This window comes from Ursus americanus, chromosome 27, assembly GCF_024610735.1.
Source record: "Ursus americanus isolate L20-20 chromosome 27, mUrsAme1.1.p, whole genome shotgun sequence".
Classification (NCBI taxonomy): Eukaryota; Metazoa; Chordata; class Mammalia; order Carnivora; family Ursidae; genus Ursus; species Ursus americanus.
Window position 1 is genome coordinate 20,482,658 of NC_142153.1, and position 576,716 is coordinate 21,059,373.

The window sequence follows — 576,716 nt, forward strand, 5'->3', positions numbered from 1 at the left end:
AGTAGTAGGAACAAATATATTTTTGTCATTAAAATCAGTTTGTCAGGTTTTGATCTATGACATGATGATGAATTGGTATGTGCTAATATTTTTCTTCCCTGAACCTTAAGCCAACTTTGCATGTGTCCTGAATGAGAGAAGACCAGGTGGCTGGCTTTCTTAAAGTAACATTAAAATAACACAACACAACAAAACACACACACACACACGTATGCACGTGAACCTAGGTGTACAGAAGGTGTAGGAGTTATTGTTTTGGGGAAGGAAGAGCAGTCCAAAGAGGAAGTGTGATGAGGAACATGCAAGTAGAGTAGGGAGAATTTTTTTTTAAATCACATAAAATGGGGGCCCGTGGTGGCTCAGTGGGTTGAGCATCTGCCTTCGGCTCTCATCATGATCCTAGAGACTCAGGATCAAGCCCTGCACTGGGCTCCCTGCTCAGCGGGAAGTCTCCTTCTCCTCCTGCCCCTAACCCCACTCTATTCTCTCTCTCTCCCTCAAATAAATAAATAAAATCTTTACAAAACTTACATAAAATGAATGGCTCAGTGATACTCCATAGTCATTATGAGGTAGGAGAGAACAAACCCAAGTCCCACATACTAATTAAAGAGGAAGCTGCTCGCAGAGAGAATCCCTGATCCACTTCAAGTGGTCACCTACCTGGGTATTATCTGTGCATGCATGGCAGGAAAGACCCAAAGCCTAGGCAAAAGAACTATGTAAAATAATTAGAAGGATCCATGCCTGGCACTCTCACTGAGCCAGGAATAGTGTCTGTTTATATCAGTTAGATAGGAAAGTTCATATCTCATAGGTCATTGGGTGGAGTACTCAGGAGTTCTTTTCTCAATAAGTAGTGAGGAATAATTAACCCTTGACTGAGCACAGGTCCAGGCCATTAAGAAATAAAAACAATGCCTAAAGAGATCAAATGTTTCCTACATAACTTAAAATACATTTCAAAAATAGCTCAAGAAATTGTATAGGAATTTAAATAATCCAGTAACTGACAAGATTAAATTCATAATGTCTGGTATCCATTCAAAGATTAGCAGTCATGAAAAAGAAATAACAAACAGAAAAACAAGACCCATACTAGGTGATAAATCAATTAAGTCATAACTACTAGAGTTGCTGGAATTGGCAGAGAAATACATTAACTGTTATGTGTATTTCATATATTCTAAAGTTAAATTGAGACAATGAGATACCACTTCAGTCTAGAATACCTAATTTAAAAAAACTGATAACATCGAATATTACCAATAATTGGAGTAAACATAATTCTAATAATTTCTTATTGGGAATACAAAACATCACAAATCTTAAATATCTTAGTGCTTTTAAAAAATTGATGTGTAATTGACATATAATATTTAGTTTTAGGTTTATAATAGTTATTAAATATTTGTGTACTTTGCAAAATGGTCACCACAATTAAGTCTTGTTAGCATCTGTTACCCTATAAATGTAATGAAATATTATTGATTATATTCCCCATGCTGTACATTATATTCCCATGGGTCATTTATTTTATAACTGGAAGTTTCTACTGCTTAATACCCTTCACCCATTTTGTACTGCTTCTTCCAAACTCCCTCCCCTCTGGCAATTACCAATATGTTCTCTGAATCTTTTAGTCTAGGTTTTCTTTTGTTTGTTTGTTTTTCAGGTTCTATATATAAGTGAAATAATGTGATATTTGTTTTTCTTTGTCTGACTTATTTCACTTAGCATTATACTCTCAAGGTTCATCCATGTTGTCACAAATGGCAAGATATCACTCTTTTTTATGGTTGAGTAGTATTCTATTGTATATATACCACTTCTTCTTTATCCATTGATAGACACCTGTTTTCATATCTAAGCTATTATAAATAATGTTGCAATAAACATAGGAGTGCATATATCTTTTTGAATTGGTGTTTTAGTTTTCTTTGAATACATACTCAGATGTAGAATTACTAGATCATATCATAGCTCTATTTTTAGTATTTTGGGGAACCACCATACTGTTTTCTATAGTGACTACATCAATTTACATTACCACCAATGGTAAACAAGGGTTTTCTTTCCTCCACATCACCACCAACACTTGTTGTTTCTTGTCTTTTTTATTGTACTCATTCTAACAGGTGTAGGGTGATATTTTATTGTGGTTTTGATTTGCATTTCTTTGACGACTAGTGACGTTAAGCATATTTTTATGTGCCTATTGGCCATCTGCATGTTTTCTTTGGGAAAAAATGTCTATTTAGATTCTCTGCCCATTTTTTTAAAAAGATTTTATTTATTTATTTGACAGAGAGAGACAGCCAGCGAGAGAGGAAACACAAGCATGGGGAGTGGGAGAGGGAGAAGCAGGCTCCTAGCAGAGAAGCCTGACATGGGGCTCAATTCCAGAATGCTGGGATCATGCCCTGAGCCAAAGGCAGGCACTTAATGACTGCGCCACCCAGGCGCCCCTCTCTGCCCATTTTTTTAATCATTGTTTTTGTTCTGCTTTGTTTTGTTTTTATAGATTGTATGATTCTTTATATATTTTGGATATTAACTCTTTATCAGAAGTATGATTTTTAAATATCTTTTTCCATTTAGTAGGATGCCATTTTTTTTATGGTTTCTTTGCAGTGCAGAATTTTCTTGGTTTGATGTATTCCCATTTACTTATTTTCACTTTTGTTTCTCTTGCCTTTGGAGTTAGATCCAAGAAAACATTGTTAAACCTGTTGTTGAGGAGCTTACTATTAATGTTTTCTTCTAGGAGTTTTATGATTTCAGGTCTTACATTTAAGTCTTAATCTATTTTGAGTTAATTTCTGTCTATGAAGTAATTTTCATTCTTTTGCATGTAGTTGTCCAATTTTCTCAGCACCACTTATTGAAGAGATTGTCCTTTTCCCATTGTCTATTCTTTTCTCTTTTGTTGTAAATTAATTGACCATATTTGTATGGGTTTATTTCTGTGCTATCTTATGTGTCTATTTTTGTGCTAGTACCATACTGTTTTGAATACTATAGCTTTATAGTATAGTTTGAAATCTGGACTTGTGAGACTTCCAGCTGTGTTCTTCTTTCTCAATTTGATTTTGGTTATTTGGGGTCTTTTTTGGTTACATACAAAAATTTAAAATCGTATGTTCTCATTCTGTAAAAATGCCATAGGAATTTTAGTAGGGATTGCATTGAATCTGTAGATTGCTCTGGGTAGTGTAGACATTAAAAATACTAATTTATCCAATCCAGGAGCATAGAATATGTTTCCATTTACTTGTGTCTACTTCAGTTTCTTTCACCATACATATCTTTAACCTCCTTGGTTAAATTTATTCCTAGGTATTTTATTATTTTTTATGCAGTTGTAAATGGGATTCTTTTCTTGATTACACTTTTTGATAGTTTATTATTAGTGTATCAATATATGAAATATTTTTGTATATTGATTTTGAATCCTGCAAATTTACTGAATTTATTTATTCTAATAATTTATTATTATTATTATCATTATCATTATTATTTTTGCTGGAGTCCTTAGGGTTTTTTATATACAGTATCATGTCATCTGCAAATAGTGGCAGTTTTACTTCTTTTCCATTTTGTATGACTTTATTTCTTTTTCCTACCTAATTGCTCTGGCTAGAATTTCCAAAACTATATTGAATAAAAGTGGCAAGAGTGGGCATACTTTTCTTGTTCCTGATCTTAAGTTTTTAGTTTTTCACTATTGAGTATGATATTAGATGTGTTTTTAATTTATGGCCTTCATTATGCTGAATTACGTTGCCTCTATATCCACTTTGTTGAGAGTTTTTATCATAAATGAAAGTTTAATTTTCTCAAATGCTTTTTCAGCATCTATTAAGAAAATGATATAATTTTTATCCTTCATTTAGCTAATGTGGTGCATCCCATTGATTGATTTATGGATGTTGAACTATTTTGCACCCCTGGAATAAATCCCACTTGATTACAATGTATGATCCTTTCAATATGTTTTTGAATTTGGTTTGCTAATATTTTGCTAAGGAATTTTCATCTGTATTCATCTGGGATTTAGTTATTATTATTTCTTGTATGTGGTGTCCTTGTCTGGTTTGATATCAGAGTAATGCTGGCCTTGTAAAATGAGTTTGGAAGCATTACTTGCTCTTCAACTTTTGGAGGAGTTTGAGAAGGGTAGGTGTTAAATCTTCTCTCAATGTTTGGTAGAATTCACTAGTGAAGCTGTCTGGTCCTCAACTTTTGTTTGTTGGGAGGTGTTTGATTACCGATGCAGTTTTACTGCTTGTAATTGGTCCATTTAGATTTTCTATTTCTTCATGATTCAGTCTTGGAAAATTGTATGTTTCTAAGAATTTATCCATTTTTTCTAGGTTATCCAATTTGTTGGTATATAATTGTTCATAGTCTTATGATGCTTTATATTTCTGTGATATCAATCGTAAACTTCTCTTTCATTACTGATTTTATTTATTTGGGCCCTCTATCTTTTTTTCTTGATGAGTATAGCTAAAGATTTGTCAATCTGATTTCAATCTTTTTGTAGCAACAGTTCTTAGTTTCATTGATCTTTTCTATTTTTTTTTATTCTCCATTTTATTTCCATTCTAATGTTTATTATTTTCTTCTTTCTGTAACTTTGGGCTTATTCCCTCCCTCCGCCCCCCACCCCCATTCCTTTAAGGAGAAAAGTTAAATTGTTTATTTGATATTTTTCTTATTTTTTGAGTTAGGCCTGTATTGTATTGAGCTTTCCTCTTAAAACTGCATTTGCTGTGTCCCATAGATTTGGTATGTTGTACCTCGTTTTCATTTTTCTCTAGGTATCTTTAAAATTTATCTTTTGATTTCTTTTATGAGCCAGCAGTTGTGTAGTAATGTGATGTTTAATCTCCACATATTTGTAGTTTTTCTACTTTTCTTGTAATTGATTTCTAGTTTCAAACAATTATGGTCACAAAAGATGCCTGATTTTCTTTTTTTAAGGTTTTATTTATTTATCTGACAGAGGGAGACAGTGAGAGAGGGAACACAAGCAGGGGAAGTGAGAGAGGGAGAAGCAGGCTCCCTGCTGAACAGGGATGATGTGGGGCTTGATCCCAGGACCCTGGGATCATGACCTGAGCCGAAGGCAGACGCCTAAACTCTGAGCCACCTAGGAGTCCTGCCTGATATGTTTTTGATCTCCTTAAACATTGAAACTTGTTTTGTGCCCTAACATATGATCTATCCTGGAGAATGTTCCATGTACATTTGAGAAGAATGTCTATTCTTCTGCTTTGGGATGGAATATTCTATGTATGTCTATTACATCCAACTAGTCTAATGTGTCATGTAAGGCCCATGTTTCCTTACTGATTTTCTGCCTAGATGATGTTTGCATTGGTGTAGGTATGGTATTAAAATCCCCTACTATTATTGTCTTGTTGTCAATATCTCCTTTTAGGTCTATTAATATTTGCTTTATATATTTATATGTATTTCCTTTGCATATAACAATTTGTTCTTCTCTTGCTGCTTTTAATATTCTCTCTTTAACTTTTGGTAGTTTAATTATGATGTATCTTGGTGTGGCTCTCTTTGGGTTCATCCTTTTTGGAACTCTGTATTTTCTGGACCTGAATATCTGTTTTGTTCCCTAGGTTAGGGAAGTTTCAGCTATTATTCCTTCAAATAATTTTGCCCCTTTCTCTTTCTCTTGCTTTGGAACCCCTATAATGCAAATATTATTTTTGCTGAAGTTTTTTCAGTGGTACCTGATGTTATCTTTATTTTTGCAATTCTTTTTAGTTTGTTTTGCTGCTATGTCAGGGTAAGTTCCATTGCTTTATCTTCCAGCTCAATGATTTGTTCTTCTGCTTCATCCAGTTTACTCTTGAACCAATCTGGTGTATTTTTCAGTTCACCTATTTAATTCTCAAGCTCTGTGACTTCTGTTTGATACTTCCTTATTTTGTCTCTTTATTGAAGTTCTTCCTGTGTTCATCTATATGTTTCCTGAGTTCAGTGAATATCTTTATGATGATTACCTTGAATTTTTTTTATCAGGTACATTTCTAGTCCCTTTATCATTAAATTATTTTTTTGAGTTTTTTTCTTGTTATTTCACTTGGAACATATTTCTCTATTTTCATCATTTTGCTTGACTCTATGTTTGTTTCTATGTATTAGATGAAACATTTACCTCTCTCACTCTTGAAGGAGTGGCTTTGTGTAGGTCATAATTCTTCTTATTCAACCTTGCCCTAGTTCTTGGTTGTCTCTTGAACCTCTGCCATTGTCTAAGCTTCCTGATTTATTCTTGATATGCCCTCCTTGTTGAGTATGTGCCAAGATCTGTCAGTGATCAAATGGGAGGAATTTCATTAGCACCTAGTTTCAGGCTGATTGGAAGCCAGACCTTCAGACAGCAACTTTTAAAGTATGCAAATGTATACAGTCCTGTGGGGCTGCAATTGTAATCCCTGTTGGCCTCCAGACGAGGAGGAGATCTGGAGGTGTCCTCTGGGTGACACTTGCCAAAACTGGGTCTCCAAATGAGAGTATAAGCTCCTTTTTGGAAAGTTTCACTGAGATTTGGTGAGGCTAAGGAGATGAACAAGGATCGTTACCCTCTGCTTGTGTACACTGGGTGCACTTCCTTGTCCTCTAGATGTGTGGAAAATCTGAAGCCTATCCCTCAGGCTGAAATGCCGGGCTAAATAAATGGGCCTATTTTATAGAAAGGATTGTATTTCAGTCGGTTGTCTCTGCATTGCCCTAGGGTTGGTGGCTTGCCAAGAACTGTTTTTCCAATTATTACAGTCCCCTGAAGCTCTGGAATACCAGTCCTCTTGGCTATTATGGCGAGACAGTCAAGGGGTTACCCCTATGATTTCCCATGCCCACTGGCTACAGCAAGACAGCTGGAGAGTGTTGGGGGCGGCACACACTCCCTAGCTTCAGAAATGTCATGGAAAAATGTCTTAGCTGCACACAGCTGTGGGCTTCAGCAATGCAGTGGGTTAGTGCCTTGTGTGTGTGTGTGTGTGTGTGTGTATGTGTGTGTGTGTGTGCGCACGCGCATTAGCTTTAGGCTGAAAGTGGGAGAATGCTATCATGACTCATGCTTGCCAGCCCCAGACAGATGGCAGGAGAGTGGTGCAACCACCTGTGCTCTAAGACTTTAGCTAAGGAGTGGGACAGCTCTGAGACCACTTGTTTTCACTGGCCCAAGCCAGGAAGCTGAAGAGTGCTGCAACCAGCTGCACTCTCAAGTACCACATCCACTTACCCCCACCCATCCCACAAAGGTGGTGGGAACATGCCATGTTTGAACTCACTTACATGTACTGGCAGACTATGTGGAGAGTGCATCAATGGCATCCTCTAGCATTTCTGTCTGTGCGGAGTGTCTCAACTGTCTTCTGCCCCTGCAGCTGATAACCCAACAGCAAATGAATTTCCCTCACATATAGTCTAGGCTCGCTTTCTTTCTTTCTTTCTTTCTTTCTTTCTTTCTTTCTTTCTTTCTTTCTTTCTTTCTTTCGAGTAGGTTCTATGCCCAGCCTGGAGCCCTAGGCACTTTATTTATTTATTTATTTATTTTAAAGATTTTATTTATTTATTCGACAGAGATAGCGACAGCCAGCGAGAGAGGGAACACAAGCAGGGGGAGTGGGAGAGGAAGAAGCAGGCTCATAGTGGAAGAGCCTGATGTGGGGCTTGATCCCACAACGCCGGGATCACGCCCTGAGCCGAAGGCAGACGCTTAACTGCTGCACCACCCAGGCACCCCCTAGGCACTTTATTTTTAAAAAAAATTTTTAAAAAGATTTTATTTATTTGAGAGAGAGAGAGCATGAGTGGGGGCGGGGTGCAAAGGAAGAGGGAGAAGCAGACTTCTTGCTGAGCAGAGAGCCTCACATGGGGCCTGATCCCAAAACCCCAGGATCATGACCTGAGCCAAAGGCAGACACTTAACTGACTGAGCCACACAGGCACCCCCCCCCCCACCCCGAGACACCTTTTAAATTGCTGGTTTTTTTGCAAGGTTTCAGGGACAGTGAGACCACACTTGAGCTCTGTAAAAGGGGAATATCAGTTTCCTATAGCACTTTGGAACCTCCAGATATCTGTCCTATTTTTCGTTTGTTTGTTTTTTAAGATTTTATTTATTTGACAGAGAGAGAGCGCACAGGCAGGGGAGAGGCAGGCAGAGGGGAGAGGGAGAAGCAGGCTCCCTGCTCAGGGAGCCCAATGTGGGACTCGATCCCGGGACCCTGGGATTATGATCTGAGCCTAAGCCAGATGCTTAACTGACTGAGCCATCCAGGCACCCCCAAAGTCCCATTGGTTTTCTAAGCAGATATTCTGGGGGCTCATTTCTCTGGTACAGAGAATTCCTGAGGTTGGAATGCCCAATGTGGGGCATTAACCCCTTAATTCTCCAGGAGAAGGGCCTATTTGGTAAGATCCCTCTTTATTGTGTCACTACCCTTTTCTGTGTCTTTACCAAAATTTCAATGGCGTGTTTTTACCAAAATAGATAAAACAACAATTCTGTAGTTCCTATGAAGCCACAAAAGACCACAAATAGCAAACTAAATTCTGAGAAGGAACAAAGCTATAGGCATTACACTTCATGATTTCAAAATATATTCAAAGCTATAGTAATTAAAATAGTATAATACTGATGTAAAAATATAGATCACTGAAACGGAATACAGAATAGAGAATCCAGAAATAAGTCCATGTATATATGATCAACTGATCAACAGGTTATCAAGAATACAAAATGGGGACATTGCAGTCTTTCATTAAATGCTGTTGGGAAAACTGGATATCCATGTGCAAAAGAATGAAATTTGTTCCTTATCTTACACTATACACAAAAACCATCTCAAAATGGATTAAATACTTAAAAGATCTGAAACTGTAAAACTTCTAGAACAAAACATAGGAAAAGCTTTATGACACTGGTTTTGGCATTAATTTTATTAAAAAGACGTCAAAGCACAAACAACAAAAACAAAAACATATGAAACTACATCAAACTAAAAAGTTTCTGCACAATATAGGAAACAACCGGGAGAGTGAAAAAGCAATCTATGGAATGGGAGAAAATATTTGCAGACCTTATATCTGACAAGGGGTTAATCTCCAAAATATATAAAGATCTCCTATAATTGAATAGTAAAGAGCAAACCAAACCAAACCAAAGAAACACCTAATAACCCAATTAAAAAATGGTCAAAGGATCTGAATAGATATTTCTCAGAAAAACGTGAAGTGACTAACAGGTATATGAAAAGATCTTTCAAGTCACTAATTATCAGGGATTGAAAATCAAAACCATAATGAGATATCACTTCACACCTGCTAAGACAGCTAGTACCAAAATACAAAAACAAAAAACAAAAACAAAACAAAAAACCCCAAAGACAAAAGTGTTGGTGAGGTTATGGAGAAATTGAAAATCTTCACATTGCTGGTAAAAATGTGAAATAGTGCAGCTGCTATTGAAAACAGCATGGTCATTCCTCAAAAAATTAAAAATATATTAAAAATATGATCCAGGGGTGCCTAGGTGGCTCAGTTGTTAAGCGTTTGCCTTCGGCTCAGGTCATATTCCCAAGGTCCTGGGATCAAGCCCCATATCAGGCTCCCTGCTCAGTGGGGAGCCTGCTTCTCCCTCTCCCTCTGCCTGCTGCTCCCCCTGCTTGTGCTCTCTCTCTCTGTCAAATAAATAAATGAAATCTTAAAAAAATAAATAAATAAATAAAAATATGATCCAACAATTTCAAATTCAAGATAATTTAAATCTTGAGGAGATACTAGAACTCTCTTGTACATTGATGCATTATACACAATCGGCAAGATGTGGAAACAACCTAAGTGTTCATTGACAGATGAATGAATGAAGAAAATGTGTGTATACACACACACACACACACACACACACACACACACACACACACATACACACCATGGAATAACTCTCATTCTTTAAAAAGAAGGATAATCTCTAATACTGACAATATGGATGAACCTTGAGGACATTGTGCTCAGTGAAATAAGCTAGTCACAGAATGACAAATACTACATGATTCCACTTATATGAGTTATCTAAAATTGTCAAATTTATAGAATAAAGGAGTAGAATGGTGGTTACCAGTGACTGGGAGGTGGGGAAATGGGGAGTTATTAATCAACTGTCATAAAGGTTCAGTTAAGAAAGATGAATTAATTCTAGAAAGATAGGTACAACACTGTACCTAAAGTCAACTATAATGTGTTATGCACTTAAAAGTTTGTTAAGCAGGTAGATCTCATATTGTGTTCTTACCTCAATAAATTTTAAGAGGGGCTACTGATACACAGGTGAATGCCACCGACTTTATACTGACAGACAGAAACCAGAAGCAAAAAAGTTTGTAATTTACCATCTCATTTAGGACGCCTGGATTGCTTAGTCAGTTAAACATCTGCCTTTAGCTCAGGTCATAATCCTAGGGTCCTGGGATCAAATCCCACATCAGGCTCCTTGCTCAGTGGGGAGCCTGTTTCTCCCTCTGCCTGCTGCTTCCCTTGCTTGTGTGTGCCCTCTCTCTCACAAATAAATAAAATCTTTAAACAAAATTTATGATTTCATTTACATATAGTTCTAAAACAAATGAATAATGGAGACCAGAACAGATGTTGATTTGGGGTGTGTGCAGTATTGCTTTAAAATGGGCATGATTTAACTTTTCAGCATGATAGAAATATTCTCTATCATGATAAGAGTACTCCCATGAAACAACTATACACATTTTGGAAGAACACATATAAACAAAAACATTCATCTGAACACTTTACAATGGATCTTATGAGGAAATGGGACTGGAGTATGGGAATAAAATATAATAATTATGTAAAGTAAGAAGTGGCCTTCCCCAGATCAATGATCATAATGTGACCTGACATGATGGCTCTAATCAGTTTAACTCTTTGTATAAATCAATAAAAGAGGGGTGCCTAGGTCACACAGTTGTTTAAGTGTCTGACTTGATTTCAACTCAGGTCATAATCTCCGGGTCATTAGATCAAGCCCTATGTTGGGCTCCATGCTCAGTGCAGAGTCTGCTTGAGATTCTGTCTCTTCCTCTCTCTATGCCCCTCCCATCACTCACATTTTTTTTCTGTCTAAAATAAATTAATAAAAATCTTTTAAAAATATTTTAAGAATCAACAAAGGAAAAAAAAGTAGTTTGGTGTTAGCATTATAATTTATCCAAAGAACTTTGCTTTCACCCTATGCAAATTTCTACAAGTTGATTAGGTATCTGAACTGAGTGGCATATGCATAATTCCTGTCTTACTTCAGTCACCAATGTGTTTATGCACACACACACACACGCACATGTTTTCATTTGTATGGCACGTAAGTTAATAGATGATTTTATTTACTATAGCGGACTATCATTTCAATATTTTAAAAATGGTAGCAACAAGTTTTTAAAAGAGGAATTTTTAGAGCAGATTTAGGTTCACAGAAAAATGAAGAGGAAAGTACAGATAGTCCTACATGCCCACTGACACTACACAGGCATAGCTTTCTCCATTATCAACATTCCCCAACAGAGAGTAAATTTGTTCCAACCAATAAGCCTGCAGTGACACATTGTAATCACCCATTACCCATAGTTTATATTAGGGTCATTTTTGGTATTGTACATTCTATGGGTTTGAATATATGTATAATGACATGTACCCACCATTGTATACCGATACAGAATACAGAATATTTTCATAGTTCTAAAAATCCTCTATGCTCCACCTATTCATCTCTCCCCCCCACCCCCATTCCTGACAATCACTGGTTTGTTTCCATAGTTTTGTCTTTTCCAGAATGTATATAGTTGCATCATACAATATTGCAGCCTTTTCAGGTTGGCTTCTTTTACTAGTGATATGCATTTAAGTTTCCTCCATGTCTTTTTTTTTTTTTTAATTTAAATTTGACTAGCCAACGCATAGTACATCATTAGTTTCAGAAGCAGTGTTCAACAATTCATCAGTTGCATATAATTCCCAGGGCTTATCACATCACGTGCCCTCCTTAATGCCCATCAACCAGTTACCCCATTCCCCCACCCACCTCCCCTTCAGCAACCCTCAGTTTATTTCCCATAGTTTAGAGTCTCTCATGGTTTGTCTCCCTCTCTGATTTCTTCCCATCCAGTTTTCCTTCCCTTCCCTTATGGTCATCTGTTTCTTGTATTCCTGTTTCTTATATTCCACATATGAATGAAAACATATAATTGCCTTTCTCTGACATATAATTGACTTACTTCACTTAGTATAATACCCTCCATTTCCATGTACGTTAATGTAAATGGTAAATATTCATCATTTCTGATGGCTGAGTAATATTATATTGTGTATGTATACCACATCTTCTTTATCCATTCATTTGTCTATTCAGTAGAAAAAGAACAGTTTCTTTAATAAATGGTGCTGGGAAAATTGGACAGCCACATGCAGAAGAAAGAAACTGGACCATTCTCTTATACCATATACAAATCTAAACTAAAAATGGATGAAAGACCTAAATATCTGACGGGAATCTATCAAAATCCTAGAGAACACCAGCAGCAACCTCTTCAACTTCGGCCACAGCAACTTCTTGCTAGACTCATCTCCAAAGGCAAAGGAAACAAAAACAAAAATGAACTATTGGGACTTTATCAAGCTAAGAAGCTTCTTCACAGCAAAGGAAACAGTCAAAAAACCTAAAAGGCAGCCTACAGAATTGAAGATATTTGCAAATGACATATCAGATAAAGGGTTAGTGTCCAAGATATATAAAGAACTTATCAAACTCAACACCCAAAAAACAAATAATCCAGTCAAGAAATGGGCAGAAGACATGAACATTTCTCCAAAGAAGACATACAAATGGCCAATACACACATGAAAAAATGCTCAATGTCACCTGTCATCAGGGAAATACAAATTAAAACCACAATGCGATACCACCTTACCCCAGTCAGAATCCTCTGTTTTTTCATGGCTTGATACTTCATTACCCCCTTTTTTTAATGCAAATCCCAATTATTTTATTTTTTAACTTAATTTTTTTAATTTGAGCATAGTCGACATACAATGTTACATTAGCTTCAGGTGTACAACACAGTGATTTAACAAGTTTATACATTATTCTATGTTCACCACAAGTGTAGCTACCATCTTTCCCAATACATCCCTATTATATCATTGACTATATTTCTTATGCTGTGTTTTTTATTCCTGTGACTTATTCATTCCATAACTAAAAGCCTGTATCAACCTCTCCCCTTCACCCATTTTGCCCAACCCATCAACCCCTCCCCTCTAGCAACAATCAGTTTGTTTTCTGTTTTTATAGGTCTGATTCTGCTTTTCACTTTTTTATTCTTTTATCTCTTTCTTTCTTCTTCTTTCCCTCCTTCTCCTCCTCCTCCACCGCCTTCTTCTTCTTCTTGTTCTAGAATCCACTTATGAGTGAATCACATGGTATTTATCTTTCTCAGCATGACTTATTTCACTTAGCATTATATCCTCTAGGGCCATTCATATTGTCCATCTTGTTCTTTCACCAGGTGTATGCTTGCTTCTTGCCTAACCCGTATAAAAAGAAACAAGCAGTGAAAAAAGGTGTTAAAAGAAATAAGAATTCTATAGTCCATTCAGATATTCTGTCATTAGCATAACTATTCAACTTTTCTCAATTGTGGCTTGCTTGTCTTTGCCAACCTATTGGCTTTTTCCCAGTGATCTAATAGCTTTATTCTATCTACTAGCCTGTTCCCAGATCCTTGTTCTGAGACTAACTACTCCTCAAGGCTCTTAATTGATCTTTGCTTAAACCATTTATCTTACTGATAGAATTTCTAAGCCTCTAGTTACTTTCATTTCACTCCTAATTGTATCAAGTAGATCTGGATTATCTTTTAAAAGGGATAAATGTAATATCATTGCATTTCCTGACAGCTATTCCCATTGCACTCATTCTGCATCATTACTTCTGGATGAATGAGCTCTATTTTAACACAAGAATTTTAAAGGGGCCACTTTTTTCCCTCTTGTAATGAGCCAGATAGCAATATAAAGACCAACAGAGTTAAACATTAAATAAATTAATAAAACAAAATACATTTTTTATCTTTATTTTGTAAAGTCCCTGTGTTAGACACTGCAAATTGCAATGTTGAGAACCCAGCTATTGGTGCTGCATTTTTCCCCCTGTAATAATTCCTTTAAGTCTGGTATTATATTAGGAACTCAGACTCCATTCATATGGAGTTTGGTAGTTAACATTTCACTTTCACTTTTTTTCCTTAAGAATATGCTACTGCAGGGGTACCTGGGTGGCGCAGTCGTTAAGCGTCTGCCTTCGTCTCAGGGCATGATCCTGGCATTCTGGGATCGAGCCCCACATCAGGCTCCTCTGCTGGAAGCCTGCTTCTTCCTCTCCCACAAGCCCGCTTCTTCCTCTCCCACTCCCCCTGCTTGTGTTCCCTCTCTCGCTGGCTGTCTCTCTCTGTCAAATAAGTAAATAAAATATTAAAAAAAAAAAAAAGAATATGCTACTGCAAAAATACCCTTTCAGGTACATGTTCTAGAAGCATTGAAGGTTTACATTGATCTAATCTGCTCTCTTCTTCCACATAGCAATGACTGATGTATTTGAAAATTTAAGAAGAAATAAGAGCTAAAAACTATAATAAATATCTAGGTGTACTAAGGTGAATAGAAATGCATAGCAGTAAATGATATGCTGAAGTTCAAAACCAACTGGGTTCTACATGGCCAAAAATAAGCAAAGTTGGCCTGGAATTCAGGTCCCATAAAAAAAATTGGACCTGAAATGTGTGACCCTTGCCAGAAAATGGAGACAGTCTTAGCCATGAAAATAGTTCTGGTCACAGCTCCCACCAAAAAAAGGAAACAAAAAAAAAAAAAAAAAAAATCAAACAAACAAAACAAAAGCTGGGATCTATGGGATCTATTCCTCAGGGATAAGGAAAATTTTGCACTGAGCTGCTTGAGATAGTGGGAGAAAAGCGAGACAGCTGTATAACCATGGCAGGTATCTCGGGAAGTAGATTGTGTGCCTCATGAGGAATAGAGATTTGAATTGTTCTACTTAGTCATAAACTTTGGCTATCAGTAGCCACCAAAGAAAGTAGAAGGAAGGACCTAATAAATATTAGAGGTAAAAATCACTAAGTTAAACAAAAGGAGAGTATAAAAACCCACAGACCCAAGAGTTCTTCAAGGCTGGTAAAATTGATGACCCTACCGGCGCCTGGGTGGCTCAGCCGTTAAGCATCTGCCTTCAGCTCCAGTCGTGATCCCGGGGTCCTGGGATCGAGGCACACATTGGGCTCCCTGTTCGGCGGGAGGCCTGTTTCTCCCTCTCCCACTCTCCCTGCTGGTGTTCCCTCTCTTGCTGTGTCTTTCTCTGTCCAACAAATAAATAAAATCTAAAAAAAATAAAAAGTTGATAAACCCTATCAAGACTGGTGAAAAAAAGAAAAAAAATGAAAACAAAAACACAGCAACAAAAAAAGGAATAAATTGTCTATAGTAGAAAAAAATGGTGACATAATCATATCTTCAGACGTTAGTATTTTAAATTTAAATGGAAGGGCAAATGACCTAGGATATCTAAGTTCTAATATTTAGAATATCTAAGGTCTAATATTCTAATATTGAAAAGGAAGAATATAGTGGGAGCAAATATCCTACTGGATGTTATGCTTATTATAAAGCTTTAATAAGAAAAAAGCAGTGGGATGGACACAGATTTATGGAACAACATAAAGAGCACTGAAGTGTCCCACACAAACTTGCCCAATTGATTTTTGACAAAGGTGCAAAAACAATTGAATGGAGAAAGGTTAGTCTTTTCAACAAATGGTGCTAGATCAGTTGAACAATCATGGAGTAACGAAAAAAGAACCTTGGGTTAGAAAATGTACCTTATATGAACATGAACTCACAAAGGATCTTGGACTTCATTGTAAAATGTTAAACTCTAACAGTTTGAAAGAAAACATAGGAGAAAATTGTTGAGACTTAGGACTACGCAATTTTTAGACTTGATACCAAAAGCACAATCCATGAAACAAAAAATTGGTAAACTGGAAATCATCAGTTAAAACTTTTGCTATGCAAAAGACCCTGCTAAGACTATGAAAATATAAGCAATAGACTTGGAGAAAGTATTTGCAGACTATACATCTGACAGAAGACTTGCATCTAGAATATGTAGAGAACTCTCAAGATTTAGGAGTAAAAACTAAACAATTTGATTACAAAATGTGCAAAAGACATAAACATTGAGTTCACCAAAGGAGATATAATGATAGCAATAGTACATAAAGAGATATTCAACACTGTTAGCCATTAAGGAAATGCAAACTAAAATAATTAGGGAAATGCAAACTAAAATAATAAGATATCATTACATACCTATCAGAATAGCTATGATAACAAAGAATTAAAAGAATGATTACACTGTTTTATCATACTGGTGAGGGTGCAGACATATTAGATTATTTATTACATGCTGGTCATATTATAAAATGGTACATTCTGTAGAATATTTTGGCAGTATCATGGTGGTTGAGCAATTATACCCTTGGTCATTTATCTCAGAGAAATCAAGAATTATATTCACATAGACACCAGTATATGGATGGATATCTGAGTGAAAACCAAAAATTATAATTTTCTGGTTTTGTATAATACTATAGTTATGCAAGATATTATCATTGGGAGAAACTGGGCAAAGGGTCTATATGACTTCCATGGACATTTTTTGCAACTTTCTGTGAATCTGTAATTATTTCAAAACAAAAATTTAACCCCCACCTACCCCCAACCTTGCCAGAGGACAATAAATCAATTTTGAACAACATCATCAATATATTTGACAATTGAGATGAAATGAGCAAAGGCCTAGAAAAACAAAACTTTTAAAAATGTGCAAAAAGGAAAAGTAGAAAATTAGTAAATTTCTAAAACTATATGTATATTTTTAAAAGATTTTATTTATTTTTTGAGAGAGAGAGAGCATGTGAGCACAAGTGGAGCAGAAGGGCAGAGGAAGAGAGAGAAGCAGGCACCCCCTGAGCAGGAAGCCTGATGTGGGGCTTGATCCCAGGACCCCAAGATCATGACATGACCCGAACTGAAGGCAGACACTTAACCAACAGAGCCACCCAGGCACCCTCTAAACCTATATTTGAGCTCTTATTTGTAAACCTTCTCAAAGGCGCACCAGATAGCTTCATAGGTGAATTCTTTCAAATATTTAAGAAACACACTACATCACTCTTAGAGAACAGAGAAGGGAAAATACTTGCCAGTTCAATTTTTGAGGTGACCAAAACCCAATACTAAAACTTGTTGAAGACATTGCAAGAAAGAAAACCTGAAGAACAATATCTCTTATGATTACAGATGCAAAAATCTAAAGGTCTCTTAGAAAAATGAATCCAGCAATATATACAAAGATCCATACATCAAGACCAAATAAATTTTATTTCAGAAATTCAAAGTTGGTTTTAAGTTGAAAATCAATTGATGTATTTTCTAATTTCAATGGAAAATGGTGAAAAAATTATCATTATCAACAGATATAGAAAACTGGAAAGTTTGACATTCATTCATAATCTTCTTAGATAAGAAATAAAGGAGTTTAAATATTATTTAAAATGGAACCTACAGAAAACACCATATTTAATGGTAAAATATTGATAGATTTCTGTCTACATTAAAGAATGGGATTAGGAAGTTTGCTATTTCTGCTTCTATTCAATGATGTGCAGGATTTCCTAGCCAATGCAGTAAGGAGATTGATCAATCAATCAATCAGATATAAGGGTTAGAAAGCAAGGGATAAAACTAATTTATAAAACAAGTGACATTACACTGTATATGGAAGATTCAAAAGAATCTCCAAACTTTTAAAAATTACTCAGTAATTTTGCTAAATACAAGTTTGCTGAAACAATACACAATATATTTTATATACCATCAATTAGCAAATAGAAAACAAATCTTGCAAATATCACCAGAAAATCATAAAAATATCAAATATCTTGATCTTTGAAACCAAAACAATGCAAGATAAACATTGAAAACAAAAAATCATTGCTGAAATATTGATGACTTAATAAAATTGAGTTATATACAATGTTCATATAGTAAAAGCCTCAATATTACAAAATTCTCAATTCCCTTCATAATGATTTATACATTCAATGCAATTGTAGTCAAAACACTATCAGTTAACTCTTGCGGAAATTGATGAGATTTAAAAATTTATATAGAAATGAAAGAGGTCAAAAATATCTGGGCAGTTTTGAGCTAGAAGACTCACAGTAATAGACATGAAGACCAGGCAAAAACCATACTTACCAACAGGCATGCTATTGACAAAAGATAGAAATAAACAATTAGAATAAAGAGACCAGAAGCCAATACAAGCAAATAAAGTCACTTGTTTTACGACAAAGTGCAATAGATTGTCTTTTTGATAAATGAAGTTGAGTTGATTAGATATCTATGCAGGTAAAAAATAAACTTGCATCTTTTATAAACGTCAGTTCTAGGGGTATTTCAGATCTAAATGTGAAAGTTCAAACAATAAAGCTTTATTTTATAATTAAACATAAGTAAATTTCTTTATGACCATAAATTCTGCAAATATTTGTTAAACAGGACCCCGAATATATTACTCATAAAGGAAAAGTGATAAATTTTATCATACTTAAATTATGTCCATCAAAAGATATCACTATGAGAGGGAAAGACAAACCAAAATTTGGAGGATGTATATAAAATACATACTGTCTGAGAAAGATCTTACAAACACTACATAAAAAGAATTTCTATAAATCAGTAAGAAAACAATAGTCAACCTAAAAAAATAAGTAACAATTTAGATAGATAATTTACAAGCAATTACATCCCAGTGTGCATAACATAACATTTAACATAATTAGTCATTGTGGAAATGCAAATTAAAATCAATAATATGAAATATTCAGGCAAGAATGTGGAGCAACTGGAACTTTCACATATTACTGGTGGATAGATTCACAGAAGAGCAAAACCACTGCAAATCAAAGTTAAAATAAAATTTTAAAAAGACTCAGGTGAGAAAATAGTTACAACACTTACAGAGAAACGAAGATTAGAATTACAACAATCTTCTTGTTAGAAGACAATGAAACAATACTTACATAACAGAAGAGAAGAAAGAAGAAGGGAAGGAACAATATGTCAACCCAGCATTCTCCAGTCAGCAAATCTTTAAAAAATGAAGGTAGAATAACACATTTTCAAGATGAATAAAAAGCTGAAGTAACTTATTAAAAGCTTTGTATTATCTCCTAAATTTATTCAAAGGTCAGATTTGTAGTCACCATCATATAATTCAAGAATTGATATAATTCAAGTGACTTGGGTAATATTATCTCCAGTATCTTGAATTTCATGAAGATAAAGAACATAACTAATATTTTGAACAATTTTACATCAATCCAGGTGGATTTCTGAGCCTATTCATCACTAAAGTGGTAGACATTAAGACCATGCTTACAAAATATCATGTATCTAGATTGATTGTAGTTAATAAAAGAGAGGTTCATGCTCTCGTTGACATGGGTGCTGCTCATACATGCCTGCTGGGTCACATATTCCTTTTGTTTCATCAAGTCTCATCTGAAAAGACACTAACAAGATATTCCAGACTGAAAGCTGGGATACATTAGGATGTTCTGGTAACCTTTGAGGAAATTAGTAAGTTTTTTCAGTAATATTAGAAATAATAGTTTGATTATATGTGGCAGTAAAGTTTATAAAACACTGAATAAGTAGTGGCTTTAAGAAAAAAGCAGTATCAAGAAGTATTTCCAGGGGTGCCGGGGTGGCTCAGTCAGTTAAGCATCTGACTTGGTATCTGGTCAGGTCATTATCTCGGGGTTATGAGACTGAGCCCTGCGTCTGACTCTGTGCTGGCCGTGGAGCCTGCCTAAGATTCTCTCTCCCTCTCCTTCTGCCCCCGCCCCACACACTCTTTCTCTCTCACTCTCTTTCAAAAAAAGAAGTATCTCTAGAAAATGCAATCGATTTAATAAACACTACATATTTAGAAATAGGTTAGAAGAAGAATTCTCAGAGACATAATTTTATGCAGATCTAGTTTAAGGTATGGTGATGCCAAAAAGAGACCAAAGAAAAGAGTATAGAACTGTAGAAGCAAAAAGTTATAAAATCATAAGCCTACATTTTCTCAATGTAGAAAGGAATGTAATCCCTACACACACACACACACACACACACACACCCCTACCTTTTCCAACGATGGTTAATAAAATCTCACTGAGACCCCGAGTCTAGTGGGTTTTTAATTAGCAGATCTAGTGAGAAAGCTTTCTAAGAAAGATTTGATTAATCAGGTATTATAAAAAGTAGGATTCTAAGTCATGTAGTAATTTGGGAACTTTTATGGTAGAACTGGAGGCTGAAAATGTTTTTGAAGTCTTTGGAGGGAAAAAAAGAATATAAATCCTAATCCATGTTGAAAAATAAAAGTTCTGTTGTCAGATTTATATCTGTGCAATAATGTTTGATGGGTTATTTGTAGATAAAAATTACTTATAGATATCCAGACCTCATAAGTGGTATGTTATTCCCTGTGAAATGCAATCATCAATCACCTTACTAATTGATAGTTAACAGAAAACAGTATCCAGCCTAGGGTTTATAGGTGTCAGCTCTATGAGTTTCTGAGTTTTATTAATTAGGCAGTAGAAGTTAAGTTCAATGTATCTATCTCCTCCCTTTAAGCTTAGGTTAATATATGACCTTAAACAAATTCTTGTGTTATCAAATACAAAAGAGACGCATTTTCCAACTACCTAAATAAAATGACAAAGCAAATTTAAAAGGGAAATATGAAAATAAGAACACCAAACAAAAAGTAGAATGCCACCAGAAGTATAAACTAAAATTAATAACCTAAATCAAAAAAAATTGTTCATGATAAAAAAGTGGCATTTTTTTATAGTAATATTTTTTTATTATATTGTTACTCACCATACAGTACATCCCTGGTTTTTGATGTAAAGTTTGATGATTCATTAGTTGCGTATAACACCCAGTGCACCATGCAATACGTGCCCTCCTTACTACCCATCACCAGCCTATCCCATTCCCCCACCCCTCTCCCCTCTGAAGCCCTCAGTTTGTTTCTCAGAGTCCATAGTCTCTCATGCTTCATTCCCCCTTCTGATTACCCCCCTTTCTTTATCCCTTTCTTCTCCTACCGATCTTCCTAGTTCTTATGTTCCATAGATGAGAGAAACCATATGTAATTGTCTTTCTCTGCTTGACTTATTTCAGTTAGCATTATCTCTTCCAGTGCTGTCCATGTTGCAGCAAACGTTTAGAAATCGTTCTTTTTGATAGCTGAGTAATATTCCATTGTATATATGGACCACAGCTTCTTAATCCAGTCATCTGTTGAAGGGCATCTCAGCTCCTTCCACGATTTAGCTATTGTGGACAATGCTGCTGTGAACATTGGGGTGCATATGACCCTTCTCTTCACTATGTCTGTATCTTTGGGGTAAATACCCAGTAGTGCAATGGCTGGATCATAGGGTAGCTCAATTTTTAACTTTTTAAGGGACCTTAAAAAGTTAAAAATAGTGGCATTTTTAACCAAAATATCAGTCATAAATCTTAAATCAAGAAAAATCAGAGTATTGAAGGTTATAAACTATTGAAAGGATATTAGAGTATAATAATTAGAATTGGAATATAAAAAAGAAGGACTATAGAACACAGAATATAAATAGTAAGAAACAGGAATGAAATTAGATAAACTATAATGTAATACTTTTGATTTTTATAGGAGCAAGAAAGAAAATAGATGGAGAATTATAATATTAGACTATGTATTTGACTTACAGGTATACACCATGCTCAGTTCTTTACAAGAATCTGTCTCTTTTAAAATGCCCATAAAATGTTTTTTAAAAGTGATCACATACCATATTTTAAAAGTCAATAAATCTAAAAAGGTAAACTTTTTACTGATAGTTATATGATGTATATTATGTTCTCTGATATTTTAAAATAAAACTGAATATTAGCAATAGACTAAAAATTACTTTCCAAAAGCCCTGTGGAAGACTAAAATATGTTGCAAAATAATTTCATGCTCAAAAAGTAAACCAAATTAAAATCACAGCATATTTTTATTACAATATTTAGGGTTAACACCTATAAACCATGACAAACTAATGACCAGAGGTAAATTTTATGTCATTACATTATTTTCATTATTAAGCAGAATAAGAAATGAATGAGCATAATGTGAACTAATACATTAAAATCTGGAAATTAGAATAAGAACAGCAAAGTTCTTGAAACCTCAACAGAAAAACCTAATGGAATAAGGAACAAGGAGTTTCGTAAAGATACAAGAAGACATTAAAACTATATAATAGAAAGGATTGATAAATGTTATTTTCTGTACTTTTCCACAAAGCATTATGCATTTAAAGGCATTTACAGAAGGTTTACCTTGGTGTCTCTCCCCAGTCTCTATTCTGGAGTAGACGCTGCCCCAGAAAGGGAATTTATGGCAGTCCTCATTTCTTAGAAATTTCTACTTTTAGTCAAATAAGGGAAGCTCTGAGAAGGCTTCTTTTTGCATCTGTTGACTCTTCATCTTTAAATAATTTTTATACCAACTCTCAGTGCCTAAGTAGATCTCTGCAATATTTGGTTGATGTCCTGTTGTTGCTGTGCTCCAATTCCCCATTGAGGTTGGGCATAACTTCTTCAGCCTGGCAGGCTTTTGGGTTTCCTGAAGGACCCTCTCAGATCTCCTTGCAGGGCTTGTCTGTCTTTGGAATTCAGGTTATTTCATTCACTTGTGACCTCAGGTCCTTGACGGGTTCAAGAAAGTTACAATTTTGTAATTTGTCTAGAAGGAGAGGTGGTAGTTTCACCAGGAAAAGGTTAGTGGTGGCGGTGAAAAGTGCTATGGCAGAGAGGAATGGCTTCTAAATTTTGGTTGATATGATGTGAGAGAATGCAAAAGGAATAGTATAATTGTGGAGATGAAATGGCTATAATTCAAAGGATAGAACAAAAGTTACAGTTAAGATACATACACTTGGTTTCTTGCTCTTTCTCTTAGTATAAAAGCTCACCAATGTATACATAGGCTGTCGTATATGACATGCAATGTTGGGAATTGGGGAAAAATGGTCAAGAAAGAATTCTTGAGATATCTTTGGTGAAAAAAGAATAGTTTTATTAAAGCATGGGGGCAGGACCTGTGGGCAGAAAAGGCTGCTCTGGGTTGTGAGGAGTGACTGGTTATATACTTTCAAGATGGGAGGGGATTAGGGATAATGTAAGACGCTAAGGAATTTGGAAGCAAGGTTTCCAGGACGTTGAGGGCGTAGCTGCTATTAGGATAAGATCACTTAATCCTGTCTAGTAAAACCTTAGTCATGAGACCCTTCAGATATATCAGTGGGCCATATGGTTGGAGGATGATTGTTAACATATATCTTGGGGGGGGTTAGAGAGAAAGGAATTTTTCAAAGGAATTTTTTACAGGATCCTGGAGGTTGGGTTAATGGCAAAGGTTGCCTTTTGCCTCGGGCGAAGTATTAACTTTGAGGCAGCTAAGCGTCTTGAGGAAGGTCACTCTGCCTGTCCCAAGTACTTGACGATGAACTGTAAGTTGTAAGGAAGTTTAATTTTTTCTATATTTCTTTTATCTTTGTTCTTCACATCAGTATATATAGTGGTTAAGAGCCTGAATGTGAAACCTGACAGCCTGGTTTTGGATAATGACTCTCCTTCCTCTCAGCCACATTATCTTGGGCAAGTTTCTTCTCAATACATCAGTACCTCATCTTAAAATATGGAAGTGAATACTACTGCCTCTCAAGATTGTTGTGAAAATTAAATGAGTTTACCCATAAGATAAGTCACTGCATTTAGATACATACAGGGTGTCTGCCACTCATTTTATCTTCCTAAGCAATCATATCTCCATTTCCCTCCCGACTGTTTAGTGTAGAAACAGAGGAGTGGCTTTCCCTGGGTAACCCAACATTACATACTAGAGACTGGACTGGAAACTTGATGCTCTTTATTGGCAGAAAACGTTCCTTTTCATGCAGTTTTCCTCTGGTCACTCTTTGCTACTTTTCAATGTCTTTAAAATTAAGGAATTTGTTAATTATGTTCTATATTCACTTCTAGAAATAAAGTCATGCGATCTAAATACAACATGAATTTACAAAATGCATGGGTTCTTATGAGATTTAATTTTCTGTGGCAATTCACTATTATACTTCATATGTTTAACCATATGCTTCTATAAGGCAAATCATTTTTTTTGGCTCAAAATCAGAGGAAATACATGTGGTTTAATGTTTTAATCATGACTCCTATTTGAACTTAAGATCATCTTTTTATACCTTGCTCATATCCTACATTCCCTAAGAGAAAATTCAGGTGATCTAACCTGCACACAAAGAAAATAAACTCTACAGACTTTAACCAGCATCCAACAGTTAATATCCTTAAAATACACAGCACAGAAGCCTTCTCTTCATGTTTATGCTTATGGTAGGTTTATTGGCTGCTTTTCTGTAAGACATATTTTCTTTTGCTCTATACTAAAAAATTTTAAAATCATCTACTTTTAAAATCAGCTGTCAATAGACCTAGTTTAAATTCTGCATCACATAACCATAAAACAGGTATATTTTGATTAAAGAAAAAGATTAAAACACAGCATAAAGCTAAGTTAATTACTACTATGGAAGTGAATATATGTGATTTATCATAGATATTCAATGAGGACTTTTAATTGATCAGAATTCAAAGTTTTCATTCCATCTTTATAATACTTAGCTCTAGAACTTTCCTATGGCAATATGATAGTGGTAGCTCATGATTGAATAAATCTCAAAATAAGAAGTCAACATTTACCTCGTAAACACTGTGTCATCAACAATCATTATATCCCTTCTTGATATAACAACTTCAATGACTCTTCTTTTTAAATACTCAAATTTAGCATTTGACCCATTACACCTATAGGCTGAAAACCTACAGTTAAATAATTAAATGTAGTAAAATGAGTTCAATCCATCAAACCAATTTTAAAAGAGAAACAATAAATGCAAAGCTGATTAGAACTTTTAACACACTGGGTGCTACTATTTGAATAGTCATTCATCAAAGAAAGAAAAAGAGGTAATGAAAAAATGAATCAGAACACAGAAGCACAGTTTCCTAGGGCATTCTTTTAAACTTCACTACATAGTTTATGCTTTTTTTTTTTTTTTGAGTAAATAGCCAGCTGAATTGGAGTCCAGAGTGATGCCAAGAGCATTTATTATCATGGTTTATTAAGAGACAATGCTTATCATAGTAAGGGATAGTAGAATATGCCAGCCCAAAATATGCCACTTTGGCATAAGAAATATTTTGAGCTGAAGGCACTTAAGAAGAAACAGATATAAGAAAAGTTCTCTGCCCTTCCCTATTTGCCTAAAAGCAGGATATAAATTCATAAACATGTCCACTTCCCCTATCAGGCATTCCCTTCCCTCTCGACCAGAGAAAAACTCTAGACTCTGGTAACTCAGAGACAGCATCAAAGGAAACTATATAACAAACCTTGCTAAAACCTTAATGGCCATTAGTTTTTCCCATATGTTTCCCTCCCACAATTTGCTGCCTCTAGAAGATCAAAGTCCTTTTTCTTTGTTTTGTTATTTCTTTAAAAATGTATTGTTTTGTTAAGATGCTTGTATAAGCCCAGCTTCTAACCACCCATTTGAGTTATTCATTATTGAGCATTCCAAGTGAACATGGGCATGTGTTAATAAACTTCTGTTTGTTTTTCTCTTGTTAATCTGTCTACTGTCAGTCAAATTTACAGGACTCCAGCAACAGAACCTATGAAGATAGAGGGAAAAGATTTTTTTTCTCTCCTCTACAATAGAATGACAATACAAAAAAGATGGGAATTAGTATAATCTATGGATTTAATATAGATTTGTACGGAAGGAGGAGGAACAGACACTCCATCCCCAGCAAAGAGGCTGAAATAAAGGGAAGAAATCTAAAATTAGATAACAATTTTAAAAAGTGAGTAAAATATCCTAAATGATGATTCTTTGAAGGATTCATAAAATGGACACACTCATGGAATTGACTAGTTGAAAATAAGGAAAGGGAAGATGCAAATAAGCCAAATAGAGGATTCATTAGTTCATTTACTCAGTTATGTGTTGAGCACTTGCACTGTGCTAGTCTCTCTTCTCTGGAGTGGGTACGTAGCAATAGCAAAAAAAAAATAATAGACAAAACTCCATGTCCTCAAAGAGCTTAAATTAGGGTAGGCAGAGTCAAATAGAGTTCAAAATATGTATAAAACTAAGCAGTCTACTGAGGATGATGAGCGCAGTGGTGCAGAGTAGAGTGGCAAGGGGGAGGGAGCAAGAGCTAACAGTTGTAATCTTAATTGTCCAAGAATGCTACGATGAGGGAATGATAGTCGAGTAAACATTTGAATGAAGTGAGGAGTGAGTCAAGTGGACATTTGAGGGAAGAGTGTTTCAGGAAGAGGAACATGCAGTGCAATGAATTAGGGGAAATTACTAGAGAGAGAACTATAGCTAAAAATAATGAAAGTGTATTATGAAAATATATATACCACTAAAATTCTAGTGAGATAGATTTATTTCTAGAAATTGGTGAAACTCTAGTTGAAATAGGTGGGTTTCTAGAAAAATATAAAATTCCAAAATTTGCAAGGATAAAAACTCTGAACACACCAATGCATTAAAATACTTAAAGGACCTCCCACTGCAAGGGCAGAAGCCAAACTGGTATTACACATCATTTCTACGGGATGTTCAGCCCATAGTAGGTTGCTAGGGCTGCCATAACAAAATACCATAGACTGGGTGGCTTAAACAAAAATCTATTTCTCACAGTTCTGGAGGCTGGAAGTCCAACAGCCAGTGTTGACAGGTTAGGTTTCTCCTCAGGTCTCTTTCCTTGGCTTATGGATGGCTGTCTCTCTCTGTGCATCTTCTGCACATAGCCTTTTTTTTTTTTTTTTTGGTGCGTGTGTGCACACACGCACGCACACAAACACACAGACACACCCCTGGTGTTCCTCTTTTTATAAGGACATCAGCCCTATCAAATCAGCCCCCCCACCTTTATAACCTCATTTAATTTTAATTACCTCTTTGAGGATCTTATCTCCAAATACAGTCACATTAGAGGTTAGGGCTTTAAAACACGAATTTTGAGGGAAGACAAATGGTTCATAACAATATATATTCTACGTTTTAAAAGTCATTCCGGGGGCGTTTGGGTGGCACAGCGGTTAAGCGTCTGCCTTCGGCTCAGGGCGTGATCCCGGCATTATGGGATCGAGCCCCACATCAGGCTCCTCCACTATGAGCCTGCTTCTTCATCTCCCACTCCCCCTGCTTGTGTTCCCTCTCTTACTGGCTGTCTCTATCTCCGTCGAATAAATAAATAAAATCTTAAAAAAAAAATAAAAAAATAAAAGTCATTCCATTAAACGCAAAAGAGAGAACCCTGCCCAGCTCATTTTGAAAACTATGTACTTTTGATTCAAAAACTGGATAATAAAGATAAAAGAATACAAATTATTTGCCGGTGTCACTTATAAAATCCACAAAGATATCCTAAATAAGATATTTATTACTGCTCTTCTCCTGGGTGTTTGAAAAATACCATTATGTTCAAGTAATATTATCCCAGGAATGCAAGAGTGATTCAACACTAGAAAAATCTATCAATATAATTTACCACATTAAAAGCTCAGAGAGAAAAATCATATGATCATCTAATGCTGAAGAAAAATTATTTTATATATGTTAGCATGTCCTTATGACCAAGGATTTAGAGAACTGGAAATAGAAGGGAACTTCTTTAGTAGTTACATGAAAGTCACCTATTTAACAGAGAAAGTTTAGATACCTTCTCTTTAATAGTACTGTAACCAAACTAACGTGAGTTCACTCTTTGGTGAGTCACAGAAACTATACCAGGTGAGTTCGTGCACAAAGGAAACCTTATTTGCAGCAAATAAGGAGCTCCTGGAGAATTACTTCCAAAGTGACTCCTTGAACAAGGGTGGATGGGGTCCTTTTATTTAGGATTTGGAGGAATATTTAGAAAGATTTTATTTATTTATTTATTTATTTGTTTATTTATTTATTTATTTATTTATTTATTTATTTATTTATTTATTTAAGAGAGCATGAGTGTGTGTGGTGGGGTGGGCGTGGGGGGTGGGATGGCCAAGGGAGAGGAAGAAGCAGACCCCCAGCTGAGCAGGGAGCCAGATACCTGTTCAGTCTTACCATCCCGGGATCATAACCTGAGCGGAAGGCAGACGCTAAACTGACTGAATCACCCAGGTGCCCCTAGATCATTTTTGCATTTTAAAAATGCATGCTAAGCTGTGCTATGGATTATAGATTCTAGGGAGTTGTCAAAAATATTTCCACAAAGATACATAAAACGTGGGGAATCATTATATTGAACACAAACTAATATAACACTGTATGTTAATTAAACTTGAATTTAAAAAATAAATAAAATATTTAAATCTCTATCATCTATCTATCTATCTATCTATCTATCTATCTATCTATCTATCTATCATCTATCTATCTATCTATAATTGTGGAAAGAATAGTCAGAGACCATAGTATAATCCTGGTATCATCCTGGTGAAAACGGATGGTAACAGTCAGTGAAGCAGAGGTAGCATTGAAGCTGGAGAGAAATGGGCAGGAGACAGAAAAAAGCTTTAGTAACTAATGAGATTTTTGGAGTAAGGAAATTATCATGTTGTTTTGGGCTTGGGCAATTGATTATATGATGATGCCATTTATTTAGGAAGGGAACCAGAGCAGAGGAGGTATTGGGTGGAATAGGATAAATTCATTTTGGGGGATTGGAAAGATAAAATATCATCAATTCAAGATACAAGTTATCTTCTCAGTCACTTAGGTATTATGTATCTTTTTATTTTTTATTTTTTTTTTATGTATCTTTTTAGTTATATATGTTGATGTTTGCATTCTGTATATTCTGTGCATCCTGAAATTCTGTGCTGGCCTAAGTCTAAGGCTGAGGTGGTCAGTTTTTTCTGTTGGGTATACAGAAAATCTGAATACACACAAATGAAAAGCAATTTAAAAAACCCAAATTGGAATTTAAATATACCCAAATTAAAGAAAGACTGTGTCTTCCAAGGGTCAATGGTTATGTGGAAGGAAGCTATTATTTATTGATGATGCTATAAATATACTCTTTACTCCTAAAATATTAAGTTTTAAATCTTAGATGGAATTTATGATGTCTTAAATCTTACTTAGATAGAATTTATGATGTCAATAGATTGTTAACGTGAAAATAAAGAGCCACAGTGAAAGGCAAATGAATGTTTATTTGGGACCAAAGAATTGCAATTAGGGGAGCACAGATTTAAGTAGAATCCCAGTGTCCTGCTTGTAGGGTCATAGCATAAAAGGAAAAGGAAGGGAGCAATTACTTGGGTTGAAGAAAAGAAAAGAAGAGTTTTCCATGGGTGTTAGTTAACAAGCTAAATTACCCTGGGTTTCGCATTGATTGATTTCTGATTCTGTCTGCAGCAAGTCCATAACCATTTTTGTGATCAGGATGTCTGCTCCCCTGCTGACCTCTCCAGCGATTGCTTAAAACAATTGTTATTTTGTCCATTTCAAACAAAGGCAAGTAAAGCAGGTTCTCTGCAGTGGTGGCTCCGGCTCTATTTTGAGATGGCTCCAGTTACATCTTTTTTCACACAATATAAGTGCTGCTATCCCAAGCACTTCACCAAGATTTAGAGGGTGTTCGGTAAAATTTGGAATAGCACCTGAGAAGTAAGGTCATTCAAGAGCTTAATAAATATGTTTTTAATGACTCTTGTCTTTAACAGTGATACATGTACGTGGCTATTAAGTTTAATTGGAGGGTCAAAGAACATGAAAAAATAATGCCCCATACTGAAGTTAATGAGATTTTAAGTTAAGTTCTAGTCTCAATATTAACCATTCCTTATAGTTAAATGTTGGGAATGGAGTGCGACAATGTGCACACTTAAAATGTGATTTCTTTTACAAGGCAAAAGTTTAAATTGGAAGTCAGGAGGTCAGAGTTGGTTCCCTATCTGTGAATAACTTCCGGTTCTGCTCTGGGCAAGTGGTTTCATCTCTGTGACACACAGTCTGAGCACTATGAATAAAAATATATACCTCTTTGCCCTCTTTGATGCTGGGATTTTGCAATGCTGCCAGAAAAGAGCTTTAGGATTGTTATCTCAACTACATAATGAAACAGCATAGCCAAAGTTCTCTCTCAAAATAATTGAAATTAGCTGAGTTCCATTTACATATGGAAAACTGGAATTTATGTACATTATTTGAGATTCCTTTTGTTTTTTTTCTGCAATTATGCAAGTGATGTCTTACTTTGTTGAAAATTTAACAAAACATGAAAAAAATGAATCATGTACAGGCAAAGAAATGCCATGTAATTCCTAATTCTACCATCTTGAGATATTGGTTAGTTTCTTCCATTTTTTCCATTTAAAATAATAAAAAAATATATATAATGTTAATACATAGCCACACTTTGAATTATTTATTTTCCATCTAACATTATATTATGAGTATTTATTACTTTCTTTAAATTTCTTTGAAGAATATAATTGTTAATTACTGCAACAGACTTACACCTTTGGAAATACCAATTTATCTAGTATTAGTTTTAATTGTTAACTTCCACAAATAATGTTTTAGTTAACAATCATTAAAATATTTGCTTAAATCTATTTTTCTTGGGGTGAACTTCTGGGTATTGATAGATTTCTTAAAGAACAGTATGATTGATTATCTCACTCCAGTAAGAAGAGAAATTGGCAAAATGTAAAAATTTAAAATATTTAATTTTAAGGAATATCATTCCTTTGAGGCAGGGTATACATTAATCTTTTAAAATTTATTAAATGTTTTTGTCCTTTTGTTTTTTGAGTTTCTTACCTTTACAAACTAATTCAATGCTAAAAATATGTTAAACTTAGGAGTTAAAAACGACAACAACAACAAAGTTAGGGGAGAGGTTGTTTCTGGTGTTGTGATCTTGACACAACAGGACCTGTGAGGAGCAGGCTCTTATTTCTAGAGACTGAGGTAAGAAGTCGATTACAGTGTGGCGGTGCAGTGGGTATGGACTGAGCCATGAGCTCAGTTCTCAGCTAAAACTGCTATGGGGCATATTCTCTTACTTCACATGGTACTTTGAGGTGAGATTCTTCCTTTAAATAAATTAGTGAAGTTTAAGTTCCAGCAAATAACTTGTTTCACAGAAGAAATTACTAGCATAATCCCTATTACCAGACATCATGATTGATACTGTGAGAATATTTGTGGCACAAAGAATTAGGCGTGAGAGCTTTCAGGTTTGTGGTACACTTCTTTCTCTGTCCATTCTATTGCCAATAGACAGATCTATATCTCCAGAGTCTGAGAGTTAAAAGTACACAATTTAATCTGTCCATATAGGAGGATTAAGATGTATTATTTCTCATAATAGATTTCTAGCCACCTGTAATGGGCTGGAATTAAAACATCAGAGTATGAATATATTAAAGGCATTAGATTTCATTCTCTTCTCTCCTCTCCTCTTCTCTTCTCTTCTCTTCTCTTCTCTTCTCTTCTCTTCTCTTCTCTTCTCTTTTTAGCGAGAGAGAGTACACGTATGCAAGCGAGAAGGGAGGGTCAGAGGGAGAGGGAGAGAGAGAATCTCAAGCAGGCTCCATGCCCAGTGCAGAGCCCTGCACAAGGCTTGATCACAGGATCCTGAGATCATGACCTGAGCTGAAATCAAGAGTTGAACGCTTAACCAACTGAGCCGCTCAGACACCTCCGTAGTATTTCTAAAGTATTATTCTGATTCCAATATTTAAACAGATGCTTTTGGTTAAGTGCAGGAAAACAGAAAGTGAGCTTTCCCATGATCCCAACTTTTTGACAGAGCACACATAGTTACTGCTAACATTTCGATGTATATTTTTTCCAGTTTTCTAAATACACACTTGATTATTTACCTAAAGCTTATTTATGCTGCAGTAACAGTACACTGAAAATATATCGACAAGATTTTCTTGGTCATATTGCACATCTATTACAGATGAGCTGACTGTCAGATCTTTAGTATCTTAACTCCAGAATCAAGGCTGATAAACAACTTCATATGGGTTGGGGCTCCCCTTGTGGTGGAGGGAAAAGTTGGAGAAGAAACAGGAGTTGTCTCTTCCACCTTCTGCTCCAAAGTGACTCATGCCACCTCTACTTACATGTCATTGGCTAAGTCAAGTCACACAACTAAAGAGGCAATTTAAAAGTGTGGTCAAGTTATTGAATAGATATAATGATTCATAAATTAATAGTTTATCCGATCATGACTGACCAGAGACAGTTGCAGCAGAAATGTTCCTATTTAATAATGGGTCACCAAAATCAGACAGTCCTTTATAGGGTTTATTTATGTTTAGACTCACTTTGAACCTTAATATTCTCTGCAAGTAGTGCAGTAATAGGACTTTAGGATCAACTAGAATGAATACAGTCCATTTGAATGTACAATATATTAATTTCTAAAAATAATTTTTCTGTGTGAAGTAATGCCAATTTCTTTTCTTCTTTTAATTACTGCATTGTTAGTCAAAACATAAATTTTGTGGGCTAAGCAGTATAGGAAATGGTGCATGGCTTAAATTTAGCAAAGAAACTTGTAGCCAACTAAGTAAAATATTGTAAAGCAGCAACATAACCTAATCTGTTTACAGCAGTTCTTCTCATTGTCAAATATTATTCCATTCATTTCATGATAAATTATACCTCTCTGGGTCAGAAAAAGATGTTTAAACAAATAACTTTGGCAGTTTTCTGATATCACTCTCTGTCTTCTGTGATTTTAATTTTTTTTCAGGTTATATAATATCAGTATGAATTCAAGCCTTATCACCAAATCAGTTTGCAAACTAATTAGAGTTTCATATTGCTACCACCATCATCTCTCTGGATATTATATCTTTAGGACAGTTTCTATTTGGCTAATGCATTCTTTATCTCTTCTACTTTAGGCTTACTCTAAGTGAGTGGATATTGAATGTATTATTCTATTTTCATAATTTCTAAAGAAGAAATACAGTCAATCGTAAATATATTAGGGTCCCTTACCAGCACTAGTACAAGTATAAATAAAGAAATAGAATAGGAAGAAAAAACTACTTCTTTTTGATAAACAACAAAGTGATTTTTTGTACTGTTTACATGAACCAGCAACTGGGTCATAATTACTTCGAATCTCAAAAAGGAGTTTGAAGTCAGATTCCTACACCAGTACTAAATGACATTGACCTGAAGGAGTTCAAAAAAGAAACATTTGAAAAGATAAGAAGAGAGATGATTGAAAATGTCTTTATCTCTTTTGAAGTTTGTAATGCTATTAACATTTCTGTGTAGTTTCTGTACAGTATAGTATAGAAATTGTATAGTTTCATTTCCTGATTATTGCTGGTATTACCTGTGTTTTACAGAAATCTGGATGATCCAGACCAGCTGTTAAATATGCAGGGTATGCCACTGGCTCTGTATCATAGATAGCTAAGGATTTGGGGTAGAAATAGAATGGTTATAATTGAAAATAGAGCACCTTACACTTGGAAATTCTATTGACCTTTCTGACTCAGATCACTCAACATTGCACAACTGTTAAAATAGGTATAATTTCAAAGTTGGCATTAGGTATAGTATGACTTGAGACAGGGCAAAATGTTCTCCATATATGATTACATGACAACATTTCCACCATCCCCTGACTCTTAACTTTCTCTTCAGAGAAATATACAGAGAGGTGTAAATGACTACCTCAGAAAGACAGGTTATTTGTTGACATCACAAGTTATAACCTTTCTTTGGAATATGTGTTAAGAATTTCACAGGAAGCATTGGGGTGCCTGGGTGGCACAGCGGTTAAGCGTCTGCCTTCGGCTCAGGGCGTGATTCCGGTGTTATGGGATCGAGCCCCACATCAGGCTCCTCCACTATGAGACTGCTTCTTCCTCTCCCACTCCCCCTGCTTGTGTTCCCTCTCTCGCTGGCTGTCTCTATCTCTGTCAAATAAATAAAGAAAATCTTTAAAAAAAAAAAAAGAATTTCACAGGAAGCAGTCCTTTTTTCTTGGGCACAGATGGATCTAAATTGAAAATCTGAAGAAGATAGTTATCATCAGCCTATTCCTACCTTCTTTCAAACAGTTTCTCCTTTCCCCATTTTGCCAAATGACCCGAGAGCTGCTGTTAGCACCCCTGGGTCCCCCGGTATCCCCAAACCCTTTCTTTACCAGCTTGTCCTTTTTGATTCCTTTCCTTTAATGTCTGATGAATCCTGCTTTCAAAAAGTCAATACCATATCAAGGATATTATAAAATAATCCACAGTTACACACTGGCAGGTGAAAAGATTTTCCTTTCTTCCTAGGGGTTTCGCATCTTAATGCAGAGCAATGATTAGCCTAAATGAATCTAATATGGTATAATTTCAGGCAACAGGGAGTAGCCCCCTCAGGAGAAGAAGGGGAGGAGTAGATTTCTCAGAATTTCCAAATGTGTACTTAGTTTTCATCAGATGGGAGTTTTAGACCCAGGACTTTAATTAAAACCAAAACTTAAAATTTATTTGAAGGTTCGCATTAGGACAGTTAGTGTTGTTCAAAAATAAAGGCTTAAATACACTTTGATCTCTTTCACCGCCAGAGCCAGTAGTTATATGATGGTTTCTTCAGTACTGTGGATTCAAGCAACTACAGCATATACTATGTTTGAAGAACTATAGATGGGTTTCCCCAAATTGATGTCCCAGCTCAAATTAAGAATTTAGTTATCTTTCTTAGAACTTTGCAATCTATTTCTAGTTTTAAGTTTACCTGTATTTAAATAAACTTATTTCTCATTAATTATTAAAATCAACTTATTTTAAATCAAGTACTAAATCAAAATTGAAATAGATTTAAACTACAAAACTTTCCTTCCAATTTCCCCACACTTTAAACTAGCTAGACCATTCATTTGAGAACATGTTGTTAAAAGAAGGAATAGTTTAAATATATTCCAGCAGGGCAGTCAAATGTAGAATTAGATACTTCAGATTCTTTCCAGAATTCTGATCTTATACATCTCAGAAGACTGTTCTATAGTCTACTTTGATTCTAATACAGCGATGCTGTCTTCTGTTTCCTGTTCATAAACCCACTTGTAGGAGAGAATTTCCAATTTATGCCAAGACTGCAAATTAGCACAAGCTGCTGCCTCCCTCCAGCAAGTCAACCCTAGGGAAACTATGGAGGAAAACACAATATGGCTTCATAAAAGTGTGAGAAATCTCTAAGAAATAAGAAAAAAGAAGGCTACTTAGAACCGGTGTGTGGCAAGGCAGGTAGATTACTGTAGCCTACAGCAATGGGCTTTTGGCTCAGCTGTTACAGCATGTATCAGAAAAGAGCAGTTTGCGTAGTGTCCTTGCTCCCCCCTTGCCTTCCCTCTTATTGCAGAATTTGGCAGTGGTCATCCAAACCAAAAGGCCAAGACTTCAAATGGCCCACACTGCTATTGCAGGTGTCCTCAGGGGTAAAATCAAAGGAGGGCAAAACCTTGACAGGGTTAGGAACTGGGAAAAAATTACCGCAAAAAAAATTAACTGTGAGGAATGACCAGCCTTTGCTTCCCTTCTGTTAGCCATTTTCCTTGAAACTTCCAGGGCTGATAGATGACAATCTAAGGAGAGGCCTTTCCCTTGGTGTTTGAAGATAGAAATTTGACTCGAAAGGCTACTTGGTGCAGTGAAACCAAATGGGAGTGATTAATTCTGGTTTGTGGTAAATTGAGCTCTTCACCCAAAAACCCATGGCTTCATCTATACTTGACCTCAGAGGACTGATCTAGGCACTGTCTTCTGCACCTCCCCAATTCATAGTAACAGGTAACCTACCCCTTCTGAGATAAGCCAAAATAATAATAATAATAACAATAATAATAACCACCAAATTAATAATATATAACTTCTTTAAATGAAAAACTACAGGAATATAATGTCTTTAAAAACTACAAACTGTGTCAATATATTATTAGAAGTATTAAAATTGATGCATCAGAATTTGCAATCAAGTTAATAAATATGCAAATAGGATCAAGGAAAGGGATTATCAATATGGAACAAGAGCAGGATGTGATGAAAAAATAATCAGGTAGAAATACTAGGTGCAAAAAAGTTAATAGTCAAGGGAATAATAGATGGATTGAATAAAAAATGGATACAGCTAAAGATAAACAAATTCATCAATTGTAAAATAGTACAGAAGTATTTTCATAGAAGGAAAAAAATAAGATAGAATAGCTGAAAAATATGTAAAACAGAATAGGTACAAACGTCCAGATAATAGGAGTTTTTGAGAGAAAGAAAAAAATTAAAATGGTCAAGGTAAATTTCTAAGAATTCAAAGAAAAAGCGTTCTTAAAATTGAAGCATTCCATGCAGTGTCAAATAAGTCTTAGGCATTTTGCAATGTTTGGAATGAAGTAGCCTAGTGGTGGTATGCAAACTCATGAGGGTCACTAGATAAGCAAACTCAATGTTTAGGAATTCTGCTGGGGGATAGAGATGATCCTTTGAAAGGCACAAGAAACCAGGATAGGGATAAAGTTTCAAGCTGGAAAACATGCGGCTGGGGACCAGCAGAATCCCAGGAAGGCAACAAGATGTTGTTGTTCTGATTAAGAAAAAGATGAAGGGGCACCTGGTTGGCTCAGTTGGTTAAGTGTCAGACGCTTGATTTCAGTTCAGGTCATGATCTCGGGGTCATGAGCTTGAGCCTGGCTTCTGGCTCTGCCCTGGGCAGGGAGTCTGTTTGAAGATTCTCTCTGTCTCTCTCCTTTGCTCCTCCACCCCACCTCTTGCACATGGGCACTGTCTCTTGTTCTCTCTCCAAAAAAAAAAAAAAAAAAAAAGAAGATGAGAGTTTGATTTCCCTTAACTCCCAACTCCCTTTTTAAAAGTGTTGTCTGGCCACTGCATAAGACAGATGGTTCCTGAAGGTTTACCATATTGAGGATTAAATGAGGTGGTACTTGTGATGGCATCAGTGGTAACTGATATTGTGAAGACTGTAGAGGAAGTACTGATCAAGGGCAGTGGTGTGCCAGTATGGTATTCCTGCTCCCTCCACTTGTCCCAACTTAGAGCAGTCTTCATATGCGTTACCCCTACCGGGACAGAGGACTCTATGTCCAGTCCATTCTCCTACTCCATGCTGTGCTGTGCACCACTCTGGGACTTACTTTGTTGTTTCTTATATTCACACTGGGTCTGCAGTTCACGTCGCTTCTGTTTCTAGGTGAAACCTTTTTTCATATTCGCTGGGACGTTCCATGTAGCCTGGAGGACATAGCATGCTTTCTCAGAGATCCAGTGACATTTCAGTTATCTCTCCTTTCCCTGCTATTCGAGGGAATAGCTCTTTCGTATATCTTGGGCTAGGGAAGGTTTCTTTTGATAAGCTAAATATTCTCCCAGACCTTTTCTTATTTCAGAACCATCACTTTTAAAAGTCAAAGTTCAAGAAATTGGATCTTTTGTTGTCTATACTCTGTATTTTCTCTTTCTGATGTCAGAGCCCTGACTGCTTCTTGAATTTGAGGAAAGTCAATAGGGTAATAGGAAACACTGAGATCAAATGCTTTGGCTCATGTCAACAAGTATTCCACAACATTTATTTTACTCTTTGTATGCAGGTGTAAGGGGGTAGCTCCTACTTTAGGTCCCCTGAGGCGTATAATACACAACCAGATACTCCCTTCCTTTCTGCCAAAATAGAAACAGCCTTACTTTGTGGTGTCAACACTAATGCCTGGTGCCCTAGTCTTCTAAAGATTTTACAAAGTTTTAGAAAGCAGCTTCCAGTGTTTGGTCTGGAGCCTGCCTTTCTGTCCTTATTAATCAGGAAGGAAGGTGCAGGAAGGAGGTTGAAAGAAGTACAGCTCATTTTTCTACTCACCTTACTGACCTTGAAAACTTGCAACGTTGTACTCCCTACTTGGTGCCTGTGCTTGGTTCTTCTTGGGAACTCTGCCTCAAAGACCCGCCACATCAGCATGCAGTTTTTGTGTGTGTAAATTCTCAATAGGAGCTTCTGCTCTGACTTATCTGTCAGCTTGATACTACTGTATTCTTTCTGTTGCACGAAAATTATCTAAGCACAAAGTATATTGATATAGAGCAATATACCCTTCCATCACAGTTTTCTGATAGAGTTCTTCTACTATGTAAAATTTTATAGTTGTTTTCCCTTTAATTGAGGCATAACACACATATGGTAAAGGGCATAAGGTACACTAGTTGGAAATACATTAGTCATAAATTTATACCTCAGTGATTTTTATATAGGTGTATGTGTCTAGATAACTCCATTACCCTAGAATGTCCTCTTTTGCTGTGGTGTCATTTACTACCTTCCTCCCAACCACAAAAGTAACCTATATTCTCACTTCTATCACTATAGACTAGTTTGTTTCTTCTTGAACTTTGTATGAATGGAATCATAAATTATATAATTTTTGTAACCAGCTCCTTTCATTCAATATAATGCATGCAAGTCTCATCCTTTCATCTGTCACTTATTCTCTGTTTTACTGCTGTGTGATATTCCATTGTTATGAAGATGCTACTATCTTTACATAAATTGAAAAAGGAGGAGGGCAGAAGCTCAGACTGCTCAGCCTGCTGTTTTGCATGAAAAGGTTACATGGTTCTCATAATAGAATACATCAAATCTGTCTCATGCTGTATGTGGTTATATTGTCACCCTCAAAAGATTGTGAGTTACTTGAGAAGAGAATATGTATTGTCATATTTTCTGTGCCTTAAAAGTGTCTATTATAGTACACACTATATAGTTGGAATTCCATTAATATATACTCAAAAGCAGAAACTTCGGGGAAATTTCTGTAGCAAAACAATGGATGAAGTTAAAAATAATAGGAAGTCTATTTTTTCTTCAAAAACTAAATATGATTTCTCTAATACCAAATGTTGTAACAAATTAAAGATGCAATTGATGTGTGCTGACTTATATCTTGGCCCAAATAATATCCCATTTTGGGGATTTACTTAAAATCTAGCTGCACTGAAGAGAAAATTTTTGAATTTTAACAATCTTTTCAACCTCTATCCTAGAAACTTTCAGAGAATGTATAAATTATAGACACATTTACATAGCGGAATTGGTTTGGTAGGGAAAAAAGATCGAAAATAATTTGTAGGAAGATTTGTTATTACTGACCATTCATAATTATTGTTACTGAAATGTTTTAGATTATGAAATGATTTAAGCGAACTTTTCCCTGAGTGATCTATTTTCATAAATGGATTATAAAACTAATTATAGCACTTGGATAGAACATTAGTTTTTTAAGAGAGCATAAAATTTTGCTTTGAACAGGCCATGTAGGGTCTGAGAGGCAAACCGAGGGGGAAAGATCAATGTTCAGAAATATCCACGAGATATTATTTCCTGACAAAGAGTAGTAGCCTTCTGCTTATACTGTGATTATGTCTGTGGTTCATCATTTTAGGTATTTCCCCCTTATATATAAATGTATCAAGTAACTTGTATTTTTGTGTAGATTTTCTAGATACAAGAAGAGATTTTAGTTAAGACAACATATGCTTGTTCCTAGCACATTACATTCAAGCACGTTAAAATCTGGAGATGTGCTGAGGAAAACAAAATGCTATTAAAGTTTTTGTGTCTCTGTGATATCCCCAGGGAGATTTCTCTCTTTTGAAAAGTTAGCTTTCACAAAGCTACTTCCAAAGCCATTCTGCAGCTTGCCTCCTGTTAATGGAACTTTAGTGGGAATAAAACCAAGTGCATGAGCAAAACAACAACAAAATTTCTGTGCAAGACTTTCAAAAGGTTAGAGCATAAGTGAAATGTGGAAAGGAATGTGAAGAATGTATAACATGTATTAATAATTGGAAATTCACATGATGTTTGAAGGAAGATTTGATGAAAGAAATGAAATAGTGCCTTCAATTGTGGGCTGTGCTGTCATTCCTATGGCCATTGAAAGAGATAACTTCATGTTTACATGTGAACACAATACTTTTTGGGAGCAAACAATAGGATGTGGGTTGGAAAAATTCTTCATGGAAACAATCAATTATTTAGGGAGAAGCTGTAAGATTATTCCAGAATACTGTAACAGTTAATTGTAAGTAAAATCTTATCCCATTCCTGAAAAGGGAGATGGAAGTCTTAAAAAAAGATTAAATGAATTAAGGACAAAACTATATATGATTTTTATAATCAGAAGTCTCCTTTGGTTTCCCATAGATCAGTATGATACTTCAGGTTCATTCTGACATTCTCTATGCCAGAAATAGAGCTAAACAGGAACCAATCTGGACCTTCTGAGTCAAGCATTAAAGATTGTGGTTGATTCATGAATAGGTGCAAAGGACAATTGTGTCTTGTAGTCTATCTGTATTGATTTTAGGCAAATTAATTTGTTTCAGTGTCATTTGTAAGACTAGATAGACTCCGAATTTTCAGGCAAGTTTTGCTAAATTAAAGAGATAAGAATTAGGAAAGTCTTCAGACAAACGCCTGAAGTATAAAAGACTTTCACACATTTTCATTTAGTTCTGCTTTTCTGCATATTTTTGTTTTGTTTTAAATACATACTTTTTACTCACAAGCAGACATTTAATGAATGTTCATTTCTTAACTACACTTCGATAAAAATTTAAATCATTTTCTGAAACAATAAACAGTGTAGGATGAAACACAAATTTTTTAGGAAAATATCTCCGAATAAGAGTGATTAGGCTCCTTGTTTTCAAAAATGCCTTTCCCTGGAACTAGAATGTGTTCTTGGAACCATCTGTCTAGGGATTATAATCTCATGATAAATGTTGGTAATTTTTCATATCAGAACAATCTTCATCTAAGAGAAGTTGTCTACTTTTCCAAAGTTATCTACTTTTCTACAAATTGGGAATTTGTCATAATTTTCCAATAATCACATTCCCAAAATAAAAAAAAAAAGTAATGAAATAAAATCCTTCCTGTTCCCCTCTACCCCCCAAAACACTGCACAAATTCTTGTGGATCTGAGATTGATTTGGATAGAAAATATCTTAAGCAATATACTCACTAAAACTTTGATCTATTGATAAATGGATCCTAAATCACAGGAAATCTGCTCATTAATTATTCATTCCATAATTTATTACACTAAAAGCAGGTAAAAATTCTAAGAGGAGTCACAATATTCCTCATACCATGAACAATGAGAGATTGTCTCTGTCTTGTTTAGATTGAGTTCGGTAACTTATTAAATTTTTACATGGTGAGAAATTGGTATTACAACCATGACCCTCTCCTCCATTCATAAAACCATGTAGAATAGTTTGAGCTTAAAGAATATTTCTTTTGCAAATATATCCTTCTGTTCTGTAAATGTATGTTTTTCTTGAGACTGTGATTTATAGTGATAGGTCAAAATGACAAAACAGTAAACTAAAAAAGAACATAATCAAAATATAAAACATTTTGAGAAATTTAAATAAACCCATTTCACTATTAAAAATGAAATAAGAGGCATTCTTGCCTGCCAAATTCTAGAAATTCAATATTTATATTTTATTTCAGATGTATAACATGGTACATTAATACTGAGACATGTTTGGCATTTAGTAAACAGTGAACAAAAGAGAGTATAAGTGCTTTCTTAATTCTATGGAGTTTCAGTTCTAATCTAACTCTAAGGAGAGTTTTAATTTTGCTTTGGACATTTTAGCTTCTTGGAAATCTTCTTTCGTGAGCTCCAAAATCAGCTCAATCTGTATCTGCATTTCACTGATGGGAAGAAAAGTGCTGTAGTGTAAATCAGTGTCCTCTGGAGCCAGAATCTCTGGGTTTAAATGCCAGCTCTGCCACGTCACTTTTGTACAACCTAAATCATCTGTTCCTTAGTATCCACGTCTGCAGGACTGGGTAAGGAGGAATATCTATTGCAGAGAGCTGTTGAGGGAATTAAGTATATAAATCACCATAAAAGTACCTTATCCTAGCATGTAAGTTTAACTGCTATTTGCACTCTATTTTGTAAATGTTTTATTCCTATACATGTTTTTGTGTTCCTGTCTCATGGATAGTATGTCTTTCACATCTTACTGAAGGGAGACCATGCTGACATTTTTTCAAGTTTCTTCTTATTTTATGTAAAAGCATTTTCATTAGTCTGCTTTTAACTATGATTCCTCTACATGATTAATTTTTAATACAAATCCTTGCTTCTCTATGAGAGGGGAGAGATTTTTATCAGGCCCAAGATTTTTGTTGATGTATCATCAGATTTGTAGATCACACTTGACTTCTTTGTTCTCCTCCTGAGTTGGTTAAATCCTTTGTTAGATTTATGGTTGAATGGTTTGGATATATGTCCTTCTTTTTTATTTTTTAATTTTATTTAATTTTTAAATTTTTTTCCAAGTTTTAATTTAAATTCCAGTTAGTTAGCATACAATGTAATATCAGTTTCAGGTATAGAATTTAGTGATTCATCATTTACACACCACACCTAGTGCTCATCACAACAAGTGTACTCCTTAATCTCCATCACCTATTTCACCCATCCCCCCAGTGATGCCCTCGTACAGTAACCCTGTTTGTTCTCTTTAGTTAAGAGTCTGTTTCTTGATTTGCCTCTTTTTCCACCCCCATGTTCATTTGTTTCGTTTCTTAAATTCTATATATGAGTGAAATCATATGGTATTTGTCTTTCTTTGACTTATTTCACTTAGCATTATACTCTCTGACTCCATCAACATCATTCCAAATAGCAAGATTTCATTCTTTTTCATGGCTGAGTAATATTCATATATTTATATATATATAATGGAATGTTAAAGAAGTGGTATATATATTATATATATATATTATGTATATATGTATATACATATAATATGTATTATATATATAATATACCATATAGATGTATAAATATATATACCATATAGATGTATAAATATATATACCATATAGATGTATAAATATATATATATGTATTATATATAATATAATATACCATATAGATGTATAAATATATATACCATATAGATGTATAAATATATATGTGTGTGTGTGTGTATCCACACACACACTTCTTTATCCATTCATCAGTCAATGGACATTTGGGCTCTTTCCATAATTTAGCTGTTGTTGATAATGCTGATATAAACATCAGGGTGCATGCATCCCTTTGAATCAGTATTTTTGTATCTTTGGGTAAATACCTGGCAGTGCAATTTCTGGATCATAGTGTAGTTCTATTTTTAACTTTTTCGAGGTAGCTCCATACTGTTTTCCAGAGTGGCTGTACCAGTCTGTATTCTCATGAACGGTGTAAGAGGGCTCCCCTTTCTCCACATCCTCTTCTACATCTGTTGTTTCTCGTGTTGTTAATTTTAGCCATTCTGACAGATGTGAGGTGATAGCTCATTGTAGTTTGGATTTGTATTTCCCTGATGGGGATGTTGAGCATCTTTTCTTGTGTCTGTTGGTCATCTGTATGTTTTCTTTGGAAATATGCCTATTCATGTCTTTTGCTTGTTTTTTAACTGGATTATTTGTTTTTTGGGTGGTGAGTTTGATAAATTCTTTATGTATTTTTAATACTAATCCATTAACAGATATGTCATTTGCAAATATCTTCTCCCGTTCCATAATAGGTTGCCTTTTAATTTTGTTGATTTGTTTCCTTTGTTTGCAGAAGCTTTTTACTTTGATGCAGTCCAAACAGTTTATTTTTGCTTTTGTTTCTCTTGCCCCAGGAGACATATCTAGAAGAGTGTTGCTGTGTATGACCAATGTCAAATAAATTACTGCCTGTGCTCTCCTGTAGGATTTTTATAGTTTTAGGTTCTCATTTAGGTCCTTAATCTATTTTGAGTTTATTTTTGTGTATGGTATAAGAACGTGGTCCAGTTTCTTTTGCATGTAACTGTCCAGTTTCGCAGCACCATTTGTTGCAGAGACTGTCTTTTTCCCATTGGATATTCTTGCCATCCTTGTCATAGATTAATTGCCAATATAATTATGGGTTTATTTCTGGGCTCTGTTCTGTTCCATTGATCTGTTTTTGTGCCAGTGTGATACTGTTTTGATTACTGAAGCTTTGTAATATTACTTGAAGTCTGGAATTGTGGTGCCTCCAGCTTTGCTTCTCTTTTGCCAGATTGCTTTGGGTTTTATGGGTCTTTCGTGGTTGCATACAAATTTTAGGATTGTTTGTTCTAGTTCTGTGAAAAATGCTGGTGGTATTTTGACAGAGATTGTATTAAATGTATAGATTGCTTTGGGTAATATAGGCTTTTAAAATATTTGTTCTTCCAATCCATAAGCATGGACTGTTTTTCCATTTCTTTGTGTCATCTTCAATTTCATCAGTGTTTTATAATTTTCAGAGTTCAGATCTTAAACCCTTTGGTTAGGTTTATTTCTAGGTGACTTATGGTAGTTGGTGCAATTGTAAATGGGACCAATTCTTTGATTTCTCTTTCTGCTGCTTCATTATTGGTGCATAGAAATGTAACAGACTTCTGTACATTGATTTTGTATTCTCTGAATTTACTGAATTTGTGTATCTGTTCTAGCAATTTTTTTGGTGGAGTCTTTCGGGTTTTCTATACAGGATATCATGTCATCTGCAAATAGTGAAAGTTTCACTTCTTTCTTGCCGATTTGGATGCATTTCATTTGTTTTTGTTGTCTGATTGCTGAGGCTAAGACTTCCAGTACTATGTTAAATAACAGTGGTAAGAGTAGACATCCCTGTCTTTTTCCTGACTGTAGGTGAAAAGCTCTCAGTTTTTTCCAATTGAGAATGGTATTAGCTGTGGTTTTTCATATATGGCCTTTATTATGTAGAGGTATGTTCCTCTAAACCTACTTTGTTGAGGGTTTTTATCATGAATGGATGCTGTACCTGGTCAAATGCTTTTTCTGCATCTATTGAAAGGATCATATGGTTCTTATGCTTTCTTTTGTTTATGTGGTCTATCACATTGATTGATTTGCAAATATCAAATCACCCTTGCAGCCCAGGAATCCCAGGATCATAGTGAATGATTCTTTAATGTACTGTTGCATTTGATTTGGTAGTATTTTATTGACAATTTTTACATCCATATTCATTAGGGATACTGGCCTGTAGTTCTCTTTTTCAGTGGAGTCTTTGGTTTTGGTATTAAGGTAATGCTGGTCTCATTAGAATGAACTTGGAAGTTTTCCTTCCATTTCTATTTTTTAGAATAGTCTGAGAAGAATAGATATTAACTCTTCTTTAAATATTTGGTAAAATTCCCCTGGGAAGCCATCTGGCCCTGGACTTTTGTTCATTGAGATATTTTTGATTACTGATTCAATTTCTTTGCTGGATATTCATCTGTTCGAGTTTTCTATTTCTTCTTGTTTCAGTTTTGGTAGTTTACATATTTCTAGGAATTTATCCATTTCTTCCAGGTTGTCCAATTTTTTGGCATATAGTTTTTCATAATATTCTCATAATTCTTTTATAATATTCTCTTATAATATTGTCTTATAATTTCTGTGGTGTTGTTGTTATTTCTCCTCTCTCATTTGTGATTTTATTTATTTGGATCCTTTCTGTTTTCTTTTTGGTAAGTCTGGCCAGAGGTTTATCAATTTTGTTAGTTTTTTCTTTTCTTTATTTTTTTTTAAGTTTATATTTATTTATATGACAGAGAGAGACAGCCAGCGAGAGAGGGAACACAACAGGGGGAGTGGGAGAGGAAGAAGCAGGCTCCCAGCGGAGGAGCCCAATGTGGGTCTTGATCCCAGGACCCCGGGATCATGCCCTGAGCCAAAGGCAGACGCTTAATGACTGAGCCACCCAGGTGCCCCTGTTAGTTTTTTCAATGAAGTATCTCCTCGTTTCATTGATATGTTCTACTGGGTTTTTTTGTTTGTTTGTTTGTATGTTTGTTTTTTTAGTTTCTATATCAATTATTTCTGCTCTAATCTTTATTATTTCCCTTCTACTACTGGCTTTAGGCTTCATTTGTTGTTCTTTTTCTAGCTCTTTTAGATGTAAGGTTAGCTTGTTTATTTGAGATTTTTCTTGCTTCTTGAGATAGGCCTGTATTGCTATAAACTTCCCTGTTGGAACCACTTTTGCTGTATCGTAAAGGTTTTGAACCACTGTGTTTTAATTTACACTTATTTCCATGTACTTTTTAATTTCTTCTTTGATTTGCTGGTTGATTCATTCATTGTTTGGTAGCATGTCCTTTATCCTCTTTCCAAATTTTTTCTTGTGGTTGACTTTAAGTTTCATAGCGTTGTGATCAGAAAATATGCATGGTATGATCTCAGTCTTTTTGTATTTGTTGAGACTTGATTTGTGAGCTAGCATATGACCTATTCTGGAGAATGTCCCATGTGCCCTTGAAAAGAATGTGTTTTCTGCTGCTTTAGGATGAAATGCTCTGAATAAATCTGTTAAGTTCAGTGTGTCCTTCAGAGCCATTGTTTCTTTGTTGATCTTCTGCTTCGATGAACAGTCCATTGCTGTAAGTGGGATGTTAAAGTCCCCTACTATTATTGTATTATTATCAGTGAGTTCCTTTATGTTTGTTATTAACTGTTTTATGTATTTGGGTACTCCCATGCTGGGGGCATAAATATTTACAATTGTTAGATCTTCCTGCTGGACAGCCCCCTCTATTATGATATGGTGCCCTTCTTCATCTGTTGTTACAGTCTTTGGTTTAAAGTCTAGGTTGTCTGTTATAAGTATTGCTACTCTGGCTTTCTTTTGGTGTCCATTTGCATAGTAAATGGTTTTGCATCCCCTCACTTTCAATCTGCAGGTGTCTTTAGGTCTAAAATGAGTCTCTTGTAGGCAGCATATAGATGAGCCTTGTTTTTGATCCATTCTATGTCCTTTGTCTTTTGATTGGAGCATTTAGTAGTCAGAGTATGTATGTATGTATGTATTGTTTTTAAGATTTACTAATTTAATTTAGAGGGGTGGGGAGGGGCAGAGGAGAGACAGTCTTAAGCAAACTCCACACTGAGTGTAGAGCCCGACACAGGGCTTGATCTCACAAGCCTGAGATCATGACCTGAGCCAAAACCAAGAGTCGGACACTTAGCCAACTGCACTACCCAGGCACAACATTCACAGTATTTATTGATAGATTTGTATTTAGTGCCATTTTATTACTTGTTTTGTCGTTGTCTCTGGAGATTTTCTCTGCTCCTTTCTTATCTTTTTTTTTTTTTTAAGCTTTTATTTATTTATTTGACAGAGATAGAGACAGCCAGCAAGAGAGGGAACACAAGCAGGGGGAGTGGGAGAGGAAGAAGCAGGCTCATAGCAGAAGAGCCTGATGTGGGGCTCGATCCCAGATCGCCGGGATCACGCCCTGAGCCGAAGGCAGATGCTTAACCGCTATGCCACCCAGGCGCCCCTGCTCCTTTCTTATCTTTGTCACTTTTGGTTCTTCCTTTTTACTCAAAGAGTTTCCTTTAATATTTCTTGCCAGGCTCATCTCGTGGTAATAAACTGTTAGTTTTTGCTTGTCTGGGAAACTCTTTATCTCCTTCTTTTCTGAATGATAGCCTTGCTGGGTAGACTATTCTTGGCTGCAGATTTTTTGCATTCAGCATGTTGAATATATCATGCTACTCCCTCTGGCTTGCAAAGTTTCTGTGGAGAGATCTTCGGCTAGACTTATTGGTCTCCCCTTGTAAGTTAAGGGCTTCTTTTGTCTTGCTGCTTTTATGATTTTTTCTTTACTGCTATATTTTGCAAATTTAATTACAATATGTCTTGGTGTTGGCCTACTTTTGTTGATTTTGCTGAGAGTTCTTGGTGCCTCTTGGATTTGGATGTCTGATTCAATCTCCAGATTAGGGAAGTTTTCAGCTATTATTTCCTCAAATAAATTTTCTGCCCCCTTTTCTCCCTTCTTGTTCTGGGACTCCTATGATAGGAATGTTATTACGTTTGATGTAGTCACTGAGTTCCCTAAGACTATTCTTGTGACTCATACTTCATTCTCTGTTTTGTTCAGCTCAACATATTGCTGTATTAAAAGGCTTAGTGAAATCTCTCTTAGCTCTAATGATTGCTTCTTTGAATCTGTGGCAGTACTGAAAAAACTTTATTATTATTACTTTTTACAAAGTTATTTACTTATTTAATCAAGGTAAAATTCACACAACATAAAATTAACCATTAACCATTTTTTAAGTGAACAATCCAGCAGCATTCGGTACATTCCCAATGTTGTTCCAGGACATTTTTTTCATATTTCTTTAATTAGAGATTCATCACTTACATATAACACCCAGTGCTCATCATAACAAGTACCCTCCTTAAGGAACTGAAAAACTTTAATGCTTGAAATGAGATATTGTCAAGACTCTTCCTCGTGGCTGTGGTAAACATCCTTTTGTTTTTGATGAGTTTCTATGTGTAATCCTAAAATAGGAACTGCCACCGTTTGCAGATTTTGGAAAGCAGGGTCCACACTTCTGTTCACTCAATAAAACTAAAATTAGGGAAAGGAGTAAGAAGGAGTAGTGTACACATACAGGACATAGACTTTTTTTCCCCCTCATTATGGAACAGCCTGTCCACAGTATTCAATACTCTTCACTCCTTCTTACTATAAGCTTGTTGAGGCAGCTCTTTCTCTCCAAGGAGATAATACACTACTGCCTATGTACCCTTTTGGTGAACACAGGGTAAAGTTAATTGTGGAGACAAATTATGTGGAAGTTTGATTCTGGCCATGTGTCAAACTATGTTCTACAATCTAGTTTTAACCAACGATAAGTTAATATTTTTCATACTTCTGACTTTTGTGCCCCTTTTCTTTTTATCTTTCCCTTCTTCCTTTCCTCTCTCTCTCTTTTTTAAACTTCCTCCTTCTTTTCTTCCTTTTCTTTTGTAAATGTTCCATGTACACTTACAAGAATGTTTGGTATAGTGTTCTAAATATGAATTACATAGAGTTGTTGAATAATGTTTAAATCCTTTATAAATAAATCCTTCATTGTTTTTTATTTTGTTGTTCTATTAATTACGGACAGAAGTATGTTAAAATTTCTAACTCTGATTAAGTATTTGTCAGTTTCTCCTCTTAGGTCTCTCACCTTTTGCCTTACGTATTTTGAAGCTATGCTATTAGGTATTTTCAAATTTAGGATTGTTATTTCTTCCTGTTGAGTTGTACTTTTAATCATGAAATTTCATTTTTTCTAATATTTTTTGTTTTAAAATCTATTTTATCAGATACTAAGGTCTTCACGACAGTGCTTAATGAATGTTTTCATGATACTTGCTTTGCTTTTCCATACTTTCTTTCAACCTATGTCCTTATATTTAAAGGATGTTCTCTTGTAAACATAATAGATTGACTTTTTAAAAAGCCATATTGAACATCTTTGTCTTTTAATTGCAGTGTGTAGTGTAGGGGAGGAAAAACTTTCCCTTTACTTTCCTAGGGTTGATAGCGGGTTTGTGAAGTAAACTGACCAGAAGCAGATTAACAGAGAAAAGATATACAAATTTATTAATTTTTATTATGTGTACAGGGCACACATGGAAAAAAGTGAATACTCAAACAATAAGATTTGAGAGCTTATATATTCTCTTAATAGGGGAGAGGGGTGGAGTGAATGTAGGCAACTTAAGAGAGTCAATGATTTCCAGAAGAGAGAAATGGGCCTTTAGAAGAATAGATGGGAAGTGTGTTAGTTTGTGACTAAGTTTGTTTGGGTTTAGTACTGACTTCAAGTCTCGTCTCCTATGGTAAGAGTTACATTTTGCTGGTTGATGAAACTCCCGGGAAAGGGATTTATGGCATTTGAATTCCTTCTGGAGGATCTGTCTTTAGACGGGTAAGGGGAGTTCTTGCCTGCAGAAATTATTACTGTGGTTTTCTAATGGTGGGTTTTCTATTTACCATATTCCTTCTATGTTCATTAATTGGAATTATTCCATAAGAAAGAGTTGTCTCTTTTCATTTATTTAGTTTGTTAGTTATTTATTTTATTTTGTTATTAGAGGCTCATGAATACTTACTGTATTCATTGTGTTATAATCCAATATTATTGTTATTTCTTTTATTGCTCAAATTATTCCAGCTTTGTTGGGAAATTGGCAACTGTGTCAATATGATATGCCTCACCCTTCTTTAATCTTTTATCTTTTTTTTTAGCACTTCCTTTCTTTTTGGTACCACAAGATGTTCTAGGCTCATCTTATATTTTTGCATAGTGTCTGTTCTCATCTCTAAATCAGCCATTATTCCAAGTACTTTTGTCCTTTTGTTAGGGAATTGTGTTTAGAAAAATTCATTAGAGTCTAGGTGTCAGTATCTCACCAAACATGAGTCTCATACATAAGTCTGTTATACTTTGCTCCATGTTCCAGCTTTTTATTTACCAATGAACCATTCATGTAGAATTTTTCAGCATATAACATAATGTTTTCTATTACTGGTATTTTATATTATGTACTCTCCCAAGTATATTTTTTAGTTGAATACTGATTTAGATGACAAGCTATAGGCTAATGATTTGGTTGAACTAGAATGGCCTTTAGAGTGTCTAAAAATTTTTCAAGGGCAGATACATTTTCTTGGAGACAGTTTATTTGACATTCACCTACATGACTGACAAATGGTTGAAATAATGAACCATGAGGGGTGTCTCTATGTTTGAAATCACAAAAAATAACAATTAATTATTAACAAAGAAATCCTGGATATTGTTTTGACGTGGATCAATAAGTTAGTTAAGTTAAGTTAGCAATAATAGGATGAAAGGAATTGATTTGTGGTCAAGCTCAGATGCAATTTCATTCAGGTGCTGTTTCTGGTGAGACAGAAATTCCTAAAAAGCACACAATACGAAGGGCTGACAAGTTACATTCAAGCGTAGCAAAGAGAGAAAGGAAGATGCTACAGAGGGAAAAATAACTCACTAGGGTTTGAGTCTATAGAAGAAATAGAGATAATTACTTCAAGCATAGATTTCTAACAAAAACACAAGCATGAAGAGTTTGAAAAGAAATTGAAAGGATAGAAGTATAGGATCTTAAAAACAGTTAAACTGTTTACCAACATATGCCTTCATCAAAAGAAATGGGTCCCTTAGAGTACTTAAATTCACCAATCATTTTTTGAGCACCAGCTATATGTCAACTAATGAACCAGGCAGTGGAGATGCAGTGAGCATTACAGGAACTGCCTACCATTTCACCCACCTCCCAGTCTCAGCCATAAGTGAGAATGTGGTCTCTGCTGAACATGCTAGACTCCCTTCTGGGAATATACATGCTAAACACACATTAGGAAGGAGATAAATATTTGGTGCTAAGCCATTTTGACAATAAAGTTCATGAGTTTTACTAGTTAGAGAAGAGCTGCCTTGGTTCCAGTTTTTTCTAAGGCCTGATCATTTTGTTAGCATTTCCTTCAATATTATAAGCTTCTTAGTATCTTTCAAAATATATTTCCATTAAGAAATTATTGAGCTAGTCAGAATCAGTTTGCAAAGAACCTTAAATGACAGAGTCATTGAATGGATTTTGTCATTGTGAAATCCAGATATATGTTTCTGACCCTTCAGAAGACAACTCCCTATGAAGTTATAGCAGATGGAAGCTCATTCAAGAGACGAAATGAGCTAGTGTTGAGAGAAAAGTAGACAGAATTAGTCTGAGCCAAGAAAAGTGAGGGTGGCCTTCTATAAGATTGGGAGGAAAATTGCAGAGATGCAAGTTGTTTTTTGATAAAGGTGACTGAGGGATGCCTATAGAAGAGAATTATCACACAGACCTTGAGAACAGTAATGGAAGTGCTATGTTGTTAGGTCTGTAGTTGCTGAAGAAGATGGAATAAAGAAGCATTCTTAAGCTCACACCTCAGAGTGAAACAGAATTCAAGACTTCACAGCAGCCTTGAAGAGCAAAAGGAGCACTGATTATTATGGTGACCATCATGGACTAAAAGCAGGCTCCTCTGCCATTTTTATGGGATCACATACACCCTCATATTCCTTTACCAACCTTGGGATAGGGACGCTCCTTCAACATCACAGCTGAGGTGTCATTCTACATTAATATAATGGGTAGAGGCCATATTTAATCTGATTTAAAATAAACTAGTGAAAGCTAACAGGTATCAAGCACTCATTATAAGCCAGGAACTCTTCTAAGAACTTCACATGTATTGACTTGTTTAGTCCTCACTTTATTTTATAGATGTAGAGACTCAGATATAAATGTGGCTCAAGATCATATGGTGCAGATTCCAATGCAAGCAGTCTGAGTCCAGAGTCCCTTTCCCACCCACTGGGCTATAATTTGTGTGTGTGTTTGTGTATATGTTTTAATTGTGAAGTATTTTAACCATACAACAAGAATGTAGAAAACACATAAATTCCATTTTCCTGAGCTTTAGTTTTATTAAATCTTCATTATATGTCACATTTTCTTCAGATATTTTTGAGATAACCACCATTATGAATTCAGAGTATTTTTTACTACATGTTTCTACATCCATAAATATTATTTCAAATAGGTAAAACATTTTAAATTTATGCAGATGGTATCATATTAAATATCACATCCTGGAAGTTGCATTGATCGAAATATAATAATTTTCAATTTCATCTTAAAATAGGTAGCATTACCTCATTTTTTAAAAACTACCATGTCCATTATATTTCCTTTTTTTGAATCAGTGGGAAGTAATTTATCTTATTTTTTAAAAGATTTTATTTATTTATTTATTTATTTATTTATTTATTTATTTATTTATTTATTTCAGAAAGAGTGTGAGTAGAGAGGGTGGGTAAAGGGGGAGGGAGAGAATCTCAAGCAGACTCCATGTTAAGCACAGAGCCCCACATGGGGCTCCATCTCACAACCCTGAGATCATGACCTGCGCCAAAATCAAGAGTCAGACACTCAACTAACTGAGCCACCCAGGCACCCCAATTTATCCTATTTTTAATGCTTGTTTTCAGTAACTATATTTATCTAGCTTTTATTTTTCTGACTGCATATTTGATAGTAATATATATTATTGATGAATTGTATCTTTTAATGTTAAAAAGATTCTGTATCAGTTAAAAACTTTTTATAATTGTTGAGTCACCACAAACTCAACTTAAAAGCAGTGTGAACAAATTAAGCATTTGTTTTTCTCATAAAACAAGAAATCTGGAAATGTAGTTACTGGCATTTGTTCAGACTCAGGAATATCGAAACTGAGGCCTCTGTCAATTTCTCTGAGATGAAGCTAACATCCCACCTTTTCAAGCAGGAACAAAGAGAAAGGGAAAAGATAGCAACCAGGAAAATGGATGCGTCTAGAATCAGGATCCCTATGCTTTCCAAAGGAAAATGGGCATCCAATGACAATGATGGCCAGGCTTTTCACTCCTCAGTTGAACCTATACCACCTTCCTCCTTTTTTTTTTCCAAGTGATTTTTATCTTTTATGTATAATTTAATGATCTTATTGTGTGAGCAGTATAATTATATTACACAAATTATTTAACAATAATGCAAGCCACTTAAAAGTCTCTCTGAAAAAGACTACTGAGTTTTGATTTGAATTCTTAAAATCAATAACGAAGAGATGTGAGAATTATCAAAACGCACTCTGTTATTGATAAACTAGATTACCTAGAAACGTTATACTATTTTTGTCTCACACTGATACACTAAATAATTTTCTGATAAAACATGGGCATAAGCATCATTAATATTAGTGTGAAAACTTCAATATTTTATTTATTTATTTATTTGAGAGAGAGAGAGAGGGAGCATGAGCTGGGGGAGGGGCAGAGGAAGAAGCAGTCTCCCCACTGGGCAGGGAGCCGGACATAGAGCTCAATCCCAGGACCCCAAGATCATGACCTGAACTGAAGGCAGACGCTTAACTGAAGACAGTCGCTTAACTGACTGAGCCACTCAGGCGCCCCTAATATTAATGTGAAAGTTTACAAAACTCTCACACTAGGTAGACAAGTTATTGCATGGCTATACAATTAATATTTTAACTATTAAAAGGAATATTTTCTTTTAAAGATTTTATTTACTTGAGAGAGAGAGACAGCAAGAGAGGGAACACAAGCTGGAGGAATGGGCGAGGGAGAAGCAGGCTTCCCGCGAGCAGGGAGCCTGATTCGGGACTTGATCCCAGGACTCCGGGATCATGACCTGAGCCGAAGGCAGCTGCTTAACGACTGAGCCACCCAGGTGCCCCTATTAAAAGGAGTATTTTGCAGAAATTATATTTAAGCCATCACAATATATCATGCAATATGCTACTAGGTGAAAAAAAGACGACTATAATGTTTTTATTTGAAAAAAAAAGTACATGGAAAATAGATGGTAGGAACATGCATTAAACATCAATAGGGTTATTTTTTCATTAAAACAATGTACTATTTTATAGATATTATTAACAACAGGAGATTCCACCATTTAGAACATGTGCTGCATGAATAAAAGAAATGAAGGAAATCATTAAAAAATTCACAAACTTTAAAATTTCTATTACAGCTTTATAGTCACAAATAAAACCAGATAAATTTAGAGGTGATATTTAAGTCATAGACTACTTATTTTTTGAAACTGTTAGCATTTCCCAGTGATGCAGGATGTGTAAAAGATAAATATTCTTTTATGATAAAAATGATGCCAAATGTAGCTACACATGAAGTATTATTTTTATCAAGTTCAATAAAATTCAGGAATAAAACACAGCTTTATGAATAAATATGCTAACAAAAATATTCATAGGGAACAAAGCAGTATTTTAATGGAACAACGTTTATGTTGTTTTTCTTGGAAATTTTTTTCCTATTCTAATTAGAAAGTCTATCCTCAACATGCTATTATATCTACATATGTCCTACTCTCTTGGATTCTTAAAAAACGTGGATGCCATAGAAACCATTTAACAATGCTTAAAATATTGCTTCTCAGGCCAAATTCCTCATGCATAGGTTATAAGCCAATGTGAACATACTAATCACCTTGCCTAGGATTCAAAATCTTTCCTAATCTGATATCATGCTTGATAGAGTACATTCCAAAAGACTAAAACAGCTCTTTTCAGCAGATCAAAGTTGCTGAGACAGATACAATAATAAATAATACAAAGTCTGCTCAGTGGTAGAAGTTTTCCACAAGAGAAGAAAGTGTCATGATGCATGAAGATGTTCATTAATGTGTTATTTGCAACAGCAGAAATTAAAAATACAAATTGTAAATGCTTTTTCTTCTTTTTTTCTAGTTCAGTAAACTGAATTTTACTTTTTTTAAGTTTATATTTCTTTTTTTCTCAAATTTTCATTTAAATTCTAGTTAGTTAACTTACAGTGTAATATTGGTTTCAGGAGTAGAATGAATTTTACCATTATAAGAGGAAAAGAATTAATGAATTTTCAGAAGATTCCATTTAAAATTTATTTATTTATTTATTTTTTTAAAAGATTTTATTTATTTATTCGACAGAGACAGAGACAGCCAGCGAGAGAGGGAACACAAGCAGGGGGAGTGGGAGAGGAAGAAGCAGACTCATAGCGGAGGAGCCTGATGTGGGGCTCGATCCCATAACGCCGGGATCACGCCCTGAGCCAAAGGCAGACGCTTAACCACTGTGCCACCCAGGCGCCCCTCCATTTAAAATTTAGAGCTCAATAGGGGAAGTATAATTTTCTTATTTAATATCTTTATCTTTATTCTATGTGGGCACGATATTACTCATGATTTTAAAATTATATTTGCTTTTAATATCAAAACTGGGGGGAAACATAATTTGGATATTAAAATATTTTTATCAGAATATTTAATCAGAATATTTTAATCTACAGTTATTTAAAGTAATGATAGCATATTTCATCTGACTTTCTGAGTAATTTAGAAAAATAATCTTTACAGTGTTCAGATATTATTGTGAGAACATGTATGGTTGGTATGGCTCTTAGTCCACAAATTTAATTATGAAAAAATAATTGCTGGCTTGATTTTCACTCCTAACAATCTTTGAGTAAGAACAGTTATCACTGTGTCCTTTTATCTCTTGCAATGTCTCACCAATGTTTGGGAAATTTACTTAGCCCCTGGAAGATGAAAGTCCTTTAGCTTCCAGGACAGATCATGGTCACTGCAGGTAGGCTGCACTGTCCAAATGGCAGTGGCTCCTTGACCTTTTGCAGCTCTGCTTGGGTATCAGCTTTGAGGTCCTGCTTTCCTGGTGGGCAGAAGGATCTCTCTGATCTCCCTTGTTTTTCCTATTGGGCAGAAACTTTTTTCTCTGCTGTGAAGATCCTCTCTCTGTTTCCCTACGTCCCCAGGTCTCCTATCATATTCTATTCAGTTTGCTTAGGCTTTGACGAAAGACAGGTTACTTTGAGCTATTCTTGATTGCATAGCTGCCAAAATCTTTGACTCAGGAATTTAAAAAATCTGGCTATAAAATTAAAATGAAAAAGAGTATCTAAATATGAGGGGAATTTAAAAAGCAAAATAAAATCTAGTATCTCAAAGATTAATGTATTAGAAATTAAGTACCAAACAGTACTTAAATGCAAGGATTCGAAAATAGTCACTCAGTAATGGTTGTTAAAAGTTTAAAGATGAGAGTATTCGTTGACTTTATGTCTGATGACATCCACATGCCTCTAAATGACAAATTAGCATCCGCCTATAAATATGGGCCAACCCTTCAGTCTGGAATGATCTTGATCCCGGATAAATTGCTCTCTGGGAGAGCCTGCTATGAGGATTGTCCTGGAGCCCTTTTCATTCTGGTGCTCTAGTCTCTTGGTTCCCAGACTCTACTTTGATCGTCCAGTTCTTTGCGCTAAATGAAATCACTGATTTCTGTTGCTAATAACTTGCCCCTTTGAAGTTCCGGAACAGCCAGAGTTAGAGTTAAAATTCTGGTTGGGATCTGTCTAACATTTCAATCCTTGATCTGCAATCTGGATTTCTGTTCACAGATCCATCCTTAGATTAGCACCACCTCTGCCATATTCCTACAAGACCCTTCATCATTTGAAATATTTGGAGTGGACCTAGAAGACTATTTTAGTCAATTCTGCTGGCTTTGAATTCCAGACACAGCAGAGTGGTAATTTCAAAAATATTTAATGGAAGTTCCTTATCTGCTGGCATTTAAACGACCATTCATGGATGTCCTCACTTCTGCCCTTATTCTGATCTTTAGGAAGGTATTAATTGGAATGTAAAGAAGACCTTGATGGGGGAAAAATGTTCCTTTTGTATTGGAAATTTACCAATTTCAAAGACACTGTTGCCAAATGGACCTGATTTGTTTTTTTACCATTGTTAACTAGTCTTAGTGTTTAGGTTTCTTTATTAGAAGATAATTTCAAAAGGGCAACACAAGTTTGTCTTGTAATAAGATAAGCGGACGTTAAGGTTAAGAAGCCACTGCCAAAGGGATTGTTTGCTGAGAATATAAGACAGGCTTCCTGTTTCAAATGGTATCTGGGGAAATTTCCATTAACTTCAATGCCAGTAGAATGAAACTGAGTGAAATTGGCGGGTCAGCGATGTTATGCCAACATCACAATAGGTAGTAATTTGCTTTGTCTCTCCTTTGCTATTTACACCTTATCCAAAAATTTAGTCCATTGCAAACAAAAAAGCAGAGTAGCCATTCTTCTACAGCAAAAACATATTACTTATTGGGACCCAAACCCACATATCACATTCTAGATTCATTAGGTAAGTATGGCTCTCATTAGGTGGGTACAGTTCTCTGTCTGACAGTGATAAATTATAACTATGCAACTATAATTTATCCATATTTTTAATCCCATAAAACTGAGTGGATAAAGGAAGAGTCCTGATAGCAGACAGAAGAGAAGATTTTTATTTGTCTAGAGGTTCAGAGTATTTAATAAATGATAGAAATAAATCTTATTGACAACACACAAATGGCTGTTAGATACTGGAAGTTATAATAGAAATCATACTTTTCAAATGTATGTCTGGGAAAGATATTTGAAAAACACTCAAGTGGTTATAGCGTGGGGCAGTGTGATCACATGCTTCACATTTTGATAAAACTTGTGTCCGGATAGATTTTTACCTGTTTGAGGATAATTATAAAGGAAAATACATGTTGGAACATAAAAGAGTATTTTATAAGGTGAAGTTAAAGGGGTATATTTTTTTATTGCTGCAGTAAAATGCCAGTAAAATGCCACAAACTCAGTGTTCTGGAAGTTATGTCTGAAATGCGTCTCTCTGGACTAAAATCAAGGTGTGGCCAAGGTATATTCTTTCTGGAGTCTCTGTGAAAAAGTCTGTTTCTTGCCTTTTCCATTTTCTAAAGGCTGCCTGCATTCCCTGGCTCATGGCCCCCTTTCTCCATCACCAAGGCCAATATACAGTTGAGTCCTTCCCATGTCGTCATCTCTCTGATTCTCTCTCTCTCTTTCTTTTCCCCCTCTGTTCAGTTATATGGACCCTTGTAATTACATTGAACCTGCCCTGTTAATCCAGTATAATCTCCCCCTCTCAAGGTCAATTAGCAACCTCACTTACATCTGCTACCTTAATTCCCTTTTGCCTTGTAATCCTAACATATTAAGGGGTTCTGAAGATTTAGTCTTGGACATATTTGGGTGCCTATTATTCAATCTGCCACAGAAGGCCATGTACTTAATACTGATTGTAAATTCAAGGGTGTATAAATTAAGAATAAAAATAAAGTTTCAGACCTCCCAGGAAGGAGCCTTCCACCCTGTCCCATGTGATAGGTAGATGACAAAAACCTGATTGGGTGACAGGCACACAGAGCTTTAATCAGATTAAAACAGAGCCAGCAAGCCCCTAGACTTAGACTTAGAAACTCTAGTGGTAACCCTCTCGGGTCCCCTCCCTCTTAAGGAGCCCTGTACTATCGCTCAATAAATTTTGCCTTGCTGCCCAAAAACAAAAAAAGAAAAGAAAAGAATAAAGTTTCAGAAATTGAAAATTTCAGAAAAAAATGTTCTTTTTATAGGTAAACAACAATATACGATCTGTATTGGTTGTTAATTTTACTTCTTCTTTTGTGAGTTTTATAATTTAATTGTGTTGACTAAATTTTCTGGACCAATAGGAGGTAATACTGCTGATGGAAAAAGGGGCAAGGAAACAAAAAATAAAAATAAAAGCAATGCCAACAATGTAAAAATTCAATAAGGATACATCCAGTTTTCAGTTCTACACATATGAAAGTTGCCACTCAGGGCTAACAAGTAAAAAGCTGAGTAGTCTGATAAATCAAGACCTCTTCTAGGATATATAAAAGAGACAAGGACACAGGGCAAACTATTGCCCCCGAGATTGGAAAGTCAGATGAATGCAAGGAGGCACAGAGACCCAAGGGCAGACACCAGCATGGGATCCAATGCCAGGGTAGGGAAACCAGAACCATAATTGGCAAATTGCTGACGGCTCAGTGTGGACAACTTTGAGAGTTCAAAGTTCTAGTGGAAGCCTATGACATTTACCTCTAGATTCTCTCAGTCAATATCAGAAAAATCCTAGGTGGTTGTTAGAGGTGGGGTGTGGTGGGGTTTGGGGGATATAGGTGAAAGTAGTCAAAGTACAAATTTCCAGGTATAAGATAAATAAATTCTAGGGGTTGAGGTACAGCATGGCCACTATAGTTAACAATACTGTATTGTATTTAAAAGTTGCTAAGAGAGTTTAAAAGTTTTCATCACAAGAAAAAAAAATGTAACTATGAGGTGATATTAACTAAACTTATTGTGGAAATCATTTCACCTATGTGGACATATCGAATCACTGTGTTGTATACCTTAAACTAATAAGATCCCATATGTTAATTATGTCTCAATAAAAATGGAATAATTGTTAAAATTCATTAAAATGACTGGGTATATGGTATATGGAAAATAACATATAAAAATTATATATACATTTACATATATATGGTATCTCGAAACAAGTCTTAATAAAAGAATGAGCAGACCCCCTCATTAACATATTTATAAAATCATATACAAAAGCAATATTCCTTGAAATGTCATTATAGTAGGGAAATAATTCGAAATAACCTAAAAAGTTAACCAATATCCAACAATTAAATAAACTGATGATAAAGAATAAGATTTTTCTTGTCCCAGATTCAAATGTAAATACTTCCACTTTTCAAAATTAAATATCCTGCTGGCTTTTTGCTCTAGAACTAAATTTAGTTTAGGAATAGAAAAATAGAAAAAGCTCCTTTGCTGCAAACCTGTCTATGAATATAAATTTTAGATACATGCATGCACAAGCATTAATTAAGATATTATGTCATATAAGCTTAGAAAACATTGTATTCAGGATAATGTTAGCGGGGTTTAATTATGGTGAATATAAATTTGATTTCAGAGAAAAAGGGGGAATTAATTTTGCAATAGTCTCAATTGTGAATTTTACCCTCAGTATGATTAATTTTAAAATTAAAAAAATTTTAGGGGAACTTGGGTGGCTCAGTCAGTTAAACACCCAACTCTCGATTTTGGCTCAGGTCAGGGTTGTGAGATTCAGCCCCAAGTGGGGCTCTGCACTGGGCATGGAGCCTGCTTAATATTCTCTCTCTCTCTCTCTCCTTCTTCACCTTCCTCCCACTTTCTCCCTCTCTTAAAAAATTTGTAAAATTTTAAAATAATTATATTTTAGAATTTGATAAAAATATTTCAGTGGACATTTCCTATAGTAAGAAGCAAATGATCTAATAATCAAAACAGTGATATAAATTACAAGCATGAGCTTTTCAAGAAGTGAAAGAAAAGTCTTTCTTTCTTTCTTTAACAAATAGTGTTAAAATAATGGAAGAGGTCAAAACAGAACTAACAAACAGAGCTAACTAAACAAAACAATGGTATTTCTAGAGTAGGCTAAAAAATATGAATACAAGCAACTACCTAGTGCTAACTAGAACACTTTGGTTTCTTTTCTGAAGCAAAACCTGCATATACAAATCGATGAGTTCACAACAACCTGGCAAAATCAATTAATGAGCTACATCTATGTACCTGTCCTTAGCATTAAAAAAAAAAAAAATCTAAAAGAATTCAATTGTATACAAACTTTACATATGAAGGAATGCATGAATTGGATTTCTTTGGATTATTCAGGAAGAATTCCAAAGAAGTTAATTCACAGAAGTAAGGGTCAGAAATCAATTCCTTCCTACAGTTTTGAGAAAAGCAAAATATGGCCTTAATTTTTTATCACTCAGGCTTCATGTGCTAGACAATGTGAAAATATATTGAAATAGCTGAGGCTACTGTTATTATCCCCTTGTGGATGTGTCTGCAGGATGGTAAGTATAAAAAAGGAAATTTAACAATCCTAATCATCATGTTACCTGATAATTTAGCCTCACAAGGTAAGTATTCAAAGTGAGTCCCAACATTTTTACTTCCAGCCAGATAGAATTTGGTAGAGTCAGGAGCCCTGTATTATATTTAAAATATGCAGAATTTCCTTATAATATCCCACATGCAGTGTGTCTAGTTTTTGTTTTGTTTTGTTTTTGTTTTTGTATTTTTTAACCATTCTGCATGGCCTATGCTTAAAAACAATAGAGTCATGATCTGTGATGCCTTTACTGCTGTAGAGAAGTGAAAAATCAATGTTATGTAAAATTTATCATTATTAATATCAGCTAGTAATAACATATGTATCCAAATATATATAATGCTGTTTCTCATGCTCAAATTACTTTTGAGTAGCCCTACGGATTTATATGATTGATTAATTTTACACTGAAAGTAGAGAAGGAAAATACAGATCTTTGGGTACTTTAGGCACTTTAAAGAAAAATGAATAAGAACTGAAGTTTTAGAAATAAATTCTTGTATTTAATAATTTGAGTTTTAAAATTTGTTAGAGAACAGTTTTTCTTGCAGAAGGCATCTTCCTCATTGGAACTATATTACCACCTTTACCTCACTTGATTGGGATGCATGCTACCTCATAGGGGCACATCATATGCTATGGGTTCCACATGAATGAAATGAGCTTTGCTAGGCCTGTGCTGATGGTTCGAGGATGTGTTTTTGATCCTATTAGCAGTCTAGAAAGCATTGAGCACCGAGATGCACCCGGGCTGTTCTCCTCTTTTTCATGATCTCCATTAGTTATACCACCCTCTTCCAAGTGTTTGATGTAAAACGAGTAGTTTCGCAGTCTTCCCTAAGGATGGTGGAGATGCAGATTCAAGAGAAGTCCCCCACACTCTACCCAACACACAGACCAGTCACTACAAGACCCTCCTATTTATTAATTCTAAAGCTGTCGCTGACTACAGAAAATGACTGTCTTAGGTTATTTATAAGAACAATATGAACAATTTATCCTTCAGAAATGCTCTGTAATAAGATAATTGCCACAGTCAAATAGAGGCCAGTGTCCTTGCAGCTTTTAATAGGGTATTTTGTCCTTCTTAGTTTCACCAGAGGAGCTGCAAATGTGTCTAAAAAGAGTGCCAGTTGAATGCATATATTTTTGCTCTAATGCAGGTGTGGTGGCTGTCATCAGTGGACTAATGGCTTCTAAATCTTGACACGTGTTATTCTTAGAACTTAATGAAATAGACAAGATAATTCATTTGTTCTGATTTCTACAAGAGAATACATGGCTTGGAGCTTTCTAACCTCTTTTTGTAAATTTTCTTTTTCTTTCTGAGAGGATTGATAGTTCAGTCCTTTCGCATATTGATCAGAAAATATGCTCGGTGGAGTGTGAAGAGGGCAGAAGGAAAGACAATAGGAAAAATGGTCCTAAGAGAGGTGAATAATTAGCACGATTTACAAGAGTTAACGTTGCTATAGGAGTGCAAAGAAGAGAAAAGTTCCCTGACAGAATTAAATAGGGTATGGAGAACCAACAAAACAAACACACATGTAAGCTGCAAAAGGGCCAAGGAATTTTTCCCCCTGTTGTTTGGGTTTTTTTTAACTGTTGTATCTTCAGTGACTAGAGCTCTGCTGTCAGACCAAGTCACTCTGTAATTCTTTGTCTACATTTGTAAAGTCATTTTCTGCTTAAATGGATTTAAAAAATATCAGACATTTTAGAATGGAGAGTGAAACTTCCATTTGTTTCAAGAGGCAAAAGTAAAAGCCAATGAACAAACTAAAGAATGCCGCATTTTAACTTTCAGAAATACACTTTTTTCCCCACATTTAACATCTCTAAAATCAAGATGCATCTTGGAATCAGTGATATGTCATATATGAATTGCCAGTGTGTCAAAAATTGTTGGTGGAATTCTTAGATAAAAGGGCATTTTGTAACTAGCGAGGTCATAGAAGTGGTGAAATAGGGTCCTTTGGTAATGTGGAATATTTCTTTGGTTTGCAATTTATTAATTTTTTTTACCTCTTTTCTGTGGCTGCTGATGCAGTTGCCTGGTGATTTATTTCAATTTGAGTATTCTGAGTTTGAAGGTGAACTCATTAGCCTAGTAAGTGCTTATCCATCTCACTCAGTGTGTGGTACTCACAATATCAGATGACTAAAGCCTCTGACTCGGCAATCCAACACATTGGAACTAGTCATTTTCTGGAAAATTATGTTTAAGATGTTTAGATTGTGTTGCCAAATTTAAAAATCATCAAATACTTCATCAACTTCAATATGGTGGAATTAAGTTTATTTAAAGGTCACCTTTATGTCTTAATGTGCCCTTTATAGGTTTTTCTTTTATTTTAAACTTATTGAGATTCCAAATATGCCTTGCTTCTGAAGTGGTAAGGAAGGAAGACTGATTCCAAGAATCAGATGAGAAAGGAGCACTGGAAATCTGAAGGCTAAGGAGAGGGTTGAGGGTTAAATGGTCATGCAGACACTTTAAGAAGTTGTGCACTTGACAAAAAATTTTCTAAGAGATGGCTTTATTTCAGACATAGTTTTAAATATTTCCCCTTCAGGGTGTAAATAGTATCACCTTTTATAGAATGTGTGCATTTATAATACAATTTAATGAAATAACACACAATCAGCAGTTAGCCGATAGCCTCTACTGTTCTGTTTGAGGAGAGTTGTCCTTTCTGCTGGTTTTGGAAATCACATTTCATTTACCTTTAAGGTGATAGAAAATTATCAGAACTCAGAGGGCAATTTGATCCCTTTCTAAAGCAGTTACAATTCTCTTAATTACTCAATTTGAGTTTTAATTGTATACAGTCTGTTTCCTGTGTGTATTTTTCTTTTTTGTTAAAGTACATTATACTTCTTCCATGATAGACACCGCCAAAGTTTTTTTTCTTTTTTTAAATCTGAACTTGAATTCTTATTCCATGTTATTGTTAGGGAGAAGCTCATATTTTATAACTTACTCCCATTTAACAATGATATGATCTCCTATTAAGATAAATAATGTGCATTTCCGTTATTACCATATTTTTCATGGCCTGATTTTCCACCTGTAATCTAAAGAATTGGTTGTGGGTAGAGAGACAATGAATAGCTTGTTTGAGCCAAGAGAGAGTGTTTGCGTCTCCAGCTACTTTGAAAGATGAGAAAAAAGCACACTTACTTCTGTTTTGCTCCATCTTAAAGGGTGGAATAATACTTAAAAATAAATGGAGAGAAGGAAAAATATAGAATATTTGTGCAGTCAGAGGTAGTTCCGAGACGAGAAAACGAGTATCTGCTGAACTTTTGTAACGTTATACGGTGTGCTATAGATGTCATTGTACTCTCTGTACTAAGTACTTTATTATTTAATCTTCAAAATAACTTTATATGTCAGATACTAATGTAATGCTTACTTTAGAGGTTAGACAATTGGAGGGGAGAATTTAAGTAACTTTCCCAAACTCATGTAACTGTTTTGACAGTGAGAGAGAGGGGCATATTATATAGTACTATATTTCTTTAAAAGCAAACTTATAAAATAGTAAGAAAATGAACACACTGTTACTTTTATACTAAGGATCACTCACCTTATACCTCTGTAAGGATAGGCTATCTGCTTTCATACAAATCTTGCACATTATCTTCTACAGGATGAATCCTTAAGCAATAATGATGATGGTGACACAAAAATATCTTATACAGTTCTTGCCCTATAGATGTTAGATTTTCACACAAAGATACATGCACAACAGGTAAGTTTATTAACTGAACAGCATGAGGTTTATTTACTATTCATTGAGTGGAAGTAGGTCATCATAAAGGTCTTAATTCTCATTGTCTTTACATTGAGTTGGCTGAAGAGGGGAGGATGAGGAGGGGTTGGTCTTCCTGTTTGGGGGGGGCGCAGAGAGGGAAGAGGTAGAGGAGGAAGAAAGGGAGGCAGGAGAGGTAGGCACAATTGGTGTAAGTTTACAGACACACATCACAATTTCGGTCTGACTTTTTTGCTTTTTCATTTCTCTGAATATGTTTCTATATGGTACCAATATTTCTTCCACCATTCGCTTTAGCATCACTGCCTGCATTATAGTAGGGTTCATGTTGCAAAGGAAGTCAAAGCAGTCTTGAATAAGTGGATTGTCTTCTGCCTTCTGCCAAATTATCTAATGTCAATTTGTTTTCTGACAGTTTCTTGTATATCTTCTTTCTCATCATCTGGCAACTGGTTTGGAAGCACTCATCTCTGTCAAGTTGTCTTTTGCTAATTCCTCTGGTGTGATGTCTATTAGCTCTTGAACTTCTCTAAGATCCATATCTTGAAGTCCTTCACACCCACCTTTTTGGCCGTAGCCATAATTTCTGTCATCATTTCCATGACAGACAATCCTGTCGTACATTCTGTGAAGTCATGCACAACATCTGGACACAGTTTTCTCCAGCAGGAATTTATTGTTTCAGGGTTAGTAGTTTTCATGGCTTTTTCTATAACAATGGTGCCATCTTCGTGGTGTCATCCTCCCAGACTTTCATGACGTTCTGTCTGTCAGGGTCCCTTACGCTGTGTTGAAAATCCTTTCCACAGAGTACCATGTGTAATGAGCCTTAAATGTCCTTATGATCCCTGATCTAGAGACTGAATTAGAGATGTTATGTTTGGGGGCAAGTAGACTACTTTGATGCCTTCAGTTTTGAACTCATGAGGTTTTGGGGGGCCAGGGACATTGCCTAATACACAAAGAACTTTAAAAGGCATCCCCTTATAGGCAAGGTACTTCCTTACTTCAAGGACAGAGCATAAATGGAACAAACCCAGAAAATGAGTTCTCGTTGTCCAGGCCTTCTTACTGTACAACAAAAAGACTGACAGCTGGTGTTTCTTTTTCCTTCAAGGCTAGGAGTTCACAGCTTCATAGATCGAACCTGATCACAAACCCAATGATTTGCACAAAAGAGTAGAGTTAGCCTGTCCCTTCCTGCCTTAAACCCTGGTGCTTGCTTCTTTTCTCTTTTGTGAGAGCACTTCTGTTGGCATTAAAAACCTATTCAGGTAGATATCTTTTCTCCTTAATCGTTGTTTTAATGGTTCTAGAAACTCTACTGTCCCTTGGTTGGCAAAATCGCTTCTCCTGTTATCTTCACTTTTTGTTTTTTAAGATCTATTTATTTATTTTAGAGAGAGATAGAGAGAGTGCACGTGTGCATGGGGAGGAGGGGGTGGAGGGAGAGGGAGAGAGAGAATCGTTAAGCAGAATCCCCACTGATTGAGGATCCCCACATGGGGCTTGATCCCACGACCCTGAGGTCATGACCTGAGCCAAAATCAAGAGTCAGATGCATAACCAACTGAGCCACCTAGGCACTCCTCTCTTGATGTTTTCTTTTCTTTCTTTCTTTTTTTTAAGCCACACCTCTTTCTAAAATGATCAAACCATCCTTTGCTGGAATTACATTTTTAGCTTTAGATCATTCAACTTCATTTTGCTTCAAGTTGTCATATAATGGTTTCACTTTTTCTGGAATTATTATTAGAATCCATAGGTATGTCCTTTTTTTTATATATAGGTATGTATTTTCTATAGCAATACTGTACCCACATAAAAACTGTATTCTCAATATGAGATAAAAGGTATTTTCCAAAAAGTAGAAGGTTTTCATGCCTGTTGGTATAGTTGCAGCAATGGCTTCATGAGTTTCCTTTTCTTTTTTTATAATGGTTCTTATTATATATTCATTTATCTTGAAATGGCAGACAGCCACAGCTGCACACCTCTGTGTGCAGTACATATCAAGAAATTCAACTTTTCTGTAATGTCATGACTTTGTTTCTTGGCAATACTTCCAGCATCACTAGCTTCATATGGGAACCCCTAGTGTTATTCAAGGTATATGGTATTGCACTAACCATGATGAAAAATACATGAGAACTGCAAGAGATAGCTTTTTCTGTGGTATGTAGAGAGGCAAACTCCTCACAAGGAGATGATTAGTTTCTCAAACATTTTAAATGGATAGTCACAACATTTGAGGTTACCACAATAGCAACAGGATGTAGTTATGGAAATATGACTTATATATTATTATATAACTTAATATAATGAATTGTTATTACTTAGAAGTTTTTGTTGAATGTCAAAGATTGTATATGGAAGAAGAATAGAAACTAGGATAAACTGTATTTACATTCTCTGATAGGGACCTCTCTTCTCCGTCAAGCTGCTAATGTACAGGATTGTGCCAATCTAGTCAGTAGTTGAGCTAGGTTTTATTTTTTCTGTTTCTATAGTCATCTTCAGTGCCCCACACATTTAAAATTTTTCCATAGTCTCCCAGTCATTCCTTGTGGTTAGTGTGATTCTGGGGTGCCACAGGGGTCTTCTCCATGTTCATGTCCTGCTTTCAGCTCTCAGCACCCCTGCAGCCTCATCACATATGAGATCCCCCTCTATGCTCATGCTTCTGTACCAGTAGTAAACCATTTGATACTTACTGCTGGGCTTGTACTGGGATGAAGGGAGACAAGTCTTAGTCATAAGTAGGGTTTTCAAGAATGGCTCTCGGTGGTGTGGCTTTCTCAGTGCTTCTGTCTTTTTCCATCATCTTCCCTTTCCCTCATGACTGCCAAGCTCTGCCTTGTATCAGTTGGAAGAATTCTGAAAGAGATAGCTTTGTCTTTTCCCTAGTTGTTAGAAGTTCCTCTTCTTTTGTACTGGTACAAAATTATGGGCCAATGATTTCTGGTGCCCCACTCAGGGAAAGACAACTTTTGCTTTTACCCTTCCACAGAAAGAACAGATATTTTCTTAGGTGCAACAGATAGAAGGATTTCTTAATTGTTCTTCAGTGTCTTAAGGCATTTGTTTGTATGTGAAAAGACATTGGGTCATCTGTGATAGCATGTGACTAGGACCCAGGGGCAACCAATTGCCACCTGAAAGCCAGTGCTACTGTAGGCTGCTTTTGCTGGTACCTTGCCCTGTTCTTAATCTTTCTTGTTAACAGAGGAGATTAAGAACAAGAGCTTGAAAATAGGTGCATGCTTCCTCTTTAATGAGACTCCCAATTATTCAGAATTGTCATACTAGATTACATTTAAGCTTTAAGCAATTCCTAAAATTTTAGCTGTTTTTGTCTTATCTGGTGTTGTTGTTGTTGTTGTTGTTGTTGTTTTTAATGGCAGCTGCTCCTTCTGGTGTTCTGTCAAAAGTGAAACAATTTGTGTGTCCCCTCTCTCCTAGAATGGGCTTGTCACTTTTGGTAGTTTAGTTCACTTTGTCAGTTGTGACCTCCACTCTCTGAGAGATTCAAGAAAAGTTAGGATTCTGATGACTTATTTATTTATTTTTCATTGTTAGGCTGGGAGTGACATTTCCTTGATTCTTTTTATATCCTAAGCAGAAGCAAAAATCTCATGGAGATTTTTAATGTTGGAGACAGCCTTTAAAAAGGTAAACAAATTCAATAATTTCAGACCCTAATAAGTGCTCCAAAAGAGAACATGTGCTTATGATGTAGGTTGGCTGATGGAGTGGCAAAGTCTGTGTTATATAAGGACAGGAAGTGAGGCTACTGAATTTAAATTTGTCTAATGCAGTTTATGCTAAGAAGTCTTTATTAAAATGGTTGTGGCGGTGGTCCCTGGTTAGAGAGAAGAACTCCACAATAAATGATTTCTCTTTATTCCTCACTCAAAAAAAAAATGGCTTTCCTGATTAATTAGAACTCAGTTGTCACTATTAGTGGTAAAACATACAAAACCTATCAAACATTAATTGTCAAAAGTAAGCAGAATATAATTTCACACCAATATATATTTTCTAAATCCATTTTCTAAAAAAAATAAATAAATAAGACCTCAGGACTATCATAGAGCCATAAAGATGAACATTTGTATTTATACATAACAGTATTTTCTATGAATAAGTTCTAACACCATTGCAAGTCTACTAGTAATATAATAATTTTGGAATTGAATCAAGATTTCATTATATTAAAGATGTTTAAGGGGCGCCTGGGTGGCACAGCAGTTGGGCGTCTGCCTTCGACTCAGGGCGTGATCCTGGTGTTATGGGATCAAGCCCCACGTCAGGCTCCTCTGCTGTGAGCCTGCTTCTTCCTCTCCCACTCCCCCTGCTTGTGTTCCCTCTCTCGCTGGCTGTCTCTGTCTTGTCGAATAAATAAATAAAATCTTAAAAAAAAAAAAGATGTTTAAAATGCCAAAAACGTTTTTCTCTCCATAATCCTTCTGTAATAAGAAGTTAGCTTAGTTAAATAAGCTCCTAAAAAAAGAACAAAAAGGAAAAGAAAAGAAAATGTTTTCTGGGACACCATGAGTCCTAAATTAATTAAAGCAGATATAAACATTTTCAACAAGATCAATGCTATAATGCATGCAAAAATGGAGAATTTGACTACGATAGGGATATGATAGGGATGAGGAGGTATTGCAGGATATTTGAACAGGGCACTGTGCAGTTGAGAGATAGGGTTATATGTTCAGAGAATACAAAGTAATATTAAATAGTCCTATTCTTATGCCTCAGTAAGTATATTGGAAGTAGTATTAAATGCTAAAGTATTTAGCTTTTTCAGCTCAAGTCTGATCTTTTCAAATGGCACTAGTTTAGAACAATTTTCTCCATACATCTCAGAATTATTTTATGTAGTTTTTATGTTGAAAGGAAAAATAAAAGAGAAAAAGTAGTTGTGAGGAAGACAAGAAGGCAATATGAATAAAATAACTCTTCCGTGACCATAATGGAATACTGTACTATGAACAAAATCTTCCTAGTTTTACACCTTTGAGACCATAAAAATAGTTTTTGTATAATGTGCAGAGAATACAAAATGTTTTTATATTCGTTGTCTCACTGAACCTCACAGAAATATTTGAGATTGGTATGGACAGGGGATGAAATAGATTGTGGAAGAAAATATGACTAACTTGCGACAATGCAGCTAGTAAGTAGCAGAGCTGGGACTTAAAACAATTCTTCTGGTTTTAGGTCTCATGGGCTCATCACTATACTAATTACTTCTCATGTCACAGAAATATGCTGAATTCATTAAAAAATATATGTAATATTATTATATGAATACCCTGAAGACTCCATAATAACAAGGTTTTAACCTGAATTTTAATAATGTTAGGGTGGAAGGAATCTTGGTGGCTTGGGATTTTACTTCTATGTCTTTTCCTTATGCTATAAAGTACCTTCAATATCAAATGGCTTCTATTATTCCACGTAAGTTTTTGAGAGATAGGATGACTCCTCAGAGCACTCCTGGATATAGTACAGAAATAGTCTAATTTTAAAGTTTTCAACAATAAGCATTTGTCTCTCGTCCCATTTTAGCACATAGTAGAGTTAGTTTAGTAAAGCATCAGAAAAATGTTCATGGCAGCAAGACTATTTGGTGTTCATACTGTCATTGACAAAAGGCAATGCATTTGTAATACTCTTAAGAAAGGAGTAGTTTGGGGGTGCCCAGGTGGCTCAGTCAGTTAAGCATCCAGCTCTTGGTTTTAGCTGAGGTCATGATCTCAGGGTCCTGATATTGAGTGGTTCCCCCTCCCCTGGGGTCAGGCTCCCTGCTCAGTAGGAAGCCTGATTGTCTCCCTCTCTCCTTGCCCCTCCTCCTGCTAACACACACTTTCTAAAATAGATTAATAAGTCTTTTAAAAAGGAGTAATTTGTAGATAGGCATGTTAAAATTTATTGATAGAATGAATACTGAATTTCAAAGAAATTCAGCTGGAATTTTTCAGATTGCACAAAACAGCCATGTTATTCTGCAGCAAATTTTAGTGCCGCAACAACCTTGCCAAAATGTATTTCAAAGTCACAAGATTTGAAGATGAAACAGAGTTTATGAGCACATTAAAAAGTCTTCTGAAACCAGAAGACTAGCACCATTGTATCAATCAGGGACCTTGATTGTGAAAAATAGAAATAATTTTTGACCATTTACACAGCGAAGCCATTTATTTAAAGCATATTTGGTACTGATATAATATACAGAAAGATCAGCTAGTTCGGCTTAGGAACCAAGAAAAACTTTAGGGTGCCCTCAGTAGATCTTGTACCACTGGACATTCCTCAGTATTTCTCAACAGTGCTGCAGGATTCTGGAATGGAGATGTTGACTATAATAGGATTCTTTATGCCATCATAATTGGTCTAGACAGTATCAACTGCCCTTGTAAATACATTATTTCTAAAAAATTCAGTCTTGGACAGGTACACCCAATTGTTTGAGCCTTGCTCATTTGTCTTTGACTCTAAAACATGAGAAGACGGTTATCTGGTACCCAGATTAGATTACCTTTAAATAAATACCTTCTCTACATATGTGAGCAGAGATTTACATGTTTTGCCTACTACCAAGATCGTGAACTCATGCAGTGGTGTTTGTTTTATAATTGCTAAAATCTTTTCACTTATTTATTTACCTGGAAAAGAAGCCTATAATCTGAATATAATTCTGGTAATGTTCTTTTGGCACAAAAATGTAGTATAAAAAGTGGTACAGCTCTTTCATGGAATCTATAAACATTCTAGTTGAGAACATTGTGAAAAGTTGCTAGATAACTAAAGAGAGAAAGAGATTGAAAAAGAAAGAGAGAGAAGTCCTCTGATTATTTCCCAACTCCACTTCCTAACCTCTTGATTCTTTATATTGTCCAATATTTCTTTTAATTTTTTTTTTTTTTTTTTTTTTTTTTTTTTTTTTTTTTTTTGCAAATGGGTAGGACTTTATGGGACTTTCTGAATTGGAGTGTTGGAAAAAGAGACAAATAGGGTCATAGGGAAACTGGTGGGTCAATAACAAAAAAAAATTAAAATTCAACTTATTTTAGGCTTCCTCAACTAAAGAGCTTACTCTAGTCATGGAAAGACAAACAAATACAAAAACAAGTCCCAAAGAATTTTGGTCTAAGATGTTAAGGCACCTTCTATCTAGCAGTTATTTGGAGTTGGAAGAATGACAATGTGAAACAATGAAACCTTATAGTCTCAAGTGTCAAGATTTTATAATAAACCATTTATGCTAGCAACAAGGAGATACTTGAAAGTCATTCAAGTGACTTATACAAATATAAACTATTTAATATTTTTCCTTATTTTCTTAAGTATTAAAAAATCAACGCATATATACACACATACTGTATTTCCTAAAAATGACATTTGATTTCTCCTCCTCACATTTACTGTGGCTAGAAGAACAGCATTTTTCAAAAATGAAAAGTTCAAGAGGCATACTTAATGAAGTGCAATATAGAAAAATGCTTAATATAAATAAATGAAACCAGATTCCATTTGCACTTCAGACACTGGTAGGAAGCATTATTTTCCAATTGATTTTATTGAAAACTGCCAGTGGCAATTTTTCAATGAAGCATTTTATTCTGACAGCATTTACTTCTCACTATACTTTCACCAAACCTTATAGTATCAGACATGTATCTCCTGACCTAAGAATATTTTTCTTAGGTAATTGAATATTAATATCTCTTTAAGTTAAAATTTTTTAACAGTATGTAGTTACTTAAAAAGTAAAATGAGGTTAAAGTATAGTTAAGCTTTGTAAACAATCTATATAGCAACTTGGTTAGGAAAAAAAATAAAAACCATTGCTTTCCTAGGTTTTAGGAAAATTGAGTGAAATTATGAGTCAATAAACAATGTACCCAATACGTAAGTCTTATTCTTGAAAACAAATGGAGTATTCTTTGAGCATTTAAAAGGCCCTTTCAATAGTAACCTTCCAAAATAATATCCCTCCTTTTCTTTTATTGCTTAAGATGGCTCCTATTAGAATTTCTTCAGGTAGACATGTTCCTATCATTTTGCACAAAAGACACCAGAACATCCTGGGGAATAAAGTAAAAAGCACGATTAAGTTGGGAGACAAAGGCTCATTAAAGAACTCATTTGAAGAAATGGCATCTCTACTCTATTACACACAAATTGCTTCTAGGCACTAAATAAGCTCACTCTGTGTGAAAAAAAGTAAATCAGTCATGTTGACTTTGTGAACATTTATCTTTAGTTCTTTAGTGCAATTAGAGAAACTAGGAAGGCTGCCCTACTTAAGATGAAAGACATGAAAAATCTCTCCTCTTCTCCTTTTCATAAATTAGAATGTATTTAAGTGAGGTAGGACAAACAATCTCTTACCATGCTTAATATTAGTTATCTTCAGCTTTCCTTCTCAAAGGAAAAGTTTGAGTGATGTAAAATTTTAATACCACATGTGAATTCTGAGAATGTTTAACCTGTTAGTCTTTATGTTAATACTACTTAAAAAGTTATCATCTTCGATATCTTGTCTATCAAGTTAATACCATCTTAGAGATATGGAGACAAGGTGAACAAAACATGTAGGGCCTTGATAAAATAAGAAAAATAACTATTGAGGAATTTATTTACTCTGTTGGACAGGGCATGTGAGTGACCTTTATATTGGCAAATGACCACATTTACTCTGGTGATGTTTAATTATGTAGCCAAATATTTAAACATGAATTTTTAGGGGCACCTGGGTGGCTCAGTTGTTAAGTGTCTGCCTTCAGCTCAGAGCGTGATCCTGGTGTTCTGGGATCGAGCCCCACATCAGGCGCTTCTGCTGGGAGCCTGCTTCTTCCTCTCCCACTCCCCCTGCTTGTGTTCCCTCTCTTGCTGGCTGTCTCTCTCTCTGTCGAATGAATAAATAAAAATCTTTAAAAAAATAAAAAATAAAAAAATAAACATGAATTTTTAGCAGTAATTATGTTCCTTTTATGGGAAATAAAGTAATGTAGTCAGTCATTGTTCTGCGGCAAGATCACAAAACAAATTCTATGTTCAGTGATAGTAATACCACTTGGCAAAAAATTTATTATACTTTATTTTAGATTGCAAAGATAAGTTCAATTAAAATGGAAACCTAACTCATTGTCCCACCTACTCTTAGACTTGATATTTGATTTCAAGGGAGAAACATAACAAACAAATTAGAATTGTGATAGTGCATGAAAATGTGTAATGACATAATCAGGATATTTAGTTTCTGCCAAGTGGCATTAAGTCACTACAGAGCAATATAGCAGAATCCTTTTTACAGACAGAAATGGGAAATATCCAAGTTCTGTTCTTCTGTTTTTATTCCAAACAAATTATTTTAAACAGTGAATTATTTTTTCAGTGAATTATTTCCCTTGAGATTTTCCCATTGGTGCTGTGTTTGAGGAAATGAACTTTTCAGAAATGAAGCCCCAAACTCACCCAGTGCTAATATTTTGGGCAACTCTCTTAAAACAGAATATAGGACTTCAGCACTTGGAAAGAGCTATAAATTCATGGATTTGTTCTAATTCTCAGATTTTGATATTGTAAATTGGCAATTCAGGGGATACTTTGAATACTCTTGAGTTTAAATCTTTATAAGTGTGATTTGGAGTTCTGTTATATTTATGTTACCAAATAGAAGTTCTCCAAGATTCTCATTGAATTTTTTTGAAAATATTAGCTATGGCTTACCACAAAAAAAATAGAACACAGAATATTTAATCCAGGCCTGAGGCCTAATGAAAACAAATTTAAAACAAACTGGAAATACTTACTAAATCTTACTAAATGGCTGAAATACCTGACCAACTCTCTTATAATCTTCTAGGAGCTGTATTATAACATTAATGAAGCATATGTGAACAGGGATAGATTTAATATTTAAAATTAATGACATTATGTTAAAAACCAGAAGATAAGATTTTCATAATATGTTGTTTATTATCAAAAACATAATTGAAGTTCATAAAATGTCATATTAAAACAAGATTTCTTTCAGTGTCTGGCAGATAGTAAATGGCCATTGATATTTGTCAAATGGCTTATTTGATGTTGTTGCTATAAAATAGTAAATATGTGCAGTAGAGTCTAGAATTCCAGCCCACAAAAGATTGGGGGAAAAAAGCTCTAGTCTGGTGAATCAAAAGGGTGATCTTTATTTTTATTTTTGAATATTTGGCATAAAAATCAAATTTCCTCAGATAGCTCAACAAATATTTAAGGACCGTATGTCATGAATCCAGGATTTGATTCTGAATGATAGAGATTAAAAAGAGGTAAATGGTGTGGCTCTTACTGTTAGTTCTATTTGTAGCTGAGCTGGTTTCCATGAATACAGTTACCTTCCAGATGGAAGTCTCTGGGATGAACCAATAATGAAATTGTCACTGGCATTAATGGAAAAAGCAGAGAGATAAATAACAGACAGTCTGAATTTGAATCTATTATCGTAGGTTGATTAATCATTCTGAACTCAACCTTCTTAACTGTGGAATGTGGACAATAATGTTATATTGCAATGATATTTAAAATTAGGTAATAAATTTTGAATAAATGATCTGTACCTATAGTAAGCACCCCAAACCATTGTAGATGGAGTTTTGAATAGGTAAGGCACTTTAAGTAGAAGATTTTGGAGGTAAAGGGAAACTGAGGACTCCACTGACCACTACAGTATGAAATGAAATGTAAAAGACCATACAATATCCTTCCATACATTTGATGCTGTATATAAATATTAGTCTTCAAAATATGAAAAATAGTATACTCAAAAAATAATTTGTACTATGACCCTACTGTTAGAGATAGTTATCTTTCATCCATTCCAAGAAAGTAGTCATTTCTTGTCTTTTTTGTGTCCTCTTTGCTGCAGGAGATTTTGTTACAAATCCTTAAAATGAGTTTAATAAGCAATAAAAGCCACTCATTTTATCCTTTATCACTAAAAACAAAAGGTTACAAAGAAGAGTTGTGTGGAAATGAAGGATGTGTGCAGAATGGGGCGGAGGACATTGGTTGTACAAAACCAAGTATATTATCTATTCCTGCTGAATAAATAATTTCAATACACACATTTATTACCTCACACTTTCTGTGGGTCAGGAATCCAGGAACAAGTTGAACTAGGTTTTCTGCTCCATGGTCTTTCACAAAGTTATAATCAAGGTGTTAGCCCAAGGTCTGAAGTCACATCAGAAGGCTTAACTGAAGAAGGATACTCTTCCAAACTCATTCAGTGGTTATTGATACCATTCAATTTCCCATGGGCTGTTGCCCCAAGGACCTCATTTTCTCCCTGACTGTTGGCCAGTCCTGGTCAACAGGTCTCTCACACATAGCAGCTTGCTTCATGAAAGCATGCAAGGCAAGAACGCCATGGTGAGAGTCCAAACAAATCTAAGTCACAGTCTTTTGTAAGCTTGGATTTCCAAAATAAATTTCAGTTGGTCATATTGCATAATTATTTTTTATATGTTCCTGGCTATGGTTTTCTAGTATTTTCTGAGAATTTTGCTTTTATATTAATAAAGAATGTTGGTCTGTAATGTTCTTGTTTAAGGATCTGTGTCTGGCTTTGGAATCAGCATAATGCAGGATGAGTGGGGAAGTGTTCCTTCCATTTCTAATTTTGGGAAGACTTAGTGAAGAATTAGTGATAATTCTTAAGCTTTTGGTAGTATTCACCAGTGAAGCCATATGGTCTTGGGATTATCTTTGTGAGAAGTTTTTTTGGTTAGTAATTCAATCTCCTTACTTGTTATAGGTCCATTCAGATTTTCTATTTATTCTTGAGTCATTTTCAGTAGTATGTGTTTTTTAAGAAATTTATCCTCTTTACCTGGGTTTTCTAATTTGTTGACATGTAGTTATTATCCTTTATTTTTCCATAATATTAGAACTAATACCTCCTCTTTCATTTCTGGTTTCAATATTTTGAGTCTTCTCCCTTTTTTCTTCATATGCCTAGCTACATTTATTGATTTTGTTGATCTTTAAAAAAAACTACTTATGGTTTTATTGATATTCTCTTTTTTTTCTATTTTCTATTTCATTGATCTCCATTCTAATCTTTATTGCTTCGTTACTTTCTTTGGATTTACTTTTCACATCTCTAGTTTCTTAAGGTAGAAGATTACATTATTGGCTTGAAATCTTCTCTTTAATACAGGTGTTTACATCTATAAATTTTTCTCTACGCAGCGCATACCAGTGCATAAATTTTATTTCTCTCTTTATTTTTGTTCATTTCAAAGTAATTCCTAATTTTGCTGTGATTTATTCTTTGACCTACTGATTAAATCAATCTGTTCTACCCCTAGTGTCTATTAGGCTACTGTTTTTTACCATAAGTGGTGGCTATTAATTTTTCAGGTTACTGCGAATTGGGAAGAAGGGGATGGGAACATGGTAATTTAAAGTGTTACAAAATTTTCTATTCTTACTAAGATTCAGGCATTTTCTTAAATGTCTGTGGATTGGTACAAGCTTTTGGTTAATTTCTAAGAGTTTTGAAAAAGTTGATTCTGACAATCTTTGCCAGTTTCTCTTTGCTTTTGTAAAGAGAGAATTTCTAGAAGTTCTTATTCTGTCATTCCTGATCACATCTGAGTAAATTTATTTTAAGTAAACTTATTTTCTATGTCTAATGTGCATCATTATTTTATATTACCATGCTTTTATGCATTTTATTGGTTATTCATTCTTGAAAGAGGGCAATTTTATTCTTGCCTACTAAAATATAGGAATATTAAAAAGTAAGCTGCCTTACTTCTTTTCCTTGGTGTTATTAGCATTATAAGGTAATATGTTAATCTGACTGTCTGGATGAATTAGTTTTAAATTATAATTTCAGTCAATTTCCTGACTCAGTGGTTGTGAGTTATAGATTGTGGGACTGGGTGGTATTGAGCATTTTACAACCTCATGAAGGGAATACTGTTTTGTTTTTTCTTCATGCCTATTTTTATGAAAATAACTGTATTTCTAGATGAAATAATGGGAAGAGTAACATTGTTTTACATGTGCAAAAATCTCTCCAATGTGTAGCTTAATAGAAGATAGCTTAATCCTAATATTTGCTTTTGTATTTAATCTTTTGAAATATGTTTTTTTGGTTGAGATATTATGAAGAATATCTTCCTTTAAAGAGATACTTCAGTAAAGGAAGAAATATTTTAATAGACTTTTTTATTCACTTTGGATATTCTTATCTGATACTATAACAAAACTATACATGGGGCGCCTGTGTGGCTCAGTTGGTTAAGCAACCGCCTTCGGCTTAGGTCATGATCTCGGAGTCCTAGGATTGAGCCCTGCTTTGGGCTCCCTGATCGTCGGGGAGTCTGCTCCTCCCTCTCCCCCCTGCCTCTGCTCATGCTCTCTCTGTCTCTCAAATAAATACATAAAATCTTAAAGAAAACACCAAAATATACATGTGGTAGTTTCTTAAGTGCTAGTTGTAATGTGAATAGGAAAACACGTCAATATATTTTGGTATTCTTTTACATTAAAATATACTGGGTTATCCTGAATTATGAAAGGTAATTTTTACCCAAGTATGATTTGTAACATCATGCACTGGACATTTAGAAAGTATTGGTTCACAGAGTTATGTATCTTCTAAATATTGGTATATTTCATTATGTAATATATTTTTTAAAAGCTCCCCAAAATTGCTACCCATCTCATCAGAAGAATCTTTAAGTATTGGGAAGTTATCAAACTCAAGTTGATTTATCAAGTGACAGATGCACTTTCAAGAAAATGTCTGCCAGATATGCAATTTGAATAACCATAGTAATTTTGTTACAGTTTTTTTTTCAAGTAAAAACATTTTACTATGAAAAAAAAAATAAGTGGCTGTGTCAGCTTGCAACTTAAAGTATCCTGCAAGTGTTTTCTGGAGGCATTCATGATATAAGCATTGTATGTAGAAGTGTTTAATATATACTTCCTATTTTGTCACACAGAATATTTAAAAAATGGGTGCTCAAGTGTTGAGATTTAACAAAATCATTAATATTTTATTGATAGATATTACTACAGACATCCTTAAGTGAAACTGCCATTTTTTCCATTTTATTTTATTATTTTTTTGTGAGTATGTGAAGGTGAAGAATACAACAGTGTGCTGCTACAACCTTGATTTGTAATAAGGCTTCAGCAGTTTCATCCACTATTCCTTTGCATCATTGGTGCAAATTTAAACACATTGGAAAGGGAAAATATAGGCATACCTTGGAGATACTGTGAGATTGGTTCCAGACCACCACAATAAAGTGAATATTGCAATAAAGTGAGTCAAATGATTTTTTTATTTCTCAGTGTACATAAAATTTATTTTATACTACACTATAGTTTGTTAAGATGCCATTTTAAAAAAATACATTATTGCTAAAAAATGCTAACCATCAACTGAGCTTTAAGTGAGTCATAATTTTTTTACTGGGGGAGGTTCTTGTCTCAAAGTTGATGGCTGCTGCCTGACAGGATGGTGGTTGCTGGAGGTTGAAGTGGCTGTGGTAATTTCTTAAAATAAGACAACAATGAAGTTTGCCCAACTTGACTCTTTCTTTCTTAAATGATTTCTCCATAGCATGCAATGCAGTTTGATAGCATTTTACCCACAGAACTTCTTCTTTCAAATTGGAGTCAATCTTCACAAACTCTGATGCTGCTTTATCAAGTAAGTTTGTGTAATATTCTAAATCCTTTATTGAAATTTCAATAGTCTTCATAGCATCTTTATCAGGAGTAGATTCCATCTCAAGAAAACACTTTCTTTGCTTCTCCATAAACGTCAACTCCTTATCCATTCAAGTTTTTTTTTTAAGATTTTATTTATTTATTTGAGAGAGAGAGAGAGAGAGAGCAGAGATAGCAGAGGGAGTAGGAGAAGCAGACCTCCCGCTGAGCAGGGAGCCCGATATGGGGCTTGATCCCAGGACCCTGGAATCATAACCTGAGCTGAAGGCAGACACTTAACTGACTGAGCCACCCCGGTGACCCCATCCAAGTTTTATCATGAGATTGCAGCAATTCATTCGTATCTTCAGGCTCCACTTCTAATTTGAGTTCTCTTGCTGTGTCTACCACATCCCCCATGAGGGTTGGCATCAACCTCTTCCAAATTCCTGTTAATGTGGATATTTTGACCTCTTCCCATGAATCAAAAATGTTCTTAATGGCATCTGGAATGGTGAGTTCTTTCTAGGAAGTTTTCAATTTACTTTGCCTAGATCCATCAGAGGAATCACTATATATGGCAGCTATAACCCTATTAAATCCATCTCTTAAATAATAAGAATTAAATACAAACTTGCTCCTTGATCTATGGACTTCAGAATGAATGCTGTGTTAGAAGGCATGAAAACAACACTTATCTCATTGTACATCTCCATCAGAGCTCTTGAGTGACCGGGTGGATTGTCAATGGACAGTAATATTTTGAAAGGAACCTTTTTTTTTTTTTTTCTGAGCAGTATTTCTGAATAGTGGGCTTAAAATATTCAGGAAGTCTTGTTATAAACAGATGTGTTGTCATTTAGGCTTTGTAGTTCTATTTATAGAGCACATAGATAATGCATAATTCTTAGCCCTAGGATTTTTGGAGTTCAGGATTAGGCTTTGTCTTAAGAGAATACTGTGGCTGATTTGATTTTCTATTCTTACCACTCAAACTTTCTCCATATCAGCAAGAAGTCTGTTTTGCTTTCTTGCCATTCATGTGTTTATTGGAGTAATACTTTTATTTCTTCAAGGGCTTTTCCTTTGTAGGCACAACTTGGCTAACTGGTGCAAGAACAGTTATCTTTCAGCCTATTTTGGCTTTCCACATACCTTCCTCACTAAGCTTAATTACTTCTAACTTTTGATTTAAAGTAAGACATGTGAGATTTTTTCCTTTTCACTTGAACACTTAGAGGCCATTGTAGGGTTATTCATTGGCCTAATTTCAATATTGCTGCATCTTGGGGAATAGGGACATTCAAGAAAGGAGGAGAGATTGGGAACTGCTGGTTGGCAGAGCAGTCAGAACACACACAACATTTATCAATTAAGTTTGCAGTCTTACGTGGGTGCAGCTCATGACATTCCAAAGCAATTACAATAGTAACATCAAAGATCACTGATCACAGCTCACCATAAAAATATAATAATAAAAAGGCTTGAAATACTTTGAGAATTATCAAAATGTGACAGAGACATGAAGTGAGCAAATGCTCACTTGGAAAATGGCACTGATAGATTTGCTTGATTCAGGTTTGCCACAAACTTTCAATTTGTAAAAAAGCAATATCTGCAAAGTGCAATAAAGAAAATGCAATAAAATGAGGCATGCCTATTTTTTTTTTTGCTATTATTACAAAAATAGTTTTGAGATCATAGATCCTCTGAACATGTCTCAGGTTGCCTTTTCATTTTGTTGATTGTTTCCCTTTCGGTGCAGAAGGTTTTTAGTTTGATGCAGTCCCACTTGTCTACTTTTGTTTTTGTTGCCTGTGCTTTTGGTGTTATATCCAAGAAATCACTGCCAAGACCAGTGACAAGAAGCTTTTCCTGTATATTTTTTTTTCTAGGAGTTTTATGGTTTCAGATCTTACATTTAAGTCTGTAACCCATTTTGATTTAATTTTTGTGTATAGCATAAGGTAAGGGTTCAATTGGGAAAAGAAACTGAAAAGATATTTCTTCAAAGAGGTACAAATGGTCAACAGGTGTATGAAAATGTGATCAATGTCACTAATCACCATGAAATCAAAATAAAAACTACAATGAGATATCACCTCACACTTATAAGAATGGTTATTATTTTTTAAAAAAGTGTTGGCAAAGATGTAGGGAAAAGAGAATCCTTGCGCACTGTTGGTGGGAATGTAAATTGGTGCTGCCACTATAGGAAGCAGTATGGAGGCTCCTAAAAAAAATTAAAAATACAACTACTGTACAATTCAGCAAGCCCACTTCTGCATATGTATCCAAAGGAATTGAAATAGGAATCTTTTTTTTTTTAAAGATTTTATTTATTTATTTGACAGAAAGAGAGACAGCCAGAGAGAGAGGGAACACAAGCAGGGAGAGTGGGAGAGGAAGAAGCAGGCTCCCAGTGGAGGAGCCCGATATGGGGCTCAATCCCAAGACCCTGGGATTACGCCCTGAGCCGAAGGCAGATGCTTAATGACTGAGCCACTCAGGTGCCCCTGAAATAGGAATATTGAAGAGATATCTGCACTGCTACATTCATTGCAGCATTATTCATGATAGCCAAGATATGGAAATAATCTAAATGTCCATCAACAGATGAATGGATAAATAAAATATGGTACATACATAGAATGAAATATTATTGAGCCTTGAAAGAGAAGGAAACCCTGTCATTGCGACAACATGGATGAACCTGAAGATACTATGTTAAAGTGAAATAGCCAGACATAGGACAGATACTACATAATGCCACTAATATGAGAAATATAAAATAGTCAAATTTGAGCTGAGGAGAGAGAAAAAAATGGGGAGGTATTATTTGAAGGGTACAAAGTTTCAGCTGTACAAGATAAATAAGTTTCAGAAATCCACTGTACAGTCTAATGCTTATAGTTAACAATAGTGTATTGTATACTGAAAAATTTACCAAGAGGGAAGATTTTAAGTTAAGTGTTCTTATCACAAAAAATAATAAAGGAAACAGGAAGAAACTTTTGGAGGTAAGAAATAGGTTTATGACATCAAGTTGTATACATGAAATATGCATAGTTTTTTGTATGTCAATCATTCCCTCGATAAGCTGGCCTGAAAAATATATGTCTCAGGGGATGGAAGATGGTTAAGGATTACTTAAATGAGAGAACAGTAGAAGAATTTACCTTCTCTAATATTTTAGCTCAAGTACATACAGGTAGAACACTATATCTAGATTGTAACATTAGTCATATATGGGTCGACTCATTTTATTCCAACTTTTATAATTATAGTGCAGTCAAATTAAACATATATGACTGAAAGACAGTCATTGAAATGATTAAAAAATGAAATACAAATATTTCTGTTAGAAGAAAGCCAAATAGATCCATCTGAACCAGGATTAATATTTAAAGTCCCTGAGCATCAGAGAGAAGACATCAAAATTGGGTTAATTTGTGTTCTAGCAGGCAGGATTTTGTGTGTGTATATAAAGTTAAAGAGTTGGCTTCAGGATAAGTGATACTGTAGGATCCTCAATTACTTCTGGTTAGAGCCATTTCACAAGGGATTGAAGAGGGTAAAGTAACACGACATAAAAAACTAATGATGTATTACATATCAGCTAATTGATCTTAAAACAAACAAACAAACAAAAACAAACAAACAAGAATCCAAAGGGAAAAGGACAAGGTAGAGCAAATGCCTCCTAGTAAAGGCACAAAGCAGAAGTAGAAACAAAATAACACTGAACAAGATGGTGTTAAACTAGCCGACAGGGTTGTTTTACTTGGTAAATTAATAAATCAGTACTTTGGGCCAGCTCAAGGAATTTTGCCATGCTGGTAAAGCCACAACTCTATACTTATTCTGCCAATTAGTCCCTATTGTCCTCAAAGTACCTGCCAGGTTCAAACATTTTATGAAGGGTTTATCATTCCACAATGCTGTCATAAATTCAGGTTGTTGACAAGGACATTAAAGGTCAACTTGTTTAACCCCACGATTTTATAGATTAAAAAATTGAGGTCCTTGGAGATTAAGTAGCTTAAAATATTCCAAATCGGGACTAGAACTCAGGTATCTTTATTATTTCATACAGAAGCTTTAGTTGAATATCACCCAAGATTCCTCAAATGGAAAGTATTTCTAATCTATTTAAGCGGAATTTTTGAAAGGGTGAACATTCTACAAAATGACATTTTTACTGCATCTGACTCAACGATGTCAAAAGCTGATGGACTGTGAGAATATTAAGCTAATTAACAGGGAAGACTTTGGATTGTCTTTAATGACTTAATACTGTCATAACAAAAATAAGGTTTTATTTTTTGAACTGAAATCATGGGTATTTATTTTTGGTTTCTTTGATCAGTCTTTTATTTAATCCAAATTAAAAATAAATATACTGCTATTTCCAGAGTTGGATCCTGGAGCCATACTACTAGGTTTTGAAAACTGATTCTACCACGTATCAGATAATGTGGTCTCGGGTAAGGCACTTACTCAATTGGTACTTCACCTACCACATCTCTAAGATGGTAGTAATGGTAGGCTGTGAAGGATAAATGAGTTAATAATATATGTTAAAGATTTAGTATAGTGTCTAGTACATAGTTATCACTATATAAGTAATAGCCATTGTTAAATTACAGTCATTACTATTATCATTATATTTTATGCATTTTCTTTGAGAGAAAATAATACGCTTTTGAAATGCTTTTAAAGTACACATTATTTAATCCAGGCTAGGATGATCCGAATACTTACAAATTAGTATTCCATGTTGTCTCTTTTAGAGGGTACTATAATTTTGCTGTGAATCTATTTCAGAAATCAAAACCTGATAAATACCTACTGGGAAGAATATGATAAGAATGTAAGATGATTTGGAGTGGAAATTTATTTTAATCTCATTGGTATAGAATGTTGATATCCATTGGGTAAGTTTATTACACTCAGTATTCAGCTTAAGGGTTGGTCTTTGTGAAACCAAGTGGGTCTGTGCTCTGTAAACTAATGTTTCCATTTAAAGATACAGTTAATGTACAAATGTTGACAAAACTAGAAAATTTTCAGATATTTACATTTAAGTTATAGTTTGACAATATTTATATAAATACAGACCTTTATAGCAAAAATTCTAGATTACCATGTTAGCTTATTACTTTTCTAATATATGCACATGTTACCTATAAATTTTATTTTTTAGGAATATAATTATTTGAACAGACATCTAATTTTCCTCAGTCCAGAAAACCTCAGTGAATTATCCAGAGAATTATAAAATTAGGAGAAATATCTCTTAGGGAAATAAACCAAGAAAAATAAAGGACATATCAGAGTCTGCTTTTTTTCCCCTCAGATACAATTTAGGCCATATTGTCCTGAAGAATAGTATCAAATATTCTACTAGGGGACAACTAACATCTCACAAATATTCAAGCATCCAGATGCAATAATTAAAAATTATATGTTAGAAAAATAATGACATAAGTAGCTCTAGAATGTACATAAGAAGTGGAACACTTCAGGTATTGTCACAAACAAGATTTTAACACAACAGGAAAAAATAAGATTTACAAATGTGTCAAAATATATTCATGTTTCTCATGGTACCTTAGCCTCAACAATAACCCAACCAACCTATTTTTGAACAGTTCTGCTTTCAAGATGATTGAATGTTTGATTAAAAACTTTGGAACATTTTATATTTGCCAAGAGTAGTTTCAAGATGGAAAATTTGGATTCATTTACTTAATGTTTAGCTTTGATAGAAGTTGGCATAATGCAGAACAAATTCCAAGTTTACTACAAAGAGACTATTATTTCTTTATAGGTAATGAAACTACAGTTGACTTTTGAACATCACAGGGGTGAACTGCTATGGGTTTACTTATTATATTCAGATTTTATAAAATAAATATATTAGAAAAATTTTTGAAGATATGTGACAATTTGAAAAAAACTCACAGATGAACTGTGTGGCTTAGAAATATTGAAAACATTACGAAAAAGTTAGGTATGTCATGAATGTATACAATACATGTAGATATTAGTCTATTGTATCATTTACCACCACAAAATATATATAAATCTATTCTAAAAAGTTAAAATTTGTTGGGCACCTGGGTGACTCAGTCCGTTAACCATCTGCCTTCAGCTTAGGTCTCAGTACTGGGATCCAGTCCTTTATTGGGTTTCCTACTCAGCAGGGAGTCTGCTTCTCCCTGTTCCCCTGTCCCTCCCCTCTGCTCCTGCTCTCTCTTTCTCTCTCACACACACACTCTCACTCTCTCTTTCAAAATAAATAAAGTTGTCAAAACTTACACATACTAACACATAGATATGTGGCACTATTTGCACTAAAGAGAAATGTAAAAAAAAAAATAAAGACGCAGTATTGAATCATAACTGCATAAAACTAACTGTAGTACATACTGTATTACTGTAATAATTTCATATCCACTTCCTGTTGCTATTGCAGTGAGCTCAAGTGTTGGAAGTATTGGTCTAAAATGCCATGTGATTCTAGTCATCTCAACATGAGCAGTTTGTCTTTCTTGTAAATTACATATCAAAATAAAAGTGATCTCTTGTGGTTCTCATATATTTTTCATCATGTTTAGTACAGTGCCATAAACCTTGAATAACACCATGGGATTCATATGAAGTACTACTACTGATGCTGGAGGTACTCCAAAGAAGAAGCAGAGAAGAGTCATGACATTTCAAGAAAAAATTGAGTTGCTGATAGACTATAAATTGAGGTCTGGGGCTATGATTGCCCACTATTTCAAGATAAATAAATCCAGCATAAGGACAATTGTAAAAAAAAAAAAAAATCACAACACTGGTGCTTCAGCTACACCAAGCAGACATGACAAGGTTGCACTTTTCAAAAAAATTTTTTTAAAGATTTTATTTATTTATTGACAGAGAAAGAGAGAGAGGAGGGGGAGAGAGAGCATGAGTATGGAGGAGCAGTGGAGGGAGAGAGAGAAGCAGGCTTCCCGATGAGCAGGGAGCCCGATGCCTTCTCGATGTGGGGCTCAATGCAGGGCTCGATGCAGAGTTTGATCCCAGGACCCCGGGATCATGACCTGAGCTGAAGGCAGATGCTTAACCAACTGAGCCGCCCAGGTGCCCCAACAGTGTTGCACTTTTTGCAGAATATCTTTTTATCTCATACTGAAAATTCAGCTTTTATGTGGTTGCAGTATTGCTATCAGAAAGAAATACCTGTAGATCCTAGTGTGAGTCAAGAAAAACTCAAGTCATTATATGACAACTTAAAGTGAAAGTGAGTTGAATGATCTAAAGCTGGAGAATTTAATGCCAGCAAAGGAAGGTTTGATAATTTTAGAAAGGGGTTTGGTTTTAAAAATGTCAAGATAACAGGAGAAGCAACTTCTGCCCACCAAGAGGCAGCATTTGAGTTCCCAGACACCATTAAGAAAATTATTGATGAGAAAGGATATCTGCCTAAACAGGTTTTTAATGCAGATGAAAATGCCCTATTCTGAAAAAAAAATGCCACAAATGAAATTTATTAGTAAGGAAGAAAAGCAAACACCACGATTTAAGGTATGAAGAAATGGCTAACTCTACTCTTTTGTGCAAATGTAGTTGGGTTTATGGATTTATGAAGCTGCTAACTGCTGAGCCTTAAAGGGAAAGGATAAACCCCAGCTCTCAGTCTTTTTATTGTACCAGAACCCCTTTTTTTCTGGATTGGTTCCATTGATGCTTTGTCCATGAAGTCAGGAAGTAACTCAGCAGTAAGTGACTGGCTCTTAAAGTTCTCTGGATGTTGGACAATGCCCTTGGTCCCCCACAGCACCATGAATTCAACACCGAAGGCATCAAAGTGGTCTAGTGCCCCTAAACACAATGTATCTAATTCAGGATCTAGATCAGTGGGTCTAAAGGCCCTCTAAAACTCTTTACAGTGGTACTCTATGGAAAAGACTGTCAATGCTATGGAAGAGAACTCCCATTAAGAGAACATCTTGTAAGTCTGGAAGGATAACACCATTGAAGATTCCATCACTGTTAAAGAAAAAGCCATGAAAATGACTGAGCGTGAAACAGTAAATTCCTGCTGGAGCGAACTGTGTCCAGATGTTGTGCATAACTTCATATGATTTACACCAGAACCAAAAAAGGAAATGATGAAAGAGATTTTGGATATGGCAAAAAGGTGGGGATGAAGGGTTTTGAGATATGAATCTTGGAGAAATTTAAGAGCTAATAGACACTACATTAGAGGAGTTAACAGATGACTTGATGGAGAGGAGTGCTTCCAAACCAGACAATGACGAAGAAAATGCAGAATAAACAGGGCCAGAAAACAAATTGATAGGAGACAACCTGGCAAAAGTGTTCCAATTATTCAAGATGACTTTTGACTTCTTTTACAACATGGACCCTTCTGTGATATGGACACTGAAATTAAAGCTAACGGTGGAAGAAGGATTAGTACTTTATAGAAATATTTTTAGAGAAATAAAAAAGCAAAAAAGGTCAGACTGAAATTATGATGTATTTCCATAGTTACACTGAGTATGCCTGCCTCTCTTGCCTGCCCTTCAACCTCCTCCACCTTTTCTGACTCTGCCACCTGAGACAGCAAGACCAGTCCCTCCACTTCCTCCTCTTCCTCCTCTTCCTCTGCCTTCTCAATGTGAAGACAGTAAGGATGAAGACCTTTATGATGATCCACTTCCATTTAGGGAATGGTGAATCATCACCATGCTGTATAGTTAGTAAACTTAACTGTTGGGTGGTGTGTATGTGTCTTCTTCTGAAAATCTAATAACTATGGCAAAAAGTACATGAAATGCTTTTGTTACTGTCATCATGATCATCACCTAAGAATTCATTGTGTAGAACATCATGTGCAAGACTTGTATGCAGGTGGATAGCCTGTCCTTACATAGGCATAAGGTGAGTGATATTTCATATCAAATTAATGATGTGTTAGTTTTTTGCTGTTTTATAACTTTGCTTCCAAAAAAATACATTACCATACTGTATGCCTCTTTCTCTTGTAATTGGAGAAACTGGGTATCAATCTATCATCACAGGTAAGTGATTCTTTTAAAAATGTAACATTGGGGCATCTGGGTGGCTCAATCCATTGAGTGTCTGCCTTTGATGATCTCAGGGTCCTGGGATCGAGCCCCAAGTCAGGCTCCTGCTCAGCAGGAACTCTGCTTCTCCCTCTTTCCCCCATTTCCCCCTTCCTCCCAACTCGTGCTCTCTCTCTCTCAAACAAATAAATAAATAAATCTTTAAAAAATAAAAAAAATAAAAATATAATGCTTCCAGTATTGTATTATGAATGACTGTAATACTGTATTCCATAAAAATTTTTATAACAATTCATAGTCTATCTAAGCTAGGCTACTGTAAAGCAATCACATTGTTTACAATAAGCCACCACAGGGATGCCTGGGTGGCTCAGTCAGTTAAGTGTCTGCCTTCAGCTCAGGTCATGATCCCAGGGTCCTGGGATTGAGTCCTGCATTGGGCTCCTTGCTCAGTGGGGAGCCTGTTTCTCCCTCTACCTGCCACTACCCCTGCTTGTGCTTTCTCTCTCTGAGAGATAAATAAATAAATAAATAAATAAATAAATAAATAAATATTAAAAAAAATAGCTACCATGAAGCAATCATATTACTGTTTCTTCATTATGAACACATAAATAATTATACCTATACATAAATATGAATTTCTCTTTCACTTTATCTTTTCATTTTTGATGTCTAGTGTTAGCAATATGTATAACATCTACAGTGTTTTGTATCTTATAAGACAATATTGATATAGGTACTGACAGACTCATCTTGTAAACAAACAACATAAACTTGTAAACAGACAACATAAACTTATTGTATCGATAGATATAGTACAGTGTTGCAAATGCATTTTTTATGATTATCTTAATAACATTTTTTCTCTAGCTTATTTTGTTGTAAGAATATAGTATATAATACATATAACATACAAAATATTATTAATTGACTGCTATTGATGAAGCTTTCAGTCAACAGTAGGCTATTAGTAATTAAGTTTTTGGGGAGTCAAAACCTCTACTTGAACATTTGACTGTGTGGAGAGTTGGTGCCCCATCCCATGTGTTGTTCAAGGGTCAACTATATTACAGCAGTGACTCATCCAGTAAAAGTGATATGAGTCATAGCAGATTCATAACGCTTGACGCAGCCTTCCTATTGAATTCTCTAGAAACTAACCATGAGGTCCATCTTACTAATCGCAAAAGCTTCCAATTCTAAGACACTGCAGTGACAAGAAGTGATTGTTATCCTGCTATTCTTATCAGAAAGACTCTTAAAAATAAAAACTATTTCTAGTTACAGGCGTTAATTTTACCACGTGTTTATATATCAGAAGAAATTTTATGTAGGAAGCCATAAGAAGAACAATTTTAATTTTTAATAAAGGAAAATCAGTAGAAGGGATCTGCTCTAAATCCATAACAATTTGGGGACATCTAAAAGTAGCAAAGTAATAAAAAATTTTCACTATTTATTAATTGTTCTATTGATAAACCAATAATTAAAATTTAGCAGAAAATTAAGGTGGGGATTACAGAAAAAGAAGGCAATTATCTAGACTGCTAGTTACTTGGTTTATTCTTCAAAAGTATCAGTTAATAAAAGGATTCCTCCCGCACTTTCCATTTTTTTTATTTAAGAAATTTCTCTCCTGCCTCCCATATAAGTTGCTGATTTAAAAGGATTTTTTTCTTAATGTTCTGTAAAGACTCCAAAGGTCATACTTCGGTAACTAAGCAGAATACAAGTAATAGTTAAGAAGATGTCAGAAAGCCTGATTATGTACTTCTCTAAGCTTTTTGGGTGACTTTGGACAATCCTTTAAACTTTCTGGGCTTTAGTATTTGCCATTTATAAAGTGAGAGATTGATAAACTGGATAAATCAGCTTTAAATTCAATATTTATGCTTTTAACATAATATAAATTCTAAATTTCTAGCATGAAATTCAATTCTTCAATTCAATTCAATCTTTAGTTTTTACGAAAGAATAAGGTTGTCTCTGAGTGTGTAGGATTCTTACTGAAGAGAATGAGTATAAAACCTTTAAATTTTGTTTCAGATTTTTTATTATTTGATCATCTTACCATTTTCCAACAGGCTAGACCCCTTTTCTAAGGATAAAGTTCAGCTCTCAGACAAAGTTATAATTTCTGTGGAACGATTTCTGTAATTTGGACTCATGGAGATTACAGGTGCCAATGAAGAGTGAGCGGAAGTTGCTCGTAACAAGCTCGTATCTTGTTCTCAACTTCAGAGATGACTGCGCAAAGGAATACCCAGGTCTGGTGTTTGTTTCTGTACCAATTGAAGGGGCTTTTCCTAATCAGTCTCCTGAGTACCCAACACCTTATTCTGATGGTTATAGAATGTCAATAAAAAGTTAGGGCTGAGAGGGACATTTTGAGCCCAGTTAGAAGTGCTTGACTTTGCAGAGATGGACTGTAATACTCTATATTCTTTTCTTTAAGATAATTCTCTGGCCTTACATCGAAAACCGGGGATGTACTGTATGGTGACTAACATAATATAATAAAAAATCATTATAAAAAAAAAAAGATAATTCTCTGAAATAGAAAACCTGAAGGCCTATATGCCAAACAACTAGGGAGAATGAAGGAAGGGTATTTGAAACCCACCCTTTCCATATATAGTGCCCCACTATTTCAGAGCCAAATATCAATGGAAATGAGTTTCTAATACATCATTTCTAATACATCGTTTCAGCATCACAATAAAAACAGTGTGTTTTCTTGAGGAAGTGTTCCCTAGGAGGATCCTTACAGTCTGAATATAAGTTTATCTCAATATAAAATAAGAATAGAAAGTCAATAGGAACACAACTTTTTGAAACTAATTTGAATCACACCTCCTTCCCTTAAGATGTTACTTCACTAACTTAAGCTTCACAATGCAAAGATCTGGTAAAAAGAAGCTAACCTAGTTTTTCTGAATTATTTGAAAAAAAAAAATCTGTAAGTCTATGTCACTGTTCCTGAAAGAATTGTGACATTTCTTTCAGTATTTTTTTCCCCCACTCCAAAAATATTCTGCCTAACCCAGCATATCCAGCTACTGGATACCTTACCTCATTATCTATGAGGTAAAATTGAGCTAGGAAAGATTTCAGATGATTTATATGCTAATCAGAATTCTCTTGAAAACAAATAAGAAAATATAGAAAAAGCGTGGTAGGGTTGTATAATAAAATCTTCAATACAAAGATCCTGAGCCTTCTTTCGACGTGCACTAAATAACAGAGCTAGTAAATTAGTGGTTGAAATGTTTCTGTCAATAAAATTGATGTTATTTCATACTACTTGTAGGAGGCTCACCTCTTTTTACAACTCAGAATAAGCAGTTAATTTGAACTTGTCAATGCAACAGAGTCTGTTGTAGTTCATTGATTCCTTTGATTATGGTAAAAGATGCTTATATTTTTCATGGGTAGACATTTTATATTTTAAGGTTATAGAAAAACTCACAAAAACCACATTTGTTAAGTTTTGTAGAAAGAAGAAAATATGTACAACTTTTTTATAGTCCTTTTTTATAATAGAAATTTCTTTAAAACTTCAAAATATAAACGTGAAACCATTATTTAAAAGTTGTTTGCACAGATATAATTGGTCAAAGACATTTATCCAGATCTTACAAAGTTTTTTTTTAACCTTGAAATCATCACAAAATATAGCACGGCTTCAGAATCTAATGATTTTCTACTGAGTGTATTGCTGTGAGGGATAGAAAATGCATTCGTTCTGAATATTATCTTGGCTGCCTCACTGAGAAGTTGCAATATTGCTTGTTTGTCAAACAGCTTGAAAAGCTAGACAATGCTATTAGGAGTGGTATGGAAATAAAAGGTATAGAGATTATTCTTACCTGCTGCTTTGTTATTTGGTAAAGTCACAGCAGTAATGGCTTTCTTATACTTTCATTCTTAATGAATTGCCATAATAAAATTTGCAGATTACTTTTTAAAAAATCACTGTATAATCACAGCAGTGGAAGAAAATTCATTTCAGAAGCACAACATCCAGTCATCTCTGTGGAAGACATTTGTAAAATGATCTGAGAAATGATGAACTCTCCCTATATTAGACAAATGAATTTTATATATTCCTCATCTAACAATTCTTCCAGTGCTTCCTGCTTCCCTATGTAAATGCAGCTTTCTATAAATGATTTTGATGTCCTGTTCAACTGAATAGTTTATTTCTACTTCTTTGCAATTTTTGTATTTCCTTATATAAAATAAAGATACTAAGATTGGAATTTTAATGGTTTCACAGGCAATTAATACACTAACCTCTTATTTGGTATATGGCTTAATAGGGCAAATGTGTAAAATCTCGTGAATGTAATTAGCTTGGGAAATAATTCTGCTTTACTTTCTAATTATTCACTGATATCATCTCAATGTCTCATAACTGCACTTTTTAACTAATTAAAGAGTCACAGGATTAGACTTCAGAACAGATATATGTAGGACTCCTTTTGGCTAAGTTCAAGGAGAGCGAGAGAGAAAATAAATGTAATTTAAAATTGTCAGTATTACAGCTCCATTGTATCAGATGAATTCCACTGTACCACAGGAGAAATTTGGGGTACAGGATGTAAAAATTAAATTGGCCGAAGTGGCATCGAGAGCAATGACACATATGATGTGAGGCTCAATAATGCAAGACCAAGAAAATTTGGAGATATTAATTGGTTAATTTTAAATTTCTATGTTGCATTAATATTTCTTTAGGCCTGAGGTAATTCCTCTCCACAGTGAAATCATCCCAAAATGATGCCAATGTAATTAATAGTTTCTGCAGACCTAGTTTACTCCCCAGTCTTGGGCTAAGGGCAGGGGTGAGGAAGAATATGAAAATACCTTCCTTTTCCTCATACCTCACAGCATAACACCCTCACCTTCATATTCCAAAAGGAAAAACAATAGTAAGTTTTAGGAACAGAAAAGAAAATGAAACATGAGAGTAAATAAAAACATATAAATATAGAAGTGAAATTCGAGCGACATTTTCATTTTGTTTGATGACAGTGTGAATAATGTCTTTTCGCCCTCTAACGACAAAACTTGTGTTCTAAAATTGTAGAGATATAATACTTTCTTTCTTTTTTTTTTTTTTTAAAGATTTTATTTATTTATACGACAGAGAGACAGCCAGCGAGGAGGGAACACAAGCAGGGGGAGTGGGAGAGGAAGAAGCAGGCTCATAGCAGAGGAGCCTGATGTGGGGCTTGATCCCATAACGCCGGGATCACGCCCTGAGCCGAAGGCAGACGCTTAACCGCTGTGCCACCCAGGCGCCCCGAGATATAATACTTTCTTATTCATGTCCTAGTAAGAGCTACCTGTGTTGCTGCAGATTATATCTTTCCAATCATAATGCTTCCTTTCCTGGTTATGGATGTTTTGTAGAGGGAGAAAGTATATTTAGGAACTGAAAATTGAGTTCCAGTTACTCTTAAAATAACATTCTGAAGAACACCTACTCAAGTCATCCACAAAGGGAGGCATATTCTCCCAGTTCCCAAACAGAAAGTCTATGTTTTACTTTCAAGTATCTCCTTCAGTTTCATCCAATTTACAGTAAGTAGATCAGCAATATTGAACTGTATCCTAGAGCCAATGAGACATGTATGACACATCCAAAAGGTATTTTCTGAGCCAGGGTGAAGACTGACCATATAGGAGGTCATCTGAAGTGGGGAAATGCAGCATCAGGGAATGCATTTCTCCAAGTTATGTTTTCCTGAAGGAGGGAGAGTAGCTGTTTGAACTCTTGAAATACGTGGCTCCTTCCATGTTCTCTTTTCTTTGAGGATTGACTACACTTAGTTGGCTGAGCTCACCCTTCAGTTCAAGACCCCATAGAGTAAGCAAATCAGGCCAACCCATTTCTTTGCTCTCATTGTGGTAGCTTCTATGCCTCCCAAAGTATATGTTGATTCAGAGTCCCATAGTCACCATGGTCTCAGGTTTGGTGCAGGAAGCAATAGGATTCTCATTTTTCTTAGGTCTAGTCTGGGTTTCTATCTGCTTCATCATGGATCCCTGGGATGATGCGGCAGGCTCATCTGCAATTTTCGCTGTTCTTGGTGTTACTTCTCCATTGCATAGAAAGTTTGAGGTCATAGGGTGCACTCTGTAGATAGCCATACGTACGTATATTAGCATAGAAAGGGCATTATAATTAAAGATAGTTCCTTCACTTGAGGATTGTTCTGCATTGCATGAGGTGTGTTTGGCATAGTTGGTTATGGGTAACTTCTCTGCTGATGTAGATGAACTTATGCTAGAAATAATGGGATATAGGTTTTTAAAAATCAGCCTTTTAATCACACAGAAACAGTATCAGTCTAGGAATTGTTTATCTAGTGAATAATGAAATTAAGTACATAATAGTGTAATTAATTCCAATATAGTTATTTGTTTACTTGCAAATGCCAATATATATCCGACTATAATAAATTGTGGTACTCTGGAAGCTCAATAAATGTTAAACTAGAAAATTCCAAGAATAAGGTATGTGTTTGCATATGTGTATGTGCTTGCAACTTGTATTAAACTGGTATGAGGACAGACATTATAGTACAATAATGTAGTTATTGATTTTTAAATGGTTTTAATATTGTAGATCCATAGTCAAAGAAGTTAGGAATCCCAAGCTGTAGGTATATCCCTAACCCATTCAATTTATAGATGTATATAATGATTTTAAGAAACAATTTGACAAATCATTTCTAATAGTTAAGTTTTCAAAAGATTGACTGAATTTATGACCAAACATTCTCTAATTCATCTTTTAGCATTCTAAAAAGCTTGAGGTGTTTTATTATTATTCATTGCCATTTCCAGTAGTGTTTATATTTGTTTTTGTTTCCATAATTATCAAATGCCAGTTTTTTTTTTTTAAAGATTTTATTTATTTATTTGACAGAGATAGAGACAGCCAGCGAGAGAGGGAACACAAGCAGGGGGAGTGGGAGAAGAAGAAGCAGGCTCATGGCGGAGGAGCCTGATGTGGGGCTCGATCCCAGAACACCGGGATCACGCCCTGAGCCGAAGGCAGACGCTTAACCGCTGTGCCACCCAGGCGCCCCTATCAAATGCCAGTTTTAAAATAAATTCATTTAACTCAGACTGAAAAATATTATAAATTAACAGTCTCACATTAAAGAAATTCGTCTTCTTTCCCCACCTTGTTTGATTTTTCTAATTCTTCAGTCTCTAAAAATTTTATATACACTTTGCATTAATTTTATTAGTACAGTATTCTAAGTATACTAATCTTGTTTTTATCCTAAGTAGATGGTCAGCAAAGGGAATTAATACTAGCGCATTTGTAGGACTAACTCAGCATTTATATATCTCAAAAACAAAACCAAGAAGTTATGGGTATATGGCAAGGAAAGGAAATGAGAGTGTTATTCAAGACAACTAAGCAAACAGAAGTTGGTAGAATTGAAAACAAAACTTATGTTGAAGCTTGTGGACATCCAATGTAAAGGGACACATGATCATTTGTTTTGCTCCTGCCAAAGAATAAAATGGAACTTACTCATTCAAAAGGTAGAAAAACATTACTTTGATGCTGATTTCTGAAGTATTTTGAAATAATTATTCAGAAATATTTGTTGCACAAGATTTTAAAATTTTCTGTAAAAGCATATCCCTCATATATTGACAATCTGCAACAGCTAAAAATGAATTGTTACAGCATTGTTATATATTATATGCATTTCTGAGGTTAACTTAGGAATCATCCTTGTTTCTTCTTATCTTTCATACTTAGTATCACTTAATTCACAAAATACCATTCCAAATATTTCTCAAACCACTGTTCTATATCATACTGCCACATCAACTTATTATCACCTGTATCCATGTACAACACCCTACTAAGTATTCCCTTTCTGCACTGTTCCTCTCCAATATATTCTTCCCATTGCAACCAAATTGAATTTTCTTAATATACAAATCTGAAAATAGTTTCTCTTATACTCATTTATTACCTATCATACTTAACAAAAATCTGAATTCATTAATCTAATGTACAAAATACTATCAACATTTACTCTTTAAGTTTGATGGCTTCACTTCTCACAGTTTTGAGTGTAAATGTAATCTAATTTACTAAACTTAAAGTTCTTCATAACTCCTCATACTCCTGATCCCTATATTTGAATCTTTTCCATTGTATCTTTTCTCCTTTCATCTTCCCAGTCTCCTAAAATAATCCACTATCTCTCATCAAGAGTTCCTTGCACATAACTATCCTTGTTAATAGGTAGGTTAGAAGTCCCATCTCTGTGCTTTTCTAAAACTGCAGTAATCACATTTAATTGCAATTGCCACGTTAATGCTTGTCTCCTCTTCTACACTCTAAACTCCAGGTCAAACACTGAATGTTTTCACTGATGTTTATTGGAACTAGGAAGGTCTGGGACTCAGAGTAGATTGTGTGGGTTCATAACCCGCCTCAAGCTCTGAAGAGCTGTTTAGTGCTGTATGATTGCGATCAAGTTACTTACTCTTTTTATGACTCAATATTATCATCTGCTGAATGGAAATAATGTTTACTTAAGGGGCTTGGAAAGTTTACATAAACGAATATATGTTGTTTATAACAGTGTTTAGCACAAGTAAACTCAAGTGCTTATAAATATATTCCCAGTGCCTAGCAAGAATACACAGTACATATGTATTATATGATTGCTGAATGAGCAATTATTCCCATTGTTAAGTATCCTGATTCTGATTTGATATAGTTTGCAAGTCCTGAGGAGCTAAATAGATGAATTAATATTCCATTTAGACAACCCATCTGGAATAGATGGTCTCATTCCACTTTTTTAAAGGGCTGTACAGCAGAAAATTAAAAATTTATGTAAATGCTAAAAACTAAGTAATAAGTCTATTTAAAATACACTGTTTCAACAAAATCAATAAGATATAAAATACTTTTGGTAGACTTTTGCCAATAAATTGATAATTATACATTAAGATACAGTTGGTTTGATTTAGTAATAGACATAGTTTCTTTGCACTAAAAATGGTGAATAGTCCTACTGTATACTTTTTTGTTCTACATGATTTTAGAATTGCAGTAGGAAAATATTTATGCAGTTAATACTTGGAATTACCATTTTAAGTTAAAAGGATTTTCAAATTTGGGAACTTTTCAGCTATTATTCTTTCAGTATTTTTCTGCCCCTCTCTCCCTCCTCTTCTTCCGGATCTCTCATTATGCATATGTTAGCATGCTTGGTGGTATCCTACACATCTCCAAGGTTCTGTTCATTTTTATTCATTCTTTTTTCTTTCTGTACTTCAGATAGGAAGTACACACTACACACTCAAATCTGCTGTGGAGTCCTAGGGAATTTTTCATTTATTTATTTTTCAACTCAAGAATGTCTATTTAATTCTTTTTTTTCTTCAAGTTTTTATTTTATTTATTTATTTATTTATTTATTTATTTATTTATTTATTTATTTATTTAAATAATATTTTTTATTATGTTAGTCACCATACAGTACATCCCTGGTTTTTGATGTAAAGTTCCATGACTCATTACTTGTGTATAACACCCAGTACACCATGCAATATGTGCCTGCCTTAATACCCATCACCAGCCTATCCCATTCTCCCACCCCCCTCCCCTCTGAAGCCCTCAGTTTGTTTCCCAGAGTCCATAGTCTCTCATGGTTCATTCCCCCTTCTGTTTCCCCCCCCCACCTTGCTTCTTCCCTTTCTTCTCCTACCGATCTTCCTACTTCTTATGTTCCATAAATGAGTGAAACCATATGATAATTGTCTTTCTCTGCTTGACTTATTTCGCTTAGCATTATCTCCTCCAGTCCCATCCATGCTGCAGCAAATGTTGAGAAGTCGTTCTTTTTGATGGCTGAGTAATCCATTGTATATATGGACCACATCTTCTTAATCCAGTCATCTGTTGAAGGGCATCTCGGCTCCTTCCACAATTTAGCTATTGTGGACAATGCTGCTATGAACATTGGGGTCCATATGGCTCTTCTCTTCACTACATCTGTATCTTTGGGGTAAATACCCAGTAGTGCAATTGCTGGATCATAGGGTAGCTCAATTTTTAACTTTTTAAGGGACCTCCACACTGTTTTCCAAAGTGGCTGTATCAACTTGCATTCCCACTAACAATGTAGGAGGGATCCCCTTTCTCCACATCCTCTCCAACATTTGTTGTTTCCTGCCTTGTCAATTTTTGCCATTCTAACTGGCGTAAGGTGGTATCTCAATGTGGTTTTGATTTGAATTTCCCTGATGGCTAATGATGTTGAACATTTTTTCATGTGTCTATTAGCCATTTGTATGTCTTTATTGGAAAAGTGTCTGTTCATGTCTTCTGCCCATTTTTTGATTTGTTTGTTTCTTGTGTATTGAGTTCGAGAAGTTCTTTGTAGATCTTGGATACCAGTCTTTTATCTGTAGTGTCATTTGCAAATATCTTCTCCCATTCCGTGGGCTGCCTCTTAGTTTTTTTGACTATTTCCTTGGCTGTGCAGAAGCTTTTTATCTTGATGAAGTCCCACAAGTTCGTTTTTTCTTTTGTTTCTCTTGCCTTTGGAGATGTGTCATGAAAAAGTTGCTGTGGCCGATGTCAAAGAGGTTGCTGCCTATGTTCTCCTCTAGGATTTTGATGGATTCCTCTCACACATGGAGGTCTTTCATCCATTTGGAGTTTATCTTTGTGTATGGTGTGAGGGAGTGGTCAAGTTTCATTCTTTTGCATGTAGCTGTCCAATTTTCCCAGCACCATTTATTGAAGAGACTGTCTTTTTTCCACTGGATGTTTTTTCCTGCTTTGTCAAAGATTAGTTGCCCAAAGAGCCAAGGGTCCATTTCTGGGTTCTCTATTCTGTTCCATTGGTCTATGTGTCTGTTTTTGTGCCAGTACCATGCTGTCTTTGTGATCACAGCTTTGTAGTACAGCTTGAAATCCGGCAATGTGATGCCCCCAGCTTTGTTTTTCCTTTTCAACAATTACTTGGCGATTCGGGGCCTTTTCTGGTTCCTCACAAATTTAAGGGCTGTTTGTTCCAGTTCTTTGAAAAATGTCATTGGTATTTTGATCGGAATGGCATTGAAAGTGTAGATTGCTCTGGGTCAAGTTTTTATTTAAATTCTATTTAGTTAACATGCAGTGTAATATTAGTTTCAGGTCTAGAATTTAGTAATTCAATACTTACTTGCTTGCAACGCTTGCTCACCAGGACACATGCCCTTCTTAATTCCCCATCACCTATTTAACCCATCCCCCACCCACCTACCCTCTAGTAGCCATCAGTTTGTTCTCTGTAGTTAACAGTCTGTTTCTTGGTTTTCCTTCTCTTTTTCCCCCTATGTTTGTCTGTTTCTTAAATTCCATATATTAGTGAAAACATATGGTATTTGTCTTTCTCTGACTGACTTATTTTGCTTAGCATGATACACTCTGTTTCCATCCATGTCATTGCAAACAGCCAGATTTTATTTTTTTTTATGGCTAATATTCCATTGTGTATATATACCAGTTCTTTATCCATTCCTCAGTTGTTGGACATTTGGGCTCTTTCCATAATTTGGCCATGTTGATAATACTGCTATGAACATCAGGGGGCATGTATGCCTTTGAATTAGTATTTTTGCATTCTTTAAGTAAATACCTAGTATTGCTGGATCGTAGGGTAGCTCTATTTTTAATGTTTTGAGGAAACTCTATACTGTTTTCCAGAGTGGCTGCACCAATTTGCATCCCCACCAACAGTGCAAAAGGGTTCCCCTTTCTCCACATCCTTGCCAACACCTATTATTTCTTATGTTGTTGATTTTAGCCATTCTGATAGGTGTGCAGTGATATCTCATTTTGGTTTTGAGTTGCGTTTCCCTGATGATGAGTGATATTGAGCATCTTTTCATGTTTCTGTTGGCTATCTGCATGTCTTCTTTGGAAAAATGTCTATTCATGTCTTCTGCCCATTTTTAAACTGGATTATTTGTTTTTTTGGGTGTTAAGTTTTATAAGTTCTTTATGTATTTTGGATACTAACCCTTTATCATATATGTCATTTGCAAATATCTTCTCCCATTCCATAGGTTGCCTTTTAGTTTTGTTGATTGTTTCCTTCACTATTTAGTTCTTTTTAAATTTTTTGGTGATGTTTTCTGTTTGGTGAGACATTGTTCTCATTCTTTAAATCTGTAGGCATATGTTCTTTTAGTTCCTTCAACAATTTACAAGAGCTGATTTAAAGTTTTGTCTAGTAAGTCTAACATCTGGGCTTCCTCAGGGAGTTTCTATTGACTGCATTATTTCCTATGTGTGAGCCATAATTTCGTATTTTTTGTGTGTCTTACAATTTTTTGTTGAAACTGGACATTTTATAATATGACAGTTGTGGAAATCAAATCCTTCACTTTCCCCAGGATGTTGTTGTTATTTGTTGTTTTGTTTCTGTTTGTTGAATAACTTTCTTGTAATAATTCTGCAAAGTCTATATTCTCTGTCATGTGCAGCTATTGAAGTCATGGCTCATTTAGCTTACTGGTAGGAAATGATTAATTTTCCCTTAAACTAATATTTCCTTGAAGAAATAAGTCCCCACCCTCTTCAGAGGGGCTCAGTGTGTGTTGAAGCATTCAAGTACTTTGGAACTATTCCTTAGCCTTCACTTCCTGCTTGTGAGAAATTTGGGCCTACTCTGGTCTTCCTGAGCCTGCACACACCTCCACACATGCATGGGACTTTCTGGATTCTGGAGAATATGTTGGAGCTCTTCAAGCCAACTATGGAATCCCATTCTCCAGATCTTCCCTTTACTTTTTAGATCAGTCTCTTGTTTGCCTCAATTGTTACCACTGCCTTGGGCAGTTGTGATGTTAAGCAATTGTTTTCAACAAATGTCTTGGGAATAGGCTTTCCTAGTGAATACACTCTATCAGGTCAAATAATGAGAAGCTCTGTTAAGCTTTTGCAGGGAGCTACCAGATAGATTAAATATGTGGGGATTGGCTTTCTGAAGAGTTTCAAACCAATAAGGGCTTCTAGGCTGCTTGTTTTCAGTGTTATCTTAGCTGCAAATCTGCAATTTCCAAAGTTTTGTGGAGCTGGGTGGAGAGGGATAGGGATAAAGCAAGTCAGAATGCCACTGGGCTCTTGCTGTTCTTACTGCTGAACTCATTGTCTTGTCAATTGTCCTGAGATTGTTGGAGGTCTTTGGTTTATTTCTGGAGTTTTGAAGAACTTGACTTTGGCAATCTTTACTAGTGTTCTCATGGTTTTAATGGAATAGCAGATTTGGGAGGTTGTAAGGACTCACATTCTAAAAATTGTCCCCTCCTAATTGTGTTTCATAACTTTTTTTTTTTTTTCCCCTGCTTTTCTACTGGGACATTGCAAAGGTGCTGAACCTATAAACTTCTGGAAGCAGTTATTTGGTCACTTACTGAAGGTTATCTCTCTACTCCTGGATAATCTTTCTTTTAAACTATCTTCAAATAGTTCAATTAGTATCAGTGTTCTGAAGTCCTTAGAGACTGTATAGATGTTTTAATATGAGCTGTTTTTTTCCCCCTTAGATGCCAGAATAAAGCCTTAGGATCATATTTGTTCTTGAGTGGCCTTGTTTAATTTCATCTGGAGTCATTTGGTGCTGATAGAGTAGATCTTTTGAAAATCTGGGTCACTGTGTTTAGCTTTTCTAACAAAATCATTCTTTCTGAATTCTTTCATGGTGACAAGGATTTAAAAGATATTACGTATTGCATAGCAATAAACATATTCTTGGTATATGTCTGTTAAACACATTTAAGAAGGCTGATGGGTTTACCCAGGATTTTTCAATGTTTTCTATTGCAACCTTGCAACTTTAAGTTCTGGTAATTACAATATTATCATCATAGTTCAATAATGAATGGGCAACAGATCTTTTCAGTGGAATGGACTCTTTCAGAGCAGTAATTATCATTGGAATGCAGGCATGTGAGAGTCATTTGTATTTAAAAATGGAAAAGTATGATTTAGTAGTTCAGTGATTATTTAAAGCAGGGTAAGCATCACCATGAAACAGATGAATAAAATCAAGTGAATAAAGCATCACCTCTCAGTTGATTTCATAATCCTATTTAGCTTATCTTTTCTTGTAGAGTGACCTCTTGGGGAGAAATACACATTTGTTTTACTATGTCATCTTTTGTTTTTTTTTTAAGATTTATTTATTTATTTGAGAGAAAGAGAGGGAGAGCATAGAGGGAGGATAAGAGGGAGAAGCAGGCTCCCCACTGACCAGAGAGCTGACGTGGGGCTCAATCCCAAGACCCTGAGATCATGACCTGAGCCGAAGGCAGACACTTAACCAACTGAGCCACCCAGGTGCCCCAACTATACCATCTTTTTGCATGTTCAGTTAAAACACAAAAAGAAGCTAGACCAACACATATGATAGTGGGCAATTCTCAGAGTTCCCTTAACCAAAAGAAACTCTTCTGATAAAAGTTTCTGCATCAAGGCTGAGTCACTCATTCAGTTCTTTCTCAATTACTTTCTTGGCAAGACAAATATGTTTTTGCATGCAAAAACTGGTGTTGTATTTAATTATCTCTGCAGATACAATACATCAATACAATTTTAATTAAGTTCTTCGTGTATCTTGGAAGTAATCTGTTCAGATGACTCTTGAAACTTTTAGGTAACAAAGGTTCCTCCAGGCAATGTTTCAAATTTCTTTTTCCTTCTTTCTTCTTCTCTTCAGTCAAACAGAACACTGTAGTTCTTTTGATGATGTGCAGTGATTCTATTTTATACAAAAATTGCATATATTAATCATATCTCTACATACCTATAACAATGCTGTCTATATTTAACTCCTTTTTTGTTTTTATAATAAAATAATGAATTCCACTTAAAAAATTCAACATTAAAATTATTCTAATTCACTCATATTCTTGATCATTTTGTTTCTGTAACGTGAATGTAAATCTAGTATTAGGCATGATTTGCAACCAAAGAACATAGTAAAATGACTGGAAAATAACTCAGAATCATGATTTTGCAATTTTAGGATAATATTTTAATATACTGAGTTAACTCCTTATATATTCATAATATCAAGATAAATAGTATGTGAAAAGACTTTAGAAACTATCAAGCACAATTCAAATACAAGGTAAAATGCCTAACTTTAATATTGAACTCAGTATTCTTACTAAAACCTATAGGTTTTTATGCAGGAAAATGGTATAATCTTGAGCAGACAGCTATAATAAGAATAGTAGAGACTTTAGAAAATAAAGTAAAACCTAAGTTTTGATTTTACTTCTGAGATAAGTTGAAAGAAGATAAGTATTGCATTGTGCTAAGAATAGGTAAGTTCCCAAATAAATGACTTCTTGCAAAATGAATTGCTCAAAACAATCATTAAGGTAATGAGATTTTGATTAAAAAATACATTTGTCAGTATCTTTATTAATATACATATTAATTGTATATATTTTTGGCTGTTCATTTTCAAAGAGAAGAATTGTTGCTAATATCACTGCTTTTAGAGAGAAAAGGAGAATGTTTTGCTCCCTTAAAATATCCTAGAAAAAAATAAAAGCTTTTATAAGAATCAGTACAGCATGAAAGTTAAACTAACATCAAAGAAATTATCACTTCAGTAACTAAGTCACAATATAAGCTCATTTATTTCACAAGATGATCAATATCTTTCTTATAAGCTACCATATCTTTACTACTAATATTATATCATTCTTATGAGGTCTCAGCTGAATACATATTTCTATTTCTTAGATTTCATTTGGTTTCCAAAAAGCTACAACCAACTTAATCTTTTCACGTATTCTGACCCCATCTTTCAAAATACACATGAACACTGCTAATCCCATTCCCCCATTGATAAAAGCTCCTGATTTTACTTCCCATAAAATACAGCAAATGGAAAGCTCTAACTTGGGTGAATTGATTAGAAAACTTAAGTACATGTTGTCAGACTGCCATTTCCTTCTTGACCTACCACTATGATTTTGATGAAATTTACTAACATGCCTAGAAGGTGAGAAAAAAAGATGATTGTCCTATGCACCAGAATTCTATATCCTTGTCCTAGCCTAGTTCACTTAACCCAAACCAAATATATCATCAATGGAACCTTGGCTTAACCAGTTACCACGCATGCCCACAGTCTCTACGTTATGGTGGGAGTGGAGGGATTTGTGTGCATATCAGGGGTTGGGGGGGAGGAAGGGAATTGAAATAGATAGCAATAGTGGTCATAGTTGAATTTAATATAGCTTAGTTTTAGAAAGTGTACAAACATATGATCATGTGAAAACATTGCTAGGATCTCTCCAGGGACTTGAAATAGGCCTGTCCAAGAGAAACATAAAGTAACTGCATGGTAAATCTTCTGTCAACTACAGAATTAAAATGAATAGCTTTAAAAAGAAAGCTACGTCATACTGAAATCCCCCATGCCACCATGGTAACAGTCAGAATTTCTCATAGGACATCTGTAGGTGGAGTTCAAGATCATTTGAGATTCTATTTGTAATTAGTTCAATCTACTTGTTATATTATTAGTAGTTATGTATTAATGCCAATAATATTACTGCTTTTAATACCATTACTATAATACTACAATAATATAATAACATTATTAATATTATTGTGCTAATAATATTAGTATTATTAGTGCCATTCTCTCACAGGCATTCCTTGCAAAAGAATAGTTCTGGAATAAACTATGCTACCAAACTGCAAGTATTTTCTCCTGTGAATCAGGATTAACAGGCATATTCTTTTACAAGTCTTAAACATCCTGACTGTAGGAGTTCAGAGAGGTGTTTTCCAGACCTTCATCCTCAATACACATGGGCTGCAATATCATCTCCAAAAAAAAAAAAAAAAAAAAATTATGGGACAATGTGTTTATATGGGGATGTTTACGTATACTACAGGTTGAATTCCCCCATAAGAAAAGTGAAATGGTTGTATGGAAAGTATTATAGCATACTAGAAAAATTGCAGACTTTGTAACCAGGGAAACATTAATTCAAATTCCACTGTGAATTAGAAATTTTCCATATACTAGCTATAAGTAGTTGCTCTTGGCAAAATAAAGAAAATAATGCCACCTTACAGCTGAACTGAGAGGGAGGGTTAAAAAGGTAATGCTTGTAAAGACCTAGCTCAATGTCACAGAATAGATGGAAGATAAATGTAGCTTCCCTTTGCTGTTTTCACATTAGCTGATAAAATTATTCAACATCTTTCTAATCCAGAAATAATTTAAATGTATGGTGCCCGAAGATTTTATTTCACTCAGTCTTTAATGATTTCCTATTCTTTCATTAATTTGAAAAAAGCAATAATACAAAACACTACGCTGTTTTAAAACAAAGTAAACAAAATTGCAGATATCAAAAGGGAAACATTCTTCTGATGTACTGTGAATTAAGTTGTTACCCAGGCAGTAGTGAGTTTGCATTCAGAAAACAACATTTTGAAAAACTCAAAGCTGATCCTTAGGAGGGAAAATCAGTGATATATTGTAGGCATAGCTACTTCAGTTATCATTCATATGAGACAGGAAACCATGCGGAGGAAGTAGGTAAACAATAGTTCAGTAGCTCAAATCTTAGAAATAAAACGTGCTGATGGAAATGACATCCATGGGAGTTAATGAATCACAAGAACACCTTTATTGTGGAAAACTCTAGAAAAGAAATAGAATTGAATATCGCACTTGTAACATCAAAATGTAATTTTCAAAGTAGTCAACAAATCATGTACTTAAATTTTGTCCTCAAATTTTGACAAAAACACTAATCAGAACCCAAAATTCTCAGAAAAAATTTCACACATTCCTTAGCAGTCTATAGACCACTCTTCTGAAAACAGGAGATCCTAGATAAGCCCAACTGAACATATTAGCAGATTCTTTAACATCGACAATTAATACTGATTGAGAATAATTGTTACAGTGGACCTTTAAAAGTTGCCCAAGACAGCCTCAAATAACATGTGGTTTCCCCAAAAAAGTATTGAGGGGAGCATTTACATATCTTACTAACTTTCTCATTTGTATGTACAGGGAGAATGACAGGTTCATTTAGGATATTAATTGGAACCACTGTAGAATTTAAAATGTCATTGTTTTAACCAAAAAATGTTTCTGCCTACAACTTTCTTAGACTTCTTAACTCTTCCCTTATTTCAGTCATCAGCACTAGGAAGGAATTGACATTTTTTCACATTTTTTAATTTAAAAAATTATTTTAAAGAGAAAATAGGAGGTGGGGAGAGGGGCAGAGAAAGTGGGAGAGAATCTTAAGCAGGTTCCACACTCAGCACAGAGCCTGATGGCTGGGCTTGATCTCACAGCTCTGAGATCATGACCTGAGCCAAAATCAAGAGTTGGATGCTTGCTCCTGAGCCACCCAGGTGTCCCGACATTTTTTTTTTTAAAACACAAGTTATACATGTTTTATGAAAAGAGCAAATGTTTTTAATTAAATAATTTTTTCACAAATGTTAGTCCATATGGAACAAAGAGTAAATGCATGGCCCAAGCAAGATGCAAGCATAGGTGATTTCTGGGTTAACACTGTAGCCAAGGGTCTGTATAATACATGAGATTTAAATCTAACTTTACCTCAGTTCTACATGACTGCATATCATGGGCCTTTAGATTTTCTTCCAAAGAGGTAAAATCATAAATAATATACTGCTATTTACTTTTGGTTTAATGGCAACATATTGGTAAAATTCAGTGGAATAATGATCAGCACATTTGCAAATTTAGAATCAAAGCATTTCTTTGTACTTGTTGAAGTTTCCTAAGAAACTAACAAATTATATACAGTTGTTATTATGTTTTGTTTTCATACACATAAGAGCACCCTTTTATTATTTTTTCTCAAATTGTTTAAAGAAAACATGTTATTCTGAATTTGAAATAGAACATTGTTACAGAATATATGGGAGCTATGACTTAACCCACAGTATCCCTCCAGTGTGCTAGTTCTTCCTCTTTGGCAATCTAAACATAAGATTCTTTTTTTTTTTTTTTTTTAAGACATAAGATTCTGAGATGGCCATACACTTTATTTTTAATTTCCATTTTATTTTATATTTTGTTTAATTTAATTTAATTAATTTATTTTTGGAGATGAAAACTGCCCCTTGGCCATACCTTTCAAAGATAAGCTTTCTGCAAAGGCAACTGTTATTTCAACGTCTTGATTATTGGGTGTATTGGATGTATTTCCGCTGTCACTGTGCTTGTCTCAATTTTATCCATTGCTACAGTTATTCTGATTTTGTTGGACCTTGCTCCTAATAACTGGCTTGTTTTCATCCTGTAGTTCATACTTTTTCTTCAAAATCTGTATGTTTTTTTCCTTTTCCATTAGTCTCTATCCATCGGCATCTGTAATTCCTGGGGTTTCCTGGTCTTCTTCTCATTGTTTTGAATAATAATTAATTGCAAAATAGTTTACCAAGTTACAATTGATTAGAAAGTAATTTCTCTATTTCTTTTATACTCTTTAATACAGTATGATAGCAATTAAAATAATCTTGATACAATTTACAGTTGGCTTTGCTGCCAGAATATTAAAATTAAGAAATACTCAGAATTCAGTATACAACTGTGAAGATTTCTGTAGCAGTATATATGGCATATATTTTTATTGATTACAATAATATGGGGTATCTCTAGGGGGTACAATTAATTATGGTGCTCTTATATCTGTTCCAAGATGTATCATACAGTTTGAAGTTACAAAGAAATACTAAGAATGTGAATATCTCTAATTTCAAAGATTCAGAGTTTGCTGAGGGTTCTATAAGGTAACGTCAAACATAGCTCCGCTTTTCTCTTACTTCAGTCCAGTAAGGCAAAAGCCATTACTCAGTCAAAAATGCTCTCTGCATTAGCATCAGCATGAGTGACCTTTGCATTGTTAAATGCAATGTTATATGCAGTCTTCCTTACTTAGCAGAAACATTTGGCAGTGTTGGTTATTCCCTATTCCTAATACTTTTCCATTTTTTGTCTCCCTGGACACCACACTTACTTTGTTTTCCTCCTTCTCTATAGTCTCAATTGTTTTCTCCTTCCCACCCCCCCATCTCTTCAAGTGAAAGTGCTGCAGATCTCAACTCATGAGTCTCTCGTCCCCAACTCCCCCTCCTGTTCCCTCCCATGTCTTCTCTTGTTTCTCTATTTACATGTACCCCCTTGGTGATCTTATGTAATCTCGTGGTTGTACATATCAATAGGTGCAGGTGACTCTCAAATTCATGTTTCTAATCTAGATTATTCCCTTGACATGCAGACTCCTACATCCAACTGACAAATTAACATCTTCAGCTTGACGTCTAATAGAAACCTGACATTTAATATTGCCAAAGAGAATTCCTGAACTTTCTCTCTTTTTTAAAGATTTTACTTATTTATTTGAGAGAGAGAGAAAGGGAGAGAGAGCATAAGCAGGGGAAGGGCAGAGGAAGAGGGAGACATGGGGCTTAATCTCAGGACCCTGGGATCATGACCTGAGCCAAAGGCAGACACTTAACTGACTGAGCCACCCAGGTGCCCCCTGAGCTTTCTCTTAAAGCCCTTTCCGCTTAAAGCCTTCTCCACTTCTAGCAAATCCAATCTTTTCATTTTCGGGGGCCAAAAACTTTGGAATCATCCTTGATTCTTGCTTTTTCTCACACCCATCATGATGTGCCAGGAAATCTGATGACTCCAGAGTCTGACCACTTCTCATCAGCTGACTCCTGTTGCCCTGATCTGAACAACCATCACCCACTATCTCCTACTTGGATCACAGTGTTATTTCTGCCCTGTTATCCTACAATCTGTTCTCAACACATAAGTAAGAATCATTTTCTTTCTTTCTTTTTTTTTTTTTTAAATATTTTATTTATTTATTTATTTGACAGAGATAGAGACAGCCAGCAAGAGAGGGAACACAAGCAGGGGGAGTGGGAGAGGAAGAAGCAGGCTCCTAGCGGAGGAGCCTGATGTGGGGCTCGATCCCATAACGCTGGGATCACGCCCTAAGCCGAAGGCAGACGCTTAACCGCTGTGCCACCCAGGCGCCCCAAGAATCATTTTCTAAAATAAGGTTAAATTTCGTGCTAATTCAGTGCTTGGTGTCATGCAGTGGCTCACATTTTACTCAATTTAAAAGTGAAAATTTTTATTGTGGCCTGCAAGACTTCACACAATCTTATCTTTGCTGCCTCTCAGCAAAGCTGTTTTTAATGGGGGGGGGGTGATATTATCCTTCAGGGGATATCTGACATTTTCTAATGATCACTGCTTAGAAGGGAGGGGGAATGCTACTATTATCTAGTGGATGGAAAACAGGGATGTTGCTAAATATCTTAAAATTGCAAGATAGCCTTTGGGCTATTCATGTACAAAGAACTATTGGGTCTAAAATATCAGCAGTTGAAAAACCCAGATTTAGAACCTAATTTCCAAATGTTCTTCTCTTTTCTTAACTCCAACATGGGCATTCTTGTTGACCTTTGGAAACATAAGGCTGTGGAGACCTCACAGCCTTTTCACATTCTGGAATACTTGCCTCCTGGAAATTTACATGGTTTGCTCCTTTGCTTCCTCCCATCTCTGTTGAAATGTGTGTCTCACTGAGATCCTCTCTGATCCCCTGATACAAATTACAATGCCCTGGCACTCCTTCTTCCCTAAGCAGTTTATATAGGACTCATTACCATCTGATAATCTCTGAATTGTATTTTTGTTTATTGTCTGTTTCTCCTCCTTAGAATGTAAACTCGGATCCGGTAGGTGTTTTATCTATTTTGTTTACTACCTTTCCCTCTCGAACAGTAGCTGGCACATAGAAGACGACTTAATAAATCTTTGTAGAAATATCATAATACAATAAAGTGGAGGGCATCAGCAGGGTCTTCTGATAACATGAAAGGTGAACGCTGAACCCACACATTGGCTAAACCAATCTGGGAATAGAAGGGTAAGTCTGAGCTGTTTGGTGAAAAGGGTGGTGCTTGCCTCTTGTGTATTTCGGAGAGAGGGCACAGCATGCTCAGAGGCCGTGGAGATAGAGGAAGTGTGCCCCCTTGGAGAAATCACAGGAGTAAAGCCTCAGGGGGCATACAGTGAAATAATGACAAAGACATAATGACCGTGAAAGAGATCAGGTGGGGCAGTTAAGCTGTCAAAGGAACACGCGTGGCATCCTGAACTACTAGTAATCTGGGCATTCCTTGAATACAGTAGAAATAAAAGAATCAGCCAAGGAATAACCTCATCACATCTGAAGTTGAGTGGCCAAAATTGCTGTGAAGTGGAAGCTGAGCTGGAGGAGAGGCCGTTTTGAAAGGAAGATTGATTAGGGGATAGCTCTAGCACTTAGGAGAAGAGATGATCATGTTTTTAAATATTTTATTTCTATACAAATTCACGTTTTAAAAGTTTTCTAAAATAGGGGCTCCTGGGTGGCTCAGTCAATTAAGCGTCTGCCTTCAGCTCAGGTCGTGATCTCAGAGTCCTGGGATCGAGCTCCACATTGAGTTCCCTGCTCAGCGGGTGTCTGCTTCTCCCTCTCCCTCTATGTTTTCTCTCTCTCTCTCAAGTAAATAAATAAAATCTTAAAAAAAAGTTTTCTAAAATAGACCTATAGTAATTTTAATAAGAAAATAGAGGGCTTTAGATTTATATAAAGCATAGGTTTAAGTTTAAAAATTTCCTAGAAATAAGGAAAGTATGTAAATGGTGCTACATAACTAGATATCTTGGTGGAATAATACTAAAATACTAAAATATATTTTCTTTGAAATCAGATATTCTCATTAATCACCAGTTTCATGAAAGCCAAGGCTTACAGCATTTCTTGTGGGCTGAGTTTCCTCACTTTACATTTGCTTACCTTGGCTTATTTGCTGATTGATGCGTATTTGTGAGTTTGTGTGTGAGACAAGAGAGACAGACAAAGGGAAAGCAAGCAAGAGGGGATGTTCTGCTTTAAATTAAAGTGATTTTTCTCCTATTCTTATTTCATTGGCTTTTATGATACTGGTAACACTTTGATGCTTAAAAAGAAAATGAACTCACCGTTCTGCGCTCCCAGGCAGGAGTCAGTATGATGCTGTCCTGGATTCCCCGGGGTAACTTAAAGGGAAACTTTTAACGTCCAGAGCCCTTGCTGTCCTGCAAATGATGAAGAAGAATATCTTCAATTCATTGCATTTAGATTCAGATTTAGAATCCACTTAGATGGTACCTACCTTGACCTCCAAATGGAACAGTGCATTTGCAAAAGGAAAAACAATGGCATCTATGTCATTCATCTAGAGAACCTGGGAGAGGCTTCGGCTAGGAGCTTGCAACATTGTTGCCATTGAAAACCCAGCTGACGTCAGGGTCCTATGCTTCAGCAATACTGGCCAGCGAGCTATGCCGCAGTTTGCGGCTGCACTGTGGCCACTCCTATTTCGGAACCTTCACTAACCAGATCCAGGCAGCCTCCTGGGAGCCCAGACCTCTGGTAGTTACTGATCCCAGGGCTGACCACCAGCCTCTCACAGAGACTGCCTATGTGAACCTGCTCTGTGTAATACAGACTCCCCTCTGCACCGTGTGGACATTGCCACCCCATGCAACAATGAGGGAGCTCGCTTAGTGGCCTGACGCAGTGGGTGCCGTGCCGGAGTTTCTGCGCATGAGCGCTCCAGCTCTCGCGAGCACCCACGGGAGGTCCCACCTACTTCTACAGACCTTCCGAAGAGAGGGAAAAGGGAGAAGTAGCCCTTGCGGAAAAGGCTGTGACCGAGGAGGAGCTTCAGGTGGGTGGACTACGCCAGTTCCTGAGGTTACTGCAACTCAACCTGCGTTTGCGGACTGGCCTGAAGGTAGGCCGTTCCCCTCTGTGCCTCTGCGCCAGTGCCCTGCTCAACGCAGTCTGCAGATCCCACTGCTGGTGTTTTGCAGGGGGAGGAACATGGCCGCCGAGGATCGTAAGCTCTTCTTGCACTTTTCAACAGAAAATGGAAATAAGGTTGGCGGAAAATGAACTGTGTCTAAAACACACACACGCTCCAACAGTATAACCCCTCTAGCAATTTTTGGCAGTCTGTATGAATTGCTACAGAAATCTTTTCCAAACTCCCTGTTTATCAGGCCACTTCGTAGTGAACTATTTTTTTAGTTGTTAAATCATTCAAATTAGAAAAAAGTCTCACACAACATTAGAATGTTAGTCATAGCATTTATTAATACGTTAAATGATTTCCTGTATTTATTTGTTTTATTGCTTGGGAGTTGGGTTTTGGCTCGTCTGTCACTCTTTCTAGAATAAAAGCTGCTTTCAGTCTTTGTTTATCTTTGTACGTGGAAGAGCCCCAAGTACAAAGTGCCTGTTCCAGTGAGTAAGTTTTGGCTGGACTGAATTATTTTGATGTTGGAAAATTGCCTTTGAAAATATACTTTGTTTTGAAATGAAGCTATGAGTTTATTATTTGGGTCTCAAAGTGTAGAAAAGTAATAATAACTTCCAGAAAAGGGATTCCTCAAGGAATATAGATTAAGGCTGTGCTGTCTACTTATGTGTGGAAGCTTAGGAAGCATTTTCAGGGTTTCAGCTCCTCTATTTGACAAACTCCGTGAATGATCTTCCCCCATTAAGCAAACCTGTAGCCCAGTGTGTTCCTCTATAAAATAAAGGGATTGAACTAGATGATCTTTCTGCTCTAAAATTCTATGTTTGTAGGACCCGCTGGACAATAATTTGAGCTTGCAATCACATATTTATGTTCTAGTTCAAATTTTCTTTTTAGGTCTATGACTTTGGGCCCATTGTTTACATTTTGGGGTTCTTTAATTCCCTCATGTAAAATGTGAGAGGGTTTAAATAGATGATTCACTTCAAATATCTATGAAATTCTGTAACGTTTATACTTCTTTTTTTTTTTTTTTAAAGATTTTATTTATTTATTTGACAGAGAGAGACAGCCAGCAGAGAGGGAACACAAGCAGGGGGAGTGGGAGAGGAAGAAGCAGGCTCCTAGCGGAGGAGCCTGACGTGGGGCTCGATCCCATAACGCCGGGATCACGCCCTGAGCCGAAGGCAGACGCTCAACCGCTGTGCCACCCAGGCGCCCCTGTAACGTTTATACTTCTTGAGTTCTAGCAGTGTTTAAAGCTGTGAAAATGAATTAGTTGTATTGTCTTGTGTTTTACTTTTTGTGGTATGGAAAAGTTAGGGAGTTAGAGCAAAAGAAACATTTTTGTAATGCACATGTTCTAAGGACCATTGTAAATATGGTTCATAATTACAGGAAAAATGGTAGTTTATGCGGTAAGAGGGTGGTTTGAGAACAATTTTAATTCAGAAGCCCTAATATTGGAAACCAGATTAGTACTCTTAAACCTGGGGTTCTTCTGTTTCTGTTCCAGATATTCTGGCTTTCTCATTTTTACACAATTAACAAAAGCACTTGTATTGATTTTTTTTAAGCACTTGTATTGATTTTTATTTATCATATAAATTGTAAGAGTCAAGACTTGAGAAGTTTTGCTCTGAAAGCCAGGAATTTAATCCAGTATAAAACCCCATTGATAAACTATTTAGAAAAGAAGGCGATAGACACTAGGACTACTTTATTATAAGCCATAGATGGTTAATTTGATCTTGATTAATGTTACAGTAGAACCAACCCCACAAATCTTTATTAGAGAACCTTTGGGATTATGAGAAGCTATGGGTCACGAATGCTTTTTTGAAAATTCAGAACTCTAGGTTATCATTGTTGAGCTACAAAAACAAGAAGGTTAGCAGGTATTTACGTCCCAGTTACAACAAATTATTTCCCCATAGTATTTAAGACAAATTTATACTTATATCTTGTCATTCTCAAGTTGAGTTTCTGGTTAAGTCTGTTCACCAAAACAGACAATGGACCTTTCTCTTACATTCAAAGGTTTGTTTAGTAATGACTATGAAAGTATAAACTGGAAAATGTGAAAGTTTTCATCAGAAACAGCATCTTAAAATAATGGTTTTTATAGAAAACTGTTTACATACTTTTGTATATAGTACCTGCCACTGAAATTGCTTATAATCACAGAAGTTGAGGTAACTAACTCACTATCATTTTGCTATCCTAGCTCTGATAATCTAGTATAGGACTGTACAGAGTCCCTAAAATTAGGAACATAAATAAAGGCATCTCTCTTTATAAAAAAACTATCCTAGAAGTAAGACAAATAGCTATTGATTAAGTTTAAAATACAATGCAGCATTTGGACCATCTGTAACACTCAATTTTAAGAACAGATTATTGCATCAAAACAGCACAATGAATGTGGATACAAAAAATAAAAAACTAAGGATATACTGTATGGTGACTAGCATAACATAATAAAAAATTATTATTAAAAAAATAAAATAAAATACCTTTGAACATTTAAAAAAAAGAAAAGGTTGAAAATTTAAAAAGAACAAAATTTAAATCTGAATACAGGGTCAAGACATGTTTTTACTGGTTATGGTCCTCATAATTCTTTTTTCCTAAGACTTGGAATAGTATTTATTTTTATTTCTTTAGAAATATTTTAAAATTTATTGGAATTAGAAATTCATATTATTACTTCTCATTTTACCAGTGCTAAATAATATTTCCTCATATTGTATCCTTAGGTAATTGAGCATTTATTAATGGATGTCCATATAGCATAATGCCAGAATACTTTGGTAATTAAAATATTGATCCAAATACTGAAATCCAGATATATGAGGCTTATGTGTTGTTATCAATAGTTTAACTGAACTATATTCTGTCATTTAATTTTACAAGTTGTATATTTGTAATGCTTTCCTCGGGTCAGCATGTCGTTGAGTCCCCCAGAATCTTCTGTGGTATCTGTAAAGAATAAAGTGCTTTTTGGGGAAAAAAAATGTAATGATCACAGTAAAATCACAGGTGTTACTTGCTTTCATTGCCCTCACCAGAGACCATTAGAAAAATTACCAGCTATAGCTGCCTTCCTTTGCTCAGAGGATTCTTCTAGGCTGTACCTCTCACCTTCAAATTTACAAATTTATTTTTCATTCCTTGTGCCTCCGTTTCAATCCATTTGTTTCACTGGTGTTCTGTTCTCTTTAACTCTTTTAGATTGCCTTGGATATTGGATTCCCTGCCTGGCTTTAATTTCTTCATAGGATGCTGTTTCTTAGATCAGTCCTTTGCACAAATGCTCTGTGGCTGATAGGTGACATCTAAATCTGCCCCAGACTCTCTGGATACTTCACCCCTGTTGATGGCATTCATTTTTCTCGGAGGGAGCACCAAGCCTTATTATGAATTATGCTTCCCATCAATGCTAAATTTAACCCTGAGTAAAGGTCAAGAGAAAGAAAGCACATTGGTGTTAAGCATACATTTTAAAGAAATGGTGAATTTTGTGTATTATTTGTCCTTAAATAAATTTATCAGAAAAAGAAGGTAAAATCAGTATATTTTTCATTGTTGATGACATAGGAAGCTATTACTTGCTTAGAACTTGTATTATTTTTTTCATTTCATAATCAGCTGGACAGTCAAGGTTTAATCAAAGGAACAGAATCCTATGAGTGATATGTATAGAAGATACTTTAAGAATTTGACCTTATGCATATGTGGGAGCTGGTTAAACAGTCTTTATGAAGCTGTTGTTTTGTGTTTGGTATTGGAGTTTAAAGTCAACATGGCAGACAGTCAGGAAGAGATGATATTAAATAGGGTAGAGAATGGACAAGCTGGGATCCATGAGGACGAACTAAAACTTTGTCTTTTTCTGCTTCTAGGTCTACAAATTTGATGATGAGCATATCTTCTAGGAGAACATGGTGTTCTTCAGCACAGGGCTGATAAGCACCTGGTGCAATGAAAATCCTGCAGGAGTCAGAGGAGCCATAGGAGCTGTGGGCTGACTGGTGTCTCATACCACCCTGGTGAGTCATCAGATAAGTGACAGTATGCGTAAACTGCATCAGTGCTGAGTATTCTGAACTGATCTTTCAAGCATGGAGAACATAACTACTGCTTTCCTTCTGCCTGCTGGTCTTGCATAAGTTATCTCTGGTGGCATACATTAATTTGGAAATTTGCAGGGAGACAATGCTGGGAAACATAATTATAATTTAGCTAAGTCAATAATACATATCCACCCAACTGCATATACAGTTTTCCATATAACTTTTACATGGCCACAGACTGTGTATGATTATTTTTGTTGTGCTTCACATTCTCACCAATACTTGGTATTGTCCGACTTTGGTTTTATATTTTTGCTATTCTCTTCAGTGTAAAATTGTATCTGATTATTCATTTTGGTTTTAACTTGCATTTCTCTAATTAGTAAGAAGTTGAACATATATTCTTATGCTTACTGACCACTTGTGTTTCTTCTATGAAAATGCCTATTCATATCTCTTGCCTCATCTTTTATTGGATGATTTTCTGTTGATTTATATGGTGAAGAACTTTGTGTATTCTTATTATTAATTCTTTGTTGGTATTTAATTTGCAAGTATCTTTTCTTAATTCGTAGTTTGTCTTTTCAGTTTTAAAAGGTGTCTGTCCTTTAATGAACGCATTTCTTTCTCAATTTTAAAGTGGTGAATTTTTGAGTTCTTAAATGATCATTATTTTCTGTGTTTTGTTTAGGAAATGCTTCCCTATACCAAGGCTATAAAAACATTCTGAAAGTTTCATACATTTGTTTTATACTTCCTTGTTTAAGTGCATGCTGTGAGGGCCACTGGGTAGTTCAATGGGTTAAGCGTTTAACTCTTGATTTTGACTTAGGTCATGGTCTTAGGGTCCCGAGATCCAGCCCCACATAGGGCTCTGCTCTGAGCGAGGAGCCTGCTGAAGATTCTCTCTCTCCCTCTCCCTTCCCCCAACCCCACTTGCATGCATGCGTGCTCTCTCAAAAAAAAAAAAAATTAAAGATAAATGCATGCTGTGAAATAGAGTTCAATTACCATTGCCATTGTTTGTTCTGTATGGATAACCAGTTGTCTCAGTATTAAATTATTGAAAAGTTCTTCCCTTCTCCTGATCTACAAATATTTTATGTTTCAATATAGGTTAGATCTATTCGAGGGCTCTATGTAAATTACTTTTAGTTTTATGTTAAGACTTGATAACACTTCTTTGGGATTACTTTATTAGTGGCTGTAGGAGCTCTCAAATAAGTTTTCAAGTTATGACATCAACTAAGTAAAGGATTGTGTTGGATTTTTTATTGGAATCACAGTAAAGGTATAAGTTAATTTGAGTTGAACAAATATATTTATTACAGTGTCTTATTTTCACACATGAAATATCTCTCCAGTTATTATAATCTGTTTTAATATCTTAATGCAAAATTTAATAATCTATTGGTGGCAAGCTCTTGTCCAGTTTCCTTAGGGTTACTTCCAAGTAGCAAATAGATCTTTTTATAATTTTTAAAGAAGACTGCATCAAATAATTAAAGAATCAATTTATTAAGTATTCTTACAAATTCATTCACTTGCTTGTGGACATTTGGGTTACTTCCACCTGTTGGCCATTGTGAATAAGGGTGAAGGAAACATGAGTGTGCAAATATCTCTTTCAGATCCAGTTTTAATTTTTTAGATATACACCTAGAAATGGAGTTGCTAGATCATATGGTATTTCCATTTTTTGATTTTGAGAACCTCCATAGTATTTTCCGTAACAGTTGCACCATATTACACCCCCATCAACAGTAGTTCTAAATTCTCCTCTTCTTACCAGTGCTTGTTAATTTGTGTTTTTTTGACAGTGGCCATCCTAGTGGTTGTTAGGTGATATCTGATTGGGGTTTTAATTTGCATTTTCCTGATGATAAGTGATATTGAACATCTTTTCATATGGCTTGGTGGTCATTTCGATATCTTGTTTCGAAAAATGTCTGTTCAAGTTCTTTGCCTATTTTTAAATTGGATGATTTGTGGGTTTTTGTTGTTGAGTCATATGACTTTTTTATATATTCTGAATATAAAACACCTTATTCAGTGATATGATTGCAAATATTTTCTGTAGTTTCACAGGTTAATTTTTACTTTGCTGATTATTTCCTTTGCTGTGCAGAAGTTTTTAGGTTGATCTAGTTCCATTTATGTATTTTTCTTTTGTCACCTGTGTTTTTGGTGTCATATACAAGAAATTATTGTCAAATTCAGTGTCACACAGGTTTTTCTCTGTTTCCTTCTAGAAATTTTATAGTTTCAGGTCTTATATTAAAGTCTATAATTTATTTTGAGTTAATTTTTGTATAGGGTATAAGAGTCCAATTTCATTCCTTTGCATGTGGGTATCACCATTTGTAGAATGTATCATTTTTCCATTGTGTAATTTGGCACCTTTCTCAAAGGTCATTGGATCATATATGTGAGAATTTATTTCTGGGCTCTATTCTGTTCAGTTGATCAATGTGTTTTTTTATGCCAGTATCATACTGTTTTGAATATTGTAACTTTGCAGTATGTTTTAAAATCAGAATGTGTGAGGTTTCCAGTTTTGTCTGTCTTTTTTAAGAGAGTTTGTTTTGCTATTCAGGGTCTTTTGTGGTTCTATACAAATTTTAGAATTTTTTTTCAATTTCTACAAAAAGATGCCATACAGTTTTGATAAGGGTTGCACTGAATATGTAGAGCATTTTGGGTAGTGTGGTTATTTTAGTAATATTAAGTCTTCTAATTCATTAACATGGAATGTTTTTCCCTTTATTTATTCGTTTAATTTCTTTCAGTGATGTTTTATAGTTTTCAGTGTACAGGTCTTTCATCTCCTTGATTAAGTTCATTCCCAAGTATTATATTCCTTTTGGTGCTATTGTAAATAGAATTTTTTTAAAAAAAATTTCCTTTGTAGATTGTTTGTTGTTAGTGTGTAGAAATGCAGTTGATTTTTGTATGAATTTGTTCATTAGTTCTAATAGTATGTGCGTGTGTATGTGTAATCTTTCATATTTTCTACATTATAGACGATCATGTCATCCTTCAACACAAATAATTTTACTTCTTCCTTTCTGAATTCAATCCCTCTATTGCTTTTACTGCCTAATTTCTTCGTCTAGAACTTCCATGACTATATTAAATAGAAGTGGTAATTTATTCAGGAAATAAATTCCACTAGTTCATGGTGATTAATCCTTTTAATGTGTGTTGAATTGAGTTTGCTAGTATTTTGTTGAAGACTTTCGTGTCAGTGGGATGCCTGGGTGGCTCAGTCGATTAAGCGTCTGCCTTTGGCTCTGGTCATGATCCCAGGGTCCTGGGATCGAGTCTAGCATTAGGCTCCTTGTTCAGCAGGGAGCCTGCTACTCCCTCTCCCTCTGCCTGCTGCTCTGCCTACTTGTGCTCTCTCTATCAAATAAATAAATAAAATCTTAAAAAAAGATTTTTGTGTCAGTGTTCATCAGGTATATTGTAGTTATCTTTTTTCTTGTAGTATCTTTGTCTGATTTTGATATGAGGGTAATGCTGGCTTAGTCAAATGATTTTTGAAGTGTTATATTCTCTTTAATTTTTTAAAGGATTGATATTAATTCTTCTTTAAATGTTTGGTGGAATTCTCCAGTGAAGTCATTGGGTCCTGGGCTTTGCATTACTTTTTTCTCTCACCTTCAATTTATATCGACTTCTATAACCGAAGGAAAAAAAAAGTGCCTCTGTAGAGCACACCAGGACACCTAAGAGATTCATCCGTCTTGCACTTGAAAGTGAAGGGATGGGAGGCGGGGAAAGATGGCAGAGGAGTAGGGGACCCTATTTCAACCTGTCCCCTGAATCGAGCTGGATATCTACCAGACCATCCTGAACACCCATGAAATCAGACTGAGATAAAGAAGATACATCTGGATCTTTACAAACATAACATCTCCGGTGCTTGGTCTCGAGGTATGAAGCGGGGAGCTGAGAGTCTGCGTGCAGATACCGGAAGATAAATGGCAGGGGGAGGGAGCTGCTGCGCTGGTGCACTGGGAAGGCAGAAGCTTCTCACACTGGGGAGTGGCCACACTAGCAGACTGGTAGCTGCGGGGAAACCAGACTGAAACCTGGAGCTCAGGAGCCCACGAACCAGACTGAAACTGGGAGCTTGGGAGCGTGTGTGCGCAAACCAGGGTGGCTGGCCGTTTTAGAAACACAAAGGGCAGAGACATGCCAGCCCTGGGAGTGAGGACTGGGAGAGCGGCTATGGGGCCCACAATCTGTAATGCTGCCGGTTTTTAGCAGCACCAACAGAAACAGTCATGTGACCTGGAGAGCTCAGTAAAGAGCAGACTGCAATATCTCTGTTCTGAGACTGAGGTTTGGATGTGGTCACTGCTACTCTGACTCTCAGAAGAGATACAGAAAGCCCCCAGGGAAAGCCGCCAGAGAACAAAAGCCCAGAAAAACTGGTTATTACTGCACCCATCCTGCCCCCCCCAGGGGCAGGGCAACCCTGCCCAAACAGGGTTGCTTGAGTATCTGTGCGGCAGGCCACTTCCCCAGAAGGCAGGCTGAAAAAACAAGAAGCCCACATCCCTAAGGTCCGAGAGAGGTCTAGAAGAGATATCTGAACAAGTTGTAGCTGAGAACTTCCCTAATCTGTGAAGGAAGCAAGCATTCGTGTGCAAGAGGCAGAGAGAACCCCTCCCAAGATCAATGAGAACAGACCAACACCACGACATATCTTCGCAAATCTTAGATCCAAGGAAACAATCTTGAAAGCGGAGAGGGGGAAGAGATTCCTCAGATACAAAGGGAGGAACATCAGAATAACGTCAGACCTGTCTTCAGAGACCTGGCAAGCCTGAAAGGGCTGGCAAGACAAATTCAGAGCACTAAGTGAGAGGAACATGCAGCCAAGGATCCTTTATCCAGCAAGGCTGTCATTCAGAATGGATGGAGAGACAGGAGCTTCCAAGACTGGCAGAAACTGAAAGAATATGTGACCACCATGCCAGCCCTACAAGAAATATTAAGGGGGGTTCTATAAAAGTAGAAAGACCCCAAGAGTGATACAGAACAGAAATTTACAGAGACAAGCTATAGAAACAAGGACTTCACAGGCAACATGACGACATTAAAAGCATATCTCTCAATAATCACTCTCAATGTGAATGGCCTAAATGCTCCCATTAAACGCCACAGGGTTGCAGATTGGATAAAAAGACAAGACCCATCCATATGCTGTCTACAAGAGACTCATTCTGAACCTAAAGATACATCCATACTGAAAGTGAAGGGATGGAGAACCATTTTTCATGCCAATGGACCTCAAAAGAAAGCTGGGGTAGCAATTCTCATATCAGACAAATTAGATTTTAAGCTAAAGACTGTAGTTAGAGATACAGAAAGACACTATATTATTCCTAAAGGGTGTATCCAACAAGAGGATCTAATAATTATAAATATCTATGCCCCCAATAGCGGAGCTGCCAACTACATAAGTCAAATGTTAACCAAAATAAAGAGACATATAGATAATAATATGTTAATAGTAGGGGACCTCAACACTCCACTCTCAGCAACAGACAGATCACCTAAGCAGAAAATCAACAAAGAAACAAGAGCTTTGAATGAAATGCTGAACCAGATGGACCTCATAGATATATACAGAACACTACACCCTAAAACAACTCATTTTCTCTAATGCACATGGAACTTTCTCCAGAATAGACCATATACTGGGTCACAAAACAGGTCTCAACCGATACCAAAAGACTAAGATTATTCCCTGCATATTCTTAGACCACAATGCTTTGAAACTGGAACTCAGTCACAAGAAAAAATTTGGAAGAAGCTCAAACACTTGGAAACTAAGAACCATCCTGCTTAAGAATGATTGGGTTGGGCTGCCTGGGTGGCACAGTCATTAGGCTTCTGCCTTCGGCTCAGGTCATGATCCTGGCATTTTGGGATCGAGCACTGCATTGGACTCCCTGCTTGGCGGGAAGCCTGCTTCTCCCTCTCCCACTGCTTGTGTTCCATCTCTTGCTGCCTCTCTCTCTGTCAAATAAATGAATAAAATCTTAAAAAAAAAAAAAAGATTGGGTAAATCAGGAAATTAAAGAAGAACTTAAGCAATTTATGGAAACCAATGAGAACAAAAACACATCGGTCCAAAACCAATGGGACACTGCAAAGGCGGTCCCAAGGGGAAAATACATAGCCATCCAAGCCTCACTCAAAAGAATAGAAAAATCTAAAATGCAGTTCTTATACTCACACCTTAAAAAGCTGGAGATGGAACAGAAGAACAGGCCTTAGCCACACACAAAAAGACAATTGATTAAGATTAGAGCAGAGATCAATGAATTAGAAACCAGAAATACAGTAGAACAGATCAACAAAACTAGAAGCTGGTTCTTTGAAAGAATTAATAAGATCGATAAGCCACTGGCCAGACTTATTCAAAAGAATAGAGAAAGGACCCAAATTAATAAAATTATGAATGAAAGGGGAGAGATCATGATTAACACCAAGGAAATAGACACAATCATTAGAAACTATTACCAACAACTATATGCCAATAAATTAAGCAACCTGGAAGAAATGGATGCCTTCCTGGAAACCTATAAACTACCAAGACTGAAACAGGAAGAAATAGATTATCTAAATAGACCGATTAACCATGAAGAGATTGAAGTAGCGATCAAAAACCTCCCCCCAAAAAAAAGAGTCCAGGGAAAGATGGGATTCCCCAGGGAATTCTACCAAACATTCAAAGAAGAAATAATACCTATTCTCCTGAAGCTGTTTCAAAAAATAGAAACAGAAGGAAAACTACCAAATTCATTCTATGAGTCCAGTATTACATTGATCCCAAAACCAGGCAAAGACCCCATCAAAAAGGAGAATTACAGACTGATATCCCTGATGAATATGGATGCCAAAATTCTCAACAAGATCCTAGCTAATAGGGTCCAACAGTACATTAAAAGGGTTATCCATCAAAACTAAGTGGGATTCATCCCTCGGGTGCAAGGGTGGTTCAACATTCCCAAATCGATCAATGTGATAGAACCCATTAATAAGAGAAGAGACATGAACCATATGATCCTCTCGATGCGGAAAAAGCATTTGACAAAATACAGCATCCTTTCCTGATTAAAACCCTTAGTGTAGAGATAGAGGGTACATTCCTCAATTTTGTAAAAACCATCTATGAAAAGCCTACAGCGAATATCATTCTCAATGGGGAAGAGCTGAGGGCCTTTCCCTTAAGACCAGGAACACGACAAGGATGCCCACTCTCGCCATTATTGTTCAATATAGTACTAGAAGTCCTAGCAACAGCAATCAGACAACAAAAAAGAATAAAAGGTATTCAGATTGGCAAAGAAGAAGTCAGACTCTCTCTCTTTGCAGATGACATGATACTTTATATGGAAAACCCAAAAGACTCCACCCCCAAATTACTAGAACTCATACAGCAATTCAGTAATGTGGCAGGATACAAAACCAATGCTCAGAAATCAGTTGCATTTATACACTAACAATGAGACTGAAAAAAGAGAAATTAGGGAATCGATTCCTTTTACAATAGCACCAAAACCCATAAGATATCTCGGAATAAACCTAACCATAGAAGTAAAGGACCTATACCCTAGAAACTATAGAACACTGATGAAAGACATTGAAGAAGACATAAAAAGATGGAAAAATATTCCATGCTCATGGATCGGAAGAATAAACATAGTTAAAATGTCTATGCTGCCCAGAGCAATCTATACTTTCAGTGCCATCCTGATCAAAATACCAATGACATTTTTCAAAGTGCTGGAACAAACAATCCTAAAATTTGTGGAACCAAAAAAGACCCCGAATCACCAAGGAAATGTTGAAAAAGAAAAACAAAGCTGGGGGCATCACGTTGCCTGATTTCTAGCTATACTACAAAGCTGTGATCACCAAGACAGCATGGTACTTGCACAAAAACAGACACATAGACCAATGGAACAGAATAGAGACTCCAGAAATGGACCCTTGACTCTATGGTCTTTGACAAAGCGGGAAGAAACATCCAGTGGAAAAAAGACAGTCTCTTCAATAAATTGTGCTGGGAAAATTGTACAGCCATATACAGAAGAATGAAACTTGACCACTGTCTCACACCATACACAAAGACAAACTCCAAATGGATGAAAGACCTTGATGTGAGACAGGAATCCATCAAAATCATAGAAGAGAATATAGGCTATGACCTTTTCGGCATTGGCCACAGCAACTTATTTCATGGCACATCACCAAAGGCAAGGGAAACAAAAGCAAAAATGAACTTTTGGGGCTTTATCAAGATAAAAAGCTTCTGCACATCAAAGGAAACAGTCAACAAAACAAAGTGGCAACCCACGGAATGGGAGAAGGTATTTGCAAATGACACTACAGATAAAAGGCTGTATAAACATCTATAAAGAACTTCTGAAGCTCAATACCCAAAATACAAATAATCAAATCAAAAAAATGGCCAGAAGATATGAACAGACACTTTCCCAACGATGACATACAAATGGCTAACAGACAAATGAAAAAATGTTCATCATTAGCCATCAGGGAAATTCAAAGCAAACCACATTGAGATACCACCTTATACCAATTAGAATGCCAAAAATTGACAAGGCAAGAAATAACAAATGTTGGAGAGGATGTGGAGAAAGGAAACCCTCTTACGCTGTTGGTGGGAATGCAAGTTGGTACAGCCAACTTTGGAAAACATGTGGAGGTCCCTCAAAAAGTTAAAAATAGAGCTACCCTATGACCCAGCCATTGCACTACTGGGTATTTACCCCAAAGATACAGACATAGTGAAGAGAAGGGCCATATGCACCCCAATGTTCATAGCAGCATTGTCCACAATAGCCAAACTGTGGAAGGAGCCAAGATGCCCATCAATAGACAAATGGATAAAGGTGTTGTCCATATATACAATGGAATATTACTCAGCCATCAGAAAGAATGATCACCCAACATTTGCATCAACATGGATGGGACTGGAGGAGGTTATGCTAAGTGAAATAAGTCAAGCAGAGAAAGATAATTATCATATGGTTTCTCTCATTTGTTGAACATAAGTAATAGCAGGGAGATCAGTAGGAGAAGGAAGAGAAAAATGAAGTGGGGCGGTAAACAGAAGGGGAAATGAACCATGAGAGACTGCAGACTCTGGGAAACAATCTGAGGGTTTTAGAGGGGAGGGGGGTGGGAGGATGGGTTAGCCTGGTGATGGGTATTAAGGAGGGCACATATTGCATGGAACACTGGGTGTTGCACACAAACAATGAATCATGGAACACTACGTCCAAAACTAAGGATGTACTGTATGGTCACTAACATATCATAATTAAAAAAAAAAAAAAGCGAGTGGATGGGACTGTGGAGAAAGTGGCAGAGCTAGAAGCAGCAGCAGCAGTGATGGCAGGGAAGGCAGAGGTCAGTCTAGCAGTGTGTCAGCAGAACTTTTTGTCAAAGGAGGTAAAGGATATAGGTAGTGAGTGGGGTCTGCCTGGCCATATGTGCTGCAGCTGGAGGGACTAGTTGCTGTCTTTGAGGAGAGACTGTAGTGATTGGGTGGAAGGAAAGGAGAGGAAGTAGACAGATAAAGAAAATTGAAGAAAAGTGTCACCTGCTGTCTTCCCTGGGAGGCAAGGTGAACCATAGACCTTTGGAACCCCCTCCCAATTGAGGATACCTCTACTGGACCTTGGGAACAGCCAGCACCTCAGGCCATAAGTAAACACACCTCCCCCACTTTGCCACCATGCTTTTTCTTTTTTCTTTCTTTTTTCTTTTCTTTTCTTTTCTTTTTTTTTAATGTGTGTACTCCCAGGTCAGGTAAGAGAAAGCAAAGACTTGTGTTACAGGGTCACCTTTTAGAAAACAAAAGGAAGGTTCCTAACTACCAACTTGATAAACTTTTAGAATCAAAGTAAACAGAACCTTTCCTAAATAAGAAATGCTACTTCAAATGTAGTGGCAGAGGCACTTCTCATCAAATACCATGAAAAATCATAATAATATGATATCACAAAAATAAAATCAGTATTCAGCAACTGAACCTAAAGGCATGGTATATTGTGATCTAACTGGTAAAGAATTTAAAATAGTTGTTATGAAAAAATTCAGCAAGATACAAGGAAACTGAGAAAGGCAATACAGTGACCCCAGGAGTAAAATTAATGAAAAGAAGGAATACTTTATCAAAAATATTAAAAATCTAAGAAAGAATCAAACAAATTCTAGAAGTAAAGAGCTCAATAAATAAGATGAAGAATGTGTTAGAATGCATTGGAAGTAGAGCAAATTATATGGAAGAGAGATTAGCAAGCTCAGGGATAGAAACATAGAAATAATTAAAGGGAAAGAGGGGAGAACTACGATTTTTTAAAAAGTGAAGGAACACTAGGAGAACTATCCAGTTCCATTAGAAAAGCCAACATAGGGATAATGGGTATCCCAGAAGGAAATGAGAGGGAGAAGGGAGCAGAGATCATATTTAAAGAAATAATAGCTGAGAACTTCCCTAACCTGGAGAAGATGTGTAAGTCCATGAAGCTAATTGAATACCTTATTATCTGCAGAAAGACCGTCTTTAGACAGTAACCTACAAGGGTATGCCCATTAGGCTATTAGCAGATTTCTCAGCCAAAACTCTACAGTCCAGGAGAGAGTGGAATGACATATTCAAAATATTAAAAGATAAAAACTGCCAGCCAAGAATACTCTATTTGGTAAAGTTATCTTTCAGATATGAAAGAGTAATAAAGGCTTTCCTAGACATAAAAACAAAACAAAACAAAAACCCCATAAAAAACAAGCTGAGGAGTTCACCATTTCTAGACCTGCCTTTCAACAAATGTTGAAATGAGCTCTGTAAGCTGAAATGAGAAGAGAAAAGTACACAAAACTTAGATTAAGGTGATAAAGAGTCAGAATACTGCAGGTCTTTTTTTAGAATAGTATATTAAACTCTTAACTATAAATAAAGGAAAAGAGCATTAAGAATAACTACAACTTGGTAACAAAATCACATAAAAAAGATAATTTGTGACATCAAAAATATGAAAAGAGAAGAGTAAAAGGATAGGATATTTATAGGTTAATGAAGATTAAATTTCTGTCAGAAGAGAAAAGACTCTTTTATCTATAAGATGTTTTATGTAAAGTTCAGAGTAACCATAAAGCAAAAATCTAGAGCAGAGACATGAGACATTTTAAAAAAGAAACCAAAAAAAAGCGGGGAGCCTGAGCAGATCACCATGGGAAACCGCCAACATACACAGGTAGACAAAAATAGAAGGAAAATGACAATGGTGAGGTGAGATAACCAAAAGGCAAAAGATAAAATGGCAGTAGTAAATCCTTACATATTAGTAATCACTATAAATGTAAATGGATTGAATTCACCAATCAAAAGGCACAGAGTGGCTGGATGAAGAAAAAAAAATGCCCAAATAAATGCTGCCTGTGGGAGACTCATTTCAGCTCTAATGACTCACAGAGGCTCAAAGTGAAAGGATGGAAAATGAATTTCCAAACAGAAATGAAAAGAAGGCAGGAAAAGCCAGACTTACATTACACAAAACAGATGTAAACCCGAGAAGCATAAAAAGAGACAGAGAAGGTCATGATGTAAAAATAGAAGGAGTGAGTTGTCAAGAAGATATAACAATTATAGACATATATACTCCCAACACCCAAGCACCAAAATATATTAAGCAATTAATAGCAGATCTTAAGGGAGAAGTAGACAACAATATAATAATTGTAAGAAATTTCAATACCCTACTATCAATAATGGATAGATTGTTCAGACAGAAAATTAACAAGGAAACTTTGGAATTGAACCACACTTTAGAAAATGGACACACACTTCTAAACAACCATTGGGTCAAAGAAAAATTCCTAAGGGAAATAAAGTATCATCTCAATACTAATGAAAATGAAAATAAAATAAGTCAAATATTGTGATGCAACAAAAGCAGTTCTGAAAGAGAAGTTTATGGCAATAAACATATATATTAAGAAATTAGAATGATCTCAAATAAACAACCAACTACATTTCAAGGAACCAGAAAAAGCAGAATAAATTAAGTCCAAAGTTAGCAAAAAGAAGTATCAAAGCAGAAACAAAAAAAATTGAGACCAGAAAAAAAAAAAGAAAGGATCAATGGAACTAAGAGTGGTTCTTTGAAAAAATAAGCAAAATTGATAAACCTTTAGCTAGAGAAAGAAGAGAGAATATTTAAATAAATAACATTAGCAATGATGGAAGAGATATTAGAACTGATACTGTAGAAATACATAGAATCATAAGAGATTACTATGAATAATTATATGCCAACAAATTATATAACTTAGAAGAAATGGATACATTTCTAGAAACATACAACCTACCAAGACTGAATCAGGAAGAAAGAGAAAATCTAAACCCACCAGTAATGATTGAATCAATGATCAGTAAAAGATCGGATTAGTGAAAGATTGAATCAGTGATTTAAAAAAAAAAATTCCCAACAGAGACAACTCCAGGACCAGATAGTTTCACTGAAGAATTCTACCAAATACATTTAAAGAAGAATTAATGCCAGTTTGTCCTCAAACTCTTCCAAAATATTGAGGAGGAGCGAATACTCTCAAACTCATTTTGTGAGGCCAGCATTACTTCGTTCCCAAAACCAGATAAGGACACCACAAGAAAAAAAATTGTAGACCAATATCCCTGATGAATATAGATGCAAGATTTCTCAAATATTAACAAACTGAATCCAAGAACACATTAAAAGGATTATACACCATGACCAAGTGAATTTTATCCCAAGAGATGGTTCAACATAAGCAAATCAATAAATTTAATACATCACATCAATAAAATGAAAGATTAAAATCACATGAGCATCTGGGACACCTGGGTGGCTCAGTCAAACGTCTGACTTTGGCTCAGGTCATGATCCCAGCCCCATGTCAGGGAGCCTTCTTCTTCCTCTCCCTCTGCCACTCCCTCTGCTTGTGCTCCCACTCTCTCTCTCTCTCTCAAATAAATAAAATCTTTATTTTAAAAATCATATGATCATCTCAATAGTTTCAGAAAAAGCATTTGACAAAATAGAGCACCCTTTCATGATAAAGACCCTTAACAGGTATAGAGGGAATACACCTCAACGTCATAAAGTACATATATAACAAAGTCATAGCTAACATTATACTCAATGGAGAGAAATTAAAAGTGTTTGCTACTGAGTCAGGAACAAGGCAAGAAATGCCCACTCTCACTATTCCTATTCAATTTAGTGCTGAAAGTCCTAGCTAGAACAATTTGGCAAGATAAAAAAATTAAAGGCATCCAAATCAGAGAGAAGGAAGTAAAATTGTCATTATTTGCTGATGATATGATCCAATATATAGAAAATACAAAGAGAATCAGTTAAAAAACTGTTGTAATTAATCGATTCAGTAAAGTGTCAAGATATAAAATAAACATACAGAAATTGATTGCATTCCTTTACACCAATGATGAAGCATCTGAAAAAGAAAGCAAGCCATCCCATTCACAACAGCATCAAAAACAATAAAATACTTAGGAATAAATTTAACCAAGGAAGTGAAAGATTAATACATTGAAAACTACAAAACTTTGCTGAAAGAAATTGAAGACATAAATGGAAAAACATTCCATGTTTATGGATTATAAGAATTACTATTGTTAAAATGGCCGTATTACTCAGAGCCATCTATAGATTTTGTGCAATCACCATCAAAATACCACAGGCATTCTTCACAGAACTAGAAGAAGAAATCCTAAGATTTGTGTGGAACCACATAAGACCCCAAATAGTCAAAGCAATCCTGAGGAAAAAGAGGAAAGCTAGAGGTATCACGCTTCCAAACTATACTATAAAGCTATAGTACCAAACACAGTGTGATGCTAGCACAAAAATAGACACGCTGACCAGTGGAACAGAAGGGGGAGCCTAGAATTAAACCCCAGCATATACAGTCAACTATTTGACAAGGGAGACAAGAATACCCAATGGGGAAAGTTTGTTGGGAAAATTGGAGAAACATATGCAGAACATGAAATTGGACCCTTACCTCAACACCACTCACAAAAATTAACTTGAAATGAATCAAAGACTTAAACATAAGACCTGATACCATAAAACTAGAAAATAAAAGGAAGAAGTTCATTGGTACTGATTTCAGCAATAACTTTTTGGGCATGATGCCAAAAGCACAAACAACAACAGCAAAAATTCAACAAATAGGACTATATAAAATTTAAAACGTCAAAGAGAAAAATAACACATTAAAAAGACAATCCGTAGAATGGGAGAAGATTTTTGCAAACCATTTATCAGCTAAGGGGCTAATATCCAAAATATGTAAAGAAGTCTTGCAATTCAATAACAAAAACAGTAATACAGTTAAGAATTGAGCAGAAGAACTAAATAGACATTTCTCCAAAGAGGACATTAAAATAGCCAACAGACACACAAAAAGATGCTCAACGTTACCAATCATAACGGAAATGCAAATCCAAACCACAATGAGATATCACCTCACACCTGTTAGAATAGCTATCATTATAAGACAAGACCTAAGAGGTGCTGGTGAGGATGTGGTATAAAGGGAATCTTTATACATTGTTGGTGGGAATGTAAATTGGTATAGCCACTATGGAGAACAATAGAGAGTGTCCTCAAAAAATTAAAAATAGATTTACTCTGTGATCCAGAAATTCCCTTCTGGGTATATACTCAAAGGAAAAGGGAACATGATTTTGATGAGATATCTGCACTCCCATGTTTACTGAAGCATTATTCACAATAGCCAAGATATGGAAATAATCCAAATGCCTATCAGTGGATTAATGAATGAAAAGGATATGAAATATATACACAATGGGATATTATTCAGCCATGAGAAAGATACCCTCTTATTTGCAACAACATAGGAACTTATGCTAAGTGAGATAAGTCAGAGAAAGACAAGTACTGTATGATATTACTTATATGTGCAATCTGAAAAAATTAAGCCTGTAAAAAACAGAATAAAATGGTGGTTACCAGGAGATGGTGGGACAGGGGAGGGTGAGGATAAAAGTAATGGTGTTTAAGAGTACGAAGCTATAACAAGGAGTAAAGAAACCATAGAGATCTAATGCACAGTATAGTGAATATAGAAAATAATAACTGTACTGTAATTATATGATAACTATCATGACATCAAGCATAGTATATAAATGTATCAAAGTGACATTCTGTGCACTTTAAACTTACACAACATTACATATCAAGTTTATTCAATAAAAAAGGAAAAAAACCAATCGGTTACCAAAATGTATAAATCTGTTGAACCCCATTTGGCTTATTGTATGTCCAGATGAACTGCAGGTCAGTTATATTAACATTTACTTGATCGATATAGTTACCCTAAAAATTAGATAATGTTATCTTCATTTTGAAAATGGGAGGAATAATCTCATAATGTTTAAGTAGTTTCTCTAGGGTTATACAGTTAGGAAGCTGGAGGCCTGAAAAATAGGTATTTGAAATTAAAGGAAGACTCTCATTGTATTTGGAGTCTGTGCTCTGCCTGAAGGAGAAGGTGTAATATCACTTAAAGAGTGAGTTGCTGCTTACTGGTCAGGACTGAACCTTCTGTTGGCATAGATTGAATGTGTGGAATTAATTTAACAAATAATTTTGAAGAGCTTCTTTGTAACAGACTGTACTGAGTGTTGGAAATACAGCAGTAGCTGCAAATGACAAAAACCTCCCTGATACTTAGAGATCTGGCCCACTCAGCACCAGATCTGGGGATTGTCAAGGATTAGCTTTCTAATCAGAAAGAAAACAACACTTTCACATTGCACTTCCTTTTAAAAATCATTTTAGCAATTTTTTGGTCATTATATAGAACACAGTATTCTATAACTTTATTCTGATTATAAAAACAACACCTGCTGCTTGAAAAACTACAGGCAAAAGCAAAGAAATATGACCAAATAATGTAACTATCTAATCTTAACTTTTTTAGGCTCACATTTTCCCTCCAAATTAACATAGTTCTAACTTGTGTTTTGCTGTCTGCTCTTTCCATTTTGTATTATATTTAAATAAATATAAAATTATTAAATATCTACTGTGGAAAATCTTGAAATATCCACTAGTATAAAGAAGAAAGACCCATTATTTACAGTGTTACCATCCAGAGTTTAGCACTATTAATGTCTTATATATATTTTTAGTAATATTTATGCACTTACTGTATTTTAAGATTTGCTGTATATAAAAGTTTATGTCCTTATGTTCTCATTTAAGTTTACATCATTTGTTCTTTTTTTTTTTTTTTAAAGATTTTATTTATTAATTTGACATAGAGAGACAGCCAGCAAGAGAGGGAACACAAGCAGGGGAAGTGGGAGAGGAAGAAGCAGACTCCTAGCGGAGGAGCCTGATGTGGGGCTCGATCCCAGAACGCTGGGATCACGCCCTGAGCCGAAGGCAGACACTTAATGACTTAACAAATAGGCAGGCACCCCTATTTGTTTGTTCTTTTATGCATTTCCTAATTGAGGTTGGCACAATTTATAGAGCTGCTTCTATATATCTTGCTCCACAGGTCCATTTCTTAAATGATAGATTTGTTGAACTAGAATATGTTCAGGTGAATGAATCTGAGTTTTTAGTGCATAGGTACACAATGTCTAGTGGCTTTTCAGAATATTCTTAAAACCCCATAAGTAGTGTCTTGAGAGATATGTGGCCCTATATTCTGCTAATATTGGGTTGTAAAATCTTTTAGAAATATCATAATATTGCAGGCAAATTGGTATCTTCTTCTTATATTAAATGTTATGTTTCTATTTGTAGTCTGCTTTAATCTTTTCCCATGTCTGAAGTAGCTATTAGAATTCTTCACCTGGACGAGGCTTTAAAGGAGCATTCTTTCCCAGTGTGGACTTCTAGTTTTCGGGTTGGCCAGTACAGATAATGGAAGCAAAGGGAACCTGACAAAACCATTGGACTCTTACATCCAGTCAGGTTGACAGGACAGGTAGACCATGAGCCCTACACAGGTTCAAATTCTGGCTCTGTGTCCTACCAGATGTGTAACCTTGGCTCTCTGTGCATCAGTTTACTCATAGGACATTCCAGTTACTATACTTCCCAGCTCCAGAGTTTCTGTTTCTTTTTTATATTTTTTCTTTATTCACATTGTCTATCTTTTGAGACCATGTTCTCCTGGTTTCCTTCCGTTCTTTTTCCATGGTGTCCTTTGGCTCTTTGAGCATCTTCATAGGTCATTAGGAGCTAATTTAAAGCTTATGTTGAGGGAAAAAAATGATAATACATGTGCAGCACTTAGAGTAATACTTGGCCCATTCATAGTAAGCCCTTAATAAATATCAGTTTATTATTATGGAAGACCAGCTCTGAACCAGCCTCACTTGGCTTTGTAATGCAAAAAGCTTTCACACAATCTCTGAGGAATCTCTTTCCAGAAGTCCTGTCAATTAGTTTACCATTCTTTTTTTAAAGATTTTATTTATGTATTTGACAGAGACAAGCGAGAGAGGGAACACAAGCAAGGGGAGTGTGAGAGGGAGAAGTAGGCTTCCCAATGAGCAGGGAGCCTGATGTGGGGCTCAATCCCAGGACCCGGGGATCATGACCTGAGCCAAAGGCAGATGCTTAATGGCTGAGCCACCCAGGCATCCCAGTTAGTTTACCACTGTTGTCTGGTTTTATGTTTGTCCTTCACTGATACATACAAAATGAATCAATAGTGTATAAAACCCATTACATAAAACCACTAAAAACTGTTCTCACATTGGTGAGGGAAGGCTAGTCTTTTTGGAATGCCATGGTAAAGAAAGTTGTTATGATGCAAGATGAGAGAGATGGAACAACAACAACAAAAAAGCAGAATCACTTAAAAAGTCATAAATAAAATGGAGAAGAGAATCCTCATTCAGTAAATTCTCTGGAATACTTGTTAACCAAGTGACAAAACCCTACTCAGAACCACTTAAATTCTTACCTTGAAATTATAAATTTTTAAAAATTTCTTAATGATCAAAGAATTGTATTTTTAAGTCTGCAAAAACTAAAAAAGGTACAGCAAATTTTTAACAACATTTTCAAAGGAATGCTTTCTATCATCTAAAGTTATAAAAAAATCTGTATTTCAAATAGTCTACATGTAACATAAAAAGTTTAACATTGAAAAATGATTGCTATACATGTGACATGTGATTAATGTCATTATTATAAGCAAAAGGTCATAGAAGTAAATAAGCACAGCATTTCTTCATGATCAGCCAATTCTCAAAGAGAATACACTCTAAATGGAGAAGAGAAAGTTGAGAGGGAGATGGATTAGCTTTTAGATGTTGGGGTCTGCACATATTCTAATCTAACATTCACAAAAACCATGAGAAGTACAAATATGTTTCCATCTAATTGGTAAAGAGACTGAAACTAAGGGAGGTTCAGTACCTTGCCCAAATCTACACTTTGGTAATAATAGTGAAGCCACAGCTCTTTGCTATAAATGTATGTCAAATTCAATCCCACTAAGAATTTTGTTAACACAAAGTAAAATAATAGTATGATACTTCTGTTTATTAAAAAGTGTCAACTTAAAAATATCAAAGCTTGTATAAGGATTATAATGTCATTTATAAATTAAAAAAGGAATACAAATATAAATATGGGATATACCTTTGATGAGTTCTTTTGCATTATTAAATTAATCATTGTGAAGTTGACAGAATGGAAAATCCTTTGATAAAAATGTTAAGTTAAAAATAGAATATTATATAGAATTCATCATATAACCTCATCTAGCTTCAAAAAGAGTAATAAACAAAAAATATTATAAAATAAATCATGTACAGATGGTGATTCTGTATTCTATTTCCCCAGTTTCCTCTATTATGTATTTTTTTTCCGAAGTAAAACTGTTGATTAAAAAAAAAAGAATATAAAAGCATGGCATGAATCTCTTAGGTTAAAAAAAAATCTGTTAGTATTAATTTCTTTCCATCCCTTCCTTACCAAGGCAACATGCTCTCTTTTCCAACTTGAAATGTAATAAAGGCCACCTGGGTTATTTTCATATTCTCTGCCAGATGGCACAACGGGAACATAGATTCGTATTTACACAGGGGAATTGGGGGCAAGTGGTGACAGAGACTGCTTTACACCAGAGACAGTTTGCTGCTGCAACTCATCATGGTTGTAAAAATTACTTCTACAGTGTAAACTTTGACAACTCAGAATCCTTTGATACTGGTCACTGAGTATAAATGTTATATTAATAATAAGATCCTCAGTTTTACTAATTTCCTCACACCTATCCTAAGTGGCAACTTAACACCTCAACCCTTAGTCTTCAAATGATTCTGTGCTTGTCCAAGGGGTGCCCAGTGACATGTGTGACCCAATGAAATTTTTATATATATAAAAATTAAGTATTTATCTGTAGATTAATATAGAATACTATTAGATTATTCTTTAGTGGGTCATAAATATGACTGTCTCATCCTTTTCATTCCTCACTTGTCAAATAGCTAGCCAGTAAGGAAAATATAATTATAAGTTCTTTCTGGACCTTTTTTATAATTTATAATTATCTTCTCTGTTTTTGCTAGCTACTTTTTCTAAGAGGAATTTGTCACTTTTAAAGGATGTTTACATTTCCAGTGTTATGTTGTCATATTGCCAGTTGTCACCTCTTATGAATGCTGTCCCATGACAATAACATATTTGTTTTAAAAAATAAGTATGTCTTTCTAGACATATACCTGGCCATTTAATTTTGATTATCTAAGTTTAGAACACAAAGGTGAAATTTGCAGATAAGAGAAGTCCAAAGATTTATATAAAGGAAAACTTGAAACTCATTTTATTGCAAAATGATTTAAATTGTAATCAATTCTACCTATTGAAAATAAGTGCCAGTCCAAAGAAAAAAAAGTACTATTATTTTAAAAGAACAGACAAAAATAGTGCCTTAATATTTTAAAAAAAATTGACACTCAAATTATAGCCTACCCACCAAAATGTGACTACTTACAGGAAGTTTTTATCATTATTACTCTGTAATACCAGAAATTTAGTGGAACAGCATTTTTTTAAGGAAACCATAAAAGAATTCAAAGCTTTTTATATAAAACTCTAAATCTGGCTTTGCAAGTATGTAGAATTGTTCTATTCCATGATTATTATTGTTATTAAACATATCAAGTCACCACTAATCCCACCTCTTCCTCACAATCACTTGCTTCTAGAATTAAAGTGTATTTTATCATTGTGTTCAAGTTTACTTTCCCAGCCACAGATACCCATTCTGCTACTTTTGACTCAAACTTCTGATGCTTACTCATGTACAAGCAATGAAAACTACATCATGGCCGGCTGACAGCAATTGCTGAATGTTTTCTGTCTTCAGAAATTATAAAATATGAAACTAACGTGCATCATAGATTATAGGTAGTATAGACCCACAATTTAAACTCCAATCCACATGATTCCAAAGCCTGTTATACTGTTTCTCCATCACACTGACTCTTTAAAAACAGCAGTCTACATGATTAAAGACTGTCAGATTATAGTGTAGGGCTCCTTTAGACAAGTTTAGCTATTTTTTTCCCTTGGGATAGTAAAAGCTACTCGAAAATGTATTATTTCTTGTATTTTACAAATAGTCTCAGGGACATATTCTTTCTCAAGACAAACTTAGTTATTTTTGTAACTTGTATTTAGGAGACTATAAAGGTGTTCTTCACTCAGTGCTATATTATCTCCAAAAGTGCCTTTGATTGCAGATTTCTGTCAAGACATAGGATTTAATAAAAAAAAAATCCAAAACTGCTATTTGTAAAAAAATCAGTTCAGAATATTAAAGCTATTTGTTTTTAAGACCTTTCCTAAATTTCAGTTTCCAATTTAAAAAAAGTCCCACTCTTGTTACTGTGTATTTTGTTCATAAATTATAAATGATGGATTGCTATTATAAAAGACTTACTATAATAAATTAATACATTGTAATAAATTAATACTTAAAATAATTTAATATTTATGTGGTTACTGCCATAAAAAGTAAGCTGAAGTACCTGTATTATCTTAAAGTAGAGTTTAGATAATGGAAGAAAAATGTGGACTTTTCAAAGTAAAATATTTCATTTAAACAGGAAAAAGAATGTGGATGACTGGAAATTTAAAAAGAATCATGGGGGAGAAATATCAGTGTAACTATAGCAATAATTCACATCTCAAAGTCTTTCTAATTAAATAAATGAGAAGATCCACCCTTCATTTTTAATGAATATTCTAAAGTGAAATTCAGAAATATTGGAAGAGAGTGCATATATTCCAGATGAAAAATACATTAAAATATGTAAAAGGGCTTCAGGTGGTTATAACTGTTACTGAATTAAGTCTGTAGTACTATTTTTTAAAGGATAAAAGTGTGACTATTTTTATCAGTTAAGAATATGTGATTGTGGCAACTGAAATTGACTCTGAGTAACTGAAGTGGAAATATATTCCACATTCAATAGTGAGGGGAAAGAAAAGCAATGGAAAAGGGGAAATAAGGTAAGGAGCCACACCCTGGTCATATGCTGTTGTGGAATATATTTTCTGGTTTTCATGACTCTATAGAGTGAAGTTACATGTTGCTCTGACGGAGCCCATGGGTGTCCTACTGGCTCAACAAATAGTTCACTGCATCATAGGGCACTGAACAGCTGAACTCCAGTGCCTGACTCACTGCACATGACCACACTGGATTATCTAGTTTATTTGATGTAGGCGTGCTTCTTAGTTGGAACACAGTAAAATCTGTACTTGTTGCTGTCCTCAGTTTATTTAATGTACTCCCTTGATGTGTGAGCCCAATCACGAAAAAGAGAAATAGGGAGATACATGTATAGATGGCCCTTTTACTTTGATATCATGTTACTACAATCACATTTATCTGAAAAGATCAAGATTTCCCTACCTCATATTCAATTTTTCTCCTTCCAAACTCTATTTAATCTGTTTAAGCCTTAATGGACAATAAAGATACCCTAGTTAAACAGTGAAAAAACCCATGATCTGAGTTCTCCAAACTCCATTATGATAAAATTTAGAAGTATTTTTTTAAATGCAATAACTTGGCTTATAGAGCTATATAAACCTATTTTTGTGAATGACTGAATCTGAGTTTACAGTTTCCTTTATCTTGGCCTACCAAATTCCTTTTCCCTCTCCCTATGGTCGCCTAGGATTTTGTAACCATACTACTAGGTACAAAGAAACCACCTTACAAAAGTTTACACTTCCTTGTATGGAGATATAATTAAATGCTACAGAATTCACATTACCCATGTACTCTGACAGAGCATTGAGCTGGATATAGTTCTATTCCTGAGTTTCTAAGCTCTTGATAGTCCTGCCATTAGAGAGGTATAAGAGTAGGAATAAACATCTACTTCTGGGCATGGTGGTAGAAAGCAAGGAACATCTGAGGTCTATCAGTATACTTCATGGTTCCTATAATAGAGCATCAGTCCTATGTTACCTGTTAATATGGGTCAGTCACTCCTAACATCAAAACATCTTTTTCTGTATAATTACCTGGTTTCAATCTCAGTTTTCACTCCATTGGAAACATTATTGTGTTTCTTGGTGGAAATTGTTCTCTTGAATACCGAAATATCTAAACAGTATGATCCAGGGTCATGGGGACTGGAAGCTAATATTTTGCTACTGAATTGTTAACTGCTCATTGATTGAGTTCTAGACTAGGGGAGAAACAGTATCTGGTATCTGGGTAGAAGCTGCAAATTCAAATCAGTATAGGTTGCTTTCAAAATTGAAAGAATTTACTAAACACAGTACTTCTTTCTTAAGAGTACAAGGTGCAGCATTTTTCCTCTCACTTTGAAGTGGAAATCCTGAGGATATTCTCAGCTGAAACTTGATTGATAAGGCAGATTCTTCTATTTTCGGGTAATGTATATACGTATATTGTATATATGTACCACATTTTATTTATTCATCAGTGGACACTTAGCTAGTTTCCATGCCTTGGTGGTTATCATTAATGCTGCAGTGAAAATGGGGGTGCAGATATCTCTTTGAGGTAGTTATTTCATTTCCTTGGATGTACACCTAGAAGTAGGATTGCTGGATCATACGGTATTGCTATTTTTAATTTGTTGATGAACTTCCATGCTATTTTCCATGGTGGCTATAGCAATTTACATTCCCACCAACTGTACATGAAGGATTCCTTTTTTCCACATTCATTCCGGCATTTATTTTCTCTTGTCTTTTTGATTTTGGCCATTCTAACAGATGTGAAGTAATGTCTCATTGTGTGTTTTATCTTTTTAAGATTTTATTTATTTATTTATTTATTTATTTATTTATTTATTTATTTATTTATTTATAGTACAGAGCAGGAGGAGGGGCAGAGAGAGAGGGAGAGAGAATCTCAACCTGACTCTGAGCTGAGCATGGAGCCTGACACGGAGCTTGATCTCACAACCCTGAGATCATGACCTGAGCTGAAATCAAGAGTCCGATGCTTAGTGGACTGAGCCACCTAGGAACCCCTCTCATTGTGGTTTTGATTTGCGTTTCCCTGATGATTGGTGATGATGAACATCTTTTCATACACCAGTTGGTCATTTGTATGTCTTCTATGGAAAAAATGTAAATTTGGGTCCTCTGCCCATTTTTAAATCCGGTTATTTAGTTTTTTCTTATTGAGTTGCATGCATTTGTTATATGTTTGGGTATTAATCCCTTTCAGATATATGATTTGCAAATATTTTTCCTAGTCTATAGGCTTTTCCTTTCATTTTGTTGATTATGTCTTTTGCTATGCAGAAGGTTTTTAGTTTCACATAGTCCTACTTATTTATTTATTTTTTTTGTTGCTTGTGCTTTTGGTGTCATATGCAAAAAAATATTGCTATGGCCAATATCAAGGAGCTTTTTCCCTACATTTTCTTTTTTTTTTTTTTTAAAGCTTTTATTTATTATTTGAGAGAGAGAGAAAGAGTGAGTGAGAGAGAGCACAACACGGGGAGCAGTAGAGGGAGAGGGATGCGGGACTTGATCCCATGACCTGAGCCAAAGGCAGACGCCTAACCAACTGAGCCACCCAGGCGCCCTTCCCTACATTTTCTTCTAGGAGTTTTGTTGTTTCAGGTCTTACATCTAAGTCTTCAATTCATTTTGTGTTAATTTTTGTGAATTGTCCAATTTCTTTGTTTTGCATATGAATATCCATTTTCCTAGCAACGCTTATTAAAGACTATCCTTTACCCTTTGAGTATACTTAGCACCCTTATTGAAAATTAGTTGGCCACATAGGGTAGGTTTTTTCTGGGTTATCAATTCTGTTCCATTTGTCTAGGTGTCTATTTTTATGCCAGTACTATACTGTTTGTATTATTATAGGTTTGTAATATAGCTTGAACTTTGGAAGTGTGGTTTCTCCAGTTTGTTTTTCTTTCTTAAGATTGTTTTGGCTATTGAGGGTCTTTTGAAGTTCCCTATGCATTTTAAGATTGTTTATTCTATTTCTGTGAGAAACGTCATTGGAATTTTGATTGGGATTCCACTGAATCTGTAGATGGCTTTGAGTAGTATGGACATTTTAACAATGCTAATTCTTTGATCCATGAATGCAGGGTGTATTTCCATTTATTTCTTTTTTAATTTCTTTTATCAGTGTCTTACAGTTTTCAGTGTACAAACCTTTCACCTCCTGGTTAATATATTCTTAGTATTTTATTATTTTTGATGCTATTATAAATGGGATTGTGTTCTTTCTTTTTTTTTTTTTTTAGGTAGTTCATTATTAATATATAGAAACGCAACTGATGTTTGTATATTGATTTGATTTACTGAATTACTTCATTAGTTCTAACAATTTTTGGTGGTGTATTTATGATTTTCTATGTATAAGATCATATTTACAGAGATAATTTTACTTTTTTCTTTCTGACTTGGATGTTTTTTGTTTCTTTTTCTTACCTAATTGCTTTGGGTAGGACTTACAGTGCTATGTTGAACGGAAATGGTCAGAGTGGTCACCCTTGCCTTGTCCCTGGTCTTAGAGGAAAAGCCTTCACCTCTTGACCATTGAGTATAATGTTAACTGAGGGTCCATTATACATGGCCTTTATTATGTTGATGTACATTCCTTATATACCTAATTTGTTGAGAGTTTTTATCATGAAAGATGTTGAATTTTGTCAAATACTTCTTCTGCATGTATTGATATAATCATATGATTTTTATCCTTTGTCCTGTTAATGTGTATCATATTTATTCATTTGTGTATGTTGAAACATTCAGCATCCCAGGGATAAATTCCACTCAAATGTGAAGTATGATTCTTTTTTTTTTTTAATTGTCTGTTAAGTTCAGTTTGCTAGTATTTTGTTGAGAATTTTTGCATCTATATTCATCAGGGATATTGGCCTATAGTCCTTTAACTTAGTAGTGTCCTTATCTGGTTTAGTATCAGGCTAATATTGGTTTCATAAAATGATTTTGAAGGTGCTTCCTTTTTAATTTTTTTGGAAGAGTTTAAGAAATATTGGTATTCATTCTTTAAATATTTGGTAGAATTCACCTGTAAAACCATCTGGTCGTGAGCTTTTCTTTGTTGGGAGATTTTTGATTAATGCTTCAATTTCAGTCTTTATTGATCTGTTCAGATTTTCTATTTCTTTGTCCTTCACTCTTAGTACCTTGTATATGTTGAAATCTTTATCCCTTTCTTCTAGGTTATTCATTTTTTTAAATATAATTGTTCATAGTAGTCTCTTACCATCCTTTGATTTTTTTGTTATTTAGTAAAGTTTTATTTTCTAAAATGTACACCTGGGGGATCTGTTCATGTATCTTCAGTAGCAGCTGGGGCATCTCCACACTTGGTGTTTCTGGTGTAAGTTACTTGAGCTCTGTGCTTTAAAACCAGTTTAATGAATCCTTTACTAAGGAACTCCTGAAGGACTGCCCTGGCCAGGGAACCTCAAATCTTCAGTCTCTCAGAGTTATAAGCTTATAGCTGGGAACTTCCTTTCAGAGTTTGTCATATGTCGCTGTGTCAAAGGAGACCAGGTTATTAAGCTTGTCCTGAATTTTGCCTTTGGACACTTTTTCTTTTTGGCATTGGGTCTTTGTCTTTTTTGGCTGACTTTCCAGCACCTTTCTTTTTCTTGTCGTCCTTGGGTGGCATTGCAAAGCTGGGAGACCAGCAGCTACTCCTGCAGCTCGCTAAGATGTCAGACTAAAAGCCATCCTTTGAATTTTTGTAGTATCAAAATTGATTCTCTTTTTTGTCTCATTTTATTTATTTGATTATATAAAATCCTCTTTTATGCTTCATTTTATTTATTTGAATCTTCTTTCTCTTTTTCTGAATCTAGCTAAAAGTTTGTCAGTGTTGCTTATTTTTTGAAAAATCAGATCTTAGTTTCATTGATATTTTCTGTTGGTTTTATGATCTCTATTTCATTTATTTATGCTCTGATCATTGTTATTTCCTTCCTTCTGCTAAATCGGGCTTAATTTGTTGCTATTTTTCTAGTTCCTTGAGGTATAAAGTTGTCTATTTGAGATCTTTCTTTTTTCTTAATATAGACATTTATCTCTATGAAATTCCCTCGAAAACTACTTTTGCTGCATTCCATAAGTTTTGGTATGTTATGTTCCACTTTTGTTTGTTTTAAGACGTTTTTCCCTTTTCATTTCTTTGATCTGTTGGTTGTTCCAGACTGTATTGTTTAATTTCCACATATTTGTGAATTTTTCAAATTTTCTTACTGCTACTGATGTCTAGTCTCATACTATTATGGTCAGTAAAGGTAAACTTGTTCTTAAATTTGCTATGACTTGTTTTGTGACATAACATATGATCTATTCTGGTGAATGTTTCATGTATACTTGAGAGGAATGTGTATTCTGATGCTGTTGGAGAGAATTTCTGTATGTGTCTGTTAGGTCCATTTGTTTTAATTATAATTCAAGTCCAATGTTGCCTTACTGATTTTCTGTCTGGATTACTTACCTTGTGTTGAAAGTGACATCCTCTACTATTATTGTGCTGTTGTCTATTTCCCCCTTCAGATCTCTTAGTATATGCTTTTAATATATTTAGGTGCTTCAGAGTTGTGTGCATGTTTATTTGTGATTGTACATCCTCTTGATAAATTGACCCCTTTATCATTGTATAATGACCTTCTTTGTCTATTTACAGCATTGTGTTAAAGTCTGTTTTTTCTTATGTGAGTGTAGATCTGTTCTCTTTTGGTTTTTTCCTTGCATGCAATATCTTTTTCTATCCCTTTACTTTCAGTCTTCATGTGTCCTTAAAGCTGAAGTGAGTCTTTTGTAGCAGCATATAGTTGGGTCTTGTTTTTGTATCCACCAAACCACTTAATGACTTTAGATGGAGAATTTAGTCTATGCACATTTAAGTAATTATTCATAGGTAAGGACTTACTAATACTATCTTCATAATTGGGTTTTTGCTGTTTTGTAGTTCCATTATTCCTTTCTTGCTCTCTTAGTGTCTTCATTTGTGAATTGATAATTTTCTACAACAGTATCAATTTTCTAATTTTTTTCTTTTGCATATCCACTGTAGGTTTTTGCTTTGTGGTTACCATGAGTCTTACATAAAGCATCTTATAGATATAACAGTCTATTTTACACTCATAACCACTTTAATTGCATACAATAACTTACTCTTTTTCTTCTCCTCCACATTTTATATTTTCGATGTCACAATTTACTTCTTCTTATACTGTGTATCCTTTAACAAATTATATAGCTATTTTTAATTCTTTTGCCTTTTAACTTTTATACTAGAGTTAAGTTATTAACATACCACCTTATTACAATATTAGAGTGTTCTGATTCTGAATTTGATTATATACCTATCTTTACCAGTGTATTGTATATTTTAATATGCTTTAATATTACTAATAAGCATCCTTTGATTTCTTCTTGAAGAACCCCTTATAGCTTTTCTTGTAAGGCAGGTTAGGGATGCTGATTTCTTTCTGCTTTTCTTTGTTAGGGAAAGTCTGTCTCACCTTCATTTCTGGGGGACTTTACCAGGTAAAGTATTGTTGGTAGACAATTTTGTTTTTTTCCCCCCAACTTTGATTATATTATCCAAATCCACTGATAACCTTCTAGGGGTTCCATTGTATGTAATAATTTTTTTTACTCTTCTGACTTTTAAGATTATGTCCTTAATTTTAGACAATTTTATTATAATGAGTTTGGAGAAGATAATTTTCTGTTTTCATAATTGGGTGACCTATTAGTTTTATGAACTTGAATGTCCAAATCTCTCCACTAATTTGGGAAGTTCTCAGCCATTTTTTTTTTCTTTAAATAAGCTTTCTGCTCCTTTCTCTCTCTCTCTCCTGCTTCTGAGACTACAGTAATGCATGGATTGTTTCTCTTCATGATATACTATAATTCATGTAGGCTTTCCTCATTCTTTTTCCTTTATTCTCCTATGACTGGATAATTTCACATGTCCTGCCTTCCTCGTCATATTCTTTTTTCTGTTTGATGATCTGTTGTTGATGGTCTCTGTTATATTTTTCATTTCATTCATTGTATCATTCAGCTCCAGAATTTTGGGCTCTTTTATATGACTTCTGTGTCTCTATTAAACTTCTAATTTTGTTATGTACTGTTTTTCTAATTTAATTGAATTGTCTTTGTGTATTTTCCTGTAGCTTACTGAGCTTCCTTAAAACAGTTACTTTGAATTCTTTATCAGGGAATTTGTAGATTTTCATCTTTTTTTTTTCTTTGCATGTCTTTGAGTTGAGTTACTAGGAAATTATTATGGTCCTGTGAATACTCATTAACTCTCTGTCACAGTTCACTCCATTGACCATGGAGAACTCACACAGGGAGCTGGCCATAGGGTGGGGTGTATTGCCTGTGGGCCATTTGAGGGATCTACTGGTGAGGCATTTCTAGTGGCTTGTGGGTGGGCTTCTTGATGGAGTCTACAATATAGTAAACAGGACCCATGTCCCTTTAATTCCATTCTCCCTGCTGCTCCACATTCCTCAATCTTGCAGGCCACCTCAATAGTGTGGATCAGGGCAAGAAAGAATTGGGTCTCTGGCAGAATTTTGCAGAGCTGGGGAAGGCTGGTGCTTACATAATCTCAGTTTCCCTGGTGGAAAGAATAACTGGCCAAAATAATCTCTTTGTAGACACTGAGCTATGCCACATTGGGGAGGTTATCTCTAGACAGGTTGATCGTTTCAAAATAAAAATAATATGCCATTTTCTCTGCTCTAAACTCTTTAGTTGACCTTAAATAAAGCTCTTTACATGACTTACAATAGGCCACAAGGACAGCTCTCTACCTACTTTTTTATCTTTATTTCGTATAATATTCTCCTTTATTCTTTTCACTTGCCTTATAAGAATTTGAGTTCCCTCTCACCCCAAGGCTTTGCACAGGATCATCTCTCTGCTTAGAATATTCTTCTGACACATATTCACTTGGTTTTCTCTCATTCATTCTTCAATTCTGAGCTCAAACATAATTTTCTCCCTCTTTGGATCATAGATTATTTTATAGCATAAGTATTGTTTCCTTTGTAACACTTATTATAGCAGCAGTTGTAATTTCTCATTTGTTTGCAAGATTTTTTTCTGTTTGTATACTTCACTAACCTGTATTCTTCGTGTGGGCTAGAACTGTGTCTGATTTATTCATAATTATATACACAGCACTTAATGCTGTGCTTAGTAGCATCTCTAATTTCAATTTTTTTTTTCTTATCTTGGAAGCAATTAGAATATTCTTTTTGCCAGATAACTGAGTTCAAAATTCAGTAGCTCCCTTTGCGATGGTATTATAAATTCTTTTTTTTAATAAAGAATATACATGAACTATAACATGACTTCCCAAATAGTGTTCTGCTGAGCATCAGTTCAACCATTACCTCAAACTAAGTTTGAAAAACATCACATAATATAGCACATCTTAAAGAATTTTATAGTGCTCACCCATAAGAAGTTTTCATACATACTTCATTGAGAAAGACTATTTAACTTCATTTTTCTACTGCAGAATACTGTCTGCTAGACACGTATGAATATTATAGGATTAATATTTGATGCACATTCTGAGAGAGGTGTTAATAGGAATTAAATGAAAATCTATATGGAGAAAGGTGAATACCAAAAGATTAATTAGGAAGATTTTTGAGTCAGGTGAGGAGATCTGGATTTAAGTCTTACTAATGATACCTGCTTTCCATGTGAACTCAAGCAAATGTCACCTCCATGGACCACTTCTATCCACTATTATATGACTCTCAGAGATCTCTTTTTGAATTCAGGAGCTGTGGAAATTGCTGAAACCACTTGAGATTTTCCTTTCATCATGGACAAAGATATCACACATTACTCTTAAACAGGGGGTGAGAGTTTTTTGAAAAACGTTGTCTTGTTGCAGAATGATAATAAGGGCAATAAGCATGTGGGAATTTAATTTTTCCCTACTTTGGATTCAATGAAAAACTCTATTTTGGCCTTCTTATTTAAATCTATGTCCCTGAACTATATTGAACCTACATGAATTGATAAGATCAAAACTATTACTATATATCTCTACCTGTTCTTTTATCCTTTCTGCTTAATTTATAGAATTTAAATAGTGAATATTACTTCAAGATCTTTCTAAAGCATTTACTTGAATCCTGAATACTTCCTCTTCCTTCCCTCTTTTTCACTATATTCTTTTGTTTCCTTTTTTTCTCTCTGAGAATTAGATTATTTTTACATCCTTGTAGAATTTTCCCGTGATCTAAAATAGTCTTCTAATTTTTAATCTCTCTCATTATTTCAAGGCCACGCTTAAAAGTCTCATTTTAACATTTGCATGTAATGAGGTGGAAAAGAAGTAGAACAAATGCATTTTATATGTCATTTCTCAATTACTATAGAAATAACCGTAGGAATTTAAACATCAGAATAATCCTGTGGCATATATATCAGCTTAAAGGCTATCCAAAGGATAGCATTGAAAAATATTTTCTGTTACGTATAATGCTATGGTCTGAATGTTTGTGTCCCCCCAAATTCATAAGTTGAAATCCTAAACCACAGATTACGGTAATAAGAGGTGGCACCTTTAGGAAGTGCTAGGTCATGAGAGTGGAACCCTTATGGGTGGGATTAGTGCCTTATAAAAGATGCTCCAGAGAGATCCCTTATCCCTTCTGCCATGTGAGGATACAACTAAAAGTCATACCTGCAACAGGACCCTCATCTTTCACGCTGGCACTCTGATCTAAAACTTTCAGCCATCAGAACTGTGAGCAATATATATCTGTTATGTATGAACTACTCTTTATATCTATATATATATAGAAGTTGAATTTCTTTACAATGGCAGGAGTACTAGATCCAAGGGAAGAACAGGAATTCAAAATTAAAAGGTATGGCAGAAACCCTTTAATTTGTCAAAGTCTGGAAGAATGAGAGCTACAGAAAAAGGCAGGCTTTGACAAAATTGAGAGCCCACCAGATGGATTCTGTTTGTCATCACAGAAGAGTATTTAAGAGCAATAGCATTGAGGACCCAGGAGATGTACAGCAGCTATACTTATGGATCTGGCCACAGAATGACATGACTCTTGACACAAAACAACAGATTTTGGAGAGAGGCAGAGTTTCACCTAGAATGGATGTTAAACTTTTGCTGGAATAAAATCTTAAATGTAACATATTCCTGTCTTCCCCAGCACATCTGATAACTACAAGTAAGCATACAGATAACTACATATTTACATTTTAGCTAAACTGGAAAGATTTTTTAAAGTCAGATAGCAAAATCAGAAATCAGAAATGCATAAAATTTTGTATACATTTAATTATGTAAAATTAAATATTTAAGTACCACACAAATATAAACATCTATTTAGATAGAAGAGGAATGGAAAGTTAGCAAACATTTACAACCTGTATAAAAATGTAATAGTATTCCTCAAATATAAATTCATTAAAAATTTTAAAAAAGATGAATAACAAAAGAAAATGGGTAAAGGGTATGACAAGGTCATTCATAAATTAATACATATAACAAAATGAAACTGTTCAACTGCTTTAGTAATCAAAGAATTTGCTCATTTCAGTGCTTTTCTCTGATACATACGTCGAATCCTATGATGTCACGAGTATTACAAAGTGTAGCAGTATTAACAGGGAAAGATTAAAATAGACATCCTAACAATATTTTCCTTTTAGTTGATTTTTGAGAGACAAAATATATGGATAGAAAAAAGTCTGGAAGCATATGCAGCAACATTTTTCTTGATGAATTTAGAGAATATAACTCCAGATGGGATGATTATGGCTGGTTTCTATTTTTTTTTTTTGCTTATCTTAATATCTTAATATTTCTAAGTTTTTAAAAAATAATGCATATGAACCAATGTACTATACAGATTTATAAATTTGAATGAAACTAATGTATACTTTTAGATGGATTCAGTAAGAAATGGCAAACTAGAGCAGACATACGAGCATAAATTGCCTTAACAAAAGTCATCTGAGATATATCATAAAAAATGATGCAGAGACTAGATAGCTTTCCGAATTTATCTTCTTCAAAGATTAAAAATAAACCACCCAAATGGTAATTGGCAAGCAATTGGATAAATACATTTCAGTATGCTTACATGATTGAATATTATATAGCAGTCAAATTGAATGAATAGAGCTATATTAAAGAATACAGATAAAGATTTTCATTATATTACTGATTGGAGAAAGTAAATTACAGAGAGCTATATAAAACATGACACTTTCTGTAAAGAGAAAACAAACTAAACAAACTAAAGCTAGAAATATAATAACATGATTTTAAAAACTATGGTATAGAAGCAAATCACACACACAGAATGCAGAAGAGTGGGTATCTTGTGTGTGTGGGGGGGGGGTGTCTAGGTTGAGGAAGGAATAAAGAAATGGATGTAATTTCTTGCCAACTGTTATGTTGGGTGATGGGTGCAAGGAAGTTTGTCAATTTCTGGTCAACAAACCAAACGGAGACCTGTATTTTATCGATGTGGGACTGTGTCATGAAACATTTATATGATGAATTTAAGTTGGTGCACAAGAGGGCCATTTAAAATCAGATTTTAAATAAAGAATAATTCCTAGTCTCTCATTACATTATAAATTATTGGATATTTGTTGGAGGTTAGAAAAATGGGAAAGTATTTTTACTTCATTTTACAAAGGCATTTATCATTCTATCAATATAGGTTGAAATAGAAAAAGAAAATCACAATAGATCTTTGTCACTTAATCTAGCTCTATATGAATGACGATGACAGCTTTACCAAGAATTTAAACACAATAACTTGAAGATAGTAAAATTTTAGGTAGTCTAAAATATAATCAAAAGGCAAAAGAAGAAACTAAGTCATCATCTCATTGACTACTAAAGAGACATTTGATACAGTTTAATATATATTTCAGAAAAGCAAATTTATTTTTTAGCCAAAACAATGAAATATTCTCTCTCTTCCTCCCCCATGCTTTTAATTCTGTTTCTTAAATTTCATATATGAGTGAAATCATATGGTATCTGTCTTTCTCTGATTGACTTATTTCTCTTAGCGTAATACTCTCCTTTTTTTTAATCCTTTCTTGCTGTCTTTTGGATTAATCAAATATGGTGTTATTATTTTACCTTAACTTTTCTTTAATCTTTTAAGTTACACATATTAAATGTTTTTAGTGACTACCCTACAGATTTCAACATGGCTACTCAGTACGGGCTACTTGAATGAGTACTTTTACCACTGACTGAAATAAGCAAACATCCCGTAACAAAGTAAATGTATCCCCTTACACCCTTGGCAGTGTTACTGTTTTTGACAGTTAATTTTCATTTCATATGTTATAAAATAATGCCTGTGGAGGCATTATTATTATTTTTGTTTTATTCTGTCAATATTTATATTTACTCGTTTTTAAAAATCTTTACTAATTCTCTTCCTTGCCGCACTTGAACACTTGCATCTGGGGTCCTTTGTCTTCAGTCTGAAGGACTTCCTTCCGTCTTTCCCTAGAGCACATCTGCTAGCAACACATAGGCAGATCTTGTTTTTAGAAGTTTCTGGTAGATGATTCAAATATTGAAGATTATCTTTTTTTCACAACTTGAAAATATTATTTTCTTTTTTTTGTGATGAAAATTCAGTCATCAGTTTTATTATTCCTTCTTTGACGAAAACACGTCTGTTATCTCTGACTACTTTTATTATTGTTTTTGTCTTTATTTTATCTGTTTGACGATGATGCCCAAAGATGTAGTTGTTTATGTTTTGGTTTAAAAAATTCTTTCTAGAGGTGTAATAAACTTCTACAATCTGTAAATTGTTGTATTTGATTAGATTTGGGTAATTTTGATCCATTATATTTTAGAATATTGCTTTTGTCCCATTTGCTTCTCTCCTCGGATTCGTTTACACTTTTGATAAAACTTGATAGCATTCCACATCTCTTTCTGTTGTTTGTTTCTTTTATTCTCCCATTATTTTTTAACTGTACCTCAATTTGGTTATTTTCTACTGACCTTTTTTAGTTTACTACTTGTCTTTTGTGCTTTTAACACTTCCAGTGAGTACTTACTTCAGGTCTTTTATTTTTTTGCTTGTAGAATGCCATTTGGATTTTCTTTTATAGATTCCAATTCTCTGTTGTTATTCTTTATCTCTTCATCTATGTTGTACCTTTTTTCTCTATTATCTTAAATATATCAAACATTTATTTAAAATGTCCTATCTGTTAATTCCAATATATGAAAACCTGTGGGTTTTTCCAAAAAAATATCTGCTTTTTTTCTTGGTTTTCAGTCATTTTGAATTTTAGCATGCCATCCATTTTTTTTAATTCATTTATACATTTTATATTATTGGTACATTTTTATTTTATTCACAGATATTGCCTTAGAAATTTTAGAGTCTCTGCACAGCATTATATTCCCATTTGAGAATGTGATTTTTTTTTTTTTTAATGGCAGACAGAGCACCATATGTCACCATAATCTTGTCAAAGCTTGGTTTCAGGTGTCGTGAGGATTCTATTATAATTTTGCCCTTACTCTTAAGTTGTGGGTGATAATGTGGGGACATGGCCCTGTCTCCAGGGTCATGGTCCTTCCCATAACTCACATAAAAGCTTAGTATATTTGCAAGATATCTGCATCTACATAAGGCTTGTACTCCGGGCTTTTTACTTTTCAGATAATGTGGCTGTTGTAAACACTGTTCACCTTTCTAGCCACCAGGTGCTTTTTTCCATTTGGTTTCTTAAGAGTTTACCCTTACAAGTACAGTTTACAAGTCAGTCAACAATCTGAAGGTGTTTCTATCCTTAAGTCTGGCAACCGCTCTCGTGGTCTTTTGACTCTTGTCTCTGCTGTCCAGTAAGACCGACACTTTAGGGGGTGCTTCCCTTCAGCCAAAAGTTGGAAAATGATCTCAAGGAAAAAGCAGAGGTGAACGTGTCAATCTCTTTTTATGCTTTCCTTCTCTCAGGGATTAAACCCTCAAATTCTACCTGGTTTGGTTGCTCTCCAGTGATTTCAATATTTTGTTGTGTTGTTTTTATTTTTTATTTTTTTTAAAGATTTTATTTATTTGACAGAGAGAGAGACAGCTAGCGAGAGAGGGAACACAAGCAGGGGGAGTGGGAGAGGAAGAAGCAGGCTCATAGCGGAGGAGCCTGATGTGGGGCTCAATCCCACAACGCCGGGATCACGCCCTGAGCCGAAGGCAGACGCCCAACCGCTGTGCCACCCAGGCGCCCCTGTTGTGTTGTTTTTAAAACATTTTCCCCCAGCTTTATACTTCAATGCATGGGTTAGTCCAATATGAGCTATTCCCTCCTGATCCAAATGCACTTCTCCAAATTTCAGTTTTTCCAATTATACTAAAAATGTTTTAGAGTTTTCCCTGTTTAGAATCCCATCCAGATTTCTGCATTGCAATTTGTTGTTATAGATCTTACTTATCTTTTAAACTACAAGAGTTTCTCCACTTTTTTCCTCCCCAAACAGTGATCTTTCAGGAAGTCCAGGACATTAATCTTACAGAATGTCTCAGAGTCTAGAAGTGTCTGGATTGTTTCCTCATGATGACTTTCAACATTCCAATACCCTAGTATTACCCATAAACTGAAATTTTTTTAAGTATTGTTATGTACATATTTAATTGTTTTGGCAAGAGAAGTTCATAGCTGACATTGTGTACTTCCTTTTGTCCCATACCAACTGATGCTATTTGAATGCTTGGTTAGGTAGTACTGCCAAATCCTGTTGTAAAATTACATTCTTCTCTTTGCTACTCCCTTTGTAGGATTTGAGTTGATGTTTCGGTACCTCTGATTTAAAATTTTTCTAAGTAAACTTAAAAAAAAACAAACCCTTAAGTGTGTCATATGTGCAGTTCAGTGCAGAAGTTGTTGTACAGAAATGATTTTTTAAATATGTGAACATGCCTATTTATCCACCATCAAAATCAAGACATAGAACATTACCAGCACTTCAGAAACATTCTTCATGTCTCCCAGTTATTAATCCTAAACATAACCATATTCAAATTTCTATCACAATTGATTCGCTATGCCTGTTTTGAGTTTTTTACAAATGGGATGGAACTTTGTCTTCCTTCTTTCACTCAACGTCTTCTTTGTGAAATTCATCTATATTGTTGCTTTAAGCAATAGTTGTACTTTTTTTTTCATTTTTATAGAACATTTCATAGTGTGAATAATGCAGTTTGTTTATTCTGTTCTTTAAAGACTTTTGGGTTCCTTTTTTTGCCAATAATGAATACCACTGCTATGAAATTCTTGTATATATCTTTTGTTGGCTTGTGTTTGCACTTCATTCGTGTATACACTTAGGAAGAAAGTTCCTAGTTCATTGGCTCTGTATGTGTTTAGGTTAGTAGATATTGGAAATAATTTTCCAAAGTGGTTTAACTAATAAATATTTACTCTTACTAACAAGGATAAAAGTTCCAGCTGTTCTACATCTTTTTAAATTCTGCATACTACAATGTAATTTTATTCTTGGAACTGCCTACCAAATGAAAAACTAGATAAATCCTAATGACTATGACAACCAGAAGTTGTCCCACACATTTCTAAACTCACTTTGGACAAAGTAGTATCGCCATTGGTAACTACTAGAGTATGCTTATGTTGGAAGGTCAAGTAAAGCTAAGTGGGTGCCTAGGGAATTACCCCAAAGTTTCAGGCAGCAGTGTAGGGCTCCTAATATAGTTTAGCCTTTATTGCTATTTGATCGTACCCATCATACTGTATTGTTATTATTTGTCTAACTCTGTCTCCATGTTTGACTCTGAGCTTCTTGAGTTGGCTTTATTTGCCACTGCGGCTGGTACAAAGTGACATTCAATAAGTATTTGTGGATTGAAGAATTTCTGAATGCATAATGCTTTAATTAATCAGAACCCTAGCATGGCAGGGAAAGAGAGAGATTAATAGTAGGATTCCTGATGGGAAAATAAGGAGGTTAAAACTTGCTATCAGGAAGGTGGATATAAAAGTTTGCGAAGTGAGAGAAGCCAGAGTCAAATAAAAATTGAGTTCAGAGTCCTCGAGTAACCAAACTGTTCTATCTTGAATAAAATGGAGAAGTCCCTGTTTCACTTTGCTTAAAGCCAGTCTTGTGACCATTACCAAAATTAACGTGTTTTCAAAAAGAGGTCATATTGGTTTCCACATTACCTATTTTGAACAACAATAACACAATAAAACCATGAAGTAATCTTATAGATTCTGATGGTTCGTTATTCTTCTCAGCACCCCTATATGATAAGCTTTGTAATTTCCATTTTATAGGTGAGGATAATCACTTTTTGAGCTAGCACATTTTTGTGGATGTTTTGAAAATGTCTTTGCACTTTTTAAAGAAAAGAATGTCATCCACTCAGTCATGTGACAACTTAATTGACACCATATCCACATGAAATTTATGTTTTATTGCTTCCTTTTACCTGTGAATTAACCAGCAACTGAGGTTATTTGAGCCAGACAGGGCCCTAAATCAGTTTCACTAAATTGTTTGACCTCTACTCTGGTGGTGAAGAAAACAGCAGTTTATCTACCACTGCTGCAAAAACCATCTTGGTACATCAGTGTTTTGGGATAGCAATTTTAGAAAAATAAAATACCAAGTCATTTGGAAATAACCATATGCTAAAATACAGCAGTCTTTATTTATTACTATATAGGCAGCCACAGTTTTGATTGTCTGTTTGGATCTCTTATGCTGCACTTCTTTCTTAAATAAAGAAATCGCTGTTATAGATTAAGACTTCAAGCTTCCCTCTTTAGTTAATTTTGATATTTGCAAGTGGTGTTAGTCTCATTTTTTAGACCTGATTGTCCTTTTGCGCAAATATTGCTTGTAGTATTTTAGTTGTGATTTAGCATCCTGAATTTACTTTTCTTTTTTTTCCAAACATTTCTAATATTGGTAACTATATACCCATGGGAAATATGTAATTTTCAAGATTTATCATTGTTATCTTGTTATACTAGTTTATTAGTTGGATTTGATTATTTTACTGCAAAAGAACAGATTGAGATTTTTGAGTTGATTGTATTTGGAACACAATTATGTAACAACAAGATGTTGATTCAAAGCCTTGGTCAAATACCACATATTTTATATTAAAAGTAAGATAATTTATATTTGAAAGCTCTCCCTAAACAGGAAAAGTCAAATTTAGGATCTCATCAATAGGGGATATGGCACAATTGTTTTTCATTCATCATATGCTGGCTGGGTTTTACAAAGATTTGACTACCTTAGAGACAATTTTGAGATGGGGTGAGGGGAAGAAAAAAAAGTCCCGGCCCCATAGTATGTGAGGTCCCAAGAATGCCAGGGAAAAATAATATTGTCTTTACAGTTTTTTAGAGTGAATATTGGATTTCGAAGTTGTTACATCCAGTTATAGTGTGTTGAGATAGGCTTCTTGGGACTCTCCTGGACAATTATTTAATGAATTGTTTAAATGTACTACATAATTATGATATAAACACTTCGAACAGTCAAGAAAAAGTCAACAACTAATACAGTAACTCATTTGTCTTCAATTTTGTATTAAAAACCTTTGAAGATGTATATAAGTATTTTATAGTTGTAATCATAGTGTAGATAGAGTTCAGCATGCTGGCCTCTTCAAATAACATGTAATTATCATCATAATACTGTTTTTTTTTAATTTAAATTCAGTTAGCCAACATATAGTACATCATTAGTTTCAGATGTGGTGGTCAGTAATTTATAAGTCATAGTGTTTAAATTTTAAATGAAACTTATATTATTAACTCTTTCTCCTTTCTTCTCCAAGAAAGATAGCGTATAAACTTCTCAAGTAGGAGCTTTTGTTTTAATTTTCTTCTGTATTATTCTAAGTCATTTGCACAATTTTTATTATCCTCATTAATGTGGAAAGAAGAAAGGTGCTAATGAGAATCCAGCAGACCATCATCGTATGAACTATGTGTAATACAGCATGATAAATGTTGGAGACAGAGAAAAGTTGGCCCTGATGTGTTGAAATTTGCAATTTAATGGCAAAGAGATATAAACCATATTACAAAGAAAAAACCAATATGCTAAAAAGAAGCCCAATTAAAATGATATAAGCATAGTAGATGGTACTGTTAAAATCAGGGAAAATGGAGGAAGAAATAGAGAAGACTTCAGGAAAGAGGTGGTATGTCAGTTGAATCTGTAACAAAAATTATTAGGATATCCAACAGGAGATACGAGAAAATGGGCTATCTAGGTTGGCAGAAGAAAACTTTCCTTTTTCATTTTCTTACGTTACTTTTATTACTACTTCTGAAACAAAATAAAAATTATTAAGTAGCAAGATTCCACGGGTTCAGTGCATTATTTTAGATGGACAGTTATATTTCTGGATAGGAGTTTATTGGAATACTCTCAGCAAAAAAGGAATTAGGATTTTGTAGTATACTGTACATAAAAAACATGAAAATACATTATTGCTCTATAATTAATACTATTTATTTCCCATAATTTAAAATCATCTATGAATTAGAATGCCAGAAAAGTAATTAAGCGTGAAAAATTTGCTTTTTATTGACATGGCAAAAACTAAATGGAAAATTTTTCTTAATATTCCATCTAGTTATACTTTTTATTACTTTCAAAACACATTAACTCTGCATTTAATCTGCATTTTGCTTTGTCCTTTAGAGAGTTTCATAAGTTTTAAGTTTTCCTTCCATTATTATTCCCCCATTTATTGTTTAGAATAATTTATACATGAACTACATAATGCATAATTCTGGTATATATATATTTATAAATATAGTTAGACTTATATGTAAAATTAAAAGTTTCATATTTGCTTTATGGCATTATAATGAGACTCATTAATAATTACTCTAGGAACAAATTACTGGAATAACAAATCTTGCCTTGAGCAAAGAAATGCAGTAGGAAAAGAAGGAGAAAATACTATTTGTTTGTTCATACCAAGAAGAAAATGCCACATTATAAAAAATTATCTAACAAATTATAGAAGTATATATTTGAATAATTCATACACAATGTATCTTAAACACTGACAAATGACTCAGTTGAAAATTCCTAGATAATTAACAAAACTCTTCCTGAAACTTTAAAAATATTTACATAAGCCTATAAATTTGAGACTGCTGGTACCTACAGCTGACTTGTATTTAATTATCTATTTGTGGTTTTTGGGTTTTTTTTGGCCTGAAAACAATCATCTCAAATTGATTGGATTTATTTAATCCCTAACTTCGATAGTAGATGATTCGTGAATCTTTTTAATTCTATATTTTATCAGTAATTTGTTGGCATAGAATGTGCTGTCATTTGCAATTAAGCAAATGTGCAAAAACTTTATTATCACTGTCATATTTCTAAAATCTTGATGCAGGAATATTTAATAGTTACACAATCTCTCTCCTCTGATTATATATATTTGCACTGATTATATTGCATCTAAACTATCACCCACTTGAAAACTTTTTGAAAATAAACATTACCAAATATAAGAATATTGTCAGTTGTGGAAAGAAAAATATGTATAAAGAGCATAAATTTATAAATTAATATTTCTCTATAAAGGTATTCGTACCTGTGTTCTATAGCCATTTATTTGTATGTTCGCTGAACAGAAATATTGGGTCCTTATTCTATATATGGAAGAAACTAGACTAGCCATCAGCAATAGAATGAATGAGATGTAGTCCCTACCTGAGAGTTTGCAATCTCTTACTTCAGATAAACGTATACACAAATATTTATGGCAAAAATGTAGTTAATATTATTATAGAGGTGTGACTGAAGAACTAAACATACAGAGAAGGAACATTCAAAATGTATGCCATTAAAACGGTACTACTGCAAGAGTTGTTTGTGGGGGTGAAATACATGTTGTTTCTCTGGTGTGGCATCAGTAGTCCAAATGTTGAGGGGAATCCTAGAGTTTCTTTAATCCAGTCAAGAGAAACCAATGGGTTGTTTTCATTGTGACATGGTCACTTTCAGAGAGTTTTATGGTCTTACTGTTGAGAATCCCCAGGCTGGTCCTTTCTCTCATGCAGAAATTAAGCCCACTTTATCTTAGAATGATAATGGACTCCATGGTCCCAAGCAAAGCCATTGATCCTGCATTTGACTCATCAGGGGATCAGGGATTTCCTTTGGAGAATGAGATCCAAATAGCACATTTGTCTTTTCTCTCCCACACTCCATCTGTGGCTCATCCTCCTGCTTTACATGCAAGCTCTGCCTGCCTTGGAAATTGGAGGAGTTTCACCTGCAGGGACATTGTTCAAGAAAAAAAGCTTGATTCTAGCAGGCACATTGCCTTTACTGCAGACTTACGCAACTTGATAAAGTCATTTTCAAGCCCTTTTGGAGGACAAGGACAAATGTGCGTCTTTCGTACTTTATCTAACCACACACATGTATGTATATATTTGTGAATGCATGTGCATACATGTGTGTGTATGATTTCATAATCTTTTTTCTCAACTGACTTATTCAAGAATATAAGTTCCCTCAGTTCATCCATAACAGAAGATTGTGCAGTACACGGTGCTTGTTAATAAATTGTTTCATTTCTGCCCCATGTACTCTTTCTTATTTGCCTTAATGTCAATTTCAATATTCCCTATTGAGAATGAAATTGATGTAAATTGCAGGATTCATGATTTAATTTTTATAGCATAATTGCTGAATTGGAAGGCACTTGGCATTTATAATGTGCCAATTTTAAAAATAACTAGAACATATTTTTTTTGTGTCAGATCAATTATTCTTAATAAAAATGTATATACTTACACTACTTAACCCTTCATTTGCAAAGAACATATTGTTGCTCTGAAAGATAACCCAGAAAGAGTGAGAAGAGGCAAGGTAATTTTTGGAAAATGTGCAGGTAATTTTTGGAAAATGTGCAAGTTCAGCGCCTGTGAAGCCAGAAATCGCAATCACTACATAGCAGGAAGGGTGGTCAGCTGGTCTTGGGGAGTTGCTAAGCAGATAAAGTCAATGTTTCTCAGGACAGCCTTGGGCCAGTAATAACAAGATTAGGTACTGTGATTAGGCAATTTGTTCAGCTGATAGAAAAGATAGAGTTATCTGTGGTTAATCTACAGGCCCAGGCATTTGGGTCAGTGAAGGATCATGGAGGGCACAAAACATGTATACAGAATGACTTTCAATTACGTGCAGAGAAAATACAAGTTGATGTCTCTAAAAGAAGGCTCAATAAGAGGGTAAATGTTCTTACAAAGAATCTCATAGTTGTTTAAAAAGAAAACAGGAATGGAAAAAGAAGACGGAAGTAAATGCAGTGTCAGAGTAAAGAGAGAAGTATAATTAAATGTAATTAAAAAGAATGATCAGAATGAACTCTGCAAATGGACATGTGCACATTAAAATGATTCAGAAATTGCCTCTATCAAAGAATTTACAAGTTAATGCATGATACATACACATACACACACACACACACACACACACACACACACACACACACACACAGGAGTATTGTTGTCTGTTTGTGCTGCTATACCCAAAATACCATAGACTAAGTGGCTTCAACTACAGAAATTTATTTTGTGTATGTGTGTAGGGGTGGGAAGATTTAAAAAGAGGGGGTTATATAAAGCATGTAACATTTGTGCTACATGTTGAAAAATGAGAGGGATTTGGAGAGGGAATGTAGGCATAGAGTAGTAAACAATGAAACTGCTTGCCCAGAACTGATCAAAGGGGGCAAGATATAAGGTTGATCAATGTAGAGATTGCAGGCAAGGGACTGGATTCGGAGCAGCTTGCTTTCTTGGGGTCAAGTCTGATGCCATGTAGAGTCTCAAGTGGGAATAAGTATGCATATTGGTCATTTGAAGCCTTGCTGCTACAGATGATAAGGGAATAGTGATGAGAGTCAGGCTGACTACTACAATTTTGGTGATTTACAAAGCAACACACTTTATAGCAAATACACATCCTTGGGGGACAGGACCATACCTTTGAAAGGACCTAAACTTCTGACTATTTATAATATTTCTCTGAGTCATTTTTTATAGACTAGAATATCCATTCACCCTATATGGTAATTAATATTTATTTATCTATTTTTTTCTGTCAGTTTTGATCAAGTGATTAGGAAAAAAAAGCTAAGATAAAAATTTTCTTATTTTCTAGGTATCTATTTAACTTAGCCAATTATGAGAAAGCACACTAATTCTCAAAATAAAATTAGCCTCTCTCTGCATATTTATAAGAAATTAACCAAGACATTATCAATAGAATACAAAAACAACTAAGACTGCCCTAAAATTGTTGAGATTAGCCAAACTCTCAGTTAAAGCAAATGAGCCCAGACTTAGCAAAAAAAAAAAAAAAAAAGAGAGAGAGAAGAATAAAAAGAAAAAGTAATTAGTTTTAAATGCCATGATCTCCTTATTTGGTTCAAAAAGAGCTGAATAAGACTGCTGAAGCTTGAGTCTCTTTAGTACAAAACAGACTTTTTTATTGGATGCCATCACCTAGGAACTATGCATCTTATGTGAATGATTTTTCTAATCCTGAGAATGAAGGTGTATTAGTTATCTATTGCTGTGTAACAAATTACTCCTAATCTTAGCAACTTTAAAAAACAAACTCATATTTTTTCATAATTTCTGTGGGTGAGGAATCTGCGTGTGGTTTCATTGTGTGCCTCGAGCTCAGGGTCTCTCATAAGGCTGAAATCAAATTGGTGACCATGGCTACAGTCATTTCAAGACCCAACTGGTGGAGGGTTGTTTTCAAGATGATTCACCGGGGGGCGGGGGGGAGGGCGCCTAGCTGGCTCAGTCAGTAGAGCATATGACTCTTCATCCTCAGGGTTGCGAGTTCTGAGCACCACATTGGGTGTAGAGATTACTTACAAATAAAATCTTAAAAAAAAAAAAAAAAAAGAGGATTCGCCTTGTTCTTGACAGCCCCAGGAGATATATTTGTGAGTTTGCTCAGATGGTTGCTGGTAGATATCAGGTCTTTGCTGGCCATTAGCTGGGGGCCTTCCTCAGTTTATTTCTTGCCATGTAGGCAAGAACGAATGTATGAAATTTATGACAGTAGAGAAAAATAGTGCTATACTTAAAAAGCCTGAATGTAACAGCAAATAGCCAAAGTCAAAGCGGTCCTGCTCTTCAGAGGGTGTCTTTCCAGGGAATATACTGGAGTTGGAATTTTATGTTAAATAAAATGACTTGTTCATAATTTATCCTATTTGGATGACCCTAGCAATATTTTTATATTGCAAATGCTAGATTATGTAAGATACACAGTTAATTCTGTTCTTATCTACCTTTGAAGAATAATTAAGATATATAAAATCAGACAATCAGAAATTTTGAGAAGGTTCTTCAGTGAATAGTTTTGTATTTTTTCCATGAGTAGACAGATCTATAGTAGTGTGCAGAATTAGTAAAGGAAGGGACTCATGATCTGTTTTCAATATTTCAGAATCACTAATGGAAATTGCACATTTACTGTGATAGGGCTGTATGGACTATTAGTTTCTTTACTTTGCCCATAGTCATCCATTTAAATATGAAAATTATCACATATCAGAGGCTGTCATTAGCGTGTGTGTGTGTGTGTGTGTGTGTGTGTATTCTTTAATAGAAGTGGTCAAATAAATTGTTGTTTAATAAATTCAGTTTGACAAACAACATACTTAAATATTGGGAGTTTTGAAGCATTGTGAAAAAGAACTAGATCAACCTTTGCATTTTACAAATGAAGAAAATATGACCTGGAAATATAACTGGCTTCTTGCAAGACAGAACTACTTAGTTGTAAATTTGCTTCTGTGACTACAACTTCTGATTATTGTCCCTCTCTTTAGACTATAGGTTGACTTCATAGCTTCATCTAAATGGGGGTCAACTTTTTAAACAGAAAGAAAAAAATAATATCCTTTATTTTTTAAAAGACTTTATTTGTTTGAGGGAGAGACAGTGAGCACGAGGGGTAGAGGAAGAAGAAGCAGTCAGACACTAACCAACTGATTCACCCAGGTGCCACAGAAATAATTTCCTTTAACCAGGACAAACAGAAAAATAATCTGTTCTCCCTGGGACATCAAGTGTCTTTCTACTTTTTGTGCCAGGACCTTCTCTCAAGAGCCTGCAGAGCTATGAAGGAAAATGTTAAGTAACAAAGCAAACAGGGATTAACTAATGGACCAGCACTCTGGCTACCTTCCTTAGGCAGCACTTCTGGAAGGTATGCTGTAGGTTTTCTATCTGAGCAGAATTCTTCATAGTGGTACAGTGACCACCTTGACATTTGCACTTTTGTTTAAAACATTAATGTGGTATGATATACATAGAAAAATTCACCAATTTCAAGTATGGTTAGATGAGCTGTGACAAATGTAGGGGCTTACCATAACCCCCAAATTCCCTGTGTTCCTTTGAAGTCAGTCCCCTACTCCCTGTTCCTATAATGTTGATGCCTTTGCTTTGCTTTAGTTTTACATTTTCTAGAATTTGGTATAAATGGAATTATACAGTGCAATGTCTTTTTTGTCTGGCTTCTTTTACTGACATTATACTTCAGAGATTCTTCTGTGTTGTTGTGGGTATCAGTCATTCCTTTCTTTTTATTGCTGAATAGTATTACATTGCATGGATGTGCCCGTATTTGTTTACCCATCTGTGCATTCAGAAACAACTTGTGGTTTGTCTAGACCATTTTCCATTCACACAAAATTTCACATACATTAGGGGATATATGTCTTCATTTTTCTTGGGTAAATGTCTAGAAGTGGGATTGGTAAGTCATATGGTAATTATGTATTAATTTTATAAGAAATTGTCAAATTGCCATTCCCAAATGATTGTGCCACTTTGATTTCTTACCAGCTATGTGGGAGAATTCTAATGGTTCCATATCTTTGTCAACACTTGGGTTGATTAGTCTTCTTAATTTTAACCATTTTATGGAGTACATGGGGGTCTTTCATGGAGGTTTCAGTTTGCATTTCCCTAGATATTAATAAGGTTGATCATGTTTTTATGTGCTTGTTTGTATTTGTATATCTTTTTATTTATGTGTCTAATAAAATTTCTTTCTTTCTATCTTTCTCAATTATCAGGTAACTGTGTGTATTTTCTCCAGAATATCTCTTGCTTTTTCCTTTATGGTATTTCAAAGACAGAGATTTAGATTTTGATGAAATTTGATTTGTAATTTTTTTCTTTTATGCTTTATGCATTTTAACCTTTTTAACCTAAGAAATCTTTGTCTAAGCCAAAACAAAAATAAGTTTCTCTCTGTTTTCTTTTATTATACTTTGTTTTTAATTATCTTAAGCCTTATCACATAGTTTACAAATTTGTGCTGATGATCTGTCTCCTCTACTTTACTCCTTCTAACGAATTGGCAGAAGTGCCATTACCAGTCCTACATATACAGAAATTCTACAGTCGTGTTTTTAAATAGCTGTTTAGAAGACAATCCTAAGTTATAACTTAGTGACTTAGTAAAGAGTTCACAAGTTTGCTACCTTGTCACACTGAATTTTAAATGAATCTGACCTTCAGGGTCATCTATAAAATGTGAGAAGTGTTAAATATTCTTTATTTAATATTATACGTAAACCACACTAAAATGCCTTTCATTCAGCAAAAGGCAACATTTTAGATGCAGGGAATTATAATTAAATTGGCATAGTTAAGACCAAAAAGATAAGGTGGGCATCACCAACTTATCTTCAGCTCTTGCTTTTAACAGGTAAATGAACACAACTTGAAACACAGCTGAATCTTGTTGTTCTATGAGGGGATTTCCTCAGTATTTAAATATATTATTATAACCAGTTATATAAATCTAAATATAAAACCAGTCTCCTACAGATTTGGAGGTGGCATTTATCATCTCTGTGAAAAGCTGCACATTACTAAATAATTCCAAACATATTTTTAGAAGGGGAAAATAGTGACAGCACTTGCTGTACCAGAATTACTATCAAAATTCAAAAAGCAGGACTGCCCAAGAGAAATATTTTATCAGCCATTCGTGATCTGAATCAGGGGGATCATTTTTGTTCCAGGGATGTACTTCTTGGGATTCTCTAAGTAGTCCCTCAGCGTCTCTCTCTCCACATGATGCCTTTGTTCTTGTTGGCATCTGTGTAAGGAAATCCAGAGGACTGACCTATCTTTTGCCCAAATAAACCATAGAAATTTGGCCCAGTCTTGTGTTAGCCTCCCTTTTCCACCAGTGTAGCACTGGGCACACTTTTGGACAAAAATCTTGCCCTTTTCAACATCACCCGCGTTTTTAAAGTTTTTATTTAAATTCCAGTTAGGTAACATACAGTGTTATATTAGTTTCAGGCGTAGAATTTAGTGATTCAAGACTTCCATATAACACCCAATGCTCATTACAAGTGTACTCCTAAATCCCCATCACCTGATTCACCCATCCCCTACCACCTGCCCTCTAGTAACCATCAATTTGTTCTCTGTAGTTAAGAGTCTGATTCTTACTTTGCCTCTCTTTTTCCCCCGTGTTCGTTTGTTTTGTTTCAAATACTGTATGAGTTCATTCATATGTGGAAATTAAGAAACAAAACATCACCCATTTTTAAATTGCTCTTTGTTGAGCCTGAAACAAAGATTCTCACTCACAATCTACTAAATTTTTGTTTTCCTTTTTTAAAAAATTTTTCTATTTTCTTTATAAAAGGTTTATAGTTTCAGTATAGATATATGATCCATTTCAAGTTAATTTTTTGCTTCTCTGTTCTGTTTCTCTATTTGTCTATGCTTTTGTCAATACTGCACTGGCTTGCTTATTGTAACTTATAATAAAATTTGATATTAATATAGGAGTATTTCAGATTTGTTCTTAATTTTCAAATACATTTTGACTATTTTGTATTCTTTGGAATTTCATGCAGTTTTTTCAATTTATTAAAAACCAAAACCAAAACCAAAAAAACCTCCCCTGACATTTGAATTTGGGTTGAGTTGAATGTATGGATTCATTTCGGGAAAATTGATGTCTTACTCTTGTCTTCCAGTCTATAAGCAAGTTATGTATCTCCATTTATGTGGGTTTATTTGGTTTCTTGTGATGTTTTCTAATTCTGAGTATATAGGTCTTACACAGATTTTGTTCACATTTCACATTTTTTCATGTGAATGAAAATGATATTTTTAATTTGAATCTCCAATTGTTTATTATCAGTGTAAAATAGATAGTTTATTTTGAATATTGATCTTGTGCCCTGTTATCCTGCCAACTTAGTAGTTCAAATAGCTTTTTAGTAAATTCCGTATGGTGGTGTACTAAAAACATAATGTCTTCTTCCATAAAGACAAGTACACATCTTTCTAGTCTTTATGCTTTTTATTTCTTTTTCTTTATTGCATTGATTAGGGCCTCCAGTGTGACCTTCTTTCTGTAGCTTTATTGCCTTTAAATTTCAAAGGTGTTTTCCCAATATATCTCTTGCATGTGTAAATCCTTCTTGGTATCTGTTTTTTAGAGGATTCAAACTAAATACATAATCCAGTGTAGAATGAACAATCATTATAGATTTTGGATTAGACATCACAGAGGAAAATACGCAAATGGCCAAATAAGTCCATGACAAATAGCTCTACATTATTAGTTATGATGGAAATGTAAATTAAATCATAGTTATATGTTATCTCATAGCACTGGAAGGACTAAAATTAGAAATATTGACAGCACTAAATGTTGGTGAAGATACATTACAAGTAGAAATTTCACAGATTACTGGTGATTGTATAGAAGGGTATGACCACTTTGGAAAAGAGTGTTTTTTTTTTTTTTTAACACAGTTAATCATGCACTTACTATACATCTGCCCTTTGAAGTATCAATTCCACTCATAGGTATTTACCCTATAAAAGTGAAAGTTTACATCCACATAAATCTTCTACAAGAATATCCATGGTACCTTTATTCATAATAGCAAAAATTTGGTAATAATTCAATGTTCATCAACAGAAGAATGGGTAAAAAATGTTTGTAAGTGCATAAAATGGAATACTACTCATTGATAAAATGGAATGAAATATTGAATGACAAAACAACAATCTGTCTCAAAATAATTAAGCCAGGCACAAAGAGTACTTACTATACAATTTGCTTCATACACGATTCTAAAAAAATACAAATAATTTACAATGACAGAGAGGTGAACAATGGTTTTCTGGGGTGGTTCAGGGTAGTGAAGGCACTGAGGGACTGAAAGAGTCAGGTGGAAGCTTTTGGATATGGAGGAAATATCCAACTTGATATTTCAAGTTGTAACTTGATTGAGGCACATTAGTTTCATGGGAAGATTGATTGTTAAAATGCATTGAATTCACTTCTTTTGTACATAAATTATACCTCAAAATTGATAAAAAAATCTCAGTACAAGTAGATTCATTAAATTTTCTTAAACTAAATGTTCCAGCTTGATGGCAAGCAGCTTTCATTATTTTGATGTTATGAATCAACAAAGAAAAATAAGCTCAGAGATAAAAATATATAGAAAAATTCAAGTATCAAAAACTATGCAATACAGGAAAAAAGTTGCTAATATGTCTCATTTTTCTCCCCACATCATAAGACTATGATCTGTGTTTTTAAATTGTGGAGGTTTTGTGATGTGTTGTATTAGTTTAGAATTGCAATTTCAAACATTTGTCACATTCCTATTTTCTTTTATCCTATAATTTCATATAAATTCATTTTCTTGCGTATGTACTTGAATTTATTATGAGTAAACAAACTTGAAAAATTACATCACTGGTAATTATTGAAAGTGCTGAGAACAAAGTTATTCTATATTCAGTAAATTTTTAAAAAAGCATCATTACAACTTATCTAAAAACCATTCCTGGAGATAATTCTGATTATTATGCTCATAAGTAATGATTCCATCATTTAAAATGAAATACGATTAAAGTTTTAAATGGTATATTAAAGCAGTATGTCATCTATTATGGTTCTATAATTCTTAATAAATGCTGCAGGATTAAAATGCAGTTACAATCTAGTTTGTACCTAGAAGAGCATTCTATCTAACATTTCAATAATACAGTGTTAGCTTTATAACATCATAGCTGTATGGGCAGTTTATCTACAATGTTTTTGTAATAAGAATACAGTTATGTAATAGCATTTTTACAATTTATTTATATGACAGATTTTAAAATAAGGTATTATTACTGTCAGTAGTTTTTCATAAATGGGAAAGAGCAGGTGATTAAGGTTAAAGACATTATGTTCAGGAACTAGAAATCCAGAGCACTTTCTCCTTCCCTACAAAATCAGTTTCTTGTTCTATCATTTCTTTAATTGCATACATCTGTGTATATATCTGTATTCTGTTATGATTTGTGTTAAGGGACATGACAAGAAGGAAAGAGAAAATGAGGTGAAAATCCTGAGCTTCAAGGATTTTCACATAGGTTAATTTTGCATTTCATAATTGAAGATTATGCAGTTTGACTTCCAGAAATGAGTGGGGTGGAAAAAAAGGAGGCATGAATAAGGACAATGCTTTAGATAAGTTTGAGCTTGAAGGGGCAGTGGGCTGGAGAAAACAATTTTTTAAATTTTTTATGAAGGGAAGAATAGATATGAATAGAAATGAGAAACAGTCACAAAAGATGAATAGATTGATGATAGAGGGCAAGAAGGAATCATCCAGAGTGAGTGATTTTTCTGAAGAGTCAGTGGGAGATGGGACCGAAAGGACAGTGAGACAGAGGATGTGTAGGATGCAGGTACGTTAATAGGAAGTAAAGAGAATTTCCATCTGGTGAAAGTTCTTATTTTAATATAAAGTAAAAATAAAATCAACTGAGTTAGCTGGTTGATAGGAGAGTTGGAGTTTTGGAGTTTGGAAAAGAGTTTATTAATAACATTTAGAAGAGATGCCTGCTGACCCCGGAGGTGTTATGTTCGGCTTCAGTGAGACCGTGGGTAGTGTATTGCTGGGTAAACTAAAACATACTGAAATGGTACTTCTTCGACCATGTTTCTATAATTCTTAGAGGAAAATAAATGACACAGTGTTAAAATGCAGTTATAAACTGACATATAATCTTTAACGAAGTTTTCCGTGAGTTGAAGTTTTATGTTTAATCAGATCTGGTCAATTTGTAAAACAATCATTAATCAAAAGAAGCTAGCTTTTTTTGAAATTTAATTTTTACATGCATAAAAGGAGTTAGAGAAAATTTCTTGTTCAGATTCTGAGCCAGCACATAGTAAAAATGGAACTTAGAAATTTTTATTTTCCAGCCCACTGATTCAGTTACATTAATGAGGAAAAAACAATTCTGTCTGGTAAAACTACTTTAAACACGGCAATAGATCAATCCAAAAGCAACTTAAACATTCCTTTATTTCTTTTGCTGACAGGTTCAGCTATTGGCATCATAACATTTCTGAGTAACAAGAAACTATTTTGTATGTTCCATTGTGTCAATCTTGCTCACAAATTTTAAATTGTTCCAAAGTGCAAATTCTTAAGTAAGGCTTTTTTTTTTCTTTTTCTTTTTTTAAAGATTTTGTTTTAATTATTTGACAGAGAGAGACAGCCAGCGAAAGAGGGAACACAAGCAGGGGGAGTGGGAGAGGAAGAAGCAGGCTCCCAGCGGAGCAGGGAGCCTGATGCAGGGCTTGATCCCAGGACTCTGGGATCACGCCCTGAGCCAAAGGCAGACGCTTAACGACTGAGCCACCCAGGAGCCCCTTAAGTAAGGCTTTTAATGAAGGAAGACCATACTGACGTTAAGCTAGATCCTTCAAAGTGATCTTGTTCTAATTTCCCATTTCAGTTTTATTTCCTTTTACCCTACATCAAAAATACATCTCCCTCCTCACCCAGTTCTACCACTAGTCATTTAACAAACCCACTCCATGACTTAGCAAACATGTATGCTCTATCTGGTATGCTTTTTTCCAAAAACCTTGCCTCTATAAAAATTCTAACCACTCTAGTTCCAACTCAAGTACTGGCTTTGACAAGAAACATTTCTAATTATTTCTACAAACTATTCTCTTTAAGATGGGTATACACACACACACACACACACACACACACACACACATATGCATATATATATACACACATATACATATGTATATATATATATATACACACATATACATATGTATATATATACACACATATACATATGTATATAACATATACACCCAATTAATATATAATGTAGTATAAAATCAGCATTCCATCCACTTCTGGGAAATCCATCTCCTACCTGCTTTAGTGATTTGGATGTGATTTTCTGTATTTTATAATACTTTGTCAATAGTGATTAGACTGGTAGTTGGCACTTCCACTGCAGTTGACTCATTTGGGTATTAGCATCTGACTGAAAATAGACTAATCCTATAACTTTTCCCTGTAATGATCACCTGGATGGCTTTCTTCCAGGTGGCGAAACAAATCTGTAAAGCATAATCACACTGATACCAAAGATCATTGCATTTCATGTGATAATTATTATCTCCAAGTTTGTATTGGCTTGTTTTTTTTATGATAAAAAAATTACTTTAAAAAACCAGAAAGAAAAACTAGTTAAATTTTGAAAACAAAGAACACTCAAAATCTGTGTGTGTGTGTGTGTGTGTGTGTGTGTGTGTGTGTGTGTGTTATAAAGAATGTTTGCATAGCGACGCTGAAGCCTCATAGGCTAACTTGTGAAGTCTGCTTCGGATTAATCTTGCAGCCACTGGAACAAGACCAGCTCATTTTCAATTCCACTCTGCGTTTGCCTTTAGTAAGTTCCTCAACCTCTTTCTACCTCTATTTATTCATCTGTAAAATGGGGATTATAATTGTATCTGCTCCTGACAAGATTGCTTTGAAGATTAAAGGAGAATATATGTAAAGAGCTCCATAAAGAGACAATACGGCCTCAGTAGATTTTAGCTATTATTTCTACAGGAGAAGCTCTCAACCTACCTCTACATAATAACTCACTGTGGATGCGCTCCATAAAACATGCTGACTAATGTCCAATTCACCCTAAAAACTTAAGGTGAGTCGATTATTCTCTGGTACACCTATATACTTCTGCTCTCACAAAATGAGTCCTTTCTTCCCCAAAGCCAGGTGTGTTTGTTCTCAATCATGTTCCTTCTAAGTGCACTTTTTCGTATAATTTTGTAATTTAATAAAATACCTTAAAATATGACTATGAAAAGAAATGCTAATTACTGAAAAAATATTTCAGAAAACAGATTTTGGGTAAATAACTATGAAAGGTAGGAGGAAAGGAAAAAATTTAGAAAATTTTATACTCTAAGTAGCCCTGTGGGGGTAATCAGAAGGGGGAATGAAGCATGAGAGACTATGGACTCTGAGAAACAAACTGAGGGCTTCAGAGGGGAGGGGGGTGGGGGAATGGGATAGACCGGTGATGGGTAGTAAGGAGGGCACATATTGCATGGTGCACTGGGTGTTATACGCAACTAATGAATCATCGAACTTTACATCAAAACCCAGGGATGTACTGTATGGTGACTAACATAATATAATAAAAAAATATTATTATAAAATAAAAAAAAAGTAAGTAGCCCTGTGAATGTCTTCAATTTCTTCTCAACCAGAACTAGAGACCATAGATTTTAATTTCTATGGTGTATGCAAAAAAGACAACAAAATACTAAAAAGGCCTAGCCTCTTCACATAAAATGTTATGTAATTTCAAATTCACATATTTATGGTTCAGCTGAAATATTTACAGTATATATGCATGTGTATGTTTATACATGTATGTAATATACATATTATATATATGTTACCTTTCATGACTTCATATTTAGCAAAATTTTCTCATTAACCCATCAATTACAGGTCTTGATAGAACCAGATAGATAAATTTCTACTATATTTGCTTCTGGTTGGAATCACAATTCATTTAGTTGTACTTTTTATTTCCCACTGATCTCCTCAGATTGAGCAGTCTGGTATTATATCTGATTAATTTTAAGAGTAGAAAAAATAGATTATTACCTAATAAATTCATTTGTTTAATAGATCACAGTCGAGCACAACTGAAATGACTTTTGTGAAATTAAAATCAGGATCCTTGATGAAGAAAATGTGGGCGTGATTATTTTTATCTGCACATTCTACTTAAGGGCTTTGTAGATACTCTGGGTTCAGACAGCCTTGTTTTAATTACTTTCTCATTCCTTTCACTGTCTCAGTCTCTATTCTTTCTCAAGTTCCTATTAAAATATAGTTGTCCTAACTCAGCAATCAACCCTCATCCTTGGCAGATATTCATAGCTCCACTGATCCCTTCAGGATTTATTAATTTTTTTAAAAAATCTTTTATGTTATGTTAGTCACCATACAGTACATCATTAGATTTTGATGTAGTGTTCCATGATTCATCGTTTGCGTATAACACCCAGGGCACCATGCAATATATGCCCTCCTTACTACCCATTACCGGCCTATCCCAATCCTCCACCCCCCTCCCCTCTGAAACCCTCAGTTTGTTTCCCAGAGTCCACAGTCTCTCATGGTTCATTCCCCCTTCTGATTACCCCCCTTTCATTCTTCCCTTTCAGGATTTACTAATTATCTGAACTCTCCAAGGCTATACCACTTGTTCGTACATTTTAGAGAGCCTTGAAATATCTTGAGCAACTTGTGAAAAATGGAGATTCACCAGTATTTGCCCCCAAATTCTCTGTATCAGAACATCCAGTGTGCTTTCCAGTTTGATTCAGATACACACCAAATTTTTTGCAGAATTGTGACACCATGCATTATGTAAATACTATGTAGATGTAAATGAAAAACTTCTATCCCTTATTTTCTGTACTCTTTCCCCCTTAATTGGTAAGACGCATTTTTTAAATAAGCAATAGGAGTTACAGGTTTATCCATAAATCTTTTTTCTTTAATAATTGGAATGGAGGAAAAAGAATTATATAACATTTATAACATGAACATGAAGCATGTCTTTTCCAGAGGTTCTACAGATCAGAGGGGCACCGCATGCTGTTTGGTTGGAAAGGTTACTGAACCCCAATATCTAGAGACAATTAGTATAGACCCAGAAATTTCATTGTAATTTTAAAAGGATGGTTAGTAGTCTTCATGTCATTGCCATTGGGTTGCTTTCTCTCTTTAAGAGAAAACCCTTATCTTAAATGCACACTCAGCTGTCATTGGGGGAAAACAAGTTGGAGAAAAGGAAACATTAATGCACAAATCTATACACGCAGACCCTGAGGTCTCTGACTAGCTTTTTGAAATCTTATTTGACACAAGTGATTACAGGGGACATTTCCGACACCAGAAGGCAACAGAGGGTCTGGAATAGTTCAGAGCTTGAATTCTCATAATTGTTTTATTGGGTTTAAAGAACTGCTCCAGAAGGTCATAGAGGATAAAGGGTTAGCATTCACTTAATTAAATGGTCAGGTATGAATAAATTGGGGATAAGTCATTAAGCATAGGCAGGAGTCTTTGGGAAGGAACCTGGACACTCATGACATTTGGTTCATCATTAGATTTAACATGTGGCATTAGAACAAGAAAGAGAAAGGGTCAGGGATTACTGAAAATAAGGAATTACAACACCCTTTTTGGTTTTTTGATAATGCTGTTAACAGTGTTTACATAAATCTTTATTCACACTTTTGATAATTTCCTTAGGATACATTATATTTGAAAACGTTCCTGGCATTTAATGCCAGACTATAAATAGTGTATCACATTACCCTGGTTTGCCACATTTTTGTTTTAATTTTTGTCAACACTATTCCAATAATTCTTCCATCAATTCTTATACTGGTAGCATTTTCTTAAGTATTAGAACACTATGCTTTTTTATTTGTAAAGCATGCTTCCTTTCATTATTCTCTATTAAAAATTTGTCTTCATTTTTCTCATCATTATATTTTAAATCAGGGATTCCCAAGCTTGGTGCTATTGACATTTGAAACTGGACAATTCCATGTTGTTGGCACTGTTTTGTGCCTCATAGGATGTTAGCAACATCTTAGGCCTCTACCAACTAGACGCCAGTAGCAGCCTCCATGATTGTGACACTAAAACATGTCTCCAGACATTATGAAGTATTCTCTGGGGGAGGTGGAGATCGTGGTGGTAAAATAGTCCCTGGTTGAGAAGTACTGTTGTAAATAAACTGTGGCCTAATTATTCTGGGCACTGGCCAAAGGAAGATTAGGAAGGTTAGCATTCTTAATGTGTGAAGTGTTCTGTGAATATGTATGAGTGTGTATGTGTTTCTGTGTCTGTGTCTATGTGAGCATAAGACCATAGATATTTTTACGGGAATTTAGGAAAGACTAAATTAGACTCCATTTGTCACACAGGGAGAAGCTCAATCTTTTGAAAAACTGTGAATAATAGGACAGAGAGTCAGTTGGCTATGTAAAGTAAATTGTTGAGACTGGAAATGGTAAACCTGTAAGTACCAGTGGTTTTGTGGCTGCTGGGCACGATCAATACTGGTAGATATTCTTCTTCTGAATAGTTATTTGGCAAAACAACAAATGTTTTATTTATCTCATTGTGCTGGATCCTACATGAAGAAAGGTTCTGTAGAGACTAATGTAATCAACTTCCCAGTGTTCATTTTTGCTGTTGGCCTTCGGTTGTTGAAAAGTTAAGTTAGTTACCAGAAGGAAAGCATATTTTAAGAAAAAGTAAGTAGGATTGAGATAAACTAAAACTTCCATGTGCATTTCCATTCAAAATGCATCACATTTTGCATGTCATAGACCTATAGTGAATCCTGTAGATTATACAAATTTTAATGTACTGTTGTTGGGAATTTTTCTTTGACTGCTACAACTGCATGTATGAGTTCAGTATGAGTTTAGAATGCCATTCATATTCAGTAGAGGATTATTTTTCACTTTGCCCCAAAACCAGACAGGACACATTCACCTACACAGTAAACAATGTAAATATGTATTGTATTTCAAAACCCTCAGAATCTTTATTTTTATGTATTATCTAATATAAACACCAGGATTCTTTTTAAAGTTTGACTTAAGATACTTAATAAGATTGAGACAGTGAATTTAGAAGGTGAATACAATGTCTGCATCATCAAAAATCATAAACCTTATAAATTTCTTAAAAGTTCCCTTAGCTGTAAGTGATTTAACTGAGGTCTAGGTGAATCCTAAATAACAGAAAGAAGAAATGTCTTTAGAGAGGAAATCCATAATGTTAGATAAGGAGCAAAAAACACACAGACATATCTTTGTAAAAAAGTAATTTTGTTAGCAATGGTTTTTCATATTGATATAAGAATGCTCTTCCTGAAGCGGAAGCCAGTGCCTGGGTATGGAAAACTGGTCCTGATGTAGGAGTTATAAGAGTTATAGATTGTTGGATTCTGTAAACTAAAGTTATCTTCAAGTGTGGGATTTCTGGTTGCATCTTTACTGCAGTTAGGCAGGTTCCTGTCATATATAAAGTGGTGCATGAATCCATAAAACTTACTTTCTCTGCTCTCGAGAGTGAATGGGACACTTCAGTAGCAAGAGCAAATTGATTTTGAGAGCAAAGCAAAGAAACAAATCTCTCTGGGTCCCAGTTTCAACTCTTGCAAAAGGAATCCATTTGATTTTAGTGATAATAAACAACAGACACATAATTTAAAGAGCAGTTCAATTCCGACTTAAGCAACTTCAAAGAAATATGACAGATTTTTAAACAACTTTTTCAAAATGCCATAGAGACCTCAATAATTTATTATAACTATTTTTGGTTTGTTTTAGAAGAGACGATTATACTTTCTGGAACTATTTGAATGGGAATGGGAATGTGATTTAAGTTTTTTATGTGACCTAAGACAAAATAGGGCATCCAAATATCCAAGTTACAGCAAACGATCCACCCCAAGGAGTTATGACAAAGCGTATCATCTTTACTCCACAAGTTTATTACTGTTTGGAAAGCTCCTCATATGTACCCTAAGTGTGAGACAGTGAGTATGCAGTGGGTGGGGAAGCTCATATATTGAATAGTAAGCACTGCTTGTCAGGTTTTTTTGAGTATATAGTTACTTTCCTGAATTCATGAATGTTGCTAAATTTTGGTTCTTCATTAATTGTTTTTAATAAAGGTACCAAGAGCCTTTAGATGAAACTGAATATTGCACTGGCCGATAAAAATGCTTTGAACTGAATTTATCTGCCAGTTTGGGGTCATGTCTGGAGTACACTATTTTGATTGAAATTTTCTCTCCTATTGTTTTAAATACAACTTCTGGTGTTAGAATCTGACTATACAGGGTTTTCCTTAAGCATTGGGTGGACAGTTTCATGCATGATGTCAGATCACTGATTTCACAATGACTGAATTACAGAGGAAATACTAATTGTTGCAAGTGTATATTCAATATATCATGACACCCTAAAAAGCAGAACTGGGAAATCTCTCACTTTTAATTTACTTCAGTGACTTATTTTGAGATTCAAAGTCACATAAGTCAGAATGCATCTTGTGTCATTCTGGTAAGGAGTTATTTGACATTTTGGAAAATGACCTTCATGTAATCACCATCAAAATATGTAAGGATTTTTTAATGGAAAAGAAAAAAGAAAAAAAAAAAACCTACATGGCTTTCTATTTAATCTGTTGGGTTTTTTTTTTTTTTTCTCTAATAAGCCGTTAAATGAGCTACAAATTTCAGCAGATAAAGTTTAACACAGTTTGCTCATTGCATTTGTCTTCAGATATTGCTTGGAATTGTACCAATAGGGCAATCAGCCCCTCAAAGCTCTTGCCTACTGTCTAATATAATGTGAAAAACACAGATACCACATTATACATATGAAAAATGATTTCAAGGGTAAATTCAGTTTTATTTTTCTTAGAAGCTAGTGGTTTAAAGAAGTATAATATTGGAGATTAAATACAGTACTGTAACATAAATTGAGTTATGAAAAATGATCAAAAGCAAAAAACAAACCTAGGCAGAAGGAAGATGGTTGGTCAGTGAAAATGTAGTAATGATATCCGTATACGGCCTTCTTTCCTCTGTGACATGTAGTCATTACAGTGTTAAACATTAACTTACAAATTCATGTTTCACATCTACCAATTAGAAAATGAATTTTTGTTATTTATCAAAATTAAATTTATCATAAAAGTTTATCAGTGTAATCTGTTATGAGCAGAGTGCTCACTACTTACCAGTGTTTCACAAGTGCATGTCAACAATAACTAAATGCCTTGGTTTCTAATAATACTGTCCAAATTGGCAGGTGTTTTAGAAAGTGCTCTAAAGTGGGCAATTTCTGTTTCAAATGTTGTGTGGAATTACAGGTGGCAGGGATCAAGTGAATTGGGAGTGGGAAAGTGGTGACTTAGCTGCCAGGTTATTTACTTGAGGGTAGAAGTAGTAATTATTCAATAACTAGGTAAGTAAATAAAAAGGAATGACCATTTAATAGCTTAGAATAGAGCAATGGAGAGAATCTAAATTCAGTATAATCCATCCGTATATATATATATCCATACATGTATATATTTATATCATACATATATATGTGTATATGTACACATGCATATGTATGCACAAAAATTTGTTGCATCAATGCATAAATTCTACATATATATTCAACAGATTTTTTTGTCTCTTTAGTAGCTCTCATGTTCCAGACAGTCTTTTAGGAGTTGGGGATAAAGCAAGGAACAAAAAGGCCAAAATATCTGTTCTCACTGCCCTCATGGAACTTGCATTCTAGTAAGGACACAGCAAAAACAATATAAATGAGCAAAATATAAGGTATATTAGCAAGGAACTAATGCAATGGAGGAAATAAAGTGGAGGAAACGGATAAGGAATGTTGAGAATGAGGTTAAACTTGACATGGTGTATTAGTTTTTGATTGTTATTATAACAAATTGCTACAAATTTAGTAGCCTCATAGGCTACAATAGAGATTTATTACCTTACAGTTCTGTAAGGTCATTTCAGAGCCATACAGACTCTGTGTGAAAGGGGTCTCATTAGGCTGCATTCCTATCTGGATGCTCTAGGGGCAAATTCATTTCTTGCCTTATTTGGCTTCTATAGGTCATTCGTATTACTTGGCTCATGCCCTCTTTCTCTCTCTTCAAAATTAGCTATGTTGCATTTCTCTGTGCCTTTCTCCTGTAGTCACATTTCCTTCTGACTCTCTTCTTCTTCCTTGCTCTTGCACTTTTAAGTACCTTTGTGATTATACCAGGACAACCCAGGAGAATCTCCTTATTTTAGAGTCAACTGACTGGCAACCGTAATTCCCCTTTGCTATGTAATCTAACATATTCACAAATTATTGGCATTAGGATATGGACATGTTTGGAGGGCATTATTCTGCCTACCACAAAGGCTATCCAAGAAAAGCCTCACTCTATTTGAGTAAGGATCTAAATGAAATTAAAAAGCAACCCCCAAAGAATAACATGCTAAGCAAAGAAAAAGTAAGTGCAAAGGCCGGGGAAGGGGGGGTAGGATCATGTCTAGTATGTTCCAGGAAAAGTGAACAGGATAGTGTGGCTGGAGTACAGAGCTCAAGATGGGAATATGAGTAGTATGAGAATTCCAAGAATGAATGGCAAGTGTGGAGGTAAAATAGTTGCCTTATAGGTCATAGCCAAAAAAACAAAACAAAACAAAAAACCCAAACAAACCACCACCACCACCACCAACAAAACAAAACAAAAACCAAAAAAAAAAAAAAAGGGGGGGGGAACCCCTCTATACTGAGATTTAAAAAAATACATATAGAATTTTAAACAAAAAAGTAACATTCTGACACATGATAAAAAGATTACTTTAGCAACATGTACATAGAATCAAAAGGAGATCAATCAGTAGGTTATAGCAAGAACTCTTCTAGAAGATGATGGTGTCCTAGTACAAAGTGGTAGTAGAGAGAGAGGTAGTTGGATTCTGGCTATATGTAAAAAACAAAGCCAGCAGGGTTTGCTGGAGGTTTGTAGCTGGAATGTAAGAAAAGTCACGGAAGTCTCCAAGGTATTTTTGCCTTTAGCATTTAGAAAAACTCAGTTACCCTTTATTGAGATGGGTATGATAATGAGAAGAGTTTTTTGTTTGTTCCTTATGTTTTTTGCAGGAGGTAATATTGACAGTCTGGGATTTGTAATGTTAAAATGGCTGTTAGATATCCAATTTAAGATGACTAGTAGAGAGTTGAATATATGAGTTTAGAATTTAGGGAACATATAAACAGTAATCAGTGATAGATTGTGTCTGGTTTTCAGAACCATGAAATTGGTTAAGGTACTCAGCCACAGTTTTAGATAAGAAATAGAAGAGATTCAAGAACACTGGGATACTCCAAACAAAGATCAGGGGAAGGAATAAGAACAAGTGAAAATACTGAGACAAAAAAGACAGAGAGGTGGGAGAAGAACCAGATGAGTGATAACCTAGTACAGAAAACAGTTTCAGAAGAGTAAGAACCACTATGTCATACATACTGCTTTACATTGAGGAAACAGAAGACTGAGAAAGGCCATTAGATTTAGTGATGTCCAGGGGTTTTCTTGAGAAGAGCATTTGCAATGGGAGGTGAAATTGTGATTGAAATGAATAGAAAATGAAGGAATAAAAATCAGGCACAACAAATAAAACTAATGCTTTGTACACATACTGCTGTAAAAGAAAAATTCTGGGAATGAATCACTAGAGATGAAAAGCTGAGAAAGGTAGAAAAGGGAGAATTTCTGGAATATTCCTGTTGTAGGTATGAGGAGGATGAGATCTAGTGCTCAAAAGGAGAACTCGGCCTTGGCTAGAAGAACCTGTAGATTACAAGAAAGAAGGCAAAATGGTGTACAGATGCAGGAACTGTAAGTGGTTGTGATATCTTTTGGAGGTTTTCTTCTTCTGTTTAATGTTCTCAGTGGAAAAAAAAGTAACACTAGCTCATGTAGAGAATGGATTTAGTATTGTATATTTGAAAATAAAAGAAAGTGGAGGAATGAGTGAATTAAGGAAATATAATATGACTTTGTATCACCATTATGGGCCTATTTGAAGTCAGTAACTAGTGATTTAATGAAAGACTAGTTATAATGGTTCTGTGATTTTTTTTCCCAGCCACATTCAACTACATGAGAACAGACAGGCAGCATTTGAGAAACCAAATTTAACTAAGGTTGTGGTTTAACCGATGATGTCTGACAATGTGATAGGGGCAAGGAAACTTGGGTACTAGCTAAGGTATTGTCACATTGTATTTAATTGTGTCTAAGGAGAGTATCAGGGCAATATGGGGAAGAAGGACTAAAATTATGCTATTGTCGATGGAGTAACCATCTTGGTAGAGTTTGGGAATAGTTGATATAAAGGGAGAGAGGTAAAAAGATGATGATGGTTTTAGAGAGGGGACATTTAAAATAATGCTTATAGGAAGGTCTGTTATTGGTAATAATTAGGTCTTGAGCGTGACCATGGAAGTGGTGAATGAGGTCACTCCAGGCCAAGATCATTGGTTAAGAAGTGATTTATTAACTAGGATATGCTAGACATGTGGCAGTAAGTAGAGACCAAAAAAAAAAAAAAAAAAAAGAATTATGGCTCAGTTTTCAAAAGTTTGTTTCTAGTTGCTTGATAATGTCTTTGAAGAAATTAACTAAGACTCAGACTCCCTCAATCTCTTCAGTTCACCAGCCCCTTATTTTCGTCATATCCAGTAGGTTGAAGAGTAAAGATAGTGATAGAGGAGGACAACTCACTTCTTAAAAACCTTGGTCCTAAGGTGGCATACATTGATTTTGGTTACATTTCATTAGTAAGAACTGGTAACATATCTGAATAAAAATTTGGAGACTGGTACAATGAAGTGTGGTCCTTATTTCATTGGAAATTTTATACCATGGAAAAAGAGACTGTGCTTTTGTTAATATCACTTTGTGCTACTGGAGATTATGGGACCAAGGGACTAGGGATTAAAATAGTTATTTATATTATATAGTTATCGCTGAAAATTATGACAGAGATAGCATTGGAGAAAGACGGTGGCTCAGAAGCTAAAGTAGATGAAATGAATGACCGGGGAAGGGGTAGATGAGTGTAACAAGGAGGATATAGTAGAGTGTGTAGTTAGGATCTGATGGCATGGTAACAAAAGTGGATGTTCTGGGGAATTGAAAGGAAGTCTCAGCTGGGAATGAATATGAAGAACAATGAGGACACATAGCCATCCTCTCAGCCTGATGGTGTGAGGAGCATGAGCGAGAAAATGGTCATGAGAGCTGCAGGGGAAACAGTGTTATTAAGGGAGATTTGGGCTTTCTTTTGAATAAGAAAGCAAAAGGAGATTTTACACACAAATAATGATTTGTTTTTGCCATAGAAAAATTGTTTTTTCAGCTATAGATTTTGCTCTTGACGGATATGGAATGCCAGAGGACACAGTGGATGAGTTTCAGGAGATATAGTGGGTTGGAAGGTGGAATGAAAGACAACATGCACCTCTGTATGGGGATTAGGGTCTCAGGAGATCAAGGATGACTGGCGACTCCTAGGGTTCTTGTGGTGACTAACATGAACAGAAATTTATCCTAGTGATTCCAGGACCAATAGTGGGGAAGGGACTGTGGACATCAACTGAGGAGAGGTTTTCCCAGACTTCTGCTGACAGAGGCCTAAAGTCCTCCAGAGTGGCAGGCATTTTTGGTGATTTGGCACTATCTTAACCACTTCCAAAGGGGCCCTGAAGAGTGTGTATTTTCCTATGGTGCATGGATTTCATCTTGACTTCTGATGGAGGCCCCTGGGCTTGCATAAAGGTAGACTCCCTCTAACCCCAAGGGATCCCTTTACATTCAAGATCTCTCCTTTCCTTCTCATTTGAACTCTGTCCAATTAGGTTTTCATGCTAATTGCCTCACTAAACAACTCTTAATGCCTCCAGTGGCTGCCACATTGCTAAATCCAATGGGCAAGGCTCAGTCATCATGTTAATTGACCAATCTCCAGCATTTGAAAAACTGACTCTTCCTTCTTTCTTGAAGCATTTTCTTCTGGATTCATTAACACTATCTGTGACTGTTTTGTCCCCTATGTCTCTGACTTTTCCTTCTATATCTCTTTTTCTATATGTTGTTCATCTCCCTGACCTCTAAATATTGGGAGGTGCTAGATAGATGTCAGTCCTTGGACCTTGTTCCCTCTCTAATGAAATTCACTAAGTGAGCTCATGGAGGTTCATAACTTCACATGCCAGCCATGATCTCTAGTCCAAACCTTTCCCTTCATTCCAGATGCCTTTAGTGAATAATCTATTGGACATCTCTATTTGATAGTAAATCAGGAATCTCACACTTAATATTTCTATTATTATTATTATCTCACACTTAATATTTCTATTATTATTATTGTTATTATTATTATTTAAGTAGGCTCCATGCCCAGTGTGGAGTTCAGTGCAGGGCTCAATCTCACGACCCTAACTAACATCAAGACTTGAGCTGAGATCAAGAGTCGGATGCTTAACCAACAGAGCCATCCAGGCATCCCATCACACTTCTAAAACAAGCATGATTTGTCTCTAAAGTCTGCTTTCCTTGTGACAGTTCTCATCTATTTCCTTGTAACAATTCTTCAGAGTCATCCCCCAATTCTCTCTTTCACTCTTACCTCACATTACCAAAGCATATCTAGGATTTAGCCCACTTTATGACCAATCCCAGCCAAGCCGCAATCATCAGTGGTTGAATTATTGCTATAGCTTTCTAATCTGCTGTTCCTATTATATTAAAAACAGAAGTCAGATTATTTCACTCCTTAGGAAAAAAAGAAGTTTTTATGCTGGATACAGAAACCTAGATGGGCCTTAACTATTTCTCTGATCTCTCCTCCTGGCACTCTTCCTGATTTTTCAGCTCCTAGTTTTATGGCCTTCCTTAGTTTCTCTAACACACTAACTCAGGCCCACAGCACTTGCTGCCCCCTCCATGGGAAACACCTTCTCGCACGTGCATGGCTTAAGCTATAACTTTCATTAGGAGTGTCCTCAAATATAATTTTATTAATGAGGGTTTATTTACCAACCCTATGAAAAGAGGAGTCCCAACCACTTGGCCCTCTTTATTCCTGTATTTCCTTTATTATTATTTTTCTTTCTAGCAGTTGTCATTCTATGACCTGTCTATATACGTGTTTGTATACTTGTTTGTATAGCTCTTCGCACTAGAATATAATTTTTTTTTTTAAAGATTTTATTTATTTATTCGACAGAGATAGAGACAGCCAGCGAGAGAGGGAACACAAGCAGGGGGAGTGGGAGAGGAAGAAGCAGGCTCACAGTGGAAGAGCCTGATGTGGGGCTCGATCCCGGATCGCCGGGATCACGCCCTGAGCCGAAGGCAGACGCTTAACCGCTGTGCCACCCAGGCGCCCCTAGAATATAATTTTCATGAGTGTGGACTTTATATTTTTGTTTGTTGCTGTTACTCCATCTTCTATAACAATACCTGGTACTTAGTTGTCATTCAGACTTTTTTAGTTGTGGATGAGCCAGGTGAAGTACACCAAGTTTGATGTAGACAGATGAAGATTAAAAACTAGGTTGGTAGACTGTATCAGCTCCAAGGTGAAGGCATTCTTTCAAGCCTTACCATTTCAACATTAGCTAATGTTGTACTGTTTGTTATGTTGATTTATAGAAATCAATTGTCCTGTTGATTAGAGTAAGATTGTATACAAAAGTTTTGCAGGTACTGGCAGGCCTGGAATTTTGAAGGGAAGGTGAATGGAAAAACTGGTAACATTTTCTAGTTGGAGAATGTTTCTCCCATCATATCCCTCTGAAGAACATTTTTGTGGAGAGTTCATTAAGTTATTTAAAATTGAGCTTTTCATGCTGGTTCATTGTAGATTTGATAGTGTAAAGATAAAGTATTTAGCATCTGATGATTTTTCTCAGGTTGAGGAGAGAGATATTATGATATAATATTAGTGAACAGGACATCAAGTTTATTAGATAAACATAGTAGAATTCCTGTAAATATCGAGTGTACATTTGAAGTTTTTGGTCATTAAGAGTTAAAACCTGAGCCTGGTTGGGTGATTTCTCTCCAGCATCTTCCAGGAGTACAGGCATAAAGAGAGGGCTCCTTGGGTTTATCTAGGGGTGGGATTTTAACTGGTAAGTACCATGGACAGAAGGAAGGGTAAGAAACATTGAGGCTCTGGAGGCAACTTGGTTATATAATAAACCATGGAATCAGAGATTAAATAGGAGGGAAATAAAAATAGAGCAAACTAATATATAGTGAGGATGTGAACTTGAATCTGCCTCCAGGACCCATGCTTTTTGACCATAAATCTTGATCTCAAAGAAAATATCTACTGGCAAGTATTGTATTTTAACCCCTCACAAAATAATTTAAAAATTATTTTTATAGGGGCATCTAGGTGGCTCAGTCAGTTAAGTGTTCAACCCTTGATTTCTGCTCAGGTCATGATCTCAGTGTCCTGAGATCAAGCCCCACATTGGACTGCATGCTATGCATGGAGCCTGCTTAAGATTCTCTCTCTCCCTCTCCCTCTGCTCCTTCCTGCATGTTCATGCTCTCTCTCACATGTGCAGAAAAAAATTATTTTTATAAATATGGAAAGTTATTTAAAACATCACTCATTAAGTTCTGATATATCTTAATGTTCTTTCCTAAGCTCTGTATATGCAAGATAAGTAAGGTATGTTCTTAATCTTTAATGAGCTCATAGTCTTTCAGGAAACACAGACATGTAAAGGAATTATTTAAAATGTTAAACACGTTATAAAATATGATAGAATGCAGAGAAAGGAGATTGTCCATAATACTCGCTCTGATCAATTGTAAGCATTATAAATACATAGTTCTATTAAATGAATGCATGGCTTTAGTAAGGGTATGCATTAAAAAGCTTACAAATATTTATTATTCATTTATTTGATTCAAGAGAGATTAGGAATAGCTTAAAAGCACTGACATTTAAAATCTGAAAAGCCTTGTAATCAATCTGAATGTCTGCTTCGCCTGCCCCTCAGATGTTTTATAAATGTGGAAATTTCTGACTTCCAGAAAGTATAAAAGACTTTTACAGATAGTGCAAATATTTACCGGTCTCTCTTATTTATGCCTTTACCGAAATCTGAAGACAATAATACAGAGATGATTGCTTGAAAAATTTTTTTTTTATGTTAGACATCATTCCCACTAAATGTTTGAGTGTACTCTGTGTCCATATACCCTTATTACGGATATCACTGCTAGGGGTTAATTGAAACAATGTATAAAATGGTCTTCCTACAGAGCTGGGAAAAGGAAAGCAGTGAATTCAAATCAGCTGTCCAGCTAGATACTGTTGACATCTTATAAGTACTATTTTCTAGATTTCATGTTCTTTCTCAAATTTCTTTCATCCTTTACTTACTCTACACTCTTCTAGGGTGATTTTATACATTTGTACAAATTTATTTACTGTCTATGTGCCAGTAATTCCCAAATGTGTGTGTGTATATATATATATATATATATATATATATATATATATATATATATATATATATATATATATATATCAAGCTTAAAATCAAAGCTGAATCTCAGAAGAAAAATCTATGCTTGATATATACATAGTAGGGGATTGCTAGCAGAGAGATAGTAGTAGAAAATGATTGTCTTAGCTGAGGCTGCTAAAACAAATTACCAGAGACTGAGTAACTTAAACAAGAAACATTGATTTCTCACAGTTCTGGAGTTTGGATCATGGTGCCATCATGGTTGAGTTCTGATGAGGTCCCTTTTCCTGGCCTGCAAACAATTGCCTTTTTGCTGTATCCTCACATGGTAGAAGAGGAAGCTCTGATGTTTCTTCCTTTTCTTATTAATGGCACTAATTCCATTGTAGGGGCTCCATTTTCATGAATTCATCTAAACCTAGTTACCTACTAAAGTCCCCACCGCCTAGTACCAGCACATTATGGGGTTAGGACTTCAGCATACGAATTTTGAGGGGACACAAACATTTAACGCTTAATATTGTATATGTTGGACTTGAAATGTCATTGAGATATGTAAGTAGAAATAGCTAGTAACCACATCTTTAATCAAGCTACAAAAAAATTCTCTGCAATCTTCTGATCTTTCATTGCTTCCCATCTGACTTCATTGTCTACCTACCCACTCATTCTGGAAACTAGAGATTATTTTTTTACTCCTTTATCTTTATCTTCTAACACAGGATCTTAGCCAGTAATTAATAAAATCATCTACCAAGGATGATATCTAGAATTCATCTACTTTCTCTCCTTACTACTACTGCCTTAATCAAATTTATACTGCTTCTTCCCTCTCTTACAGTAATAAGATCAGACTCAGAGTAACCATTCTCAAAAATATTGGACCCTTCAAAAGATTATGGGTTATATTTTTCCTATATTTGCCCAATTACCAATATTTTAAGGGTAGACGTATAAAACCCCTTTCTATGACTCTGTTCCTATCCACTGTATTCAAAGGGGTAGAGAAAGTGCTAGAATAAACACTTTCATCCATTGTTTTTACTCCTTATCTGCTCCATTGGATAAATCATTCCTAACATGTTTAGAATCAGTATCTGACAGCTGTTGGGTTGCATTATTAATTGATAGTTTACTACAAGTTAAAGTGAGCAAACCACTCCCCCCCCCACCCCGGCCGACTTTGGCCCTCTGACTTAGATTTGTAACCCAGAAATATCTTCTACTTCCTCTAAGCCTTATGCTGACCTGGATAGGATTGTGACTCAAGAGGTTGGAGGCTCAGTGATGCCAACTACTAGAGGCCTGTTGATACTGAAGCTGGTGGCAAAGGATTGGCCTTCCACAGTGCATTCTGAAAATGACCACATCTCCCCGTATGGCTCCTGGTGGGCCATTGCTGTCACAACCCATAAAATTTTCACCCTGTGACTCAGCCTCTTTCTCGTTTTTTAGACGGTAGAAAACACACCACTATCTCACTTCATATAATGTTAAAATAGTTAATGGCCTTAACAGTGGGCCATTTTTTAAATATGTAAAATCCTTTATTGGAAAATCTGTTCCTTGGAGCTGTTTCATGATGCCTCCTGCTCTTTAAACACCATTTCAGGTTTCTCAAGGCCATAAAATCTTGATCTTTCCTGTATTTCCTCTCAGAAGGTGGGTACATGTATTCTTGAGTCATGGACTGTAAATTATATAAACCTCTATGAAAAAAAAAGTGCTTCTAGAGAAAGGTGGAGCCAATTTTTATTATAGTCCCATTAAGGGAAAACACCACAGTCCCATTAAGGATTAGTCAGAACAATATATAACAATATCATTATGTACTCTATAAGTCAACAGCCTAGTGATAATTGAAGGGTATAAGAAAATATCAATAGAAATGTGGGGAGATTGCTTATTGGGAAATATGTCAGCAACTTTGATCATTATTCAGACTTAAATTTGATTCATAATCATTGGGATTAAAATATTTATTGCATCTTCAAAGTAGTAGTAGCTTACTACTGCTAAATCAAGTTCTCCTTATTATTAGTCCATAGGTCGTCAACATCTTCTATATGATATATGTATCAGGGTAGTTAATAATCTTTTTTCAAAAAATTGAAATAGGGATATCAGAAATCTAATTTTGCATGTGTCTGAACAAGGAGAAGAGGAAGAAGGAAGGGGGGAGGAGGAAGAAGAGGAAGAGGGGTAGGGGGGAGGAGGAGGGGCAGGGAGCATTAGAGCAACTCTAGAATATGCCAGAAATTTTGCATGTATCATTTCTAAGTCTTACTACTACACAGAAAGCTAAGTGTATGTATGGTATTATATTTTAGATATTTCATCCCTGTTTTTTTTCTTTACCACTCCCATCCCCAACCCATTCTATATAAGTAAATGGTCAGATTTGTGCTTATTGTTTTGAGTGAGTTTGGGAAAATATGGATTACAGAAAGCTCCTGTGAATCTTCCTAATACTACATATGTGAGAATATTGAGACATAGATAAAATACCTTGATCATAAATACACAGAGGAAAAGATTTCACTAAAACTAGAAAGAGTTTTTCCAGCCAAGTGTGAAGGAAGATGTTGAGAATGGAGAAGTTTTGGAGTCTCAGAATAGAGGGTACATGTCCCTAGTTGCCAGCAGGGAAGCCAGAGGGCCAGCAACATTTGCAGAGAAGAAATGGCTACAAGAGCCATTTAGGCAAGTGAGACCACTAGCAACCTCAAAGGAATATCTTAGTGCCCTAGGTAGAGCTTGAACTCAACAGAGAGCTTCCAAGTCCTCAGGATCACATTGATGAGAGGAAGGACAGAATCTATCAGGGTAGATGACTCTGGGACCACATGGTACCTGTCTCAGAATTGCATAGAGTTTTAAAATAGGGACACAGATTCTGAGGAAGGGTTAGAAATACCCTTTCCCTAAAAGACTGAATAATATAAGATTGGGCCAGTTTAGTATGACAACTCTTTCTTGACTTTCTGTTTCTTACAATAACCAAGGAAAATTGTTGAAAATACCAGAGGTGTTTGGAGAATATATTTAATTGAGTTGAATTAAACAGTGAGTAATTTAGAGATCTAATCACTTCATTCTCATATAACAATACCTGCTACCTAGCATGTATCTGCTTTCCAGGTGTTATATATTTTCTGAATCCTGATCTGAATCAAACTCTTACCTAGTTGGAAGCATATTGGAGTTAGACATTATAAAGAACTGTAATTTTTCAGGATTCCTTTCTGTCATGAATTTAGTGAATAAAGCTTGTTTTGTATTTTAAGAAATGCAGTTGCAGCAGCTGACACTCGTTATAGTGCATCCTAAAGCATAAGTTATGGTTTGCCTATTAATTTCCATCCTAATGTATTTTTATTGTTATATTTTTGCTTACAAAGATTTTAGTGTCACTTTATTTAATTGAAATCAAATGATGTTATTTACCTTTTAGTGATGCAGAGAAAACTGCATTTGTAAGCTACTATTATGCAAACTGAATATTCTTATAGAATGCTAAAAGTCCTTAGTGCAGAACATTTTACATATAAATTTAAAATAAGTGCTAAACTGTGACATCTACTCCACCAGTCCAATAATGGAGATGATACGGTGGTTAAGATTGTAACTGATTATGTGCAAGGCATTGTTGAAGTCATCAAATGACTGAAGATTCCAACAAATTATCCTCAAAGTAAAGAGAACAGTATTTCCTATCTAAAGACATTATCATCACTTTGTAAAATATATTTAGTAAAATAAATGAGTAAACACTAAGACAATACTATCCCATAATGGTCTGTATCTTTAGCAGCATAATATGATTACTTTTGGATCTTTAAAAGAAATATTAGCATGCATATTTTGGAAAATAATTCAGAAATATGCCTATAAATTGAGCCCAATTCTAAAGAAGGTACTTTTTCATGACTGACTCTGTGAGTTACTTGATCTGTAAAACAGACTTGGAATTATTTCCAATCTAATAGTAATGTCTTATGCAATTCTCAAGTTGTGGCACATATCTGGAGACTTTGGTAACCATTCTCTGCCTTCTAGCTGAATGATTTTGTGAATCTTTATGTTCAAGTGGTGACCCTGGTTCTGAAGTTAGAAGGTTCCTGCAAAACCCAACAAAACTGAGGAAATAAATAGTATATATATTCTTTATGTTAAGTTCCTTATTTCTTAACACTGGTTGGAAAAATAATTAGAATCTAGGTGAATTTTGCTTTTAGCTCTAGAATGTTTTGTTAGATTCCAAAACAACCACAAATGTCTCCCATCCCTACATGTACACTCTTTTGCTATGGGACATTGCTTGTCCCATTTGAATCTGAGTCTGGCCAACCAACTTGTTTTTGCCAGTGGGACATTAGCAGATGTAATGCAAACAGAGGCCCCTTGTCACTAAACTTCTCTTGCTGCTAGAAACCCTTCTCCCACTGTGTGATGAAAGAGAATGAGAAAATTGCTGTCCCAGAAATCACAGCCAATAAGTAAAGCTGCACTAGGCCATTCAGTCCCATTCAGCTAGCCATGACCGAAAGAATTGCCAGATGAATCCACAGAATGTAAGGAATAATGCGTGCATGTTATTTTAAGCCGTTACGTTTTGATATGGTATGTTATGCATCAAAAGCTGATCAAGAGTACATGGAGTGCTGTAACAGTGTAGTACAAATAGTTTATTCCCCTTGTGCAAGTCTATCTGTCTGACTTTATGTTTTGACTCCTCATTATTTTAGATTCCTCAAGACTTCAACTCAGATGAATAGTTTAGAGCCCTCATTCCTTTGTTCTCATCATTTTTGTAGTTCCCGATCCTGACTTCTTAGTTTAGGTTAACATCTCGCTTGCTTTGGGTAATTACCTACTTTTCTTTGACATTCATCTTTCAGTGAGCGCACATTTGTATCTGTGGGTGTATTAGTTAAAGCTTCCTTTCCCAATTATGGCATTATGTTCCCCCATGTTGTAAGTCCTTTGCAGGTCTACTGGGCTCCTGAACTTGAGTCCACATAGGTATAACTGAGGCTCTTTTTGTCTGCTTCAATTTGGCCCTCTGCTCTTTTCTCTTAGGGCCTTGGACACTGCCTTAAATTCTTTGGCTCAGGCATCTGGCTTACAATGTGATTTGAGGAAACAGGTGTTTGAGGGAAGTGTTATTGTTACTTGGACCTGTATGAAGCCAGACTAAACAGTGATCTTTATGTTACAGTTTCAAGTATATTCAAAATCATTACTTTCTAAATAGATTATCATTGTGCCCCAACTTTTATCATTAAGTTTACTCCTTGGAACAGAATTTATTTGGTTTTCAGAATTCACTAATTCTGTATTAGAGCCACTAATTAATTTCATAACAAAGGGAAAGAACAAGAAAATGTAACTCAGAAAGAAATGCTTTGAGAAAGGACAGAAATGTAGATAGGCAGATCGTGGTATATTTTCAAAAAACATCAATATGGTAGAGTGTTTATAAGTACAGATCTAGAATCACAGAAACTGGGATTCAAATAATAGCTTCACTATTTACTAATCATTTATATGACCTTGAACAGTTAAAATCCTTTGAGCTTCTTTTTTTTTTCTATTTATAAATTGAAGCTAATATATAGTTCAAAAATCGTTTTGAGTCTCATGCGAGATGTGTATAAAGTGTTTGGGATAGATATCATTTTCCACAAAACTAAAAAAGATAATACTAAAATCTGTATGGAACCAGAGGAGACCCCTAATTGCCAAAGCAATCCTGAGAAAAAAGAACAAAGCTGGAGCTGTCATAATTCCAGATTTCAAGATATACTACAAAGCTGTAGTTCTCAAAACAGTATAGTACTAGCATTACAAAAAAAAAAAAAAAAAAAAACATGGAACAATGGATCAGAATAGAGATCCTAGAAATAAACCCACATTTACATGGTCAATTAATCTATGACAAAGGAGGCAAAAATATACAATGTGTCTTTTCAATAAATGGTGCCGGGAAAACTGGACAGCTACATATAAAAGAATGAAATTGGACTACTCTCTAACATCATACACAAAAATAAACTAAAAATGGATTGAAGACCTAAACATGAAACTTGAAATCCTAAAATTCTAAAAGAGAAAATAGTAATTTCTCTGACATCAGTCATAGAAACATTTTTCTAAATGGCTCATCTAAGGCAATGGAAATAAAAGCAAAAATGAACTATTGGGACTATATTAAATTAAAAAGCTTTTGCACAACATAGGAAATCATCTAGAAAACAAAAAGACAACTGACTGAATGGGAGAAGATATTTGAAAATGATATATCTAATAAGAAGTTAACAACCAAACTATGTAAAGAACTTATATAACTCAATACCCAAAACACAAACAATCCATAAAAACATGGGCAGAAGACCTGAATAAACATTTTTCCAAAAGAAGACTTACAGATGATCAACAGACACATGAAAAGATGCTCAACATCACTCATCAACAGGAAAATGCAAATCAAAACCACAATGAGATACCACTTCACACCTGGTAGGATGGCTAAAATCAAGAAGAAACAACAAGCATTGACAAGATGTGGTGAGAAAGGAACCCTTGTGCACTGTTGGTGGGAATGTAAGTTGGTATAGCCATGGTGGAAAACAGTGTGGAGGTTCCTCAAAATATTAAAAATAGAACTACTCTATGATACAATAATACCACTATTGGGTATTTACCCAGAGAAAACAAAAACACTAACTTGAAAATATATGTGATATATATGCATTCCTATGCGTATTGTAGCATTATTTACAATAACCAAGATATGGAAGCAACCAAAGTGTCCACCAATAGAAAGGGGGTAAGAAAGAAGTGATATATATTATATATATGTATATATACATATACACACACTATGAAATATTACACAGCCATAAAAAAGGTAAGATCATGATATTTGAGACAATATGGATGGACCTAGAAGAGATGATGCTAAGTGAAATAAGTCAGACTGAGAAAGACAATACCATATGATTCTACATATATAAGTAGAATAAAAAAATGAATAAATGAACAAAAAGCAGAATCAGAACTACAAATACAGAGAACAAATAGATGCTTGCCTGAGGAGAAGGAGGTGAGAGGTTGGACAAAATGGAAGAAGGGGAAAGGGAGATACGGGCCTCCAGTTATGGAATTAGTAAATCATGGGAGTAGAAAGCAGAGTATAAGGAATACAGTCAGTAATATTGTAATAGTGTTGTAAAGGGACAGATGGTGGCAATATTTATGGTGAACGTAGCATAATATATAAACTTGTCAAATCACGAAGTTATAAACCTGAAATTAACGTATCATTGCATGTTATTATACCAAAACAAACAAAGGAAAAGAATAGCTTCTTGGAGTTAGAAGGGCCTTAAAGCATGGATGCTGATATCTGTTCTGCACATTAGTGGTTGGGGAAAGGTTTTGGGAATTTCTTGGATATGAGAAGAAAAAAGAGTAAGCCAAAAATGAGAAAAGAAAAGATGAAAGACAAAATTTGCTTCCTTTGTGGTTTTATCTATATCTAACCTATGTCTTAATGTATAAAAGATCTAGGTTCTTGGGAAATAAGAGGACAATACCTGAATTTAAGTGTGCAAATTCTTACTTCAGCATAAGAAAAAATAAAATTCTTTACCATCAAAAAATTAAGTCTTGGAATGATTTAAAGAGGGAGATTATAAAGTCTTTATGTTTGTATTTATATGTATCTGCATTTATACATGCGTGCATTATGTATATATGTATCTACAATCTTTAATGAACAAACATTGTTCTGGGGAGTCATGACTTCTGGGAAGTCAGTATTACCTATCAGGAGGCATTCCCTATGAAAGATTCACCTCACCCCATCTCCCAGAAGTTTAGCAGAAAGCTAATAGAATATATTCAGGCATTCATTAAAGCCATACCATAGTGGCTCAATATAGAGAGCACTATACAGAACACTATACACTTAAATATTGCTTTTCCTATTCCAAAAGTTTACCTTTATTTGTGTGATATCTACAGGTTTGTACCTGTTAATTTTTTTGGACCTGTTAATTTTAGTGCTTCAGTTTTTTATTCAGTAATTTTGACGGCATCATTTTCTTTGTCTTTTGGAATATAGACATGGAGATGTTTCTGTTAAAAAAATTACAGAATTATTTATAGTCAAAGCCTTCAATATCAAATAACAATTAAATTTTTAGTTTGCAAACTCTTCATGTTTTCTGTATTTTCCCAAATATATGTTTATTGCTTAAATAATTAGGGAGATTAAATATGATATTTTAGAAGTTTAAGAACCAAAATTATAAATAACTTCAACTAAAATCATATAGTAAATCAAGGTGAGAACTTTGGGAACTTTAATTAAACTTTAAAAATGTATGCTTATTTAAAAACTAATGTTCTCAACATTTTTGTGGAAAAATAAAAGTTGATTTATATATATCTTAAATGTCTTTAAATATATCTTACAGTAAAAAAAAGTGGTATTTATTACTCCGTGTTAAGACTATGGGTGATACTGCTTTTCATTCATTATGATTTTCTGAAAAAAAAAACTGCAAAAATATGTATGTCAGAAGATTGTTAACTAATAAACTTTAAAAGTTTTGTGAAAACACTGCTTTACATCACATTATTATTTAATTTAAAAAAATAGCATATGAGCTTCTAAGTTTCACTGACCCAACTTTAAAAAAACTGTATTGTATTTTGTAGGGAAAAGGCAACAAATATACAGAAGCCTTACATAGATGAGAAGATTTATAATCTTTAATTATAAATGAAATAATTTTATTCACAGTTTATTACAGTTGACAATGTCCTTAATTGTTTAATGCTTAATTACTTCGAAAATATTCAAATAGGACCACTTTTCATTTGCCAATCAGGCTAAATGTTATGGTATGTTTTTTATATATATTTATAGCATGATATAAAATCTTATTTGTTATAGGAAGGCAAAAATATGAAACTCTCAGTTGATTTATTGACTATGATAAATACATTTTTTGTCACTAAAATATGTTGGGAAATTTGAGGATCTACTGTGTTCATAACTATAGGACACTAATTTCAACAAAGTAAAATGTGTATCATAAGACAATAGAGTTCTTGTTCTCAGTAGTTTATCATATACATGAAGAACTTAAGTATAACTAATTTAGTTCATTACCAGTGTGTAGAGTGCATGGGAATCAGAATGCTTTTGAATAGGATAATATCTGAAGTAGAAGTGAATGATGAGCAATTCTTTAATCACTCTTTGTTCATATTTCTATACAAAGGTTAATTTCTTGAATAAGGTCTTCTGCTTTAATAGATAGTAATTTCAATGAAAATAATTTTGAATCATTTGTTCTCTTAACTATAAACTATAATTATAATTATAAGCACTATAAGTGTAATTGAAAGCATTGCATTGTGGTACAGCAGAGCCTGTAGTATTAACTGAAAATGATCTTTGACAGTGGGACTTTATAGAAGAACTGCTGCTGCTCCCCTTCAGAACCCTCCAGTAGTTCCATCTGTTTCAAGTGACTCTACTCCTCGTGTCTTCAAGAAGAGTCAACCTGTCTGCAGTTAATGGTGAGTGAAATTGAAATAAAATTAAAATTCCATTAAGGTTTTAGAATTAGGCACCTAATTTCTTTTTTTTTTTTTTTTATACGAATGTCAACATGCATTGCTTTTGCTAGAACACTATTCACTAAGATCCTGACAGCACGATGATCAGAGTATTTTGGTCTTTTACTTCGGTATGTTCTGTTTTCCATAATTTTGTCACCAAAAACAATCTGCATAAGCACAGAAACAATTATGACAGTTCTATACTATCTGCATTAAATAATTAGTAACATAAATTTGCTTCAGTCTGGATTTCCTTTTATGAAATACATTAAATACTGATAAAATTCGATTTTAACACAGGCATATGAGACCTCTCTTGGTGGTGAATTTCCAGTTACACAGGACAATATATTCAACCATTCATTTGTTTATTTGATAAGACTTACTCATGACCTATTATGAGTAAATGATCATGACAGACATCGAGAAAACAGAGTAAGTGCAATTTTGTATGTAGTTCAAGAAGCGGGCAGGACAACCACTAGTCACAAAACATCATGACAGATATTTACAGATTTATGCAGCAAGTGATGTGAAAGCACAGAAAGGAACAATTGATCATATTTGGGAAATCAGAGAGAATTTCATATTCTGTGTATGTGTGGAGAGGTGATGTTTGGATGTGTGATAAGATATTCTCCAAGTGAGCAAATGAAGTTGCATTGGTGAAGGAAAAATGTAAATTGTAGCAGTAATATGTAGTGATTCAGAACTTGTAGTTTAGGAATGTGACAAATTTAACTTGAATTCCAGTTTTCTCATTGAGTAAACTTTTGTGATCTTGACGAATTACTTAATTTCCCTGAAGATAAATAGATATAAAAAACAATACCTATCTCTTAAGACTTTTATGAAGATCAAGAGACCTACTTATAAAACACCTAGCAGCGTGGCTAGCTTTGATAAATAGTAAGTGATAACTAATTACTGAATTTTATATAGGGTTGAAAGTCAATGAGTATCATTTACATATTGACACAAATAGAGAAATAGAAAGAAAAATGTGTTTTTTTTAAGTTGAATACAACTTCTAGAAGAATTAAAGATTGAGTGAAATGTCAGTACCCCATCAAATAAAATCAATACGTAATAATAAATATAACAAAAATAATAAATTTAGTTGTACACGAAAATGTTAAAACATTATAAAATTATATAAGACAATGAAGCTCAAACAAAGCAATCATGCAGTCAATGTAAGTTATACTCTCCTACTAAAGACAGATATATTTAGATGGTGTCAGAAATTAAGATCCAATTAATGCTTTATAAAAGAAATCTATGTGAAAAGAACCCACTAGATTTCTAATGATAAAATGTATATCATTTGAACAGAAATAAAGAAGAACAGTAATATAAGATGAAATAAAATTTAAGGACAAAAACATTAAAATAGAGTATTTTTATCTTGTATGCACATTTAACCAGTGATTATTGATGACACTACCTATGAGTGGCCTTTTTATGTGGACTGAGTTTCTTTAGGAGCTCCAAGAGTAAGCATCCTAAGAAAAAGAGCCAGGTAGAAACCAGGCCACAGTTGATGACCTGGCCTTGGAAGTTAGGGTCATTTATTTAGTAGTGCATTTGTAGAGATTGTCACAGCGTTTCTGTCCCATGTTGAGGGAGGGGAAAGTGCTGCCACCTCTTGATGGAGGAGTGGCAAAATCCTAGAAGAGCATGTGGAAACAGAAGCATTGCTCTGGCCATTTTGGGGGTCCACAGCCTATCATAATCTCACCAACTAGCAACAAATATTCACATCCTTCAGGCAAGCAGAATACACTTATTTCTTCCTCCAAGAATTCGCCAGTGTGTCATTTCATTATGACACCAGGCCGTATTGGAATTGAATGTTACCAAATAACTGATGCTTAAGAGTAGATGAAGTTTATAGATACTAATTTTGCATACCTAGAAATAATGAGAAGCCATTCAGAAATTATTTGAAGCAATAAGAAAGTAGAGTAAAGTAGCAAGTTAAAACATATAAAAATTATTAATACTCTTATTTACAAGAAATAGCAAGTTTGAAAATAAGATAAACAAATCTTTATAATAGCATATAAAATTGGTGTTCAAGATATAGATTGTACTGTTAACAATGTAAGTGGACCTGGGTAATTCTTTGCAAAATACAATGAGAGAAAAAAGTTTAATATCTTTAATACATGATAAACTCCTAAAAAAAATAAGATGACCACATCAAAAGAGAAAAGAACAAAGAACACGAACAGGCACTGAAAAAAGAAAATAAATAAATAAATAAATGTTGGGCCTACACTGCTGATCAACCTCCTCTGTTCAATCCTGCTGCCCCTCTTCCTTTCACAGCTATTAATTCCTAGGAAATATCTTGTACCGCCAACTCAATTTTAGCATCTGCTTCCAGAGAACCCAAACTGTGACAAGGATGTAAATGTATTTTGGGTATTGGTTTTGGAAAGAGTTTTACATTCTTATACATTCTTTATATCCAAATAATTTTATAACTGGTGATTTATTCTAAAGAAATAATACGGAATGCACTTTTGAACATAGGTTATATATGCAAGAGTGTTATTAGTTTATATTAAAAGTGAAAATGGTAATTGTTTAAATAACTTACAATTTGGCATTAATTCAAATTAATGTATTAAAATATTTTAAAAGGAGATTGTCCTATAGCTTTAAGTGAAAAATTTGGGTTACACAGTAGTATTTTTTAATAAGTCCAATTATTTTATTCATTTATATTATATATTGTATTCATTTATATTATATAACATGTACAGTTTATGGAATATTTATATATTTGATAGAATTTTTTGTGTGCTTTAGATCTGTATAATTATTTATGTATGTTATGCAGTTATAAAAGAATTTATAGAAAATAATTTAAGAGAAAAAGATTTGTGGGGTATGTCATAAAATGTTTTGGTGTTTATATCTGGTGGGGATATGGACAGCTCTTACTTTCTTTGTAAATTTCTATACTTTTGAAATTTTCTACAGTTATTATGAATTATTTCTATTGTTTGTAAAAAATATATACACACCTGTATTTAACCACTCTTCCATATTCATGTTGATCTACTTACTCTTGCCACATTTGTTCACCCAAATTTTCTTTGCCAGTCACAAATAGGAGTATGTGTATATATAGAAATGAATGTCTGGGGAGCAGGGCAGTCCAAGATGGCAACATAGGAAGGTCCTGAACTCACCTATCTTCCATAGACACACCAAATCTATAACTATATATGGGACAGTTCCCTCTGAAAAATACCTGAAAACTGGCTGAACAGCTTCTTTACCATGAACAATTTAAAAAGGCTACATTGAGATTTGTAGGAGAGGTAGAGACATGGTCTCACCAAAAACCCCACCTGTGGAATGGTGACACACATTGAGAGGCATCTCATAAATCTGGAGCTTCTCCCTGAGAACCAAGGGGTTCATGTCCCACATTAGGCATCCTAACTCTTGGGATCTGCACTAGAGATGAGCCTCATAATGTCCAGCTTTGAAAACTAATGGGGCTAAAATTTAGGAGACCTAAAACGCTGGAGGGAGCTGAGATACTGCTCTTAAGGGCTTGCATACACTCACTTGAAGTGGGGCCCAGCTCAAAAGCAGCAGTTCGAAAAGCATCTAGACTATATGTAAAGATTCATTTGTTAATTTTATAGCATCTGCCATAGGGCAGAGGCCTGTTTGGTCTCTCTCAAGGGACAGAGGTGCTAGAGGATGCCATTTTGTGCCTTCTCACTCCTTTGCTGGTGCAAGCAGGTGCATGTAGACCCTGCACTTTCCTGTTTACCCACTAAAGCTGTCATGAATGCCCTGACCCTTTGCTCTCCTCTGCCTTGCTAAAATCAGTGGGCATATGCAGTCCACACAAAGGATGTTCCTTAATAGCCTGGCTCTGCTGCATAGAGGCTTCTGCTCTTGGATCCCATGGGACTGTAAAACAACTGAAGAGACAGTTTGTGGCAGACTGTCACACCCAGGGCACTACACATAAGATTGAACACATCCCCAGTCTTTATTTGAAAAAGGCCTGTTTACTTATCCAAGAGCTTTGGCCTGAGGGTCAGGGTTCTGGTTTGCTGTATACCTGGAGGCTACAGAGGTACTCTCAGGAAATGTGGGCCGGTGGACTGCATCTTTGCACTCACCTTCAGTCTTGCTGTAGCTTGCTGGTACCTCCCAGAAAAGAACTTAGACATTTGTCTAGAACTCTGATTTTTGCAACTGACACCCAGGATATATCTCCAGATCACCTGGTCTAGAGGCCAGCAGGATTTATGACTGGAGTCCCACAGGACTATATATTTTCATACTTGAAAGCTGCTGCCTGAGGTTTTGGCTTCCAGTCAGCCAAAACTAGGTGCTAACTGAGACTCCCAACCTTTAGAACGCTAACAGGTCTTGGCACAACCTCAACAATTGGAACTTGTCAAGATTAAATCATGATGCTTAGACAATCACAAAGATTCGTGACATAACCAAGAATTAGGACAACACTGAATAATAAGATTTATCTCCTACAAAAGTCCACTTCTTCAAGACTAGGAGAAGTACTTATTTCACTTCATACATAGAAACAAACAGAATAGGTCAAGCAAAATGAGGAAATAGAGGAATATGTTCCAAATGCAAGAACAAGATAAAACCTTGGAAAAACATTTCTTAATAAAATGAAGATTAAGTAATTTACCAGATAAAAAGTTCAAAGTAATGGTCCTAATGATATTCGCCAAACTTGGGAGAAAAATGGATGAACAGTGAGAACTTCAGTAAAGAGACAGAAAATATAATAAAGTACCAACAGAAGTCACACAGCTGAAGAATAGAATAAGTGAACTGAAAAATATACTAGACGGTTTTAATAGCAGCCTACATGAAGCAGAAGAAAGGGTAAATAATCTACTAGAGCAATGGAACTCACAAACCAAAAAAAACCAAAAAAACCAAAAACAAACCGAAGAATAGCATAGGTAGCTTAAGGGCTCTGTGGGACAATATCAAGTGGAATAACATTTGTATCATAGGAGGAGAGAGAAAGAGAAAGAGCCAGAAAAATTATTTGAATAAATAATGGCTGAAAATTTCTCTTACCTGGGGAAGGAAACAGATGTTCAGCTTCAGGAAGCCCAGAGTTTCAAATAAGATAAACAGATCCACACAAAGGCACACACTATAATTAAAATGTCAATAGTTAAAGAGATTTTTAAAGGCAGAGAAAAACAACTTGTTATGTGCAAGGAAACTCCTATAAGGCTATCGGCAGATTTTTTAGCAGAAACCCTGCAGGCAAGAAGAGAGTGGTATGATTTATTTGAAGCACTGAAAGGAGAATACTTCAAACCAAGAATACTCTACCTAGCAAGGTTACCATTCAGAATTGAAATAAAGATAAATAATTTTCCAGAAAAGCAAAAACTGAAGGAGTTAAAGGTTAAAATGGCCTTGCAAAAAAATGTTAAAGGGACTTCTTTAAGCTGAAAAGTAGGGTACTAATTAGTAACAAGAAAACCTATGTAAGTGAAAATCTCAATAGTAAAGGTAAATATATAATAAAGGTAGTGGATAAATCATTTATAGGGTTAGTATGAATGTTACAAGATAAAAGTAGTAAAAATAAGTATAACCACAATGATTAATTAAGGAATACACAAAATAAAAAGATGTCAAATGTGACATCAAAAACATAAGATGTGGGGTGGGGAGTAAAAATGTAGCTTTAGAATGAAGTAGAACTTAAGTTGTATTAACTTAAAATAGACTCATATGTGTAGGCTGTTCTGTGTGAGCCTCATGATAACCACAGAGCAAAACCCTATGGTAGTAGATGCACCAAAGTTAATGATAAAGGAATCTAAGCATAATACCAAAGAGAGCCATCAAACTGAAAGGGAAGTAAACAGAGAGAAAGGAACAGAGAGGAACTACAAAATAGCCAGAAAATAATTTAAAAAATGGCAATAAGGGCATACCTGTTGATGATTACTTGAAATGTAAATGGACTAAACTCTAATCAGAAGATACAGAATGACTGGATGAAAAAACACGAGCTTAAATGCTGCCTACAAGAGACACACTTCAGATGAAAGATCACACACAGACTGAAAGAAGAGATGAAAAAAACATTGTTCCATGCAAAGTTAAACCAAAAGGATGCTAGTGTATCTGTACTTGTATCAAACAAAATAGGCTTTAAACAAAAATGTCTCCAAAAACAACAACCAAAAAAGGCATTGCATAATGATAAAAGTGTCAATCCAACAAGAGAATATAACATTTGTAAATATTTATGCACTCAACATAGGAGCACCTAAATATACAAAAGCAAATATTAGCAGACCTAAAGGGAGAAATTGACAGCAATACAATAATAGTAAGGGACATTAATGCCTCACTTACATCAATGAATACATCATTGAGACAGAAAATTGATAAAGAAACATTGGCCTCATCCAGCACATTAGATACCCCCAGAACATATTTAACAACATGCTACTGAACAATTGTGTCAATGAAGTAAACAAAGGAGAAATAAGAACAAATATCTTGAGACAAATGAAAATGGAAATATAACATCACAAAATCTATGGGATGTAGGAAAAATAGTTATAAGAGAAGTTCATAGCAATATAGTCCTGCTTCAGGAAACGAGAAAAATCTCAAATAAAAAATCTCACTTTACACTTAGGAGTAGTAGGAAAAGAATGACAAATGAAGCCAAAGTTAGTAGAAAGTAGGAAATAACAAAGATCAGAGTGGAAATAAATGAAAGATCAGGAACAAAGTAATGATGCCCATTATCACCATTTTTATTCAAAATAGTATTAAAATTCCTAGTCAGAGCAATTAGGCAAGAAAAAGAAATAAAAAGCATCAAAATTTGAAAGGAAGAAGTGAAACTGTCACTATTTGTGGGTGACATGATTTTATATATAGAAAACCCTAAAGACTCTACTAAAAAACTCTGAGAACTAATAATCAAATTCAGTAAAGTTGCAGGATACAAAATCAATGCACAAAAGCAATTGCATTTTTATATACTGAAAATGAACTGTCTGAAAACAATTCTTTTTACAATTACATTAAAAAGAAAAAAAAAGGTGGGAAAAATTTAACCAAGGTTGTAAAAGACCTACACACTGAAAGCTATCAGATATTGATAAAAGAAATTGAAGAAAACACAAATAGATGGAAGGATATTTTGTGTTCACAGGTTGGAAGAATTAATATTGTTAAAATGTCCATGCTACTCAAAGTAATCTGTAGATTCAGTGCAACCCCTATCAAAATCCCAATGATATTTTTCACAGAAGTAGAACAATCTTAACATTTTTACTGTATGGAACCACAAAGACCGTGTTTAGAACAAAGTTGGAGGCATCACTCTCTCTTATTTCAAAATCTATTACAAAAATATAGTAAACAAAACTGTATCATATTGGCATAAAAACAAGACATGTAGATTGATAGAACAGAATGGAGACCCCAGAAATAAACCCGTGTATATGTGGTCAATTTATTTTTTAATATGCAATAAATAAGCAATGGGGAAAGGATAGTCTTCTACAAATACTGTTGGGAAAATTGTACAGCCACATGTAAAAGAATAAAACTGGACCACCATCCTACACCATAGACAAGAATTAACTCTATGGATTAAAGGCTTGAATATAAAACCTAAAACCATAAAACTCCTAGAAAACATAGGAAGTAAGACACTTGACATAATTTTTCTCAGTGATTTTATAGATCCGATGCTTGTTTAAGTGGGCTTATATTGAACTAAAAAACTTCTGCATAGCAAAAAACATCATGAGCAAAATGAAAGGCAAACTAGTGAATACGAGAAAATATTTGCAAATCAAATATCCAATAAGGGCCTAATATCCAAGATATATAAAGAACTCCTACGACTCAATAGCAAAAAAACAAAAAACAAAATCCATCGGATTAAAAATAAGGTGGGTGGAAGATCTGAATAGACATTTTTCCAGTGAAGACATAAAGATAGTCAACAGACACATGAAAAGATGCTGAACATCAGTAATGCAAATGCAAATCAAAACCATAATGAGATATTATCTCACACTTTTAAGGATAGCTACTAAAACAAAACAAAACAAAACAACAAAAAAGCAAACAAAAACACCCAAAAGATAATAAGTGTTCTTAAAGATGTGGAGTAAAGGGAACTCTTGTGCACTATTGGGAATTGTGGAAAAGAGTATAGAAATCCTTCAAAACTTTAGGGGCGCCTGGGTGGCACAGTGGTTAAGCGTCTGCCTTCGGCTCAGGGCGTGATCCTGGCGTTCTGGGATTGAGCCCCACATCAGGCTCTTCCGCTATGAGCCTGCTTCTTCCTCTCCCACTACCCCTGCTTGTGTTCCCTCTCTCGCTGGCTGTCTCTATCTCTGTTGAATAAATAAATAAAATCTTAAAAAAAAAAAAAAGAAATCCTTCAAAAATTTAAAAATAGAATGATCATATGAGTCAGCAGTTCACTTCTGGGTATTTATGCAAAGAAGATGAAAACATTAATTCCAAAAGATACATGCACCCCTGTGTTTATTCCAGCATTATTTACAATAGTAAAGAAATGGAAACAACCTGCGTCCATAATGAATGATTCGATAAAGAGGATACAGTGTGTGTGTATGTGGGGGGGGGGGTATGATGTGTGTGTATATATGTATAATGGCATACTACTCAGCCACAAAAGAAAGTGAAATCTTGCCATTTGTAACAACATGGGTGAACCTTGAGGGTATTATGTTAAGCAAAGTAAGTCAGACAGAGAAAGACAAATAACATATTTTATTTATATGTGAAATTTTTATATACAAAACAAAACAGAACAAGACTCATATATACGGAAAACTACAATGGTGGTTGCTAGAGGGGATGTGTTGGTTGAGTATGCAAAATTAGTGAGGGGGTGTTAAAAGGTACAAATGTCTAGTTATAAAATAAATCATGGGACTATAATGTACGATATTGTGACTATAGTCAGTAATATTGTAGTGTATATTTGAAAGTTGCCAAGAAAGTAAATCTTAAAATTTCTTACCATGAGAAAAAAATTTACAATTTTTATGGTGATGAAAGTTAAGTCGACTTACTGTGGAAAGCATTTCACAGTTTATATAAATATCAAATCATTACCTGAAACTAATATAATGTTGTTTGTCAATAATACCTCAATAAAAAATAAAAAGAGAAAATAGTTAGCATTCAGGCATTTAAAAAAGAAGAAGAAAAATCTATTAGGCAATAAAATCTTGTCTATTAAAATTCTTGTTAGGGAAGAAAAAGGAAAGGAAAAAATGAATGTGTAGGGTTAAAGAGAGCTAATCTAAACAAAAAGGAGTTTCTAGTAGGAGTTGTTTTACATCACTATCAGAAAGATAAGAATTTTGGTGATATATTTAATATATGGCACAAAGTGCTGTCATTTTGATGAGTTATTACTATAATGTATCATCAAAGACCCATCACTTTGATATAGTACAATAACAATGTTTTTTGAACAAAAGAAGTTCGCACATTCATTAAACTAATACTATTCTATGCTAAGTACCACAAAAAAAGGTTAAACTAAATACTCTTAAAGACTATCTAATTTTTACTTGGAAAAATGTATTAAATTATAAAAAAAGATAATTTGGGTTTTTTTGTTAAGCATTACCAAAGCTAAATTTCTGAAATCTTCAGGGAATTAGGATAACTATTCATTTTCTTGTAAGAGTTTGTGTTTCAATCCAATTTTCTTAATTAAAAAACAAAAGTACATTGAAATCATGTAATATTTGACAATTTTTGAAATGTGTATTCTATTTTTGCCTTCATTTAGAAATTTAAACTTTTTTCTTCTGAAAACATAAAAGAATTATACTTTGTAATCTTTGTTTTCAGGTAACTATGAAAAGGAATGTAATCATGTCATATTCAATGAAGGATTTTGTGGCTATGTTTCATTTATCATCTTCTCTGAAGCAGTGTATGAATATGCATAATCTTGCTTTCTTTACTGAGCTTTTACATTGTAATTTCACAAGTAGATGAAAAATGCTGTATTCAGATGGTTGGCTGGATTCCCAGTCATGGTTTTTTGTTTTTTTGGGTTTTTTTCTTTTGTTTTTCTGAAATTCAAGGACATTATAGATTTATTTTTTCCTACATATGCTCTGCCTTTTATAGTTAATTTAGAATGTGTCATTTCTAATGTCTTTAGTGAATAATAGAATCTTGGAGTAGTAATCTCAGTTCTTTTGCTTTGACTTTTATAATCTTGAAAATCCTTCATATATTACTATATCAGTAAATTTGTGGGGTTTTTTGTTATTAGGAGCAAAGATAAATTTTGTTTGTTTATTTTACTTGAATTCTTCTATAAGCGTTACATTTTCTGTCCTATGTAATTGAGAAGAACAGAAAACATTAAATAAAGTTTGGCAAAAACATGTTTTAGGACAATAGGAGTAACATTTTTATTATAACACACTATTATTCTAAGGCATAGCTTTCACTCATAGGTATGATAAAGATGTTAATTTCATAATTATATATTGAGCTCCGTTTTGCTATGCACAATAACTAGTTTACTTAAGTTTACTATAATCCTCTACAGCAGTGTTTCTTTTTTTTCCTTTTTGAGCATCAGCAAACTGAAAGCCGCACAGATGGTAGATACTGGGTCAGGATCAAAACTTAGGTAGTAACTTTAGAGCCTTCAAGATCTTAACCTCTAACTTCTACCAAAGAATAAGATGATAATAATCATATATTGACTTTATCCCTAAATGCCTCCATTCCTTCAATGACATTAAAAATTACTGAGTGCATACTGATTTTCAAACATTGCTCCTAGAGATTCAGGGGCAGAGTAAATGTTACAGATAAGGAAGGTTCTTTCTCTTATGTTGCTATTCTAGTAGAAAAAGACAAATAACACGTGGCCAAATAAATAACATGGTTCGAGAAAGTACTAAATGCATCAAAGAACATAAAATAGTGTCCTGGGATAGAGGTTGACTGGGGGGGGTATTATATTTAATAGAATAATCAGGGAAGATTTTTCTAGAAAGCAAACATTCATATATCTGAAAGTTGAGAGGGAGTCAGCCATATAATGATCCTGGGAATGAGCATTCCAGGCAGTGTAGACAATTAAGTTTAAGGGTTTTCATATGGAAACAAGATCGATGTTTTAGAGGAATACTAAGAATTATGATGATGATGATGATGGTGATGATGATGATGATTGGCCTGCTGTTATTTCAGGTAAGAGATTTAGCATTACTAGAAGTTTAAACATCCACTGATAATATAATATTAAAAAAATCATAAAAACAAACAATATATAACAAATCTCAAAACCTGTACCTCAAAATATAGTTCCTTTGAGATTATTATAAATGTATAAATTCCTCAAACACTGACAGTGAATTAGATTTGAAAATCTTTTCCAGGGAGACAGGAGAGTCTCTGTTGAGATTCCATCTAAAATTCTACCTGATTTTTAGAGTGGATTCTGAGAAGCACCAAGACTTAGAAGTTTTGTGGGGAGGATCCACACAGGATAATGTAACTGTAGCCGCATTAAATAACCTCATACCTGAGCACATATATACATAGCAGGACCCTCAGATCTGACTTCATTAATCCCTCTTGTCCTTACCCTACTGCTTTCAAAAAGTAATATGCCTTTATTTTATCCATTCTGTCATTTCCCAAAACTCTTAATATTTTCCCCTTTCCCTCATCCTTAATTTATCTCTTTTCTATTACTAACAAATAAAAGAGCCCTAAATTTCCTATTTTTATCTTCATTTCTTACTAATATAAAGTAAAAAAATACTGCAAAAATAATCAACGAGAATCAAACAAAAAAAGACACCACATAGCACTTTTAATGTGAATTGGAAAATCTTTGTTTTTCCCATACAAATGTATTCATTTATCAAATTTGTTTCTATTTGAATCTTTGACGTTCTCAAACCTATATGATTAATTTATATAAATAATTATATTCCTTAATATAAATTAATAGAGCAATCATAGTGACATTTGAATGGCATTTTTTTTTAAATTTGAATGTTCTTAATTTGTTTAGTTTAACTCTCAAAATCTTTGTTTTGGAGAAGCAAATTAGCTTTGTCATCTTTCCATCTGTTGTATATATATATTCAGCTTCTTCAACTACACTGCAGTGTTTTTCAAGGAAGAGTAAGGTCCCAGATATGTTGTAAGCACTAGACTAAAAGAATATAAATGTTCATTAGCTATGTTTTATGAAAGAAAGAAAGAAAGAGCTTTTCTAATGAGATCTTGAAATAATGTATGACTTTTATTGAGTTATCTTTACTTATTTATTTATTTATTTATTTATTTTAAAGATTTTATTTATTTATTTGACAGAGACAGCCAGTGAGAGAGGGAACACAAGCAGGGGGAGTGGGAAAGGAAGAAGCAGGCTCCTAGCGAAGGAGCCTGATGTGGGGCTCGATCCCAGAACGCTGGGATCACGCCGAGCCAAAGGCAGATGCTTAATGACTGCGCCACCCAGGCACCCCTATTGAGTTATCTTTAATGTGGCAAGATTTTAAAGTTAAAAATCACAAATAATTAAAGATAACCAATGTATATAACGGTTCCATTATGTACCCTGAAACATTTGTGTGGATAAGATATGCTATAAATGGCCAATTCATTATTTTATCTTAAAGAGCCAACTCCTAATTAAAAGGCTACCAAAAAATGAAAAAGAAAGAAATATGTACTGTTTTTGATCAAGAAGTGTTTGGAGGAAGTCTGGGTAGACTGCATCTTATAGAGGTAATGAAAGGGTAACAAAGCAGTGAGATACTCAGTTTTAAAAAATTAAAACCTGTGCTACATGAAAACTGTAATTTTCTGAAATAGTTTAATGTTAGAGTTTACAACACAATTTTCAATTTAAGATGTATTAATCATTACTTTTATATTCGTGACATATCAGTTATGTGCCAGGAAATGTATTGGATGTAGAATTAAATATCTTTCTTTGTATATAAGTATATGACAAGGTTGGTTATAATGATCTGTTGTTCTATTAATAACATTTTGCTTGGCTACTCTCTCTACCTCTGTACATATAAATTCTTTTAAGTCACTAGAGAGTATAATACAGAAAAGGAAAGCCAATCAAAAATCCAGAGTTTCCAATTGGCACTCAGTTTTTACAAGTGCATCAAAAAAATTCATTTTATTTGTATTATACAAGTCCATCCACATCACTTTATTTCTAGTCTCCATTCTTTGTAATTATGATTACTTTTTAAATTTGAAAATATTTGGGGCCACTTTGTGATTTTTTTTTTAAGTGAGATGAGTTACACAAGAGCAGTCTGGAAAAAATACCTGGGACTGCCTTCATCTATGAGGAAAAGACTTAAAGAACATTCATATAAGCAATATGAACAAATGCTAGAGCTGCTAAAAATCTTAGAATGTTTAAGATATATGTATATATACACACACACAAACATATATTGTGTATATATCATACATAATACATATTATATACCATCTATTACATATAATATATATTATGGCTATGTTTATAGTTATATTTATATATGCATTCCAGATGAATGAAAGTAAAAGGTCATAGTTCAGGTATAAGATCTCAGGTGGAAAATTATATCTAGTTCTGTTCTGGATACTGTCCTTGAAGGATGTTGGTAAGTTAGTATATATTCAGATTAGGAACACTAGGAAAAAAAGGAAACACTGTGATTGTGGGCTTTTAATATGTTTCAGGAATTATTCTGGATGCTTTTATATATATATCACCTTACCTAAGCTTTATTAAAAAGCTGCAGTGGTGATATTTCAATACACTTTTGCTTCAAAAACTGAAAATGACTTAATTAATTTGATTAAAATCACATCACACCATTTTAGTAATTTTTACCAAGTACTTCAACAACGGAGTCAGATATATTCTGGCAACTTTCATGGTTGCTGTTGGATATATTTAGCCACCAGAATGAGTTCAGCAAACTGTCAGACCAAACTGATGGCCCTACCTCTCAGTTTGCTAAACTTATTTGACACATTTGAAGAACAGAATATTTAGGGTTTTGGCCCTCATGCTTTTTATAACAAGGATTCCAAACCTGTTAATGGTAGAGTCATCTCCAAGTTGTGATCCAAATCTAATATTTGGAATTCTGGAGAACTGAGAAAAATGTAAACTGACACACTAGAGTCTAGAACTGATAACCTGGGTAGGAATAGACCCTGGAATATCTACATTGGCTGAAGAAGGAGGAAAGTAGGTGGGAAGCACCTAGGATTCCCCTCCCCACTCTGAATCTAATTTTCAGTGGCTTTCTTGGCTCAGAATTTGTTCTCCTCACCCTGAACAAACGGGGCCGTGTGGATTCTACTTTCGGAGATTTCTCTGTTTTCTTTCCCTACACTTATCTGTTGGTTCATTTGTTCGCTTTTGGTAATTTTATTTTAAATTTCTGAGGGCCGTTACTTGTTGTCTAGTTGTTGTTGCTATAGATTATGACTTTCTATAGCTTGTTTTTCTTCATAGCTGCATAGGCTTAAAGAAGAAATTTTTTTCTCTAAATACATTAGTTTAAATTTAATAGCTATTTAATTTTCCCTTTTTTCTGCATTGATCCTATTTCATTTTAGCTTGTTTCACTATTTGTTAATTTCATGCCTTTGTTTTATAAGAAGACATTATTAAAATATTGGGTGATTTTTTAGTATCTCTTTATGTGTAAAAAAGAGGTACTACAAAGATGTGTGATCTTGGACAGAATTTAGGAAATAGACATTTTCCTTGTAGTGTGAATGACAGGTAGTCAGTGATTTTCATTTCAAAGGATTTTTTAGACTTAAAAATTTAAATTAGTGATTATTGTTTTGCTATATTTTGGTAAGATTAAAATTCATAATATGGATAACATCTCAAGTTTAACTGAGAATGTTTCTCTTTATTTAGGATCCTTCATTTTTTCAGGATCTTAACATGGCTTCATTATTTCAACTTTTCAAATTTTACACACATCTAAATAAGCAATTGCTTGGTACATGCATTATGTTGGACAAGTCATTACTTTTTAGTCTCCTCTTGGATACGTTGGAACAGTGAAAATTTTTAAATATGTGTTTTTCCATTTGGGGTATGAGAACATTAATTCCAATACTCAGAAATGAACCATTTGGATCTTATAGGAGTTCTGTAAATTACAGAATTAATAAAAAATAACTAGAAAACTCTTTGCAAGTGATTTAAACTGATAAAGAATGGATCTGTGTCTTGATTACTATTGAGAATTGGATAAAAATATAGAACTTCTTTTAGCCAATATATACGTGTGTGTATGTGATATACTTTTATAAGATATTTATATTATCATCTGTAATATTTTGATTTTATGACATTCATGGACAATCAATGAGTTTAATTCCTCAGTGATCAGTGGGTATGTAAGACACTTTGAATTCCTTTTGACCAAGTAACTGGAAAAAACCATTAGGATAATGGTTTTAATTTGCAAATTTTTATTGAGTTACTTTTATATGCTAGATACTGTTCTAGAGGATGAAAATTCATTTGTGAAAATGATAAACTCTAGTCTTATACTCTTGGAGGTTATATTTTATGGAGGAAGACAAGCAATAAACATATAAACAAATAATTGCATAATAACATTTCAGGTAGTGATATTTTTATGAAGAAAACTTATCTTTGTTCTGGGTTGGTCTTCATTTATCTTTCCATGTTTGTCAGATTTTCCTGATCATAGGCTGCAATTCTTGATTCTCATTTTCTACACCAGATTGACTGCTTTTTGTATTATTGCTTACTGAGTTTGTCATTTTTGTCTACACTTCACTTGTGCTATTAACTCTTGATCATATTAAGGATGCTTTCTGTCCCTATTATAGTGAGTAAAAAAATAAATGTTTTGTGCGTAATACCTATGGGGTTACTTTGTGATGCATCCTAGCTGTCATTTTTGCTTTAATATTAAAGATTTATGTCAACATTTTTTGCATTTTGTTCCTAAGAATCAACATTTTGCACGCTTTGTACATTGAGAGGCTCAAAAACTACTTTTGGCCAAAAATTTTACTTTTGACTGCCATATCAGGTGAGTGTTTCTGGTCACTGGATATAAACCTGGACACTATAATGCTTTCTGTGTAATATCGGGTTCCTCCCCATTTTGTCTGCAAAAGTGTAGTACTTCTTAGTCATTTCATATTTATTGCTTGTATGAACCACATACAAGACCAGTAAAAAACACTAATATTTTAGGATCCATAGTTATTTTATCCAGTTAACAGATAATCAGATTCTCCTGCTTTTTCTCTCACTTAAGACGAAATATATATTACTTATACATAGGCAGTGTACAAATATATTTGATATAGTTAGAAATGGTGCAGACAGTACAAATTCAGACCTTCCTTATTCCTGATCTTCAGTTCTCCATTTACCCTTCTTATCAGCACTGTCATCAGTTTATAGATGTTTATAAATAGACTCATTCTTCTTCTAACAAATGATTACACTGCTGACACTGCTCCGTACCATGTTAAGATACTCTAGACTAAGTAAACTTCATTAAGAAATTAGCCTTAGGATGTCAGTGATTTAGCTAAATAAACTTAGTTCCTGATTGCAGTTTGTCCCCAATCTGTTGTTGATAGATAGAGGTGGAGAGCCCCAGGGCTCTGCTCTATCCATTTGCTCAGTCATCTGGGCTGACAGTCTCTATCTTTCTTTTTGGTACCAACTGGAACACAGTCCTCCACTGCAGAGCAGAAGAGTAGAAGAGAAAATCATTCATGAATGATTAAGAGCCTCAATTAAGTCACTCAGAAGCAGTTAAGGTGACCTATGTCTCATGCTCACAGCCCTTGACCATACCTAGTCAGATGGTCCTGAAACAGCTAGAGAACTGGGTAGTATGGGCCTCCTGGAAAAAATGTAGCCTTCACATGTCCAGAAAATAAGATATATTGAACACTAGTCTACCGCTTGCATCTCAATCTTTTTTGTTTAAATATATACAAATATATATGTTTAATATATGTGTGTGTGTTTGTATATGTACACGCATTTATGAATATATATACACACTTGTGTACATATACACATGTATGTGTGTGATAGTATATACATATGTCCTGGAGCTCATTCTGTGTTAGTAAATATATCTCTGATTTTAAAGGCTAAGTAATGTCTCATTATACGAAAATACCAAATTTTGCTTACCTAGTCCTGCACTAGGTTGATTCCAGTGTTTTGCCAGTATAAAAATGCTGTAGTGAATAGCTTTTGTGAACAGGTATAAGCATGTTACTGGGATATATTTCTGGAAATGGAATTTCTGCAGCAAATTTTATGTTCATATAAAATTTTGAAACATACATGTTTTAAAACCATTGACATTTTGGGGGCACCTGGGTGGCTCAGTCAGTTAAGTGTCTGCTTTTGGCCCAAGTCATGATTTCAGGGTCCTGGGGTTGAGCCACGAGGGAGCCAGCTTCTCTCTCTCCCTCCATCCCCCACCCCCATTCGTGCTTTCTCTCTTTCTCTCAAATAAATAAAATCTTTTAAAAAAATTGTTATTTTCTTTTATATGTATTGTCTGTGTCTTCAGTATATTTGTCTCCTTTTTTTGATTTGTTGCAACTGATTTACATGTTGTTTTGATTTATGAAAATTCATGTTGAGTTATGTGGTGCATAGATATTAGTAACTATTGTATCTTCATAACAAAGTGCCATCCTTTGTCATATTTCAAAGGCCTACATTTAATTTGTGTTTTATTAAGAACATGACCCTGTTTTCATTTTGTTGGTATTGTTGTTGTCCTCTTTTTTATCTCTAAATTTTGTAACTACTTTATTTTGTATTCAGCATGGTATTAAGTTTTGCTTTGGAATTCAATTTAATTATTTTTTTCTTTTAGTAGACACATTGAGTCAGTTTACAGTAATTATCAAATTCAGTCTTTGTTTTATGATATGTTAGTGTTTTCCCCTCTTAAATAGCCTTGTGATTTATTTTCTTTGTTTCTCCATCTATTTCTTCTTATAATTAGGAAGAATGTGACTTCTTAGTACTTTCTTTTTCAGCTATCACTTTATAAAACACATACGCTTTCATGTATTTATTTCCTACTATAAATTCCCTGCTGTGACCAGTGATAAAAGTAGTATAATTCATTTTCTCCTCCTTTCCGTTCTTTACACATTTTGATTAATGGTATTTCTTAATTGATTCTTAGTTCTAATAATTGAATTATCAATTATAAATGATATATTTTGGTACCTTAGATATAAAATTAGAGGAAATTCAGAACTCCTACACTATCTTACACCCTTTTCTGTTCCACATCCAATTTTTATGACTTTTATAAATTTCTACCTTGTCAGAGAATATAAAAATATATACTCATCAATCCATCCTAAGTTTGTTTTATTTTATTTCAGTAAATTCATAATCATATGTAAATCCTCTTGCTGTATATTATCTTTTTTTTATTGTGGTTACAAATTTATTCCATGGTTTCTAAGAAAATCCTACAAAGTGGTACTCATGGGAACAACGTTCTTAAGTTTTTTCAGGATCTCAGCTATCTATTTTTCTCTTTATTTTCAATTTTTTGTCCAAACTAGAGCACTTTGTATTGAGAATGGGATGCTGCTAATAACTATACCAGGACAATGGGTTTCAACTCAACTGTATCTCAAGCTAATAAGGATGTATAGGATTCCACCTGATAGTCAGTGTGTAATTTTAATATACACATTACAATATTATCTTTTTTCTTAAACAGCAATCTTATTTTCTAACAGTTCTTTTTAAATTTTATTTCAGAAATAAGAAAACATATTCTGCAAGCTATAAATGGTAAACCTAATAAAAGTCTGATAAAATAAGTTTTTTAAATTATATTTTAGAAAAATGTTTCATTCCATTATTTTACACCCACCCTCCAACTTGAGGACTACTCTTGTATATACGTGTTGGATCTCCATTTTCTTTCCTTCATATCTGTATTTTTCCCCTAAATTTAAAAATTATTCATATATTTCCATCTTATTATTCCTAGGTTTATTATTTTTATTCTCTTTCTTGTATTTTTCCACATTGTCTCATCTTTCTTATGATGCTTCCGGTTTTGCCATCATTTATATTATAAATTTTTTTTTTTCTTCCTAAACTTTCCTGAACTCTGGTAGCTCATACTCAGCCTCTTATGCATATCTCTTTTCAGGGCACTTGTGTTTCTACTTTGTGCTTCCTCTATAAATACATAAATGATTATTTAATATGCCCCCCCATTTATGGTCATTTGGGTTATTCAGTCATTTGGATTATTCAGTTATCACAGTAACATTTTTGTGATAAATATTCTTCTGGTATTAGTTCTTCACATTGTTTCTCTTTTTATTTTGGATAGTATATTTCAAATCATCTCTTCCTTTTTAAAATAATACACATCTTTGAATCCATTGAGTTTTCCCTAGAACGGTAATTTGTAGAAGGTTATTATAGAAATCATGCCAAGTCTTGCTCTAGGCTAATTTTTTTTTCCCTTGTGACTTAGGAAATTATATGTGAGTTTTTCACTTTTTACTTCATTCTAGACAATGGGGACAGGTAGCTGTGGTAATAACAAAACATATTGTCTTATCCTAACTTTTGTATTTCTGTGAAATTTCTGCATTTCGTTCTTATCTTTAATGTATATTTTCACTGAATATAGAAATCTTCTTTGAGAGATTTCTTTAAAACGTTTTGTAGATGACATTCCATTATCCTCTACCTCCTTTTTTTTCTAATGAGAAATCAACAGTAATTCGTATCATTGTTCTCTGATGTGCGATGTGTCTTTGTTGTCTCCTTTCCACATTTTTCTCTTTATCCCTGGTTTTCCTCAGTTTGATTGTAATGTATCCAGTGAGCTTTTCATTATAATTATCTTGGTTGGCATTCAAAATTATTCATAAATAATTATCCTAGTTGGGGTAATTATTTTTGTTTTTTGAACTACATTTGGAAAATATTCTTTTTTCTTTTTTTTAAATATGGAGTGCGTCATGAAGTTGCATGTCATCCTTGCACAGGGGTCATTCTAATCTCTCTATCATTGCATTTAGAAAATATTCTGTTATGTATCTAATATTCTTTCTTTATTCTCTATCCCTTTTCTCTATCCCCTTAGATTCCCAGTGCATATGTATTGCACCATTTGCATATGAATGGACAAAGCGTATGAATAGATAAAGACATAACATGCAAAATGTTAGTATTGTACAAAATAGCCTTTAAGGTGAAAAACATTAACAGAAAATAATGAGGATTACTTCATAATAATAAAAATTGTAACTTACCAAGAACTAATAATAATTTTAAACTCTACTCACCTAAAACCATAGCCTAGGAGTGTATAAATAAAAATTTTCATAACTACAGAGGAGAGAAAAAAATCTCAAAAACATAGTGTAAAATCTTTAATATACTTTATCCAGTATGTGACAGAAAAACAAGACAAGAAAACAAGCAAAAACATTATTATTAAACAATTCTCTTAATTTCTGTTAGTACTATTTTATCTTAAAGTCTGTTTTTTCTAATAATATATCTACATCAGCTTTCTTTTGCTTAGTATTTACATACTGTCTCTTTATTCATCCACTTACTTTCAGTCATTTTATATTCTCATATTTTACATTTGTGTCTTTTAAACAATTTACAGTTGGACTTTTAAATCCAATCTCAAATATTGCCATTCTAATTAGTGTGTTTATTCTATATATTAATATCATTAGTCATGTTAGTTGTATATTCACTATTTAACTTTTGTTTTCTATTCGTTCCACCTGTTCTATTTCAATTTTTTCTCTTTTATGTTGCTTTTAAGATTTTTTTTCCTTGTTTATATTTTTAAAAAAATCTCGAATGTACCCTTTCATTTAGCTGTTGTCATAGTGTAATAGTGAGATATAATAATACTTCTACACTTGTTTGGTGCCTCATTCCAGACACAGAGCTCCTAAAACCCTTGGAATTTCCTGAGTGACAGGAGTAGATTTTGTTATGCATAGTAAGACTCTTTCAGCCATTTCTGAGTTTATGCTAATAAAATAACTCTCAGTGGGCCCCTAGATAGCTTCAAGATGGGGCCTGGTTGTCAGAAGAACCAAACAGGACCTGATCTCTGAGATTTGGTTAATCACCAATGATTTAGCCAATCACGACTATGTAATGGAACTTCCATAAAACTTCCATAAAAACCCTTAAGAGTGGTTTTTAGAGAGCTTCCAGGTTGGCAGGCATATTGAGGTGCACACCTGGAGAGAAGATGTGAATTTTGTGCCTCTTTGCATATGTGTCCCTATGCCTCCTTCTTGGATTTGGCTGTTCCTGGGTTATATTTTTTATAATAAACCAGTGATAGTGTGCAGAGTCTTCCTGAGTTCTGTGAGCTGTTATAACAAGTTACTCAACTGAGGAAGGTTTTTTTTTTTTTTTTTTAAGATTTTATTTATTTGACAGAGAGACAGCCAGCGAGAGAGGGAACACAAGCAGGGGAGTGGGAGAGGAAGAAGCAGGCTCCCAGTGGAGGAGCCCGATGTGGGACTCTATCCCAGAACGCTGGGATCACGCCCTGAGCCGAAGGCAGACGCTTAACGACTGCACTACCCAGGCACCCTGAGGAGGGTGTTTTGAGAACCCCCAATTTATAGCTGATCAGTAAGAAGTAGGAGAGGCCCAGGACTTGTGTTGACATCTGAAGTTGGGGACAGTCTTGTAGGTCTGAGTCCCTAAGCTGTGGTGTTTGCCTTAAGTCCAGTAGCTGGTGTCAGAATTTAATTGAATTGTACACCCATGGTGTTCAGAGTTGGAGAATTGGTAATTAGTATGGGAAAAACCGACTCATCGGTGTCAGAAGTATTGTGTATAAAAACAGTTCATACACAGAAGTTACAAAATGTGTACAAAACTAATTAACGTCTAAAGTAAACCAAACCCTAACAATACTCCCCTCCCCCCAAAGAAAGAACTGTAAACGTTTTATCTGTACAGGATCTCTCTTGTTTACTGTTTTTTTTTTGTCATGTTTTCTACTTTTTTGTCTTCTTTGACAAATCTTGGTGATGTAAGAGAGGGACCTAATTTATAATGACTACCCTCTCCCCTGGAATTCAGCTTCAAGAAGGAATGTTTGTGATGTTTTCTAGGAAGGTCCCAGTTAATATTTTTAAGCAATAATTTAATCCATAACTTTCTCACATATGCATATCAATTTCTACATTGTGGGAAAGCCCTGTCAGGCTCACTCTTCGCTGTCTACATTAAGTGTCAGCTCTTCTGAGGAGGCTTTTTCAACCACAACTATGCACAAAAATCAATCTCTCTCCTTTCCTCCCCATCTCTCTCTTCCTTGTGTGTGCTCCTAAGTTGTCTCCACAATTAGGTTAGTAGCATAAGAACAGGGTTCTTTTATATTCATTTTATTTTATACATGGTTTATATATATTTATTTCATTGTACACCTACAGCAACTAGAAAAGTGTACAGAATAAAAACATTCACTATCCCCTTACAATAACATTTTCTACACGAGAACATGGTTATGATGAAAACAAAATAACATTTTTGATTATATTCACTTTATGCTATAATTTATAGTGATCTTTCCTGAACATTAGAATATTGTACTTCTCTAGAAAAAATGAAAAGAATACTTGGAGGTCAGCAAAAAAGCACATTCATATGGATAAAATTCCAATATTCATTAGGTTTTTTTAAGTACAAAGACTCATTTTAATTTTGCTGTGAATGTATATGGTACTCAAGTATATTGCATTTAAGGTACTTCACAGTTCAACATGAAAATGTCAAGTTATTTTGGAGCTCACATCCTTCTTGAAGAAGAGACAACAATTTTAATCCTATTATTTTGGCATTTGTTCTTGTCATAATAATTTCATGAAGCACCTTATACTCTTTCCTGTGTGTGATTTCTTGCTAACTGAAACAATAGATTATAGTTTGACAAAAGAATGATTTTTTTTTTCAATCGGGGTTCAGTTCACTTTAAAAGAAAATTGCTTTTATTCCTTCCTTATGAAGGAACCTATGATGTTTGAAGGTAAACAAAATGACCTAGTAGAAAATATGTCAGTTTAGATCTTCAAGATTTGTGATTGAAGATGTCATACTGAATTTTCAGAATATGATGGAAACATTGATTCAAATATCCTCCAAAAATGTCTTACCAAATTCACAAAGAAGCAATAGTGTGATGAGGTATTTTTTTATTGATGAGGTATTTACAAAAGGAATTTATATACCTGGTTAAATTGCTTAGTAAAATGCAATGTTAATACAACTCAAGACACTTTTACTTACTTAAGAAATGAATCCTATATTTGTATAGGTAAAGTGGAGTTATAAGTTTTGAATTGCAAATCATAAAACTGGAGAAGGTTTAATTTAAATAGAATAGATCAACTAGTCAAACTCTTGAATTTAAATAAGGACAAATGGAGGCTTACTGTAGATAGCAGAAAATATAATTAATGGCTTAAATAAAAGTTTAAGAATTAACCATCATTCTTTTATTTGTTTTATTAATAGAAGTATTACAGTGCTATTTACATTTTAAAAAGTTCTTGATTTAGAACCTTTTAGAAGTGGAAAGACACATCTCTGACATTGGTAATAGATACTTCCTTCTATTGCAGAAACTGCATCTGTATATTGTTTCTTTTATTTAAAATTTTATATATTAAGCATGTAGAAGAGAATAGAGAACTTGAATATGATCATCTGTGTACTCAAGTTAAAATTTCTCCCCCTTTATTTCAACATCTAAATATTTGGGGAATAAAGCATCACACACTTGCTCCCAGGGCCTTTGCATATTATTTTTTCATGTTGTGGACTGCCCAACCCTAGCATGCAGCATTTACACTGAAGTCTGAGTGAAGTGGTGGCCCATGGATCCTACAGAGCATAACCAACAGGAACTCAGTCAACCTTTCTTCCAAGAATTAATTATTATTCTGTATTTACATTTATATAGTTTTCAATCGTGCTTCATACGTGCATCTTGCATTTGTCGAACCGGAGTTCATTGGAGGTCTGAAGCAGAATTACCTATTTTTTCTTGAAGTATAGTCTTCAGCCACTCTGTAATAAGATTCTCTTCTCCTACTCTCAAACCTCCATAATTAAACTCATTTAATATTTTTGGATTCCTGAGATAGTTTTGGTAAGTTGTATCTGTTTAGAAAAAACCCCACACATCTGTAACAATTAATTTACAGCAAAGGAGTCAAGCATACTCAATAGGGAAAGGACAATTTCTTTAATAAATGGTGCTGGGAAAAGTGGACATCCACATGCAAAAGAATGAAACTAAACCACTGTCTTACACCATAAACAAAAATGAAATCAAAATAAATTAAAAATTGAACAGAAGACCTAACCATTAAATTCCTAGGGGGGGTGGGAAACATAGGTGGTAATCTTGACATAAATCTTGGCAATGAATTTTTTATTTATTTATTATTATTTATTTATTTATTTATTTATTTATTTATTTATTTATTTATTTATTTTTAGAGAGAGTGCATGAGCAGGGAGGGGCAGAGGGAGAGAAAAAATCTTAAGCAGGGTCCACACCCAGATAGAGCCCCATGCAGGGCTCGATTTCACAACCCTGAGATCATGACCTGAGCCAAAATCAAGAGTTGGACACTTAACCAACTGTGTCACCCAGGCACCCTGTTGGCAATTATTTTTTTAATCTGACACCAAAACTAAAAGCAGCAGAAGCAAAAATGAGCATGTGGGACTACATCAAATTAAAAAGCTTCTGCACAGCAAAGGAACCATCAACAAACTGATAAGGTAGCCTAGGAAGAAGGAGAAGACGTTGCAAATCATGTGTCTGATAAGGTACTTATGCTGAAAACATGCAGAGAACTCATGCAATTTAGTAGCAAAAAAAATCTTATATAAAAACAGGCAGAAGATCTAAAATGACATTTTTTCAAAGAAGACATACAGGTGGCCAACAGGTACATAAAAAGGTGCTCAACATTATTAATTATCAGAGAAATGCAAATCAAAACCATGAGATATTACTCCCAGCTGTTAGAATAGTTATGTTCAAAAAGAAGGGAAATAACAAGTGTTGGCAATGATGTGGAGGAGAGGGAACCCTTGTGAACTGTTGTTAATGGGGATGCAAATTGGTGCAATTACTATGGGAAACATTGGGTATGCCTCAAAAAATTAAAAATAGAACAACTATATGATCTAGCAGTTCCACCTCTGGGTATTTACCTGAAGAAAACAAAAACACTAATTTGAAAAGAAAAATGCACCCCCACGTTCACTGCAACATTATTTACAATAGCCAAGATACGGAAAAAACAAAACAAAACAAAACTGTGTTCATCAATGGATGAAGAAAGAAGGAAAATGTAGTATATTAATACAATGGAGTATTAGCCATAAAAATGAATTAAATCTTGCCATTTGCAACAACATGGACCCTGAGAGCATTATCTTGAGCAAAATAAGTTAAACAGAGAAAGAAAAATACTGAATGGTATCTTTATATGTGGAATCAAAAATAATAATTAAAAAAAACAGAAAAAGAAACTCATAGATACAAAGAATAGATTGGTGGTTGGAAGAGGTGGCAAGTAAGAGGAATGGGAGAGTTATTTTTTTTTAATTTAAGTAAATTGATAAAAATTTTTAAAAACCATAAACAATGGATTTAATTTTTTTTCTAATTTAATGCTTTAATGATTCATACTGGATTTAATTCAACTACTAAATGAGGCAATATATCTGTGGTGCTTAGAAAAATGCTTGGCAATAGTAAGGGTCTTGTAAATCTTAGTTACTATTGCTATTACTATATAATTTTTAAAGTATCTGAGGCATCAACAGTTGGTAATTATGTCCACTTTTCAAATAATTAATGGTGTTTTCTCTTTTATTGAATATTATTGTAAAGCATTTTTCTGTTTTATATTTCCCCTTTATTATTTGGATTCTCGATATTATCCACACTTGACAAAACTACTTCTGAAACCATTACATATCTCTAACCTTCTTCTCAAGACCTTAGGTAGTTTAAAATATATTCATTCTTCCTCCATTCTTACTATTTTTTTGTACATTATTATAGTTCAAAGTCTTTTAGCAACTCTAAGTATAGTCAGTATTTGTTTGTTGTTTCATAAAATCAGTGTTTGCTTCGACTTAACCATCGTTTACAACATATTCATTCATCCTTATTGTGTTCTCAATCATTCCTTTACGATTGTTACCTTATTTCTAAAGAATGTCTTTTCATGGGAAAATTATTAGTATAATATCTTCCAGAATTTTCATCAAAGCATCTATATATATATATATATATATTTACTCTTAAATAATAACTTAGCCGGCTCTAAAATCTCAGATGATTTGTTTCCTTTCAGTATTTGAAGATGTTTTTCCAGTGCCTTTTGGCTTTTCTTTTTGCTGTTGAGAAGTTTACTATCAGCATCATTGTTTCTGTATTGGTGAAGTTTTTCTGTTTGTTGTGAATAGATCTTTGTTTTCGAAGCTGAGCAATTTCCCTACATAGGTTTATTGATTGATTATTGATGAGGTTTATTTTTAATTATCATGTTGAAGAAATATTGTGCTTCTTGAATGTGAGGATTCATGTCTTTTATGAAATCTGAACAATTCTTTGTCATTAACTCTGAATATTACATCTCTGCTCTTGGCTTTCTTTCCTTTCAGGATTTAAGTAGATATTGATTAGAGGTTTTCATGCTTTTTCTCATGACCTTCTACCTGATTTGACATTTCTTATTTATTTCCCTATGCTGCCTTCTTTGTAATGTCCTCGGATTGACCTTTCACTACATAAACATTTTTTATGATACTGGCTATTCTAGTTTAAAAATTATATTTTTATTTCAAAAGTTACCTGCTTTTCTAATATGACTTGCCTTTCTTTTTGTGTCTTTTCCTCATTTTATATTTCCATTTTAAAATGTCCATTAGAATTTCAGTAACTGAAGTTCTCGGATGTCCATTCTTGTGTTGGTTCTGCAGGTTACTTTACCTGATACATTATTTGCTCATGTAAATATTATTTTGAAATTTGAGTTCTCTTTTAGGAGTCTTAAAGATTTTATAGATGGAAATGCAACAAAATCTGTTTGAGAATGTATTCCACTGTAGTAGATAATCTTTTACTTTTGTTGAAAGGAACTGATTTTTGTGTTAATTTCTCACTTAGTTTTCAGAAAGCTTAAGTGGCATATATTTGCAGGGGATTCCTCCCCCCACGCCCCCAGGAGCTTTGTCAGGGTGAACTAACTTCCTTTTACTCACTGTGGGCTAATGAAATTTTTTCTGAGCCCATCCTCTCCCTTGGGGAGTAGCCTTTCCAAGAGTCCAGGCTCTGTACCGTAATCTTAGTTACAATTCCAACTTTCCAGAGCCCCTAGCTTATGTGCTCTCACTGTATTTCAGCTTCCTCTTGATTTGGGGCCTCAGATGGCTTTCTTTATTTTCCAGAGAATTCAGTTCTGTATTTAAAACAGTGACTTTTACACTATATCTTTCATTTCAAAATATTCATATTGTTGTTCTCAGATGATTTATTTTGTTATCTCGATATAACCATTAGTACATGATGTTTTGTTCATCTGAGAGAATAATCATTATGTTTAGCAACTTTAAAGGGGATTTTTTTAAGGATTAGAGGATGATAAAATTATTATCTTCTGAGCCATTTAAAGTGTACACATAAATTATTATTGTAAAGATTTTAATGTAACGCAAACCACAAAAGAAGGATGAACATGGAAACAGGATTACAAAATATAGGATTATATTTGTGATTTAAATACGCATGCTTTTTATATTAGTATACAAAATTAGCCAAATATTTTATGTAAAGTTATAAAGTCATTCTCAAGATTTACTTTCAAAATAAAAATAAAACATATATTTGAATAACTATGTACATGTAATGTTTTATATGGTCATAACAAATTATTTTTCTTTGGGGGATTAAGTCAAGGTAATGACTTTATAAATTCACGTAAAACATGAATTAATAAAACACAGACACAAAACAAAGTAATGAAAACAATATATTTATTTGAAGTCTAATTACAAACATTGAGAAAACTAAATTTCCAACATTAGTAATAAAAACATTAAGGTAAATGCATTTCCCTGAAGAAATGGTGATGATGAAATGTTAAGTGCATATACAAGTTCCAAATATATATGGTCTCTATTTTGCAATGTTTCATTTTACCAAAATGTTAAAAATGTATGTCTGTGGATAAGGGATTTCGATGTTTAATACTTTTATTTTAATATTTTGCTACATTTTTAGATTTCCTAGAAAGAATATGTATTTTTTTAAATAATAATGAAAACCATTAACTATTCTAAAGTGTCTCTCTTTGTGTATTTTCCAACTTTTTGACAATTCAGAATACATCTTTTAGTTTGTTTATTTTCTAGAAATAAATTTGTGGCTGTCATGGACTAGTTTATCACATATCTTAAGTATAATATTATCATAAGTTGATAATCTCATTGAGAATCATTTATATTTTATTTACAGTACCTGGGTTTATGTGCTCTATCTCAGCAAAGAATTGAAAAGTACATAAAACAGAAGTTCATACTCCTTGGAGTCCACTTTTTAAGCTATCTTTTATTTTATTACTTTATGTTTCCCTTTAAATTTTGCATATAATGTGAATGCCATAGAAATATTTCAGTGTTTAGCCATTACACTCAAATCAGAATGCATCTTATTTAATTCAGGAAAATTACAAACAACTTAGAAGGACAATGATCCTTCATATTTTAAATCAGCCAATGAAATACAGAATAATAATTTTGTAACAGTCTTAGGTTTTTAGATATTTTAAATTTAAATATTTGAAAAATTTACTTATATTATCATATATTAAATTAGCTTGAATTTTATAATTTGATTTGAAATTTCATACTCTTGAAACCACAGCTTATCCAAATAATTCTCACATAATCACTGTGTCTTTAAGACTACTCCTTTGGTAATTATATTACTTTGATTACAAAAAGAATTAAGGGGATCTTTTAATGAGAAAATAAGGTGATCTATTTCTATTTCTATCCCCTTTTCCATGCCAATTCTCGGAAAAACACATCATTTTCAATCCTCTTGTACATCTAAACCAAGATGTAATAAACTCCATCCTCAAAATGGAATTTAAATAAAATTAACCAAAGAAACAAATTACCAACTTTTTTTCCTAGGCTGCAAATGTGAAACTTTCTGGGGATGCAACTCCTAGGTAAAATAAATATTTCACTGTTAGAAAAAATTCTCGGCTTTGCCATTTCTAGTTCTGAGAAAAATTATAGTACTTCCTTCTTGAAGTTACTATAAAGATTACATGACTTAACTTATGTAAATCTTTTATTACTAAGGCAGGCACATAGTAAATAGCAGTTACATTATTGTTTGTCATTTTTGGTGTTGTCTATAGAATGATATAGTTTTAAAACAAATATTTTGGGATCATCATTTCTTTTTTCTTGAAAAATTGCTATATACCTTGGAGTACTATATGAAATAACTTCCTCTATTTCTTTGAGTATTCAAGGGATACCAAGTATATCTACGTGAGTAAATTTTTTTTGGCTCCATATGAATCGCAGGGCAAGTGTTTGGGGAGATGGCGAACAGTTACTGTATCCTGTACTTTTCCACCTCACAGTGCATAGCGATCTCAAAGTAAATTTGGCACATCAAACAGCAGATGATCATATCTGTTAACAGTCAGGAAAAACATGTGCTATCTAATAATTTCACCAACAATAATTCTAACTGAAGCGTGACCTTGGGACTTTTCAAAAGCACAGACATTCTATAATTTATCAAGTCACGAATGAACTTACTTCCTATTATTTAAAAGGAACATGCAACTGGTCTTAAGTACAGAACAATTACTTTCTAAATTGAAATCAAGTCTGTCATACCCAGGAATGAATCAAATTATGTATAATTGATATAATGGTGCCTGAGTATATTCCTGCTGGGACATACTTCTCACTATGTATTTGAAATTGAAAATACATAGCACACAGAAAATATGATACTGTGAAGGTAGCATTTTTAATATAGTAAGTATAAAAAACATTGCATAATTTGACATACAGGATTTTCTATTTTCTAAAATAAACCTCAAAAACTATGCATTTAACATAGTTTCTGTGTTTGGATATATTTATATCCAAGTAAGTAACCAAGGTATACATTGTTAAGACTGGCTGGTGCTTGGTAAGATTATTCATGGCTTGAGGAACAGTTGGATGCCATCAGTAAGATATATGTGTGTGTGTGTGTGTGTGTGTGTGTGTGTGTGTGTGTGTGTGTGGTGTGCATGTGTATGTATTGTTTCTCAGCATGGTAATAACCTTAAAAGCTTCCAAAAATTTTTTTATTAATCTCATTTTAGTTAGACTGAATGCAAGCTAGAAATTTATTTATCATGCTTGTTCTGGTCTTAGAGGAAATTTCTGTCCATGGGAAGACTTTGGTTAGAGCTGGAAACCTCCATAGAAATGCATAATAGAGCTTGGGAAAGTGTGGCAGTGGCCTGGTTTTCCAGGAGTCTTTTCAGGGGTCATGAGTATGAACGTCCTTAACTTGTATTGTGGAGGTAGAGAAATACAGTTTTTACCTTCTTGCATCTTAAGTACCTACACCATGAGATTGTAAATATTTGTCTTTAGGATCTAAAGAATAGAAAAGCATTTTGCCTCAATCATTTTCTCCTGTCTATAAAATTTTTTTAAGGATCAGCTACTTTGCTAGTGTGTGTGTGTGTGTGTGTGTGTGTGTGTGTGTGTGTGTGTGTGTGTGATATTCAACTCTCACAGCATTCCAAGATAAAAATTTTATTATTTACTTTTATAAATTAGGAAACTGAAACAGAGAGGCTATGTGAGTGATCCAGGATTGGAGAACCAGAATTTGCACCTGGTCCAGGACAGCTTCTCTAGGACCAACACGTGTATTCAGACCCTAGCAAGCAGGAAAAGGAAAGGGAGAGAAATTATATCCGCTCCCTTTGAAGACCCACTTCAGAATTTGCAGAGCTCACTTTTGTACTCCATCCCATTACCCAGAGGTTACTGACATAGCCATACTGAGGTAGTCTTTTATTCAGGTAGGGTGTGTTCACCTAAATTTTCTAACTGAAGGGGAGGAAAAGCAGATTTTGGCGAACAGCTCCACAACAAATGACAAGTGTCCATCAAGTTATTCCATTTAACAGTTATTCTTTTTTGAGTGTCTTTTATAACTTCATCAATGGAATCTGTCACTGAGAAGATTTGTGAATTAAAGACTCTACAGTCTACATTTCCAATTGCTAAGTTTTCCTTAAGATTTAATTCCAGGAATGATCTTCTGACTTGTATTAATGAGGATTCACCCAAACATAATAAGAAGAACGTACACATTCATCCATTGAATATTTGCAAAATGAATCTTATACGAACAAAAAAACCAAAAAATTGAATTCATTTTCTATCTTGTACTGGGAAATTAAACATTTTCATGACCAATTTCAAATGCAAAATTTAAGGCAGTAGAGTTTACAGTCTTTTAGAAGGATAAAAACAGAATTTTAATTCTCACTTTCCCACATTTAAGCTGTACAACCTTGGGACTTAGATTTCTTATTTGTAAAGTATACCTAAAATATTAAAGACTTTATAGTGATTTTAAGAGTATTAAGCTTAATAAGGAATATGTGTGGGTGTACATCTACATACATATGGGTTTTTTTTGACAAATATGTTTGGTAGTCATACTTTATATACTGCTTGATAACTTTTTCATTAAATTATGTATTATGAGCATATATTTCATATATAATAACATGCATCTACACCGATACTCTTAATCAATTTGTGGTATCACATTTTGTTGATCTCAGTGCATATCGACAAGTACTACAGGTAGAGTACATAAGAATTGGGAAGGAGAAAAAAAGCAAAATGTCCATGATTCATAGGTGACATGCCTTTTATGTTAAAAATCAAAGAACATTTGAAATACATTATTTGAATTAATAAAAAACTTTGGTAAGAGGATTTTTACATTTATCTAGTAAATATATAATGATCATATATGATATATCAGTGAATATAACAAATATCCTTGTCTTATTGGAGCTTACATCTAGAAGGTAATATGGGAGATAAGAAATATTAATTATAAAAATTAAGTAAATTATATAATGTGTTAGAAGGTGATACTGCTATGGAAAAAATAGAGCAAAGTCAAAAGATTCAGATATGCTAAGATGGGGTAAGACCTTCCATTTTAAATATAATATTCTGAATAAGCCTCTGAGGCTGAGAGGGGGACTATGAGAGATGTTTAGGGTTAAATTTTGAATGTATTAGGGTTGAGATACCCAAGTGTGGAAGTCTAGTGAGACTTTGGGTGTAAGAGTGTAAATGTCAAGATGTTCTAGTGTGGGGACGTGAATTTGAGAGTCATCAACATGTAGGTGGTATTTACAAAGGCACTGCAGGAGATCACTACGTGGGTGTTCACGTAAATAAAGAAGGAGCATGGATTCAACCCTGAGGACTTCCTATGTTAACAAGCGGGGAAAAAGAGAACCAGTAAAGGAGCTTGAAAGGTAGGAAGAAAATTTGGCCAGAGAGGTACATGAGAGATCATGTGAAGATAGCCAAATTCTGCTGACTACTCAAGTAAAAATATGGACTGCTAATTTAGCTTGGAGGTGATTAGGGACCTAGGCAAGAACAATTACTCCGAAGTGGTAAAGTCAAATGCTTAATTGGTATATTTATTGGCTTAGACTGCCATAACAGTATCACAGACTGAGTGGTTTACATAACAGCAATGTATCATCTCACAGTTCTGGAGGCTAGAAGTCCAAGATCAAGTATTGGCAGATTTGATTCTTTCTTGAGAGCCATGAGGAAAATCCATTCCATGCCTCCCCCCTAGCTTCCAGTGGTTTTCTGATAATCCTTGGTGTTTGCTTCTCAAAGCAGTGCTTGGATCTCTGCCTTCATCTTCACTTGGCATACTCCCTGTGGGTGTGTCTTATATAAGAACACTTGTCACATTGGGTTAGGGATCTACTCTACTCCAGTATAACCCCACCTTAATTAATTGTATCTATAACAACCCTATTTCCAAATAAGGTTACAGTCTGAGGTAGTGGTAGTTAGGACTTCAACAAATGAATTTGGAGAGGTGCACAGTTCAACCCACAATTGGAGAGGGATGAAGAGAGAATGGAAGGAGATATGGGGATCCAGTGAGTAGAGTTCACCCTTGAGGATTTTTCTGTAAGAGAGCAGAGAAATGGTACAGTAATTGGCAGGGGGAAGTGGAGTTAAGAGCTTTTTTGTTGTTATTTTGTTTTGTTTTTAAAATAAGAAAAATAGGGGCACCTGGGTGGCTCAGTCGTTAAGCGTCTGCCTTCGGCTCAGGGCATGATCCCGACATTCTGGGATCGAGCCCCACATCAGGCTCCTCCGCTATGAGCCTGCTTCTTCCTCTCCCACTCTCCCTGCTTGTGTTCCCTCTCTCGCTGGCTGTCTCTATCTCTGTCAAATAAATAAATAAAATCTTAAAATAAAATAAAATAAGAAAAATAGCAAATTAATACATAGGCAGGAGTGATTCAGTAGGGATGGAAAGAATTGTTACTATTGGTGACAGATGGGAGAAATTCTGAAGCATTAAGTAAGCTATAAAAATAGGATCTAGTGGCCTTTCAAGGGGTGCTTTTAGGCAGAAGACAAATGGTTAATTTCTAGAAGCAGGAAGGCAAGAAATACATATATAGATGCTGATGGTAGGCAAGTGTGGGGGCAATATTTGGTGGATTCTATTTCTGGTTATTTAATTTATTTCCAGTAAAGCAGAAAGCAAGGTTTACAGCTTATAAAGAATGTGGGGAAATAGATTGTCAAGGATTGAAGAGCTAAGAGAAGTGTAAAATAATATCTAGGAGAAAGAGTGATTGGACTAGGGAAGTATATCATGCTTGTGTGGAAGCAGTTCTACTGGCCTAGTTGAAAGCACATTCTGGAGCCTAGGAAGGCTGAAATCAGAGTTGGCAAAGCCAGACTCTCCATTATGGTTCCAGGGGAAAATCCTTCCTTGTCTCTTCCAGCTCTAGGTGTATGCTGGCCTCCTGGATACATCGCTGCTAGTCACATGGCCGTCTTCTCCCTGTGTCTATACATGGTCTTTCCTCTCTGTGTCTCTATGTCAGTATTTCCCCACTCTAATGATCTCATTTAACTTGGATATCAATGTAAATATCCTATTTCCAAATAAAGTCATATTTTGAGGTACTGGGGGTTAGGACTTTAACATATCCTTTTTGGAGGATTCAATTAATCCATACAATGACGTAAAGAGTAAGGAAGAATATAAAATTAGGTACAGTGGACTTAAAGTAACTAGAGCTAGTCAGACTGGGAAATGAGGGACAAGGAGGGATGGGTGACCAGAGATTTATGTTCACTCATTTGATAGGACAAAAGAGATTTGGAAAAAACAAAATGATTGTGTTCAGCCTGTAGTAATCCCCTTTGTCTATAACCAAAGAAGTCCTGAGTTACTCCTAGCAGACTATCTTTTAGCAATTTCCCACACATTTTAAGAAATGTTCTTAATGGGACATTCTCCTTTGAGTTACTTATATGCTAAGCAATCAGAGATTCACTTTGATCAGCTCCTTAAATTCGCTTTTGCTAAGCTTTAAAATTGAGTTCTACTTATCAGGTAGTTCACCAGCAGATTCAAAAGAATCTTTTTTCCTCACTTTCATTAGTTCCGCTATTTACCTAACTCTAAGTAATGACTTCTTTAATTTCATATGCATAGCTGTTGTTCATCACTGAGCGACAAATTTCTGCAATGGGAAAATGAAGGATTCTGGGCAGATACAACTGATTGAACTGAAATCCACGTAAGCCAAATGTGTTTCAGAAACCGAAGCCACCATTTATCTGAGGTGAAAAATACTGCCTTAAAAGAATACCCGAACTCTAATTTCTAATCCCTTTCATGTAGGGTTTATTTTCTATTATTTTATCCCTGTATTTATGCATGATCAGGGCTGAGTTGGCATTAAATAAAGGGGACTGGAGGGTTCTCTCACACAGTCTTGTGCACATTTACCGAGGGCATAATTTTTATACTCAAGAAGGAGAGAGGTTCACACTCTAAGAAACTAATTTCTTCTTAATTATTTTTGTTAATTCGTATACACAGTTAAAAATCTGTAAACTGATAAAGAGACTGAGGATTTGAATTAAAGTAGTAAGAAAATACCATGTTAGAAATATAACTTCAGGGGCTCCTGGCTGGCTCAGTTGGTAGAACGTGCAACTCTTGAACTCAGGGTTGTAAATTCAAGCCCCACGTTGGGCGTTGAGCCTAGTTAAAAAAAAAAAAAAAAAGAGAGAGAAGAAAAGAAATGTAACTTTAAAATACATGTCCATATTACCACTTTTTAAGAGTTATCTTGTAATCTAATTAATAAAATAAAATGTGAAAAAATAAGAATTCAGAGCAAAGGTGGAAGTTTCTTTTCAGCTCCTCCCCTTGACTCACATTTACTCTGTAATACAAAGAGAGATTCTGTGAGAAATTTGTATTTCCCCTTCCAGTTCCTTATTAGTAGATTTATATACAAAAACATCTTCACATTAAATAAAATTAAAATAAAACGTATTTGATATTGCTCTGCTTGCTTTCTTCTCTTGACAATGTTTTGAAGAACTTTTTACATCAGTTCTTGTAGTTCCTTTTCCTTTTTGTTTTTAGCCGTTAAAGAGCATTTCTTTATGCAGAGGTTTATTTAGCTAAATCCTATTAATGGATATTTCACTAGCGCATATAATATTATAATGACCTACCTACATTACTCCTTTGTTTACATTTATTTCCCAGGGTCTGATAAAGAAAAGTGAACTGGTGGCTCCCTGGGAATACATATTTACATTTTAATAGATATTGTCAAATTCCCTCCCAAAGACTTTATACATTTAGACCCTAACCAACAGCAAATGAACATACCAATTTTCCATGTGTTTGAGAGTTCCATTTCATGAAAAATTATTTTACCAATGACATACAAGAAAATTAGTTTTTTTTTTTTTTTTTTTTTTTGCGTTATCTGCTTGTCTGTAGGATTGATAAGGTTGCACATCTTTTCATGTGTTTACTGGTAGATTATAAATATTTTTTCCTGATTTACCTATTCATATTCTTTGACCATTTTTGATAAAGTATTTTTTCTTATTAGTATGCAGGATATCTTTGTAGATTTTGGAAACTTATCTTTTTAGCTCTCTATTGAAATTACATTTTTCTTAGTTATATATTAGTCTTTTAAATTTGCTTAAGCCTCCTGTTGCCATGAAAAAAAATTGCATTTGTGTGTGTTCAAATATGTAAATGTTTACCTTTATAACTTTTCATTTTTTGGTATGGAGGTCTTCCTTGATGTAGGATAATGAACTTTTTTTTTTTTCTTATTCGCTCTTTGATCCATCAGGAATTTATTTTTAATTTTAGCATGGGATATTTTTCTAATAGATAAAGGATTTCCTCCATAAGATATTCACTTGCCCCATCACAATTTTTTGAACAGTCCATATTTTTACCAGCAACTTGAAGTACTTCTCTATGCTAATCATTGACACGTTTACATAGGTCTGTTTCTGAGCATTCAATTCTTTAGTTCTGTTTTCTTTTATCCTGCACTAACAATGTTTTCAGTGACTCTAACTTTATATTCTTGTCACCTATTAGACAATTTCCTCTTTAACACTTCTTTCTCTTTCAAATATCTTATAAAATCAGTTGTCAAATTCCATAAAAAAACCTTTGTTGAGATTGCACTGAATTTATGAGGAGAAAAATAACGCTTTTGAAATAGGATATTTTTCCATCCACCATCTTGATAGGTGTCTCCACTACTTGAGGTTAAATAACGTTTTTTAAAGTTTATATTTAATAAATTACTAGCCATAAAATAGCTCACATAAATATAGATTTGATTATTAATTTGTGTTTTGTAGACAATTTGTGTTGCTTGTGAATGGGATATTGTCTGTTTCATTACATTTTCAGTTATGAATAGTGTCTAGCAATGCATTAATTTTGTTGTTTTGATGATATATTGAGTAATCTTGCTGAACTCTCTTCTAAGTGATATTTAGTTTGCAGTTATTTGTCTTTATTTTTAAGTAGAATATCATAATCTCTGCAAATAAAAATAGCTTTGCCTTTTCCTTACAAATTCTTTCCTTATTTCTTTTGTATCGGTTGAATTGTTGACTTAATAGGAACACTTGTAACTGTTCAACATAAAGTATTAATTTTTATATGTTTCTCACAGATACCCTTTATCAAGTTTTGGAAATCCTACATATTAAAAGTTTTACAAATCTTGAATGGACATTAATTAATACATTTAGACCTTCTCATTTTATTAATTGTCATCACTTACATAGTATTTCTTTATTAAAAATCCCCCTTATAATGATATTTATTATTAATTTTTATCCTTTCTCTATTTTCACTTTTATTAAACTTCCAACAGGTAGCCTTGTGAGAACAAGTTTTTGGTATTTATTATAGATTATCTATACTCTGTTGATTTGCATTTATATTTATTTTAAAGTTAATTAATTTCTAATTTGTTATTATTTATTTTTATTTTCTATGGACTTTTCCCCCCTAATTTCCCTGATTGGGATACCAGGGTTTGTTTTTTTTTGTTTTGTTTTCTTGTTTGTTTGTTTTTGTGGTTTTTATTTGTTTGTTTAGTTTCTTAGGGCAGCTTTCATAAAATACCACAAACTGGGTGGCTTAAAACAACAGAATTTATTGTCTCATAATTCTAGTGTCTGGGAAGTCTGAAATCAAATTGTTATCAGAGTCATGCTTCCTCTGAAACTTGTAGAGGAATCCTTGTCTCTTCTCAACTTCTGGTGGTTTCTGGTAATCTTTGGCATTCGTTGGTTTGGAGGTACATAAAGCTCCAGTCTTTGTCTTTGTTATCATATGGTGTTTTTTCTGCATGTCTCTGTGTCTTCACGTGGTTATCTTCTTATAAAACACCAGTCATGTTGGCTTAGAGACCCACCCTACCCCAGGATGACCTCATGTTAACGAATTACATTTTCAATGACACTATTTCCCAATAAGGTCACATTCTATGGTGCTGGTGGTAAGGATTCTAACTTTTTTTGGGTGGGGGAGATTAACCCCTAACAAGGGTTTAGTATTTTTATCCTTAATCTCTTTGTTTCTATTGATTAATCCTTTAAATTCTCATCTAAGCATTGTTGTAACCACAGCTTCTAAGATTTGATATGTATCAGAGAAAATTATGCACAAAGGAAGAGCTGTATTATTAACTAATATTTAAAAGATAAAAATATTTCTCTTTTGAACTGAAGGAAGCATTTTTCTTGGTAAAGATTATTGGAGAAAGAATAGAAATTAAAAGGATCCCCTGAAGAGGATACGGCCAATAGTTAGGGTAAGAGATCGTGTGTGAAGAATAGCATAAATAAAAAAGATGTTTGGTACTGAAATATCATAACGGGAATGAAGCATGAGACAATTCAGTATCTCAAGGGGTTGACAGAAAATTATAATAAAGGAAGAACAAAGGCAATATGGTAGAGCCAATCACATGAATAGGTAAGTGACACAGAGGAATTCTGGCAAATGACAGTGCCTCTACTATGACACAAAGGATCAGCCCTAATAGAAACTCCCACAGTGGTACTGGCAGAAGTAAAACAGTTTTTTATAGAAAATTGCATAGTAGCAAAGTTCCCAAGGAAAGTCACTGGGGAAACCAAATCATTTATTAAAATTGTACAGAAGGTATAGACTGGATCTCAAAAATAAGTTTTAATTTTTAGAAGGAGAATTGGGCTACAACAAAATCACAGGTGAATCTCCAAATTTCTGGTCTGGTGCTTAGCTGCATCTTTTTGGGCACCGTACGTCCTTTTTGCCATGTTTGAAAATTTGCTCTAGAAGGAGAGAAGGCTGAGTCTGACATTGTAATCCAGGATTCAGTAGCCAGCACTGTGTCTTGTACATGATAGCCACTTATAAAATATATCTTTTTTTTTTTTTAAAGATTTTATTTATTAATTTGACAGAGATAGAAACAGCCAGAGAGAGAGGGAACACAAGCAGGGGGAGTGGGAGAGGAAGAAGCAGGCTCCTAGTGGAGGAGCCTGATGTGGGGCTCGATCCCATAACGCCAGGATCACGCCCTGAGCCGAAGGCAGACGCTTAACCGCTGTGCCACCCAGGCGCCCCTATAAAATATATCTTAAAATAAGTAAAATCAATCAGTGGTTCCTGTTTGTAGAGAGGAGGGCTGCAGGAAGGAGGTTGTAGCATGCATATTTCTGAAACAGCAGTATGCCCTAATGGTATATTTGTGTATCAAATATTGAATTATATGAAAGAAACAAAAATTGTTCAAAATAGAGCTGATATTTTGAAAACCTTAAAAAACATTTTACTCATCTCACTTATGATTTTTAATGGCTTTTTTATGGTAACGAAGCATAGCTCTAAAAATGATAATTTGGACAGGATCATCATGAATAAATTCCACAGCTTTATGTGTATACTCCTGCACCTAGTTATGCAGACGGCTTTTAAATCTCAATAAATTAGGTGGTTACATAATATCAGGAAAGTTAAAGCAAACGAAACATCAAATGTGAAATGAGACTGGTATTTATCACGTAAAATTTAAACAAGTTTTTGTGGTGTTCACACTTGAAATTTATATGTATAATTCAGTCCAAACTGCAGGGAAACCCAAGAAAGCATTTATGATAGCTTCAGAATTAATAACTTGAGACTTCTTGCTAAAATTCTTTATTATATGTTTTGGAGAAAAACATATGTAATAGAAAAAAGAGTATATAAACATCCTATTTTCATAGAGTGTGATTACTTTATCAAGACTTTGCTTGTAGATTTGATATTCATGAAGTAGAAAAATGGCATTAATATACTCATTTTGTAGTTTACTCTGAATCCTTTAATAAATTCTGTTTATAGAATTATAGGAAGAACAAGAGCTATTGTACTGATTTCAGTTTTGCAGGATACACTACTACAGACTACGGAAATCTGAGCCCTCAGGAAATAGAAAGGGGTCACAGTGAGACTTGGACTCATTACATCTGTTTGTAATGTGATGTGTGCTGAGTGAGCACTAAAACACAAAAGATTATGCTGCTGAAATCTTAACCAAAAATGCATTCTTTTCTCTGGTTTGTGAACTATTTTTCTATGACATAAGTTATTTATTAAAGAGAAGATTATTCTAAACTTTCCGTAGCACACACAGTTGTCAAATAAACAGTAGCTTTGAAAGTGATGTGTTTGTTACTATGGTCACTTAAATCATACCTCACAGGCGCATTTGCTTTTCCTATGCTGAACAAGCTAGTTCCACTTCGTTTACTCTTTTTTCTCATTGCACACAGTAAAACTTTAATAGGATATCAACCTATACGTATGCAGCACTGACAATTATATTTAGAAGAATCAAACACCCTCCATATACTAACTCTTGTTCTGGCTAAACCTTGTTTATCCTGTTTTCTGGTTCTCAAATTAAATGGCATTCCCTCAAACAAAGCTTTCCTGATTACCTGTTAATCAGGAGACTAGTCTGTATCCTAATCAACTTTTTCTTCTAGTATTTATAATTTTATGTCCTTTGTATATTCACTATTTTATTGAATATCTCTATAAGGACTGTAGATTATCATCTTACCTACTGCTTGGTGCATAGTAGGCTTACAGTAAGTACTTGTTAAATGAATAATGAATGGACTGTTTATATCCTTAATTAAGAAATAAAGATTAAATGAGTTATTACAAAGCAAGTAAAATAGTGACTAGATATAATTTTTTAGGTTAAGAGTTTTTATGCAGGATGAATTCCTAGAAATGGAATTGGTGGACCACAGGGTTTATGTACTTGCTTTTTTAGTAATTGCTTTCTTGAGGTAAAATTTATATCCCACAAATTCACCTATTTAGGTGTACAGTTTAATGATTTTCTATATAAAGATTTTTAATGAATAAAAATAAATTCTGATGCCAGACTTACTGCTATAAGCCAACATAAAAATATAGGTCACATAGATCAGAGTCATTTTGGTTATTGTTATTTTTTTACCCTAGAGTCTCATTTCAAAGGCAAAATTTGGAAATGGTGGGAAAAATAAATAGGCATAGTCTCAATCAGTTTTATCTGTGCCTCAAACCACATTTCTTAGGGTGAGGGATATTTTCATTGTCTTTTTGTGTTAAGTAGCAGAATTTACTGAACAAATCTTGGGTATAGATTAAGATCTATTGTTTTACTTAACTAATGTTCTATATTTTATAAAACAATGATGAGATAAATTGCTACCCAATAGAGGGGAGTTTTCCTAGCCCTAGTGTGGCTACCCTCACCATTCATCCATGAAATTCTGGATCCCATGAGATTTAAATTGTATGCTCAAGGAGCTGGAAGATACTTCAGATTGGTGGTTTAATTGACTAAAACTTGATTTTAGTGGTATACTGTGATAAATTATTTTAAGGAGCCAGGAATTCCTTAGTATTGTAAAAGAAAGAACCTAAGTTAGGTAGATTGGAGTGGATTTATTATGTGTGACTTGGTCATTTCTTACCACCCCTTCCCCAGCTGCCAACCTCATCCCTACAGGTTGCTCCCCTCCACAATGTGCTGAGAAATACATTGGTGTTAAGAGCATCAGCATCCTTTGGTGCACCTCGGTGGTTATTCATTGTCACCTAGTGTTCAAGGAGAAGGTAATCCACTGGAATAAGCTTCTTGATTTCAGCACAACAGGCAGGGTAGAAGTGATTATATCAGGCAATCAGGGCAGCAGTGTTCAACAAAATGGTTAGAACTTTGTGAACCTTTGATTGAGAATAATTGATCATCTCATCTCTAGAACCCCAAAGATGGGGAACTCACTGAGACCCTTCTTTTTACCTGAATAAACTCTAGATATGGTGGAAAAACAAACAAACAAACAAAACCCACAACAAAACCCGACTGAGGTACTGCCCTGGGTGGTAATGAACCTCACTCAATTTCCACATGTAAATCATCTTATAGCCCCAATCCCCTTGAGCATATGGGAATATGCAGACCTTTGAGAAAGGTTCTTGTGATACTATTATCAATCTATTATGGATTTCCCTCCTGCTTTTCTCTAAAGACACCAGTGTCCTTTTGTCAGAATCAGTGTGCCCACCTGATATTTGGAGAGATACTGACCTCTGGCTCTGAGATGATTCTGGTATCCAGCACACAGCCATTCTTGTCTTCCAGGCAGGGTTGTGCCTTATGGGTATCAGTTGATAAATGGAGTTTTGTCCTAATCTGTCTCACAGTCGGCCGAAGGCTCATGAAACAATTCTAAGTTAATTTCCCAAGTCCTCCCGAGTATAACTGACATCATAGCAAATTATAGGATGTTGGCTGGGGTGCTTGATTCTGATTATCAATGTGTAATATATAGTGCCTTCCATGCAATGCAGACATGAAGTTGTATCTCTGGAATCCAGGTCATCCTCTGTCAGGGGATAAAAATTAAGAAAAAACAAAGAAGCCTGTGTAGGCATTCTTCTAAGTGATCAGACATCAGGAATGTAGATTTGGATCACCTCCAGGTAAGAACCCTGCCCCCTGAGGTACAGGCTGAATGAAAAGGAACTTTGATTGGATCAAGAGGAATAACATCATAAATACTGGTGAAACCCTCACGAACAGTTGCAGAAATGAGAGCAGTAATATCTACGGGTAGCCTTCTTGCTCCCTCCTGTGCATTATTAAATTGCATGTGCCTTTAACCATGTCCTTTTACTTCTTTTCACTTTTTCTACTGTTTTATATTAAATGTTTGGTGGTGATTACCTTTATAATTTGTTCATAGTTATAAGAAATGAAGGCAGCATTGTGACTATAAGAGAATTAACATTACCCAGGATTAAATGTAATAATTGATGAGAGTTTGGGTCTTCCCTTTCAGAGAGACAATGAGCATGCTTTCATTGGTCTGAGGATTAATTGTGTCCTGTGGGAGTATATTGCTCTTATTGTTACCTGAAAGTCAAACATGAGAAGATACCTGTGCGTAAGTGTGCAGTAGCCAGAGAGCTACTATTATAGAGAGTTTTGGTCAATATTTATTTCAACATCCAAAACTAGGCTCCAGATGTGATTTAGGTTCCACCTGAACAAATTTTAATTCAAAACTAAGTTACATGGAGAGAGAGGGAAGTATCCATTTAACTGGCCCCTGTCCTGAGAAAGATGGGATGGCTCTAGCCCCAGCAGTCACGTGGAAACTTCTGGCTTCTGCTGCTTTTTAACTGTGATCTAATCAGCACTGAAGTTACCTTGGTGCTCCAATTTTGTCTAAAGTCTGTTCCTGCACATTTCAAACAATTAATTGAACAATCTATTTTCCTTTTTACTTAATTTTATTTTGAAATATTGATCTTACCTGAAATTAAGACCTGGGTTTATATAGGAGATACTGTTAACAGCCTCTTATCATGTTGGCATTTAAATACAAAGACAAATTCAAATACAAATACAAAGGCAAATTGTAGTATTCCTGAGACATCTCTAAATCTGTTTACAATTTTTTGGAGGATAAGAACCTATTTATTGACTATAAAAATTGGATATATTTAAAGTGCATAGCATGATGTTTTGATGTATATATACATTGTGAAATGATTGCTATAGTCAAGCAAATTAACATATCCTCCACCTCACATAATTACCATTTTGTGTGTATATTATGAGAACACTAAAGATCTACTCTCTTAGCAAATTTCAGTTATACAGTATCATAGTATTAACAATAAACACCATGCTGTACATTATATCTCTAGAATTTATTCATTCTACATAAGTTAAACTTTGTACCTTTTTGGGGGGGAAATAAAAAATTTTATTTTATTTCCTTTTTCAAGTTTTTGTTAAATTCCAGTTAACATACAGTGTGATATTAGTTTCAAGTATATAATTTAGCGATTCATCAAAACTTTGTACCTTTTGACCAATATCTCCTCATTCCCCCACCATTTGTTCATCTCTACCTATCTTTAATGACTGTTAATAGAATCAACTGAGCGTGGATATTGAAAGTTATATGAATTTTAAAGCCATAAACAAAGTATAAAGGTTAATATTGTTTTAGCTAAAAAAGAATAAGGTTGTAATTGGAAATAAATCTACAATAAGTTGATAAGTGGGGATTGTCAATATCTGAATGCTTCTAGAAAAGTCCCAAGGACATATGTGTATGAAAAATATCTGTAATGCTGAATCACTGAATTCTTAAAGATAAAAAGTGGCATAAATAATCAAGGTGTATTAGGGGGACAAAATTAAATGGAGCAATAGAAAGTGATCTTGAAAATGCATTTTATTCCTGTTTTTAATTACTGTGATTACAGTTGAGAAATAAGACATTCTTAAAACATAAAAGCAAGAACAGAGGCAACATATGAAAGTATTATAATTGTCAAAGGTTTTATACATACTCAATATTAAGAACTATTTTTGTTCAAGAAAGTGCACTTAATTTTGCAGTTTCATACTACAATACCAAATTATCAACTGTATTTTTATATAAAGAGAACAAGGAGGTCAGAATAGGTAACATAAGCTGCGAGGCAGCTTCTTCCATATGTCTTCGTTGAGGTAGCTTTTGTGCTCAGCATTATGCATCAATAGTTATTTTAATATTGTAATTTTAATAGTGTATTGTGGACAGTGTTTTAGAGAAAGTTATTACAAAGAAAAAGTTTTAAATTTCCATTTGGTAAAGTGCAAGTTAGGGTTGTATTCTTAACCAAAGGCAAAGAAAATCTAATTCATAGTTAAGATCAGTCATATAAGCAAGGATGCAGCACTATAAAACTCAAAGCTAATTTAAAATTGTAAAATCATGTATCATATTCTATAAATAATGCATGTGTTCTACATTTGTACATGATATATATGTTCCTAAAGTATGAAAATTATATATGGCACAAATATACAACTTTTATTTATTGTAAATTTGACCCAAATCTGATCCCAGTTTATACGCTTAAAGGGGGTATAGGTAAGACCTCTATTTAAGTCTGGTTTACAGTTAGTTTTAACTGTATGGTCTTGGAAAATTTCCTCAATCTTTTAGACCCACGTGCATCTTATTATTCAATTAATTCATTATATTTATTACTACTTTAACTTACTTTAGAAATTTGACGTATTCTCTCTTGTTTCCTAACCACTGCTTCTATATTGTATTGTGTTCCTATTTAAAGCATGTCACATTAACTTGAATCTTTGAAGTGTCACATTTTATTTTTTTAAAGTGCTGTTTTGCTGCCTGAATTATCTGTTTTCTATTGAATCAGTCCCTCTCTCTTTTTATTTAGTTTTTCTCCCTTTATGGTATTGTGTTTTTCCCAAATATCTGGTACTTATATTTTGTAATGAGCTTCCAGGCTGATTATAACATTCTCTGGGAAGGGTTTCTGCTTTAGATCTGGTTTCACAGTCATTCATTCTTCTGATTGGGAGAGCTAAACATGAGCTCTGGGTGGGTAAGGGAAATATTTTGCCTGGGACATTTCTCTCTCCCTCCCTCTCTCTCTCTCTCTTTTACAGAATTTCAGCAGATTTTCCTGTGTGGCCAGAATAGGGAGAGGTTTTCACTAACTTAGCTGTTCTGTAGATAGTTCTTTAATAAATTACCTGTGGCAGATTTTATTTAACAAATACAACAACAACATCTCCCATTTTACATGATCTTCTTACAAAGTGCTTTTGACTCTCCTCTCAAGGAAAGGTGGATTCTATGATTCCTGCCCTTGAATTCTCAATGGGTTTATATCAATAACAGATACTGTCTTGTTAGGCTAGGTCATGAGAATTTATAAAACTTCTGTCCGTTTCTTCTTGAGAAACTCATTCTTCTAACCCAGTCACCATGCTGTATATAAGGAGGCTCAAGCAACAACATGAAGAGGCCACATGTAAGTGTTGCAGCCAACAGTCACAGCCGAGGTCCTCTGACAGCCAGTAAAACCATTAGACAAGTGAGTAAGGGAGACTTTAGATAATGCCAGCCCTCAACTGGAATCCTTCCTAGTCTTTGAGTTATTCCAGTCATTGAATTAGCTCCAACGTTGGGGTCTTTCAGGTGAAGTCTGCAGATATGTGGAACAGAGACAAGGCAATACTTCTCAGATATTTAACCCAAAGAATCGGGGGTATAGTAAAATTAGTGCTTTTTTTGCCATTATATTCGTGATATTTTTCACACAGTAATGGTAACTTGAACACTACTCTCATTTTACTGTCAAAAGCCACTCTGTTGTGTGTATTTACTAACTTGGCTTTGAGCTTAGAGCCTTACTTGTGCATCCCAGAGGAAACAGACTTCTGACACTGAGGCATCTTCTCTCGTGTGTGTGTTCAGCCCAGTGACTATCGTGCTGGACCATGTGCATCAGTACATCTCATCCATCATCTGTCTTCAAGAAATCCATCAAAACCTCCATTTACTAATTATAACTTGTCCTTTTGTCAGGGATTTAAATGTTTCTATCAACTGAATAGAGATTAGACTATTGAATATATGTGATCTCTCTGCCATCTTGCATCAGAAACCCACTAAAGTCTCATTAACAGGAGCTTCCAAATCTTTGTCACTTAAAAAAAAGTGCTGTTTGAAAAAAGTAGGATTTGATTGTGGCCTTTCATGTTGCTTTTACATTTTTACTATTTTACGGGGCCATTATCCATAAAAAAATATGTTACCAGTAAAGCCTAAATCATAACTAGACAATGTGGAATGATGAACACTGAGACTAAAAGCAAGGACAGTTAGGAATGCTGGAAAATGTTATTAGCCAGATCCTGCCAGCAAACCAGTCACAATTAAGGATTTGACTCTTCAGGGGGCATATTGATTCTGAAAGTCCATTAGTGTTCCATGAAGTAAACTACAGATTGATTTAGCCTAATGATTTGCAAGCTTACTTATTGAGTTAAAATATGAGAAAAGCCTAGCTCAGTGTCTGGAACATGGTTAGAGTCAGTAAGAAGTTGTTACTTCAATGTTTGAATATCAAGCGGGTTATTTGAACTTGGCCAAAATTCTCTCTTTATTAGCATCTTCAAGTATTTCTGTAGATTTTGATTATCAACATATAAGCAATCATCCAATATTTTGATGCTATATTAGATGATATTTTCACATAAAGACAACTATTCAAAAATAATATATGTGCTTATATAAGATTTGACCTTTGCTGGAGATATTCAATCAGTTTGTAGACTATTTGTTGCAGGCATTGTGCAACGAAAAAATTAGATCTGGTAACTTTTAAAATGACTAAATTCTGAAATATTTTGATGCTATGAAAACATGGGAATATTTATAATTGCATTTTGTTATGCCTAATGGTTTTGAAATTAAATATGAAACATTTTCTTAATAAGTGAACTTGATTTAATATGATAGTTTATTCTTCTAGTGTGAACATTTATTTATGACGCACTAAATTCTTCGGTGATAATGGCTCTTCCTTTACATTTCTAAAATGAAAGCAAGTGATCCACATGAATTTCATATTACTTCATTTGCAAACATACTTAAATTTGGAAATTAATTGGCTCAAAAGGAAATTCAGCCACTTCATTCATCTCAGTATGATTTGAATAGGACGTATATATAAACATTAAATTCTCTATAAACCTAGTACCTTTTACAGTTGTCCAATATTAAGACAAAAGTAAATAAATTAAGTCCTAAAAAGGGTTCATTATTTTAGGAATGACAAACATAAGTTCATAGAATAAACTGTGGAGACTGTTACTTGGATGATATCTAGGTGAGGAAAATTAGAAATAAGAATAAAAATACTTTTATTCCTAAGTATTGATTTTTAATATTTTCAGTTATACATTGCTAATAAATGTTAGTATTTTTGTATACCAAATATTGTAATATATATCTAATATTTTTATTTTGGTTATGTGCATATTAACACTCTCAGGATTTGTCCTCCAATAAATATAACTTTAAGGTATATAGATTATCAATTTTAATATGATATTAAAGAACATCAGTGTCTAGTTTTATATAAACTTTTAAAATCATAGATGTATTAGTTTTCCATTTCTTTTATAGCAAATTACCACAAATTCAGCAGCGTAAGGAACAGTTTATCTACTAGTTCTGTTAATCCGTGGTTTGACATCAAGTCTCAATGAGCTAAAATGAAGGAGCTAGCAAGGCTGTATTCCTTTCTGGAGGTTCTAGAAGAAGATCTAGAATAATCTTCCATCTGAGGCCCACAGCCCTAGTCACATCTGCAAAGTCCCTTTTGCTATGTGAGGTAACATGTTCACAGGTTCTGGGAATGAGGAAGTGACTATTTTGTCAGGGAGCACTCTTCTGACTATGACAATATATAAAACAAATCCAAATAACTGATGATTCTAGAATTATTAGTCTATTCATTTCAGTCTCAAAAGAGAGCATGTGCTTGTCAAAGCTTTGCATATATTCTCAAAATAATTCCAACTATTGACCCTAAAATCAGTGAGTTAAATTTATACTGCTCAAAGCATAATTATTTCACTACCTACTCCTTCCCAAGACAACATGTTGTTCTTTTGCCTCTTTTGACTGTTATCCCTTCCGCTTCTAACTTCTGGGTCCCTAACTATTCAAGTGATAACAACTCACCATAATAAAAACAAAAACAATAACAGCAGCAATGATAATGGCAACTCTCTCCTGTAATATGTCTAATACATGCCAGCCCTGTGTTACAAACACTAGTGCATTATCTTTAGATCAGCTTTTCCCTCAAGAAAGCTTTATGAGTTGTCCCACCTGGAAAGCTAAAGTTGAAACCAGATACAATTGACTCCAAAGTCCAGCCTTTCATACAATTTTGAATTGTTCACCAGTTCAAAGTGTAATTTAAGCTGGAAAATAAAAATTTGAGTTATAAGTTTAAAATTCCGAGATATGTCATGTAAATTGAATATTTATAGAATTTACATGATCCATGATTACATAAAGCTAGTATATCATGTCTGGTGAATATGGCAGAGATCATTCTTATTATTTTGATCAAAATAATGCTAAGATATTATTTTAAAATACCATTAGAACCTTCAGTTTTTTTTAAAGATTTGTTTATTTGAGTGAGAGTGAGAGAGAGAGCACGTACACAAGCCGGGGCCGGGGGGGGGGGGGAAGGGCAGAAGGAGAGGGAGAAGCAGACTCCCCACTGAGCAGGGAGCCTGACGTGGGACTCAGTCTTGGGACCCAGATGCTTAACCAGCTGAGCCACCCAGGTGCCCCAGAACCTTCAATTTTGATAATACCTTATAACTCTTCATTCAAATTATCAAGTGTAACTCTATAAAAATTCTTTTTCTATAAAAATTCTTGACACAAAAAATAAGGAAATAACTGACTTCTTTCTTTAGGTTGTAATGTGACTGCGTTTATAAAAATATTTAATTTAATTCAGACAATAGGTTTTCTCATTTCCTAGCTTTGTTTATACCTCTATTGATTACTCTTTCCATATTTTTTTTCTAATGCATGCAGAGATTTCAGTTATGTTTAGCAGTGAATCTGTGTTACACAAACACAATCAGTATCAAAAACCAGATTGCAAAATATTGCAGACTTCTAAGACTGCAGAATATTGAGTCTATATCCCTGTACATGGTACAGAACTTTGAAAGAGATTGGCAATTAATAAATTATAACAAGAAATAAATTAATAAATGTATTTTTAAGAAGGAACCTCTAATTGGCTAATGAATCATTGATCATATTCTGCTTTAGTCTCAGTCTTGGTGGAAATGTAAGCTATGCATTTCAGATGAAAGCCCTCTATGAATCAATATGAAAACTTCTTGCGGAAAGTACAATGACTTGGGAAAACTCATTTGAATAATACATTGACAAATTTCACCATTGTGTTAGGGATCAACTGCATTTCACTAATGACCAACTTGGCCATCTAATGTGTACTATCTATATCAAGCAGTAATGGTTGAGAATAATTGATTCTGCCTATTGATAAGAATTATCAGACAGATCATATAGTTACATTCTGATTCCTACTTCAGTTCAACTTCCTGTCTTGGAAGTCTTCCTGTCTTCCTGTGGTTTACCATTTATATTTGGGCAGAGAACTGCCATGATTAATCAACTTTTATAGTTTATGATGCCTTAGAAAATACGATATTCACTTGGCACCAGCTACCTATATTGAATTTAACCTCATGACAGTAGAACCCATTAGCACTGAGGAGTGAGGAATGAAAATGTGATGTTGCTCTCAGATGGCATCTTCTTACCTCATTCTAGTCTCCTGTTTTAACTGGTATTTAAATTTCAAGACTCCACCCTTTGTACTGTCAATAAACCATGTTTTGCTTTCTGCCTATGACATTGGCAGAGACATCCCTCCACCATTCCTCATAATATCCCTGTATGTACCAGTCTCCATGCCTAGTAAGTCATACTTTGCTTAAGTTTCATTGTAAGTAGGGGTTTTACCATGATTATGTGATAGTCATTCTGTTCCGATCACAATCATTCATATCTGCTTTTGATCTGAGCCAAACTTCTCAGCCATAGAGAGATGCGTGCACAATAAACTTACCTTTCAGACTCACTGGTCTCATCACCATGTTTGTCAAACCTCTCCAATTTATTCCTTCAAAAAGTAGTTTGGAGCTCCTAGTCTGGAGCAAATATGGACCCCCAATGAGTCAGTGGAATTAGGAAATCTGAACATGACACAGTCAGTAAATGTGAGAAATAGAGTTGGTATTGTGTTATTGCTACATATTTGAATTTGAAATTCCTGTACCTGAATTATTGCTCATAGCTCGGATACTTTGGTTCCCATTATGCTGAATAAAACCAGATATCAGAATTTGTCTCCAATTCAGCTATTGGTACTGATTTATTTGACTCTCCTTGTTATTTCCTTGTGACATCTCAATCCATTCTAGAAAAGACTCAATAGCTTCCTCTACTCTAGGTGCTTATCGTGTCCTTCCTGTCAACATTACTAAACAGTGACCTTCTTAAGGAAAGTAATTCAATGCATTTATTGAATGAAAAGAAGAGGGAAGAAAGAAAAGGAGTAAGGAAAGGCTGAGTAAAAAAGAAAGGAAGAATCTGGAGATTCTTCAAGCAGCATTTACTGTTATATACATTTAATAATATTGGGCGATATGGTATAGAAGAAACAAATGGATATAGAAAAAAAGTGTGGCTTTTTTTTTCAAATAAACTTGAATTTGATATCTAGTCAACTGTTTTATGGACACTGAGAACTGTTAGATGGTGAGCTTTTTTCTCATGCATAAAATGAAAATATTCCTGTATAATTTTATTGAGAAATAATATAACAAATTTGTCAGAGACTTTATCTTTAATTTTTAAATTAAAAATTTTTTGAGTATACTTGACACACAATGTTACATTAGTTGCAGGTGTTCAACTCAGTGATTTGACAAGTTTATACATTATGCTATGTTCACCACAAGTGTAGCTGCCATCTATCCTGTTACATTGCTATTGTGATATCACTAACTATATTCCTTATGCTGTGCCTTTATTCCCATGACTTATTCATTCCGTAACTGGATGCCCGTTGCTCCCTCTCCACTCACCCATTTTGCCCATCTCCCCATCCTTTGGTAACCATCAGTTTGTTCTCTGTACTTATAGATCTGATTCTCCTTTTTGTTTGTTTATTCATTTTTTTCAGATTCCACTTATGAGTGGAATCATATCGTATTTGTCTTTCTCAATCTGACTTATTTCACTTAGCATAATACCCTCTAGATCCATCCATGTTGTCTCAGATGGCATGATCTTATTCCTTATTATGGCTGCATAATATTCCATTATATATGTATACCACATCTTCCTTATTAATTTACCTATTGATGGACACTTAGGTTGCTTCCATATCTTGGCTATTGTAAATAATGCTGCTGTTAATATAGGGGTACATACGTCTTTTCAAATTAGAGTTTCCATTTTCTTTAGGTAAATACGCAATAATAAAATTATTGGATCATATGATGTTTTTATTTTTAATTTTTTTAGGAACTTCCATACTGTTTTCCACAGTCACTGTAATAACTTACATTTCCACTAACAGTGAACAAGGGTTTCTTTTTTCCACATCCTCACTAACACTTGTTATTTCTTGTCATTTTGATTTTAGCGACTATAACTGGTGCAAGGTGATAGTTCGTTGTGGTTTTGATTTGCATTTTCTGATGATGAGTAAGGAGCATCTTTTCACGTGTCTGTTGGCCGTCTGTATGTCTTCTTTAGAAAAATGTCCATTCAAGTTCTCTGCCCAATTTTTAATCAAATTGTGTGTGTGTGTGTGTTTGTGTGTGTGTTGAGTTGTGTAGTTCTTTATATATTTTGGATATTAACCCTTTATGAAATATATCATCTGCAAATATACTCTCCAATACAGTTGTTTGTCTTTTTTGTGATGTTGATGGTTTTCTTTGCTGTGCTAAAGCTTTTTATTTTGATGTAGTCCCAATAGTTTATTTTTTCTTTTGTTTCCCTTGCCTAAGGAGACAGATCTAGAAAAATGTTACTATGTCCAATGTCAGAGAAATTATTCCCTCTGTTCTCTTTTAGGGTTTTTATGGTTTCAAGTCTCACATTTAGATCTTTAATTCATTTTGAGTTTATTTTTGTGTACAGTGTTAGAAAGCAGTACGATTTCTTTCTTTTACATGTAGCTGACCAGTTTTCCTAGCACCATGTATTGAAGAGACTGTCTTTTCCTCATTATATATTCTTGCCTCTTTTGTCATAGATTAATTGACCATATAATTGTGGGTTTATTTCTGGACTCTTTGTTCTGTTCCACTGAGCTGTATCTGTTTTTGTGCCAGTATCATTGTTTTGATTACTACAACTTTGTACTATGTCCTGAAATCTGGTATTGTGATACCTCTAGCTTTGTTCTTTCTCAGGATTGTTTTGGCTATTCAGTCTTTATTGGTTCCATACAAATTTTAGGATTATTTGTTCTAGTTCTGTGAAAAATGCTGTTGGTATTTTGATAGGATTTGCATTGAATCTGTAGATTTCTTTGGGTAATATGGACATTTTAACAATATTGATTATTCTAATCCATGAGTGTGGAATATTTTTCCATTTGTGTCATCTTCAATTTCTTTTGTCAGTGTTTTATAGAGTTTGGAGAACAGGTATTTCACCTTTTTGGTTAAGTTCATTCCTAGGTATTTTATTCTTTTTGGTGCAATTGTAAATGGTGGGTTTTTTGTTTGTTTGTTTTAATTTCTCTATCTGCAGCTTCATTATTAGCTTGTATAAACACTACCAATTTCTGGGTATTAATTTTGTATCCTGATACTTTACTGAATTCATTTATCAGTTCTAGTTTTTTTTGGTGGAGTCTTTAGGATTTTCTATGTTTAGTATCATGTCTTCTAAAAATAGTGACAGTTTAATTTTTCTTTACCAACATGGATGTCTTATTTCTTTTTCTTGTCTGATTACTGTGGCTAGGACTTCCAGTATTAATTTTACTAATAGTGGTGAGAGTGGACATACTTGTCTTGTTTCTACTTTTAGAGGGAATGTTCTCAGTTTTTCACTATTGAGGCTGATGTTAGCTGTGGAATTTTAATATATGACCTTTATTATATTGAGGTATGTTCTCTTTAATCCCACTTGGTTGTGAGTTTTTATCATAAATGGATGTTGAATCTTGTCAAATGCTTTTTCTGCTTCCTTTGAAAGGATCAAGTGATTTGTATCTTTGACTTTTTGATATACTGTGTGACACTGATTGATTTGCAATATTGAACCATCCTTGCATTCCCCAGAATAAATCCCACCTGCTCAAGGTGAATGAATTTTTTAACATATTGTCATATGTGGTTTGCTAATACTTTTTGCGGAAATATTTTATTGCATCTGTGTTCATCAGGGATATTGGTCTGTAGATTTCTTTTGTTGTAGTGTCTCTATCTAGTTTTAGTATCAGGGTAATGCTGACCTCATAGAATGTATTTGGAAGCTTGCCTTCCATTTCTATTTTTTGGAATAGTTTGAGGAAAATAGGTATTAACTCTCCTTTAAATGTCTGGTAGAATTTACCAGTGAAGTCATCTGGTCCTGAACTGATTTTTTGTTAGTTTTTTTGGTTACCAATTCAATTTCTTTACTAGTAATTGGACTGTTCAGATTTTCTATTTCTTCCTAATTCAGTTCTGGAAGATTATGTTTCTAGGAATTCATCCATTTCTTCTAGATTGTTCAGTTTTCTGACATAATTTTTCATAGTATTCTCATAATCCTTTGTATTTCTATGGTATCAGTTGTTGCTTCTCCTCTCATCTCATTTTATTTATTTGGGTCCTTTTTCCTTTTTTCTTGATGAATCTTGCTAAGGGTTTGTCCATTTTCTTCACATGTTCAAAGAACCAGCTCTTGGTTTCATTGATTTTTTTTTCCTTTTCTCTCTCTCTCTCTCTCTCTCTCTTTTAAGTCTCTATGTCATTTATTTCTGCTCTAATCTTTATTTATTTTTTTCTCCTACTTACCTTGGGCTTTGTTTATTCTTTTTCTAGTTCCTTAGGTGTAAAGATAGTTTATTTGGGCTTTTTCTTGTTTTTTGAGTTAGGCTTGTATCGCTATATACCTCTGACTTAGAACTGCTTTCACAGCGTGCCTGGGTGGCTCAGTTGGTTATGTGTCTGCCTTTGGCTCAGGTCATGATCTCAGAGTCCCAGGATTGAGGTCTGCATCAGGCTCCCTGCTTGGTAGGGAGTCTGATTCTCCATCTGCCCTTCACTTCTCTTGTGCACTCTCATGCTCTCTCTCTCTCTCAAATGATAAATAAGATCTTAAAAAAAAAAATGATTTCACTGTGTCCCAAAGATTTTGAACTGTTGTGTTTTTACTTTCGTTTGTCTCCTTGTGTTTTTAAATTTCTTCTTTGGGTACCTGGGTAGGTCAGGTAGTTAAACATCTGCTTTTGGCTCAGGTCATGATCCCGGGGTTCTAGGATCAAGTCCCATGTTGGTCTCCCTGCTCAGTGGGGAATCTGCTTCTCCCTCTACTACTCCCCTTGCTGGTAATCATTCTCTCTCTCACTCTTTCTTTCTTTCAAGTAAATAAATTAAAAAAAAAAAACAACTTCTTCTTTGATTGCTCTTTTGACCCTCAGTTGTTTAGTTTCATGTAGTTTAATTTCCACATGTTTGTGTTTTCTTTATTTTTTGGTGTGTGTATGTGATTTATTTCTAGTTTTATGTAGTTGTGATTGGAAAAGATGCATGGTATGATTTTACTCATCTTAAATTTATTGAGGCTTGGGTTTTGACTTAATACATGCTCTATTCTGGAGAACCTTCCATATGCACTTGAAAAGAATGTGTATTCTGTTGTTTTTGGATGGAATGTTCTGTATATATCTATTATGTCTATCTGGTCCAATGTGTCATTGAAAGGCATTGCTTCCTTATTGATTTTCTGTCTGCATGATCTATTCATTGATGTAAGTGGAGCGTTAAAGTCATCTACCATTATTGTATTACCATCAATTTCTCTCTTTATGTCCATTGATATTTGCTTTATGTATTTAGGTGCTCCAGTGTTGGGTGCATAGATATTTACAATTGCTATATCCTATCCTATTTTTTTTAAAGATTTTATTTATTTAACAGAGAGAGACAACCAGCGAGAGAGGGAACACAAGCAGGGGGAGTGGGAGAGGAAGAAGCAGGCTCCTAGCAGAGAAGCCTGACGTGGGGCTCGATCCCAGAACGCCGGGATCACGCCCTGAGCCGAAGGCAGATACCTAACAACTGCGCAACCCAGGCGCCCCTATCCTATCCTATTTTTATTTTTGGGCAACAGTTTTGGATTGATCCCTTTATCATGTAATGCTCTTCTTTGTCTCTTGTTAGAATGTTCATTTTAAATCTATTTAGTCTGATATAAGTACTTCCCTGGCTTTTTTTTCCTTCTTCTATTTGCATGGTGAATAGTTTTTCTATCCCTTCAATTTCAGTTTTTATGTGTCTTTAGGTCTGAGGTGAGTCTTATAGGCAGCATAGAGATGGGTATTATTTTGTTTTGTTTTATATCTATTCCACCACCTTATGTCTTTTGATTGGAGCCATTAGGCCATTTACATTTAAAGTAATTATTGGTTTTCCAGAGTGGCTGCACCAGTTTGCATTCCCACCAACAGGAGGGGATGGGCTAAATGGGTAATGGGTATTAAGGAAGGCACTTGTTGTGATTAGCACTGGTGTTATATGTAAGCGATGAACCACTATATTCTACTCCTGAAACTGGTAGCAATGTTTTGTTCCTTATTTTCCACATATGAGTGAAATCTTATGGTATTTGTCTTTCTTTGACTTACTTACTTCACTTAGCATAGTACTCTCTAGCTTCATCCAGGTCATTGCAAATGGCAAGATTTCATTTTTTATGGATGAGTCGTATTCCACTGTGTGTGTGTGTGTTTATACCACATCTTCTTTATCCATTCATCAGTAGATAGACACTTGGGCTGTTTCCATAATTCAGCTATTGTAGATAATGTTCCTATAAACATGGATGTGTGTGTATCTCTTTGAGTTAGTATTTTAATATTCTTTGGATAAATACCTAGTAGTGCAATTGCTGTACTGTAGGGTAGTTCTGTTTTTAACTTTTTGAGGAATCTCCATACCGTTTTCCAGAGTGGCTGCACTAGTTTGCATTCCCACCAATAGTGCATGAAGGTTCCCTTTCTCCACATTCTGAACAGCACCTGTTGTTTCTTGTGTTGTTGATTTTAGCCATTTCAGGTGTGAGGTGATAGCTTATTGTAGTTTTGGTTTGCACTTCTCTGGTGATGAGTGATGTTGAGCATTTTTCCATGTGTCTATGGGCCATCCGTATGTCTTCTTTGGAAAAAAGTCTATTCAGATCTTCTGCCCATTTTTAAATTAGATTATTTGTTTTTTGAATAGTGAGTTTTATAAATTCTTTATATATTTTGGATGCTAAACCTTTTATCAGATGTTATTTGCAAATATCTTCTCCCAGTCCCTAGGTTGTCTTTTAGTTTTGTTGATTGTATCCTTCACTGTGCAGAAGATTTTATTTTGATGAAGTCCAAATTGTTTATTTCTGCTTTTGTTTCCTCTTTCCTCAATACACATATCTAGAGAGAAGTTGTTATGGTTGTCAAAGAGGTTATTGACATTATATATTCAAAGTGCTAAATGGGAAAAACCTGCAGCCAAGAATACTCTAGTCAGCAAGGCTACCATTCAGAACAGAAATGCAGATAAAGAATTTCCCAGATGAACGAAACTAAAGGAGTTTGTGACCACTAAATCAGCTCTGCAAGAAATATCAAAAGGGTTCTCTTCGAGTGCAGAAACCAAAAGTGACAAAGACAACAAAGAATCAGAGAAATCTCCAGAAATAATGACAAAAGAAGTAATAAAATGGCAATAAATGCATATCTATTAATAATTACTTTGAATATAAATGGACTAAATGCTCCAATCAAAAGACATCGGGTGTCTTGGGGTGCCTGGGTGGCTCAGTAGTTAAGTGTCTGCCTTCAGCTCAGGGCGTGATCCGGGTATTGTGGGATCGAGCCCCGCATCAGGCTCCTCCACTGGGAGACTGCTTCTTCCTCTCCCACTCCCCCTGCTTGTGTTCCCTCTCCTGCTGGCTGTCTCTCTCTCTGTCAAATAAGTAAATAAAATCTGTAAAAAAAAAAAAAGACATTGGGTGTCAGAATGGGGAAAAAAAAAAAAAAGGCCTATCTACATGTTGCTTACAAGAGACCCATTTTAGACCTAAAGACAAGTACAGATTGAAAGTGAGGGGATAGAGAAACATTTATGCAAATGGATATCTGGGAAACTATCTGCCTTCAATTCTAAATGATAATCTTGCCATGTAGAGTATTTTTGGTTGTAGCCTTTTTCCTTTCAGCACTTTGAATATATCATGCAACTTCCTCTGGCCTGCAATGTTCCTGCTGAAAAATCAGATGATAGCCTTAAGGGGTCTCCTTTGCATTTAACTAGTTGCTTTACTCTTGTTGCCTTTAAGACTCTCTCTTTAGTTTTAATTTTGGTCATTTTAATTACTTTGTACTGATGTGTACCTCATTGGGTTTATCTTGTTTGGAGCACTCTGTACTCCCTGGACCTGGATGTCTGTTTCCTTCCTTAGGTTAGGGAAGTTTTCAGCTATTATCTTCAAGTAAGTTTTCTGCCTCTTTTTCTCTCTCTTCTCCTTTCTGGGATCCCTATATTATAAATGTTAGTACACTTGATGTTGTCACAGATGTCCCTTAACCTAGCCTTATTTTTTTAAATTAAAAGTAATAATAGTAATAATTATAAATATTATATTATATAATATTTGCATATTATATAATAATTAATATTTAATAAATAATGATTATTAATAATATAATTATTATTAATATAATAGTATTAATATACACAATAGGTTATAATATTATAACATATCCTTATTTTAAAAATTAATAATAGTAATAATTATAATTATATTATAATTATAATTATTTTATTGTTATTGCTTTGTGCTTGGTTGCTTTCTACTACCCTGTCTTCCAGATTGCTGATCCATTTTTCTGCATCCTCTACTGTGCTGTTGATTTCCTCTAATGTGTCTTACATTTTAGTTTTTGTTTTCTTTAGTTCTGTTTATCCTATCATCTTGTTGAAGTTCTCACTGAGTCCATCCACTCTTCTCTCAAGTTTGGTGAATGTCTTTATGACCATTACTTTGAACTGTTTATCAAGTAGATTGCTTACTCTGTTTTGTTTAGTTATTTTTCTATTTTTCTCCCTTTGTTTATTTGAAGCATATTTTTCAGTTTCTTCTTTTTGTCTGATTCTTTGTGTTTGTATATATTAGGTAGGTCAGCAATATCTTATGGTCTTGAATGTAGCTGCCTATTTAGAAAGTGTCCTGTGGTACCCAATAGTGTAATCCCCATTGGTCAACAGAACCAGATGCTCCAGAGATATCCCCTGAGTGGGCTACGTATGCTCTTCTGTTATGACCCAACTGCAATTGCTGTGGTGCACTGGTGTGCAAAGGTTGCCCTGAGCATGACTGACTAAGAGGGCCAACTGTAGCTACTGTAGGTATGCTGCTGCGTGGGGATAGCTCACCCCCTCCCCAAGACAGGAATCACTCTGAAGGGTCACCATTCCTGGCTGGGCCTGCCCACTGGGTGTGGCAAGACAAAAGTCACTCGAGGGGCACATCAGTTTCAACTAAATCTGCCTGCTGGGTGTGGCAGGGTAGAAACCTCTTCAGATGGGCACCTGCCACTATGGACTGGTTGAGTGGGGTGGATCTGTAGGGGAGTTCCAGTTGTACTAGCACAGTAGATGGAGAGTGTTAGAACTGCCTCTTTCAAGCATCAGGAGAGCAAGAAAAATTGCACCTATTAGCACTTGTGGAGGAGGTTCCAGCAGATTCCTGCTCTCTGGCCACATATCCTAAATTTAATCAGTAAATCTCCTTCACATATAACCCAGGTACTTTTCAAACTTCTGCTTTTGTGCTGGATTACAGAAAAAATGCATAGCATTCTGGCCTTTAAGATCTTAGTAGAGACTTCATTTCCTACAGCAACCTGGTTCTTCTGGAGTGAAGTCTTACTGATTTGTAAAACTGGGTATTATGAGGGTTGTTTTCTCTGTACAGAGCTGCCCAGTGAGGGACTTAATCCCCTCATTTCTCCACACCTGTGATATTCTTCCTGCTTGTGTATCACAGGGTCAGGGATTTGGTTTCCAGAACCATCTCTGTCCCTCTTACCGTTTGTGATGTGTCCTTCTCTTTATGTCTTTAATTGCAGAACATATGTTCTGTGAGTCTTAAGGTCATTTTCAGAGTAAACTGCATTATAAATGTTGCCTTGATGTGTCCATTCACGATCCTTCTATTCCACCACTTCTCTTCTACTCCTCTATCTTCCTTCTACTCTACCAACACAGATGTGTTGCTCAGTTTCCCCTTCAATGGCAGGACACATTATTTTTTAATTAGTATTTGCTTCATTTGTGGAGATTTCTGTCTTTGTTTTGAATATGGAGTTTCTTATTTTATGTTGCTTATTTTTTTAAAAAGTATTGCCATTTATTTTATTTATATATTTATTTACTGAAATGTTCTTTTGTGCTTCACTTGGAAACTAATTTAGGCCTCAAGTTTGTCTTTCAATAGAATGGGTAAGCTCTTTATATTTTTCCCTACTCTCTTCTGGGTTTCTGTTGGAATGCTTCTTCATATCAACTGGAGGGTTGGTTGCTATGTTCAGCCCCTAGACTGATTTTAAGAATCTGACAGATATGTTTGTTTTGTTTGTGTACTGACTTGAGAAGGTATCTCCAGACCTTACAGTCTGTTTGCCAATGCCTAAGAAAGAGAGTCTGTACTTGTTACTTTTAGCAATTTGTTGTCCCCCTCTTATCAGAAATAATTCACTGTGAAGGCTGTGAAATGTCAGTGCCCCTGGGGCTTTTGGATAAATAAATGGCCTTAAAATCCCCTGTGATCATTGCTGGATCTGGGTCTGAAGGAGAGGAGAGGCAAAAGGTCACACCTTCTTAATCTGTAAACTTCCTGATATTCTGTCTCAAGATTCTTACCACAACCAATGATAACACATTTTCATCTTTCCTATATTTTAATGAGAACTTCAGTGAGAAGTTAGGTGCCACCAAATAACTCTGCTTTAGGCTAGGAGTTATACTGTTTTTGCTGCCTTCTACTTTGGGCCTAAATACCTAAGGAAGAAAGAGAAAGATATAGGGAGAGGGAGGGGCAAGGAGGAGGGAGAGGGAGAGGGGAGATTAATTGATTCATTAGAGATACCAGAGTTTCCCCACAGCCACTGGAGTTGAATGTGTTTACATAAACCATTTTGGTCTTGCTACAAAAATAGTTTATCATTAAAACAAATTGCTGCCATTTGATATATTTCCTTTTCTACTGTCAACATTTAGTAGTTTCAGAACTGCTACTTTTTTGGATATATAGGTGCTTGGATATACAGTGTAGAACTTCACTTTCATTTTATGTAGTAATTATATGGCTTACAACACATTTCTACATATTTCCTACTTTAGAAATGCAATTTCATGAAACTGTCCCTCACAAGACATGGGGACTCAATCCACTCTGGAAGAAACCCCAGTTCCGAGTTGATTCTACCATCTCTATGGCCATTTCATGTGTTTAATCTACTGAAAAAGACTCCTGGGAACTTTCTCGTAACTACTTTTTTGATATATCCCCCTCAGGGTCTTAGTCCTAATCATTTTATTTGCTTTGTCTGAAAGTTGAAATGGGCCGGTCGTTTTGCACCACTTTTCTATCATGAGTTCAAGTTCACTGGAGATGCTTTTCTCTTCAAATTTCTAACAAATTCACTGTGTAGTTTTAGGATATACATGAAGTTTTACCAAAAGCAGTCTCCTGTTTTGGACTGCCACAACTGTATTTCCTTTCCTCTGTATAATCCTTTAATTTTTCTATCATTTTTCTTATCTTACTGGTATAATCTGAGGTCAAATTTATAAAACCTCCGACAAGAAAGCACTGTGAAAATTGAATCAATAAATAAAGGTGCATTTAGCAACATTTTTCTCTCAGGCTTTATGTGCATTTATTATTATTCATAATTTAACATTTATTGAGCACTAAGAATCATATTCTATTTAGAACAGAAAGGTAGATGCTATCTCTGTCAATAGACTTCTATTCTCATGGAGAATTCAGTTTGTACAGTGTTTCAAAAGTTAACCCTCACTATTAAATAAATAAAGGGGGGAAATAAACTGTAAAGTTTGAACAGACCTTGATTGATTAAAATTTATTTTTTCTCACAAAGCCATGACTAATGTCTGTGTGGAGATAAAATTTGGTTAAAAGCATTATTGGCATTCAGGAGTATTAAGCAGAAGATGTGACCTTCATATCTGTATTATAATATTAGACGTTTGACCTTTAAGTGAATTCAGTTAAAACTGGATTGAACAAAATAATTATCTGCCCCAGATACAAAGTAATTTGTATTTCAAAGAATTCCGGGCAATCTTGGCCTGTTTCATTGTTACTGCAAACATTCATTTTTAGTCTCAAACAGGCTTTGGTATCCATTTTAGTTCAAAACAGTAGCTTTGCTAGTTTATTTAGAGGAAGTCCACTGGTAATTCCACAATCTGTGTGTCTACTTTTGATTTTATGATTAGGTACAACTCGATCAAAGATCAGGACTGACCAAAACTGCAAGGAATGCTTACTATCAAAAAGCAAATGCTACCTCTCCATGCCCCATTTTTATCCCAGTCCAAGCTGGAACTCTATTCTTTTTTTTTTTTTTTTTTTGTAATTTTTTAAAATTTAAATTCAAGTTAACATATAGTACAGTATTGGCTTCAGGAGTAGAATTTAGTGATTTATCACTTACATATAAGACCCAGTGCTCATCCCAACAAGTGCCCTCCTTAATACCTGTCACCCATTTAGCCCATCCCCACCCCCCTCCCCCCATCAACCCTCACTTTGCTATCTATTGCTAAGAGTCTCTTGTGGCTTGCCTCCCTCTCTGTTTTTATTTTATTTTTCCTTTCCTTCCCCATGTTCATCTGTTTCGTTTCTTAAATGCCACATCTGAGTGAAATCATATGATGATTGTCTTTCTCTGACTGACTTACTTCACTTAGCATAATACCCTCTAGTTCCATCTGCGTCGTTGCAAATGGCAAGATCTCATTCTTTTTGATGGTTGAGTAATATTCCACTTCTTTATCCATTCATCAGGAAATTTGGGCTCTTTCCATAATTTGGCTATTGTTGATACTGCTGCTATAAAAACTGTGGTGCATGTGCCCCTTTGAATCAGCATTTTTTAATCCTTTGTATAAATACCTAGTAGTGCAATTGCTGGGTTGCAGTAGTTCCTGTTTTTAACTTTTTGAGGAATCTCCATACTGTTTTTCAGAGTGGCAGCATTAGTTTTCATTCCACCAACAGTGCAAAAGGGTTCCCCTTTCTCTATAAACTTACCAACATCTGTTGTTTCCTGCGTTGTTAATTTTAGCCATTCTGACTGGTGTGAGGTGATATCTCACTGAGGTTTTGATTTGTATTTCACTAATGTTGAGTGATGTTGAGCATCTTTTCATGTGTCTGTTAGCCATCTGGACATCTTTGGAAAAGTGTCTATTCATGTCTTCTGCCCATTTCTTAACTGGATTATTTGTTTTTGGGGTATTGAGTTTGATAAATTCTTTATAGATTTTGGATACTAAACCTTTATCTGATATGTCATTTGCAAATATCTTCTCCCATTCTGTTGGTTGCCTTTTAGTTTTATTGATTCTTTCCTTCACTGTACAGAAGCTTTTTATCTTGATGTAGTCCCAATAGTTCATTTTTGCTTTTGTTTCCCTTGCCTCTGGAGATGTATCTAGTAAGAAGTTGCTGTGGCTGAAATCAAAGAGGTTACTGCCTTCTTTCTCCTCTGGATTTTGATGATTTCCTGCCTTCAATTTTGAGTTTATTTATGTGTATGATAGTGGTCCAGTTTCACGTCACTGTCCGGTTTCCCAACACCATTTGTTGAAGAAGACTGTCTTTTTTCCATTGGATATTCTTTTCTGCTTCATTGAAGATTAGTTGGCCATACGGTTTTGGGTCCATTTCTGGGATCTGAATTCTGTTCCATTGCTCTATGTGTCTGTTTTTGTGCCAATACCATACTGTCTTGATGATTATAGCTTTTTGTAATACAGCTTGAAGTCCAGAATTGTGATGCCTCCTGCTTTGCTTTTCTTTTTAACATTTCTTTGACTCTTCAGGTCTTTTATGGTTCCATACAAATTTTAGAATTGTTTGTTCTAGCTCTGTGAAAAATGCTGGTGTTATTTTGATCGGAATTGTATTGAAAGTATAGATTGCTTTCAGTAGTATAGATAGTCGAACAATATTTGTTCTTCTAATCCAAGGGCATGGAATGTTTTTTCCATTTCATTGTGTTGTCTTCAATTTCTTTCATGAATGTTCTATCATTTTCAGCATACAAATCTGTTACCTCTTGGTTAGGTTTATTCCTAGGTATCTTATGATTTTTCGTGCAATTATAAATAGGATTAATTCCTTGATTTCTCTTTCTGCTGCTTTATTATTTGTGTATAGAAATGCAACAGATTTCTGTATATTGATTTCATATCTTGCAACTTCCCTGAAAATTCATGTATCAGTTTGAGCAATTTTTTGGTGGAGTCTTTTGGGTTTTTGCATAGAATATCATGTCATCTGCCAGGAGTGAAAAGTTGACTTCTTCTTTGCTGATTTGGATGCTTTTTATTCCTTTTTGTTGTCTGATTGCTGAGGCTAGGACTTCTAGTACTGTGTTGATCAACAGTGGTGAGAGTGGACATCCCTGTCATGTTCCTGACCTTAGGGGAAAAGCTCTATTTTTCCCCATTAAGGATGTTGTTAGCTGGGGGTCTTTCGTATATGCCCTTTATGATGTTGAGGTATGTTCCTTCTATCCCTACTTTCTGGAGAGTTTTTATCAAGAAAGGATGCTGTATTTTGTCACATGCTTTTTCTGGATCTATTGAGAGGATCATATGGCTTTTATCCTTTCTTTTGTTGATGTGGCATATCACGTTAATTGATTTGCAGATATTGAACTACCCCTGCAACCAGAAATAAATCCCACTTGATCATGGTGAATAATCCTTTTAATGTACTGTTGGATTTGATTAACTAGTATCTTGTTAAGAATATTTGCATCAATGTTCAGTAGGGATATTGGTCTGTAATTTTCCTTCTTAGCGGTTCTTTGTCTAGATTTGGAATCAAAGTAATACTGGCCTCATAAAATGAGCTTGGAAGTTTTGCTTCCATTTCTATTTTTTGGAACAGCTTCAAAAGAATAGGTATTAATTCTCCTTTAAATGTTTGGTAGAATTCCCCCTGGGAAGCCATCTGGCCCTGAACTCGTATTTGTTGGGAGATTTTGATTGCTGATTCAATTTCTTTGCTGGTTATGGGTCTGTTCAAATTTTCTATTTCTTTTTGTTTCAGTTTTGATAGTTTATATGTTTCTAGGAATCTACCCATTTCTTCCAGGTTGCCCAGTTTGTTGGTATATCAGTATTCACAGTATTCTCTTACAATTGTTTGTATTTTTTCAGTGTTGATTGTCATCTCTCCTCTTTCATTTGTTATTTTATTTATTTGGGTCTTTCTTTTTTCTTTTTGTTAAGTCTGGCTAGGGGTTTATCAGTTTTATTAGTTCTTTCAAAGAACCAGCTCCTAGTTTTGTGGATCTGTTCTAATGTTTTTCTTTTTAAATGTCTGTATCATATATTTCTGCTCTAATCTTAATGGTTTCCCTTATTCCACTTGTTTTAGGCTTTATTTGCTATTCTTTTACCAGCTCCTTTAGATGTAAGGTTAGGTTGTGTATTTGAAACTTCTCTTGCTTCTTGAGGAAGGCCTGTATAGCTATGTACTTCCCTTTAATGACTACCTTTTCTATACCAAAGGTTTTGGACTATTATGTTTTCATTTGCATTTGCTTCCTTATATTTTATTATTTCCTCTTTAATCTCCTGGTTCATTTTCCCAGTCATTCTTTATTAGGATGTTCTTTATCTTCCATGTATGTGTGGTCTTTCCAATTTTTTTCTTGTGGTTAACTTCGAGTTTCATAGCATTGTGGTCTGAAAATATGCATGGTATCATCTCAGTCTTTTTGTACTGGTTGAGAATTGATTTGCGACCAAGTATGTGATATGTTCTGGAGAATGTTCTATGTGCACTCAAAAAGAATGTGTATTCTGCTGCTTTAGGATGGAAGCTCTGAATATGCCTATTAAGTCTATATGGTCCAGCGTGTCATTCAAAGTCATTGTCTCCTTATTGATCTTCTGCCTTGATGATCTGTCCATTGCTGTGAGTGGAGTGTTAAAGTCCCATACTATTACTGTATTATTATCAATGACTTTCTTTAAGTTTGTTATTAATTGATTTATATATTTGTCTGCTCCCAAGTTGGGGGCACGAATATTTACAATTGTTAGATCTTCTTGTTGGATAGACCCCTTTATAATGATATAGTGCCCTTCTTCATCTCTTATTACAGTCTTTAATTTAAAATATATTTTGTCTGATATAAGTATGGCTACTCCAGCTTTCTTTTGATGTCCATTAGCATGATAGATGGTTCTCCATCCCCTCACTTTCAATCTGGAAGTGTCTTTGGGTCTAAAATGAGTCTCTTATAAGTAACATATCAATGGGTCTTAGTTTTTTTAATCCATTCTGGTACCCTGTGTCTTTGATTGGAGCATTGAGTCCATTTACATTCAGAGTAATTATTGATAGGTATGAATTTAGTGTCATTGTATTACCTGTAAAGTCACTGCTCCTGTAAATTGTCTTTGTTTCTTTTGATCTTTCTTTACCATTCAAAGGGTCCCCTTTAATAGTTCTTGCAGAGCTGGTGTAGTGTTCATGAATTCCTTTAGTTTTTCTTGTCTTAGAAACTCTTTATCTTTCCTTCTATTCTGAATGACGGCCTTGCTGGATAAAATATTCTTGGCTGTATATTTTTCCCATTTAGCATGTTGAATATATCATGCTGTTTTGTTGTTGTTGTTGTTGTTGTTGTTGTTGTTGTTTTGGGGTTTTTTTTGTTTTTTTTTTCTGGCTGCTCTCTGGACCAGTCTACTGCTAACCTTATGTGTCTACCATTGTAGGTTAAGTACCTTTTGTCCCTCACTGCTTGTAGAATTCTCTCTTTATCTTTGTATTTTGCAAGTTTCACTATGATGTGTCTTGGTGTTGACTGTTTTTGTTGATTTCAAGAGGGAGTTCTCTGTGCCTCTTGGACTTGAATGCCTGTTTCTTTCTGCAGGTTAGGGACATTTTCAGCTATAATTTGTTCAAACAGAACTTCTGCCCCTTTTTCCTGCTTTTCTTCTTCTGGAACTCTTATGATGGGAATATTGTTGTGCTTTGTGGAATTGTGGAGTTCCGTAAGTCTACATTCATTCTGTAATAGTTTTCTTTCCCTTATCTTTTCAGCTTCATTATTTTCCATAATTTTATCTTCTCTACCACCTATTTGATCCTCTGCTTCTTCCACCCTCATTGTGATTACATCTGGTTGGTTTTGTATCTGAGTTATAGGTGGTTTTTTGTCTTTTTTTCCCCACCCAGCTAGTTTTTAGGTCTTTTATCTGTACAGCCAGGGTTTCTCTGGTGTCTTCTATGCTTCTTTCAAGCCAGCTAGTATTCTTATGACTGTTCTAAATTCTCGTTTGGATATATTGCTTATATCTGTTTTGAGCAAATCCCTGGCTGTGATTTCCTCTTGATCTTTCTTTTGGGGAGAATTCCTCCATCTTGTCATTATGTGTAGGTTTCTGTTTTTGCATGTTATGCAAACATATTATGTTTTCTGTTCCTGAAATTAATACTGTATTAAGAAGGGGTCATGCACTGTCCAGGGCCTGGCAGTTCAGGAAGTATTTCTGGTATATACTGTGTGCACTCACCTGTTGTATTTTGGCTGCTCCTCCCCGCAGGTCAGTCCTCTACAGAGTTTTCCCTTGCTTACAGTGAGGAGTGTTTGGATCTTTAACTAGGTGTGCTTTGATTTGTTTGTTAAAATAAGTCTGGTGGTGCGGGGGGAGCCTGACCCAAGAAAAGAGAAAAGGAAAAGGAACAAAAAGGCAAACAAACAGACAAACAAAAAACTATAAGCCTGATTCCAAAGAATAAGAAAGAAAGAAGGAAGAAAAACAGGAAAAAAAAAAAAAAGCAGCATGATCCAAAAAATAAGACAAAGGTGACAAAGGCAACAAACAAACCAACAAGTGAACAGAAACCTAAGCCTGATACTAAGGAAGAAAAGAAAAAAAGCATATAAAAATTAAAATTTTTAAGAAATTTAAAAAATTTTAAGAATTAAACAAAAGCAAGCCTGGTCTTATTTCCACCAGAACTGAAGCTGATGTTTTGGAGTACTCTGTGATCAGTAGACTTGTTATGTGCAGAGGTCCTGTGTTGGTCTGAGGGAGAGGCCCTCACTGGTTCACAGTCAGACCTGCCCTTGTAAAGATGCCTGTGCCATGTGCAAGGGGGCAGGTTTGGTGTAGGTGACTCCTGCCTCCACTGGAGGCACTGTATTTTTCTGAAGTCTGTGCTGGTGGGTGGGGAGGGATGTTTTGTGGAAGATGGCATCACCCTGCCATCTTGTCATGGGGAACTCTCAGCTGCTGCTCTCCAGGAGGCCCTCACAAAAAAGCAAACAATTCCTCTCCTGTGCCCCAGGCTTTTGTCAGATCCCTGCACTTAACCTGTCTGTGCCTGGCCGTTGGCACATCCAGAGCCACAGTTCTCCTGTGTTTATCTCTCACCTGCAGCTGGGATTCAAAACTCCAAATCTTAAAGGGCTCAGCAAGGCAGGGTGTCACCAACTCCACTCCCCTAGAGTAGAGCCTCGAGGTGCACCAGCATGGTTCTGACCCAGAAAATCAGTCTCACAGTGTGCTTTCAGTGGCCAGAGCCTATTGTAATGCACAGGGAAAACTGCAACCAGGTTATCTACCCTCTGAGCATGCCTCTGTCCCCTCCTACTGAACTGCTGCTCAGTGGCTCCCCACAGGTCCTTTGTCCTTGGAAAAGCAAAATACCGTCTTCCAAATGTGTACTCCAGCAAGGGGAGTAATCTCTCCCAGTGCCACCCAGGGGATCCCCGTACCGAGGAGTATTGAGCTAAACCTATGTGCTGCTCTGTCTCCTGCTTTCTTGCTCTTTACCTGACTGCTTGGCCAAAAGGGTTCCCTCCCCTTTGTAGCACCATGGATTCCTCCCCCCCCCCAATTCAAGGCTTTGAACCTCACTTCTGCCATGTTCTCTCCCTCCAGTTGTGCAGATTGTTTTCTTAATCCTCAGATCGATTTCCTTGTTATTCAAAATGATTTGATGTTGACTGAGCTGTTTTCAAGGGATGAGGCAAGCTCAGGGTCCCCCTACCACTCCCGACAACTTAACTCCTCCCTTTGTCTAGAACTCTACTCTTGATTCTGACCAAATAAGAAAATTAAATTGTGAGAATGAAGTATCAGGCCGGTAGCTTACCATTTTCTTCTAATAGTCTGTCTTTTACAGACACTAATGAATTGATCTGCTATTTGCAGCGTTGGGAACAGAAAACAGTTAAAACAATCCCGTAGATTCTGGACTTTCAAACAAACTGTAATTGATCCAGGTAGTTTAATTGCTCTTTTCTCAGTCTCATACTTACAGAGAAGAATTAGTACCCATAAATAGCAATACTTCCTATAATAAGTAGGTTTATAAACTGGAAGGGTAAATGACTATTCATCCAGAAGCATAGATATCATTCGAGGTGGCTTCAACTTCAAGTCATAAGAATGTCTAATTTGTATGAGATTTGAATTATCTCTTTCTACAAAAAGTCTGTAGACAGGGCAGACTCCAAGTACACTACATCAAAACTCTCGTTGTCTTGTTTGTTATAATTTTCTTAGTTTGATTTACTCCATTGTTTAGCTTTAATGCCAGATTGGTGGAAATATATTCAGTTTTAGCAGTTCCAGAAATCACATACAAAAATGTCCATGTCCTGAAATGTAGGAATCAACTATTCTTTGTGTCTCTTATACAGAGGTGCGTAATGTTTCTGAGGAGCTCTTTTATAGCAAACTTTCCTCATTCTCTGTTAGCTAGGTCTGAGTTATTTGACCTCTCCTAAATTATTCACTGTAGAGGGAAATGATATTTCGTTTGGCATTGATGAATATTGGAAGCATTGTTACCATTATAGAATATCATCTGTGTAGGGTAACAGCACATGTAGAAAAAAGTCAAAACTTTTTAGAAGTGGTATGATAAACAAAAGTTTTGCCTTTTCAAAAGTAACATAATTCCTTATGGCTTGCTTCTACTTTCCAGTTTGGGACCTTAAAAGCAAACTTCTTTCACATACAATTTCCTTCAAGTTTTGTCTGATAAAATTTCTATAGCCCTTATACCCCTTTGCTTTATATTTTTACTTGTAATTGTTTTTATAAACATAAACGTTGATAATTTGTTTTTCTTTTAAACAGGAAAGCTGAAAAAAAACTGCTTTTGAACTTCCAGTATTTTAAAAATTGGTTCTTATAGAGCACCTGGGTGGCGTAGTCAGTTAAGTGTTTGGCTTTTGATTTCAGCTCAGGTCCTGATCTTGGGGTGATGAGATGGAGTCCTGTGTCAGGCTCTGCACTCAGCATGGAATATGCTTGGGATTCTGCCCCTCCCTCTCCCTCTTCTCTCCTCTCCAACCTCCCCCCTACTCCTCCCACCCACCCCATCCCTGCTCATGTGCACTTGCACTCTCTAGATAGATAGATAGATAGATAGATAGATAGATAGATAGATAAATAAATAAAATCTTTTTTTAAAAAATTGCTTCTTGGGGCGCCTGGGTGGCACAGCGGTTAAGCATCTGCCTTCGGCTCAGGGTGTGATCCCGGCGTTATGGGATCGAGCCCCACATCAGGCTCCTCCGCTATGAGCCTGCTTCTTCCTCTCCCACTCCCCCTGCTTGTGTTCCCTCTCTCGCTGGCTGTCTCTCTCTCTCTGTCAAATAAATAAATAAAATCTTTAAAAAAAAATTGCTTCTTATAGTATTTGAGGAACAAACCTGACTTGTTTAATCAAATTTCTTAGATTTTTTTTTGCATTTTTAAATTATTTAGAATAATTTATTGTTGTGGTTTAATATGCATAGTCTTGTAATATAATTTTGAAATTACACATTATTTCTGAGATATAATTGATATGCATTGTATTAATTTAAGATGTAACATAATGATTCAGTATTTGTATTTATTATGCAGTGATCACCATGTTAAGTCTAATTAACATCTCCAAAAAGAATTTTTTGTTCATTTGATGAGAAATTTTAAGATTCTCTTAGGAACTTTCAAATATGCAATACAGTCTTATTAGTTGTAGTCACCATGCTGTACATTACATTCCCATGACTTATTTTTTTTTATACCTGGAAGTTTATACTTGATTCCATTCACCTGTTTCATCTACCCCAACATCCCTGCCTCTGGCAAGCACTGATCTGTTCTCTGTATTTGTGAACCTTGTTTTATTGCTTGTTTGTTTTATTTTGTACATAACTAGTGGGGTCATACAGTATTTGTCTTCTTTCTCTGACTTATTTCACTTAGTATTATGTTATACACCTATGTATATGTATATGTATACACCTTAGTATTACATATACACCTATACATCTATGTTGTCATGAATGGCAAAATTTCCTTCTTTTTATGGCTCAGTAATATTCCATTATACATATATACCACAGTTTTTAAAATCCATTCATCTATAAGTGGGCACTTAAGTTGTTTTCATATCTTGGCTATTGTAGATAATGCCATAATGAACATGGATGTTCATGCATCTTTTTGTGTTAGTGTTTTTGTTTTCTTCAAATAAATACCCAGAAGTGGAATTGCTGGATTATATGGTAATTCTATTTTTAATTTTTTTAGAAAACTCCACAATGTTTTCCATAGTGCCTGAAACAATTTATATTTCCCCCAACTGCACAAAAGGGGTCCTTTTTCTCCACATCTTCACCAACACTTGTTATTTTTTTTTGATAGTAGCCATTCTGGCAGGTATGAGGTGGTATCTCACTGTGGTTTTGATTTGCATTGCCCTGATGATTAGTGTTGTTGAGCTTCTTTTCATATGTCTGTTGGCCATTTGTATGTCTTCTTTGGTAAAATGTCTGTTAAGATCCTGTGTGCATTTTTAAAATCCAACTGTTGGTTTTTTGCTATTGAGTTTTGTGAGTTTTCTCTATGTTCTGCATATCAACTTTTTATCAGATATATGATTTGAAAATATTCTCTGCCATTCAGTAGGTTACCATTTCATTTTGTTGATGGCTTTCTTTGTTGTGTTGAAGTTTATAGTTTGATGTAGTATCACTTGTTTATTTTTTGCTTTTGTTGCTTTTACTTTTGGTGTCAAGTCCAGAAAATCATTGCAAGAGACCAGTGTCAAGTTGCTTACTGCGTAACTATGTTATCTTCTAGGAGTTTTATGGTTTCTGGTCCTACATTCAAGCCTTAAAGCTATTTTGAATTAGTGGTGCAGTTTCACTCTTTGGCATGTGGCTGTCCAATTTTTCCAACATTTATTGAAGAGATAGTCCTTTCCTTGTTATATATTCTTTGTTCCTTTGTGATAAATTAATTAACCATGTATGCATGGTTTATTTCTAGGCTCTCTGTTCTATTCCATTGATCTGTGTGTCCATTTTTTATGCCAGTGTCACACCGTTTTGATTACTATGGCTATATAATATAGTTTGAAATCAGTGAGTATGTGTTCATTCTTCTTTTTCAAGATTGCTTTGGCTACTTAGCTCTATTTCTGCTCTAGTCTTTGTTGTTTACATCCTTCTACTCAATTGGGGATTTATCTGTTCTTTTTCTAGTTCCTCATTGAGATGTAAAGTTTGTTTACTTGAAACTTTTCTTAAGTTTCTTGAAGACCTATTCTGGAGAATGTTCCACATGCACTTGAGAAGATTATGTGTTATTTTGCCTTTGAATGGAATGTTCTGTATGTATCTGTTAAGTTCATCTGGATTAGTGACATTTAGGGTTGATGTTTCCTTATTGTTTTTCTTTGGGGTATTAAAGTTCCCTACTATTATTGAATTGCCATTTGTCCCTTTATGAAATCCCACATAATTTGATGGCACTCTTTCCCGTATTTTTTTAGTACTCTTCCTTTAGAGAGATCACTGGCACTGTAGAGTGTCAATTTTTCTTTTTTAATAAATCTAAAAGTCGAAGCAGCTTGAATCTTGATTAATTTCTTATATTTAGGAAATGAAACCTAGGTCATAAGATTTAGTTTTGCCCAAGTTTATAAAAGATAAGATAGAGCTTTTCGGTAGTGCTATGCAAATTTTGTGCTATGGATTGAATTTTTATGATCCTCCTTCCCCCCCACAAACACACAAATTCATATGCTGAAGCTCTAACTCCAGAACATGATGGAATCTGGAGGTAGAGCCTTTTGAGTTAAATAGAATTAATGAGGTCATGAGGCAATAAATGTTTGTTGTTTAGGAACCCCCACCTCCATCTATGGCATTTTGTTGTAGCAGCCTGGATTAAGACACTGGTCTGTAGAGAGTGCTGTACTATGTTGTTTGTTATCAGCATGTGAGAAGGTAAATGCGGAACCTAGAATAAGCACTTAGTTTGCTACATATATTGAACAGAGTATAGACCTACTGATATATTGTAGGCCTCACAAGGTCAATTGACAGTCAAGAGAGCTGCATCCTCCATAGTATATAATGTTTTAAGACTAGTTTGTCAGTTGTAATTCAAAAGTATATAAAATCCAGAACCTACTTATTTCAACAAAAGATAATTGAATTTTAAGTATAACTTTACAGGATAAAGTACATTTGAGTTAGCTACTGATGAAGAATTGAAAATGAATTTTAGAGTATAGAATCTCTTGCTTCACTTTGGATAAACATTAAAGATGAATATGCTTAGCTTTCTGAAACTGCTTTAAAATCTTTTTCTACTCTTGTTTGCATATCTTGATGAGACTGCTTTTATGTTCTATTATTAAAATAGTTTAGATATATACATTTTATCCTAAATAACCACATTTAATAAGCCAACAAGGAAGAGACAAAACCATTTGCCACATTAACAAGTTATTGATAGATAAAAGTGCCAAGTGTGCTTATAGTTATTTAATATGGGAGATCATTATTTCAAGCATAACTTTTTGTACAAGTAAGATTGTGGAATGAAAAGTTGTAGCATATATAGATTTTATAATTCTTTCATTTTTCCTATATTTTTATTTTCCTATGATCTGATGTATTTTATTAAATTTGCATCTTATACTTTGTGTGTCTTTTTTTTTTTTTTTAAGATTTTATTTATTTATTTGACAGAGAGAGACAGTGAGAGAGGGAACACAAGCAAGGGTAGTGTGAGAGGGAGAAGCAGGCTTCCCGCCGAGCAGGGAGCCCAATGTGGGGCTCAATCCCAGGACCCTGGGATCATGACCTGAGCCAAAGGCAGATGCTTAACGGCTGAGCCACCCACGTGCCCCGTACTTTGTGTGTCTTTATTTCATTGTTCTAGTTATTCATTTTTTATGTTAATAGAATACTGATGTAGAATAGATTAGGAAGAAAACAACTCCAGTCCTTTATCTCAAAATATTTTTAGAAGCACTGCCATAAGGAACAGGTTATATATCTATTCTAATTTTATATGGGTTTGGTATGTATTAAAGATGTAGATACCTATTATAGAAAATTCAGCTTTAAAGTTAAAAGAAACAAGAAATAGTTAATATAGGTTGTATCTGCAAAGATCTCTAGAAAAAATTACTCATCCCTGTCCAGAAAATACTAATTGTGAGCCCCAGTTTTTCTTTTACAAAGTTTTTCTTTGTAAATCTGCTGGGTGGGAGGAAGGAGAGGCAAATAAGCACATTATAATAATGATTTATAATAGAAATGTGGATGAATTTAAGGGCGCTGATATAGAGAATGTGCATATGAGGAGCATAAGCAAGCCTGTAGTCAAGGCAGAGAGAAACAAAAGGGAAAACAGAGAAAAAAAAATGATGAGTGCCAGGAAAAATAATTAACTTTTCCTCCATCCTGTTGAGAAGGTCTTGGCATCCTATGTGTCTTGGGTAGAAAGTAGGCTACAGAAGCAGTAACTACTTCTTAGACTGTTATTTCCCCAAGGCAGGCAAGTTTTTAAAAACACATTAAATGAAGTAGGAAAATGGTTACAGAAAGAGCAGACAAGAGTAAAGAAAGGCCAAGTGGCAAGAATGCTGGCAGCTTTAATGGGTCAAGGGTGTGAATGAATCCTAAGGAAGACCTATTATAAGATGGTGAAAATAAAGTCAATTAATTTACCATTTAGTAGAGATAATACATAATATTTAAGGAAAGCTCACATTGTACCAGACATGTACAAAATTGCTTTATAAAGGTTATTTTACTTAATCCACATACCAGTCCTATGAGTTGTGATATTATCATCTCCATTTCATTAATAAGGAAACTGAATCTTGGAGGTTTGTGGTTCTTAGATGCTCTTCATTATTCTGCTTCAACAATTATGATATTTTTTTGTATGTCTTTGGGTTGAGTTCTCGTTCCATATTTCAGATACCACCAAAAGTTTGGCATATAGGGAAGGAGTTTTACATTAAGACCACATTCTGAAATTAATTTCCCTGGGACATTACATAAGCAATTTAACAAATATGAGTTCTACACATTTCAAAAGCAAGGAAATGGGTAAAGATAGGGGACAAATACCGGCTTTAAAAAAATTATAGGCATATTAAGATGATTTTTTCCAAACAGTGTCTTGAATGTGTTTTACCTGACTTCCATTCATCCAAAAAAGTGTCTTGAAAAATTAATCCATTTCCCAGAAGAAGAAATTGGAAGAAATGGAAATACATTAATTTCCTTGAGCTGTGACCCTTTATACAGAGGACAGTATGCATAAGTACAGTTAACCCTGCACTTCATTGGACTTCCAATTAGACCTGGAAGTCTACTCTTATTTTCTGTTCTTGTCATGTCTGTCATGGATCAGGACCCTCTTTCTTCCTGAATTCAGATTGGACTTCAAAATCTCAGGAATTGGCATACCAGAACGCCATTACCTGTCAATGGATTATAATTGATACAAGAGAATGATCCCTTTTTGCCATCGATGTGTCAAGGGAAATCCCACACAAGGTTTTATTCTCAGTTGTATATTTTAAGGTTTACGATAAAGTTGGTAAAGTAGTATATAAATTTAGAGCAGAATGTTGTTGTAATAAATACAATGTTAGGGGGTGCCTGGGTGGCTCAGTTGCTTAGGTGGCCAGCTCTTGATTTCAGTTCTGGTCATGATCTCAGTGTCCTGGAATAGAGCCCCACTTCAGGCTCCCAGCTCAGTGTGGCATCTGCTCAGGTATTCTCCCTCTTCCTCTGCCCCTCCCCACCTCTCTTTAAAATAAAAAATCTTTCAAATACATAAATAAATAAATGCAATGTTAGTTGTCTTAAACATTTGTGAAAGCTACTCCAACAACAGGAAGTCTGCGGCCAAAAAAATTTTTTATAACTTCCTCAGTCTTTGAGCGTGTTTCTTTCAAATTTTCAGAGTCAACCTTGTTTAGCTTTTGAGCTCTGACAAGATTAAAGCTTCAAGTGGAGCAAGGAAGAGGAGAAAACTTTAGTGAAACAAAATACAAATAGTGCTGGCCCCTAAGAAAGAAGGGAAAAGAGAGTAGGAAAAAAAAAAAATTTTTTTTGCAGTTTTGCTTCATTTGCAAATTGTAAATCACTCAGATCATTGATATGGAAATGTCTACATTTTTATTATTCGCCTTGCTGCCTTTTCTGCTTTAGACCCTTAACTGCAAGTAAATGTTTATGTCTTATGAAAAATAGAGAATATGGATTATATAACAGAGTGTCAAATCCTCAGGAGGAACATGTTATATTGACAGTTTTATAAAGCACTACTAAATTGAGAGAAGAAAATTATATTTGGATCAGTGTAAACTAATGTTGAATGAATAATCATACCTACAGCTTTTAATATATTGACTAGAGAACATGCGTAGCACATTTCTTAAAGCCAGAACCCTTTAGCTTGGTTTCATTGAAAAACAGAATCTATTGGACTTGTCATGCTGCTCTGAAGGCTCACAGCTAGCTTTACTGGGAATGGTGTGGAACATTTATATCCCTGCTGCTAAAGTGCGGTCACTGAAATGTGGAAAGGGAGTCAGAAACAAGCACCTTCAGACAGAGCCCACCACCAGCCTGGACTCTCAATTACTCAGTTTGTGGATGATCTCAATTCACTGTTTCTCTTTCCCCTAAACTTGTATGCGTGGACCATACCCCGCAGGAGGAAGGCAGTATACCAGAGTTTTGTGTATTGGGTAGTCCAATGTAGGATTTTATGAAATCGTAGTTTACAAATGTGGTACCGATAAGATTTCTGGTTATTATGCATTTCTGATTATTTGTGCAGTTTCCCTGCCCCATAGTCATTATGAGACAACTGTACACTGTTTCTGGTATTTAGAGTCTTTGCATATTTTAAATAAAATTTACAGTGAACAAAGACACCGCCATCTGTCATGCTTATGTAATTTAGATTTCTATGACCAGTCCTTCATAAAATGTATGCTTATTGCACACATTAAAATGCTGAAAATGTGTGTCATTCCTTATCTAGGGTGGAATGAGACTCAAAACCCTTTCTTCCAATTCAAAAGGTCCAGAATATAACGCTGTTTACCTCGAGGCCAATTACACTCCAAATTAAAATTCACTTTGCATATAAACTTCTACCATAGTCAGTGTCAGAGTTGTATTAAATTAACCATCAATTCAAAAAAATATATATCACAAGTAGTTTTTTGATCTGCCAATTTTATGGTAATACTTTGAATCTATACAGTTTATATTTTGTATAATCTTCTTAAGACCAATTTTTGATCAATTTTGGCCATGTTATTATTCTTAGCTAATTCTTTTTAACATTATAATTCAGTCCAGAATGATCAGAAACTGGAAATGAACATCAACAAAATTTACTACAACCAGCTCTTTCCTGCTGACACTGCTATAGCAACAGGATTGTCAAGCACAGAATGAATTAACTGTAGACATGAATAAAATTAGGATATGTTTGATATGGTTTAGAGTAGAATTTTCAAAACAGCAAACTTGACTGAAAACAAAAGATTTACAGTTTCTTATAAGGGTAAGAAATTTTTGCTATATTTACTGATCAGTGAGCCTAGTCTCCTTAAATACTTCTGCCCCTATTGCAATATATTTCAAAAGATACATTCAATTGTTACTTAAAAAAAATAGGTATTGAACATCCACTATGTGCTAGGTACTGTTCATATCAGAGATAAAAACAGATAAAAAGGTGCTTTCATGGAGTTTTATTATTGAGGGGACGCACAATCAGGTACATAGGCGAAATATAGATACCATAATGATAAATGCTAGGAGTTGAAATAAAGTAGGGAAGTGGTAGACCCATTAGGAGGAGAGGAGTTGCGGCTATTTGTAGGGTGGCCAGAGAAGGTCTCCCTGAAAAAGTTACTTCTGAAAGAAACTCCAGAGTGAACAATGACTATCTGGAAGAAGAGCTTCCAGGCAGCAACAGCTAATGAAACAGGTGGTTCCATGCCAAGGAACAGAAAGGTGATCAACCTCTCCGGATGGAGTAGAGGAAATAAGGGAAGATATCAGGGGTCAGTATCAAAGTTATGAGGTGAGGGCAGAGAAGCAACAGAGTGTCTGATCACATAGGGTCTGGACGGTGCCACGAAAATTTTGACTTTTATTCTGAAAGGTGTGGAAACTCTTGGAAAGGCTTGAATTCCAGAGTGAAGTGATCCTGTATTTTTACAGTGTCCCTCTCACTGCAAAACCAGTTAGACAGTTACTGCAAAAATTTTAGGGGAGAGAAGATAGTATCGTGGGCTAGGATGGTGAGTTGAAGGTAATGGGAAATAATCTGACTATGCTTTTTTAAAAAAAATTGAGGTTAAATTCACAAACATAAAATCAACCATTTTAAAATGTGAAATTCTGGGCCTTCGAGTACGTTCACCTCTCCCTAGCTCTAAGGCATTTTCAGAACTCCAGAGGGAAACTCCATATGCATTAAACAATCACTTCTAATCTGCTTCCTCTCCAGACCCAGGAACCACTAATCTGCTTTCTGCTTCTATGAATTTCCCTATTCTGGGCTCTTGATATACATAGAATAATGCAATAGATGGCTTTTGTTTGTTTGGTTTTTGCCTGGCTTCCTTACCATACTGTTTTGAGATTCACCCATGTTGTAGTATTTATCAATAACATCATTCCTTTTTTTTGAGAGAGAGAGAGAGAGGAAGAGAGAGCTAGAGCAAGAGTAGGGGTGGGGGGAGGGGAAGAGGGAGAGAGAAAATCTTAAGCAGGCTCCGTGCTCAGTGAGGAGCCTGATGTGGGGCTCGATTTCACCACCCTGAGATCATGACCTGAGCTGAAATCAAGTCAGACGCTTAACCAAATGAATCACCCAGGCTTCCCCATCATTGCTTTTTATAGCTGAATAACATTCCATGATATGGATAAGCCACATTTCATTTAACCATTTATCAATTGATGGACAATGCATTATTTCCACCTTTCAGCTATTGTGTGTAGTGCTCTGGATACATTTTAAAAGTAGAGCAAACAGGACTTGCTAAAAGACTGGATAAACCTCTATAATATTCAAGTGATATTTAAAGTACTTTTCAAAATTCTACGAAACTTACTGATTAATATTAAAATACTCTTCTGAGATTTCTTCCTTAATAGCAGAGAAGCAGAATGTGACTTTAGGCAACATGTTTTTCCTGCTAGTATATAATACAGTACACTATATGATGAAAAGCCAGCATTGTATCAGCAAATGTATTGTTAAAAGATTTGAAAAAATGAGTACTAAAACAAATCTCACAGACTACATTATTTGCTACTGAACAAAACTGCAGCCTTGCTAACAAGTGTAAATTAATGGGGATTTGCTAGATTCTGTTTCAGTAATGAAATACACTAAATACCTTTTTTCCCCCAGCCCCTAAAGCAAAGGTGTTTTGAGGAAAATTTGATTTCAAGAGTAAATAACTTGTTAATAAATGAAAACAAAACAATGTTTTAGGCAAAAAACCTGTGTACACAAACCACTATCGTTACAGCTGCTTTGAATAGAATTTTTAAAAAGATGCTCTGCGGAGGTAGCACTACAGGTGAATTTCAGTCACTGCATCAGTCATAAACAAGAAATGGAAGCAAAGGAGTAGAAGTCAGAAATACTGCCATATGTCACTACTACACTAATTTTTTAAAAGCAGTTCTTCAACCTCCTGTAGGATATTCATAACAATTTTAATCATCTGGGAATGACGAAAGCTTCATTGCTTTTTTTTTCCCTGTAAAATACTTACATAGATTTTAGTGCTACTGGATAACATGTGTTTTATTTTTATATATTGACCTTGTTCCAAGAAACCTGATATTGTAAAAATTATTGGGAGATTTTATTATCTATTTTTGCCATAGATAATCATCATATGAAAGTAATAAAACCTATATTTGATTCTTTCTGTTGCAAAAAAATTCAAAACTGTTGCAAAACCGTATTCATTTTTCTTTCCTTACTGAGCTGATCAGAACGTTAGTACAATGTCAAATAAAATGGGTAGTAGCAGTCTGCCTTGTTCTGTCCCTTACGTTGAAGTGAATGTTACCTTCTTTTCTCTATGAAGTATTTTGTTTGCTGTAGCTGATCAATTTATGGAAGTTTCATTTGGTTCATAGTTAAATTTTTTTTCATGAATGAGCTATTTTTTTCATGTTTGAGGTGATCAAAGGGTCTTTGACTTTTTAAATGTGGTGGACTTCATTTTTCTAATGTTAAAAGCAACCTCTTATTTCTGGGATAGATTCATTAAGTTTTGTGAATAGCTGAGTCTATTTGGTGAGGTTTACATCTTTGTTTATGAGTGAGATTGACATTCCATTTTCCATTTTTTATACTGACATTGTCAGATGTGGATATTAAGTCAAACTTACTAGTCCTATAAAATGACATCGGAAGTGTGTCTCCCTTTGTATACTCAGAAGCACTTATTTAAAATTAAAATTGTTCCTTAAATGTTCAGTAAAACTCACTTGTATAAGAGGGTTGATCATCTTCTTTATTTAGGATTAAATTTTAAATGCCTGCTTACTTTATCAAGTTCCCATCTTCCAGAGTTTTATTTTAAATCACTCTTTTTTCCCAATATATTGCATGGTATTTTTAGATTATTTTCAATGGAAGAGTATGTCAGAGTATTTAGTCTCTCCTACCACCAGAAATGGAAGTTCTCTTTCATTCATGTTAATACTATTTATTCTTACTCTCATCTTAAATAGAGATCTCTGCTTGGGAGGGGCAGGCCAGTTTTCTATATGGGGAAAACTTTTTTTTTTTTCCTGTTTAGTTTTCCTTTTGAGTGAAGAAAGAAAAGAAAATATGCAAGGTGAAATAATAGCATATTCAGGAGTCCAGAAATGAGAGAACGCTTGGCTTAATTGGGGAATTGAAAGTAACTCACCATGACTGGGCCTGGCAGATGATATTATCTGAGTTGTCCTTGAGATGTAGGGATGCATAAAATTTTGAAAGGTATTCAAAGAAAGTTAAAAATGTTGTATTTTATCTTAAAAATAATAGAGGCAATTTAATTATGGTGATAATTACATAAATGTATACTATTTATTAAATTATTATCATTTATTATGTCCTGTGCCATAAACTGTATAGTTTTTAATACTCAGAATAAACCCAAGAAGTATGTCTTGAGGATTTAAAAAAATAAATAGGAAAATATTCATTCACTATGTAAAGGATGCTCTGGTACTTGAGGAATGATCAGACTTCAAACAGAATTAATAATTAGAGAGAGCTAGAGTCTATGAATATGTAATATTAATAGTAACAGTAATAGTAATATGAAGCAAAAGAAGTATCTTTTTATATTGTAGTCTTTCCTATTGTATGGTAGCAATATTTTGCTCATATCAGATATTTAGTTGCTCAGGTTTTATTTCTCTTTTATCATCAGAACTGACTTTTAGAAAATGATGCTATACTCTCACTCAAAATTAAGCTCAAATTTTTTTTCTCCCAAGGGAATTTACATTTTATTTTGAAGAAGGAAGCTGCGAAATAGAATTGTACTGTTGTAGCCATAGTAAAAATAACAAAAAAATGTGAGAGACATACCAAATTTCTTCTCATCACACTGTTGAAGAAGAAGAGGGTACTCATGTCATCCAAGTATACAGAAAGATATTTCAAGTTTCAGATTGATTTCTTGTGTCTTTTATGCATAAGGACTGTTTGGTTGAACTGAGAACTTTCTAGTCTTCTAGAGGCTATATATTATGTTTATGTAATCATTCATTCATTTTTGTGCATCAAGCATGTATTGCTAATCTATTATATGCTAGGAATTACAGACCTGTAATGACGAATTATAAATAATTCAAGTCTACATAAACTTGTAGTAAAATGAGAAAATACCAATATTAAATGGCATAGAAGTGAGAATCTCAGGTTGAAATAGTAGTATAAAGCTGCCATACGTAATTTTCCCTTCTAATATCTAAATTGACAACAAACAATAATAATAACATAGGCAATACAATAACAAAGTACCAACATTAATACATGCGTGTGCGTACGCATGGACATACACACACCACCTGGTAAGAACCTCAGCTTGTTTAGAATGCAGAGGAAGAATCTCAGGAATATTTTGGACTGAGACAACAAGAGTCTAGCCCTGGTTTTATCCCTAGGAACTAAACTGGGGGGGGGGGGTCTCAAAAAATTCTAATAATTTTCAGTAATATTTCCAAATGTTTATTACCTTTAAATAAATCCAACTTAATAGTTATTAAAATAGCATAAATTGTATGATCACATTTTAAAAATTGTTTTTTTTTTAATTTCCTGATTGATCAGTCCTTCTACTTACATGTATTGTGTCTGAGTCAGAATATAGTCTGAGAAACAGAACTCATATCAGCTAGCCCTGTGGAACAGCATGAATATTGGGCACAGGTTGCAAATGTGTTTGAAGAGCTGAAAGACAAGTAAAGGGCCATTAAGGGAACCCGTAGATTAGCAGTACTAAGAAGTCAGTACTACCCTTTGGTTGGAGATGATAGAAGTGATGATACCTCAGCCCCAAAACTGGGGTCCAGAATGCAGTGGGATTGTTGAGTATACATGAAAGTAACCAAAACCACAAATGGAAGGGCTATCCAGGGTGAGCTGGGACTATGGAGAAATTCAGCTACTGCCAGAGAAGTAGCTCAAAGCAGGAAAAAAAACAAAAGAAACAAAAAAACAACTACCTCACTTCAGCTGCCCAGTCTCTAGAGTCCTGTCAATTTCCCATAATAGCAAAACCTAATCAGAACCCAGTGATCAGAATAACGAATATGCAGAGGAAGGACAAGGAATAGATCTGAGAAGAATCATGCAAGTGGCTGGTACATCTGCACAGAAAGATACTTGGGTTGACAGTTACCAATTTCTTAAAAATGGTTATTTCTAAATGTTGGACTTTTGGATGATTTTTTATTTTTCTTATTTTTATTGTAGATGAGTTAAAAGAAACTGCTGTATACTAATTCTTGAACTCGGTATTTGAACTTAGATTGGTAAACAAGGAAAAAGACATATTTAAAGAGAAGTATATACCACAGTGGAAAGATAATTAGAATATTTGGAGAAGAGGAACATATTTGATATTGTTACCACAGTTTACACAGTTTACAAAGTCAGGAGAGTTTGGTGAGTAGATAGTAACACACATATGGTAAGATATTTTCCTACTGAGAAGTTTGAACTTTTCAGTTCTCATTGGACCATTCTAAAAAGCTTGTAAGTTAGAAAAAAACACAATTACAGGTATGTTTTAGATCTATAGCCCTGATGTCAGCTAAGGAATATAGTGAAGAAAAACAACATTTTGCAAAATGTTGTCCAAGTTTAAGTCAAAGATAAAGAATAGAATATTACAGTGTCTTTACATCACATGTATGAGTTGGCAGTAATGCTTTCAACTTGCTGATGATGGTTGATAGGTGATCAACTCAGTCTTAGTCCTGGAAAAGACATTTATATTGTGTTTAGGTTATTATTTTCTCTATTTGATCTAACAGGGATGTCATTGGAATATAGACCAATGAAGAATTTTGGAAATTTGATAGTCCATTACAGTTGACAAAAATCTCATATGTAAATTGTTAAATAAATTAACCGAGGTCTAAAACTAATTAGCCAATGTTGCCTTGTTAACTCTTAAAAAATTTAACAGTGCAATTTTCAAGTATTGTTTAATGCCTAGTGTGTACATTTGGTAATAGGCACTGAAAAGAAAACATAATGAAGTATATATGTTTATCTTAATAAGTTTACCAGTTAAATGGAAGGTATAACATGCATTTAATATTAGATTTGGTGATAATGTCAGATTGTTAAAATGAGCAAATTTTTAATGGTTGGATTAGCTGTCATAAAGGCTCAAATAATTAGGAGACCCAGAGGGGGGAGTGGAGTAGTTGAAGAAAACTTTGTGAACTAAAGAAATCTTAGAATCTTCCTAGAGTTTTATGTCATTTTATTTTTTTTCATAATTATCACTATTTCATTATTCCTAAATGACAGTTTTTGGTATTTCTGCAGCCCGTTGATACAGAATTATTTATTAACAAATGAATTGCTTGTGTTTGATTTTCTTTAGTTCACAAAGAGCAGAAATAATTATGATAAAAATGTAATCCAAGTGCCTACATTTGTTTTTTGGATTAATTTTTTTCATTTTTCTTTCAATTAAAATATATTCATTAGCACATTGAAGCACTGATATTTAAATTTAGATTTATTAAACCCACTGGGTATGCATATCCTTGAAATATTTCAAAGCCATTGAAACTGTTAATTGCTGAAATACCATATCTGTGTCATGGCAGATAATGATTTGTTTTTCAAAGAAACTCTTTAGCACAGTAGATGACATATTTGTTCATTTATCAGTGTATGTGGAGAAGGGTCTCAAGAATATAAAGTAATGGGCTCATAATACCATAAAGTACTTAACCAGTCTGCTCTGAGGTATTAAAAGGAAGAAAATAGGATTCAGTGGGTTGGTTTTGCCTAAAAGGCAATGACATGTTATATTCAGTTTTAATTTAAAAAACTTAAATCTTGAAATGTGAAAAAAATGTTCGCTACTCCCTAGTTTTTTTAGGGTGATTGATGAACATTTTATATGTATTTCTTGTTCTTGGTTAATCATCTTATGGTGTTCATTTACCTTTTTATCTACTAGTTAAAAACCAACCTTCCTCAGGGTACACTTCCTCCTCTGGTTCAACTATAAAGTTAAGTTGGAGCTAGAAATTGAGGCAGCCGGGTGCACTGCCCACAGTTGGGCACATGATGAAGGCCTCATCCCCATTCCATGACCAAGAAGAGTGGTCTAGGAGTTTACATGTGAGCCCAGCAAACTAATTGAATATTTTATCCAGTATATTTCTGTATGGGTCTGGCAAAGAAAGGCCTCTTTCTTTTCTGATAAAAGTATCAGAGCTAAGAGCTCCCAAAGGCCATGTCTCTCTCCATGTAGAGCAGTGTGAGGGAAAGTAGTCAACAGTTAGCTCTGACTGCTTACATTCCCTGATTGAAATTATATTAAACTGAAACTACCATAATTTGGGGTATTTCTCTATTCATACATGCAACTGAAGTATTGTCCTATGAATCCCCTTTTCAGCTTAAATTAATCTGAGCTGTTTCCTTATAACTTGAAACCTAAGAATATCGTCTGTTGCATATCTTATTCGTGGCAGTATGTGAAAAATAATTATAGGTTCACAGTATTTTCTTCTAAATTCTTGGGGCCTGTTATGGTTCAGAATTTAGATATACCATGTGGAATTCCAGGGGGGTCAGGGCAGCACTCTGGAGACAAACTCATTAAGATTTCAATGGTGATATGAATGAATATTCATACTAAGTGGGATTAGAAGAGTTAAAAATGTCCTCATGTCAGTTCAGGTCAGTTTTATTTCCAAATGAGTTTTGACACCAAACCTAGGAGACAATTTTTTTTTTTTTTTTAAGATTTTGGAATTGCAGGAAAAGATTAGGAGCTATGCTGTAGTATAAACTATTATTGAAAAATAAATCTCTTAATCTTGAAGATATGATTTACAGAACCATGTTTGATAAAAATTTGTGGTAACTATTTCAAATATTGCTTCCAGCTTTTCCTGTCCCCCACCTAGAAGCTACTCCCCAGTGAGGCAGGATGATATGTAGAAATGAAATGGGAAGAAGTGTGGGCATTTGGGGATGAAATGTAACCAACAAATTTTATCCAGTATAAAATATCCTCTGAAATACTAGCAGAAAATCTGTACTGTTTTAGATAGTATATTTTATCTGCTCACTCCTTATGACAAAGATGTCATGGGCCTATGTTAATTTTGTTTCAAAAAGACATTTTATTTGCTAGTAACAAAGTTAAGAACTTATCTATTGAACTGTTCTATGATTTACTTTTTTCAGGAAATGAAGTTTCAAGCAACCTTAAGAAAAGAGAACAAAAATTCCAGCAGAGCCAGATCAAAAACTTGCATTCCAATTATGCCAAAGAAATGGAAGAGTTTTTTTTATTAATTGTAGGTAAGTTTTCATAAAATGTTTTTTTCTCTTTTTGTTTTGTTTTTATTTTTCAATTTTTTGTTTTATTTAAATTCAAGTTAGCTTTCAAGTTAGTTAACATATAGTGTATTATTAATTTCAGGGTAGTATTTAGTGATTTATCAGTTGCATATAGCACCCAGTGGTCATTACATCAAATGCCCTCCTTAATGCCCATCACCCAATAACCCCATTCCCCCACCTACCTCCCCTCCAGCAACCCTCAGTTTGTTCTCTATAGTTAAGAGTCTCTTATGGTTTGTCTCCCTCTCTGTTTTTATCTTATTTTATTTTTCCTTCCCTTCCCTTATGTTCATCTGTTTTGTTTCTTAAATTCCACATGAGTAAAATCATATGGTATTTGTCTTTCTCTGACTTATTTCACTTAGCATAATACGATCTAGTTCCATCCACATCATTGTAAATGGCGAGATTTCATTCTTTTTGATGGCTGAGTAATATTCCATTGTTTATATATACACACACACACACACACACACACACACACACACACACACCACATCTTTATCCATTCACCTGTCAATCAACATCTGGGCTCTTTCCATATTTTGGCTATTATGGACATTACTGCTGTAAACATTGGGGTGCATGTGCCCCTTTTGAATCACTATTTTTGTGTCTTTTGGGTAAATACCTAGTAGTGCAATTTCTGGGTCATAGAGTAGTTCTATTTTTAACTTTTTGAGGAATCTCCATACTCTTTTCCAGAGTGGCTGTACTAGTTTGCGTGCCCATCAACAGTATAAGAGGACTCCTCTTTCTTTGCATCCTTGCCAACATCTGTTGTCTAAGTTGTTCATTTTAGCCATTCTGACTGGTGTGAGGTGGCATCTTATGGTGGTTTTGATTTATGTTTCCCTGATGATGAGTGACCTTGAGCATTTTTTCATGTGTCTGCTAGCCATTTGTATGTCTTCTTTGGAGAAACATCTGTTCATGTCTTCTGTCCATTTCTGGACTATGTTTTTTTTTTATTTTTTGGGTGTCGAGTTGATAAGTTCTTTATAGATTTTGGATACTAACCCTTTATCTGATATGTTATTTGCAAATATCTTCTCACATTATGCATTGACTTTTTGTTTTGCTGATTGTTTCCTTTGCTGTGCAAAAGCTTTTTACCCAGTTGAAACCCCAAATCTAAGTTGAGATCTGAAATAGGAGTTAACTGAATGAGAAAAAAATAATAAAAACAAAACTATGTGCAAAAACCCAAAGATAAAAGAATACCCATTTAAAGAATAGAAAATAATCTGTTATGCTTCTAGGACAGAGCCTAGGTGTTACAGAACAGATGGGAAGAGTTGCTGGAGGGGTAACAATAATTCAGTTCATGCAGGGTACTTTAAGCCTACTGAGTATAAAAATTATACTGAAGCCCATAAAGATCCATTGAAATGTTTATACCAAACAGAAAAATATTATAATTTACATTTAACTTGTCTTTCTGTTGCATTATAAAGAATGAATGAGCAAAAAAGGAGAAGAAACTCATTTGAAAGGCTATTGTAGTAACTTGGGTGAGAGTTAGTGGTATCAAGTAGAACAAAAACATTATGGTGGAAGGTAAAATTGGTAGGATTTTAGAAATCTTTAGGTTTTAGAATCTATAGGAACTGGTAGTTTATAGGTTGTACAGGGTGAGATAGAAGTTAAGTTTTTTCCTGAGGATTCAGTTATGAGCTCCAGTGTACATGGCAGTGCATTTACTGAGATAGAGAACATGGAATGTGAACAGGGATTGGGATTAGGATAAGAAGGCTATTTTTCTACAAGATGATTTTAAACTACCTTTGAGATCCAATGAAGAAATATAATATGTGGATATATGAATGCACAGTTCAAGAGAGAGTTTTTGATTTGGGAAACATCAGCAAAGCCATGGGTACAAATGGGATCAGATCATGTCATGTCTACTGTGGTATGCAACTAGAAGAGAAACCCCTGACAGCTGAACTCTGAAAACTCTAACACTCTAAAGGTGGGACCCTGAAGCCTCAGAAAAACCAGTGGAAGAAAATATTTCAAGAAGGATGTCAACAATAAATTAAGGTCAATACTTACAGAAAAGTATCTATTAAGAGTATCTATTGGTTGCTGTATTTTGTCAGATGCTTTTACTGCATCAATTGAGAAGATCATATGGTTCTTGACTCTTTTCTTGTTGATATGATCTATCACACTGATCAATTTGCGAATGTTGAACCACCCTTGCATCCCAGGGATGAATCCCACTTGGTCACGATGGATAATCCTTTTAATGTACTGTTGGATCCTATTAGCTAGGATCTTGTTGAGAATTTTGGCGTCCGTATTCATCAGGGATATCGGTCTGTAATTCTCCTTTTTGATGGGGTCTTTGCCTGGTTTGGGGATCAAGGTAATACTGGCCTCATAGAATGAGTTTGGTAGTTTTCTTACTGTTTCTATTTTTTGAAACAGCTTCAGGAGAATAGGTATTATTTCTTCTTTGAATGTTTGGTAGAATACCCCAGGGAATCCTTCAGGCCCTGGACTCTTGTTTTTGGGGAGGTTTTTGATCACTGCTTCAATCTCTTCATAATTAATCAGTTTGTTTAAAAAAATCAATTTCTTCCTGTTTCAGTCTTGGTAGTTTGTAGGTTTCCAGGAAGGCATCCATTTCTTCCAGGTGGTTTAATTTATTGGCATAAAGCTGTTGATAAAAGTTTCTTATGATCCTTCCTATTTCATTGGTGTTGGTTGTGACCTCTCCCCTTTTATTCATAATTTTATTAATTTGGGTCCTTCCTCTATTCTTTTGAATAAGTCTTTCCAGTGGCTTATCAATCTTATTTATTCTTTCAAAGAACCAGCTTCTAGTTCTGTTGATCTGCTTTACAGTGCTCCTGGTTTCTAATTCATTGATCTCTGCTCTAATCTTGATCAACTGCTTTCTCATGCGTGGGTTAGGCCTGTTCTTCTGTTCCAAGATCTGCAAAGAACTTCTCAAACTCAATACATGGGAAACAAATAATCAAGTCAAAAAATGGGCAGAAGATATGAACAGACACTTTTTCAATGAAGGCATACAAATGGCTAAGAGACACATGAAAAAATGTTCAAAATCATTAGCCATCAGGGAAATTCAAATCAAAACCACATTGAGATACCACCTTACGCCAGTTAGAATGGCAAAAATTAATAAGGCAGGAAACAACAAATGTTGGAGAGGATGTGGAGAAAGGGGATCCCTCCTACGTTGTTGGTGGGAATGCAAGTTGGTACAGCCACTCTGGAAAACAGTGTGGAGGTCCTTTAAAATGTTAAAAATAGAGCTACCCTATGATCCAGCCATTGCACTACTGGGTGTTTACCCCAAAGATACAGACGTAGTGAAGAGAAGAGCCATATGGACCCCAATGTTCATAGCAGCATTGTCCACAATAGCTAAATCGTGGAAGGAGCCGAGATGCCCTTCAACAGATGACTGGATTAAGAAGATGTGGTCCATATATACAATGGAATATTAGTTATCAAAACGATTTCACAACATTTGCTGCAACATGGACAGGACTGGAGGAGATAATGCTAAGCAAAATAAGTTAAGCAGAGAATGACAATTATCAAATGGTTTCATTCATTTATGGAACATAAGAAGTAGGAAGATCAGTAGGAGAAGAAAGGGAAGAAGAAATGGGGAGTAAACAGAACGGGGAATGCAGCATGAGAGACTATGGACTCTGGGAAACAAACTGAGGGCTTCAGTGGGGAGGGGGGTGGGGGAATGGGATAGGCCGGTGATGGGTATAAAGGAGGGCATGTATTGCATGGTGCACTGGGTGTTATATACAAGTAATGAATCATGGAACTTTATATCAAAACTAGGGATGTACTGTATGGTGACTAACATAATATAATAAAAACTTATTATAAAAAAATCTATCTATTGGTATCTATTGCTAAGAGCAATTTCAGCAGAACTGGAAGGGCAGAGCCCAGAATTCAGCTGGTCATAGAGAGAAAGGGACATAAGTAAGTCTGGTTGACAAACTTTGGTGACCCTACACCTAAACAATTGAAGTGCCACCACCATGTCCATAGGAAAGTGAACATAAAATATTACCTTCAAAATAATGGAAATAAATCCTCAAAGTCAAATAGCTGCTTTTTAGATTTTCTAATTATAAAATTGTGGATAAATTAAGTGGAGTTGAGTTTTATCTTTTATTTTTATAATTTCTTTGAGTGCCTGTTTTAGTACCTCAAACATGTAACTGGGGGTGTAGAGGCAGAGAGCAAATGACAACAATGATCTCGGAAAACGTGACTATGGGAAACAGAAAAATATCAGGCAAAATAGAAGGGGCTGCCAAAGGGAAGGGGATTTTTGTTTCTTCATTTGTTTTATTTTTGTGATAGAAGAGAATTGAACATGTTGAGATTTCATAAAAAGTTGTAAGACAGAAGAAGAAATTAAAAACAAAGAAAGAGAAAGGATGGCAAATAGAACAACTGCCTAAACAGGGTAGAAGGGATTGTATCACAATACTACTGGGCAGGAGGCAAGTTGTTTCTTTTTCTGTTTTAACAGAAAGAAACGAGGAAATTGTAGATGATGTAGAGATTAAATAGTTGAGTGGTTTCTTAATGCGTGGGATGGCATTTGCATGGCATTTGTTTTATCTACATGGCTGCTGAAAGTGAAGGAGAGGGGTGGGAGGAGAAGACTTAAGAATTGTTGAAAAAATTACATTTGTCCTTGTGAAGAATAGTTCAGGTTACTGGCAATACTAGAAAGACATAAAGTATTACCAGGATCACAAGAAGGGTTCAGAGGTGTTGAAGAACATGATATTAGGAAGTGTATTAGGGTTCTTCAGATAGACCAGCATCTCCATCTCTATCTGGATTTATCTTTCTCTACCTCTTTATCACCTATATCTGTCTATATCTATCTATCTATCTATCTATCTATCTATCTATCTATCTATCTATCTATGATCTATCTATCTATCTAGAGAGATTTATTATAAGTAATTGGCTTAAGTGATTTGGGACGCTGGCCATTCCAATACCTGCAGAGCCAATGTCCCAGTTTGAGTCCAAAGGCTGCAAGTTGCTATGGAACTAGGAGGAGCAGACATCCCATTTGAAAGTCCATCTGTCAGGCAGAATTCTTTCTCTTTTCAAGGGGATGTCAGCCTTTTGTTCTATTCAGGTCTTCAACTGATGGGATGAGGCCCACCCCCATTATGGAGGGCAATCTGCTTTACTCATTCTACTGATTTAAACATTAATCTCAGTAAAAAACATTCATTGAAACACCCAGAATAATGTTTGGCCGAATAGCTGGGGAACCCCATGGCCAGTCACAGTGACATCACAGAGTAGTAAAAGTATTTCCTGTCTGGGAATGCTTTGTAATATGGTATGTAAATGCTATATATAAGAAAAGTCATAATTTTCTTTCCTATTATGTGTTCACCTATTGTAGTTCTAAAATGAAAATAGATGGACTCAGTCATATGTTACCTTTGAAAATCATGGTCTTTTCTACTTTAAATAATTTGGGAATTTAATATTTTTCATAATCTTTCATTCTCATTGATGCTTTCTTCCAGTTCCTTTTTGAGTTCTTAGTATTCCTCTTTAAAGAGAAGCTGAAGGAAATATTGTCTAATAGTTTCCATATATTAACTTATTTCTGTGAACACCAAAGCTGACATTGTCATATAAATCATTGACCATATTTTGATCATTAAGGAATTCTGCTGAGAAAAAAATCGCTTTTTGAGATTTTGTCTTTCACTTACAAATTTGCAGGAAAATAGTTTAATTATGTTATCCGGCATCAATTTGATCGTATTTATGTCATTATGTATTACTCATATAAGGAAACCTACTTCCCAACTCTGTATAATTGAATGTAGATTTGACCTTAAAATATTTTTTAAGGACTTGGTTATATTGCATTAGAAACAGTCCAGTGCCCCACAATTCCAGTTATTTGGGCTTACAATTTTATTACAAGCTATGGAAAAATACTCCCTCTGCTGCCAAAAAAACCCCACAACAAAACAATGGAATACATCCAGATAGTATGTTTGATATTTTTTCTTCAAGAACAGCAGATTTTTAATTTGCAACAAAAAATTACTAGTTGCAGAAAAAAAAAGATACACTGGTAATTATTTATAGTATTTTTCACTAACCAATAATATGGAATTATTATCAGATAATAATTAACCAACATCCTCAAAAATAAGTAACAGAAATTACCAATGGTATCATTTCTTATAAATAAGCATCATAAATGCACTATTTAAGTAAGTAAAAAGTCACAGTGGAGTTGCCTACTAGTTCAACATAAATAGAAGTTTAACTATAAGATCTTACTTTGTGTCAGTCATTCAAGATACAAAAGTTGAACATGCTTAATATATCAAATGTAAATTGTAAGACATTATGGTTCATTTGAAGAAAGCCATCAGTTTGGCTTTTTAGTATGATCCAGGCCATGGACCTTTCTTTGGTTGGTGTTATTTTTTATCAGATTGCTGTTTCGTCATCAATTTTAAAGGAAATGTTTCTTGAGGCTATTTCAAACATTAAAAATCCAGTGCTTTTTAAATTGGGAATTAGCTTACATTTATTGAAATGGAGACACGTTACCATATATAAATATATGCATAGCATGCTACAAAATTTCAGAACAGCATTTGATTTTTTTTATAGTACTTTTTGCCCTTTACAGCATATAGATAGCTTGATTTTTAAAATCACCATTGCTATTAAGTAATGCTTCTGAGATTAAAGAATAAAAATATTACCAAGAAACTTAAAGGCAAAACAATTTAAGTGGCAAAACAGTAAGGCAGCACCAAGTAAATTCTCCCCTGCTCAGAAGCAAGCTGATTAAAGATGATTGCCAGATGCAAACAGGAAGCAAAAATGTACAGATTACATAAAGTCTTACAGGAATTCAAAGTCAGCATTAAGTCAGCAGTCCAGCCAAGACTTATTTCATGGAAGTGTAGATTGGTGTTTAAAAATCCAGATTTGAACTCTTGGTCCACCTCTCTAGCTTTAAGTTGTCATAGCCCCATGTCTCTCAAAAGTATTAGTTTGGCAAATCCAAACAGTGAGAATACATTCCAACTACACTGGGTAGACTTTGTTGCAGCCTGTTAGGGATTTGAACACTGGGACTCAGTTCAGGTTTTTACATCTGGCTACTTGGTTATTTCTCAAAGCATTCCATAAAGTCCAAAATACCTCTGTAAAATATCTTAAAAGTTAGGCATATTCTCAGATTCTACACATATAATCTGAGCATAAATTTGTCATATCGAATAGAGCAGAGTAGAAGCTAAAGAAAAGAAAACAGAGAAAACTAACATGAAACTAAGTCTGAATGGAAAGTTTCTTCAGTGAGTTTAAAAATAGGCATTTCCCCCTCAATTAAATATAACGTGAATATTCATTTATTACTATGAAATCTCAAAAAAAGTACAGCTAACAGCTATAATTTGCACAATTATCAACTTAAAATTTTCTATTTCATGTTCCATTTGAAAATTCAAAGTATTTCGATTATCAGTACTAATCAGGTTGAGGAATAATATATACAAAATTTATAGTTAGTCTGAAAAAGAAGTTTCAAGTCATACATTTGGTTTGAATGGCCTGAGGTATTTTTTCCCAAGAAACGTTACTTCTGTCTGCCAACTAATAATTATTATGGACTGTTTAATGATGAACTTAAAGCCAGCCTTGACTCTGTCAGAGAAATTTATACACCATGATTCTCCTCTAAATGTGCTTACAATCTGCTTGGAGAACTTATTTGCACAAATATGTAACATGCAGTACAAGCAGCATTTAACTGTTCAAATGTGTGACATCAGCTGTTCAATTTACTAGTTGGATAATTTTTTTTCCAACTAATTTGAGAGAAACAAATCATTGTTCTTGGGCTTTTTCATGTCCCAGCTTTTTATATCTGAGCACATTAGATGCCCTGTTCTGGAAGGCTCAGCCACATTCCAGTACCTGACTGGTCTGCATATTTTTTGTGTGCATGTGGCTTTTTTCTACTTCTTTCCTGGCAAATTCCTACTGATGATCCTGCGTCCTCAGCTACGATGCCAGCTTCTCCAGTAAGCCCCACTGAACCTTCCAGGCTGAGTCATTGTCTCCCACTTGGTGCTTCCACAGCCTCTCACAGTGCTTAACCTGCTGTATTGTAATCACAGACTCATTTGCTGTACTTCTTCCGGATTGGGAGGCAGAGTTATGTCCAAGAACTTAGCACAATACTTGGTTCATGAAGGTAAATGGGACGAATGAATTCAGTAAAAAGAAGGAAGTAGAAGGAAGATCTACTGTCTTTCAAACCCCAAACAGAGGAGTAAGAATTGCAGTGCTATCTCTGAAACTTAGATTGAGGGTTAAATACAGCCTGGTGGGCACCCACCTATGGCTACATCATTAGCTGTCAAGCCTGGGACCATTCCACCCACTACTTTCTCTTCCAGCCATTTCTCGTATTCAGGATATTTTTCTCTCTCACTCCCTCAATCTAGTCCTGAGTACAGTACATTTCATTGTGACTGTCTCTCCAAGGCATCTGCTTTTCCCATGACTTATACCATTGAAGTTCAAACTACTATCGTCTCTTACTTAGACAAAGGAAATATTACCAAAAATAATTTCCCCAACTTTACTTTTACTCCTTTCCAGGCTTTTCTCTTCATTGAAGCCAAAGTAATATTTCGAAGATACATATCAGGTCAGAGTAATTTGCCTTCAATGATTTCACTACTCTGAGAAGAAACACTACAGTCTTTAACTGTAACATGATGTGTGGCTCTGCCCCACCAGTGCCCCCAGCCTCAAGTCATACCAGTTTCCCCTCTGCTTCATACACTAAGCTATACCTGTGTTCTCTCATTCTTTCGTGATCCTAAAGTTGTTGTTGTTGTTGTTGTTGTTGTTTCTAACTTAGGGACGTTCTATTTGCATTTCTTTATACCTGGAATCCTCTATTTCTCTGCAACACCCTCCACTCATGACATGTGCCTACCTCACTCCGTTCATTCCTCAGAGAACAGCTCAAATATTCTTCCAGGAGAGCTTACTCTGTCTTCCCAATTACGTCTGGTCTCCCTATTCTCTCAACACTTGCCTTTCCCTTTAATATTTCTCCACTACAGCTTGTAACCATACTAGTATATATGATTATCTAAATTAATCTGTTTCTCCTACCAGATTAAAACTGCCATGGAAATTAGGACTATTTTTGCTAAACATATTGCTAATGTCCATTGTAGCACATGCCACATAGTAGGTACTCCAAAAATATTTGTTGAACAAATTAATTAATTAAAAAACTGCAAAAGAAAAACCCAAATTGAAGAATCAGCAGTACAACAAACAGTAAGCATATGAGCTTTTGTTAATAACAGAGACAAGAAAAACAAGTTACTAAATCATCATGCTGAAAACTGCAACTAAAGCATCCCCACCATATGATTTCCTCTTCCTCAAACATCTTTGGAATGGTCAAAACTAACTTTGTTTTATTTTTTTAATTTAAATTCAATTAACTAACTTATAGTACATCATTAGTTTCAGATGTAGACTTCAATAATTCATCAGTGTTCATTACATCACGTGCCTTCCATCATGCCCCACCCAGTTACCCTATCTCCCCACTCACCTCCCCTCCAGCATTCTTCAGTTCATTTCCTAGAGTTAAGAGTCTCATGGTTTGTCTCCCTGATTACTTTAAAAGAAACTATCAAACAAGCAGCAGATGTAACAGGTGTACCATTACCATAAGAATCAATTGGGTATGCATAAGGCTCAGTCTTCTGGTATAAACTTTGCTGAGAGAGCAAAGAGGACAAAACTTGAGCATTACCTATGGACTAGCATTGTGTGGATATGCCAAACTAGGTACCAAAATGGAAGAGCCAAGTAGGAAAATCAAACTGTTTCCCCTTCACTAATACATATTAATGTAAATGAAATAAAGTAAAAAAGAATGATCTGAAATATATTAACTATCTAAAAATTGGTTATGAGGATGTTTGTATATAGGAGAAAAGTCTGGGTAAATTGGGGAAGCTTTCAAGATGAACATTGATCTTGATTATAGAGTAGGAGTCTTCCATGTGCCAGAAATAATTTGGACAAAAGACTGTGATAACAGTATTATACAAACAATTTTCCTATTCTTAGAAGCTCAGAGAATTAGAAAATTAGAAGCATCCTGGTCACTTCAGTTGCCAACTGCTACATGGACCTAGCCAAATGTAGATGACCAGGGCTAACTTAACTGGTTATTCCCAAGAACACTAGATATTTTAAACTTAATAATTTCCCTAAAATATAAAAGAAGGGAATATTGGGTGTGAAGCAGTGAATAAAGGAAAAGGAGACCATTTTGGAAGATTGAGTATTTTATATGCAGATTTCAAAATCCCTCCCCTACAAAGTATCCAATGTTGAAAGCTTAGATTTTATCTTTCCTATGGATTAGTTTTACATGAATGATAAATTACAATGTTGATTGATACACTTATTTTATTTCTCTGATTGCAGTCAGTATTTGTAATATTTGTTTTAACTTTGGGGTTTTTGTTGTTGTTTTTGCAATTGGCTCTTCTGCTTCTTAACAATTCATTTATAGTGCCAAGACAAAGGGGTTGGTAATTTGAGGCCACATTCTCCTTATTCTATTCCAAATTTGCAAAAATGAAGCAAAGGCAACATTTGTCAGCCTTCTGGCAGAGATATTTATGTTGGACAATCATTTGTGTTGTTTTTGGAAAAAGAGGGCTAAAAACCTTACTTTTTCATCCCTACATAAAACAAATTTTGGACTGTATGACAACCCTTAATGCCAACTTCAATGTGTAGGATTCCAGCAGTTGGATTTTTTTTTTTTTTTTTGAAATGACTTCAGTATTCTGTGTGCCTGTGGCTTTATAAAAAGCACCCATCTCTTTATTGAATACCACAAACATTCTTCAGGTTATCTACTCTCTCTTCAAGCCAAATATATTGGTTTTGAAATTGTTAGGATCTGTGTGGCTTGAAAAGACAGACTGTGGGCCTTGGTAGCTGTCTGCTAAATGAATCTGTTTCTTTTGTTCCTCTTCTTCCCACTCCCACCAAAGTGCTTTTTGTTTCATTTTTTTTCCCACCCAACAGTCATTCCCTGTGGATATTGATTAGAATTTGGAAAACAAGAGCTCAAAATATACTTTGAATACCCTAACAAAAGTTTAAAAAGTGATTTGGGAATGACGGTTATTGTGTCAGCCTTTTTTGGAACTTGACCTTTGAAGTGAAAAATTAGGATAACTATTGGGTCATTCCTTCTGTAATGAAATGACTTTTGAGAAGCAGCCAATTCTGTTGCTTTATATTAATAAGCTCCTACATTTTCTATATAAGTTACTTAGCTCCTTTGGTGCTAATAGAAGAGTCTCAATATGGCACACAGTATGGGTTCCTAGACATACACAGGTCCAAGGCAAGAACCTATTTCCTCCTGTACTGCCCTGGCCAAGTTGCTTTCTCTAGTGATTTTACCTGCTGTATAATCTACTTGCTTATTTCTAACGCTCCAAATGATGAAATGATATTGTTGCATTATATTATTTGTATGGAAGAAATTCAAGAAAATACTCAGGAGATACAAGTATGAATTCATGTTACTTCTAAAGAATAGCCACATTTTAAAACTACGTTTAGTTAAAGAGACACTACTTCAAAATGTTGTTTCTGTCTTTTGACTAAACACTAATTGTCGAACTTAAACTTTTTTCTTCACTTGGACAGGTATTATTATGTGGGTATTGGGATTTATCATTCTCTTTGTCAGCAGTAATGCTCATTTGGAGGAGACAGTATCACAAGTATGTTCTAGGACACAAAGACACACTCACACTTTTCAAATATGAAAATGCCTTGTTTTCATTTACTTTGGGTAAGATAGACTCACATTTCCAAATGGGTGTGTATAGCAAACATCGTAAATAAAAATGTATCAACAAAACAACAAACATTTTATTAAATAAATCAGTAATATATATAAAATGCTCACCACCTGATAGAAGCTTAAATGGAAAATTAGTCAGCCATCTTTGTTCTCTAGTCTAGCTAGGAATTACAGAATAAGATTTGGGGAGGAAATTATGGAGACTCCTCTTCTTCCTCATAAAGATTCAAAAACTAAAACATTTCCAATTGCCTGCTATGAGATTTTTAGATTTTATAAATATTCTCAATAGGCTTTAGGGGTTATTTTCTTATTTCCTATTAGAATATTAATTATTATAAAATATTAATTATGTAACTATATATTTTTCAATATACTTAAAAATATTGTTACATTGATTACCAGGAATTATACTATCCTGATAGAAAGTTAGTTGTAAAAGTGACTCTGTACTCTGAGACAATTTAGATAGCAGTTGCTGAGACCTGGTTTTCTGCTCACAGCTGAAATTTCCATAATTTTATTCTAGAGTTTAAAGAAGACTGTATCATTTTCTTTGCTTGTTTCATTTCTGTCAAGTTAATATTTTTGTGGTTAAATGGATGTCAAGTACTTTTATCAAACTCATACAGTCTGCTTCCAGATTGAAGCAATTTTAAAACCCAGATGAAGTGGCTGAAGTAGAAAGTTTCATCTTTGTTAGTGATAAATCAACAAATCCAATTAGGAAAACGTGTAACTTCAAAACTTTGACAATACAATATAGTCAGCTTTCAGTTTCATGGGATCAGCAACTTAATTCAGGTACGCATAAAACAAGCTCAAATATATTATTCAAGAAATGGGCCGTAAAGTTCTATTGTTCTATCAGCAGCAAGGATTTGTCAAGGGGATAAATGGTTATGTGGACCCTGCAGGTTTAATCTAAATCTGAATGTTGGTTTGTAGTGCATATGACAACTTACCTTGATGCCTGAAAGGATGAGCTTCCCAAGGACTACAGGTCAAGAACATCTCTCATACAGCATTGACTCTACCTGCCATTGTCTTTTCATAGAATAATACATAGTTAACTAATGACTTTTTCAGAGTGAATTTTGGTTTTATTATTAACAGAATATTTTTCTATGAATTCTCTTGAGGTAATATATGTTTATAAAATATAACGACATAATTCAAGTAATGGAAAATGTTTGTATTTTTGGTAACATTTACTTTAAAATACATATAATTTCAGTCTTGGAGAATGCTGACTTGTAGTCCATGTGAAAAAACAAAAATTGCTAATGTAAAATATGATACTGTAGGAAAAAAGAGTTGACAGATTTCAGGTTTTAACAAAATTTTATTAAATAATAGCTTAGCATTCTAAGAGGATCTGTGTAAAAACATTAAAAATATTTGAACCTGTCAAGGCATTCAGCTAAATTAATACATGTTATAATTTTTAATGTGTGGCTACTATGCAGCTCGTAACCTTTATGAATGTTAATTATTTCATAGCAGGATAAGTTTTTAAAGTTTATAGCTTAAAATTCGCAGAATATGAATTCTGAGAAGTGGAGGCGGCAGTGATGAAATAGGAGGGCTGATATGGTCCCTTTCTCCCTTTCTTCTGGGATCATCTCCACCCAGCTTATTAGTCCAAGAATGAGAGATCATTTTGAGAATTACCTCTAAAGAAATAATTTGATGGTGACAGGTTCAGAGTTTCATACAGAGGCATATTACTTAAGCAGATGACTGATGGGTGGTAGAAGTCCCCTCTGTCCAATTATGTCTGCCTCATTGGCCATTTGAGAGTTCCCCAGCACACTTTGGAGATGAAAATGCAAGTGTTACCTGAATGTTAAGAAAGATACTGGCTAATGGAAATAGATGCAAAGGCAAGTAATCTTTGTAAGATTATTGGTAAGCTTCATGAGGGTCTAAGAAATATATCATATGAGAAATAATCAAAAGAACTGTGATATTAATGATGTGCGAAATAGAAGAATTTGGAGGGAGGAAACTATTTCTCTCCCAATTTAGGAAAGGCTACCATATGCCAGAGAGAATGTGGTACACTAATTCTAGGTAGCTTCAAGGGCAGAAATAGGAACAATGGCTAGAAATCATGGGGTATCCAATATGAATAAATATATTAAAAAGATTTTTCAATTTTAGTGGTACAAAATAAAATGAACTGCCATAAGAGATAGTGGTGCTTCTGTCAAAATGGAATACTTATGCGTTGGTTAGGAGCCATATACTGAAGATGATGGAGAAAATAAAGTTAACACATATAATGTTGCATGTGTCAGACCCTGTTTTAAGTGCTTAACGTATTGTCAGTGCTTTTAATCCTGACAGCAATCTAGGAATGAAAATTCTACATCACTTCATTGTACTGATGCAGCAAAGAGAAGTTTGAATAACATATCCAAGGTCACAGGAGTACTAAGTCTTGAGTTTGTTTCGAACTTAGGCAGTTTGGCTTCATCATCCATTCCCTTAACCATGATACTATATTGACTCCAAGAGTTGTCTGTGTTAACTACTGTTGATATTAATATTATACCACTATTTATCAGTTACATAGTGTGATGGAATTGGGAAAAGGACACTATGTGTGAATGGAAAAAGGAAGTCAGAAAAAGTCAAGAGCATTGAATGTTGCTGCAAAGACCACTCAGAATGATACCCCAAGCAAGATTCAGAAGACTCCCCAAACTTCCCAACATATTTTAGATTGATCATTCCTCATAGATGGGTGTGGAGAATGGAATTTCAGCCTTTCTCAGTTGGTAGACTGTAGAATAAAATCTAACAAAGTAAATTTCAAAAGAACCTATATTCATCATGTTCCCTCACTGCTCTGTTCTTTTCCACAGCTTTGAGTATAATGTTAGGTCCCTCATAATCTGACCCCATTCTAATATTTAAACCTTTTGATAAGACTGATTTTTCTCACTTTACTTCTTCCGTATTCCTCATAAACATGTTACCTCAGTTTAGTCCCTTTTGTTTATGTTATCTTATTAATCTAAAATAACCAAATTCTAGCTCACCTACAAATGCATGTTGAGTTTGACCTCCTGAAGGCTTTCCAGAGTTGCCCACACAAATCGTTTTTGATTCTGAATTATGGTTATAAATGTAGTTGGGTTTAGCATTTCTTAATTCTCTAATTAGTTCCATCCATGTAGAACTCTAAATACATTTGCTATCTATACTTTGAGAACTGTAGTTTAATGCTAGTATTTTTGATTGTATGGATAACTGTTTATAATTTACTTCTAAATTTCCTTAGTTATTTGATATAGCAATTTCTTTTTTTTTTAAAAGATTTTATTTATTTATTCGACAGAGATAGAGACAGCCAGCGAGAGAAGGAACACAAGCAGGGGGAGTGGGAGAGGGAGAAGCAGGCTCATAGCAGAGGAGCCTGATGTGGGGCTCGATCCCATAACGCCGGGATCACGCCCTGAGCTGAAGGCAGACGCTTAACCGCTGTGCCACCCATGCGCCCCTGATATAGCAATTTCTAGAAGGTTTAATAGTGAGAGTTTTTATCTTGCAACAAATTTCTCTTACATCTTTAAAAATCTTGCTAACAAATACATTACCTGGTGTTCCAGTTACTTGTCTCCTGTCTCTTAGCTTCTCTCCAATGTTTCTTTGTCCCTCTTTGTATGGAAGCTGAAAGTATGCAAAGTAGTCTTCCCATGCCTCCTTCCAAGTGGGTTTCCAGTAAGATTGAACCAATTGAAAGTACTGGCAGGAGATTGCAGAGCGAAGAAAAAGCTTTTTTTTTTTCCTGCTTTTGTGGTCCCCCTTGTGGCAGCAGCAGCATCATGGGGAGGTGACTGTGGGCTCCAGGAGCAACTTTCAAGTGACAGGGTCACAAACATATTAGTGGGGGTCTCAGCAAAGATCTTCATTCTGCTTCTTTTGCCCTTCCAAAAGTTTTGTAGGCAGTTCTCTGTGTTAAATCCTCTACTTGAAATATCTGGAGTGGTTCCTGCTTTGGTAACTAGACACTGACTGATGTATCTAGACCAGTTCTGCATTTGGTCCTGGGATCATCTCTACATCCTCTCAATTAAGTATATATCTTCTGTTAAAATATTTGCATTGAGCCTGGATACACTCAAAACAAAATATCCTATTTTTAAATATCCTTCATTTAAAAAAATATTACGTTTAGCTCATTGTATTTTCCTCTCAATTTTATTTCATGGGTTTTGGGGCATGCAATAAATAATACTCATTATTCCTGTCTGAATTCTAAGTCTATTAGAGTTGGATCAATGATATAGAAATGGGCATGACATTGTTTACTTAAATACTTTGTGTGGAACACAAACTTTGTGTGGAATATGGGCATGTTAATATTTGACCCATGGTATGCAATTTACATAGCATATGCTTTGTTTGTTTAGCATGCATCAAGTCCCACAACAGGCTCCCGGCTCAGCTGGGAGCCTGCTTCTCCCTCTGCCTGCCACCTATCTTGCTTGTTTGTGCTCACTCTCTCTGACAAATAAATAAATAAAATTTGAAAAGAAAAGAAAACTGTTTTAAAATAAATTTATACAAAGTCAACTTTTCATTTTATAACATAAGATATTATGACTATGTAAAACTTTTTTCTGAAATGAATATTTGATCTTATTTATAATTTTTATTTTTCGAATGTTGCCAAAATATGATCTACTTTCATAGTTAGAGAAATATTTGCATCATTTAAATCCTTTGTACACCTAATCTTAATACATTGGATTAGCTTTTTTTTTTTCTAAGTCTGACACGTTTTCATTAAAATACAAGTAGAGAATTTGATAGTTAACATGCTTTTATGTGGTTGAATTATTTTAAGAAATAATACAGATAGGGGCACCTGGGTGGCTCAGTCCGTTAGTGTGTGACTTGATTTCAGCTCAGGGTTCAGATCAGGGTTATGATCTCAGAGTTGTGAGACTGAGTGCCATGTTGGTCTCCCCATTCCATGCAGAATTTGCTTGGATCTGTCTTTCCCTTTCCCTTTGCTCCTCCCCACCACGTGCTCTCTCTCTCTCATATAAATAAATAAATCTTAAAAAAAAAAAAAAGTTTCTACCTCTCCCTCTGCCCTTCCCTGCTTGCATGCTCTCTCTCTGTAGAAAAAAAGAAAAAAGAAAAGAAATAATACAGCTATTGTTAAATATGTTAAATATTGTTAAATCTGCTTCAGCAAAATATTTGGATTTATTATGAAGCAAATAACAAAAACACAATTCCTTTCTAAGCCTGTTACTAACTGGATCTTGCGAAGATGTACTGATCTAGTTCAGTATTATTGTAGTTTCATTACCAGAAATCTCAACAAAGATAAATAAAAATGCAACTGCTAGATTTTTAATTAGAAAAGGATGCAATAATAACATTATAGCCTCGGTATACACACATACATACACATACGAACATATTTCAACTTTGCAATCAAAGACACAAAACTTTGGATTTCATAGCTCATTTAATATTTATTAATTTGAATTTCAGTAGCTGATGATTTAATCATTCAATTTTATACTATGATTTATGTAATAAAGAGATGTTAATTTTTGTAGCCTACATTTTTTAATACTTCAAATTGTGATTTTTTTTTAATATTTAAAAAAATCGAACTTGCCAAATTATAAGAACTGTAGCTATAATACAACCATGAACAAACCTTACTTTTTAGAGGTTTCATAAATGACTTTAAATTATCACCTGATATTCAACTGCCCAATTTACAAGGGTGACGGGTTAGTTCAGCTCTCCTCAGACAACACTCATACTTCCAAGAAGAGAGTTTACAAGGATAACATTGGCACATAGCCTGCCCATAGGTTAATTGTCTACTGTGATTTAAGTGGATAAGTTCAAGGCACACAGTGTCATGAGATGAAAATTATTGTTTTATATGTAGTGTGAATTAAGTTTTCAACCTTTATCATTGAAACAAATAGTTTATATTTTGGGTTTTCCCCAGTTTGGGACCTCGACAATCCTACCAGGTATCTTCTGACATCATGACACTTTTCTTTCATTAAATAAGAAAAGAAGGGGAGTGGGTCAGAAGGACTTTGGAGACATTTGGCATCTGGCATTTGTGTGGGTATGTGTCCAAAGCATATAACTCTATTCTCACCAAAGTTTCCAGAACTCCTATAAAAGATGTGTAGTTATGCAGGAATTTCATTCCTAACTATGGGAAACAATATGCCATAGTGTTTAAGAATATAAGCTCTGGCATCATATATGAATTCCAGTCCTCCCACTAGCTCTTATAATCTATAGAATCCAAGTAGATTTATTAACTTTCCTCTGTGTCAGTTTTCTTGATTTAAAATAGGAATTTTAACAGTCTGTAACTATAGGTGGTAATAGCTATAAAAGCCTGTCACAGTAAGTATATGACAGTCATTACTATTCTCAAATGTTGGATAACAATGTGATATTCAGAAATGATCATTGTTATGACTTTATTCATCATTGTAAATGAGTTCGGCTTCCTTCCGATCATCTGATTTTTTTACCATTGCAAATTGACTATAACAACCTTTGTGATTGTTACTTACTCATTATATCTGAAACTATAATTTAAATTTATGTATTAAAAGAAGGAATGACACATAGGGGCACGTTAAGTGGCTGAGGTCATGATCCCAGGGTCCTGGGATCGAGTCCTGCATTGGGCTCCCTGCTTAGTGGGTATCCTGCTTTTCCCTCTGCCTGCCACTACCCCTGCTTGTTCTCTCTCTCTCTCTTTCTCTGTAAAATAAATATAGAAAATCTTTTAAAACAATAAAAGTGAAGAAGGAATGACTCATGATTTATTGAATGAAATTAAATAAAATTGGCCTCAAGTTTTCCTTTCTTTTCCTAATTTCAAGAAATAAATTGAAATACTAAAATTTAAGTTTAAACAATGTTTCTCTGTTTAAAATTATATAAATCATGTCCTGGAATAGGATGAGAACTAGAAATATTATATATGCCTTTATGGTCATAGATAAATATATAAATATTTCCTTACTTAGATGCCACATTAACTGATACGTCACAGCTCTTTGAAAATAAGTGTAAGTTGGTTTTTTTATGGTATTGAGGTTGTAGCATTCTTGGATCCTACTTTTTCTGAATCCAAACTGTAACACTTTAGGTTAAATTATGTTCCCCTCCAAAAGATAGGTTGAAGTCCTAACCCTCAGTATCTCAGAATGTGATCTTATTTGAAATCAGTCTTTACAGAGGTAATCAAGTTAATAGGAGATCATTAGGGTGGATTCTAATCCAATATTACTGGTGTTCATATAAAAAAGTGCTATGTGGGGGCGCCTGGGTGGCACAGCGGTTAAGCGTCTGCCTTCGGCTCAGGGTGTGATCCCGGCGTTATGGGATCGAGCCCCACATCAGGCTCCTCCGCTGTGAGCCTGCTTCTTCTTCTCCCACTCCCCCTGCTTGTGTTCCCTCTCTCGCTGGCTGTCTCTATCTCTGTCGAATAAATAAATAAAATCTTAAAAAAAAAAAAAAGTGCTACGTGGACATAGAGAAAGACATACAAAGGGAAGTAAATATGAAGACACAGGGAGATGTTTATGTGACTGAGTGATTCATCTATAAGCCAAAGAATGTGTGGGGCTACCAGGAGCTAGGAGAGATGCCTGCGACAAATTCTTCCCTAGAGCGTTCAGTGGGACATGGCCTTGCAGACAACTTGATTTTGGACTTCTAGACTCCAGACTTGTGAGACAATCTATTTCTTTGTTCTAAGCAACTCAGTTTATGGTACTTTGTTACTGAAGCCCTAGCAAACTACCAGAGGACCTCTGATAAAATTTGTACCAAGATTAAGAAAGTTTTGTATCTTGTATACCTCGATCAAAGGGAACAAGATTCTTTAGGCTTTTACTCTATTTCTGGCCAATATCCAGCCAGCATTTAATGTAAAATTTCCAGAAAGAAAATACACTATATGTAGACTTCATAAAGATTATTTTCTCATACTGTTCTTTTCCAAAAATCCAGAACTTCAAGAAAATAATCCTATCAAGAAAGCCTTGGAAATATCTCCTATAATCAATAATTTAACAATAGTTTACCAATTGTATTAGTTTCCTGTAATTGCTGTGACAAATTACCACAAATTTAGTGACTGACAGCAACACACATTTATTATTTTACAGTTCTGGAGGTTAGAAGGTCAAAATCAGTCTCACTGGGTTCAAGTCAAGATGGCAGAAGAACTGATTCCTTCTGGAGACTCTAGGGGAGAATCAATTTCCTTCCCTTTGCCAACTTCTAGAGACCACCCACATTTTGGGGGTATCCACTTTCTTCCATCTTTCAAGTCCAGCAACAGAGTGCCTTCTAATCTTTCTCTCCTTCTCTTTGCTTCTGTTGCCTTCTCACATTTATGTCTCCCTGTTATAAATAAGAGTCCTTGTGATTGTATTGGATACACCTAGATAATCCAGAATAATCTTCCATCTCAAGGTTTTTAACTTAATCATATCTTCAGAATTCTTTTTGCCAGGTAAGATAACATATTCACAGATTCTGGGGATTAGGAGGTATATATCTTTGAAGGGCCATTATTCAGCCTTCCACACCAATAAATATTGTCTTTGCAAAATATGTTGCTCTAAATATCAACTGAATCTTAAGAAAAAAAAATTTAAAGCTGATTTTCTAAAACTACTCCTGTAGAAGCAACTGGGGAAAAAAAAAACCAACCAAACTTGCAGATTTAATGTAACTGTTTTTTCTTTTCTGTTATTCCATTCATTTATTCAGGAAATATTTATCAAACATCTGCTATGTTCCAAGCAGTTTTTAGGTTTCTTCCCCATGGAGCTTCTACCCTAATAGAGGAGGGAGGCTGTACTAAGTTAACAAATAAATACTGTAGTTTCAGATCCTGAGAAGTGCTGTAAGAGAGAAAATAAAGTTGAGTCAAGGAACTTAAAATGATGGGTTACTATTGAATAGGAACATTTCCCTGCAGAAAGTGACATTTTACAATCTTGAATTAAATAAGGGAGGAAGCACAATGAATAATTGGGTGTAGATTTTTGGGAGGAGGAAAATGTATGTTTGGAAGCTATTTGCATCAAAAGCATACTGTTCTTCAGTGAAAAAGAACCCACTATATCTTTTTTAAAAAATAAGAAGTTTCTCTTAATCAGTTGACATGCTAAGTATCATCTAAAGGATCCTGATACAAAAATAACAAATGGTGATGCTCTCTAACGTGTACTGTGTGGCAATAGATTCACTATACAGTATATGACCTTAGATGAAGTGAGCGCCACAATTCTAAAAAGGGGTGGAGCTCAGCGTCATTAAATTCTTTATTCACTGAGATGAGGGTCAGATTCAGAAGCATGTGACCAAGACTAAAAATTCTCTCTTTGTCTCATGTAGAAAGATAGGCAGGCAGGTAAATAAAAATAATTTCTATATTTAGAAGGGCAGGTTGTTGATTTATTCTTCCACATGTTGACTTCTGTACGTTTGTACACAAAAGTTCATATTTTTATTGTTCAACTATTGATTGATATATAGCTGTAGTATATTAGATGTTACAAAAACTAATGTATATCTGGTTTGATATGGAGGCACTCAAATAAACCAAGACTTTAGATTACATTCCAAGGGGTGCCTTGCTGGCTCAGTCGGTAGAGTGTGCAACTCTTGATCTCAGGGTCATGAGTTCAAGCCCCATCTTGGACAAGGAGCCTACTTTTAAAAATAATAAAATTAGATAAAATTAAATAAATAAATTGCATTCTTTATCATTTTGGAAAGTAAGGATTAATGAATGGCCTGTAATCCTTTCTCTCTTTGCAGAGATTATCCCGGGAAAGGAAAAGAAAAATGCAACCTGGTCAATTTACCTGCCAACATTCTAATGGTATGTGCTAATGGAAAAGTCACTAACTTTGAAATGATGTTAGCGGAATGTATTTGGTCTGTTTAGATTTGCTGTGGTAAACAAACTTCAGATCTCTGCATTTATTTAATGCATTATGTTATTATCAGAGCGTGAAGTGAAGATGGTTGATGTAGATAGAATAATGCTCCCCCCAGAAGATGTCCATGTATTAGTCCCTCGCCGGAACCTGTGACTATGTTACCTTAGATGGCAATAGAGGAATTAGGGTTCTAGATAGCATTCAATTTCCTAATCAGCTGGCTCCAAAATAGGGAGATTATCCTGGATTATCTGTGTGTACCCAGTGTAATCACAAGGAAGGATAATCATAAGGAAACATGGAAGAAAGAGGAAGAAAAGGGAGAGTGATACAGTGTGAGGACTCAGCTCTGTTTCAGCCTTTGAACATGGAGGAAGGAGGGTTACATGCCAGTGAGACCCACATTGGACTTGTAATGTACAGAACTGTAAGATAATAAAGTTGGGCTCTTTTAAGCCACGCAGTCTGTGGTGACTTGTTACAGCATCCATAGAAAGAAGCATGTTTCATGATCAAAATGACTTATTTTGTGTAAGTGATAATACGTATGCTCCTTAATGAATTCATTTGCTAAATCAAGTTTAGCCAGGCTATGCCCTGATGCAGCAGGGGAGTACCTCGAGAGCCCTATTGGTGATCCAGTACTTTTTGCTTCATCTCTGTCTCGTGGTTTTTTGTATCTTTGAAATCAGTAGTAAAATGTGATACTGTGTAAAATTTCGTTTCGTTGTGTCTGTTTTGGCATGCCAGATACTTTGTATTTTCTCATTACCTATATTTTTTCTAAATAAGAACCATTAATGATATATTATTATCCAGTTCATTAAGTGTTTATTTCACAGATGCCATGTCCCAGTACAGAATTAGATAGTATGTAAATGCATAATAAATGAATGAAATAATTACTATATCAAGGAACTTATAATCTCTGTGAATCATTTCAGTTACAACCACACAGATAATCAGAACATCATTTGAATAAGCTTGCTTTCCCTCTGTAAAAGATAAGAGTCAAAAGTATCTTAGTTGATCTCAAGGAAATCTTAACAAAAATTTCCATATCTATACAGCAATGTTGGGAGACTTTGAATCCTGTTACTGAAAAAATATTAATCAGTTATGGAAAGTGGTCCAAACAAACAAACAAAAAAAGCTAAGATAATGGTTGCATTGTTCTTCTGTGAGCCTGTGAGAATTTTATACATAGTAGGTCTTCAGGAACTCTTTCTTGAGAGTAATTGAGTCATCACTGAAGCCAGATAGAGAAAAAAATGAAGTCTGATTCATTGTGCTCTGTGTCTGTCCCCTCTATCAGTGTAGCAAGAATAAAGCCAACTCGACAAGGAGTTTGGATTTTGTCAGTCCAAAACTGCCTGGTCAGGAATTAATAAATACAAGATCTAGATCACTACTATAATAGGGGGAAATCAAAAAATCTGGTTTAGATATTGCTTTTATACTTTAGCGTGTAACTATAGCTTCAGTTTTGGTGAAAAATAGATTTTACTTTGTGAAACTACAAACACAATCAATATAAAACTCTAGGTTGAAATAGCAAGGAGAGCAAATGTAAAAAGTAAAATCTCCAAATTGAGGAAGTTGAACCTATCTAAGGGCACTGACAAGATCAGGGATTAATGTCTGATTAAATTTTATAGACTAGAACTGAAAACAAGTTAAATAATTAACAGATTATTGATTGATGTGTATAATATAATGATTACTTAGTGTAAGTAAAGATTATCTAAAAATAAAAGTATTTCAGAAATGTGCCAAATTGTATTATATCAACTCAGAGCTCTGTTATTGTAATGTCTATTATTCTTATTGTTACAGTTTCACTAGAAAAATAAAAGAAATCCTTTGGTGTAAATGCCTCCACCAAAAGGCATTTTGATGTAAGAATGATAATAATAATAATAATATAATAGCTAATATTTATCAAATGCTTACTATATGTCAGGCACTACATGCTTTACTACTGTATGCATTATGTCATTTATATTTTTCAACAAGCTGATGAGGTCAGTCTTTTATAGCCCTTATTTAATATACAAGGAAATTAAAGTAAAAAAAAGATTACGTTACTTGCATTGATAATATATGCAGTACCTAGGAAACCTCAATTGCCTCGCCAATGCTTTGCCTATGACATAGTGCATGCTTTTAACAACAACCTAGAAAATGCTAGTTCACTTAAGATTCAGATCAAGGGTCATTACCTATCAGAATGTTTCTCTGACTATTCCAGGCATAATCCAATGCATCATCCTTTTGCTGATCTATAGAGAACATTAAAAAAAAAGTTGTTTAATTCTAAGCTTTCTATAGCTGAAAGCATTATGTTGTAGCAGAAGGTCCTTCATGAACTGATTAAGTACTAGATTACTGATAAAATGTAATTTACAACCAGAATGGGAATAGCAACCAGAATAGGAAACATTACTTAATGAAAGAATATTGAACACCTTTAATAATTTCAAGGAATTATTTCCCCCTCCTTTTCTGTGTCTCTCCCACTCCTCCCCATCTCTGTCTCTCTTCATATCTCTCCCTGTCCCAGAGGTCACTAACAAATTGCTTTCCTAAGCAAATTGTTAAAAGATTAAATTTGTCTTCAGCATATTCTTCTCCGATAACCGACACTAAGTAACATATTGCCCTTGTAGTTCCCTCCAGCTACTAGTGGAATGTCAAGGTTGAAAGTATAAACTAATTAATGTAATTAACTTACAGGTGTCCTAAGAGTACGAAGAAATCACTTTCATCACAATGGATGATTCCCAGTGATTGCCAGCAGCGAGCACCTCTAGCAAATCTTGGTGAGTATGCCTGGCTCAAAGATCAATTTCACACAGGAAATTTTAAGCATGTGAGGTTATATTAATATGTGAAATGATACAATGCTAATTCAGATAAAATGAAAATATACTGCATATGCTGGGATATTCTTAGGAATAAGTAGGGAGGTGGCATGTCATTCTTGAAGGACTGTACTTTCCTGACACATGGTTACTTTAATGCATACCCTGGAATCTTTAGGACATGGGCTCTGCTGTCACATCCAAGCTGTGAATGATTAGACCCAGAGCAGTCTACAGAAGTGAAAATCGGATGAAGTAGGTCCATTTGTCAGACTGTTCTTGACCATTTTCTATGAATGGCAGTGTTTTGGTTGTTTATAATGACTGTGGTTACTGACAAGTGACAGCCTTTTATGCAGAGGTCTAACCAGTTCCTATCGTATTTTAAGCATTTCCAACCAAAATGTTTATTATCATTGGAGATATGCTCAAATACCTCAGTATCTCTTCACTGATAACTTGTTCCCTGCCTCCTGTATCCTAGCATAATAATATGACCTGGGGAAGTCCTCATTTTCCTTTAGATTATAGTGTGATGGCAAAGGCAGAATGCAATGGCCTCAGGAGGATATCTGATACATTTGAAATAACTAACACCGTGTGATTTTTCAATACATTACTAGGAATCTAAATGCCTGAGAAGTATCTTTAACAAGTTATTTATCATTATTAAAAGTTGAGAACAACTTTCCTAACCTTGATTGTTTTTAAATAAAAACATTCTGATAGCTTTCTTCAAAAAACTTTAACCTAATTATCAGGGCCATTAACATGCCCACTTAGAAAGTTGTGACATCAGTGTAACTGAAAATCAGAGCAGAGTTTGAGGGTAAGAAATGCATTTTATTAACATTATACTATAACTGTGTTATCCAATGTCGTTGCTTAGAACTGGAACGAATACTCAATTGCCTTGTTGGAAATTTAGCTACCTAAACCCAGGCTGAAATTTGCAGGTGCTTGAAGTAACTTTAGATCTAACTCCCTTCAAAGATATGTCTTTAAGTTGGATACTTCAGCTTAATAGAATGCTTTTCATAATGACATGTAGAATAATATACAATAGTAATAACATGGCAACTGTGGCTTTTGAAACCAATCCCATAGCAACATACTAAATAGGTTCTCATATACATAACATGAAATACCAAATCGTATAACTGAACATGTGGTCAAGAAAATATCAAAAAATTGACAAAACATCAAAATTTGTTTTTAAAGGTATAGAGTTAGATATGTTTCCTAGAGCTGCCGTAAGAAAGAACCACAAACAGAGTGGCTTAGAACAACAGAAATTTATTGCCTCACAGTTGTGGAGCTAAAAGCCTGAAATCAAACTGTCAGCAGACCTGTGCTTCCTCTGAAACCTGTAGGGGAGTGATCCTTCCCTATGTCTTCCAGTAGCTGCTGGCCTCTGGTGTTCCTCACCTGGTGGCAGTGTGTTTCCTGTCGTCATACGACATTCGCCTGTGTCTCTTCACAGAGTCTTCCCTTCATGCATGTCTGTCTCTGTGTCCCAATTTCTGCTTTTTATATGGACACCACTCATATTGGATTAGGATCCATTCTAATTACCTCCTTTTAACTTCATTATCTCTGTAAAGACCCTATTTCCAAATAAGGTCATGTTCTAGGTACTGGGAATTATGACATCAACATACCTATTTTTAGGAGGGATACAATTCAATCTATAATAGGTTACAAATATTTTTATTTTAATTTGGAAAATTTCCAGGATTCCCCCTTAAAAGCTTCTGCATTTGACCTTTTTGTGACGCAAAGTACTATCAGGTTCCATTGATATGACAGTTCTGCTTTTTTGTGAAGTATTGGAATTCCCTCTGATCGTAGCTAAAAGATTTATTATACCTAGCTTTGTTCCATAGATAAGGTTTGAAGAAAAATAGAATTATGTGATAATGATTTATTAAAACTAAATCATGATACTTGTTTTATGGAAGTCCCTGTGTAAAAGAAGGTAAATAAATTACTTTTGCGTAAGAATTTTGCTCAACATTAAAAGCTATTTTCCACATTATATTGTTTTTTGAATACTTTCACAAACCAGTGTTTTCCTTTCACTTCCTATATCTGTGATGTTATTCTAGCTTTATTTCTGGATAACTGTAAAGATTCCAAGGAGCAAGAATAGCATATTTAACATACCAATGTTTAGTTGCTTGTGGAAAATCATCATTGTAGTTTCTTTGCCAGTGAAGCGTAGTACGAGTATGGGGATTAGCACTTGTTCAGGTGTCATTTTCTAAGCACTGGTGTAGGATCGCTAATCAGGTCACTTCCATATTGGTAATTTCAAAATAGCAGTTTGACCTTTATATGCAGAGAACTTAGCACGCAGCTCTTATTGAGAAATAAATGAGGAAGTTTTTTGTTTTGTTTTTGTTTTTATCAGTGTCGTCTGAGTTTTCTCATGAAAGAAAATGTCACAGTTTAGGTTCCTGGGAAGATGACTCTGTGATGGAATTATGCATACCATGCAGTATGGTTATTAAAGAGTCCCCTTGGGATCAGCACTTGACAAAAATGGGAGAGAAGTTAGGATTTGGCAGAGGAAGTGGCTGAATTGTGATCAGATCCAAGACAGTCTTGGTTAACCCTATGAAAAGGTAGAATGGCCCTTCATTGTTGTCCCTTAGTTGGGCTACATTGGCCAGACCATTATAATCTCTAAGAACAGTCATTGTATGTGAGCCATCAAGAGAAAGGGTGCCATCTTGGGGATATAGCCTTCTCCAGCTTAGGTGATTGTAAAGGAGCTAATAGCTGACAGATATCTGCCCAGAGCCCACTCAACAACTGGAGCAACAAATGTTTCCTTCTTTGCTGGAACATCCAAATAACATAACACTACAGTGTGCCCCACAGGGAAAAGAATCATAATAATTTTAAAGATGTGCTTTCAACCATGCTTTTGCTGGCTATGCACCAATAACATATACATCTAGGAAAAAATTAAAGTTATGTTCATTACATTACATTACAATTAAAAAAAACTAAGCTTATATTTTCATTTCCACTTCCCTTACTCATCTTTTTGGGATACCATATAAAAACATTGCTTCACCTATGTTATAACTTGAATTAGAGAATCTGAACATGGAGGTATTTCAACTGAAAATTGCTAAATCTTGTAAATGATGCTATCATCCTGATCTAATGTCTTCTAATGTGAAGAAATGTGTGTGTGTGTGTGAGAGAGAGAAACAGAGAGACAGAGGGACATGCATGTGGTCCTCTTTCTATGGGGACATGCTTGTAACCCTAAGAATGACATTATGTTACCAAACACTGTACATTTGTCTTTGCTATTGCCAGAGAAAATATGATAGACAAATATAGGTGCTGTTCCCATGTTCCTAATTGTGTCCTTAAATTCTCCATAAATCAAACAATATCTTGGGGTCAGAAAGTCCACATCTATTGTATTTGTTGAGATTTCCATCTTGAACATGCATAATGCCTTTAAAAAAATGAATAGAGGAACAATAAACTTTCAGTTTTGTCAGCAGAATCATTCTGAATTGTGGTAGAATAAGAGACTGGAAGGTTTTCCAATGACAAGGGAAGTGAGTTTTAGAGAAATCAGATGCTTTTAACTTAGGAATCAACAGCCTTGATGGGAGAGTTTTCAAGAGAGTACAAAAATATACCCCTGTTGCCATCTATCATTTTCCCTGTCACATTTGTTTCTAAATGTGTAGGACTAAATCTGGTCAGTCCTAACTACATACTGCTAATGTATGATGTCTGCTGAGTATTGATCTTTTTCTATTCTGAGGTTCACTTAAATTAATTTTATAACATCTTCTGAAATATTACAAAATTTTCCATTCCAATCAAGTTAGTTAAAATACCTATTTGGATTATTGAAATAGATTTTGATCTGGTTTCCCGTACCTCTCCCACTCAAAACAGTTAGTTTAATTTTCCAAACATGCAGCTATGTTTGAATCATATACCTGCTCAAAAAACTCGATGCACCTCACTGCATATAAAATTAAGTAGAACTTCATCTTGAATTCAAGGCCATTCATAAGATAGTTTCTGTCCATATTTAAGCTTTGAATTTATGCTACTCTTACTGATGTCCCCTATTAACTTCCACCTGAATGAGCTAAGTTAAATGAAACATAATTGAACTCCAGGATCTTAATTAGAAGTCCATATAATACGTTCCTCCCCGCTCCCATGTTGACATATAATTGACTAAATTTTAATATTTTCCTTAACCCCAGTGTTCTAAAATTTTTACAGAAATAATTACTTATATTTTATTGAATCTCCCTAATTATACATTTTCTTCTTTCTTCCCTTCCTTTTATACCTTTTCTTTTTGTTATACACCTCAGTCTCCTGAGGAGTTCTTTCATGTTTACAACTTCATCCTCAGAATGTGGAGAACAGTTTTTAATAATGTATTCCAAGATGAATTTGACTTATAAATGCCACAGTTATAAGATGACTTTATGCATTCAATATGCTCTTCACTCTTCTATAGATTATTTTATTTTGCTTCTGTTTAAGAATGATGCAGTAACTTTCTGAATTGGTGTTCAAATACACACATATATTTATTTCACAATTTAAATTTTAGGTTTTAAAAAATATCTTATTCAGTATACCAGTCTGGCAATAATCACTCTATTTCACCATTCTGTTACTTGAGCGACCATTTGAACTTTATGCATAATTATGATCTTCCTGTCTTCTTATATTTGAAAGTTCTAAATCTATTCTTTAAAATTCTTTGTAACAAAGCGCTTAATTGGTGTTTTAGACAACTGAATTGATAATTAGGGAAATTTTTTTTGCTAAATTTCTCAAGGTGCAATGTAAAAAAAAATACATGAGAACAATTAAATTTATTTTAAATAATTATGACAAAATAGAGATTCAATGTAATTGTAAAGAAGAATATAGAGCAAATATAACAGAAATAATTGTCAAATCTAAAAATTTATAAAACTTTCCTCAAACACCAAAAAGAATGATAAGAAACAACCTACAAGTACTCAGGGAAGAAAGAGTAAGTTATCTGCAAAAGAGATGAAATTAAGCTGGCTACAGAAGGCAGTGGAGAAATACATGCAAATCTTGAAAGGAAACATGTTATTAAGAATTTTTTACTCATTCAAGCTATCTTTCTTGGGTAAAGACAATAGAAAGACATTTTCAGTTATACAGGAATTTAAAAATATGCATAATTCTTCTTTTAAAAGTACTTGGGTTTGATGACCAGTAAACTGAAATACTGAATAAAATTAAGAACCCAAGAACACAAAAATTATACATATAATATCTGACTATAAGCACCCAAACCAAATAAGCATAATATAGATATCTATGCTATTATTGCTTATCTAGTTAAAAAAGTTGAATGCCAATGTTAAAAATCAATTATTTAAACAGAAAAATCTAATTATAAAAGTGGCTCTCCAATTCCTAGACACTATTGACACCTATAGGGAAGTAGATAGTCAAGAGAAATGAGTAAGATAATAATAAATAGTACCAAAATACAGTACCAAATGGTGGGAGAAGGGTGAGCACCCAAAACACTGTGGCCAGCCCAGAAGAATGTAACTCTTATAACTGAAGCTTATGATTCCCCACAAAAACTTCCAATTAGAGAAGGCCTTAATAAAAATACAAATTCACATAAATAAAAGTTGATAAGTAAGCTGATAAACAAAAGATTACTTGGGAAAGGGAAATTTCTGAGCAAAGGAACAGATTGAGACCAGGGTTCACATTATTAATGGTCAAATAAATTACTTCTGTTGAATGGAAATGGAATAGTTTTTGACATTGCTGAAAAATGAACCATAAGCACAATAAAAATGCTTGAGAGAGATAGAGGCTGGAGACATGAAGTTAAAGTAGTAATAGAGAAGCTGTTAGACGTGAGGGATAGAAAGAATGCATCTGCCACAAAAGTAAATATCCCTAAAGTGCAGTCTAAGAAATGGAACAAAAATACTGTCATATAAATTAGGGAGACAAAAACTTTAAGGAACTTTTTCTACAGAATGAGAGGATAAATTATACCTGCGAAACAGTATATACAGGACACTGCAGTACAATTTGACACTAAGACACACCTGGTTTATTATTGATATGCAAAGTAAAGAATCCCTTGAGTTATCAGGCAGAAATAGAACAAGTCATATGCAAAAGAGAAAAAAGTCAAGAGAAAAAAGTCAAGCTTACGTGATTTTCCATAGTAACTTGCTCATGGACAAGTAGTATCTGGAAATTATGAGAGAAAGAAATTACTACTGAAAGCTATAAAACAGCTTGTTTTATTCAGTTTAAAAATATTAAGAAGACATTCTCAAACATTTCTTCTTTGCCTGCTCCTTTCTTCCTTCCTTTTTTCCTCCTTTTTTCTCTCACTAATGTTTATTCACACCTACTGTATGTCATGAACAGTTCTAATGAATAAAGATTAAATGATGAACAGATAAAAATTGCCCTCCTGAAAAAATTCATTTCTATGTGAGAGACAGTTTAACAAAAAATATGTATAATATTAAGTATCTGATTCATAAATCTATGTATGAAGAAAATGAAGCCAAGTATAGGACCAAGGACTGATGGCTGTTTGCTATTCTCAGTTGAGTGGTTCAGGCAGGCCATTTTGAAAAAATGACATGTAAATAGAGTCTCAAATGTAAGGCAGTCTTGCAAAGATCTAGCAAAAGTGAATTTCAGGAAGAAATATCAATAAATATATTGTCCCATTGATGGATATGAGCTTGGCCAGTTAAAAGGATATTATGGAGCCAGGATAGCTGTGGCGTGGTGTGGAAAGATCAATTGTGGTGGGAGATAAATGTTGGCAAGGAAACCATTAGCCAACTATTCAAGTCAGTGACACACTTGTTAACTGCTTCTAGCATAGAGGATAGAAAATAGCCTAACAATGCCTGCCACCAGGAACATCAGAACACGGAAGTCAACACACTCCATGACTCTGGGTCTCTTAGAAAGACATGATTCACACAGGCACTCGATGGAATGAATTTTACTCACATAGTGAAGAGACAGTAAGATCAGCTTAATTATAGGTCAGTGATCCCCCCATGGCCATTGGGTCTTGTCCTACAGTCTACACAGGCAATGATCTGCATGCACCTCCTTTGTGCTGAAGACAATGGACCCCATTCCCAACCAGCTGGAATGGATCTAATAGTGGGGTTGGCCAGCTGGCGTATGACACACAAGCTTAAGCAGAACAAAGGAGCATCTACTGAGTCCAGAACAGAGAAAGATGTTCCTACACAAGGGGATCAGGCCAGCACAGACTGTGGAACCTCTTTAATCTCTCTGTAAGGAAGTATTCCAGGCCCCAGGCCCATTCTTGTACAGTGTTCTGCCCATTTTTTTGATTGGATTATTTGTTTCTTGGGTGTTGAGTTGTATCAGTTCTTTATATATTTTGGATACTAACCCTTTATTGGAAATATCAGTTGCAAATATCCTCTCCCATTCCGCAGGTTGCCTTTTTAGTTTTGTTAATTGTTTCCTTTGCTGTGTAGAAGTTTTTTTATTTTGATGTAGTCCTGACAGTTTATTTTTGCTTTTGTTTCTGTTGCCTCAAGGGAACTATCTAGAAAAAAGTTGCTATGGACAATATAAGAGAAGTTACTGCCTGTACTCTCTACTGGGATTTTTAAGGTTTCAGGTCTCACATTCAAGTCTTCAATCCATTTTGAATGTATTTTTGTGTATGGTGTAAGGAAGTGGTCCTGTTTCATTATTTTGCATGTAGCTGTCCAGTTTTCCCAACACCATCTGTTGAAGAGACTGTCTTTTTCCCATGAATATTCTTTTCTGCTTCAACAAAGATTAATTGACCATGTAATTGTGGGTTTATTTCTGGGTTTTCTATTCTGTTCTATTGATGAATGTGTCTGTTTTTGTACCAATACCATACTGTTTTAATTAGCACAGTTTTGTAATATAACTTGAAGTTCAGATATGTGATGCCTCCAGCTTTGCTATTCTTTTTCAAGATTGCTTTGGCTATTATGGGTATTTTGGGTTTCCATACAAATTTTAGGATTGTATATTCTGCTTCTGTGAAAAATGCTGTTGGTATTTTGATAAGGATTACATTAAATATGTACATTGCTTTGGGTAGTATAGACATCTTAACAATGTTTGTTCTTCAGATGTATAAGCATGAGATGTCTTTCCATTTCTTTGTGTTGCTTTCAATTTTTTTCGTTAGTTATTTATAATTTTCAGAGTAAAGATCTTTCACCTCTTTGGTTAGGTTTATTCCTAGGTATCTTACTATTTTGGGTGCAATTATAAATAGGATTGTTTTCTTAATTTGTTTTCTGCTGCACAATTATTGGTATACAGATATGCAACAGTTTTCTGTACATTGGTTTTGTATCCTATGACTTTACTGAATTCGTTAATTGGTAATGTCAGTTTTTTGGGTGGAGTCTTTAGGGTTTTCTATATAGAGTATCATGTCTTCTGCAGATAGTGAAAGTTTTACTTCTTCCTTACTGATTTCAATGACTTTATTTCTTTTTGTTGACCGGTTCCTGTGTCTAGGACCTCCAGTACTATGTTAGTGGTAGTGAGAGTGGACATCCTTGTCCTGTTCCTGACCTTAGGAGAAAAACTAATAGAATGCTCATAGAATGACCCTATAGAATGAATTTGGAAGTTTTCTTTCCTCATCTAGTTTTTGGAATAGTTTGAGAAGAATAGGTGTTAAGTCTTCTTTAAAAGTTAGTTAGAATTCACCTTTGAAGCCATCTGGTCCTGGACTTTTGTTTGTTGTAAATTTTTTGATTCAATTTCTTTGCTTATAATCAGTCTGTTTGAGTTTTCTATTTTTTCCTGTTTCAGTTTTGGTAGGTTATATGTTTATAGGAATTTATCCATTTCTTCTAGGTTGTCCAGTTTGTTGGCACATAGTTTTTCATAATACTATCTTATTATCCTTTGTATTTATGTGGTTTTGGTTGTTATTCTTCCTTTCTCATTTGTGGTTTTATTTATTCGAGTTTTTCTCTTTTTTTCTTGGTAAGTCTGGCTAGAGTTTTATCAATTTTGTTGATCTTTTTTTCCAAAGAACTAGTTCCTGGTTTAATTGATCTGTTCTACTCTTTTTTTTTTTTTTCTTAGTTTCTCTATCATTTATTTCTGCTCAATCTATATTATTGTCTTCCTCTGCTGGTTTTAGGTTTGTTTGTTGTTTTTTCTCTAGCTCCTTTAGGTGTAAGTTAAGTTGTTTATTTGAGATTTTTCTTGTTTCTTGAGGTAGGCTTGTATTGCTATAAACTTCCCTCTTAGAGCCACTTCTGCTGTATCCCAATGGTTTTGGACCATTGCATTTTAATTTTCATTTGTTTCCATGAACTTTTTAATTTCTTCTTTGATTTCTTGGTGACCCATTCATTGTTTATAGCATGTTATTTAACCTCTATGTATTTGTGGTCTTTTCAGTTTTTCTTTTGTGGTTGACTTCTAGCTTCATAGCATCATGATCAGAAAAGATGCATGGTATGACTTTGGTCTTCTGGAATTTGTTGTGACTTGTTTATGGCCTAATATGTGATCCATTCTGGAGAATGTTCCATGTGCTTTTGAAAAGAATGTGTATTTTACTGTTTTAGGATGAAATGTTCTGAATATATCTGCTAAACCCATCTGGTCCAATGTGTTACTCAAAGTCTTTGTTTCCTTATTGATTTTTTTTTTTCTTTAGGTGATCTGTCCATTGACACTCCTGCAAGGGGGGTGTTAAAGTCCCCTACTATTATTATCAATCAGTTCCTTTATGTTTGTTATTAACTGTTTTATGTATTTGGGTGCTCCCATGTTGGGTGCCTAAATATTACAACTGTTATATCTTGTTGGATTGTGCCCTTTATTTTTATATAGTGCCTTCTTTTTTTCTAGTTACAGTCTTTGTTTTAACATCTATTTTGTCTGATATTAAGTATTGCTCCTCCGGCTTTCTTTTGACATTGATTTTCATGATAGATCATCCTCCATGCCTTCACTTTCATCTGTGGGTGTCTTTAGGTCTAAAATGTCTCTTGTAGGCAGCATGTAGATGGGTCTTGTTTTTTTATCTATTCTGTCACCCTATGTCTTTTGATTAGAACATTTAGTCTATTTACATTCAAAATAATTATTAATAGATATGTATTTATTGCTATTTTATTACTTATTTTCTTGTTTCTGAAGATTTTCTCTGATCCTTTCTTGTCTTTCTCTCTTTCATGGTTTGCTGATTTTCTTCGGTGATATATTTGGATTTGTTTCTCTCTATTGTTTGCATATTTATTTGTGCTTTTTAATTTGTGGTTACTGTTAGGTTTGTATATAACATCTTCTGCATATAACAGTCTATATTAAGTTGATGATCATTTAAGTTTGAACCCGTTCTTTACTCCTCTCCTCTCCATGTTTTAGGTATATGATGTCATATTTGATATCCTTTTATTTTGTGAGTACCTTGACTGATTTTTTGCAGAAATATTCTTTTTTACTGTTTTTGTATTTCCTAATGTCATTTTTGGTCTTTCCACTCAAAGAGCCCCTTTTAATATTTCTTGCAGGATTGGCTTAATGGTCATGAGCTACTTTAGTTTTCATTTGTCTGGGAAATTCTTTATCTCTTCTTCTATTCTGAGTGGTAGCCTTCCTGAATAGAGTACTCTTGGCTGCAGATTTTTCCCATTCAGCATATTGAATATATCATGCCACTTCTTTCTGGCTTGGAAAGTTTCTGCTGAAAAATCTGCTGATAGTCTTATGGGATTTCCTTTGTATGTAACTGTCTTTTTTTTTTTTTTTTGTCTTGCTCGTTTTAATATTTTTTTCTTTATCACTTTATTTTACTCTTTTAATTATAATATGTCTTGGTGTGGATTTGCTTTTGTTGATTTTGTTGGGAGTTTTGTGAGCCTACTGAATCTGGATATCTATTTCCTTCCCCAGATTAGGGAAGTTTTAAGCTATTATTTCTTCAAATAAATACTCTGCCTCCTTTTCTCTCTCCTTTTTTTCTGGGACTCCTATAATTCAAATGATATTATGTTGGATCAAGTCACTGAGTTCCCTAAGTCTTTTTTCATTTTGCATAGTTCTTTTTTTTTTCTCTCTCTCTTTTGTTCAACTTGATTACTTTCCATTACTCTGTCTTCTAGGTGATTTATTTGTCTCTCTGCTTCTTCCAATCTGCTGTTCATTGCATCAAGCATGTATGTAATCTCATTTATTGCACTTTTCATCTCTGATTTTTTTTTAATCTGTTAAGAGTCTCACTGATCTCTTCCATTCTTTTCTCAATTCCAGTGAGTATCCTTATGATCATTGTTTTAAATACTCCATCAGGTATATCTGTTTCCCTTAGATCTCCTCTTCTTTCATTTGGGACAAATTTCTCTGTCTTCTCATTTTGTCTGACTCTTTGTGCATGTTTCTCTGTGTTAGGAAAGTCAGCTATATTTCTTGTTCTTGAAGATAATGACATGCTTTCAATGTGTGCTACATGGATTCACTTTTGTATCGTGACTGCTTTATCCTTCAGGCCAGTCATCTACAGAGGTCTCTTTGTCTGGTGAGTATTATTTGGTCTCTGGCCTAAATGTGGTGAGTTGTAACTAGGTGTGCCCTGGTCTTCTTGTGAAATGAGACCTGTCACCACCGCTTCCAGAACTGAGGCTCTGCAAAACTCCCAGGTTGGGAGATAAGGGTTGCAGGGGTTTGGGCCAGTTTTCTGGGGGAAAGGGTCCACTGCACTGGGACTGAGGCAAGCATGACTGGGGGGAGGGGTGGAAGTTGTTGTAAGCAAGTTAGATAGTGAATGTTGACATTGCACTGGTTCCCATGGGTAGTTCTGTGTTTACTGAGGGGCAGGGGAGCGAAATGGCACCTTCCAGTTCCATTGTTCCCATAAGGCTGTCTCCAAGAATGCTGCCTCTCTAGGACATGTTTGAAAATGAGCAAATAATCCCCCACTGTGTGCCGCAGGCACTCTTCAGATTGCTCTTTCTATGCTGTATGTCTACAGGGTGTTTGCCCTACCTTCTCTCCAAGAGCAACCCCGATGCCCTCTGGGCTTTATCCAAGCCAGGTCTGCTGAACCTTAAAACTCCAGATGTCAAGCCCTGATTATTGCTAGAACTCACAAAATTCATCCCCTCTTGCTTTTCAAGCCACTGTATGGGGATTAATTTTCCACATGGCCTTCCCTGTGTACTTATCTGTCTCTTGCCCTTTTCCATGATTGTGGCTCCCTCCTTACTGCAGCAGCCAAGATCCATTTCTCTCCCAAATTGTGTCTCTGTACTTCCTACCTTCTTCTATATAGCATTTTCTCTACCCTTATTTGTAGAGTTTGTTCTGACAGTCTTCAGGTCAATTTCTGGGGTATTTAGGATAATTTTATAGTTATCTAGTTGTATTCATGGGCTAGGGCAAGTGTAGGGTCCTCCTACTCTGCCACCGTCTTCTGTTCCTCATCAGAATATTCTGAATTAGAAATTCTCTATGCCTTTGCTAAGATATTAACTATCCAATTTCAAACTAAGCCTAAAAATTCTGAATAATCAATTTCACCATGACTCTCACCAAAAGCTCCAGACCTATGCTCCTCAGAATGTTTCATGCCACCCATGTACCACATCATTGAGAAGCTCCCACCTCACCTCCTTTATTCCTTCCCTACCTTCAGTTTTTTTGCCTGTCATTAACCAGCTGTTATACATAGCAAACCTTTCATGAAAATCTCACCAATTATTTTTCAAACAAGTGCTGTTGTTCTGTTAACATAAAGTATGTGGTTAAGATGTCTATAAAAATTTTATCAGGTATTTAAATGAGGTTTACATAACAGTTTCATCAACTGCAGATTAATTAGGGTTCCCAGTCACATGCAGGATATTTTTAAAGAAGTATTGTGTTCCCAATCTTCATTCTTTGAGTTACAAACTAAAAATTTCTGATAAACTAAAAATTACTTGTAGAATTAAACAGTCTTGAATTAAACTTATATTATTTTTATCTTGCATGATAATTAAATTTGTTTTCTGATTGGGGAGGCTAGTTAAAAACTATTTTGTAGCCTTTGCAACACTAAAAAGGACAACTGCAGCATAAGTCTTCTAATTAAATAAGATTCTTAGAAACAAATTTGCTGAATCAGAAGACTTTTTCTCTGCTCTGCTTTTTCTTTAGAAAATTACACATTTAAAGCATAAAATAAAATAATAGTATTTTACTGTGAAAGATAAAAGCTATTTGATAAATATAAGTGTAAAATGATATGTATATAAGTATGGGATTTCATGCTTTATGTGAAATATCCAATTCCTTGTAGAACCAAGTTCAAATATTGCTGAAATATACATCCTCATTTTTGCACATTGTCATTTTGAGGTATTTGGCACATTGGCACATTGCAGCAATTCAATACTATAAATGTTATTTAATAGTGTCATTATTTTTCTTAATATTTCCTCAGTGGTAAAATAAGCAACAAACCTCATCTATGCAAGTAGTTCAGTAGGCAGTGACTTGATATTTAATGATCCCAGGAAAGATGCACATGGACAAAATTCTAACCAGTGGTTTCTAAAAGTTACCTATTTTAGATAACATTATTCCACAATGAGATGGCATCTAGCAAGCTGTCTGTTAAATTTAAATTCTTTCTCCCTGCCTTGGGTAATGTAATTTTAAATATTGCATTCTTCTTAGAAAAATGTTCAAAAGTATTTTATGGAAGCATATGTTTTCCTAAGATTATCGGAAGAAAGATGGAATATTAAAAAATAATATGCCTGAGAATGTTTTTTAACTAAGTGAACATTGTTTTGGTTGTCAGCACATAAAGCACAGATATAAATAACATATCACATGATGGTTTATTCCTAATGATTTCCCAATCCATTGTATTAAAATGTTGTTTTTTGGGGGGGCGCCTGAGTGGCTCAGTCCTCGAACATCTGCCTTTGGCTTGGATCATCATCTTAGGGTCCTGGGATCGAGACCCACATAGGGCTCCCTGCTCTGCAGGAAGTCTGCTTCTCCTTCTCCCTCTGCCCCTCACCCCCACTTATGCTCTCTCTCTCTCTCACTCCACTCTCTCTCTCTAATGAATGGATGGGATCTTTTAAAAAGTTTTTTTTTTTTTAATCTTAGAAATGTGACAATATCTAATTCCATGTTCTGCTTCTAGTAATAATGTAAATTCACAAAAGAACAATACTCATACCTTAACATCCAAAATAAGCCAAAGAAATTACAAAATCATTGGGCTTTTGTTTGTTTGCCTGTTTGTTTGCTTGCTTGTTTGTTTTACCATAAAGACCTGAAGATTCAATAAAAGTTTATCAGCTAAATTTCATTTTTTTTTTTTGTAAAAATTACTTTTTATATATTGCTTTTTTATTCCAGTAAACTTCATTACGTAATTACATAATGCCATATGATTAGCCATGCATTGCTGGAAAACTACACATACTGATTCACTTCAAAAACCAGTGAAAGATTTTATGGAAAACCATGACATTTTCTAAGTAAGGATATAAAATAAATAAAGATCTAAAATTAGAATTAATCTTGTAGGCCTAATTGTTCATTTTTTTTTATGTGGCCCATATGCTTAGAGAAAAAAAAAATTTTCCCGAAGATTTTAGTTAGTAGTATGAGTCTTAAGTTAGGAATAGATAAACAATCTCTGTTTTAATTCTTGGAAATGCTACAGTCTCTGATGTTTAGCATCTCAAACCCCATAGCAATAATTACATCAAGAATTTTAGAACTCTGTGATCTGTAATTAATTTTTAAAGCCATTTTCCCCTGTAATGAGTATATACAATTGCACAGTTGCAGCCTTTAGACAGTGATTTCTTCTAATCACTTAGAATCAGATCTTTCTCAATGGAGAGCAGTGATTAAAAGTGACGACTTCACTTATGTGAGGTATCTAGAATAGACAAATTCATAGAATCAGAGAGTGGGATGGTGGTTACCAAGAGTTGGGGGTGGGGTGGGGTTTGGGAGGTTAGTAATCATCAAGCATAATGTTTCGGTTAAGCAAGATGAATAAACTGTAGACATCTAGTGTACAACATTGCATCTATAGTCAACAGTAATGTACGTTTAAAAGTTTATTAAGAGGATAGATTTCATGTTTAATGTTCTTACGACAATTAAAAAAAATAATTCTAAAACTTCTTCTTCCTTACAACTTCTCTGACTTGTTCTACTTTGGGCTTTGGTTTCTTCATCCATAAAAGGATGGGAACTGTCTACTGCCTACAATGGTTGTAATAATTACATGAGACAGTTTATAGAAAAATCTTAGCACTATTTCTGGCTAATAATAAATATTCATTACACGTGATTGTTGATTTTTTTTAAATCATCTCCATCATTTACTGTAATAGAAACACAGAGGTTTTTAAATGTAACTTTAAAAGCAATTGTTTTATTGCTAACCTTATTCAAACATCGGTATTCATCAACATTGGGGAATATCAATCATCCTCAGTAAAAAGGAATAGGAAGCCAGCACCTAACTGTTCTACCTCTGTCAGATGGTTATCCCTAGTATCTGCTTTCCCTCGTTTTTGAATCATGAGGGTTCACCACTGAGAGGTGCAAGGGCAAGTTTAGTCATCAGCATTCGGTTTATTTGGGACCCTGAGTCTAGGCTTGAAAACTGGAATTTTCTTGAGAACAAATTCTATTCCCTTCTTTTGGACTCATCGGGATGACTTAAGGGCAGAACATGAAATAAACAGATAAATGGTTTTGGTTCTTAAAATGATAGCCAGCAAATGTATCAGCTAAATTTCAGATAGTGACAGTACTTTCTAGGAAATAAGAGAACCATGGCAGATCTCATTGCTTCAATTCTCGTAAATAGTGAGTAAAACTAGAAATTTACCATAGAAAAAGTGAAGAGAAAGACAAACTATTATAAATTATAATTAATGTTTTATGACTGCATGTGGACTATTACAACAGATTAGGATGCTGAGGAGCCATAGCCATCATGTGAGTCTGCACCTAGCTACCAATTATTTCTCACAGGTTCTCATTGTGTACATAGGGTTTCTCTCTGAAAAACTGAGGTAGGACATCATAAATTAACTAAAGTCACTTCAGAAGTTCAGCAACTGAAGGTTGGGATTGGCACAGCAGAACTCAGCAAATTTTTCTAAGATATGCTTGGCTTTCAACTCTGGAAAGAGAATTTCGTCCTAACTATCCTCAACCTTCATAAAATGTAAATCGTCTGTACTCCAAAGAGGAAAATCAGGGCATGAGGCCACCGCCAAGAGTAAGATAAGAGAAGAACTAGAAAACAAAAAGAATTCTCTTTTAACCCAAAAGCCTGGAAGCCTGTGTCATGAAACAAAAGTATCTCAAGATTCCTAAAGTTTGGGCTTGACTGTAAAGAGCAAATGGCTGATCGGAATACCAATGCTTATTTACCAAATTCTACTGAAGGAAAATTTCTGATTCTGTGCTTAAAATAATAAAAAGCCGGTCACCTGGGTGGCTCAGTCAGTTAAGCATCTGCCTTCAGTTCAGGTCATGATCCCAGGGTCCTGAGATCAAGCCCCACATTGGGCTCCCTGCTCAGCGGGGAGTCTGCTTCTCTCTCACCCTCTCCCTCTGTGTGTGCTCACTCTCTCTCCTCTCACTCTCAATCTCTCTCAAATAAATAAAATCTTTAAAAAAAATAATGAAAAGCCAATGAAGAATTGGATCAAATAAAATTTACAACAAATCTCAGACTTATTTCTACCATAGATCTTATTGATCTTGTGACTCCAGCAGTTTAGCAGTATGAGCAAGTATTTTTGACAGGTTTTGTTTTTAACATCATAACATAATGGTCTCTATTGTTATTTTATACAAAATATTTAGTACACCCCAAAAATACAATAAAAATTTAAAAAGAACATGTGACTGATAAGAAGACAGTGAATATAAATAGATACAGAGATATTCCAAAGACTGGAAATGTCACAAAGGGTCTTTAAAATATTATAAAAATGCTGAAGTATCTGGTGAGAAAGGTGGCCACATGTGCAAAGAGGCAAAAGATTTAAAAAAGAAAAATAAGCTATAAAAGAAGAGAATCAAGTGGACATAACTAGAAATCAAATATAAAACAGAAAAAAAATCATTAGATGGGCTTTGTAGCAGAGTAGAAAAAATAAAAGTTAGTGAACATGAAGACAGATCAAGATAAAGTATCCAAACTGAAAGAAAAACAGAAGAAAAGAAAAAAGAGAGAGGAAAACTAAAGAAAACAGAACAGGCAAGGTCTGTGGCAAAATATAAAATTATACAATAACACATGTATAATTGAGGACAAAGAAGGATAATGGAGTGGGCAGATGAAATATTTAGAAATAATGTCTGCGAGCTTTCCAAAATTATTGAATGTTATCAAGTCACACATCTAAGAAATGGAGCAAATTTTAAGGAGGACAAATAAAAAAGAAAGCCACAACTAGACGTATCATAGTCAAGCTGCTGAAGAAAAAAATAAAGATGAAAGTAAATCTTAAAGCATCCAGAGGGAAGACTCGTTACATACAAAAGAACAAAAATATAATAATGATTGACTGTTCATTAGAAACAACTAAGACAGATAACACTAAAATGCCATTTTCAAAATGCTGAAAAAATTATCTAGGGTTCTATTGTCAATGAAAATATTCATTAATGAAAGGAGGAAAATGACAGTTTTAGATAGACCAAAGCTGAGATAATATATTTGTAGCAGAATACAGTGCAAGATAGACTAAACAAATACTTTATGGTGGAGGAGAATAATATGAGAAGGAACCTAAAATCTAAAGGAGGGAACGAAGGACTTTCCTTTAGAATATGTATGTTTGCACATAGACCTACGTGTGTGTGTGTGTGTATATTCATACACACACACACACACACATACACACACACACACACACACATTGTTTAGAACAATAACAATAACAATGGATTTTGGAATTTTGCACACAAGTAGAGTTATAATAAAAGAGCACAAAGAACGATAGAGGGATAGGTGAAATGATAATGTCAATTTTTTACATTGTAAGACAGTGACATGTTTTTCAAAGGTAGAATATAATAACATAAAATAGTTAAAATAATACCCAGAGCAATCTATAAAAAATTAACACAGAGTATAGCTTAAAAAGGCAAAATGAGAGAAAAAACGGAGTTCCAAAAATATTCAATTCACTCAAAAGAAGACCATAAAATAGAAATAGAGGAATAAAGGTAAAGTAGGTTAAATAGAAAATAAGTAAACTAAAGCCTAATCATATCAATAATTAATTACAATTAAATTAAATAAAACCCCCAATTAAATGCCCAAGATTATCAGAGTGAGTGAAAAAGGAAAAGCCAAATATGTTCTGAAAAAAATAACATTATTAGAATATAAAGAAATAGACTTTTTAAAAGTTATGCTGTGGGAAAAGATACTATGTAAACACTAAGAAATGGCTATATTAATGTCAGACAAAGGAGGCTTCAAGGAAACAGATATTACTGGAGATTAAGAGATAAGAGGTTATTTTTTTCAAGTTTATTTGTTTAAGCAATCTCTACACCCAAGGTGGGGTTCAAACTCATGACCCAAATCAAGAGCCACATGCTCTACTAACTGAGCTAGCCAGGCACCACTAAAAGAGATAAGTTTTAATAATAAAGGAATGAATACTTCAAGGAGGAATGAAAGTGTGCAAAATATGCATGCATTTAATAATAGAACTTCAAAGTACTTGATGAAAAATTTTATAGAACAAAAGAAAGATACAGAGAAATCCAAAACATAGTTGCAGATCTCAAAGCCCCTTCCTCAGTAATTGGTAAAATAAATAAACAAAAAAATTTAGTAAATTCATATAAGCTTTTTGCACTATAAACCAGCTGAACTAATAGATATAGAATATTACATAAAATTACCTAAAGTACACATCATTTTCAAGGGCATGTGAGACATTTAATGATTGTCAGTAAATATAAATGAATTTAGATCATAAAGAGTATTTGTGTGATCATTGTGGAAATATATTCAGAGTCAATTGTAAAATGAATCTTGAAAACACAAATACTTGAAAGTTAAGTCAAAGAAGGAATTACAAAGAAAATAAGAGAAAAAAAGATTTCATATGATAATAGAAATTTGTTTCTCACCAAGACTTGGAAAGAAATGTATAGTGCTATGCAATTATTTTAAAAAGAAAAAAGTAAAAAGTCATAGTTCTGTGTCTGTTTTTAAAAAGAAGAAAAGAGTAAAATTAACAATCTAAATCTTAAAACCTTTAAAAAATATAAAAAGAGGAGGAAACTAAACAAGAGGTAGGAAAGAAAATAATTTAAAAAGTATAAATAATTAGCAGAAATAAGCAATAACCTATGGTAGGTGTGTGTTGACCTCAAAGGGGCATGAAGAACTTTCCCAGGATAATGGGATTGCTCTATGTTTTCTTTTATGTGGTTATTACTGAGCATATATAACTGACCAAAAAATTATACAGTTAATCATTTGAGATCTGTATACTTTTATTATATATAAATTATATCTTAAAATATATCCAATCATAAAATATTATTTTATTTATTTTTTTAAATGTTTTTTTATTATATTATGTTAGTCACCATACAGTACATCCCTGGTTTTTAATGTAAAGTTCGATGATTCATTAGTTGCGTATTACACCCAGTGCGCCATGCAATACGTGCCGTCCTTACTACCCATCAGCCTATCCCATTCCCCCACTCCCCTCCCCTCTGAAGCCCTCAGTTTGTAAATATTTTTAACCTTTATTTCTTAAATATAATGAATCTGTTTAATAACATTCAATTCATTGTCCTGTGTTGGTTCCAAGTTTTTATCTAAATGGCTTATCTACTTGTGGATATAGATTTTGCCATATACAGCAATTGTGTTTTGAAACTAGTAACTCCTCTATGGCATAGCACTAAATGTATATCGGCTCCAGAAGCTGTTCACACACTTGAGGTTAATAAACTCTTCCAAAATTTTAGACTTAGATTTGCAGAACTAACTTAATTAAATTATATATTTTTTATCTTTGTGTTCATTTGCACAAATATGAATTTGAAGTTAATTTTAATGCTTTCCAAGGAATAGTAACTATTTAATAATATTTATTTGCCTAATATTTAAATGCCTCTGGAAGTGGTATAACCTTGACATTCATTTCAATTTTGATATATTTATAATTTGAGAGTGAGGAATGTAGGACTGAGTTAAAAGAGATCCATGGCATGTGGTGGAAGTGAGGTAGGAGGACAAAATCGATTCCACAAAAGACAATGTCTGTGATAGCTTCATATACTTCAGAAAACTCTTGTTCACATCTCTGACCTTTAAAAATTAATACTGGTACAATAAAATATAATGTAATACAATTCAACAAATAAATGATAAACTAAAGCACCTACCATGTTGTTTTATCTATTATTGTTATAAAGACATTTGACAAAATCAGTCTCTACCATCTTAGTAATGGTTAACCAATCTTAACTTTCTGAACTTCAGTTTCCCCACATATAAAACAGGAATAATTTAATAACCTTATATACATTATTTTGAAGGATAAATAAGATAATAAGATATAATAAATGTATATATTCCAAATTGATAATGCATTTTGATCTTTATCTCTCCTTTTTTTTTTAACTTGATTCACTTTGTTGGTAATTAATATTCCAACAGCATTTCCTGTTTTATCACTTATTTAAGTAATTTTTATTAATCATAAACATAATGTTTGTATGCTTATACTTAAGGCAATATGAATTTTTGATATTTTTTTGCTGAAATTTGATCTTTTGATCATGGCAAACAGGTGATTTTTCTGGCACATTTACATATTGATTAAGACGTGTTGCTAGAACTTTTAATGTTATCCTCAAAACAAAACATTATTTTAAACATTAGTTTTTTCTTCCTAATTTATTCTGGGTAATATTGAAACAAACAAAAGCAGCATTCAGAAGTATATGTCTTTTAAAATTTTAATGTAGTTATTTTAATATTTAGGAAGTACACTGATGATTGATCATTTAATTTCAAGAAGCAAATATGCAAATACATGCTGTGTTTATTCTCATATTGAACTCCAATTTTAAAAGAATAAGGATTTTTTTTCCCCCTCAGAATGAATGATGATACACACTGGTTGAAAGATCACCCAGTATCACACAAATGAAAGATAATCAAAGAAATTTTTAATCAAGTTTATCTTCAGCTCTGAAACGTTGGAAATTGGTTAAGAGTAGAAAAAGTTCAGATAATTTCTGGGTACAGAGTAAAAGGGGCTGCACTGATTTAGAACGTGGTGATAATGAGTAAACTAAGATTAGCTATGAAATTGAATGAATTAAGACCCAGATAAAATGTAGTCTCCTTTAGAGATTAATCAGTTTCCAAACACTGGACAAGATAAATAATAACAGAGTAGATGGAGCAAAAAGATCTTGTCTGCCTTGGAGAGCCTGAAAGAGAATAAGAAATATTTTAGACTGAAGTAAGCTAATTGAGGAATGTGGAACCACAGCTGGCAATTTATTTATATATGTTACAAAATCTCTTCACTACCTATAAAAATAGTTTTCCTCCTAAAGTAGCCATTTTACTATACATTTTCCATTGCACTATAAGATTATTAACCATTTTCCTTGTATTATAAGAGAAATAATTTTTAGGGTTCATACCCATGCGTGTTCTCCCAGTCCCTGCTTGCATATTTAACTAAAACTTGCAGATCTTTTGGTGAATGGCCTCTCTTTCTAGAGCAGGAAAAGAACTTCCCAGTTATGCCAAGTTTTAGATCTTACTCTTCACTTAGAAGCAATAAGGAAAGGTATGGGCAGATCTTGAGGAAGACAGGCATCAAGCCCATCAGCCTAAGGTGAGGCATTTCCTTAGTCTCTAGGAAGACCATTGCTCTAAGAAGGGGAATGGGACCACTTCTGTTGGCCCAGAGGATTTAAGGCAATTTTGTACCCAACTTTATAGCCTTGTCAGATCTGCTAATTTGGCTTTCTTTGGAACTCTTTTGCTCTCACAATTAGATCCTGGACTTAATTTTCAGCATAGTCTGTTCCCTGTTGCTGGAAATAAAAGGCACTTTAGATACTGATGTGGAGAACTTCTGGCTTTTACACCATGCCCTAAATTAATAATTGATTAACATGAGCCCGCCACTTCCTTCCTTAAAGATTTCAGTGGCAGTTAACAACACTAGCTGATTTCATAATTCTGACATATTTACCAATTCACGCATGTTTTTCATGATTGATGTGTTGCATAAGTCCGTCCATCCTTTTTACCAATTCCTATCCCAATTCACCTCAGGTTATTGGGCAGACAGATATTGTCATTTTTAATCACACCCCTAGACATAGGGCCCATATGGCCATCTGGTATACAAGTAAGCCAGTTCTAAAATTCTATCCTGAGAGGTCTGTTTTCTAGGACCACTTCTGGTGCCAGCCTCTTGATTTGAGTTCCCGCAGAAGCAGTCTTCGGGATGAATATTTGAGTATAAGTTTATTTGGAAAGAGAAGTCAGAAAACAATGGTAGGGAGGTGGGGAAGTGAGAGAGGAAAGGCATGAAAGCTAATCAAATGGTGTTATCAAATCAGTATCCCTTGGAAAACTGGAAAGGAGCAGAACATGCCTCAGAATCTCAGAAAGGTGAAAGATTGAGAAATTTTCTAGCTTCTATTAGTCAATATTTGAGGAATGTTTCTGGAGTACACTAGCTCCCCAACCCTTCTGGACTGCCTCTCAGGAGCCCGGAAAGTCCTCAGGCAGAGTTGGAGATTGCTGGCAGTTGAAACTTTGGGTAGCAATGTGAGGAGCTAGTGCTAAATTGATACGGGCAGGACAATGACAGCATATACAGTAAGAAAAAAAAAGTTAAAATACCTAATAGTCCTTCTGTCAATAAGGGTCAAATTTTTTGTTAACATATGTCTTTGATAATTTAACTATCAATTTTTTAATTTCTGGGGTATCCTATTAAAAAACAATCTTCAGGGTAAATAGCATGCTGTGGTCGTAATTTCCTTTTGTCTCTAATATAAAGATCCCTTAATAGGTCTTACTTATACTTTGGTCCCTTCTCTTCTGCAACAAATTTTCCAAATGCCATCAGACTGTGGAAGTTCTTTGTATTTATTTTCCAGAAATATTTAGAAATTTAAAAATCTCACTTAGAATTAACCTGAATCACTTAGCCATATTAAGCTATTAGAATATTTTTTCAGATACACAGAAATTCAAAAAACATTCAGGCAAGTATACTTTTTGAAAAGAAAATTAGAAAATGTACTGCAATAAATATATATATTTTTTAAAGATTTTATTTATTTATGTGACAGAGAGACAGCCAGTGAGAGAGGGAACACAGCAGGGGGAGTGGGAGAGGAAGAAGCAGGCTCCCAGCAGAGGAGCCCGATGTGGGACTCGATCCCCGAACGCCGGGATCACGCCCTGAGCCGAAGGCAGCCGCCCAACGACTGCGCCACCCAGGCGCCCTGCAATAAATATTTTTATATCCAGGTTCATGCTACATATAAACAAAAGAAAATGAGATTATTATCAGATTTTTAGATACTAATGTTATTAAACAGTTGAACTGTATTTAATGATATTCAAGGAAAGAAATTCTGAGCCAAGGGTTTTATAATTAAGTAGCCTTTTTTTCAAATCAAACTACAGAGAAACAATCTGAATACACTATAACCTAGGAAATACAGACTTCCTGGTGATTCTACTACTGGAGGATGTACCTCATTTCAACAACAGATGAATTTGGAAACCACACCAGACAGAGACAGTTGGTGGTATCGAACATTTTTTATTATAAAATTACAAACAAAGAAAAGCTGACAAAAGATGACAAAATATTATGTGTTATATTCTCTGATAATGATGAAACAGCCCAACTAACAAAAATTGAAAGACTTGTTACAAAATAAGCCCATTTATTGCTTCATAGATAATAACTTAAAAACATATTATTAACATTGGCAAATTAAGAAGTAAAAGCTTAAGCATATTTATGAACACAAAGATATATGCCAAAGAAAGATAGCACTATTGACTTAAGTAGGCTAATGGGGGAGAAGAAGGGAAAAAGGACAAGAAATTTTATTTTTATTCATAAAAGAAATAAGGAAAGGAGGAGACTAAAGATATTAATATAAAAGTCACAGCAATGAAGGTATGCACATTTTTCAAAATAATAGAATGATAATGATAGCAATAAGAAAGGACGAAGAAACAGCAGATATTGGAAGAATGGATGTGTGTGTGAAAATATATACATGAATAATATATATGATGAATATAGATATGAAAGAGTATATATGTATACATACATAAACATATGTAAATGTATACACACATGCATATCCATATATATACGTGTACATAAAATACTCTTAGATTTTTCCTTAACATTTTAAAAGTACTTTATCTCAAATTATTTAGATTGGCATGTACAAAGTTACAGATGGAGAAATAGTTTATATGATATGAAGTACCAAGTTAGTTTTGTTACTTAAGATCTATTTCAAATTTTTCTCCAGCATGTTAAAATGGCAAATGTCTTTTCTGGGAAGGTATCCAGGTTTACATGGATTTTATTTCTTTGACCAATAATTTCATCCTTTTATGATGCAAAGTCTAAATACGGTTTTTGGTGACATTTCAAAAACTTATATGCAGCTTAGCCTTTGGAAATTTGACATATTCTCCTACAACCTCTTTCTGCGCAGAAGAGGGCATTAGATAGGAGCTTATTTTATCTTCAGAACTTCGTAATATTAAACTGAGGCTTTAGGGTGTGTTTAAAAACCTGAAATTGAATTCATCATCTCACCCTTAACTGTCCCAAATCAATTGTGCTTTCTGGTGTTCTTTTTGGCTGATGGCACCATACATTTCCACGTGCATCAAATTCAAAACAGTGGAACTTCCTTTTATTACGTACAATTGTCTCTATTTGCTTTAGTCATTTTATCTTCACAATGCTTCTTCAGATTTCTTATAGTGTCTTTCCATCCAGAGTCACTGCCAGCTCATTTTCACGACAGTAGGAGCCAGATAACTAGCAATGTCTCTCTAACACACTGTGTGCACTGCTGCCAGATTAAGCATTTCAAAATGTTGCTGTTACCATTTCACTTCCCTGCTTGGAAAATTCCAATAATCTCAGTTAAATCCAGGCTCTTTGACCTAGCGCCTAATAACACAAACTCTAAATCTTTTTTTTTTTCCTCATGGATGATTATTTGTTTATTAGAATTGGCTTCATTAATTTTTTATTGAGGTGAAATTGACATGCATAATATTGGTTTCAGGTGTACAACAGAATGATTCAATATTTGTATAGATCATGAAATGATCACCACAATAAATCTAGTCAATATCCAACACCACACACAGTTAACAGTCTTTTCTTGTGATGAAAACTTATTAGCTGTAGTCACCATGCTGTACCTTATACTCCTATGGCTTACATATTTTATAACTGGAAGTTTATACCTTTCAATTTCTTTCACCCATTTTGTTCATCTTCTACCCCTGCTTCTGGCCTCTGGCAACCACCAATCTGTTCTCTATACCTATGAGCTTGGCTTTCTTTTTTTTTTTTTCCTTAGTTTCCACATGTAAGTGAGATCATATGGCTTTTGTCATTCTCTGTCTGACTTATTTCACTTAGCACAATGCCCTCAAAGTCCATCCATGTTATCACAAATGGCAAGATTTTTTTCTTTTTTTATCAGTGAATAATGTTCCATTGTATATATTCACAATTTCTTTATTCATTCATCCAGTGTTAGATACTTAGGTTGTTTTCATGCTTTGGCTATTATAAATAATGTGGCAATAAACGTTGGAGTGCATATATTTTTCAAATTAGTGTTTTTGTTTTCTTTGGATAAGTACCCAGAAGTGGCGTTGCTGGATCTTATGGTAGTTCTAATTTCTTTTTTTTTTTTGCAGAACCTTCATACTATTTTCCACATTGTCTGTACCAATTTACAGTCCCACCAACAGTGCATAAGGGTTCCTTTTTCTCTACATCTTTGCCAACACTTGCTGTCTTTTTGACAATAACACTGTATCTCATTGTGGCTTTGAATGACATTTCCCTGATGTTGTCAAGTTGAACATCTTTTCATGTGTCTGTTGACCATCTTTATGTCTTCTTGGAAAAATGCCTATTTAGGTCCAATGCCCATGTTTTGTTTGGATTGTTTGCTTTTTTGATGTTTGGTTGTATGTCATCTTTATATATTTTAAACCCTTATCAGATACATAATTTTTTAAATATTTTCTCCCTTTCAGTAGGTTGCCTTTTCATTTTGTTGGTGTTTCCTTTGCTTTGCAGATTTTTTTTTTAAGTTTGCTATAGTCCCACTTGTTTATTTTTGCTTTTGTTGCCTTTGATTTGGTGTCAAATCCAAAAAGTCAGCACCAAAACCAATGTCTGGGAACTTCCTGTGTGTGTTTTCTTCTAGAATGTGATGGTCTCAGGCCTTACATTCAAGTCTTTAATCAAACATTTTCAGTTAATTTTTGTGTGTGGTGTAAGATAGCGGTTCAATTTCATTCTTTTGCAGGTGGTTGTCCAGGTTTTTCAGCATCATTTATTGAAGAGACTGACCTCTCCTCATTGTATCTTCTTAGCTCCTCTGTCATAAATTAATTGACCATATATGTGTGGGTTTATCTGGGGGCTCTGTATTCTGGTTCATTGATCTTTGTGTTTCTTATGCCAGTACTATACTGTGTTGATTACTATAGCTTTGTAATATTGTTTGCATTCAGGGAGCACATGTCTCCAGCTTTGTTCTTCTTTCTCAAGATTGCATTGGTTCATCAAAGTCTTTTGTGGTTTTGTAAAATGTTTAGAATTTTTGTTCTATCTCTGTGAAAAATGCCACTGGGATTTGGATAGGTATTGCATCAAATCTGTAGACTTCTTAGGATGTTATTTTTTTTAATAATATTTTTTATTACTATGTTGGTCACCATAGGATGTTATGAACATTTCAACAATATTAATTCTTCCAATCAAAGAGCATGGGATATCTTTACATTTATTTATGACTTCTTCGGTTTCTTTCATCATTGTCTTATGGTTCTCAGTGTACAGGTTTCACTTCCTTGGATAAATTTTTTCCTAGTTTTTATTCTTTTTGATACAGTTGTAAATAGGATTGATTTCTAATTGCTTTGACTAAGACTTCCAAAACTATGTTGAATAAAAGTTATAGAAGTGAGTATCCTTGTCTTATCCCTGGTCTTAGAGAAAAACATTTCAGTTTTTCACCACTGAGTATGGTGCTAGCTGTGAGCTTATCCTAAATAAATAGCCTTTATTATGTTGAGGTATGTACCTCTTTACCCACTTTGTTAAAGAGTTCTATCATAAATGGATGTTGTTTTATCAAATGCTTTTTCTGCATCTATTGAGATAATCATATCATTTTATTCCACATTTTATTAATGTGGCGTATCACATTATTTGATTTGTGGTTGTTGAGCTATCCTTGTATCCCTAGAGTAAATCTCGTTTCCCATGGGCAAGAGTTGCAAAAATTTGGGCTCCAGGTGAGTGTGCAAGCTCCTTTCTTGGACATAGTGGTGAGCTGTGGTGAGGCAGAAACAGACCTCAGAGATGGTGTCCTCCAGCCTACATTCCCTCAGAGTAGCTTTGTAGCCTCCAGATGTGTGCCAAACCTGAAGCCTACACATAAGGCCAAAGGTCCAGGACCAACAAGTAGGCCTCTTTCATGGAAAGGCTTGGAGTGTGTTTCAGTCTTCTGTTTGTGTAGTGCCCTGGGGTCATAGCCTGCCAAGAACTCTGTCTCTGATCATTGTGGGACCCAGGAATATAAATCCTGCTATTCATCAAAGCCAGGAAATCAAGGGGTGTCTTTCGATGACAGCCACAAAAACCAGTGTAGCATAACTGAAAACTGGGGTGCCAGACATGTAAAAGATCTCCCCCTGAGAGATGCTGGCACTATGGCGTGTTCAGGAGAGAACAAAGATAATGTCTGCCTTCTGAGCTTTCAGAAAAGGTTAGCAGTCAGCCGCTAGGTATGTGGTTAATCAGAATCTGGCCCCACTGGCTGTTGCTAGGCCTTTTTCCAGAAAGACTGAGCTCCTGGGATTGTTGCCTCTTGCCATGCCCTGGGATTGGTAACTGTTTAAGAGCTCTCTTTGTTGATTATAGTCCTGTAGGATCTATGAGTTAAACCCTGCTGACCACCAGGGCCAGGTAATGTGGAGTTGTAGTTTGACAGCAGCCATGAAAACAAGGAACGCAGAGAAGGGTAAAAACTCCTTTCTTTAAGATACCAGTGAGCTGGAGCAAGGCAGAGGGAGAATGCAAAGATTACATTCACCAGCTTCTACTCCCTACACTCCCATAAGTGTTACAGCCCAGAAGCGTGCCTTAGGCCAAAGCTCCTGGATAACATAGGCCTCTTTCTCAGAAACACTGGGAACATGTTTCAGTCTGCTGTCTGTGCAGTGCCCTGGCAGTGCTAATCTGCCAAGAATGGTCCCTCTAATTGTTACAATCTCATGAGACCCAAGGTCACAAGCCCCTCTGGCCTTTAGATCCAGGTGGTCAAGGGGTGTCCCCTCAGTGGCAGCCATGAAACTGGGACACCAGACATGCATAGACACTCTCCTCTGGGAGATACTGGCACTCTGGAGCATAGCAGAAGGAGAGCATGAAGATGGTGCCCATTGGCTGGAATGAGGCCAAGGGGAGTGCAGAGATGGCACTTGCCAAAAAGAGAGTGGGAGAAAAAGTAAAAGAAAATAAAGAAAAAGAAAAAAGGAAAAACAAAAAGAAGAAAGAAATGATGGCGCCCATGGACTTCAGAAAAGCAGAGGGAGAGGATGGAAGATGATGCCTACCAGCTGGAGCATAAAGATGACACCCACGAGGAAAGAGAGAAAGAGAATGATGGCTCTTGCTGGCTTTCGCAAGGCCAAGGAAGACTCAGGAAGATGCCACCCACCAGCCTCTGTCCCCAGGGAGTATGCCAGCAGCTCCCCTTTGACCAATGCTTTAAAATTAGGAAATAAGTCTCTTTCCATAAAGTCTGGGAGCTTTTCAAAGGGTTGCTTTTGTTCTGGGCTCTGGGGCAGGTGAGTCTGTTTATGGGCCTTTAAAGAGATGTTCCTCAGTTTGCCCCAGACTCATGAGTCTCATGAGCATGAGCCCCATTGGTCTTCAGAGTCAGATGTTTTGGGGGCTCATCTCTCAGTTGCATGTCTTAAAAGTTACAGTGGGACAGATCCTTTGTTCCTCAGGAAGAAACTCCAGGTTTTGATTTCCTTCTCAGTTGTGGGTTGCTGCTTCAGGGGTGTGGTTTATGGCACGATTGTGTCTCGGCCTTTCCTACCTGCTTCGATGTGGTTTTTCTCTTGTTTGCTTGATGTGAAGGTGTTGCTTTGCCAGTTTTTAGTTTTTTTCCAGAGGATATTATTCCATATATACCTGTAGATGTGATGTATCTGTGGGAGAATGTGAGTTCAGGATCTTCCTATGTGGCCGTTTGAACCAGAATGTCCAAATGCTAATTCTCACTACCCTCTCACATGTTCCTGACGTGCAGTCCAACTGATCCACCTGTTGCTTCCCAAACTACATGACATACGTCAGGAGGCTAGAGAGTGTTAAGAAGCATAGACTCTGGAACTAGAATTCCTGGCTTCATCTCCTAACTCTGCTACCGGTAGCTCGGTGAGCTTGAGCATCTCTAAACTCCTCTGTGCCTTGGTATCATCTGTGTAAATAACACAGGGGTCATGCCTATCTCTTTGAGCTGTGAGAATTGAAGGACCAAGTAAATATAAAGCATTTAAAATGGCATTTGACATGAGGTGTTGTTCATCAAATGTTACCTGTTACAAGGCATTTCTTGAAGTTCCTTATTTTTGTATTTCAACCTGTTTTTTACATTGGCTTGTTAATTTTTCTTTAGTTGCCTTCTGAATAAATACATTTTTTAATAAACACATTTTAATTGATTAATTTTGAGTTGATATAAATGATGGCAGAAGTCAGAAATTACTGACTTAAGCATACTGGTAGGCATTCTTTAAAAAAAAAAGGTTTTTTAAATATATTTGTCAGAGAGAGAGAAAGAGGGAGAACACAAGCAGGGGGAGGGAGAAGTAGGCTCCCGCTGAGCAGGGAGCCCAGTGTGGGACTTGATCCCAGAACCCTGGGATCATGACCTGAGCCGAATGCAGACACTTGACCAACTGAGCCACCTAGGTGTCCCGCTGGTAGGGATTCTTTTTTTTTTTAAGATTTTTTATTTATTTGACAGAGATAGAGACAGCCAGTGAGAGAGGGAACACAGCAGGGGGAGTGGGAGAGGAAGAAGCAGGCTCATAGCAGAAGAGCCTGATGTGGGGCTCGATCCCAGATCGGCAGGATCACGCCCTGAGCCGAAGGCAGACGCTTAACCGCTGTGCCACCCAGGCACCCCACTGGTAGGGATTCTGAACAGATCTTATTCATTTAAGCTAAATGTGTCTGTTACTTTAAAATGGGATCGGAGCTATTTGCTTGGCTTTAGGTTTTACAATTTAAAAGGCCATTATTCGTTTGCTTTATATATGAGTTTATGATTGCCAGTATTGGTTTCCATAATTACATATTTTAAGGAAACCTGGCTAGAATTATGATAGTTTTGTAACTGAATTATTTGAAAATTGAAAATGCTTTCAGACATAAACAACATATAACATTATTTTTTACAACCTGTTTAATACTTTCCTTTTTACAGTTTACCAGGTAAGCTCTATTTTAATCTGTGACTTAAGGAAAAATTGAATTCATACAGGATTGAGATTTTTGCTTTAGAAGGAATAAAAAGACAATTTCATCTAGTTTTGTTATTTCTCAGGACAGATTACTTGACTTGCATAGGATCACAGAGTTCAAATATCAAATTCAAGATGAAAACCTCAGGTTTGCTAAAGCCATGTCTTTTGCCAGTCCACATATGCATATGAGTTTGTAGACTTGCACAACACAAATTCAGACTTTCAGGATTTTCATTTATTATTCAGCATCTTAAGTATTGTATTTGTGTATTTTCAATGTTAGTTCAATATATTTTGTGCTATTTTTAAGCATTAGTAGGATAACGTGTTTTAAAATGTTAGGCCTCTTCTGTATTAAACATTGTATTATTTTAAGGATTTGAGTTAGAATTTGGAAGATGATTCAGTATATTCTAAACAGTTACCAATGGTGCCTGGCTTATAGAATTTTCTGGATATATGTCTAGACTTATTCATAAAGTGAGATGATATGTGATTTACTGTATATTCAGGCCTTACTGCTACAAGGTGTAGTTCTACTTTCTTACACTAGTATAAATTTTCATTCTAAGGTTATTTTTTTAAAATCCTTAAAAAATATAATGGCATGTACATCACACCAAAACTATAATTCTAATCTCTATTTTTATTGTGTTTTCAAAAATTGTGCATCCTTAATGTGTCGTGTTTGATCAGTGGATTTTAACATTAAAACCTTATTCCATGTGATATGCTACAGAGTTTTGTGCCATCTGTATCAAGACTTCTAGCAAAGCAAGGTGTTGTTTTTTATCCTTTAGGAACAATTACTGTCTACTCAAGTGTGTTTGGTTAATATGGATATCTTCATTTTGCTGTGGAAGAGCAGATGTGTAACTTTACTCTGTATCTCTGCAGGAGAAGTAGGGTGTGATGAGTAGTGTGTTCATGGAAAACACATCACTATATAATGTTGTAGCTACATGGTCATTCCTTAATTCAAAGTGGAAAGTAGTTGAATTTTTGTCACTCCTTTTGGAAACCATTAAATCAAAAGTATCATTTCTGGGGTATCTATAAAGCATGTTAATTACTAAGTAACTTTGGTTTATTTATTTTTAAATATATTTCTTAGAGCAGCAATAAGCAGATTAAAGACTCCCCCCAATTAATTTTCATATCATTGCTGTCAAGTAGATACCAGTGGTGTAACAGAAGAACTCATTACACACATGAGCAAGTTGAGGCAGTAGGAAGTTTGATGTTAATTCTGAACAGCATGTCAGCAATGAGGCCACAAGCAGAAGAAGAAAAGCTTTCTAATTCCCAGCAGTGTTCTTGCCACTAAAACACATGATTTCCTCCATAAGAATCCAAAACTGTTTTTGCAAGTTTAAACATGATGTCATTTTTATCCTATAAAGGAGTAAGGCATTCATTTGCTAATTAAAATAGCATTTGCAATCACAAACCGTATGTACAAAATGGTGGAATTTGATGTGAGGTGATAGAACTAAGATCGAGCTCTTTGGGCAATCACAGTTTCAAACTTCCAAACAGTTTGTTCATTTTGTGACCATGGAAGGATTAGAGGAACATTGATAGGATGTTTAATAGATAATGTATGGCTAAAGACTCAGTTGTGATTGTTTCCTGTGTATTAGGATTTACGAAATGTAGATTGACACGTGGATGATCCTACCTGGTTTTGAGCTAATCACTTATGAATGCTGTTTTTAAAACTTCCTCTTCTTTATTCATTGGCATACAAATTCAGATGGTACTGTGAACTATAAAAAACAATGCATTCTAGCTTATTTAAAGAACATGCCTTAAATCTCAAGTGACTTTTTTCCTAGTCAAAAGTCAAGATGTACTATGTGTTATCAAACCCAGTCAATTTTGTGTTCTATGTATTTTTTATCCTTGTACAAAAGTGACCAATTGTTTATGATTGGAGATGGGAAGGCAGTACCTCTCCATATATAAATAATTTTAGGTTGTGTGTCACAGTAGCATTGAGAATCAATTTCAAATGATTTCTCCAAAGTGATACAAGTGGCTCATAACAGACTTGTAAATAGAAACCAGATACATGTATTCCCATGCCAGCATTTCGCTAGAAGTACTATATAGAAACATTGCAGAGAATCAGAAAAGCTTTAAATAGATCAGTTATCCAAATTAGATGATTAAATGATACAAGATATATGACTTCTAACACAGTGTTTGGCATGTAGTTAGCATTCATTACAGATTTGTTTATTTAGGATGTTTTTTCTCAATTAGAATTTTTTGGCTAGGAAACCTAGAGTTTAAATCAGGCATATATAACAAAATGAAACAAAAATTCTTTTTAATTTACCCATTATTGTAATCAAATACTTAATATTCAGTAGCAAATATACATGCTACAAAAACTGTTATCTTCAAAACATCAACCTTTGGGCATCTACATTTTTTAAATAGTCCCCTTTAATGCAATTAATCAGTTATTACTCATGAAGATCACTTTGTTAGTTGCTCTAAGATTGCATTGTCTAATGTCACCACTAACCCCAAGTAGTTATTCAGTGTAACCAGTGTGACCAAAGAACTGAATTTTAGACCTCTGGAGAAGATGGTGGAATAGGAGGATCCTAGGCTCACCTTGTCCCATGGATACACCTAGACAACACCCACATCAGTATAAATAACTCAGAAAATGACTTGAAGACCAGCAGAACAGACTCCACAGCTAAATGTAGAGAAAAGGCCACACTGAAGAGAGTAGGAAGTGTGAAGATGTGGTTGGGAGCAGGAGGGAGGGACACCGCAGGTACAGAGAGGGAAGAAGAGCAGACTCCACAAAAGGCATCTCAGGTACAGGGAACCTACACTTGGAAGACAAATCCCCATAACATTTGGCTTTGAAAGCCAGAGGGACCTAACTTCACACATGTTCTTGCGGGGCTTAACACCTGAAACTTTAAAAATCACTGGGCTTGGCTCTGGGAAAGCTGGAGAGCAACAGAAAACTGAGTCCCTTAAAGAGGCAGTACAACAAACCGTCCTGAAATACAGCATAGAAGTTTGAAAAATGACTGAGTTGGAAAGAGAGTTATTTACTAATCTCAGGGCATGTGCTGGAGGGGCAGGAATCTTTGGGAGACTTCCTCAAGAACAAAAGAGCTGGTGTGCAATTTCTCTCTCCCATCCCCAAGCTTGGGTACACAGACACCTGCTCAGTGTGAACCCTATCCACCTCGCTTGCTAATAGCATGCCCCACCCACATTCTTTTCTACAGACCTGCCTGCTCAATCCTGTCCTTGGCAGGAGTTTCTTGAGTGGCTGCAGGTCCCCTCCTGCAGCACACTAGCACACGCATTCCTAGCACCACATTCCCCACCCACATGTTCTCCTGAGGACCTGTCCTTTCCAACATGTCCTCGGCAGGAACCTATCCAAAATGGTGCAGTAAGCCTGAGAGTGTGCAAGCAGCCCCAATAGGGGCCAACACTGCTCCAAAGTGATTCTTGCAATGGCAGAGGAGAAGATACCACACACACTAGTCCAACTAAGTCCCCATCAGTGGTCTGGGGACAGACATCTGGTCTGACTGCAGGCTCCACCCCCCAATGAAGTCTTCTCAGGAGAAAACACAGGGAAAATACCTGTGGTTTGGTGCTACCACAGCTCTGGAAAACACTTGGTCTGACTCAACTCAAACCCAGGGTGGCCCCAGACTGGCCCACTAACAACACAGGGACCAAACCTTGCCCACAACAGGCAAAGAGACCCAGCGCAGAAAACTGGACTGAGGGTAAACATCCCTCAGCCACAATAACAAGGGCATACAACACACAAAAGAGACACCACTGAAGCACCAGGACATTGTCCTGCAAGGTTCTTTATAAGACCAGTACTTTCAAGAGCAGGGGACATAGCTGACTTTCCTAACACAGAGAAACAAACACAGAGAGGTAGACAAAATAAGGAAATAGAGGAATATGTCCCAAAGGAAAGAACAGGACAAAATCACAGTAGGAGAGCTAAATGAATAGAGGTAAGTGAATTCAGTATGATCACAGGATACAAAATCATTAGTAGAAATCTGTTGCATTTTATACACTAATAATGAAGTAGCAGAAAGGGAAATTAAGAAATCAGTCTCATTTACAATTGCATCCAAAATAATAAAATACCTAGGAATAAATGTAACCAAGGAGGTGAAAGACCTATAATCTGAAAACTATAAAACATCAATGAAAGAAATAGAAGGGGACACAAACAAATGGAAAGATATTCCATGTTCATGGATTGGAAAAACAAATAATATTAAAATGTCCATATTGTCAAAATACCAAGAGCATTTTTCACTGAACTAGAACATGCAATCCTAAAATTTGTTTGGAAACAGAAGAGACCCAGAATAGCCAAAGCAGTCCTGTAACAGAAAAACAAAACTGGGGATATCACAATACTAGACTTCAAGTTATATTACAAAGCTGTGCTGATCAAAACAGTATGGTACTGGCAAAAAAAAAAAAAAAAAAAGACACATAGATCAATGGAACAGATTAGAGAACCCAGAAATAAACCCACAATTACATGGTCAGTTAATCTTTGATAAAGCAGGAAAGAATATCCAATGGAGGGAAAAATCTCTTCGAGAAATGGTGTTGAGAAGACTGGACAGCAATATCAAAAGGATGAAACTGGACCGCTTTCTTATGTCATACACAAAAATAAATTAAAAATGGATTAAAGACCTAAACATAGGACCTGTAACAATAAAAAACCCTAGAGGAGAGCACAGGCAGTAACTTCTCAGTTACTTCTTAAAGTTACTACTTAGGACATCAGCCATAACAACATCTTTCTAAATATGTCTCCTGAGGCAAGGGAAACAAAAGCAAAAATAAACTATTGGGACTGCATCGAAATAAAAAGCTTCTGCACAGTAAAGGAGGTAGTCAGCAAAACTATAAGACAGCCTATGGAATGGGAGAAGATATTTGCAAATTACTTACCCAATAAAGTAATAGTATCCAAAACATATAAAGAACCCATCCAACTCAAAACCCAAAGAACAAATAATCCAATTAAAAAATGGACAGAAGCCAGGAATAGACATTTCTCCAAACAGGAGTTACAGAGGGCCAACAGACACATGAAAAGATGCTCAGCATCACTGATCATCAGGGAAAAGCATATCAAAACCACGATGCCATATCCCTCACACCTATCAGAGTGGCTAAAATAAAAAACACAATGAGCAACAAGTCTTGGCAAAGATGTGGAGAAAAAGGAACCCTCTTGCATTGTTGGTGGGAATGCAGACTGGTGCAATCACTCTGAAAAACAGTATGGAAATTCCTCAAAAAATTAAAAATGGAATTACCATATGATACAGTAATTCCACCACTGGGTATTTACCCAAAGAATATGAAAACACTAATTTGAAAAGATATGTGCACCTTACACTTATTGCATCATTATTCACAATAGCCAAATTATGGAAGTAATCTGTATGGAATGAATTTCAAATTGTTCTGGATGGGCAAAATTAAAAAAATTAAAAATTAAAAAAATAGTCTTAAAAAATATTAATGTGAACAATTTTAAGAGACATTTTCAGCAAAAATAGTGGGTATGATAAAAAGCATCCTCGCTACAGTCAGAAATAATGAGATTATCACCTTAAACAGGAACTAAATGTCCAACAACAACAACAACAACAAAATTTAATGATTTAACACGTTCTGAGTCGGTAACTTTGACCAGCTTTAAAATGGAGGCCATAGATTCTTGAAAAAAAAGAAAGAAAAAAGGAAATTATTTTAGAAGAATAGTATTTTAGTGAGAGAAATGTTTGAAAAATTTATGAGAAAAAGTAAAAATATGTATAGTTTACAAAAAGCAAAAGGCTTATAGTGAAGTCACCAAAGAATACGAAGAAGGTTACATTTTTTTACAGTATCAAATATCAGTAGATTCTAATTTTTAAAAAATTGCAAGAACTTTCCTTAAACTGTGAGTCATGCAATAGAGGAAATACTATGTAGTAAATGCTTTGGATATCTTTCATCTCAAAACACTTCCATATTTATGTAATCCATTTGTGACCTGAAGGAAGTTTAACTCATGATATAGACATTGTTAAACACCTTACATCTACATATGAATAAGCTAAATCTGAAATTCCAAGGAGAAAAAAAAAGTTTATTTGTAACCTAGGCAGGTATGGTAACTGAATATATGTTGACATGAAACTTTATAATAGTTCAAAATAATAATAATTTTAAACATTTTATAACGTGATTATGCAAAAAATCTGAATTTTCAATGTGAAATAGCAGTAAAAACTATAAGAAAACTTTGAAGAACCACTTGTTGACATTAATAAATTTTGTCAGCTTGTGCAAGGTCCCTTTAAATTTAATCTTAATATTACTTATTTGATACAACACTTAGTGACTTCAATTAACTTGGACAGATGTAGTTTTGAAACGGAAATGATTTTGTTTCACATTCAAGTCAATTCTTATAAACAGATGAACTTGTTTTGCAATACAGATATGAATGTTAAAGAAATATGAGTTTGGTACTTAATTCAGTTTCTGGAAAATTTAAGTGTGTTGAGAACACAGGCATATGAATCTTCTTTGTTATAAATTTTATTAAATACAAATATTTCTGATGAACATTTAGTGTCTGAATTTACATGCTGTTGAGTAAAATACACATCAGATTTGAAGGACATAATATGGGAAATATAATGTAAAAAACATCTTAATCTGTAGTTACATGTTTAAATGATAACATTTCAGATTTATGAGGTTAAATTAAATATGATATTTGTATTGTATCTTTTTTTTACTTTTGTGAATGTAGCATCTCAAAATTTAAAATACACAGTTTACATACACAATTTACCTCACACTGTATTTCTATTGGATGCTGCTCTAAGAGATAAAAATACATTTAAGTCTCACTCACTTCAGTAATCTTACAATATAATGAGGGAAGGAGAGATGCACTCAGGCTTAAAAAGCCAGAAAGAAGGCACAGCATGCATGGACTATTTTATTTTTTTAGTTTTCCCTTAATCACTTGGTTTTCAGTGATCAAGCAAGTACTCAGTAATTCAGTCAACAAAGTTATCAGTTGTTTGCGGCAAAGAAAGTGCTAAAATAGGTTTATCATTTGGTAGATTTACCATGTTTTCCAGCAAGTTCTTAGTGACAGAAAATCATGAAGACTCTTCTTGTGGAGGTATCAAGAAAACATTTGTATACACACGTCTCATGTTATGAAGGGAAATTAAAGCTAAAAATACAGACTTTGCAGTCGCTGATGTATTTATGGTAATTACAATTATGTTTAAGACACAGGATTGCACTCAAAACCAATTTATAACAGTTTGTGAGAGGAACAAGCTATCCTATGCTAGCACAAAAAGTCTTCCTGTTTTAGGAAGTCCTTGAGCTACGTCCTGAGAATGGGTAAGATCTGGACTGCTGCAGAAAACATTTAAAAAGAGATTATAGTAAAGCCAAGCCTGTGCACAAACAGAAGAGTGATACATATTATGCTGCATATAGCAGATATTTGGTTTCAGAGTAGATGACACAATAAGAATGAAGGTTAGGTTAGGTTGTGACTTCTGAAGTTTTAGCATGCTACATAAAGAAATATGGACTATATCCTATAATCATTAGGGAGCAATTTAGAAACTTTGATATTACCTCACACCTAACAGAATGGCTAAAATCAACAAAACAAGAAACAGCAGGTACTGGTGAGGATGTGGAGAAAGGGGAACCCTCTGCATTGTTGGTGGGAATGCAAACTGGTACAGCCACTCTAGATAACTGTATGGAGGTTCCTCAAGATGTTAAAAATAGAGCTACCCTACGACCCAACAATTGCACTACTAGATATTTACCCAAAGAATACAAGAACACTAATTCAAATGGACACATGGCGCCCCGATGTATATAGTAGCATTATCTACAATAGCCAACTGTGGAAACAGCCCAAGTGTCTATCAACTGATGAATGGATAAAGATCTGGCACACACACACACACACACACACACACACACACACACACACACACTGGAACATTTATGAGTCATAACAAAGAATGAAATCTTGCCATTTACAATGACGTGGATGGAGCTAGAGAGTATTATGTTAAGTAAAATAAGTCCGTGAGAGAAAGACGAATACCATGTGATTTCATTCATAGGTGCAATTTAAGAAATGAGTCAAATGAGAAAAGGGGAAAAAAAGAGAGAGAAATCAAGAAACAGACTCTTAACTATAGAGAACAAACTGATAGTTACCAGAGGGGAGGTGGGTGGAGGGTTGAGGGTAAAACAGGTGATGGGGATTAAGGAGGGCACTTGTTGTGATGAGCACCAGATGTTGTATGTAAAGTGTTGAATCACTAAATTTTTCACCCTGAAACTAATATTACACTATATGCTAACTGGAATTTAAATAAAAACTTAAAAAATTTGTGAAAGGAGGGTGTACTGGTTATAGTCGTGTTTTAGGAAAATTATTCCAGCACTGATGTGCTGGGCAGATTAAATTGGGCAAGCCCAAAATGAAAAATGTCAGTCAATGTATCAACTGATAGATACGTGGACTGTAATGTTGATAGTGCACAAAGAAGAAATAGATGTAAGAGTTTAAGTGGGCTTTAGTGACTAGGGAATAAGAGAATAAGATATAGGAACTAGCCAAAGATGAGTGGTATTTCCAATTGAATTTTAGAAAAAAATGTATTTTAAGACTATAGTAAATGCCATCAAGTGGCTAAAGATATAAGACTTAACAGAGGGAATAGGTCAGCAACAAAAATATACACTGGGGATTATTCCTTAATGAGGTGAGAGTTGAAATAGTAAGGAAAAAAAAAAACTGTCTCCATGAGAGAAACTAAAGGCAAACTACACACAGCAGATTGATTTTTAGGAATGCATTTATTTTGCAGCCAGAAAAATAAAAACCATCATTTAATTAGACTTAGTCTAGTGAAACAAGAAGAGGGAAAAAAAGAGTACAAGGAAGTAAATGGAAAGAAAACTTTTAGGAAAGAGAACATAGTATGAAATGTTGAAAAAAATCCTGAGATAAAAGATCTAACAACAAAAAAGGAACAATGGAGTGGTAAATCATAAAGTTATTATGAAAAATTATTACTCTTTTTACTTAACCAAAGACACATTATTTATTCTTATATGTCTTACCAAAAAAAAAAAAAAAAAGTGAGAATGCTGAATTCTCCCAGAAGAAACTAGCAAGAAAAGAGCATCTGATGCTTGGTGCATTTTCTAAATTTGGAGTTTATTCTATGGAAATTCCCTAAGTTGCCAACTTGTTGATCTGGTACTCTTGCAGTGGTAACAGTTAGCAATTTTTTAAGAAGTTCATGAATTTTCAATGTACTCATCCATTTCAGTCTGAATAATGGCATATGTACTATAATTTCTTATTTCTATATTTTAAACAAAATGGAATTCACTTAAAAGATATATAAAATTATACTACTTTTTCTAATAATTCACCACTATCCTTGGTCTATAAGATTTTATACCCTGCTTATTGCTATGTGTTTCAGTTATCTATTGTCATGATACTGTCTTAGTAAATGTAACAAAATGACTTAAAACATAATGTCATAAGACAGGGACCTTTGTTTTATTACTTGTGAATTTATTGGTCTCCCGGATGAGGCTTCTGGTCAGGGCCAGACTTAGCTGATCTCAGCTAGGATCAGAAATGGATTTGTAGGGAACTGAGGAAGAGCAGGCTATGGCTGACTTCTCTAGGATTTCCTCAGTTGGGCAAACATCTTTTCTCAGGATATGACAGGGATCCAGGAGAGAGAGTAAAAATGTGAAAGGCTCCTAAGGTCTATGGTCAGAAACAGAATACAACATTTATATCACTGTTTATTGCCCAAAGTCAATCACAAAGCCAGCTCCTCTTTAAAGGGTGGTGAAATAGTCCCCATATCTTGAAGGGAGACTCTAGAAAGTCACATTCCAAGAACTGTGGATACAGGAAGTTCAATAATTCTGAATATGTACATAGGCAATCTACCATATTGTGTGATTTAGACTGCCCCTTTTTTTTGGTGGGAGGAGAATATTTTTCTGCTCTACTATCTGGTTTGGCCATATGATTTGCTTTGGCCAATGTACTGTGGATAGAAATGTTGAAAATTTCTTCCTCTTACAAGCCATAGCATGCTTTACCCATTCTGTTGATCTTTTCTCTCTGACACAAGAACAGCTTGTCTCTGATGGGGTCTGCTTAGTAGCTGAAATGCTGGTATTAGGAAGCACATGGGGTAGTTTTGTATCCAAACCGTAGCCAACAATCTTTAATGTGAGTGAAAACTAAACTTTTTCTATCATTAAGTCACTTAGATATATGGATACAGATATATAGATACAGTCTTTTCTTTTTACCACAGCACAATCTATCAATAACATCAAAGTGTTATTGGAAGATTATGTTACTAAGCAATTTCCCAACTAACAGATATTAAAAGAACAACTATTTTCAAGTGTCTGTCAGTACACCCTTTTTCACATGATAGGATTTCCTCATCCAGTAAATATTAGAAATCTGTGTCTCAAGGTAGTTTGTCCCATGAGGACTGAAAATAGAATATGATGTGAGTCGCCCATCTGGCTTTTTCCCTGACATAAATGATCTGTTTGTGAGTTTCTTGTTTCTTTCTAATTGTACCTTCAGGAATGTTGAACTATTGCAGCCTTGCTTAGCAAGGAGCCTGCTGACCTAAGAGTCAGAGTGATAAATTCTACCTTCAAGAATAAATAAATGAAAGTGGGGTTTGTGTGTGTGGGGGGGGGGTATGAAACCAAGAAATATTTATAAAAGAAAGTTGAGAATGTAAAATGAAACCACTATGTGCTCAATGACATATGTCTTACAAACTGAAACTAAAAATTCTACTTGTTTTCTTATATCACATGTAGAAAGTCCTCTCTTTGTTTCCAAATAAGGAAATAGTTAAGTTGATAAGCAGCTCACACTGTCCTATCTTGAATTCACATACTGCAGACCCTCAAGATATGGTTATTAATGATAGCTGTTAGGAAGAAAAAGAAAGCAAACAATTGCTGGAGCAGTCTGAAAAATCATAAGGGACTCATAAGAATCTAGCCTAGTTTGAATATTGAATCTAGAGGCTTAAGTATCAGGAAAACAATTTTTCTTATGTTTCCTCAATTTTTGTGCATTTTTTCCTCAAATGTCTTAAGACATAGCCTTATGAGGTTAGAAAGGAATAAGATGGAGACAGAAATGTTATAACAAATAGAGTAAGCATGTGGTAAGATGATAATGAAAAGAATAGACTCACACAGCTGCTTTCCCATCACCCATTCATTGGTATATCACACTGATTTGCTGTGGAGAAAAACCTGTAATACAGACTAGCCAGAAATCCATTACAGGTTCAGTTTAAAATACAATGAGCCCCTGAAGCAGAGCATGTTGAGAGATGTTTATTTTATGGTTTTTGGAAAGATTGATTTAAAAATCTCTAGCAGAATACTGAGGATTCTAATTCTGGACAAAAATACATGAGGGCAATATGTATCTGGTTCAGGATTGCTACAAATTCATGTATTTATGTCCTTCAGGACATTTGCAAAACCCCAAAGATAAGAAGTTTCTCTTAATCAAGAATTTATTGAGCATAATTGTTATGAACATCGCTCTCCCCTGAAGTTTTCTTCAGTATCTGAAGTAAAATCACCTTTTAGTATCCAACCTACATAGAACAATGGATACTTTAAAGAGCAAATGGATGGTGGTTTATATATGACTCATTACGACTGTTGCTTTTTTTTCCATTTGAACAATTGCCCAGTAAGAAAAAGCAATGAGGAGATAACATTAAGATTTATACAAATGCTTGTTTTTTATCCCTTAAGAATAAAGGTATAAATTTTTTTTATGATAAAGTTTGCTTTATTGCAGTGACACACATTCCAAAACATCTTTGTGGCTTAAGAAAAAACAAATGTTTTGTTCCACTGTATATCTGATGGAGGTTTGTACAGTTCCCTACTCCACACAGATATTTAAGGACTCAGACCAACAGAAGCTGTTTCATCTTTTAGGGTTACCATCAAGAATATGTCACCTCTGTTATTCTGTATGAAAGGAGACAATAGAGAAATGTGTTCTGGAATTAAATGCTTAGGACAAGAAATGAAACATGTCACAAATGCTTATTTACCTACTGGCCAGAACTACTTATATGGTCCCAGCTAAGTGAAAGCTCAGAAGTAGAGTTATCTGCTTACCTAGAAGACAAAACAAAAAGATAAATATTGGTGAGAAATAACAATATCTCAGATGTTTAGTTTATTTAAACTAAAAAAGATTATCAAAGATCTTCTCTGAGGATAACATTGTGTCAGATATTATGATGTGTACAGAAATGAGCAAAATGCAGCCACTGACTAGAAAATATTCATCCTAATTGAGCTAACATATTTACATAATAGTAACAATAAAGATAGAATATGATAACATATTAAATTTCACATTGACCATCAAATGTTATGGGGTCAAAAGGTACAATTGTAAGGTAAAGTATAGGATGTGTTAAATAACTATTCACTTACCTTAATTTCTTTGGAATTTAGACATATATTCCCAAGACATACCTATTTAACGATAAGAGACTGATTTAGTCATTTGTTGAAGAATTACTTTGGTGTTAACAGCTGTGCTTATAAAATAGAAAGATAAATGTAGAAAGAATAACTGTCAAATCACTTAAGACTATACAGTTTTATTATCCCATAATGACCTTTATAAATTGCTTTATTTGTATATGATCTCTCTGCCTTATATTATTTAACATATCTATCTGAAGTATTTGAATCCTGATATTTGTAAAAATTTCTTTTATGAGTTTCTTGTTCAACCTTTCATTCCCAAATCCTCTAAAGAAGATTTGAAACAATGGATTTAAAGACAGCCAAATGCATATATATGTGTCGTAGTTCTGTAGGATAGAAATCAAATGACCAAGAGATAATTCAATGAAATAAACATTCTCTTGGAATAATTTTCTCCTGTCATGGGGTGAGGATCCTTTTAGTGAAATGATTAACTCTTCGTAAATTAGGCTGTCCACTTCACTGTACTTTTTTTTATGTTTTTACATTGTCACTATTAATATCACATTCTTGCTCTAGGTTTTATGTAGCAAATGAAAGATTTTACATAGCTTGTCTAATAAACCCTCTCCTAGTTCTTCAAGTAGATAAAACAAATGCCATCAGCCAATACTATTAAGAACTTAGGCAATGCCCTGCTTACTTTCCAACTTCATTTTTTAAATCCTCCCCACAGTTTTCTTTTCCATATTTCCCAAATACTCCATTCTTTGTGTTTACTGTCCACTTATTAGAATAAAATGTACATTTACCTGGGTGTTTTCAGGTCTGATGTGATACTTCAAATTTTCAGTACAAATTTGTTCTCTGCAGTGAATCTGTTTACTTATTATCTAACTTATTTAGTGGATGCTAAAGTTTTATGAAGAAATAGGCCTAATCTATTTAATATCTCACTATACACTCAGCACTGAGGATAATGCTGGGCATATAATATTTAATAATTTTTAATAAATAATTGAATAAGGAAATGAGACATTAAAGGGTGGTGACACCATTACATGGAATGTTGGGCATAAGTAGGACCAGCGAATCTTGAACAAGAAGACAAAATTTCAGAGTAGTCTTGCAAGATGCATCGGAATGTGATAAATGAATAAGGGAGAGAATGTGGGTTATCACAAAAAAAAAAAAAAAAGGAGCATGACAATATTGCATAAAGTTACATGTTAGAGGGACATCATTCTGTCGTTGGGAGATCACACTGAGTGTCACCATCAGAAGACTTAGTCAGTGGTATTCCAAGGTTAAGATATTTAATAGGGTTCTGTCATTCTACAAATTAGGTAAAATGGACAAAGTACTTGAAAGACATGAATTACTAAAACTGATGAGCAAAGAAGTAAAAAGCCTAAAGTATATTAAAGAACTTGAATTTTAGTTAAAAACTGTCCCAGAGAGAAAGCTTCAGGCCTAAAGATTTTCTCCTAATAACACCAAGCATTTAAGGAGGAAATAATCCTGATTCTGTACAAACTCTGCCAGAAAATAAAGAAAGAGGAAACACTTAGGAACTCATTAGACCAGTATCATTCAGATACCAAAACAAGGAAACAACATTATGAGAAAAATATACTACATCCTAATATCCTTGAAAAAACAAAAAAAAATTATTCATAAAATATTAGCAAATTGAATCCAACAAATATTAAAAAAATGCTACACATAGCCATGTGTGGTTTATCCCGGAAAAGCAAGACTAGTTTAGTATTCAGAAATTAATCAATTAATGAAACCTAACATTTTAACAAATAAAGAAGAAAATATGTGATCATCTCAATAGATGAAGAGAAAGCATTTGAAAACATTCAACAACGAATTACGATTTTAAAAAAAAAATCTCAGAAGAGGTGCCTCGGTGGCTCAGTCAGCGGGGCAGCCAGCTCTTGATTTCTGCTCAGGTTATGATCTCAGGGTCCTGGGATTGAGCCCTGCATCTCATTGGCTCTGTGCTCAGCAGGGAGTCTGCCTGAGGATTCTCTCTACCCCTCTCCCCTGCCCCTCCTTCTACTTACTCTCTCGGTCTCTCTCTCTCTCTCAAATAAAAAAATAAATAAATCTTTAAAGAAAAATATCGGAAAACTAGGAATCCAGGGGAGGGGTACTTCCTCAACCTAACAAAGGATGTCTTAAAGAAAAAAAAAAGAGCTGCTGCTAACATCATACCTAACACTAAAACAGCAAAATCTTCATTCTAAGATTAAGAGCAGATACTTATTTTACCAGTTCTAATTAACATTTATTAAAGATCCCAGGGCAAAAAGTCAAGGAGAAAAAAAGGCATAAAAATTATAAAGAAAGAAATAGGTATTCTGATTAATATCCCAACAAAAATAATGGTACCAAATTTTATTACATTAGCTGACAATGTGGAACTTCTTCTACAAGCTTTCTATGTTTGGTAAAACCACTTAATAGAAAAATGGTTTCTATTTAGTCTGACTTCCACTGACTCACTTCCCTTATTCATTCAGTAAATGAAAGACCCTATGCCAGGTACATGATGCTGCAGATTTTCTTTTATGATAATATTACAGTTTTCTTTCTTGGAGCAGAAAAGGTTGTGTGATGAGTACTTAGGTGATGACTAAGGTTTAGCTTAAGTTGTTACATATATTAGACAGTAGTGGCCTGTGTATGTGTGTGGGGAATGGCAGTGGCTATTAAGGTTATATCCAGGTGTCTATGATAGTGATTCAGTATTTTTATACATTACAAAATGATCCCCATAATGAATGTATTTACCACCAGACAAATACAAAGTTATTCCAATATTGTAGACTATATTCCCTATGCTCTTTGCGTCCTTATGACTTATTTATTTTATAACTGGAAGTTTGTACCTCTTAATTTCCCTGGCCTATTTTGCCCGCTCTCTAACCCCCCCATCTGGTAAGCAACAGTTTGTTTCCTCTATTTATGAGTCTGTTTCTGTTTTGGTTTGTTTTGCTTTTTAGATTTCACATGTAAGTGAAATCATTTGGTATTTGTCTTTCTTTGACTTATTTTCTTACCATGATACATGCCCTCTAGGTCTATCCATGTTGTTGCATATGGCAAATTTTTTTTATTTTTTTATGGCTCAGTGATATTCCATTGTGTCTATGTTTGCCAGATGTTCTTTATTCAATTCATCTGTCAGTGAACATGTTGCTTCCATGTCTTGGCTATTATAAATATCCTGCAATAAACATAAGGGTACATATATCTTTTCAGATTGGTGTTTTTGTTCTCTTTGGATAAATACCCAGAAGTGGAATGGCTGGATCATATACTATTTTTAATTTGGAGAAACCTCCCTACTGTTTTCCACAGTGACTGCACCAATTTACAAACCTTCCTACAGAGTATGGGGGTTCTCTTTGCTCCATATCCTCACCAACACTTGTTATTTTTTGTCTTTTTGATAATAGCCAATGTGACTACTGTGAGATGATGTTTCATCTTGGTTTTAATTTGCATTTCTCTGATGATGAGTGATGTTGAGCACATTTTCATGTATCTGTTGACCACCTGGGTGTCTTCTATTTAAGTCCTCTTCTCATTTTTTAATTGGGTTGTTTATTTTTTTATATAAAGTTGAGTAAATTATTTATTATTCAGGGATTTAAAACCTCAGATATATGATTTACGAATATCGTCTCACATCTGTATTAGTCACAAATAATTGCTTACATAGGACAACACAAGAATTTAGGAAAAAAGTTATTATAATTCATCAGACAATTCAAATGGCTGTATTTAAAATCAATATACAAAAACCAATTGCATTTATCTATACCAACATCTAAAAATCTTGATAGTTTACCACCAAGCTATGCTAATAGAAATTAAATTAGACCAAAATAAGTAGACAAATGATATAGGTGGACAAGAAGACCACTGTCCTAAAGAGAGCCATTCTGAAATTGATTAAAAGATCCAATGATCTGGGGCACCTGGGTGGCGCAGTTGTTAAGCGTCTGCCTTTGGCTCAGGGCGTGATCCCGGCGTTCTGGGATCGAGCCCCACATCGGCCTTCTCCACTGGAAGCCTTGCTTCTTCCTCTCCCACTCCCCCTGCTTGTGTTCCCTCTCTCACTGGCTGTTTCTCTCTGTCAAATTAATAAATAAAATCTTTAAAAAAAAAAAGATCCAGTGATCTTAAATTAAAATTTCAACAGGGATCTTTGTGTAGTTTTCCAAAATTAATCATGGTCTACAAAAATGTGGACTAAGGGAATCACTTATACACTGCTAGTGACTATGTAACTTCACACATGAACTTCAAAAATTCAATGTGGCATTCTCTTTTAGAGTTAAAATACATATGTTCTTGGCCTCTACAAAATCCTAGAAACTGTTGTCATGTATACCAAGAGATATCATCAAGAATGTTTATTGCAGTTTTTTATTTAATAGCAAAAAAAAACCTAGAAATAATCCAAATTACTGTCACCAAGAAAATGAGTAAATACCTTGCATTATAATCATCTACAAGAATAATATACAATGATAAAAATTAAGGCATCGGCTCTTCAGCAATGAGCATAGTTAAATCACAAAAACATCCTATTATAGAATAAATACAGTATGGTATCATTTATATAAAATCTGTACACCTACACATTAAACCGTATATATTTCATGGACATATGTATGTGGCAAATACTCAGTGAAAAACATAGGAATGAGTAACACTAAATTTAAATTAAGTATTAACACTTTTATGGGAGAAGAAAGAATATTACTGAGAAGAAAAAAAAGCTTAAAGGTTATGTTATTAATTGCTGAATATGGGGAGTAAGTCCATAGGTTAATTTGTTATTCTTTATACTTTAAATTTACATTACATATTCTTTTTCTTGTGTGAAATACCAAGTAATAAAAACAATTTCAAAAAAAAAAAAGCAAAGTTGTTAGAGTAGCAGAGTGGTTGGTGTGCAGTAGAATGAACTGGAATACATTCTAAGCTATGACAACAGGCAGATTTAGAGAACAGAGGTAACAAATGACAAGAACTGGGGGATAAAAATATGCATCTTATTTTAGGGCATTCCCTCCCCTATGACTAGAACTATCCCTCAGAAAATGAATATTTTATATTTGTCTTTATAAAATCTTTCAGACAGTAGAGTATTCCCTTAGTTCTGTATTTTAAACAAAAAAGTACTTTTGGAGGAAAGATAGAATAGCCTAAAATTACCTCAGCCTGTGATAGTTTTAAATAATGATAAAGCTCACCTGAGGAAATCAGCAAGACAAAGATGGAAAAGTAATCACAATCCTACTTTGGATATCTCCTGTAAATAGTGGTTCTGCCCACCCTTTTCATTCTAACAGCGCCCCCCAACCTCAAATTATATGAATAGGTCCTAAGAGAAGAGTAAAATTCTAGGAGTCATAAACTCCTAATTAAAAGGTGAAGGATTTTGAAACTATTTAAAATATAGCCTCTTGCATTGATTTTAATGAAAGAATACACAAATGCAAATTTTAGCAACCATTACAAATTATTGTTTTACGTGTTGCTAAACATTAACTGGGAGGTTAAAATAGCATAATATTTACTTAAATTACAGAAATTTACTTAAATTTAAATTTACTGTTATGATTCCTTGCTGATTATCTTTGCTGCCTATAGCTGTATTTCATTTTTTCAACCAAGAATAAAGAGAAGTATCCCAGTCTTTGGTAAAGCTATTAGTTTTATACATGCAATGCTTTGAAAAGACAGTAAAACATTGCCTGAAAGAAATTTTTTCTCTCCACTGTAACTGGATGCCAGCCACTGCATGGAGCTCCTAAGTAGGCCATAAAGGCTTTGCAATATACAAATTTTAAAAGAATATAAAAGGTTTAACTTATGTGTGCTGATTTTCTCCCAGGTTATAGCATGAAACCAGGCTTGTGTAAGTGTTGGTTGCCATATGACTTCCTTATTGCAATAGCCCCTGTCCAGGCCAAGAATCCCAAAGAATAAATATTTCTCACTCTAAATCCTCAACTGGTGCAGAGGTTTTTGAATCATCAGAAAAGATTTGGTTTTGCTTCTTCTTTTACTTGAATGTTTCTTTTAAGCTTTCCCCAGATATTCTTGCTTGCCAAGCCTCTTCAGAAAAGTACTTAAGCATTCCTGGACTCATGGTAAACAAGCAGAGCCTCATTCCCTGTAATCATATAAAATAGACTCTTCCATTTGCTGAACAGCGTGATGTTGGATTGTGTCAACCATTGTGCTTCTCAGAGAAGGGTAGGTGTGGTTGCTGCTAAATTAACCTTTCCTTAGAAAAAAATAATAAATTGTGTTTACTGGTGGCTAATCACAAAATGGATAAATTCTCTGCCTCAGGATAAATACCACCTGCTGATAACAGTCATTTCCTTATTTTCGGTTTTAATTATATCGTAAAAAGGTTTTAGCAAACTCTTAAAAACTGTACCACAAATAATGCTCATAAGTTAAATAAGCAAAGAAACAAAAAAATAAATAAGAGTTTACATTTCACTATTAAAACACCAACGCTATAATCATACCACTACATGTATTGTCTGATAAAATGGGATGGCAATAGATAGAATTTGCCAAAATACACATTTATGTTGGAATATGCTTTCCACAGATACTAAATTATAGACAAGATTAAAGATTAACAAAAACAATAGATTGTAATCAAATTACATGATATGCTTTTTTTGTAAGTAAAAAAGTATTGAACGTTTCTAGCTAGAAACAATAATTAGAATTCGGCATAATAGTCTACTGCTTATGCATACAAACTAGATTTCTTTAGATATTCATGTAGAAATAATCATGTTTGGCAAAAGTCCATGCCCATATTTTGAAATTTAGAGAGGAAAAGATATATGTTTCATGATATAAAAATGTATTATTAAGATAATATTTACTTTATTTCATTTATTCAAACCTCTACTCATAAAATACTAGTAATTAATTTTGGAGGTTAAATATTTATGGTCTCTTATTAATATTTATAAGACATTTGTCTTTTTTATTATCATATGCCCTCGCTAAAATTGTTAAGATGATTTGGCCAATATAATAATTCTATATAGACATTTTTCAGAAAGGAGAAAAATTAAAATATTTATAATAAAATCCCATTTTTAAGACATGATTATTTTGAAGTACATATAGTTCTTTCTCTCTTTTTAAATCAAGTTATTTCCTGTACTTCATCTTTATCAAGCTATATCCTGTACTTCAGCCACGAATTAGAGTACCTATCAACCCAGCTCCTCTTCCATAACAATCATTATGGCAGGATAAGAAACTGAAATGTTGTATAGTAAGCACTTAACAATATATATTGAATTAAACAAAAACTTTATTGTTGGTGTCCTCCCATAGCTAAATTGTCACATATTGTGCGCTCTGAGTTTCAATGAAATTTAAAAATATTTTATTTTCTTGTGAATTTTGGAGATCCCCTGTATGAAGTTCTTCTTACTGAATATCCATTCTACTTGCGAATTGCCAAAAACAGTCAATTTGAAAAATACAGAACATAGGAGCATAAAAACAACAAAAGTAAAGAGAAAGATAATGAAGGAGATTTTTCGTACTTTTGTTGCTGGATTTTTTCCCCTGAAGTTATTGAATATTTCTTTTTGCTGTGATCTTATTAGAGCATGACAGGAAGGCTTTCTGTTATGATTATTTTCATTTTTTTAGTAAAATTTTGTGTTGTCAAAACTTTATTGGTGAGACAGTTTTTAGTTCATAAGTATTTATCTTACAATGAGCAGTTCCATTCAAGAAATTATGAGCACTTTATAATTTTGTATGTAACATTTTTGTAAGTACTATGGTATTTGACATATAATGATGTGATAACGAACACAGATTTGAAGTTAAAGAGTGTTAATTTTGAGTCCCAGAGTTGAAATTTTGGCAATTAGTTCAATCCTTCTAATTGATTCTTACAAGTGGAAATGTGGGCTTTCACAGTGGTAAATGTTATAATGTGTTCTAAGAATTAACACAGTACCTGGCATATAATAAGCACTCAATAAATACTGGTTGTTACTATACCTGTAAGATTTAGTGAGAAGACAAAATGTGCATAATTGAAAGGCATGTTATAGGAGGCAATAACAAATTATACATAAGGATACTGAAAAAACACTGAGCTTATTAATTTAACAGCATGGTAAATATTTCCCTTAAAGGGAACAATGATTGTTTTGGGTCTTATATTTTTTGTATATAAGACATGTTTTTAAATGACACTATTGGAAGACTAGATGTTAACTGGTCATTTCAACAGATGGTGATAGTGAAGGGAGACATTTCAGAGCAAAGGAAGGGAAGATTATGAGTGAACATGCATATAGGTGAAGCAAGCTAAGTGTCTCTGGGAATACATGATCTGAAGACCATGGGGTGCATGAAGACAAGGGGTATAATGGAAGATGAGGGTGGAATAGTCAACACCAGAGTACAGAGGGGAATCTGTCAGGGTAAGTTCAATGGTTTGGGTTAATTCTCACCCACCATTGCATGTGCATCTCTACTTAAACATATCCTATTGAAAAGAGAAAATCTACTCCAAATAGAGAAGGGATATTCTTGCTTCAGTAATTTAATAGTAGTTGTACTGTCCTGCTGGAACCATTAAACAAGATCTAAAGATTCATTTATGGAGAAAAATATCATCTGTCCCCTGCTTTGGTGAAGGTACAGCATGGTGTGAGTGGTTCTGGGACTGTGTTGAAGAGGAATACATCCTAGAGACCTCTTACCAGCATGCAATACAAATTCTGTCCGAGAATGGAGTGAAGGGAAGTAGTCTTGTCAAAAGAAAGAGAATAGAATTCTCTTAATTCCATGAGAATGGAATAACAAAGGATGACCAGCAAATGCACAAAGTTTAAGTGGTTTATCATTTTTAGTATTTTTATTCATGGTCTGGAATGCCTTGAGAGAGATCTAGAGAAATCTTAAAGGGCCAGAATGAAAAATTATCGTTCAAAACATATTGTGTTTTTGGATGAGATACAAAACATAATTCTAGGCTCTCCAGAGCTCAAGGTTTAGATGAGGTCACATTAATAGTTAACTCAATTCTCACTTATCCTTGTTGTCTCCACTTTCTAAAGCAAGGTCTCCGGACCCAGGTGAAGTACACAAATCAGTTTTTGTGCCATCTCTCCTTGGGCTTTTCTGTCTTGGTAGCTTTATTGTTCATGGTTTATGATTAATGACTAGTGCTCCTTCTCTAGTCATGGTGAGAGTCAGGTCCTCCTGGAACCAGCCCTGCCTCTGATGAACTCCATGGGCATGTATCATGACCTCACCCTGCTGTGTCTGGTACAACTGTAATTTGCTGGGTTGAGTCAGCAGACTGCAACAAGAGAAGCTTCCCACCATTTTGGATTAACCTCTTTTAAAGTGCTGTTACATTTCAGTCACTTACAAATAGCTCTTCTGAAATTTTTCTTTTAGTCCCTTACATGAATTTGGGGATAAGACCAAAGCCAAGTTAAAGCAACAGAAACCATAACTACAGAGAATCTGTTTTCCTCTTTTTATTACTAAGAAATTTGTTTCTGAATTAATGTTATTTTGCTAGGCAATTTCTTGAAAGTTTCCTAAACTGAAATTTCTCTCAAGGAGACTTTCAGTGGCCCATATCGAAAGACTTCTGTCACGTCATCCCATTACTTTTCAGACATACTATTTCAAATGTCTACACAACAATAATGGGTGCAAATCCAAGAGAATTTTTCCCTCCTTATGAATAAAATTATATCATGCTGGTCCCATCAGATTTCCAAATATGTTTGTACCTAAAAATTTAGCAGTGTACAGATGAAGGTAAGTTCAAAATGAGATTCCTATTACATTAAAAGTTGTGGGTATGACCCAGTTTCAGTTGTCTCACTTATCAATGTTATCCTGTTAATTTCTCATTTCCTTCTATTTTTGGATCACATTGAAGCAGTAATGCTTAAATCTACTTCATCTCCCAAAGAATGATCTGAGTGTTTGAATTGTACTCTATATATCATCACCCAGTTGCATTTGAAATAAAGTTGTGGAGTATTAAAATATGGCATTCAGGGTAGTAAAGTATCATCAATTATAAAATAATATATTCAAAATATGAGGATTTTATTGTCATTTTTCTCTGAAAGTTAAATAATAGATTTAGTTTTCTAGAGTCCATTTTAGATTGAACTATTTTTTCAGGGTTTATGAGAACTAACTAAATTAGGATAAGAAAGCAAAGATGCTTTTGATGATGGTGAGAACAAAGAGCAACAAACCTCCCAAAGAATAGAGTCAGTCTGGATGTGGCAGGAGACTGTACAAAGGCCTTGAATACTTAGATTTATGAACAAAGAGGACAGTAAGAATTCCAGTGCTGCACAGAGCCATCCTTAGTAATTTCTTCATTTATAATAACCGTGTATTGGATAATACCTTACTGGTACAACTGTCTTCGAGAATATTTTTGATGTGAGTCCAATTGTAGTTAATATTTCTGTAAATAATGTTTTATAAAGAAAGCTCCACAATAGGGTCATGATGAAAGTACTCTTCAACAATCTTTGATTCCCTTTTAAACTTACTATACAAAATGATAAAATCTAGAATCCTTTATTAGGGCCAACTCAAGCTTTCACATCTTGATGTTCTGGATCCAAGTTTTTAAGAACTCATTGCTTTTGCCCTTAGCCCCAATCAGACTATTACTCTTTATTGTTCTTAGAAAAATGATCTGCTCGCTTCTATGAACGCGTCTATATTTTTTTTCATTCTTTGATGCTCAGTCCTGTCTGTCCAGCTCCAAAAATGTTCCAGCACAATTCTGACCAGTTCCTTGAAGAATAACAGTAAGACATCTACAATAACATTTTTCGTCTTTGAAATTTTCCACTTCTCATCAACTGTACCACTGCTTCAGCAGTGAATAATACTTTTCTTTATCGCCTTTTGTACATTATTATTTACTGTTTCATAACTTGTAAAAACTATCTCTTCATATTATCCCCATAATTAGATTATAAAAGTCAGGAAGGCAGGATCTCAGTATGATTTCTAATGTTATAAACCACCTTTGAACATAAAAGCCCTAAATGGTCATTTTTTAAATGAATATTTTGCTTTCCAGTTGACCAAAATATGCATGCCATTCTCCAGAGCTAATTCTGTAACTTGGATCGTTATTGGTACTTTCAAAAAGAGAGGAATGCAGGATTGAAGTACACTAAATGTTCCCCACAGAATTTCTGTTGGGAAGATAAACTCCAAGGAACCATAGGGCTTATAGCCATAAAAAAGCAATCAACAACTCTAAAAGTATTGAATTAAAGCCAGAAAAAACTTTTTCAAGTATAACAGGAATTCATTGGTTGATTTTTCAGGCCAGTGATGTGTAATGGAATCATGAGTCTGTGAGGCCGTGCCATGTATATCTTCATGTTTTTTTCTGCCTTGGATGCAAGACATGGGGGAACATTTCTAACTAAGGAACATGAAATTATTTTAGTATTTGAATGCCTCCTGCATTCTTAGCACTGAGTGAACACAGTAGAGGACACAAAGGCAAAATGTAATCCAATATTTGCTTCCTCAGAATGCCTGTGATCAAAATCCCCACTTTGAACTGATGAGTAAGTAGAATTTGGTAACTTCAGATTCCAACTGAACTGAATAAAACTTGCAAAGATGTGTATTAGAGCACATCTGCAGCTGGTCATTTCCTCCCTGCCACTGTATTTCTCTATAGAGAACCCTCATTTCAGTTTTCCTAAGGGCCAAGCCTAAGTACCACTTGAGTCTGAGTCCCATGTCACAGCTGATTGAACTGGCAGTGCATATCAGACTCAAGAGGAAAGAATCAGATTCTCTCTCTCTCTCCCTCCTTCTCTCTCAGGAACTTGAAATTGGTGCAATGAAAGTATTTTTTTCCTCAATGATTGGATATATAAGGTCATGTCAAACTGAATGCGGAAACAAACATTTTAAGGTAGCTATGATGATCTCTGCACAAGCAGATGGATGGTCTGAAGAAGACTGTTCGGAAAAGAGGAAAATTAGGAAGACATGCAAAGAGGCCACAACCTCCGAGAGGAAGTGAGCACTACCTTGGTTCTTGATGACGTCCCAGTTTCATATTCAGGTCTCTCACGAGGACCTGCATACATTTCCCCTTTGATTCAATGAGTCATCCCTCTATCTTTCCAATTAGTTCAACTGTTTTGCTTAAGCTTAAATTTTAATGTTTACCCTAGTTTAATTACTGACTTTTAAAAATGTTATCTTATATGAGGCTGCCATTATGCTATCACAGTAATGTGGAAGTTATTCACGTTTTCTGCAATTCAAGTAACTGATAGTGATAAAGTGAAATCTTTTGAAACTTAAACTTTGATACCATTAGAGAATCATAATGGTATTCAACATTTGAAATGTTGCACTAATTAAAAATTTTTATCCACAGTAATTATGAAATGAGTAACATCTCTTGCTCAAATGTTAAAATAATCTAATAAATACTCTGAATCAATAAGGATTCCTTGTTCTAACCAATAGAATCCAACTCTAGCTGATTATGTCCAAAAAAATGTGTAATTAAGGTATATTGGCCCAACAATTCTGCTCCTAGGAATTTACTCAAAAGAAATCAAAGTACAGGTCCACAAAAAGACGTATATATGAATGTTCTCCTTGGATTAATTCATTAACAGTGCCAAACTAGAAGCAAATAAAATGTATATCAGTGGGAAAATGAAAAAAATAATTGTAACATATTCATACAAAAAAGTACTTCTCAGTAATAAAATAGGTATGAATTACTGCTCCTAGTAATAACACAGTGAATCTCAAAAATATTAGACTGGGCCAAAGAAGCCAGACAAAAGGCTATATACCATATGGTTCTATCCATATGAAACTTAAATCTCCAAGGCTAACCTATAGGGATAAAAATAGAATGGGGTCTCCCTTGAGGGAGGGAGTACTGAGGACAAAGGGATGTGAGAATCTTTCAGCATGATAAAAATTGGTGTACACTTTTTTCAAAATTCATCAAACTGTGCACATAAGTTCTGCACATTTTAATCTATGAAAAATACATCTCAATAATAATTTTAAAGATATATCAATAGTTGAAAGACTTACTGAGATCTGCTGCAAATGTGTCTCCCCAGAAATCATATGTTGAAGCTTAATCCTCAATGTGATGGTGTTTGGAGGTGGGGCCTTGGAGAAGTTATCAGGCCAAAAGGGCAGAGCCCTCATGAATGGAATTGTGCTCTTATAAAAGAGATCCCAAAGAGCTCCCTTTGCCATATAAGAACACAGCAAAAAGACAACCATCTGTGAATCAGGAAGCAGGTTCCTACTGGACACTGACTCTGCTGGCACCTTGATCTTAGACTTTCCAGCCTCCAGACTATGGAAAATAAGTTTCTGTTGTTCATAAGCTGCCCAAGCTATGGTATTTGTTATAGCAGCCTGAATGGGTTAAAACAGGAGCCTTCTGGAACAAGAGAGCAAAGCACTCCATAGATCTCATTTGATGAGAACATGAGAACATTTGTTGTCACCCCTGCGCTCTACATCTTACGCACACCTCAAAGGTGTGTTGTGTGCATATGCATGTGCTTTTATGCCTCATGGATTCTGCTACCACTGAAGTCTCTGATTGGCATGGCTTAGCTTGGGGGCCCAGATCTCCACTTTGCAGCCACACTATTGTTATTGCCTCCACATATGCTCCTTGGTCCAGCTTTCTTGTCAAATAGCCACTGAGTCAAGTCTGGGACTAGTGTGTCTGATTAGCAAAGCCTGGGTCGCATACCTTTGTCCTAGAGAGGAAGGAATCAAGTATCTAGTAGCTCTGATATCCTCCCTACTGAGATGAATAAAGTGGGAATTCTCCAGAGAATTTGAGGTGCTGGTTCTCTGCAGTGGATACTACTCATTATCCATGAAATCTGTTTTCTCCTCTGTTTTGAGCATGTAGCCAACCTTTTTTTTTTCTTCTTTTGCAGTTCGTTGTAGCATGTGTCTGAGGTCTTTCTCGTGGCATGTGAGCAGAAGTAACATGGGACCTTGCAAGCATAGGCTAAAGAGAATGGCAGGGCTCTTCTGCACTCTCTCCCCTTACAGACAGCTAGAAACCAGAGCAACTTCATTTTGACCATATGATACAGCAGTGCCCTAGGGGACTGTGGAGTAACAAGACAAAAAAGACCTTGTCCTTAAATGGCTGTGTAGAGAACAGCCACTTTACAGTTGGAACTCTGTTTCAGTCTATTGCATAAGAGGAAGATAAATTTCTTCCTTCTTTAGTCCACTTCTCTGTTGCAGGATCAGTCATCACCTTACCTGGCCTCCAACTCAGTGACTGAAAGCTTGTAGAGTGTTCTGTTTAGTTGCAGTTACATCACCTAGATAAGCCTACCTTATGGGTCAAAAAGAAATCAGCGAACTATCGCACTGCCTTTAGTTGCTATTTGTATCTTATTTGTTCTTTGGAGATTTTTTTGTTTAAATTGACATTTAAAAGTAACCTGTTTCTTGAAAACCTTGTTTTTGAAATATCAAACATTTTTTCAAATGTACACATTGTAAACTCTCTTTGTTATACACTCATGTTCTTAAAATTATAGAATATTTTCTAGCCCCTGCCAGTGTTTTAGGAGATATGAGGTTGGATTCCAAACTATTTGATTTACCCTACATTCTTGCCCATACTATTTCTTTGGACCAAAATAATCTTCCCATTGCCCTTGTCTAACTGGCAAGTTCTTATTTATCATTCAAAGCCCAGGTCAGATGTAATCTCCTCTGTAAAGTCCCTGAAGCAATTTTCTGTATTCTCTCTGCCCTTTTTCTGTATTTATACATTAGTCTATCTTCGTAAGCCCTCAGTATTTTAAATTGGGTCTTTACATCTCTGCCTCCCATATTGAATTGTGAGTGCTGGTGAACAAGCTCCATTATGCCTTTCTTTTTTGATATCCTCTATTTCTTTTTTTTAAGGTTTTATTTATTTATTTTTATTGAGAGAGAGAGAGCACACATGAGCAGGGCGAAGAGCAGAGGGAGAGGGAGAGAATCTCAAGCAGACTCCCTGCTGAGTGTGGAGCCCAGAACCAGTGCTTAGTCTCACGACCCTGAGAAATCAAGAGTCAGACCCTTAACTGACTGAGCCACTGAGGCGCCCCGGATATCCTCTATTTCTGACACATGAAAGGCAAATTACAAATGTCTTCTAGTTCAGTTTCATTATATTATGGTGATAATCATTAGTACACTGTAGCAGTAAGCACATTTTTCACTTGAGTGTTTGGCATGAAATAATGTGTTTCTTAGTATTTCTCAAAATTCCAGATGTTATTTAAAATGTATGTGATTCTGTTCCTCTCCCCTCCAAAACACTGCATGAAACAAAGGCAGATAGCAGAGGTTTTTATGCAGAACTGCTCAATGTCTGGAAACTAAAATTTTAGTATTTGACAGTCTCGTTACAAGCTTCAGTCCTTCCAGTTTTCCCAGCATCTCACTGCCCCTCACTTTGTTTTTGTCAGTCCTCTCAGTACCTCTCACCCTTGGTAATTTTTTCCCTCATTTTATCAGTTTCCTCCTACCCTCCCTGACTTTTCCTTCCAGTCAGATGAACTATTCTTTAACAGCTAGAGTGCACGCTGCTACACAAATCCAAAAAATTCCAACACCTGCATGCGTTCTAAAATCTCTTTTTTTCACACCTGAATTGGAACACTTAAGTACTAATGGGAAAAGAGCATGTTTAAAAATAAGTGTGCCACCTCACATTAATAATTTTTATTCTCTAGAATCTCATGAAAATTCTCAACACTTTATTATATTTTATTATTTTATCATTTTTACCATAAAACATAGTTGCCCACCATCCCCAAAATCTCCTTCACTGTCTCTCTGAAGAAACCTCATTATTCATAATCTCTTAAATTCTTTCAGACTTGCCACATAACATGATTTTAGTTCCTTTTTGTTGGTATAATTGGTATATAATAAACTGGACATAATTAAACTATCCAATTTGACATGCTTTGAAATATGTATATAACAATGAAGCCATCTCCACACTCAAGGTAATAAACCTCTCCATCACCCTAAATATTCTGCATGCCAGTTGCAGTCTCTCCCTCCTGCCTCTTCTGTGGCTTCTCCCTCTTCCCAGGCAACCACTGAGCTTTTTCCTGTCACTATAAATTAATTTATATTTCCTATTCATTACTTTACATTTTATATACATGGAGTCATTCAGCGTACAATCTCCTTTCTCCAGAAGGCTTCCTGCATGCAGCATAACTGTTTTGAAATTCACAAGTGCTACATGTGGCAAAAGTTTATCTCTTTTTATTGCTGAAATATATCCCATTGTATTGATATACCACAAGATTTTTATCCATTCACCTGTTGATGGAGAATTGGGCTGTTTTCAGTGTGGGGCTTTTAGAAATGAAGCTGCGATGGACATTTATGTATAAGTCTTTGTATGGATATATGCCTTCATTCTTTTTGGTAGAATATACTGTGGGTATACGTTTAACTTTTAATAATACTAACAAATTGTTTTCTGAGTGGTCTTAACACTTTCTATTCCTATTAACAGTTTTTAGAATTTCAGTTGCTCAAATTGTTGCCAACACACAGTATGTTCAGTCTTTATATTTATCCATTCTAATAGATATGATCTCTCATTAGGTTTTGATTTTCATTGCCATGATGGTTAGTGATATTGAGTACCTTTCGATGTGCAACTCTTTTATTTATAATCCATAAATCTGTTGTGATGAAGTGTTCAATTTTTTTTTTATCATTTTTCAGTGGATTTTCAATTTTCTTACTGACTTTAGAGACATGTATTCTGGTAGCAATATTAATACACTTTAGTTCTTTTTAAAGTTCTTTTGGCTATTCTAGATCATTTGTACACCTATATAAATTTTAGAATCAGCTTATTAGTTTCTTCAAAGAGACTGCTATGATTGTAATTGGATTGTATCGAATCTATAGATCAATTTGGAGAGAACTAATGTCTTAAAAATACTGAGTCTTCAAATCCATTAATAAGGCATATGTGGTATGTTCCAGGCCTGTCTCCTTGGCTTGTAGATATCTGTCTTCTCCCTATGTCACTTAACATCATCTTTGCTCTGTCTTTTGCATCTTTGTTTTTGTCTCCGTGCTCAAACTTCCCCTTTTTATAAGCACACTGGTTGTGTTAGACTAGGGTCCACCCTAATGAGTTCAGTTTAGCTTGATTACTTCTGCTAGGGATCCTATCTCCAAATAAGGTCACATTCAGAGTATTAAGGTTTGGGACTTCAAATTATAAATTTGGGAGGGGACACAACTCTACCATAACATGTAACTAGTGGGCGATACAATGTACAGTGTAGCTAGAATATCTCTCACCAGCAAATTAAAATATGTGGCTTTCAAATCATTGGCCAGAACTTGTCACATGGCTTACTTCAATGAATATGGAAAAATAAAATCCTTCCCTGTGTCAGGAAGGCAGGGAACCTATTCTGTAAATAGCACTAGTGATTACTTGCTCTATTCATTGATTTTCAATATTTTCATAATAAGCAAAGAAGAAATTAACAATGAAGGCAAGATATTAGTGATCATATTCTTTCTCTACATAATAGTCATTTATATATATATTAAAATGTTCTGTTATTTCTTTTTAGTTTCCTGTGGTTTTAGAAAAATGTATGGATATAATAACAATGGTATTTTGATGATTCTGTTCTGGAATTTATATTGTTGGTAATGTATAGATGTTTCCATATGTAGGTAAATGTTTTATTTAAATATTAATCCCCCTGAATTTTCATTGATGAAAAGGTTTGAAGAAATCATGGCAAACTAAATCTTATTAGAGTTTAGAAGGGTATTAAGTAAAAGGATGGCTTCTTGAAGAATGGGATCTCCTATAGCATATCATTTGCTATTTAATTTTTAACTAAAACAAGAACTTAAGTCCCCATGACATGATGAGTTATATAATACACATGCTGGAAAACATCTTTAAAACCTAACACAGGCTATAACGTTAATGCTTCGTGGAAACTTATATCTCCTAATAATATTGAATTTCATTATCTTGTATATATTTAATATTAAATTTTGGGACAAACATTATTTATTTGATTTTTCATGTTTTTATCACCACCATAATATCAGCACATAATTCAGTGACTTAAAGTAATCCTCCATTATTTCTCTTTCCTTTAATATTGCAAGCTACAAATAGGTACCTGTTTATTTTTTGATAGCATCTGAAAGTTCATTTTCTTCAGGTTCATGTGTTCCTTTGTTTGATGACCTTAGCTTATTGTTACAAAAAACTTATTAAATGTGATTCCTTGCCAACATAGACAACCTTCACTTTCTCAGTTAATATTGAGAGCCACAATGCTGGGACATCTTCACATATTCTAATACTTTCCTGAGGATATCTGTAAACAAGTATAAACGAATGCTCTGGAAAATGAATAAATATTAGGATGTAGTAAAGGAAATAGGAAATAATTCTCAAAGTGTAAAATACTTAAACTGAAACTCACTATAAAGTTTAGTACTGAGTTTAGGAAGAGGAGATAGCCAAATTGTTTCCTAACAAATCCAAAAACATAGAAAACAGTGTATAGAAATATATTTTGAAAAGCTATAAGAATATTTTAAATATCTAGAACTATAGAGAGGATATTGCTTTAATCATAGAATATCTGAGACATATTTAAGTTTATACCTAATAATTATATCATAGGTCAAAATAATAAAACTGTAAAGAAAATTACTTTTAGTTAACTAATAACATATGCACATCTCAGTGTTTGTGGAATCATGTGGTTATTTCTCCGGTTCATTTTATTGTTAACCAGTCCACTAAACAACACTATGTGCATTCAACCGCAACTGAATTACACATGGAGAAGCACCTGGAGAGTGGATGAGAGGGAGGAGGGCTATTTTCCACACTGTAGCCACTGCCATCTCTGTCCTTGCTGGCATTGCTGCCAAACCGTGTGGGAATGAAATTCAGTGACAGTTGAGGGAGGACTTGGAAATAAATGGCTAGCGGAGTTCAAAGAAATAATGACATGAGTTCTCTGCGCAAGTGGCTAGGAGAAAGTTGAATTCTCTTGTTCCTTCTCATCAAGGTAATTCTGCTATCAGTCTACATGCCTCTGAATAAATAGCCCTCACTCCAGAATATGGTTGTCTTCCACTTCCTGCCTGCTGCAAGACCACAGTAGAATTCCAAACCCTGCCTGTAGATGAATGTAGATGGGTAAAAGAGGTTTTCACACCTACCTGTTAACCTTTTGCTAGAAGTTACTTTAAGTGGTGCTTGGAAGTTTTCCTTGGGCTCATGCTTTGATTTATTTGACTTTCTGAATTCTTGATTCCTTGATTTATTTATTCTTTTATTGGTAGCTAGAACTGAACAAAAAAAGACCAAATTAAAACAAAAATCAAGAATGCAATTAATAATGTTTGAGGACAAATTGAAACTGTTTGAAGTAATGATTAGGATAATAATAATGAGAAATCACTTTGCAGATTTTTTAAATAATTTATTGGTAAGTAATTGTCATAATGTTGACATAAATCATGTTGATCAGTATGGAACTTTAGAAATTAAAAATAGCATAAACAGACAAAACCACCTGAGAAAAATTCTAAGCAAAAATCTCGTGTTTTGTAAAGGTGTAGAGGATCAAGGAATGCATTTGTAGTAGGGCTGGATACCGTAATCAAAACTTGCTTTTATTTCCTGATCAGATTACTTAAAAATAAATCAGTAAACTCTGCTGAAAATGCGGTGAACTCTAATCTGTTATTCAAATTAACTGGCAAAATATGTATGTATTAGCATGGTTAATGAACCATAAAACACAGTATTTGTTGTTTTATTCAAAGATGCTGCTGCTAAAAATCTTGTTATTCATACCTTCAGCTATAACTAAAGGTATGAATGTAAAACTGGCATCGCTTTCTAAATCATATGGACTAAAAGTAGTTCTGCAGTTAAAGAAAATTAAACCTCTTTGGCACTGCACTTTTGTTTTATGCAAGTATTACATCATCTCAGAAGTTCTGTAAGGGTTTGGTATTGTGATGTTCTTAAAATCAGTTATTCAGAGCCTGTTGCTATGTGTCAATGTAGTTTTGTAGAATACTGCCGTCCTTCAATACTTCATCATACAATGAACAGGTAATTAACGTCTTGTTGTTGACTCCTGAATTTCACTCTTCATCAGAATTTCTGGAATCTGCTTTCATTACCCCTTTCCCATTCATTTTCTCTGCTACAAATAGATTTGCATGCCCCATGAAGCTTCATTATTTGCCTCTGGTTCTTCCTATGTTATTAGTAAGTATTTTTCTAAGATAACTATATATGGGCCTTGCTGAGTGACCAGTACACATGTGGTCCTGGTTTGCCTGAAACTGAACAGTTTCCTAGGACACAGGACTCTCAGTGTTAAAACCAGGTTAAAAAAAAAAAAAAAAAAGTAAAACCAGGTAACAGGAAGATTTGGTCACTCCAAACATACCTTTTTTTTTTTCAGTAAAATTCTTTTACCCACATATTTTTCAATATTTCTTAATTTAAATGAACAAAAAATACCCTCCTCCCATTCTTGAATTATCTGAAGGATCTGTGTTCTTGAAATCCTATAGAGAGGATTTAATCTTACAAGGAGGACAGAGATTGCCACAGTGTCCCCTGATATTAGCCATTGAATTGGTCCTGAGCATTTATACGTAGCTGTAAGTGGTAGTTCTCAGTACTGTTGCACGGGGACTTACTAACCCGGCTAGAGTGCAGATATAAAAACAGCCCCATTTGAGCATTTTAATGTGTAAATATCTGTAAAATGACATCTACTTCATAACTTAGCTGTGGGGATCAAGTGAGGTAAAACTCCCTAATAAAATCAAAAGGCATTAAACTCCATTATTATGGTTAGGTAATTTATTCAAGTTGTCTCTTTTTGTCTGTTTTTTCCCCATTCTGTGACTCAAGAATGTTGCCTAGACGTTTTATTCTTCCTTGGGTTTTTGTGAGATTACAAAGTTCAAAAGTAATCACCATTTCTAGATTGGTTTCTGAAGCTATGCTAGAGGGATGGGGTAGAAAGCACTGCACTCCCATGCAGTGGATGGGAGCGAGGACCGTTAAATAATTTTTGAGGCCCACTGCAAAATAAAAATGCAGGGCCTCGGGTTCAAAGGAATAAAAATTATTCTTCCTTTCTTTTGCGATCTCTTTCTTAACCGGTCGTGGTGTTTTGCAATTTGCTGTTAATGACACTCTTGTTCCCTCAGCACAGGAATATTCATGGGGAATGCAGACCCTCTGAGGTGCCTGGGGTCTACTCTATGGCCAGGCTTCAGGGCTGATCCAACTGACCCTCCCCATAGCCATGCCCAGACCTGCATGGAGTGGAGACTGGGGAGAGGCAAGATGGCTGCAAGACAAGACCGTGTGTGAGTCCATGTTCCAGGCTCCCAGTGCATCCTTCATTCTCCTATCATGTATCAATTACCAAATAGAAATTCAAAAATAAAATTATTGAGGATGTTAAGACCATAACCAAAGGGCATTAAGTCCCAAGCCTGTGAGTGAAGGGTCCTATGATACAACAGTGGTCACACACCCATGAAGTACCCCCTAGATGGGGAGATTCCCTATGACTAGGAAACTGGGTGGGTACCTCTGAGTCCCATGGTTAGTAGGGGAGTAAAGAGCACCCAAGCCCCGCGGGTGGCAATAAATCCTCCAAAGTGAAACAAACTCTGGGGAGTTGATAAGTGGTTTATTAGAGACAGTTAACTAGGCTTTCTGAATTCCAAAACTGTTCATTCTCTTGCTTAAATTTGACTTTGGGGGCGCCTGGGTGACTCAGTTGGTTAAGCCTCAGACTTTTGGTTTTGGCTCAGGGTGTGATCTCATGGGTCGTGAGATCAAGCCCTGCATGGGGCTTTGTGTTCACTGGGAGTCTGCTTCAAGATTCTCTCCCTCTACCCTTTCTTCTATGCAGGTGTGCGCTCAAGTGCTCTCTCTCTCTCAAATAAATAAATAGATCTTTTTTTTTAATTTTTTAATTTGACTTTAAATGTCATGTGATCGTTAACAATACAGGTATCAATGACCATGTCAGCCTGAATACAAAAGACTCTTTTCCAAATTTTGGACAATACATGATGATCTCAGATTCTTGCCCAGTACTGGGGGTGGGGCAGATTACTACCATGAAAGGAGAGCCATTCACATCCACTTAATAAGTACCACAGAATCATAAATTGTCATCTGAAATTGACTTCTTGCTTTAATCTATAAGTTTCCTATGTATTCACCCCCACTTTTTGGTAATCTTTTTAAGTTTTTATTTTAATTCCAGTTTAGTTAACATACAGTGTTATATTAGTTTTAGGTGTATAATATAGTGATTCAACACTTCCATACATCACCTGGCGCTCATTACAGCAAGTGCCCTCCTTAATCCCTATCACCTATTACCCATCCCCCATGCCCCTTCCCTCTAGTAACTATCAGTTTGTTCTCTATAGTTAAGAGTCTGTTTCTTCATTTGTCTCTCTCTCTCTTTTTCCCTTTGCTCCTTTGTTTTGTTTCTTAAATTCCACATATGAGTGCAATCGTATGATATTTGCCTTTCTCTACCTGACTTATTTCGTCTAGCATTATACTCTCCAGCTTCATCTATGTCATTGCAGATGATAAGATTTCATTTTTTATGACTGAGTAATATTCCATTGTATGTAAATACCACATCTTCTTTATCCATTCATCAATTGGTGGACATGGCTATTTCCATAATTTGGCGACTATAAATAATGCTGCTATAAACATAGGGGTGCATGAATCCCATTGAATTAATGTTCTTGTATTCTTTGGGTAAATACCCAGTAGTGTGATTGTTGAATCGTAGGGTAGTTCTATTCTTAACCTTTTGAGGAACCTCCATACAGTTTTCCACATGGGCTGCACCAGTTTGCGTTCCCACCAAAAGTGCACGAGGGTTCCTTTTTTTCTCTTAGATTTACACTTTTTTTTATATGTTTCAACACATACATTTACAATGCCTTGTATGGTTTTTTTTTCTTTGAAAATTTTATTTAAATTCCAGTTAGTTAACATACAAGTGAGTATTAGTTTCAGGTGTAGGATTTAGTGATTCATCACTATGAGAGTTCCTTTTTTACAGCATCCTCACCAACATCTGTTGTTTTCTTGTGTTGTTGATTTTAGCCATTCTGACAGGTTTGGATAGCTCATTGTAGATTTAATTTGCATTTCCCTGATGAGAAGTGATGTTGAGCATTTTTTCATGTGTTGGTTGGCAATCTATATGTCTTCCTTGGGGAAAATGTCTGTCATGTCTTCTGCCATTTTTAATTGGATTATTTGTTTTTTGGGTGTTGAATTGTATCAGTTCTTTATATATTTTGGATAATACCTCTTTATCGGATATGTCATTTGCAAATATCTTCTCCCATTGTGTAGGTTGCCTTTTAGTTTTGTAATTATTTCCTTCACTATGCAGAAGCTTTTTATTTTGATGAAGTTCCAGTGGTTTATTTTTTACTCTTGTTTCCCTTGCCTTGGGAAACCTATCTAGAAAAAAGTTATTTCAGCCAATGTCAGAGAAGCTACTGCCTGTGTTCTCTTCTAGGATTCTTATGGTTTCAAGTCTCACATTTAGGTCTTTAATCCATTTTGAATTTATTTTTGTGTATGGTGTAGGAAAGTGATCCTGTTTCATTATTTTGCATTTTTCTGTCCAGTTTTCCCCATACTATTTGTTAAAGAGACTACTTTTCCCATTGGGTGTTCTTTCCTGGTTTGTTGAAGATTAATCACATAATTGTAGGTTTGTTTCAGAATTTTCTATTGTGTTCCATCGATCTACATGTCTATTTTTTGTACCAGTATCATACTGTTTTAATTACTACAGTTTGTAATAAAACTTGAAGTCCAGAATTGTGATGCCTCTGGCTTTGCTTTTGTTTTTCAAGATTGCTTTGGCTATTCTGGGTCTTTTGTGGCTCCATACAAATTTATGATTATTCATTCTAGTTCTGTGAAAAGTTCTGTTGGTATTTTAATAGGGATTGCATTAAATCTGTAGATTGCTTTGGGGAGTATAGACACATTAACAGTATTTGTTCTTGCAGTCCATGAGCATAGAGTACCTTTCTATTTCTTTGTTCCATCTTCAGTTACTTTCATCAGTGTTTTATAGTTTTCAGAGTACAGGTCTTTCATCTCTTTGGTTAGATTTATTCCTAGGTATCTTATTTTTGGTGCAATTTTATATGGGACTGTTTTCTTGATTTCTCTTTCTGCTGCTTCATTATGGTGTATAGATATGCAACAGATTTCTGTACATTGATTTTGTATCCTACGACTTCACTGAATTTGTTTATCAGTTTTGGCAGTTTTTTAGTGGAGTCTTTTCCGTTTTCTATATACAGTATCACACCATCTGCAAATAGTGAAAGATTTAATTCTCCCTTACCAATTTGACTACCTTTTATTTCTTTTTCTTGTCTGGTTGCTGTGCCTAGGACCTCTAGTACTATGTTGAATAGAAATGGTGAGAGTAGACATCCTTGTACTGTTCCTGAGCTTGGGAGAAAAGCTCTCAGTTTTTCCCATTGAGAATGATGTTAGCTGTAGGCTTTTCATATATGGTCTATATTATGTTGAGGTATGTTCCCTCTAAACCAACTTTGTTGAGGTTTTTATCATGAATGGTTGTTGTACTTTGTCAAAAGCTTTTTCTGTATCTACTAAAATGATATGATTCTTATCCTTTCTCTTACTGATGTGATGTATCACATTGATTGATTTGCAAATATAGAACCACTTGTAATCCAGGAATAAGTTCCTCTTGATCATGGTGAATGGCTTTTTTTTTTTCTTGAGAGAGAAATAGAGAGTAAGAGAGTGAGAGAGCAAGAGTTGGGGAGGGAGAGGCAGAAGGAGAAGGAGAGAGAGACTCTTAAGCAGGCCCCATGCCCAGCACAGAGCCTGATGAGACTTACAACCCTTAGATCATTACCTGAGCTGAAACCAAGAGTCAGACACTTAACTGACTGAGTCACCCAGGTAGCCCTGGTGAATGACTTATTAAATTTATTGTTGGATTTAGTTTGTTATTATTTTGTTGAGGACTTTTGAATCCATTTATATCAGAGATATTGTAATTCTCCTGTAATTCTCTTTTTTGGTGGTGCCTTTATCTGGTTTTGGCATCAGGATAATGCTGGCCTCATATAATGTACTTGAATGTTTTCCTTCCTTTTCTATTTTTGGAATATTTTGAGAAGAATAGGTATTAACTCTTTAAATGTTTGGTAGATTAACTTGTGAAGCCATTTGGCCCTGGACTTCTGTTTATTGGGAGTTTTTTGATTACTGATTTAATTTCTTTACTAGCTATCAATCTATTCAAATTTTCTATTTCTTCCTATTCAGTTTTGGTAGTTTATATGTTTCTGGGAATTTATCCATTTCTTCTGGGTTGTCCAATTTGTTGGCATATAATTTTTTATAATATTCTTTTATAAATGCATTTCTGTAGTGTTGTTATTTTTCCTCTCATTTGTGATTTTATTTATTTGAGTTATTTCTCTTTTTTTCTTAATAAGTCTGGCTAGCGTTTTATCAATTTTACTGATTTTTTTTCAAAGAACTAGCTCCTGGTTTCATTGATCTGTCCTATTGGGTTTTGTTTTTTTTTTTTGGAGGGTTTTGGTTTGGGGGGGTTGTTTTTTTAGTTTCTATATCATTTATTTCAGCTCTCATCTTTATTATTTGCTTCCCTGTGTTGGTTTTAGGTTTTGTTTGTTGTTCTTTCTCTAGCTCCTATAGGTGCAAGGTTAGGTTGTTTATTTGGGATTTTTCTTGCTCCTTGAGGTAGGTCTATGTTGCTATAAACTTCCCTCTTAGAACTGCTTTTGCTTCACCCCAATGGTTTTGGACCATTGTGTTTCATATTCATTTGTTTCCATGTGCTTTTTTTTATTTCTTCTCTTATTTCCTGGTTGACCCATTAATTATTTAGTAGCATGTTATTTAACCTTATGTATTTGTGGCTTTTCCAGATCTTTTTTCTTATGGTTGATTTCCAGTTTCATGGTGTTGTGGTCAAAAAAGGTGCATGGGGGGCGCCTGGGTGGCTCAGTCCTTAAGCGTCTGCCTTCGGCCCAGGGCGTGATTCCAGGGCCCTAGGATCAAGCCCCGCATCAGGCTCCCTGCTCCATTGGGAGCCTGCTTCTTCCTCTCCCACTCCCCCTGCTTGTGTTCCCTCTCTTGCTGGCTGTCTCTCTCTCTGTGTCAAATAAATAAATAAAATCTTAAAAAAAAAAAAGGTGCATGGTAAGACTTTGAACTCCTTGAATTTGTTGAGGCTTGTTTTGTGGCCTATTATATGATCTATACTGTAGAATGCTCCATGTGCTTTTTAAAAGAATGTGTATTCTACTGTTTTGGGATGAAATGTTCTGAATATATTTATTAAACCCATCTGGTCCAATGTGTTACTCGAAATCTCTGTTTCCTTGTTGATTTTTTTGTTTGGATGATCTGTCCATGGATGTAAGTAGGGTGTTAAAAGTCCCCTACTATTATTGTATTATTATCAATCAGTTCCTCTTTGTTTGTTATTAACTGCTTTACGTTTTTGGGTGCTCCCATGTTGGGTGCATAAATATTGCAATTGTTATATCTTCTTGTGGGATTGTGCCCATTATTTTTATGTAATGTCCTTCTCTTTCTTTTGTTACAATAGATGTTTTAACATCTATTTTGTCTGATACAAGTATTGTTCCTCCGGCTTTCTTTTGGCATTCATTTTCTTGATAAGTGTTCCTCCACGCCTTCACTTTCAATCAGTGGGTGTCTTTAGGTCTAAAATGTCTCTTGTGGGCAGCATGTAGATGGGTCTTGGTTTTTTTTATCTATTCTGTCACCCTATGTCTTTTGATTGGAACATTTAGTCTATTTACATTCAAAATAATTATTGATAGATATGTATTTATTGCTATTTTATTACTTGTTTTCTTATTGTTTCTGAAGATTTTCTCTGATCCTTTCTTGTCTTTCTCTCTTTCATGGTTTGCTGATTTTCTTTGGTGATATATTTGGATTTGTTTCTCTCTATTGTTTGCATATTTATTTGTGTTTTTTAATTTGTGGTTACTGTTAGGTTTGTATATAACATCTTCTGCATATAACAGTCTATATTAAGTTGATGGTCATTTAAGTTTGAACCATTCTTTATGCCTCTCCTTCCCATGTTTCAGGTATGTGATATCTTATTTTATATCCTTTTATTTTGTGAGTTCCTAAACTGATTTTTTACAGAAATATTCATTTTTTTAAAGTTTTTTTTTTAATTTTAGAGAAAGGGGAGGGGGCAGAGGGAGAGCCAGAACCTCAAGCAGACTCTCCACTGAGCATGGAGCCTGACATGGGGCTCGATCCCCCCATAAGATCATGACCTCAGCTGAAATCATGAGTTGGACACTTACCCAACTAAGCCATACAGGTGCCCCCAGAAATATTCATTTTATTGCTTTTGTGTTTCCTAACTTGATACTGTCATTTTGGACTTTCCTTTCCACTAAAGAGTTTTCTGTACTATTTCTTGCAGGGTTCATTTAGTGGTCATGAACTCCTCTGGTTTTTGTTTGTATGGGAAACTCTTTACCTCTCCTTCTATTCTTAATGATAGCCTTCCTGGATACAGTATTCTTGGCTACAAATTTTTCCCATGCAGCACTTTCAATATATCATGACATGCTCTTCTGGCTTGGAAAGTTTCTGCTGAAAAATTCTCTGATAGCCTTATGAGGTTCCTTTTGTATTTACTGTCTACTTTTGTCTTGGTGCTAATTTTTTTCTTTATTACTATATTTTGCCAATTTAATTACAACTTGTCTTGGTGTGGATTTGCTTTTGTTCATTTTTTTGGGAGTTCTCTGTGCCTATTGGATCTGGATGTCTGTTTCCTTCTCCAGATTAGGGAATTTTTCAGCTATTATATCTTCAAATAAGTTTTCTGCCCCCTCTCCTCTCTCTTCTTCTTCTGAGACTCCTATAATATAAATATTATTTGTTTGATGGAGTCACTGAGTTTTCTAAGTCTATTCATGTTTTCCATAATTCTTTATTCTCTCTTTTGTTCAGCTTGATTACTTTCTATTACTCTGTCTTCTAGACCATTAATTTGCTCCTCTGCTTTTTCCAGCCTGCTGTTCATTGCATAAGCATGTTTCTAATCTCATTTATTACATCTTTCATCTCTGATTGGTTCATTTTTATTTCTGTGTTAAGTGTCTCACCGATGTCTTCCACTCTCTCAATTCCAATGAGTATCCTTATGATCATTGCTTTAAATACTCCAACAGGCATGTTACTTATATGTTTTTTGCTTTGATTTCCAGCCATGGCTTTGTCCTGTGTGTGTGGAGTTATTCTTAGAATGTATTGTAAGCCCTAAGGGGTGACTGTGGAAGCAACTAAAAATGTCAGCAGCATTCCTGTTCTCGGGCAATTGAATGCAACAGCCTGGTATGAACATGATCCCATGATCCCCTGGGGCAGGGCATAGGTTTAGAGCAATGAAAGAATGTAACCCTCAATCCCCCTTCCTGCAATTGCTAGCATAAACATACTGCTCCTCCATTATCCCCTGACTACCTCCCTGGGAGCCAGCATGTAGGGGAAGGTGCAAACCTGCTTTATGGCTTCAGGATACTTGCCATCCCTTTATGCTCCTTTCCCACTCTTTGATGCATCTGTCCTTACTTCTCTGATAAAAAGTAAAATAAAAGCTATGTGCAAAATTCAGCTGCTGCTGCTCTCCCTTGCAGAGACAGTCCTACACAGCCACACAGATCATTGTTTGAGAACTTTATTTCAGTGCATGACAATACGTTTTTCCATTTGGGACAAATTTCTCTGACTTCTCATTTTGTCTAAATCTCTGTGCCTGTTTCTATATGTTAGGAAAGTCAGCTACATATCCTGTTCTTAAGGGTAATGACCTCATGAAGAAGTCCTGTAGTGCCCTGTTGTGTAGCGACCTCTGTTCCACAGGGTCTGGTGCTTTAGAGATTGTCTCCAGTGTGTGCTGCATGGAGTCTGCTTGTGTGTCCTGGATGCTTTATCCCAGGCTCGTTATCGACAGAGGCTCCCTTTGTTGATTGTGGGCAGTGTTTGGTCCCTGGAAAGTTGCAAGTTTTAAGTACATATGCTCTGGTCGGCTTGTGAAATGAGACCTGTCACCACCACTGCTGGAACTAAGGCTCTGCAGAACTCCTGGGTTGGGACACACAGTGTTGCAGGGGTTTGGGCCAGTCTTCTGTACCTGCTCTGCTGGGGCTGAGGCAAGCATGATTAGGGGTGGTGGGGCTTGGTATAAGCAAGTTAGGTAGTGAGTGTCAGCACTGCACTGGTTCCTACAGGTGGTTCTGTGTTTAGGCTGAAGGGCAGGGGAGGGAAATGGTACCTGCAAGTTCCTTTGTTCCCAGAGAGGTCTTTCTGTGAATGGTGCCTTTCTGGGATGTGCTGTGGGATGAGCAAATAACCTTCCTACTGCATGCCTCAGGCACTTTTCAGATTGCTGTTTCCATGCTCTGTGTGCATGGGATGTTTGCACTTTGTTCTCTCCAAGAGCAGCCCCAATGCCCTCCATGTTCTATCCAAGCCAAGCGTGCTGACCCTTAAAACTCCAGGCTTTAAGCTACACTGGTTATAAGAACTCAGAAAATTCAGCCATCTTACTTTCCAAGCCAGTTGCTATGGGGGTTAGATTTTTCAATGTGCTCCCCTATGTGCTAGTCTGTCTCTTGCCCTTCTCCATGATGTCTCCTTCCCCACCTTAGTGACCAAGATCTGTTTCTCTTCCAAGCTGTATCTCTGCACTTTTTACCTCCTTCAGTGTGGACTTTTCTCTACCTTTAGTTGTAGAGTGTGTTCTTCCAGTCTTCAGGCTTATTTCTGGGTCATTTGAGATGATTTGATAGTTATCTAGTTGTATTCATGGGATGAGGCTAGCCTAGGGTCTTCCTACTCTGTTGCTGACTTCTGCTTGATCATCCCTTTTTGGATAATTATTAATTGCTTTTTTAGGACTATTCCTAAAAGGAATATATAAAGGAATATATTCCTTTAAAGGAATATAAACTGAAAGCATGGATATAATATAATAAACTGTATTAGAGAATCTCAATGTATATTAAACCATGGATCTCTAAATTTACAAAAAGCTGAGTAAATATTACTGCATTCAAATATTAAGTTATAAAGAGATAAGAATACAGAGTTTTTAAAAATGAAGTGTTTATAACCAGAGTTATTATCCATTAACATGTGGGTAGTATATTTTATATTAAAGAGCTCACAATATCTATGATTTTTATTAGAATGCAGCCAGACTAAAATATTTTTTTAAATACAGCAAAACCTTTTCTGTTCCAGTTACTATTGCAGCATAAAAATTATCTGAAAATTAGGACATGCTATCTTGGCATTATATGCAGGAAATTGGGAAGGGCTTTTCTAGGTGGTTATTTTTTGGAGTCATTTCTGTAGTTTGTCAGTCAATAGTATGCTGTAAAGTTCAGTGTAGATGAATAAATGATGAGAATCCAATTAGAGAGAGACCCTAAAGAACAAGAGGCCTTCATTAGAAGTCATCTGCTACAATGCCCCATCTTTAATCAGTATATAGTCATGGTGCACCAGGTAAAAATTGGAAGTAAAGACTTCCACTTTTGCACAGCTTTTTAAATTTGTTATTTCCTGAAACCAAATATGTTTTCCACTATCAAGAGAAAGATGGCTTGACCTCATCCCTTTGGCTAAAATTCCTTTTTTGTGTGTGTATATGTGTGGGAGAAGGAATAGAAAGGTAATTAGAACGTTGTTTTTGAAAGGACTCATATAATCTCATTTCAGTGTGAACATTTAGAGACCCCCTATAAATTCTTATAAGAAAATCTGGAGACAATCTAATCTCATTTGCCACCAGATGGCTTCCCAAAAGCCAATCTCTAACACAAAAGCTGGTGATGGCATAATATGTTATAAATTATCTGGCAAGTTTCACTTTGTCTAGAAGACTGTCCAGTTAGTTCATATAAAGACAAATTTAATTATTTCACCAGAAGACTTTTGGCAAAATTACAATTTCTGAATTTCATTTTAAGCAGTTCCAAATCCTTAGATTTATATCATCCAGTGTTTTTCTTTTGTCTTAGATTTGTTTTTGCAACAATGTATTTGCTATAGTCAAAGGATAATTATTGGTCAAATATGCAAATGTGTTTTATGGATTTCAGTATAAGCAAATGAAGCATAAAGAAGAGTTTTGCGAGTTGCGCAACTGATTTGGTCTAGTACCATGCATTTAATTAGTCAGTGTAGATAGCTCGGAATAAAGCAATAGCTCAGTCTCCCTTTGGTAAAACCGTGTGGTCAGTTAGATTATCCTTATCATGACCAAAGTATTTTTTGTCTCTCACTTTCATTGTCTCTGATAATGATTTTTAAAAATTATATTTTAACCTATTTTCAGCACGTTCGTATGCCTTTGCCTATATAAGTGGGTTTAAAGCATACAGTGCTGCATAATAGCTAAATAAGAAAATTAAATAAATTATAAAATCTGCTTATTGTTTAGCAACAAAAAAATGCAGCATTCATTTTGTTGTCATCACTGTGATTTTTCTCCAATTTTTTGTAAAAAAAAATCACCTTTCTCTGAAACTATTTTAAGAAAAATATTACCAGTTCAATTATGAAAAATGTTCTTTATTTTATAAGCTTATTAAATTTATAGCACTTGTCTTTGTAATGTTTCATTAGTAGCAGAGGATTAAAATAAAGACATATGTGTGTATAATATATAAATACATGTATGAATAGCCATACATATTTATGCACGTATATGTGTATACACATATATACACATCCATAGGAAGTCCCTAACATTCAAAAAAAAAATTCTAGAGATGATTGGTAAATCCACTGCTGTTATTTAAAACGTATATTCACATAGGAAAAAAATTATCTGAGGCCAGACTTCAAAAGAATAATTCATCCTTAACTAATATATATAGTTCAAATGATATCATTTCAAAGCACTAAGTGATCAGTCAACCATTGCTATTACTGTTCAACTGTACCTTGATATACAACTTGAAAAATGAGGAATCAATCTCCCTTCCTCAGCTGGAGGAGATAGTGACAAGAAAGTTGACTTCAGAGCTCTGGTAGCAGTAGCAACTACACTGTTGCAAGCACTCATGTAATAAGGAATTAAAAAACAGGAACTCTGGTACCAATATGGTCAACTTCTAGACAAGAAAGCTGCATTAAATTTGCCAATATTTTAAATTGGAGAACATGTGTGTAGCAAGGGGGAAGGTAATAATATAAATGAATAGGTAGGTATTCATGTTTGCAGACAACTATGTCATTATAGATATAACACACAAGAAAACCCCAGCTATGTTTTATTTAAGAACAGAGAAGTATTGCCCATGATTTCAGCTATTGATGTCAAAATGGCAAGGTGAAAATCATGGCTCCACAGCGTACTAGCTCTGTGACCTTGGGTAGGTTAAGTGAAGTTTTTGCTTTGTGGTCCTCTTCTATAAACTGAGGGTAAACATAATTTTATTTCAGAGATTGGAGTGAGGATAATAATAAGATAACCTATGTTATTTGCCTAAACTAATAAGGCCTAACACATGGTAAAATCCCAATGAATAACCCTATACTGGTTATTTATTGATGCAGAATGAACTGCCCCAGACATTTGTTGCTTCAAATAAGCAACATTTATTGAGCTGATAATTCCGTGAGTTGACAAATGGGGTCTGGGCTTACCTGGATAGTTTATCTCCTTCTCCATTGGGCTCATTCATGCATCTACAGGTTACTTTCAGGATTGGCTGGCTGTCTCTTAAAATCTAGCAAACTAACTGGCTTGATGACAGTTGACTTGGCTTGTAACTTTGGCTTGGCAGTTCACGGTTCCAAGAGAGCAAGAGTGAAACCTGCAAGGCTTCTAGAGGTCTAGTGTCAGAACTGGCACAATGTCACTATTGCAATAATAGGTCAAAGCATATCACAAAATCAACTCTTACTAACTGATGTAGAGTTGTGAAGTCTTGTGCAAATTTTTGCAGTTTTTCCACATCTAGAATTAATATTCTTTGTAATGTACAGGGTTTTTTTTTCTTTTCATTTAATAGGTACTCAATAAATAAATAATGAATTGATATATTTACTCTGAATTTACATATGCTTATGCATAAAATTTAGATATGAAAACAAACATTCTTTGTCCTTTAAACATAATAAACTTATAGCATTATGGAACACCTGAACTAGAAGTGACTTTTGAAACAGATACTTCAATTACATTTTTTGGTAAACCACTAAAGAAAGGTCTATTGAAATTGAATAGGGTTGACCTTTGAACCATGCAGGGGCCAGGGGCACCAGCCACTCATGCAGTGATTAAATTTACGAATAATTTTTGACTCCCCCCAAAAGTTGACTAATAGCCTACTGTTGACCTTCAGAAGCCTTACTGATAACACAAACACTGGTTTAACCCATATTTTGTATTTCATATATATTATACACTGTATTGTTAAAGTGAATAAAGAAAATGTCATTGAGAAAATCATGAGGAAGAGAAAATAATTTACAGTACTGTACTGTATTTTTTTTTAAGATTTTATTTATTTGAGAGAGAGAGAGTGTGCGTGCACACAGAGGGAGAGGGAGAGGGACAAGCAGACTCTCCACTGAGCAGAGAGCCCAGTGAGAGGCTCCATCCCAGGACCCTGAGATCATGACCTGAGCCAAAGGCAGATGCTTAACCGACTGAGCCACCCAGGTACCCCAGTACTGTACTGTATTTATCAAAAAAAGAACCAATGCATAAGTGGACCTCAACAGTTTAAACCCACATTAAAGGTCAACTATCTCATCACAGTAATAAAAGTGATTTAGTCGATCCAGGATGGGAACACTGGGTCTCTTAAAACTTGTGTGGTGTTCTTTACACCTTAATGAAGTCATTACGAACCTGGGTGTTTAGTAATTTCAAATTCTGCAAAAACAACACTTTAATGAAATGAATTAACCCATAAGTTAGTGATAGTTTATTTCTATATTGTAGAAAAGTATATTAATTTAAGTTCAGTATTTATTCTCTAACTCTCCACATTACCTATCCCTTACCTAATTTACATGGAAACTAAACAAACATTAATTTTTCAAAGGGATATTATATGTCTTTGTAAAAGATTTGTAATAAAAATGTAGAGTATGATTTAATAGGGAAATAACTGTCTTTTTAGAAAAACTGAATATGAAATCAAAATTACTATACAAGCAACATCAAAATACCTCAAGATGATGGATAAAGATGACATTTACAAGGTTTGGTAATGTGGAATAGTGAAGTTTACAGGAAATTAATCTAATATTGGAGACATATCATTTTTCACAGGAGCTGGATCATAATTCAACTGTCTTTCCCTGACAAGGTCAAAATTTACCACCATGCAACTCAGATGCTGTGGCTGGAGTGGTTTCATCACATCTTAAATCAGTGTCTATATAATTTCACATATAAAATCAGATTCTATGGAAAGTATCTGTCCCTAATATCTTAAAAAAGAAAACAAGAAAACCTTGGAAACTTTATGTTCAACTATTACAGAAAAAAATAAAACTGTGGTTTGATATATAGTTAATCAGAATTATCAGCAGCTGGGTTTCATCCTTATTGCTGGGAATTATAACGCAAAACAAAGCCAGCTGTTTCTTTCAGCATATCAACTCCATTACTGTCTCAAGAGCTACTCTGATTAAGCCTAACATGATGTGATCACTTTCATCACTTTGCAGCTGCTCTTACAGTGTTTAGATTTTAAAATCAGCATATGCTGTATATTCAAAACCTAAGTAAACTAAATTCACATCTGTGTTATTTAAATGGTTCCAAAATTAATTGGCATGCTTTTACCAATATGGTAGGTATTTTTCTTTTTCCTCCAGTTAATGTATGCTCTTCAATGAAGTAGATATATTTTGCTTAGGACTTAGGTTCATTATTTAGAGGTTTGTGAAATAATGTAGAACATCTTATAAAGTACATGGCACTTAGAAAATATAAAATATGAGTGTAAGACCAGTCATACACTGGATAGAGGATAAAATAAATATAATAAAAACACAACACTAGTGTTCATATTCCTTTTACACTTGACCCTTGAAAAACATGGGGTTGGGGCACTCATCCTCTCACACATGCAGTAAAAAATCTGTGTATAACTTTTGACTCCCCCAAAACTGAATTACTAATAGCCTGCTTTTGACAGAAGCCTTACTGATAACTTAAATGGTTGATTAACATGTATTTTGTATATGATTTGTATTATATACATTATTTTTATCATAAAGTAAGCTAGAGAAAAGAAAATGTTATTAAAATAATAAGGAAGTTAAGATACATTTACGATACTGTACTGTAATTATCAAGAAAAATCTGCATGTAAGTGGACCCAGGTAGTTCAAACCCATTTTGTTCAAGTGTCTACTGTATTTGGAAATGGCATTATTGATGGGGACAGATTCAGAATTTGGTCACTATGTTTATTACAACTCCCCTTTTCTTAAAGCAATCTTATTAATTTATTAACTCCAACTAGTAACCACTGTACCATTTTTTTAAAACCTATTTACTTTGTTATAGTCAAGAAAACTTTTTTTGTTAATAACCAGTATGTGCAGCATTCCTCCCACCATTATTCCAGATATACTTTAAGTAGTCCATCATTCAACAAGTTACTTTTACTTCTTTTAATAACCCATTTCACTCATGCCTTTTTCTAAGAAGTTTATTATAGTAAATTAAAGGAAAGGTAGGTTAAGTAGGCATCTTGCCCTGCAAGAATAACTCTACCACTTATATTTAAGACACCTTCCATTTCTTCCTGTTTGGGAAACTCTTAAACACTCAATTATTCTCTCTCTACTGGATACTTAGGTTATGGACAAGCTCAATTTCATAATGCTTTTAAACCCAAGATTGAAGATAACATCTTCTTCCTTTGACAAGTGATTCTCAAAATGTAGGCATACATAAAATGAACATTACCAGATCATGTCTCAGAAATTCATTTTCAGTCTGTGGTATGCAAGGAAAATGCATTTAAACAAGTAACTCCAGATGACACAGTTTCCACGCTTGGAAAACATTGTTTTATATTCTCTGTACTTTATTTGTACTTCTTTTGAAATATCTATCATATCCTATTCTGCTGTTCCTCCATACTGATAATTTTTTCTAGGAAATTCCTAGTGGGAATGTAAAATTGTGCAGCCAATATGGAAAACAGCATGATTGTTCCTCATAAAATTAAAAATAGAAGCACCATATAATCCAGAAATTCCAATTCTTGGTGTATGTCCAAAAGTTTTAAATGCGGAGATTCAAACAGATAGTTGTGTACCCATGTTCATAGTAGCATTACAAACAATAGCCAAAAGATGGAAACTACCCAAGTATCCAACACAGGTGAATAGATAAATACAATGTGCTATATACATACAATGAAATGTTAGTCAACATTAAAAGAATGGAAACTCTGACACATTTTAAAATAAGGATAAACCTTGTAGACATTATGGTAATGAATATAAGCCATTCACTAAAGGACAACTACTGTATAATTCCACTAAGACAAAGTCTAGAGTATCAAATCACAGAGACAAAAAGTAGAATGGCAGTTTTCTGGTGCTGGCAAGAGAGAGGAATGGGGAGTTCCTGTTTAATGACTAGTTTCTGTTTAGCAAGAGAAAAAAAGTTCTGCGGGTGGTAGTAATGGTTGCACAACAATGTAAATGTACAAATGGTTAAAAATGGTTAAAATGGTAAATTTTATGTTTGTGTGTATGTGTATATATATATATATATATACACACACACACACATATATACATGAAATAAAATATGATGGGAAACATTTACTTGATTATCAGGAGGGTATAATTAGAATTAAAGTAAGATGAGATAAGATATGCATGAAAGTTGATTAAATATGCATGATAATATTTCAAGGGAAGTGATTAAAGGAGAGATATAAAGGCTTTAACTTCTAAGCCAGAAAAAAAAAAAAAAAGAAATAAGGAAAACAAAAGCTTAAATCAATCCCCTAAAAGGAACACAGGAAGAAAAAAAAACAAGTATAGAACATGAGAGACAAAGAAAATACAAAAAGTAAGATAACAAAGCAAGTCCAAAGATGTCAGTAGTTACATAAATGAAGCTATTGAAACTTGGCAGTTAAAAGAATAGAGATTATCACATTGCAGTAAAAAAGTAAAGAAAAAAGTAAGAAAAAATCATTATCTGGTGTTTTAAAAACATGCTTAAAGCATAGATATATGAAACTTTGAAATAGAAAAAGACATACCAGGAAAATATTAACGCAAGGAAACCTGGGAAGGGTAAATTAATATCAAACAAAACAGACTTTAGGAAAAAAATCATTGTTGTGGGTAAAGAAGTTACCATGTTGTTAAAAGTTTCAATTCACCTGGAAGATAAGATCTAAATGTGTACAGATGTTAGAAAATAGTTTCATTCTATAGAGTACAAATCTGAAAGAATTTATTAGCCTATTTTTAAATTTTTAAGGCAGATCAAGGGACAAATAAAAGCTAAGATGCTCCTGAAGCATGATAAAAAAAGAGGTACTTTTGCTTTGCATTATCAATATTTGGTATACAAATTTTCATCAAAATGTGGTCGTGGGCAGGGATAGATAATGACAAAGTGTATCAGAGGGCTTGCTTATATATGCAAAGGAGATGTACAAAACCAATGATATTGCTAATCGATTAGTAAGGAAAGAGAGGGACTATCAATATATGGTGCTAAGACATTAGGATATCTATATTTTTAGAAAAAGAAAATAAATTACCTTATGTAATAATTTCCTACCTCATACAATTCCAAAAAAACAACACTAGATGAGTAAGGAATTAAAGGTAAACAGCTATACAAGCAGGCCTTGCTTGCATGGAAGTGCAGGACCATAAGGAGGACTGAGCAAGCTGAAACTGAAAAATGATCTTCTTAAGCAATGGGAAACATGATTGTTCCATGACCTTTAAGCTTTTTTTCTTCCAAAACATTAAAGCGCTTACTGTTGCTTATAAATGTATATATAAAAAAATACAATAAAACTAAAATTTATTTAACATGATGTTTTGCACATTAGGAATGTTGAGGATTAGAGTGTTTCATTTCTTTGTAGAAGAAACACCAAGAATAGCTTGAACAAGCTTTGCTTTCTTTGCATTGTGCATATCCAATGACATGGAGCGTGCATCTTTCCTACGCCTTGGTAAATTGCCAAAAATTTGGAATAGCTTCCAACATCTTATCCTTTGAGCTTTGAAGGTTGTGAAATATCTCCAATAGGGCTCCTTTAATGTGATTTTTTTTTTTACACTAGTGTCATTTCCTCTGGAACTTCATCTTTGTCATCCCCCACCACTTTCCCCATTTATGTTGATAAGTTCATTGTCACTAACTTCCTCTGGCTGCCTGTCTAGAGTCTCTCAAATGGCAGCATGTCAGTGTTCCCATTTCAGCTATTTCATCTATACTCCACTTTTGTTCAATTTAAATTTCACTTCTGGTGTCATCACCTTTCTTTCCTTTATTGCATTTGTATCATTTTGGGTCAATTCCATCTTTTGATTATTCATTCTTTTAAAATGCCATCTGGGTTTATCACCAGGAGACAACACAACACACCTGCATGCTTTGCTGTCTATATCTGAACTGAATAAGAAATGTTAGTGACCATCAAAAGACATTGAAAAAAAGTGACATGATTTGTCACTAATGATGGTATGCATCTTTTATTTATGTAGCAATTTGTGGCCTGAAGAGCTACAGTGAAGTTTGTACTTTGCAATTATTCACAGTTAATATACCCTGGTAACTAAAATTTGAACCATGTTGTGGAATGAGTGTTATTTAGGTGAACTCTGATAACTGAAATTTGTGTATATCAGAACTGTGCAGAGCAAGGAATGTTTCTATTTTAAAATGTTTGGGAAGAAATGATAAAGGCTATTTTTATGCTGTTGTGATAGAAAATTAATTTATCAAGACTCCAACATACCATAAAATAAAATATCAGCAAATATGTCTATTTTAAAATTAAAAATATTATTACCCAATAGACATCATTACACAGATATAATAATAGCTGTATGTATTACAGGAAAAAAAAGCTAGTTATATACAAATCACTAAGCAAAAGTCAAACCAATAAAAATATGCAAATAATATGAATGGGCAATAGATAAATAAATCAATAAAAAGATGTTTGTACGGTCTTAAATGTATATTAGGATCATAATTTGACCCACTATATCAGTAAAAATTAAAAAACTTAATAATGGCAAGGTTTTAGAAGAATAATTATCTCATAACAGTTGAATTTTTACATACCAATTTTTGTGTGTCTGGGAAAGTATTTTATTGTCATTTTGAAGGATATTTTTGCAGGATAAAAAATTGTAAGTTGACGGGGCTTTTTTTTTTTTTCCTTTTCAGTACTCTAAAGATGTTGTTCCATTGTCTTCTAGCATTCATTGTTTCTGATGAAGAAACTTCAAACATCCTTATATGTTTCCCTCTGTATAAAAATTGATTTTCTTTCATTGTTTCTAAGATTTTCTCTTTACCATTGGCTTTAAGCTTTTGATTATGCTGTGCTTTGGTGTATTTTTCTCCATATTTCTTTTGTTTGGGGTTCATTGAGCCTCTTAGAAGAGAGGATTTATACTTTTTATCAAATTAGGAAACTTTTAGCCACCAATCTTCAACTATCCCCCTTGTCTCTTTGGGGATTCAAATTATTCATATAATTAACCACCTTAAATTATCTCACAGCCCACTGATGATTTGTTTTTGTTGTTGTTCGTTTATTTGTGTTTTGATACACTTTCCCCACTATCTTTCCTTTTGGATAGTTTCTATTCTTATGTGTTCAATCCATTAATTATTTCTTGTACATTGTCCAGTCTGCTATTAAACACATTCAGTGTCTTTTTAAAAATTCTCAGACAGTTTTCATCTCCAAAAGTTAGAATATTTCTTATATTTTCCATATCTGCATATAACATTCCTCTAGCTTCTTGATCTGATGACATATTGTACTAATAACTGTTTTAATGCTATTAACTATTAATTCACATCCATCATTTCTGAGTCACATCCATCATTTCTGAGTCAGCTTCTAATGATTTATTTTTCTCTTCATTATGGGTTGTATTTTCTGCTTTTTTACCTGACGGTTTTTTTATTATACACCAGATGGTGCTGGATAGTTTTGTTTGCCTAAACATATTCTGCAACTTTGCTATGAGATGCAATTAAGTTACTTAAATTCAGTTTGATTCTTTCAAGTCCTACTTTTAAGCTTTGTTAGGTCATATCGGAAGAGTACTTAAACTCTAGGACTAAATCTTACCCCATGTTAAAGCAAGGTCCTTTTTTTTTTTTTAAGATTTTATTCATTTATTTGAGAGAGAGAGATAGCAAGAGAGAGCATGAGCAGGGGGCAGGGAGAGGGAGAAGCAGGTTCCCCACTGAGGAAGGAGCCCAATGTGGGGCTCAATCCCAGCACCCTGGGATCATGACCTGAGCTGAAGGCTAATGCTTAACTGACTGAGCCACCCAGGCTCCCCTAGGCAAGATCCTTCTTAATACTCTAATATTAATATTAAATACTGAATTATAGAGTTTTCCACTCTGCCTTGGGAATGAGCATGATCCCTGACCTTGTGTGATCCATGAGTACTCTTTCCAATAATCTTTTGCATAGTTTACCCCTCAGCCTCAAAAAGCCTTCTCACATACATGTTGACCTATCAGTACTCAACTGAATACTTGAAGGAAATTCTGCACATCTTAGGAGTCTTTCTACTGTGTAGTTCCCTCATCTCCAGTATTCTAGCCTGGAAACAACAGTGGCTTCTTCAGATGTCTGGCTCTACTCCTTCTAGTGCTTCAATCTAGATACTCTCTCCAACAAATAAGATGGCCATTCATAAGTCACATTTCTGTGTCACCTCATTTAATTTCTGTTCCTCACGAATCCTTGTTTTTTTCTTGTTCAATGACCAATGTTCCCAATGCCAATGTTATATGTATTTTTTTAATTTCTTGTTTCACATGAGAGTATGAATCCAGTTTCTGTTATTCCAACTTTAATCAGTGTGTAAGTTATTTATTAAGATATTTAGTCGATACTAACATAAAATTGTGATAGAAAACAGGGTACTGTATAACTCAAAATATGTTTCAGTGTCTTAGCAGTCAGGCAGGTTGTACCAAATATACAAATATTGCAGGTTAGACAGCTGTATACCTCTCTTGTGTCAGAGAAAATATTTTCTGAAATTGTCACCTTTGACAACCTGGAAAGCAGACTATATGCCCAATAAGTTTGCTGTTCTGCAGAAAGTATTTGTAAAGAACCAGATGTCAATATGTATCAGCAGTTGCTTGAGGATTATAGCAAGGTACTATAAAAGTAGAGATGAGCTTGGGCAAAAACTGGATGCTTTAAAAGCAAGCAATGGAAAGAGTTCCTAAGTTCAAGGTCTTTAGGGTTGGATAGTGAACAGCAATCATATTTGTAGTTTATTATATCAAATCTCATAATCACCCAAAATCATATTCTAAAATAAAATTATTTCATTATAAACTCTCAGATTTGGTTTAAAACATTGAGGTTTATGATATATTTGATAGAAACAACATGAGATAAAAACAACATATGCAGCAGTAATTTCTAGCAAAATAATTACAAAGATTTGTGCTCTTCCACAATTTAAAATCCACAGGAATCAAAGTTCAAATAAAATACCCTCAAATTTGATTCTAATATTAGCCTTTCTGAGTTAAACTTCCAAGAAACTAACATTTAAAATTTTAATCCCCTCAATTTATGATTTGGCTTAGTCTAAGGTAGAGTTCCCAATGCCTGGATAGATTTAGTTCAGGTTTCTAGTTGTGTTTATGTGTTGTGTTGTTGCTGTAGCTTAGTTGTACTGTCACTCAATAGAGTGGATGCAAAGTTGATTAGTTCAATGTGAAGTCTTTGGTTTCCTTATCTTTTAAAGATTTGAAAGATATAATAGGAAACACAAAGTTATCACAGCACTGACCCTCCTTTATGGTGATAGTTGATTGTCCACTATTGCACCTCTCTTTTTGCCTCCAGCATGTCCTTGTGAAGATTCTATCTCCAATCTTATTGACTCCGGGTTTCACCATGTGAATTGCTTTATCCAGAGCAATGCTAGTGGAAGCAGCATTGTCTGGGCTGAGACAAAGTTTTAGGACTGATCCGCCCTTCTTGAGACTTTCACCCTCTTCTACCTTGCAAAGAATATACCCCAGGCAGCACTTGCTCTTTTAGCCTGGGTCCTGGGACATGGGATACTTGAAGTAGATCTGAACCTGATGGACAGCATTCTGGGGCCTGAATCTGGCTGTGCCAAGTTACAGCTGACCCACAAACCTATGATAGAGGCCACTGGGCTCATGTTAGCATTCTGTATAAAAGAATCACTCTCATACAGCACAGCCATAAAAACCATTTTGTAGATATCAAGTTCAGATATGGGAAGATCTATCAAACTTAAGGTTTTTAAAGGTCCTATTAGAGTAGTCATGGTATGCTGTCATTTCTGCAAAGGGAAAAGACAAAGGAAGTGAACTGTATGTATACAAATATGTATGTGAATGTAAAAAGAAGAGCTTGACACAAGCCTTCCGATTGCTAATGATAGCTGAGTTCCCTTTTCAGATGGAATGGGTTGCTGAAGTATATCCCTAGATTATGGGATTTGAGGCTTGTCAAAATAAGCACTATGACACATAAATCCAATACAAATAACATTTTATTGGAATAAAAGATAAACATTTTGGGACACTTCAGTCTAAGGGGGGTTGGTTAAAAGAACTAATTTCTCAATTCTCTTAAGTTGTTCAAAGGAGCTACCCTTAGCTTGGTGGTGATGTTATATTATGGCCATCTTATTTAAGGTAATTATAGAATAAACAAACATCCAGGTGAGTTCTTCAAAAACCTTTTCATCCCTAACCATGTTACTCTGAATTTCTGTAATACCATTCTCAAATTATCATTGGCACTGCTATATTCAAGTAGCCATCTAATTATAATCTGTGTTATGGGGAAAATTTTTCTGCGAAACTACAAATCCCTTTTTATTATATGGTCCCCAGTGCAGTTTTCTTTCATTTGGAAGGATGACCAGACTATTAGTTTGCGAACTCTGTTATATGTGATACCAGGAAAGGATTTTGTATGACAGGATGAGGCGAGATTGCCATAGAGGTTTGGAAAGGGGAGTGGAGGGCACTTTTATGTTATTCTAGGTTCACATATTTATGTGTTACTTACAGAAGCCTCAGAGAGTTCTTCCAGAGCCATCAACCTCTGATCTATTATTCCAAAACTGTCCTCATCTAATGCAAAGTAAGTTCTCCTTCTTTAAATCTTTGCATTCCCCAACACGTGTTTGAAAATGCTGCAAACTATATGACCTCTCTTGAAATTTTATTTGGAATCTTAGTGCATCAAAACATATGTAAAAAGAATAAGAAAACAATTTTATCTAATCCTACATTTCTGACACTAATAGAGGAGGCATATATTCTTTCCTAAAATGCAGCTACTAATAGCTCCCAGAAAGTGTTCTCTGGGAGATACCATACTGGCTTTGTCCCATCCTCTCCTTGTAATAATCTCTCCTCAGACAGGGTATAGTCCATACTATTGCACGTCTCCAATATTTAACTCTCCCACCCTGAGGTTACATGAAGTTTGGATATTTGCAAATCTCTTTAGTTCCTGCATGCGTGAGATATTCTTGGTGCTTGCTGCTCCATTTGGATAGTATGGACGTTACTAGTCAAAACCCCAGTAGCAATCTGATTTCAAAGATCTTGGTGGAAAAGTGTTTGTGTTGGGGGGCAAGGGAAGGGCAGAGGAGAGGAATCATGAAGTAGCAGATCTACCTCAACATCATTCTTATGAAGAGCATCTAATGTAACGCTGTTCTGCATCCATTCATGGATTTGATTAGGGAGCAAAGTGGAGGTTACATGGACACAGATCCAGCCCTGTCAATCCCAATCCATCTTCCTCCTAATCAGCTTCCCTGTTATATTTTATATATCAGGTTTCTACATATGATTTTCCTGTGGGCAAAAACAGGTTATGCTGAGAAATGCTTGAAAATCACTGTTCTGCTTCCATCTCTTTCACAGAGAAGCAGACTGAGACACAGAACACTTAGGTCACTAACCACGGGCGACAGAGCTAGTTGATGTTATAGTCAAATGCATTTCCACTACACTGTTGCCTTTCTGCTTGTATTCTTCCTATTGCTGCCCTTACAAACAGAAGGGTTGTTTGAGGTCTCTGTGGTTACAAGTGCAGAAGGCGTTCCTTAGAGACCCTCTCTCCACCGTCTTCATTTTAAGAGAAGAACAAATGGGTGTTAGGGAGATTGTGTGAGTGGCAGGGGGGGCAGGAGGCCAGATTGTCTGATGCCCATCCAGTTCTCCTGCTCTGGTATCACATGCTCTGTTTATCACACAGAGAATGTTCTTTAAAAATCATGTGCACCGACTCTTCCAATAAGTTTACTTCTAATTTGCTCTCATATTCAATCTATAGTAAATCTAGAAGAGAGGCGTGTTATTTTTCTGAACTCATTCCAGAAACCATTAAACTCAGAAAAACATCCCAGCCCAGGCAGCCCCTTTCTGGGGGTGCAGGGAATGAGGTAACAAGGGGTATATTTTATTCACGTAGATCAGGGCATGTTACATGTGGTGATTCCACACTAGCTTTCTAGTCAGCGTAGCAAGCAGAGCACCTATAACTCATATACGAAATAAGGTATCAAAAAGGACCTCTCAGGGCACTATTGTGGCTCAGTCGGTAAAGCAGCCCGCTCTTGATTTCGGCTCAGGCTGTGATCTCAGGGTCTTAGGAAGGCTTCAAGGGCTCCTTGCTCAGTGGGGAGTCTGCTTCTCTCCCTCTCTCTCTGCCCCCCCCCACCTGTACATGTACGTGCGCACGCTCTCCCTCTCTCTCAAATAAATAAATCAATCTTAAAAAAAAAAACCAACTTCTTGAGTGAGTGCGTTTCTCTTTTGCAACACAATCGCTGCCATATGGGGTGATTGTTAGTGTATTTGAAAACCCTAGAGGGCTAAGTTGAGGTTACTGAGTAAACACAGTGATAGTATCAACTGAATATACTCAGAATGTCCCAAGAGGCTTCTTCGCTTTGTTGTAGAAGGTGACCCAATAGTCTGAACATTCAGCAATGGCTGCTGTTGTGACCCTGCCCCTCCCTACAGCAGTCAGTCAAGCAGTGACCCACAGTGAAGGACAGCTATAAAATCACATCAGTGTCCTCAAATATGTTAATTTTTCAAAACTGCACACTGCAATAAAAAGTAAGCATTTAATTATAATAAAGCAACAAATAGCTGTTTACCTTACGGTTTTAAAAATGTGTTGTACGAAGTGACAAAGAGGAAATCCTTCCTATCTTTTTTTGTTTTATTCAGTCCTTTAAAAATCTATGTAACTGTTTTTGAAATAATTTCTAAAAAATCAATGCAAGAATGTTTTTGGCGTGTTGTGTTTTGGTAACCTCTCTACAAAAGCTGCTCTGGGCATCCTTCGCCACTTGCCTGTGTGCATTATCTGTAATTGTCTTTTAATAGACTGAGACTAAATTATTAGAAAAAAATTGCATCGCCAGGGAGTAAGGGTTGTCAGATACTACTGAGATGTAATACATCAAATGCTCAGGTGTTCAGCTTTATCTCATAGGCTGTTTATTTTCAGGACACGCATTTAAAAAAAAAAGTTTTCAACCTTTCTAACCTGTTCTGATTTCAAATGAGCAAAGTAATGAGCACTAACAAGGAGAACAATAGAATTAATGAGTCCTGGACAACAGCAACATATTGCATAAAGGATTTGTGGCTAAAAAAAAAAGATAATGCAAGCCTTTTTTTTTTTTCTTAGCCAAAGAGCAAGCGTTTTGCTCTCAAAACTAATTAAAAGTTCTCAAGGAAAAAGTTTTCTTTAATAGTCAAGACTTACAATGGCTTCACATTTTTCAAGAAAAGTATGATATTTTGTAAATGAAAAATTTTGTGATTATCAAAAATCTATCTTTTTGTCCTACTCTTATTCTCATGAATACAGTATAATTGTGGATACGTGATCCATTTCTAAAACAGCTCTGCAAGGTAAAAAATAATAATAAAAATTAAAGATTTGATATGATAACAGTAATTATAGATCTAGAATTTTAAAAGTTATTATATTTTCACATTCAGATTATTTTCCTTTCAATTGAACTCCATCCACCTTGATCATTTTTAATCCCTTTGGACATTCTCTACCATTCATGTCAGGTACAAATAACTGAACACGACTGTTCCTTTTTCATCCTATATTGCAGACTTTACTGTATTTTCTATTAATTTTTTCTTTTTTTTATCTAGCTCTATTATTTATTTCCATGATCAGAATTGCTTCTTTGTCTGTATTCATCAAATGACAACCTTCCTGTCCTTTTCAACACAGGTCATTATTCAGCCTCTCAATCTTGTAATTTTCTGAGTAGAGACAAGGTAACATGATCTTGTTTCTAATCTAAATGTAAGTAGTCTAGTTCAATCCACACTCTCTCACTTTGGCTTGAAAAAATGCTAATATGAAAAGCCTCAATATTCATGTTCTCCTTGAGCCAGTAATTCTACTGTTCGGAGTTTCCCTTATGAAAATGCGTGCAAAGATTTTGTTAAAATGAGGTCTATAACATGGTGTTATTAAATAGGAATCATCAGAAACCAAATGTTCAACAAATAGGGATGAGCTGAATAAATTATGATGGGCTGATTCATTAATTTATAAAATGAAGTAAGGAAAATAATTTTAAAATATTTGAGTTGAAAATGTGTATTAAGTGAATCAAACTCAATGAAAATTTGTTCAGCATTATTCTATTTTTGCTTTATATGCAAGTTTTAAAAGATATATGTGTTCACAGAGAAAAACTACAAAATATTTTATTCTGTATCATTTTTGCTTAATGGTCAGATGAAATGATAATTGTTTTGGTTTTCTTAATTTCCTAAATTACTAACAATAAATATATTTGTATGAAAAGAAAAAGTTATTTAATATAGATATATATAATATAATATATAATATATATATATAATCTAGTTTGGTTTCTTTTTTCTCCTTATGACAAGAGCTTTTATTTTTAACCAAGGCTTGGTACTCTTGATGACTTTCATCTTTTTTCTTGCAAAGGACATGAGCAATGTCATGGATGAATATTTCTGTGCATAGTAATAATCTTAAGTCTACATTTGAGCTTAAAACCTGAGAGAGAAACTGCAATGTTCTTAATTTTTATTTTAGTCATGTTTTATCATTATGGATAAAACCTTATCCAAAAGGATTTTCAGATTGTTTTCTAGACCTACCCACTTAGGGAAATGCCCAAAGATCAACTCTGTTTGTTCCTCTATCCATCAAATTCTTAAAGGCAAGGACTATGTAACAAATTGCTTTTGTGTTCATTCTTGTATCCAGGCTTATGGATACCAGTATGTGTTTAATTAAATACATATAATATTCCATAAAGAATATGAGAGACTTGTACCAATGTATTTTCATTGCAGAATTACTAAAGAAAATTCAGTTATAATGCCCTCACCCTGAATAATCAATTTTAATATTTTGGTTCATATGTTTCTGGATACTTTTCTGCTAGAATTCTGTGTATAATATAGTAAGTATTTTTATAGTGTTTAAAAAATTTTAAACGAGAGAATTTTTAATTTTGTGTGGTGGAATCTACTTTTCTATTATTATTTTTATGGGAACTATTTGGAAATGATTTAACTATAAAATTAGTTAAGTGTGTTATAAATAAGAATTAGGAGAAAACTGAATACATGAAATTGTACAAAATAATTTTCAGTCATTTCTGCGTCGTGATTCCCTAGGAGCTAGGAATTTTCTGTGAAATTAGGACCCCAAATATTAGAGATCACATATCCCATCAGATTCCTTCTTTCTCTCTGAACAATTATAAAGAGGAGGCAACCTACTGTTTACCAGACACTTAAATTTGTTCACAGGATAAGATTTCTTGTCTCTGTGAGCTATTTTAAGTGTCCTCAATGTTACACAATTATAAATGCCCTTCACCATTAGGTCGAACGTTCAGTTAATCAAGTGTTCTCATTTTTCTTAGAACCATTATGCTAGAAAATACATTTAACCTTACCAACAGTTTTCCAAACATGTAGGAATAATCACACTTATAAGGTGAATTTAGGATATTCTAATCTGTACTATCTCAGAAATAGCTGCATGAGAATGAAGTGTTAGAATCCATTTTTATGTAATATAGGATTTCATAATAGAGTTTAGCTATAAATAGGTTAGCATCTATCTTATAGAAAATATATGAAATATTTGAACAAAGTCAAAATACGTTTTTGCTAAGTGATAAGTACATGCTTACAAAATTAGGCTCAACTTAATTCAAAATGTTTTTCCAAATTAATAATTGAGTTTGATTTTTCAAGCATGTAATTTTCACTTAATAACTCTGCACCAGCACACCCTTGGTGCTCTGGCCTTCTGAAAGAGTTAAAACAGCTTCTAAAACTAACTAATTTACTACCACATTATAGCTTATGCCTTGGGAGAAATCTGGATTATCATGCATCCCAATGACTAAGTTATGTATTGCCACAGCCAATGATGGGTAGTTAAGTTCCTTGTCTTTTCCCAGCTAGGCTATATTGAAAGGAAACTATGAGAAAAACTACCAATAAATCAGAAATTGCTTTTTTATAAAGAAATAAAAATGTTTATTGACCCATTTTCCATTTCCAATGTGATAAAATCAGATTTTATTATTGTTATACTTTATTTATCTTTGTAAGTGAAGTGTATATGAATACCTATTTTGTTGAAAATTTATATGATGCCTGATACAATAGCAAAAAGTGTGTAAAAGGTTTCCATACTGGTTGCACATTTCATTGTAAAGGAGTACCAGTGTAAATTATGGCTAGAGTTGTAAGGATGCTATGTCAATTTCCATTAAATTTCCATTAAATCATCAGTTACAATGATGATAGAAACATTTTACCAAATATTGCCTTAACTTTAAAGATTTAAGTTAAATTCTCCCCTAATTTAAATGTAATTACCTTATAATATTTAACAGAATATAATACTCAGAAGTAAATAATCTTCATGCCTTGAATGAACACAGTTTGAAATTAATTAAGGGGGGTTTAAATTCAAAATATATTTCACCTGAGGACTTCTCAGAATATGGCAAATAGTATTAGAGAACTACATTTCTAATTTCTGATTAATCATTCTTATGGATTGACCAGAAACCAAGAACTAAAAATATAAATACATTTTTAAAAGAGTATCACTTATAAGTGTAATCACAAAAAACCTAAATACCTAGGAAAAGATTTAACCAGATATATGCAGTTAAGTAATATCTTTATAAAGAAAGAGAGAAGGGGGGGGAGAGAAAGAAAGAGTTATTTTACCCATCCAGCAGGACCTGGAGCAAGGTTGTGTTTTATTCTAGGCAGTCTAGGCGAATAAGAGAACAATTTCCTATCCAATGACTGTTTTAGGCAGCAGCTCGTGTATACTTTGATGCCAGAGAGATTTGGATCATATCCATGCTCCAGAATATGACAGTTATATGACAATGAACAAATTACCTACGTTCTCTGAGCATTATGCTTCTTCTATACATTGGGAATATCCTATCTTCTTCCCATGTCCCTGGTAGGAAAGAACTGAGCTAGCAGATGCAATATGCCTAATGCAGTACTTTGGACATGATAAATATTGAATTATAATTAGTGTCAGTCCTCTGCCTTTTTGCCTCATGTGACTAATGTGAGTTTTCCACATTAGTTGAGAAAATGCAATTTTATTAGAGAAAATGTGAAAATGAACGAGGATTGATACAAAATGCTAAATATAGTAAATAAATACTAAGTAGGCTAGGAAATAACTAGCATGTGAACATCCACAAGATTCATGACAGATACTATATATAGGGAGTAACTTTGTAGCTAGTAAGATATGCTGAAGGTAGAGTAAATACAGTATATAATAGAACAAACTCGAGTGTTTATTCTAGGTAAAAAGTGCAAGTCACAAATTTGTGACTTCTGGGTCTCTAAATCAGCCACAGGTTGGTGACAATGAATGTGGTTCCTTCTGGCTCCCTATGTGCCCTGTCCGAAAAGTGGAGATAAAACTCATGTCTGTTTTATAGATCAATTAGCAGCTCCAGCTGAAAGCAAGTATAATTGTCCCTGTAGCTCTCTGTGAGCAAGTGTGTGTTGGCAATGGACACGTTCCTTCTGTGGGGCTCTCTTACTCAATCCCAGTCCCCTATCAGCTCTGTTCTGAAAACATAAAAATATTGAGGAATTAATTCCATGATATTTTTAAAAACATATCCTAAATGAGACCTATAGAATATTAAAATTTTATTAAGAAAGCAAAACACAGCATTAAATAAACACATTTAGAATATATGGGACCTCTATGTGGCTGGTATATTTTGAAGAGAAAATGCTCTTCATAATCAGATGTATTAGTCCTAAACACAAAAAACAATTTGGGGAATTTTTTTTAGTATTCACATTAGAGGTTTACTACATATCAAACATTTTCATGTCCATAATGAAAAAGGCAAATACCAATCTAAAAATATAAACAAAAGTCTTAGAAAGTCTATCTTATACAAATGACAAAGAATATCTTAAAAAATCTCCAACTAAATTAGTTGTAAGATAGAATAGAAGTAAAGTACGATTAGGAGTATGAAATTGGCAAACGCAAGGAGTAATGGCAATACCAATTTTAAGGATTGGGCTTCTGGAAAATTCTTAGAACAACCTTTCCATTTGACAATTTGGAAATGAGTATCAAAAGTCTTAATAGTATTTTATGAAGCACTTGTATATCTAGAAATGTATACTAAGGAAATGGTTAAAATATTGTCAAAATATTTAAATATAAAAGTACTCCCCAGGGGTGCCTGGTTGGCTCAGTCGGTTAAGTGTCTGTCTTTGGCTCAGGTCATGATTCCGGAGTCCTGGGATCAAGCCCCACATGGAGCTCCCGGCTCGTCGGGGAGCCTGTTTCTCCCTCTCCACCCTCACCCCCTGCTCATGTTCTCTCTTGCTATCTCTCTCTCTCAAATAAATAAAATCTTAAAAAAAAAAAAAGTACTCCCCAAAGGTGTTTTAAACAATTTTCAATTACTTGAAAGTACAAAAAATTATTTATCAGATAAATAAGCTATTTCCTTCCCACGAAATACTTTGCAAGTATTACAAATGATATTGTAGAAATTTATTTTGCTATACAAATACTTGATTACAATGCAGTTTTAAAAAGAATAAATATATTATAAAATATTTTATGCTAATCTGCATAGTATTCTCTACATGTTAGAGTGATTATTTCTTAGTGGTAGGATCATAATTATTGTCTTTTCTTTCTATGTAGCTGTGTTTGATTGGAGCTTTCCTAAAATATAAATCATTCTTTCTTTACCTCGTTGATTTTACATGTTCTAACATACCGAATTCTTACCCTTAAGTAGTTTTTAGAGTTTCTATTCTGATTCCTTATATTTCTTATCTATTTCTGAGCAAATAATATCAGGTAAAGAAAGTCTTCCTTCTTTATTTTTTATTTTTAAAATATTTCTGAATGGTTTCTGGTTCTTACTCTTCCAGATAACTTTATGGTTACTTCACAAAAGTTTTAAGGAGTACAAAATATACGAACAAAGCATTTCATTTCTAATCTCATTAGAAAAACATTGTAAATATTGGTATCTTTGCGATATTTACTCTTTTCATCTAAGTACATGGACTGCCCCTCTAATAATTCAGTTCCTCTTTGAATAAGTTTTGTGACTTTCATATTTTTTCTAGAATGTATCTTGCAATCTTGTCATCCATTTTTTTAAAAAATGTTTAATTCATATTGCTATTGTGAATGCAATCATTTACTTTAACATTCCTAACTCATCCTAATGGGTAGCACATTTGGTTTTATCTTGAAAAAATGAAACAATAGTGCAGGGCTGTTTTTTACATAATTGGAGGGAGGTGTTGTGATAATTTAAGTAAATATACTCATTTTGAAAAGGAAGAATTAAATCTGAGAGTTACTTGCCTACAGTTATGTACAGCTTACTGCCTAATGTCAGTAGATCATAAATATCTGCCCTCACAACTTTGCATAAAATAAATATAATCATTAATATATAACTAATTCCTAATTGAAAAAAAACAAACCATGCTGTAGTTATATATATTTGCAATCAAGCGTATTCAATTATTTTTTAAGCCATCCTTGGTAATCAAGAACATCTTAAGGTAATTATTTTCAGTTTTGTTAGTCTGAAGCTGTTACAAAAATCTGAAGAATTATTACTGTATCAATTTTAGGAAAAGAGAGATACGTGGCCAGAGGGTGGAGAACCAAAAGGCCAGAAAAGGCAAGAAATTCGTTTGGCTTGCTGGGAGGCCATCAGTTGCTCAGCACAACCGATGAGCTGCCAGCAAGTGTCATAATGAAACATGCCAGTGCCTCCCAGGGCCTTAAGCTGCAGACATCTTTTTCTTCTGGCTTTCCATGGAGTTTTGAATAGACCATTGCAAGACAAATTGTTCGAGCCTTTGTGTTTGCTTTTTATTGTTAATGTGGTGGTTATATTTACAAAGAAAAAGACCTTTTATGTAACATAAAGCACTTTTTTGTTACTTTCAACTAATGTTTTATTTGTTTTGAAGGCAATTCATCCTAAATTGAATATAGAGAGCCCAGAGTGCAATTGAAGATATAATTTTGCCCATTTGCCAATTAGTCAGGAGTTAAAAGCACTTGAGCAGAGAATTGGCCAAACCCTCCAGTCAGAAAAAAGGGGGCAGCTTCTTTATCATATAAATGAAGACATTTCCCATTGAAGAAAAGAAGCCAGAAAATGAATAGGCATTATTGTCACATTACCCAGATCATTTAATTTTGTTTTCTCCTGTCTTACAAAATTTGTCACAGAACAAGTAGATGACATTGAATGTATGTGTGCAGCTGTTGGGAACTTAACTATCGCCATGATTTAGGGATTCTTCTATAGCAGGATGTATCTTTTCCTCTGATGCTTTGAAAATTCAAGCAGATTCTATCACCTCTCCTCAGTCATAGTCATGGCATTTTAGTCTCCTTATTTAATTTAAATTTAGCAGAGATGTTATTTCCAAGTTCAAGGAGAAACCGTCTCTGTCGGAATATGATTTTGTATTTGCATAGAAGTAAGTTGATTTTAACAGTTGTTCACAAGCACAACAAAAACTTTGGGTACAGTGAGATGTCATCTTCTCCTAGGGGATGCATGTGGCCACAGTCTTATTATAATTCCAAATATGATTCATATTCTGCCTAAAGCACGCATGTCTTGTCTGCCATTGAACTCTGTTCTCATAGAAGCCTGTCTTTCCAGTGTCACACAAACTATAGTGGCTTCACTTGTCTCTTGGGCACTTGCAGTATATTGTTGAATTTAAGAACGTTTTGGAAAAAGTCCAAAGCAATGGGATAAAAGTAGAAGGGTGAATATATGTACCAATGTCCTTTGTTTGCAGATAGCATAGATAATATTGCTGTCAGTACATGCAGGTCTGGGTAAAAGGCCAGCGAAGGATGACAGGCAGTTGTTTCCAGTTGCATACAAATGAAGACTGATTTTGCTCTCTTGTCAAACTAGCACTTAGAGTCTCCTTTCTTTTTCTTCCCTTCCAAGATTTACCCACAGTGAACCACCCAGCTCTCTGATGACTATGGGCTGTGGTGTTCTGTCTGCTACTGCTCTGCCCCAGCTTCTCTGCATCCATTAAACATGGGATCTTATGGAAGCTGACATTGTGTCTTGTCTTATAGCCTTCTGGGGCTCTTTTTGGCCACCTTGTCTAAAGTAATTTCACTTTACCTGTAGTACAGCAGCTGGTTATGCATCCTTTTGTCATCTCTCCTCCACACATAAGCACAAGTTCTATATTTCAAAGGAATAAAAAAAAATGACTTTACTGCTAATAGAAAGGCTGTATTCCAGGAATTCATTTATAGGGAATCTACCTGGAACTTAAAAATTTTTAGAACATGGCTCAGAGCTTACAAGACACTTCTGTGTTTTCCTTATTTTTGAGAAAATCATCATCATCATCACCATCATCATCACAGATGTATTAATGGAGCATTTGCTTTTTTTTTTTTTTTTTAGAAGACACTGAGCTAAGGACATTACCAGAATTATCTCATGCAATTTTCCCCCCCTCATAAGAAAACATAAAAGGTAGGAGGGGAATGATGAGAAAACTTGTCATTATTGTACATAAGTATCTTTCTTGGAGTCATAAGAAATTCTAAGCATGAAGGACAAAACTATGTGTTGAGCACGAAGTCATCTTTTGAGTTGTTAGAAATACACATGAAATTACTAATGGAAGCAGCTGTTTTTCTTTTCTTCTGTACCTAGGTTTTCTGCTCTTGAAAATGCATATATTAGTAATACTTTCTCCATAACCTTGTTTAATATTCAAATGAATTAATACATTTAATGTGCTTACAATATTTCCTGGCATAGTAAACTTAGCTGTTTTGCTGGTTTAGTTTGGAACGTATAGCTGTAATGATGTACTTATCTTTCAGATATCCAAAGAAGACAGTAGTCACCAGAATCTTCTCTAAGTAACATATTTTAAGTGTTATTAATTACTTTTCATTCATTTATTCATTTAGTACACATTTTGGAGTGTCTTTGATGAACTCAAGCTTGGGCACAGATTTTTCTTACGAATGTATTTGCTGTCTGTATATCTTTATGGTCAGGCTTATTTTCACCATCATTAGCTCAACTCTATGTCCAGAATGGTGCATAATTTTGATAACGCCTCATTAAACGAATGTTACACTGGCCACATCAGCAATAATTGTCATCTTATAGAGGTTAAAGTATTAATAAAATTTTGTGTGATCATCAAAATCTTCGGCAGGATTTAAATCAAATTGCTTAGCATCTAAAGTATCTTTGTCTTGAAAAAGCACATGGCTAAAATATTCTGAGCTTACATTATTCTGATTTATTTTGTTGGAGACAAAGAATGAAGCAGATGTGAATGAATTTGAATGGAGAGTAGCTTTAAGATATTTCAGAATGTAGCCGAGCTTCCAATTTTGCTTACAAATCCCAGTGTTGCTGACAGCATCAGACATTTTGGTAACTCACGTTGAATCTAGTGTGGATATTTATGTGGAAGAAAAAGGTACAATAACACAGATTATAAAACATAGGGAGCATTTTTAATGAGTAAGATGACTGCTGTCTCATAGAAAAAACAATCCATTCCAACAATTTTACTCTGATGTTTATCTTTATAGTAATAAAATTGGAATGTTGAATAATTCATACAAAATCATCTCTATTAAGATTAATATGAAAATATTATTTAAAACATTCACTGTAGGGGCACCTGGGTGGCTCAGTTGGTTGAGCGTCCCGACTCTTGGTTTCAGCTCCAGTCATGATCTCTGGATCATGGGGTGGAACTCTCTGCTTGAGATTCTGTGCCTCTCCCTCTCCCACTGCCCTTCCCTCCACTCACGTGCACTTTCTCTCTCAAATAAATAAATAAATAAGAAAAAATTTAAAGAATAAAACATTCACCCTAATCTTCCTTACCATCACTTTTTAAACTACTTACATAATAATCTTCATACTTTGAATAAGTAATTATTTGAGATAAAAAGAATATTGCCATACTTACATTGATGAATAATCCTTTAAATTTCCTTTTTTGTGTGTTTCACCCAATATATTTATGTTTCAGACTTGAAATAAAATTAGCTCAGATAATAAGATTAAGAGAAATTTGAGGGGCTTTGGGAAATTCTCAACCATTTTCCCTTCAATATTGCCTCTTTCTTTTGAAACTCTAATAAGATGGATTTTACACATTTTGTTTCCAGTGTCTATTGGCAGTGTCCACTTCCTTTCCTCTCGCACTCCTACTGAATTCTGCTTAATTTCTTCAGGTGAATCTTTCTGTTTAATAATTCTCTGTTCAGCTATGTCTCATCTTCTGTTTAATCAGTCTAAGGAGATATCCTTTTTAATTTCAACAATTGTAGTTTTCATTTCAGGAATTTTTGATTCTTTCTATATATGTCTGTTCTTTCTTGATAGTCTAACTGCTACCTCATATGCTACCTCACAGTTTTATACATAATTATTCTACATAGCAGTTGTTTATTCTCTGACACTTTCATCCTCAAAATTCCTTTGTGGGCCTGTTAAAGTTTGTATTGTTAAAGTCTGCGCTGACACTCTTGGTGGCTTGCCTCCCTGTATCCTTGGTGATACTTGTGAACTCGTGTTTCTTGTTCTCAGTCTGTGTGAGTAGTGAATAGCTATAATGGAAATGTTCTCTTCAAGAAAAGTTTTATGTCCATTTGTGCTAGAAGTCAGGGTATTTCAAGTCAAATTATTTGAAGGAGGATAATGGCACACTTTATTCTTCTTCAAGTACCTTCCCATAATGTGGACTCTCAAGTTAGTTCTCACATGGCTCTTGGCCAAGCGTCAGTGTTTATGTTGGAGCACTGTCAGCAGCATTTGTGACCAGGCAGTCTTAGCTCCCTAGCTTCCTTATTGCCGACCACTACCAAATCCAGTTTGGGCTCCTAGTTGATTTCTTATTCTATTTGTCTTTGGGGGAGGTCCCTGGAGATTTTCCTGCTAGTTATATGTCTCTAAGAATGAGGGCCAATGAAGGATTTCCTGGTCTCTATTTGTTAGACAGCAGAATCTGTCCATAAAATCACACCTATTTGTTTAGAACCATTAGTCCCCTGTGAGTCATTGGATGCTATACCCTGGTGAATGACTGTGGCAAAAAGGCAAATCCTTCTGCAGGACCAATTTCTTCATGCCTTTTCTTGCCTGGATCTCTCTTTCTCTTTGTACCATTCACCCATAGCCCTTGTGGCTGAGACTGTGTGAGTCATGACAACACTCTGTGGACTAGTGGAGACTAGTTCTTCAGTAATCATGATAAAGTAACATTTCTGTTTTGACCCATTCCACTAGCCCACCTTTCCCTGGAATTAAGTTTCCATTAGTATTGTGGTCTAAGCTCGATGTGCTGATATCACAATATCACTTTGTACTTTACACAAAACATATTACCTACAAAATTGCAAGCCATGTATTTATTTTTGGAGTAGAGAAATGCTTGAACTTTTGCTTAGATTATGTTCTGTTTCCATAAGGATAGAAAAAACAGCATATATATGGCAAGGATGAAGGGAAGTTTCTAGAATTCTCATGTACTTATTTAGGAAAATTGAATTTAAACTTAATAAGGATGTCATATTGATTTCATGTTTAATCATATACATACTGAGTTTTTCTTTTTCTTTTTTTTTTTTCATTTTTTGTGGCCTTCTGACAGGGAAAAAAAAAAAAAAGCAACCCGTAAAGTGAAAAGACAGCCCTATTGAAATTACGAAAGAGAAAAGCAATTATTTATGTCTCTGTAGTGACTTTCAGAATCCTCCTTCCTCTTCTTAATTTTCTAAAATTCTTAAGATATTCATTTTGTAAACTGCATCACATCTTGGTAAAATAAAGAGCTCAATAAAAAGAGACATGATACATTTCTCTGAGGAATGGTAACAAATGGGATATAAGTTAAATCTATCTGAGAACAAAATAAATAATGAAATCCCTCTCAGAATATGAAGGAAATGAAAAATAAGAATTTTTGTAGCAATTCATACCATAGCATTGAGTAAGTAAAAAAGTAGAGAACCATCTTTGGATAAATGCATGCTCTTTTAAAACAACATCCATGACACAAAGAGAGTACATCCAACTTTTTGTCTCATATAGCATTCCAGTACCTCAACTGTACAGAGGCATCTTTTCAGACATATTCGTATTTCCATTGGACATTTTTCATAGTGTAACTCAACATACAGCATTTTATATTACTCTCTATAGGACCAAAGAGCACAACTGAGGAAATAATGTAGCTTCATTTCTTTCCCTAGAGTGTTTGGTACCTTCTACCAAGGTCGCATTTCCTCCCATGACCGGTGATATTACAGAATAACAGTAACTACCATGGGAATATGGAAACAAGTTTGGTGCTGTTAAAGCCAGAGAAGCCAAAATACATTTCATTCTTTCATTTCCAAGGAGTTTATGACCTGCAGAGGTAAGTGTGTTTAATCATGTGGATGGACTTTAGTGCTTTTGAAATGGATGGTAAATCACACGCAGGAGGAATACAAAGAGAGAAAATCATGAAAGACAGGGGCTTGAGAACCTTGAAATTGAGACACCAGATAAAGGATGAACTTGCAGAGGAGACGAGAAAAGACAGCCAGAATTGTTGATGAAACCCTGGAGAATGTAGTGTCGCAGAACTCCACAAAAGTGGCAGAAGTGTTAAACTGTGTGAAATATTGTAAAATTACAAACAGTGATGACTGTAATGCTTTACTAGGGATTGGCTGTTTGTAGGCCATGGGAAACATTGACAAGAGGCATGTAGGTGAATGGTGAGGATGGAAGCCAGGTAGGAGCGAGCTGCAGAGGGAAATGGAGGTGGGAAGGTAGAATGTGTGCCCATGTATGCAACTCTTGAGAAATTTGAATCTCATTTAAAACAAAGAAACAGCATGACAATAAAGAATGCAGAGTTAATAAGAGCTGATTTCGTTGATACAGTCAACAAATATCAATTAGGTGTCTTGTGTTCCAGGCTGTTGTGCAGATAATGGGAGTATAGCACTGAACAAAATGGAGAAAGCCTGTCTTCACATGGAGCTTGCATCCTAGTGACGGGAGACAGACAATAACTAGGTGAGTGAATAAAAAACATGTAATATTTTATCTGGTGATAAGTGTTAATGAGAAAAACGAATCAGAGAAGAGTGATATGAAATGACAGTTGAGACTGGGGAAATATCTCACTGAGAAAGAGGCTTTTGAATAAAGACCTGATGGAAACGAGAGAGCTACCTTGTGGATGTTGGAGCAGAGCATTGCAGTCAAAAGAAAGTTGACGTACACAGTCCCTGAAGAGTGATTGTGTCTGCAGTGTTCCACCAACAGAAAAGCCCTAATGTGCCTGAATGGAGAGCAGAGTAAAAAGCAAGATCAGACAGAGAATGAGGCACAGAACATGCACAATGCCAGTAGTCCAGTGAGTGACCGTGGAGGATTTATCTTTTACTCTGAGACAGGGAGACTTTGGAAAAGTGACACTTACATTGAAACAGAATCCCTGGGACTGTGGTGTCATGAATGCTCTCCTGAGGCAGGGACAGAAGTCAGAAGATCAGGTAGGAACCTATTTCAGCAACTGAAGAGAGAGAGAGCATGGTGCTGAGACCAGACAGGGCTTGCTGGGTTGGTGAAAAGTGATAGAATTCGGGATCTATTTTTAAGATGGCGCTAACAGGATTTGCTGATAGAATGGATGAGGCTTTTGATGAGGGAAAACAAGTCAAAGGCAGACATGAGGTGTTTAGTATCAGAAGTGGAAAGAATTGAGTCATCATTAAATAATATGTGGATGGTTGAGAGGGGAGCAGATTTGGAAAGGGAATGGGCAATATCTGGAGGTCGGGGTTTGTTCACTCGAAGATGACTTTTAGACATTGCTGGGAAGACATCGATTTGACTATTATTGGATAGGTGGGCCTGAAGTTCAGGGGAGATGAGGGCTGGGGTATTTGTGGAAGAATTATCAGGTTGTGTATTACATTTGAAGCAATGAAATTAGGTGGGATCACCTGGGGAGTAAGCGCAGATAGAAAAGGTCGGTAATGGACCAGGACTGTACAGAACTGAGAGGTTAACACATGAGAAGGAAGCAGCAAATGAATGTGAATAGGAATAACTAAAAAGGCAGGGGGGAGTCAGGTGATATGATATCCTATAAAGAAGTGTGTCAAAAGGGGCAGAAAGGGGGCACCTGGCCACCTTAGTTGGTGGAACATGCAACTCTTGATCTTGGGGTTGTGAGTTTGATCCCCACATTGGGTGTAGAGATTACTTTAAAAAATTTTTTTAAAAACAATTTTTGAACAGCAAAGGATTAATTATATCAATTGCTGCTGCGTTGAATGAGATGGAGACTAAAAAATGACAGTGGCTTCAGTGACTCAGATGTTACCTTCATCCTTGAGAAGAGCAAAGGTTGGAAAAATGCAAATTAAAACCCTATAATGTTGTAAACAGAAGAGATTGGCTTTAAAAAAAAATCTGTCATCATCATTCACAAGCTCTTAAAACAGTGGATAAAATTGAACATTGCTAATAGGAATAAAACATGATAAACTTTTAGGAAGACAATTGCATTATTCTGTAAATGTGGACATGAGCGTACACGATCCCCTTGCACCTCCCCTCTCATCATATAGTCCAGGGAGATGTTTGCAAGCATTACCAGGAGACATTTATAAGAACCTTTGTAACTGCCTATTCTTAATAGTCCCAAACTGGAAACAATGCAAATGTTCATTGAAAGGAGAACGGTTAAATATAAATTGGGGGTAAATTTACTCAAAGAAACAATGATCATCAGACAATGATACAGATATAATAGATAAAATTTACATACAGATCAGTTCCCAATGTTATATAATCTCATAGTTTCATGTAGTTCTTCTTTGTTACATTATAATAGTTATAATTTTGCATTAATCTACATAAATCTTTTATTCCTATCCACCCCGTTAGGTAATACACTCCACAAAATCTAAAGCTGTGCTTTTTAACCCTTTCTTTATCATAAGTATAGCATTTAGTAGACTTTAAATAAATATTGCTGCATATATATGTTGCATAGCTTACATTATATAGATTATATATAAATGAAGGAATGAATGAAAATACTAACTTGTGCAATACACTCATCTTAAAATTCCTTCTAATTGATGACTCTATGTCGTATTTGAGGGATTAAAAAATTAAACTCTTTGCTTTAATCAGTATGACCTTCATCTCCCCATAACCACAATATAGTCCAAGTATATGTAGAAGTTTTTATAGATACTGCTCAGGGAAGCAATGTACTGTCCATCCATTTACTCATTTACTCAGCAGTCCTTTGCCAAGTTACCGTGACGTGGAGGCCCTGGTTGGGCATGCCTGTGATGTAGGAGTGCACCGTGCAGGCAGTGGCCCTGCCTTCATGAAGCTTGTTTTAAAGGAGAAGAGAGAAAACATAAACAAGTAAATTGATGGGAAAAGTTCAGTAAGTGTTCAATATGATAGAAAAAATCAACAAGGCAATGGGACAAAAAGAGCCTGAGAAGTCAAGGGTGGGAGGGCCTCTTCCGGCCGGGTTGTCAGAAATGCCAACATTTGAGGAAAGACCTGAGTGAGGAAAAAGAAGCGGCCATGCAAAGATGGAGAAATACAGCTCAGACAGAAGGGCTATAAAAAAATGTGGCAAGAATTAGTTTGGCGAATTCAAGGAGCGGTAAAAGGCCATATGACTAGAGCAGTCTTCGTGACAACAGTCAAGGCAAGGGTGGTACGAACAGAATATTGGCTGTATGGGTTTTAGAGACCTGATTTAAAATCAGAAAGATGTCCCAATTGCAGTGAGATGCCACTGAAGCAGTTAAGTAGGAAAATGCAGAAGGAACTCTAAGGGACACAAGAAAGAAAAAGTCCTAGAGTTACATTTTCGGGAAAAGAGTATCAGAGTGACAATAAATCTTGGTTTGCTGGAGATTGTCCTGGTTTATCCATGTTTTCTCAGAAAAATTATTGAAATTTCCCATGCTGGATAATACATTTTCCATTTTTTTTTGTTATCAGTTCACATATTGGTTAAACTTTCTAAAATATTTGTTAAAAATTTGTAACGCTAAGTATTTTCCTTTCATTCTCTTTTGCAAAAGATGGAGTATAATTTTGATTAGAATGACTTAGGCATCACTCCACCTGGATATAAAAATACTTTGTAGTCAACCTCTTTCTCAGTGCTGCTCCAGTGTTAGGATTTTCTGAATTATATTATTTCACATTAGGTTGAGACTTATGAGACAGTTCATAGCCTGCTTCAAGAAATTATCCAAATGGGCTACAAATCAGCTTTATTATCCTCACAGTTGCTGCTGAATTGTTTAGATAGGAAAGAAGCATCAGACTCTTTTATTAGCTTGGATAAAAGTGGAAAAGCAATAAAATGCCCAGAAAAGGACCACAGAGGAGCAATGAAGTTGTGATAAAAATGAGTAGGATTTTGTTATTCATATTTGCTGTTTGGCATCCGGTGCTTAGAAACAGACAAGGGGGCCTTATTTTACAGACAATAAATTATTCAAAGCCATTGGGTTGTAAAAGTTAAACCTTGAAGTACTAAGTATTTCTCTTTTCTGTTTCTTCTCTTCCTCACTTTCCTTCACTACTGTGTAGCTAGGGCTTTAACTATTTAAAATGGAATCTGAAAAGGAGAAGCAAATACAGCATGAAGTGGCCTACTTCCACCAGAGCAATGAAAGGCAACAATTGTAAGCATTAAAATCTAGAGTATTTAAAAATCTCAGTAGTCCAATCCAATTGAAATTTTCTAGGAACCAAGCCACACACTTGCTCTTGGCAAATTTAGATGTTTTGCTATTTACATACCCACTGCAGTCAGAGTAACATAACTTTTCTTCTGAGTTTTTAATATTGTATTTTTATTGTTATAGTCTAAAATATAAAACTTATAGATATAGGGTCTAAAGCACAAGTTATGTGGAAATAAACTGTGAACATAGTTGTAAGCACAAGAGATATTGTAAATATCACACTCATTTTGCACATCCTACAAATAACCCTTGGATTTTGCATGGAAATAATTGTTCTATTCCCATTTTCAATCCGTTGGCACCACCATTTTCCTCCTGAGAAGGCACCTCTTCAGAACTCTCATTTAGGTTGTGGGATGGCTTACCATTTGGAAATTAACTGACTATAAATTATTTCTGGAGAAGTCAATCTACAGTGGGTATTATCTTTCTGAAACATTTTTTTCTGATCAGGTCATTGCTCTCATCTAAAGGAAAATTAAACATCAATAATATCCAGTTACCCACAAGGTAGAACCTCTTACTTTGTTGTATATGATAAAATATCATCACAGACCAGTCATTCTACCTTTAACTCCTACTACTACCCCCAGTCAACACCAAGTTCAGTCACATGCAGCTTGGATCCACCATACTTTTGCTCTTTAATTTTAAGACCAAAGTAAATGCCCTCCTTTCTTTGAAGCCCTCTATGACTGTGAACCCCAAGGAAGAATGACTGTCTCTCCCTGCCATTTTCCATAGCACCAAAATTTAGGGAGGCGGCACTTGCCTCCCTTTAGCATTATACCTGGATTGGTGGCATCAGCTTTGTGACAGCATGAATCCCCAGGACCACACTATGTGGTGTAGACCCTGTTTCTGCCACCCTACTGTTAGAGCCGTTGAGACTCAGACAATGAGCATTGCAAAAGTTAAGCAGAACTATCAGAAGAGGGAGCCGTGATTCACCATTATCAGTTCCCACTAATTCCATACCCTGCATGGTTTCCGTTATGTGGTTCTACCTATCATACTTTATTATGGTTCTTTTTACCATCACCTCAGTAGGCTCACTTAACATTTGTGGCTGCAAAGAAAGGCCCACATAGCAATATCTGAAATACTCGAAGTTCTAAATTATCTCCACATTCCGGCGTAGGTTTTAGCCCAGGGCCCTGCAGCCGGCTCAGCCAGCATCAGTCTCGTTACCCCCAGGCTAAAGCTAAAAGGGCCAAGTTCCACCAGCCCTTTGTCTCCCTCCAGCCGGGCGGCCCGTGAGCCTCAGAACCACCCAGGATCTGATGGGGCAGAGCTGGCCAAAGGTGAGCCTGTACCAGATATGCCTGGACCAGAACAGGAGGGTGGGGGATGGCTAGTTAACCCTCCCAAAACCTCCCTTTTTAAGTAAGTTTTCCAGGCAATTCTAAACCCTCTGGCTGGGCAGAGAGGAGGGAAGGAGCATGATAATTTGTGGAACCCAATGGTGTTTGGCATTTGGGGGTGGCCCACTGTAAATATAGCAGTCGCTCTTTCTTGAGGCCAAGGCCTACATCCACCCAAGGGCATCCTCATTGTCCTGCACTCGGCGCCCCATCGTCTTGCCTGGGGGACGCACTTCTGCTGTCTGCATTTTCTCTTGGCTCACTAGCTTGCTGAGGTTTCACATAAGGCCATATGGAGTGAAGGGAAGAAATAAAAAGTCCCTGTGTTTCAATGTTTGTGAAAGATGTGGCCCTCTAGGGATGCCTGCGTGGCTCAGTCGGTTAAGCGGCTGCCTTCAGCTCAGGTCATGATCTCAGGGTCCTGGGATTGAGTCCGCATTGGGCCCCTTGCTTAGCAGGGAGCCTGCTTCTCCCTCTGCCTGCTGCTCCCCCTGCTTGTGCTCTCTCTCTCTCTCTGACAAATAAATAAATAAAATCTGAAAGAAAAGAAAAGAAAAGAAAAGAAAAGAAAGAAAGAAAGAAAGAAAGAAAGAAAGAAAGAAAGAAAGAAAGAAAGAAAAGAAAAGAAAGATAGATAGATAGATAGATAGATAGATAGATAGATAGATAGATAGATAGATGATAGATGTGGCCCACTAAACTGAAGATGGGAGCCGCTCGTGTCTGGACCTGACAGTGGCAGTGCCCTCAGCTAGACACTGATTGCAAAGACTGGGCTTTATTCATCTTTTTACAGTCCTTGGAAAAACTTGGGACTAAATGATTATTTGTTAAATGAATTTTAATGAGGTAAAATATGTTTTCTATTTTAATCATCATTAACGGAAAAGTTGTATTATCCTCAGGGACACGTACATAGCAGATGTATAATTTCGGAGAAGTGTAACAGTCAATTAAAAATTCACATGCTGCTATCTCTGATTCATAGGCCTTGTAAATTAATGGTGTATTTGGGTCATTTTCTTCTTCTTTTTCTATTTTCTTTTGTAAATTTTACCAGTATGAGTGTTAACCAACAGAGCTCAAATCACAATTCCACATCTCCAGAAATGTTCATTACTCACGCAAACCAAAGAGATATAGAAGACTGATGTACCTTTAAAAACTGTCCATTTTTAAACATACAGTGCCACGGACTTCTTACACTTATCCATTCCAACCCAGGAATTCATTCCTTTTTTCATTTAACGAATGCTGAGCACCTATTATGTGTTCACCACTGAGAGTACAACAGTGAATATTCAGCTTTCCAACTGATCTCTGTCATTACGTTTTCCCCCCTTACAGTCCATTCTTCTCAGAGCAGCCAAGATGGGATTTTAAAAACATAAATCAAGAAACGCCATTACTGTATTTAAGCCCTCCGACAGCTTCCTAATGTACTAATCCAGGCTCTTGGCCAGTGCTTGGTTTGTTACCATTTATTCACCATTCTCCAGGACACCCTAGTCTTTTCATCCTTTAATACACCAAGCCTGTTCCTACCTCAGGGCCTTTGTATGTGAGGTTCCTCAGCCTGCAGGCTCTTCTCCCAAACTATCACAAAACCCCAGGTCCTCACCATAACGTCACCTCCACAGAGACTTAGTACCCGATTCACACGTTGAAAGTTGCTCTCCACGGTACCTCGGTCACTCGGTAACAAATCCTGCATTCTGCATAGCAGTTATGCATATATGACAGTATCTCACTTATTTACAAATAATTTTATGGGAATGTCATGTAGTTTCTTCTACACCTGCCTTATTTCTAATTCCAGGCAAGGGAATGTGTGGCCATGGAGGCAATGAAATCTGGATTGCACTTGCTTAATAAATAAAAGTTGAGTTGAAATCTTCACATTGAGATGAGATTAAGGATGCATTTTATGAAAATATGCTGTGATTCTACTGCCAAAACTTTAGGAAATGGCACATGTTTTATAGTTAATTAATTTCAGCTCCACTCTTCTAATTTAAGTTGCCTTGAATATGGGGTTCTTTCTTTTCTTGTAGTTCCTTTTTTTTGATGTCTTTGTCTTGAGGTGTTAAATGCTTGTTTAGTTATTACTTGAGGATGTGTGTGTCTGTGTGTGTGTGTGTGTGTCTGTGTGTGTGTGTGTGTGTGTATATATACACACACACACAATTATTTAGGGTGTAACTGAATGTACATTTGAAATATCATTACCGAACTTTCAAAATGTAAAGCAGCCTGCTGAAGATCTTTAGTATACATTTAATGTTATCTGTTATGGTTATTAAGAAGATACATCCTGAGGGAAGGCGGCAGAAATACTCAAAGTCACATAATGTGCTAAGACTGTAAAAGCGAAAATAGTTTTAACTGGTTTTCTCAGGAGGATGTTACATTTTGAATTTAGTTGCCCTTAGTTATGTACTTTTTCCTTTATGTTTGTGATCTTTAACTTATGGAATGTTGTGTTGTTTTTTCCTCAAAATACTTCCTGTAAGTACTTGTAAGTAATTAGTCATGAAAGATCCATATCTTCCTATCTAATCATGTTTCTGGGTTTCTTTTTGAAGAATATACTGACCTACACATCTTAGGAGAGTACATAAGAAAAGTGAAATAATGTATCTCAAAACTGCCAAAATAGTTAGCAGCTTCATTTTTGAGAACCATTTATGTATGAGAGCTGATGAAAGGGTTTTTTTAAAGCAATGTATCCTTTAAAACCTCCAGGTAAATTTCTACATTGGCTCTGTTCAGGCGCTAGGGCTGCAGCAACAATGGACTACAAACTGGGCGCTTCAACAACTGAGATTTATGGTCTCACAGCCTTAGAGGCTGAAAGTCCAAAATCAAGGGAACAGTGGGATTGGGTCATTCTGCAAGGGGAAAATCTGCCCCAGGCTTCTCTCTTTGGTTTTTAGATGGCTGTTTTCTGTCTTATAACTTCTCTTCATGCTTTTCTGTCTCCAAATATCCCTTTTACTAAGACACCAGCCCATTCTAATGACACTTTAACTTGATTACTTCTGTGAACACCTTATCTCCAAGTGAGGTCACAGTTTGAGTTACTGGGGGTTAGGATTTAATATGTGAACTTTGAGCGTACACAATTTAACCTGTGACAGTAGCCTATTACAAAGTCCTTGTTTTTAACATCAACTGACTTTTCTTGGATGATTAATAGGATTGTGCTATTTTAAATATATTTCAAGTTAATTCATATTTTATTCCCTCCATAGCTTCAATATGGAAATAGAAACAAAATTCCTGCTAACACACTTTCTAAATGGTCTTACATGGGAAGAATATCTGTTGAAGAACATTTTTTCCACTAACAATATACCTGAAAAAGGTTACATGTCAATAAGGGTACACATACATACAGACATATAGATACATATAAAGGGATACATATAGGTTTTATTTTGTTTTAATGATTGCCTAATATATACACACACATATATAGACATATATACATACAAAGAGACATATATTATAATGTTAGTAATTGAATAATTCTTTTTGTTATGTTAATTATGAAATTATTAATAAATATATAGTAATTTGTATAATGAATAGAGTTTTATGAAAATAAATTATTTATATGCCCTAAACACACTTAAAAAAATAGATTGGGGCACCTGGGTGGCTTAGTCAGTTAAATGTCTGCCTTCAGCTCAGGTCGTGATCTCAGGGTCCTGGGATTGAGGCCTGTGTTGGGCTCCCTGCTCGGCAGGGAGCCTGCTTCTTCCTCTTCCTCTGCCCCTCCCCATGCTACTCCTCTCTCTCTCTCAAATAAATAAAATCTTAAAAAAAATAGATTATTTATAATTACCGAAACTTGGAAGCAACCAAGATGTCCTTTAATAGATGAATGTATAAACAACTATGGTACATTATACAGTGGAATATTATTCAATGATAAAAATAAATGAGCTATCAAGATACAAAAAGATGTGCAGGAACTATGAATGCATATTGCTCAGTAAAAGAAGTCAATCTGAAAAGGCTACATCTAGTATGATTCTAACTATAGAACATCCTGGAAAAGGCAAACTGTTCGAGTAAAAAAAATCAGTGGTTACCAGAAAGATAAAGGGAAAGGAGAGCGAAAAGATGAAGAGAGAGGATTATTAGGGCAGTAAAGCTATTCTGTATGGCACTGTAATAATGGATACATGTCACTGTAAACTGTCAAAACTCATAGAATGATGAAACAAAGAATGAAACCTAATGTATACTATGAGGACTTCAGTTAATATATCACTATTGACTAACCAATTGTAATAAATGTACCACATTCATACAAGATATAAATAATAGGGGAAACTGGGAGATGGGGAATGGTGAGGGGCTTTATATGAACTCTCTGTACTTTCTGCTCAATATTCTGTAAACCTAAAAGCTGTTCTAAATAAGACAATCTAGTAATAAGAAAAGGTGTATCACAAGCAAAAATAAACTTAAAATCGATTAAAGCCTTAAATATATTACCTGAACCATAAAATTCCTAGAAGAAAACATAGACAGTGAGCTCTTTGACATCAGTCTTAGGAATATTTGTTTGGACCAGTCTCTTCAGGCAAGGGCAGCAAAAGCTAAAATGAGCAAATGGGATTACATCCAACTAAAAATATTTTGCATAGCAAAAACAAAAACCATCAACAAAACAAAAAGGCAATCTACTGAATAGAAGAAGATATCTACAAATCATGCATTTGATAATCTGATAATATATATCCAAAATACATAAAGAACTTACATAAATTTATATATTTAAAAAACCACAAAAGGGCACCTGGGTGGCTCAGTTGGTTAAGCAACTGCCTTTGGCTCAGGTCATGATCCCAGGTCCTGGGATCAAGCCCTACATTGGGCTTCCTGCTCCACAGGGAGTCTGCTTTTCTCTCTCCCTCTGCCCCTCCTCCCTGCTCGTTCTCTCTCTCTCTATCTCTAATAAATAAATAAAACCTTAAAAAAAACACACAAAGAACAACCTGATTAAAAAATGAGAAGAGGGGGGCACCTGGGTGGCACAGCGGTTAAGCGTCTGCCTTCGGCTCAGGGAGTGATCCCGGCGTTATGGGATCGAGCCCCACATCAGGCTCCTCCACTAGGAGCCTGCTTCTTCCTCTCCCACTCCCCCTGCTTGTGTTCCCTCTCTCACTGGCTGTCTCTAGCTCTGTCAAATAAATAAATAAATAAATAAATAAATAAATAAATAAATAGAAGAGGGCTTTATGAATAAACATTTTTCCAAAGAAGACAGACACAGTTGGCCAACAGACAAACAAAAAGATGCTCAACATCACTCATCATCAGGGAAATGCAAATCAGAACTACAATGAGATATCACCACACACCTGTCAGAATGGCTAGTATCAAAAAGATAAAAAATAGCAAGTGCTGGTGGAAATATGGAGAAAAGAGAACCCTTGTGCACTGTTGGTAAGAATATAAATTAGTGCAACCACTGTGGAAAACAATGTGAAGTTTCTCCAAAGTTTAAAAATAGTAATACCATATGATCTAACAATTCTGGAAATTTATCTGAAGAAACAAAACACCAATTTGAAGAAATACATGTACCCCTATATTTATTGCAACACTATTTATATGGACGCACCTAAGTTTCCATCAATAGATGAATAAAGATGTGATTATATATACTGCATGTATGGATGTGTGGAACGGAGTGTTATTCAGTCATAAATAAGAATGAGATTTTGCCACTTGTGACAACATGGATGGACCTAAAGGGTATTATGTTAAGTGACGTAAGTCAAACAGAGAAAAACAACTATGTAGAGTCTTATACATAGAATCTAAAACAAAACAAGAACAAACAAAATAAAACTAAAACAGAATCCTAGATATAGGAAAAAAGCTGTTGGTTACCAGAGAAGGGAGGGGTTAGGGAGCAGGTGAAATAGGTGAAGGGATGAAGAGGTACCAACTTCCAGTTACAAAATATTATAAGAAGTCATGAGAGGGGCGCCGGGGTGGCTCAGTCGTTAAGCATCTGCCTTCGGCTCAGGGCGTGATCCCAGCATTCTTGTATCGAGCCCCGCATCAGGCTCCCCCTCTGGGAGTCTGCTTCTTCCTCTTCCACTCCCTCTGCTTGTGTTCCCTCTCTCGCTGGCTGTCTCTGCCAAATAAATAAATAAAATCTTAAAAAAAAAAAAAGAAGTCATGAGAATGTAATGTACAGCATAGGGAATATAGTCAATGATATTGTAATAACTTTGTATGGTGACAGATGGTAAGTACCACCTTTTCCTAGAATCCTCCAAAGTAAAATTAATAGTTTTTCCAGTTTTTGAAGTTTCCATAAATGGAATCTAATTATATCCATCTAATTGTATTCATCTAGAATTAGCATTTTATTGCTCAACGTAGTTCTGAAATTTGTTTATGCTGAGAAGCTCTTGTGTATTCATCTTCTTTTCTTATAGTAAGCCATTAAATCAATAGATCCAATTTAGTTATTCATTCTACTGTAGCTAGATATTTGGATTTTGTTATTGTTGTTTGTTTTTGCCATAATGAACAATGCTACTATTAGTCATCTTATGTGTGCTTTTTCTAGTCGGTAACTTGTCTTTTTATTTTCCTAACAATGTCTTTCAAAGAGCAAAAATTTCTAGTTTTGATGAAGTCCACTTTAACAATTTGTTACTTTATGAATCATTCTTTTGTTGTCACATCTAAAAAAACTTTACCACCCCCAAAATATTAGCAAACTAATTCAGCAACCTAATGACAAATAAAATAAATTATTAAGAAAAAAAGTTTGGCTTACTCTAGGATTGCAAGGTTGTTTACAAAGAAAAAATTTATTAAACTAGTTAATCAAATTAAAAGTTAAACTGGTAAATCATATCATTTTCTCAGTAGACCCAGAATAAGAGCATCTGATACCATTCAGAGCATTTATGATAAAGACTGTTGGCAAACTAGATGCAGAGTTGAATCTCCTTCATTTTATTGAAAACATCTACCAAAGACTCAGAGAAAATATAATTGTGAAATGTTAAAAGCATTCCCCTTAATATCAAGAAAAAATCAGGATGCCCCCTACAAATACTTATATTCAATATTGTAGACATTGATGGCCCCCAAAACAGTATAAATGTATACATTCTAAATTATTTTAAAGGTAACAAAATTGTCATTATCCACAAATAGTAAGTCTTTTGCATAGAAAATCCAAAGAGTGGGGCACCTGGGCGGCACAGTTGGTTGAACATCCAACTCTTGGTGTCGGCTGAGGTCCTCATCTCGGGGTTGTGAGATCAAGCCTCCCATCCAGCTCTGCATTCAGTGCGGAGTCTGCTTAGGATTCTCCCCCCTGCCCCTCACGCTCGTGCTCTCTCTCTCTCTCTCTCTCTAAAATAAATAAATCTTAAAAAAAAAAAGAAAACCCAAAGAGATAGAATCAAGAGAATTTAGTAAATTGCTGAATATAAATTCAGTATATAAAAATTAATTTTATTTTTATACACAGAAAATATACTGATAAATGCTGTACTAAAGATTTTACTTATGGTAGCAAGAACTCTGACATGTTATTTAGGAATGAATCTAACGAGATCTATATAATAAGCTATGGAGAAAATGAAACCTTGAGTAAAAGACACTAAATAAGTTATAAATAAATGAATGGAGGAACATACAATACTTATGGGTAAAAAGGCGTAGCATCTTCAATTCACGAGTAGATGCATAGATTTAATGAGGTTCTAATTAAAGTACTAATAGACATTTTTGGTAGCATGTATTTTTAAAATTTATACCAGTGGGTCAAGAGCCAAGAAAAGATACAATATTCTTAAACATGAATGAAACTCAAAATAATTATGCTGAGTAAAAGAAGCCTTAAGAAAAAAGAGCACCTAGTATATAATTCCATTTATATAAAATTCTAGAAAATGTTAGTCAAATTTAGTGACTCAAAGCAGATCACTGTTGCCTGGTAACCACGGAGGGAGTATGGAAAAGGGCAGAACGGAGGGATTGCCAAGGGTCATGAGGACATTCTGAAAGATGATGGATATGTTCTTTATCCTAATTGTGGTGATTGTTTCATGGCTGTGTACAGGTCAAACATCACATTTTACAGTTTATGTATTTCTAATTCATTATATGTTAATGATGCCTCATTAACATTGTTAGAATAATCATCATTTATTGTAATTTTTTCTTGTCTTGTCTTTGGTCATTTTCTGCACAAGATGAGTGGTTGTGGAAGGAGGCAGTAATGCAAAATTTCTCAAAGGCACAATAAAGACGCAGCCTACTGTCATCCTCAGAAACTTGAAAAGTGACTAATAACATTCCTGTTTGTCAACAAGACCATCAGAAACTAAAAGCAACTAAGGAGATCTACCTGCTTAGTGGGGCCTACATGCAGGTGGACCATAGCTAGCAGGTGGAACGCATTGACTGTTGCCTCTAGCTCAGAGTCTATAGCAATGGGTCTTGACTGGAACCAATTCTCATTCTTATTTTGGGTTTGCACACCTAGCAATTAAGTTCTAACTTTCTAAGTGAATTATCACAGATGGGTGCCTGAGTGGCTCAGTCAGTTAAGCGTCTGACTCTTGATTTGGGCTCAGGTCATGTTCTCAGGGTCATGGGATTGAGCCCTACATCGGGCTGTGCACGGAGTCCACTTGTCCCTCTCCCTCTGCTCCTCCCCCTGCTTGCTGTCTCTGTCTAAAATAAGTAAATAAAATCTTGAAGAAAAAGAATTATCACAGAAAATAGTGTTCAGTTTGGATCCTCTGCTTTTATATTACCTGATAGTAGAAACAGTTTTACCATAGGTGCAATATTACAATGGCCCAAGGAGCATCATACACAATGGGCTTATCATATATCTCTCCATCCATAAAGAAGTGGATTGATAACAAATTAGAATAGGTAGTTAAAACACCTACTTAAAAAAAAATGGAAATACCAGGAATGGCCAGCAATCCCTGTATGGACAGATGAAAGATTACTCCAGACTTTGCTGTGAAAGAGAGGAGAAGGCAAGCGGGTCAATGCTCAGAGACGAAGACCCTTTACTCTTCTTTGCTCTCACCTTCGCTGGTGCTTCAGGTTGATCATGAATCTTTTTCACTCAGTTTCTTAAGCAGGTGATGTGTGGCAAGGGGTCTTGCTGGAACTCGGAGGATCTGTTTATGGGAAAGATAGTATATGCTGATCAGCGTGTTCTACGAGTTCTGCTGAACATAGCCTAGGGGACAATGCCTACGTTGTCACAGGCATTGTGACAGGCTGGCTGTTTGGGCTATGAAAGCTTCCGGGAAGACAACTCCCCGTGGCATTCCTACAGCAGAGTGGTCATGCAGGCCTCTGCATTCCAAAGGCCCATGCCCTTCTCCCAAATCTTCCCTTGCCCCCGGTGACCTCTGGGTTACTTTTAGCAAGCCAGGTATTAGGATGCGTTCATGCTTTACATTAACCCCCGAAAGGAAAGACTGAAGAAATGGCTTGCACAGTTGGATGAATGTGTGTTAAAACTTAATATGCATGGAAATAAAGAGGGATCATTATTGATTGGATTGTTGAAATATTGTGGGAACGATAAGGTAGAGGGGATAGCAGATGACACAGGAACCTAACATAAGCTTCTTTCCTTTTTTGTGTGTGTATGTGTGTGTTTCTGCCTGATCCTATAGTACCAAGATCTGGTTTGTGTTTATGGGTTCCGGATGAAGGATTGGTTGCTAAACATTACTCTTGGCACTTCCTCAAAATTTTACTATCCCAATTCTTAAGGGGGTGATGGAATGGGTTGTGTGTTTCCCTCACCTGGTTAAGCTAGGATCAGTGGTTTCTGCCTCTCTCCTACTCAGGAGATGAAGTAGTCCAATTAATTTCTACTTGAGCCAGATTAGCCAGAGTCACATTGCTGTCAGCTCTGTAGGTCAGTCCTTTGATGGTCCCTGATGGCCTTCCCCAGAGGCTCCAGGTGAAAATAATGATAAATGGATAGAAGGGGAAATGACTGATGTTGGAAAGGAAACCAGTAAATGATCATTCAGAAAAGGAAAAGCCTAGGGATGCCTGGGTGGTTCAGTCCATTAAGCATCTGTCTCTTGATTTCGGCTCACATCATGATCTCAAGGTTGTGAGATCGAGCCCCGCATTGGGCTCCAATGCTGGCAGTAGAGCCTGCTTAAGATTCTCTCTCTCTCCCCTTCATCTGCCCCTCCTTGCCTCACACACTCTCTCACTCTCAAAACAAAACAAAAAGGAGAAGGGTATATTAACTTAGTGCCTTGTGAGAGGCTGAGAACAAGAAAATGATGTTATCTCTTATTAGTCTTATAAACAGTTGATAGAATCAGTAATGAAACATATATAATAAAACATCTAATATATAAGACATTAGAAACCAATATATTAATATCATTTTTGTGATTAAACAATGAGAATAAAAGCCAAAGTTCTATTTAAAAAAAATAGAATGATGTTATCTCTTAGTTTTATTTACTGATGCCCCTTAAGGGTATAGCTAACTGCTCACAGAAATCACTTCATTTGTTTCAAGCTGAAGATCTAGCATCGGCGTCAGCTGATTTAATGGTCATTTAATCTGAAGTCATCTATATGTTATGTGTCAATGACACTAACAGCCTTGTGAATAAACACTTGGAATAATTCTAATGTTGCTTCGTCTGCCCAAGGGTAATGGCCTGGGATCACGGCAGCAGAAGCACAAGGAATGATTTTATGAGAGACTTATGGTCCCTCTAGCCTATGAAAATTCACAATTGGACAGTGTAATTTGCATGGGTACTCTCAAACTACCAAGTTCCACTCATAAACAAAATTCATATGTACTCAATTCTGCAGTTAGTTGGAATTGGAAATCTATTAAAATTGATAAGAATTTTACCAGTGAGGAAAAATGGGCAGTACTTAAAGATAAGGCCCACTGGGAACCCATATCAGTACAACCTGATTGCATGAAACAGTATTCCCATCAGAGATTTACGATCCAAAATTAGCTGAAATTTCGCTTTTGATTTCTACCCTAATTCATGGCAACATTTCTCATAAGGGTAAGGGCTGCTTTTGTTGGAAAGGCTGAGCAAATGCTATTATATTTAAAACTAATTTTCTAATCTTAACTCATAATGCAACTGCCTTTTATCATAATGTTGGTGTAATTGGTTCAACTAAATTGGATTGATAATAATGATATTAATGATCAAATATAATGAAAGATTGAATTAAAACCTCCACAAAATGTTCTTCTGTCAGGAGCTGGTTGGATAGAGAAACAACTATATTTAGTTAATAATTAAATAATTGTTACTTAGTTATTTTATTGATACCATTTCCAAAGTTCAAATTTTGGTGATGAAATCAGGTTAAAAAGATGTCAAGTTTTACAGGATTACATACAAGTTTGGATTGGGTTGGAATATTTGGGAATGGCAATGTTTCTTTGAAGCAATATTCGTTTCATGGAATGATGCAAATACTTAGTATTTTACTTATTGTTCTTTGATTTTTCTGTTTTATATATGGTGCAAAAGATACAGAAATATGATAGGGAACAGTTCATCATTTAAAAAGTTTGAATATGAGTCAGAAGTAGAGAATGTATAAGATATCATTCTCTTACAGCTGGACTGGGACAGCTCTATGCCCATCCTTGGAGATGCCCAGAACTGGTACTATTATTCTTCATTTTCACATAAGGAAACCGCAGTGCTAAAGTCCTGGAATGCTAGTTCTCCCATCACCATCAACATTCACTTTACTTTTTGCATTGTAACAAACGTGGTGTGCAATAATATATAAAAACAATTTTTCTAACATTTTAAACAAAATATAGCAGGACATAAATTGATTAGTATATGTTAAAATTTGATTTTTTTTAAGAGGGGGAAAAAAACAGATTCCACAGGTCCCGCTTTGGATGGAATGCTGTTTTATGTTCTGTTGTGAACTCTCAGATACATCTTTTTAAGCTCATTCCAAGAATAGGCACTTTGTATTTCTTGAAGAATATTATCAATTACCTATTCTTTAAGAAAGGTAAATGAGAAACTTAGTGAATATATTTAGGTTCCTTTATTAATTATGCTTGATTTAGAATGCTAGGTCTTGGGGCGCCTGGGTGGCACAGCGGTTAAGTGTCTGCCTTCCGCTCAGGGCGTGATCCCGGCGTTATGGGATCGAGCCCCACATCGGGCTCTTCCGCTATGAGCCTGCTTCTTCCTCTCCCGCTCCTCCTGCTTGTGTTCCCTCTCTCGCTGGCTGTCTCTATCTCTGTCGAATAAATAAATAAAATCTTTAAAAAAAAAAAAGAATGCTAGGTCTTAGATTAATAAGTAAAAGATAACTTTGGATTAGTTGTAATCAGTCAGGAAGCTAAAGCAATTCTGATCTGGTTTAAGAGTCAGTAAACCAGTGAGATTTTAGACCTTGCTATCTTATGTAACATCCTTGTGGTAGATGGGCCATTTACCATGGAGTGACCCCAGTTTGGGGTAAGATGCAGTTCTTAGCTTACTGCATGCATTCTCTTTGGATAGAACTTAATCCTACTCCTCTGACTTTGACTCTAATGGAAGCCACAAACTGGTTGAGAGCACAGCCAAGTCATGCCCAAGATGAACCATTAACATTGCAACCATTTCCAGGTGGGAAAATAGTGCCACCTTTTCTTATTTGTACTTATAGTCAGTAGACCCTTTTTCTCTTTCTTTCTTTATGTTTTAATCTTGATTGTTCCTTATTAAGTATATTATAGGGGTCATCCTTAGCAATTTGGTATCTTTATTTTTTAATATTTCTTGCTTTTTAAAAATCCTTCATACTCTCTTTTCCTAAGACTCAGTGTTGATCCCTGAAGCAATGAGGTTTCTTTGTACATACACATCTGGATTTTTCTAACCATGTCTGAATGCCTGCCCTCTCTTAGGAGATGTTGACAGTCACACCAGTAAATATCCCTGCTTATGAGATTAACAGCACTGAAGCTGCTGCCCTCAGTAAATAGAGGATTCCATGACCCAGCTTCACTTTCACTTGTAGAAATTCCATTTAGAGCTGGGCTTCTTTTCTCCTATGATCCCAAGTGCTTTTGTTCTTAATCCCTTCTCCTGAAACAGTTCTAAAGTTTGGGACTCTACTGGCTTCACCTTTAAGTTCACTTCTACCCCTCTGTTGGTGTGCATCTCTTTGAGAGCACTTTCTCTCCTTGCCAGAGGCCCAGGTCTTTGACTCAGTCTCCCTCTGCAACTCATCCACCCAAGTGGTTCCCTGCCACCTTATCAAAACAGTGTGGTCACACATCTGGGTCCTTAGGGGCAGCATAACAAAATTCTTATAAGCTAGTTCCCATTATTCCTCTTCTTTCTGTGCTCATCTGACCTCATAGAATAGTAACACATTTTTTCTGGAGTGGTTTTGGATTTTCCTTAGACTCATTTACTTCTACATACACCAGGGGAAGAAGGCTTGTTCTGTGGTCTAGCCATGATTCTTAAATGCCCTTCAAAGGATATCTAAAAATGGGGGTCTAGGACAACCACCATGACCTAGGTAGGGTTTCAGACCATCTGAGACTTGAATTTAATGCTCAAATGCATTTCTCTGTGACTTTGCCAGCCTCTGGCCTAACAAACAGGAAGAGAGCTTTAATCTTTCATTACATTTCTGATGAAGGATGTGATACGAAGGAAGCATCACTAAAATCCTTACAGCAATTTGGAAGTAGGTTGTGGAGCCGGCAGGGTGCTGTTCCCCAAGCCATGCTGTTATCTATGGGGTTCTTTATGAAGTAAATCTAGGACCTCAGGGGTGACTGTAGGATCAAGGAAGATTGGCTCTGATGAAATCTTGTTTCCTGAAGTCCTTGTCACAGTTCCAAGGAGAGAGTTCTAGAAAACTTGCTCTCCAGTCTAGAAACTAGGATCATTTTCCATGTGATAGGAATGTATATGAGTTTATTAATGCTTATTTTGTCTCCTGATCTTTTTTTTTTCTTTTCCTGAACAACAAACATTTGAAAAGACTTACCAAATCCAGGAACTATAAGCTCTCTAAAGGCAAGGTTCTAAAGAACTCCTCCAAAAACCCTGTGACTGATATTGTTTAACACCTCTATTTTAAAGATGAGGAAACTGATGCTTATAGAGATAGTGTCTCCATTTATTTATTTATTTATTTAAGATTTTATTTATTTATTTGAGATAGAGAGTGAGCATACAAGCGGGTGATGGGAGAAAGGGAGAAAGAAGCAGACTCCCCACGGAACAGGGAGCCCGATGTGGGGCTTGATCCCAGGACCCTGAGATCATGACCTGACCCGAAGGCAGATGCTCAACCGACTGAGCCACCCAGGCGCACCATATTCTTATTTAGAGTTTAAAATTATCATCATCAAGAGTTTAGAAATAGACTGTACAACAGAATTTTTTCCCCATTAGGTTACTTCAAAATACTGCATTGGATGTGAACAATTTTAAATATACATATACCATTGTTATTATAAAAGGAGTCAGGATCTTGAGATAAATTTCACTTTGTGTTTTCCATTTCTTAACTCTTGTCCTAGCAGATATATCCAGTGAACATTTTGGAAGGCAAATTTATAAAATTTGCTTCATCAGTAAAATTCCCATAGAAGAAATGAGAGCAATTTTTTGTTCCAATAATGATAAAAATTTAGGCAGGAAGGAGGTAGGAGGTCGAGATTTGTTGCCTACTCATGACTCTGAAATTTAATTAGTATTAATTCTAAAAATGATCTTATTTCCCCTCCCAGTCCATGCGTATCCGTTAGGAGAACCATTTGCCAAAACTTAGGGAGATCCAGCCCGTGAGTATCATCATTTCTTTTAGATATAGCTGCATGTTGTTAGGCCGAAAATGCCTTTCAGTGAGATGAAAAGGTTATGATTCTATTCTACTTACTGAAGTGTACCATAATGACAAATCTAGTGATTGAGAAACAGCCTTGCTCCTTTGTTCAAGTCTATATGCCCATTTCATGGGCTGGTATGCACCATAACATGGACTACCATATACTGGGAGAGACCTGGGCTTTCTTCCTACCCTGAAGGGCCACTGAGGCCAAAGTTTTCATTCAGAATAACTAAGATAATTAGTTGTTGTTAATTCACCTTGAAAAGTAGCCCTTATTTCAAATGCTGCCATATCTTCTGTTGAATTCAATAACACTTATTTTTCATTTTCTTCTTCATTCATATAATCTAAAATATGTCTTCATTTTAATGGAATGTCAGTTGGAGTTCAGCATTCTGTAGACAAGAAATATGGACCCATTATCTGGCATCATTTAATGTAAAAAATATATCCATTTGCTTAGATTTACTCATTCTTTTATTATTATTACCATTATTGAAGTAAAATTAGTATATGACATTATATAAGCTTCAGGTGTATATATAATTCAACATCTGTATATGCTACAAAGTGGTACCAAAGAAATCTAGTTACTATCCAACACCATGCAGTTGACCCTCTTGCCCATTATGCCCACCCCTAAACTCCCTTCCTTGTTGTAAATATTAATTTGTTTTATGTATCTATGAGTTTGCTTTTATATTGCTTTGTTTGTTCTTTAGATTCCATATAAGAGTGAAATCATATGGTTTTTGTCTTTCTTCATCTGACTTATTTCACTTAGCATAATAGTCTCAAGATCCATCCATGTTGTCACAAGTGATAAGATTTCATTCTTCTTTATGGCTGAATAGTATGCCATTGTGTGTGTGTGTGTGTGTGTGTGTGTGTGTGTGTATACATATATATATATATATACACATATATATCATCTTCTTTATTCATTCATCCATTGATGGACACTGAGGTTGTTTTAATTTCTTAGCTGTTGTAAATAATGCTGCAATGAACATGGGGGTGCATATATATTCTTAGATTAGTGTTCTTGTATTCTTTGAATAAATACCCACAAGTGGAATTGCTAGGTCATATGGTAGATCTATTTTTCATTTTTAATACAGTTTTCCATAGTGGTTACACCAGTTCACCTTTCCACCAACAGTATATGAATGTTCCCTTTTTTCTTCATCCTCTCCAACATGTGTTATTACTTGCCCTTTCATAGTAACCATTCTAACAGGTGTAATATGGTATATCATTTTGCTTTTGGTTTGCATTTCCATAATACTGTTGTTAAACATCTTTTCATGTGTCTGTTGGCCATCAGTAGGTCTTCTTTGGAAAAAAGTATTTTAAGATCCTCTGCCCATTTTCTAAATGCGTTGTTTGTTTTCTTTATTTTTGAGCCGTATGAGTTATTTATATGTTTGGGATATTAACCCCTTATCCAATATATGATTTTCAAATATTTTCTTCCATTCAGTAGGTTGCCTTTTCATTTTGTTAATGGCTTCCTTTGCTGTGCAGAAGGTTTTAGTGTGATAAGTTTGATAGAGCCACACTTATTTATTTTTTAGTTTTGTTTTCCTTGCCTTTAGAACCAGATCCACAAACACAACACTAACACTAAAGTCAGGATGCTTATCCTCTTCTTTTCTCTTAGGAATATTATGGTTTCAGGTCTTACATACAAGTCTTTAATCCATTTTGAGATAATTTTTGTGTTTGGTGTATGATAGTAGTCTAGCTTTATTCTTTTGAATGTGGCTGTCCAGTTTCCCAGCACCATTTATTGAAGAGCCTTTCCTTTTTCCATTATATGTTCTTGGCTCCTTTGTCATAAATTAATTGTCCACATATGTGCAGATTTATTACTGGGCTCTCACTTCTGTTCAGTTGATCTCTGTATGTGTTTTTATGCCAATGCCATACTGGTTTTATTACAATAGCTGTGTAGTATAGTTTGAAATCAAGGAATGTGAGATCTCTAACTTTATTCTTTCTCAGGATTGCTTTTGCTATTTGGGATCTTATCTGATTCCATGCAAATTTTAGGATTCTTTGTTCTAGTTCTGTGGAAAATGCCATTGGGATTTGTGTAGGTATTGCATCGAATCTGTAGTTGGGTAGTATGGACATTTTAACAGTATTAAATTTTCCAGTCCATGAGCATGGAATATCTTTCCAGTTGTTTGTGTATTCTTAAATCTCTTTCATCAGTGTCATAGTTTTCAGTTCTACTCTCTTCTGGCCTGCAAAGTTTCTGTGAAAAATCTGCTGTTAAGCCTCATGAGGTTTCCCTTATACATAACAAATTATTTTTTCTCTTACTACTTTTAAGATTCTCTCTTTATCTTTGACTTTTACCATTTTAATTATAATGTATCTTGGCATGGATCTCTGTAGCTCATCTTATTTGGAACTTTATGGGCTTCCTGGACCTGGATCTGTTTCCTCCTCAGATCAGGAAAATTTTCTGCCATTGTTTTTTCGACTATGTTTTCTGGCCCTTTATCTTCTTCTGCGACCCCTATAATGTGAATGTTATCTGTTGATGTTGTTCCAAAGGTCCCTTAAGATATACTCACTTCTTAAAATTATTTTTTTTTCTTTTTTGCTGTTTTGCTTGGGTAAATTCCATTGTTTTGTCTTCCAACTCACTGATCCTTTCTTCTGCTTCATCCAGTTTGCTATTGAGCCCCCATTAGTGTACCTTCCAGTTCAGTTATTATACTCTTGAAGTCTGTAACTTCTGTTTGGTACTTTCTTATATTTTCTATCTCTTTTTGTTGAAGTTCTCACTTCTCCAAAATTCAGTAAGCATCTTGATAGCAATTACTTTGAACTCTCTATCAGGTATATTGTTTATCTCTGTTTCATTTAGGTCTTTTTCTGAGGTTTTGTCTTACTCTTTCATTTGGAATATGTTGCTCTGTCTCCTCATTTTGCCTGACTCCCTGTGTGTTGATTTCTATGTATTAGGCAAATCAGCTAACTCTCCCAGTCTTGAAGGAGTGCCCTGTGTAGGAGATGTCTCATGGGGCTCAAAGTGCTGTGTCTTAGACAATCAACAGTGCTCCCTTTGTGATCTGCACATGCCTGTCTTCTTTGATGAGATTGTGGCTGCAGTGTGGGTTCAGGACAGGCTCTCATCTGGGCCTGCTGTGGTGTATGACTGCAACACGCAGGAGGTCAGGGCTCTTGCCTAGCCTGGCTGATGCGTGGCTGTGGCTCAGAGGTGGGCAGAGCCTTCGGTGGGGCATGCCTTCTGGCACTAACAAATTAGAGTTCCAAAATGGCACCTGCCAGCACCAGCATGAGCACATTAGAATGAGATTGCAAAAATGGCTCCCTCCACTGTCTCCGTGTCCGCGGAGAGCATCCCAACAAATTTCTGCCTCTCCAGCAGATCCTTTAAAACTAGTAAGTGGATCTCTTTCACATATGGTCTAGGCACTTTTCAAAATGGTGTTTTGGCACTAGGTGCTGGGGCAAGTGAATCTTTGTGCAAGCCCTTTAAGAGCAGGTTCTCTGAGATGTCTGTGTGGCTCAGTCAGTTAAACATCTAACTCTTGATTTTGGCTGAGGTCATGATCTCAGAGTTGTGAGATAGAGCCCCGTGTTGGTCGTTGTGCTGGGCATGGAGCCTACTTAAGATTCTCTCTCTCCCTCTGCCCTCCCCTCTCTCACCCCCCACGCTAAAAAATGAAAAATAAAATAAAATTTTAAAAAGAGAGCAGGTTCTCCATTCCCTACAGTTCCATGGTTTTACTGGACATAACCTCCATTGGCTTTCAAAGCCAAGCATTTTGGGGGCTCATATCTTCTGTGTAGGATCTGGGGGTTGGGGTACCTAATGTAGAGCAAAGACTCCCTCTTCTCAAGGAAAAGTTCTGTATGTTTGAGATCCCTCCTGATTGTGGATTGCTACACCTGTGTTGGTATTCGTTTGTTTATTTTGCAAGATTATGTCTCTGTCTCTCCTACCCACTTTGATACTGCCCTTTTATCCTTTGTTGTGGAGGCTCTGTTTATCTGGTTTTCAGGTCTTTTGACAGAGAAAATTATTCTATATGTAGCTATAAATTTATTGTGTTCATGGGAAGAAGTGAACTTAGGATCTTCCTATGCTACCATCTTGAACCTCATTCCCATGACACTGCTACTCATTTATTCTTACCATTAACTATATTTTATTAAAGCTAAAAATTTGAATGAATACTAAATTTTGAATCAGTTGAGGAAATAATAGAAAGTAAAATTATGCTGCAAATTTCCATTTTAATAAAACTATGAAGGAGGAAATCCAGATTCTTCTACTATCTTGGATTAATTCATTTTTCAAATCAATTTCTCTCAATTACCAATTGCTTGTTCTTGATGATAATGGGAAGGGAACGTATAAAGTATACAATCCCATGCAAGATTGTCATTTCCTATGAACATGAAATAAAATTACATTATGATTCACTTTTGATTCTTTATACTCAGATCATCACATTAATGGTTTGCATGCGGAATCAATCAAACAGCAAATAGGCACTCTAGTAACTATGTGAAGACAGACTGGTCTAAATAACAGATTTTATGAAAGTTTTGAGAGGTTTTTCTAGATTTTTCTTTACATAAACTTTCACAAAAATGATAAAAGCAGACAATAAAATGGGAAGGGAACCATTCAACAAAAGGCAGGATTGTGCAATAACGAAATTTTTAAAAGGGAATTATTAATGGGTTAAGGACTTGGCGCTAAAGAGCAGGCTTCAACTATATTTAAATACAAAGCAAGGAATAAAAAATATTAACAACTGCCTATCCTCCCTACCCTACCTCAGTTTCCTTCATTGTCTGCTGATTTATTTATGGGTTCCACAACAGGCTCTGCTTTGGGTTAAACCATTCATGCCTCCCCCAGCACTTCAGCCAGAGGCAGTTGTGGGTTCTGTCTCAGAAATCAATGTCTTGTGCTTCTTTGTGTCTAATGTCTGAAACTTGTTTTCTTTTTTCTTTTTTTCTCTTAGTTATTTATTTTTTAAAGAGAGAGAATGTGCACAAGTAGAAATAGGGAGGAGCATAAAGAGAGGAAGAGAGAGAATCTTAAGCAGCCCCACACCCAGTATGGAGCCTGACCCTGAGATCATGACCTGAGCCAAAATCAAATGTCAGATGCTTAACCAACTGAGCCAGCCAGGCACTCCTGAAAATTGTTTTCATGTATTTTATCTAGTTTTATGGTTGTTTGGAGCAAAAAGAAAAATCTGTTCCCTGTTACGTCATCATGACTGGAAACAGAATTTCTATTTACTTTTCATCTTAAAAAAAGGAACCAAAACAAGAGAAAATTAAAATCTCCATTTGTATTTTATATTCATATTGAAGCCAGCAGTTTCATTTGGGTCTTGTGTTAAATGCTGTATCAGGAGTTATCTTAAGATAAAAGTTTAAGTTTCTTAATGCAGGGAGGTTGGTGGTAGAATCATTTCCTTTTCAGAGTATTGAAATTAACATAACATTCTAATTACGCATATCTGGAGTTCTATTATGTAGTTTTAACTAAGTGAATAATCAAGTGTTCTAAAAAATTCACCAAGACAAACATATTTTGAAGATAATTAAAAACCAGAGACTCATAAGAAAATTGTTTAGTTGTCACGTCTGCTCTAAGAACAGACTCTTCATCAACCACATTATGAGGCAAAAACTTTGAAGACCTAATTGAATATGAGCAGTTATAAAAAATTTATTGAGTATTCTGAAATAGAAAATTCTATTTGTTATTGCAAAAAATAAATAAATAAAAATACTGCATTGTGAATGGATTGTGTGTTTGAGATATTAGTGAATAATACACTGAAAACTGTATGGTTAGCAAGACAATTAGAATACAGCAAAAAGACTAATAAAACAGAACAAAAGCTCAGAAGCAGACTCATACAGAAGGTCACTTGATTTGTGTCATAGGTTGCACTGAAGTGCTGTTGGGAAGGGAATGCCTTTTTAATAAGTGGTGTTAGGTTAATTAAATATCTACACGGAAAAGACCAAACCAAATCTTTATTACACAAAACATAAAAACCACTTCAAGCTGTCTTGTAGATCTAATGTGTAAGTGAAATAATAAAGCTTTAGAGGAAAACATAAGAGAATACCCTCAAGACCTTGATGTAGGCAAAGATTTCTTCAAAAGGGATAAAGCTGAAGAGAGCCGAGAAAAAGAAAAAGTCTTTCTATCCTGAAAGAAGGTATTTGCTATATATATTTGGCAAAGGACTCATAAGACTATAGAAAAATCTCCTGGAAATCAAAAAGACAAAATACCAACCCATAAAAAAATAGACAAAAATTCAAACAGCATTTCACAGATGAGGATACCCAAAAGCTGATACACATATAAAATGTCACTCAAATTCATTAATCATCAGAGAAAGGCAAATTAAAGTCATGCATATAACAGAATGGCTAAAATGGTAAAGGCAGAAAATACCGAATTAATAAGAATGAGGAGCACCTGATAGTGTAAATCGGTAAAAATTCTTTGAAAGATTGCTTATCATTATTTGCTAAACGTGAATATTTGCATTCTCTATTTATAAATTCCATTCTTTCATATTCACCTAAAAAATGTTAACATTAATGTATACTTTTATTTAGTGCGAACAAACCAAACGTATATTCAGTAATGTTCATAGCAACATTATTTATATTAACTCAGTATGAAAAACAATCTAAAAGTCAATTTATAGTAAAATGGACAAATGTTTACTCATACAATAGAATACTATACATCAGTTAGAACAAATGAACTACAGTATTGTGCCTCAATAATTCATAAGCATAATAATGTATGAAAAAATCAAGCGTAAAGAAAAATGCATGATTAAATTTATAAAATATTCAAAAACTAGCAAAACTAATATATGGTGTTAGAAGTCAGGATTATGGAAATTATTTTCCCCTAATATTTGCTAAATTCATTATACAAAAAAATACATGTACCTTTGATACACAATTTATAAACAGATTCAAATGATCTTATCACTAAATGCTGCAGCTAGTCTTTAATTAAAGATTCAGATTATTCATAAAGACCTTATTTGACAGAAATTTAAGGATAATTTTAATAATGTCATGAATATATAATCTATAAGCCTCAGTAAGAGGGCCAATAAATACATCTACAATAAAAATACATAAAATAAAATTTTCAACTTTGGATTCTATTCATTCTTTTGAAAACTTTTGATCCATTTTATATTTCCTTGTTCTCTTCAAGCCAAGATTTGAGGACTTTTTAAAGTACCTTGAATGATAAAACAGTAACTGCAGACAACTTAGCTATTTCAAAAGTACATAAAGTAGAGGAGTCTCTGGGTGGCTCAGTAGATTGTCTGCCTTCAGCTCAGGTCATGATCTCAGGGTCCTGGGATTGAGCCTCCTGTGGGTCTCCTTGCTCAGCGGGGAGCCTGCTTCTCCCTCTGCCCCTCCCCCTGCTCATGGCGCTCTCTCTCTCTCTCTCTCTCTCTTTCTCTCTCTCTCAAATAAATTTTTTTTAAAAAGTACATAGATACTTGTCTCTTATCCAACGTGTTGGATCATTCTAGCTAAGACAGTGAAAAACCCAAATCAAAGTCAACGTAAATTCCAAAGGCCTCAGGATGAACCTATGCACTCATAGACTATATATGGAGTGCATATTTACATCAGCTGTTTAGAGACTTCAAGTATATATGGGCTTTTGTTTATTTTCTGTGAAGTTATGGAAATAATAGGCATAAAGACAGCATTTCAAGCACTTACTGAGGCACTTTTTTTTTTTTAAGTGTATTCTATTATGGCAGCTTGTATAATGGGCATGGCTGTATGTTTTTAGGAAGAAAAGCATAGGTTGGAAATTGAAGGCTGTTGATGTTATTGAACTGGTGTTTAAAATAACAAAGGGGGGGACACCTGGGTGGCTAGTCAGTTAAACATCTGCCTTCTGTTAAGCATCTGCCTTCGGCTCAGGTCATGATCCCAGGGTCTTGGGATCAAGTCCCGAGTTGGGCTCCCTGCTCAGCAGGGAGCCTGCTTCTCCCTCTGCCTGCCGCTCTCCCTGCTCGCGCTCTCTCTCTGTCTCTCTCTCTGACAAATAAATAAGTAAAATCTTTAAAAAACAAATAAATAACAAAGGCAGTCTTTCCATAGGTGAAGAGTTAGAGGTCCTTCTTGGGTACAACCAAGAAAAGGTCACCATGAAGCAGAGGCATCTGAGCTGAAATCAAAAAATGAGTTCCATTACAATGTGAGCTTGAAACAAATATTTTAAGAGAAATACATAATATTTTTTTTAAAGATTTTATTTATTTATTTGACAGAGAGAGACAGCCAGTGAGAGAAAGAGAACACAAGCAGGGGGAGTGGGAGAGGAAGATGCAGGCTCCTAGCAGAGGAGCCCGACGTGGGGCTCGATCCCAGAACGCTGGGATCACGCCCTGAGCCGAAGGCAGATGCTTAACAACTGTGCCACCCAGGAGCCTCAAGAGAAATACATAATATTTTTTAAAATATCACAAATGTATTCATTAGAATAGGAATGTATAGGAAACAAATTTTTTTAAATTTCTGTTCTAGGTGTCCCCAAAATGAAATTTTTAGTTGTTTGCAAGGAAAGGATGAGAAAGAGAAAAGGCAAAAGTGGTTGTGCTTTTTCTGGCATGGATTTCAAAAATAAAAATCTGACCCCGTAACATATGTAGATTACAGCCTACACTCAGTCAGATCATAGGCAAACACAGAGTGAACAAGAAAGGGACCAAACACCACTGACATCCCCACGTTTCTGGAGAAGATCTAGATGCCAGTGACAGGTTTGGTACTCCGAGAGCTCTGATTTCTTGAGCAAATCGCCTGCTGCTAGTTCTGTTTTGAGACACAGAACGTAGTACAGCCTGTCGTTACCATTTACTTTGGATTGTGTGTGAGCAAAGGGGAAGGATCGAAGATGTGGGAGGTATAGCACTCTGTTGTGTCCCAGAGAAAATGCCTCCCTAGCTCAGCAAGTGAAGAGCCAATTGACCCAGGCCAGGTAAAAATGCATGGAGGGTTGGAAACAGTGGGAGGGGAGGCCACAGTGGGAGCTGTCTGGTGAGGAAAGGTTTGTTTTGGTAAATGGTTTGTGGTCATTCTTTTTTTTTTTTTATGATTTTATTTATTAGAGAGAGAGAGAGAGCACAAGTGGGGGGTGGGGGAGAGGGAGAAACAGACTCCCCATTGAGCAGGGAGCCCAATACGGGGCTTGATCCCAACACCCTGGGATCATGACCTGAGCCGACAGCAGATGCTTAACTGACTGAGCCACCCAGGTGCCCCGGTTTGTGGTCATTCTTATTTACTCTTTATTTTCAGCTTTACCGCAGGCAGAGGAATGAAATGTGCACCTCTACTTTATTTTAGTTGTCTCTCCTTCCTGCCTCCAAGAGAAAACCTGATACAAAGGCTCGTCTGTAGGTCGTTTCGTTTTTATTATTGTTTTTGTTTTTAGCTAATCCAAGGGTGAGACTGAGAAAAGGGAAAAAAGAAAGAGATAAAAAAAACAGTATAAGGATATTTTATTAAGTTAGCCGATGTTACAGGTGACTTGCGCTCAAGGCCAGAGGTAAAGAAACTTAATTAAATGTATCTCAGGGTGGTGTCTTTGGAGAAAGTTCTGTCTAAGGAGAAAGGAATAAAATCATTTATCCACCATTTCTGTCCACCATTGGTCGGGGATAACTCTACTTTTTTAAACAGTGACCCCCCAGGGTTCCAGGTCACCCTTTTAAGAGTGACACCGTTGGGAGCACCAGGGAGGTATAGTAGGTTAAGTATCCGACCCCGGTTTCATCTGGGGTTGTGATCTCTGGGTTCTGTCTTGGAGCCCTATCTCAGGCTCCGGGCTGAACACAGAATCTGCTTAAGACTCTCTCTCCTTCTCCCTCTGCCCCTCCCCCCCCTCAAATAAATAAATAAATCTTAAAAAAAAAAAAGAAAAAAAAGAGTGACACCATCGACAAAACCTTAGAGTAGGGAGCAAGAGGTACAGGAGGGCTTTGGGCAAATCTGGGTGTTGCCCAGATTCTGGGTGAAGCCTGCTGTGAACTAGATTCTCAAGTAGCAGCCAGACCAAAGTCAGGGCCCAGACTGAATGGTACACAAGAGGTATCTACTGGAAGTTTCAGTTATTGTACAATGAAGCATTACTTTCAATATGTACATCTCCAGTTCAGAGAAGCCTGATAGAATATTGTTTGAACTTAATATTATTTTGTCAGTGTGCTCATTAAGGTGGAGGAAGCAATGAAAGTGAAATAAGCCCTATTTCCGCCTCATAGTTTTCCAAAATTATGCCTTGCTATTTTTGAGAATAATTTTCTAGACCAATTTGAGTGTCCCAAGTGGGATTTAGAATCAGGGTAAATCTTGAATAAATCAGATGGTGACACACATCTCAGTTTTACTTTAAATTTAGACAACATAATGCCCATACAAATGTTTAGAAATTATAATGAATTTCAAAACAGAAATTAAGCCAGATATAATTTTAAAAGCCTAAGATTTAGTCTATCAAAATGCATTTTCAAATTTTAATAGGGATATAATGAATGTGCAGTGAACCAGAGAATTGGATTGAAGAAATGATAAAAAGTTTTAGGGCAATATCAATGATTGATATTGAAATATAGTATAGAAAGAATAGCTAACATACAGCAAATTTGTTACGATTATAACAAAAATTCATTGAAAATTAATATGGCTGAGAAGTAAATGTTCATTAGAACTATGTAAAGCTAAATTTGAAATCACGTTCTTACTTAAAATTGAGTGTTATCCTAGGAAAATGATTGTTTGCTTTCTGATGGATCGATGATGCTGAATGGTATACACTTATTTGTAAAAATGGACACATGCTAGAGATATTGGCTCATTACAAGAAATGTGATGCACTGTCTTTAATTCAGCAAAGCTAATAATAATATGACCTTGAGGATAAAACGGAGGTTAGAATTTCCTTTCTCTGAAGAGGTGCAATATATTTCAAGGGTTTAGTATTATATCATTATATTTATTACTTTTTAAAGATTTTATTTATTTATTTGAGAGAGAGAATACGAGCAGAGGGGAGGGGCAGAAAGAGAGGGTAGGCTCCATGGTGAGCAGGGAGCCTGACATGGGGCTCCATCCCAGGACCCTGAGATTATGACCTGACATGAAGGCAAATGCTTAACCGACTGAGCCACCCAGACTCCCCTGTATCATTATATTTAAAAATCACATTCTCCAACTAAAACGATAATTAAAAAATATTAAAAACTGCATCCTGCCCCAAAAAACTTGAAAACTGAAAGAAGCAATTATTTCTTTCCAGAAAATTGTAAGAATGCAAATGCTAGAAATAAAAAATGTAAAAGATGCTTCATTTATATAAAGTTCAAGATATTGTAAAATTAATCTTTGCTTGCTGAAGTCAGGAACTTCAGTTGGGGAGGGGAATACTGACTGGAAAGAGGGAGGAGGCAGCCAAAAATCATCCTTATCCCAATCTAAGTGATGTGTTAGGAAGTGTACACGTGCGACAATTCACTGAGTTGTGTGATTAAGATTACTGCATTTTAAGTATGTTATATTTAAAGAATAATAACTGAGGTAAGACCCGTGCTATTCTTGCAGGCAGTGTTACAATCTAACCATGTTTTTCATACAAATTAAGTGAAATATTTATTAAATTTAACAGTTTAGAAAAGAGAATATAAAAGCAAACCACAAAGGTGAGAGAAAATAATAAAGATAAAAGCACGTGTCAAGATATCAAAATAAGGCAGGATTTTGTCTTTGAAAAGTGGGCTTGGTGAATTTTGCCATTCAAAAGCTTTTCTTCCTTTTCTTGGTGACAACATTTTATTTTGTATTTTCTCTCATTCCATGAAATGTTGGTGCAACTTATTTACCAAATTGCCGTATCATTTTCTAACCAGATAATCCAGTACTTCTGATCTGTTTCTGATGGTTTAAAATAAGTTCTCTACTGATTTTCCTTTGAAGAAGTAAAGCCTAAATCTTCTCCCCTTGAGTGTGGACTGCCCCTAGAGACTCATTTTCAGTGTATAGAATAGAGCCAATGTGGTAGTGTGGATTTGGGTACTAGGTCCTAAAATGTGCTGTGACTTTCTGCTCGCTCTCTCTTCTTACAACACTAGATCTAGGCAAAGTCAGTGGCCATATCATGAGGACACTCATCTGTGGAACTGGGGGGTCCAGGCAACCATCTTCAATGGAGACAAATCTAAAAATATTCAACATTTGCTGCACGTGGATGTTACGCTTCCCTTGGCATTATAACTGCTGGCAGTCATGACTGTCCTCCTCAAACTCAGTACTACCATTCCTACCAAGCAGACACAGAGCTTCACTACGTATGCTGACAGCCAGCCTGGTGTGCTCATTCGGGTTTATAGAAGTGCACGTGCCATCACCAAGGGTACCAACAGCCTGTTTGGCAAGTTTGAACACACAGACACACCTCCTGCACCCCATAGGGTTCATCAGATGGAAGTCACTTTTGCTATTGATGACAGCGGCATTCCTGATGTCTCTGCCTACTGGCTTGCGTCCTCTGCATTCAACATGAAAGCAACTATTAAAAATGAAAAACCTCAGGGCAAGATCTACTTTGAAGACAAACAAAAAGTTCTTGATAAGTGTAATGAAATCACCAAATGGCTTAATAAGAATCAGACTACAGAGAAGAAAGAATATGAACATCAGCAGAAAGCCTGCAGCCCCATCACTACCAACCTATCCTAGAGTGTAGGAGGCATGTCAGGAGGAAGGCTGGGGCTTCCCTGGCGGTGGAGCTCCTCGAAATGATGGTGTCTCCCTTGGGCACTTCATCGAAGAGAGATTCAGCAAACCGAAGCATAGGTTTACCATTGTTCCACACAGAATATTGAAGGACCCAAATGTGTAGCAAATTCCATGGTAATTTTAAAGTTGAGCTGCTGTAGTAAATAACTGGGCATTCTTGATACTTGATTATGGAATATGTACACAGGGAAAGGAAACATTGCAACTTATAAGTACTGTATCATGTGGGAAATGCAGTGTTTTAAATAAAACTGTATTTAAAATTCGCAAAACCAAACAGACAAACAGCAAGCCCTGTGGGTGAGCTTGGAGACAGATCCTCCAGCCCAGGTCAGCCCACAGGAAATGGCAGACACAGGCAACATCTTGACTACAACCCAGTTTTCTGACCGATAGAAACTGCGAGATAATAAACATTGGTTTGGTTTGGTTTTGTTTTCAAAATTTTATTTATTTATTTGAGAAAGAGAGATAGCAAGAGAGAGCACGAGCAGAGGGGAGAAGCAGGCTCCTCACCTAGCAGGGAGCCAGATGTGAGGCTCAATCCCAGAACCCTGGAATCATGACATGAGCCTAAGGCAGATGCTTAACCGACCGAGCCAACCAGACACCCCTAAACATTGGTTTTAAGCGACTAAGTTTGGAGGTAATTTGTTGTAGAGCAATAATAATTAATATAAAACTATATTGATAAGATTCTCTTTTTCATTATTGAGTGACACAGGATGAATAAAAAGCTGGAGCTCATCCACAGTCAGGGAAGGAACCTGAAATTCGAAATGCCCTTTGATTTCTGTTATCCACACTACGACCCTGATCCATGTCCTTCTGGAAGTCTTGTCTAACTTTTCATTTGAGCTACTCCATATTTTTCCAAAGAATTCCTTTGCGCTTTATCCAGAACATATTTCTGGCATATTCAGAACAGTATCCAGAACTACCAAATGTTACTAACTGATAGCTTTAAAATAGATTAACAGTTTTTCTAAGCAAAAGAGAGAGAGAAATCAAGTAATATCAGAAATGAGAATTTATAACAATAAAAAAGAAATTTTATAAACTATAAGTAAGTACAAAAAGCTCGTGCTAAAATATTTGGATAAACTGTATGGATGAATATCTGGAACAAATAAATCAATCAGAAGGCTTCAGAAAGAATTAAACACCTAAATGGACAAATAACTGGCCTGCAAGGTCAGGTAATTTTATTGCTAAGTTATTTTAAGTTTAATATTTTTCTAAAAATTCTGGCTGATTCCATAAACTACAATGTATTTAATAAGGTATAACAATTGGAAAATTGGAGGAAAAAATGTTTAACTTATTATATAATCATCTAAAAATCCCAAGAGAATATTAAAGCCTAAAGAATTTAAATAGGAGATATACACACACAACACACACACAAACACACCTATGTGTGAATGCTTGTGTTTTACTCAAATCTTTCCTATAATGCAGCAGAAAACTCAAAGCAAAACAGAACCTTACATTCAAATTTTAAAATATGTTAGATAAAGCCAAAAGAAGAAGAATGCACAGAACCTCTTCAAATAGAACTACAAACTTTACAAATTTATAAAATAGCATGTAAATAAAAGGAGAGGCATTCATTATTTTACAAGTAGAAATCTGCATTATAAAGATAAGACCCAGGAAGTCAGGGACTATGTCTGCCTTACTCATTTGCTATTTAACTAGGGTTTAACATTATGCTCAGTATGTACTGGAATTGGTATTCAGTAAATAATTATTGAATGATGGGGTGCCTGGGTGGCTCAGTCCGTTAAGGTCTGACTCTTGGTTTCGGTTCGGGTCATGATCTCAGGGTCGTGATATTGAGCCCTGCATCAGGCTCTGTGCTCAGCAGGGAATCTGCTTGAGATCCCCCCCCCCGTCCGGCCCTCCCCGCTTCATGCTCTCGCGCTCTCTCTTGCTTTCTCTCTCAAATAAATAAATGTTTAAAAAAATAAAAATAAAAACCACATGATAATCTCAAAAAACCTGAAATTGCTTTTGATAAACTGGATATGAGAGAAAAACTTTATATAGAATAACCACAGTATGAAACTCTTAAGAATAACTTTTTAGTTTTGAGTAGGTTTGAGAAATCTTCGCAAACTGAGGAAGAAAGAAAATGGCCATCTATTATGGCCTTTTAAATTGCTTCTTCTCGCCTCAGGTACCCGCCATTCCTTGCTATGTAACAACCCGGTTAGGCTATGTTCCCGGCAGCCACAAGGGGGGGTTACTTGCCTCTTTGAGCCAAGGTCCCAAATGGGCTGTACACTGCTTAGACACCAATTGCTGCTGCTTTATCTAGTCGTCCTGTAATTTGCCCCAAGTACCTTCCTGTTCCCTGCATTGTTAACAATAAGCATCATTTATGCTGCATCTACTGTTTGTACGAATAGTTTAATGTCTTTTGGGCTCTGAATTCTGTTTTCTCTTGTTCAAGGGGTTCTCTTAGATTTTGATCTTTTTAAAATTCTTAATTGCTTTTTGAGAGTGGGCATGTATTTGTCCTCCTCTGTTTTGGGTTATTTGTATGGATTTGGTGAAGGAGGAAAAGATTTCAACATATGATCAGTCTGCTGTCTTGAACTGGAGTTATTGTCTATGTTTCTTGAAAGCGATACACCTACAGGGATGCCTGGGTGGCTCCGTCAGTTAGACATCTGACTTCGACTCAGGTCATGATCTCAGGGTCCTGGGACTGAGCCCCATGTGGGGCTCCCAGCTCAGCAGGGAGGCTGCTTCTCTTTCTCCTTCTGCCCCTCCCTGTGATCATATGCACTCTCTCTCTTTCTCTCTCTCTCTTTCTCTTCCAAATAAATAAATAAAATCTTGAAGAAGAAGAAAGAAAGAAAAGAAAAGAAAAAAGAAAGACATAAAACAAGACGACAAGGTATTGTAGGCTTGAGACTGCACCTCTCAGATCTCTGACTAACAATCAGAAGAGACTGGGGTATGAACTCCTCCTCTGAAATCCAGATGATCACAGTGAGGCCATGCTTCTTCCAGGCTACCCCCAGCAGTGAGTGGGCCTGGCAGGGGTACCATGGCAGCTCTTCCTGGGAGATACAGGACTCCTCTGACATGCAAGGTTGCCTTCATGTTTGCACCAACAGTCTTGTTGAACTTTCTTTAGAGTATCACTGCAGTCTAAGATGCTTCCATTCAACCTTCCTTCTGTGTCTCGCTCTCTGGGATCCCTCACACAGCTTCTGGCTTTCCCTGTTCTTTCTCACAGACATTTGCCACAGTACATTCCTTACAGGCGCAGTCCTGTTTTGATGTCTGCTTCTCAAGAATCTGGACTAACACCCAAGGAAACAAACCATACACACACACACACTCTCTCTCTCTCTCTCTCTCTCACACACATCTGTATGTATGTATGTGTGTTACATAGGATATATATACACAGTTTTTCATATATGTATGAAAAAATGAGAGGAAATCCAGGATGCAACTCAAGGGTCTCTTGGACTCTGATTCTAGAAATAAGCCATCAAATTTGGTAATGAGTAGTGGGGATCAAAGGTTCATATAACTAGTGAGCTAGAGAAGCCAGTCTTCTCTACTGCATGAAACTGAAGGCTGAGGAAAAGCTCCTCTTATGTGCCGTGGATCTGAAAATGCCTGGAACTACTGCCCTGGCCCGTGACTGCATAGTGCTTTTAGCTGCAGTGGATGGAGAAAGACAGAATAGATACTTCAGACAGGACCTAAGTGAAATCACATGCCAACAAAGTGTAGACAAGACAAGAAAGAAAGCCCAATGTCGTCTTGGTCTGCTATAATAACAAAATACTGGATGACTTAAATGGCAAACATTTATCCTCATGGTTCTGGAGGCTGAAAGTCTGAGATCAGGCGTCAGCATGGCGGGTTCTTGGTAAGAGCCTACTTCTGGCTTTCGGATGGCTCCTTTCTTGCTGTATCATCACATGACAGAGAGCTGTGGTGTCTCTTCCTCTTTCAAGGGCACTCATCCCAACATAGAAATGAAGCCAAACTCTCTACTTTCTGTCACTTTAAAACCCCTAGATTTAGGGCAGGGTAGAGAGTAGTATACATTCTTCTAATTGCATTTTAAAATATTTGAGTTTTTAAAACCTGCAATAAAAAAATAAATAAATTTTACATAGTCGATATGCATTTACATCCGGGGTCTACTTTGAATGTTTACATGAAAAGGAAATTAATTTTATAAAGGAGTGGGCACAATGTGTAAGAAATTTTCAGAAGGAAGGAAAAGCCTAGAAAAACATGAATACCTGAGCAAAAATCAAAGCTTGGCAATTCTATGACATAAAAGGAGTCTAGGGGCAAAGCAGTCTTAGAAGCTACGGAATTAAAACCTGACTCTTGTCTTTTAATCTATGTGCACACATCTGCAAAATGTTGAGCAAATGCTATAGTGGTGCCGTGGGAACTGTCAATATTGGTATTGCTTATAGATAAAGGGAAATCACAAAGTAAAAACAGACTAAGCAAATCAACTTCACCGTGTCAAAGAATTCTGATTACAAACATTTTTGAGAACTACCCCATGTGAATATCTACTCATCATGCCTTTCCTTAAGTGTATCATTACATCTGCATCATTTTATTTCCATTCTAAATTGTTTTTTAAAATTATGTATTTGTACTTAGTTTCTTGATCATGCTATTTCAGATCACAACTTATAAAATGATACCATCTTGCTGGCAGAGTTCCATCAAACAGAACAATGCGTGTAATTAGAGTTTTCTTGCTGTCATTCTGTCTGATATTTAGAAGGAAATTGTCTACAAATCATATTTGTGTTTACGTAGATTGGCATTATGTCTTAATTGCTATTATGTGTTATGTTTACACGATATGAACGGACTGGCAGTTGGATAAAACATCATTTCACTGTCATGAAAACATCCGCTTTAAATATAAGCAGTCGTCACTTTGAATGGTCATGTGGGACAGTGAAAATCACCATGCCAGTTGAAAATGTGATAAGCAAATTTAGTCAGTGAGAAAAATTATAATAGCTCCATTAACTTTAACGGTAACTTTTGTCCAAACATTAAGAATTCTTTTACCATAAGCTATAAGTGTATAGGAAAATTTAAAAAAGAGTAAAACTGTTATTTCCTTAATGCACTGTAATTTTTAAAATTGAAACATTGAAGATTTAAGTCTTTTACTCCTTTGTGGAAAAAACAATATGTATCGGGAGTAGGGTCAATAACACTTTCCTTCTGCTGATTGTCTAATGTTATACAGAGGAAGCGTCTTTTTTTTTTTTTACATTGGCAATTTTTTATACTCTTTTCTAAGGTGGAATACCTTCAACAGTTAATCTTTTGCTTACAAGGCATGAAATATCTCTGAAAGTTCCTTTAATGTGAAGTTTTAGCCAATGTCAGTTTGTCTAGAACGTCTTATTTATTTTTGTCACAACCACTTCTGGAATTTTTGTGAATAAGTTGGCCTTCACCTCATTCCTTCCGCTGCATATCTCCAGTCTCTTGAATAGGTAGCTGGTTCCACGCTCCCCAGTCAGCTGTCTCTCTTAAACTCTGTTCACACTTGGTTTGAATTTCACTTCTAGCATGAACACTTTACATTTTCTTGTTCCTTCTTTCATCTTTCTTGGCCAGTTTCCTCTTTCGATATCCATTTTCGTAAAATGTCCTGTGGGTTTATCACTAGGAAACAAAAAGCCACCACAACCACATGCTCTGCTGTCTATACATAAACCTAACACCAAATTTGCGGGGATCAAGAAATATATTGTAGCAAATGCACATGTATGTGGATTAAAGAGCTAGCATGGAGGGGGTGCTTTACAAAATCACTCCTAGTGAATATACCATGTAACTGAAAACTGACCCATGTAGCTGAGGAAGTAACAACAAGTTTATTTCACTAAACTGAGGTGATAAAGAATGAAATTCAACTGGGCAAATGTCAAAGATCTTAGCAGCTTTAATCAACGGGTCATAAATTGGGCAGCATCCAAAGGATGGACAGGAGCTCCAAAGATCTGTGCAAGGCAAGAGCTTTTTATAGACCAAAGTGAGAAAGAACAGCACTGGGCACTTGCCAATTTGTTAAAGCAGGGTTACTTTCCTTATAGAAGGCAAAGGGAAGTCTTAGAGACACGTTAGGTAACTTGTGCCAAGTGGGCAAGCCCTGACTTACTGACGTAGACCCTCCTGTGATATCTAAGCATGGAAATGTAGTGAAGTTTTGGTTTGCCGACGTGGGACCTAGCATGAGTAACTCCATTGTGTCCCAACTTGTTTACTTAAACAATGGTAACTGAAGATGACTCATCAGATTATTCAAAGTGAAGATGGCCTGTACAAGGACATGAACAGGTTAAAAGTTAAAGGATAGGACAGAATGTTCCATGTCAGTACACACGCAGACACACACACGAGTGCGTGAACATGCACATCGGCTGTACTAATATCAGAAAAGTAGATTTTATGAAATATTAACAGGTTTAATGAAGCTCTTTCATAATAGCATTTTAATATTTGTTTATTTGCTTGTCAGTTTGTTGCTATTAAAATATTTTTCTAGGTCAAGGAGCAGGTGCTAAGAAAACTGGGAAGGTTGAAAAAACATAAGAGCACAATTGATCGGGTAGAACTCAAGCTACAGGAAGGGATGGAATTCAGGGCAGAAATGGAGATATAATTTCTGAAAAGCAGGGACTGAGGGGACAAAGTCACCCTCTGACACTAGAGGCAGGGCTGATGAAGGCATCTATAGGGAAGTGTGCCCACTGGAGTCAGTAACTGGAGGAAGTTCAAGCTTTTTTTCACATTTTTATCAAGGTTGCATGAGTTTAGATAATTTGCTGAGTGTTTGATAGAAGCTTCATTAGATACTGAGGGGAGAAAAATAAGGACAAGTAAAAAGACTGATAGGTTAAGAGGGCTCAATCAAATTGGAGATGAGCATGCGTAGTACAGCACTCTGCAGCATCTTATCGGTCCCTCACCAGCTCCCGCCGCCCAGGAAAAGGAGCTGAGGAGTTAAGTCATAGGTTTGATTAAAGTAGGAGATTTGAGGGGCAGCCACTCAAAAAATAAAGGAAACTTTGGTGAAAGTGTTAGTGGTCAAATAGTTCTAATAGTTAAATTTTTTCCACTCACGGTCAGAAATGATAAAGGCAATGCAGAGTAGTAAAATGGAAAAAGCTAAAAGACCAAAGACCACAGTGCCTATAGAAGTGACATAAGTCATGGTTGGTCTTGGGTTAACTTGACGGATTCTTTCATTCTCAATTCCAACTACCCAATTTTAAGATATGCCCAATGATGTCTGTCAAACATTTTTAAATGAAGATCTGTCCTCTGAAATATTATAGAATTCTATTTTAAAACTTTAATTATCATATCTAGAATATATACACTTGAATTATGAGATTTTTTTAAAAGATTTATTTATTTTTATTTGAAAGAGAGAGCATGTGAGTGGGGGGAGGGGCAGAAGGAGAGAAGCAGACTCCTCGCTGAGCATGGAGCCCCATGAGGGGCTTGATCTCATAAATCTGAAATCATGACCTCAGCCCTGAGCGGAAACTGAGTTAGACATTTAACCAACTGAGCCACCCAGGTGTCCCAGGTTATGAGATTTTTTTTTTATCACAGCACTGCAATTATTAATCAGTAGTACCCAAGTCGAAGTAACTCACATGCAAATACAGTTAAGTGGCACACAGGTGTCTCAAAGCTTTGAAAGCCATTGGTGAATTATAAAAGAAATTTAGAAGTTTTCCACCCTCTACAGCTTGACTTAAATGAGAACTTAAAAACATGATATTGCAATTAGGGAACAGCTCAATTGTTTATGTTTAAGAGTAGTTGAAGGCAAAGGTAACAAACTATAAGAAGGCCCATTTCTTTATGTTGAATTATGAAAAAGTATGCATTGTTCTCCTTATTCTACATTTCAAGTTTCCAAATCTTTTTTTTTTTCTTAAAGATTTTATTTATTTGTTCGACAGAGATAGAGACAGCCAGCGAGAGAGGGAACACAAGCAGGGGGAGTGGGAGAGGAAGAAGCAGGCTCATAGCGGAGGAGCCTGATGTGGGGCTCGATCCCATAACGCCGGGATCACGCCCTGAGCCGAAGGCAGACGCTTAACCGCTGTGCCACCCAGGCACCCCTCAAGTTTCCAAATCTTAAATAATACTGATAGCTAAGCGATTTAATTCAGAATCATCATAAAACAATTCTTTATCCCACCTGGAAAGAGAAAAATTTTGTATATGATAATATTAGTGTTATATGGCTATTTCACTTATGAAAGACTTAATTGTGTTCCTCACCTTTCATTCATATGCTTAGACTGGTATGCATCCCAAATCTGGTTACTATTCACTGTCTGACTTATGAAACTTTGTATTTGTTTCTGATACTGATACACATCATTATGTCAGCTGTAGAATAAACAGCTATTAACTTTATTGCTTCCAAGTTGAAAGTCAGCAATTTTTCAGTTTGTTTTTCAGTTTTCATATAGATTTACAGTCTGTCCTAGTAAGATTTGAAATTACTATATTCAGGCAATAACATAAAAGGGATCAGTATTGTTTATTAATGGTTGCAGAAAAGATGAAATTATACAGAAAGAGAAGATTAGATTATCTGTTAAAATATTTTTCTTAAGCAGATTTTATTTCTATATTTTAAAATATAACAAGAAACCAGAATATATTTTCATAATTTGAAGCTCCACATGGCTTATGACATGACATAAAATTTGATGTGGTTTGATTCAGTTTACATTCAAATGCACAAAAGTTTTCAGAAATATTTACTATCTTTATCAATATTAAAATGTGCTAGTTCATGTTTAATACACATTTAAAATAGTGACAATATTCTCTTCTTTAGAAAGACTAAAGGCTCACTAGGTTCAAGCTTGACACAGACATTAAAGGACTAAAAACTCTTTTTCTCATATTTTGATTTATTAACATTGAAATTCTTCCCCGGCTTGAAGGTTCACAAGATCTAGCTGAGTTTTTACTCTTGGCATCAGCTGAAATTTTAGTATCAAAATATCACCCAGAAATTACTTAATTAAAAACTACTTTCAAAGTGTGTAATTTTTTAAAAAGACAATTCGCTCCTTTTTCCTCACTTAGAATAGATTTCTTTCATATATACTAGAGATCTGATGGTAGTAAAATGTTAAAGAAACTAGTGAGGGGATTTTTTTATACGTCCAGAAAATGTTTTTAGTCATCACAGAACTGTGATGACCTGGCTCACTACAAAATCGCGGCGTCTGACTTCTTCACAGCAAGTGCACATCTCTGAAATCTTTTATTTTCCTCCTCATATTTTGATATTCCCTTCCTGAGTTCCCGTAGCAATTCTTTCAAATTTAATTATTGAATTATTTTCACAGCTTTATTCCTAAATCAAATTGTCTCCAATTCACTCTGTCTACATTCTTGTTTCCCTACCTTCATTCTTTCGTCCTCAAGAATGCTGCCTCCTATGTAAGAGTCAGTGATTTGTCATGCCTTGTTCTGGCCTAATTACCAAGGGTCTCTTCATAGCATGCCCTGTGTCAGCTAACCTAGCAATAATCATATATGCATGAAATACATAGAAATACTAATAATAATAACGTTATTTTGTACTGTTTAAGTTTGTGAAGGGCCTTTATGAGTTTTCCGATTTGATCAGGAACAAACTACTTTCTTTTTTAAGATTTTATTTATTTATTTGTCAGAGAGAGAGAGCACAAGTGGGGGGAGCAGCAGGCAGAGAGAGAAGCAGGCTCCCTGCTGAGCAAGGAGCCCAGTGCAAGACTTGATCCCAGGATCCTGGGATCATGACCTGAGCTGAAGGCAGACACTCAACCAACTGAGCCACCCAGGTGTCCCAGGAACAAACTACTTTTAAATAAAAGCTGTCATGATATGTCATGTTAATATTAGTGTTATTTTAACATAAGCTCAGGTAATGTTTAGTGTAATCTAATAAATTTCAGATATATTTTACCACTCAAAAGTAAACAGGAACAAAAATGACAAAATCCAGTTCCTACCCTCTAAAGCATGTCAGTAACTAAATGGGAGTGAAAATCATGGGGCTAGGCTTGGATTTAAACCCACTAAGGTCACCTGAGAACTCTCATAATTAAGACATACATTGGTTTTCTTCTCTGAAATAAAATTTCTCATTTCTAATGAATTAGTGCCCGGTAGACTTTACAAAAAATTAGTAAGAATTAAAAATCCAGGGGCACCTCGGTGGCTCAGTCGGTTAAGTATCTACCTTCAGCTCAGCTTATCATCTCAGGGTCTTGGGATGGGGCCCTGTGACAACGGACTCCCTGCTCAGCTGGGAGTCTGCTTCTCCCAGTCCTTCTGCCCCTACCCCCAGCTCCTGTGCCTGTACTCTCTCTCAAATAAAGAAATAAAATCTTAAAAAATTACAAATCCATAGCAAAAACAATTTTTGTATACTATCTTTTAGTTTTAATACTTATGAGTTTAACCGTCATTAAAATAATTTTGCACTATTACGTACATTTTAACTTTATGTATCCTGCATCACCTTTCCACGTGAGCACCAATTGAGTACATTCTTTTTAAGGCTCCTGTTCAATAAAATACAGAGTAAATTTGATGTTCCTACATAGCTTCCTGAATAATTAAGTCACACCGATGATGTCACATTAAGGTTGCTATGTGATTCCTGAGGTTTTCTCATTAGCTAAGTAATGCTCCTGTACAACACCCTCCCAGCGTGTTGTCATTTAAATTTGTGCTTCTGCTAATTTTTCAAATTGCTACATATTCTGAACCTTCAGGTTATTTGCGAGTTGTCAAACCTCAAATACTAAAAGTCTACGGGATCTTTTCTTGAGCAGGCCAGCCTTCTCTTGATCTTTAGAACCTCTCACTAGAGAAGGGTTAAAAAGTAAGCTGCTTTTTCAGACATGCAAACTTACAGAGTGTATGGTTAAGGGGACCTCATTATGCTACCTTTGGAACAGACGAGAGGAATATACCTGGGCTGCAGTTGCCCGTAATTAGTAATAGGTAAAACAAATTAAGCAGTAACTCTCCAGGCAAAAAAATTCAACATGATGATGTAAGTTGACTCTCGTCACCACGTGAAATTTTTCTCCACATACAGTGTTAGACATCACTGTGAAAAAGGGAAGAGTTATAAAGATCATAAACATTCCTTGTGTGGCTTTTCAAGTCATTGGAGAAAAAAATAAACTATTTAAGAAGGGGTGTTGGGGTATCTGACTAATATTTGAGAAAGGAAAGCTAGACTCTTTCTCAACAAAGATTAGAAAATAAATCCAAAAAAAAAAAGAACTAGAATAAATGTTCATTCACCAGTTTTGTTACTTAATTTTGATGTATGATACATATATAGAAAAGTAAATGAAATGGTACATATATAGTTTAATGAATTAGCAAATGAACACACATAGGACCCCTCCTCGGATTCAGAAATGGATCATTTACAGCCTCTCAGAAGCCCAGCATTCTTGTTCCCATTCACAACTTGATCACTTCCCCAGAGGTACAGAGGTAACTACTATTACGACTTTTGTGATAAGCGTATGTTTGCTTTTCTATACATACTTTTTACCACATGTATGCATCCCTAAAATAAAAGTCCACATTTGCCTGTTCAGAACTTTATATGACTAAAATCTTACGTGTTATTTGGATCTTGCTTCTTCTTTAAACAAGAGGTATAAGATTGATCCGAACCGATACAGATCTTTAGTTCGCTCATTTTCGTTGCCTAATAATATACCATTACAATAATACGCTAAAAGAGTAGTCTTCCACTGTGGTCTGCTGATACCTTGTGTTCTCAAATCCTCTTCAGGGAGTCCACGAGATTAGAGCTATTTTCATTAGAACGATATGATGCTATTTGACTTTTTCACTGTGTTTCATTTGCATAGATGTGTCAAAGTCACAGTTGGGTAAAATTGCTGGTGCCTTAATATAGTCAATGCAGCGACACCAAGCTATCTAAGTACCCGTTGCTTTCTTCACTGCCACGCATTTACAGGAAAAATATCCCTGTCGGTTTCACTACAGAGTATCCTTGAGGAAGCCCTAAATGTTACTGTGTGTTTAGACGCAGAGTCCAAGTACGCTTTTCAGAATATTCAGCATGTTAAAATGGGATTATGTGAAGCACTCTTCCATATACCACAATGTGAAAGAAAAACACTTGTGCTGTTGTCTGCGTTGTTAGCTCAATTAGCCACTTTTTCATGAAATACGTTTTTACTTTAAAAAAAATTGGCAGACAAAATATGGTTATTGAGACTTGAGTGTTTGACAGACATGTTCTCAGAAAAGAAAAAAGTGAGCTTACACTTCGAGGGAAAAGGGAATATATTTGTTGCCAATGATATAATTAATGCTTTAAAGCAAAAATTCGAAATTTTAAAAATGTCAATTTGACAGATTGCCAAAACTTACTGACTGTTAAAATGATATCAACAGTGATATTTTTAAAATGTAATTTTTTAGAATGTTTTATGAAGACAGGTATAAACATTTGGGAGACTTGCATGATAAGCTACATTTTCCAAATAACAATACATGATATTACAAAATCAAGCAGAGAAAAAGGTTCATTCAAAGTATAAGACAGATCAATAGTTTTTATTTAACAGAGTAAAAAAAGTTCATTAATATGGCTTCGGAGTTCACATCGCAGTTAACCTTTAAGAAATCAACCCTTGAGGCGCCTGGGTGGCTCAGTCCTTAAGCGTCCGCCTTCGGCTCAGGGTGTGATCCCAGAGTCCTGGGATCAAGCCCTGCATCGGGCTCCCTGCTCCTCTGGAAGCCTGCTTCTTCCTCTCCCACTCCCCCTGCTTGTGTTCTCTCTCTTGCTGGCTGTCTCTCTCTCAAGTGAATAAATAAAATCTTAAAGAAGAAAGAAAAAGAAAGAGAGAAAGAGAGAAAGAAAGAAAGAAATTGGTCTAGGGTACCTGTCCCTCCAGGATTCTAGGGTAGGGTCCAGTCAAAGGTGAGTGTCAGGTGAATGACGGGTTCTTCCACACTGAAGGTAGGGGTATTGATCCAGCCTCAGCCGAGGTGTGTTTGAACCTAAGGTGCTGGATCATGTTTGGGATCCGGCTCTTCTCAGGTGTTATCAGGTGTTTGGGGCCTAGGACAAAACTCAGAGAATGATTCACTTTTTTTTTTTTTTTTTTTTTTTGCTTCCCCCTTGCAGTAGGAACATAGCTTCTTTGGCTTATTCAGAGGCAAAATATGGACCATGAATAAAACAGCGGAAAAACAGCAGAGATGGAGCCTTTCTAGAAATGGAGCCCCTTTAGCTTCCCTACTTCAAAAGCATAGCTATAAAACTCATTTAATTTTCACAACAATACTGATAGGTTGCTCTTTTATCCTTGTTTTAGAGATGAAGGAAACTGAGGCACAGTGAGGTTAAATACTTTGCCCAAAGTCACATAACTAATAAGTGGTATTTCTGGAATTTGAAGTCACATAGTTTGGCTTTAGTTTTTCCCATGATGTTACAATGCTTGACTTTATAAGCAAAGAAACCATAATGATTTACATAACAAGAATCATTTCAACCACTGTAAGATTTAAATCATTAATTTAAATTGCTGAATTATCAAGGACAAAAAGAATTCTGTCAGGGGTTAAAAGTAAATAAGAGAATAGAAAATGCAACAGCCCATCTCATTTACAATCAAAAGCAACTCCTCGGTTGATGTTATTGGGTAAAATGGCTTGCCAATATTAAAGATCAGCTGCTAAAGATGATAGAATATTGCTAACTAGTTAATATTTCCTAAGAAATTGCTCTTTTAGGAAAAAAATATTTAATATTAATAAAGAGATTTCAATGTTGGTTTTACATTTTCAAATTTTAACATTTTAATTTGCTGTTAACAATGAACAATGCACATTACCGAGGAGGAACTAGATGCCAAGTGCTGTCCTGTGTTCTTCACAGATATGAATTTATTCAATTCTAATAGTTGGGTTTTTTTTTAATCCTCATTTTACTGGTAAAAAATGGAAGTAAAATAACTTGCTTGATGTCACAGTTAGTAAATTCCAGAGGCAGGATTCCAGGCTCCCAAGATTAGCATCCATACTTAATCTTGTATGCTCTTTAAATAAGAATCCTGTGCATGATAATGAGTAAATTATCATAAGGAAATAAAAATCTTTAGTTCCTGGAAAACAGTGAGGACTCCATAATGTGTTTCTTGAATAAATAACACCATGTTTCTTTATTGAATAGTTTTTACGAGCTGATTTATATAATTTTGTCCTTAGCGGTCTCACCTTCCTTCTTTTCTCCTGTGTTTTATGAATATAGCAAGTGATTTGAATGCAAGGAATTTACTTCGAATGTAAATATAATAATGTCAGTAACGAATTTCCTAACAATTCTCCTTAATCTGTCTTAGCCAGTTGAGATCTTAAAATATAAGTAATGCGATGTTTTTGGTGTAGGTTTTAAAGACAAGCTGGAATATTTAAAATGCTGGTGTGCACTGTAGTAAAAAAAAAAAAAAGGAAATAAACAAACAAAATCTCTTCCATATGATGTAAAAGCAGCCAGGGAAGATTGTTCCCTTTGGTGAAGATCAATGCCATGTGAAGTCTGTGTAAATTTGTTGTAAGCATTATGACAGATGGGAAAGAACTTATTTAAATTTCAAAAAACTTTTGCCTCACAAAGGAATTTTCCTAAGATAATTTGTATTCACATCTAAATAATAGAAGTCTCAAGATTAAGCATTACAATTGCCATTTATATTACCAAAAAAATGCAATCTTGAGCAATTTACATTAGTTTTATTTCTTCATTTTTCTGAATCATCTTCTTCTTTGAACTATTATTCAAAAGATGGTGGTGCTCTTTGTCCTTTGTGGGGTATCCTTCACTTTGGCTGATGATAAAAAATTTCTGTTTCCTTTCATCCTTATTATCATATTCATGGTTCTCCTTAGTTGGGTGCTTTTTGGATGACATCCGTGTCCTGCTGAGAGCTGCAGGACTCCATCAGATCTGTTCAGGCGCCTGAACTAATTAACAAAATTCCAACTATTCTTTTTATCATAGAATTGGTAAATTAAGGTGTTTACCTCTAAGTTGTTAGGGATTGAGTGAATATTTTTAAATGGATCATTACTAAAGATCACAAAGCGTGTCTCATATCCGTGTTATGTATCTAATGAGAAGAAATAGAATATGATCAATTTCCATGTAAGGATCTATTTATTCAAACTGTCTATGATTCAAGAGAGCTAGCATGCCATTTATAAAGCTACAATTGGAATAGTGTAATACTATCAGCATTTTAACTCTTAACAACTGAATTGAGAAAGAGGGGGGAAAAAAGAAAGGAAAACTTCTGGACAATGGTGATTAGCCAGAGGAGAGTAATCAGGATTCTTGAGACTATCTGGTTTCTCTACATCAGCTTCTATTTGGTTACATCAAGTATCATCAACACTACAGTAGTAAGAACTTTGTTTATAAACAATGTAAGCAGTAAAGAATTTTACTGAAAGTCTGTCTGGTCCCTCTTAGAATCAGTGTGAAGGCTGGAGCACTCCACCTGAGAAAAGGGCATGAAGGAAAGACAAACACACAGGTCAAAGCCTCTTTGACTTAAGGATGATGCCCATTGCATCAACACAGGATTCTTGATCACAAATCTTCCTCTACACCCTCATTCCTGCCATTGCCATGGATTGTTTCTTAACTATCCTAACAACTTTATTATATTTTCTCAAGACTCAAAACCCAGGCAGAACTTAGTCTTGGCCAGGCCTAACTCACAGCATGCACCCCAGTTATCAAGAAGCAGGGAGAGAGGACCCTGGAGCTTGCATGGTTGGGGAATCCTACCTCCTGAAAAGACACTCACAGTGGGAAATTTACCAAATATGGAAAGGGTCTCTAACGCCATTTTGTCAGGAGACAGTAGCGCACATGGATCATCATTATCAGATTTTCAGATTATACAATGTGTCGAAGGATTAATTGTTCTGATTCAAAGTGAATCCTTTACCTTTCTGCTAAAGCAGTTACCTGCTCTTAGCCTTTGTTTCCTCAGTTCTAAACTGGGATGATATTCTGTCCAGAATGTAAAGTCATTGTAAAGAAGGAAATGAGATAAACTGTGTAAAAGTTGTTTCGTTTTTGTTTTTGTTTTTTTCCATTCAAAAAAAGCATTAAGGGGTGCCTGCGTGGCTCAGTCAGTTAAGTGTCCAACTCTTGATTTCTGCTCAGGTCATGATCTCAGGATCATGAGATCCAGCCTAGCATTGGGCTCCCGCTGGGCATGGAAACTGCTTGAGATTCTCTCTCTCCCTTTCCCTCTGCCCTTCTCTCCCTGTCTCCCCCCCCCCAAAAAAATGTATGAAAGGCCTATTATGTGTGAGACAAAAACGCAAAAAAAAAAAAAAAGGAATAGTAAAAATTTATGCCCTAAACAATGTATAAATGTGAGATATTATTATCAACAATTTAATTTAAAGATGTATTGAGAATATGCATGCCCTTATTTATCATTCTGTTTAAAAAATAGGACAAATAGATGAAAAGTCAAATGATGGGTAAATGAAATTTAGGAGAACGGAAAGTTAATATGGAAGTATCCCCCCTACTAACACTCCTCTTCTGAAATATATTCCTTCTCCCAATTCAACCATGCAATTTTTGTGAGAGACAGTCTTACAAAATCCACCTCTAAACAAATGTGATTGTCTGGTAATAAGCTCCTCACCAAGCCTAACCAATCAGAGCTCATTCCTGAAGCCTTTAAACCTAGAACCATTTATAAAATACACTCCTTGGTCAGAAGCAATATTGCATGGTATACATCAGTGGGTTTTTTTTTTTTTAAGATTTATTTATTTATTTATTTATTTATTTATTTATTTATTTATTTGAGAGAGCATGAGTTTGCGGTGGTGGGGGGGGTTGCAGAAGGAGAAGCAGACTCCCTGCCGACCAGGGAGCCCAACGCGGGGCTAGATTCCAGGATCCTGAGATCATGACCTGAGCTGAAGGCAGATGCTTAACCAACTGAACCACCCAGGTGCCCCTACATCAGTGGTGAATGAGGGTGTCAGTGTATCTGCTGACTGTGGTGCTGGAAGAAGTACTGAAAGCAGGAGAGGCAACTCCACATTCTGAACAAGTGTTTATCCCAGTGAGATTGGACATTCCTCCCTGGAAGAGGTCCAGTGTGATCAAGGTGCCATCAGATGACTGGTTGGGCCACATCAGGATGTTTCAGTGTTTGCATCTGCTGTTGACAAATCAAAAACTCAGTAGCAGGAGTATCTGGATCAGCCGTGTTGAGAGAAAGCCCATGTTGTTCAGCCTATGAATCACCTCCATCCCTGTTGCAACATTACTTTGTGTATATAGTGGCTGGAGGATAAAACTGACTTCCACCAGAGAAAGTCATCTTGCCAACCAGATTATTGGACAGCCATGGTGGATGCCTTCTAGCGGACATTTACATGGGAAATTAATGTTTTCGTGCCCTTGCCGATTCTGAAAACTTAATTCCCATGTCATTCCCCCTGAAATAACCACTTTGCAACATTAATATTTGATTGTGCCCTGATCTCACTAGTTCTCCCAGGGGTGCAGTATGGCTTTTGGATTACTGTCCTGGTGGGAAGGGAGAAGTTTCTATGGCTTCTATTTGACCCTTTCCACCAAGAGAGTTTTTACTCCATAAATCAAGAAATAAATGTGAATTCTGTCAATTGTTAAATATATTTTCAATACACATTTTGTGTCTGGGGAAATAACTACAGGATAGGTCTGCGGTCCCATATGATCAATGATGAGATGGACTTGGGCCAGGATAGTCCATAAGCACACAAAATGGCATGAGTTCTGAGCCTCTATTTAACAAGCTTCTGTAAGTCACCTTAGTATAATGCTTCAGAATGTGCTGGAGATGGCGTCAAGGGAGGCTCATGATATAGCTGTTATTAACTGAATTGTGTCCTCCCAAAATTCAAATATTGAAGCCCTCACCCCTAGTACCTAAGAATGTGACTGTTTTGGAGATAGGGCCTTGAAAGAGGTGATGAGGGTAAAATGAGGCCTTAATCCAATATGACTAGTATCCTTAGAAGAAGAGGAAATTTGAACACACAAAGAGATATCAGGGGAGTGTGAGCACAGAAGAACCAAAATGAGAGAGACTTCAGGAGAAATCAAACCTTGATCGCCTTATCCCAGTGGGATTACCAACACCTTGATCTTGGACTTCAGCCTCCAGAACTATGAGAAGTAAATTTCTATTGTTGAAGCCACCCGGTGTGGTGCTTTGTTATGGCAGCCCTGGCAAACTAACACAGTCCTGTATTCATTCTCTGCTGCTGGAATAACAAACACAAACTTAGTGGCTTAAAAGAATACAAATTGATTTTCTTACAGTTCTATAGGTTGGATGTCCAAAATGGATCTTACTGGGCTAAAACCACATCACCAGCAGGGCTGCATTACTTTCTGGATACTCTAGGGGAAAATCTATGCCCTTGCCTTTTTTAGTTGCTAGAGGGCACCCCCAGTCTTTAGCCTGAGACCTTCTGCCTCCATTATCAAAGCCTGCAACCCTGTATGTCACTGGCCATTCTTCCATCGACACATCACTTGCTCTGATTTTCTTCTTCTGCTTCCCCTCTCTACTTCTAAGGATCCTGGTTATCACACTACACCCACTCAGATAATCCAGAATCATCTCCCTATTTGAATGTCAGCTGCTCAGCAACCTTAATTCTATGTGCAACCTTAATTCCCCTTTACCCTATAACAGGACATTGTCCTGGGAATTAGGATGTGGGTATCTTGCTGGGGAGAGGTCATTATTCTGCCTACCACAAGTCCTGTGACCAAGTTTCTGGGTTGTTCCCGAAAGGGCCCATCATTTAAAAAGTAGTGGACTTTTGTTAACTCTTGCTGTTCAGGAACTGGCTAAGACATTAAAATCCCCACAGTAATGAGAGCCAGGTTTCTGCCTACCAGACTAAGAGGTTTTCTGCTTATATAGGTCATGTAGCTCCATAAGAGGCCACCCAACATTCCTAGACAATCGGTATTTATTTCATTTCTAGACAATTAATATGAGGAGAGAACTCTCCTTTCTTTCACAAATCTCCTGCTGGGCTGCTTGCTCATCTGCCAAACCTCATCAGAAGCCCAAGGTCAAGGAAGTCATTGGTTTTTGTACAGGAAGTTCAGCCTCTTGGGGAAAATAGAAGGGTGGAGCAACGTGGGAAGTGGGTCTGCAATAGTAAATGCGAGAAATGCAAGCCCACCCTCTCTCGCATCAAGTCCATTATCAAGTCCCATTACATTTGCCTTTTAGTATATCTCTTATCTCCTCCTCCCCATTACCACTGACGCCAGCCATGTCCAAGCTGCAACCAACTTCCCCTGCACTTTTGCAATAACTTTCTAATTTTACTTGCACTCAGTTGAACTTCCACCTCCAATTTATTCTCCACGTTGCAAAGGCAACTTTCAAAATCCAGATGTGTCTCATTCGTCCCACTGCAAAATGAATGTCTTTCCACTGCTCTGAAGATAAAGGGAAACTCCTCAACCCACTGGCGGCCTACCTACCTCTCAGCCTTACCTGGACCTTGTTTACCACCTTTTGCTTTTTTTACCCCAGCCGCATTGGCCTTGCTTCCGTCTTCAGTCTTTGATATTCTTCCTCTTCTTGTCTCCCTCAGGCGTTTGAATGCATTTTTTCCACCCAGGATGTTCTTTCTTTCTTTCTCTTCAGCAATTCAGCTCCCACTCCTTAGGTGTTGTTTTCTGAGTTCCTGGGCTAAGTAGATATGCATTATTGCTGTTAGCCTCGCTACACATCACCACCTCCCCATTCTTAGCCTTTTCTGTGCCCCAGAGGAGATGCCAGAAAATGCATTGCTCAAAATCACCTTTCCGGAAAGTCTCCTGGTTAGAGTCTATGGTGCTCAAGGCATGTGGAAGGCAAAAGACAAATGAAGAGCTCTTTGTTCTCTGATAGTATTTCTGTCATTGAAAAGGTTTCACTCTGAGAAGAAGAGGATATGAAACAGGGGAAATTGTTATACAGTAAATCTCCACCTTGCTACAATTCCCTGGGCTATGGTACAAGTCCTGTTCTCACCCAGGCTGCCATCTCATAATTCCAGGAGACTTTTGGGTAAGAATTCGCATAATGAATTTTGCTCAGGCTTCAGTTAATTGAGAGTTTTGCCAATTTTAAGCTTATTTAAACCACATGAGTCTGCCACTTTAATTCTGAAGCCACACTTCCCTAAACTCAGGGCAATGTGCATTCGTGTTATTAAAATATCACTTAAAAATGAGCTCACATTTACTTTTTTTTCCTAACTGGTATTTTCGTGTCTTTAAGACATGAATCACGAGGAAAGGGTGAATTGTTAATGTTGCTTTGGGGAGACAGCTGAGCTTGCAAGGAAATTAGTCACTCGTGTGTTGTGCACGCTCTACCCCCTCCACTTCCCTAACTGCCCAAGGACTGCGTGACTTTTAGGGCCAGGCATGCACTTTCTTGCTTTTTAGCCTGTCTTTTAATTTTGTGTTTAAAGTTAGAGATGATAGATCAGGTAATAGAAACTGAGGTTAATAGACCTGTTAGTGAGCTTTTATGATGACCTGGCTAGGAATTGGGTTATGCTTAATATTTGCTGTATCTATAACTGTCTGAGGCTGAAAATCCCTCTACTCGCCTTGTTTTTGTCTCCTCAGCTACCTTTGGTTTCCCTACAAACTTCCCTTAAAAAAGAACCTTGAAGCTCTTTGAGCCCTAATTCACTGTTACCACTCTGGAGCCCTGTGGCTGGGGTGGTAAGGTATTCAGGAAGGGCAGTGTTCCATAATCCATGACTAAATCCCAGGGCCTCCCCCAGGACTGTGCTCCTCACACAGGTTCTTTAGCTCCTCTCCCTTCTCTGACTCCTGGAAGGGAAGGAAGCTGGAGTTGGGTGATTACGCTCCAGCCTGCCCAGGTGAGATAAGGCTCTCGAGTGAAGCCTTTATTGTGGAGAATGCTCTGGGTGTGTTTAAAAATGGTTACTTTTCCCCTCCCTCTGCCCGAGGCACCGGGAGATTGCCCTTGGCTCTTCCCTATAAAAACCTGGTAGGGTTACTGGAGGTAAAGCCCAGAAAAGTGTGAGGGTTCCTTGGGGCTGCAGCCTTAGGAGTCTCTGACAGTAGTCCTCACTAAACCTCCAACAGTTTGTCAAAATTGCCAGTTCAGTGTCCTCACTAGTTTGTGGCTCCAGCGGCTTCTGCTCCAGGTAAGCTGATCTCAGCTGTGTTCCTGTGTACTTACCTCTCTAAAATGCGGGTGGCCCTTCGCCCCAAGAGCTCAGTTCTCTGATGGCTCCATGAAAAGTCACTGGTTTCGGTGTGTCCAGCTTTTTTCTTTTATCTTTCTTGTTTTTGGGGTTTTTGTTTTGTTTTGTTTTCAGATGTTAGGTTTTTGTTTTGTTTTGTTTTCAGCTTTTTTCTTGGCGTTGGGACATGAACGATGACTCCCAAGCTCTTCAGATGTCGAAGCTGGACCTAAAAACCCTTCATGCACTTTCTTTTAAAACTTAAGTGTGGTAAAGGGCATTGTTTCTCAGAGGAAAGTGATCATATTGGTCCCTCCACCTCACTGAGTGTTGATACATTATTTTATTACAATTTTATGTTAACAACAGAAACATAAAATTAGATCTGAAGTTTATGGAATTTATGGAATTTAGATCTGTAGTTCATACCCAACTTTGAAATACAGTGCATTCGTAAATTAAATTAAACATCCTACAAAAATATTAAAACTTTAATCAACAATATCACTTAAAGATTGTGTGGTTGAACAAAAATGATTTTATTTATTTGAGAGAATGAGAGCACACAAGCAGGGGTGGGGGAAGAGGGGCAGAGGGAGAAGCAGACTCCCCGCTGAGCAGAGACGTTCCCCCCCCAATATGGGGCTCAGTCCCAGGACCCTGAGATCATGACCTGAGCCAAAGGCAGATGCTTAACGGACTGAGGTACCCAGGCGCCCTAGAATGCAATTTTTCAACATCAGTTTTGATGAAGTAGATCTTTAAATGCATTATATTCACATGGAGAAATGTGTCCATTGCAACATTATGAAAACTTGTATTTAAATCACTGCTTTGGGTTCAGAATATAAAAAATGTTATCTTTGCAAATTTATCACATAAGTTATAAGTATAAGGTATAGCTTACCTTATAACTTATGACCTGTTGCTATTATATATATATAAAAGTACCTCTTAATGAGTGTAAAACACATTTTTTTTTTTTTAGTTCATAATGCATACCTCTGCAATGAGCCTCTTGAAACTGAAGTTTTTCCAGGCCGTTTTTCTTAGTGTAAAATTTTATTTGCACATTGACATAATGTTACATAGCCTTCACGCTAGACACATACATTCATAAGCAACCTAAATGAAGCCATTGGAATCCCAGGGCAGTAACTGATAGTGAAGCCACTACGTAGATAGTCTGGTATGTACCCATGTTTGTGGTTTGTTCTCCGAGACCCCTGAGAATATATACACTGATCTCAGACAGAGAAAAAAAAATGTGCCTTTCACCTGGTTTTGAAATCAGGCTTAACTGGGTTTGAGTACCAGCTCTAATGACTCACAGTTCTGTGATCTTGACCAGTTTACTTAATATGTCTAAGGCTCACTTTCTTCATTGTGAAGATGACCTAACAGTTGCTGTGAAATCGAATGGAATGATGAATATAAAGCCCCAACTCCTTGACATTCCTTGTGTTCTTTAGATTAATCATCAGCTTGACCTGAATATTTTTCACCGCGTTCTCTGGTAAGGTATCTTCCATATAGTAAGACCTAATAGCTAATATTATTGTTAGGTAGTATAATATTAAAGTATACATATATATAGTTGACTCTTGAACAACATGGGGGTTAGGGGCACAGACTTTCCAAACCCTCCTCCAGATACACACACACTTGAAGATCTACATAAAAATTTTGACTCCCCAGCACTTAATAGTTTACTGTTGACTGGGAGCCTTAACAATAATGTTAACAGTGGATTAACACATATTTTTGTGTTATGTGTATTATATTCTATACTCTTGCAATAAAGTAAGCTAGAACAAAGAAAATATTAAAATCATAAGAAAAATACATTTATGATACCATGTATTTATTGAAAAAAATCCATGTATGAGGATACCTGTTTCGTTCAAACCCATTTTGTTCAAGGGTCACCTGTAATGTGTGTTACGTGCGTGTGTATACAAATACACGAAGATAGTGTGGCTAAGGATTGTGGAAGTAATCAAAGAGAAGTGGTTTGCATTGTGGAAGTAAAAATACATACATGCAATATTACAGAGACATCCTAGAAATATAGTCCACTTTGACAGAAATAAATCTCATTAGAGAGAATTTTGGAAAGTTGATATTTAGCTTGTTATTCCCAGAGTCTGACTTTTCTAATCACATAGTGTTGACAGGGGCACATAAATTTAACAGTATACGAAGGGGTTCTTAAACTGCAGATTTTTAAAATGCCAAAAGGACCTTATTCTATAATATGTATTTACAAATGATTATGAAGGAAATAGAGTGAGTTCTGAGGTGTGTTTCCAGTTCCTCTTCACTAAGAATTTGGCGATAAATTTAAACTAATGTGGTTAAGGAGTAGCTTAAGAGCCTTCATGCTGATTCAGTCTGCACCCACGTCTGTGATTCTAACTTCTTGTCTAGAGCTGCCTGGCTAAATGGTCCTGCTGCTTGCTTAAATGCCTCTGTTACTGTTACTGTTAGCCTTTAAGAACGGCTGTATGATACTGTTAATTTCTGTCTCCCAAACACTGTGTGCATTATTCCTGCACTTGCAATCTTTCCACCAGGCCTATTGTCTTCTGAGATAATGTTCTGTGGTGTTCATGGGCATCATGGCAAGACCGTTTTGGTGGTCTCTTTGCAGGAAGTATGATCCTTCCCTGTCTGGAGCACCACGAAGTTTCTGTGAAACATCAACACACTCCCCAAGAAGAATTAGATCTAAAAATTAGTTCATTAACGTAATGTCGTATGTTTTGTGTGCGTGTCCTATTGGAATTTGAATGTGATTAAACGAGATGCAAAGTGCAAATTCTGACAAGGTGGTAGAAGGTGAAAGAACTTTCTTTCCTCGAAGCCCATGCCTGAGACCTCTTTCCTTCACTACACTCCTGGGGAAATCAACAAATTGTTACATGCTCAGAAGACGTCTATAAATAATGTTAATATCAATACAGATAGAGCTGGGAAGCGAGCATAATCAGATTATCACTTTTACTTAGGTATCCATATCCTTCCCTCCTGTGTTTTGTGTTTGAAGCTAGAGATGAGGGATTGAGTCTTCTCTCATTGTAGAATATGAAAGAAGGTAATTAGAATTAATAGAAGATAAAGAGATTAAACAAAAATAATAGAAAATGAGAATGTTACAGAAGGCATACGGGTTTTATAAAAAGGGAAAAATTAATCTGCCGCACATCATGGATCCTGTACAATAACCCTTGTTTCTTTTTCACTTTACTTCTCTTTTCTTTTGTAATATCCTAAATGGGAAGAGGAATGAGTTATCTTACAAATTTAGATTTTGCAAACTTGGGCACTGATGAGAGTACTATTGAAATGCATTGTTAAGAAAAATTTTCAGCACACAAATGTGTCATTTCCTTTCTTCATGGACCAGATGCTGAAATACTATGTGATAAAGATTTTAGGTCTCAACTGTAAAGAGAGGGAAGTGGATAAATCAGTGCTGCTGTCTTTAGGACAAACGGTAAAAGAAGTTTATTTTAATGTTTTTCCAAAATTGCTTCTATTGATTATATGTGTCTACTGTGTGTCTGTGTGTGCGTGCATGTGTGTGCGTGATAGGTGAGATGTATAAACATGTATGTATGTATGTATAAACATATATACACGCATACGTTTCTATATATATATATAAGCAATAATTTTTGATAGAATTTTTTTATCCTATCACTAATAATTTGGTCTGGTTGTTTCAATGATTAAAAAAAAGAGATTTCTGCTAGATTTTCTATGAGTGAAAATATGTATGTGCATGAATATATATGAAATACACTAAATACTTCTTAAGTTAAATGAGCAAGAAATTTTTGGCATATAGTTGTCCATATTTAAAAAAAATCATTGACCGTATTGAAAATATGATTGAGGCTATTTTAATTAGTCTAATTTTCTTGCTTGTCATATAATATCTATTACCTGTATTTGCTTATATAACAAATATTGGTTGAATATTTACTATAAGCACTTTGCTGAACTAGACATAGGGAAAGGATCAGAAAAATAGAATATAGTATATCTTGAGGAAGTTCATGATCTAAGGCAAATAGGCATAATATAATTTGAGCACCCTAAGTAGTTGTAAGAGTGCTGTAGATAACTACTATGGGAATGTAGGAGAGGCCAATGTTACTTAGGGGGAAAGCATTTGAGGAGGTCTTCATGGAAATGTATAAATTTAGGTTCATCTTGAAGAATGGGTGAGATTTACACAGCATAAAATGGGGGTTAAGCATTCTCATTGGCCATGTGAGAACCATGATAGAAGAGTCACAGAACTGAGATTGTAAGTGTTTCACGCAGTATTTAGGAGCTCATATTCTGCAAGTACAGTGCCTATATTTAAATCCAAGCCTCCCTACTTCCTAGTTGTGTAACATTAACTACTTAAACATTCTGGGTCTTAGTTTCCTAACCTTGTAGAATGGAGAAAATACTGCTGTATGCCTCATGGAGTCTGTGAGGGTAAAAAGAAGAAAAGTCCATATTAAAAAAAATGGTACTTTTATAATTATTTACTGATGGTTACCTGTGTACTAGGCAATTTATAAAAATTATTTTTAATTAATCATAATAATTCTTAAACTGATATAATCCTATTTTACATATATAAAGGAAGTACAGTCAAATAAATTCAAACATTTGCTAAAGGTCACAGAGCTAGGAAATGGCACAACCGGTATTCAGCCCTAGACTTCCAATTCAAGGATGAATTCACTACCAAGGATGAGGGTCAGTGGTATGAGGCACAGTATGGATATTTCCATTCTCACCGTAATCCCTTCTATGGATATATTCCTTAAGTTTAGAGCTATTGGTTTTACAAATACATTAATTCTGTTCTTATTCCTATATATTCTTGACAATTCATACAAAATCAGAGTTTTTGTTTTTAAATAATAAGAAAGGTAACAACAGGGTTCTTATTTACCCCAAACCTTAAAGATGAAATTAAGGGTTTGATGATGAATCTGACTGGGAACCGTCTTAGAAGAAAGAATGTACACTAAATATATATTACGTATAAAGACTTTATTCATATCTATATAAAGGAAGTTCCACTAGGGATGTATAAGCAATTGATATGAATAAACAAAAACCTAAGAAAAATAAATATATAATAATAAATAATTACATGAAATATCTCTTCCACACTAATAATAAATAAGACAAAAGCCACTTTGAGATATCATTTAACTCCTATCAAAATCTAAATGATCCTGAAATAAACAGTATTACTGTATAATGGTTAATTTGGTTTAAAACTGCCATACTCTCGGGGCGCCTGGGTGGCACAGCGGTTAAGCGTCTGCCTTCGGCTCAGGGCGTGATCCCGGCGTTATGGGATCGAGCCCCATATCAGGCTCCTCTGCTATGAGCCTGCTTCTTCCTCTCCCACTCCCCCTGCTTGTGTTCCCTCTCTCGCTGGCTGTCTCTATCTCTGTCAAATAAATAAAATCTTTAAAAAAAAAAAAAAAAAACTGCCATACTCTCTATATATGGAATCTTTGTAAATTTGTATGATCTTTTTAAAGAGTAGTCAGGCAGCAGATACCAGGAAGTTTAAAATAGTTTTTCTTTTACCTGGTAGTTCAACATATAATGAATTATCCTAAAGAAACATTTGAAAGAAAAAAAACTAAATTAGGAAAATATTTATAACATCATTATCTATATTGGTAAAACATTACCCTCCAAAAGAAAACAGAAAAATTTCTTAAAAATTACATTATAGAAAAATAACTACATAAATTAGATACATTTGATACATTATTATCTGGCCCATCCATTTAAATTTGAAAAAAAATAATTTGAAGTATAAAAATACTGATATGATTTTAAGGGAACTATATAGGACCAGATGGTAATATACACTGTGGTATCAACTGTGTATCATAGATACATATGTACAAAGACTCAAATTTCATATGAAAAATGAAGGTATTTTTTCTTATGTAAAGGAGATGGGATGACAGAATTTTTTTTATTGAAATGTAGGTGTAGTTGACATACAACATGGTACTGGTTTCCGGTACACAATATGGTGATTCAGCATTTATGATGACTGTGATAAGTCCAGTTACCATCTATCACCATGCAAAATTGTTATAATATTGACTATACTCCCGTGCTGTACTTTACATCTCTAGTGACTGATTTATTTTATCCTGTAAGTTTATACCTCTTAATCCCGTTCACCTGTTTTGCCCACCCCCCTATTCCCTTCCCCTCTGGCAGCTACTGGCTTGTTCTCTGTATTTGTGAGTCTGTTTCTCTCTTGTTTTGCTTGTTTATTTGTTTTATGAAATTGTGGTGTTTGTCTTTCTCTGTCTGACTTATTTCACTTACTGTAATACCCTCTAGGTCTATCCCATGTTGCCACAAATGGTAATACTTCATTATTTTTTATGGCTGAGTAATACTCCATTATGCATTTTATTATATATATATATATATATGTCTTAAAGAAGCACATCTTCTTTATCCATTTATCTATTGATGGACACTTAGGTTGCTTCCATATCTCTCATATTATAAATAATTATACAGTGAACAAAGTTAAATACCCAGAAGTGGAAATGCTGGATCATATGATATTTCTATTTTTAATTTTTTGAGGAACTTCCATACTGCTTTCCACAATGCTTGAACCAATTTACACTCCCACCAGTGGTGCACAAGTGTTCCCTTTACTCCATATCCTTGCCAACACTTGTTATTTCTTTTCTTGTCTTTCTAATACTAGTCATCCTAACAGTGAGTGATATCTCACTGTGGTTTTGATTTGCATTTTCCTAATAATTAGTGATGTTGAGATTGTTTTCATGTGTCTGTGCTGATCTGAATGTCTTCTTTAGGAAAATGTTTATTCAGTCCCCCTGCCCATTTTTTTTTAAATCCAACTGTTTTGTGTGTGTGTGTGTGTGTTTTGGTGTTGAGTTGTATGACTTCTTTATATACTTTGAATATTAATCCCTTGTCAGATAATATGATTTGCAAATATCTTCTACCATCTGACCCAACTTATGTTTCATATTGTTGTAATATTTTTATATAGAAACAAAAACTGAAGGGTATGGTTCCAAATACCCTTCAGGTTAACACTGAAACACTTTCATTATGGTTTTCCTATTGTAGCTTCTGTAAACTTTTCACCCACTTTATAAAAAGCTGATATTGCAGACATGTGTTTCACTTCTCATGAGAACATGCTTTTAATAGATTATACAAACTCAAAAGATTTCACAATCCTTTTTCCGTGCATTGACATTTGGTAGGAATTATAACTAAATGTGAGGCTACTTTTTCTCTTTGAAAATGACATTTAAAGACACATTTGAATTGTTTGAATTGTTCACTGGCTGCTAACAAAACTTCGCATGTGTATGTTCTCTAACAGGACGAAAAAAAAAATTACAATGATAATAATCAGTGTAAAGAACGAAAGTAATCTGGTACGTCTAATAAATTACTTGAGGTAAAGTGAGAACATTGGGGATGAAATGTTTTGTTTCAGTTTATTGATGCACAGTTCAGAGAAAAACTTTTTATTTCACGATGTATAACAAAAGGACTTTGGAAATCCACATGAGTGACATATGAACTTTTCTTGAGGCATAACCTCAAATAGGAAAACTAATCATCTTGCAAAAAATAATTGCCTTTCATTTATTTATGTAATTTCTTAGAATGCATTTGTGCATGTGAGGAGCGCCTTCTAAGTGCCAGGAACTTTCTGCTGATTGAAACAAAGAGAAAAACTCCGGAATCCTGGATCGCACTGGGGCGAAAGGGCACAGATAATAGACAAGATAAATAAGGAAACAGTATTTCATGTTAGTTGGTGATAAATCTGGGGGGAATAAATCCAACCAGGAAGGAGAAGAGGAAGTGAAAGAGATAGGTTATACTTTTAAGTCTGATGCTCAAGAAAGGTCTGAAACAGTGAGGTTTAGTCAGGACCTGAGTGAGATGGGAAGGTGTTCATGAGTTTCGAGCCGAGGAGTGACATGACCAGTAAGTGAGCTATTAAAACAGTCCAGGTGAGCAAGACCCTGGGGCTTGGAGAAGGATGGTTGTAGCAGAGGTGGTGAGACGCAGTCAGTTTCTCCAGAGGGTTTGAAAACAAAGATGTGATGACAGAAGGATGAGAGAAGGTGGAGGGTACAAGGAAGACCCCTAGGTTGGGACCATACTAGAAATCAAAGTCGTGATGGTATTAGGCAGTTGTATATACAGGTCTGCAGAGGTGTGGGCAGGAGATAAAGATGGGATGGGTTGGGAGATGAGGAATTAGCAGGGGAAAATAAAATTCCCCTCAAGGTACTATCTTAGCGCAATCTTCAGTCCCTTCTCAGCAGAAAAGCATGAACATGACCAGATTTCTGGTATACAACTCAATGCCTTTCATTTTTATACATTTACTACTTCTGGACCTTTCAGGTCTGCTTCTGCCTCTACCGTACAACTAAAACAGCTCAAATTCCACGTGGCAGGTTATGAATGTCCTTGTACATCTTTCCTTTCCATGACCCTGGCTTGTTTTTCTATCACGGGTGTCAAAGGTTCATTCTTATCTTTAGTACTGGCTCTTCTTCCTCTACTTGCCCAGTCAATATGTTCGTTGTCAAGTTTATGTCCCTCATATTTTTTCCTGAAAAATATTTTCTATTGTGATTTTTTTTTTGTCCTATTCTTTGTTAAAGTGCTACGTTTTTGTGCTGGTCCATCAATTCTTTTAATTTCCTCCTCTTTCCTAATGCCCTTGGAGTCTCCCCTTAATTGCCAGCCCTGTGCTATTATTAACCAAGATGTGTTCCTGGGGTAGATAAAATATGGGCTGAAATCCAAAAATTGAGGTAGAGAGGAAAGAAAGTTTCCAGGGAAGTCAGGAGTTGCTTTGCAGTCAGATGTGGGTCATGTGGGTGACAGTAATCTAGAATAAAGCCCTGGCTTCTGGTTTGGGTGATGACGCTTTGCTACCACCTCTGTATTACCGATATATAGCCATATATATGTCCGACTGCATCGTGTTTGCCCCACTACACAATAAATAGAAGATAATAATTAATAAATGGTTATAACAACAGTCGGCTAATACAAATGGGTGATATGCGAACATCAAAAATTCTGGAAAAAGAAAAGTTAGGTCAGTGTGGAAAATACACCATTGTAACTAGTTGTAATATTTTAAAAATCTGATTTTGCAACGAGATCTGAGCTGGAGTAAATACTGCTGTATGCCTCATGGAGTTTGTGAGGGTAAAAAGAAAAGTCTGTATTTAAAAAAATGGTACTTAGGGGCGCCTGGTGGCACAGCGGTTAAGCGTCTGCCTTCGGCTCAGGGCGTGATCCCGGCGTTATGGGATCGAGCCCCACATCTGCTATGAGCCTGCTTCTTCCTCTCTCACTCCCCCTGCTTGTGTTCCCTCTCTCGCTGGCTGTCTCTATCTCTGTCAAATAAATAAATAAAATCTTTAAAAAAAAATGGTACTTAAAAATAATTATTTACTGATGGTTACCTGTGTACTAGGCAATTTATAAAAATTATTTTAAATTTTCATAATAATTCTTAAGCTGATACTATAATCCTATTTTACATATATAAAGGAAGTGCAGTCAAATAAATTCAAACATTTGCTAGAGGTCACAGAGCTAGGAAATGGCACAACCGGTATTCAGACCTAGACTTCCAATTCAAGGATGAATTCACTACCAAGGATGAGCGTCAGTGGTATGAGGCACAGTATGGATATTTCCATTCTCACCGTAATCCCTTTTATGGATATATTCCTTAAGTTTAGAGCTATTGGTATCTGCAGTATGCAGATAATATCCGAAGCCATAGAAGTAGATGAGATTCTCAGAAAGAGGATGGCGTCCAAGAACAAAAGAAAATAACAGAAGATATCAGCAGTCTTATGATAGCACCATCTATGATTAACCTAAGCAGGCTTTTAAAAACATTTTTCTGGAAAAGTATTTACCAGTGTTTCATACAGTACATGATTCACCAGCCTCTGTTATACACCGCCCCAGAAAACAAACAAGACTTCCCCTGGTGTACCAGAGTAGCCAGAAGGGAATGTTTTTCATTCATCATTCCACTCAACAGATTTTAGTGTTCATCTCCCTTCCAGCCCTCTGTGCCTCTCGGGTTTTATATAGGCCAGATATGGTCAGTTAGGCTAGTCCACTTGTAGACATTTATCTGAGGGTTTTCTTTTTCAAAGTTTTATAAATCTACCCAAAGAAACTATAGTTTGAAATCCGATAACCTGTACCATGTTTTCATCTGCATAAACCCATAAAAGACAGATCAAAGATTAGAGACCTAAAGAGGAACAAAGTGGAGCCTCATTTCTAGCTCGGGGTGAAAGGGAAATAAGTAAAATATTTAATGGACAGTGTATATTTTATCACTAGGAATATAAACCAGGTCACTACTGCCAAAGCAAAGAATAATTTTTTACTTAATTTGTATAGGTATTTCCTCAATATCATATTTTGGGTGGGTTGTGGAAGCCAGGTAAGTTTATGGAATCAGAAAAATAAAAGCAGCAATTGATGAGTAGAATGCCCCCAGCTACATGCTTTTCTAGCCTCGTCGGCAGGCCCTCTGCCCCAAGCTGCTGCTTCTGTGATGCTGATCCACTCTAGTCCCCATGCTGCCCATGCCCTCCTGCCCTTTAATAGATTTTCCATCCCTGGGATACTCTTCTCATCCTAATTCTTGCTCGCTTTTCAAAACTTTGATAAAGGCATCATCATCTGTTCTGTGTTCCCACCTTGACCACCCCCTTGCTCAAAGAATTAATCACTCCCTTTTGGACTATGTCTGTGATTTGCACACACACATATATATATGAATATATATATATATATATATATATATACACAAAAGTAGTGATATATATATGTCACTATATATATATCTCACTATATGTATAATATATGTCTCACTATATATAATCAGTATATATATATATCAGTATATATATGTATATAGACTATCAGATGATTATAAAGATTTTGCTCTTCCATATGTGTGCGTAAGATCTTTGGGGGTTGTGAATATTCCGTGCACATTGATCTTGGCATACTAGTGACTTGCTCAGTACTTGATATAATGACACACGATAGGAACTTGTTGGACTGACCTACATGAAGGGATAGGTATTTCTATCTTGAAGTCGTTGATTGGAAATATACCATCTATTTTTTGTTTGTTTGTTTTCATGGTGAAGCATCTAGCATTCTAGAGCCATCTTAAACAAAAAGTAGAATTCTTTCTTTCTCCCAAAACTCTTTTCTTTAACCCTGTGGCTTATAGGAAACAAACTGTGGATTGCTGGAGGGAGGGGGTGGGGGGATGGAGTAACTGGCTGATGGACATTAAGGAGGGAATATGATGTAATGATCACTGGGTATTATATAAGACTGAAGAATCACCAAACTCTGCCTCTGAAACTAATAATACATTATATGTTAATTAATTGAATTTAAAGAAAAAAAATCACAAATTTATTTGAAAGAACACGTGGAGCTTTTAAACAGGTATATGGAAGAAAATAACGTTCATCCTGCTTTATTGAGGCCAAGATTAGATCAGTAGGTTATCATTCTGGATTTGCCACATCTTTCCTCTTTAAAATAATGAAATGTTTAAGTTTTCTGTAAGAAGCATCCATATAGACTTTAGTTGTCATTTATGTATCCATAAACACACAGGAAATCATTTGAGGGATATCTCCAAAGACAGTTTGGGGAATCTGTACTGTTGCTGAAGTTCATGAAGATTTTTTTTTCATGAAAACAAATCTTCATTAAAAACATGTTAACAATCAGATTGTTCAAGGCAAATACTACAGAGAGAGAAATAAAGCTCCCAACCGCCTATCCACATTGGGGATTTATGTTGAAGAATGGTTCTCGAAGAGAAATAAGTATTTGGAAATGTGTGAGGATAAAGTTATTGGATTTCTTTTTTTTCCTTTTTCTTTTTTTATTTTCTTCCTTTCTTTTCTTTTTTTTCTTTCTTTTCTTTCCTTTTTTTTTTCTTTTCTTTCTTTTCTTCCTTTTCTTTTCTTTTCTTTCTTTTCTTTCCAGGGAAGCAATTATATAAGGACCAGGGAACGTTATTGACACTTACAGGGTGGCAACCAGGGATGATAAACATCCTCCACAACAAAGATAGTCCTTCCCAAAAAACAAGTTGTCCCAACCCCGGTGCTGCTAATGCTCTCCTGAGAACTACAATACCTTGTGGCCATAGCTAGCTGCTGACTGGACCTGACGAAGTCAAAGTGGGGACTAATAAGGAAAAAGCTAGAGTGAGTGGCAGTGTCTCAACAGCATGACATAGTCACCCAGTCCTAAGATTTGGTTCAGCTCAAGGAATCTACCAGAAAAGTAGAATATAGAATAGAAAGAAGAAGAACCAGAAGAAGCACATGTTTTTGGTCACCATATCTTCAAACATCCACCTTGTTTAAGAAACAAAAAACTAATATATGACTAATATCTTACCAAAAGAAAAAAATCTAGTCCATTCATTATTAAGTATATTTTTTATTACAGGTTGCTTTAGGCTCTGCTAATTGAATGTTGAATGGAAACAAACACGGTCCATCCTCTTAGGTCACTCAAGGTCTAGAGAGATTTATCAGATTCAAAAGGTTTCATCCCTTTTACAAAAAAAACTATTCCCATCTAGAAGACTGAGTAGTATAAGAGATCTTTCCATTTAAGTAATAATGGAGTTATAATATCACAAATATTAGGACAAAAGCCATGGTCATGCCCAAGGAGAAGGGGCCAGTAAGTAGCTTGAAAGAAAAAGATTTCTGGTTAATAGCAGGTATATATAAACGTGTACTTCGTGAGCCCATTTAAAAAAAATTATTTAAATTCTAATTAGTTAACATACACTGTAATACTGGTTTCAGGAGAAGAATTTAGTGGTTCATCACTTACATACAACACCCAATGCTCATCACACATGCCCACCTTAATCCCCCTGACCCATCTAACCCATCCCCCAGCCACCTCCCTCCATCAACCCTCAGTTTGTTCTCTCTCATTAAGAGTCTATTAAGGTCCCCCACCTTTTCCCCCTTCCCATATGTGTGAGCCTATTCTTTATAAACTGAGTTAAAAGATAAACAGCTTTGCTACATAGTCCCTGTTGCTTTGAAGTCTAGTTTTAAAATGGATTCAGCTAAGCTTTCTTGTCATCTCTGGTTTAAAAAGTATTTGTTTGTTTTGCTTGACAAGTAAAGCTATCGTCCAAATCAAATAATAGAATAAATTAAAAAGGGAGAATAGGAGAGTCTGCATCTGAATTACCCAGTTTGGTTTCCTTATGGTAAATTTTCCCAGATAATTGTTTATTTCTTTCACTTTGTCTCTGCCTAAGAAAAAAGGATGTAAGTCCTTTACCTTCCCCTTATGTCCCCTTTTCCCACAGTAGCCAAATCACTTAAAGATGGTCCTTTGTCAGATCAACAGGATCTGCAGGAACTACAACCGGTCCACAAAATGATGTATATACAAAGATTGTCACTGCAAACTGCAAAATAAAGAATCAGCTTGGTAGTATTTAAAATATATATATATAGAGAGAGAGAGAGAGAGAGAGTTCAGTTACATCCTTACTTGTTGATACCCCTTCCCAAAGCAGGATGAATGTTTGCATACAAATGATTGGCCTCCATTTCCTGGACAAGATGTGAGTTTGGTGTCCCAGAGCTGCCTGTGCACTCAGTTAAAACCTCAGCTGTACTAAATCCCTAACTCAGAATTAGAGAAAATAAGAAATGATCATAAGATGTCGACTTCATGCTAAATTTATCAATCAAGTGAACTGAACTATTTCCAAGAAAAAGTCATAACAATTTTTTTTCGCTGAAAAATGTTCTTAAAATGTGCTTCTCAGACTGATGGCAGTCTGCATCATTAAGAGAACTTGTTTGCGGGGGCAGGGGTGCCTCAGTGGGTTAAGCCTCTGCCTTTGGCTCAGGTCATGATCCCAGGGATGGAGCCCCGAGCCCCAAGTCAAGCTTCCTGCTCAATGGGGAGTCTTCTTCTCCTTCTTCTTCTGCCTGTCTCCCTTCTCGTGCTCTCTCCCCCTCTCTCTCAAATAAATAAATAAAAAATCTTTAAAAAAAAGAGAGCTAGTTGATATATTCTTCTCCAGTCCCATCCATGTTGATGCAAATGTTGGGTAATCATTTTCCCTAAGATGGCTGAGTAATATTCCATTGTATATATGGACTCCAGGAAACAAACTGAGGGTTTTAGAGGGGAGGGGAGTGGGGGGATGGGCTAGCGGTGATGGGTATTAAGCAGGGCACGTATTGTATAGAGCACTGGGTGTTATACGCAAACAATGAATCATGGAACACTACGTCAAAAACTAATGATGTACTGTATGGTGACTAACATCATAATAAAAATAAATAAAATAAATTTAAAAATTAAAAAGAAAAAAAGCTAGTTGGAATTGCAAATTCTTGACCCCCACCTAAAATACAGAAACTCTGAGGGTAAGGCCCATCAGTCAAGCCTCTCAAAGGATTCCGATGCATCTCAAAGGGATGTAGGCATAGATTGTACCACAGAATATAACTGTGCTTAAAAAGCCACAAAGACAGATTCGTGATGCTTCCAATGTATAATGAGGGAAGCCCTGAAAGAAAACAACACAAAAAAGAAGAGAAAAGGAAAATTAAGTTTTTCCTTTGGTTTCAATCTAGTGACTAGACTTTATCTTTGTAATGTGATAAACAGATGCCTTGGCCAAAAAAAAAAAAAAAAAAAAAAACTGGCTCATGAAACTCTGATAAAAGATCACAGGAAATATTTGTGTCAGATTTTGCATAACTATTTGTTTTATCCAGAACCTCTGATGAAAGATCACAGGAAATACTTGTTCCAAATTTTGCCCAACTCTTTGTTCTAACGGAAATTCTTTTTCTTTTCAGCTAAACAGTTGTTTTCTGTCACTTGGGAAAAGATTATTATTTTTTAGGTAAGGAAGAAATGTTACCTCTCATTCTCAAAAACACACATATGTAAACACGGATATGCATTTGTCCATAGAAAGATACATGAGTAGATTCCATGCAGGTCTGTCTTTCAATGTGAAAATTAAAACTTATGGGTAGATAACAATATATTACTAGATATGGCAGATAGGTAAATTTAAGTAATTGATCATACTTGTTCCCTTGCTAAAATTGCATTTTATTTATTTTTAAGATTTTATTTATTTATTTGAGAGAGAGAGACAATGAGTGGTTGGGGGGGGTGCAGAGGGAGAAGCAGACTCCCCGCTGAGCAGCGAGCCCAACTTGAGGACTCCATCCCAGCACCCTGGGATCATGACCTGAGCCAAAGGCAGACGCTCAACTGACTGAGCCACCCAGGTGTCCCTAAAATTGAATTTTAATTTTCAGTTTCAACTTGAGACATTATGCCACAGGGCCCTAGACCTTTCATGTGTAACCAGTGTGTTTTTCCATGTGTCTGATAGAAGTATGGAACAGTGGAATAGCTTTCTTGATCAACAGGACGACACTGATAACTGCTCAGAATCTGTGAAGTTCGATGCCCGCTCCATGACAGCCTTGCTTCCTCTGTGTAAGTACAAGAGTGGGGTGCCCGTGGAGGTTGTCCTTACAGTTAGTGACGCTATGTAAAATTACAGTCCTGGGATTTACCTTACATGTGTATGAATGTTAAGACTTAGTGGACAAGTAGGTCTTCTCCTCTTTTGAGACAGAATAGAAAATAAGCTTAGGTTGGACTAAAGAAGCTTTTTTGTAGGTTAAATTAGTTCACAATGTTGATGGAGTCCTCTGATTTCTCAGCCACTGGACGAGGTCCTGGAAATAACTATACCCCTAGCACCATTAATTAATTTTTGAAAATCATGGGTGGTATGTACTTGTATTAGTTTCCTAGGGCTGCTGTCACAAATCACCAGAAGTTGGGCGGCTTCCAACAACATTTGTTCTCTCACAGTTCTGAAGGCCAGAAGTCTGAAGTCAAGTGTCAGCAAGGCCATGCTTCCTTTCAAGGCTCTTCCCTGCCTCTTCATAGCTTCGTAGCTCCTAGTTGCTCCTGCCAGTCTTACTGTTCCTCGCCTTGTAACTGCATCACTCTGTCTGTGCCTCCATCTTCACATGGTCTTCTTCCTGTGCCTTTATGTGTCCTCTACTCTTCTTGTAAGGACACCAGTCATGGGACAAGGGCCCACCTGAATCCAGTATGACCTCATCTTAACTTGATTATACCTGCAAAGACCCCATTTCCAAATAAGGTCATATTCACAGGCAACTGGGTATAAGACATCAGTGGTGTCTTTTGTGGGGAAACAGTTCAGTCCACAGCAGTGCTGAAACAGGTTTGCATGGTTAACAAGAGCTCAAAAGAATCTGTATTCGGTTATAGTTGGACAGGTTCTTTTTTTCTCTTTAATTAATTAATTAATTAATTTGACAGAGTTGTGTATAATTCTGCTAAGCTTTAAAGGCTGGATACATTTCACCAAAAGGGTAGGGCAGGTGAAAGAGGATCCACAGGAATTTCAGTCAGAGGAAGCAGCATATTGCACGGGACAAGGTGGACGAGTTCTTACACAGACAGACCTGAAATACAAACCGTAACCCCAAGGAATGACGGGTATTGCACACTACACAGTCGATGGGTGGGAGGATGTGGCATGGATGAGACAAAAGGAAGACAGATCCTAGTAAAAGCTGTTTAAGGTAGAGATGTCAAGAGATGAGGAGGGAAGACAGAGGTACTAGGGACAGAGAAAAGGCAACAGGAAGTTTGGAGAGCTACTTGAAAGGTAGAATGCAGAGGATTTTATTGTGAATTAAAGATAAGGGAGATACTGATAAGTTTCAGGCTCATTCAGCTTGGCAAAGGGATAGCCCATCTTGCTTGTTTTGTAGGTGGTTCTTTTTCTTTTTCCTTAGATCTTTCTTTTTTCTTTTCATTTTTCGGTCTTTTTTTTTTTTTTTTTTTAGCTTTTTTTTGGTCTTATTTTTACTTAACAATTTTTTCTCCTTTTCCTTTCAGTCCCTCATAGAACATTATCGAATAATAGCTAAACTTTTATTTTCAATTTGGGAACTTACAACCTGAAAACAAAATCTTTCTTATTGTGCAATGAAAGCAATGGCCATAGGAGAGAAATTGTTAATGGATGTTTTATTCACCTAATCAGAGAAAATGTCTTCGTCCTCTGCTGAGATTCCTCTCCACATTGAGTTAACTTTTCCACAATTAGTATCCCATTATGTGAATCACTGTTCCAAATAAATGGATAATATGAAAATATTAATATTTCCTGAAATACCCAGAGGATGGGTTTCATTGATCCATTCCGAAGTGTAGTCAGAATGTGAATAGTTCTCATTTTTTTAATGTATTAAAATCATAAGAGGTATCCAAATACAGAATTATTAAGATGAAATTAGAAAAGAAAATTTGCATAATTGTCATTGAAAACAGATGTCTCTTTTATCTGATTTAAACTCTGAAAAAAAATCATAATTATATAGTTACTTGAGGAATCTGATTTTTACTCAGAATGTATTCCCATATGAAACAGAAGAATAAAATTTATGTTTGACTATGTTGATATTAATATTAAAATATATCCAAAAAATATTAAAATGTGTCAACTAATGCCGCCAGACGAGACAAGTATAGGTTGTAGAGGTCAGTAACTTTGTCATGGATGTTTAGTTAATGGAAAGTCAATCAGATGTTCATAGTGATGCCTGTATTGGCTTTTCCTGTGACTGTTGCTTTTGCTTCCTACTGAATAAACGGGGGCAGATTTTTTGTTCCCCTTTTATTCCAATAGGCTTGGTAGTAATGATAGAATTGGAGATTACCAAAATGTTAATTAAGAAGAGTAAGGTATCTAACACTAGATCGGGCTTTTGTTTTTTAGATCCTAAAAATGGCCCTACGCTTCCAGAGAAACTGAAGTCCTTCAAAGCTGCACTGATTGTCCTTTACCTTCTTGTGTTTGTAGTTCTCATACCCATCATCGGAGTAATGGCAGGTACAGTATTCTAGAGTTGTGAAGCTTAGCAACTCATCTTGTGAATTACTTGTAGAAACAAAAGGAAGCATCCAGTCTTTTGTACAGGGGAGATACATAAGGAAAATGTCACATCACAAAGTGCTTCTCAAATTCATGAATTAAAAAAAAAAAAGATTCTTCAAAGTTATTAGGTAAAAAAAAGATAGTATAGAGAATGAAAGATTAAGATAAAAATACAGCTATGTGAAGATGAGATGGAATGAATTAGACCATTCCAAAGAAATGTGTGTCCTCTGGAGTCCTATGTACTTCTAGTGGTGGGTGGCAGATTGTATGGTAAGTATCCCAGTTGCCACTGTAAAGACGTAAGCAGGACCATTTACATTCACAATGCCTAAAACAAAAGCAAAACAACAACCAGAAAACAAGCCAGTTGTTTGAAAAAGCTCTTCTGCTCCTAGCACCGAGAGGAGAGAGAAATATTCTTGCAAGTCCTCACAGAGAAGAGATCTTGCCTAATAATAGCCTGTACTTCAGCAATATCTTTCCAGTTGATATGGCCACATGTTTCATAAGGCTATTATTTTAAAAATTTCTAAAAATAACCTGATGTCATCCCCTCAACCTAAAAAAATTAGAACACTTTAGAGGCACATATTTCTTTGGCAAGTCTAACTTGAGGAGGGGATGGATTTGAGGGTTTCCGCAGGGGTGGATGGCTTGCATATAACTCAGTCAGATCTGTAAATATTATTCCCCTCAGTAGCCTTTTTGCTGGATTTGATTGGCATTTGAATTTATATGCCTTGTGGCTTTCCTGTTTGTGACTGGCAAAATGTCTGGACGTAGGCTCTAACAAGCGGGAAGTAGGATACATTTTTATGTGCATACTAATAAGCTTGACAAGAAAAGTGCTTCTAAACACAAGGCCAGCCTCCTCTGTGAAGAGGCAACCTAAAGGAATATTCTAAGACAGAGCCCAAATTTGCTAAGAAATAATAAAACCACAACAAGTGTGACAGTAGCTGTCACTTTGGGGCATTTACTACGTTCAGACACTGGCCTTATAAATATTCCACAGATTATCTTAATATACCTTTACAGTTGCCCTTGAGCAGACATATACTTATTCTCATTATCCACAAAAGGAAACTGAGACTGTTCAGTAGAAGAGCTGCGTTTGCCACCCATGAGTCTTGACTCCTAACCTCTGTGGTCTGCTCTCTCCCAATGGAATTGAATTTTTAGAACAAAATGGGATTGGCCAATTAAACACATATATGCAAAACATATCCATAATTTTAGATGAAAAAATATTTCCAGAGGTAAAAATGAATTCCTGTTTTGGCCATTACAAAAATAAAAACAGAAACCCACCACAACAAACTGAACTGATCAACCAGGCAGCCCAACCACAGTCATCTATAGAAAAGGACTGGTTATGTCTGTCATTGTAACAGCTGACTTCCTGATGAATTGAGATTATCTGTATGTTGTTTATGTATGTGCTTATGTTCATTTGAAATGCGCAGTCAAAAGACGCTTTGTTGCTTGGGATGTATAAGCTAGTTAGAATTGGGGTAAATTCCACCCCTTTTATACAAGCCATGGCCTGTAGAGTCAGCACCAGGGAATGCAACTTCTGTTTGAAAGGCACATGCAGAATGGGTCAATGAAGTCTGGAAAGAATTCAGGGTTCTAACCAAGTTCAAAATCTTTGGGCTATTAGAAAATACTACCAGGTTTCCATGTTCATTGTTGGGTTGAAGTGACTGATCCAAAGTAGTTGCGTTGGAAGAAATGAATGAATGAATGAATGAATGAATGAATGAATGAATGAATGAAAAAAGAAGAAAGAAAGAAAGAAAGAAAGAAAGAAAGAAAGAAAGAAAGAAAGAAAAGAAAGAAAGAAATTTTGTTTCCTAAAACTATAGCAGGTACCTAGTAAGACTAACAAGAAGTTAAAAATGTTCAAATCTTACTAAGTCCACATTAGCACTCAAATTCACCAGAACTTGGAATGGATCTCACTGTTTCTATCACACTCGAATAAACAACTGACAATCCATTTTCAACTTTGACATTACAGATCAGAGTATTTTCCAAAACCAAAACAAAACTAATGCAATACATATCTCTACTTGATATCAAAAAATTATAAATAAAGGTAAAATATATCCCTAAAAGATAGAAATTACTCTGTTTTGGCAAATATGAATTGATGGATGAAATAAAATGCTGTGCAGAAAGACTCTATTTAAATTTAAAATGTCTTATATGATGAAAGATACTTCTTAATGATGAAAGCTACTCCATATGCTATCATTTCTTAATGAAACTCCTGAATCCCTATCATAGTACGACAACATAATAACATCTCTGACAGTAAAATACAATCTAGGATTAATGCATATATAATTGTTGCTGAAATACTGAAGATTCTTTAGCTCAAATAATACAAAATTTTGCAGGAGAAGATATTAGCAACATGAAGGAGTAAATGTGATCTGTGAAATATCAAATATCACTCTCTCCCTGAGGGTTTGCATAAGCCATAAAAGTTTGCCTCCTTTCAAATGTGAAATAGAAAAGTCACAAAATGCCATCTTTCCAATGATAATGAAAGAAATGAGCATTCGAAGATCTGAACTCTGGCATTCTTTACCTAGATTTATGATACAGAGTTAAACAGTTTTTTAAGAAGTTAGGATTAGTTTTCATTTGGATTTGGGAAAACAAGCAGTGTTTTGTGTTTGTAAATCTGTAAGCAACAATGTAGTCTTTATTGTCAACTTTATGTTGAAGTGCATGTCAGATAGAAACCTTTGGTCACATGATGTTTTGTCAGTTCGTCTTCCCTTTCCATCCTGTGAAAAAGATTTGCTTTATCCACGTGAAACAGAAGTTATTTCCAGGGAAAGAAAAATTACATGGTTGAGCAATTAGATCACTATGCTTAGTAAAATAAATTGCAGAAACTACAGTGCTCGTTACAACACCCAACCTCCCCCCAGTTTTTTTTTATACTAAATAGTATTAATTCCCCATCAGTATTTTCAGTGTTGTGCATACAGACACAGAAGTCACAGAATTTGAATCCAAAATATTAATAACAAAAAAGCTGGAAGTTAACAAATGCTTATCGTAGGCCAGGAAGTAGTATAAGCACTTTACATGTATTAGCTCCTTTAATTATTTCAACACTGACTGTTAGAATCCTACCAGACAGTTAGTAAAATAGAAGCCCTGGTAAAATAACTTGCCCAAGATCACAGATTAAAAAGGAAAGAGCAAGAATCGCTAACCCAGGCAGGTCCACTCCAAACCTGGATTCTTAACTGCTACTTAGAAAAGGCAATAATCATCATGAAAGGAACCTTTTTAAGGGACATCTTTGAAGTAGTTTTTACAAAATTATTCGTTTGGGTCTCTATTGCAGGCAAAATCCATTCCCAGTTTTACATTCCCAGAGTTCCTCAAGCAGTGCTCCACACATGGTAGGTGCTTAATAAATAAATCATAGAATTAAATGCCTGAATGAGGCTGTCAGTCCAGAACTTGTTCCCCATACTTAATGTAACAAATGTGATGAGATCCAACGAAAAAATACATTTTTTTGTCCACTTCCTTAATAAATTAAGAAGTATAAAATAATCCACACTCTGGATCATAAAAAATGTTGTCAAACATTTTATTAATTCAAATAAACTAATTTTAAAGAATCTAACTAGGAAAATATGATATAATTTGGCTTTTTAAAGTTGGGATTTAATTGCATGTATAGTTTCATACTTATTCCTAATATAATAATAGGTACAATAGCAGTCATCATCAGACAGCTTCTTTAAGTAAAGATGGCAAAGACCGTGAACGCTGTAAGATCATATCTTTCATGGATAAGTCGCTTTAATTTGGACAGAATTTTCCTGTGGGCCATCTGTGTGCCGTGGGATTTACATGCCTTCCCTCATGCATCCTCAGCACCACTGTTGGAAGCAGTTACTACATTTCGATCTTTGAGGAACTTAAGAAGAGAACTTTCCCAGAGTACCCCAGCTAGTAATTGAGGAATGGAGCTAGATTCTAGAATCAGGTAGCTTGTTCCTGAGTAAATACCAGCCTCTCATTTATATAACAGGTAACTTTGAGCTTGGGGTGGAACTAACTATCTTTCATGTGTTATCTCGATTCTCAAAAATCCATAAGGCTGATACTACTGCCATATCATTTTTATTAAGAAAACTGATATATCAGGTATAGCTGTTTATGTAGATATATTTTTAAACCATATACAACAGTTACTCTTTTTATTGCTCAATAATGGTCAAATGTGAAAAATCCTATGCATTCCAAATAAATGAATAAAAGACATATATGTTGATAAAGTAATAATATAGATAGAAATAGAGGGAGATATGAAAAAGTCTTAACTATCACTGATTAGTGGTAAAATGGTACTTAACATTTTTTGTATATAATTATGTATTATTTTTATCTGCAGAGCTAATGTTTATGCTTTTCATGATTTGAAACTCCAAACATATTACTCTAGATCTTTTCAGAGGGATAATTACCTTGTTTAGAGAACATGTGCCCATTTGGAAATAAATATCGGCAGCTCTGTATATCCCCCAAATATAATTTAATAGATTTTTTTTTTAGGAAATAATTACTTAAAAATTGTTCCTGAAAGCATTGCATATATTAGTAAAAACAGAGCAAATTAAGTGTAGGAGTTCTGTTACATAAATCTGGTAGATCCATACAGATAAAACAATGTAGGTATTAAAATTATTTTTGAAATAATAATATGCTAGTGAAAAGAGAGACAGATTTGGTATACATACACCAAAATGTTAACATTTAACTCAGGATGGTGAGATTAAGAATAAGTTATTTTTCTTTATTACATATCTTTTGAAAGTTTTCTGTGATGAATATGTATTTTATAATAGGTAAAGAGGAATCTTACAAAAATAATATTTTTTAAAGTGAAAAAAAATTATTTGCTCAGTTTCTGTCCCACCAATAATAAATAGGCCTGTATAAACTGAAAATGACAATTCTCTGCCAGCTTAAGTGATTGGATGAGGAAGGTGAGCCAACAATTTACTCATATAGTAGATAACACTAATACTTCTATTTTTACTACATATTGTTTTTGTCACATCATTTATCTTCATAACAGCTAATGTATGCAACATGCTTGCTTCAGATACTGTGTTAAGCATTATCTCATTTTATCCTAACAGACCTGAGGAATAGGATACAATGCACTTCATAATCGTACTGTCAAAGCCAAATGCAGTGGCTCCGAAGATGCATATAAGCAGCAGTTCAGAAAGGATGACTTGATCCTGGAATAAATTCTAATGGGAAGTGGGAAAAGGAGGCTGGCTGTCTTCCTTTCAACAACATGTGTAGTGTGATTCACACATTGTATATTTAAAATAAATACCCGGTTTAGGATTGCATTCAAAATGTTAGAATGGAGTGGAATGATACAGAATGGAGTGGTGTATGCATTTAAGGATACAGGCCATGACTCTGTTTATTTTTACTTAAATATACAGCACAGCTCCTGAAGAGGGAAATGATGAATTGCACAGTTGGTTCAATTAATGCAAACGAAATATCTCAAAGTCTCACAGGAAAAGGAAATGACAGTGAAGATGAGATGAGATTTCGAGAAGCTGTTATGGAACAAATGAGCAACATGGAGAAGAGAATCCAATATATTTCAGATACAGAAGCCAACCTCATAGATTCAGAGCATTTCCAAAATTTTAGTCTGGTGACTGATCAAAGATTTAATGATGTTCTTCTCCAGCTGAGTACCTTGGTTTCCTCAGTTCAGGGACACGGAAACGTGATAGACGAAATCTCCAAGTCGTTACTAAGTCTGAATACCACATTGCTTGATTTGCAGCTCAGTATCAAAACACTGAATGGCAGAGTCCAAGACAATACATTTAAACAGCAAGAGGTAAGAGTTTTTGTATTAGAAGGTCACATGCCAAGATTGAATCCATCTAGATCCTATCTCCTCAGACAGTTCAAGAAAACAAAATTTGCAAACCCCGTTTGAATATTATCTGACTTACCCTGATTCCTCTGGCAGTCTTACCAGAAGATTGTACATGAATTTACCTACTGTCTTCTCCCGGTTCCCAACACAATGGGGGATATTTTCCCATTGGATATAGACTCTCATAAGGTATTTTAGTTCTTTAAATCCCCTTATACTACCTCTTGAGACTGTCTAAACCAATTATAATGTTTAGATTATCTTAGTGGGTACTCTGTTTTGTAAATTCTACAACAGACCCAAATTCCTTCATCATCAAAGAAATGGAAACCTCATTTACATGAATAACATACAAAATCTACATTTTTAAATAGTTTGTCATTCCCAAGAAGTATAATTAAGTTTTAATGTGTAAAGGTAACTATAATTAAAGAGGTAAATTTTGAGTAATACTTACAACATTTTATTTTTATCATAGGACCAAATACACAAGAAAGGAGAGCAAGCCATGTTTAGACCAGGTTTTCAGCAAAAGTAAAAGGCCAGATGTGAACTGTTCAGTCTTTGGGAACTACAAGGTCTCCCTCGTGGCTATTCAGCTCTGCCATTCTAGTGCACAAGCAGCCAGAGACAACATGTAGACACAGGAGGCAAGCTGTGGTCCAGTTAATCTTTGTTTACAAAAACAGACTTCGGCCCATGGATCATAATTTTCTCACCTCTGCTATAGACTGTACTGTGGCCAGCCCACCTGATTACTTTGTATTGATGGAAAGAAATTAAAAAGCAAGCCCCTTACTTCAAAATTGTTTTTTTTTTGGTTGTTAAATAATTATAATTCATTCCATTCCATGAAAAATAAGCATATGACTAAAATTTACTCCTGTGAAAAAAACAATCTTTCTATTATCAAATATCTAAGACCTAAGATCATAATTAATGTGAAGCCTATAAAGTTTCCACCATCAGCAAAGCAACGTTGGCATCTTGGTAGTAAATTTTATTTGAATAGACCCATTTTTGATTAATGAAGCTGTTTTCTGTATAGAGACAGTATTAACAGTAGTGATTTTTAAAAATGGATGTCACTTAGAGAGGAACAACAAACCTCTAAAGTTATAAAAGATGAAAACCAACTAAATTATTGACTAGGGAATAGACAAAACTAGTTAAGAAGGAATAGTCTACATCTTTATTTGTAAGGTACAATCACTCAGAACTTTTGAATTTCACATGATCCTGGTTTTAAGATGTCAGAGGACAATGGCATGGCTGTATAAATACGGGGACTTTGTTGGAAAACCTCATCCCAACACCAGCCTTGATAATCCATGTCACCACTTCCAAAATCTGTGTTTCCCACACTGTTAATAAGTATCTAAGTATATCAACTACTATTGAAATATCATGGACTCTGGGGCACCTAGGTGGCTCAGTCAGTTGGGCGTCTGCCTTTGGCTCAGGTCATGATCCCAAGGTCCTGGGATTGAGTCCCACGTTGGGCTCCCTGCTCAGTAGGCAGTCTGCCTGCACCTCCCCCGCTTGTCCTCTGTCTGTCAAACAAACAAATAAATAAATAAATAAATAAATAAATAAATAAAATCTTAAAAAAAAAAAAGAAATGTCAAGGACTTAGGCTCTGCAAGGGTAGAGAGAATCACAAAGTAGTAACAGTCTACAGAGCAGAAGACTAGGGGAGACAAACAAAATTTCAGTTATGAGACTATGAACTGATTAAGTTGGAGGGAAAGAGGAAGGAAGAAGAAATATTACGTTATATAAAAACAGTAAAGCAGTGGGACAGGGCAAGGAGAGAGAAGATGGACCAGATGGACAGACAGGATATATTCGGTACTGCTAATGCCCCAGATTCAGTAGAGACTATGGGATATCTGTGAACTCACATCAAGAGTTGAAACCAAATTGGAAACTATTTAGAAGCCAGTAGAAATCTTGAACATGTTTGAAGTGCTAGTTACTGGAAATCAAAATCTGGTGATCAGTGAACTCTTAGGATAGATCACACTTAGGTTTTGGACAGGGTCCTGGCATTAGAAATGAAGGTACGAGGGAATGGAGAGACTTCCAGAGCTATTTTCTTTTTCCAGGCAGCAATCACTTGTAGAGATTGAGAAACTAGGTCAGTACTAGTGTATGTATATGGATGTGTGTGTGCACACACATGTGCTCATTGAAAACAATATCGGAGCCTCATCCCGCTGTTGCTTAAACAGTTTTATTCATCTTCAAGTCTTTAGCCCAATGCAGGAATAAGTAAATTAAATGAATGCCTGAATCAGTAGATGCTGTTTGAAGGAAAGGCTTCTAAGTGATACCAGCATGATGCCTATCAAGGACAGACCAAACATGAGTTTGAGGGAAAAAAGTACACTAGCACAAAAGGAAAGAGAGAGGTGGGAATTCATTGTGCTCCTTGTTCATAGAAAGGACTGTAAGACTGCAAAATTAAATGCCAGTTTCCAACGGGGCCGCTGATGATAGAGTATGGAAGGTGTGTATGGATGCTGAATAGGCTTTTTAAAAGAAATAATAAAATGCATTTTCCGTCTTCCCAGTAAAAATTATTTCAAGTGAAATCTGGCTAATATGAGCACCATATGCAGCTTTCAAAAAAGGGAATAAAAGGCAGCGTTAGCTTTGTATATGAAGAACATGGGAGAGTCCTGGGTTTTTGGCAGAAAATCAACTGCTAGCCCCCTGCCCTCTGCTCCGTGACTACCTGGAGCTACCCAAATGTAGGTGAGCATATTTTTTATGTTGCTGTGCTTTATAAACATCCATGCTCACATCCAAGCTTTAAACATGGTTTTCTAAATTGTATTTTTTTTAAGATTTTATTTATTTATTTGTCAGAGCACAAGCAGGGGCAGCGGCAGGCAGAGAGAGAAGCAGGCTCCCCACTGAACAGGGAGCCCGATGCGGGACTGGATCCCAGGACCCTGGGATTGTGACAGGAGCTGAAGGCAGATGCTTAACCAACTGAGCCACCCAGGTGTCCCAAAATTGTATTTATTTTAAATGTTATATGAGTTTCAGGTGTACAATGTAGTGATTTAACAATTCTGTACATTACTCAATACCAAAAAAAGTGTAGTCACCATCCATCCCCATACATTATCACAATATATTTTTTTAAGATTTTATTTATTTGTTTGACAGAGAGAGTACAGGCAAGGAGAGCAGCAGGCAGAGGGAGAAGCAGACTCCCCACTGAGTAGGGAGCCCAATGCAGGATTTGATCCCAGGACTCTGGGATCATGACCTGAGCCGAAGGGAGATGCTTAACCAACTGAGCCACCCAGGTACCCCCACAATATTACTGACTGTATTCGCTATGCTGTACTTTTCATTATCATGACTTATACTATATGGTATGGAAAATGCCAAATAGTCAAGGAAGGAGACAGTGGAGACAACAGAATAGGGTTTTGGATGAGGGAAGGCACAGTTAGAAAAGTAAAAACTGATAAGCTTCTGTGCTTGAGTGTAGTGCCACCGAAGGGGCCAATCTAGGTATCTGTTCATTTCCTTTCAAAGGCTTTACACCCTGACTGCCTTGACCCCCCCTCACATCAACTTGTCCTGTCCAGTCAAAGCAAGTGTAATTTTCTCTTTGTACCTGGATTAGGGAGCAATACACCCCTGGCTTATTTCTGTATACCAGTGGGAAATGAGAATACATCAGCAGTTAAGCAGAGATGTCCTTAGAAAAGTACTGAGCATACCATGATGACAGAGGATCCGATAAAAGTAGAACAGAGGGACGGAAAATGTCAGTAGAATGGATGAGAAGGTTTGCTACATAAGAAACAGCCCAACACCCAAAGGAAAACCAAGCCAAAGTCTTGGAAATAAAGACAAACATTGTCAAAAACTTTATTATGACTGTATACTTAACCTCATCATAATTTGAAAAGCAAAATAAGTAGAATGATTTATCGTGTATTTACTCCTAACTCTGCAAACTTAAGTATGTTGAAGGTACCCAGCATGTGGGTGCTAAAACTAGGCACTGATACGTGATTAGTAAGATTGAAAAAAATAGTGCCATATATTTGGGGCACCGCAGCAGTACTGAACAAAAAGTTTAATATTTAGTTCCTCTGACCGGATCTACTTCCAGGAAGCTGTCCTATAGAAGCCCTTTACAAGTATGTAAATATATATATAATGTTCTTCATTGCAGCATTGCTTAAAGGTGTAAAAAAAATATATATGCAGCTCAAAACTTGATCTCTAGGAATCCTAAATTATGAAAAAGTACATTAATATAATTCCACTAAATTATTGAAAGTAAGGCAGTCTCTAAATATTTTCATAGGTAAATATCCTCAATATATTATTGAGTGAAAAACAAAAGCATATTGTAGAATGCAATATGATCTCTCCTATTCACAATCTGTGTATGCATGGATATATATAAATATACACAAATTACATATGTATTTGAAAACAAAATAATAATGAAACCTCACAGAGATAATAAAAATTGAAAGTAAGAGGGGTACTTGGGTGGCTCAGTCAGTTAAGTGTCTGCCTTTAGCTCAGGTCAATATCCCAGGGTCCTGGGATTAGCTCCCCATTGGGCTCCCTGCTCAGTGGGCAGTCTGCTTCTCTCTCTGCCTCTACCCCTTCCCCTGCTTGTGCTCTCTCTTTCAGTCTCTCTCTGTCTAATAAATAAATAAAATTTAAAAAAAAATTGAAGTAAGATGTTGTTAAAATTCTAGTTGAGATTTTACTGAATGTGAAAAACTCTCCTGAAGTATTTCCCATTACCACTGAGAATTATGACATTAAACTTTATTATTGCTGCAAAACATTTTAATATACAAATTTTATCAAATTCACAGAATTGGAATATGCAGCTACTCAAAGTACAGGACAAGAAATTTCACTTCTGATAAAAATCATACAAGTTCTTTGTTTCATTTTTAGCATTGTAACATCTATATTTTTAGGAATCAAAGATACCTTGGTATATTCAGCTAATTTTTCAGGGACGAGGGTGTAACAATTCAGTCACTCAGTTAAAAGAGGAAATGCTTCAAAACCAAAAAAATTACTCTCTTAAGGCAGTTTTCTAATTTCTGCATTCTTACTCCATAGTGTTCTATAATATTTAAACAAAAAAATACCTGGCTTTCAGGGCTTCTTAAACTTACGGATTTGATAATCATGTGTGTAATAAAAATCACGGATGCTTGCTTGTATTTCACAGGACATGAGTAGATTAGAGGAGCGTGTGTACAATGCATCAGCAGAAATTATGTCTATGAAAGAAAAACAAGTGAATTTGGAACAGGAAATAAAAGGAGAAGTGAAAGTACTGAATAACATCACTAATGATCTCAGACTGAAGGATTGGGAACACTCTCAGACATTGAAAAATATCACTTTAATTCAAGGTAAAATATTTTCTCATTCTTCCAGGAAATAATATATCACAATATACTGATACGTGCAGAGATCTGGTGTTTGAAATCCTATGGTATGAAATAGTTTTTGAGCATATGTTTACTACAGATGTCCAGAGAAAGCAATTTTGAGATCTTATCAAGACATGGTAACATAACAGTATCTTGGTATTCTTTAATTGAAAGTAATAAAAAAAAATGTCTTTAAGGTCTTAACGAGTCATTGTTCAAAATCTCCCATGTTAATGAAGATGGCATAAGGCACCACATTCTCTACCTGTCCACAGATAAGCTTGTTAATTCTGTTCTTCAAAACTTCCAGTCTTTTTTACTTCTTACCTGACTGTATTTTTAACTAGAAAGGTCTTTGAACTCTATAAAATAACAAAATAACGGTAAGTTTGTCAATTTCTTCTTTGGTTGCTGTTGATAAACCATAGTAAATTGAATCTTACTGATTTTTAAATCAACATACACATCATATATATTTTTTACTCTAGCTTCTATTTACATTTTAAGTATTTTCTCGTAGTTTACTTTGTTTTAGGTTTCTCTTACATAAAGAACACTTTTTTTTTTTTTAAAGATTTTATATCTAAGTAATCTGTATACCCAACATGAGGCTCAAACTCACAACCCTAAGATCAAGAGTTGCAGGCTGTACTGACTGAGCCAGCCAGGACCCCCAAGAATACTTTTTTAAAACTGTGCAATCTAACCATCTTTTCACTGTACTTATTTCTGCCATCTTATTTTGTGGTGTTTTTGTCCAGTTCTATGTTCCATTTCCTTCCCTTTCTTGTCTACTTTTGGATTGATTGAGATTTTTCTCATTGAATTTTTCTTTCCACCAAAGGCACCAAAAAAATTTTGGAGACTTTCTAATCTATTTCTATTTTGTTGGTGGTTGTCCTTGAACTTTATCTTAATGAAGTCTAACGATCGATATCTTCACCTTTATCCTAAATATACAGGGAACTTAAAAAACTTTGTCTCATGACCCGTTTCCCTGATTTTCTAATGTTTTTGAGTACACTTTATTTCTATTTTATGTAGTTTAAAAAAAACACAAGAATTTAGTCAATATTATTTTTCTTACGTTATATAGACAATATTAAAATTTGCACATGAGTTTGCCAATTTGCCCTTCTAAATGCGCCTCAGACACCACTTCTGGGATCATTTTCCTTCTTCCTAAAGTATATCTTTTGGAGGTTCATTGAGTGAAAGTCTAAAAGGTGAGACCTTTTGATTTCATTTTCTCGATTTTGTCCTTGATCTTTAAAATTGTTCTACTGCATACATATTTCTTAGGTTGACACCTATTCTGGTTGTTTCAATCCGTATTTTGAAGGTACTTCCCTGGCTTTTGGCTTTCCTTGCTGTTTTAAAAATGACTGCCAGTCCGCTTGTTGTCCTTCTTGTCTTCATTACCAGCAATTTCACTTGTTGTGTTTTTATATTGATAATTTATTCATCTTGCATTTGTTTTTACTTCTTACGTTTGTGGATTTCAATCCAGCATAAATTCAGGAAAGTTATCAGCCCCAGTCTCTCTGAATACCGCTTCTTCACAGCCCTATCTTTTCTTATGTAATTCTAATTAAATTCATGTTAGAGCCTCTTATTCTAGCTTCCATGTCTGTTAAACTCTGATTTGTAATTTTTATATTTTTATTGTATTAGTAATAAACAGAAACCCATGAGATTTTTACTGCATAACACTAGTTTAGGGGGAAAAAATACTTCAAGTCTAATATCCAAGTGTTTACAAGAAAAAAAAAAGGTAAAGCAAGTCCCAGAAAACTATATATAGTACAATTTTGTTTCTAATGCTCACAATTTAGCAAAAGCAAATAATGTGGATTTATAGATGCATTCATATGTAATAATGGTGGCTTGTGAAGTGCAGGAAAGTGGGTGAGAAATACAAAATTCAGGCTAATGTTTAACTCTACAAAGGAAGAAGATGAATGAGATCGGGGAGCACCAATATAGAGACCTATTTCTTGATTTGTGACGTTGCAGGGGTGTTCTGTTTTATTGTGCTTTATAGCTTACTTACATGGAATACATTGCATGCATTCTTTAATTATTACATTAACACAGATGACAAAGAAAATTTTGAATTAATCAGCATCCCCTCTAACAATTAGACAGCTCCACTTTGGATTTCAAATAGCCAAAATTTTAAAAATCCAAAACCAAACCCTTGATTCTTGAGCATCCTACCCCATCCGCTCCCCCAATCTGTTGCTTTCCTGGCCGTATCATTATCCAACTAGTTACCCACTCCAAGATCTCAGAAGCTGTCTTTGATGTCTTTCTGTCACTTCTACATCTGATCCATCTGTGAGTCCTGTTAACTCTTCTCGCACACAATATTTCAAATAAAACTGCTTCTCGCTGTCTCTTCTGCTACTACTCTAATTCAAGCAACTGTACTTGTCTGATGCCCTACATCAACTTCCCAGTTGTTCCTCCTGATTCAACTTCTGATTCATTCTGTATTATGCAGAGTAAAAGAGGGGGATTAAGAAAAGTTAGTAGATGTTTTCGCTGTCATGCTTAAGCCCCTTCGATATTATTCCCATTGACCTGGAGAATAAATTCCTAATTGGTCTGGAACCCATCTACTTATCTGCCTTCATTTTCCCATTTCCCCTCTGGCATTTCCTCTGTCTAGCTTGAAAATCTGGAAAACTGAAAGTGCTACTTAAAAGTATAAGTAACGAAGGAGGAAGTGCTAGTTTCACTTCTTGCTGTCTGTAATGTGCAGCACACTGCCGCTCTCTCGAAATATCTTTTAGAGCTCCACTCCCTCCTGGATTCACTCAAAACCACCTTCTTACAGGTCATTTTTTCCTCACCCATCTCTCTCTGTCATCATGTGCTTTAACTTCTCCACAGGACTTGCGACTTCGTGAAATTGTTCCACATACACATCGGCTTATTTATTTAGCCTACGTCTTCGCTAATTGCATGTGAGTTCCGTGAGGTTGAGTTTCGCCTCTCTTGTTGATCTCTCCCTACCCAGCACCTGTTAGCTGGCTTGCTGTATGGTGGGCAAGCAAATGCATATGTATTGAATAAATAAGTGAAACTAACCCTTTCTTCTTTTTGAGTCACACTTTGTAATGACAGTGTCATTTTTCCAGATTTCCAACATAGCAGTTTTAATTGTTTTTATTCTTTCTTCTGAGACTGCCCTTAGTTCTTAGGTTCTATATTCTCTGTCCCCTTGTTGCTTCTTTGTATTCTTATGTAAGCTTTTCTTAACCACTAATCTACCAGACTATTGACATAGTCTCCCAATCATTTCCTTCCTCATTTCTTTCCTTTCAGACTGTAATCCTATCTTCGCTCTTGTTAAAATGCAGTCTTCCTGAAGAGAAACCCTAAGTTATAAGCCTATCACTTCCTTATTAAACATTTTCCTATATGGCACATCTTCTATAATGTGTCTTTTAACCACTTTTGAATATCTGATTCCCTCCCTTTTCCCTTTTTGATACCAAGTACTTCAAGTGATTTCACTGTGATTCTAACATACCCAGTACTTTTTCTTTTTTTTTTTTTTTATATATTTTATTTATTTCTTTGACAGAGAGAGAGACAGAGAGAATACGAGCAGGGGGAACAGCAGGCAGAGGGAAAAGCCAACTCCCTGCTGAGCAGGGAGCCAGATGTGGGACTCGATCCCAGGACCCTGGGATCATGACCTGAGCTGAAGGCAGACGCTTAACTGACTGAGCCACCCAGGCGCCCCATTCTCAGTACTTTTTATATCCTGCTTCATGCCTTTGCCTTCACTTAAATATATTGTCTTCAATTCTATCTGAAAATATCATATCTCTTATTCAATGTCCGTCTAATACGGGAAGCCTTTTCTAGTTCCATCAGAGTAGTAACTTCCTAACATCTGTGTCTTGCTTAGTATTAAACATTAGTACTCTTTTCATCAGAGAAACCTTCACATGACGGTCGTCTTGAAAAGTACCTCACACTGTCTTCTAGAGCAGTGTTGCCTCTTCTTGGAGACAATACATTCCTTAAAATTAGGGGCTATTTTTTATATTCTCTACCACCACTAGGCAGAAAAGAAATTTTTAATAATACTTATGAAACTATAACCCAAGAAAAACAAATTGTATAAATTAATGAGTGCCTTATCATTTGTTGGTTGTAGGATTAGCCATCTTTATGCCCCCCTTTTGATATTAACAACTGCTAAATAATCATGAAGATACAAGACACAAAAATATTTTAACACATTTACCAAATAATTATAGTCATTAGAGACTAAAGGACTAAGCGGAATTTCATCACTGCAGTAGTGATGTAATTTGGTAGGGGGTGAGACATAGCATGATTTAATGAAAAAAGTCAGTGAACATTTGAGGAGAGGGGTTAAGAGAAATAAAATACAATATGGCTCAGTGATAAGAAAAGGTAATGTGATGTTTATTTGAAAAGAAATTTTAAACAAATTTTCTTTCCAGGATCTAAAAGCATATATATATTCATACATAAACATATTCATGTCAAGGAAGAAGAATAAACAATTGTTAGAATATAAATTTGGAGATTTGTGCAACCAATTATCATGATTTAAAAAATAAAAAAATGGTTGTGTCTTTAACCACTATGTAATGGAAAAATTCATCCGGGGAATAATGGAAGAACAGATGCCAGAACTGAAGTCAATTAAGTTGGGAATAGCATAGCCTAGAATGTCAGGAGAGAAGTGGTTTAGTTCTAGTTTTACCCAACTAGCTTTAACACCTTCGAAGTTTACTCTCTGACCCCTCTGTATGTATGTTTGACTAAGAAATCTTTAAGGCCTCTTCAGATTAAAGGTACCTAAGTCAACGAGCTTGAAAACTAAAAGAAAAAAAAAGGGGCAGGTTTAAGCAGCAATAGCCTAGATGATTCAGTAGATTTTTATGATGAGAAGAAAAGATTACGAATAAAGTAGGAAATGTGTGATCATAATGAATAGGACACGGAGAAGCATAGCTCTGGAAATTTAGGCAGACATTCGTTCTTTGGTCTCATCTGAGGATTTTAAATGATAGGATATGCCTGGGTTTGCTTTTCTAGTACACTGTGTAAATTTTGATCTCTGATATGTATGGTTGTCGAGTATTCTGAATCGGTTCTTTTTTGTGGCAAGGTAGAAATCTTAGTTTTCCTTTTTCAAAATAAATCATAGGGAGGGAGCTAAGTAGTGGATTTTGTATGTGTGTTTTATAGAAGGAATTGTCTGTGGCAAATTACTGCTGCAGCATTTACGAATTATCCCTGTAACTTTGCAGTTAGAAGGTATTAAATTTGAAGAAAAATAGTGTGAATTCTTACAGCTTGATAGTAATTCAGGACAAAGAAGGTGACTGCAAAGACACCAAGTCTCCTGACTTGAAGTTCTTCATTCTTTCTTCCATAACACGGCAGAACAGATAGCTATATTTCTATATATAGTTGATAGAGGTACTATTTTTTTTTTAAAGCTGGAACTGAAGGAAATATGAGGGTGAAATAGAGACTATGTACTCTGGGAAACAAACTGAGGGCTTCAGAGGGGAGAGGGGTGGGGGAATGGGATAGACTGGTGATGGGCAGTAAGGAGGGCACGTATTGCATGATGCACTGGGTGTTATACGCAAGTAATGAATCATGGAACTTTACATCAAAAACTAGGGATGTACTGTATGGTGACTAACATAGTAAAAAATATTATAATTAAAAAAAAAAAAAGAAATAGACACAATACATTCAGACCAGATAAAGATCTCTAGACTAGTGCAAGTGCAGGATGATTAGAATGTGAGCTACAGAGGGGATGGAGAGGAGACCACTTTTGGAAGATAGCATGAGAGCACCATGTTGACAGTGTTCTCAAAAGTTCTACACACAAAGCTAAGAGAAAACTGGTGTATGATCTGTGTACTTCTGTCCCCCCAAATATGTGAAAGACACTAGAAATATTTATTGAGATACTTCCCACATTTTCTAGGCAGTAGAAAAGATATAGCAATGTATAAAAATGAAACATAATAAGTGAGATTAATGTTACATGAAGAATAAAGTAACAATAAAAATGTAACAGCCAACACACCTAGTTAGAATTCTTTAATGTGTACTTGGTTTTCTTACTCTGGGAGTCAGAAACCTGGTATCAGTATTTTATATAAAAATACAGAGAGGGATCTTTGACTCAGAATTACAGAAAATAACTCATGTATTTGTTATGACTGAATTAATTCTCCAACGTTAGAGCTGTATGCAGTTCCTCCACAGAGTTACCTGCAAAATAATTGACAGGGAAGTGTTTATAAAAGAGTTCCATCTCTTACTGGCTGAATAAATGGTGAAAACTCTTAACCACAGAGACTAAGAGCCGAGATCCAGTCCATCAGTGCCTTGTGTCTTGTCTCACACATTCTGCTTTTTCCTGGAATGTCTATGTCTTGCTTTAGAGCTCTAATTACTAAATAAAAATCTTTCCTTGTCCATTTTTTCCCCCCAAAACACCACCCCTGAGTACTGTGGATTTGCTTCCTTTCAATTTGCTCAGCAAAATTCGGGCTGCAAATGGAGTCTTTCTGCCTTGCTTGCTTTCAACTTCGTCACTATGTAGAGATGAATGAACTGTAGCCGTGTTCATGGTTCTGGAGGTGCAACTCCTCACTGATGGAGAACTGTGACATTTCTTGGGCAACATCCAAATGTATGTCTCCAACGTGAAGCTATAGCTTAGGGGAATTTGCGTGATGATGTAAAAAAAATAAAATGCAGTCAAACAAAACAAAACAAAAAGTACACACACAAGAAATAAATGTTAATGGTTAGTCTCTTAAGATGATTGAATTATGAATTATATTTTTCTAGGCTTTTGTATTTCCTGTAATAAGTAGAGTTGCTTTTGTAATAAAAGTACAATACAGTATTACTGCCCCATGTCGCGTATGAAGAGAAAGTGGCAATGTGCCATTGAGAAGAACAATGATATCTTGAAAATTGAGTAACCAGGGAAGGAAGGTTCTAAAATCCAAGTTGGACCTTGAAAAGTGGAACAGATCAGAAAAATGGAGAGAAGCAGGGATAGGACTTAGAAACAAAGAACATGAACAGAATATACTTTTTCATGAGATTATCTTTATTCATGTGGCCCTTTCTTCAAATTCGTCAGGTATTTTATTCCCACACCTGATTAAAATGTGTAAGCAAGTGCTCTCCAACCACTGATGCTACATACAGTTGTGTGTTGTCCTTGGGCTATGCATTTGGCCAAACCACAGCGAATGAAAATGCCTCTTTTAAAACATCACTATTTATTATTCTGTGGTATATCCAAGTTTGTTTCTTCCTTTTGAGGTTGAAAAGAAAATTGCAAAGTGTTCTGCTTGAAGCGAAGGGATTAACACTTGTCCTGTGCAGTCCATGTAGAAGAGGGAATACTAGCAGGGTTACCTTTGAATTCTAAAATGCCAGGGGAGCCTGGGTGGCTCAGTTAAGTGTCTGCCTTTGGCTGAGGTCATGATCTCCAGGTCCTGGATTGAGCACCGCGTTGGCGTTGGGCTCCCTTCTCAGCAGGGAGTCTGCTGCTTCCTCTGCCCCTCACCCCACTCGTGCTTTCTCTCTTGTTCGCTCTTTCAAATAAATAAAAATCTTTTAAAAAAAAAAGTTCCAAAGTTTCATTTTTCTAAAGAGGTGATCACTAGATATGCATTTTGCTGGGCACAGAAAATTCAAATGACTAAATCAGTATTGATTAAATTCAATACTCAGAGGACACTTGGGGAATTGTGAGGCTAGGTGGTCAAAATTTTCCATCCAACCTCCCCAACTGATTTTATCCTATCTGTATCTATTTAGGGATTCTACTTAATACAACTACTTAATACAACTTAGAGGTTGGGGTGCTGATCCCTTGTGCCCTTGAAAATGAGTGTATAACTTCTGAGTCCCCCAACACTTTCCTAATAGTTTTACTGTTGACAGAAAGCCTCAACAATAACAGTCAATTAACACATATTTTGTACGTTACATGTCTTATATACTGTATTCTTAAATCCAGCTACAAAAAAGAAATGTTATTAAGAACATCATAAGAGAGAAAATACATTTGCAGTACTGTTCCGTATTTGTCGAAAAAAATCTATAGATGAGAAGACCCACCTTTCAAACCCATATTGTTTGAGGGCCAGCTGTATTTTATTTGAAAAGTATTCTTTTACTCATTTTTACCTTCCTGCCTTTCCCCAAATCTCTCCCTCTTACCCAGAATTCTCTTTCGCCTCATTCTCTCCATTTTTCAAATTACCTTTCGAATCTTACTCTCTCAAAGGCTTTTCAACCATTGCTACTCCTGCTGATTCGCAGCTCTCTAACAAACGTCTGAGTTTGTCGTTTTCAACAACACGGTGCTCGGTTGTCGTCTATGTGTGGATCACACATGATTTATACGTCCTTCCACATTTTCCACACAGCATCTAATTTGATACAGCGAAATCTGCCTAGTATGTACACAATACTACAGTGAGTTTATGGCGTCATTGACTCCATGTCTTTTCCCTGCTCCGAGGTTCTGAGAACCTAAAAAAGTGCTAGGCACACAAATATGTAATACATGATTAGGCTGTCTATTCTAATGCTGTCGCATCTTTATCAGTAAGGGCACTGCACGTCTCTGTAGCAGGGCATGGCTCCAGAAGGTCCGTCTTCCTCATTCTGTGTTATTGCACTACAAATAGAAGACTGGATTTACTTATAGAACTGTCTTGAAACATGACATATTCATTTTACCTATGCTTTCAAACTGTGATTGGTAACTGTCATTTATTTTTTAAAGGTCCTCCTGGACCCCCCGGTGAAAAAGGAGATAGAGGTCCTGCTGGAGAAAGTGGTCCACGAGGCATTCCAGGTGTAGTAGGTATGGTAACAGTAACTATTTCATCATATCCTTCAGGGTCTGATAATATATATCCATATATGTGTGTAGGGGGAATTGCTATTTGATTTGTCTCCTGTGGAGTGCATGCATGTGTATGTACTTGTGTGTGTGCTAAGGGGGATCTTAAGTGTTTTCCAGAAGCCTAAGCACTATAATGTACCAAATGTCACTGACTTTTGCTTTTTGAAGAAAGTTAAATGCTTTAGCCAAAACTACCACATGGGGATTTTCATATTCCTCGTGAGTGCTGTCTTTGTTATTGATCGGGCACAGTATATGGCAGCCCTCGCTTTAGGTCACATGAGAAGGAGAATATGAAAATCATTGTCACTCTGAATATATTTGCATGACATATATACACACACACACACACAGACACACATACATACACACACAGACACATAAAAGGAAATTGGATTACATTCCTTATACAGTCCTTAACTGAAATATATCTGCTTAAACCCATGAAATCTGAATGTAAATATTGACTAGAATACAGATGACTTTTACCTTTACTGTCAGCTACTCTCTGTATCTTACTTAGAGCAAAATTGTCTTAAATTATTTTCCTCAGTTGGTGTTGTAATCTTGAAAGCAATATTTTGAGAGAAGGTAATAGAAGACAGAAAAGGAGAAAGAGCATGAACTTTCCTTGCTCTCACAGAAATAGAGGAGACCATAGTAGCAGCATGATTGTCATGTTATTCTTGGCGAGAAATCAAATACCCACTTGCTCTTTGAAAGTGGGGAGTAGACTGCATGGCTTAATTATAACTAGAATGGTTTGTGCCGCCAAAAACATGTCGAAATACCATGTACTACATCCTATTTTTCTGTCTTTTGGTTATATAAAATGTCTTCTTTCTGATCAATATATTGACTAGCTCAGGTTACATCAGAAAAATAGTATTTAAAAATGAAAGACGTGAATTTGACACCTTTCTGACCTTGACAACGTTATGCTTAAAAAGCCAATACATAGTTCACATTAAAAAGATTTTAAAGCTATTTGACATATATCTATATATATAATCATATGTGTGTGTATTCAATATATGAATCAATCTATGGATGATCTATGGGTACATTGTTATACATACATAGGTACATACGTTTATATTTTAATACATACAGTATATGATATCTATATGCAAAGTAATATATATTGAGTAATTAAATTGAGATGGCCTAAGTTTACTAATATTTCTAAACATAATTTATCATTTTATTGCTTTGGCTATCTGCTTAATATCTGTTCAAATCAAAGTTTAGACTGGGTTGAATAATATTCTTGACAATTTAAAATATACTTAACATTTCTTAGAGAACAGTTAACCCAATTTTAGGTGTCTGTATGAATATACCTCAAGAAATGTTTGTGTTTTTTGGGGGTTTTTTTGTTTTGTTTTGTTTTTTTACTCAATTAATATGTATAAGTCCTGCCTCCTGGAACTTGTAAACTAATGACAATATATTCAAAGATTGATATTGGGAAAAGATGTATAATTTTTACATTTTTCATAATGTGCTATCGAAGGAGTTAACTGAAAATTGAATTAATGGGATTTCTCTGAACTGATAACATCTAAAATGAGATTTTTTTACAATAGTTTATTTCAAACTGCTGGGCTCTAGGATGAAATATTTCATTCTATAGGAAAATAACACTGTTACATACAGTTTTCATGGTCATCACAGTAATTGGGGGAGGGGGAGAAAGGCTGTTTTCATTTAAGCACATAAAACCTGGGTTTGTATATTTATATAATATGTACCCATTAATGAATCTTCATACACTACACACACACACACACACACACACGTGCGCGCGCGCGTATATATGTGGTTACATTATTGTTTGGGATTAGAATACGTAAAATCAAGTCCGTGAAAGATTAATATATTCCAGCATTAGGACTCCAATTTTTAAAAATATATATAAATATATTTTATAAATATATATAAATATATTTTATAAATATATATAAATATATAATTTTTTGGTTTATATTTCTCATTGCTTGAGTTGTGCTTTTTCAGGAACAAATCTTAAGAATTCAGTTTCCACCTTGTACATTTCGAAGTTACCATTGCTGCTACAGCAAAATCCTGCCATTTGAGGATTTCCAGTTGGACTGCATAAGCCTTCTGGTCAAAACTCCAAGATTTTTTTTCTGATGTGTTTTTATTTGTAGTAGCAGTTTATTTATTGAATATCTACATTGTACTAAGTGCATTGTTTCTACCAATTGCTTGTATTATTTATCAGTGGCACACATGAAATTTTGGGAAGGAATATTATCCCTTCATTTGGAGATTGACCTATTGCATATTCAAAACTAAATTGTTCCATTATACTTACAAATCTACATGAGAAGTGAATTATCACAGCTGTGTTTTTTTTCATTAACCATGTAGGTCCTCCAGGTCTTAAAGGTGATCGGGGAGCAATTGGCTTTTCTGGACCTCGAGGATTTCCAGGGCCACCGGGGAAGACCGGGAGGACAGGTATCGTGATAATGTATATTTTCTTTGTATACGAAAAGCAATAGCCATCCTAGTATGAATAGTAGACTCACATGCAGTTTATTTTGTGGTCTGAAACATTTTGAAACTAATTTCTCTCTACCTGAGGAAAGTTCCTATGTCCCAAAGGAAAGTAGTCTTTAAGAAAAAAAAAAAAAAGAAAAAGACAATAGAGGATTTATAAACTCTACCCAACCATAAATCACATGAAGAATGGTGTGTGTCTTAGAACAAAGAGAAGGGAAGGACTAGCAAAGAAAAACAAAGTATAAATACCCTTTTAACCAAAACTGGCCAAACCTTGGAAAGTTACAGTTAGCAATCTACAGATAGGTCAGAAATCCTATTCTATGCAAGATAAACTGACTGCTGTTATACATTAGTTCTTAATAAACTACATTGTTCAGGCTCTTTAAAATTTGTATACATGATGACATTTTTTCTACTCCTTAGAAAAGGGCAGTAGCCTAAGCTTGAATTGTGAACTTCACACAGAAATTTTAGAAAGAGGCAGGCTTACTGTTTCCTAATTTCAAAGTAAATGTTGACTAAGAGAATAGGATCCTTATCATTGAGGTGTTCTTTAAAATAGATTTTGTTTTAGTAGTTTTAGGTTTATAGAAAAATTGCACAGAAAATACAGAATTCTCATAAACCCACATCCGGTTTCCCTATTGTTAACATCTTGCATGTTAAGTTATTAACATGGTGTATTTGTAATAATTGATGAACCATATTGATACGTTATTAGTAATTTAGGCCCACAGTTTATATATTAGAGTTCATATTCGGTGTTGTACATTCTGTGGGTTTTATCAGTTGTATAATGACATGTATCTATCACTAGAGTATCATACAGAGTAGTTTCCCTTCCCTAAAGATCCCCTGTGGTCTACCTACTCATCACCAGCACACTCCCTCCCAACCCCAGGCAACCACGCATCTCTTCACGCGCTCTCTGTAGTTTCGCCTTTTCCAGAATGTCATACAGTTGAAATATTGTATCTAATCATTTCAGATTGGCTTATTCCATTGAGAAGTATACGTTTCAGCTTCTCCATATCTTTTTGTGCCCTGATAGCTCATTTATTTTTAATGCTCAATGTATTCTGATGAATGGGTGTACCTCAGTTTATTTATCCGCTCACCTATTTGAAGGACATCTTGGTACTTCCACGTTTTGGCAGTCATCAATAAAGCTGCTGACCTGAGTTGTCCTAGAAGTTTGATTGCTGGGTCTCATGGTAAACCTGTTTAATTTTGTAAGAAACCTCCAGACTGTCTTCCAAAGTGTCTGTACCATTTTGCATTCCCACCAGCAGTGAATGAGAGTTGGTGGTGTTCTGCATCCTCGCTGGCCTTTGGTGTTGCCAATGTTTTGGATTTTAGCAATTTTAATAGGTGTGTTGAGGTATTTTTGATAGTATTCGTGTTTATGGACTGTGTCAGTGGCAGTTGGGCTTAGAGAAAAATCAGCTAGCCACAAGTAAGCAAGCTACAATCAGACCCAATTACCTGAACTGAATGGTATATTTATATACCAACCATCTCCAAAGCTGTCTAGCTTTAATCAGGCCTTTTCGGCAAAATGGGAAGAAGCGTTCATTTGTTAATTTGTTTGAAATTATCTGCATCCTTCAGGAATTGCTGAATTTCCTAAATGGGCAATTTGTGTGCAATAGATAAATATATTTAAAAACCCTGAATTTGACAAAATTGCAAAGCTACTTATAGTTTCCAAGATAATTCAAAATAATTCCATGAAGTGAGAACACATATTTTATCTGTATTCTAAGTTTAAAGCTAAAATGGCACATTGATGTACTATCTCTCTCAAAAAGGTAGTCATTTATTATCTCTGGCAAAATCATGGTAAGATTTTGTTCGGGACTCTTTCTGGTATGGTCTGTTCATAACTTTCTATTTACATTAAATCATAAGGGGTAACTTCATAAATGAATATCACTATGCACTCTGAGTAAATCAGAGTTACAGGTTTGTTTTTCTGGAAAGTCAAGAAGTGGAAACATGGCAAAAAATTTAAGAATATTAAGAAGGCCTCACTCTTTCTCACACCCATCTGTCTGTTAAATATAACCCTCCTACATGGCCACTGACAACATTAGCAACAACCCACAGAAGAGATGTGTAACTGTAGCACAACTTAGCTGATTTAATAAGAAATAACTTCCCTTAGTTTGAGCATCTATGTTTTCTCATACGCTGTGCTTGGAGCTGAGAACATAAGACGAGCTGCTCCCCACCCTGGAGTTTTCTCCCAGAAATTGCTCACAAGGACCTCTTTTCTAAAGTTTAATCAACAAGATCATTCTGTAACATTTATGTGCACTATCTAACCTCAGGTGGTTCATTTGGGAAAAGTAAACATTTAGCCAAAGGTATCATTCTAAAGGAGGGATACACCCCTGTTCTCTAGCAAGGATGTTTTTGATGTGTTCACCTGTGAGAAGAAATTTCCAAGTGTCCTCTGTGAGAAGATCTCTGAATCAGGCTAGAGTGACGTAAAACATTTGTGTTTATGTATAAGAAGAAAAGTTTTATTTTATTATTTTTTTAAAAAGAGTAGTGTAAGATAAAAAGGCAAAATTTTTAAAAACCTGGTTATTTATTTATCATAGGATCCTAGAGCTATCAGGATTTAAGTGAGTCATTCACGCAGTGCCCTGGCTGGAACATAAACTATCAGAAGACAGTTGTGGTATAAAAAGACTCCCAAGAATAATGTACAGCCTCTTCCTTTTTACTAAATAATGCTAAAATGATAAAATTAAGCTTTTTTATTGCATTATCTTTTCTGAAAAGAATTAGAACTGATCATTACACCCTTTTGAATCCCCCCCCTCCCAATTTTTGTTTAATATCTTAGACTTTTCCTCTTTGGAATCTGAAACTTAGGTACTATATCTCATAAAAGTGTATTATCAGAAAATAGGAAATATTTTGAGTGCTTTTAAATTAATGATTTTTTTTTGCCAATTTCACGTTACCTGGAATGACTGAATCATAATTAAACAGTGAATATAATGATGTACAGTGTAATCATATATGCAAAATGATCAGAGGCATTCTCTTTATCATACGCTGATAAAGAATGGTTGACATTTCATGAAATCTTCACAATAAAATTTTAATCGGAAACAACTTACGCTTTCTAAGTGCTCAATTTCAGTTTTCATGTTACTTACCAGGGTAATTTTATATTTTTAAATTTGATAAATTGGGGAATCAAAAAATCTTTAAATGGTAAATAAGAACAAATGTTCCCAAAGACAGATGAAGACAAAATAAAGTGAATTAGAGAAAGAAAGAAAAATAAAATCCAAATAAAGATTTAAACTTTAAATTAAAATTAAAAATAATTGTGCCATAAAAAGTGAACAGAGATGACAAAGCCCTCTCTCATTCACTGAGAATAAAACCACAGACAGACCATTCTAGCTAAGCTTTGGGAGATGTAAAACAGTAAGAGCTACCATCTCTTCTATTCCTCTCTTTATGGGCAAGATGCTTTATAACCATTGTTGCTAGTTTTTAAGGTAACTCTGCAATGGAAGGTGTTATTTTTTCATTTGATGGAAAATAAGCTTTTAGTTCAGAAAGGTTTGAAAACTTCTTTTGAGCCACATACCTGGTAAGTAGCAGGGCAAAATAATTCAAATAGAGATTTCTAAAATTGCCGTTATAATGCTATTAAAAGCCATGGGTTTTAAACTATGTCCTCTGAGCTCTTGGGTGCAAGGCAGAGGGTCTTGATTTTGTTGGGGGAAATCAAGAACATTAACAAAGATTCTGACTTAAGAGAGTACTATATCAGCCCTACGTTTATGCTAAGAAGGTATTACTTGCAAGGTAAATACTTAAGAATGTTGGAAGAAGAATCAATAAGTAAGAATAGCCCCACTCTCAGGAGATGACATGGTTACCATTAAAATCTCTTGTTGGTACTAAAACATTATCTTCTGGATATATTTTTGAAAGTGGAGCTGTTTATGAATAATCACCATTAGCAAAGACCCAGGTTTTAACAATGTTTCCAGTACCTCATACAAAAGGATAGCATTTCTACCACACCCTTCAGTTATTAGCTGCGGTTCCTCAAAGCCAAAGGAAGTAGACTATAGGCTTAGATGCCCTTGAGACCTTCCTAGCTTCCCCCAGGATGAGGTCATCAGGATCTTAGCATTCTCAGAAATTCATTCACAGCCCATCTTTGGGATTCTTCCCTCTAAAGAAATGGAAACAAAATAAAGTGTAATGGGAAATATAGAATCAAGGTTTCAGATGAAGGACACTGAGTTTCCTGGAGGAGGGAAAAAAGCAAAGTCAAAGGAAGAGGAAAAACAAGATGAATAAGCACAAAAAGTGCCATACCTCAGTTTTGTCTGCTTTAGGAAAATGGGATATTTAATGCCCATATAAATAATTTGCAATAATGTATGTAAGGGACCTACCCAGAACAATGACCTGTTTCTAATAGGACTTTTAAAATGATAGCCATTACATCTGAAACTAATGATACACTGTATGTTAATTAATTGAATTTAAATAAAATAAGTTTAAAATTTTTTTTAAATAGTGAAAATAAAATGATAGCCCTTATCATTATCAACATCAACAGTATTGTATTTGAATATCTGTAGGTTGTGGTAAGCTGATATTCCAGGTTACCTTGTGATGGTCTGTCTCATTTAAAGCAATTCATTTTTGTCTCCATTTACAACAACTCATTTTTAAATAATTAAATTGGCCTAATTACCAAAAAAAAAAATTGTTTCTTTTTTCTTGTTTGTTTTCAAGGAAATCCTGGACCAAAAGGCCAGAAGGGGGACAAAGGGAGTGGAAGCACACTAAGTAAGTGTATGGTTCATTGTTTTTATGTGTGCCTTGTAATAGTGGTCAGGGCTCAAGGCAAATGTGGGGAACTTCAGCATTGATCCCTAGACGTTCTGTGGATGTCAGCCACAGTTTTCTCCAAATAAAGCCTGCTCTTTGGAGTAAAACAAATAGATTAAATTATACAACTGTGAGTCTCGTTACCCATTTGTATTTTGTTTTCACGATGAGCACAGTTTTCTAAAAATTCCACATAGAAGATTGTTCAATTTTCAAGCCACCTCCAATCTACTGAAGGAAAATCAAGTTTATGAATAGAAACAATTCTATCTTCCTTACACACTAACAGAGCAAACTGAAAGGCTCCATCTAGGAATTTGGACAATCTGAGAACCCTGGCCAAATAAGTCGCTGATGGCTGGGGTTTTGGTGTTTTGTTTTGTTTTACTAACCACTTGAAACGTTGCGTTCTGTATCCTAGACCTTCAGAATTGCAGCAGAATAGATTTGACACAGGGAACTCTTGTTGATTGGATGCTGGCCTCATATACATTGGCCCTTAAAAACAAAATATTAGATGCGATGTCTTCAATATGCCACGCTCTAAGTCAGTTATTTTGTGTCTAGGCTGAATCCACACAGATCAAGGGAAAGGATTAGGGAAAGGAACTGAGGGATCCCCTCCTGCGTTCCCAGTAGGAGCTGCATGTGATGTCTGCGTGTCAGTGGGGGTAGCCACTGCTACACGCACACACGGTGATCAGAATCTCTACCCAAACACTGTCTGCTTTAGACAGATCATGGCTAGTCCTTTAATGTACCAAAAATGTAGCATTTTTCAGTTGTAGTTATTATTTTAAAAATATAGTACCAATTTCTCTCCCTTATAGCAGAAGTAATTATTTTAACCTGTACTGTGTATGGATATGGCCCTTAGACAATTTGGGATCACCAGCTTGAATGCAAGCCATTCAAGTCTAATATAACTACCTGATGCTTTTCACAATTGTTGCATTGTTGACCATGCTTGCCCCTAAATTGAACATTATTGTGTGTCTCCTCACAGTGCTGTAGTGTCATTCAGTGATTTTTAGTGTGGTTACTATTATAGTTAGATAATGGAAACATTAGTATACCTCTTCTCCTTTGTGTCCATTTCCTCTTTAATGTGACCACTTTTGTCTGCTGTAATACTTTATCCTACCTAGTCTCCTTTCTTCTCATCACTCCGGCTATTTTCACTTGAACTCCTTTTGTAACTCTTTTCCCTGTCTTCCTGTTTATCTCTGCCTTTATCTTTGGTGCAGTTTTTATCTCTTTTTCTCCTTTTCCTGAGACTTTGTCTGAACTACTTAACATTGACTCTGGGTAAGCCTAGCAAATAAAGAACTCTGTTTTGCAGTCTGTAAACTGAACACCCACCCCGTCTTCAGGTACCTGAGGTTATCAAATACTTTGAATATTTTTTTCAGATCTGTTCAGAAATGTTTCCAGTTATAGGTGTTTTCATGGCTGTTTTGAACTTTATGCTCACACTTTCTTTGTGAAAGGAACAATAGAGATACTTCTGTGTATAAGTGTTTATGGCCTCCAGATTTCCCTCCATGCACCCGCCCCATAGAGAGTATATATAACTCCATAATGTTTCAGAAAGAAAGAATCATAGACACGAACATCTATACAGTACATTCTGCTTTTACCTTCCTGAAGTTAGTATGTCAGCCCCTTGCCCATGTCGGGACATGTGGCTCTAGCTCTTTTCCCTCAGTGACTATGCACTGTTCCATTATATAGCTATACTGTAGTGCCCATAGTACATCATTCTATTCCCTAGTCATGAACACTTGATGATTTTTGTTGGCCATAGTTTGGCTTTCATAAGCAATGCTATATTCAGCAGTCTCATACATGACCTTGTGGAACTATTTTATAGAGAATTTGCTAGGAGTAGAATCAATAGTTCAGAGGTGACATGCATTTTACAATTTGGTGGTTTCTTGTGAATGGCTCCAAAAAGATCGTACCAATTTATTCTGCATGAAAGTACCTGATTCCCCCTCTCTTCAGTTAGTTCTGATAAATAACATTTTATATTGAGTTATTTTAATATACCTTTTTCATGTTTTGGGGGCATGATTTACATATAAAAAGAATAATCACTGATTTCCTCTTTTATGTATGTGTCAGGACCGATACAACCCCCTGATCGTATTTGGGCAGGGCCCTTTTAAGATCAGGTGGGTTGGGCAAGACACCCTCTGCTACCATCTCATTAAAAGGCCCTTCACCTCTGGACAAGTCATCAGCACAACTGACTCCAAGATCCCTCTGTGGCTCCTCCAAATGACTTTGGTTCCTGTGTGGTGTGCAGTTTCCACATGGCTTTCTCTCCTGGTCCTTTGTGCTGTTTGGGCCTCTGTTCCCACGTTCCCACCTCTCCCCACTCAAGTACCCCACCATCACCACCATCTCCTAGCACCCTTAGCTGGATGCCTCCTGTGTACTGAACGGGGGGCTGCTCCTGCCAGTTCTCAGAGCCAGGCCGGGAGCCTCTGCCATCCACTCACCTCATGTCCTCCTGAACCCAATTTAACCCGGTGGGTTCTAGGAGACATCTCATGGATCCTGAGTCTATGTGGGTTCTTGACATTCAAAAACAATACTCCCAATAAGTGATGGGGTTACATAAAAGAAAATGCCTTTGTTAGTTCACTCATTCATTCACTCGGCGTGTGTTCATTGCATACCTCCTGGAGCTGGACACAGAAGCTAGTAAGATAACTACCGCCTCTCACCTTACGGAGCTAATTGTCCCCGGAAGCCCTAAACATGTAAATGGGCAATTCTATAAACAGCACTATGGGAACGGAGGAATAGGCTCTACAGGTGTTCAGAGGAGATAAAGATTATTTAATCCCTTAAATATTAAAAAAGTAAATTGATTTTGATTAGCTTAGTTTACCTTCTTGTCTTCTTCTTCGACAAATTACACCTTTTTTTCCCCCAAGTTTATAGTGAAGTCAAGTGAAGCTTTTTTTTTCCCCCCCAAGTTTATAGTGAAGTAAAGTGGAGCTTGGACAGTTCATTCAACACATTTAGACCAAAAACAGAACTTGTTTCTTTAGATGATCTGGCTATCTCAAGCAAGAATATTTTGATCATGAAAAAATAATGCTGATGTGTTTTATTGTAAAAAGCTCCTTGTGTTTTACACTTTAAATATCAATTATAGATCTAAAGGTGAAGAATTTTGTGTAGGTGAAGAAGGGAATAAAATGAGAAAGGGGAAAAGGTAAGAAAAGACCAAAAACAAAACAAAACAAAAGAACAGGGAAGATGTAGGGTAGTGTGTTATTTGTGTAGGTCTCTCTATTAATTAACAGATCGCATTTCCACACCTCTCATTTCCTTCAAGGTTTACACATAGTCTCAAGCTTCAGTCTTAAGTTTCTAGTAAATTCTAAGTCATGTAGCCATGTGTGTCTCAACCCTTCCATTCTCTCTCCTGTAAAATGTGCATCATGACACCTACCTCACAGGGTTGTTGTGAGGATCACATAAGACACTGTGTGGGGGAAGATGCTCTGTAAAACCATAAAGTGCTTTAAACACATAAGGTATGCTTCACACTGGTCTCTCTGAACCGGAACCGCTCTTCCTTGCTGGTATCGTGCAGACATGTCAAGTCTGTAATCAGAGTCAGAGTGAAAGCAAAATGAAAATGTGAGAAGCCAAATAAATGTCATGGACAAAACAGGAGGTGCTAGAGAATAAGATTTTTAACATTAGAGCAACGTGAGTGTGACCAGATCTCAAATCAATGAGTTTGTCTGAGCCAAGCCGAAGACCATAAAAGAGGTGACTCACCAGGGTGCATGCCAGAGGCCAGGAACTGTCAACAGAGGTCAGAACAAAATGTCAGCCTCATAAAACAAGAGTCTAGGCTCTGAAGGACAAAGCAGGAGCCCAAGACTGTGCTGACGAGAAAGCTTCAAGAAAGGTTGAAACAAGTTAGAGTTGTTTCAGGTGGGTCTGCACCTCCACGATAGCAGAGTCTCCAAGGGAAGAAAAAAAAAAAGGAGGTGGCGGAATCAGCCAAGTCTTCCGATGGTCCTTATTATTAGAAAATGGGCAATGTTGACTAGTCCGTGAATTCACAGCCATGGAGATGAGTTGGACCTCCTTGTCCGTGGTTTAATCAGATGTGACTTCCCACCCCGCTCTGCACTGAGGGACAGCTGGAACCTGGGGAGCCTCTTCTGTTGCCAGCAGGCGTTGGTCAACATTGGCCACAGCATGACCCTGATCCCAGAGATCGTGGGAGACAATTCCAGGGGACTCTGTTCACAAGTTGTCTGACACCCCAGACCACAGATTAAGGAGAGGAGCTTCTCTTCTCTCTTTAGACAAAAATAGATGCTGACCGCCCAGTTCAAATGCAGTGGGTATACCAACTTGAGTAATGCACAGTGGAGAGAAGTCTGCCCCAAGCTCTCCTGCTTGTCACAGAGGTTTGTCTGCTCTGTTCTCACCCAGCTTGGAAGGGTGTTGCAGTCAAGCAAAAACAATTCCTTATGTACAGTTAAACACCTTGTGTGAGGCTCTGTCCTACACATACTAATTCACAGTGTGTCATTGGTTAGTATTTCTTACTGTGCTTTGTTCATGCCGAGAATTAGGATGTGAATTTAAAGTGCCTTACTCTGAAACTCATACAATGATATGAAATATCAGTTTGTCTTCCAGTTGATTTCTGCTCAGGACTCAGCACAATCTTAAGTGATTTCTGTTTTTTCCCAAAGCATTCAGTTGACCAAAGTCAAACCTTCTCCTCCAAACACTAAATAATTACAACAATGAACAGTTAGAGAACACTGGCCGTGCACTTAGGGGCTTTTGATGTATTCTCTCATTTAAACCTCAGAAGAGCCTTACTTCAGTACCTGGCTCAATTTTAACAATTTTGAATGAGGTTTGGCTGCTTTGATGTTCCTCTTCTGTTCCGTGTCTCTTTTTTTTAACTCTTCACTGACCGTTTCTCAGCAGCCCACATTCCACTGGAGCCATTGGCTCCAGGTAACTTAGCCAAGTGCCGCTCGGTTTTGACAACGTGTGGTGGTTAAAGCTTTATGTGAGTCTGCGAATTGTTGCTAAACATGGAACGTTCCATTAACGCAACAGATAGGAATAACTCATGTGTCTCGTAAACTGAACTAGAGCTTTAAATGAGGAATGGATGCAGCAGTTAACATTTGTCCTGACGAGTCCCTATCCCAGCTGACTCACACAGCTCGACTCCTACCAGAGCCAATTAGAAGGCCAGAAGAAAAATCAGTACAGCTCCAGCCCGGTCTCTTGCAGGAGCAAAATTTGAAATTCACCCAGTTACGGGCTGGAATGCAGGTGAAGCCGACCCATCACACCACTTCTCATCATCCAGAGCCTCAGAGGACGAGATGGCTTTCCTGCTCCTCTTCAGAGAACTGGGTCCTGGCTTCCCATTCTGCAGTCAATTTAGTCTTACGCCAACACAAGACCATTTATTTTGTGCCAATTAAAGCACCGTCAAAGTAGGGGTTCACAACCAATACTTGCCCCTCCCCCTGGCCTCTCCGTATATGCATTGTTCTGCGGTGGGAATCTCAACACCAGAGTCCCTGGAACCACACAGTTGTTTGCACATGAAGTGTCCAAGAAATATCTCCCATTGGTTGTGGCTTAACCTACAGATTTGGGCTTTCCTGAGGCACTCCAGATACTTCCATTCCCAGCTTCCCCTGAATTACTCACATCTGCGTGATCCACTCACTGCCAAGGGAAACACCTGAACCCCAGAAACCTTTCTTTTTTTTTTTAATAATAACTTTTTATTATATTGTGTTAGTCACCATACAGTACATCCTTAGTTTCTGATGTAATGTTCCATGATTCACTGTTTGCGTATAACACCCAGTGCACCATGCAATATGTGCCCTCCTTAATACCCATCACCGGCCTATCCCAATCCCCCAACCCCCTCCCCTCTGAAGCCCTCAGTTTGTTTCCCAGAGTCCATAGTCTCTCGTGGTTATTCCCCGTTCTGTTTACCCCCCCTTCATTCTTCCCTTCCTTCTCCTACCGATCTCCCTGCAATTTCTTATGTTCCATAAATGAGTGAAACCATATGATAATTGTGTTTCTCTGCTTGATTTATTTCACTTAGCATAATCTCTTCCAGTCCCGTCCATGTTGCTGCAAATGTTGGGTAATTGTTCTTTCTGATGGCTGAGTAATATTCCATTGTATATATGGACCACATCTTCTTAATCCATTCGTCTGTTGAAGGGCATTTCGGCTCCTTCCATAATTTAGCTATTGTGGACAAAGCTGCTATAAACATTGGGGTGCATATGGCCCTTCTCTTCACTATGTCTGTCTCTTTGGGGTAAATACCCAGTAGTGCAATTGCTGGGTATAATACCCTATGGTAGCTCTATTTTTAACTTTTTGAGGGACTTCCACACTGTTTTCCAAAGTGGCTGTACCAACTTACATTCCTACCAACAATGTAGGAGGGATCCCCTTCTCCACATCCTCTCCAACATTTGTTGTTTCTTGCCTTGTCAATTTTTGCCATTCTAACTGGAGTAGGGTGGTAGTTACAGACAACTGGTTAAAGGAATCCTAATGTGAATTCTTAAGCAAAATGAGAAACATACTTCGTCCTTATGATGTTTTATGTAATTCTGATTTTGCATTTCCTAGAAATGCTGAAAGGTAAATTCTTTTACCTGAGCACCAATATTCAGTTTCTGTGCACAGTATTTTTTATCAGAACTCCACATGGTTTATAGCATAATTCATTTGTTCACTACAAAATGATTATCTGTTCTATTCCAAAACATCTTCCATGCATATTCTCCTGTTATCATCTCTTACCTACTGTATCACCTACACCTAGAAACACTACTTCTGTACCAGAAGAGCATGTATTGTATTAATCACAGAAGGCAGCCAGATGAATATTATTACTATATTGAGACATGTAGTAGGTCCTTGATAAATACTTTTGTAGTTTTTAAAATAAGAATTAGAACTTCTAGAGTGTCTGGGTGGCTGAGCTGGTTAAGCATCTGCCTTCAGCTCATTATGATCCCAGGGTCCTGGGATCCAGTCCTGAGAGTCCGCATCCTGCTCCTTACTGTTCGGGAAGCCACCTTCTCCCTCCCCACCCCCCCCACCCCCCCACCCCCGCTTATTCTCTCTCTCTCTCACTCACTCACTCACACCCAAAAAATTCTAAAAGAATTAGAACTTCTGAGGCTTTAAGTAGGCATTTCAGTGACAAAGTCATTATTTTTGTTGAAGGTTTTTTTACTGTGTTCAGATCATGACATAACAGGGGTGGGTGCTTGGTTCTCAGTTATGAATGAAAGAAAAAGCTGTATTTTCAAATGTATAGCCATTAAGGTACTCTGTTTCTCATTTCATTTGCAACTAATCAAAAACACAAAGAGGAAAAAAAGTGTATTAGTCTGCTAGGGGTTGCCAGAACAGAGTACCACAGACTGGGTGAATAAACAACACAAATCTATTCCCTCAGAGTTCTAAACACTGAAGTCCAAGATCAAGATGCCCTCAGGACACTAGTCCTCTTGGACTAGGGCCCCACCCAGATGGCCTCAACGAACCTTGACCTATTTCCTTAGAGGCCCTGTCTCTAAATACAGTCATAGTGGGTGTTAGGACGTGCACAGATGCATTTGGGGGGGATATAATTCAGTCCGTAACAGGAGGGTATCAAGAACTGATGTCCATGTCCATGGGCAGTCTCATGTCTAAATCTTTGCTGTGCAGGCCTGGAACTTTGAGAATGAGGAAGACCTGCTTCAGTTGTCTCTGCCTCTCTGCCAACCAGTTCTCAAGTCCTTAATTGAATCATAAATTAATTTGGGACATTCTGCTGTTTGAAAACAATTTCACTTTCATTTGTTTCTTGTCAGTATTTTGTTTTCACATTTCAGGGATGTTCTTTTACATGATGGAATTCATAAAGTAATAAAAATTGTCAGACTAATGCAGTTTAAGTGGACAGTAGCCAGTGGTGATTAAATTAATGAGAAATAGAATGATCTGGGAAGCTACTTCTAAATTTATTGTCAAATAATCACCATCTATGTATTTGTAAGAATTTTTTAAGTGGAAAGTAATGGAAACCTGCTTAATCAAGAAACAGTCTATTGATTGACATCATTAAGAATTCCAAGAGATGGTTTTGCTTCAGGCATGGTGGGATCCAGGAGTTCAAACTAAGTCATTTAGATTCAGTATCTCTCTCCCTTTCTCTCTCTCTCTCCCTCTCTGTGTATATATGTGTATGTATATATAATATGTATAAATTCATAGTTGATTAGGCTCTTGCTGTGCTGCATAATCTCACATCTAGCCATGTTTGAGAAAGAATGCCACCTTCCTTGCTTCAGAAGAACTCTTGTTAGCTCTGCTTGGGTACTGATTTTCCCGTGACTAACCACTGTAGTGTTCAGACAGTAGGGCACACTCACTGCCCAACCAAGTAGGGTCACTAGAAGGTGATAGGTTGGGCAGAATCACCCCTTCAGAATCTTAGAGTAGAGGGCAAAAGGCCCTGAAAAAGTGGATCGACCTAACTTTGCTATTACACACTATTCAATAATAATCTTGTTAAATGCTTAGTGCCTATTGGACAGCAATGTATTAGGTCAATTCCTCCATAATACGAGAGGTTTAGAACCCTCTTAAGTAATCTCACTGTGTTCTTGTATCGTTCTCTCAGTTGTTCTCAGGCTCTGGTGAGTATCAGAATGACCTCTAAGGCTTCTATCATATACGAATGGCTGGACTCAACGCACAGAGATGCTTATTTCAGGGCTTTGGGTTGTGGGCTGGTATGTGAGATTTCCAAAAGCTCTCCTTGGTATCCTGAAGCACAAGTATTTCAAAATTTCTTCTTTGATACATGATTGATACTTTTTTGCTACCATCACCCATTGCCAATCACTAGGCCAGAAATCTGAATTTTTAAGAAATAATAACACTAATAACTCTAATGTCTATAGGACAAAGAGGGACCCTTCTGTGCCAGGTGCTCTGCAGGGCACTTTGTATGGCTCTCCTCCACTTCCTCCTCACAAGGAACCTATCACGCTGCTGCTTTCCCCCTGAGGATTTAGACCATGAAGTAACCTGTGCAAAATCTCACAGTATTTATGTGGAGGAATTTGAATGTTGGTTTAAACCATTTTTAAATTCTATCACATTATATTGCATCTTAACTTGATTTTTTTAAAGATTTTTATTTTTTTATTAGAGAGAGAGAGACAGCACCAGAGGGGTGAGGGGCAGAGGGAGAAGCAGACTCCCGTTGAGCAGGGAGCCTCATGTGGAACTCCGAGATCATGACCTGAGCTGAAGGCAGTCACCCAACCAACTGAGCCACCCAGGTGCCGTTTGACTTGACTTTCTTCCTCAAACCTCTTCAGAGTACATTCACGGACTAAAACCATTCTCACAGAAGTTCTATGAGGTGATTACACAAGATGTCATAACACATGAAGAAATTAAGGTGAAAACAGGCATCACAATTTGTCTAAAGTCATAAAGGCAGTTTGTAGCACAACTGAGACTAGGGCCCTGGTCTGCTGGCTTCTCATGTGGAGAAGGCTCCTGTTTCCTGATACAGACAGTGCCCCTTCTCTGGTGAATAAGCACTGGGAGCCTCTCTTTTGAAATAAAGCATCTAGTGCCTCAACGTAACTGACAGCCCACACTTCACAGTTGCATTGGTTTGTTTCTTTCCCCTGCTTTTCTTTCTGTCATTATCCAAACAAATTTGCTGTCCCATGCTTTTTTTCTTCTTCCTAAGAGTATCTACTGTGATTACACTAAAACAGTCAAAAGTTAAGCAAATGGAAGCACTGTTTCCTGGAGGAGAGAGAAACAGCTCATTTGTTGGATTTTCGAGGCATCAAGTGGTCTGTCTTTAAATACCTGTGGACACAGCTGTCGGACAGAAATCATGGCCTTACCTGTCAAATGCCGAGGGAATGGGCACTTTATACCCTAATGTCTCCTACCGATCCTGGCAAGGCAGTCCTGAGAACACCCTAGAGCTCTGAACAGTTATGAGCATAAACAAAAGGTAGCACACAATGACAAGGAGAATGTGTATTTTCTTCTAATTTACCTCCCGATCCAATTAAAGGGGCAAACACTCAGTTATTTTAGAAAATAATTTTCTCTTCATGAAAAGTCAAAGAATCTGTACTGAGTTGTAAGCCCTGCCAATAACTAGACAGATTAAGCTTTCTTGGGCCATATTTAAGGCATTTTTCTCTACAAAATCCACACCTCAAAATCCCTACAGTCTGTAATTTCAGTTTCCTAGAATAACGTTCAGAATGAATTATAATTAATAATTCTAGCGCTACCTTTATATAGTACTTTCTAGCCTTAAATACATTTTTTTTCACATATGATCGTATTTGAAACCTCAATCGTAGGAGGTAGGTGTTGTTATGTGTATTTTATAAATAGGTCAAGTGAAGGATCAAGTGGTCTAAATCACTATCAATGTCTCAACAGATTATAAAGAGGGACGTAGGACCTTCACGGAGTCTGGCTGAGGCCCGTGTTTTCAGAAGTCAGAAAGGATAATGTAATGTATACTAGTTTGTGTGGTGCATTTTCTAAATAAGCTCTGTTCAATGTCTTCATGGATTGCTTGACTATTTTTATGCCATATGGTTTTAAGTGAAGAGCAAAATTGCAGATCGTCTAAATATGGGTAGGTAAAATTCCCCTTTGTAATTTTTTTTTTTACAGTTCTCTAAGTAACTCTAAAAAGTAAAACTCACTTAGAATTGAAGTTTTAAATAATAACAAAATTATTCTAAAATGGTAATAAATATCCTAATATATGAGCACGGTCCCTTGAAGAACACAATATGGCCTTTGAAAGGCAGACACGTCTTGTTTAATTGATGATTTGGAAATCCAGTAGTAGAAGCAACATTTTAGCTCAGGATACTCTGAGGACAACGTACACATTTCCCAACCATGCTGCCTTGTCTTGTTTTACTTAACCTTTCCATTGTGTTGGTTTCCCCACATAAACTTATCCTTAACCATCACACCTTTGTGGGGATCTGCATGACGAGGGAGGTATTCTTTTTAAACACAAAGTTCTTTCGTCTTAAGTATTTACCACTTATTTTAGCAAGATTCTCTTAAAGTTTTATTTGATGATTCAGCTCCAAAACTGACAAAATATAGGAAATAATAGCCTTCTGCTACTTTTTAATTTTCTTACGTTGAAGTAATTTACTCATAATTAAGTTCGATTTACTCAACACCATCTGAGCTTAGTACCATGTCTTTTGAAGCAACAGATTCTCAATCTTTATTTTAGTTATTCAGCAGCTGAACTATGGGTGTTCAGTATAATCACGGTTGAGTTTGCGAACTAACTTCCAGTATAGACAAAATATCTACTCCCCAACTATCCCGCAGTCCTCAAATCTTGGGGTTCAGTTTGTTCCTTAATAATGAAATAACATTGAGCACCAGCCTCATGTTCTAAGGCAATTCAAGTGCCTCCTATGTAAAATAGTTTGATGAAAACACAGAAAAATTATATCCCTCCATGTATCTTCCCTGCCACCTCTGGGGTACTGGGTTTAAGAGTGTTAAAAAATTCGTATCCATGTGAAACCTCAGAATGTGACCTTAGTTGGAAGGAGGATCTTTGCAGGCGTAATTAAGCTAAGATGAGGTCATATTGGATTCAGGTGGGCCCTAAATCGAGTGACTAGCGTTCTTATAAGAAGAGAAGGATACGCAGACATAGGAAGAAGACTGAGGCAGAGATCGGAGTGATGTAGTTACAAGCTAAGGAACATGACGAATTGGCAGGAGCCACTAGAAGCTAGGAAAATGCAAGGAAGGATTTCTGGGGCACCTGGGTGGTTCGGTCAGTTAAGCGTCTGCCTTCCGCAGGGTCCTGGGATTGAGCCCCACATCAGGCTCCCCCCTATTTGTGTGCTTTCTCTCTCTCTGGGTCAAAAAAAAGGGGGGGCGCCTGGGTGGCTCAGTTGTTAGTTAAGCATCTGCCGTCGGCTCAGGGCGTGATCCCGGCGATCTGGGATCAAGCCCCGCATCAGGCTCCTCCGCTGGGAGCCTGCTTCTTCCTCTCCCACTCCCCCTGCTTGTGTTTCCTCTCTCGCTGGCTGTGTCTCTGTCAAATAAATAAATAAAATCTAAAAAAAAATCCAAGGAAGAAATTTCTCCCTAGAGCCTTCAGAAGGAACATGGCCCTGTGGACATCTTGATTTCAGACTTTTGGCCTCCAGAACTGTGAGGGAATTTTTTTTTTTAAGATTTTATTTATTTATTTGAAAGCACACAGTGGGGGGAGGGGCAGCGGGAGACGCAGACTCCTCACTGAGCAGGGATCCCAATGCGGGCTCAATACCAGGACCCTGAGATCATGACCTGAGCCACTCAGGCATCCCTAGATTTGTTGTTTTAAGCCACACGGTTGTGATCATTTGGTTTAGTTGCCTTAGGAACCTAATAGCCTGGGTGTCTCTTTACTTACTTTCCACACCACTCAGACACAGCGAGCACCACAGCCCTCCCTCCATTTGAAAAAGTACTGTAGCTCCACCTGGGATCTAGGAGGATTTTCCTGAAGGTTTTGTTACAACAGGAGAATGTCAGCACAACAGTCATGAAGTTGAACCTTGGACTTCACTATCTTGAAATTCCCAGCCAGCTTAGACCTCAGATTTCCTCCCTGGACCTTCTCATTCTCTCCCCTGCCATCAGACTACCCTGCCTACCCCACTGTCCACCGAGACCCTCTCCATCTACCTTGTTCTCTGCTCTGTCACGAGATTTCCAAAACATCTGTCTCCTTCGACTTCCTGAGTAAGATTCAAAATCTGTTACAATAGTTTTCCAGAGAAATTTAACTCTACTTCTGCAAACATCTGATACCCAGGTTGTGCCTTTGCTTCATAGCTCTTTCATGAGCTAAATACCTCATTAAGCTAATTATCTTAAAAAAGAAAAATCAGTTCCTCAGAGGAATTTGGCCACATTGTGAGGACTTCCAGGTCAAACTGCCATCAGATCTTTTTTTAATTTATTACAGTTGGAACTTGAATATAATAAATACCATTGTAATAAATTTAACCCTAAATCCTAATTCCAATAAATGTTAAGAAAAAAGAAAACATGACCATAAGGTAAACGATATGATCATAGTTGAAATAACTAAACTCCTCAAGAGTCATTTTTAGGGGTGCCTGGGTGGCTTAATGAGTTAAGCATCTGTCTTTGGCTCAGGTTGTGATCCTAGGGTCCTGGGATCAAGCCCCAAGCCCTGCTTAGTGAGGAGTCTGCTTCTTCCTCTCCCTCTGCCTGCTGCTCCCCCTGCTTGTGCTAGCATGCACTCTCTCTCTGTCAAATAAATAAATACTTAAAAAAATAAGCCTACAATAAACAAAGCAAAAATAACCTCCAAACTTGTTAACTTTTATTATATTTGGAATTATTTCTTCAGATTTAAATTACAAAACCTTTTGTAAATTACCTGCTCTATTACATATTTTCCTTTTGGCATCTTACAGTCATAGAAATATGAATAAGCTATTAATATAATAAATACTTCATATACTGTTTTTATTTTATATACAGACTTTTAAGAATACATAGAAATTATCAGTACTCTACTCTTCCCTTCAGAACTGGGAAATAAAAGTAAGATTGCTTAGAGAAAGTTAAACTACAATGAATCAGAGCAGAGAGATGTCAAATCACCTCACCCGATTGAATGTTATTAACATATATAAGGGAAAATGCGTTAACCAAACAGTGTTGGTCGGTCCCAGAGGCAAAATCTCACTGCTGTGTCTCATTGTAAATTAATAAATTAATTAAGCCAATAACTCACTGATTGTGATTTGACTTCTTATGCAGATTGCCCATGGGGAGAAAATGGCCTTGTCAAGCAGATACAAATATTTCAGTTTTTGAGGCAATTACATTTCTCATTGTAAATCGAATTGACATTTAGTCCCAAGATTCTATTTAACATTAGTCTGCCAATAAGAAATAAATCCTCTGAACCTACAAAACCATTTTAGAATGCATAAGGCTTCTGATCATCCCTCCCACCTTAGAGGGCTCTCAGTATTCACATTATTTTTTCCCCCATAATAGAATTCATGTTTATCTCAGTTAAACCAGTCTTTCCTTTATGATTTCCCTTCTTGCTTCTGTACATAGAAGCAGTATTCCCTGTAGAGACTTGTGAAATACTGAATTCTGTGTCTTCTATTGTTTGATATTTTAAACATTTACCAACTTAATCCACTCAGACAATGCAGTTTGCACATCAGGCAGAGCTCACAGTGATTCATTCATTCATTCATTCATTCATTCACTCATTCATTCATTTATACCATAACTCTTCATCGATTCCAAAGTGAAAAATTGCATTCTGACAGGTGCTGAAATGTTAACTGTAAAGATCTTACTTTACTGGAGAGAATTAACTAGTGTGGGTTAGGAGTGCTGTGGAAGTTTGAAGAGGGAACCCTATCCAAACCCTGGGATTGAAGGTAGAGAACTGGAAGGTGTGTGTGGGAGGAGAGGGTGTGGGGGAGCATTCCAGACAGGGATCAAAGCCCCAGAAATATGGGAGAAGAAGGCTTATTTGGGAAATGTAAGCAGTTATATAACTGAAATAAAAAGAGCAAGAAGTGCAGGGATGGAGTGGTTCTCCGACAGACTGGAGAGGAAAACAGTGATGAGTCATGACGTTATTTGTTCCAGGATTCCTGGCAGGAGTATCCCTACTGAAATCCTCTGTCATTCTAGTCTACGTATTCTGTGGCAATTATACCAGGGGTTGGCCAGCTTTTTCTGCAAAGCGCAAGATAGTAGATATTTTTGGTTTGCATGCCAGAAAGTCTCAGTCACAACTATTCTCCTCTTGTAGCCTAAAAGCAGCCCTAGCCAATATGTAAACTAAAGGGCATGGCTGCATTCCAATAAAACTTCATTTACAAAACAGACAGCAGGCTGTAATTGGATCAGGGACCCTAGCTGACTCATTACTGGTCTAGAAGTGTCCCTTCAAAATAGAAAAAATCATGTTTGGAAATAAAAGTCAAATAAACTCCCATCTGAAATCATAGGATAGGTTTTGTCTATCTGCAGAAACTTATACCAATTGGTTGAGAACTCCCTTTTGAGAAGGACAAGCATTAAATAGGGAATTAGTACAACAAAAATTTTTTAATGAATTAGGTGATTAATATCACAGATAATATTCATTCCAGTGCTTTCATTGCAAAATGTAAACCTCAAAATGTTTTAAATTTGTAAAAATAAGAACTTATATTTATACACCATTTTAAAGAAGGCACTATTTCAGGGTGCCTGGCTGGCTCAGTCAGAAAAGCAGGTAGCTCTTGCTTTCAGGGTGGTGAGTTCAAGTCCCATGTTGGATTGTAGAGATTACTTAAATAAACTTTTAAAATAAATAAATAAAAAATAAAGAATGCACCATTTCTTCTAATTTTCACAATGGCCTCAGAAATCCTAAAGGCAGGATATATGTTTTATTCAAATAATTCCTGGAACCCAGGAAAATGCCTGGCACAAATTTTCGTACATTAACTGAGAACACGTAACTCACAGCACATAATCATTTTCTCTTTTTAACAGTTGAAAAATTTGGTCTTACAGTGATTACATGGTTTAATAAGGTCACAGAAACAGTGTGAGAGGCAGAACTAAAGTCCAGATTATCTGACCCTTAGTTTTTTGCTTTAGGTATTCTCTGCAGCCACAGATCTAGAAAAGAACACACATCTCAACACAGTACAATTAGTATTGCATAAATACACCAAGGTTACTAAAATATCGTTTATGGTCTAGACTTATTGTCTTTGCTCAAAACTCACCTTCAACAAGGAAATGGCTCCCCATCTTACTCCAGAAATGCATTAACACTGTCTACAAGCCACCAAATCTGCCACCACCTTGGTCTTGGACTTCCAGGCTCTAGAACTGTGAGAAATAAATGTCTGTTGTGTAAGCCAGCCAGTCTGTTACAGAGTGTGAACAGACTGAGACAGATACTAACATTTGAGAACTGCCCCAGGAGACACAAGTCGTCTTAATGACACACAGTGAGAACGCTTTCATTCACTTATTTGGGTGGTAAGACCATCAAGCTCATAGAATCAGATGTTTGAATATGATGTGTGTTTTGTCACAGTGTCATGGTAAATATGTTATGGTTGGCTATATTTGACTTCTGTAAAAACAAACGTTTGGGGATGGCACTAGTTAATACTACGTGACTCTAATATTTTAAAACTTTAAACAATCCACTCCTGGATGATTATTTCCCATTTTCTTAGTCAATTATAGTGAATGATTGGGTCACATGGGTATTTTACTTGGTAATTGAAAGTTTGAATACTGTAATAACCAATTATTTCCCCTTTAAGAATGTTGTATACTCCTATTTATTAAGTGAGGAATGGCTTATGCACTTGGGCATGATTACATTGATTCAGTGTTTAGCACTGAGTTCTATTTTGGAAGAACCAAGAAAATAATTATAATTGTAATACCACATATTAACATGTTAGCTTTTTATGTTTCTGTGTAGTTCAGTCAGTTAGTTTTGTCATAGGAAATGGCTGATATTCTTTGTTACTAGATTACGGTTTCAACAAAATTTATTCCAACTAGAAAAAAAATGTTACTGAATATCTCTTGAATTAATTGAATTTTGTAAACTCATTTCCTAATACTCCATTTTCACATTGGAGGGATATTTTTGTTGAAAGTTATATCTTGCCTTTTTAAACTACAGTGTTTCTCAAACTTATATTTAAAAAGATATATTTAAATAGAACTGCACTTGTTCATTGGCTTTTATGCTTATTAGAGAATATTGCTTTTTTTTAGCACTAGCTAAATTTTTAAAAATATTTTCTGTCTCTTTCATTCTGTTCTTCAGCCAAATGATTTTTAATCAAAAACTTACTAGAATAATAGAGGTTCTTTAAGGAAATTTTGATTCTCCAAGTGACTTGTTAATGTTAATTACACACTTTTATTCTTCTCTCTCTAGGTTCATAATATATATATTTTTAAAAATAGGAGTCCTTTCATATTTAAACCTAACATGATCAAAATCTTATAAAAGTTTATCATATATACCAATTTGATTAAACATTGAAAAACAAAATTATTTTTGTAATTACAAACTTAGTAAATTTCTTCACAAAGTTTGTTGCTATAGTGATTTCTCAAAATATCCAAAATAATAAGTATGATCACTATGGTTATCTTGATTCTCTTGGCAAAAGATAGGATGTTTGGTCATCTATTTTTGTGTTTATAATATTATAAAATATCTTCTCCTCAACCTCCTATATCAAAAAGTCACTGGATTATGTGTTCCAGTTATTGTGGCAAGAAAATAATGAATCAATTTGTTACATAAATTTTTCGAAATAGTATGAAAAGTCTATAGGACATAACAAACTTATAGCTGTTGAATTTTAAAGTCATTGGAACATCATCTTTGAAGTGTTCTCCTATCTGTAACTAATGTAAATTGTATATGTAACTCATAAATGTTGAAACAGAATAGATTTTACTCTTCAGTTTTGACTAATGCCATACTTGTAATTAAACTCTTTACCAACAGGTGGTGCTAGAAAGTTTAATATTTATTTCAATAGTTGAACTTACTGGGAAAAAATGTGTTAATTTTTTAAGCATTATAAAACAATATTTATATATAATTAACCCCTGCTTGTTTTTGTTACAGCTCCGTTTAAGACAGTACGACTGGTTGGTGGTAAAGTTCCTCATGAGGGCAGAGTGGAGATTTTCCACGATGGCCAGTGGGGCACTGTCTGTGATGACCACTGGGAACTGCGAGGTGGACAGGTCATCTGTAGGAGTTTGGGATACCGTGGTGTTCAAACTGTGCATAAAGGAGCTTACTTTGGACAAGGTAATTAAAAATATATAAAATGAAATGCAGACATTCTCTAATACACAGAATAAAGTAGTGGCAGGAACATACAAGATAGGAAGAAAAATCCTACGTAGGAGTTTTTTGAATGGCCTTTCCTAGAAAGTAGAAATGAAAAGAAAGATATAAAAAATAAATGGCATATGCTGTCAGGCAATCTTTAATGTTTAGGTTTTATTTAGACTCATCTGGCTAGTTGGAGAACACTAGCATAGAGGAAAACAGTGATTGATAAAGTGGAACAGGAGAAATAGGGACAAATGAACTACAGACAAGCCTGGGAGGCTCACTTGATGGATCTGGGTCTTGTGGGCATCTGAGCAATCTCATGGCTCACACATATTCTCTCTTCTGTGTAACTGGAGAGGAGGGCATCAGCTTGTGCACTGACCTCCCGGTCATACCCCCCTAGAATGAGAGCTTCCTTGGTCTGTGACAGAGCACCTGTATTCTGAAAGGACAGTGAGGAACCATGAAAGAGAAAGAAGCAATTACATGGGGTCCCCATACCTACTACTTACCATTTCTCCAAATCCTTTAAGACATGATGAGAAATAAGGGAACAGGAAGGTGAAGTACTTCCCCCTCTATTTGAGGTTGATAAAACATTGAGTAATTCTTTTGTTGGATGCATGTTTGTGTATTTTTACCTGGATGGCTCGGTGACCTATTCTATAAACGTATTAGAGAGCTGGGAAGAAAATCTGCAGAGGACAAAAGATTTGAATATATACTCGTGACATTTTACTGTCTCTTTTTTTTTTTCTAAACGGGTACCTTACAACAGGCTTTATGTATAATTAAACATATGAGTACTTCAAGCATAAATGACAAAGAGATTAGAAAAAAGTAAGCATATAAATCAGACTTTTAAAGTCAATATTTTTTACTTATTTATTCTACCATCCAAATCTGATAAATAAATAATTGGCTTCTCTGAAGTTGATGTTGACCAAAAAAAAAGGCCCTCTTGATTTTATAAGTGTTATTTTAGACAGATATGGGCAAGAAGAAATTGTGTACAAAATTATAGAGATAAGATTATCTGGTGATGCTGCTATTTTGTCTATAGTGATAAGATAGGGGAATTTGGCTTCTCAAATTCATAAAAGATATGAAGTAATGTTATGCTGTGACTCTGGGTCAGCATTGTGCAAAACACGTGAATAGTACCAATGAGAGCTCATAGTTAAATTGTATTCCTTGACCTAAATGAATTCACTATATCAGATTGAAGAGGTAAATTAAAGCAGAGATCCAGGTTTCAAAGTCTTCAGAAGTCAGAAATGTTATTTAGTCTCCTATGAAGGGGTGAGAAAAGACAAAAGAGAGTGGTGGTGGTGAGAATTTCAGCCCCTAGCCCCAGTTTTTTTATGTGTGCCTTATAGGTTTGAAACAAAGGAAATAGAAAAGATCTATAATTTGCTACAACCAAATAGATGCTGGGAATTTCTATATGTTCCATCTCTACTACATTTTCAGAACTTTCTTGCCAGGTTGAAAAGTATGGGATTAAAATCGTTCTTGCATCTATACAAAGCAAAAGGTTTTAAATGTCAATAAACCAGATTTTTTTTTTTCCCAGAGAAGAAGAAAACGAAATTAAAAAATCCCCAGACTACTTGGTTAGTAGAGAATCAAATGAATCACTCAATCATTTAGCAAGACCAAGCTGGCAATCCGAGTTTCCACAGGGTTGTATGGGGAGAGAATTTATTTCTGTGGGAACTAAGACCCACAGCATGAAAGGCCATTTATTTCAAATACTTAATCATCTAAAACATTTCACACGACTGTTAGCATCTATGAAGTGGAGAGCCATGTTGCTAATAAATGGCATACAATTGTCATCGATGGTGACTTACTCACCTGGTAGGTGGCTAAAATTCTTCAGTTTTAGGAATAACAAGTGGATGATTTATTAGGATGTGCCTGTGTTGACAAAGTGAACTGTAGTTTGCCATTTGTTCAGATAATTTAATCAACACGGGCTAGCTAAATAGCTCAATCCAAAAAGAGAAAACTATCCTAAAAGACCTTTCATTACGATGACTAATTTTTTAGCTTACATTACCCAAAGAGTTGACATTTAATTTTGTATCTTTACAAAACAAACCCTGTATTGCAGTTTATTAATCTCTTATATCTTGAAGTAAACCCTTCATTTATTACAAAGGGAAAACCAAATTCAGAGCAATAGCAGTAGCAAATGTACCTTAATTCAGGGGAAACTAATAAGGTTTGGGAAAATATGATCTGTGGAAGGAAACAAACATAGTGTTGTTTCAATTTTTTATTTAAATTCTAGTTAGTTAACATATAGTGTAATATTAGTTTCAGGAGTAGAATTTAGTGATTCCTCACTTACATGTAACACCCCCGTGCTCATCCCAACAAGTGCCCTCCTTAATGCCCATTACCCATTTAGCCTGTCCCCACCCACCTCCCTCCGTCAACCCTGTTTGTTCTCTATAGTTAAGAATCTCTCATGGTTTGCCTCTCTCTCTTTTTTCCCCCTTTCCCTGTGTTCATCTGTTTGGTTTCCTAAAATCTACATATGAGTGAAATCATATGGTATTTGTCTTTGTCTGGCTGACTTATTTTGCTTAACATAATATCCTCTAGTTCCATCCACGTCATTGCAAATGGCAAGATTTCATTTTTGATGGCTGAGTAATAATCCATTGTGTATATGCATATATACCACATCTTCTTTATCCATTCATCAGTTGATGGACATTTGGGCTCTTTCCATAATTTGGCTATTGTTGATGATGTTGCTATAAACATCAGGGTACACACAGCTGTTTTCCATTGAGTTCCAAACATAGGTGGTAAAAACAAGTTGGAGATGATTGTCGTAAGCTTGCATTAACATTAAGACCTCATCTCACAAGTAAAATATTCTTTTCCCTACAGCCTTTATTCATTCCTGTTTGTATCTCTAGGGATTTTAGTTCTCAAGTATTGGTAAGAAAAGACAGAAATAAGTATCCTGAACTATTGGCAAGAAAATGTTTTCCATTTAAATAAGTAATGAAACAATAGAGTTTCATCTCATGTGAAATTATTTATTTGGCTGTATGGAGACAATTCTCTCAAGTTTTCTTCAGATTACTGACTACTTCTCTAAGACGAGGGGCCATTTTTAGTGAGGCTGTGTATTCGTGGTAGTTGGTGTTTCTATAAATTATACTAGAGTTTTATTGTAATGAAACAACCAGGTATGTCTGAATTTGGTTTTTCCTTTCACATTTTTGAGTGCCTACTAGAGTGAGTTGGAAAGACTAATAATTTTGTAACTAAAGACGTAGGAGATGAAACGTTAGCTCTGCTATTTATGTCTCAGAGATTCCATTTTTTCCCAATAAAATAGGAATAATAACACCAACCCATAAGATTTACTCCAAATCTTAAATGAGTTGGCCTATAGAAAGCGCCCAACACAAAGCCTGACTCCTACCATTGCTCCATATAGTGGCACAGACCACTGTTAGCAACAGCTCCAACTGTGTCATTCCAAGAGTATTTGCCAACCTCTTTGAAAGGTGAAACAGTCAGGTTAGTATTAGATCCTCTGTGACATCAGTGATGTTCCAAGGGTCACAGAGTTGAATGTGATTTTCTTTCTTTCTTTTTTTTTTTAGTATTTTAACAATATTTAGAATTTTTTTAAATCTTTTTTTTATTATGTTCAGTTAGTCATCATATAGTAGTACATAATAAGTTTTTGTTGTAGTGTTCAACGATTGATTAGTTGCATATAACACCCAGTACTCATCATAACACGTGCCTTTTCTACTCTATAGAAGTGTGACTGTAGGAGTGTCCCATATGGGGAATCCAACAGTGTCCTCACTCTACTCCAGACACACCTGTTCTTGTGTCAACTCTCTGTGTAGAGTTCCACACCAAAGCAATTGAAGAATGATTATGAGAATTTTAAAATAATAAAGCAAGATGAGATGGGAGACATAATAGAACTGAGGTTATTTGTTCAGAAGAAAAAGAACCAGAGAAGTAAATTAAACGATCTGCTTCATTGTATGTTATATTTTCAAAAACAGGCTTCTCTTGTAAACTGATTTGGGGTTAGACATGGCAAACAACCTTATTATGTGAAGCTGTTTCAACTCCTCCTTGTTTTCTCACTCCTTCACCATAATTTATAGTTTCACTCAGGAGGAAAAGAAAAGATAATTCTGAATGCAGAATGGAGACTGGAAAGGAAACTTAGAAATACGAGTGGAGGGGTAGAGGAAAGGATGAGATGCGTTCCAGTGTTAATTATTTGTCGTTCTCTTGGGAAAGCAAGAGGAATCAGATCGACACTATATTATACCTTATTACTGGAACTGAAACCAGAAGAAAAAGTTTAGATTTATGCCCTTCGTGTTATTCCCCCCTTAAAGAAAACACACAATTTTCTGGGCACCGTTTTCTCCCTCCCCCCCTTTCTTTTTCTTTCTGGTTTTAAAATTGCAAACCTGATTTACCAGAGATAATCCTTGTTAGCTTTAAGAACAATTACTTTGCAGCTGCAAGCAAAATGATTTATAGGAATACAACTTAAAGCATACTCCTTTAAATAGGTTCTTTCATTGGGATGCACCTTTTGCATACAGTGGAATGTTCTTTCTTTTTCCTGAGTAGACAAAAAAGGTTAAACTTAAGGAAGCACTGAGAAGTTTCTGGTGCTTGTCAGGGCCTGGAGCCGGGCAGGGGGAACGAGTCCCTTCTCCCCCCTATTCAGGCTTTCTAGTCTCTCGTCCCAGTGGCCTCCTGGTAGCAAACATGAATGAGCTTCATCAGACGACGGTGGGACTCCAGGCATTTGTCCCAGGTGTGTCCGAGCCTGGATCTGAGGCCAGGAGTTGGAGCTGGACCTGGAGCGGCTGGCTCATCTTCTAAATTGACAGGATTTTGTGGTACAACTCCAAACTTGAAAGCAGAAACAAAAGAAAATTCTAAGCCTAAATATCACCTTTTATTTAGTACCCCTTTCACATTTCATAATCAGTCTTCTAAGTGGAAGTTTTAAAAATACAAGAATACACTGAAGGAGATCAAAAATACAACCGTAGCTCCGAACTTCTCCTCCGGCGAATGGGAGTCTAAACAACCCCAGATATAAAGTATATCAGTGGGTCAGAGCTCAAATTCTTATGGACTGCTGCCTGTACACGGGAAGTTTTAAAATGTTAACAGGAACCTGATTTGGAGTCCATAGAGTTCTTAACGTATCTGTTGTGTTACTTCTGGTAACAAGGACAATACTAAGTATGGAGTAGTATTGTTCATCAAGGGCATACTATATGATCTCATTTCGTGCTCACAGTGCCTGTGAGAGTAGACATGATAGCCCCAATTTGCATAGAGAAATTTCTGTAAGTAAACTTGACAGAGCTGTCACAAAACCTGCCCAAATTTATACAGCTATATCGGTGGTTGTGGGGGAGGGGTCAAGAGTCGCATCTTAACCTATGTCTTTGCACTCGATAGCATGTCCTTCTAAGTTCCTTATCCTTAAGAATTTCATTTCTAAAGAGCTTGCTTCTTTAAAATCTTAGAATTGTAGAACTTTAAAGGTAAATGAAATCTCACAGCTAGTTTAGCCCCACCTCCTCATTCTGCCTAGATGCTAAAACAGGGAAAGTAAGTGTCTTCTTCAGAACCACTTAACTGTAGTCTAAGTTTACCCATCCTCTATTCTGACTCCCATTCTGTTTCTACCTTTGATTTTAAAAAACTCACACACAAAAAAATAAAATAAAACAAAGTTGTTGTTTTTTTCTCTCGAAGAGGGAGCTATTGACAAAGCTCAACAGAAACCTTAGAAGTCATACAGATTCCCAACTAGAAACTAGAAACCTTAGAAGTCATACAGAAACCTTAGAAGTCATACAGATTCAAATCACCCAGCCATGACTAGATTTAATTAAAATTCATTCAGACTTTTAACCAATGGTGGTTTTTGCTTTTTCACGTATCAGTATAGCAGCTAATCTCAAATCTCATCACTAAACCATCTTTCTGGCTAATGTATGAAATACAATCCCCTTTTTTTTTTCCAGAAAAGTGGTGAGTTCTTGAAGATCAGATTAAAAAATCTCAAATCCTTGAAATAAATATCAGTATCTGTTATTTTTTTAAAAAGAGATTAAGAGGAAATGGTGTCCTCAATCAAGCACATTCCCAGGCATCACAAGCCAAGCTCATGAAATTCCAGGGGTCGTGGACAACACATTGATAGCGGTGTACTTTTGGAAACAGAAAATCAATCTGCTCCTCCCTCCAGCCCCCAGATTGTAAAGAGAATCATAGATGTGTACATGGTTAGGTAGATAAATTGGTAGGTGGAGGATAAATAGATAGGATTAGAAAATTAAAAAAACATATCTAAACGGTACACCTCAATTTTGCATAGTTTCCCACGAGCCCGAAAGATAGTTCAGTGGCAAATAACAATGAAAGCAGCAACATCAAACACCCTTGAGTAATAGTTATTATGTAAAGAAATAAAAACAAATTTGTTTTTTAATCTTTGAGGTTTACATGAAGGTAAAATTTTATGAATTCTATGCTACCTTTGAATTAATTTTTAATGCAGAAAACAATTTGGAATGAGATAGAAAATGCATATTAAATAAATTTTTCCCTTAGGCTCAATAGTCCTGAATGTATTAATGTAAAAATAAAAACAAATCTTGGAAAATTATTTTTATAACTCTCTTTGGGCTTCTGTGCAGTCAGGGAATAGCACCGAGTTTTAAATGTCATCATGTTCTATTGCTTGGCTGTATTCTCTCTTATTCTGAGAAAAGCATACATTTTTTTCTGAGTCTCAGTTTATTTACCTGTGACATGGAGATAATTGCCATTATTTCCCAGGGGTATTAGAAGATGTAAATTTTAAAGATCATATGTGAAAAGGCCTAGGATGTTCCCTGTGAATCTTTTCCACACAGCTGAAGACCAGACTTAGCGAATCGCACAGTGTCTTGATCCTGTGCATGTGTTGTTGGTGGAAAAGGCACTGGAATAGAAGCTGGGGGTTCTAGATGCAAGTAGCAGCTCTGCTGCTAATTACCTGTGTGACCTCGGTTGCTGCCCCTACCTAAAACAGAAGCCTTCACCGGGAAGTCAGTTCAAGAACAAATGGATTTTGATTTTGTTCACTCACGTAGGCACTTAAAGCATATTTGTTGAATGAATGAATCTGAGAACACAGGGGATTGCACAAATCACTGATGAAAGGCCCTGGCTTGAGGCAGACGTGGGGTGGGGATGCTGGCCCCATCGTGTATTAGCTACAGGACATTGGGCCCGAGTTACTTATGCTCCCTGATTTTGCCTTTCCTCAACAGTAAAATGGCACTTTGAAAGCACTTAACTTTCCAAGGTCATTTGAGGATTCAATGAGATAACAGGTCAAAAGTACTTTGAATGTTTTCAGCCGTATCATAAATTCCTCAGAGTGGGCCTAAATGCTCATTATTATTACTACAGCTTTGGTATTCTAACATTCATGAATTCCTTTACTGCTGTTTCTCAAAATCTGTGTTCACATGTCAGCACATTAATTGACTAAATAATATCTATGTTCTGCTGCCCCCGTGGGGATGCCCTGCTGGTGCTCCGGCCACTGGGAGGATTCTCATCCTTAATTCTCTTTTCTGGGTTGTAAGCCTTCTGCACTGCTGAGATCTAAATCCGGTGACCTGATCTACAAAATGAGGAGGGAAAGCATCACAGTACCTGGTACAGAGGCCAGGGAGCCAGACTCTCCTTGTGCTCCCGTTACGACAGAGCCACGCTTTGTCCAAAAGTTTTATTTATGTTTATTTATACAATTTATAAATGTCTATCGATCTAGTAAGTACAGTTTATAAATGTCCCCCTGTTTGGGCTCTCTTCTACATTCACGTGCAAGGAGCCTCACCATTTGTGCAATTGTGATTATTTGCCTGTATTTTTGAGTCACCTTGTGGGACTCCCAAAAAGTTTATATAGACTTTATATCTTTAAAAAGAAACATACATGTACAAATACACTCACACATACAAACACACAAACACAAAAGACACTGGGTTATACCTAGTAAAAGCAACTTGGAAATAAAAACAGCATTCCTAGTAAGGTTTCTGATTTTGACATTATATTCCCCTAATCTTTTCCTTTTTATCTGCCTTAAAATTTCAAGCCAAAAAGGGCTCAATACTGTTACAAACATTTCAAAAAATATTTGAGCTCTCCAGGTTACTGCTTTTATAATTGATCAGCCCAGGAAAACCTTTCTTTTATAATAGAAACATTGTTTCGATACGAATTATTTTTTTTTAAGATTTTATTTTATTATTTATTTGACAGAGAGAGACAGCCAGCGAGAGAGGGAACACAAGCAGGGGGAGTGGGAGAGGAAGAAGCAAGCTCCCAGGGGAGGAGCCTGATGTGGGGCTCGATCCCAGAATGCTGGGATCACGCCCTGAGCCGGAGGCAGACGCTTAATGACTGCGCCACCCAGGTGCCCCCCCCATACAAATGATTTAATTACCATTATATGAAATGAATAATACAAAGTTCCTAATTACATTGGTAACATAAACCTAAATATAATTTTGCCCCATATTTGGATCTTTCTAGTAAAGGAACAAATTATTAAAGATTAAGTGAATGCACAATTTATTTTAGAGGTGGAAATACAAATTTCCTACCTAATTCTAAGAGTAAATCAAAACATGAGTCTTCAGAGATCTCTTCATAGACATCAGATTAACTCACCTTCTGGTTTACAGATTTTTTTCTTTAATCCAACTTCCACATTTCTGTCAGACACACATTTCTAAAATATAGCTCTGATGACATCATTTCTTTTGGTGACATAATATAAAATTCTGAATATTTTAAAGCATGGCCCTGGCTTTCTATCCAGCCTTCCCAATGAGTCCTTCTTCCCTCATTAATGTACTTTGTGTTTTAGATGCCAGGATACCGTTGACTGTTGTGATACATCAAGCCTTTTCATGCTGTCCCCACTATATGGAATAACTTCTTTTTTATACATGGAAAACCTCTGTCCATTTTTTAAGGTTAGGTCAAATGTTATCCACATAGTGGTTACAAAATTCCCAATATTTGTAATTTTTTTCACATATACACATACTACTATATAATTATGCACATTATCAGCCATGTACATTAACTCTTGCTTATTGAACTCACAGAATATTTGAAAAGTAAGCAAGAGTAATGTTATTATATAGGCCATTATAGATGCCTCTTTGGAAAAAAAGTCTTCATCTAACACTGTTTCATAGCTATACAAGGTCTGTTTCTGAGCTGAAGTTATTTCTGAATAGGTTTTCAATAGCTCTGTGACCGAAAGAGAACCTTTCAACACCATATTGATCCAAATTGAAGAAATGTATTATTGACTATGCTGACAGGATTAAGATATTTATTTACCATCCACCAGTCTTGCTAAGGGGTTTCTTAACGTTTACTGCTAAATCATCTGTTTCTTGATGGCATGAAATGTTCTTGAAAACTCATCAGGAAGTTTGCATGATATATATTTAACAAAACCCAATGCAATATTTCATTTAGAAGTTTTTCAAAGGTCCCATTTCTAACTGTCTTAAGTGTAAAAGAAAGGGGAACTTTTATATATGATACATGCAGAAAATCTTTAGAGAATACCAGAAAAACATTTCCAAATATTATTTTTAAAATGAACTTTTCTTGGCATGCATGGATGCCTTTCAAAAAGCCCTTGTTTTTGTATTCATTGATAAAATGTCTTTATCTTGAGAGTGGCAGTTAAGTTTGCATATTTAGTTGGCTAAATATCTCCCAGGTAGCCTACTGCAGACAGCCATTTTCCCTTCTAAAGTGTCTGAGGAAGAGTTCAAGATAAAGAAGAGTATTAGCTCTGCCATTTTGTTTTTGTCTGCCTGTGCTTGCAATTAATAATCCATGGTCTTCTTTCAGGATAGTTTGTAAGTCCTTTGCTGATTGTATTAGTCTTAGTTTAATTAAAAATAAATAATAGATTTGGTAAACCAGGCACATGTAAATGGCAAAATCCTGGAAGCTAAGGAAAGAACTCCAGTATATCATAACGTTTCAGAGAATGCCTCGTACAGATGCTCTCAGACCATCAGGTCATGGCATATACCTATGGTCAGTAAAACTTATTTCCTTTCTTATTCCTAAAAACAAAACCAGGGCACCTGGGTGGCTCAGTTGGTTAAGCTACTGCCTTTGGCTCAGGTCATGATCCTGGAGTCCTAGAATCGAGTCCCGCATCAGGCTCCCTGTTCAGCAGGGAGTCTGCTTCTTCCTCTGACCCTCCCCACCCATGCTCATTCTCTCTCTCTCAAATAAATAAATCAAATCTTTTTTAAAAAAAATTAAAATAGGGGCGCCTGGGTGGCACAGCGGTTAAGCGTCTGCCTTCGGCTCAGGGCGTGATCCCGGCGTTATGGGATCGAGCCCCACATCAGGCTCCTCCGCTATGAGACTGCTTCTTCCTCTCCCACTCCCCCTGCTTGTGTTCCCTCTCTCACTGGCTGTCTCTATCTCTGTCGAATAAATAAATAAAATCTTTAAAAAATAAATTAATTAATTAATTAATTAATTAAAATAAATAAAAACCAGTCTGTTAAAATCAGTCTTTTATCTATGATTTCACTGAGCTGTGTATGTACCTTAGTTACCACTCTTAGTACTTGGTACTTTAGTAGTTTACATATTACAGAATATAAAGTTTTCTGGGGCAGGAGATTAATTTTTGAATCCTAACAGAAAGCACAGAACTTGTATATAGATGATAATCGACACTTTATTGTTAAAGTAGTGTATAAATCAATGGTTTCTTCCCACTCAAATATAAACCCTAAAACCATACTTACTAACGCATTTGTATCTGATTTTTGCAGGTACTGGTCCAATTTGGTTGAATGAAGTATTTTGTTTTGGGAGAGAATCATCTATTGAAGACTGTACAATTAGACAGTGGGGTGTGAGAGGCTGTTCACACGCTGAAGATGCTGGAGTCACTTGCACTTTATAATGTATCCTATTTTCTTTTGCCTTTATGAATCATTATTGCAAAATGATTTTATTATTTTGCTCCATTAAAATCAGTTCAGTGAATATTTAAGAGATTAGGAATCTTGTCTAAGGAAAAGGAACATTTTGAAAAACACTGGGTAAACCTTCATGCTTGCCGTATATCTATATTTGAACCATTTCAACCTCTTTGGGTCTCTAAATGGAATTTCTAATATAATGACATAAATCAAATGGAACAGACTGAAGTTTACGGCTTCTAGATTACAAATGCCAGTGATAATGGAAACACCTTCTGATCATTGGCTTCAGTCGATCTCTTCACAGGATGACAATTTTTGTCATTTTTGTCTTCTTTGTAATCTATTTAATGGTTTTTAATTTAATTACTTTAATAATGAGAGGATTGGGAAGAATTTTGGGATTTTTTTGTTTGTTTTGTTTTTTGTGCCAAGTTTGTGAAATCTCCAACCATACACATTTTTTGAGGAAACGTTTTATCTGGCCATCGAGATCTCTGAATGTGCGGTGACTTGGCTATTAGGTAGAAATGCTCATGATATATTCTGGACATGATGAAAAACTTAGCAGGAAATTTCACATGGTCAGTAATAACATGATGATTAAGAAAAACAACATGGTTATTTTACATGGTCATGTACTGACAGTTTTTGTTTTTACTGAACCATAAGTTAGAAAAAGCAGTGCATCTGAGAAAAGGCACTAGACACTATATGTGCCTTGATAATTGGTGGATCAAAAATGTTATTTCAACATGGAGCTCAGTCTGATGTGCATTTTAAATTAAGTTGAATAGTTGTTATCATTCTAGGAGACTGTTTAAAATGTAAATACACTTTCAAATGTAAATTGCTCCGCTTTAAATAACAGCATGCAATGTCTTGAGCACAGAAGCTAGTTTCAACTACCCTTCTTTGGAGTCTTTCATGAAGTCCACCAACAATTACAACCAGAAAGAGACAGAAAGAAAAAGAAAGAGAGATCTGCAGCCCTCAAGGGTCAGTGACCCTAAGCATGCCAAAACAGTACCTTACCAATGGTCAGCCCATCACCAGGGTATATCTTAGAGTGTGGAAGGCCCCCTGGAACCCAGTGCCTGTCCCTGGCTGTCTAGGTATACAGGCAGAAAGACCAGTGATTGCTGTTGGAGCCCAATCGAATATAATCTAGCCCAGAGAAGAATATACTTTTCAAGTTTCCTAAGCCCAACCCAGAGGGGCATGTGATTAGAAAGGAGTACTAGTCTGAAATGGCTCTACTCTTCTTTCTTTAATGATGATAAGCAAAAACATGGGCTTACGCATTTTTTTCAACTTCTGAAGTGTCACTTCACAAAGAGTAACCAGAGAGTAGATTCCCTGCCTCTCACTTGCAAAGGCAAAAATGTTCTCTTGAAATTGGAACTATTGGAAATGGTCTGCTGAAAATGCCCTTTTATCATGTTACATTCTTCTGCTTGTTAAACATGAGTGATATTCTCCAGTGCAATTTTGTGACTAAGAGAATGGACTCACGATCTAGACAAACTGTCTCTAAACCCTGGCTCTACATTCAGCTGGTTATTAATTCCTTGGGCTCAGTTGCAGTGTCTGGGTATTTCCTTCATATGGTAAACAAGATAGTATTAAAAAGAATACTTTGCAGGGACACCTGGGTGGTTCAGTCCATTAAGCATCTGCCTTCAGCTCAGGTCATGATCCCAGAGTCCTGGGATCAAGTCATGCATTGGCTCCTTGCTCAGCAGGGAGCCTGCTTCTCCCTCTGCCTGCTGCTCCCCCTGCTTATGCTCTCTCTCTCTCTCTGACAAATAAAATCTTTAAAAAATTAAAAATAAAAAGAATCCATTGCATATCAGCCTATATGAGATGTCTGGGATCAGTGCCTATGGGTTGCACGTGCTGTATTGATGTAGGCTATATGGATACTGATTTTCCACCTATATATAGACATTTGTGTCTTTAAAACCAATAAAGCCCTTTTTGTAATTGAGTTACTCTACTAAACTCAGTCTAGTCTAGAAAAGAGCTTAACTGTGCCACTATATTTGGGAGCTTTCCTTTGGAAGGGTGAATTGCATTAAGTCCTTCCAGAAGCAGTGATTTGGGGAAGGATGAAAGGGAGGAAAGGAGAGTAGGAAGGAGGGAAGGAAAAAAGAAAAACCACCTGACCACAATCATTGCATTCCATTTGTCTAGCCATTAGCATCAAAATGAATGCAGTGTGCATTAAAAAACAATTTTTTTAAAGAAAAGGGAGATAGAAAATAATATCAGTTGATATTTGAGAGCCAAACATATTTCCCCTCAGCTATCTGAATCAATATTTTCAAGTTAAAAACTTCCCATTTTTCCAAAAATTATGAACCATGGTAGTCTGTACTCAAACTGTTCACTTGAGGCTTATACCTTTTAGAAATCACATAGTAATGCTTGTGATTAAGAGGGAAATGAAACATCGGCAGCCTCAGTAAGGTCTGTGTGATCAGGCTTGCTATGATGCCCACCCCTAAACCGAGCACTGCCAGGAGATACAAACCTACCATCGTTGCATGAGAACAGTAAGAGTTATCGTGCCCCCGAGTTGGAAAAGCTCAGGTTCACGAGAGCTCGAGGGCCTATGTTCACTAAATGAAATCATGGTTTGGCAGAGAACAGGGACTGTCAGGTAGACAGTTAACAGTGTTTCCACAGAAAGTACAATTAGGAGACCCTTATGTTGGGCTATTTTTTAATACATTGAAATGGAATGTAGGAATTTTAGGAATATATGTTTGGCACTAGATATAGGTTTTTATCAAGCGTATAACCACAATATAGCCTGACTTGTTTAACTCTGCTTTTTCTCTAGTGACTGTCAGGTAATAGATTTTTATATGGTTTTCTTTCATCGAATCGATCTTCTTGTAATATCACAAAATAGAACACTATTCCTTTCTGATAGTTATCGGCTCTGCTGTTTTATGGAATAGTCTAGGTTTCGAAGTTTGTTTATATCATTTGAAGTTATTTTTATACTTGTAATATCTGTTAACAAAGGGCTTGTTTTAGGTATAGATTATTTTGAATATTTACTTAAACAAAAAGAAAAATTAAGGAGCAGGACATCAGCAAAATGGTGGAATAGACAGCTCCCCGTGCTCATTCCCCACAGAAACATTGAGAAACGAGTACGAACTGTCAGAACCAACCTCGTCAGCCTCTGGAAGACCGTCAAAATTCTACAGCAACGAAGCAAATGCTGAGTCAAGAGAAGGGCAATTTCCAGACAGCAGGGAAGTTTTGTCGCATTTTTACTCACCCTTATCCTAAGCCACTCCTGGATTTGGTCTTGAGACAGCACAGCCAAGGTTCCTAGTTGGGGACCCTCGTCCCCGATTCCAGAGGATGCAGAGCAAACCTTCTTTGCAAATGCTTGTGTGTGTCAGTTCTCACTCCTGGGAGGATTCCCTGAAGGACTGATGCAAGCCTGCATCCACCCCTGTTGTGCCTAACTTGGAACTCAAGCTGGAAAAGCAGCGTGCCTCGCTCAAAAACTCTGCAAACTGAATTAAGGACCCTTATATGCCGGGGTCCAAAGGTTACAGTTGAGACCTACCACAGACTGCACAAGGCCTGCTAGCGAAAGCTAGAGAGAGTTTCTTCGGACATTTTTAAAAAGCCATGTGTACAGAGGACTGCGGAAAACTGTACACGTGCCCAGGGCAAGATACGTGCGCATCTACAAACACCAGGACAGGTGGCTTTTGTTGTTGCTGTTGTTACTGTCTTTGGTTATGCGGTGGTGGGTTTTTTTTGGGGGGGGGGCTTGTTATTGGTTTCTAGTTCCTGGCATTCAAAAACACTAGTGGAACACAGGCTAAGCAACAGAGACTTCAGTGACCTCCTGCAACAAGAAGCACGGTCTTTGCAAAATTAGTTCAGGGAAGTAACTAAGCAAATAGACTACTACAGCCTTCAAGGAAGAAAAATAGAACAAACCATAGGGAAGGGGGATAATCTGCCTTTCGGGGTTACCACATGATATTCAAAGGTCCAATTTTCAACAATGACCAAAAATCACAAAGCATACAGAGAAATAGGGAAGTAACCCAGTGAAAAGAACAAAATAAACTGACAGAAAATGGTCCCTGAGGAAGCCAGGGTTGGACATACTCAACAAAGTAAAACAACTGCTTAAATATGATTTTTTAAAAAAGACTAAGAACTCAAGGCCATCAGAAATAATGTATTAAAATGAGGATATCAATAAAAAGATAGAAATTACAAAACAAGAAAAAAGAGCCAAACAGAAATTTTGGATCTAAAATGTGCAGTTACGAATGTGAAAAAATTCACTGGAAGAGTTTAGCAGCAGATAGGAACAAGCAGAAGAAAGAATCAGCTAATCTAAAGGTAGGACAATTGAACTTACTGAAGCTGAGAAGCAGAAAGAAAAATAAAATGAGGAAAAGAGTCTAAGGTACCTATGGGACATCATCTGCTGGTCCAAACTATGCATTGTAGTGTCCCAGAAATACATACATGTGTATGTATACACACACACACACACACACACGAGGAGGAAAAGCATCTCCACTAGGACTACATTTCCCAGAATTCTCTTTCCTACATTGTTCTGGCTCAACATGGACCACACAAGACGTTTTGCGTGGGAGCTTAGCCACAGCCACCATTCATGTTCAGAAAGTCACTTCAGGGACAGCAAGATCTGATACGAGTCTCCACTTGATGGTCACTCCTCTGCTGGCTCACCAGCTTTGCAGGACAGCAGAACCTGGAGCTCCTAGAGTGCCCTCTGGAGCCTTCTTGGGTTCCTCTCACTCCTGAGCCAGGTACATGGTTCTCTCCTTGAGGAACTCGCCACCTTCTCAGGCAGGCCACCTGGACCATCAAGTTGAAGGCAGTGAGAAGGGGCGCCTGGGGGCTCTTTTGGTTGAGACTTTGATTCAGGTCATGATCACGGGGTCCTGGTATTGAGCCCCGAGTTGGGCTCACCCTCCCCCTGCTCATGATCTCTCTCTCTCACTTTCTCTCTCAAATAAATTTATTTTTTTTAAGGCAGTGAGGAAGAAATGCAGGCTCCAGCTCATCTGTGTGGGTTTCAATTTGCCCTTGTTCTGTGTCTGTTTGTGTCCAACTTCCTTCTCAGCAGCTGACCCCGCTGACTTCAGAGCACGCAGCACCAGGCACTGAAACAGAAGACTTGCACAGACTACTTAACCAGCAACCCCAATCCACTATTGCGTAAGATCAAACCTCTTAAAGGGAGAAAAGGAAGAGGATTTCGAGCCAGTGGCCTTGGGCAGAAAAAATGGACAGAAGAATAAGGGTATTTAATAATTGCAGTCGTGGGCTTGATATGTGGGGTCTCTTCCAGTTTACAAAACATACAAGCAAAAACTGAAATTATTTTTAATTACTTTGGCTGCTGAACTGTGCTTTCTGAAGGCAACGCTCTTTGAGACTGAAACACATAGACGCAGGTTTTAACCGTTACATAAAGTATCAAACTTTTGTGCTGTAGGTCTTTCTACAAAAGTGTGAACTGCCCAAGAATTTTAAAGAGGGGATTGACTGTATTACTTTAATAACTCTGAAATTGAATGCGACTCTTAAAGCTCTTTGGGGTTCCCTGAATGAAAAACTTCAGAATTCCATGCCTAGAGGAATTTTAGGTGAGGGAGGAAAACAACACTGAAATACACTTGCTAATCATCCATTATGAACGTCCCTAGGGCCAATTAAGTTCACTCACCCTGTAAAACATTGCTGGGTTTTGTTTTGTTTTGTTTTTTTCCAGAAAACCTCTCTGATTGCTTCATGCTTGCAACACTACGCTAAAAAGACTGATAAAATTTCTGACATAAATTGTTCATGTATTTTCTTTTGTCAAATGGCATAGAATTGTCCCATTCTAAGGGTTCTATGGCAGTACATTGAAAACAGCTACTATCGTGACTAAGCAGCTGTTAGGGAAGTCAGGGCCCACGTCAGCTGCCAGACTGATTGGGGATAAAAAGGATAACCTGTGAGGGTTTCAAACAAGAGAAAAGAGGGAAAGGAGGAAGGAGAGAGGGAGAGAAAGAGAGATCCGAAGAACAGCAAATGTGTTAATCATCTCTTCATTCTATGCTGAAAATTTTGAACGAGGAGGTAGGTCGGTTTGTGTTATTTTTAAACATCTTATGCTAAAGAAATGAGGTAACAAATGAGTTGGGGGAGAAAAGGTTGTGGAACTGTAGTGGCAGACAATTATATTTATCTTAGCGTTCAAGTTCTAAATTGAAATCCTACTCAAAAACAGTTTCGTTCCACATTGCCGTAGTGGGGGAATCAAGAACTTTGAGGGAATAAATTTATCATAAAAACTTCCTACCAGTGACTGTGTACTCAAATTATATCTGGGGAAGATATCCACCCATAAACTTGACGTATGCTCACATAGAGACACCAGAAAAGCATTTCTTGTTGTGTTTTTCATTTTAAAATAGAATTACAATATTTTCTTTGATATTGAGAAATTATGTCATATTAAGATAAAGCACAAAGGCCTAACATTCTCTGTGGCTTATGCTCTTCTTGTAGAAATGAACTTAAATAACTTGTTATTATTTGCCAAGTGCCTTCTACTCGAATAAGGAGAGCTGTGTTATTTCAGGAAAAAGGCTGATGTTTATTAGGAAGCTGTAGGATGTGGTCAGTGTAGCGGCCTGGAGGGGAAGACCCCTCTGTCCCGGCTCTGCCTCGTGCTGCCAGTATATTCTTTAGGGAAATCCTTACACCCGAACACAGGAAGTGTGAATGATTCTATGTGACTTCGCTAACTCAGGGTGTGCTTGTGAGGACCAGACGTGAACGTGAATTACTGACAGGTCAGAAGTGACTCATTTTCAGGCAGTCCTCCTATTTACTAGCCTCTCCACATTCGATGGTGTTAAAAAAAAAAAAAAAAAAAAAGTAAAGAAACTGAATTACTTTGAAGTTGGTTTTGTTTTCAAGACTGTTTCCTTTTCATTTTGATGTGACTCTGAGACCCCCCCCCCAACATCATGGCTTCAATCGAGTCAAAGCTATAAGAATGCCCTGTATATAGAGAGTCCACTACGTATCTAGAACTTTTCATTTACTCAGAATAGGGAGAAATGCTGTGTGAATCAGCTTAGCCTAATTTAGTGAAGGAATGATCTTATAAACTGAAAAACACACAAAACAATAAGGGGATATTTCCAAGGCCTCCCGAGGGGTACTTGGCTTGCCTGGTAGAGACGCTCAGCTCTTGACAACCACAGGAGTCCCGAGAAAGAAAAGAAAGGGGAGAGAAAGAGGAATTTTCACAGAGACTGATCCTAAGCAGAGCCCTCGCAGAAATCCCAGATCAAGAAGCATTGGCCAAAATACTCCCAGATGAATCGGCCCGCTCTGCCTTCCAAAGTTTTAAGCCCTTTCCTGAGTAATCCCTTTTTTCTCTTTACACAGTTCTTTCCCTGTTTCTTTACTTTCCCCCTCTCCAGAAAAGGCTTGGGGTTTAATTTAAAAGCTGTTAGGCAAAACTGGCCAGTCCTCGAGATCGCCTGCCAAGGTCTTAATCCAAACCACTCGCTCATCGTGGGTCAGCCAGCATCTGACACAGCACGGGCTCACCCCGGGCGGGCTGTGGAAAGTTACAGAGAAGCAACAAACCCGAAAGCAGAGGGAAGAAGCCTGAGCCCTTCTTAAGGAAGTGGTTATGATCTGAAGGAGAAAAATGTGGTTTGCCACAGAGATTTTATACGCAGGGCCACAGAAGGATAAAATTTGACCAACCTGAGGAGAACGTGACAAGCTGAAAACAAACAAACCAATTGCTCCAAGAAAAAAACTCCAACTCAGGAGATTTTAATTGAATTTAAGAGGCATCTGGGAACCACTGCAAAGTCGAGGAAAGGGAAGTGATACCTAGTGACGATCCTGGCTAGAAGAAAAGCTGGTTATTTGCAGACTTGAGGGACCGGTGGTACATAATACCAGGCATCCATTAGCTCGATTATGGGTTTATTTAAACTGAAGCTGATAATGCTCCCTATTGCTCCACAGATTAAAGCAGGTCACTAAGTCTGGACCTGATGCCCCTGTTGATTAACTAGCATGAAATTAAGTAAGCCAATGGCACTTTCTATGCTTAACATTTTTTTTATCTTCAAAATAATACATTTACACCTTGACTCCTACTTCAGTGTCACTGTTATGATAAAATTAGAATCTGATATGAAAATCTGTGGAAGCTGTATAGCCTAATAGTTTTTTTTTTTTTTTAAGATTTTATTTATTTGACACAGAGAGAGAGAGAGCACAAGCAGGGGGAGCAGCAGGCAGAGGCAGAGGGAGAGGGAGAAGCAGGCTCCCCACTGAGCAGGGAGCCCGATGCAGGACTTGATCACAGGACACTGGGGTCATGACCTGAGCCAAAGGCAGCTGCTTAACAGACTGAGCCACCCTGGTACCCCACAGCCTAACATTTCAATTAGCATTATTACTATTATTGCTGTCCAGGAAGAGAAGGTGAGAGAGAAGCAGAAAAAACTTGACTCTATTTCATACTCAAGGCATGAGTCTAGCTTGGTATAATTCTGAGTATAAAATTATGTGTATAGGATAAATTTTTAATATATGATAATGTAAGTTTCTTAGTGGTTTTGATTAATCACTGTGGCATAATTACCTTGCTTTATTGTATAATTCATGTTATGACATTACCAGGTGCTGGCCTCATTAGTAATAGAGACGCTGCTTTAATTTCCATATTTTTCTTAAAAGGCTTAAGCAAGGCCCACCTTGGCCTATTGAAGCACAGTTTTGTGTGGAAAGTTTTAGGGAAAGAATTTTTGGCACAGACTGTGATTGCTGATTCCTGTCTCACTTACCAGTACCTCCTGTTGTTTGGGTCTTCTGGTCAGATGTGAGTTTGGGGCTGCTTCCACCAGATAGGGGTTTTAACTCAGTAAACCTCAATCAGTTGTCTTACCTGTATATATGTGGGTAAAAAAAGTACTGACAGACTTCTGGTTCAAATCCATAAAATAATGTGAGAGCACTTGAGGATAATTTTTAAAGGTTGGGATTATGTAAGAAATCATTTAGAAAGAAGGGTTTCTCAACATCAAAATAGTGAAGGGGACTTTATTAAAACCTTTCATAACAAGGTTGATGGACAGAGTTCTACCTACTTTAATTTGTGGTTGTTGAAATTCTGGCTTCCAAGCTCTAGAATCTCAAAAAATACACTTTTAGGACATGAAATTACATAGTAGGGTGCTAATTGAAGGAATTTGTCATTTTGAGGGATTATAAATGTGTTTTTATGGCGATCAGAAGTTCTTTATGATCCGGATATATATTATTGTCATGCCAGATCCATGCTGAATTACAAAATGGGAAGATGCGGCTGATAGACAATTTCTCTTTGTTCTAATGTTCTTGGAACTGGGACGTCTTTTAAAATTAAATGCTTTGCATTTACATTAAATGGATTCATTTCCTTCTCTACCAGCAGAGGGAGACCTAGGTCTGTCCCTCCCAGTCTCGGCAGGAATTTTACTGGAGTGAACAATCAGGACTAAGGCTTTACCTGTTCAACCCAGGGTTCCCCAACCTGCTTTCTCTGAATTTGTTAAATTTAGGATTATTATCTTAGAGTTTGAAGAATACATTTCTTTTCCTTCATTGCCTCATTATGGACACCATTTGAATTCCATCATACCCAAAATATCACAAACACAGAGCCTGAGATTTCAAAGAAACCGGTAAGATTCCCAATAACAACTCAGAACCAAATAATAAGTGTCCCTGTTGTTGAAGTCCCCTGCCATTGCGAATGTCTTCTTGGTTGACCTTACTTCCCCTTTGCTTCTCAGATACCTACCTCTTGCTCCTTCTTCTCAGGCTCTGACGTAGTGCCCGATGCCTGTTAATTGTCCCTCACAGATCATTTTATTTCATCTTTCTTTCACTATGTCCCTCACCAAGGAGTCTTACTTTTCTTTAAATCTACTGACCAACATTGACCCAATAGAGTTACTCTGAGAAGATCTGTTATGAGCTGCTACTCTTACAGTTTAGTTTTGAAGAGAGAATACCACCAGACATTTATTAAGAACTCAAAATAGGCAAGCATTTATCTGGGTTCTATGAGGAAAACAAAAATGAGTAAAATGTAACAGTTAAACAAGAGACGGACAGGAAGAATCACCACGGTTCTAGACCTAGGAGTTCATTATTCATAATCTGCGGGACGTTTTAGCAAATTGATAGTCTCTTTTGCTTTTAGTGACTCAGTCTGGGTAGTTGTTGAAAAAAGGCTGAACACACATTAGAAACTCAATCTCCACCAAGCAGGTGTGATATCAAATCATGAGTGAGGCCATAATCCCAGCACCAGGGCTTTCCAGGACCTTGCTGGCAGTGTATGGTCCCAGTTAGTCCCTGCCAGCAATGTCTCTGTTTCAGTCCAGTGGGAGCCTCTGGGCCAGTAAACCTGAATGTTCCCTTGCTTATATCAACTTCCTCTATCCTGATCTCTGGTTCTGTAACTTATTATTTGGACCCCAGTGGAATATCCATCCTCTTTATCTCAGCATTCAAAAGGGACGGAGCTCTCTTCACCCACCCCATCACTCTCACGCACCAAACTCCTTGATCCTGCCGCACCTCTCCAGCTATCATTTGAAAGTAGTTCAACTCCTTTATCACTTTATTCTACTGCTAATGTAATACATAATATCGCAGCCCAGTGCTTCTGAACAATGCTCCATTTACAAGATAATGTGAATAACTACTAGTTCAAGCACAGAATTGTTAATAGACCATAAAAAGGTATTTGTCCATATAAAGTATCACTGATCACTTTCCTATCCTACCCTTTATCTAAGCACTGCGTTAATGTCTCTATGCGGTAATAATTTCATTTTTGAACTTTAAGATAAGTCTTTAAATGACTCAACTATCTGCTTAGCCGAGGAGCCATAAGCTTTCCTGAGTGTGGGTTCCAGGCACTATTAACTGGGCTCTCTGAACACTTTGTGACTTCTCACAGCACATTTGCACAAATTAAAGCTAATGGAAAACAATTTACAACTTAAATAGTAGACGACTATAAATAAATATAACAATTATAAAACTTTTTCTCTAGCTGAGTGTTCTCTCAAATAATAATGGTGGCATCTCGGAATCAATACCTTTCATAGGATGGAAATGGATAGAAGACACTGGATATAATTAGAAATGCAAAAGAGAGAAAGAAAACTGTTGATTTCTCAGCATTTGCAATTTCTGAGCATTTATCAGGAAGGCAGAGTAGCAGAAGGAGGTGAAGGATGACACCCCCATTCCACCCCAAGCAGAGTGAGACCCTAAGGTGGGCCTGGCTGCTGAGCGAGTTTTGTGAAGGTTCAGGCATACACTTTGCACTTAGATATTTGAAATGATTTCAATGGATGGCCCAGCCTGTAGAGGAAACAGAGAGATGGGGAATTTAAGTGCATAGCATGGTAAGTGAAAAGTCACACTGGAAGGAACACAGTATCGGAAGCGCAGGAAACCTAGCTTCAAATCCTGACTGCATTTCACAGTTTGACTACTCATGTAGCCTTAGGCAGATCATTCAACCTTGCATAGACTCACTGGTCTTAACTCATAGCAGTGTCGTCATAATTATAAAGAACCATGGTAATCTACCTCATTGGACACTTCGCTAAAGGTTGTGCACTGTAGTCTGGTTCAGGGCTTGGAATAGCAGACCAGATATCAGCATATTTGGTCTTAAATAATAGAATTGAGGCTTCCAGACCAAAGGTGAAGCAGGGAGGGTCATGGGAAGAGAAGAGGGCCTATGAAAACTCAAACTGATATTGTCAAAGGAATAAAATAAATGACTCTGGGCCACCTCGGAGCCTGCAAAGCTGGGACAGAACCCAAGTGGGATGAGCCAGATCACCCCAAGTGCGGTGAGCAATTGGGGTCTTATCATTCAGCCTTGGTACATGATGACCCGCTGAGCTCTGCAGAAAGGATTGTAAGCACAGTATCCCACAGGAGCCGAGGAGTTGGCACTGCTGCCATGTCCCAGCCTAACCTAACCAAGGCAGCAATTACATCCTAAGGGATTTTCTATTCTTCTGCCTGGAGGTTGTTCCAGAATAGCCTGTCTCAAGGTGAGATTGGTATTCAGACTAAAGGCTGTTTTGTCAGCAAAAAGAGATTACTCACTCTTGACTTCCCTTATAGATTTACAAATAAACTCTTCCAATATTTCTCTACCAAGCCCTTAGAAAATGGTCTTCATTACTTAGGGGTCAGTTGCTAGGCAGTTTCTACTAGGTTGTGTTTCTTGCAATAGTTTCTTGTCTAGACAGCTTGGTGTTGCTGAAGTGCCATCTCCAGAATCTCAGAAGTTTCCATAGGATCTGTCTCACTGTGATAGCATCCAAAGACAGTGGCTGATATGTTGAAAAGCCAAGAGAGCAGGACTAAAACCAGATTTTCGATTCCAGGTTTACACAACGGGTCTGTACGCCATTCCTGAGCTCAGCCACTGTGTGATTCTACCTCACTGGTTCCTTAGCCTCTTTCTTCAGGTGGGACTCAGGAACCCTGCTCTTTGCCTTTTATTTCCCCACAACCTAAATCTTTGCTAAGTGAGGGTGGTGGAAGACCGGAAGTGTGCTTCTGCTTCAGTAGGTCCTCAGAAGTTCCGGCCTTGCATGGTTATGACAGTCATTCCTTCTGCTGCTTTTCATGCTTTTTAGGTAGAGAAGAGCATGAATTAAGCAAGTACTCAGAGATATATGCGGGTCCCTATGTTTAACCTCTCTACCCCAATAGCAATCAGAAATATGATTTTTTTAACCTTAAGAATTTATGAAAAATCTCATAAAAATATGATCACTTCAGAAGAAAATTACAAAACTCTTTGAAAGGCATTGATTTTGTTCTGTGTTTTGTTTGGGTGTTCTAAGAGGCAGATATCAAAATGCACTTGTAGTGAAATAGATGAGGGGAATGTCTAAGGGATAAAGGGGAAAGAAAGTAGGAGAGTGTAGACTGTCACATGGGACTGATACCTGTGGAGAGAAAGTGAAGGGAGAAGAGGGTTGGGTAGGAATAGTCTTGGACCACAAAGCAGTTCTGAGAAAGTTTCTTCCAGGCCAATGGGGAGTCCCTGAGCCAAAGTTCCCTGCCAGAGGAGACCTGAATTAAGCCAGAATGATCTGCCTTAGGACCCCACTATGCTCAAGCATCAGCCAGGAGCAGCCTGGGGCAAGTGCAACATCACCTTCTAAATGTGGTGCTGGATCCAGAGGGATAGCAACTGGGGCCTTCATCAGTCTACCATGTCCTCTACAGTAAGAGAGTGAGAAGTGCATGTTCATGGTCCCTACAACATAGCCACAAAAAAAGGAGCAAGAGATTTCATCTTGATGAATAGAGAGATTGGATTTCATTGAAAAAAAAAAATCTCAATTCTTCCTAAACCAATCTAGGGTCACATAATTCCAATTAAAATGGCACAGAATTTTAAAATCTGTGTGTTGCTCGTTTTTATTCTTGGTTTTTGTAGAACTTAGGCTGACTCCAGAATTAAATGGAAAAGAAAAAGAAAACAGACACCCCTGAAGAAGAAAGAATGGGTGGGAAATCTGCTTCTCCAAATATGAAAGTATTGTAGCACTATACTAATGAAGAAAAGATAGTAGCAGTTCTGGAATAGACAAATAGAAGAGTGGAATAGAATTTAGAGGCTGGAGTAGAGCAGCACATATACGGAAGCTTGATCTATGATAGAAAGTTGTAAAGGATGTTCTTAATTATTATGCTGAGAAAACTAGTCATCTATATATGGGAACCAAAACTGAAATCACTTCCTGATTTATACCAAACACAAAAATCAATTCCTGGTCAATTAAAGATTGAAATGTTAGAGACAACCTGTACAAGGAGAAGAAAAAATAATGCAGAAGGATATCTTTATAACTTCCTTGTAAGTAAATACTTCTTGAATGGGACCCCAAAAAACATGAATTATAATGAAAAGATTGATACATTTTACTGCATTAAAAATATTTATAGGAATCTAAATATATAAAGAAAAGACAAGCCAAAAATTGGAATGCATGTAATAAGACAATAATTGGTTTCCATAAAACCAGGAAGCATGTAAAATCAATATAGAGGAAAACAAATGACTCGGTAGGAAAATAGAAGATCCGACAGGGAACAAACCAAGTGGTAACTAAGAAAGCAAACAAAACCACAATAAAATATCACTTAACTTTGGGGAAAATGTACAAAGTGTAACAGTTGCAAGGGTGGAGAAAAGAGAATTCTCCTGTTTCCAATGGGAATTTAAGTTACAACAATCAATTTGTTGAGCAAATTTTCATTATCCAATAAATTTTAAAAATGCACATTCCTTGTAACCATCTATTACGCTCACAGGTTTTAGCCTTACAGAAAATGGCATCACAGAATTGTTTGTAGTAGCCCTGGAAAAAATCAACTGACAGATAAAGTTTTAAACTTTTTAACATTTTTAAGAAGTTGTGAGGATTTAGACAGAATCCCATCATGGCAAGTTAAACAATACTTTCCTGCCCTACAGTTAAATAAAAGTGAGTTGCATTAACGATGGCCCTGTTAAATGATACTGAGAAGAAGCAAAGTAAGTTAGCCTGCCCTGAGAAATAACTGCTTCTGGAAATAAGCCTGTGACTCATCTAAAGTAATCTGCTTTTAAACCTTACGATACTATCATTTCAACACTATCAGACTCATGAGTATTCTCTTTAAGACCCTTACTCTGTGCCCCCAAGGCCAGAGACATAATGTTAAACCCTGTCTAGTCTCAAACTTTTCTGCCTTGCAAGGACCACCCTAAAATCATCCAGCCCAGTTCCTAAAACTAGAAATATCTTTCTTTGCTTTCCCTTCTGAAACATTTTTAAAATGACGTCAATCTTGTGCTCTACTTTACTGAAGTAAGTCCAATAAACTTCATCAACAAATCTTTAGGGTGGTCTTTGGGGCAATCAACAGTAATATATTTAACAATGAATATATTATGAAAAGAAATTGTTTAGAGTTGCATGTACCAATATGAATAAATGTCACATAGTATTGACTTAAAAATAATAGCAATAAAACAAAGGTTGCTATAGAGAAATAGTATAGCTCTATATATGTAAAATTTAAATAAATTCAAGTCAAAAGTATAATTTCTTTAAGGATACATACAAATGTGATCAAAATTGAGCAAATGCAGGTAATATACACCAAATTGAGGACTGGGGGAATGAGAGAGATGGGATTGCAGTCAGGGAATACAGAGAAAGTTTTAACTGTATTTGTCATGTTTTAACTCCCAAGATAGGTGGTAGCCTCCTAGGAGTTCATCACATTATTATTTAAGCCTCTTTTGCAATTTTAATTCATTAATAATTGTAAAGGAAAAGGTATTCTTAGGGTATGATATTTGGAGGTAATTGCAGAAAGAGGGAACGATAGTATCAAATGTTGTAGAGTGTTCAAAAGTAAAAAGTAAAAAGCATCCTTTGGATTTTAGGATCCAGTAAATTCTTGTTAATATGGTGGCAGTGGTTGGGGCACACGGGTGGCTCCTTTGGTTAAGCATCTGACTCTTGATTTCAGCACAGGTCATGATCTCAGGGTTGTGAGATAGAGCCCCATGTTGGGCTCCATGCTGGGTGTGGAGCCTGCCTAAGATTCACTCCCTCTCCCTCTGCCCCTCCCCCTCCACATGTGTGCTCTCCTTCTCTCTTCGAATTAATAATAAACAAAAATTTTAAAAAATGGCAGTGTAATGGGAAGGATGGAGGATGAGAAGAGATTGGAAACTGTGGAGGTAAAGACAGGGGATGGCTTTAAAAAACAAAATTCAACAGAGCAAATTTGAAGATCTAACTGGCTTTTTAAATGATTGATGAATCCGGCAGTATCCCATCTACTAAGTAAGGGGAGCTCTACTGAGCTGTAGGAAAGGAAAGGTTTTTAAAGCCAGAAAGGGAGATGAAAAAAAAAAAGAATGTATTAGCAAAGAACGTATTTTAGCAAAGGTTGCCCTCCTAAGAGAAATGGGCGGGGGTGGATTATCTCCTGGTTTGGCCACTTTCAAAGTTGTATTCCTGCGGGGGTGGGAAGGGTGGTTTGAAAGTGCAGTTAGATTAGGTATTAAGCTTTGGTTTACTGTGATGGGACCTGAACCTAAGTGACTCCATTTTGGGCCTGCGGTTTTCTTTTTAACAATATAGACCACTTTCAGGAAAGAATGATTTTACTCCAGCTTTATTCTGTTGTACGATGGTCTGGGCACAGTTCAAAAGCAAACCTACTGTGAAGTGGTTTATCATGTCTTCTCTTCTCCATGTACACGACCACACTTTAAACCAACAGACAATGTAATCAGCCCCTCTACTGAGAGGCCGCAAAAGCGCAAGTCTTTGTAGTCGAGTGTTTTGCATTTTTAGAGACCATAATTGCTTTGACTACAGGCCACTTTACATAAATAAGAAACAGCCAAAAAAAAGGTCAACAGGGCGGTTACAGTGCAGTAAATTTACTTAAGAGTTTCCAGTTGTTGACTTAGCTGTTGGGGGATAGGAGGCCAAGGGGAGCTGGAGAGGGATAGATCCAGGAATCAGGAAGAGACTAGAGAAAAGCAGGAGAAATAAAATAGTATGAGAAGTGAGGATTAGGAAAAGCCTTCCCCAATTTGCAATTACTGACCCATGAGAGCACATTTAATACTTCCTTTGCCTCCAATAAATACATTCACAATTAAACACACATTATCTGTGTGTAACACATTGTAAAACTACGCGCTCTCTTCTCGAAGCAGCCAAGCTCAAGTATTTAACTAAACGCTTACAGAAATGTTAATCCTGTGGCGGCAACGTCTGGAAAGTTCTGTATAACAAGTGCAGTCAGAAATAAATTATCACAAATGAAGGTTAAGCCACAACATCGTACTAAAATATAAAGGTGGCAAGTAAGCATTTAATAGTAATAAAGTGAAATGTAGTTGTTGATCTGCTCGTACTGGAGTTACTGGGTTTAACAAGTAATAATACAGAGTGGCCAGTTAAATTTGAATTTCAAATAAACAAAAAATACATATTTGAAGTATAAGTATGTTCCGTGCAATATTTAGGACGTACATTAAAATCATAATTTGTGGATTACATGAACTTTGAATTTCACTGAGCTTTCTGTATTTTATCTGGCAGCCCTAGTTTGTAAGATGCTCCTACTGGCTTTCCAATCTGAATTAGACAATTATGTTCTTTCTCTTTCTCACCCTTAATTTCATTTTCAATTTTCCTGTCATATCTTTCTGGCTTTCCTACATTGTACTTCTTTCTGTGAAGTAACAAACTGAATAAGGTTTCATTACTCCAGGATCTTATATTTTAGACTAATGGCTTTACTCACAACCTTCTCTGAATTACCTAGTCGTGCTTTATTTGATGTATCTGGTAATAAAGTTCATTAGCATGCTAGTCCTCCACAGAATTAATTTTGTTCAGAAGACCTGGTCCTGGACTTTATGTCTTTGAATTGAAGGGGAGGAAAACAAGTATTTTTTTCCTCTACCCATCTTAGGTTCACTGGCTGGGGCACCGCAAATGAGAGACAAAAGACAAGTTAACAAGAGAAAAACAAACAGAAGTTTCATTCATGCATGCACAGCCCAAACACACAGGAGTGCCCGGTGATGACTACCTCAAAGGGCTGGTTAGAACCTGAACTTACCTAGCATCTTAACAAGGGAACAATACATTTCCAGGAAGTGATAAGACAAAGGAAAAGGACTTTGTGTTCCTAAGGGTGACCAATTGTAGAAAAGTAAACATATGGGGAAATTAATGGAAGGTAAGGGTTAGTGAAGTTAGTCATGTAGATTCCTCTGGAGCCATATATGGGCTGATCAGGTCTAGAGTTGTCCTTGGTGGTTAACTTCTGTCTTCCTAATGGGGGGGGGGGCCACCAGGGGGCACCTTCACAAATTTACGCCCTGCTTTTAGGCAATTATGGGGAGGGCATGAAGTTCTCGTGTCTGCTTCTTCTGAATCGTCTTTGGTCTAAAATAATCCTCATGCCATAGTGACCTATTTGGGGTAGTATGATCTGTTCCCTTTGAAATTTTGGCCTTTGAGTAAACACAGTTGAAAAACACTGTATAGTTATACCACCATTGTTTTCATTAAAGAAACAAGCAGTGTTATCTTAGCAGAAACAAGCAATTTTTAAAATTAAAATAATTATTTTGAATCTGCTCTGTGGAGTTGACATGGTTAAATACATAAAGATTAATTTTTCAAAAGTAGCTCGTATGAAACTATGTACAATTTCCATCAATCCCTCTTTGTAAGCAAAGGTATGGTAAAACAGAGTCAAGATACTCATTTAAGGACATCCTTACTCCAAATTCAAACAGATTTCATCACTTAATATTATAGTTTAAGAATCTATATGTAAAAAAGGATAGAAATTATTTATTCCAGAGTGACAAATTTCTCTTGGTAAATTTTAAGTATACATTAAATTTTTCTTTGTTATATGAAGATGCTTCAATATATTGCATTTTTCTAAAACTTTCCTTGTTTTGTTGTATTCAAGTCTATTTCCTCTGAAATAAACTATTTGTAATTTGATTTGTACTGAATATAACCTATGTACATTTTAAAGGTCTTTCTTAAGGTAAATAATCTTTCTTAAGAGAAACAGCATTCTCTTCTTTTCCAAACCAGGTGTATTTCCACAGTATTGATTATATTGAAGTCTGATAGCTTCAATCTTCCCAATAGCATCAGAAGATGAAGCGAAAGACTCTGCATTAAGGCTCCCATGGGACTAGCCCTCGCTCCCCTGCTTTCTGCTGGGTGATATTACAAACCTGAAATCTGAATTTGCAGTTTCATTTTTGTATAAGTCATCTATTTAGAATACCTCATAAGGGGGTTGTGAAAGCGAAAAATGCTAATGCAAGCAAAGCACTTAGCGAAGCCTCTGGCTCATTCTAAGTGCTCACGGCACTTCTTAGCAGTGGGGAGTCAAAGCTGATCCCTTCTGTCCGTTTAAGGCAGCACTGGTTTGTAGTATATGGACATTCGCAATCATTTGGAGTTCCCTTTAGAGGGGGCGTACCTAGCAAAGTAGGGCCAGAATGTTCTCAGAAACCTTCCAATGCCCATTTCCATTCTTCCTTGTCCATTTTGCCATTGTCTTCCTGTCACAGCCGCTCAGTACCTTTATGTTGTTCCCCACCAGAGGGGTCATGGGAGGATGGGGAGAGAAACTTCCTAAGCAGATATCACTTCTCCAAATCTCCTACCAAACTTAGATCTTCAGACCTACTTTCTTGCAGACCCTACTTCTGTTAGCTTTTATACGGATACATTATTTAGAACTGAAGTGTGCATATCAGATAAAATCTCTCTTATCTTTCCTATTGTGGGAGAACATTAGCATTTATCAAACCTATCCACCTTCCTCCTGGGAATGCAGTTGCAGAGAGTATGGCCATGCTCCCAAGTTCTCCGTAAAAAGGAACATGAGAAGAAATGATATACACTATTCATAGGCCTGACATACAACAGTCTCCCTCTGTGTCCTTCCTCTTCCTCCTCCTCCATTATCAATCTGGAAGATGCCACTAAAGATAACCTTAGAAGCCATATTATAGGAACCACCACCTCTGCCAGCTTGAGTCCTACTGGATGACAGGAGGGCTACCCACCAACAACATATCAGAGACCCTTATGTGGGTGAGAAGTAAAGTTTACTGTGTTAAGCCACCGATATTTTGGGGTTTATCTGTTATAGCAACTAGTGAGCATTTCCTTAACCTATACATATATTGTCATTTAATATGAGCTTTATTTTTTTTAAAGATTTATTAATTTACTTGAGAGAGAGAACACGAGCAGGGGCAGAGGGAGAAAGAATCTCAAGCAGATACTGCGCTGAGCGTGGAGCCAGAAGCAGGGCTTGATCTCACAACCCTGAGAGCACGAACTGAGCTGAAACCAAGAGTTGGATGCTTAATAGCTGAGCCACTCAGGTGCCCCTGACATGAGCTTTAAGTTAACAACCCAGAAGAGACACATAGAAAATATGAAATGAAACGGGGATTTTGAGGTAAGGAGTACTTTTAGATGATTCCATTTGTTTATGTTGTCTCGTTGGCTCTTTAATTCCATACTTGGAAGATATAACCTGTCCCCTACAGCATGTCCTCCTCCCATTAGATTTAGGATGGAAGCCTACAATTGAAAGGAATAGTTTATTAAAATCTTCATTGCAGCAAAAATTGTATAAATAAAGTAAGCCAAGGGGTGTCAAATATGATTGCACGTGTGAGGTAAGAGGAAACTGACCTAATTAGTCAGGGACATCCCTTGGGTGTTCCTCCCGGGATCTCTGTTTATCCAAACAATCTGATTAAAAATGTATTAAAAATAAATGTGAGGAATAGTAATTTAGTGATAACCTGGAGAATAGTGGGTACAGAAAAGGTACTAACCTATTTACTTACCGTCCAATCAGTACATGTGAAGGCTCTTTCTGGTGCCCTGGCATCATTCATTTTTTTCCTGTTCATATCTAGAGACAGTTCCCCCCCCTCCAAGTCTTCTCAGAAGTCTTTAGTCTATTAACGGCCTTCCTGTGTTCCTGAAATGTGATCTGTTTCACTGCTGACCACACTTCTGCATTTGGTGGCTAACAAGTAGGGAGCATCTCTCATACACTCTTATAGAGTAAGAATTTAGAATTGCTTATTTCTTAAAATTAAAAGCTAATAGGTAACTCAAGGTGAATGGCAATATGTGTATGTGAACTTAGATGTGAGGAATACAAAACTAACATATCTTATAAAAGAGCAAAGTGTCATGGAAAATTAGAAGGAAGAGAGAAAATAATTATTGGAGTTTTTGAAATGAAAATAGGCAAATGGAATCACACCAGAATGACTTTCTGGAAGAGTTTAATATTTAAGAGTTAGAAGAGCAGATTTTCCAGGTAGTAGGAAAGTACACAGAACTCAAAGGCAGTCTGATACGCGCAGAGGTTAGATTAAGGGCAGCAAGTATTATTACAGAAAGACAGAGGAAGGACACTGGTCAAAACTAGGGAGTGAGAAAGGAAGCGTTCGTGCCTACTTGGGTGACTCAGAACCTAAAAATAATTTGGAGTAATTTTAGAATGTTTAGCCAGAAGTAAAGGTGACCAAAGATGCCCATGTCTTCATTCCCCAAAGCTGTGACTACGTGACATTACATGGCAAAGGGGAATTAAGGTTGCAGATGGAATGAAGACTGCTAATCAGCAGACCATAAAAAGGGAGATGATCCTTGTGAGCCCAACAGAATCACAGGGGTCACTAAAGTAGAAGAGGTCAGAGAGAGGCAGCGTGGGAACTCAGTCTGCCATTGCTGGCTTTGAAGATGGAGAAAGGGAGCCCTCCACCAAGGGATGCTGGCAGCCTCTGGAAGCTGGGAAAGGCAAGGAGATGGGTTTTCCTGCAGAGCTTGCAAAAAGGAAAGCAGCCTTGCCAACACCTTGATTTGAGCACCGTGAGACCCATGATAGACTTCTGACTGCAGTACTGGAAAGCGATAGCCGTGTTGTTGTAAGCCACCGAGTTTGCATGAATGGGGTATTCTTCGGGTTTCAGGTAGCGTTCACTGTGTCAGCGTTCCATGCCAGCCAGTGCATCACTCTGGTCTCTGCCTCCAAGAGCCCATTGGCTCCTTCCTGTTGTCTAATCTCCCTTTGTGTCATTCTTATACCACCATTTGTTATTGGATTTGGGGCCCAAATCGGAAAATCCAGGATGATCTCACATGCAAAGCTACCAGGAAAAAAAATTAATCCTGTACTTTTTTGATTCTAAATTCTAAAAACACATAGCATATTACTGGGAGGCTAACATCAAAATCCAGATAACAGTGGATGAGTCAATATGAAACACATGTGCCAAATAAATAAATGAATAAAAGACTTTTAGAAGTTCTTTGGATATCAACTCTGTTATGAATTTGAGCAGCATATCAGTTGATTAAAAAAAAAAGGCAGTGGAATGAAGGGAGAAGAAAGAGCTGCTCAATACAACACTTGGGGGACATTATTTCTCTTCCCAATCTAAAGGCAGTTTTTTTGTTTATTTCAGAAACAAGATTTTTTTTTTCTTGTAATAGTTGAGAAAGATCACAGTTATTTATTGTAATTTTTAAAGTTTTAAAGTTTAAAGTGCGCCTGGGTGGTGCAGTCTTGAGCGTCTGCCTTCGGCTCAGGGCGTGATCCTGGCGTTATGGGATCGAGCCCCACATCAGGCTCCTCTGCTAGGAGCCTGCTTCTTCCTCTCCCACTCCCCCTGCTTGTGTTCCCTCTCTCGCTGGCTGTCTCTGTCAAATAAATAAATAAAATCTTTATTTATTTTTTTTTTACGTTTGCATGATAAATACCAAGTCATGGATATTTGGAAACATTTGAACCTAGACTTTCAATTTGGTAATTTGGCAAAACTCATGTTTTTTGCTAATTTAGAGAGAAAAATAAGTAAACAAAGGGTTTGAGTCATACAGAGTGGAGAAAAACTAAAATTTGAACCCAGGTAAACTGACTCCTATTCTGTATTATACCACACTGCTTTTCGTGAAATTCAAAAATTGGAATTCAAAAATTGGAATTACTTCAAAAATTGGAATTTTTTTTTTTACATCCACAAAATGGAAGTGCAATACTGTGTAGCGCTTGTCCTGAGCCCAACCATAGTAAACGTGGTAATTCCTCTCTCTGCGAAGCAAGCACGTTGAGCGACCTTGTATCTCTACACCTCGCACCTCAGATCCCGTTCTCCGATACCACTTCTACCTCTGTAGCAGAATTTTCCCGGACTCCCAAGTTTCACGGAGAGCACTGGCATCAGGCATAACTGCATCACTGACTCAGCCCATGACATGCTTGTACCCATGTCTACACAGTGAGTGGATGGACTGCTGTGTAGCCAGTGCACTACATGAAGGGGGGACAGGTCCTGGTGGGAGGTTGATGGAGTCTCATGTGTTGTTGCTACTGTGTCTTATGTCTTCCCTTTTTGCCTGGGACTTCGAACCATCTGTATCTTCCTAACTGTTCTCTTCTTCTCTGGGTTCGACCCGTTTCCTTGCTCTCATTTACGGTATAAACAAGTTTCTAATGACGGTGATGCTCTGTCGTTACTAGATTAGGCAGGGATATTACAAAATTTGAGAAATTAGCTTATGTGTATCCTTTATTTTTTTTCATTATGGTATACCCACCTTAGTGATGTGACAACTCCGTCAAAGCCCACTGTAAGCTATCTAGGATCAAAACACAGAAGTTCCAGTATGTATTTCTCTCAAGTTTTCACTCCCCTATGGCAGCGGACCTGATTTTGATGGCCACAGATAGCCCCACTCCCAGCCCATCTTCCTCTCTGAGGAGAATGACTGTTCTTCCCTGTCACTACCCAACTATCCTAACCCGTGGTTAAAATGCCATTATCTTCTCATTTTGGCATGGGTGCATTCTGTTCTTTCCACTTACCACCTTCTAAGGACCTCTTTCCTGTCCATTTGTCCAAAACAGAAAATGCCCTCATGCTCTCTGGAACTTTACTCCCACCCCTGCCCCACCCCCTTTCCTATGCAGCACTTACTTACAATACCCCCACCTCCGGATAAGAAGTTCTGCAAACCTTTGAGTTTCTATTCTTGCAAGCTGATATTACAAAGTGAAAAGCTAAACACATATATACATGCATAGCTTCAGTTCATCTCTGTAAAAATCTAAGTTGCTGGTAAAGAAAGGAATGAGATCAACTGGTAAGCTATGGGCTGATACAGCGACAGGAGAAAAAGTTATATTTAATAATGTGGTAGAGCCATTTGTCACAGCGTGGGGCTCAGGATACTGAGAAGATGGGTAGGAATGTTCCTCCCAGAGATTTGGTGGCAAGGATGGTCTGACAGCTGGGACTGATAGGCCAGGCTTCTAGCAATCATCTTTTTTATCACCACTCCTTCAAATGAATGGATAGAATTTTAATCAGGTCCCCCGAGATAAATCAGCCTCTCAGACCACTTATACATCAATATTTCCTAAGATCGCCTACTATCTTTCATCTGCTATAAGTCAGAAAAATTCTTGGACTCAGCTGAAATCATAGAGAAACTCATCTTTTGTCAACCAAAAGCAATCAAAAAAGGCTTTTACTCCTTCTTCCCTTTCTAGCCCCTTTCTGTTCTCCAGGTAAAAATTGGTGGAAAGAGAAGAGGGAAGAATAATATCTTTGTAGAAGGCCTCTTATTGTTGCTCTAGGGTCATTCTTAGGAAAACAGCACAAAATTAACTTTTGTTGACAGAAAATTTAACAAGAGATTTAAAAAAATCAAAATTTAGAATGAATGTGGTCCCAAAAAGGACATTTTTTGAGTTCCAGAATTACATTAAAAAATAACGACACAGTACGAAGCATAGGTTATGTACCATTACAAACGTGACCAGGTGAAGCGCAGTGAAGAAGGGCCCTTCTCTGCAGACGCCATCTTGGGTGTGCTCCCCCTTACTTTGCCTCCCAGGTGCTCACAAGCCGCAGGAGGAAAAGCTGTGTGACGTGGCTTCTGCGGGATCGATGGCTTGAGGCTTTCGCTGACTCTGTTGGGTAGAATGGACATGAGAACACTAAGAGAGGCTCCGATCTCTGCTCCTTGAAACAAAGGTGGGACTCCTAGCTTTTAGGGAGAGATGTACAACTTCTGTTTAACAGAAGATACAGAAGAACAGAGGAGTAACCAAACGTGGTGACGTCAAACAGCTGCCATACCAAACCCTTACTCAGGAGAGCGTCTCTCCTCAGCAGATGACAATAATTATTTTATATAATACTGCCATCAGCTTCCTTTCAAGAGGCAGCTTCCAGTTAAAAACTTGGACATTTCTGCCAAATTTCCATGGACTTTCCCTATGGATCCTATTTCTAATTAAGAAGTTATTCTCTCTGCAGGGGGCAAATTTTGCTAGGTAGAAAATATTTTCAATTCTAAATTTTTTTGTATTAAAATGTATAACTATTTCAGTGAAAATATTTTCACAGGCCTGTATTTTTTAAATCACTTCAGAGTACCTCTCTCCTATAAACATTTTTGTAAGACCAAAATAATAGGTTTCTATTTATGGTCCTTTTAAATGTTTTGTGAACTTTAGATGCTACGAAATTACAGGGCTTCTCATTTCATTCCAGTGAAGAACTGAATGTAAATGTATCCAATTATAAAAAGAAACACCATGAAAATATTCTTCCCACATGTTGAAATATTCTTAAGCATACATATAATTTCAGAATTATATCTTTTACACTAAGCTTTCATCCATTAATTTGTTCAGTTCCACCCTTGCTCTTGCTGGGATTACTTTCAACATCTTCCTGTTTGCAACCCTTGTTTCCAGGACTCTTAAGGCATTTATTGACATTTTTTAAATCTTTTTTTTTCTTTTTACAAGAGCATTCATAATGTCCCAAATTGCACCTTTGACAAGGGGAACCCTAAGTTATGTTATGAGAAATATACCTTAAAAATGTAGAATCATTCCAAATTATGAGGGAACAGAGTAAAAAATTCTGGAAATCTTCCCAGAGATGCAGAGATTAGAATAAGGAAAATCATTTCATCTCCACCTATTTTCCATATACATTTAAGAAGGGTGCAGAACAGAGTTAGCGAGTTATTCGTTAAAACTCCAATCATCTTCCACATACCACCCTGGATGTTTTATTCCCAACCCTTACATTAAATGAAAAAGCTCCTCACAGCTCTGGTTATCAAGAAATTTAGCCTCCTATTCTGAGATTTGGACAAAAGTAGAAAAAAAAATACGTGGACATGGATTTTTCATGGAAGAAAATGTGTAGCTAGATACTGACACAGGAGAGGGAAACTTTTGCTCTGAACTTAAGCACATTGACTATTGAAGGGAATGTTAGCTTGGATTCATGATCGTATGGCAAAAAATTAAATTGATAAAAGAGGGTATAAGTCAGTATAAACAATGAAAAAGGAAAAAAAATGGATTTGAATTTCATCCCTGAGTACTCCCTATGAGTTGATAGAAGAAAAATTGTTAAGTATGACCGGCATCCCTCTTACAACCATCATCCTGCAATGACGACAACCAGAGGTGTCTTTTGTCCAAAGCATCCCTTGGGAACAACAGGTGTATCAAAGGCTCAGTCATGTTTGTGTCTGTGCTAAGGGGGGGATCAGTCTCAGCCAAGCCTTCCCCCTTCACTCCTGACAGCCTGGGGCTGAACAGGTTTTATCTGAGCCCCTCTAAGGATAATATAAACAATAGTTTCCCATTACTTGGGAACAATATCAAACTTCACAGGTTCAATGAAATCTTTTTAAGGCATCCGTCACCTCTCCACACTCTCCCGATATCTACGTCGATTAGTGACAGTGTTGGCTGTTGCCCCAGATGCAAAAAATAATGGTGGGGTCCAATATTTTATTTGTAGGCAGTCTCGACAATTTATAAATCTCTTTGTCTGTTTAGGACATTGGTTTATACATGGAAAAGACTCGATACATACTTAACAAATAGAAAACATGAGTGTGAATTAGTTCTGGAATTCAATTTTTAATGTAGTATCAATTTATCTGAGTATGTAATTGTGGGTAAGAACTGGATATCTTGGCTGACAATTTCTTAAATTTGGGAAGCCTGTTTCCCTAAATTCTATTTCATTCTTGAAAACTTAATTTTTCCTCCCTTTAGTTATGCTAATATTTTACCTGCAAGTAAGATTCAGAGTAACAGTCTACATTCTGCAAATTTTATGAGGTTTGAGAATATTATCTTCTCCTTTGAAGTGGTCACTGACAGAATTGAAGCTTGCCTGACTGGTTTGAATGGTATGGAGTCACTTTCCTCCCTCTATAAGTTGTTTCCTTAACTCTTATAATTGAAAAATCTTGTCATTATTTATTTTTTTAAGATTTTTTTATGAGTCATCAGCTCTTTATATATATATATTTTTTTTATTTGTATAAATAAAATATTGTATTTATTATATATATATATATTTTTTTATTTGTATGGTTTTATTTCCCTAGTATCCTTGACAGATTTATCAGGTTTTATGTATAGATTATACAGTCTAGTTTTTTGTTTGTTTGTTTGTTTTGTTTTGTTTTAGTTTCGGGGTTAAGGATATATATATATATATAATATATAATATATATATTTATTATATATATTATATATATATATTTTTTTTACTATGGCCAGTTCCTTTGGAAAGAATACTTTCATCGTCTCTAAATAATCAAACCTCACTTTTAAATGTCCTCTAATTTGTTTCTAAAATTGACTCCTTTCCTTTAGAAGTCAATCCAGAACTTTCTCAAATTTCTTGTCAGAATGCATGGTTTCTCCCTTTCTAGGCTCTTCTGCTCAGTTTTTAAATATTATCATTCAAGTCTTCTTTCATTTACCTGTTTCTGCCTATTTTCCTACATTGCCTTACAGAGATTAAGATACATGTTACAGGTACCTCACTGGGGCAGATCATCACTATTTATGTACCGGAAAATATAATTTATCTCCCCATTTACTCTCCCACTATTTGGGGGAGCAATTTGGCTCCTCCTCTATGATCCAAAGGTGAAAAGTCTTATTTCAAATGAAAATATGAACTACAAGAGAAAGAAAGGAAAGAGATAAGCTGGTGAGTCTACAAGCAAGTCTACTTTCCTGGGTTGTATATTAAGTGTAGAAGCAAATTTCTTATCAAAATAATTAATGGTGATGGAAACTTTTTTTTTAGAGATTTTATTTATTTGAGAGAGAGTATGAGCAGGAGGAGGGACAAGAGGGGCAGAGGGACAAGCAGACTCCCCGCTGAGCAAAGAGCCCCAAAGCAGGCTGATCCCGGGACCCCCAGTTCATGACCTGAGCTGAAGTCAGATGCTTAACAGACAGAGCCACCCAGGTGCCCCAGAAAATTTTTAATATAGAATATGCTGAGTTGTACAAGAGGTTTGGGGCTTGGGGAGCTAGAAAAGAAGGGCATCCTTCCATGCTTTTGGTAGTTTGTAGTTTACTCATGAGAAAACCTACAACATAAATAATTGCACAAGAAAATAAGAAGTAATGCAAGGCCACATATTGGATTGGGGCAAAGAAGTAGATTAAACCATCACAGTTCTAAGTCCAGAGAGGAGAACAGAGTTTTATCACAAAGATCAAAGCTCGGATACTTTTGTATTATTTTTTAAGACTCTCTGATAAATAATAGTGCAAACTTTTCTGTAAATTAAAAAATATTTTTTGTCTCTAAATTTTGAAGTCAATAGCTCTTGTTATAGGCAACCAGACATCTGTGGTATTTAAAAAGGAAGCGTGGAATGTCTGCAAGAAAAAGTTTGAAATGTTTGCAATTTAATTAAAGGCAGAATAATCGCAAAATATATGCATAATATGGCAGTCTTTAATAAGCATTCATCACCATTTAGAGCTGTGGAACAGAATACCTAACTGCTCAGATGCCAGATAATCAAGAATGAGTAAATGCTCACTGCTGGGATGACAGATACACGGGGCCAGACAGTCCTAACACAAGGAAGAAAATTGAAAGTGAAATTTAAGCTAGTAGCTAAAATCATAGATTATATTAAATAAATGATAAAGTAGCAAGGTTTAAGATAAAGGTTGTCAGTGAGTGTAAACCACTTTAGCTTCATTTTTTTTTTACAATTTTCTGCAATTTTCCACTTTTTCTGCTAAAGCTGTCAAAAAAGATGACCACAATTTTGTATAAGATGTTCTGCAATTTTCTCATGGCATTGATTAAAACTCAGTGGCAAATATTTAGAGCTGCCCCCACATCCACTTGAAAATGGATCACAATCACAACAAAATAACTGAAATCTTTCTCAAGAAGCAGTGTGCTGCCATTGGGCATTACGGGTGAAGAGAGAATGTGCTGACAGGGCACCTTTATTCTCATATTCTTGTGGGTCTCCTCTCCCCCCACCATTTTAGATTTTGACGACACAAATTGGGTGTGCTCAGAACATACGCTAAAGGGAGTGCACTTGAGAAGGTCCTTGGTAAAGTGAGTGACTGTGCAGACCACACATCCTCTGAACAGTGCAGACACCATAATTTGACTGGTCAAGGTCCAGGGAAGGAGATATTCCTGGGTTCACAGTTTCAGGCTATTTGTTTATAAATTATCTGGGAATGTATCATAGACAAGAGAGTTTTGGTTTGCTTATAAATTTCCTTCAAGGGTCTTTAATCCACTTATATGAGAAATGATTTTTTAAAGTAAAATAAGTCACCCCGTTTACTATCTTGAAAACCCTTAAGATGAATTCTATGAAATTTCATTCCAAATTGTCCTATAGTCAAAGGGACTAACTAGTTAAGCCTTCATCACTATTGACCATTGTGCTGCCTACAAGATGCACAGTGTCTACCAGGGAATGAATGGCCCTTTAAAATCTGTCTCCAAACCTAATGCTTCCCCTGCCCAAACAATGCCACTTCCTATCTGGCATAAGGTTATACTGGCTACTCGCAATTCTACTAATACTGTGAGCATTTCATAGCTCTGTACACCTGTTTATTTTTTCCTCTGCCTAAAATGTCCCCTTCCTTTCCCTGAGAGACTCTTAAAAGCTTAAGAATCAACCCTCCCATTCTACCCTTTGCATGCCCCCCACAGCCACCTCCCCCCAGGAACTGTCCGTTTCTTTCTCTGGGTTTTCCTGCGGTCCCTTGTACATACTCCCTTTCTGCCTTATCACAGAAACTCTATTTCCATCTCATCTTCTCAAGGACAGGGACTGTGCTTGTATCACTGGAACCAACCATTGTGACTGACGTAGAGTGGAAACTTATCAAATAATTAGAGGAAAAAATAATCCAAAAGAAAGGGTATTGGAAGTTTGGGGAAGACAGAACAGCAGATAAAGAAATGAGGACAGAAAGGAAGAAAGAGAGTGAGAGAGGGAGGTGAGTGAAGAGGGGATGGGGGAATTGCATAACTAGAAAATAAGTCTTGTGGGGCGCCTGGGTGGCACAGCGGTTAAGCGTCTGCCTTCGGCTCAAGGCGTGATCCCGGCGTTACGGGATTGGGCCCCACGTCAGGCTCCTCCACTATGAGCCTGCTTCTTCCTCTCCCACTCCCCCTGCTTGTGTTCCCTCTCTCGCTGGCTGTTTCTATATCTGTCAAATAAATAAATAAAATCTTTAAAAAAAAAGAAAAGAAGAAAAGAAAAGAAGTCTTGGGGCACCTGGGTGACTCCATCAGTTGGGCATCTGATCTCAGCTCAGGTCTTGATCTCAGGGTCATGATTTCAAGCCCTGTGTGGGCTCCTCATTGGGTGTGGAGCCTATTTACAAAAAAAAAAAAAAAAAAAAAGGTCTCCAACCATCTGAGTAAGCTAAGCATGTCACTAATAAAAAATAAAAATTCAAAATGTGTTAATTTATGAAGTATGGTAATCAGAAAGTAGTAGTTATCTATAAGGAAGAGTGGATAGGTGAAACTTAGTCAATAAATATGAAATGGATTCTATGCAGTTTCATTCCAAATTGTCCTGTAGTCAAAGGGACTAAGTAGTTAAGCCTTTGTCAACATTGACCTACTTTTATTGGAATCACAAATGAAAATCAGACAGCTGTCAGAACCTCGAGGTGAAGGGAAAACATCAGTTTATCTGATCCTGAAATAAACATTTTTTTAAAAACATCCGAACAACTTCTATCTATGACCATCATGAAGGGACTAGTGACATTTTTCTAAGCTTGGTATTTTTTAGGATTTACTGGCAGATTAGAGTGATGACGATGGAAATAATACGGTATGAAAAAGAGGAAGAAGAAGAAAAAGGCAAAGATACTTCACGCAAATATACGCACATCTATAAACTAAGTCTGTCCAAAGTGCTTGTCTGTACCACTCACCGCCCCGCTAACCTAAAGGAAACAAACAAGCAAATGATAACTTTAACATGGAAACACTTCATATATTTCACAAAACCTTTACCATTTTAACAGAAAAGACTATAAAAACACAAGATCCAAGGCCGATTGTCATGTGCCTATAAAAAAGCTCCAACATCAGTATCCACCCCAATGAGGGGAGGGAGGAGAGGGTTAGGCTGAATAATTTATACCATCAAATAATCTAAGTGTTTCCTTTTGTCAATCCCAACTGCCTCTTCACCAGTCTCCTTCATGGCCTACTCACAAATAACAAAAAAAAATGGATGGACTGGAATTCTCTCATTTTATTTCCCTATTGTCTCCATCCTGCTGCTGGTACATACTGACGGCGTCCTGAAGGGCACGGTGCTGTAGGTGAGGGAGTCTTCTCAAACCACAGAACTAGGGGATAAGACCCTGAATAAATGGGTTTTCTGACCCCCACCCCACTGAGGTCTTGAAACCCCCTGGAGTTGAATTTAAAAGTTTTATTGCATATTTCTTCTTGGCAGTGGCGTGGTCAAAGGAGGAGGAAATTCCATCTGGCTACAGCATTAGCGGAAAGAACGTGGTGAGCTGCTCAAGGGGGAAAACGGCTTCATGTTGGTGAGTGCCCGGCAAATTCAGTACTCAGAATTCATGATAAATGGATCAACTAATGACTGGGAGGCCGGGAGCAGGAATAAGAACTGCGTTCGCTCTGCACAACCTCTAACTGGTTATGTGAATGTGAATGTGCCATGTCACTGAATTGAGTATCCGGTTTTCTCATCTAAGAAATAGTAGCAGAAATATGAGTTCTGGCTAATGAATAAGTTGTCCTGAGCTTCACATGACATAATGAATGTGAAAGCACTTTTTACATTTCCCCATTTAAAATGGAAACAAATGTACCTTTCGACTCAGACCTGCTTGCATGGTTTATATATATGCTCTTCTCTTCGTGATCTCTTTACTTCTCTTGAGCCCACCAGACCACCTGGATTGGTTTGGTACTTAATGGAACCATATGAAAGCTCAGGTAAAGCCAGCTTTGGAACACCCTCACCTGCTCCGAATTTGTACACAGGTCTGTTAGAAATTGCCTGATGTTCCAATTCCACACAATTTTGAGACCTGTGTCTCGTTTCCCTCCTCTCTGGTCTTTGAGGCCCTAACATTAAATGGGCTCTAAACTCCAGCAAATCCCTGACAAGTAACTTTTGGGTCCTGCCCTGGACCTGGTCTAGCTATGGGTCTTCTCTCTATCCTTACCCTCAAAGCTGATTACGTCTCAGATCTCTTTTCATATCTACGATCTTGAACTAGCCTCCACTTGCTGCATTAATACTCACAAATACGTCCTTCAGACCCTGGGTCTCAGAGCTAAGCTCACCCTCTTAGCTTAGTAGAGAACATCAAAATCCAGAATCTACTTCCCATTGCATCTGAGGTGGCTGATTTGGAAAGCTCGGACTTTTGTTTTTAATTTAAAAAATATTTAGTTTTGGGGCACCTGGGTGGCTCAGTCGGTTAAGTGTCTGACTTCAGCTCTGGTCATGACCTCAGGGTGCTGGGACTGAACCCCACATTGGGCTCCCCACTCAGCAGGGAGTCTACTTCTCTCTCTCCCTCTCCCCTTTCCCCTGTTTGTGCTCTCTCTCAAATAAATAAATAAAATCTTTTTTAAAAATACCAACTTTTGAATGGCTATCTACAAAGTCAAAAATGTTTTTAAAAATACACACAAAAATTCTAATTTTATACTTACTCCTACCATCTTACCCTGTCCCCTAACAGAGCAAACATTTGAAAAAAATTTGAAAGAGATCTGGGGCACTTGGGTGGCTCAGTCAGTTAGGTGTCTGCGTTGGGCTCAGTTCATGATGCTGGGGTCCTCGGATCGGGCCCCGCGTCAGGCGCCCTGCTCAGTGCGGAGTCTGCTTCTCATTTTGCCTGTCCCCCTGGCTTATGCTCTCTCTCGTTTGCTCACTCTCTCTCTCTCTCTCTCAAATGAATGAATGAATGAATGAAATCCTAAAAAAACAAAAAACGAGATCTAGATACTGACAGGCCTATACTAATAGCTCTATATTGCCGAGTGAAAATTCACAGGGAAGAACTGTGCAGTGTAAGACTTTCATGTGAGAGTGTGAGGGAAGGTAAGAATGTGTGTGCGTATCTTCATACTTGTCTGCAGTTGAATAGAAACACCACAAAGGTAAAAAACTAAAAATTATCAATTTCTGAAAGACAAATTAAAAATCTCAGAGTGCGTTTTGATTTGTTTATTTCCTTCTGGAATTCTCTCAGGTGTTTTATGTTGTAAGACTCTGTTTTCCTGGCAAAAAGGTTTATGATTTTTTTTTTCTTGGTGGAATATCACTTCTATCTGTATATAACTTTCTTCTATGTTCTTCTACCTTTCCATACCCCCAGTCTGCCTTAGGACTGTTCAAATAGCTACCAAAGCTTATTTTTGTATATGTCTCCTTTTCACATAAATGTCCACTTAAATTTATATGGACCCCAAAGAATCAGGACAAACATCAGCCAGGGTACTAGAACAGGGTCCTGGGGGTCATCCCTGCATAAGGGTGTCCAGGAGCTCCCCAGTGAGAGGACAGGTGGCCAGAATGTAGGGATACAGTATTTATTTTTTCATTTACTTTTAAATCATTTATTAGTTTGGTTTGGGGGGGTCTTTCTTTTATGGTACTTACGTTTCTCAGATATTTAGATATTTAGTCCCTTGAACTAATATTCCCTTGGAAGAAGCTCATGACGTGTTGTTGGAAGTGGGCAGGAGGAAATGGGGGAGGTGAAAACGCAGCTCCTAACGTCTGCCCTTTCTGCCTATTTAGAGATTGGGGTGGCATTTGCTGGAGGGCAGAATTGCTGATCCTCAGTAGAGTTCTATCAGTTCTCCATCACCCTTCCCCTCCCACCAACCAATCTTGTCTTTCAAGGAATCTCTCAATACCTCCATTTAGGCACTGCTCTTTTCAAAGAACTACCCTGGGTTTATTTATCTGGATGTGGTAGGTGAGGAAGCATCCATGGTGTTCAGCCCGTTAACACAATATAAAACTCTTACAGTCCCCTCATTAGCCAGCATGTCCTTGATGCCACCCCAGTGACTTCAGTCCTCACCCAACTGCTCCAATGCTCTTCTGCTCCCAGTATTGCTGCAACAATGAATGATCCAACCAGGGCTCAATCCGAAGAGCTGCCAGGGGGCTCTGTCTGAACTTACGTCAGGACCCAATCACCATCTAGCTGCTTAGCAGTTCCTTGCAGTTTAAATAGTAGGGCCTGGGATCAATCAAATATTCACTTGCTTCTGTGATCTTACCTGCTGGCTCATGTTTGGGGGTGGGAATCAGCGCTATCCATTCACCATTTTATCCTGTAGTGGACCTTCGTCTCTTCCCACCCATTCTGCACAGTTTCCAGTGAACTTCCTAGTGTTTATCCTGGAATCATGGTAGAACATATTTTTGAAAACCTCCAGCCTTTATTGCGTCTCTCTGTTATGAATAATTTACACACAGAGGCTTCTTGAAAATTGAGACCATATACAATTGATTATTATGTTTTTCCAAATATCTGCCGAAGTGCTTTGAGCCTAGTAAGTGCGCCAACTAAGTTATTTGATCTACTGGACATTTTCAACATAACTAAGATTCAGAAGGATAGCTTTTGTTAAGGACAGGGATATGAGAATTCATGCCATCCAGATTATTTTGCATGCGAGAAAGATATTCTCTATCATGTGGTGTCTGAATGAAATGTTTCCATGGATATTATACCTTGAATTATCTCAATTTCATTAGTTTTAAAAGCCCAAAGAAGAAATCTAGTGTAAACCCCCTTCGCGGCAATGCTTGAGAGCTATACTCTGTTTTCTTTATGTCCTAAAGTATAACGTCACCACACAGTGAGTACAGAAAATGCGAGTCATAAACTCAGCTTTTAGAGAAGAGGTGATGTTGTCTAGTGTTAAAATCCTAGGTTTGAAGGCAGTTATTTTGCAATCGTATTTTTCCTTTGAGAATAGCCAGTAAGGGGAATTTCAAAATATCAACCCAAGATAATGGATTAAAAATGGGATGTGAGAGAAAAAGCAGAATCTAGGAAAATTCCAAGGTTGGGTCATTTGGAATTTTTTTTTTTTTTTTTTTTTTTCCTATTGATCACCCATGCATCTGGTGGCAAACCTCCAGGTTGGAGAAGGTGAACAGTTAACAGAGTTGCTGGTGGAACGATAACACGTATCATTTCCAGGGAATCAAATCTTTATTGACAAGTATGAGTACTTTCTTGCCAATACTCTAAAGTCCCCTGATACTTAGTCCTTTATTCACACTGGTCTTTCCATCCCCAATATGTACAAGATCAACTGTATGCATTTTTTGTTGCTAGGACCTGGGTAGCCACAAACAGCTAGAGAAAATTATACAAGACATGTGGATACCATCCTAAATGCAGAATTGTTGGATCTCAGAACTGCTTACTCTATTTCTTTAGCTAACTCAATTTCATGCTTCCTGCTATGACAATTATGAAACTTTCTAGAATTTTTTCCGACTGGGCTATCATCATCCCTTGCTAGGACTATAGCCTCCTAACCTGTCATCCCAATGGTACTCTTGAGCTTCTCAAAAACTCTTCATGAACAGCTTGAGTGAGCTTTAGGGTTTTTTTTAACTTTATTAAAGTATAACATACATGTACAAAAGTCCACGTATCATAAATGTGCAACTTTGTATATTTTCACAAACTGGAAACTCCTAGATAATCATTACCCAGTCAAGAAACAGAATATTGCTGGCCCACAGAAGCTTGCCTTGTTCTCTCCTCCAGTCATACATACAACTTAGCCACCCATAAATGCCCATTTATATTTTGGGTGTTTGGTTAGTTTCCAGTTGAAATCTGTCACACAATAGTGCTGAGATACACATTTCAGTTGATAACTTTTTATGGACACGTGTATACCTTGCTATTACATATGTACCGAAAAGTGAACTACATAGAATGCATCTATGTACTTTTTCTATATACTTCCAGATAGTTTACCAAAGTTTTATACTAATTTACACTAACAACAACATATAAATGAGGGTTGAAGTTGCTTCAAGTATTTTTCAGCACTTTTCATAAACCGTTCTTGAAGATGTGTAGTTGACTTTTATTATGGTTTCAATTTGCACTTCCTTGAAAACAAATGAAGTTGAGCAGACTTTCATATGCTTATTGGACATTTGAGTATCTTCTTTTGTGAACTTCCCATTTTCTATTGGTTTGACTGGCTTATTGATTTGGAGGAGTTCTTCATGTGTTATGAATATGAATTACTTGTCAGACATATGTATTGAAAATGTCTGCACTCATTGTGTCCATTGCCTTTTCTTTTCTTTTTTTTTATTTAGATTTTATTTATTTATTTGACGGAGATAGAGACAGCCAGCGAGAGAGGGAACACAAGCAGGGGGAGTGGGAGAGGAAGAAGCAGGCTCATAGCGGAAGAGCCTGATGTGGGGCTCGATCCCATAACGCCGGGATCACGCCCTGAGCTGACGGCAGACGCTTAACCGCTGTGCCACCCAGGCGCCCCGTGTCCATTGCCTTTTCAATCTCTTAATTGTGACTTTAGAAATAATTTCTTAATTTTAATAGAGTCCATTGTATCATTTTTACGGTAAATATTTGATGTGTCCTTTAAAGGAAATATTGGCCTACTCCAAAAATCATATTTTTTCCTCTGAATGCTTTGTTGTTTTGCTTGTTGCATTTAGATCTACAAATTATCTAGAATTGACTTTTATGTTTGCTGCGAGATAAGGGTCAAGATAAATTTTCCATATGGATATCAAATTATTCGGCACCATTTATTGAAAAGACAGACTTTCCTTCCCTGCATTGAAATGTTATCTTTGTCATAAATTAGATCATCAAATATGTGTGGGTCTGTTTGTTTTCCACAGTTGGCTTATCTGTCTTTGATCTAATACTGCCTTGTCTTAATCATCATGCTTATATAGGTTTGATTCTTGACACTTGGTGCTATAAGTATTCCAGTTGTTAATTCTTCAAGGTTGAAGCTCTCTTTTTGGTCCTTTGCATTTCTGTATAAATTTTAGAATTGATCCATCAATTTCTTTCAGACAAAGACCTGACATTTTGATTGGGACTGTATTGAATCTATTGAGTACTTTTTGGAGAAGTAATATTGAATCTCCCACTATAGAAACATGGTATATTCCTTCGTTTATTTATGCTACTTTAATTTTTCTCCATAGTGTTTTGTAGTGTTAAGTAAAAATGTCTTGCATATCTTCTGCTGGATTTATCCCTAAGTAT

At 35.6% G+C, this 576,716-nt stretch overlaps 1 protein-coding gene, 1 long non-coding RNA gene, 1 other non-coding gene and 2 pseudogenes across 6 annotated transcripts; 3 read left to right on the forward strand and 2 right to left on the reverse strand.

The window, feature by feature from the left end:
• Positions 1-113,143: 113,143 nt before the first annotated feature.
• On the forward strand, positions 113,144-409,922 carry LOC123799403 (uncharacterized). Its single transcript, XR_006781607.2, has 8 exons — positions 113,144-113,273; positions 117,206-117,352; positions 195,124-195,241; positions 282,011-282,127; positions 303,999-304,062; positions 306,860-306,945; positions 409,106-409,272; positions 409,822-409,922. It is a non-coding gene; the product is annotated as an uncharacterized LOC123799403 (long non-coding RNA).
• On the reverse strand, positions 143,321-143,665 carry LOC123799405 (small ribosomal subunit protein eS25 pseudogene; annotated as a pseudogene).
• Positions 215,402-215,505, reverse strand: LOC123799406 (U6 spliceosomal RNA). Its single transcript, XR_015722037.1, has one exon. It is a non-coding gene; the product is annotated as a U6 spliceosomal RNA (small nuclear RNA).
• A 32,179-nt stretch (positions 409,923-442,101) lies between the features above and the next one.
• LOC148107637 (heat shock cognate 71 kDa protein pseudogene) lies at positions 442,102-442,752 on the forward strand (annotated as a pseudogene).
• A 21,275-nt stretch (positions 442,753-464,027) lies between these two features.
• Positions 464,028-539,364, forward strand: MSR1 (macrophage scavenger receptor 1). Of its 4 annotated transcripts, none has more exons than XM_087856457.1 (11): positions 464,028-464,172; positions 479,229-479,275; positions 479,780-479,886; positions 482,219-482,332; positions 487,888-488,300; positions 493,582-493,768; positions 502,632-502,712; positions 505,152-505,241; positions 510,078-510,131; positions 527,998-528,186; positions 539,148-539,364. In XM_087856457.1, the coding sequence occupies exons 3-11, from the start codon at positions 479,784-479,786 to the stop codon at positions 539,279-539,281; spliced, it is 1,365 nt and encodes a 454-aa protein (XP_087712583.1). In that variant the 5' UTR covers positions 464,028-464,172; positions 479,229-479,275; positions 479,780-479,783; the 3' UTR covers positions 539,282-539,364. The 4 variants fall into 4 exon arrangements, with proteins under 4 accessions (XP_087712583.1, XP_045664433.1, XP_045664437.1 ...); XM_045808477.2 differs by lacking the exon at positions 464,028-464,172 and adding an exon at positions 467,557-467,710; XM_045808481.2 differs by lacking the exons at positions 464,028-464,172; positions 527,998-528,186; positions 539,148-539,364 and adding exons at positions 467,557-467,710; positions 512,301-512,834.
• Positions 539,365-576,716: the final 37,352 nt, after the last annotated feature.

Bases quoted from the DNA above. Each gene is read 5' to 3' on its own strand.
- MSR1 (XM_045808477.2), top strand. From the start codon at position 467,612: ATGGACCAGATGCTGAAATACTATGTGATAAAGATTTTAGGTCTCAAC. The intron at 479,276-479,779 runs GTAAGGAAGAAA...TGTGTCTGATAG, and splicing joins AAAAGATTATTATTTTTTAG to AAGTATGGAACAGTGGAATA. The intron at 482,333-487,887 runs GTACAGTATTCT...TTAAATATACAG, and splicing joins CATCATCGGAGTAATGGCAG to CACAGCTCCTGAAGAGGGAA.